The sequence below is a fragment of the Sciurus vulgaris genome (assembly GCF_902686455.1).
Source record: "Sciurus vulgaris genome assembly, chromosome: 1".
Lineage (NCBI taxonomy): Eukaryota > Metazoa > Chordata > Mammalia > Rodentia > Sciuridae > Sciurus > Sciurus vulgaris.
The window spans coordinates 202,851,234-203,308,519 of NC_136461.1; the positions used below are offsets into that span (position 1 = coordinate 202,851,234).

Consider the following 457,286-nt stretch of genomic DNA (forward strand, 5'->3'; position numbering starts at 1 on the left):
ACCAGTTTGTGGGCATGTTTTCATTCCTTAGGATTATACTAAACAATACACATGTTCTGTGTACATTTTTGAGGAACTGCTAGACTCTTTTTCAAAATGCACCATTTCCAGTCAGCAGCGTATGAGCATTCCAAATTCACATCCTTGCCAATGGTTTCTTTTTGTCCATGTTTTTTATTAAAACCATCCTACTTAGTTTAAAGAGGTATCCCACTCCCTTTTTCAAAATATATTCTTAGGAAAGGATCTGAAATCTGAAGGTGTGCTAGAAAGCATACAAACTAAAAAAGGGAAAGAATCTCTATTTCATTATTGGTTTACACTATGGGTGGGAGGAATTGCATTAGGATCATGACCTCTGGGAAAGTATTGTGAAGTTCTCTTCCAATTCTAGCTTTTTATGGTCCAGCCTACAGGGTAGGTGGGCCGTGAAGAATATTTCTAAGAGAATACCATCCTGGCCTTCTTTGCATTGCCTGGAGGCCTGGGGAAACAGCATAAATGCCCACACTCAGGTTATTGCCATTGCTACTTTGTCTCTGATCCAGATGTCTCAAGTCTTTTGCCAGCATTCAGGAACCACAAACTAACGTGTGAAATTGAAAATAAGGTAAAATACCAATCCTTCAGTGTTCGTGACAATCATCAGCCAAGAGTAAGGGGGAAACTGGGGATTTGAAGAGAGAAGAAAAGTTTAAACATTTTTTTTGGAGAACAGGAAAGTCAACTTATTAAGAAAACATTGATTTCATCCCTGGTTTCTTCTGTTAGCAATTGATCATTCAATAGTATATTATTTAGTCTCCAGGTATAGAGTCACGTCTATTTTTCATTTTATCATTGATTTCTAATTCCATTCCATTATCATCTAATAGAATGCAAGGTATTCTCCCCATGGTTTTTTGTATTTGTTAAGAGTTGCTTTGTGGCCTGAGATATGGGCTATTTTAAAGAAGGATCCATGTGCTACTGAGAAGAAAGTGTATTCAGTCATTACTGGATGAAATGTTCTATGTAAAGTCTAAATTATTAATTGAATGTTTTAGTCCTATAGCTGTTTTATTTAGTTTTTGTTTGGAGGATCTATGTGGTGGTGAGAAAGGTGTTTACTTCACCCATTATTATGGTGGTGTGGTCTATTTGATTCTTGAAATTGAGAAGGGTTTGTTTGATGTACTACGTATGTGCTCCATTGTTTGGGGCATAAATATTTATGATTTTTATGTCTTGTTGATGTATAATTCCCTTAAGCACTGTGAAGCGTCCTTCTTTGTCCTTTCTGATTAACTTTGGCAGGAAGTCCACTTTATCTGATATAAGGGTGGATACCCCTGCTCGTTTATGAGATCCACGTGAGTGATATATTTCTTCCCATCCTTTTACCTCCAGTCTGTGGATGTCTTTGCCTATGAGCTGAGTCTCTTAGAGACAGCATATTGTCGGGTCTTGTTTTTTAATCCAATCTGCCAGTCTGTGTCTTAATTGATGAGTATAGGCCATTTACATTCCATGTTATTATTGAGAAATGTTTATTCCCTATCATTCTCATTTATTTCTGGTTTTAATTTGAATTGGTTTCTTCTTTGATTGACTTTTGGAAAGCAGTATGGAGAGTCCTCAAAAAACTTGGAATGGAACCACCATTTGATCCCACTCTCAATATATACCCAAAGGATTTAAGATCAGCATACTATAGTGATGCAGCCACATCAATGTTTACAGTATCTCAATTCACAGTAGCTAGGCTGTGGAACCAGCCTAGGTGCCCTTCAGCAGGTGAACGAATAAAGAAAATATGGTATATGTACACAACGGAGTATTACTGAACCGTAAAGAAGAATAAAATGGCATTTGCCAGTAAATGGATGGAACTGGAGATTGTCGTGCTAAGTGAAATAAGCCAGTCCCCACAAAACAAAGACTGAATGTCATCTCTGACATGCAGATGCTAACACACAGTAGAAGGGGACAGGGAGAATGAAGGCAAGGGGAGGGGAGTAGGAAAGAGTGGAGTGAGTCGGACATCACTGTCCTGTGTTCATATATGAATACACGACCAGTGTGACGCCACATCACGCATGACCACAAGAATGGGATTCTAGTGAGGATGCACTCCACTCCACGTGTGTCTAATATGTCAAAATACACTCTACTGTCATGTGTACCTAAAAGGAACAAATAAAAATAAAAGAGTAAGAAAACGTTGCGCATCCTTCTGAGGTCATGTGGTCATGAAATTAAAGGGAAGTAGGTCAACCCAGGTGCTTACTTTGCTCCTTTGTCAGCTGCCTCATATGAGGCCGTGGAGAAGGCAGGCAGCATGGGGGGACTGGCCTAGTGCAGCAACTGCTGTGGGAGTGGACCCTTGGCAAATCCCTCCCGAGCCAAAGAAGCGAGAGGAACTGTCCAGCTACTGATGGGTCACATTCAGGGCCCTGGTGGCTGGCTCTGCTCTCCCGTCCTGGCTTTCCGGTCGAATGCCACCAGCTGGCGCTGCACGTCCCTGCCTGATGGCTTTCTCTGGCCCCTGGGGCCGACTCTACCTCCACTGTGCAGCCGGCTGGAGGAGCGCTGCCTCCCTGGAGTCATGACTGGTGCAAGTGGAGAAATGCACTCCCTACCCGCTCCACTTCTCGTTTCCCCTGGATGCAGTGACCAGAGTGTGCAGGTCACTGCTGTTCCCAGAGTCCTCCAGCAGCCCACACCCAAGGCCTGTAGAGAGTCCATCGCTGGCTGCCTTCTCTGCACTCTGAGCTCCCTTGCCTCCCAAGCAACCTGCTTTCCCTCAAAACCTCGTCTAAAAGGGGAGAACCCGACTTCGCTGTTAGTTAAGGTCACATTGCAGAAAAAATTCTCCTGTGTTGGATTCGCTAAAAGATGCTCATCTTGTCATCTCCCTAACGTCCCAGGGAGGGATGTTATTAATTAACATCTTGGCACCAAGACTTTGATTTATTAAAGTGTTGCCAACTTCAGATTATTTTCATGCTGTGGAAAAGTCAGCAGAAGCACTAGCCTTTCAGACCCTCTGCTTTCCTGCCTGAGGGCCAGGTGGAAGCTCAGTACCATCTCACCACCAGACACCTGAGAACCAAAGGATTCGTGTCCCCGTGGAGAATGTGAGGGTGATTCTGGAGCACTTGGGTCTTGCCTGGTAGCCATTAAAATAATAACTGTGAGTAGTGAGTAGTGGGCGGGTGGAGTATCAGTGTTTTCACAGGCACCTCATATTAAACTGCCAGGTCAGCGTGGGCCTTTGCAGCCTCCAGACTTCACCCACTGGGATAAGCCTCATTAAAAAAAAAAAAAAAAATCAAGTCCAGGACCCAGAACATGGTGATCAGTGATTACTCAAGGTGGTGGCTGTAAGCTCGTGGCTGCTCTCTTAACAAGGGTGGCAGTGAGACCAGGGCAAAGGACAGGTAGCTGATTATCACAGAAAAGGCATGGGCAGATGGAGCTCCCCATCACCTGGTGGCTAACACCCTCCGGGCAGGGGAAGGACCACGTTTCCCAACACAAGCAATCACCCCTGGATGGCTCTCTTCATGCCTTTTTTGGTCACTTTTGGTTAAGTAGGCAAGAGGAGAGGGCATGAGAAGAAAGGAAGCCAGGAATCTATAAAAGAGGCACGACACCCCCATTCCCTCAGGCACCAGCTCTGGACCCCTCCTACCTGGGTCTCTCTCTCTCTCTCTTTCTCCTTCTCTCTCTCTCCCTCTGTTCTGCCTTTTAAATAAAATTTACTTTTGTTCTTGCCTTAGTGTTTCTTTGGTGTTTAATCTTCAACACCAGGAGAATGAGGACCCAACCCTGATTTTCAAGACCAGTTTCAGCAGGTACTTTAAGGGCAGGACCTGAAGAGCTGTCACTGGCTGCCTTTGGCATGCATCTGGATTGTTGGTCATTCACCGGTGATTAAATATACCCACGCTGCTTTTTGCAATCCTGTGGCTTGACCTCGGGGCCCCATGGATACCAGATACTCTACCTCGATTCTACATCCCCAGCCCTCTATTTTTATTTATTTATTTTTTTGATAAAAGAGGAGCTTTCAGTGATCAGGGAGTTGAGATACTGCACATGAGTAGGTTGTAAGGTGGGATGACGGAGAAGATGGAGGAAATGATATCGTCTGTCACCTCCCTTCACGATCCACTTGTGCACAGTATCTACAACTAAACAATTATTAAAACGAATAAGCAAAGCGCGGGCAGCACATTTATTGAACTTGGGAAGCACACTGCGGGAAGTGCAGAGGTCCCTCGCTCTGCCTCCAGCCTCTCAGCTGGCAGACGTGGGGATGCCCACTGCCAGGCTCTCGCTGCCTCTGTCCCCTTCGCAGCCCTAGTTGCAGAGGGGTCTGAGGGCCAAGGAGTTAAGGCAGGGAGGATGGACCTGCTGGCCCTCTCATCCCGCTCTACTCTATCTGCCGCGTCGTGGCCTGGTCCCTAGGGGGCCAAGTGCCTTCCCCAGAAACCTTCTGGTTCTTTTGAGGCCCTGTGTGTGGGGTGTGGCCTCCACGCTGTTCTCCTCGGAGCTGGAGCTGGAGCTGGAGCCGTCAGAAGAGGCTGAGCAGCCTCCGAGGGTGCTGTCCTCGCAGGATGCCTGTCTGCCCTGGCACTCCTGTCCGCCTGGCGCCTTGAGGCTCTGGTTGAAGGAGGCCGAGGCCATGCACTCCGCCGCCGTCTGGTCACAGGCACATAGCAGCTTCTGGCACAGGCTCTGCCCCACACCTAGAAGGCAGAGCAGACGTGAGACTGAGTGATGGCACTCAGGGCTCCCGGGCTCCTGGCCACTCCTTTGCAGTCCCCTCCAGCCTCCTCCCAGGTGTCCTCTTGGTGTCTGGTGTACACTCAGCTTGCTCCAGCTGCTAAGGACCCCTCTGCAGGGCTGCTCAGCCTCCCCGCCCGGTGGACTCCCTCTTGTCTGTCTGGACTCAGCTTGGTGCCCCTCCTCCCGACAGCTTCCCTGAAGGAAGTGTCTTTCCTGGGACTCCAGTTGAACCCCCGGGATGTTTTCTCCTATCCTACTCCAACAGGTTCCAGGATGATCACATCACACAGCAATTGTTCATGTTTTCACTTTTCCCCCTGCTGGACCGAGCATGTGAAGACCAGTCCACTTGTCCGAGCACCTAACTCAGTCCTCAGCTAATATTTCCCAAGTCACATTCATTGGACTTGACTAGTTCCTCCTTCCCTGACCAGTGTTTCTCCATTTGTCCAACAGAAATTCTTGTCCACCCTATTTTAATATTAACAGAAAAATACAGTATGACCTCCTAAATTTGAATTTCAGATAATATGTCTGGAAGTATGTTCTCTTAAGACATATATTAAAAAATGATTCCCTGTATATCTGAAATTCAAATTTTCCTAGGCTTCATATAGTTCTCCTCAAAGGCTCTGGCAAACCTACTCTTGCTTTAATGCGTAAGTCCCATCCAGGGGGAACTCGATGAGTTGACATGTCTGAAGGTGCCAGACTTAGATCAACTTTCTGAAAATATTATCTGTGTCATCTGTAGTTTTCAGTGAGCTAAAGTTGTTTTTTTTCTTCTTCTTCTTCTTTCTGTTTAATCTTTCCTTGAAGCCTTCAATGAGTGTTTTCCTCACCCTATACCACACAGACCTTCTGAACTTCCTAAACTGGCCTCCACATGGGCCATCGGCTGCCTGTGTTTCAACAGCAGGGATCTCTCGGGAAGAGCGGAGGCTGGCCAGGCCCTGCTCCAGAGAAGCTCTGACTCCTAACGCTGCACTTAGGACCTCAGCCCAGACCCCAGATGCCCTCCCTGCTCCTGATCCAGCATGGGGCTCCTGGTGCAGGACACGAGCTCATAGGTCACAGAGGGCCGGAGCTGCCCAGGAGTTGGTCTGCAGATGCCACGCTCTTGGATTCTGTGATACTGGGGGCAGGAGGAGAGCGAGCCTCCAGCAGTAGGTGAGGCCTCCATGTGATCACAGCGTAAGAGAATAATAATTTACCCCATTCTGCCACTCCAAGGTGCAAAACCCACCCCTGGCTCCTGTCTTCTGCAAGAAAAATGTAAGTGTCTAAGTCTTGCTCATGGGTCCTTCGGGTTCATGATCAGGTGATGGTCTACCTCCCCAAACCCACTTCCTGCCACTCCAGGCCCCCACCCACTTTCTCTTCTGGAATATAGACCCATGTCTTGTTCTGAAACTTCCAGGCATTACAGAGTACCATGATTTTCTCCTTTCCCTCTGTGGGAACATCCCTGCCCAGAGTGACTATATGGGAACTGTTAGCTTGCTGCCATCTCACCTCACCACCTCTTCTGACTTCTTCCAGACCCCCTGTGCCCAGGCCCCAGGACACCTGTTAGCACATGCTTCACGAAATCAGTCGCCTCCTGTGTCTGCTCCCTCAGGCTGAGGGATTGGAGGCAAGGCCCAGGCAGCTTCACTACTGTTGGTTCCTGAGGAGATTTGTGAACAGATGCGTGAGTGGCATGAGCACACAGCACCCAGTCCTGTGGTCCATAAATGACGGTCCCACACAAGAAGACAGAGCTCCTTGCGCTGTGCTGGGAGAGCAGGAGCGGGAAGAAGGCCCAGCCAGGGACTCCCCTGACTGAGGAGGATCAAACCCTTGCAGGGGAATTCTGAGGGAGCGTTTCCTTTCTGGCTGCAGAACCTGAGGGACGTGTTCCTGCTAACGGGCAGGAGGACAGAGGAACCATTCTGACGGGGCTCAGCCTCTGAGGCTGAGCCGAGGCCGAGACTAACTGCGCAGTGGCGACACTTACACTTGACTGTGTGGTCCATGCACACCACCGGGGACGCGGGGAGCCTCCCCAGCACGCAGCCCAGCCTCCTCACGCGCTCCAGGCAGCAGTGGTGGGACAGGCAGCACCTAAGACCACAGAAGCCCTTTACTCCTGGGGTGCCCCAATGACCGGGGACCCTCGAGGCCTGTGCCCGCTGTGGTAGTGAGAGAAGCCAGTGCCTCCTGCCCAGTGCACATAAGGTGACTCATAGCCACCCAGGTGTGGCTGCTCCAGGCACCTACAGGGCAGCATCAATCACTTTAGATGTACTCTATTATTTTAAAATTTTATCATACTTTTATTGTGACTGTGTTGGTGGCAAATATGGGTGATTTGCATATTTATTATGGCAATTTTCCAAAAGATGGAAATAAAAGTCTTCAAGAAGGGGTGCTTATTTTTAGTTTGCACAAAGGACCCATGTAGGCTAGCAGTGACCCCACCCCATCCAACCTTTCAATCCTGCCTCCTTAGGGCACTCACTCTCAGCTGAAGGAGAGCCCAGAGAGTATCTTAAGCACAAAGAGGTCCCATCTGTAGAGCAGGCTCTGCATGGAGTGAGTGGGGCCTTAGTGAACAGCGGAGACAGAATCTTCTCGTTTCCAGACCTGCCCTTCTGGCCTGATGTAGCCTCACAGTCTCCAGCGTTGGTGTCAGATGGGCATCCTAGGACTCTGGTGACGGCGGTAGCCAAATAGGGAGCTATAATTGCTGCCCAAATACCCTTTTCCTAACACTTCCCTGCCTTTTTCAAGACTCTGGTTCCCTTTGGAGAACACAACCAAGCAGGGCTGAGTTACAGACTCAGTTTTTTGGCGGGGACGTGCACTCTCCACCTGCTGAGGGCAGGGTGATTCCCAAGAGCTTTAAACTTATCAGCTCTGCTTTGGGAATGCTGCTCAGACTCAGACGGAGGCTTCCTCTTCCATAGCTTCCTATTCCTGTGTGTTTACTGTGTCATGTGGTATTTTCATTTAATTTTCTGTCTCGCACTTGGCAAACTTCCATGGGCCCTGAGCGGTATTGCTTTGCTGAGTTGCAGTCATTTCTGTACCCGTATCACCTAGCCTGTGCCTGGCACAGAGCCAAACCTCAAGAAATGTGGGCTGAACGTGCACACCAATGAGTGAATGTTACTTAAAGAACGTGTGAAATCAGAATTCTTCCAAAGGTGATGGATATAAAATTAGGCAGCTAAAAGTTGCTGAGAAGGTCATTTCAATGGGGCCCTCTGAAGGGCAAACCAAGTGGAGACCCTGATTCTACATGTTGGCCATTGCAGAAGAGATAGGTCCTTGCAGACCAGCCTGCCCATGGCAGCTGAGCAGTATTTGCCGTGTTGCTAGACTCCCAAATCAAAGGATCTGGACCAGCCTGACTTGGCCCTTCCCCAGATGAGGGACAAGCAGCCTTCGTGCCCCAGCTGCTCCTCAGGAGATGGGCCCCCACACTACCAAGCCTCCTGCAGCAAACTCGTGGTGCCTGAGGCAAAGTTCAGCGTAGCCATGGCCTGTTAGCTCTCGCTGCTGCAGATGGCTTGCCCCACTCGCCTGCCACCCTCTGCCTGCCATACCTGTCCAGGGCATCTCTCGGCTCGCCTCTCCCTTCTCGTCCACAGTAACAGCCGTAAGATTCAAACTCCTCGGGGCACCGGGACGTCAGACAGAAGAGCATCTCTCCAAGCGGCAGCATCACCTGTGTGTCATCCCCGCTCCGCAGGTGCAGGAAGGTGAGTCTGCCACAGACTGATTGGGAACAGGGACTCTCAGGAGAGCGAGGAATGTGGGCAGAGTTGCCAAGAGGAGGACAGTGTTCCAGGTTGTGTGAGGACCACCCTGGGTGGCACGAGGAAACCTGAGGGGGGCTGTGGCTTGTCCCCTCCTTGGGATACACTGTGTCACGGGTTGCAAGTCTGCCCCCTGGCTTCTATGGCGCTACCAGACTCTTCATGAGATCTCCCTAGGGATGGGGACTTCTTGGGACCAAGGATGGTCTTCAGGCCACATTTCATGGCTGTGCAGAGTCGAGCATCCGAAGCGGTCCTGTCTGCCCTCCGGGGCCTCTGGGCCAAGTTAGGCTAGCACAGCAGGCGGCTGTCCCTTTCTGAGCCCAGGGTTTCTTTCCCTGTGGCTGTCCCTTAGTCTCTCCTACCCTCTCCTCTGCCTACAATTTCCAAATGCAACTTCCTCCACGGCTGTGCACTTCATGCCAGGGAGGGTCAGTTCAGACTTAACCAGGCCTCCTCGGGACCTGCTGACCATGGCTCCTCCAGGGGCAGGGCCTTGGATAAGGGGGACGAGGGGGAGGATTATCAAAACCCAAGCACTTCACTCCTTCCAGGAAGCCCTGGTGTGGACTAGGTCAGCTCTTTCTTTCCTTCTGGGCCAGCAAAGGCAGAGCTGGGGCAGCAGCAGGCCGGGGATGGAAGGCCCTGGCTCCATCCCAGGCTCTGCCTCATGGCTGACACAGGACTTTGAGTCACAGGGGTTCCATAAGGGGGAGGATGCCCCGCAGTCACAGCAACACCAGAAGCTGGCAATCAGGTGAGGCAGCCGAGGTGGCCTGTCGACAGCCTAACCACAGGACCTCAGGGTGGGAGGACGGTCACTCCGCCGGCTGCCAGCCTCTGCCTACCTTTTCCAGTTGCCTCCTCGGGTCCACTTGCAGTGGATGGCACCACTAACCGCGAAGATTCAACGCCAGCAGGGACAACGGTGACCTCTTCGGATGTAGCAACCACCTCTGCAGAGCCTACAATACACACCTTGAGGGTTAAGATTCCAAAAGTGGCTCAAGGAGGGGTTTGCAGGTAGACCAGGCGTCTCTGAACAGGAGCTGTGGGAGAGTGTGCCTCCACCTGGGCTTGCAGACAAGGCAGCAGATTCTCGGAGTCCTGGAGTTCTGCGTGAGGATTTTCAAGTGTTCTCGGAGGCCCTCGCACTGACCAGAGCCTGCGCTAGTCCTCAGGGGTGGCCCCTCAGGCCTGCTTGTCCTGTGAAGGCCCCTCAGGATGCCCACAGAGAGCAGGCGAAGGGAACAGAGGAAGGAGCCACCTCGTGGTGCAAGGTGCAGCCAACCTGCCTGTCCTGTGCAGCCCCGCAGGCCTCTTCTCCCGAGCAGGGCGTAGTGTCAGGTCCTCCCACGTGACCTGCAAGGCTGCCTGGTCATGCCTTTGGTCCAGTAATCCTATCTCCCAGTATTTATCCTCACAAGTTAATCAGAAGCAGACAGGCATAAAGTGCTTGCCTGCTATTCATAATAACACAATGTGGGAAACGACTTGTTAAATAAGTTGTTTCCGTAGAAGGAGACATTGTACAGGTGCCACAACTCACGTCACAGAAATGAAATGCCTACCGTCACAGCGAGTGTAGGGGCCCTGCTGGTGCTCTTTCAGACACACCTTGGCTGCAAAGTGTGCACATCGAGCCATCACTAATTAATTTTATTTATGCTCATAGAAATGATAGAGGGAGGCTAGAAAAAAATCTTCAAATATTAAAAGCATGGCATTATGAGTGATTTAAATGGAACTAAATGTAATTTTCTGTATTTTTCAGAACACATTTCTTTACCAGACACCCTCCCATTTATTTCTTCCTAAAGAATCTTTTGATTTTATTTGTGTCCTTTCTTTATGGACAGGAATGTAAAAGTAAATTGGTTTCTCTGATTCCCTTCATTTGGGGTGTGGCCCCAAGTCTCACCTGGAATGCTTTGAATTCATAAATGTTTGGGGACAAAGGCAGGAAGAGCCAGGGGTGCTTACCTGGAGGGGGTGTGGCCCGAGCAGCCTCCGTGCCTTCTAGGTCTTGGCCTGGTTCTGGATGAAGAGAGAGAGAGGAGGGACAGGGTGAGCGCTGACCCAGCCTGGTGACCTGATGCCTCCCCAACCCCTGGGTACAGGAGGCCAAGTGCTCTTCCCATTGCCCCTGGTCTGCCTTCTGCTGTGAGGGTCCTGGAGAGCAGAAGGAATCAGGGTCTCTGTGGAGCAGAGGCACACGGCTTAACATAGTTAACATTGACTTAACATAGGCACACTGGTCCATTCAGCAGCAGCGCATCCTGCTGCACGCAGGTGAGTTTGTCACAATACCCTGGGAATGTGGCTTCTCCAGAGTTTGGAGGGCAGAATGACTAAAAGAAAAATTGCACTTTTGACCAGAGAGCATGCAGCACAGAGGCAGCAAATGCATGATCGACGTTGCTGGCTGCTGGAGTCCAGGAAAGCGCGGAGCCTCGGCTTTCTGTAAGGTGAGTCGTTGCTGATGGCTATATGACACTTCTGCATCTGACATGGCGAGAGGGCTTTCTCACTCTGACTCAGTGACAACCCGTGAGTTGGCAGTAGCATGCTCACGCTCATTCAGAGGGGACATGCAGGAGAGTCAGCCACTCTCCAGGCCCCAGATGTGGGAAGAGATGGGGTGCAAACCCAGGCCGCCTGGCTGAAGCTGGCTCTTCAGCACTGTGCTCAGTTACCACTCCACTTCCTGCAGGACCACAAGGAGCCGGAGATGCTGAGCAAAACTGTGGGCAGGAGCCACCACCTTCAGTCCAGTGCGTGCACATACGGACGGTGGCGCTGTGGAACTCCAGGCCTCCAGAGGGTGCTATGCTCCATGGAGACAGGGCACCTGGGCAGACTGTTCTCTTCAAAAACAAAATGTGCAGACTCAGACCAAGGACTGAGCCGAGCCACCTGGGCAAACTAAGCCACCCTCGGGGCTTCTTCTTCTGTAACGTGGGGAAAGGAACCAGCCTGCTAGGACCAGCCTCAGACCAGCCAGAACTCACTCAGAGATGGACAGGCAGAAGGAGCTCAGAAATACACCAGCGCGTTAGAGGCACCCAGCAAAGCCACTGCCCAGGGTCCCCTGGGTTTCTAAATGACTTGGAGTAACTAGCAGGTCCTTATTTTCAGTTACTTGTACTTTTGAAATAAAAGCTCCACAGTTTTTGATCACCACAAGCAAAGTAAATGGCCAGGTTAATTCCACTGAGAAATTCTGACCTTGATATTTTTAGGTAAGACTGTGTTCTGTGTCAGTCTTGAGTGATGGGAAGAAAATAGTTCCACAGCCTCAAGTTGGGGTCAGAGACCAGGGCACCAGGTCACTCACTGAGTGACCTAGAACTCTAAGCTCCCCGGGCTTCAGTGTTCTGCACAGTCTGTAAAATGGTTATACTAGTTCCTCTGGGCCCTGTCAAGAGGTCACTGGTCACTGGAACAGAACACACGTTTGGTGGCACTTCTCCACCAGACCCCGCCTGCCTCCTTCAGGATCTGTCTGCTTATGTGTTCTCAAGAGAGTGATCAGCCTGTCGTCCCTGGTCTCAGCAGCCACTGTGAAAAGAATCTGCCCAGCTTCAGTTATGGATCCAGCTAGCCAAGCCCAGCAGGGGTCACCTGTCAGGGCTGAGGACGGAGGAGCGAAGGCCCAGGACCACGTGACAGGGTGGCTGCACACCAGTGCTCCAGTAGGTTCCCAGCCAGGAGATAAGGCCAGGCCTTATTTAGGCAAAATGACCAGGGGGCAGCGTCTTTGGGAGTGAAGGACCATTATTTCCCCAGGCTGCAACTGTCCTTGTGGAAAGGCAGCTGTAGAGAGAAGCTGGTCTAGATGTAAGGACACCTGCCACCCAGCTGTGCGGCTTGGACACTGCCTCTGCATCTCAAGGTATTATCTTAAAACGGACATCATAGCAATTATTTCACAGTCGTTTGAGTGTGAATACAAGGATGTATTATGAGCAAGTCTTCCAGGGTTCTGCATAGTTTGTGGCATGTTTTTGCTATGCTTTTTTTTTTTGGTGCCAGGGATTGAACCCAGGGGTGCTCAACCACTGAGCCACATCCCCAGCCCTACTTTGTATTTTATTTAGAGACGGGGTCTCACTGAACTGCTTAGCGCCTCACTTTGACTGAAGCTGGCTTTGAACACGTGATCCTCGGGCCTCAGGCTCCCAAGCCACTGAGATTTCTTGCTGTTTTTTAGAGTCACACCAAGTTCCTAGCAGATGCTGGTCCAGAATCTCGCAGACCTGCTCTGGCCTGATCCCCATGCCACACTCAGGGATAGGTACAACCCTGCCTTGCAAGGCTCGGTTGGCATGGTCCAGCCTTCAGCCTGATTTTGTTAATGGAGTTTTAATGCAACACAGCCACGCCCATTCATTTACGGATTACTTGTGACTGCTTTTGTGCTAAAATGGCAGAGCTGAGTAATTGCAACAGCAATCCCACAGCACACAGAGCCCTGAATCTGCACTCTCAGGACCTTCACAGAAGAAAGTTGCCAATCCCTGCTTCATACAAATGAAGAACTCAAAGCTCAGAGAGGTTAGACCACTCTTCCAAAGTCCCACAGCTGAAAAAATGGAAGGGCCAGGATTTGACCCCAAGTCTACCTGACTCTAAAACCCAGTGGTATCGTGACAAGATGGGAAAGACCTTAACAAGCTGCTTCTTTTCCTCACAAACTTTTCTACCTGCACTCGTGACTTGTTTTCCGACCCACATTCAGGTGGCCCCCGTCTGGAGGGACTCAGGGGTGCGCCAGGCCCCAGGTGTGGAGTGTGTGCGGTGGGCACGTGCCTCCACTCTCCAGCTGGACCTCAGACACCGCGAGGAACTTCATTCCTTTCCCTCTTTCCCAGACAAAACCCACACGGTCCCTTCCCGCCCCGGGTGAGGCTAGTTAGAGCCGAAGAACTCAGACTTGGAGAGTGCTCCAGCTGGTCATCTTTTCATGGTCATCTCGTGGGACCAGGATCACACAGCGCTTCCTCCAGTTGGGACTGAATTTATCCTGAAGAGAATGGCAATTTCCACCGTCAATCATGCTTGGCATGGTTACTGGGTAGGAAAGAGCAAGTGGGGCTTTAGCTGGGCGGTATTTTCTCTTCTCTCTGAACAGGGACCCAAAGGCAGGGCTGTCTGGGAGCTGTTGGACAAGATGCCCTTGGCCACTTAGCGGGTGGCCAGGAGGGAACAGCAACATGGTCTCTACTCCAACCCTCCTGGCCCAGCACCAGCTGCCATAGAAGAGGGAAATGGCAGCCTGCAGGGAGGTGGTGTGCAGTGACCTCCCGAGGGTAGGCTTGCCTGATTGGGAAGCAAAAATACGGGACACCCAGGTAACTCTGGATTTCAGATGAACAAGAAGCCACTTTTTGGTGTTCTCTCCTGCAGTCCTCGAAACACACTCATAGCAGGAAGGTGTCTGTCTGAAATTCAGCTCTCATGGCTGAGCCTGCTGCTCTTCACTTGGGAGTTGTCCAGGGATGGGGACAGGAGGGTGAGGGAAGGCTGAGGAAGCAGAGAAGAGATGTGGGGTCAGGAGGAACCAAGGAACTCTGGAATGCACTTGGTCAGCTCCACAACAAAGCAAGCAGGGTAAATTTTAAGGAAGCAGGTGCCAGCAGGTTGTGGGTGGCACAATTGAGATGAGGGTATTGGGGGTCCACACTGGCCCCCTTTGCTCACCTTCTCCTGAGACGACTGTCAGGCTGGAATCTGTGGGTTCTGCAAGAGCCACTGGGAAAGATAGCACTGACCATGCAACATGGCGGCAGGATCAAGTGCAGAGTCTAGAACAAGCTGGGGACGGCGGGACCACAGGGGGAGGGCTGAGCATGGGGTGACCAGGGGGAGCTGTCCATCCTGTGTGAGGGTGTCCTTGCTCTCCTACACCTCCCAGAACAGGAGCCACCCAGTAAGTCCCCAGCTCAGGAGGAACCGCAGAACTGGCAGTGTTCCAATGGGGAAGGTGGGCCCCATCAGACATGGGCAGAAGGCAGTGGGAAGACCACCTGAGTCTCCGATGGCAGCCCAACTGCTCAAGAGGGAGCAGAGATGGCAGAGGACTCAAGCCTTCTGTGGATGGCTGTGGACTGAGAAGACACAGATACAGCATGCATACCCACAGCTGCCTGTGTGTACACCCTTATAAACCCATGCACACACACCTACACATACTCTCGCACACACCCCCACGTTTTCTCTTTAGCAAACCCTGCACACCTAGTTCTGAAAGAGACCCCCAACCCCAGGAGAGGAGGGACGCTCTGCCAAGGTGCACCTGGGACCTCTGCTCCTCCCATCTTCAGGTGCCCAAAGGTGTCAGAATTGAGAGGTCATGGAGATTTTGGTGAGCTAGGACTGGCAGGCATAAACCTGGCTCCTGCTTTTCCTGAGACCGACATTTTACAGTAAGAATTGCCATTTGCTTGGTTCAATGGACAGTGGCTGAGAATCAAACCTGTCCTTAAAAGACACATGAAAACAGTTTCCCCTTCTAGGAGCCTGGGCTGGATCCAGGCTACTCTTTCTGCCCAGCTCTGGTCAGCACATGGACGAAGGGGACGGACAGGAGAGGTGGCAGGTCTGTCCCTGGGAAGCCTCATTCGCCATGCACCTGGGAAGGGCCTTGCTCCTCGGAGCATCAGGTCCCGTCCTAGACCTGCTACAGGCCAGGGCTCTGACAATAGAGCAAGAGAAGGAACTTGGGATCTATGTCCCCACTGGATTAAGGGGACACCTTGATCTGATACACATACATGTCCATTTGTGGAGCCACCAAGAGTCCATTAGCAGGGGACAGAGTTTGTCCTTGGCTCATTTGATGTTGGGTGTCTGCACTGGGCTTATCAGAAGTAATCCTAGCCAGGGGAGGCAGGAACGAGTCAGGTGGCAAGTTTGCTCCAGCTTCTGTGAGGGGGGCTTAGTAAGGGAGAGGTGTCCACCCACTGCCCTGACCCTCGAGGCGGTGCTCCCAGAAAGAGCCAGCTCCCAGGAGGCCTTACCTCCAGGCGGCAGGGCCGTGGTCTCTCTCCTGTTGCTCGTCTCTGGAAGGGAGGTGCAGGGGACTGTTCAGGGAGCGGGCGGGGCTTGGTCGGAGGTGCCCTGCTTGGCCCCTGGGGATGCCCACCACTGCCTCAGGGCCCCTGCTTCCTACCTGGAGTCTGAGCCAGGCACAAGGAGGAGTCCAGGAGGTTCAGGGAGGAGTTGATGCCAGCCTGAGCCAGGCACTGGATGGCAGCCTTGTCGCAGGTACACAGCAGGTGCCCACAGGGGTCTGCAGACTCTGCACAGAGCAAGGGCACAGCAGGCAGAGATCCAGTGGGCCTCAGAGGTCACACGAGCTCACAACGGAGCTCCCACTCTGCCCCAAGAGGCCGCCACCCTTCCCACCTTCCTCCTGTCACTCATGTTCGTGCCACGGCTTTGGAAGTCTCCACAGCAGTCACAGCAGCCCTTGGCCTCACCCCCCACGGCGTCACAGGCAGCCCGTGGGCTGCGCTTTCCGTGGAGTTAGTCTGGTTCTTTCTCCACAGCTCCACGCCACCACCCCAGCCAAGCCACTGATGGCAGCAGTGGCTTCCCACCTCGGCCTCCCTCCTGCCCCTCAGTCCAGCGTGTCTTCGTTGGGAAGCTGGAATGTCGCTTTAGAACTCAGGTCAAAACGTGGCTCTTTGCCACTTCCCAGTGTAGCCTAGCACCAGCCCTGCCCTGGCCTTTTCCTGACTTATTGTTCTCCACAGCTCTTGTCACCACCTGACATGCCATGTCACTTGTCTCTTGTACTATCAGTGTTTAACAGTCGTGAGGGCAGTCTGGCAGGTCGGGAGGTCCTACACCAAGGTGACTGTCCCTGATGGTGTAGGTGCTCACACACGGATGGGCGGGTCCTGTTTTCTGTGCTCACGGGCCCCTCGCCTGGTGGTTCACACCCAGCGCCTCCCTCCATCCTTCATGATGCTTCCTGCCCGCTCTGTCCTTGTTGCCTGGCCTTGGGAATCTGCCAACCCTGGGTCCAGTCCTGGTGGCCCTGCCACATGACGGCTGTGTGACCCTGGGCAGGTTATTTAATTTCTCTGGGTTCTCCCTCCCTTGTCTGAAAACTGAATAATTGTCCCCATCTCATAGTCCGTCAGGGGGATCCGAGTTGCTGTGCACAAAGACCATGCAGCCCAGGCGTGCGCTGAGGTGGCTCTAGCCTGGTCCCAGCAGGCCATCACCTCCTCTACTTCTGCCAGGATTTCTGGAGACATGGACATGATTCCTGGACAAGATGGAGAGCTGAGTCTGACCCTGTGCCTGGTGATTCTTACGGACGACAGCAACCACGAGTCTCATGCACTCACCCCACTTCCGTCTCCACGTACCTCGCTGAGTTCTTAACGTAAGCCAATGACAGCACAGGCCTTGTTATGAACTCGCCTAACTCATCACTGTCTCTGAAGTATTTCCTCCTCCCCATGTTGAGGCTCAGAGAAGTTGAGTGATTGTCCCACCCAATGTTACACGATGCAAAGGCAGCAAACTAATTGCCCCTCACAAGCCCCCAGGGTTGCTTCCATTATAAAATTGTAAATCTGACGATCTGCTGATGAACCATGGCTTCAATTTATAGAAACATTCATTGCACATCTACCCTGTGCCAGGTACAGATTCCTCCCACCCAGGCCTCTTTTACCTAAGCATCAGCAATGATGTTGCCAATGGCAACGATGACACAGGGACCCAAGACCCCTCAGCCAACCCAGGCCTGGGTCTCTGGTCTCAGCCCTGCCCCACGATGCAGCAGATGCTCACCACAAGTGACCTCCTTGCTGACACAGTCGACGTTTGCACTGAGCCTGGCAGGGTCCTGGAGACAGTCCACCTCAGAGGCCTCCTCATAGCACCGGCGGTGCTGGAAGCAGCAGCTGTGGCACAGGCAGGGGTGGGGGGAAGGGTTAGGACTGGGGAGAGGCAGGCAGCCCAGGGTCACCTGCATCTCTGATGACTCCCAGCCCCAGCAGCTGGCTGTTTTAAATTGGGCACACACACACGCACACACTTGCCATCTGCCAACTCACAAGCATCCAAGGGCAGGTCTGCGTTGCCCCTGCCCGCCCAGAACGCAGGCTTCCAAAGCCAGCAGGATGCCTGGACCTCAGCCTCAGGACTGAGCGTGGAGGTGGCTGGGGGAGGTAAGGATCAGGCAGGTAGTGTCCTCACCCAGACACTAAGCCTCGGATGCTGCTTTAGTCACCTCTCCCTGTACTGTCCACATCCACCTGGAAGCCAACCCTCGTCATGAGCAGCAGCAGCCCAGCTCCATCTCTGTCCTGCCTGGCCTCCCACAGTGACTGACTGCACTACCTCATGCCTGTTTGTGGGTGGTGGCAAATGGAACCCTATCGGGTGTTAGATTGACCACTAGAGACAAGGCCAAGGACACAGACCCAGAGGCTACGGAGTAATGGGAAGGGAGGTGGAGCATTAGCAGGAGAGGCTGCCTGAGAAGCACAAGGCCACCTTGTGAGCAGGTGACCTCTGTATTCAAACCCTCTCCTCTTGCATCTGTAGAAGGTGTTTGAGATCCCACTTAGGTGAGGCAATTGACCAAATACTAAGGCCTGGCCTGGACCTTCGTAGTCAGACACAGAACAGCTCTCTCTAGAGGAGCTTAGATTATCCCAGACATTGTTAAAAAAATAATAAACAAACAAATAAACAAACAAGCAAGCAAATAGAAGGCAGCACTTTGCTCTGCACAAGAAGCACTTCCCAGTGAAGGGAAATGAGTTCACTGAAGTCACACAGCAAGTTAGTGGTAGACTCAGGGGACAGGCGCAGAGTAAGGTGTGGACATAGGATGCTGTTGGGCACAGGATGCTGATTGGCTGCTTAAACACAGAACAGAATCTGAACAAGCAAAACGAGAACCAGGGAAGGCCACGTTCCTGCCAAACATTGTTTGTAAACAGAGAACTCTGCTGGCTTGAGGAGAGTATGGGAGGCTCCCAGGTTCCAGAAGATTCTTCCAGAGCTCAGCAATATCTGAAGACCAGCAAGGAGAAGGGCAGAGGAAGAGATGAGCCATGGTACTTGGATGACACCCCACACTGGAAAATTCTCTCTGTCTCTGATGCCACAGAGGGAGAAGTTGTCCCTCTCCACTGCCCTTATCCCACCCAGCTGCATCGTTTGGGGAGGTTGCTGTCCCAGCCCTGCCACCAGCCCTGCCACTCTGGCTCTAGGTCAGGCTGAGTGGGGCTCTACAGTTGGTCTGAATTTACTTGCACTAATGACCAGTGTTCCATCTTGGGCAACGTACTTTCCCCTTTCTCAAATTTACAGTATTTACCAGGAGGAAACCAAGTCTCAGAGATGCTCCCTATTAACAGTTAACATTTTTGAGCTTTCCAGAAACTGTTCTGTGTACTTTGCAATTAATGAGCCTGCTGTGAATGGAGAATTTCAGGTGCAGGGGTCACACAGGACTCCAGGGGCAGAAGAGTAGGCCAAGAACACCATCCCGGGAGCTGCATGGCAGAGCAGTACTGGAGAGGAGCTGGCAAAGGAGCTCCTGAAACCAGCCACCTCTTCCTCAACAGGAATAAGGAGGATGATTCCTGGTGCTTTTGTTACAGCAGCCAACATTTGCTGAGTGCCTACCATGCAGTGGCCTCTGCTCCTAGCACTTGACAAGGGTTAACTCGTTTATTCCTCGTGTGGATCCCAGGCACCAGTTGTGATCACTATGGTCATTTACATGTGTGGATGCTGAGCACACAGGCTGTGACTTGCCAGAGGTCCAGCTTGGTCACAAAATATGCTGATGCTGAAGCTAGGTGGCCCTTGCAGAGAAGACAGATCAGTGAATGTTGTAAAGGGGAAAAACAACACAGCAATGATGACCTTGGACAATTCACAAGGATTTCTAGGAGTCAAGTAAAGGTATATCTATATCCTATTATGAGGTAGGCACTCAATAAATAGTAGCAATGATTTTTAGAGTCTAGCAGAAAGTTCAAGGTGGAAATAACCTGTCTTCTAGAGTTTGGAAGATCCCCCCCACCATCCATCTAACTGTGTAAAGCAATTGAAATTGAGTGCAGCCCACCATTCTGCCAGACTGGGGTCTTTGATCTTTCATTTGGGGCAGGAGACAGTGATGAATTACTGCTTCCTTTATCTGACTGCTAGGTTGACAAGGTCTGATAACAATTAGATGAAGGGGTCAGGGTGGACCTGACAGGGAAGTAAGTTCCCAGAAATGGCCCTGGCCCCTTACCCCACTCAGAACAAACCTCTTCCCATGCAAGTGTCCATAAGCTTGCTTCCAGAGTTGGTTTGTTCCTGGTCACTAAGCTGGAAAACTGCCCCTTTGGTCCCAGAGGCAACCTACACTCTCACGGTTTTGGAGGTGGGATGAATTTGTTAATTCCAAAACTGTTATTTTTTGTCAACCAAGAATTGGTTTTTTTTATTTATTTATTTTCTTTTAAGCTTTTACCACTTTTTATTTAATTTGTTTAGTTCTTTGAATCTCTGTAAAGCAATAGGAGGTGGACCACAATAGTTAATTTATTGAGTCACTACTCCATGATGTGTGCTGTTTTCAGTGCTGGAAGCACAAAGGAAGCACAGGGTGCAGGCCTCTGTAGAGAACGTTGGGTGGAATGGGGGCCCAGGCCCTGTGACCACACCTCACCTGTGTAGGAGCAGGTGTCTGGGGGGCAGGGAGTCCAGGCATGAACTCTGCAGCTGATCACCTAGGGCATCCCTTCCTGACCTCTGTGAGCCCCCACAGGCACGCTCGTTCCACAGCACCGGATTTGGGCACAAGGGTAAGAACTGTGAGTGAGGGGTTGGCTCATGGAGGGGTTGAGACCTCTGGACTCCATTTCCCATCTCCACATGGCGACTGCTGCTGATGCTGCTGTCACTATGGCTACAGCCACCGTTATTATTACCACACTTCACTAATACTGTGGCTACTGCCCTGCTGCGGCTGCTGCAGCTATTGTTACTGCTCCTGTCTGTCTGGCTCCTGCTGCCACCATGGCTGTTATTGCCGCTGCTGCTGCCGCTACCAGTCACTACTCCTGGGGTACTTCCTTCATCAGCCAGGCAGAGTCCCGGCCGCCTGAACTTGAATTTGGTCGTTTAATATTAAATTACAACTCTATGAAGGAGGTATTATTTTTAGCTACTTTTAAAGATAAAGGACTGGAGAGCAAACAAGTTAACTGACCTAAGATGGCAAAGTCAGTAAGGAAGAGAGATGTAGAAATATGGGTCGGAGGCAACATGCCTTGAAATTTTAAGGAGATCACATTTCCACAACTGGTGACTGTCTCAAGGACCTCCTGCTTCCTGTGTCTGTGGACACACCCCTGCTTTAAGGGTTCAGGTTTCTTTGCCAATCTTGGTATCTTGCTTCAGGTTGTGCTTCCCTTGTATGTGTGGATGGTACGTATCTTTGTTGAACATTTTAATTCTCTTATTTTCCACAGTAGACGTTTTCCTCTTTAAAGCAGGGGCAGTTTTTTCTTTTCTTAAGCACAGTGCTTATATATTATCATATTTTGGGTTTTATTTATTTAAAAAATGAATAGAAACCTTCATAGTTGTCTCACCTCTGGTGGCAAAACTACTCCAAATAAAAAATATTTCCTAAATTTCATTATGCAGAAGAGTCACGTGGGAGCTTGTTTAAATGTAGGCCTCTAGGTTCCACTTAAAGGTAGCCTGAGTCAATACGTCTGGTCTATATCCAGGAATCTGCCTTTTTTTTTTTTTTTTTTTTCTTTTGTACCAGGGATTGAACCCAGGACACTCCACCTCTGAGCCACATCCCCAGCCCTATTTTTTGTATTTAATTTAGAGACAGGGCCTCACTGAGTTACTTAGTGCCTCACTTTTGCTGAGGCTGGTTTTGAACTCATGATCTTCCTGCCTCAGCCTCCCAAGCCACTGGGATTAAGGACTCTGCATTTTTAACGATCACTCAGGAGGTTCTGATGCAGGTGGACCAAACTTGAGAAACACCACAATGCAGCTTTGCCTCTTGGCCACCACGTGGGCTCTTGATATCTGCCTACCACCTACAGCAGGTCACAGATTACATGGCGATGTAAAGAGGAGAAAGCCAGTCACCCTGCTGGATCAAGACCTCTCCTGAGTGAGCGCCTAGTCAAGGGCCCTTCCCATCCATCAGGCCCCCAGGGCCCACCCATGGATCCCGCTCACCGGTCAGTCTCATCCATCGGCAGTCCATCCATCTCAAACCTGCAGGTGCAACCATAGTCTTCAAAGTCCCGGGGACAGAGGTCAGCGACACACTTCATTCCATGCACGAACTGGAGCAGCAGAGGGAAGTTGGTGAAGACGGCCTGCAGCCAGGTGAAGCGGGGGCCCAGGCAGTCTGGGGAGGAGAGGTGCAGGCCTGGTGGGCATGGGCAGCCAGGCCTAGGAGGAGCCCATTCCCCGAACTCCCCATGCCTTGGGCTGCTGGCACCTCACCAGCACAATGAGGACCCACTGTGACCTCCACTGTTCTGAACAGCTAAAGGGAAGCAGGTGGATAAGCCATGGTTCTTGCTGGTTGCCACCAAACCGCCATTCATTTCTTCTCCCGTCCTAATGAAATTGAAAAGTTCTAAGGGAAGCTAGTCTTCACCTTAGTCTCTGGTACTGCATGTCATTCTTGGCTGTCACAGTGACCCCATGCTTCTGTGCCAGTGAGTGATCTAGGGATGAGCTTCTGACCCAGCTCTGGCCAAAAGCTCTTAAGAGGAAGCCTGTTAAAGTTTTCTTCTGGGACTTTTTCTCTCCTGAGAGAGTACAGACATGTAAGGAGATCTTGGATCTTCACCTTTCTCCTGTTGAATGCAGGTGAGGATATAAGGAATGTGACCACATTGCAACCAGGAGGCCCCAAACCTAAAGCTAATACCCAGCATGCTCGGGGAAGAGGCAGAGTAAGACAGAGTGAGCCTGCAGGGCCTCTGACACCTTCACTGAGCCAGTTTGTCAATTCTGGCACCTTCAGACCTCTGTTGTGAGATAATGAAATATCTTTATGATTCATTACATTTGTGGTGAATGTGTTGAATGGATCTCACAAGTAGCACAGTAAAATTATACAAGTAACACTATAAGATGATAAGCCAGTGTAGGAAGGAAAGGTGTATTGACACAGTTTCTGAGTACCTAATATGTGCCAGACACGGCACCGGGTGCTATTAGAAGTTAGATGGAGAGAGAGTATAAGGTGTTAGACAGCATTTACTCTATTAGTCCATTAGCTTCATATTAATCCTCTGGGTGCATGCTGCTCTCTGTTGCCATTTCACACGTTAGGGACACTGACGATCAGAGCCAGGCCCAATACCAACCAGGGACAATGACTTTCCCTGAAGCAGGCAGCAACAAAATAGGTAGGAAGACAGGACTCACTGTTTCTGACTCTAAAACTCATTGCTGCCCTTCTTGTTCTCTGCCTTTCTGACTGTGGGGTCACAAGAGCTAAAGGAGAGGACTCACGCTACCTTATGGGTCACAGGGGGGCGAAAGAGTAGTTGTGAGGACCGGGTCCACCTGCCTGTTCTCCAGTTTCTTCCTACCTCACGTGGACTTCTTTCCCCCGTGTTTTGTTTCCAAAAGGCCTACCTAAAAAAATAAAATACTCTATGCTGACGGAGAAAGTCTCTCTGAAGTTGACATGTGTGTGTTTATGTAAATAAGCATTTTCATTCCAAAATGTACCGGGTACCAGCTGCTAGTCACACATGCATGTTGAAGTGCAGCATCACTAACCCCGCATCACTAGCCCCACAGCAGCTGTCCATCACAGGATGATCTTGCTTTTGGGTACTGTTAATAATCAATGGTGGGAACCATTGCAGCACCCAATAGTTTTATAATGGATATGAAACTGATCATTGTAATGCTTGATAGTCTTTAAAGTTCTCAAGTGTGGCTGGCACGTCACTTCATTCCCTCAGGTTGCTTCCTTACCTGTGAAGAGGGACTATCATTCCCTTCCTGAAAGGTCTGTAGTCAGGACAAGGAAGTAAGGCACATGGTGTCTCAGTGACTCACCTGAACCAAAAGCCATCACTATCCTCATCAGACCCAGGTGATACTGAAGCTGCTGGGGAGGCTTTGGACTCTCAGAGGCAGTCACCAAGGCCCAGGTCATTGCCAGAGATTTTCTAAACACATTTCATGTCTGACACTTGATGGAGAAAAGCAGCTTCAGATCTAACTTACCAAAAATTTCAGCCATGCTTTCCACATTTTTAAACATCCCATTGAAGAATGTGGTATCTAAGTGGAAGAAAGAGAAAACAAAGAGTCTTGGTTTCTTCCCCTTCCCCCTCCCTGTCCAGGAAGGTCAAATCTTTTCTCCTAAGAACAAACCTGACCTTGGGCTAACTTTCTAGTAATGGGTTACCATGGAGACCTGATAAAATGATAAAGATGAAATGTGAACAGGGTTACTAGGCAACCTCACTTGGCAAAAATGGCCCTTAATGGTAAAGGGCATGAGATGAGAAGTCATCATCTCAGGGACTGTGCCAGGGGGATGGCTCTCTCACCTGGGCATGTCCCCACTGCACATCCTGGATATACCTGTGGATGGTCACTAGAGTCACTGATCCCTGGGAGAATGAAGCTTCTAGGCCAGTGCTGGTTCTGGGCTGTTCCACGTGAGCACTACTCCTCCGCACCTAAACTGAAACTCGGTCTGCTGGACCGCTGTGCAGATTGCCACAAGGCTCCTCCTGCTGAACAGGAATTGCTGCTGTCGTCCTGGCGTGCTGTACTTCCCAGACTTGACCCTGCTAAGTGTCAAGAGTGGCCCGAGTCTGTCCACTTGAAGACATTTGGAGGACATTGAACTTCCCACATGAATGCTGTCACTTGGAGAGAGACTGCTAGTCGTTGGGCCTGAGTGGACTCAACGCTTTGTATGGGCTCATTCAACTCTCCCCTCTGAAGGGTGGGAGTGAGCTCTGGATCTAGGGCTCACGTGGCCAGCTGGCTCACTGGGTTGATGCTCCAGCTCCGTCCTTACAAGGACCCACCTGAGAGGTCTTGAGGACCCCTCACTGGGACGACTTTCCCTTCCTCAAAGACAAACGTGGACCCTCCTTTCTCATAAGCAAGCACTGCACATGCGCCTGTCTTTCCCTGCTGGTGGGACCCTTGGGGCTCACAGCAGCTGAGACCGTCTCCGTGGGACCTTCCTTCTGCTTCCTTTGCTGCTCTCCCTTCCCCGCCGCCTTTGTCTTCTGATGAAACTGACTTTGTTTCAAACTAGAGACCAGTGTCAGCTCAGACACCAGGGGAGACCACTGGGGAGATGCTCGTGACTCACTTTACAGCCCCAGTCACTGGCTCTGGGGTGTGTCCAGAAGGGACACTTTCTCTGCCAATATCCTAGCTGGTATTCGCCTATCTCCTAAGAACAGTTCAAAGACTACTTACTGAAAGGTTTTGAGAGTCCTGGAGGTAACTCCTGGGGGAAGTGTGGGGTGTCCAGAGCATGGGTCCCTATGAATGAAGAAAAGAGGGAGCAGGGTTGGCACAAACTCTGTCCCCATCCCCCACTGGGCTAAGACTGGGAGGTGACAGCCAGGAAGAGAGCGAGGATGCCCCAAACTCGACTCCATACAGACTTTCCTAGTACCTGCAATGAACCTGGTCTGCATGGTGGGTGAGGAGGGGCTGGAGTTGCCCCGGAGGTTGGCTTTAACAGTGGCATTCTGGTTGGAGGTGGAGAGATTTGGGGACTTAATTGAAGCTCTCTTTGAATATGAAGCTTACAGCTTTGTTTAGATTGCTTGTCGGTTTTGAAGTTTATTGAGATAAAACAGGAAGAAGTAAAGACAGGAGTCCTCAACCCCAAGGACTTTGCAATCAAGGACAAGGGTTTCCCCCAGACAAAGCATCAGAATCCCTGGGGATGAAGGCTCAGTAAACATTCTGACTCCGTGGTCTCACTCAGATCTGACCCTGCCAGTCTGGAGTGGGCCTCAGAAATAGGCATTTTTAGCAAATGCTTCTGCTAGTTTTGAAGCTGCTGATTTAGAACTTCACCTTGAACCATGTTGCTAAAGGTACAGTGATGGCAGGGTAGGGACCACCCAGCCAGCTCAGCTCCCTGGTGGAGCACAGGGTGAAGCCTGGTCATTGGGACAAGCAGATAGGAGATGGACTCCCCATTTAGCCCCAGACTCTTCCCTAAAGACTGAGGCTCACTTTCCCCCAATGGTAGAAAGCACATGGGTCACCTGAAACTATAGGAAGACTTCAGTCTTTCTCCATCAAGCAGACAGTTCTGAAGCTAGGCCTGTCAGATTGGAAACCTTCTCTAACTGAAAGTCCAAGAGCCGGCCATCACAGAAGGACACGAGGCTCTGTCTGCCCACAGATGATGCCTGACCAGGCCCTGCTTGACTCAGAGCAGTTTCCTCAGCCTGGTGTTTTGGGTGAAAGATGTTTGACCACAGGGGGACTGTCTGGTGCATTATAGGATGCTGGGCAGCACGCCAGCCTCTACCCTCTAGGTGCCAGTAGAACTGCTCCGACCAGTGATTCTGGGTGAGGCTGTGTGTGTGTGTGTGCACCTGCATGTGTGTGTGCACTTGTGTGCAAAAGCCCCACCAGGCAAGATTCAGCAGCTGAGAGACAAAACCCGAGCAGAGGTGGGATCCTAATGGACAGGTCAACAGCCCGCTGTCTGGACCTCATCTCTTGCGAGCCCTTGACTGACATTTAGAAGCTGCCTTCTGATAAAAGTCATCCACTTGGAGTTTCCCCGAAGCCTTGCTGAGGTCCTCACTCCCAGCCTGCTGTGTTCTGTGGCCTTGGGTGATAGCAGCCTCTCCAGGTCCCTGACTTCTCACCCGTGACACAGGAAGAAGGGAGGGAGAGCTAGAGTTGCCTTGGCCCTTGCAGTCAAAGGACGAGGACCCTCACCTGCCCATTCCTGTGGTGACACCTGTTGATACTGAGAGAAGAGGTGCCAAGGTATGGAGTGTGGCCAATGGGGTCCAAGGGAAGCTTCCCCAAGTTGGTGGAGCGCATCTGAAGATGCTTCGAGCAACAGAGACTTTTTTCAGGTAAGAAGGACGGGGCGAAAGTGAGTGCAACTGAGTGCTGCGTTCGGGGACTGGTGGGGGCACCATGGCTCCTCTTGGCTCCAGCCTTTCTGAGTCGCTCTGTTCTCCCCAGGTGCGCTGGGCCTTTGCATGGGCTCTGACCTCTGTGGAAAGCTTTGGCCGTGGCTCAGCCCAGCAGACCCCGCCTCACCATGTGGGGCTTACTTAGAACAACACCCTGTGCACGTCTTTCCTCACCCCTCTGGCCTGGGGGACTCTGGGCTCTTTGCCTGTCCTCTGGCCTCCTGTGCCCTGCTTCTAGTGACCTCCACCGTGCGTGCCTTTCATTCTCATTCCCAGGTCTCCTTACTTACCAGTCTGTGGCGTTGACTGTGGCAGGAGCCTCCTGGTTGGGCAGCTCACTTAGAAACTTAGCTTACATTCACTGAGTGGATTGAGGAGACTGAAGACCGGCTGGGGAGGCTGAGACAGGAGCCGGGAACCCAGTGCGCTTGGGCTGACTGCACTTGTCCAGGACAGAGGAAATGAGGGTCCAGGTTCAGACCCAAGGCTGCTAACCCAAACCTCTGCAGGGCCAGACAGACATTGCAGTACTGGGCTTCATCAGGAAATAGCGGGGACCGTGTGAAGTAGAGACCCAGGTCACAGCCAGAGGGAGAGCTGGGACTGAGCCCCAGGCCTCGGGGAATAAGAACCACAGGTGGAGGCAAGGGCTCGTGGCCTGAGGTCAGAGTCAGCCTTTCCCTGGTCCCCGTGGGGAGGGAATTCTTCCTGCCTGAGAACTGTGGGCTTGGAGGCAGCAGTGCCGGGTAAAACTCCAACTCTCAGACCAGGACGGACAATCCCGACGTCAGCTCCACCTGAGCCCCAGTGGCCGAGCCCGTGGGACTGCCCTGGCATGCTTTACACTTGGCATAATTGCCTGGGGAATCATTTCAGCAGCCAACAGCCCACAGCTGAGTGCCTGCCGCCCACTTACGCAGCAACTGCAAGATCTTGCTGCTCCTGGTTAATTACCTCACTTGGATTCCTTAGTGCAACTGGTAATTAAATTCCTCTTCTGGAGGGCGGGAGGTGGACTTGTCACCCTGCATGTTAATAAGGCACGCTCTCCCGACTCTGCTTGCTTGCAGGAGATTCACGCCCATACAATTTCATTAGCAACTCAGAGTCACCCAGGATTTTAAATTATTTGTCCCAGAGAACTGGATTGGTTCACTCCTAAAGTCCAGCCAAGGGTGGAGGCTGGGAGGAGGGAGGTCAAAGATGGAAGATCAAAGGAGGTGTGAGGATAAAATGCACCTCAACTGGTGCCAGATCAGTGAAGTGTGTCACTGCCCGCGAGAGGGCGGTAGCTCCAGCCTGTCTGGGGCGGAGCTGGTGCAGGATCTTGCGGGCATTGCTGTCTAAGCTCCCCGGGGAATGCTAGGTGCAGGTTATCATTGCCATTTTGTAGACTACAAAATGAGACCCTGCGGAGCAGCATCAGTGTCCCTGACCCTGCATGGCTGGCTTTCCTCAGCCCCGCCCTGTGCCTCTGTAGTCACCCCTCCTGGGACCTCAGGCCCTGCCACCCTGCAAGGCTCTGGCTTTCCAGACACCAGGTTCCTTCCTGCAGTCCTGCCTTTGCCTGTGCTGGGCCCCCGGCCTGATGCTCCCCTGGCCCACTCCCGGAGCCTTTTACCAACATCTTATGGCTCCATTCAAAGTTCCAGAAGCCCCGCCTGGTCCCTAACCTGGGCTGGGTTAGTGACACCCTGCCGTGCTAGCAAGAGGTCACAGACAGGCTTCTCTCACGTGCTTGTCCCTCCCATGTCCCAATGACCTACTCGTGTAGCTGATTCCCCACTGCACTAGGGACCGAGTGAGGGGAGCACATGGGCACATATACGTGCATGTTCACGTCATGCGCAGCAGAGCGGGAGCAGGAGAGGGAGGAGTTCTGTCCACATCCTCAGGACAGTGAACGAACGCCCAGCAGCTGAACTACACCACGGAATGGTCAGTGAGTGACTCCTGGTGACCTGTAAGTGGATGTGGAAGATGTCGTCTCTAGGATGTGGGATGACCAGGTCATAGGGCCCCGTCCACGGAAGCTCACTGGCCAGGACCCCACGGCTGTGCTGGGGAGTCCAAAGCAGCTCCTCAGTGGACTCTGCCTAGCTGTCCTTACCAGACTGTCCTGAGGCCCGACTGCAGCCTAGGGTGTGCCCAACTCCTGCCTGGCTCCATCACTGCAGAACTGCCAGAGGGCCTCCCACCTTCCCGCAGCTGTTTCCTGAAGCCAGCCCACCCTCCATCTGGCCATGACATCTGTTTCCAGATCTGGGAAACTGACCTTTTCTCATGGTGTCTGGGCCCAGACTTGGTGAGTGGGCAAGTGGGCAGTCCCTTGTGGCGATGGGCACACACTCACCGCTGTGGAACAGGGGCTGCAGGCACAGGAAGCCCCAGGCCCTATGCTGCCCTTCCCGCTAGGCGCTTGTGTTTGGGAGTAAAGCTTCTCCGGTACCAAAAAAAGTTTGTCAAACAATGTATGACCTGTGTTTTAAGATACCATTATCATTTTTATTATCGTAATAGAGTGGTAAATCAATAAACGAGGAAAGAGAAAAATAAAAAGCAAGAGCAGGGAGGACAATGTTTAGGGGTCTCAATTTTGTAGAGATATTTTAAGAATTTAAAAGATGCACGTGAAAGGTGGGGGAGATGTCGACGGAGGAGTTTTGATCAAATGCAAAGGTAATACTTCTGAAAGAGGAAAACCTTAGTTACTAAAGAAAAGAAGCTAAAAAATAATTTATGAAAATGGACTTTAGTGGGTAAGATCTCATTTAAGAGAAAAAAAAAGAGACTGAAAAACTGTAGAATAGAATGGAAAACTGTAGAATACAGCATGACACATTTTTTGTCACCCAAAACAAGCCAAGTCAAGATCATAGTTGGAATTCCAGCAAGTTGGGTTGAGGGTTTGGTGAGCTGCTGGCACCAACCCCAGTGCCCCTGCAGGGGGGACCCAAATGGTGACAAAAGTCTCAATCAGGAAAGAACACAGGCCGGAAGGAAGTAGTCGGCCGAGGCCCAGAGACAGGTGGGTGATCTGCACAGCTGGGAGGACAGGGTTGGGAGGGGCTGCAAGGATCTGGGCCCACAGGGAAGATAGTCCCATGGCAAGTGGGTAATTTTCGACCTGCAAACTTCTGAGCTGTGTGCAAACCTCTGGTGCTGTCCACTAGCTTGGGTCACAGTCAGTGTTTGTGAGTTCACATGGCCTTACACCTCATTGTGTGGAGGTGGCCCCCAGAAGTGGAGGGTGGCCCCGGGAAGTGTTGGTGCAGCGTGTACCTGGGTACAGGACGGGAAGGAGGAAGCCCCTGACCGAGGATTGAGGCTGACTATGTGGATTCCACTGGGGTAGGGAGAAGCGCTGGACCAGGCGTTTGTTTGCCCACAGTTACACAAAGGAGAAGGCAGGTAGGAGAGCCCCAGACTCCAGCCAGGACTCCTCTCGGACCTGTGTCACCACCCAGCTGCCAAGGAGCTGCTCAGGTGTCCTCAGGGGCAGGGGCGCTATTGTGTGTCAGGAAGGCCCTGCTGCTCCAGGAAATCGGCCAAGCCAGGGACAGTGGGCTGTGTCTGAAGGGTGTGAAGTGGTGCCCTTGGGGGAAGGGGCTTCTAAAGGGCTACTTTGCTCTCCGTCCACCCTGCCCTCCGCACCATCTCTGGTCCCACTCCATGCAAGCTGCAGGTGCTCACAGGACGACCACTGAACTGAACCTCGGGCTCACGGCCGCTGTCTGCTTTCTGCCCCTCATCAGTCCTCCTGGGGTCTAGTGAGGACTCCTAAGCAGGCCAGATGAATGTGGCAACCCTCCCAGGGTTTGCAGTAAGTCACCGCGTGCTAAGCAGACACATGGTGTGGAACAGCGTCACTCACCAGCGCCGGGGACCATCAGCACAGTAAGGAGGAGCACAATCATAGCAGGAGAGCAGGGCGGGGCTCAGGCCTCCACTGGAACAGCCTCCTGGGGGAGAGGTCAGCAGAGTGTGATGAGGTCACCTTCAGAGACCCACAGGAGCTGCGTCCTCCTCCTGCCCCAAGGTGTGTGGCCAAAGGAGAAGGTCGCGAATGGTTTCTGTCCCAGCTCTGCCACCGACGAGCAGCTTGACCATGAGGAGCTCCCCTTCCCCCCGAGACTCGGTCTATCACTTGGTCTGTGAAGGGGAAACTCAGCAGTGGCTTCCTTGAGGACTCCGCTCTGGCCCCACTTGTTCCCTCACTCATTTCATGGTCATTTATTCCTGGCCGGCCAGGGGCTAGGCATCAAGGCTCACGGTCCAGGAACACCAGTGAGGAGCCAGAGCCCCTCTCACACCTGAAGACCCACTAGCGTTCCGAAGAAGCCCTGGGCAGGCTGGCTTTGAACCTGCGCACCAGCGTGAGCACGCATGGCCGCGGGGTGGCGCTGCTGGCCTGCGGACGTTTCCCTTCCCTCTCCTCCAGGGTTTTGAGCATGTGGAATACCTTGTTGCAGTCTTAGGGGTTCAACAGATGTGCCTCCAGGGCTGCCTGGAGACACATGGGTTAGGTGGGCAGAGCTACAGCTGCCTGTCCTCAGACCACTGTTCACTTCTAAACCAACCATGTATGTAATAAGGATGAAAAAAATAAAATAAAAAGGGAAGGATGTTGAAATTCTTTTAGGTTCTTGGGAATACCACTCCCTAAAGAATGTACGATGTTTGGACGATTTGTGCATATTCTGCTTTAGATCTTACCTTTCAGACAAAATATGACTGATAACCTGCCATGATCCATGCTACCCAGGGGCACTCACAGGGCTGCTAGATAAGGTCGCACATGTTGTACACTGCACAAAGGGGTAAACAGGTCCAAAACCAAGCAGTGCTAACTCCTGAGTGTGACCCTCACAAGGCTGCATTAACTCCTAGGAAGGAGACTTTCTGCAGGGTGTTCTCAGAGGCACAGGCTGCCCCCTGCCCTGCTAGCCCTGCACACACAGCTAGGGCCACACGGGGTCATTCTGCCGGTGAGCAGGGCGTGGTGTTGGACCCTGTGGGCTGTAGGATCACTACTGTGAATGCCTCTGGAGGGGGCACAATAACCGCTTGCGGATGACTCAGAAAGAGTGAGGTGTGAGCCTGGAGTCTCGCTCGGAGCAGGCGCGCTGTGGCCAGCCGGCTGCTGTGGGTGCAACACTGTTGTATGACCTTCAGCTGCACAGATTCCTAGGGCAGGGTGACTTTCGAGGTTCAACCAGCTCTCTGGGGGTTCTGCAGAGAAGCAGTTGCAAATGATTCCTTCTTGGACCCGACACCAGACTGAAAACACTGGGTGAGGCTTCAGAAGTCTTTGGTGGACAGTGGAGTCCTGGGGACTCTGATGGTGAGTGGCAGAGGAGCCCAGAGGAGCCCAGAGGAGCCCAGAGACCCTTTGGAAGTCATGCCTCGGTGACGGGGCCGTCATGATTTGGGGCAGTGAGTCACTACCTGGCACCTGCCGTGTGGGGACTTCTACTGTTCCTGTCATGCCGTGAGAGACAGCTGGATGTCTGAGCTGAGCAGGGACCTCGGCATCGTCCCATCCAAACCCTCATTTTACAGATGAGCTCATGGAGGCTCAGAGGCTGACCACGTATGGCAAAAATGTCCTGCTTCCCAGGTCTCCTGACTCCCCGCCCCACGGAGGCCGTCACAGGACCTGAGTAAGTTACTCTGCACCAGGCATGGGAGCGCATTAGGAACAGGAAGGACCGGGTCCAGCCCAGTTAAAGGCTCAACAGATGGCAGCAGGATGCTAACAGCCTCGTGCCACCGCCTCGTGCCCTGTCTGGGGAGTAAGGGAGGGTTGGTGTAGTGCCAGGGGACTCTGCCCCTCTCCTCCTCAGAGGTTAGCTCACCCAGCTCATCCTGTGGCTCAGAGAAAATAGGGAGGGCGAGGTGTAGCTTTCCCCACCTTCTTATTTGAATGCAAACGAGCAGAGTAACCTTAATATAGACACAACTCGGCTCCTCTGTTCCTGGAAGTAAGTTATAGGGAGGCTTAATGGGCTCAGAGACTCAAGTCCAGGAAGATCAGAAAGTTCTGGAACTGGATGTGGGGGACGGCTGCATAGCAATGCGAATGTGCTTCCTGCTACTGCACTGTGCACTCAAGTCCCCAGAACGGTAAATTTCATGTTACACATATTTTTTAAAAAGTAACTTACAAGCGTCAGGACCCTATTCTGTTTACTGCGTCATCCCTTGTGCCAGGCACCCACCCAGCACGCTCCTCGACTCTTTCCATCACATGCCTCACTTTCTAGATGGGGAGCTGAGGGCCGGAACTTGTCCACTGGCCTTCACCAAAAGGCACAACTTGGGGGGATGCCCGGCCACTGCTGGGTCCAGGATTCAACCTGAGTGGTCCTGACTTGGGTTCTGCCCTGTGGACATTCTCTATGCTGCCAGGCCACACCCTGGGGTTGGTGAGCCCTGCCGATGACAACCCCTGGTGAGAACCAAGAAAGCGGAGTCCTGGGGCCAGCTAGGAGGTGGCTGTGTGTGGCCAGCCCTGGGCAGAGTGAGGGACCAAGTCTCAGAGCACGCACACTAGGGAAGGGATGGGAGCCTGCAGATGCAGGTCTGGGTCCACCTGGAAGAAACTGGGTCCAAAGTGCCCCTGGGGGCTGTGCTAACGGAGAGGGCTCTGCTGCCTCGCCTTGGTGGCACGCCGTGTGTGGGGTCCTGGCTCACCAGGCCCGCTCCTGCGGCCCGCCCCACGGCTGTCTAGGCCGTCGAGATCCAGGCTCCGCTGGCTGGGCAGACCTGGGTGGGCTGCGGGCATTCGGCTCTGCCCTTTGCTTGTCGGGCTCCGAGCCAGGGCAGAAGCTGCCTGGAAATCACTTTCCTGGGCAGCGACATGCAGTGTGGTGTGTTCTCATCCCGGCATCGTGAGGACTGGGGGCGGGGTGGGTGGAGGCAGAGCACCGGCTGGCTCGCACTCGGTGCTGGGTGGGGACAGCCCGCCCGTGAGGATGGCCACAGTTCTGCACCAGGGCCCGGGAGTCCATGCAGGTTGTCCCCGGGGGGGACACCAGGCCTTGCGTCTGCTCACACAAGGACTCAGGGCAGCTTTGGGTTTCCAGCTACAACCAGCAGTGGCGTTGAGGCCGCAGCCCTGGCGCCCGCTCCCCTCCTCCACTTCCCCCTCCACCCTCCGTCCTCACCGCTCTTCCTCCTCCGTCCTCCCTCTTCCTTCACCCACTATCCTCCCGTTCCGCCCTCCCTCCCAGGCTCTCCTCCCTCCTCCAGCCTCACTCACACCTTCAGGGAGGTAGGTGCCTACCGTGCTGCGCCCTCGCTAAGGCAGTTGACGGGCGATGCTTGGCTGAGAGCCGATGGAGTGGAGCGCTTTATACCCCAGGAGGACCGGCTGGGCCCCCTCCCCTGCTCGTGCCTTTCGTGAGCCTCGGCAGGTGGGCTGCCTCCGAGGGGGGGACCTCATACTATGGCTTGGCACAGGTGAAGGCCCCGCAGGAGCCTCCGAGGAGACCAGGGCTCTAATTAGAGAACAATGGCCGCCCTGTTCCCTGCACCCGCCTCACCTCAAAGGTTGAGAGGCTCGGGGATTATGTCTCGGCCATCAGGGGGACCTGGGATGAAAGACAATGAAAGCCACTCGGGCTCTTCCCAAGGAAAGAGCTGCCTTTGTCTGGTCTCCTCGCTTCGTCAGCAAGAGGCTCCGTGGCCATGCTTCCTGCCCTGGCTCTGGGGACCTGATGCCACTTTCCTGTGGGGGTTTTCTGCACAAGCAGAGGGCAGAGTGAAATGGGCTTTGTAATCAGACACCGCTGGACCCGGCCCTGCTCCTGAGTGGCAGCGTGACCTTGAGCTTGCCACCGCTCAGTGGCGGCTTCCCACTCACCACGTGGAGCTGATCCCACCAGAACAGTGAGCAGTGTGCAGTGTGTGCTCGGATCCTGGAGTCCCGACTCCTTCCCCTCCACTCCAGCCCCTCGTAAGTATTTGATTTCCTGATTTTAGCAAGGAGGACAAGCACTGTCGCGGGGCCAAATGCACCACAGCGCTCCGCAGGCCCTTGGCTTGTGGCCCCTACAGCAGCCGCGGCTCTGCTGCTCTTGTCCCTGGAGGAACCGGGCGCTGGCTCCTTTCTACAGACAGGAAACGCGACGTCATCAAGCCCAAGGCCTTCATCCACCCTCAGGTGGGATGCATCATCCTTGGGGATGGCTCAGCCTGGCCAGGACCTTGTGAGCGACTCATCCTGCCCTAACGCCTGTAGAAGCAGGACTCATGCAGAAGATGAAGCCAGGGCTCAGCTGCGCATTTACCAAACACCACAGAGTAGCTCTGTGTGCAGGGAAGGTACTGCTTATAGGTCATTACTGGTGCTCAGCAACTCCGGTGCATTGAGGAATGACCTGCGGTGGCCCCAGTCCTTCCTCACCAGCACTGAGGAGTCACCACCTCTGAAACTACTAAGTCAATGGGGATACGGGCTCAGTGTAGCCAAACCCAAGCTTTTACACCAAGAGCACAGCCACGGCCCTTTGCGACAGCATTCACAACCGGCTTGGGCGTGCTGTCCTAGACAAACCTGTAACAGGTATCTGAGCACTGGACACCTAGGCAGGATCCTTCCTTTCTTGGGAGCTGTCCTGTGCCTTGTGGCCTCACAGGTCACCACCCACCAGATGCTAGTAGCACTCTCTTCCCACCTCCACCGAGTGTGACAACCCTCATGTCACTAGACATTGCCAAACACTCCTGGGGTTGGAGGCAAGTCACCCGATTGACAGTTACTGGTCGCCAACACCCCTGGAAGCATGAGTTGACATTCTGTGTTGATGGCATAGGACAAGCTTAAAAATTTCACAAGAACCCAGGCATAAGGGAAAAAGCACTGTTCTAAATGAGAGTTTAAGGTTACAGATTTCATCATGAAGGCGACTGAATTTCTCACTCACAGGGACCAAACCCAAACACAAGCTTACCTGTGCAGACGCAGGGTCACACGCTGAACCACAGGCAGAGCCACAGCGGCGGCCCAGAGACACACAGTTCTCCCTCCCACCCCTCCTCCTCTTCCTGCCCTTCCTCTCTCCTCCCCTCTCTCTTTCCCTTGCCAACTCAGCATGTCTTTGGGCATGAATGAAGCAGACAGAAATGTGAGCCCGTCCACAGCCAGGGGAGCAGGGTGCTGGAACTGCATGTGCGGTTAGTACACGGTCCCCCCATCGGCAGGAGCATGTGCTGTCCATCTCTTTAGTCTCACAGTCACGCCCTGGTGGCTGCTTCGGCACAGACTGGATCTGTGTTCAGTCTCACCCTGAGACCTCCTCATCACCTGTCCGTTACCAGTTCAGGATGAATTCAGCTCTGGAGGGCTCAAGCCACCCTTAATCTCCAGACCGGTGAACTGCCCCACTGGCCAGTTCACTCTTGGGTCCTGTTTACTCCTGCATTGCTGCCGATGAGGCTGAAGGTGTGACTGTAGAAAATGGTCCTCTGAGCCCGTGTCCTTGATGCTAGGTCGGATTCCTGCACAGACCTCGGAGTACTCCGTAGTCAGGCTTTTTAAAGGTTACGGTCATGCTTAATCATTTCCAAAGAGTGGGGCAGACAAGTCCACACCTGCTCCCCCGACTAGTGGAAAACTCAGTCCATCCTTCACCTCCCTGGTGATAAGTAACTCTGTGGGGAACTTTGGGGTTCTGTCTGAAAAAGGTCTGTAACTTCAGCTTCATCCATCAGAAAGGGTCCAATTAAAGTAACTCACACTTACTGCGAGGGACTGTTACCTTGATTCTTACCCAGGTAGGAGTTCCTTTGTCCCTTCAAAATTTGTCATGTCCAACATCATCTTTACGAACTAGGTGGTCCTTTTCATGCCCCAAGGGTCAAGTGTTCTGGAGATTAAAAAGGCAACTTTCCTTGTGATGGACAGGGAAATTTCTGACTGCTTCTCTCCCCACAGTTAAAGTTCTACACACTAAGTACCTTTGTCCACAGGCTGCCAGGGCACCCAAGAGTCTTCCAGTGAGGAAAGTGTTTTGTATTTGTATTGTGAAGGTGACTTTTCTCACCACAGAGTACAAAGGGAAGTGCGTATGCAGGTGAGAGGGAGGGAGAGGAGATGGGGTGCCGGGTGCCCCAGGAGGAGGCACGCTGTCCTCAGCCATGAGAGTGGAGGGTCCCTGCAGAGCCACGGAGGAGCAAAGCTGCTTAGTAATGCTCTGCAGAGTCTGGCATCTGCCCAGGGGTTGGAACCTGCAGACCTGGAAACATCGGAAAGGGACCCAATACAGCGAAGGGGCCCGTGGTGTGCCGGTAGGTGAAGCAAAGGGCTGGCTCAGCAGGTGCCCGACTTCTCACCTGTACCTTTCACAGGAAGGCCCAGCCCTTGACCAGCTCCTGGGAATCACCTGTAAACCCTTGGAATATCCTGACATGGTGTCTTTACCTGTGACTTTAGCCACACCAGACAGCTTATACAAGTGTGTGCTTTATGATGGGAGTCTTTTGGAGGGGCGGGAGACTGAGTGGCCAGAGTAAGCCATGCAGGCAGTCCACGTCCATGTGGCTGACCTCAGCAGATCCCTGTATACTGAGGCTCCCTGGCTCTCTGTTGGGCGAGCCTTCATGTGTGTTGCTGGGAGTCAGGTGCTGGTAGGAGAACCAGAAGCTCATACCTGGGCTCCCCTGGATGCAGCTCTAGCTGGCTTTTGCCTTGGCTGTTTCTTATCTGTATCCTATTGCTGTAAAAATGGTGCATATAAGAGTTTTTCTGGTAAACCACTGAGCCTGCGGGTGCTCTTGGGAACGCCTCAATATAGAGGGACCCACAGAGGACTCAGGACAAGACGTCAACTACAACAACGCCCGACGGCTCCTCCGATTGTGGGTTCCCATCATCTCCCACTTAGGAACGTGGGCGATTGTGTGGATCCCTAGTACTGCAAGCTGATTAGCTGTATGTCACTGAACTTGAGTTAGCTATAGAGCAGAACCATATATGAGTCTCTCCTGGGTGTGGTTTCAGTCTTTCTCATTGTACTTTCTTTCTCTCTTCCCAGTGTCCCCCATTTAGGTCACCTCAGGCCTTGTGCCAGCCTCAGGCTGGGCTGGTGCGTTCAGACCCTGTCCATCAGCTTTCCAGCTGTCCGGCTGGCTGAGAGCATCATAGGAGCTTCTGGGGCGTAGACAGTAGGTGCAGGTGGGTCTGGTCTGACGGCGTTTGTCAAAGGCCTCTACTTTCACTACCTGACACCCATTCGCAGGAAAGAAAAGGTTCCACTTCCCCAAGAGCCACGTTCTGGTGATCTCACTGGAGCCTGAGACCGCTGCCAGTGTGCCAGGCTGGGTGCAGCTGAGGGCCGCTGCCCGAGGACAGGTGGGTTCTCACACCGACTCGCAGACGCTCTCAAGGCACTTCTGCTTTAAGGCTGGAAGAACAAGAGGCAGGACCTGGGCGCTGAGAGGGGAACACTGCAGGCAATAAGTGAAGCCTGGCAGCCCCAGGACCTCTGGGCTCTTCCAGAGGACAGGTGGGGGCAGTGTGCTACCAGGAGGGGGTCAGTGTCAGCGTGAAAGGACCTGCGGGAGACCCCCGCTAGCCAGCAGCGGGATCAAGGGAGGAGGAGATGGCACTTCTCCACCATCTGCTCCTTTCCCAGCACCCAGCTGTACCTCACCAATCCCCCCGGGTTGCCTGACTTTCAACTCGTCACCATATTGTTCAGTGAATGGGATACGTTATGTGCACAGAGACTTCAGTGTGGCAAGGACAAAAGAAGAGCCCTTGAATCAGGAGTTGCAAAATGTGTCTCTTTGGCTTCCAAACCACCTCCAGGGTTTGGTTCTGCAGTGCCACGCGAAGGAGGCGGTAGAGGAGATAAGGAAAGTGGGATAATGTAAGGGACCTGCGTTTGAGGGAGAAGAACAAATTGAAGGGGAAGGAAGCAGAATAAGCAGAGAATGTGTGTGGAAAGCAGGCACCAGGCCTTGATATCAGAGGAGTTCTCGAGTGATAAGCTGAAAAATGAAGCATGAGGATGGGGAGCTGGTAGCTTGTGAGGAACAAGAGACACTGGGAGGCAAAAGGAACAGGGACAGTTTCTAGATGTGCTGGCATGGGATGCTATTTGGCGATGCTGCTTAGGGGACATAGGGAAAGTCTGAGCGACTGAACTCGTTGTTAAGGGTACACATTGTTAAGACTGGGCCACGTGAGCACCCCACTCATACCTGGGTTACATTAAGATGGGATTTTCCAGAGTCCAATATGGCACCAGGGTTTTTAGGAAACCAGAGGCCCTTGACCAGAGTCTAGGTAGATGCCATAGGACACCAAACCAGTGGTTTGGGGATTGGACCTACTGACCAGCCACTTTTGTCTGTAGAAGTGGAAGAAAAAAACCTAAGTGAGTTCTGCGGGTAATGAGGCTTTGAAGCCATTGGGACAAGGAGAGGGGTACCGCTGCCAGGACTTCATGCAGCCTTCTCTCCCCATCTTGCTTTGGAGGGGAATTTCAGTGTTACTCTTTCCTTCCATTTTTGTTTGTCTTTTGGCTTACTTACATGGGGACACGGAGGCTAAGAAACTTGCCTGAGTCCGCACAGAGGGTAACAGTGCATGGTCAGGCTGACTCAGTTTTTGTTTTCTGTACTTAGTGCAAACATTAAACTCTTGGTTGGAAAATCAGAAATAGCCTAGAGACTTTTCTAGACCTAATGGAGACCATGTGAGCTACGGCACATCTTTGGCCCCTGGCAAGACAAGAAGACCTCTCAGAGTCTCAGAAGTCTTTCACAGGAGGCAGTCACTGCACAATTACAGCCTTGTGAAGCTGGGTACTTACTGTTTGACGGGGACACCCTTTTCACCCTCTGGCAGATAAACGTTGCATTCTTCAGGAACCAGGAGTAATATTCCAGACAGTACCTAAAGATTGAAGTCAGAGTTGGGAGTAATCACGGTCCTGCCTGGCTATCAGAAGACAGAATCTAAAGAGCAAATACATCACCATGAATGTATGGCCAATTATTCACAGCAAGGAACCCTCTGTCCATCTTTATAGAATGTGCAAGGAAAGGAAGGGGAAGGGACAGGGTAGGAAAAAGCTCAGACTTTGGGGCCAGCCAGACTTACTTTTAGTCCTGGTTTTCCACTACATAGATGACAGGCAAGAATGAAACCGACACTCACGGATTGTCTGGGGGTTAAATGAAAGAGCATGTGTAGGGTGCCCAAGCAGTACCTAGTAGGTGCTCAATAAATGACATTGTTGTCTTGTTTGTTTCTGTGGCAGGCGAAGAGAGCCGAGCGCTGCTCCTGCAAGCATGCTGCCTTGTCAGCAAGGCTGCGATGGAGACGTCACTGACTGGGAAGGAGACCTCAGTGCAGGCCTTGTCCGTAGCTCACCGCATGACTCTGGGATCTACATCCCCTTCAACTCTCATCCGACATCCGTTGAACGTGGGCGATACATGCTCTAATTTCTCCCCTGCCTCTCTCATTCTGGGACTCTACCATCTTCTCGGGAACTCAGCAACAAACTTCTCAAGCACAACTCATTGTAAAGATCCCCCAGGTGACATCACCCTCAGTTAACAAGAAATGGTAGAATTGAGGAAATGGAGGCACAGAGAGTTACTGGGCTGCCCAGGATCACTGCGTTCAAGTGCTGGTGTTGACTTTAACCTCAGTAGTCCAATTGGGTCAGAGCACACGGCATTCTCATGGGAGAAACCAGAACACATGTGGCTCTCTAGGGACCTTTAACACTGGGAACCGGGCATAAAGGAGTAGAAAGAACCAACCGGGGGAGGTGAGGCTGCCCCATGCCAGGAGCTACAGGAAGCTGCCCTGTGTGGAGGGACAGGAGGAAGTATTGCAGCTAGAGCAGGAAGGGAAGGGCTCAGGAGCAGCTGGGACCCGGAGGTGGGCCATAGTGAGAGTGCTTTTCCAAACCACAGAGGAATAGAGCCATTTCTAGAAATACTTCCCAAAGCTGAAAGGGCCTGGGGAGAAATTCCATGGCTTCTCCTCTCTGCTGCCCTCCGTCGCCTGCCAGTCTCTTCTTTGCATTGGCTAACAGGGAGCTAGTTGGCAAGGCATTCTGGGAAATGCAGTCTGAGCATGTCAGCCCCTCAGTACAGAACAGACCAGAGAAGGGGCAGGGCAGCATCTGAGAGCACGGAGGAGGCACAGTTGAGCACAATCAGGGCTCCCTCTCCTCTGAGCACGGGCTCCACATATTCAAGGTGACATTTCAAAAGCAGAAGAGATGGGCTGTCAGGCCTGGTCAACTTGAGAGGCTTCTAGGTATGTGGTCACCACAGCTGCAACACCTCCAGGTGCCAGGGGTGGGATTCCAACGTGGCAACCATGCTCCTGCCCTTCTCCGTGAAGGGTGCTCTTGGACTCGGGTGGCATGTGGAACATAGGCAGGGCTAGACCCATTTTTCAGATACACAAACCAAGGTTCAGAGGATGAAGTGATAATTCCAAGGCCACATAACTTGTAAGTGGTAGAAAATAAATTTAAACCCAGGCCTGCCTGGCTTCAAGCCTGACCTTCCACACAGCACACGAATCTACCTGCTGGCCTTGGGGCATTTCTACAGCCTCATCTCATTCCTCATTGGCTCGCTCAACAATGTGCAAGGCAGGTTCCTAACAACAGCAGCAAAACCCTTTAACACTGCCACCACACTGAGGATATCAAATGACCCTGGGGAAGGGGTTGCTTTAGAAACTACGCTACAGTGTGGAGGGCGTGGGGCTGACAGAGGGGCTCCCTGAACCTCACATGTGAGCTGGGCGCTTACGTGGCCACAACCACAGAAACATGACCCACTCTGAGAAGCCAAAAAACTGCCATTCCAGGCCTTAATTCCCTTTGGCAGAGTAGGTGGCTTGCAGAGGAATGGACGTTTCCTTCTTGGTGTTATTCAAACACGGTACAGTCCCTCCCTGAGTCCTCAGGAATGGCCTCCCCAGTAAGCAGATGAGGCAAATGAATGACAGATGAACAGCCACGGCTGTTGCTGTGTAAAGACTGAAGTCAACGTGGTCTTCATGACAAGATCTGTGTTCCTCACATAGACTAGGGCAGCGTATCTCATGCAGAAAAGGCTAGATATGGTCTTAGAAGAAAACCAGCGTGGAGGTGACCTCTGGAGTTTGTGTTCTTCAAGACAAGTCGCTGCGATGCAGGAGCAGAATGAGCTGGAACTTTGGTGAAGCCCCTGCTATGTGCCAGGGCCTCGCTTCACACCAGAACACAGCTCCACTCTGGAGCCAGCAGCCTGGAAAGGGCAGCAGCCCCGGACACCTGCCTGGCACCCAAGGCCCCAGAGTCCACTATGCACCAGGACGAAAAGGGACCTGAGCTCTGTCATCCTGCGAAGAGGGTAGTGTATCCCATGGAAGGTGCTAGGGACTCTAAATAGGAAATGTTTCAGAGGAGGACTAGGAGAGGGAGACGATTGGAGAGGAGGGGCTTTAGGAAACTTCAGTTTAAGAATGGAGAGGGGGAGGGCTGGACTTCAGTGTTCTGTGTTAGAAGTTCTGTTTGTTTCTGGATGGAGGAACAGTAGGAAGCGTGGAGGGGCATCTGGAGCTCTGAGCAAGCCAAAGGGAACTTGTTAGTAAGAGGCCACCCAGCAGCTTGCAAGGCACAGTCACCTGAATGGAGGCGGGGGTGAGGCAGTGGTGGCCAGTGTTTTTGCAGCGACGTTGAATACCCTGGTTCTCCCTAAGGGTCCTGCTGCCTCACACTCCGTCTTTGCACAGCCTAAGCTTCTTCCCCCAAGTGGCCTTTCCCACTTCCTGCCTGATAAAACTCCTGCTTCTGCCTCAATCCCTATCACTAATCTCCTCTGGGCTCCCTCGGCATGTGATCCAGGCTCTGCCACATGCTTCTCATGCTGGTTGGAACTCGTCTCTTTCTACGCCAACTTCCTCCCTAAGTTGTGCTGTTTCTTTGTCTCACAAGCTGTTACTGTACAGACACGCTGATTAACACCGCTGCTCCAGGTGGGTTTACTATTCAGGGAAAAGGGGGAGGAGCTCAGGTCAACCGTGGCTTCATTGCCATGAGTTTAAACTCAAAACTTCTGACTTTCCCACTTATTCTTTCAGCCAATTTCTGGATGTTTTCACGTGTGATATTTTCTGAGGATAGGACTACAGGGCTTTACTTGGATGCATGACTTGGTTCTATCACCAACTACGTTTTAATTTGTGTTCATGACCATTTCTTCCTCCTAACTATGTGATCCTAGATTCTGGGCCTATCTGATTCACCTCTATAGTCTGGGCTTAGGACAGTGCACAGTGGATATGTCATACAGATGCAAAACTCATTAACAATTTTAAAAAGAGCAAGTGAGAGGCTATCTTTTCTCCCTTGCATGTTTTTGGCACCTTTGTCTAGTATGAGAAAACTGTATTTATTTGGGTTTGTGTCTGTGTCCTCTATTCTGTACCATTGATCTACCTGTCTATTTTGGTGCCAATACCATGCCATTTTTGTTACTATTGCTTTGTAGTATAGTTGAAGTTCGGGTATTGCGATACCCCCTGCTTCACTCTTCCTGCTAAGGATTCCTTTAGCTATTCTGGGTTTCTTATTCTTCAAGATGAATTTCATGATTGCTTTCTCTATTTCTGTGAGGTACATCATTGGGATTTTAATTGGAATTGCATTGAATCTGTATAGCACTTTAGGTAGTATGGCCATTTTGACAATATTAATTCTGCCTATCCAAGAACATGGGAGATCTTTCCATCTTCTTAGGTTTTCTTTAATTTCTTTCTTTAGTGTTGTATAGTTCTCATTGTAGAGGTCTTTCACCTCTTTTGTGAGATTGATTCCCAAGTATTTTATTTTTTTCGAGGCTATTGTGAATGGGGTAGTTTTCCTAACTTCTCTTTCTGAGGATTCATCACTTATGCATAAAAATTCATTAGATTTATGAGCATTGATCTTATATCCTACTACTTTACTGAATTCACTTAATGAGTTCTAAAAGTTTTCTAGTGGAATTTCCTGGTTCCTCTAAATATATAATCATGTCATCAGCAAATAGGGATAGTTTGAGTTCTTCTTTTCCTATTCATAGCCCTTTAATTTCTTTGGTCTGTCTAATTGCTCGGCTAGAGTTCAAGGACAATGTTGAATAGAAGTGGTGAAAGAGGGCATCCCTGCCTTGTTCCAGTTTTTAGGGGAAATGCTTTCAGTTTTTCACCATTTAGAATATTAGCCATGGGCTTAGCATAGATAGCCTGTACAATGTTAAGAAATGTTCCCACTCTCCCTAAAAAGATACACTCATACATTGCTGGTGGGGTTGCAAATTAGTGCAGCCACTCTGGAAAGCAGTGTGGAGATTCCTTAGAAAACTTGAAATGAACCCACCACTTGACCCAGCTATCCCACTCCTTGGTTTACACCCAAAGGACTTAAAATCAGCATACTACAGTGATGTGTCCACATCAATGTTCATAGCTGCTCTATTCACAATAGCCAGATTGTGGAACCAGTCTAGATGCCCCTCAATTGATGAATGGATAAAGAAACTGTGACACACACACACACACACACACACACACACACACACACATTGGAATATTACTCAGTCATAAAGAATAAGAAAATTGTGGCATTTGCAGGTAAATGGATGAAATTGGAGAATATCATGTTAAGTGAGATAAGCCAGTCTCAGAAAACCAAAGGATGAATGATCTCTGATAAGTGGATGATGATACATAATGGGGGTGGGAGGGAGGCAAAAATGGAGGAAGGAGGGACTGTATAGAGGGAAAAGAGGGGTGGGGGGAAGGAAAAAATAACAGAATTAATCAAACACCATTACCCTATGTAAATGTATGATTACACAAATGGTATGCCTCTATTTAATATACAAATAGAGAAACAAGTTGTACCCCATTTGTCTACAATAAAAAAATAAATTAATTAAAAAAAAAAAAGCAAGTTAGAAGGACCCAATAGAGGGAGCAGACCCTGGTGATACAGAACGCACTGCTTTGCAGATCCCTGTTCTTGAGGGTTGGCCTTGGTTGTGGAGAAGTGCCTGGCCTGGCCTGCTCTCACCCTTGGCTCTCTGGGTCTTGCTTATTACTTTCTCTGCATGGAGGAAGCATCCACACCAACTGGGGGATCCAAGTTCAAGGCCAGAAAGGAGTGACAGGTAAAGACCAAAAACCTGGACTTGGACTTGGTCCTCGCAGATGATGGAGATTTGAAAACCTGGAGGATCTCATGAGTTGACTTGGAACATAACATTAAAGATCTGAGAAGCTGGCCCCCGGGGCCCTATAGCACAATATTCATCTCAGTATCTGGTTCTGAATGTATAGCCAAAAGTAAATCTCAGAAGACAGGATAGTCAGTCAGTACTGAAGGGCAGGGAAGTGTTCTTGCCTGAACCTACCTAACATAAGATGTGGGCTGTCTTCTAATTCTATTTTTACGAGCTTCTAATCTCACTAGCAGGTGACTGCTAGAAATTTTTGGAAGTAGATAGACTGTGCTTTGGTTACTCTCTCCAAGAAATTTTCACCAGACAGAGAACATTGGGGTTCAAGGACCTCTCAAAGTCCTCAGTGGCAATACTACGGGGTACATTGTGCCTCAGCTCAGCTCACCTCAACCCATCCCAGTTCATCTCAACGCAGCTCAATCCAGCTCAGCTCACCTGCACTCACTGTGTTGAGTGCAGCCCTGAACTTGGTTCTGGGGACCCAGAAATTAATGAGGTTCCATCATGGCTTTCAAGGAAGTGACAGTCTAATAGAGACACATGGGAGATCCCATCCCTTGAGGTCTCCCATCACCTGTCTTGGAGTTATTTAATGCCTGGCTGCCTTGTGGACTGCAGAGAAGCCACACAGAATAAACAGCTTAGAAATATTAAATATGAAAAGAAGCCACTGGTTACCTCATGGTCTCGGTCCTGGGGTCCCTCTGGCTCCTACAGAGGCATTGCTGGAAGAAGCGACACAGCTCCATCAGGCAACGGTTGAGCTTCCAGATGGCCAGGGTGAGAGGAGCGGCTGTCACGACCCCCTCTTTTAGGAGTGGCTGAGGACACCCTAGAGGATGAATCTCAGACAGTCAAGTCAACAAGAGGTTAGCCAGTACCTTCCCCTGGTTGGGACCTGTGCCAGGTGAACACGACCCTGCTGCCATCTAGGGCGGCTCAGAAACAGACAGCAAACAGTCTGGCTTCACACTGCCCAGTAAAGCTACTGTGAGTGTTTCAAGGGAAAGGCGGAGAGCAGGTGGCGATCGACTTCCCGGAGAGGGTTTAGCTGAGGAGCGAGTGTTTAACAGGAGGCATTCCTGGGGCAGGGGACAGAGCACATGATGGGTGAGCATCAGCTAAGGGGACAGCTTGCCCAGGGGAAATGGAGAGCACTTTGAGAACGGGGGCTTGGGCTATGTGGGCATGTGCCTGCCTGTGTGCAAGGAGACGGAAAGTCAGGCTGGAAGATGGAAATGGCAAGCTGGGTCACCAAGAACAGAGTGCTCTACCTCCAGAGGCTGAAGATTAATTATGTCTTAGTGATCCAGATTCTCCTTGTTGCTTAATATGTGGCAAGTAAAAGTAAAAGGACAAGACAACAGGCGTTTTAGATAATAGAACAACGGGTTGATATAGATAGACGGATAGATGACAGAGTGATATCTATCAGATACATACATGGGCATATATGCAGAAATGACTGGATATAGATAGATGACAACTGATGGATGGGTGGGTGGTGAGTGGAGGGATAGACGGTGGCCACATAGAGTGGCTCTGTAGTTCCACACAGACACGGGTATAGATGGACTCGTGTTCAAGATCTCGATCGGATGACAAAGGGATGTCATTTCCTTTGGGGATCACACCTTTGGCCTGAAAGGCCCTTTCACCATTCATTGCAGGGAGCGAGGGGCTGAGGTGGAGCTGGGGTGAGAGGAAAAGGAGACTATTCAGCTTCCAACCACTTAATGACCTTCTGTTGACATGCGAGTGAACAGTGGGACATGCTCACAGGACCAAGCGAGGAAGCATCTGGGGTGGGAGGAACCTGAGGACCCACCCAGCTTTGAAGGCTCATTCTGTACCAGCGTCTCTCTTCCAGAAATTGTCACAAAAGAAAAGGGAGACGTTAGCAAAAGCTGAAAAGAAGCAGCCAAACCAATGAAAATCAGTCTTTGGGAATTCTGGAAACTCTGCTCCAGGTCCAGCAAGCAGTTCTTCCTTTACCTTGTGAGTACCAAGCGTGCAGGGGGTGCTGGGCAGGGTCCTTTAGAAGAGAGCAGTCAGTTGCCACCCAGTATACGGGACTCCCCTCTCTGCCAACACCAAGCTTATTCCTTCCACAGCAAGGTTCCTGGCTACCGCCCCACAGATGTTCACTGAAAGGCAGCTGACTAAGCTAAGTCACGGAGGGCTCCAGGGTTCCAACTCACTGCCACACACTTTGGCTCAATGCAAAACCTTGTAGGAAAGGAAAACCCAATAATTTCAATTTTCATGGTGTAGTTGAGGAAATTGAATCCCAGAAGTTGAACTAAGGTTTGGATCCCAGCACTCTGAGTCTAAATTCATCAAACGAACCTCTTTTTATTATACTGCACAACCCTGTTTGAAAGAGACAGGAGCCTAGCAAAGAATGGGTGCTGCTACTCACTTGAGACTTGATGGGGTACTGGGATTAGGGCTGGCTCTTCTCCAGGAGCAAATGGCCACTCTACAGCGACTTCACCTGCAAGGGGCAAGAATCAGAATGAAGTGGCTTGGGTTATATACACAATCAGAGAATCCAAATGCCTTCAAGATAAAGAGTTCTGGAAACTCACAGGCAAGTTGCAGCCAAGGGAAAGTGATTTATCCAGGATCACCTGGCAATTTAGCAGCATGCAAGACTTATAAGACCAGTTCTCCTGCCTCCTTCATGTGAGAACCAATAAAGTACCATAACCAGCATTCTCTGGGTACTGGCAGCCCTGTCCCTGGGGTCTTGCCCCTTGTAGTCTCTGCCCCGTGGTACTGGGTTCCTTTTTCCGTCTGTATGTTCTCACCTGTCTGTGGGTCTTTGGGGGCTGGTGCCTTGGTTGGTCTTGGAGTCTGTGTGCCGGGGGTGACTGTTCCTGGATGAGATGAGACAGAGGTGAGCCTGTGTCTGTTCAAGGGGGCCTGAGCTGGGGAAGATGCCCCTTGGCACCAGTCCTGCCCTATCCCGCCAACATAGGTTATGAAGCCAAGCACCAAGCAGGGTCTTGAGGCTGTAGAAATGAGTCAAGAAACAGAGCCCGCAATGGAGGTGCTCCAGGCACCTCTGAGGGAACAGGCGAGTCCTGTCAGTAACTGCTGCCGAGTGGTGGGGGCCCCTGGAACCAGTTAATAGTGGTAAGATGAGGTGACACGGCTTGGGGAGTGATGGTGTTGAACAGGAAGTGTGCAAGCACGGGAGCTCCTGGCAAAGAGGAAATGGTGGGCTTCGCATTCACCTGAGCCTCGGCACTCCTTCCCCACCCCCGTAAACTGCCCATCAGTCACTGCCACGATGGGCATGGGCTCAGTCCAACAGTCCTGTCCATTATGTTCTTGGTTTAAGGATCACGACAGGGCCCGGTTCTTGCTGCCTGGAGTTGGCCTCTGGACAAGAAGCACAGCAGCTCCTTCGGAGGGAAGAAGAGGATGCAAGGGGAGATTTCACTCTTGTGCATAAGGTGAAAGAAGGGGGGGCTCCAATATGGTCAGGAGGCACCCGATTCAGCTGGGGCAGGTGGCGTGGACCAAGACCAACACAGGGCTAGGGAGGAGCCTGGGCCAACCTGGCAGAGCAAGGAGCCTGTGCAAAGTCCTCCAGCAGTTCTCTGAGGGTGGAGTGGTGGGAGGCTGTGAAGCAGGCAGGCGCGGAGCCTGGCTCATCCCACGCGGCTACACAACTGCTCTATCCCGTCCTGCTCCTTCACAAGGACAGAGCGCTGCAGGGTGGGATTCCACAGGGCTGCCACTCGGATGGCACTGTGTTCCTGCCACAGTGAGTGCTGTGACCCATTCACACACAGATGATTGTGGGCAGGAGGCCCAATCCACAGGGCCAGCTCGCCAGTTTCTGAGGTGGGTGAGAATCTGCTCCAGATTTTCTGTAGGCATCGGACTGTAACTCCCCAACACAGAGGGTGCCCCTTAGCAGCCTGGATGTGTTTCTGTGCAGTTCTCGAAACGGAGCAGCCTTAGCCACACCCACGCACTTGTTCGCCTACCACCACTGTGTGCAGTTTGACTGGCTGCAGAATCACAGAGGTTGGAAGTGAAGGGGACCTGGGGCAGAAGCAGACACATGCTCCCTCTGGAGGGCTGAGTCTCCTTGAGCTGGCTGCAGTCCCCGGCGCAGGAGTGGCACGAACTGAGTGCTTCCCAGGAGCCTTACGCTGGACACCCAGCAGACACCACCTGATTTAACCAACACAACAGCTCTTACAGCTCCCCTTTCGTCAGCAGGACGTGAGGACTCAGACGGGTGAAGGCAGTGCCAGGACACAGCGTGAGTGTGAGGCCCACTCCAGCCCAGGTCATCTGAAGCAGAGAGCCCAGCGCAGAGTTCCACGGCAGCTGCATCAGCTGACTAAACCAAAGTGTGTTAGCTTCCATGTTCCCCTGAAAGAGCACCACAGACTAAACTTAAACAGACTAAACTGGAGCCATCATGTCCGGAGGTGATGTGAGTGAAGTCCTCGAAACGGCATCTCTAGATGTTTGTGCAACTGTGATTTTGAGCCTGAAGTCAAGATATGAAATCTGTATGTTTGTAAAAGTTCATTTACTCTTCTCCCTGCATTCCTTCACAAACTCAGTAGTTTGACTGTGTGCCTGTTGTACTTCACGGGACCCCGCAATAAAGACACAAGCCCTGGAGGAGGACAGAGCCCAGCGGGAGGAAAGTCAACACGATGGACACTAGCATCACAGCCGCAATCTGTGTTACAATCCACGGACTGTGGGGGGCCCGCGAGGGGGCTCAGCCATGCTGCAAGCAGCAGAGGAGGTGATTACAAAGGAGTTATTTTTTGTCTGATTACAGGAGCATAAAGTATGAAAAATTCAGGACACTGGAGTGAAGGACATCAAAATCAGAATGACTCTACTTCCCAGCTATAATCTGGGAACTTTAAATTTAGGTACAAGGTTAATATGTTGTGAATTTCTTTCCAGTTTTAGCTTTGCTTTCTATTCTCTGTATCTACTTATTACATATCCACACTGAACTGTCACCCTTGACAAGGTTTTCCTGCATTTTAGAGTTCAAGTCTTATTATATGATTACACGCTAGTACATACATTTACATATGTAATTACTGTGCATGTTACAGTATGTTGGCTATATATGATATGTAAGTAATTAATGTAATAATGTTCATATTATGCCCAAAAGTCATTGATCCCTGTCCTGAGTGAACAGTGTCAACCTAGTAGTTACTTGTTTAGCAGACAGCGAAACAAGGAAAAAATAGAAAGAGAGAGGAAGTGGGGGGGGGTCCCATGAAGAGGGAGCGTTCATTCATTCATTCATTCATTCAAAGGTGAGAAGGAAAGGAACGGGGTAAGGGAAGGAGGGAGAGTGTACTTCATGGTCATGGACACAAGTACTGCTCCCTTGTGTTTTAATTTTTCTGTATGTGTTATGGTTCAAAATTTAAAAAGGTTTTCAAAACAAACAATGCTGAATGTAACTGAAAAGAGAGGGTGGGGTGAACTCTCTCTTACCTGAGGTGGGGCCGGGTGGGGCTGGGCTGCTGGGTGTGGCCATGGCCCCTGCAGGACCCTGGAGGCTCTCCTTGTTGGTGGCCCCCGCAGCCTCTGCAGACGTGGGTGTGGAGGAGGGCGTTCCCCAGGGGGGACCTCCAGGTGTTGTCTCATCCTTGGTCTGAGCCCTGGGCGTGGACAGTGCGGGAGCCCAGGTCTGTCTGTCGGATGTCGCCCATTGTGTTCTGGCCAGTGTCCCGGTAGCTGCATGATTAAAGTGACTCTCATAGGGCACTGATGCATTCCACCACACTGATTTATATAAATCGCCTCTGCACAGGGATGTTATCAAGGGCAAATGCAAGGCGTGGGCATAACATGGACAATCCAGGAGTTTTACCTGCAGTCTGAGCTGGAGCAAATCGACCAGAGCAAACTGTCATTTATCTAAGCAGAAAATAAAAAGAAGTCCTCCAAGTCCCTTGGACAATCAGTCAGTGAGGGTGCATTTGGGGGTCTGTGGGCTCTGTCTCAAATCTAAGACACATTGCTCATCGTGTGACCTGGTGAAAGACTGAGGACTTGAGGGGAAGAGACCTGGAGGCAAGGTTGAGCCCCTGCCTCCTCCAGGCCGTGAATTTGAGGCCAGTTCCTTAACATGTTAGCTTTATCATTTTGACGGGGACAATAATAATGATGATGATAACAGTAATGATATTCCTGCCCACAAGCTCACAGGATTATTGTCAGTTCAGACAAATCCTCCCTAATTGATCTGTTAAAAAATTGTTAGATGTTCTCACCTGCTCTTTCCTATCGTAAAAAGTCAAGTTTTTTCTTTCAAGTTTTACAAAACTAATCTTATTGGAGGTGTTTTACATCTCTGAGTTAAGTTGAGAACAGTCGCCATCTTTAGAATATTCAGATTTTCACCTGGAAAGTGGGACACCCCTCCGTGCATTTAAATATCTCATTACTCTCATTAAAGTTTTTCAATTTGTCTTATATAAACCAGCACTTTTCCTTTCAGGTTTAAAACTAGGTGCTTTATGACTTTTCTTGCCTCTAGAAACCACAAATTTTCATATCAAACTGGAAAAATTTCTATTTTGGTATCATCGTCATGATGCCAGTTATTGTGAGAACCATTGGTAGTAAATCTAGACACTCTGGTTAGTAAGGTGGGTTCCTGCTCCTCCAGTCCTCCCTATTTCCTCCCCTGCTGGCCACCTGTCCATTCCCACCTCCCTGGGCAGCCTGTGTCACCTGCCGTGCAGGGTGGCACACCCTCCCTGGCTTCGTGACTACAGTTTCCTGGCCTGTGTCTCAATCCCTGGCCTGTGAGCTCAGGGAGGAACGGGAACGTGTGTGGAGCCTGTTGTCAGCAGCCACCTGGTGTCTGGAGCAAGTGCATGGTCTGATGAGTGAGAGAGGGGGCTCTGAGGACTCCAGTCCATTGTTGGAGGAGACATTAGTGACTCTTAATGGAAAAGCGGACTCAGCTTGAAATTATTTCCAAATAGGACACGATAGGGAAGCATGCACTTTGCGTGGTTGATTGTGGGAACCGTCGTGTGGGGTCAGAGTCCTTGTGAGCCCCTGGGAGTGGCTTTTCATGCTGCTGCCCTGTCATTGATGTGTTACCAGCCAGTCACAAATTAACCTAACCACGCCACAGAATGCTGACTCGTTTCACCACGTCCTGTGAATTTCCAGAGAGGACACTCAAGCTTGGCTGAAATGATCCGCTGGTGCCACAGTGTGCTGAGCGTGTGAGACAAGGGTCCTGCGGGGGTGGGTGAAGGTGTCAGGGCATCCATCTACTGTTTTCACCACTTCCTGTTAGAAGCATCGATGTTAGATGTCCACTGTGCCAATGACATTGGCTGCCTCTGTGTTTCCTCATGGACCTTCCACTGGCTCATAGACATCTCTTATTTAAAGTAAGCTGGAGTCTGTGTCAGGTGGCAGACAGGGACAAGGATGCTGCTCATTCCTGTGAGCCTGGAGGGAACAGGAAGGATCCGGCAAAGCAGAGCACAGAGTGAGTAGGCATCTTACCTGAGGCTGGGTGGGTGGCAGAGGCACTGGCTGCCGTGGCTGTGGTCCCTGCAGGAGGCCCGGGAAGCCTGCCTGTGCCCGCCGTCGCCTCTTCCTCTGAAGGAGAAGTCGTCTTCCTCCGAGGGAAGGTCCTCAGGGCGGTTGCCTGGTGTGTGCTGTGGTCCCGGTGTGGGGGGCCTGTCCTTGGTAGGGCTTGCTGGCTTTGGGCTGTGGGCTTTGAAGTCTCAGCTGTTTCCTTGGTAGCAGCAGCACCTTTGGGGACAAGGTCAATGGCAGCTTTGATAAGTTTAATACTTTGGACACAAAGAACCGCTGAATCATTAAAAGATCATCAGACAGCAAATATGCAGAAAGAATGAAAATCCCAAACTCATTCTCAACGGTACCAAGTAAAATGTCAGTCTCCAAAAAAGTCACGTGATGGATCACTGCAGGGCACATGCCTCAGACCTCAAAGTTCCTGACATTTAACCAGTCTCCTGATGAGACCCCGAATCCGGTCAGCGTCCTCAGACACCCCTGGGCCCTCAGAAGCCCACCGCTCCAGAACGTGTCCTGGAAGAGGGATTAGTCTCCTCGACATGCCCTGTGGGTACAACTAGGAACCAGAGGTAGAATTTGGGGAAATCAGGGTTTTCCAGGCAGAAATGGCTTGAAAAATGAAGCAGAGACAGACTGTTAGATTTTAGAGAGAAATTTACTCAGTGCCACTGTTTGTTCCAAGAGGAAAAGAAAAAAAAAGTCCACCTGACCCTCCTTAGGAGGGTAGCAGGGTCGGCGTGGGGCCTTGGGATTACATGCACCCATGGGCCCGAAGGGTCACTTGCTCTGGGTGATTAGCCAGCAGCCTGTGTTGGACTCTGGTCCCCACTTGGCAGGCAGCTGTGTGCAGGGAACGACCTAGCCAACTGCAGGAGGTGGACCTGCAGCCTCATGTCCTCCCTCCACCTTGCTCTGGGCCCACAGACACCCCACAGGCACACCAGCCTGAGCTTTGCTCCAGATCTGTTGGACATAGGCTAAATGCACCCCAGCCAAACTGTCACCTGGATAGACCACCAGCCACTAGGAACATCAACCCTAGTGTCCACTTGATCCTTCTTTCTGGGCATATGTCCTTGCTAAGGCAACACAAAAGGGAGACATCATTGAGACTGGGGTGGGAACGTCATGGAAGGACTGAATAAATGAGATTCACTCAGCCCTCAGATCTGTCCTCCGAATTGGCCTGGTGAAGGCAACCCACTAAATGCTCTTTTCAACTTCTTACCAAATGTCTTTGTCCCATTACAAGATGCAGCCCCTCCACAGCATAACCAAGAGATGCCCCAGGATAAACGCAAGTCACAGTAGCCCACTGAACTGGAATTGGGGCATTGTGGGGTCCTTCATGGTACTCCATGAGACACTAATGAGGGGCCCGCTATGTGCGAGGGACTCTGTAGGCAGACAAAGGAGACTCCATCTCTGCCCTCGAGGGTCTCTGTGGAGGGGGCACACCTGTCAGTGCCACCGTGACACCACCTGGATTAACAGTCCAGATGATGTACAGGAGGGTGTTCTAGCACCACAGGATGCAGGAGACTGATTTTGACCGGCGATCCTTGGGAAAGAGGAGGCAAGTACTGGCAGCTGACAGGCACACAGGACTCTAAAGCATGGTGAAGTAGGGAGGGAGCTGCAGACAGATCACAGCAGGAGCCAAGGGGCATGGAGGGCATGGAGCTGCTTGCAGCCTGCGAGAAGGGCAGAGATTTCATTGTGTGTAGTGGAGGACTCAGGGGGGAAGGCAGGGGCAGACGAGGTGGGATTGAAGGCAGAGGGTGCATGCTGCAGGCTGAGGACCCTCTGGGGCTGACTGGAGTTCTGAGCAGCAAGGGGACCTCACCCACGTGTGTTGGAAGACCGTTGCCCGGTGGCAATGAATGGATATTTTAGAGACAGAGAGGGTATGACAAAGAGCACTTGTTCAGAGGTATTACAGTTCAAAGGCAGAAGATGAGGACTTGAGTCCAGATTCTCACACAACAGCAGGTGATCTCAGAGACTGGGAAGATTTCAGGAACTTCATTCAGCTAGAAATGCCAGCTAAATGGAAGGGAGAGAGGAGACTCAAACGTGGTTCCAGAAATGCCATCTGGTGACAGGGAATGGACAGGAAGGTGGGCATGTGGGGGCACAGAGGATGACTGGATCGAGCCTGGGCATTAGAGAGTGGCAACACCTCTAGACCTGGGCCAAATTAAAACACCTACAAAAGCCAAAGAGTTAATACAAGAAAACATGTGCAAGTCAGTAAAGGCAGGGAGAACAGCCCCTCCTAAAGGGGAGTGGGGTCAGCTGCTGCTCAGCTCCGGTTGCTTTTGCCATAGGAAGAATCCAGGGTTGCCAGAACATCTTTTGCAACAGATTCCAGAAAATTATTTTCAGTGGTGAAATCCTCTGATTTTTAACACAAGAGAGCTAAATTAAAAGCCCCAGAACAGCATTTGGTCTCCAGCCTGCTGGGGGTCTCCACGTTAGGCATTTGGGAGGTCTGCACTCACCCAGAACCCCAGACAGGCTGCTGGTGAATGTGTAGTTGATAACAGGGGATTTCTCCACCATCTCCCAGAAGTCCGAGAGATTCCGCCCTGCAAAGTCACACCAACAGGATGAAATCTTGGGCTGGCCCCTGGAGAGCTGTGCTTACTGCCCAGCCCAGAGAGCTGGCAAGGGCGCCCTGGCTCACCTGACTCTCCAGCCATCACGCAGATGAAGAGGCAGTCGGATCCATTGGTCTGACTCACTGTAAGATGAAGCAGCACAGGAGAGCACTTAGCAATGGGTCTGCAGCAGTAAGTCTGGTTGAAATTAAAATTAAGCTGGAATGATCTAGAGGAGTAAAGCTAACTCCTACTCTGAAGGCAGCTCTGATTTTCTGATTTCTTTTTTCTTTTTTTTTTGTTGTTTAGTGGGGTGGAGGAGGAGGGAGATGGTGCAGGGTTAGTGCAGTGGCTAAGAGCACAGCCCTGTGGTAAGGATCAGCTTCCAGGGCTATCACATCACGTCAACTCTGCCACTTAATAGCTATGCATTATGCAAATGACTGAACTTCTTGACTTCTCCAGGACTCAGTTTAGTCACCTTTAAGAGGGGAATATTTCAAATTTCATAGTCCCTTTTTGCAATTCCCAGATCCCCAGATCTCTGTCAGGTGGAAATTTTGTAGGACCTTGGTGGCAAAACCTGACTTGACAGATGGGAGGCTGCTATAATCTTTTTTTTTTAATTTTTAAAATTTTTTTCTGAAATATTTAGCTTTTTTTTTTTTTTTTTTTTTTTTTTTTTTTTTGTTATAGTCTTTATTCCAGTTAGTGCAATGGTCAAACATCTTGTGAAATGAGTAGTGATGTGTTTGATTACCACAGGCTTCTCTGGATGGAGGTATGATGTATCAGTATGGTGTAGACACCCCATCAGACCTTCAAAAGTCTGGAAAGTTCTGAATTCCTAAACATACTTGGTCCTGAGGATGCTGCTTAAGGGACAGAGGGCATGTGGTTTGTGTCGCTCAGAGGACTGCCATGCGGGACCAACGAGGTGAGGCGTGCAGTCCTGGCTACAGTGCCTGCAGAGGGAGAAGCTTGCCGGAAGCCAGAGTGACCACTGTAGCTGTGCTGATGTTGCCAGTGTCGTGCATGAGGGCATGGTGACCAAACATGGGCCCAGAGCCAGAGAGCTCGGGTGGAACTCCGCCTCTGTAGAGTGACCTTGGGTGCACTGCTCAGCCTCTCAATGCCACCACGTCCTTGCATGTAAACTGGGAATAAACACGGTAGCTACCCCACAGTTGCAGTGAGGATCCAGACAGAGAAGGCCTGGGAGGCGCTGGGAGAGTCGCTGGCACCTCGTGGCATCTACTGAGACTTCCCTTTCTCCCTCCCTCCTGCCTGCACAGCGGCAGCCGCCCCCTAGCACACCCTACCACGGTGCTGCTGCCGAGACCAACCACTGAGACGATGTCCGGAACTGTGCCTTTCAAGGTGGGTTCCAGTGGAGTGTGATTTGCTTGGGGAATTCATGAAGCCACCTTGTAAATGAGGCATATCTTTCTTAATTGCACTTTAAACATAGATTTAGGCTCCATGTGGATCTAAATCTGAATTCTGGCACCAAGTTGAAGCAAGATATCTGACCTTCTTGAGTCTTAGTTTTTCTTATCTTTGAAGAGGAGAATAGCTGTCTACCAGAAGCTGTTTCCTGGAATCTGCCTAGAGGCTCCCAACCTGGAACCTTGAATTTGTTCTCTAATTTTCTGGGCCCCAAGAACAGCTCTGACTGGAAGAAGGAGCTGTGTCAGAAACTTGAGCATGTGGCTGCTCTCAGTAAAGCTCCTGAGGGGGTTCCTGGCAGCCCGACCCGTGGCAGCAGATCATGGGAGATCTGTGAGGCCTGGCCATGCCCCATGACGGGTGCCAACCTGGCTCTTGCCAGGCACTGTCAAGTGAACGCACCTGAGAGGATGGAGGTCGACTTAAAGATCTCCGTGAGGTAGCTGGTCGAGTTTCCAGTGATGTCCACCAGGAGGGCTGTGAAATCTGCAAAACAGGTTTAGGAGGCTTCAATTTCTGATTCAGAGATTTCAGAGGAAAATAGACCATACTTGGACTTTTCAGAATAGGTTTTACAAGTTCGATTCTTTTCATTGTGCTGAGGAATATGAATAATCACATAGAGAAAAACTACTAATTTTGAAGAAGCTCATAAAAGGTCAATTACATGCAAGCGGAAAACTTTGTTAAACTTTTGTTATAAACACCTTTCTCCTTCCATTGTCCTCTCTCCACCTGCTTCTGCACTGGCAGCAAAGAGGTATGAAAGGCTCCATCACAGAATAATGGTTTTCTGGTTTTCCCTCATTATTTTATCTGATTGTTTCAGAGTATCCAATCCTTCTGATGGGAAGCAGACCCACAGATACATAATGCAAATTTCCATAATTTTAGAGTTTGAAAATGTAACACCAAATTTGGTGGTGGGTTACAAACCACAGGCTGTCAACAGAGATGAGGCCCCTTATGATGTATCCCCAGGAATCTCTTCTGTTCACTTGGCTAAGAGGGAAGATGGGTGTAGACTGGGAGAATTTCATAATATTTCAGGTAAGATAATCTTTGAAAACTTTTTCTTTGGGCAAGATTTGAACAGGAGCATTGCTTGGCATGTTGCTACCATTGGTCTATAAAATTTCTTAATATGATCTTAGTCAAACAGCTGCCACCTCCATTCATTGGCAGCTTTCCAGGACCCAATACATTTTTTACTTCTTAAATGAGAGAGTGCAAGCTATAGGAGCTTCAAACTGATTTTTCTAGAGGAAGTTTCTCGGGTGAAGCATGATTTACTACCAGACTTTGTACAAACATGTTTTTACTAATTAGTAGGATTAATAGTTTGGGCAGGAGCAAACTGACTTGAAAGCACAAAACTCATATATTCAGGAAGATGTCACATGACAATCCATGGTTTGTGCAGCATGTCAAGACCAAGAGGAGGTGGGCATCACTATGTGAGAGCCAGGGCCAGGATGTGTTCTACTACATCCACATGGTTGGTTTCCTGGAGTGAAAAGTGGTCAAGTACCTATGCAGATGTAGACACCTGTCCATGCAGAAGGTTGGTAAACCTGGCATCCTCCTTCCTACATCATATGTAGAAATGGAAGACAGCTAGTATCTCACTACTTACTCCATCTATTTCTCAAAATTCTTCTTTGTTTACCAATTGATTTATTTAATAAATATTCATTGAGCGTTCACAGTGCCAAACACATGCTAGGTACTGAAGAGTTTTGTGAAACATGCAGACAAAGTTGAAATTAGGGTGAAACAGAGACTAGACACGGACCAATGAAGTCCAAGGTTGGGATGCACTAGGAATATTGCACAGAAGCTATGAGCAGGGCTTTGGAGCCAGACATCAAAGATGGGGCCAGGTTCTTCCCCAGGCTCAGAGAGAAGATGGAACTTCCCAGGGTCTGATAGCATGTGGCAGAGCCTGGATTTTAGCTGAGGTCTGCCCTGGGCCAGAGCTTTTCCTCTTCCCATCTCCATCGATGCAGCCTCTTACTCCACACCTCACCCAACTTTCCCTTTGGAATTACTTTCACACTCTAATCGCAACTTGGAGGAGAGACTGTTATCATTCCTTCCAAGATCTTCTTTGTTTTGATGAAAATTTCATTGTCTAATTTATTAGAAATGCTCACAGAGGAATGATATCTGACTACATTCATGTATAAATAGAAGGCAGGTAAAAATCCTTTTTGACCTATCCGATTGGTAATCTCTTACGACTGTCTCTTACTACTCAAGGTGGCGTGGGTGTGGAAAAGTTTATGCATTGAAACATTGTTGGTAAGAGTGTAAACATATGAAGGATTTCTACAAGAAATTTCAGCAATTTGGATCACCACGAAATTGTTTCCCTGTCAGTCAACAGCTCTCTTTCAAGGGCTATATCTTATAGGGATAATTGGGCACGTGCTCCAGTGAGTCTACACAGGTGCATTATGGTATTGCTTAAAATTGTAAAAATATCAGGAATAAGCAGTTTCCATCAAGAGGAGATAAATTAAGTAAATCATGTAACTTCTTTCCATGAATATCATGCATTCATGCAAAAGGTGAGCAACACTTACATGACCTGAAATGGAATAGTTTTTAAGAAATCCTCTCCCAAATTCTTTCAGTAAGAGAACATCTAATTTTAGCTGGGGGCATGCTGGTTTAGTGTAATGACTACATTTTCAAGCTTGCTTTGCAGGTGGGTGTGGTCATGACAGCAAATTCTGGGCAATATAAAGTGAGAGGGAGAAATTTAAAAAATGTCTACACTATGCACAAATGGTGCTGCTTCTTAACACATTTCTCCCTGTCCTTGTAGCTGGAGGGTGGGGTAGCAACAAGCCACCTTGCACTTTGACAAGGACAGCCTCACTTGGGAGGCAGAGCAATAAGCTAGAAGGAGCCTGGTCCCCAACCGTGAAGCCATCGGAGTAGCTCTGGCATGCCACCCACACCTTCACACATGAAGGCAGCCCACTAATGCTTCTTCACGCCACCCTATTTTGGGGCCATTTGTTGTAGCAGCCCAGCCTGTATTCAAACTAATGCAGAGAATGGGTTCCTATACGTAGGGTGGAATGGCTGAGTAGATGGGTAGGTACTCGGAATGGGTAGGCACGTTAGATGACAGCTAGAAGTGGGTTAGGCAGATAGCTTAGGCGACCTTGGAGAGAGTCCTTCGGAATGTGAATAGTGACCACCTATGGATGTTGGGCTCTCAGGTATTCCTGGTTTCTTATTTACATTTGCCCATTTGCATAACATTTTGACATCATAGTATGTCAATTTTATATCAAAAAAATTTAATTTCATATAGGGGGAAAAAGAAGATATAAGAATACCTTCAAAGGAGGGCTCTGTATCAGAGTTGAGAATACTTAAAAGAAAATGATCCAATCTGAAGATTATCCAGAGAGACATCCTCCCCAAGGGCTTTGGGCAATGGTACAGTATTGGCCCAAGAGTACAGCCCCTCACAGCAGCTGAGAGGCATCGTGTCGGGCACATTGCTCCTTTTCAAACCTGGGGAAATCACTGTGGCTTATCAGGGCAGCAACGTGCTATGTTGTAGCGATCTGTAGATTGCAATCTACAGATCAATTATTTTTAAATAATTATTTCAAGTTTATGGAAGTATGCTTTGGTTCATGAAGTACAAAAACTCTCTCTAGGCAGGTGTGACACATCAGATTTTATTTTTTTCTTTCACACATCAGGATTCACCCAGCACAAACCTTGAATTGCAAAGCTAATGAGATGGTGAGAAAGACATGATGTTGAAGAACTTTCTTCCTCTGAAATTTATTTTGTTAGACCATAAAGATTCAAAACAATCCTGAACAAAAAGAGCAAAACTGGAGACATCACAATACCCGATTTCAGATACCCTACAGAGCCATCGTAACACAAGCAGCAAGGCACTGCCGTAGAAACAGACACGTTGGCCAGTGGAATAGAACAGAAGACGCAGGACAAACCCAGGCAGCTACAGCCATCTGTCTTCTGACACAGGTGCCAAAAACATACGTTGGAGCCAGACAGCCTCTTCAACAAATGGTGCTGGGACACTGGACATCCACACGGAGGTGACTGAAACCGAATCCTACCACTCACTCTGCACAAAAGTCAACTAAAAATGGAACGAAGACCTAAACGTAAGACCCCAAACTGTGAAACTGCTAGAAGAAAACACAGGGGAAGCACTTCAAGGTGTAGGCACAGGCAGCGGCTTCCAGAACAGGGCTCCAGAAGCTCAGGATATAACAGCAAGAACCAACCAATGGAATGGCATCGGGTTTAGAGACTTCTGCACAGCAAAGGGAACAGCAGTGAGGAGAGAGCCGGCAGAATGGGAGAAATCTTTGCCAGTGCCTCTTCTGACCTGGGATCCATATCCACAATACATAAAGAACTCAGAAAACTTCACACCAAACAACACAAATGAATAAGTGGGCAAATGAATGAATCAGGCACATCTCCACAAAAAAAAAAAAAAAAAAAAAAAGGAAATGACCAATAATTATATGAAAAAATTTGAACATCTGTAGCCATCAGGGAACTGCAAATCAGAATTACATTGCGATTCCACATCACCTGTCCGAATAGCTATCATCAAGATACAATAAACAACACATGCCGGCGATGTGGGGGAAAGGAACTTTACACCCTGTTGGAGCAAACGTCATTAGCTCAGCTACTACAGAAATCAGTATGGAGGTTCCTCAGAAAACTAAACATAAAACTGTCCTATGATCCAGCTGCTTCCTGGCATGTCATAGACCCTAGGTAACTGCATTTCCGTGTTGTCACAACACAGTCCGCAGTAACCAAGTTGTAGGGTTAACATGAATACCCATCAGTGGATGAATGGATAAAGGAAACGTGGTACGTATACACGCCAGGGTGCATCATTCAGCCATGGAGAAGAAACCAGGTCATTTGCAGGAAGACAGATGGAACAGGAGATCCTGATGTTAACAGAGCTCAGAGTGACAAGTGCTGCATGATCCCCTGAATGTGGCATCCAGGGGCAGCCGAGGAGACAGGACAGCGGCAGGAGACTGTGGGAGAAGAGGAGGGGCGACAGGGGTTCCTTCAAGCTTTGCTACACTCCTGGCAGCTCCACTCAGCTTACGTTACAACTGATGCGAGTTTTTGCTTTCCTTCCCAAACAGTGGGCAAAACTAGACTAACGCACCCCCTGTCCAGGTTAACGGATCGTGCCCTTCCCTGCGAGGTAGAGTGTCCCTGCCCACAGGGGTAAAGAAACCCCCATCCCAGGACCTGGAGCAAAGGCTCCCTCGTGGACACCTGAGGGACTCTGATTAATTATATCTGCTGATAATGAAAAGCTCCCGGTGCCCCTGACAACGAGAATCACAGCCTCTGGGACGGGAGTGCCCTGTGTTTCTCCTTTGTTATCAAATCACTAACACTTTTCCCCTTTCCCCAAACCTTGTCCTCATTATTGGATCAGCACTGGAGACAAGGGCTGAGTTTCCGAATCAGGGTAGGATGGGGTAATGGGCATGGATATGATCGAAGGATGTTATTTTCGAATACCAACATGACACAGTGAAACCCATTATTCTACGTAAGCAAGATATACTAATAAAAACACATTTTTGAGATTCACAGGGTGAGTTTAGTAAGATAGTATATATTAACTACTCAACACAGGGTCTGGCACATCATAGCACTAAAATTAGAGTAAATATTAATAATTATTGATTTTAATTTTTTCATTGTTTGTTTAGAAATTCCACTTTGGGGAGTCTATCTTCATAAAATAATCCAAAACAGGAAGAAACTTTAGAAGATACTCAGTTCAGGATTGTTTATATTGGGAACAACTAAAACTCTTCCAAATGTCCGACCACTGTGTACTGAGGAAATGCTCACATCCACAGATTGCACAGTCATTGCAAGTGTTTACAAGAGTTTGTGATATCATGGAGAGCATTGTAATATTCAGTTAAGTGGGAAAGGACAGGAGGCTTTGGTGGCTTTCTGCCCTTGCTTCCTTGACCATCTGCTCTTCCACAGATGAATCCCTCACCAAGGTACTTCCAACCTTGTTGCTTTTCTGCACGAGACTACGGCTTCCTTTGTATTCAGAGTGAAACTCAGAACTCCTTGCAGCAGACTGTAAACTCCCACGTGGCCTGCAGCACCCTCCGCACCTGGCCCTCGTCCACTGAGTTCAGTTCCCACGACTGTCATCCTGGATTGTCTGCTCCAGACACAGCGGAGTCCTCACTCAGCTGCCTGGGCCCTTGCCCTCCACCACCTGAACATCAGCCCTCACCTCCTTGGAGATTCCCCTGCCGTCATACACACGCCATGTCCCCTGGCCTTCCCTGCTTCACTGTGCTCATGGTCAGGCAACCAGCCTGTGCCTTTCCAGTTTATTCACTTACTCTCCATCACCACCTCTTAGCTCTGGAGAGTAGGGTGCATCTACTTTCCGTTCTGCACACCTGCAAAAGTGCCTGGATCATAGTAGGTGATCAGTAAAGAGTTTGTTGAATGTATGAATTAGTGGAAATAAGTTCACGTCTATTTTTCAGGATTCTCTACATATAAGGAACATGTATACACTCTCAATGAAACAAAAATATCCAGATTAAAAAAATTCTTCATTTATTCAACAATCTCCACTCCAAACCAGAGACTCCAGAAATTGCTGATCTGGTATCTAGATATGTATAAGTTTTTCATCAATAATATTGTATTCTGCATATCGCTTTGTAATTTTTCTTTTCTTTTTCCTTTTTATTTTCTTCTCTCTCCCTTTTTTTGTTTTTGTTTTTTCTTTTTTTCCCCAGTGCTGGGAAGCAAACACAGGGCTTCACAGAGGCAAGGAAAGTACCCTACCACAGAACTATGTTCCCAGCCCCCACAACTTTCTTTTTCTAACTGAAATTTCTGGTACCTTTTTCCATGCAGAGGAACCGTCTGGCCATGCCCCCTCATCTCTGCATGGTCCTGGCTGTTTTCCAAAGCTTGATGACAACAGCCCATCTTCCTGAGGGTGGATGTTCACGCGTTCCCTGATCTTGCTGCATGAACATCTGTCCTTACCCCTTTGTGCACACACAGTAAAACCAAGCAAGCAACTTTCTGGGACCATAAGTATGAACCAATTTCAACACAAAAGACACTTCGTATTGCCTGTCTTACAACATGGGGCACAAGAGAAACTGGAAACGCGGCCAGACTGGCGCTGGCTGCACCCACCTGAGAGGTCGTTGGTGCGGTTGTTCAGGCAGTAGCAGTACCGCGTGGGGAATCTGGCTGGGTCCACCGTCTTCAGATTTGAAACTGCCAAGAGAAGCGGTCACCCGGGGACCCCGTCGCAGGCTGGCCCTGCGGCCCTCTCCCGCCGTGAGCCCCCGACCCCCAGGGGCCAGCAGCACTCACTGTTGTAAACGGCCACTGAAAACTTGTGAAAGGCGAAGGAGCTGTAGGAGGTGACGCTCAGCAAGGAGAGGAACGTCTTGTCGTCTGTGGCGATGAAGAAAGAGACCACGGTGATAACTGAACACTCTAGCCAGCAGGCAGGTAGTAAAACCAACACTATAATAATGATGAGAGTGAACACCACGACGAAAGGCGACCGCCAGCCTCCGACAGCCCCGGCAGCCTGCCTTCCCTGGGCTCTGCCGTCCTTCGGGATCCCGAGTGTGCCAGTGTCCTGAGGCTGCTCCAACCTGTTCCCTCAAACTTGGTGGCTTTGACACCAGAAACTTACGTTGCCCCAGCTCTGGAGGCTGGAGGTCGGGGAGGCAGGTATGCCAGGATTCTGAGCATTCTTTTTTGTTTTCTTGTGGTGCTGGGGGTTGAACTCACGGCCTTGTCCTTGCAAGGCAAGCACTCTACCTACTGAGCTATCTCCCCAGCCCCAAGGACCCTGAATTTTAACAAGTGCCTCAAGTGACTTATATTCTGTCACTCTGTGGCCCACCGGGCTAGTGGCTGGAACAGTAGACCTGAGGCCCATTCTGCCCCGTTTCTGGGCACAACCCCGAGGGCCTGGCTGCATACGCCAGGCGTGCAGCCCCGACTGCTCCATGAGCTCTCTGGGTTGCTGGCTCTGCTAGCCGCAGTTCCTCACGCTTTGCTGACCATGGACTCTCCAACGGCAGGTGGTAAAAACGTGCTGTTGGGGCCTCGGCTAAGACTAAGGAACCGGGATCTCCAGGGCAGAGGTCTGGAGCCGCATATTTAATAAGTGTCCTGGTGCGGCAAGCACCGAGGACCTGGGGCGAGATCCCGGGCTGCGTGGCAGGGGTGTGCCCCGACTCCCGCACCTTCCAGTCTGCAATGCAGTGGGAGCACTCCGCGTGACTCTGCCTGGTCACACCAGGCACCTGGAGGCTGAGCTCCTGAAGCGGCCAGTCTCCACTTTTGGGTCTGCAACATTCTGCAGAGCCTGGTGCAGGGCTTTGCAGAGGACAGGACGGGATTAACAGGAGCTCCGGAGTGCAGCCATTCTGCTGCCCGCTGCTTCAGTCTCTCCAGAGTTTGCACTGTAACTCATCACTCCTGCTACTGTCCGTGTCCCCAAGCAGCTCCAAGGTGGGCAGCTTGAGGGCGGGGCTGGATCCTGTGGTTACAGCTTCACGCATTGAGATGGGGATGGAATGAGCCCTCCAATAATGTCTGATAAGTAAAAGACTAAGTGGACAGGCCTAGAGCCACCACGTACAGTTGTGTAGTGTGTCTACTGCACAATCCTAGACCCAAGTATTTGAACGGGCCTTCTTCAGTCCCTGACCCTGCAGGGCTTCTCCATTCCCTGCTTATCATATTGACTGGTTTCTGTTACCTCTTTACCTCCCAGAATGTGAGTTCCCCAGGGCAGGGATTTTTGTCAGATTTGTTCACTGTTTGGCCACCCATACTTAGAATAGTGAGCACCTGGCATGTGACAAGTGCTCCACAAATATTCACTGGACAAAGTGTAATATGAGTAATGGAGCCTGTGCGCTATGGGTCTTTCATGCTTTGCTTCATTTTACCAGGTTCTACTTCTGGACATGTATCTCCTGATTTTTTTATAATAAATTCATAAGTTCCCATTTGTTAAGTACGCACTATCAATAGAAGCTAAAGGAACATAGAACGCTGATTGAAATACTACTGTAAGCACTCCGGACTCCTTTGGATATAAGGAGAGACCCTCGGGTTCATATTAACTTATCTAATGAGTAACCACTGTTGGTTTACGGCTACCAGTACACTTCTCTTCAGGAACGCCACCCAAACGGCGTGTCTGGGTTTGCTTTCGGGATGCGGGCAGTCTCCTGCCTCGTGTGGATGTTTTCTGTCTCACGGTGGGTTAGATAGCACAATGTATTCTCCACCCCGAGCATGGACAAACTGAGGCACAGTGGAGGGACGTGTCCTCGGGGTGGCAGAGAGCTCCAGAAGAGAAGACCTGGACTGTGTGACCCCGGTGGTTACCTTTTAAAGCCCTGCTCAGCATCCCGTTCACGAGCTCCATCAGGTTCAGTGCAGACAGATCCACAGACCTTGCAGGAACCTCTGGAAAAGATGGAAAGGCAAGGCCTTGGCCAGAGGTCCTCGCAACAGAGGCAGCTCCTCATTTCTAAGCTGCAGGTGGAGGAACCGTCCCTCTGGGTGTGAGCTGCACACATGCCTGGTGCCAGGCACAGGGGGCTTGAGGACAAGAGGAGGTCTCTGCCATCAGCTCAGGAGGTGGCCGCCAACCACACACATGGTGACCCACGTGGTGACCAAACGAAGCCCAAGAAACACCCAGGACTGATTCGCTTCTGCCTTGGAGAGGCTCAGGGTTGGGGGGACACCTCTCACCTGTGACGGGAAGCCCAAGGATATCACAGGTGGTCTGGGTGGCTCTGAATTTGGAAGTGAGTACCGTGTGTAAGAGAGGGGCTTGAACCCTGGTGGGGCACTGATGTCACCTGAGGCTTGGTTTTGAAGTCCACGATTTTAATGCCGGGGTGCCCCTCCCCACTCAAAGCTCCAGATTCAGTATGAAAAAACTCAGTCCCCAGGCATGGACGGGTGCAGCCAAGGGACAGGTGCTGCCCGGGAAAACCCCTTCTCCCAGGTGTCGTTTGAAGATTTGGAATCCTCTTAATATTTTTACAAGCCTTATCTCTTTCCAATTTTACTAAATGCTCAGATAACAATTAGAGAAGCTGCCAATCCTGCTGTGGCAGAGGTGCAGAGACGTGGTAGGATTTGCAGCAGCCCAGATGGGTATGACGGGGTAGGGGGAGACTCACCTGTGGTGTCGAGAAATGCCACCCCCTTTTCCTTCCTCTCTTCTCCTCTTAGGACAGACACTGGGAAGGGAAAAGTTTTCATGAGCAAAATGCAAGTCCCCATTCCCAGCCCCAGGGGGCTGGAGAAGCTTGGCACCCTGCCGTAGCCACCCTGAGACTCAGCAGTACAGTACGGTCACTGGGGGAGACTGCAGAAAGCAGATCCAGAGTCCTCTTGCACCCACCCGCACCTCCAGATTCTAATCTCCTAGGGATGGGTGTAGCCTGCAAATGTACATTTTAGTAAATATAAAAGGTGATTACAACGCTGACAGTCTAATCTACCCAACTCCCTGACTGGGTCAGGAAACTAAGGCTCAGAGAGCAGAAAGAACGTGCCTTGACCATACAACCGAGCAGTGGTCACGAAGGGCTCAGAATCTACTTCCTAACTGCAGAACAGCAGCCCTTCCAAAGCATCGGGTTGCCTGTCTGCTTGTTGAGGTTTGTGATATTGAAGGAAAATTTGAAATGTCAAAGGCATTCACTCACTCACTCACTCATTCAACAGACACACACGGAGGGCCTGGCAGGATGCTGGGTGTTGGGACAAAGGAGGTAAACTGGAAATAAGTGTCTCTAGCTCCATGGAGCTTCCTGTCTGTGGCTTGGGCAGCAGGCCATTCACCTGTAATGACAGGTGAGAGGTGTCAATACAGGGAAGAGCAGGGTGCTGCCGGGACTCTCCCAGCTCACTAAGCTGCTGCCGGAGACGGCCCCCTGGGAAGGACTGATCTGGAGGACCAGCTATCTTGCATTCCAGGTGCATCTCACTGTCTCTGCTGTTCTCATGGCTGCAGTGCTATTTAGAAGTTAGTGATTATTTTCCACGTACATTTAGATGGAGAAGGTGACTTGTTTATAGATGGAAGAACCAAAGGCCCAGAGAGTCTGAAAGAGGTGCCCAGCGTTTCAGAGTTAGCCGGGGTGAGCCTAGTTACCTGTTGCTCCCGGGAGAGCCCCGTCTTTCTCCTTCTTAATGCCTCTGTTTCCAGAAACTGAAATAGAAGTTCTCATCAGTGAAATAGCATCCTGGAAGTGCAGCTTCATGTCATTTACCCATCTGAAGGGTGAGAAAGTTGAGACCCATAAAAGTAAACAGACAGGGACCTGGAGGCTAAGATTAAGTTCTTTGCTCATCCATTTACTTCCACCTGCTGTTCTTTTTATTTCATTTCAATTTCATTTCAATTTCATTTTAAGAGAAATTAATATGAGGTCTACCCCAACCAAATTTTTCAGTGCACAGTAAGGCATTGTTAGTTATAGGTGCTGTGTTGTGAAGCGGAGCTCCAGAAATTATTCATCTCATCCATCTGAAGCTTTATGTGTGTTGAACAACAAACTCCACGTCCTCCCTCCTCCAGCCCCTGGTGACTGCCTTTCTGCTCCCCGTGCCTCTGAGCCTCACTCTTTAGAGTCTTCATGGAACTGAATCATGAAGGGTCTATGGGGCCATGACTGGCTTATTTCACGTAACACGATGCCCTCTGTGTCCATCTGTGTTGTTGTGAAAGGCAGGGCTTTCTTTCTTCTTTCAGGGTTAAATCATATTCCACAGTGTGCGTATGCCACAGGTTCTCTATCCAGCCAGCCAGCCACTGATGGGATGTAGCCTGTCCCCTTCTGCTTTTCAAGTATCCTATTGAAACTGAAGTCAAGGCAACTATGCCTGTGTAAGCCACTGTGGCTTTTTACCGGTTATTGAAGCACTGGGGTTAGAGACACTCGGGGGCTGTGAATCCCCTTCCCCACAATGTGGCTGCCAGAGGTAGAGGGACTATGTTACAACAAGAGGAAATTTGAGACAAACGTAAGTTATCGGGCAGGTCAGAGGCTGTCAAATGACCTGTCCTCTGACGTGGGAGGGTCCACAGCTGTCTCCTCAGCACCCTGAGAGTCACCTCCTGCACGGTCCCTCCAGCAGCAGCCCCTGCGAGGTCTATGGAAGCACCACCAGCCTTGCGGGCTACCTGCCCAGCCGCTGCAGCCTCCTGCAGGTGAGGGCCCAGGGTCACCTGTGTTTGTGATTTGCAGGGTGCAGAGCTGCCAAGGCCTGCTGGCCTGGCATGATGCCCACGCCTTTTTGCCCAGTGGCCAGCTTGGTTCAGTCTTTCTGACCACAATTCTCGAACGGCACTCCTTTTACTAAAAAAATTACGCCTAGCACTCCTTTTTCTAATTGCAAATCCTTGGGTGGATTTTAGTTACAATATTTGAAGTGTGAACTAAACACCTTTAAAGCACAGAGTTTGGAATAGGATGTTATACAGAAGCATTTTACAAATAAGTTTCTGGATAGATTATATAAATTCATTATTCTATTCTATTTTTGGATATAAAAGCAACCTTGGGGAGTGGGCAGCACCGTGTGCTTGTGTGAGCCTGGGACTCCATCCCCAGCACCACCAGCAAACAGGCCAACAGGGGTGTCTTCACAATGGAAGGACCTGACACGCCTCATGCTTCTTCACACTGAGTTTCATCACCTTCTTCCTTCGTGATTACCTACAGGACGGGAATTCTGTTCTCCTTCAAAGAGGAGAAAATGGGACATTCAAATAGGCTTAATATTTATGAAACATTATCCTACTTGTACACGTATTGGTGCCTCTGGCATCCTTGGGGAAAGGGAAGGAGTGGGCTGGGGGCGTTTTATCTTTATATACTTTTGTATCTTTTGCTAATTGAGTCACGTGAGTGTTCTGACTAATTAAAGATAGAAATTTAGAAAATTAAAAGTAACTTTCAAACCCACCCACAAAAGCATATAAAAATTATCTCACTCCTTTATCAAAAATTTAGGAACAGGCGGGCATGGTGGCTCGCACCTATAACCCCAGCATGTCTGGATGCTGAGGCAGACGGGTCAGAAGTTCCAGCCCAGCCTGTCAACTTAGAGACACCCTGTCTCAAAATAAAAAAAAATAAAAAAGGACTGGGTGTAGCTCAGTGGTAGAGCACCCTTGGGTTCTATTCCCAGTAACACAAAAAAAGAAAAAAAAAATAGCAACAGAAGCATTGCTCCCTGAATCCTGTACAGCACAAGGTAGTCATCATCTCTGCAGAGTCAACTGCATACCATCAAGAAGGAAAGGCAAAGAGAGATGAAATTATTACACAGATGATGACAGACAATGACAATACTTCCATTATAAAACCTTCAGTCACGGATGGAATGTCAGGTCGCTCTGTGTATTTAATAAGATCGTGAGAGAATCGAATCCAAGTATCCATTGAACTATAAGGTCAGCCGCAGCCCATAGGAATGACGACCGTGAGTCAGAGCGTTAGCTGCAGATTCGGTCTCCAGCCACAGAGAGAGAGGGGAGGCACGGAGGCGTCAAGAAACTTGTCCAAGAACAGTGAGCTCTGGAGGAGACCCTGCCCATTTACCTGTTATAGGTAGGAAGGTCATTTCCTTTTCTTTCAAGGGTAGGAAAGTCATTCCCTTTTCTTTCTTGGATCCTCCCTTAATGCCAGATACTAAAGTGAAAAAGATTTCATCAGAGAAATTGCAACCCAGATATAACATTGGAGAATTTAAATTCAATCGCCCATTTCATAGACGAGAAAATTATAATCTGAAATTGTGATTTGCTTAAAATCCCACCTGAAGTCTGTTCATTCATCCAATCATCAAGTACTTATTGAAGAACGATTAGAATGCTAGAGATTGAGGATGCCATTGAGCACCAGAATCTGCTGGGTCTTGTGGGTGCTGGGGAGGCAGACGTGAAGGAAGAGAGCTAACGACACCATTCCAGTGGGGAGTGAGTGTGGGCAGCAGGTGCCTGATCTCATTCAGCGGCCTGGATTCCTGTGGAATGTTGAGCCCTGACTTGAAAGGTGATTTAGGATTTAGCTCTCTGGGAGGGTCTTCCATGGGCAGGGCCTAGCATGAGCCCAAGGCCTGCGGGGGGCACATCACTCTGAAGAACTGACTGAAGGCCACGGTGATGGAGCGAGCGGGAAGAAGGGGGCAGGGGTTTGCAGGGACGGGTGAAGGTGAGGGAAGCAGGGCCTGTGGAGCGCGCTGGGATTCAGGACACCACCCTGAAGTGGGGAGTCACTGATGATGTTTTTTTGAGTGAAGGAGAGAGATGCAAGGAGGAAAAAAAAGTAAAAATAGACTTATGATGGCCATTTTGATCAGATTTGTTTAGGGTTAGGGTTGAAATGTTGGCTGCTGAGATTCTCAAAGCACAATGAATACCCTAATTTACTATATAGAACAGATACTTCTGGAACTGACCAGACCTACCTGTGTTCCAGAGGGACAGGACACAAGCAAGGCCCATGCACAGCCTTAGTGGAGGCCCATGCAGTGGGAAACTTGGCATGTTGTGATTTTCTGGCCACCTGGAAGCAGACAAGTTGGCACTTAGAGGGAATAGGCTTAAATATTGAAAACATGGATGCAGAATATACTTTGAGAATAGCACTTGGGAAGTCATTAGAATAACAATCTGAAAAAGGTTTTGTGCTAGTTAGTATAGGTTGGGTTATGCTGAGATAACAATATTAATTCCATGATTGCCTGAGTCTAATTCAACCACAAAACTGATTTCTTGTATTTAATCCATCTTTTTGTGGGGGGGGGGGATTGAACTCAGGGGCATTCAACCACTAAGCCCCATCCTCAGCCCTATTTTGTATTTTATTTTAGATTCAGTTCTCACTGAGTTGCTTAGTGCCTCACTTTTGCTGAGGCTGGCTTTGAATTCATGATCCTCCTGTTTCAGCCTCCCAAACTGCTGGGATTACAGGTATAATCCATATTTGACTAAAAAATTTGCTAGTGAGCATGGGCTCCGCACGGTCAGTGGGGGACTTTCTTGGTAGTAGTTCTCCCTCTTCACAGAAAATTGCATTTTGAAAGGTTTTGCTTACATCAGGATGAAAACTGCTGTGGAATTTTCTGGAGATTTCCCAGAAAACATTTTAATTGTTTTCTTTTTTAAAAATTTTTGGTAGGTACCTGGCTGGTGTTTATTCTAAATGTTACCCTAGACAAAGATGGGCCTTACAAAGAATCAAGAGGGTTGGAGTTCTCTTATCTCCACTCCACCCCCAACGCTGTTGCATCTGGGATCAAGTTCCCAAACACGGATTTTGAGGGTCCTCTTGAGAATGTAGCATGAGTCACCAGGCTCAGGCTGACAGAGGGATGGGTTGGTCATGACTTTCCCCTCAGCCTGTAAAGCCACTGGGAGGATACAGACACATGGCCAGTTTATTCACACAGGAGGCCACCTGTGCTAAGATCTCCGAAGAGAGGGAGAGAGGGAGAGGGAGGGAGGGGAGGCCAGGACTGGGCACCGTCTTCAGCAAAGGGCGCTGGCTGTGAGGGCAGGCAGTGCGGTCAGCTAGGTAAAGACTCTTCCTCCAGTGCCTCTGCTGCTGTGGGACTTTGCCCGTCCACCTCTCTGAGTATTATGGGCAGAATGGACAGTCACAGCTAATGGTCAGTCACAGCTAATGGACGGTCAAGGCTCTCTTGAGGGTGTCTCTTGAAGACTAAGTGAGATCGTGAGATGCCTAGTGCAAGCTCTGGGAAGTGGTAGCTACTTGGGAATCTGAATTCCTGTCTTGTTCTCTTACCTTTTCTCTTTTTTCCTCTTCCTCTTCTGCATCTATGCAGCTCAGGATCACAGCATAACAAACGAACACAAACTTATAGTAGAAAAGGCAGTCGTCTAGAAAATAGCTACATAAATCTACATAGAGATTTTACATAGAGATAGTACATCTAGACTTCATATTTTATCATATAGAGATATTATGGATTTATATAATCTATATGATAACTGTATTTAGATACAAATTCCTTTTCTTTTTTGACTCTTGCTTCATTGTTACCTTTCTCTTTCTCTTACAAAAGGTGGATATGCTAACATTTATTGCTTTAGGACTGCAATTGCTACTGCTTTTGTTCCTTTGGAAAGAAAGCCCTCTCCCTTCCCTTTAGGATTCCTCTCTGTGCCTTGTCCAAAACAGTTATGTGGAATGAGGCTGGTGGATTTAGCAAAGAGAAACAAGGGATACACAGATAAATATAATTTGAAATAAAAATAGATAATATTTTTGTGTGTCTCTTTCAATATTTGAAACAACCCTGGTTTAATAAAGAACCCTGAACCCTGGTCTTAATAAAGAACCTCACTGCTTATCCCTGTGGACCGGGTCGTTGACCCCGTCGTCACTTTGTGGTGAATGTGAGAACCTCCAGCCTCCCCAGCCTCTCCGGGCTAGCCTGGGCCTCTGAGAGACGGTGGAGGGCAGCAGGAGGAGCCTGGGCTTAAGGTCACACAGACTTGATTTGCATCTTGAGCTGGTCACTATGATCTGGGCCAAACTGGACCTTCGCTCATTCAGAACACATGGGGAGGGCTCGGCATGGTTGCTGCTCCACGGACTCTAGAGTTGAGTCGCACTGCCCGTCTACTTCCTGACTCTGCCGCTTGCTCGCTGTCCAGGTTACACTCTGTGCCTCTTTTCCTCATGCCAGGCTGTCTCGAGGATGAAACACTTGATATGTACAAAATGCCGTGGGTAAGTGTCTGGCCCAGAGCAGTGCCACATAGCTGCACAACAAGTGCACAAAAGCAATGGAACCAGTCAAAGGTGTCGGCACTTCATTAGCCAAGACCGTGTCCCCCTGGGATGGAATCACAACCTCAATGTCATGTATTACAAAGACTAGACCAGCGGTCCAAAACTTGTCCTGAAACAGAGTTATCTTTATTTTTCTGCATTCCTCCTAACTATTATTGGATAATTTTTGTGCAAATCTTTGATTCCTTAGGGTCACCTGCAGAGAAGCAAGTCATGTAACCATGGGACAAGAGCAGTGCTCTGGAGGGGATCAGAATAAGCCACCCCAAAATACACCGCTGGGCACGTGGATTATTTTGAGAGGAAGGTCATTGAGAACTGAGCGTAAAGAAGCCTTCTCAAAGCTTTCCCTATCTGACTGTGTGCATAAATTTATGAGAAATGAGGACAATTTAAATCCTCTTTCCCAGGGGAGTTTCATAGCCATGAAGAAGAATGGAAAATTGGCACAGAGCAGGCCCTGAGCGAGCAAATCACTAAATAATCCTTATCTTCCATTAGCGTCCCCACAATTAGTATTTACTCCCCACAATATACCACCTCTAGAGACTCAAAATGCTTTTTCTTTGTCTTGTCTCTTCTCCAGGTTTTACTGATCTCTTATTAAAATGGTATATAAGCCTCTGGGTCTGACTGTCTTTTGGGGATTTTTATCTGCTCTCTGTGAGGCCTGCCATAAGCATATAAAATAAATCTTTTACTCCTGTTAGTCTATCTTTTTTTTTTTTTCTTTTTTCATTCAATTTGCAAGGCACTAGACACTGAATCTAAAAGATTAGAGAAAATTTTGTGGGTTTTTTTCCTCCCCAATAGTGCAATTTATTGAGCCTCCACCTTGAGGGCAAGATCTTTATGATTTTACCTTGCCAAGTACCTCACTAGAGAGACAAATTGATAAATCTATTACATAAGAGAAGACCTGGGGATCAGAGTGTAGGCCCTTCAGTCAGTGGCCACATGGCTCCAAGTGGGAGAACTGGGATTTCAACTTGGTCTTGTATCATGAAGCTTGTGTCCCTTTCTAGCCCATTTGGTTCTACTCTCCCACCTGCAAAATGTCCTAGAGCCATTGTAGAAAGCAAACAAAACTGAATATTTCAAAGCATCATGGTGAGCAGAGGACCAGAAACCAGTCTTGTTCCCAGGAAAAGGGCTAAGAAGTGATCTTGAGAGTGAGGAGCCAAGAACCTGCCCTCCAGTCTTGTGACATTAGTCCACGACATGGACCTGTCCATGTTCTATCAGCAACAGCCCTGAGGCTGGGAACGAGAATGCTAGGGACAAAACCTCTTGCGACTCAATGGAACATCGCGTTACTTCCAATTAGCAAGGGCCACAAACCAACCCCTCGTTCAGTCCCACGAGCAAACCTGCGTATCTCACTGTACTTTGCAGCTGAGAGACGCCCAGTCGGATTCAGAACAATCACAGTGTGTGCCGAAGCTCACCCTGGAGTACCCCCTGTGCGGGTGGCCACAGTGAGTGCTGGATGTTCTGGACACATGGTTAAGGTGGCCACAGCACCATGACATGATCCATGTCAGTATCAGCTCCCTCTTCTGAGGACGAACCGAGGCTTGGGAATTCTAGAGAGTGGTCCCAGTTCACTAAGCTGGTGGGGACAACCCTGTGTTTTCATCTCAGGCTCACACCCAGAGAACACGGAAGAGTGAGTGTCTGCCTTCAAAAGGTATTCAAGGAAGAAATGAAGTCAGGCATCTAACCCTTGTTGACAGTCCATGGGAGAGTCACGTTGGTGACATGAGGTAGGCCCTGGGTCCTCAAGCAACCTACTCATTACCTGCTATTATCCTCCGTTTTTAGTTTGAGGAAACCCGGGCTCAGATGAGCAGCTGGTGGCAGGGAATGCAACCAGGAAAGCCAGGCTTGGAACTTGTCTGTTGACCTCCGAAGTCCATGGAGGATTGACCACCAACCCAGAGAGCAGGACTTTTTAGCAGCTGCCTTGCTGCCAGACATTTTTTTTTAGGTCATGCTTTTGTTCTCATTCCAATTTTTTTTGAATTAAAGATCATGTTTCCTTTATCACAGATGTGAGGACAAGTCATTCTGCCTGCTGATATCTGCATTAAGATCCTAATCAATAGATTAAGAAGAAAAATGGAAAGCAACAGACTGCCATCAAGGGATGGAGTGAGCATGGTGCAGATACAGGTTGATGGAAACTGCTCATGTCACTCAGCATCCAGGGCCCAGCTCGGAAATCAGAGCAGATGTGTTTCTTAGCTGGCTTCAGCTAAGGAGGCTTAATATATCTACAGTATAGGACTTACCTGTTTCCTGAGCAGCACGAGTGACTTCAAAGAACTTAAACGGCCTGAAAGATTAAGAGCTAGGTCTGTGCCTTGGGATTTATATGAGTTCTTAGTGAAAGATACAGGGGGTGGGAAGAGGCTTGATAACTTTGCTTTAAATCTCTGCAAAAAGGGGGAAAAAAAGCAATAATAATCCTATCCAAAACTCTGGGCAGTGAAAGGGGATCGCTCCATTGGAGAAAAATGCTCGCGATAAGCTGAATAGAATCCATGAACGCGCTGACAATGCTGTAATTCAGCAAGGGCTGGGAAAGCTTTCCCAACTGTAATGACCACACTGAAGGAGCCAATTGGAGGCAGCAGGTGGTGACTCTCCACTCCTGTCATGAAGGCCTCTGGGCTCAGCATCACCTGGCATGCGGCCAGCGGAAGCCTTCTGAAGCAGCTGGGGCTGCTGGGGCTGGGCAGGGCTGGCAGGTCCCCGGAGCCGGAAAAGCATGCCACCTGCCTGTGTAAAGAAGGCCCTAAACTCAGGGCACCTTCATAGCTTCAAATGGATGAGAACAATCAAAGAATATTTTTTTTTTGACATATAAAAATGGCATGAATGAATTTCAGTGTTCCTCAACAAACTTCTGTTGGAACATTGTCAGTCATTCATTGATTCTGACCCTGGCAGCAGCTCAGATTTGAGTAGCTGTGAAAGAGATGGAGACCTGCAATGCCTAAAATAATTGCAATCTAGTCATTTATAGAAAAAGTAACAACCCCTGGCTTAGAGGAAACCACATGGCCAAGTTCATTCTATTTCTAGGATCCCAGCTCAAGATGCATCCAGCTTGTCTAGGCTACAGGAACTGCCTGCTAAGCTGCCAGCCTTGCTTCCCTGAATCAGTTTCCCTTTTATCAGCCCCTTTTATCAGGGATCTATTCCTAAACCACTTTGGTGAGGCAGAGTTGACATATTATTAAATTCACCCATTTTAAGTATGCAATCCAACAGTTTTTAGTAAACGTACCAAGTCACACAACCACCACCAAATTCTAGCTTTAGACCATTTGTGTCACCCCAATAAGAGTCCACACAGTGAGTGACGCCACAGCTCCTGCCAGCCCGCCCTGGAAACCATTCATCTACCTTTAATCCTACAGATTCTCATTTTCCGGATGTTTCAGGTAAAAGGGATCATGCAATATGAAGTCAAAGAAATTGCTCTAAAGCATGACTGGTTTCAAATTCACCCACAGCTTTCCCCAGCACCTAGAATAAACTCCCAATTCTTTTCCTTGGCCCGTAAGGACTGACACAGGTGCTGTCTTCCTACGTCTTCAGCTACATTGCAAGCTACTGTTTTCCTTGTGCACATTCTTTCAGTGACAGGCTTCCAGCGACAGCCCTAAGCCCTTGCATGACTGTTCCGTCTGATTGGAATCCTCCTCTTCAGGGTTTCAAATGCTGACTCCTTCCTACCCTTCAGTTATCAGTATAAATGTTACCCCCTCGGGGTGTTTGATCAGAGGATGTTATAATGACTGCACGTGATCATAACTCTATTGTGTTTGCTAATTGTGTTGCTTAATTATGATCTGTTTCCCCCCCAAAAGGTCACAGATTAATGATATCAGTGCTCTCATTTGCCATATCTAGTCACCCTCACATCCCAGGATCTAATGCAATGCCTGACATTTTGAATGAAAGAGTGAATCAATCAATCATTATTCAACCAGGCTTTGGATAAAATTTCCTAATGTTTTCTCTTCTTTAATTCATTCTCTACACCAGTGCCATTCAATAGAAATATCATGCTACAGATACACTTTTAAATCTTCTAATAGCCATATTTAAAAGTAAAAACAAAAAAACAGGTGAAATTCATTTTAAGAATGTATTTTATTTAACATAATAGATCCAAAATACTATCATTTCATCATGTACCCAATATTATCAATGGTTAGTTTCCTTTTTATTTGTACTGTCTTCAAAAGCTGGCATGCATTTTTCACATACAAAATATCACAGTAAGATTAGCAACATTTCAAATGCCAGTAGCTACACTTGGCCAATGGATGTCATAGTGGATAACCCTATTGTACATGGGCAATGATTTTCCTTGACTGCCAAACCAACACATAAGCAGGTCAAGGTCCCTGCCTTCCAGAGAAGTGCATTCCAGTTTGGGGCAATTATGAGTTACCTTAAAGTCACTTTTTTCATCTATAGAATAGAAATCATGAGAGTAGGCACTGGGTAGGTTTGTCATGAGGATATAGTAGTCATGCAGAGCTTGGTTATGATAAGCATTTGATAATCTCAGACCATTATCTGTCTAAAACATCTGCATTTCTGAACTTTGTTGTTTCCTGTGAAATTTACCTATTGTTCTAGCAATAGCATTTCTGGAACGGGTAGCAGGAAGAAAAGTCATAGCCCTGGTCCTGCTTCTGGGGCTCTGTAGCTGTGTGGTTTTGAATAAGCTATTTAATTTATCTAAGTCTCATTTCCCTGATACTTGAAAAGGCAAGTAATGATTTCTCAAAGTAATCAAACTCTTTTTGAACCTGAAAATCACTTACAAATATAAAGTATTGTCATTGTAGCAAACTCTAGTGTCTAGAGACAATCTATTACCCTCACTGGGACTGTAGTTCAAGCTTCTAAATCTGAGTACCTTCTCTGATCCTTTCTTCCCCAACCTGGACTCTATGGTCCCTGTGAGGATCATACCCTATACCTCAGCTCCCCCTTCTTTCCAATTCCTTGGACAAGCCCATATTTTGTTTTCTGCGATTCTAAAATAAAAAAGATCCAAAATTGAAGGCTTTTCTATGTTAATTGACAGTACAATTTGATCTGACCTGAATTCACTTGTCGGCAAACCACCACCTGAACTGACATAATGCTATTTATTATTTATTTTTCCTACTTAGTGTGAACATTCATAGGTTTTGCTGCAGAAATATTATATTTTGTTCATGAGGAGCAGCCCCCGAGTATAACACATGTACTATGCAGACTATGCATACAAATAGCTTTCTAAAATCTGAAAAATTCTGAATTCAGAAACCACACTGGTTTGAAGGCTTCAGGAGAGACCCTGCCATTCTCCAGCAGACCCTCGTCCTCCCAGTTCGGTGTCTCTGCCCACTCTTATTGGGGCCCTGGCTGCTGATACGGGCTGAAGAAAGACACGCAGCTGCATGGACAGAGCTCTCCTTGGAAGCATGAGCCCAGCGCCCGGGGCCCTTGCTGCTCCTGTGAGCAGCATTTCCAGGGCCCATTCACCCAGGCCTGTCATGACTCCGCTTCTGTGTTTGCGCTCCGACATCTGGGGGTCTGGCTGCGCTGGAAGGACTACTCTTCTTAGGCCAATTCCTCTCATTTGCCCCTGAGCATTTCTTTCCCATGCAAACCAATGCAACCAAAGCCCACTCCCCCAACCAGCTTCTTTATTGAGTTCTTATCCTCAGGGACACTATTCTCCCACCCTAATCACCCCAGGCCCAGCACCAGACAAATAAGCACAGCTCCTTCAAAGGAAATTCTAAGCCTGTTTTCTATGCCTCTGCTCTTCCTTCCCAAGAAATCCTGGCAAAAGCTCTTGACAATCTCTCCCATTCCATCTGCCTCTTGACTGGCCCTGGTGTTTCCCCCTCTGACCACTTGTGGGTCTACCTTGTCCTGTTTCTAGGGAACTGCGAGTGCCCTTCTTCCTTCATGAAGTGATTTCTGTGTCTGCAAGTCATGCCACACCTCATTAACACCAACCTCTGCACCCTTGAAACAACCCACCCACTCTCTGTTGTAAGACCTCCTCTGCCAAATGTACCCCCCACCAATGCCCTGCTCGGAGAAAATACAATTTGGAGGGTTTCCCGGGGCTTCATCCCATGCATGCCCTCCTTCCTGGGATGGCTGGGGCCATCTCTGCTGTGCCCCTTCCTGTTCCCAAGGATGAGGCAACTAGGCTCCTTGAAAAAGCCACCTACCCCCACCTCTTGCCTCAACAATTTCTCCTTGCTACGAGCTCATTCTCATTGGCTTACTATAGGCTGTCATTTTCTCTATTAAAACAAAAATTAAATCTGTTTGTCCTTATATTCCTTATGGCTCCTTCTCCGTTTCTCTTTCTTCCATCGTAGTGAAAGTTCTCAGGTGAGTTGTCCCTGTGAAATGCACCAATTCCTCTCCTTCTCTCCCTCTCAAGCCCTCTGCAATCAGTCATGGCTCTGGCACCCACCAGAACTGTTTTAGTCATGGTCCCCAGCTTCCATGTGGCTAACCTCACATGCCATCTCAGCAGTCCTTGGTGACTTGAGCCAGTCACTCCCTCCTCGGGACGCTCTGAGCTTGGCTTCCCCCACGCTACCCCCTCCAGATTTTCTTCCTGTTTCTTTGGCTGTTCCTGCTCAGATTTCTTTGCTGGTGGCTGATCTCTTGAACTTGTAGGGCTCAGTCCTTGGCTGTCTTCTTTTCTCTCAATTCGTGTTCACTTGGTGATCTCATCCTGTCTCATGGCTTTAAATGTTATACTTAAGAGCATGAACTGACAGATACAGATACAGGGACAGGGACAAGTATATCTTTGGCCTTGGATATGTCCTTAACTCCATACCCTCCTGCCTCCTGGACATTTCCACCAAATGTCTCATGCATTTCAAATTTGGTATGTACAAAACCCTGTTCATGCTCGTATCGCAGAAACTGTTCCATACCCAATTTACCCTATCTCAACTAACAATGCCTTCACCCATGCGGGAACTCAAATAAAACACCCTTCACCATTATCCTAGATTCTTCTTCTCTCACACTTCTCATCCACTGCAATCACAAATTCTGCCATTTCTGCTCTTGAAATGCACCCAGATTCCAAGTGTTCCTCACGACTTCCTCTGCTATCGCCCTGGGCCAAATCACTTCTGGTTCTCATTTGGATCATTGTTAATATGATACTGCTCCTGCAAAATCTCCCTGCTTCTCTTCCTGTCCCTTTTAGTATTATAAATTTAGCAGCCAGAGAAACCATTTTTGTTGCCTCTCTACTCCAAGCCCTGGGTTCACTTTCCTTCTGAATCAGAATAAAAACAAATACCTTCACAATGGTCTGAGAAGCCCTGTGATTTAACCCCTGCTTCTTCTCTAACTTCATCTCCTGCTGCATCCTCTGCTAACTCCCTTTGCCCTGTAGTGGCCTGAGGCTGACCTCCCTAGAACCAGAAGGTAGTCTTCTGGGAAGGTTTTCATCTGAAGAGGGGCTGGACCCAGGACAATTGGGTTTTTCTCAGGGGAGATACCTTTCATATCCTCAGTCCTTGGTGTAGGGAAACCACTGGGTTCTGGGTCAAAGGAACGCCCATGTTCATTGTTATGAGCTGACATTATTAGGAACAATAACTGGTTCCCAGGAGTATCTGAAATGTGAGGTTATGAATGGGCTTTTGCTTCATTTGTGAAGATGAAAAGAGATTTTTCTCAGGGATATAATTTTTAGGCTATTTTTTCTTTCATGCAGTTGCTGGAGACTGAGAATGGCTACATTTGGGGGGGTAAGGAAGATACGGCTGCTAGGTGTGTAGTGTCCCCATAGCTGCATGACCAGCCAGAGATCTTTGCCACACAGCTGTGGACCTTGCAGCTGGAAGATGTCATCTAGCAGAAGGGCAGTGGCTGTTTGTTCTGGTTTTAAGAGGCTACAGGCCCCAACCCTGCAGCGAATCATGCTCACGGGCCTCATGAGCAGCTTGCCCATCATGAGCCAAACTTGTTCTTTAATTTCCAGAGTGGATCATGGCAACCTGGCTGGCATTTGCCTACCTTTGTGCATGTAGGATTTTAAAGTGGGCTTATGTGCCAGATGCTGGTGACGCCCTGCCCCATTTCCCTTTTGCCAGCCTTAAGAGTTCACCTCAGTTGCAGTTGACTGTTCCACATGCTGGCAGCTCTCCACCTTCATTAGCCACGTCTCTTTGCTCTTAACCTGAGGGCACTGTCATCTTAGAGCTTGCCCAGCTGCTGCAAAAGGAACCCTGCCTGTGGCGGCAGTTTGACATCCCAACCCTCCGCCAACCAAGAGCAGACGATGGTGGGCAAGTGCCCTGGATTCCTGTGTCCACTTGGGTTATTCTTTGGTGCATTCTACATGGATTCTCACAGGATCCTGGTAGAATTGAGTCCGTCTGCTCCTGAGGATCAGTGCCCTGGGTTCTGGCTGTGGCGGCCCAGGCTTGCTGAAGGCTCCCTGCTGTGACTCGCTCTGGGATACTATACCATCCCTCAAGCTGACTTACCTAAAGCCTAACCAAATCTTTGCAAGCAATCCCTTTAGGAGGCTCCTCAACTGCTCTAATGTGAGAATGACTTTCTTCAGACTTGGTCTCTGACTGGTACAACACCCCTGTGCAGTTGCTGGAGAAGCTGGTGGGCAGTAAGCAAACTCACATTAAGTAAATGTGGACATATCCATCCCCTGCTAATAAGTGGGACGTCTTGTTCTAAGTAAAATTTCTGAATGCGTTAGTAGCTAAGAATCAAGGCTCTGGAGTCAGACTTTGAGTTTGAATTCTGACACTTACTAGCACTGTGACTTTGGGCAAGTACCCAAACTGCCCTACGCTTGTGTTCCAGTCTACAAAATAGGGCTGAGGATAGCACCAAACCCAAGAGGTTTATTGCAAAGATTAAATGAGACAATTCGTGGAAAACATTAGTAAAATGTTTATCATATGTAAGTGTTCAATAGACACAGATACTTTTCCTATGTTTAATGAAATGGAGCTTGGGAGAGGTTTATAAAGTCTAGTTCAGGGATGAGGCAAATGCCGTTGTTAACTGGAGGAGGCTTCTGAGTACGAATTTCCCCCTTATTAGTTCATAAGGCAGCATCAAATCCATGCTGATTTTGGACATTTCTTAACTACTCAGTGTGGCTGACGAGCTCTAAGGTGGCACTTTTCCCCCTCCTGGCATTTATGCTTTTGTGTGATTCCCTCCCTTTGAGGCAAAACCTATGACCTTCTAATGACAAAAACATAGATAGCAAAGGTGATGGGGTTCCAATCATGCTACTTAAGATGGCAGCCTTCGTCTGTCCCGCAGGCTCTCCCTGCTGCCTTGATAAGCAGGCCACGGGGCTACAGGTGTAGGACAGCGAGGAACTCAGGTAGCATCGGTCCAGCAACTCTCCAGGAACAGAGTCATCACCAAAGTGAACTTGGAAGAACATTCTTCCCCAGTGGAGTTAAGACCACAGCTCCATTTGACACCTTGACTGTCTCCTAGTGAGACCCAAAGCAGAGCTGTCACTCAGGCTGAGCTGGAGTCCTGGTCCTCTGAAGCAGTGAGATGAGAAATTTGTGCTGTTTTTACCTCCTAAGTTTGTGACAATCTTGTTATACAGAGGTACATAACCAATACGACTATGAACCAATATGCTGTGTTCACTTGCTTCATTCTCTAGCACTTGTTGGCTCTCTGTAAGCTCCTAAGGGCAAAGACTAATTGGACTTAAGATTCCACCCTCAAGCAACTCCCATAATAGTGGTGGGAAAAGGCTGACACTGAGACACTGAGAACATCATGAAACACAGAAACCTAGATGTCTGTAGGACACAGCCAAGGCCACATGTGCAGGGTGGTCTGGAAGATGGGGGATTCAGGAACGATGTCACCATGGTGGTGGATCTTAGCAAAGTCATGGGAGGGGTGCTTCTCTGGCAAAAGGAGCTGTGTTACCAGAAAGAACATTCTAATTAACAGCCTGGTGGTCTGGGCAGCTGCAGGTCTTTATGGAGTAGAAGAGCAAAGGGCGTTGATGTAGAGAGCATGTTGGTGGGAGTGGGAAATGGCTGACCACCAGGATTATGTTAAGACTTTAAGCCACAGACCATGTAGAAGAGCCACTGGAAGGTTTAAATAGTGAAGCAACACAATGGAATTTCTGTGTCTCTGTAAGGGATGGACTGGAAGGGGAGAGTCCAGAGCCAGAGGGACCAGTTGGGAGACCAGGAAGGAAACAGTGTTGGAAGAGGACCATGGAGAGAACAGCAAGGCGGGAACCACATGTCATGCATCATGATGCCGTGGAGGGTCACGGCTGACTCAGACATCTAGGACTAGGGTCCTGCACGGGGCCCGGGGAGGAGCAGGGTTGTACAGGGTGAGAAGGAGGGCAGGAGATGGGCTCCTGGGGACCTGGCATTTGTTATTGGGAAGGGACCATAAATCTTTCTGCTGATGAGAGAAAATGGGAGCAGGGCTGGGAGACTCTCACCAGTCTCTAGAGGGGAAGGGAGCTGCTCCTCGGAAGGGAAAAGCCCAACAGTGCATCCTACGAGTGATGCTGGGCCCCCAGGCAAAGGTTAGAAGGAAGCACGAAGTTTCTGACCAGGGATGTGGGAAGAGATGTCCTTCCTGCTATGGGATCTCCAGTTTGTAAGGACAGAAATCCCAAGAACTCTAGTGCACCCTGAAGTCCCCATCTTTCCAGACCATTCTCCTTCACCCTCTCTGCCCTCCAGGCACACTAGCCTCCTTACAGTCCCTGGGATGCCCCTGCTTCCCTGGGGTATAATTACCATTGGGTTATCTGCCACCAGTGGTGGATGCCTTGGCGACTAGAATGTCAAATAGCAGCTTTCCTTCAAACAGAACTGACCTGGTCCCATGCCCCCAGGACTTTCCCCACCCTCTTCCCAGGCTCTGGCAGGCCTTACTCCCTTCTTGACAGTGGCTTTGCTGAATCACACTTAAACATCTCTAGCAGTATCATTTCCTCCAAGAAGCCGTCTCTACTGCTCCTGTGTGATCAGTAACTCTCCCTGTGTTCCCATCTGTTCTCCATTGTCTCCATTTTCACGCTTCTCATAGAACTGAAATGATCTCGGGGCCAATGTATTTCTACCATCAAATTGTGAAAACCAGCCCTCCCCACATGCTTGGCAGATGGTAACCATTCAATCAACGGTTCCTAAGTAAATATAATATAATAAATGTTTCTTGAACTGAAATGAATAGAGTTTTGGAAGGAAAAAATAAGGATTACAATCAACATTCAAATGTTTCAGGAGACAGAGTTGGAAAAGTGGTCTATGAAGGTATCATATTTACTATGGGCCCAATGCATAATAGAGAAATGTTTGGATGTATTTGAAGTATATATCACTAATGGGGAGTTAGTTCTTGCTAATAGTTTGCAATTAAATTTATGCCACATGTATATTTATAACTCTCATGACTTCAGGAGAACTTTCTGGCTTCTTGATTTTATTCCCCTGGGTAATGCCTACACTTGTCACCATTCACTACTAAAATGGAAATCTATAAGATCAATCATGGCATCCTTGTGGTGAGGAAAGCTATAGGTTTAACACATTTCCTCATATTAAGAACTCAGGAGGACTACATTTCCCAGCACTCTTTGCAGGTTTGAGACTATGAGTAGCAGTGATGAGTCACTTTGATTCCAAGGCAGAAGTTGGTATGGGTTTTCCATATTCCTCCCTCCTGGTCTGTCTCTGAGCCTAGAAGTGAAGGACTCCAATGTATCAGAGCCCATGGAAGTAGCCTACATCTTTGCATCACTCTTTCACACAGACAACTTACACTGGACCATAATTTGATCAAGAAATAAGTCTTTGTTGTGTAAGGCCACCAATATCTGTAGGTTTTTCTGTTGCAGCAGTCAGAATTTTTTATTCTAAATAATACAATCTCACAGAGCTGTTTTAAAGCAAATAACATTCCTCTACGTAACCGTTGAAATGTCTATTTATTAATAAGTGGTGCGGTGTTTATTTTAAGATAGAACATAAAAAATCAGGTAAGAATTGTTTGCATAATATATATATGGAAATCAACCTATTAAAGTTGTTCAAATATTGGACAGAGCCAGAATATAAATTACACATACAGTTTAAAAATTACAGGAAATCATATTATAAAGAGCACTAAAGGCCACTTGTGGAATAGTTGTGTTCCCGTGTAAGCCAGAATGTGAAGAAAGCCTACTCGTAGCACGGAGACAAGTCCAGGAAGCAAGGCACCAGAATTCTATGCCGGAAGAAGGGGGTTGAAGAAGATATGACCCAAATCAGATACAGTGGGTTCGCATCATTGGAAATCTCAATTGTTCTTCGATGACTGATGTTTTTGATCCCTGCTACATAGATAAAGGTAGGGGGAAATAATCCTATCCCATCTGAAGCAAGGTAGAGATCATTTTTTCCTTTAAGACTGGGAAGGGTCAACAAATGTGATGAGGTTTAAAGGTCTTTCTTAGGGGATTTTCCAGGATAAGGCAGAGCCTACTTTACCTTTCTATCAGCAAATGTCTGAGGCTGGACAGAAAGGCTGCCCCAAGTTTTGGAACTTGGCCCACATCAGGGCTCCTGACCCTCAGGGTAACATTGTAGGGTGCAGCTGATTCTCCCTCACTTGGAAATGTATTCAGAGGGGTAAAGAAGGACGCCATTGGCAGATCTGGTTGGCTTCCATGTAGTCCTTGATCTTTTCATATTGAGAAAGAGACAACTGTTCTGAGCTTTTGGCCTCCAGAGAATACTTTTAAAGACTAGCTTGTTTCTACTGGAATCCAAAGCCCTGAAATGAAGGTACAATTTAGAGACAAAAGACCAGCGTTGGAGTCAGCAGAGACTTAGAGACATTTGAACTCCCTCCATTAAAAACGATGACAGAAGATCCTTGGGGAAAGAGAACAAAGGGCGCTTGTGGGATTATCAGCAGCCACCAAACCCCAAGAGCTAATGGATTCCAGCATGAACCAGGTGAATAATTTATGTGGCATTAGTTTCTGCCATTGACAGCTGGATTGTGAAACCAAAGGACTGAATGGCTCAGCTGAACAGCGGATTCAGCCATCCCTGCTCTCCCCAGGGAGTCTGCGGGCCTGTGATCATCTTACTGTAAAGCCAACCAGACAGAGGGAGGCAAGGCATCATGGGGGAACACAGGGCTGAGCTGGGAACATTTGTATGACCTAGGAGGCTCCGAGTGAGGGTGCGGGCAGAATTTGAGTGGGCGGACCATGGGATTTGGTTAAAATCTCAGCTCTCCCTCCTGTAATATTTGACTTTCAGCAAGGTCATTCCTGTTTCCCTCCCAGTTTCAGCTTCCTCATCTCTGAGACGGAGACAGGAATGCCTCCCTCGTGGGCTTGTGATGAGGACAGCATGGTCCAGAGAGAACGATTGTGTTTTCTGCAATTCGAGAAGACACCTCGGGACAAGCTTCTCTCCCATCCCTGACCTCAGTCTTACGAGCAGAGAAAGAGAAGACTGAAGTTAAATAAAACATGCTCTCATTTTCATTACTCTTAGGATTCAGATGTCAGTCCTTTTGCCAAGTGTAAGAATTACAAATACCTTCCTAAACACTAGACTGGCTCTTATAAAGACCCCATTTTTGACTGTATTTCTTCCTGAAACTTATTTTAATCCCAGAACGGTACTATTCCGAGGAACAAGCCTTGAGTAGAATTACAATTTTTCAATTACTGCCATCCAAGAACTTGACCAAATTCCTTCTTGACTCTCTTAGCAGGGTTTGGTTCAGCCTGACTCAGGAGAGTCAAATGTCCTGGGAAGCCCTGCCAAAATCTGGCATATCTATCCCAAGTACAACCCAAGTGGAAACCAACTAGAGAGACCCTCATGTGAGTCAATAAAGGCCTGGTTACTTCCGAAAATAATACCCTAGTTACACAGACATAAAATGTCTTACATTGAATCCTATTTGTTTCTTTGTAGCTTTTGATGAAGGCCCCAGAATACCTGGTTAGGACCTGGCAGACATGGGGTTTCTCTGGGACCAGGTGTGAGGAGCTAGGCTGTGCTCAGGTGAGAAAAGATCCCAGTAGAGAGGGAGACCTTTGGTAGAACTGGCAATTTGGGGTAATGTAGATCCCCAAAGAAATCATATCTCATTGTCTTAAATCAGATCAATACAGAATTGATCCCATAGAATCAATTGTCCCATAGAAGTGGGTACAACCTGAAGTGTGACTCTGGGGTGACATGATTTCAAATGGGGCCACGTGGGTAAATCAGTTCAGGCTTGGCAGGATAAAGAGGGGACCAAGCAGGAGTGGCCAGACAAATGGAGAGTAGGCCATGGCCAAGGGGTTGTTCTTTATGTTTTCTGAACTGCACCCAGCAGCAGGAGTCCTTTAGAAGATGGAAGGAATTTAGTTTGGAAGGAGGAACATTGTCATCTTTCATGATATGGGGTCATTGATCATATTTCAAAGATGGGAAGAAGTCTCAGAAAGTATGTCTGGTTTAGGACTTTATTGAGTGGGCCAGCTATTTCCATTCATTTTATGGACTTCACAGTAACACTTCTTTGTAAGACTTCTTTGTCTCCAACATTTGGATCGGGGCTCAAGAGACTTGCAATCTAGGTTCACTCTGCTGCTCCATCCCTTATTTAATCACGGAGACCTGGTGTGATTTCCCACACTCAGCCTCTGCTTTCCAACCTAAAAAGAGACGTGGTTCTTCTGGATGATCAGGTTTCCTCTTCCTCTGAGTATCTCAGAATTTATGAAATTTTGTCTCCATGCATCTATGATAATAAGTCAAAGCTGGTCACAATTTTCCTACAGGAATGCCAAAACGGAGGCTGATAAAGGCTGGGAGAAATTCCCCAGGGAAGATTTGGCAAGCTTTCTTCTGGAAGTTCCCCAACTTGCTGCTAGGGTGGGTCTGACAGTCATCACGTCTTGTGAAACCGTGAGTCCTTTCTTTCACATTTAATCATTCCTCTTGGACTTTTCCTCCTGTAAGCCCTCCTTTGAGAGAATCTGGGTCTAGTGGAACCTCCTGGCCCTGCCACTGGGATCCAGCTTTCTGCTGTGTTCATCCTGACATTTCCTCCTTTTCTGCATTTTGATGGAAAAGAACAACCATGTTTGGTTGTAGAATGGTACATATTTAAAAAGTAATTGGAAAAGGGTCTGATTTTGTCATGTAGTGATTGGGATTATATTTCCACCATCACTTTTGTTTTTGAAAGATGATTTCTGGTGTAAAATTAGAAGTCATAAGTAACATCGAAGACTGAGGCAAAATAATCTACACATGCTATAAAAAGGAATCTGAATAACAGTTCCACACATGAGTCTGTCACTCTACTGGGGGCTTTTCATATAGACTAATTGTCTTATTTGCAATTGACAAAATAAGACAAATAATAATTGGTGGCCAGTAGAATCAAACACTTTTGAATGTCCTAAAACACAAACTTTATCCAGGTCACCTCTAGATCCTTCTTATTTCTTTGAACTACCCTTATTAGTTCTCAAAACCATGAAAACTATGCAGATTGCCTGTTTTCTAACATGTTCTAACCTGGGTGTCTGTGAAGCTTTACATGCTACCTTGTTTAGGGGGAAATTAGTTCAGTTTCAAATGGTAAAATATCAGTAACACAAGAATGTTGGGTTGATTTGGATGAAAAGAAAAGACAATCTTTTAAAACGTTTGTTATGAAATAAGCAAGTTTTCAAGGACAAGTAAAGGCAAATTCCTAAGGATTCTCCGAGTTTCAGAAAGCAAAGAAAATCTTTGTAGTCCTAGGTGCCTTGGAAATTTATTCATGGAGACTGAAGAGCAGCTGCATGCATCTGCTGGAGAAGCACAGGGTTGGGGAATCCAGGGGTGTGTTGGTAGCACTGTAGGAAGTATAGTTGATATCCAAGGATCCAAACAAAGTTCTCTTGCTCCCAAAGAATTTGAGCCACCAGGTCCTAAAGACTACCTGGCCTCCTTCTTTTCAAATGGATGCTGGGCCATGACCACATGGTTAGCATGATGAAAACCAAGCAGCTCAGCTCCTTGCGTGGCCTCCATCTAGGCAGGGATTCTGAGAAGAGGAAGCGGGTTTCTCCAAGAACCTTCTTCAGACACCACCTTCTTGTATAGCTTCTCTGGAGCTATAAGGTCCAAAACATGAATCCAAACTCCCATTCAACCCAGTAAGGCTTCCCTGGCAGGATGGTTCAGACCATTTGGATGCCAGGTTTTTGCTCGCACTTCCTTCCACATTGAACTCTCAACCGTGTCCAAGCTGGGAAGCGTACTTCTTGCCACAGAGTTGTCTGCAGCCATGAAATCAGGTGCATTCTTTGCAGACATAGTTTGTAGGGACCTCTGACATTGGAGGCCACCAGATTCCTAGCTTTCTCATGGCAGAAACAGTGACTTTCTAATCTCTGAATTTCTATTCAACAGTTCCCAGCATAGAGTGGTGCTTAATAAATTTTGTCACATGAGTAAACAAATGAATTTTTCTTTATTACATTCTCATTACAGTAGTGTAAAATTATGAAAATAGTTTTGGCAAATCCTGAGTGGATCCTGTTATATTAGGTTTTCTGTAGCTAATTACTCTTTGAGCTTGCGGTGTGTAGGAACTGCCTGCACCATCTAGGCAAAAGATGCATAGCTGTAGGCTAATTAGTTTGTCTGTTTTGGGATTTTCCAGTTTTTTTTTTTTTTAAATGAAAACTAGAGCTTAGTAATATCATTGTCATGTCTTATAACTCTGAATTCTCAGTTCTAAGAACAAATACGGTTATTGAAAAGGACTTTCTCAATTTAGCGGTTCTTTCTTTTTCTCCCACATTTTTTTTTTAACTTTTGGTGTTTGTGTGCATGCTAGTATTTGATAGTAAAACTCATGCTTCATCTCAAGTATTTTTTCTCACCCTAATAGAATCTCATTTTATCTAACATTTTTAAAGTTAATTTATTTCATTCATTTTGATCTTTCTAAAATTTGACCTCTTTAAGAATTTGTGTGCTTGTGTGGGTGTGTGGTGCTGGGGATCAAACCCAGGACCTCATAAATGGTAGACAAGTGATTTACCAATGAACCTCATCCCCAGTTCCAAATTATTTGCTTTCTTTTACTTATTGAATTTACTCTTTTTTTTTTTTTTTTTTCCTGGGGTTTAAGCCCAAGCTAGAACATGCAAGGCAAGTGCTCTACCCCTGGGCTATACCCTTAGTCCCACCTCTTCCCTTCTTTGTACATCATATTATAACACACAGAGGACAAACAAATAAAGTGGAATCACAGTTTTACTTGAGAAGATCATTCCTAGTTTTATGATGGAATTAATTTATCACTGCTTCCAGGGATTTGGCCCAAACTGATGTGATCCTGGGACGTTGCAAACCCATTGGAACTTATTATAATCTTGGGGAATGTTCTTAGCCAATTCTTTTGGATAATTGTTTTGTCTGACAGAAGGATCTTTGTGGAAGCACCCACTATTTCTCCCCATCACTTAAACATTCAATCTTGGATCTTAAACTTCTTCTTCCTCAATACTAGACCTGTTGTGATGTTGTCTGTAGGCATGCAACTTGAACAGATTTGCTCTACTTTCCTACACTATATTTTTGGGGGGAATATCCAAAGAAATATCAAAACAGAATTATTCTGGAAGGTCATTTTTCTTTTTCCTTCTTGTTTTCTTAGGTGGGAAAAATATTTGAAAGATTCTTATTACTAATTCATGAAATACGTATTTTCTGTGTCCACATTGATAGCCAATAAGAAAACTTACTAGATGCTGGTGAAATATGGTGATCAATACAAACCCAGTTCTTGGCCTTAGGATCCTGTGGGGAAGCTAGACTGCCCACCTTTGATTTGGGAAATTATATAGTTCCAATTCTTGGTAGGTTATTGAAAGAACATAAGAGCATTTCTTTAACTTTCTCTAACTTGGCAAAGATAATTTCTGTATACCCTCTCTAACTTTGGGTCCATGGTAAATATTTTCAGCTTGGGGCTAAAAAGATCTCACTCTTTTGACCAAGAGCTCTATGAAATTCTTGATATACTGATGTTCTTAATATATTGATGTTAATAGATTCTGCAAGAATATTAACATATTAGAAAAATAATTTGTGCATATGTGGAGCGTCTAATTCATTCTCCATCTTTTTTTTTTTCTTCCAATAACTTAAATACATGAAGAACAGCGGAGCTACTTTTTAGATGGTAGGCAGCACAGTCATTTCTGGCAAAAGATTGCAGGAGGATGAGAAGGAAGAACTAAAGCCTAGGAAGGAGCAGAAGGCTTCTTAGGTTAGTCCCAGGGCATTACTGAAGCCATGTTGAAGGCAGAGGGAGAAGGGACAACAGGAAGCCAAATGGAAAGCCACAGGGGAGGGTTCCATGTCTGATGTGTGTGATCATTCTTGTGTTCTTCCTACCTCAAACTTCAAGGCCGATACCCATCCACTCACAGGACCCTCATGTACAACTCTCTTCTACCATTCACAATGTCTGTGCTTGTTCAGGAAATTCAGGCTTTGGTTTTCAGTTCCTAAAGTCAGGAAGCAAGCTTTCAGTACTACTATATGTTTGGCCTTTTGTATGTGACCCATTGGCATGTGGAGGGAAAGGAACCAACCTCTGAGCAATTTTTCTCCGACACAGGTAGGGCACCTGGATGAGGTCTTAATGAAACCATCGACCAATGTCTGCCATAGCAACTATGGCTCCTGCCAAGGAGCAGAACACTGGAAGCAGTTGCATGTAGACGTTGGTTTAGGTCATTTCAATCATCTTAGTGGTCACCATGGCAACCACCTACAACCGGTGCTTAGATGAGGAGCAGAGTGAGCCAACAGCTACTATGGTGTGGTCCTTTAGCTAGTGTAGTCCATGCCTAATAGAAGCCATTTCCATCAGTCATTAAGAGAGTTGCAACATCTCCCATGAGGCCACGGTGACTTGTGCTGAATAGTAACTGTTCTACGCAGGGCAGTGCCTGCCAGGCTCTATGCTTGCACCTCAGTGAGTCTTACGACTATGTGCAGTTCTAGTATTTTCACTGAAAAAGACTGGATGAGTAAAATCGGATGGTGCTGGAGATTTTGCCTATTTGCTTATTAATAGATTAAGCTTGTTTGTAATTTTTTTTTCTGTATCCCAAGTGAAATGTATCAAGTAAGCATGTTTTGCAATAAAAGCAGATAACCTCTTCCCCCTGGATAAACCATGGCACTTGCTTCCTATAGGACCCAGAGTATTGGTGTCTTGGCAGAATTTCTGGGTCCCAGTGGCAGAGTGGTGAGAGGAGACGGAGGCAGGGAGGGAGTCAGACATTGGGCCTTTGAGTCTTGGTTCTCCATGGGACAACAGAGTGACCCCAGCATGTCATTCCACCTGAGCCTAAGATCTCTCATTTTTAAAAAAGAATGATTTAGGAAAGACCATTTCTGCATACCCTCTTGCTTCTATTTCTGCTTTGGATAGATATTTTGAACTAAAGTAATATGGAGAGAAACATGAGTTGGAACCTCATTTTGAAGACACTGAACTTACTCCTGCCCAGAGGGGCACTTCACTTCTGGTGAATTTCATTAACTTTGCCTACATAAGTTGGGAACGATATTAATTTGTGTGCTTGTGTCTGTGGTGTGTGTGTGTGTGTGTGTGTGTGTTTGATTTCTCCCCTCTGATTCATAACACCTGTGAAATGCTACGTTTGGGGTTACCAATACCTTTTAGAGATGAGGAAACCGGCAGACCAAATGAGGTCCCTTTGAGAGCTTTGAAATGATTTTGTTGGTTTTTCCTTAACAAAATAATTTCTAAAGTTCTTGATTTGGGAGAGTCAGTGACTATCTTGTTTCTTTCTTTGTGTTTGCTCAGTAGGAAGCCTCTTGGCATGCCGTGTGTTTTTGTGGAGAAAATTATTTTCTTGCTCTAGAAAACCGTTAATTACCAGAGTAGTTTACACAAAGGGGCAGTGATCCTAAAAATAAAGTAAATTCTGTTCTCTGCTTACCAAATCAAAACCCAAACCAGCCAACCAAACCAACAAATAGCGCAGCTCGTCAATAATTTCTCCCTGTACTGGTCCAGTCGTGATTAAAAGTAAGAACAGCAGATAAATGTGTGTCCTAGACGAGATTAGCGGTACCATTTATATAGTGTCAAGTCATGCAAACCATGCTGAAAGGAAGCAGCTTTGTTGTGGTGACTGGGGAGGAAGAAGGCCGCGAGAGCCCCTGCTTGTGGGGGCCACCGCGCGCGCATGCACTCGATGCAGCCATCGGTGTCCCCGCTGGTGAGCGCTGGGTGGAGAGTGAGTGAACTATACAAGGTCTGTCTACATTACAGGAGGAGTCAGCCAGTGACCCCTTTTAAGAGGGCTTGTTGGAAGGGGTCCATACTGAATCCGAAATCCCGTCCCCCGTGGACGACAGCGGCATGGAGCCACTGGGCGTGAAGGGGTCTGTGTCGGTGTCCGTCTCACCCTCGGCGAGGTACCGCTTCTCCCTCATCCAGCTCGACCCTCCACTGGGGCCAAACACATAATCGTCTCTGTCCTGGGAGATGCTGAAGCCGCTGGGAGACCGCTCCAGCTCTTCGTGGTTGACTGACATCAGGGACAGAGGTGTGTCGCTGTCCCGGGTGACGCTCCGTCTCTGCCGGGGTGAGATACGGTCCGCGTAGGGGCCGTGCAGTTCGGCCTGGGAGTGGTAACTCGCTCGGGAGTCGAGAAGAGTCAAGATAGGCAGGACGGTGGGCCTCTCTGCTCGGGTGGAGGCCGAGGAGGGAAGCGTGGCCTGGACCTTTGCAGAACTGGGTCCCGCTAGGGGCAGGTTCACTGGGTCATGTGCAAAAAACCCATAGGGGCCGACTTTGTCGATGGGCACCTGCTGGAAGCTGTAGGGGGGATCAGGGGCACCTGTCTCAGAATAGTTGCAGATGATGGTTTTCAAATCAGAATACCTGTTCTCCTCCTTCTTCTCCCCTTCGGCTGGCGAGGAGGTCCCCTTGGTCGGGTAATATTCGGTGACATGCACCTGCAGTCGCTCCATATGCTGCATGTGCATGTCCACCAGAAAATCCAGCTTCTTCCCCATGTCATGAACCTAGAAAATACAAGGAACCCGGCGTGACTGCTCCCTCTGGGCTGGGGGTCACTGTCATTGGTCGCAGGGACATACCACAAATTTACTTTTCAGAAGGGGAGAAAATTCATGCGCCTTAAAGGTAGCAGCAACTAATAATTTATTTTCCACCTCCTAGCAAGTTCTGCATATGTTAGTGTTACTCTGTAAACAGCCTAGGTAGGGGTTTTCTGGGAGGCAAAGGCCAGAAGCAGAGAGATTTTGAGGATAAATGTCACAGGCCTTCATTGTCCCCCAGTGGAAGAAGTGGCCTTGCTGTTGTTGCTGCTCCAGGCAAGGAGTGGGGGTCCATGGTTTGCAAACATTGTAGAACCATGTAGATTCTTGGAGTATGTTCACCCACAGGGTGGTGTGAGCACTGGAGGTGCAGGGCAGGTTAGCAGGACTGTTTGGAGCTGGAGATCCCCCCAGGGCCTGGAAGGCAGTGGAAGCTTCCTCTGCTCCTGTCTGCCTAAATGGAAAATGTACTTGAATTTTAGGGAGTGTGTACACACAAGCTGTGTGTACGTGTGTGTTGTTCCAATTCTGCAGGAGACACTGCAGTTGGGATGTGAACGATCTCATTCAGGGATTGTATGAGCCGAGGGTTGAGATGACATCCGAGCCTTCATGATGACTGACACCCACCGAGCAGTTAGTGTATGACTCTATTTTACATACTCTGTGCCTCATTTAATTTTTCCAGGTGATGAAACAGAGGCACAGAAAGATGAAGTAACTTGTCAAAGGTCACAGAGCTGGTAGATGAAAGAGCTGGGATCACACATTAAAGTTTTAAAATAAGAAACAATATTTGTGCATGTGTCTGTGTGTGTGTGTGTGTGTGTGTGTGTGTGTGTGTGTTCCTGGGGACTGGAACCCAGGGGCATTCTCCCACTGAGCTATATCCTCAGCCCCTTCTATTTTTTTAAATTTTGAGACAAGGTCTTACTAAATTGCCAAGGCTGACCTCAAACTTCCCATCCTCCTGCCTCTGCCTTCTGAAGAAACAGGATTCTTAATGTGCCAAAAATAGAATGATTATTCAAATTTTCTCTCATCTCTCCTCCGTAGATCCCACGTGGGTCATGAATAAAATAAAAGGATGGGTATGTATCCAGAGGAAACCAACAGTGCAAAATTAGGTGAACAATGCTAGAACATGAGCCGTTGGCTGTGGGTGAGGTTAGCCACAGGTACTGGGGTGGCCGGGTTTCTCTTTCCACTCAGAACGATCTCCCCACACCTGCCCTCATCTTGGCCGCTCCCCAGACCAAGCCCTGAGAGGGACTTAGAGGAAAGGAGCAGAGAGGCCATGTGAGACAGGGCAGGGAGCATCTCCGAGGGACCACAGTGGCGTGCAGGGGATAGCGGTGAGCTATGTTCCAGAAAGTCCGCCTGCGTCGACTCACTCAGTCCTCACAGCAACTTCATAAGGATGGCAATGGGGGAAACTGAGGCTCAGAACAACGGATTACTTTGCATGTGGCCAGCTGGCCCAGGGATGAGGCTCTACTTCTTTTGAGTGGTAATTAGTATTGCTCAAGATCATGTGTCCCTGCGAAAAGTGACCTTGAAAATCAGTTCCCCACACTTGCTGTCTGCTGAGGGAAAGACCTACCTGTCTCTCAACTTTGACGAACTTTCCCATCATGCTTTGGTCTTCCATTTCCGATGTGGATGTTCTGGCTACATAGGGTTCATTCCTAAGGAAAAGCCAGTGATTCTTTAACGATTCATTATATTTGGTTTTGCTTTGCAAGGTCATTCCTGCTAGGGGGCCCTGGTCCCTGGGACAGCATTCTTACCAAGGCTGGAGGACTCAAGTCTCCAGACTCCTGGGAAAAGGTGGCATTTTCCAGCCTTCCCTACTGATGATTTCACACTTACCTTAGTGCAGGAAAACTTGAAGGCACTTTGTGTCGAAGTTAATAAAGCACCATGCGGTGCGTGGAGTGCTTCACTCCTTGCCTTCAGCCTCTGACTGAAGACAGCCTACACTCCGGCTGTGTGTGAAGGTGGGGAAGGGTTGCCTGGTCTCTGAAATTCTATACAGTGTGTGTCTATATCTATATCTATATCTATATCTATATCTATATCTATATCTATATCTATATCTATATCTATATCTATATCTATATACATAGGTATTTGTATATATATGTAGCATTTGGCCCATTTTGTTTAGAATAGAAACAAAAGCTGCTTCTGGAAAATTTTGCAAAATAACTGTGCTGGTAGAAATGGGATTAAGATGAGTGGTGCGTTTGCTCTTAACTTCAATCTTTTTATATTCTGTATAGATGAGAAGTTTCAAGGAGTCTCACTATTGCTCAGAACTGCTCATGGTAAGTCCCTTCTTGGTTTTTCTCTCTCCTAAGCTTTTGCCCTGTAGATCCCTGGACTCTCTTTAGCTGAGTGGTAGTTTATTAAAGCAGATGTCATCAGCTAGTGGCCATGTGCTGCATCGGGTCCACCGATGGGTTTTCCCAGGTTTGAAAATTCCTCAAAAATAAGGAATTGTTTCAAAAAAAATCTGGATATCAGTCTTTCTTTAAAAAAATTGGACTATTTGGCAGCAGATGTCATTTTTAGGAATAGCAGCAACAAAATGGAGTAAGAGTCACCTCCTGTACACAGGGCATACCTGCTGGGTCCATGGTCCCCCCACTCCCTCCCCCAGGCTGTGGCTGAGGAGCAGGTGCCTTTGATCACTGAGCTTTTGCTATAAAATGAGAGGAAGGTGCATGATGTCCCTAAGCTGGACTCCTCATTTGCCTCAAATGCATTTGAGAATAAGGGATGAAAAGGCAGCTGTGGGCCTTCTAAAGGACACCTCCTGTTCACAATCTCAAAACATATTCCCAAGGGAGGACCACTGTCCGCATTGCAGTGTTGTCAGGGGCGTGACATATGATTGGCCTCCGTCAACCTGGTTGGGGGTGCGAATGAAGCAGGAAAAGAAAATGTGCTGCTAATGAACTCATGAGTCTCCTCTTGCTTCAGAACAAGGTGGTTATTTTCCCCCAAAACCATGAAAAGAAATTTCATCTACATGGTCTGGAAGAGAGGTGGGAAGTCTTTGGCACAGAGACCTTTCAAGTGGTCATGAACGGAAGCAGGCTTCAAACGCTCTTGTTTTATTTAGGGGAGCAATGGCTTCACCCACATAAAGGACCCAGCTGAGGTTTGGGGGTGGGGATGCGCCACAGGCTTGGGCCACGGGGCCCACGGTGGGTACACGTAAGTCTCACCTGGGAGATTGCTGGGATGGGTAGGTGAAGGCTGCCCCTTTCTGAGACTTCTTATGTTTCGGAGTGGATGGAGGTCCAGGGGTGAAAATCATGTCTATCCTGAAAGAAGCAAACAAGGGGGGACATTAAATCACACAAAGCTTTATTTTGGAAGGAAAATGAGTCATTCTATTTCTGCTTAATTCATATGTGGGTTTGGAGTAGGTAAGAGAAGGGAAAAGAGACAGAGGAGGAGAGAAACAGGGAGAGAGAAACAGAACTTGGCAGCTCAGTACGTGACCATCCTTTCTTGTCTGCTGGTGCTGAGAGCATTTTCCCATCCCCAGGGAGAGGCAGGGAGGCAGGCAAACCAGAGTCGGGGTGACGACTGCATCTTGTTATTTGTTACAGGAAATGGAAAACATGTGCGGCCAGCCTGTGTAGCTCCTAGCTCTCCTATCTCTTCCCTAAACATTTAATTAGGGGGCTTATACAGACAAGTCCTAGACTCCATTTTCAGTGTGTTGCTCTGCAGACATCTCTGGCCAGGACAACGACAGGCCCAACCCTGGCTCCACACCCCACTTCCACTTCCACTTCTGCATGAGACACGAGCTTCCTCTATGAGCTGCAATGAAGAAGAAAGAAATATGTGCCTTCAGGCTGCAGGGGCGGGGAGGGGAAGCAGGACCATTAAGACTATGCTTCCAAATAGTCACCCGTCTCTGTCTCCCCCTGGAAACCCGGCCACATCTCCACCGACAGGCCATGCCTCGTACTAAATCAGCCTTCCTGTCTGTCTAGCCCACAGCTCGGGAAATGCAGGTCACCATCCAGGTGTTCAACCTCTGGCCACAACTCCTGGAAGCACACTTTCCTGATAAATATGAAAAACGAAGACACTGTCACCATTTATTCTGTGCTTATTAAAATTGTCTGATATTTTTGGAGTTGGGTCTGTCTTAGCCATCATCTCCCTTCCTTGGTCTCTCAGAGAGCCACACAGGCATCAAGAACAGAACATTGGACTCAGAATTTGCACACACATCCATTTGTTCAACAGGCACTGAGCTCTGACTGCCTGAAACTGTGTGAGGCAAAGTTGAGGTCACGGGTGAGGACAAAATAAGGTCATAAGTAAGTATCCTTCCAACCTGATAGTGTCACTCACTCCCAATCCCTCAGGGGATGTCCCTGTTAGCTCAGCAGGAGCCTCCACTGAGGAGACATTGTTTGGACCAGAAGACTGAAGCACAGAAAGGACTCATGTTAATCTGAGTTGTGTCAATTTCTCTATAGGCTCCCCACAGGGAGAATGTGTGCATGTCATGTGTATTTCTGAGTATATGTGTGTGCCTGTGCGTCTCTGTTTGTGATCTCGTGTCATTCATACACAGTACAACAGCTAATATCATCACAAGATCTAGGCAGCTCTTAGCTAGATCTTGTGATGATGGTGTATGGGATACCCACACACCTCCACACATGCAGGGGAATTTGGGGTAAATCTTGGCTCTTTCAGCTTCCATTTGCACATCAGGTGTATGGCACCTGTTATGCAATAAACACTTTAAAGATTTAAGGAACTAGGCACATATACACAGTATTCAGGTGCTCCATTAAAATGGTGGCAATTAATAGTGGGACACTGTTGCTATTTCTATATTTTCACTATTATAAATAGCACTTAGATTTTTTTAATATGGTCAGAAATACATATTTAGAATTAGTCAGCTGGACTAATTCTGGGGTTTGTGTTTGTTGTTTGCAGCACTCAAAGCATCACAGGGAGAGCCAGTGGAACATATGCCTCTCCTCTCCATTAGCTGTGATCGGGTGCTGACCTGGGCTGGGTGGTGGCAATGTCACACAGTATCTTCAGGACCCATTTGGTCTGGTGCTTGTTGGCCTTGACATCCACAATACTTGATGAGCGGTTTTGTTCCCCGCATTTTGGGTTACTTCTGAATGCCTTTCACCAGAAACCCTAAGGTTCACCTGACTTTTATTCCTGAGTCCCACCAGCTGGGACTCTCTTACCTGGTCTGAAGGTACTTTATCCTGGAAAGCATGTCAAGGTGGCCTGCGGAATATTGCTCGATCACATCCTTCACGTCATAAGGCCTCAACGTCTCCTTGAATTTCTTTTTATAGAGACGGAATTGTAGAATTCTACAAGGCAAAGAAGGGGCATTTGTGCATCATGCTGGGAGTGCAGGGAACTGTAACTGGAGCTAGCAAAGTCAGGGCAGGGGAGAGAGAGCAGAGGAAACCATCTGGGGACACTCTCCGGCTCTTGGTTGTGGTTCTGTCCTTTTGAAGACTGCATAATTAGGCCTGCTGGCATCTTTCATGCAGGATTATCTCACTTTGATCATTTGATTAATAAGACAATAGTAGTAAGAACGAGAGCTAAGATTCATCGAGCATTCATTACATGCCAGATGCTGAGCATCAATTTATGGATGACTCAACTGTGGCTCAGAGAGCTTCTGCACCTCTCCAGGGCCATCTAGCTCAAGATGACAGTGTTGGTCCTCAGGCCCAGGCCTGCACACTCATGAGGCCTGAGTTCTTGGTCATTGTCACACTGCTTTCTATTTGAGGAGAGCTGGTATATCTTTTCTTCAATAGACTCTTTAATTCTTTTTCTCTGGGCACCGAGAAAAGTTAATTTCTGGTCTCTGGATTCTCTCAGACTCTTTGTAACATAGAGAACCTAGAACCAGCAGACGAAGTCAGACCCTCCCTCCATCTTCTTGGGAAGCAAGGTCAGGCATGATGGGGTGCTGAGGTCCTTGAGAGCCCCCTCTTGAGTCAGTATCAGGAGGCACAGCCCCTCCCAGGCCCTTCCAACCTGTGCTTGCACGGATCTTTTACGTGGTGCATTGGAAGTTCATTCTGTTGGTGTTAACTCATGGCTCCAGTGTCTAACCACCATTTGTACATATTGATTATAGCTTCCCATTTACTTACCATCTTTCCCAAGATTATGCCATTTTATAAACCTGTCTTTTCCCTAGTTTCACCTAAGACGAGAGCCAGAAAATTAAGGCTCACAGGACAAACCTGCTTTTGAAAGTAAAGATGTCCTGGAACTCAGCCACAACCACGCTTGTGAGCATTGTCTGTAGCTGCTTCTGCACTGTGGCGGCACAGCCAAATACTGCAGCAGAGACCCATGGAAGACACAGCCTAAAACGCCTACTCCCATAGAAGTTTCATAGACGTTTGCCAATCATTGAACTTAGGCATCAGGAAAAATGTTAAAAATTAGAGGGCAGAGTCCAGAACACAAAGCAACCTTACGGAGTTTTCCCTCTAGGTCAATGGAGTCATTAACTAGTGTTCTCTGAATAAGAACCTTCACCCAGGCTTGAATCCAGGTGCTGTGTTTTCATCCGACCACATTTCTGTTCATTCTGTCCATGATGGTGCCATGAGAAATGGGATCAAAGCTTTCCTGGAGTCCACCTCTTACTCCACCCTTGTGCTTCCCTGAGTTATGGGATGGGGAATCTTGCTGAAAATATCATGACTGGTTCTGGACAATCACATGAGTCCCTAGGATCCACCCTTATGGAGTTATAGCATACTTGTTGATTTTCTTGAGGAACTCTAAAGCAACCTGGAATCTCCAGGGTTGATTATAGAATCCTCTAACACAGAACTCAAAAATTCTCCTTATCTTGCTAAAATGCTAATTAAAAAGAGCTACATGGATGAAGATATGCAGAAGAAAAGCCATTCTGAGGAAGATGCTGGTAAAGAAGAAAACTCCACGTCAACACACCCTCTACTCTGACACCATTTTAAATAAGTGCTGGTTAAAGCCACAGAACCGTGTGGCAGTTTGAAGACCTGTCAGGAGGGCACTTTTATAGCCAGGTGAGCAGGAGTCACCAGATGACTGGCCAAGGGGTGCCATTGTTCCTGAGGCAGTGTCCCCCACACAGATTTAATACCCTTGGTTGCTGACCAGAAGTGACTGGAAGCTTCCTGTGCCTTCCCAAAGCCCACGGGCACTTTCCCAGCCATGTCCTGGGGAGCTGAGCTGGCCAGGGAGGCACGAGGGGGAAGGTCATTACCTGACGGCTCGGATGGCGGCCTTCAGGGTGGGGATCATGTCTTCAATGAGGAAGTCATTTCCGTAGCCCCTGTCTTCCGCCATGGGATCACCTGTCCCAGCATCTGGGAGGGAGACATGTGTCAATGGCAGGCTGCCACATGGGGAGGCTCTGAGACCCTCCGTGGAGTAGGAGCCACCAAGCTCAGGTTAATGGGCCCAGGCTGTGTCTCCACTTTGTGGGGCCACACTGTGGCCTCCACCCTTCCTTGCATCCCCCTCTCTTGTCCAGAGGTTTGAGTTAGGCCTGTGGTCAGGGCTGGGGAGGGCCTGGGAGGAGGGCAAAGTGTGCCCCACAGGTCCTACGAGGCCCCATGAGACAGCAATGGGCAACTGTGTGGGCCTCTGAGTTGGACAGATCTGTAGGGTTCTTCCTCTCTCTGTCTGTCCTGGTGACCTCAGGAAGTCACTGTCTAAGCTAGTCACACCTCGGAGGTCCTGGAGAGCACCCAGTGATATGGTCAAGGACCCAATGGCCTCAGACACTGGAGCACTCCTTTCCTGTTGGCCTCCCTCTTCATAAATAGAAGATTCACACGAGGCCATTCTTCCTATGGCTCCTCAGTCTATGGGGTGCTTTTCTGACATCCCACCCGCTCCCAGCCCTGGGCACTGAGGGGCCCATCTCCAGATGACTGTGCAACTGGTCTTCGCCTTCAATTTGACCTTCAGGACTGTTCGTCCCTCAGGACCACCTCAGAAACCATGGCAACCTGCCCAACACTCCCAGGAGATGGCCCAGGAAAACAGCTAGCTCAGGAGCCTCTTGTTCTATGAGCCATGACACCTCAGGGGACGTGAATGAGACGAGGGGAGAAGGAAGGAAGGGAGAGGCACTTTGGGGACTCAAGAGTTTTCAAAGGACAGGGGCGGGGAGGTGAGGGGGGGAGGCGGCTCAGGAGAGCAGACCTGGGGGAGAGGGCGGAGGACAGGAGGACATTACCTTCAGAACTCTGCCAGAAAGCGTAGGCTTTCATGCGGAAGGCGGTGCGGAAGCGCTCTTTATTGTTTAAGCCAGCAGGCTTTGGCTCTTTAGAAGGACTTTCTTCTATGGCATCTACATTCAGAGGGGTAAATAGCTTTCCTTTAGTATTGCTACCACGAGGATTAGAAAGGCGAACCCGATCCAAGAGACCCAGCTTTTGGCTACAAAATAAGCAAAAGTGAACAATTTTCCTCCTTAAGTGCAGGCTCTTGTAACTTCCCGTCCCTCCATAAAGACTCAACATCCTCCTCCAAGGCTGATGGGGGGCTGCGCCCAGGACTGCGTCTACCCAGCAGCTGGCAATTGACAGCGCAGGGCTCACAGGCTGCGCACCCACGGCTAGTCTCACTTCTTGGCGAGCTCCTCAACTCCCTGGGCCCAGCTTCCTCCTATGCTAAAGTGGGGTGCACATGAGATACAGCGAGTGTGGGAGCCCCCATCCACGGTTTCCATTCCTGTATTCCAGCTACCTGCAGCGGCCACCGTCTGAGAATATTACTAGAGTGCAATGAAGGATTAAGATATTTTGAGAGAAAGCTCGCACATTACATAGCTTTTATTTTAGCATAGTGTTGTGTTTATTATTTGTTATGCTATTAACTTTTTACTGGGGCTAATTCATAATTCAAGTTCATCATAGGTATGGATGTATATGAAAAAAACAGTGTATGTCAAGCTCTGCACTATCTCATTTCAGGGTCCACTGGGGACTGTGGACTCATCCTCTGTGGAGGAGAGAGGCTACTGGAAAGTGTCTGGCTCATAGTTTATGTCGTGAAGATTCATTCCTTCTTCATGTCTCTCTCTTCTGCATCAATAAGTAACTTTCTGTCTTTCCTTTTGACCACATCATGGTGCCAAATAGTGACTTACACAGACAGATCCTTATCAAATGCCCCTTGAACAGAACCAAGTAATGTAAAGCCATAAAGTGGCACCTTTAAACTGCCATCCACAGACAGAATCTAGGGGCCCCATGAACGTGGGTGGGGAAATTACATCTTTAAGTTCCCAACCTCTAACTAAATTTTAGCATCTCTTCCAATTAACAAATAGAGGTAACACACTCCATCAATATCCCCAATGCCTGTGACTGTCCACAAAAGAAATCACAGATATTTGTGTGTCCTATTATCTCATGGTATTGTTTGCGTTCACAGCAGCTTCAAGATTATCATAGCATTCAACCTGGCCCTCGGTCTTGTTCTTAAGCTCAATGAAGCACACATCTGACATCTCAAATTCTTAAGTGTTTAACTCTGTTTAATACTTAACAACCAGTTCCTTTTATGACTGCATATTACATTTTATTTATGGATTCAAACAAATATTCTAAGAAAGAGTCCATGGGTTTTGCCAGACTGCCACAAGTGTTCTTGGCACAAAAAGTAGTTAATAAAAAATATACAGTTGTCCTGGTACAAAAAATCAGCAACCTGTGCTTGAGGCAGGTCCACCTTCCCCTTGGCTGACCTTGGCCAAGCTGTGCTGTTCCTGACCCTCGGGGCCTCATCTGTGGAAGAGAGGTAAGCATTCCCTGCTCCACTGGTTGTGCTGAGACAATGTCAGTCAAAGCCTGAGAGCTTGACATATGGTTGGTGCTCTCCAAATATGAATTCCTTCCCTCTATTTCCCACCCTCTGAGCCCTTGCCCTCATTGGCATTTCTCCCACATAAGTAGGCTCAAGTCATTGGCTTCCTCTCCATCACCCCACATGGGGCTTGACACACAGTAGGCACTCATGATCTGTGGGCAAAATGAGAAAGTGAAGGCCTACGGGGGTCCATTCAGTTCCCTGTGGGCCCGAGACCCCTCTGTGTTCTGAGGAGTGGGTCTGGTTGCCATAGCCATGGGCTTCTGCCTGTGCCGCATGGGGTAGTGTGGCGGGAGGTCCTGGGTTTGGGGCTGCAGGGCTCAGGGGGTAACGTGACCCCTGCCAAGCACACCTGCACTCTGTGAGCGGCAGGTCCTCATCTGGAACGCACACCTGCTTTATAGAAGCTTGGGGAATATTACACATGATCATATCTGTGACACTTCCTGCCCAGTCTGGCATAGAGAAGTCACTAAGAAATATTGTATAAATACATGAATAAGCGATGAATATGTGATGAGCAATGGGTACTCTTTATTCCTGCTCTCTCGGGCCTTTTCTCTCTCACCCTGCACTATTCACAGCAGTTTGATTGAATAACCAGCCCAGGGTACATTTGGAGAACCCCAATATTCAAACAGCTCCATCTTCCCTGAACTGGAGTCCAAATTTTTGAAGCTGCTTTCCGGATCAGTATTAGGTAACTAGCAAATAGGACAGAGAGGCTGTCAGGGCCCACGAGCTAAGACTGGTGGGCGAGGCAGGAAGTGAACCAAACACATAGGGAAGGCAGACTTGCCCGCAGGGAGAGAAGGGCTTTGGCAGTTACTTCCCAGGCCATCCTCCTTCTTGGGCCCTGCTTACCTGTCCTGCTCCACCTCCAGGTGGCTCCATCTTTCTATCTGCACCAAGCCCTATGTCCTTCCCAAAGTGCCCTCCCACACAAACAGGCCCGCCTGCCTGCAGTGTCCTTTCTCACCTCCTCAGCCAACCTCATTCCTATCTGTCTTGTAAAACTATGTCCACATGCCCTGCTCCTTGGAAATTAGGTACTCCTCCAAAGTCATGTTGTCCCTCTGTCTGTCGCAGTACTAACACACTGTGGAGGCTCCATTCCCGCGTCTGCTAGGCAGAGTCTCTACCTAGTTACCTTTGGGCCAAGTACACTGCCATGCTCAGTACACCTGGGCGTTCAGCATGGCACCTCAGGTCCCGGGCTTTGGGTAGAGACATCCTGGTGACCCATATGACCCAGGACACATAACTGTGCTCTTTGGTCCCCAGCTTCCTCACATGCAGAGTGAAGACAGTAGGCCTGTCCTCACACAGCTGGTGAAGGGTTAATTGTGGCAATGCCTGTAAAGTGCTTTGCCCACTGTCTGGGATGCAGGGAACGTTCAATAATTGCTGGCTATCACCCTTATCTTGGTAAATAATCCTTTCCTTGCAGAAGCAGTGGAAGGCTTACCGCATGTGTGAAAACATTGGGTACGATTTCCTGGGTCACAGAAAAGGTTTATGTGAGTTTTTTATTTTATTCTTGTATATGAACTGAGATGAGATTTGGGGATTTATATATTATTTTCCAGTGCTTCTTAGTGCTAATCTCAAAACACTCAACATTGTAATTTTAACCCCGTTGGCAGAAGCTAAGTATAGGAGGAGTGTAATTCCAAATAAATTAAGCAAGATGAAATGAATGGCAGCCACTTTGTCCTGATTTGAAATTTCAGCATAATTTCAGAAAGATAAGGAGCAGGCTTTCTTGGTTTTATCTGTGTTGATACTTAATTCTTCATCATTTAAATGCTTTAGTCCAAACTCTTAAAAGTTTGAGTTGCTTTGGCCTTGTTAATTTAATACTGTGTTGATCACAAAGGATGCTCAGACTATGTTAAGATCCAGATGTGTAGGGCCCAAGCCATAAGTCCTGGCTTGGAATTGGTCACAGCCCTTGTGCCTAAGAGGCTTACAGAATTCTTCCTCCAGCAAAGTGTATGATCAGCTTACTTCTTAATTGCGTTGCCTGAAATGCAAGACCCCACAGGATAATCAAATGCAAGGCAAAGTTCACCACTGGAGCATGAGGCCCTTCTCTGTACGGATTTCTCGTGCATGATCCAGCCTCATTCTCAGGGTACTGCAGCCTTCTTGGAGCTGACATCGGATTTCCCTGGAAAGCCTGGGTCCCTTCTTTGTCAGGCATAGACAGTTTCCAAACATGATCTAGAAAAGCTGCAAGTAGGTGGACTGGAGACGGGGGGTGAAATCTAGTGGCTCTGTCCTGGCAGAACAGCCCTTGTTCCCTGGCATTCAGCACTAGGCACATGCTGTGACCTCAGCTGGAGAAACCTTCAGCCTAAATGATTCTTCTTCTTGTCTAAAACCTGGCTGGAGTGCCAGTCCCAAGGCTCACTTATGAGGATGTGTGAGACCTGGTGCACCGTGCCCTGGCACACTTGGCGCTGTCCTCCTCCATGGCAGGTGGCCACCATCATTCCATCTTTGCTCAGGAGGGACTCTCCCACTAAATCAGTGGTTTTCTCCAGGGGGTGACTCTGATCCCTCAGAGGACATCTGGCAAAGCCTCGAGATGTATTTGGTTGACCCAACTTGGGGAGCTCCACCGGCATCTAGTGGGCAGAGGCCAGAGGTGCTGTTAAGCTCCCTGCGATGCCCAGGACAGGCCCCCCGACACAGAAGCGCCCTTCCTGACTCTCCACAGCGCTGAGGCTGAGCATCCAGAATGAAAGCTTTGGGCCCACTGGTTTGTTCAGGTTGAACATCCATCTGGCACAGTGGCTGGCACAGGTGGGCACTGAAAGCATTACAATGATGCCGAAGGAAGGAACAAATATTTGATATTCTGATTAATAAAATGTATCCCACCTCAGCTGAGCAAGGGAGTGCTGGACGGCAGAAAGAATGCGGGCTTTGGAGTAAGAGAGATGGTTCATGTCTATGCTCTGCAGTTAGTATTTCAAATTGGGTAAGTCATGAACTCTTTCTGATTCAGTTTCTTCATCTAAAAATGAAGCTCATGTTATTAATTTGTTCACCAGGAGGTGTGTTTGACACTTTGAGTGCTGGGCTCTGAGAGCGACCTGAGTAGACAGGGTTGTTCTCAGCCCCCAGTGAGCTCATGACAAAGTCAAGAGGACACAGTCGGCGAGCAGACGCAGGCGCCACTAGAGAGCTGGTGAGAAGACAGAGGGCTGCAGTGATGGAGAGCCGCAGGGCGTTGACGTGGGCAGGGTGGCCAGGGAGGGCCTCTGGAGCGCACAGGAAGCCACTGGAAAGCCGGTCTCGGTTGTTCAGGATGAAGGTGATGGTGATACCGAAACGGAGGCCAATGGGTGAGCAGAAGCCAGACTGCAAAGAAAGGGGGTGAGCGCCTGCAGGGGGACTTCACGAGGGCTCGAGGACGTGAGGACCAGGCTCCTGCACCTGAGGGGGTGGCGTAGGGCATCCCGGGTGAGAGGCACAGAGGCCCCGCCTGGCCATTCCAGCGTGTCACTCAGGCGTAAGGCTTGTGAACACTGAGTAGGGTACATCCTGTCATCAGGTCATTTATTCATTCACTCAGCAAGTGTTTATGGGTGCCTTCTCTATCTCAGGCAGAGTATAATCCCCAAGGAGCTCATGGACCAGAGAGGAAAAGATCATTTTAAAAGTATTTATTCATGTATACATATATATGCATATAACATGCATATGTAATGTTCCATATGTGTGTTTATATGTGTATGCTTGTATGTGCATACACACACACACACACACACACACACACACACACACACTATGCTTTATTAGGGAGGCTCTGAGTCCACCCTGAGCGCGTGATGAGTGAGACATCTAAGCCAGGTGAGAAGCGGGGAAGGTGTCCCCTGCCTGCACTCTCATGAGGACCAGGCAGGATGACTGGTGACCTGTCAGCATTTATTAAGGTCACAGGGAAGTCAGTTCTTTTCCTTCTGATAAACCTTAGAATCACTGATCCTAAGAAAGAAGCAAAAATTGCTGGGTCAACCCCTCTGTCCTTTTAAGGATGCGGCTGAACCTTTGTTCCTCAAGTTCACATAAATGAGAACAGTCCAGGCAGCCCACATAAAGCAATAGCTTGAGTCCCCACCAAGAAGCCGGCACAGCACAGGGACCCGAAATCACGGAGAACATCACGCTTTTCCTCAGACTGATAGGCAAGTGTGTAGGTTACCTACGCCAGAGGGAGGCCATAGGTAAGCTTAAACCCGACTGGCCACGTAGATAGTAATAAGGTAAGATTGGCGTGCCCGGTGGCTGGCAGGCCCCGAGGAAGCTCATCATACCGTGGCAAATGACGGGCAGGAAGCACGCATGGCAGGCCTGCGCACACCACTGAAACATTCTGCAGTAACCTTGCACCCTGCCTTCTTGGGTAAGGAACTGAGTTCTCTGTTGACGATCTCCTTCCTTCCTGCAGCTCTCATCCCCCTCCAGGTTGTGTGCCTGCACCCACACCTGGCACCTCCCCAGCCAACAGGCCACCCAGTGGGACAACTGTTCAGATCCTGGACGAGCGGTACAGACTGGCTTATGAAACCAATCCTCTGAGCAGGAGGAGCCAGCAAACACCTAACTCTAACCTTCAGAAATCATGGACTAGATCTTCCCTGGGCACTCGTGGGCAAGTGGAGGGCTCTTGAAGGTGGCATGAGCAAGCCGATCGGCAGCCTTCAGAGGACCCTTTCCTGTAACTGTAGAAGCACCGCCAGGAAAGCTTCAGAATTCATCTATGTGATCCTCGACTTAACCAGAAGTACCAAATCCAATCCACCAATCCACAGTGATAATTTGTGTGTATAATAACCCTCCTTATCTATGAACTTATTTCTGTGGTTTCAGTTACCCATAGTAAACCAAGGCCCAAAATTATTGAATGGAAAATTCCAGAAATAAATGATTCACAAGTTTAAAATCACATACACTTCTGGGTAATGTGACAAGATCTTTCACCTCTTCCCCTGTCCCACCTTATAAGTGAATCATCCTCTGTCCGTGTATCCATGTTGTATATGCTACTCACCCTTTTGTTAGTGGCCCTCTCAATTATAGAGCTGACTGTTGCAGTAAGTACCACAGTGTTTTGTTCAAGCAGCCCTTATGTTACTTAATAATATCCCTATATTGCAAGAGGAGTGATCTTTGCAATTGGATATGCCCGTGAGAAGCTACAAAGTGCTTCCTCTAAGTGAACATGTAAAAAGCACAGTAAGAATTTCACAAACACACACACACACACACACACACACACACACACAGAGTACATGTAACTTTTATTATAGCGTATTCTATAATAGTTCTATTTTATTATTTGCTATTATTGCTAAACTCTTACTGTGCCTAACTCATAAGTTGAACTTTGACCTGGGTATATAATTAAAAAAAAATCAGTATACCTAGTGCTTGGTACTATCTGCTGTTACAGTCACCTAGAGGGGTCTTGGAACATGTTGTGCATATTGGTGGGATTTATTGTTACATGTTCATACATCCACATAATATAACAATATAATATGGTCAATATTATTCCCCAGTACATATTCTTTCCCTCTTCTCCTCCCTACCCCTGGTAACCTTTCTCTGTTCTAATGGTCTCCCTCCCTTTGCGTTTCATGAGATTCTCCCCATCTCTCTTTTACTTTTTCCTCTTGAGCTTCTGTATATGAAAGAAAACATGTGACACTTGGACTTCTGAATTTGGCCTATTTCACTTAACTTATGGTCTCAAGTTCTATCCATTTTCCTACAAATGTCATAATGTTATTCTCCTTTATGGTGGAATACAATTTCATTGGGTATGTACACCAGATTTTCTTTATCTAGTCATCCATTGATGAATACCTAGGCTGTTTCCATAGTGTGGCTATTGTGAGTTGTGCTGCTATAAACATGGGCGTGCATATATCACTGTAGTGTGATGACTTTAATTCTTCAGGATAAATGCTGAGGAGTGATCTAACTGGATCATATGATGGTTCTTTTTTGTCTTTTGAGGAGCCTTCATGCTGATTTCCATAGTGGTCATACTAATCTGCAGTCCCACCGACAGTGTAAACTGCTCCTGTTCTCCACATCCTCTCCAGCACTTACTAGCACTTACTATTTTTTTTTAACTTTTGATGGCTGCCATTCTGACCACAGTGGGAAGAATTCTCAGAGTAGTTTTGGTTTGCATTTCCCTAATTGCTAATGATGAACATTTTTTCAAATAATTGTTGGCCATTTGTACTTTTCCTGGAAAGTGTCTGGTTTTTGGGTTCTTTATATATTCTGAATATTAATCCTCTGTCAGAAGAGTAGTTAACAAAAATTTTATCCCATTCTGTGGGTTCTCCCTTCATAATCCCAATTGTTTCCTTTGATGTACAGAAGCTTTTTAATTTGAGGCTATCCCATGTATTAACTCTTGGCCTTATTTCCTGAGCTTTATGGGTCCTATTGAGGAAGTTGTTGCTTGTGCTGAGGTGTTGACCCTATGTTTTCTTCTAAGAGTTGCATACTTTCTGGTCTAATTCCTACGTCTTTGATCCATTTTAAGTGGATTTTTGTGCGGTGTGAGAGATAAGGGTCTAGTCTCATAGCCTGTTTTGGGAATGTGCTCTTTATGTGTATATAGAAAAATTCTAAAGGTAGATGACTTACTTGCAGTGTGAACGTATGCATGATTTAAGACCTTATTGATCCTCAGGGAAGGAGAACTAAGAATAACCTCTAGGGAGTGTTGATATCCGGATCAGATAACCCCTGCTGCTCACGGGCTGTGTCTCATGGGGTGGGCCTGTCTCCTTAAGGTTCTAAGTTTGTATAAGAATATCCAGGTAAGCTCTCTGCCTCTGTGAGTCATGAGCTGCTGCAGGTTCTCTAGAAAATGTCCTCTGACATCATAAAAAATCATCTGCCCTCCTCTACAGTCTACCCAGAAGGCTCCACAGTCCAAGCGAGGTGCAGCAAGAAACTCTCATCCATTTTGACACACAGTCATAGAAAGCCTGACGTGTGTTTCTGCAGGGAAATCGATGAGCTCTGACTGCAATGGTTTCTTCCAAGCAGGATGATGTATGGGAAGAGCACCATGCAGAGCACCCAAGAGGACAAGGCTGTCCATCACAGCTTCCCAAAGGCCACTGTTCTCAAGTGGTTCCCTGCAAGCAGTCCAGGCTCCTGTCACCTCCTCTGCCCAAATTGTGTCAGCTCTAGAAGGAGAGCGTTGGCCTAAGATACAAGAATATATGTCATGCTTGTATAACTGTGTCAAAATGGATTCTACTGTCATGTGTAGCTAAGAAGAATCATAAAATAAAAGTTAAAAAAAGAAGTCTACTGTGAGGCCCTTATTTTCCAACAAATAACAATGTGTGTGTAATTACTTATATTTATAAATATGTAAGTAGTTCATAGTGGTGTTTACAGATGGCCTTTCTTTACAATCTGTAGTAGAGTCCATGGTTCCTGTCATTGGGGTGTCTTCTGAGAGGGAGAGGAAGGAAGGTTAGAGAAAAGCGTGGAACCTGGGAGCTCCTGCTGCCTCTGCAGCAGCCTGCAGTGAGGACTGTTAGCTGGGAAGCCTCTGCAGTTGTGGGAACCATGGATTATGGTCTTGTTTCATTTTCTGAAGTCCCCTTGTGAGCCCAAGAAGCAAAGGAAACTACATATAATGGAAATAACTTCGTAATATTCAGACCCGTCAGACTTTGAATTTTAATCTTGCCATGTGACCCAGGGGGAATGACTCAACCTCTCTGAACCCCAATCTCCTCATTCACCAAGGAAGCTATCAGGGCCTATTTTACACTGTGGTTGTGTGGACCGAAGGAGGCAACACACAAAACCTAGCACAGAGGAGACATTCAGTAAGTGGCTGATGCTGTGAGTCCTATTAAGTTTCCCTGATTACATCTGCATGAAAATGGCAGAGCAACGTGACCAGCAGCACTAGTGATCCCACAGACTCCATGTTGGACAAGCGTGGCCACGCAGGGGCCATCCACCATACCAAACCATATGGGAGAACTGGACCCTCCACAGGGGCCATCCACCATACCAAACTATATGGGAGAACTGGACCCTCCACCTGACCCCGTGACGAGAAGAGAGGAATTCATAATCAGAAACTCACCTGGCTGCTGCCTCCAGCTGTTCTTTCCTATGAGGAGAAGAGGGAGAAAGACAGAAAGTGAACCACACAGAACAGAGGAGATCACATGGAACATCCCTCCCCAGGGTTAGTTCCAAGAGTCCCTTGAAGGTGATGGAGCAGAGCGGCGCTCTGGCACGAAGAGTGTGTGCAGAGGGGACGCCGTGAGGGAGGAGGTGCCCGCTGGAGCCCAGGCCCCGCTGGCTCTGTGCTGTCAGGGTTCTTCTCAGCCACTCCTTCATGGCCGATTCATCCAGAAAACAGCGTGAACCCTGTCTCTGCCCCCTTCTGGTGTGGGGCACAGGGTTTGTTCAGTAGGGGACTTATCGGGCTGCGGCAACCACACTCCCCCGTCGGTCACCAGCAGCCTCACAGCCAACGCTGGCATGTCACGTTTATCGAGTGCCTCTCGTGCCTCCTGCTCTATCGTCTGATACTATGCTAAGTCTCTTACGAATTAGCTCATTTCATCCTCCCAACATCCCTGTAAGATAACTACTACGATCAGTCCATTTCTCGGATGAGGTACAGAGAAGTTTAAAATGATTGCTCAAGGTCACGATGAGGAAGCTTCAAGGTCAGGATCCCAAGCTGGGCCATCTGGCTTCAGAGCCCACACTATCCTTAGGTGCACTGCGGGTGCTGTGCAAATATTCCGGTCCTGAGCCTTTGCCCAGCCTCTGGCTAGATCTCCCTTCCTCTTGTCTGCTGCCTGGAACCATCTTACTCACCCACCCTGTCTGGGCCCAGACAGGGTCTTCTAGCTCTGTGGTCACTAACGCCGGTTCCCACACTATCATGTGGGAGCTCAGCATCTTCCCTTCCCCCTCCTTCTCCTCTGTGCTAGAACAGCAATACTTCTCCCAGCTCAGACACATCCAGGTACTAAGATAGTTGCTTTCACACATTTCACTCCATTTGACCCTCACCAAAACAATCTTCAGAAATGGGTATTATTATCCAAATAACTCTGACTCATTATTTACCCAGTTTTCCCCCCTAAATAACTGTTTCTTCACTGAGATGAATGGAAAGAGCACAGCTTTGGCATAAGCACTGGGCTCTGGTCTTTGTTCCACCATGTGTTGGCTGGTTGCACTAGGCAGCTAATTAATCTCATGGATGCTCTGTGCTGTGGTTTGGTTCTGCAGTGTCCCCATAGTCTTGGGTGGAAGACTTGGTCCTCAGAGCAGCAAAGGTCAAAGGTGGGTTCTTGGGAAGTGACGGAACCATGAGGATTTGTGGATAATCCAGCAATGGAGTCATAGCTGGGCATTATTGGGAGGTAGTGGGAACTTCAGGAGGTAGCGTCTGGTTGGAGGAAGGAGGTCATTCACAATGGTGTGCCCTGGAAGGGTATTTACTGCCCAAGACCCTTCCTCTCTCTGATTCCTGGTCTTTATGAACTGAGTACCTTTCCTCTACCATGTCCTGTTACTTCTACTATGATGTTCTGCCTTGCCACAGGGCCAGAGCCAGTGGAACCAGCTGACCATGAACTGAAACTTCTGAAACCATGAGCCAAAAGAAATCTTTCCTCCTATAAGTTGATTTTCTCCTGTATTTTGGCACAACAGAAAGCTGAATGACATACTCTGATTCTTTACCTGTAAAAATGGAGTTACTCCTTCTACTTACCATCTAGAGCATTTTAAATGTAAAATAAGATAGTATGTATAAAATCAGGTTCAATATTTGGCCACACTGCCTACAATTCCCCATCTCCATTTCTAAGTACTGTGATAGTCTCAACTGGTCACAGAAGGAACAAATCCTGGTTCCACAGTGAACCGGTTGTTCTTGGTCAAGTAACTTCTACTTCCTGGGCCTGAGTCTCCACAACTTCACTTTTGTTTTGTTATCTAACAATTTCAGAGCTGTGCTGATCACACATGGCTATTTACATTAAAGTTAAATAAAATTAAAAATTAAATTCCTCAATTGCACTAGGAACAATTCAATGCTCAATAGCCACATGTGGCCAGTGGCTGACATATCGGGTAGTGTTGCTGTAGAACATGTGAAACTCTCTGATGTTCTCTTAAATTCAAAAACAAGTTTATAATTATGAGTGGTAATAAAGGAAAACCAGAAATGGAACACCATCATTCATCATTGCTGGCCCCAAACACTACCTGCAAATTAACACAGGATTACACGGAGCAGGAAGTTCTTAAATGGCTCCATTGCTGTAGATGGGCTACACAACTTCATCCTTCAAAGCCTTTGGCAGGAACATAAAATGGTCTAACCACCATGGAAAACAGTCTGGCACTTCCTCAAGAAGTTGAATATAGAGCTACCATTTCTATTCACAAGTCTCTACTCAAAGTAATTAAAAATGTGTCCATAAATGATATGGATCTGAATGTTCCCAGCTGCCCTATTCTAGTATCTAAAAACTAGAAACAACACTAGATTCTGTCAAGTGATGAATAGGTAAACATAATATGGCACATATCATGAGATATTATTCAACCACCAAAGGTCTGATGAGCACTACAACATGGATGAGACCTAAAGCCATAATGAAAATGAAAGAAAGCATACACAAAATCAATGTGATATATATATATATATACACACATATATACAGATATGTACAGATATGTATATATATACATATATACATATATGTGATATATACATATATACATATATACATATATGTATATATCACACACACACACATACACACATATATATGATGGACTACTACTCAGTCTTAAAGAAGCATGAAATTATGGCAGTTGCTGGTAAATGAAAGGAGCTGGAGAATATCATGATAAGTGAAATAAGGCAATCCCAAAAAACCAAAAGCTGAATGTTTTCACCAATATGCGAATGTTAATTCACAATGGGGGGGGGCATTAGGAAGAATAGAGTTACTTTTGATTAGGTTGAGGGGAGTGAAGGGAGGGGAGGGGGTATGGTGGTAGAAGGATAGTAGAATGAAACAGCCATTATTATCCCATGTACATATATAACTATACAACTGGTGGTATTCTATATCATGTATAACCAGAAGAATGAGAAATTATACTCTATTATATATGATTTATCAAAGTGAATTCTACTGTCATGTATAACTAATTAAAACAAATAAAAAAATTTAAAAAAGAATAAAGCCATAAAAAAGCAAGGTACAATATGATTTTGTTATTATATGAATTGTTTAGAATAGGAAGAAGAAAAAGATGGATTAGTGGTTGCAGGAGTCAAGAGAAGGAATGAGTAATAACTACTAATGGGTACAGGATTCCTTTCTGGGGTAATGAAACTTTTCTGGAATTATCTGGGGATCAGTGCCCAACATCACAAATATACACAAAACCACCACATTGTCCACTTTAATGGTACCTTTTGTGGTATGTGGAATACTCTTATGGACTGTGAACTGTATCTCAATAAAATTATTTACAAAATTAAGCAGAAGGCAAAATTCCTGCAGGAGGCAGGTGAGGACATGCCAGTGCATTGTCAGCTACTTCTTTTCATTGATATGGAGTGGGCTGGATTCAGGGACATTCTTTCCCCAAGGGACTGCCTTGTTTCAGAATGGCTGCTTAGTGAATTTCTCTAGTGGCTCTATACTCTTGTCCTTGAGAGAAAGAAGAAATGTTCTCTCTTAGTTTAAAAGCCATTCCCATATCACCACAGCTGTCTATAGCACAATGTAGTCCTCCAAGTCCCTGACAGCTAGGACAATGCCTTATTTATAATAAATCAACCCAAAAGAAAAGGCCCATTGCCAAGGCCTTGGGATGCATAGCAAATGAAAGTCCTCTTGGTTCTGCACCCAATGTTCTTGTTTTTGTGTTCAAGGTCACTTTGTTCTCTTAAGGGGAAGCCAGTCACCTGCCTTTCTAGGGAGGTTGCTTTATGCTACCCAAGCCCCAAATGATTATAGCAATAATAGCATCTTAGAAGCAAAAGGAACTATATAGGTTATATTCTGAGCAGTGAAGTCTAATGGCAAGTCAGGGGACATAGCAAGTAAGCCCAGGCACCACGTCATTCACGGAAGACTTGTAATGAAGGTTCCTCTCACCTCCCCAACCCTTCCACGGGGCATTGGTCCCTCTGGCTTATTCGTTTTCAGGTCCTTCCTCTTCTCTCCTTTCTTACTGCTTTGACCTTGGCCTGGGCCCCCATTGCTCTGACCCTGAGCCCCACAGTCATTTGCTAGCTTATCTCCTTCAATCCTGAGCCTGTGGAATCCACCCTCTGTCCTCCTCCCACTATCTGCCTGAAACAGAACAGGTCATTCTTTAGCTCCTGTGGCTTCTTGTTGCCTTCAGGATCAAAATTAGACTCACTTGCCGATCATCTGGGACCCTCCCTCGTCTGGCCTAGTGCTTAGATCATACAGGGTCTCAAATGTACTGGTGGATTGATTGCCCTGTGTGGAAGCTGCTCACGCCAGCAGAACCTCTTGAGGAAGAGAAGCACGATGGGATTTCAGGGGAGAGGGCAGCAAGGCCTGGACCAGCAGGATCTGAAATTCATGTCAAGTCATGGATTTTCTTCTTTTTGTCATGTTCCCCCAGTGAAAGATTTTATGCAGAGAAATGAGTCAATAGAACCCAAATCTCTTGTCTTTTCTTAAACCTTGACCACAGTCTGGTGTTGAGAGTATAAAGATGAAATGCGACAGCTTTCAGAGACTGGTCACTGAGGGAGTCACTCATCTACTGTGGCCCTGAAAGGACAGACATTTGGGGAAAACGTGTTGGAGAGTGTCCTAATGAAGAGACAATTCCTTTGTAAGATTTTTTTTTTTTATCTCTGTTAATAGCAGCAACCTGCTAGTTTCTGCTTCTGTAATCATGTTTGCTCAGCAGCTGTGGCAGGAACCAGAGCTGCCTGGAAAGAGGGAAAGGATATCAAGGCTACTTGCATGAGAAAGTCTGGAAACCTGGAAGTCTCTACTGTATAAGAGATACTGAGAGCCAAGGGCTGTGCTCAGCTTTTGGAACAGACTCCTCTGAGCCTGCTGAGTAAACCTTGCTCTTCTGTATCTCCTAGTGCCATAGTTCTGTGTATTTTCCAGAACCCTCAGTGCCAGGAACAAGCTCACTGTCCCTCTATATTTCCTTCCAAGTCAAGCGTCTAGGAGTCAACTTTCCACCCATACTTAAAGATATAAGCTCAGAACTACAGTATCAGAAACATGGAAAGGAGCAGTCTGCTTTAGAAGCCCAAGTAGATGAAAGGCTATGGGCTTTGGAAGCCTCTAGGTTTTAACATTAGTCAAAACATCTGAAGTTCAGAGCCTCAGTTTGCTTATCCGCAAGTAGAAGTTGTAACACTGGCCACTCAGCCCGTCTCCAGGTGGGCACCATGTGCGTGACCATGTGTGGATCTCCCAGGGCTCCTGATCCAGATGGCTTTCCCCCAGGTCTCCACCAGTGTCACTGAAGCTGGATCTGCATTTCCAAGGTGCCCCTCCTCCCTACTGTGCCTTGATGTTGAGAACCTCTGCTTATCTCCTGGGGTACCCATGAGGATTAAGTGAAATAAGCACTTGGAAACCTGGAACACAGTGGACATCAGTGCATGGTGATTTCCCTCTTCCTTCATGCTGGCCATGGGAAAAGCTAATTTATTTCCCCCTTTACTTCAACCTTTCAACTCCGAGAACACAAAACAGCATCACTGGGTTTCTAGAGGACTCTCTGTCTTCTTTCACCTTCCCTTTCCCAAAGTCCAGGAGGGCACCAGCATTGCTAGGGCAGCTGACCATGCAGGCTCCTGTTTCCTCAGCCCTATGCTCTGCACATATGTAGATAGGAACTTTTCATATCAACCACTTCACACTGTCCAGCTGCTAACCTCTGGCTGCATGCTGGAGTCACCTGAGGAGCTTTAGGAAACATGGATGCCTGGGACCAGTCCTGAGAGCTCTGACTTAAATACCCTGCTATGGCCTGGACATCAGGAGTTTTAAGCACCCAGGTGATGCCGATGTGCAGCCCATGATGGGAACCACTGCTCCTTGCCCTGGAGGATGTCCTCTACACAAACGTGGGGGCCATGACACAAATGGACCATCAGAGGGATAGTCAACCATGGCCCAAGCACTGAGATAAGTGGTCACTTGCCTGAAGAATGGAAAAGAGACAACCGATTCATAAAATCTCCACGTTGCCACAAGGTCAATCCTGTTTGGGTTGGTAGCATAATATCTCCAGGCAGCCTGGGGAGGAGAACAGAGGGTCAGGAATGATGGTATTACTGCAACCATCATGCAGTCCCACTACTTTACAGCAGCACGAAGCCTTTGGGTTTGAACGTGCAAAGAGCTGACCTTCAGAGAAGCTGAGGTGCTCAGCTTTCTGTAGCTCCTTTGGGAAGAAAAACTTTGTCTCAGAGTTGTAACTGGTGTTGTGGGTGGGGGTATAGAGAGAGATGAACTGGAGTGGAGAGGGAAGAGGGGCTACTCTTTCCAGAAGGTTCTTGGAGACTCCTCAGTCAAATGAGAAACTGTCTTTTGTGCCACTTCAGAGTGCAAGGCAGAGAGCCTAGGAGAAGAGGTCTGATCCTAAGATGCTATAACCTCTGGGATGCTCTGATGGCTTGGGTTTTGAGGGGAATAATGCAGCAGACTTGGAGACTGGGACCCACCTCAGTACCACAATATCTAGGATGCCATCCTGTCCCATGCTGTGCCAGTCCCAGAGACCCACAGAGACAACCACTACAACTGGACACAGATTCGTAAGTGGGTGGCCAGGTCCTGAGCATTTAGGTGGCTAGAGTGGACACCCTGTTTTCTACTCAGTGCACTGCTCTGCTCCCCACAGCCATGTCACCATGAAGCAGGACTCCTTCTGAAGTCTAAGAGGGATACCTCTGCCTTTCCAACCACTGATAACTTCTCTCCCTAGCCCAGCCCCTGGTGGGCGGTGGCTGGTGATGGAGGAGGCAGGCGTCCAGGCCAGCAGCCACTGCTCCATGGCTGGGATGCTCCATGCCCTGGCCGGGAGGATGGGTGAAGTGGCTCAGTGGTTTGCACATGTAAGGAATCACTTTCTCTCTTGGCAGATGTGAGAGCCCAGGTCCTTGCAGCTCACTGGCTAAGTGCCTGGACTATAGGCTGACTCTTCACCTTGCCCCAAGGTGAAGCCTGGGGTGGGGAGTGCAATGAGAAGGAAGCCTAGTGGGGTCACAAGTCCAAGCCAAATTTTCTACTCCCCTATTATCAGTAAAAAAGCTGATGGGTAACATGAGTCTGGCATCTATTTCTTGCTTAGTTTAGAACTTGGACAGGAGGGTACTAGATTGTCACCTTCAGAACAGGTAGAGAGACAGGTCAAATAGATAACCATGGCAATGCCCAGAGCCACCCACAAGTGAGCATGCTCAAGCAGGCCCCCTCCTGTGTGTACACGCACACGCACGCACACACACACACACACACACACACACGCACGCACCACACCCTGTCCTGTTCCTCCTGTTCCTTCTCAGGTAGACGTACCTGGATGAGCTCAGCAGCTGGCTTCCTCCTTTTCTCAAAGTGCTTCTGACGGTGCTGCTCCTGCACTTTGAGTGCCAGCCCTGACCCCAGGATGCCCTGCAGGGAGAGTAGGGCCCACAGTCAGCCCCCAGAACTCTCCTGGCATCCCAGGCCCACTGCCAGGGCAGCAGGTATTGCAGGGCCCAGTGACTCCACCACCACATCATGGCAGAGAGGGCAGAAGGGAAGAGGAAGTTCTCTCTCTTGAGAGAGCTGGAGCTTCATTAAGAGCAACATGCCGGAGGTCAGGGAGGCCTGGCTTCCCCACTCACTGCCACTGTCCAGCTATGAGACCCAGTCAAGCCCGTTATCGGTGCTGCCTCTCAGTTTCTCCCACAGGGTCACTGGGTCACAATAACTACCTGATGATTTTGTTAAGACAAAAGTGAGATGACATTTAAGAACTGCCTAAAAAACAGTCTGACACAGAACAGAGGCCCAGGCAAAATGAGGGGATTTAAAAAATATTTAGCTGCTTGAATCATCACTAGAGACGTGTACTGTAGCCTGAATTTCTCAGATCTGTGATCTCTTTTGAATTCCGGGTCAGACTTGCATGCGGATTTGGTGATAGAAGCGCGTACTTTTCAAGACGAAAGAGAACTTAGGTGCCTGCAGCACCCCTGTATGCTCTGCCTGCTTCACCCAGGAACAAACTGAGAAGCGGGAAGGTCAAATACTCAAGGTCAGTAGCCTAGGAAAAAACAGGCGAAGCGGGAGAAGGCAGAGTGTGTTGGTGAAAGAACTTCACACCAGAAGAGTGGAGGATGAAGGGCTGCAGAGAGAGTGTTATTTGAGAAAGTTCTTTCCAGGCACCGTGATTAAGAACTGGGCTTCAGAACTGGCTTCAGGTTTAGGATTTATGACTCCACAACCCAGGAAAATTAGTATCCTAATTAAGCCTTACAACTGTCATCCAAAAAATGGAGATAAATATAGCCTCAAATTCGCAGTGTTGTCATGAAGAGCAAATGAGTTGATGTGGGTAAAGCTTTTGGCATGATTTGGGCCACATAGTAAGTTCAGTAAGTGCCATCGATTTGAATTGTTACACTCTGGATGTGAGTTTCAGAAGTTATTTTATCACCTAGCAAGATTTACTCTTGAGGGAATTGGATTTTTACAAAAAGAAGTGAAAAAGTAAAAACAAAAAATTTATAAAAAATATAAAAAAAGAGATTAAGAATTACTAATGGGGGGCTAGGGATATAGCTCAGTTGGTAGAGTGCCTGCCTTGCATGCACAAGGCCCTGGGTTCAATCCCCAGCACCAAAAAAATATAAAAAAATAAAAAAATAACTAATGGTAAAATAGAACAATTATGAAAACAGACTGTAATAAAATTGGAAAACAAAGAAGTGCTGTGGTTTGGATATGAGGTAGCCCCCAAAGCTCCCGTGTTATGCAGGGATAGTCAGAGGTGAAATGGTGGGATTGTGAGAGCTGTGGCCTCCTCACCTCATCCTACCTGGGTGGACTACCTGGGAAGTAGCTGAAGGCAGGTGGGGTATGGCTGAGGAGGTGGGTCAGCGGGGTGCACTCTGGAAAGGTGCATCTTCCCTGTGGTTCCTTCTTCTTTCACTCTCTCTCTGCTTCCTGGTTGTCATGGGAGAGCAGTGCTCCCCAACGTCCCCTTCCACCATGGTGTTCTGCCCCACCTTGGGCCCAGAGGAATGGAGTTGGCCCACCAACGACTAAAACTCTGAAACCATGAGCCAAAATACCCTTTCCCCATCTAAGTTGTCCTTATCAGGAATTTTGCTCACAGCAATGAAAAGGTGAGTGGCATAGGAAGGGAGTTCACATACATGGAAACCTTGCCCAGTGTAGGGCACTGGGAACAGATGTTTGAAAGACAGAAAGTCAGCCCCCAAGCATCTCCATTCTCCAGGGGAGACAGGTGTGGAAAAGCGCAATTCCAGCATGGAGGTATGCCCTAAGAGGAAGTGAGCAGCCCAGCCGAGAAGGCAGCATTGACCCTGGGTCTTGGAAGAGGGCAGATGTTCGAGGGGTCACTCCTGGCAAAGGGAAGTGGCCTGGGCCACAAAAGTGAGAGAGGACAACTATGCTTACAGAAGTAGCTGGAGAATTGACAGGGCTTGGGATTTAGGATGCGAAAGATTGAAAACTGAGCTGCAATTTGAGCTGGGGCCAGAGAGTGAGAGGCCCTGCACATTCCACGTCCAAAGTACTTACCGCTGGAAGGGCGAAGAAGGAGACGCCAATTAAAGAGAAGGTGGCAGCAATCAGACGGCCTTCCCACGTCTTGGGAGTTTTGTCTCCATAGCCAATGGTGGCCAGTGTGATCTGAAGAGAGAGGAGTTCAGACTTGGGCTCCCCAGGAAGGGGGACTCAGCGATATGCCAGTTGAGCTCTGCCCAAGCCCTGTTCCTGCTCGGTTGCCACTCCCATTTATAACAAGGTTCCCAGGCAAGAAAAGGCACCAAGTACTGAATAACTTACACAGGAGCCTTGAGACCACAACCTGTTTTGAAGTAGAACTTTCCTACCTTTCGCCAAGCAGTGAACAGATATTTCAATAACTGCAAACAAGTGTGTATGTGCGTGTGCATGTATTCTACATATACAGTTGGTCCTCTCTATCCACAATTCCACATCCCTGGATTCAACAAACTTTGGATCAATAATGTTTGGAAAACAAAACAATAAAAATAATAATACAACATAAAATAAGACAAATAAGAAATGCAGTCTGATAGCTATTTACTCAACACTGGCATTGTATGAGGTGTTGAAAGTCATCTAGATGTGATTTAAACACACAGCACATTGTGTGAAGGTGATGTGCAAATGCTACACCATTTTATATTGGGGACTTGAGCCTCTGCAGATTTTGGTATGCTCAAGTGGGTAGGGGGTCTTGGAACTGGTTCCTTGTGGATCCTGAGGAACCACTGGATCTGTGAATCTGTGATTCTATGCAAAGCCAGGTGAATGAACGATGCTTGTGAGTGTATTTACATACAGTGAGTATACATGCACGTGTCTGTTCTTCATGTGTGGTATATTCCAGGTGTGTTTACATGTATGTATGCACGTGTATCTGCATGTAGAGAAGGATACAGAGTAAGTAACACTGTGGTCTCTGGAGTCCAATGTCTCATTTGATCTCAAGTCAAACTCTCCAGTGGCTAAGAGATGTTAAATTAGTTACTTAATCTCTTCAAGCCTCATTGTCCCCATTTTTCAAAAGGAGTTAATAATAGGAGTGTAAGCTTAAAGTACATTAGCAAATGCAGTCTACTCAGAAGGAGAATCTGAAATAGGACTTCAATCAATGCCAGCTCTAGCACTTTGGTGGCATGGGGCTGTGCTTCTTCAGGTGTGTCTTCAGGTCTGGGTGCCCTCGTGTGTATCTGCCATGTGTCTGTTTGCACATGCCTGGCCTGGCTAATACCAACTGATAAGGTATGGTGCCCAGATGACCACGTGATCAGACTCTCGTGCACCCTGGCTTCTTACAAACACTGCAGGTAAGTCCTCTCCACGTGCAAGAGTGTGGAGGGAGAGGTGGAGGAGACCTGGTTCTCACCTCTGACCGCAGTGTGCAGCCGCCTGCCTGTGTGTGCGAATGCCATACCCTGTCTCTCTCAGGCTCTTCCAGTCACACCCACAGGGCTGGCCTCCAAGGAGGTGACTCACCAGGCCCCACCAAAGGGCATCTGCATAGGTCTCGAACTCCTCTTTCATCTCCTCTCCTTGTGCATCCACTTCTGGCACATCTTTCTCAACCAGGTAGACAAGAAATGAAGAAAGGATGAGTGTCAGGAAGCCAATGTACCAGGCGGTGATGAGTTCCTGCAAGAGTCACAGTGGACAAGGGAGGCGGTCATTGGGAGGTCCTTGGGTGAGTGTGTGAGCCAGACAAATTGGCATTGGATTACGGATTTATCTGCTCTATGGCTATGGGAGTCTTTCATTCAGCTGCTCTGATTTCACCTCCCGTCCCTGTGAAATGAGATCAGGAATATGGACATCATTCCCATCATTTGTGAATGGGATGGGCGTGTGGCTCTAGGAGAGGAACTTCTGCTCACAGTCACCTTGACATCATAGCTCAGGAGACAGTGAGGTCAGGAGGAACTGGACACGCCCGCGGAGACAAGCCTCAGGGTTCAGGAGACTAGATTCCATGCAGGATTAGATAAAGTTCAGTACCATGAGGAAATTGGTGGCAAGGAAGAGCTAGTGTGGCATGGTGGACAATCCTCTGGACAGCCCTGCCACCATGTTACTGTGTGACTCAGGGCAAATCATCCCTCGCTGCCCAACCTTAGAAATCTCATCTTTAAAATGAAAATACTGGACCACAGGGGCCCTGAAAGTGACATGTGTCCCACCTGTGGAATTCATATAAGCGGATTTTATGTGAAATGGTTGCATTGATTGAGACTACAGGAAAAATAAGCATAAGTGACACACAAGCCTGTGGTTTTGTGGATGTTGTCACATGATAGACCAGGTAAATGGGCAAGGGGACAAGGAGTAGCTTGGTTTGAAGGGAAATGTTGAGTGACAGTGAAAATAGCCCAGAGAGGTGGCAGAGACCAGCATGACACTGGTGCTCTCTCCAGCTTCAGCTTCCTTTATTTCTCTCATCCTTTCCCAAGGCCAAGGCTTCGCACAGGAGGCTGGATGGGAGGAAGGCCAAGGTGACTGGTGAACACAGTCTGGGGGGAAGCCTGCTTCTGCTGAGCCTCCCAGAGGCAGGGGTCTTGTTGCCGTCCTCCCGTGTGTGACAGTGGCTGCCCTCTGCTGCCTGAACTGCCCTCCCCTGCGGGTGGGGCCAAATGATGAGCCTGGCATCATCTTCAAACTCAGGTCACCTCCATCATGAAATCTGGGGTGCTTGCTCCCCCGGTGGAGGGAGACCTAGCGGGAGCTCCTTCCCCCCACTTCCTCAGGACCCTGCGTCTGTGGCGCTCGGCACGCTGCCTGCAGCATCCCATGCATGCCATGCTCCCTGAGCTCAGCAGTGGAAGGAGACAGTCGGGCAGCCTGGCCGGAGAGTCCCCTCTGCCCTGCCTGCTGAGAGTTGGAGGAGGCAAGGTGGAGGGGACACTGCCTCCTCGGGGGTGGTCTGAAGGTGGCCTCTTGCTTTGTAGAACCTAGTTCTGGTGTTTATGTGTTTTCTTACTTTCTGGCTCCCAAATGCCAGTCAGAAGTTTCATCTGGCACCTGACTAAAGAAATAGCTGTCTGGTCACAAGGCAACCGGCAGTGCAGGATTATTAAGAGATGGCACAGTGGCTGCCAATGAGGAGTGAAACGGGTCCCCACTCTGTGCTTTGAAGTGGTTTACAATGCTATTCGAGGTCATCCCGACTTGATGATTTTTGTGCCAGCAGCTTTGTGGCAGGCAGAACCATTTCTTCCACAGGCTGAGTCTCCCGGCAGTCAGGTTGGGACTCAGGACTGGTGTCCAGCCAGTGTGGGGAAGGGATGGGAGCAAGTCCCTCTTGCCCTCACACCATTCTGCAGGATGTGCCAGGCCGCTCTTCTCCTGCGTCAGTTTCTCAAGTCCTCATTCTCAAGATTGATGAGGTTCACCTGACACACGGTAGATACTGCAGAAGCAAGACAGTGGTGGTTTTTGCTGGACCACAGTGACCCTGGGCTTATTTGATCTCAAAGCAGGGCCTGGTCTATCTGAACTAGTGAGAGCAGCACCTTTAAAGGTGTCATCCTGTGGAACATAGACCTCCCACCCTTCATCTCTGAATGCCCAGAGGAATCAGGCCCAGAGTCAACTGATGGATGAGGAAACAAGTTTGGCAGGTGCTTGTCCTCTTAGAAACAGCTTCCCCTCTTCTCTGACCACACAGGCCTTTATGAGTACTCACAACACACACTTTGGGGCCTAGTAAGAGTTTGGTGAACTGAGGTCTTTGAGCAGACAGCTGCTCCAGAGCCTTTCCCTGCCCCAGGGAGGAAATCCTTCCTCAGTGGAGGGGTCTGGCTGCAGGGTAGGCCCATCTTCCTCAGGAATCACATCACAAACAACCAAGGTTGCTGTTAATCAGCTGATAAACAGTCAACAGATGCTGGGCATCTATTCTAGTTTGCAGGAAAGCAGGGCAAGGACCTTGAACCAAATTTATATCACTGATTTCCACCAGAGCTATCAATCAGTGGGGCCCGATGGATACAAAGTTATGACTGAGCCCAGGAAGGTTGGATGAACATGTCCTATGATAAAAGATAAACTGGCAGATCAGGGGGAAGAAGGAACTCTGTAAAGAAAACTGTCACCTCTCCACGTGTTAGGGACAGAGGTAGCACAGACAGGGATAAAATCATGTATGGCATGAAATGGCATTCTAAGGTGGAGAGTCCCATGAGTTTTATGTTTTTATTTAATAAAGTGCAAACAGTTGTGTTGCACAATGATACTTCACTCAACAAGGGACCCGGCTGTATTTGCTATCGGCTCTAAGCTTGTATTTGTTCTGCTATAAGACACCATCTCATGGGAAACCACCCACCTGCGTATCTGAGATGTAGGACCCAGGAGTTGTGTTCGGGATGGTGCAGTCGAAGGTGGCATGGTCATGGTGATGTAAGAAAAGCTTCGAGTTCCCTTAAAGTCAAATTGCCCTAGGTTCACTGCCTCAGGCCCAGTTTCCGAGAAACAGGACCTAAGACAGGGGTTTGGGTACATGTGATTTATCTGCATGTGATTACTAACTGGGTGTTCACAGGGTTCCTTGTAAAGGGGTGCCCACAATGGATGGCACAGAAGACTCAGCGAAGGAGGCAGCCTTGGACTTATGCCCTAAATGCCTGTCCCGAGGTCTCTCCCTCTGCTCTCTCCTGCACTGGCCTTCCTGGGGGTACTTCCTGCCCGAGCTGAGTCACAGGTTTCTGTCGTTCCTCCAGGATCAGCTCAGCAGCAAGATTCAAGCAGAGCGATTCCAGAGGCTTGGGTTAAATAGGAAGAAAACCCAGGAACTGGCACGAAGCCGGAGAGTTGCTTGGCTTCCAAGCCTGTGCAGCCACATGGCACTCTGGAAGGAGACCACACCAAGTCCATCCTCCCATTTTCTGGCCTCTCGTAGAGATGCGAGCTCAGCAAAACCAGCAGGTATGGCTCAGGAAAGGCGCTGCCTGGGGTTGTGTCCAACTGCATGATCTTGGGCAAGTTGCCGCTTCTTTCTGAGAGTGCCTGACTCATGGGTGCCCTAGTCCATATTAAACCTACGTTCTAGGCACAATGCTTTGGCTTTACAGAGTGAGAGATGCAGCATGACTTCTCTGACTGGGCATGTTTGAAATGCTCTTCCTGGGTCAATCCACCTCATCTGCACACCAGTCCTGTGGGAAATGGTCATTCCTGGTTTGTAAATGCTGGACCCAAGACCTAAACTGGTTACAAAAGATCCCCAAGTCCCACAGGTAGAGCTGGTTTCCAGACCAGCCTGTATGACTTCCGACCTTTCCCTCCCAACACATCTGCCCTGTGTGAGCTCATCTCTTGCTCTCAAACATCTGGAGCCCAGGCATTGGATACGCGGAGCCTGAGGGCCAGAGAGGGTGAGGGACCTGGCCAAAGTCATTTGCACATGGAGCAGGTAAGACCTAAGCGCAGGTCTCCCTGCTCTCTGGACCACATCCGCACTTGTCCCTCCTCCTCTTGCTGTTCCTCCAGCTCCCTGTCATCATCATCCGTGGTGGCAGAATGACCCTACCCCTGGGGACACTGTAAGGGAGAAGATGTCTTTGGAAGGCGGAGGTGGGTGAGAAACCCATGTTGTCCTGTGGCTTCTCTCTGGCACTTACTTTGCTGTGGGCGCAGATGGCTGAGCCCAGGAGCTTCCAGGTGCCACCCCTCCGGTCCATCCGCAGCATGCGCAGGATCTGCAGGAAACGCAGGCTTCGCAGGGAGGTGGCCAGGACATTGCCCTGGTTTCCCACGGCAACCACTGGCACTGAGGCGATCAGCACGAAGATGTCTAGGGAAGAAGACAGAGAGAGTGGCAGAGAAGAGGGAAGGAAGGGCCTGGTAAAGGCTCAGCCATCATCCTGGTATGGCCTACTGGGGCGGATGGCATGGAGCTGCTGCCTTCACCTGGCTTCAAGCGCCACGGAGAATAGTGTTGTTCTGTGATCACCATCAAGCCGATGCTTCGAGCATCCCAGCCCAAGGGCACTCGGCTACAAGTCCTCAGTCAGGACTGGAAACAGGTCTACCTCACTCCAACACAGTCTAGATCCCAGAGCAGCAATCTGCCAAGGCCCCCAGGGTGCATTTGAGACTCACTCTCAGGTGAACTGGGGACAAGAGGGGATCAGGGGCTGCGCAGGTCACAAAGGTGAAGCTGAAGCTCAGACACCGTTTTAAAGTGAGTTTCCCCAGAAGCATCTCTTGAGATAGGAACTTGGTGCAGGTAATCTGTTGGGAGATGATCCCCAGAAGCCTCAGTGATAAGAGAGGGAGACAGGAGAGGGAGAAAAGAGATAAGTAGGGGGTGCTATCAGGGTCCCCACTGGGTCCTTGGAGTCGTAGGAAGAGCACATCCCAAGTTGGTCCACCTGGATGGTGGGAAGCTGGCACATTAGTCCTTGGACTCTTACCCCTGCTGGTTGAGGGCCAGCCCCAGGGTGATCAGCACCTGCATGCTTTGGAGCTACTCTAGTCCACTGATCTCCCTATGCTTCAGGTATATTGGGGAAATGTGAGGCCCGCTCCAGATGTGGATGCTTGTATCAGTAGTGACATCGAAATGTCCACCACGGCCATGGCTGAAACTAGAGGTGGCCAAGGGGATGGAGCACTTGTAAAAAGGCCACCTGCTCCTGGAGTCAGATAGTCCAGCACCAAAGATAGGGGCCTGATCCCTCTCTGTTCCCTTCAGTAGAACCCCACACTTCCAGCAATGATCCCCCACAATCCTGCAGAGGGTCTCAAGCCAAGAGGACCCCATGGTCAAGTATGTCTGGGAATGACTCTGTGCAAGTAGAGTTACTGAAGGATTCCCAGCATTCCTAGCATGCTAATAGGCACTGTGGATTTTAAGTGTACAAATGAAGTTCAACCTTCCCCAAAGGTGCTTTTCTCAAGCTTTGTGTTAAACTTAATGGGTCTCAAAATTCTGTGACAGATTTTTGGTCAAGTTGTTTTCACTTCAAAGTACTGATTTTAATAAAACTAATACCTCAAAACTGCCACACTCACAAAACCCCAATCGTCTGCAAACATCCTTCTTCCTTCTGAAAGTTTTCAGAAAGCTTCATGTTGTTTTAACCAATCTTCTACTATGAGGCTTAAATGGCATTGAGACACACAGTTCTGAGACTGTGATCAAGCCTGAGGTGCCAGGTGCTGGGGACGATATTTGTTTGAACTTCTGAGCTTTCCGGGAGACTTGGTGACCTTGCCATCTCCATCAGCCTTTTTGTCCACTGCTTCCATGCTACCACAGCAACTGCCTTGTGCCGAGAACAGCAAAAGTAACCTGAAGGAGGATAATCAGGGATGCCCTCAACATACATGGGTTTACTGAGGATGGTGTCATCACAAGATTTTAAGAATTTAGAACCAGCTTCTTGACAGAATGGTGATCGACCTTTTCTGTCAGCTCAGCAAACCTGCAAGCAGTGTGGGCTGTCTGGCAGCCCAGGACAGGGGCATGGCCAGGCTGTTTTGACCTGGAAGGCTCAGAATAGTCCTCTGGGCAGTGAGGACAGCTGCTTCTACTGGGGGGTCATCTTTGCTATCACCAGCAACATTGTCATGGCAAACATTTAACAGACGTATAAGTGACACTGAAGCCCACCCCGGCTCCAGGAAGAGCTTCCCTCAAAGCTGCGTAGTCATTCAACACACTTTGTTTCAGTTTTGACGCTGGTAGGAGTAAGGGGGCCACCATGCTGGGTTTGAGAAGACCAGTCTCTGCTCGGCCTGCAGGGACAATGCCAGTCCCACCAGTTCTGTAGCCATTCTGAGGGGTGGAAGCCAGGGCACCTCCGTTGGATGAGCTGCTGGTGGGTGCGACCCAGAGCTTCCCTCAGTGTGGCTCCTTAGCACTGTCGTCATTGTGGGTGGCTCTCCATCCCTTCAGCCATGGCCTGGTAAGCCTGGGCTCCCGCAAGCCATCTCCATTTCAATCTGAAATGGGCACAAGTCTACCCTGTCTGGTTGTAGCCAGTTTTCTTAATGCAGGTGAGACTTCCTTAGCGATGTCCTCATCTCTCTTCTGGCTGCGGGCAGCTCAGTGGGATCCATCTTAATAACACCCACAGTTGGTTGTTTCTCGCCAGCTGTGCAAGCCAGAAGAGCATGATCCCAGGTCAGCCCATTCTTGGAGACACGAGCTTCAAGCTCACCTATGTCAGCAGCAATAAACAGGACAGCACTGTCAACCTGAGATGTGCCTGAAACCTGGGTTTTGATGGTCTCTGTGTCCTGGGGCATCAGTGACAGTCACCCAGCGGCTCTCCAGTTTCCACAGGGAGATACCAATGGTGGCACCACATTCACGCTCAGCTTTCAGCTTATCCACCACCCAGAAACACTTGCAAGAGCTCTTTCCCATCCACAGCCTCCTTCTCAGATTTTTCAATGGTTCAATTGAGGATTCCACCACATTTGTAGATGAAATGGCCAGTAGTAGTGGTCTTGCCAGAACCAATGAATCCAGTGGTGATGGTGTTGACACAAGTCTTTTCCAGTCTTTTTTTACCTTTGATTTAAGGGTGGCTTTCATGACCCCTGATCTGGCAGTAAACTTGTTGCAGAAAGAAAATCTCCCAAAGGATTTTTACTACAGAGCTACTTTTTATAAGAGGATTCAAGGGACACACACAATTCCAAAGGAACACACTTAAAGAAATGTTTGTCCACTGAGCAAAGTCCGACGTCCTTAAGCCTTCTGGCCCCTGAGAACCTTCTGGAATCATGTGTGATTTGCTGAGTACACTGCACTCTTTCATACCTCCACAGGTTTGTGTGCTCTGGTCTCTCAGTTTTGATACAATCAATTCTCAGTTCAAATCTATGTGTGTTTACCAAAAATACAGTGCCTTTTGTACTGTATCCAGGGAAACGCTAGGCACACCTGACCTCTGGGAAAACTGAGAGGTCAAGCTTCTCAGGAGTGATAAGTCTGCATAACTGGTCAGGTTCCTCAGTTCACCTGTGCAGAGTATCCACTTACAATGCTCGTAGAGAAACAAAACAGACTGTTAATGTGAATGCGCGAACATAGCGTGAAGATTCCCACTACAACGGACAATCATAGTGCACCAGGAAAACCAAATTGAAAAGAAAAGGAGACCAAAACAAGACTGAGAACTGGGGTGGACGCTGCGGATTGTGATGCTCAGTGAAGAGGGACTATCTGGCCCAGAGGGACCATCCACCCAAAGTGACCAGCTTGGAGGCTTCCTTGAGTATGAGGCCACCACATCCCTAGACATAGCCAGGCTTTTTTCAAGCACAGAGAGAAAAGCAACATTTGCTACTAGGGCCACACTATGGAAGGAGCCGAGAGGAGTCAGGTGGAAAAGAGGACATGGTGTGAGGCCCAGTGGTGGGTCTCCCACTGGGGCAGGCAGAATGACCTGGAGCCAAGTTCGTGCAGCCCACCTTAAGGCAGTGGGGACAGCGGCCTGGGAAGTCGCCTGTTCCAGAGGGTTCTGGGTTCCCTGTGCCAGCGTGTCTGAAACTGGGCAGAAATTTGAAATTGAGCACAGTCACAAAGCCACCCCACCACCCAATGCACACGTGCAAGGCCTCCAGCCAGCCCAGGCCAGGTCCCTGCAAGGGGAGAAGTCACTTAATCTACCACACTCATAAAAGACGTGGAAGGAAGAAGAGGAGGAGGAAGGGAAGGCGAGTGGGAGGGAGATACGGGAAAGAAGGCCAAGAGGGAGAAGAAAGGAATATGGAGGGCAGAGCAGCTAAGGAGCCCTCCCAAGCTGCTCACAGACACGCCTCCTGGTGCTCAAATTTCTGGGGGGAAAAAACCCTCCAAAGTCCAACCTCAGCAGCAGGCAGGCATAAGGCGGGTGACCGAGAAGGGCCTGCAAGCCACACGGCATGCAGCAGGAGAAGTCTGGCACCTGGGACAAAGGAACGGCCAGCTTCTCTCTGGGTGGCCATGGTGCCTAGAGCTGGGTGCAGCCCTGGGTTCACTCTTCAAAAGGGAGGCGGTGAAGGAGCCACGAACCCAGAAGAGGCCACAGACTGTGAGGCTGAGAACACGTGTCCAGTGCTGCTCGGGTGGCTCAGCACGCCGGTGCTGGATGAGACTGAGGGAGAGGAGCGGCATCGGAGGCTGGACCCAAGTAAGAGGGGGTGAAAGCCGTGGTGGGTGACTGGGGACGGGCAAGCAGGCTCTGGGGACTACTGCAAGGCTGCCCAGGGGACAGAGGGCTTCAGGGAGGATGCCTTGGGTGTCCATTGGTGACAGTCGATGATGCTGCTTTAAGCCCTCTGCAGGGATGGGGAGCTCTCCCACTCCTGGTTTTACACAGGGAATTTTGTCCTGTTGTGACCTGGGTCCTCTTGTCAGGGAGCAGTTCCACCTGCTGCACTATAAAAATGCCCGCCCCTGTTGGAGGAATCCTAGTAACAATGCCTCTCGGAAGCAGCATTTGGATCTAGACACAAGCAACGTGGCGGGGACAGGGCAGGTGCTGGATTCCTCGAGTCTTCTTAGAATGGAGTCTGCTGCTTGCCACCTGTGAGACTGGAGCATGCCTCAGTTCTCTGAGCCTGTTTTCCCCTGTGAGGTGGAGATAAGGTGGTCCTACAGAAGTACATTCTCAATCAGAAATGGTGGTGCATCGCCCTCCCCCCAACCAGTCTGGAAGGTCCAGGCATGTTCGATTGTCACAGTATAAGGGCTGCCAACAGTCTAGAGGCCAGGGCCTGGCAACCTGCTGGCTCTCCACAACCCAAATGCAAAGAGGAGTCCCCTTCCCAATCATTAATCACTGCTCTGTCCAGTTGACACGAGGAACAGCCCTGGAAGACAGGACTTCAGCACGGGCAGGTCGGTGCTGTTCTGGGCTTGGAGGCAGGTCAGAGGCTGGGCGGGCCTCCAGCATGCTGCATGCACTCCCAGAATAACTGCTTAAAACATCCTTGGAGACACAAAGCATGAAAAGGGGGCCAGAGGCTACTCGTGGGCTGGGCCACCAGGGCTTACCTAGCATGCACAGGGGCTTCCTGGCAAACTTCAGTCGTCCCCGCCAGCCTTTGTACCGACAGCAACATCCGGCGGCCCAGATCCTCAAACCAAACTCAGCTCCAAAGATGAAAATAGCGAATGTTTCCTGCATGGAGAGCATATGGAGAGGCCTGGGTGGCTGGGGCCCAGTTGTCTGGACCAGTGAGTTCTGCTCTGCAGATCTGGAGAGCTGGCTTTCTGTTGCCAGTACCATGCTTTGCCGTGGCAGTGGCTGGGGGTGGGGAGGTCGACAAGGAGGGGTCCCCTCCATCAGTTGTGGAGGGCTCCCTTCTTCATTCAGATGGGCTAACTGTCCCTGACTTTTTAGTCCTTGCAAGGCAATCCCTGTTCTTTTTTCTATGTTTCTTTTTGCAACAAATAATTTTTTAAAAACAAAAGCCCCTTGAAAGTATTAAAAACCTCTAAGAAGTGAAGTTGGTTGAAGAAAGCCGGATCAAAGAAACAGTCTTCTAGTCCCACCCAGGGCTGGGCCCCTCCTGTGGCTAACTGTGGCCAATGTTGGCTAAGCACAGATCTTGAGCCAGGTATCACCCTCAAGGATTGCATATCATTCTCAAATTACAGTTTGAGAAGTCAAAGCAGAGGCAGGTTTAGGGTGGAGCATGCCTTTGTGTTAACTTGAGAGTAATGGGAAGCTGTACTGTATAACTTATAACCCGTAATGGCCTTTGCTTGGCCTCATCTGCCCTTATCTCTAAATTGGAATGGAAAATCTTTATCAGAAACACCATTCCTCACTCCACCTGGTCCCACCGCAGCCTAGTCAAAGGAGGGAGGCGCGGCTTTTCCTCAGGCCTCGATGTAGCAGGGGACCTGGGAAGATGCAGGGGTCGGGTAGACCTGCACCCAGGGGCAGCTTCCTTCTCATCACTGTGCAAGTCCAACCAGAGGCTCCACCCCAGAACGCAGGGCGGGCTCCGCCATCTCACCAGCAGCAGGAGCCAATCTCCTGAGACGGTCTCGTACTCCTTGAAGGTGGTTAGCACAGCCAGAATCAAACACCCCAGGACAATCAGGAACCTAGAGGGAGGAAGGAGAGGAAGGAAGCTTTAGTCCTGGTTAGCTCCACAAGCAGACAGGGAAAGAAGTCAGTCAGGGTGAAGTCACATCCCCACTGGACTTTCTCCATCATCCCACCTAATCCTCAGGGTACCCTGCAAGGTAGGCAGGAAATCTTGCCTAGTTACAGAAAGCTAGGCTTCATGGGGTTCGACAAGGTGCGTGTGTTCACTCGACCCGCTAGCTAGCAGACTCAGTCACTTAGAAGTCAAACCAGATTATTAGGTCCCAACATTGGGGACTGCAGAATCCTGAAAGATGAAAAGTTATCACTAGTTTTGTGAAAGCAAAAGAACATGAATAAGTTAACATGTCTAGTATAAATGGCTCTGATCTTACAATATATATGGAAATGCTTCTTTGTATGAAGAAAACAGTCTTTTCAAAGATAAATTCAGAGAAGGCTTGTGTCCTCATGTTTGAGTATTATTCCTTTTTACAGTCAATGACTATAAAAAAAAAATCTTCAATTGGCAAGGAACGGGGAGCTTCAGACTTGTGTTTGAAATGCTGGAAAGAATAGGAACTACCACACCCAGGGATGATCATTGCTGGTCCCTTAAAATTCATACAGAGGTCATCTGGTCCATGCTGCCCCCTCAGACTACAGCCAACTGCAAACAATCCAACCTCAGGGTTCCTATCCTGAATTCCTGGAGTAGGGAGAGAATGCTTCATTTCTTCAGCAAATTAAAATAGCTTTCCCTCCTGATGTAGACTAGCCTGATTCCACAGTCAGTATCTGATTCCCGGGGTAGCTGACAGAGAATTGACAAGTGAGGGCCCTCGGGTGAGGCCTGGTAGCACAGACTCCAAGTGTTCCTACTCCAGGTAGTCTGTTCTGTGTCCTGTCCCTGGCTAGTGCTGTCCATTCTTCTTAGTCTTTGCTCATTCATTCATGAATCTATATATGGCAGACACTGGGAGCTGGGATTCACTAAGAATGAGCTGGGTTTGCTCTCAGAAGCTCACAATCCAGATAAGCAGAAGACGGCCTCATGCTGTAAGGGAAAGAACCTTGATGTCAGGAGGCATGGAAATATCTGCCCGTGACCTTGGCTGGGGACCAAGTCCTGGCTTGTCTTTGGTGATCCTGATCACATGTTCCAGTCATTAAACTTGGTAATCTGCACACCTAAATGTTTATATTTCCAACTCTCCCTAGGAACCTAATTGAGATTCTCAACTTCCTTCTATGTCTGGCCACTTTACTTGAAATTTGGAACTCTAATCCATCCTGGAATCTGCCTATCCTGAACCCCAAGCCTTCTTCTCAGGTGATGATGGTGATGATGGTGATGATGATGGTGATGATGGTGGTGATGGTGATGGTGGTGATGATGGAGGTGATGGTGATGATGATAGTGATGGTGATGGTGGTGATTATGGAGGTGATGGTGGTGATGGAGGTGATGGTGATGATGGAGGTGATGGTGGTGATGATGATGGTGATGATGGTGGTAATGGTGATGATGGTGGTGATGGTGGTGATGGAGGTGATGGTGATGATGGAGGTGATGGTGGTGATGATGATGGTGATGATGGTGGTGATGGTGATGATGGAGGTGATGGTGGTGGTGATGATGGAGGTGATGGTGGTGATGATGGAGGTGATGGTGATGATGATAGTGATGGTAATGGTGGTGATTATGGAGGTGATGGTGGTGATGGTGATGATGGAGGTAATGATGATAGTGATGGTGATGGTGGTGATTATGGAGGTGATGGTGGTGATGGTGATGATGATGAACAGCTCCCACCACTGCTCTGCAGTGAGTCCCTGCCACCTGCCACTTTGCATGTATCAGCCCATGACCCTCTCAACAACCTCCTAGGGCAGATATGATTATTCACATGCTGAAGGATATTTCAGAGCAAGATTTCCTAAAAGTTTAAGTTCTGGGTATTGTGATGTAAGCCAGCAACCACTAGTCTTTGTCCTCAGTTAGCACTGAACATGGAACTGGAGCCCTTGGCTGAGTCAGTGTGTGGGTGAAAGGGACGCTTGTATCCCAAAGTGAACTTGTTTGGCAGAAGCAGGAGCCTTAGCCAGATTCTGAGACTCTTGCCACTCCCATGCTTGGGGTGTGTCGATCTAGGGGACGTTCCACAAGGAGCATGCGTGGCGAGCACACCTCAGCTCAACCCAGGACTCACGTCCTTGCATAGTCGTCCCCTGTCCCTTGTGAAGCAGCTCACTCCTGACGACAGTATGACAACAGTGGAGGAAGTCACTCCTCTGCTCGGGTTTTGTTACGTGGCAAAAGTGATGGGATGGTTGCATCTGTGACTGCCGCACATCGTATGGGACTGTTTCACAGACGGGAGCCAGGGACTCTTGCTGGCCTTGCTGTGATGACCAGCATGAAGTGTGACCTGTCCTGCAACTGCAAGGTCAGCCATCATGAGAGCCTGGAGGAAGATCCCAAGTTCTGGAAAGGATCAGCCCAGTCAACTCTCCGACTGCTGCTTTGTGGGACCCTGAGCGCAGGACACAGTTAAGCCACAGATGGACTCAGGAGACTTGGAAGCTGTGAGATAAAGACATCTGTGTTGCTATATGCCACCAAGTTAGTGGCATTTTGTTAGGCAGTGATAGAAAACGAACACACTGGAATGGAAATCTGTGCCGGGGTGTCCAGCGTTTACAGAGCACGGTGACTCATGCCGTGGCAGGACTGCATTTATTCACTTGGTCTGTCAGACTTCTCTCCATAGTTCAGTGACGAGCTCAGAGCTGGCACTTTCTACAAACCCATCAGTGCTTAGAGAACAGACTGAAGCAACATCAGAGGCCTGCAACTGCCCTGCTGTTGGAATTAAGGACAAGGGGATAGGAAGGACCTGGAGAGACAGGCAGGGTAACAGAGAGGGTTTCTTGGCCAAGTGAACAGTTTGCATTTTGCTCTGCAAGACATCTTTAATATCTAGCTACCTGTCTGTATAAAGTGTCTATATATAGTAGTCTCCCTTATCTGAGGTCTTGTTCTTTGTGGTTTCAGTTACTCATGGTCGGCTGTGGTCTGAAAATATTCAGTGCAAAACTCCAAAAGTAAGCAATTTATGAGTTCTAAGAAAATTTTTTCATAGTATATTATTATAATTATTTTATGATTAGTTATTGCTTTTAATCTCTTACTGTACCTAATTTAGATCTTAAACTTGATCACAGGTATGTAGTATGTATAGGAAGAAAACATAGCGTATATGGAGTTTGCTACTCTTCAGCTTTCAGGCACTCACGGAACATGTCTAATATACCCTTACAGAAAGTGGGGGACTGCAGTGTGTCCACATCTGTATCTACACATATCTACCAGGAGTCCTCTGAAGAACTGGTCAGGAAGCTGTTGTCCTGAGCTGACCGAGAGGATAAACGTTCTTACAGAGAACCCTTCTGATGGTCTCTGTGGGATTTGTGACTAATGGGATGTGAAGGCCAAACAAGGGGGTATCAGGAGGGTCTCAGGGCTTGGGAAGAGGTGAAGAACCACTGTTCAAAGATGTCAGGAGGGTGTGCAGTGGCCAGCTCAACAGCAAAGACAACTCCTTGTGGACCCACTGAGTTTGAGGTCCAAGTGGAAGCCTCCATCAGTCTGATCAAAACCTAAGTCTAAAGCTCAGAGGAGAGGTCAGGGCAGAAGTTGCAACAACGCCAAGCTCTACTAACCTGACTTTAGAACCTTGAGAGTGGTTGGATAGTTCAGATTTAACCAACCACCCAAGAGATTCAACCCAGTACCAGGGAGCTGCAGAACATGACTTTGGCCAGCAGGGGGCAGCAACCGCCAGGCAGAGCTCTGCATGTTCTGCCCCTCTCCAGAGCACCTGGGGCTGTGCTGAGATGGGAGAAGGATCACTTAATTTATAAAGCTCCAATCATCAAGGACACCCTCCTATCCCGAGCAGGGAAATTCCTTTCTTGCAAAATTCAATATGTCCTTAAAATGGGAGCTCAATTATCATATGGAGCTCATGTCATTGTGCCAACAGAAGCCAGCTAGTGACATTAAATGGCTAGATGTGTGCTCCGTTTCTCCCCCAGTCTTGGCGCTCTCTTTCGTACCTCACCAGCTCTTCCTTTTGCCCTGTCACTTTGGTTGCCTCTCTGCGTCCTTAGCCAGTTCTCCACTGTTCTCTGTGGCACTTCTCTTCCCCTCCCCCTTCCTTTCTATTCCCCCCTCCCCCTCGTTCCCTCCTCTTCTGCTCTGCACTCACGTCTTCTCCCTCACTTCTACCTGTGACCTGCAGACCCTGTGAGGGTTTGTGGTCGGCACCCCCGATAGGAGGGGAGCTGCCCTCTGCCCTTGTTTCTGCAGCATCCTGGCTGTCTTTGCAAATAATGCCAGTCAAGGACAATGGTCTTGGACATGCCCTTAAATCAGACACCCTTTCCTCATCCTCTGCCATCGTCCAGCCAAAACGAGACGGAGGAGGGCTGGGGGGAACTGCCAACAGGAAGGCCTTTGTGCCTGCACATGGTTCTGAGGTGACCGTGCGGGGCCCCGGGATACGATGTGTGCACCCTGCCCAGGTCCCTCGAAGCCAGATCTCTGCCCAGCAGCCGGCAAAGGAGGAAGGTGTGGGCAGCTTCTGTAGAGATGCAGGTGAGCAAGGAACCATGGAGGCATCAGGAGCTCCTACCACCCTTGCTCACCCATGCCAGTCATCCCTCTGCAGCAGCAAAGCAGGGCCCGCTGGAAAGAGCCTGTGAACAGCGAACACCCCTCACAGGCTGCATTCATGCCAAGACCAAGAGGGTGAGGACCCAGCGTTGGTGTGGTCACTGCTGCTACACGCCGTTTCCTCTTGTCCTCCTGAGAGCAGAGAGAGGCAAGCACCGCCCTCCCTCATTTCCATCCCCGTGTCAGGCAGCAGGGGCAGGCTCACCAAGGAAGAGATGGGCCCTGTGCTGGGAGCTGGCATGGGGACACCAAGGAGCATCTGCAGAGCGCGGCCGAGTCAGAGCCAGTCTGGGGGGCAGCCTGGGTACTCCCAGTTCAGCTGGCAGAGGACCACTCCCTCCCCTCCTCTCCTTCCCCTCTGGACTCCCAGACTAGGGGGGGCTCCACTCCATTCCCAGGAGTTCCCAGAGATGCCCGCTGGCTCCTGCCCCAGTTGCTGTTGTTTCTGAGAGGCTGTTCTGGCATTTGTAGATCGCACGAGGCAGTAGGCAGCCGCTGCCCTGTGGATCCTGCTTCTTAGAATCCTCATCTGTCTGACGGATGACATGGGCTGTGTGGAGACATTCTCCCCAGCCAGGAGAAGGCAGGACTGAATTTACTATCAGAGCAGATGCTGCCGACATCATAGTCAGCCACACCTGCCCTGATCCTGGCTTTGGAGAAGATGACACATCTCAAAATAGCAGAGAGTGACCTCAGGCCTCATGAGGAATGTCTCAGAAGTATGTCACCCACTGTGTGCCAGGGAATTCTTCTTTTGTTTGTTTTTACCAGTTTTTTGAGTGGCACATATTTGGACATATTTGTGAAATATTTCACTTAATGTAATGTCTTCCAGATCTATCCCTGTTGTCATAAATGATAGAATTTCTTGCTTTTAGGGCTGAATAATATTTATTGTGTAACAAAAAAAAAAACCCCAATAGACAGATGAGATTGCATCAAACTGAAAACCTGCATAGCAAAGGAAAACATAAACAGAGTAAAGAGACAACCTATAGAATAGGAGAAAATATTTGCAAACTATACATCTGATAAGAAGCAATGCTCATATTTCCTTAATATGTAAGGAACTCAAAAAGCTCAACAGCAAAAAAATATTAAAAATTAAAAATTTGAATAGGCATTTCTCAAAAGAAGTCATACAATGGCCAATGGGCATTTCTTTTTCCCCTATAAATCACCTCCCCAAAAGAATATTTGAGTCACTCATAGCAGGGCTGATAAATCATTTTCATCTTGCAAACCCATTATTGACCAAGACCCCAGAATGCTACATTGTGTTGAAAGAATTCAGATTTCTGCCAACTTAGTTGGGGGAAATGCAGTTATCAATTAGTGATGCCTGTTACAGATGCAGGAAAGGACCAAGGGGTTGCCATCTTCTTGAACCAGGAATAAACTAAGATAACTTTTCTAATGCTTTCTTTCCCTGACTTTGGCTCAGGCCAAGCTCTCTGTGAACTTCCATTAACTAGAACTTTTGAGGGACCTTAAAAAAGACCTGTTCTTTTCCTCTTTGTCTTATAAAAAGGAAATTTGTGCTTCAGAGGTCTGAATGATTTGCTAGTACCCTGAAAACAATTCTTCGCAGAGCTAGAGTGAAACCTGGGTCTCCTGATTTCCAGCCTGCGGCATCTCCACTGGGCCACTCTGCTGTGTCAGTTACGGACTTGCCTACCATTGTTTCAGTTGCTTGCAATCTGTGCCCTTCTGTTGAATTCCACCAACATCAGGGCCAAAAGTGAAAGATTGCACACCAGGGTCATTCAGAGAAAGTCAACAAAATGAGGTGTTTTCTTCCTCTTTTGAGAGCTGACCTGTATTTTCCTTATTTAACATTTGTCCATTTTCTCTGCCCAGATATGTTGTGCACCTATTAATCTGAGGAGCTTGACAGCTATAAACTATGCCTTTAGATACCAGGCTCCAAGAATACACATGAAAGAAAACGTACATGGAAAAACTTAGAGATCATTCAAAATGATCCCATCTCAGAATCCCATCTTAAATGTTGCACACTCACAGCTTGAAGAGTGTGGGAGGTGAATAGACAAGCATTGGTGAGAGGCTGCATTTCAGGGCCAGCAGAGTAACGGAGTTGAGCTAAGCAGTCTCCTGAGTGTCCCAGAGGAGAACTTTCAGAGCCACCTCACCCTCGTGGCTGGAAAGAGGCAAGGGGCATGGCAGGCCACAGAAAAGAGCACAGGAGGAGGCACTGACCACTTCCTCCTCTGCTTCCGGTCCACCACCACATGTCTTTCTGTGTCACTTTTCTGAGCAGAGGTATCTGATTGTGCCAACTCCCATTTAAACGCAGCTGTAGGCTCCTCATGCTTGAGAGTGGAAAGCCCCAGCACTTTAGGAAGGCAAACCAGGCTTGCCCAAATCAAATCATGCCGTGGCAGAAGGGATGGAGAGTGTGACCTAACTAAGCTCTGCCCATGAGGGACTTGCTTTAGATCCAAGACACAAATAGTTTGGTAGCAAAGATAAAAAAGGCTATTCTATGCAGAGAGTAACCAAAATAGAGCTGAGGTGGCTAGAGTAACATCACACTCTAAAATAGACACAAAGACAAAAATCGCAACCAGAGACAAAGGAACACATTATATATTGATACAAGTTCCATTCACTAAGAAGATACAGCAGTTGTAAACATATGTGCACCCAACAAGAGAACTCCAAAATCTTAGGCTTTATTTCTAGGTTCACCTCTCCATTCTTTCACCCTCTGGTCACACCAAAATCACAACTTAATCAAAACATGGCAGGTCCTCCAAAAGTCTGTTCCTTCCTCTTTACACGCTTTCTTCCTCTCATCTATTTATCACATTCTTTCTCCTCTTAAAGACACAGCTCAAATATCACCTCCTCTATTATGACTTCTTCCCTTCCTTCTTTCCTACTTGTTTCCTTCCTTCCTTTCTTTCCATAAACTGTTATGATCAATTATATGCCAGAAGATAGGGGCCATCAGTTCCTGTCTCCCAAGAGCTAACGGTTCATCTCTTGCTTCCTAAACCAAGTGAGGACACTCCATCTGAGCATCACCCAGGATTCTGTTCTTGTTTTATGCACCCAGGCTGTGACATGCACTTCCCTCTCTGGGCTCTGGCTTTCAATAATAGATGGAGCACGTTGTGTCCTACCTTCAGCTCTTGCCCCTCATAGGGTGATCTGAAGAACAGAGGTCCCATGATTTGCCTCTTGGGGTCACCGTGCCTGCCCAAGGGATTAGCTATACTCTCCAGTTCTATTCCCAAGCCTGCTCTTTACTCACTGCAGGAGCTTGGAGTAGTTCTTCCTTCTCTCCAGGCCTCAGTGTCTACACCTGGGAGATGAGGAATTGATGTGCATAGTCCCAGAGGGCCTCCAGGGCTGTTATCATAGGTCCAGGCTTTGAGTCAATAACGCTGGTGGGAGGGTCTAGAAAGGCTCTCAAGGAGGAGAAATAGACCTGAGTTCAGATCTCAGCTCCGCACTTACCTTGTGGGCATTGTTTCCTCATCTGTAAAGGGGATGACAGTAGCTCCTAATGAAGGGTGAAAAGTGAGACTATGCTCTTGGACCACACAATGCAGTGCAGGGCAAGCCCACAGGCCTGATTTGCGTTAGGCAGTGTAGGAGTGAGTCTGAGCTGGGCTGGGCCACGTCAATGACTGTCCCACGTGGCTGATGGGACCTCTTGCTTTTCATCAGACCCAGGATTCTTTGTTTAAAATAGGCAAATAAACTAGAATTAGAAAAAGCTCTACAAGATAGCACCTCAGTTCCAACAGTGCTGCCCCATTCACACCAGCCTGAGTCACATTTGGCTATTTCTAAAGAGCTTCTTGTCAGTATTCTAGATCTGCCCAGAATTCTATGAGCAGGATGTGTTTTTGGAGGGTGGAAGCTTCTGGCTGGGGACAGGCCTTCAGCAGGAGATCTGTCCATACCTCCATGGTCTTCCACTCCACGAGTGGCACCAGTGGAAGACGTGGCAATCCCATGGACACTGCCACCCACACCCTCTCCAGCGCCCTCTTTTCATTTGACACTTCTTGATAATGACAGTGCTGTCTAAGCTCTGGCAGGTCACATTTTTCTCCCTGTGGGCTATAGACAGGAAATTTAGCTAGATGCCTCCTGATCCACAGGATCTCTGGGCCAGGTTGAGTGGGCAGACCAGTGGGAAACTCCAAGCAAGTGGCGACAGACCACCTCCAGATGTTTTCTGTTCCCCAGCACAGGCCACGTCGCTTACGTATCCTGGGATGCTGAGGTCACTCTGTCCCCAGTGGTGCTCGGCTGATGGCTGTCAGCATGCCTTCTGCGCATCAGCCACTGGGCTAGAGGCCAGGCTAGTAGATGCCACAAAGAGACATGAGGCTATATTTTAAGCACCTTCTTCAGTATGCAAGTATGTGCCATGTTCCATGAGAACTCAGTAGTGAAAGGTGAAAGAATAAGAAAAGGTTCTGGAGTCTAGATGTGGCAAATTGGCCCTCTGAGGACCCTCAGAGACCCTTGCTTTGCTGGGGTAATTCCTTCTGATCCAAAGTGGCTGGAGCCTGCAACATGTCTAGTAAACATGAGTGGATGTCACTTCTGTGATCAGGTTGACAGATCATGACTTCCATCTTGCTGTGGGCTCTCTTTCTCTTGCTGGCTGTGAGGAAGTGAGTTACTGTGTTGGATAGCATGGGACCAAATGAGGCCTTTGGCCAACAGTCAGCATAGAGCGAGTGAGTGCTCAGCCCAATGGCCTCAAGAAACTAGGTTCTTCCAACTGCCACAAGAGGGTGTTGGAGAGAAGCTTCTCCAGTCAGGTCTTCTTATGAGACCCAAACCCAGCCTGGCACTACAACTATAGACTCTGAGAGGCTGAGCAGAGACCCAAAAGCCTGGCCTGGACTCCTGATCCACAGAAAGTGCCAGACCTAAACCCCTGTGTGTTAAGCCACTGTGTGCTGAGATCAACAGGCCGCAGTAGATAACTAATGCTAGCTTGGCAGGATCTGGTTCTTGGTTCACCACTTAACAACTAGATGACCTAAAAACCTCAGTGTCTTATCCATAAGACAGAAGGGACAAATCCAGAGATCCTTGCTAGCTAAATACTCCTCATCTCTGCCTTTGCAGTTAGGAAATTGCACAGTACAGCAAAAAATCCTCAAAACTCAAAAGTGCTTCCTTAACAAGCTCTCCAGACCAGCATCCTGGAGAACTGAAGAGCAGCCTCCGTCCTGGCTGTGCCGTGGATTGGCAGGTTCAGCCTCTGCCTCAACAGCAGGTTCAAAGTCCAACAGAATAATGTGAGTCATTCTCAGAATAGAGGGACAAACCTTACAGAACAGGCTGGATTCCACAAAGATGATAGAAATGACAAGGGACAACTGCTCTGGGTGCAGCAGAACCTTCAGCGAGTGACAGTCTTGCAGGAAACACTGCAGACAAAACAAGTGATTCCTAAAAGGATTGGAACCTTATACAATACTTGCCCCAAAATGTAGGGGAAAATAAAATGCGAAGCTATATCATTTTGGCATTAAAATATATCCAACTTAGCACTGGATTCAGTCTTTGCTGGTTCTAAAATTTAGAACCCAGTTGCGATTACGACCTAAACTTTGCTAATTCTGAGATAGAATAAACACATTTGTGTTTAATAAACACATTTGTGATTAATTCTTGGGGTAAAATATTAATCTGCTATGTTTGCTATTCCTGTTTGGTATGATAGTCTTCATTTTCAACAGATTCCCTGTGAATGGATTTTCACTGACCAACAGTGGAATAAAATCGTCCTTTAAACATAGCTCATGGGAGAGTCTGGTGGATTAAGAGGGATTCATTTAAAACTGTCAACAAGTAAAAGTACCTAGAATTCCAGCAAACTGTGCACTTAGCAAATGCTAATTATTTTCCCTTTCTTTCACATGATGTTCATGGAAGGTTCTCCAAAGTTGACTTAAGAAATATAGAGAAAAGAAAAAAAAATATCTCTACAAACACCCACATTCCTGAAATATGGCGTTATGGTTTGGATGTGAGGTGTCCCCCAAAAGTTCACATGTGAGATGATGCAAGAAGGTTCAGAGGAGAAATGATTGGGTTGTAAGAGTCTTAGCCCAATCAGTGAACTAATCCCTAATGGGATTAGCCATTTTGGGCATGGCTTTGGGTATGTATTTGGTATGTGGAGAGTGGAGTTTCTCTCTCTCTCTCTGCTTCCTGCTGGCAATGTGAGCTGTTTCCCTCTGCCACCCTCTTCCACTGAGCCCTGAGGAATGGAACCTGCTTTCTATGGACTAGGACCTCTGAAACCATGAGCCCTCAAATAAACTCTTCCTCCTCTACAATTATTCTGGTCAGATCTTTTAGTCATAGCAGCAAAAAAACTGACTAAAACATATGGAAAAAACATCCTAGCTATAAACAACAATGGACAGATCTTCAACCAATTTCCACATCCACATTTACATCTATATTACATCTACATCCACCTACATTTCCAAGGATGGGTAAGAAGATGCAGGTTTCAACCATTTAAATCAAGGGTTAGAAAACTACAGCCCTCGGGGCAAATCCAGTCCTGTGCCTGCTTTTGTAAATAAAGTTTTATTACACCACAGCCACACCTACTTGTTAATGCACAATCCATGGCTGTTTTTGCGGTGCAGGAGTAGTAACCTTCTGGCCCACAGCACTTAGATTTATCATAACTCCCATCTTGCTCTTAAAGAAAAGGCTTGACAACCCCTGGTGTCAACCAAGAGTGAAGGGAAGTTCAGTCAGCAACAACGCAGGACATTTTCCATGTCTAATGCTGAACAGAAAAAATATATTTAAAACTTAAATGTTGGAACACTTAAGATGATTTGTGGGATAAAATGGGGCATATCCAGATTTTGTGGAGTACTCCAAAGAAAGTAATATAAATTATGAATACAAATCAGAACGAGGGGCTTAAACTCCTGTAGCTTTGTGGTCAATCTGCTTCTGGAAGCATCCATCTGAGTTCGGTAGTATGCTCCCATGCACATCTTCTTGAGTTCCTGTCTTCTCGTTGGTGGATTTAAAGTAAGCAACAGTCTCACTTGGATACTGTTACTGCCCCAGCTGTGTGTTTTTGGGTGGCACCAACGAGTGTGACTTCAGGCTTTGAAGCACATTTCTCCATGACTTGACCAAACATCATGGGCAGCTTCTCTCAGAGAAGGGCCTGGCTCTGGAGCCGGACACCTCAATGACTCAAGTCCAGCCTCCTCACTGGGTTTCTGGCTCCTCGTCTGTAGCATGGAGTGAAGTGCCTACCTTGCAAGAGGACCCAGAAAGATAATGGATATAAAATCCTTACTGGCAGCAGTAGGCACTCAGGCAATGACACTTGCCCTCGAGTTTGCTGACTAGGACATGCCCACTTACAAATTATTTATAACTGGGAGCATAAATTCAGGAGGCAGAGAGGGAACGAGTTTAAATTTTGATGGCACTATTTATTGTTGTGTGACCTTGGGCAAGTATCTTGACCTCTCTGATCCTCCAATCTCTTGCATTTATTATGGGGACAATTATACAACCTCCTAGAGTTTTTGTGAGGTCTAAATGCACCTCAGTTTCTTCACCTGTAAAATAGGGATACTGTAAAGTTTAGGCCAGGGCTTGATCAATTTTAGCAATTACTATTATTCTAAATATAATTGTTATTTTTGATTGCTACATGAAACAGTGCCTGGGGAATTTGTAAATTCTCAGTAACTGGAAGCAATTGTCATTATTACAATCCATTTGAACTTCATCAAGCACAGATCATCTGTGGGGAGTCTCCCGAGACACTGGGATGGTATTCCATTGTCTTTCACACACCATCACTTGCAAGACACGCCGCGATTAAATGACTCCTAAGAAAAGGAAACTGCCAATTAAATTATGACAGCGCTGACTTCACGTCCTCATTGACACGTGTAAAAGGGGGAGACGCAGGGCTCTGAACGGATGAGACCAGGTAAGTAGAGAGGACCTACAATCAGGTCCTCCAGGATGAACCCCTAGAGGAGGACAGGGGGTGAAGAGGCGGCTTCAGGTACGTCACCCTGGGTGTGGGGTGGGCTGGAAGTGGATCCCATGTCTCCGCGAACCAAGAAGTCATCTGGACTCAGTTACGGTTAATGTGGCCTCAGCCCCTGGATTCTCCGCATCCTGTGCCATGCTGGGCACCCCCGCACCCCAGCTCCCCGTCCTAATCTGTTATCACGTGAGATCTATTGCTCGTTTGAAATACTGCCTCACGCCGGGTCTGACTCTGTTGTTTGTGTCTTGAATCATCCCGTGGGCTCCCAGCTGATCCCCAATGCCCCTCCATTCTTGCCCCTCCAAACATCTGCAGACCCAAATTTCCCCAGCCTCCTTCCTCTACCGTGGCAGCCTCTGTTCACTTGAGGCGGCTCATGCTGGACGTGGCTTAGCTCGTCCCTCCCTCCTCTCAGCCCCCTGCTCCTCACCCTGCACCCCTGTACGCCCTAAGCTGCTTGCCAGTAGGGGGACTTGGTTTCCTGGAGAGTAGAGAGTCTTGGGAGTCAGGCAGATCCAGGATGGAACACTCACCAGGTTTCTAGCCACGTGCACGTGGCCACTTTGTCGCCTCTGGGAAGCCTGGTCTCCTTATTATTGGACCAGTTCAATAAAGTACCTGAGTAAACTCGCCCAGAGGGCTGTTATCCCTGAGTCAGGGAAGAGAGAACAGCAGTTAGTAACTTTCGGACCCTTTCCCACAGTGCTCAAGGCTGGAGGGAAGACCCTGCCCATTTCCTTTGTCACCTCTCAAATGGTAATGCGATAAATGATAAAGCCTCTGCCACGTGCTCGGCACAGTTCCAAGAGAAAACACAGCTTTTCTCTTGGGCCCATCCAGGAAAGCTGATCCTGAAGGCTGGACAAAATCAGAGCTGCCGGAGTACATTGCCACTCGGCCCACTCTGGCCAGGCCTCGTTCATAGGCGTCTCCTGATTTTCTTAGGATGGAGGTGTCCTAGGACTCCTTGTACCAGAGAACTGCCGGGAGTTGTGTGGTGCTCGGGGAGACAGAGCAGTAGCAGGTGCTGACTCCTCTTTGTTGGAAGAGTCTGCATGACATTGCAGGATCGGAAAGCAAAGGTCTTTTTCAAAAAATCCATAAGCAGCAAGTCAAAGTCCAGTCAACTTCGTAAAGTTCTGAGCTTCTCACCACAGGTGGTGCTTGTTGAGGTCTGAGTTCATCCTTCTGTGGATACCCACTTGGCCATCAGAATGATGTCAAGCCTGAAAAGGTTGTTTGGTTTAACAGACACTGCAGAGCACCTACTATGGACATTAATGAAGGCACTGGACTGAAGGCAGGGTACACTATGGAATGAGCATGAATCCCAGCATCAGAGACTGTATCTGATCTCCACATTTCCTATTCAAGTTTTGCAACCCAGGCAAAGATATTTAATTTCTTAACCTTAGCTTTCTCAATTGAAAATTGGTAATAGCAACATCCACTGCATGAGACTGGTAGAGACCTGTAGTAAAGGATGTGAAGTCCCCAGTAATCACTCTGGTAGGTGGAGATGTTCAATATGGGGTTCTGTGGTAATATTGGTGACTGCTGGTTTTGGACACATCTCTTTGCTTCCAGGAAGGCCAGTGCGGTGAACATCTAGAACAGCTGTATTTGCAGATGTCCCAAGTGAGGGGGCACCTCTCTCTCCCCTAAGGGTTCCTCTGGTGCTCCTTCCTGGGTCCAGAAGTAGAAGGCTTTGGTCTGTGCAGATGGAAGCTGAGATGGTGGCAGAGGGATGGGGAACCGCCTGCCTGGATCCCTCTACTGCCGTGGAAATAATTAAAAGAGCTTCCAGAAGCAGAGGGCAATGTCTCTGACAGGCTTAGAGTAGATGCCAGCGTTTTCTCTCCTGCACGGCCTCAGTCACTCCTGTCTACCCAAGAGGACTTGGGACTTGCTATGCAGATTCTGATCCAGAGCACCTGCCCTAGGTCATCCCTGACCTTCCAGTCCCTGGGGCTTCCAGGGCCTCGAAGCCCTCTGACCTGACAGCCGTTTCTTCTGCATCTCCCTCTACAGGTGCAAACTGTTCCCACAGCTAACTAGTTCCTGGTCACTTTGAGTGTCTACAGGTGGATATCCTGACCCTATACATCTCTAGTCTTCTGGACTTAAAAGACTCAATTCACAAAAGACATTCAGTGCAAACCATGGAAATGAAAACACAGGAATCCTCACATTGACTTCTGAACCTAATAAATCAACTATTTTCATTTCCCTCGGCCCTTTCCAGCCTCAGGACATAGTCATAAGCAGTTTCTGAAAATTTGCACTGTCACAATATTACAGTCTGCATTTTATCTTATGAAAGAATAAATATTCTTCCACTTAGCTATAAAATATTCAGAACTTTCATGTTTAATGAAAGAGCAGCATTTGATGACATCAGTGCCCTAAAATATGTATAACTATTCTCTCATTGCTAGATATTTAGAGTTAGGTTGCTTCTAATTCTATTATATACAAGGTGGTGGCATATATTTATGCATATATTTATTTCTTGTTTAGGATCATTTCCTTGTAATAACCTCTGGAATACCTCAACATCTGGATGGATTCTTGAGATACTCCATCAGACTGCTTTCTAAAGGGTCATGTGACTAGTAACTAATCTTCTTGTATTTTTCCCTAAGTGACCAGTCTTAGGGTTCCCAAGACCATAGGAGGACCCCACTTCCATTTCAGTCTCACCCATGTTGGCTATTCCCATTTGCTAACTGTCCTGCTGTTAATAGATATAAAATGGCACCTGGAATTTGCATTTTAACCAGGGAAAAAGTCTTGCTACAAAGGACACAGCAAATTCCTAGAGATCTGCAGTTACAGAGTAGAGGTTCTAGAAGAAAAGGGAGCTAGGCTTCCATTGGCACCGAAATTATCTCAAGTGGGAATTTATCTTCTCCCCCTACAGAGTGGCCACCCAGAATCCAGCCTCTTCACTTGCTATGATGAACACAGAGGGGAAATGCCAGCCTGTCATTGGCATATTACTGTTCTTACCATGCTCTGGAGACTTTTCTCATTCAGACATAAAAACTGGCCCTCTCGGACTCAAACTGGAAGGTTTCTTATCTTATTTGCACCTTCCTACAAATGGCTGCATTGTTTCATTTGAGATCCAAACACCTGGACTTAAACTGAGATTTGGATCCCATACTGTTTTTTCCCAGCATGACACAAGTGTGGATTATTCTAGATTTTTTTGTTGTTGCTTTTGCTTTTGGAAATCTCATTAGAATGCAGACATTTAGTGGTTTCAAGTTTCCAGAATGAGAGAGATTAAAAGGAGGGGAAAAAAAAAAAAAACAAAAAACCCAAGAATGTGCTCCACGCCAGCATTAGCATGGTGGAGAGGACATCTGTTTGCCCGGCTGTGCTTCTAGAAACAATGTCCATCAAGGTTGGTCGTTTTAGCAACCCTCTTCCCCAAGCTCTGTGCTCATCTCAGTATGCTCCTGGGTTTTATATGCACTCACTCAGTCCTTCACTCAGTGCATATTAACTAAGCAAGTACCAAGTCAAAGGACAGAAGTGATCATGAATCAGTTCCAACCTCATTATACTTACGGCCCTATAAGGAAACCAACTATTCCAATGGAGAACGCCCAGTTTACAGTAGGCAACTGGGACCTGAAGAAGGATGGTCAATAGCACCCTACTAAGTTCTTGGTGGTTAGCAGCCATCAGCTACAATTTCAAAAAAGCATGGTGTCATAGACTTTGAGATCCCTCCCTCTCACTTTTCTAAGGCTGGTCACTTGGGGAAAAATACAAGAAGGGTTAGTTACTAGCCACTGGTGCTAGGAGTTACCTCAGCTTGGTTCCTTCCGCACTACTGTGCCCAACTCCTTGAACCAGCATCAGGCTTATGAAATGAGCTTAGTCGGTGGTGAGGGGTGCTGGGGAAGCGAGGATAGATTGCCTATGTTCCATATGCAAGAAGAGAAAGGTAGGCAGGGAGAGCAACACTAGGTCAGGAAATATGATTTCAAGTCTTTGCCACCAGTAACCAGGTTGATAGCAGGCAAGTTGACCCTGAGTCTCAAGTTTCCAAAATTAACCAAATGACCACTTAGAACAATTGTAGCAGGTCAGTAGGAAGACTCAAGTACATAATATTCTAGCAGAGTCCTGGCACATAGTAGGACTTCAACTCAGAATCATTCCATGCCACTCTATCTTCAGTATCTTCTGCATCTAGAACAAGCTCAAGAGTTTGATTGGCATTAGCAACTGGGAGGAGACAGCCGGGAATATTCTGGTTGCAGGCTGTTGGCAAGGAGGCAGACAAGATGGCATGGGACTCAGAACAGGCCCCAAGGGTTCAGTTGCCTGGGAACAGTGATAAACAGAAAGCAGGCACACCCTTTCACAGGGACCATTTCCCTACATGGTAAGGGACATGGGCCACTTTGGGAGTTTGGCTTCTAGATACACTGGGAGGAATTCTATCAGATTCCATCTTCTCTGAGGATAATGGGCAGCCAGGTTTCACATTCACTGGTCCTGGCCTGTCTCTTCCAGCAGTGAGTCTCTGACTTCTCTAAGGTGCTCACCTTGTCCTCCGACTTCCTGCTACCCGGGTGGCTAGTAGCACTTGTCAGAGCACTTGGAGAAGAAAGTTGGAGCCAGCCAAGCAGACTGAACAGAAAAAAATGTTTGTGTCCAAAGAAACTGGTGCCTGTAGTTCTGTTCATTGTTTTTCAGTATTTAGCAATTTTTTGTATGACGTAGGTAACTGGCATGTATGAAAATTCCATCCTGTACCTATATGTGTGCATGCTCCTTTTCCAGAAAATTACTTTTTGACAAGAACCTTCTTAGTAAGTCATGATTTGGATTTTATGGGCATTACCATATGCTTGAAACAATGGTTTGCAAAGTTAGCTGCAAATCAAAATCACCTGAGGATTACCAGGTGGGAATACAAATGTCTGCCTTCAAGCTATGTATCTCCTGAGGTACTTGCTCTGAGTGGGGCCAATACTATTGTAGTCTTAAAACCCTCCCAAGTGGTAATCATGTGCCCTTAAGGTTGAAAGTCACCCTCTAGGGGGAATGAGTCACCAACTTACACAGTGGGCTCTGTGGTCTCACCCGTGGCTTGAGCCCTGTCTCTAGCTGGTCCGCAGTCTAGGAAGCAGGTGAACCTGGACTAGTGCCTGAGTGAGCAAGACTGTCAGGAAGAGAGGTTTTAAATCACAGCCTGACACCTCTGGTGAAGAAGGACGTTGAGCCACGACTTGGCAGCCATACCCTGGCTATTTCTATGGATTTCCTATGCTATGTAACAAAGGACCACAAACCCAGCAGCTTAAATACCAGTTACGGTCTGCCAAAGTCTGTGGCCCACCTAGAGCTTCTGTTTCAGGTCACAGAGTGTCAGGCAGGGCTGGATTCCCATCAGAGCCTCAAACGGGAGCGACCTCCTTCCAGCTTTCCCTGGGCTGTTGGCAGAATTCCTCTCCTAGGACTAGGGAATTCCCAGCAGCTTGCTTCTTCAAAGTCACCAACAAAGAGGAAGACTCCAGCAAGATGGTGCTGCCCTTTGATGTCACCCTAGGCACCAGGAGAGGAGATGGTGGGTGCCACCTTAACGTCTGTACCCCACACTACTCTCATCTGGAAAATGGGGAGATTATATCTAGTTCCTGGGGTGACTGTGAAAATTAAACACCACAATCCATGAAAAGCCGTTGACAGAGAAGCACCCTATGGGGTTGATGGAGTAACTCCTGCCCAGGTGCTGTGGTCCTGCGGCTCTGGCAGCAGAGGTCCTGGTGTCCTCTGCTGGGCCCCCAGCGCTCCCCACATGCCCGGCTCCTATCAGTGTCTTGTATGGAAATACTGAGCCTGATGGGTACTCACTGTGCACCTGGCATTGTTCCAAAGGCAAGGCATCCATCATTTTCTAAAATCCTCACAACAAACTACTGGTATACAACCATTGCCATTCTCAGCGTGGGCAAATAGAGGCTCGAAAAAACACAAGAAGGGGCTGGGGAGATAGCTCAGTCGATAGGGTGCTTGCCTTGTGAGCACAAGGCCCTGGGTTCGATCCCCAGCACCCCCCAGAAAAAATACGCTTCAGTAGAAAACTATGCCTTGTTTAGATCCCAGCCTTCCAGGTTTCCTTACTTTAGTCTTTCATTGTCTCTGAGCCATTTTACAACTCTGTAAACTGCAACTACCTGAGAGAAATGCAAAACGAATTCTTGTCTTCCAACATGCAAATTCCATCGGGACTAGCTGACTTCTTCCCGCTCCTGGGGGTAGCCCCATTTGCCTGTGCATTTCGATATTGCTGGTCTATGAATGTCTGCTTTTCACATTTCCTTGTGTGTCCTTTTTAACATCTGTCTGCCTCCCTCAGTGATTGATGAGGCCAAGAAAATCATTGAGGGATTTCATTATCTCTCTGTATGAGTCATAAGTTGACCTTTTAAAAGACGATCTTTTAACAAAGGTTACATACATTTGCATGTGGCTAATAAGTGATAGGACTGGCGTTCAAATCCACCTACTTTCATCTGGCCTCAGGGCTTATATTCTTGATGATACAGCCCTTCCTTCAGTATCTGCAGGATCTCCTGTAGATGCCAAAATGCAAGTTCCTTAATATAAAATGGTGTAGTATTTGCATATAACCTACATGCATTCTTCTCTATACTTTAAATCATCTCCAAATTACTTACACTACCTAATACAATGCAAATGTTATGTAAATACTTGTTGTACTGTATTGTTTAGGAAATAACGACAAGAAGAAAATGAACATATTCAATATGGAGCCATTTTTTTCTGAATATTGCACTCCTTGTTTGGCTGAATCGGTGGATACAGAGCCCCAGAGGCCAAGGGCTGACTGTGTAGCATGGTCCAGTACCCAGGTGGTGCTCATGGAAGCCTCATTTGCATCTCTGGCCAGCTGACCTTGAACTTCTTTAATCATCACCCACAGAACACGGGCTCACTTGTTCGCTTCCCAGCCCCAGGAGCTGCCGATTCCTCTACTTCCTGCAGCTTCGGATCAGAGGTCCTCCCCGCGGACCTGAGTCCTCCCTTAGAGGAGTGAACACAGCTTCCCCCGGATTTCACCCACTGCCCTGTGTCCCCTCTGGAGTCACCCCCAACACCACCTTCCTTCCATGAAACGACTCATCAACACCAGAGGCAGCACCTCGAGAGCGCGCTCTTTGGACTCACGTTCTGTAAACCTGGCCTCCTGTGACAGACTGTTAGGTGCCTTTGCCCTCCTGGTCATTTTCTTCGGGACACTTTCCACTCTCTCTGGAGACTGGGTCGATTAAGGCTCCCTGTATATTCAGTTTGCACGCGAGGCTCATTCGCCCCATGTGAAATGGAAGCCCTCCTTGCTCTGTGTGGCTTGGGGGAGTCCGGGAAGACTCACCAGGCTTCACTCCCCCAGCTTCCCTGGGCCTCCTCCTGCCTCACTCTGCTTTGCCTCCAACGATGCCACCATCTATCTCCCTTGGTTGTGGCTGTGACATTTCCCCATATAGGTATCGCCAACTCAGGGTCACTCCTTCCAGGAAACCACCCTGGGACTCTGTCCTTCAAGGCCTGGGATTGCTGGCAGGGGAGTGTGCCCTCCTGGTCTTGCTATAAGTCCACCAGGTAGCCTCTGAGGTCACTGGAGTTTGGGACAGTCACATAAAACTATTGACTTTGAATGTGAACTTCTGGGGCATCCAAGTCCAGATTTCTTTTTCCCCTGTCTACCTGTGTTATTATGAAGCCATGGGTCATTGGCCGTGGCTGTATAATTGACTTCTTCTGGACCTCAGCTCAGGCTTTCACATTTATCTTTGTTCAATTCCACCTTCCAAGACCAGCCCTTCTCTCTAGCTACTGCGATTGGTTTGGAAACTCAGTTCTGAGGCCGTCCTATTAATCCCTCCCAGCTTTATTGTCTGAATATTGACAGTGGACAGGCCAAGGTGCCCCTCCTCCAACAGGGCCCTGGAGGTGTCAGCCCTTCTTAGGGAGAAGGATTCTGGCTTAGGATTCCCATTCCTCTGTCCCAGAGTCTCAGGACCAGTCTTCTCACCTGTCCCTGTCCTGGACAGCTTCTGATAACACCCAGGAGCAGGGCCCAAGGAGTCAAGCAAGCCAGTTACACTCAGCTCCTGCAGGCACATGCTGTCCACTCTCATGCTGAGCTGGTGGCAATGCTTGTCCTTGTCTATCCCTCCCTTACTCACAGGCCACAGGCTCAGAGGATGTGGAAAGAGAGTGCGTTCTGAGCAGGCCCCTCTGAAGGCCAGCCGGAGTCCTGTAGGACACTGCAAGCTCCGGTTTGAAAACCATCCTGGCCACAGGAGCAGAGACCCCACATCCATTTATCAAGGTCCCCGCGACCTCACAGGGCTCTAATGGGGCCTGAGTAATCAATGCTTCCCGAGGCTGAGCTAAGGGCTGCATGCAGAATATGGCCTGAGCGCAGCATTTCAAATCGAATTTTCCCCCGTCTTTAAAACTGAGGCCACTGAGTTTTCTCCTTGAAATAAGGACAAGGAAAAAAAAATCACAGAAAGAAAACATAGATAATGACTCAGAACTAAGGCAGCTAGCTAATGCATTGTGTGAAGGCAGAGCAGGCTGCAGCAGGCACACCGGGGCTCTCGTCCTGTCCATTCCCTGTGACCAGGGACAAGTCACTTTACCTCCCTGAGCTGCTTTCCTCCTAGCAACTAGACAATCCCCATGGATTTCCATTCTGACACTAAGACAAAGACGCGATATCTGCAAGAGCCATGCTCAGGGGGACAAATGGGCACGTTCCTTCTGCCCAAACTAGCGTTCATTTTAAATGAACCAGGTCAACACTTTTTTCTCTTCCTTCTTCCCTCCCTCCCTCTTTCCTTCCCTTCTATTTCTTCTTCTTCTAGGAGTTGAATTCTTTCTTCAAAAATACATCTTTGGCAGAGGTCCAATAAGTGACAGAAAAAATGGTGGTGGCCTCTGGGTGGTCTATGGGCTGTTCCTCCATCCTTGTCACCCCCTCCCCTCCCTTCCTCCATGTGCACATGTGATCCGCCCCGATTCGGAGCACCCCAGATGTGGGGGATTTCTTATTTGAAGTAGTCCTGGTTCTGATGCACGGGCTTCCTGCAGAGGCCAACACGATGCAGTCGGATGGAAAGTAAGAGGTATTTCCATCCTTCCCTCATTGATCTCCTCTACAGACCTGCCAGGCTGGCTACTGTGCCCCATGCCACAAGTGAGCCGCCTCCGATCCTCTGCCCTCTGCTTATTTGCAGGTGCAGAGATTCCTGTAGCAGGGACATGTGATCACTTCTAAATACCACCTGAGAATTTGGATGGTCCATTGGGCTTCTGTGACATGCAGCAAGCCTGTCCCTCCCCTTGGCTGCAGCAGGCAGATCCAGTGCCCCCTCTGACAGCTTGTCACTGCAGCCCGATCACCCATGTTTGTATCCCAATTCAGCCAATCTGTGGCTGTGGCTTTTTAGGGAAGTCACTTGACCTTTCTGAACCTCACTCTCAGCACCTGAAGAAACATTGGTCTAATAACACTGTTTATCTCCTATCCTTTTTATGTTGGTTCCCTGAAATTATGCATGTGAAAGATACATGGAGTTAACTTTAAGTGAAGAAAGAAAGACAAATATAAAAAAAAGAACTATAGCTATTTGTGCTATGGTTAACAATAACATGAAAAATAGCAATATAAAATCTAAGGGCAGCACAATAATTCATGATGGGAGAGATAACCCTCTGGTCTCTTTTCTTCCCTTTATGGGGTGATCAGGGGAAATGAAGAGAAACAAAGGTGTTTGAGGACTTGGGCAGTTCCGTTCAGCCTGGAAAGGTGGCAGGAGACGCCGGGTTCTCAGGCGCAGGATCTTACACTGTTTCCCGGATTCTGCCTCCAAGGAGCCTGTGCCCATGTCCCTCTTCTTTGGAGGAAGTAGTCCATACGCTGCTGGAACCCCTGTATCTGTGGTCAGGGAGCTCCAAGTTCTGGCAGGTGAGGGTGGAGGGGGACCAGGTGGAGGCCAGGCCTCCTTGCCCTGCTCTGGACAACTCTGAAGGGTAACTCACCTCCTGGGTCCCCTGGGCTCAGGCTGATGCTGTGCCTGTGGGGTATGACTTTGCTAAAGTTGGCCTCTGTGTGTGCACCCCCGTCCCTCCAGGCTCCCTCTTTACATAAACTCCTTCATTTCAGAGTTCAGCTGGGAACAACTCAACCTAAGACAAAGAGGAGAACTTTGGAATCATGGGTCCAGGATTATCATTAAATCTGTGGGGCCAGGAATACACAAAAAAGTAGGAAAAGCCATATTTACCTCTGTAATGAGCTCTTCTCATGAGACACCAAGAGCTGTGGCATTTTCTTGAAACAGTAAGAAAAAGGAGCCCAGAGGAAAAGAGGATGGGGTGCTTTGAAGAGGAAAAGGGCGAGCCGCCCAGGAGTGTGGACAGAATGACACAACTGGCCAGCAGTGGCCCCAGCTCGGTAGCGTCCTGCAACTCCTGTGCCTGATGTGCTGAGGACGTCGAGGAAAGGGGCCGTGCCCTGGTCTGGGACACAAAGCATCAAAGAGGAAGCCAGGACCTTCACAGGACGTTGCCCAGGCTCCACAGCCACACCGAGGACCACAGGCAACACAACTTCTTCCCTCCCTGCCCCTGGTCATCTGGGTGGGAGGGAAGCAGACTCTGCATCTGAGAGGTACAAGATGTTGAGCGCAGCTACTGAAGCCTCAAAGGACAGGGAACTGCTTAGGGGCATCTGCATTTCAGAATTTGATTAGAGACTCTGGTGCATGTGGGCGTGTGAAGGGTCGGGACACATTACTCTTAGCAAATGCAGCAGAAACTGACCGACGGAGGGGAGGCAGAGTGCTGGGGGCTCCGTGGGGCACACCTTCACAGGTCATTTGCATCTCAGGAAGTGCTTACCAACTCGGGGTCCTCCCGCACCGGGCACAGGCAGCACCTGAGAGCACTGTCCCTCCAGGCCGGCATCTGCTAAGGGACACTGCCTCCCCAGAGTCCACTGACTAATGCCCAGGAGCTTTGCAAGCTGATAGTTAAACACAGCTGCTATTAAAGACTAAATCATATAAACTTGGACTTAAATAAATGGCATTAAAGACAAAGGCAAGAAATACTCAAAATTCATTGTTACCTAATTTAGGTTTCAAGGTTATCTGTGCCCTTGAGTCTTTTGCATCTGCAAGGTGGAATGCTATATAATGGTGGACCTCTCTGCCCAGCTCTGTTCAGTGATGCCACGTGGGTGGCTTGAAATTTGCCATGGCACAAGCATTTACCCCAGAACGATCCAGAAACACTAGAACTTAGGGTGCTGCCTTTGCCCTACTAGGACCTGGTTGTTAAGGGTTTATCAGCACACCACTGGAGACTGAAAATGTGTTCAGAAACAGGTCAGAAGAAAGAATTCCAACTACTTTATTCATTTCTCTGACACATGTTTATTGACCACCTACTACGTGCAAGAGCAGTCACAATGTCTTCATAGCTGGCCTATAGCAGTAGGTTCAGCCAGTGCTGATTCCTTGACTCTCCTTCTAGTTGGCATGGCGGCCATGGAAACACAGAGTCTGAACTATTGAGCATCTTTCAACAACTGCCTCTGGATGGCTTTCCAGCTCCTGTGCAACTGTTTCCAACTAACAGCTAATGAAGCACTGCCAAGGAGGGGTCTGGCCAGGCCTTCTTCAATAAATAGAAAAGATCATTTAAAGGCAGCCCATTAAGTGTTTGCATGCAAATGGCCCTGCCAGGCTCCTTGAAAAACAGTTCCCTCCTCTAAGGAGGTGAAATATTTTCACTCTTGCTTCTGTTACTAATTTGCCTAGCCAAGTACGTGGTTATGGGTATATTTTTAATAGAGGAGGCAAAGACCTTGCAAGTGAGCCTTGGGCCTGAAAACTAAATGAAAGAAGTTTTATGAGTCCCATCAGAAATGGCCCTGGGCCTGGCCCGGACCCCATGGGGAATAATCACTCCCCCATTCAGCCTGGCCCAAGTGCAACCCAAAACAGAAATTGAATGAACGCAGACATGCTGCATGTCCAGCACTTGGAGCAAGGCCTGGTGCAGGCATAGCTCAGAGCATGGCTGGGAGTGAAAATAAGAGCGAGCGGGTGAAGGCACACTCCTTTCTAGCACCCAGAACAGCACACAGCACAGGATAGACACACAGTAAGATTGTGTTGACTAAACAAAAGAGTAAATTCTGCCATTCCATAATTCTAAACACAGTTTTGAGCAAAAATGGTCTTCAGATAATGGTAGACAAAAATAATCATGGAAGAAAAGGATCAGGAAATGAGGATTTATAAAAAGAAGTAGGTTCTTTCATATCCTATCTTATTGAAACCTCACAAACATTTGGAGGTTTTGTTATCCCCATTTTACAGATGAGAAAAACTGAGTTTTCTACAACCCACCCAGCATTATGCAGATAGGAAGTGCAGATGGGAGGTCAAAATCTGGCCTTCTTGAATTCAACATCGGGGCCTTTTCCTTGTACTATGAAATGGTACAAAAATCGGTGTGAAAAGAAAATCTTTTCCATGCTTTCAAAAAGAGTATGGTACGTTTCTCTTGCTAGAAAAGATGCACAATTGAAAATGGAAAATCAATGCCAGAAATAGTGGAGACCCCACACCCCTTCCTTGCTTCCTGTCTTCTCTCTTTGACCACAGAGGAATGGAGGATGTGGTCATCCATTTGGCTAGGTTCCATGCCGAATCCTACTCACAGCATCTCTGTCCCACAAATTTGTGTCAGGTGAATATCGTGGCCTCTGTGGTGTGGATGAGAAAATCAGGAAGGGAAAGCAACTTGGCCAGGGTCAATGCCAATGAATGCCACATCCGGGAACCTGGTATAGGTCAAACTATCACTAAAGCATTTGTCCATTAGCAGTTATTTCCAAGAATCACTTGGTGACCCTATTAAGTGCATATTTTGATTCCGCAGATCTGGGGTGGACCTGATGTGCTCCTGTGTAGTAAAGGCTGTGGGTCTCAGAACAATTTGGACAGACAAGTCCCTGCATAGGCTGCTTGGTCATGCCCTCGCCCTACCCTTAGCTCACCCTGTTGTGAGGACTGGTCTCTCTTCCTCCCCTACAGGTTTTGGTGAAGTGTCTACTGACCAACTACCCAGGCACTTAACAGGAGCAGGTATACAGCCATCCTTCCTCATGGGAATCTGGCTAGACTCTGCCCTGCCTACCTCCTCTCCACCCCTGGTTACCCTCAACCCCTTTGACTTCCTGCTCTTCTCTGTTAGTCTGGCTCAGACTAAGTCTGGCTTAGGGAGAGGGAAGAGATTCAAGTGGACTTTGGGTTGGGGAAGACAAGAATATTTCAACAACTATATCTATAAATAGCCTCTAAGCCGGCCTCCTTTCCCTTGAATCTGTTTTTCATAAAATAGTCATTATGAGCTATTTAAGTATAAATCTGATGATGTTGCTCTAGTTCCGAGACTTCTTCAAGCAAGAGCCAGCCAGGAACCCCTTGCCTTGCCCCACATTTCCTTTACCCAGAGCATCTTTGTTTTGATCTGCTGTGGGTAGCTCAACACAAAATTTAATTAAAAAGAAAAAAGAAGATTCTGATTCTGTTGCTAAATTAAATTAAGAATTCATCTGGCCAACCTAATCCACTTTTTTTTTTTTTTTGCAAATGAGAAAAATAAGGCCCAGAGAGGTCAAATCCATTCCTGAGTTTCTCCCAGGACAACGGTGGAACAGCATTCAACCTAAACCAAGGACATTTTCTCTGAATCTCTGATTCTTTCTCCACTGTACCACACTGCTCCTCATAAGCCACATTCTTTCTTGCTTTCTCAGATATTTCTTCACGAGGATCCATGAGGTGAATTCATTTATCGCTAAGAGCAAAATACTCCCGTCTGCACGCTCCTCCAGATCTGCTCCCTGCCATTCTGAGCGTGGAGCGAGGCAGAGATGTGCAGACTCCAGGCTTGATTTCATAAGCAGCCTGCCACAGGTGAGGCGGATTGCTTGGACATGAGACCCTGAGCTCGAGGACAGTTAGAGATAAACAGCATTGATTGCAGCCGCCACCAGCCTCTCAGAAGTGGGAAGAATGTCGAAGACGTCGCGGTTGACATAAGCTGACTCTCAGGACCTGACGGAATGGATGCTGAGGCTGGTCAGCACAAGGGTTGGGCCCTGAGCTGGTGCCTTTTCTTCCCAAAGTATTATTCTTTTTAAAAATATCCACTGATGACTTAAAACCCATCCCCACTTCGTGATTAGGTGAATCCTTCCCTAAATCACAAAGTCCACTGAGAAAGTGCCTCTGTTTATCAAGCTCACACAGCAAACAATGGTATCTAAAATGAGGAGTTCCCACATCAGCCGGTTGTGCCAAAGCCATCTAGGTCAAGTGGCTAGAAAGTGGATTCACAGCGGGTGGCTGCACGTTCCTTGACTGACCTACTAAGGAGCAGCCGGTCACTCTTGGCAAGGCAGTGGGTACTTGATGGAGAATTGCTTGCTAAACTGAAGGGAGAGGTCAGAGTGCGCTCAGGGAGAGGGAAGAGGTTCAAGTGGGCTTTGGGTTGAGGAAGACCAGAATATTCCAAGAGGATTCCAAGAGAAGCAAGGTCCGCACACAGGGAAAGCTGTCTTTAAGTGCTGGGTGGAGAGGGCATCCAGCTGGAAGAGGGAGCCTGGCCATAGATAGAGGAGCTTAAAATCCAAACGGAGCCTCAGGTAGGTGGCGGGCAGCGTCTTCCACAGTGTGGAAGACGTGGGAGGGAAGGGGGACATTACCAGTCTTTGTACAGTGATGTGTTGAATGGGGATTTGAAAAATACAGCTTAGCACACTGGAGCCAGGACCCAACAGAGAGCATTGCTTGGAGAGGGCTAGATTTATGAGCAAGAGCATGAGTTTACTTAAAGAGGAAAACGTGAAATCAATACCAGCGTGGATGTGATAGTGGGGATGAAAGCGGAGCAGGAACAATTGGAAATTGACAAACACTTGGCTAAAGCCACAGCATATCAATAACCATTCCTGCTGGTCTCTTCAAAGGACAGAGTGTGTGTCCCTTAGAAAAAGTGCTTTTCTATTCATTCATGCACTCCAAGTGGGAAAACTGATATGTTCAACCAAACTTATGGAATAAGCTACTGTGGATAAGAAGGACTAATTGACTTCTCAAAGAAGGAAGCGGGGGACGGAGGAAGGGAGGGAGGGGGACCCAGGACCTGCTAAGAAGCCATGTGCCAGATCTAGGGAGGAGGCCCAGCTTCCCTCCTCCAGGGACTTGCTGTCCCACAGCCAGGCAGGGACAGCTCCTGAGGTGGTGGAATTTGAGTTCAGCACATTTTCCCAGTGGGACTATCATTTTGTATTAGTTAAATTGAGTTCTTCTGCACTCTAGTGCCTGGGTCTCCACCCAAGACAGTGACAGGGAAAGCTCAAAGTGAATACTAGTTCATGCTCCTGATGAAGGACAGGAACTTCAGACTTCAGACTGGCCTGGGGCATTTATCTCAAAATGCACACCTGGGGCCTCTCCCCAAAAGCGTTTGGTATTCTTGGAGTGCAGTGGTTCTTCTCTAGAAGTTTTGTGAACTCTGGGATATTTCAGTGCTGCCAGTGGGCATGTACTTTGAGGCTGAGTTAGAGAGGGCAGGGTCTTGCTGACTTTTTGGGGGGAGGGGGTTCTGGGGATTGAATCCAGGGGTGCTCAAACACTGAGCCACATCTCCAGTCCTTTTCAAAACTTTTATTTAGAGACAGGGCCTCACCGAGTTGCTTAGGTGCCTCACTAAGTTGCTGAGGCTAACTGAATTCACCATCCTCCTGCCTCAGCCTCCTGAGCTGCTGGAATTTCAGATCTGCACCACCACGCCCAGCTTTGTTGACTTTCGATTCTTCAGTAGGGAACACAATACCTGGCACACTGCAAGTGTTGAATAAGTGTTTGGTAAGCAAAAAATGAATTATTAAAGTCCAGTAACAGATTTAAGCTCCAGAATAAAATTTTGTCTTCCAATGGACTTAATTTATTGATTTAAACTTTACATTTGCATCTTTTCAGAAAGTAATGGAGATGGCCCATAATTAAAATACAGACACAGAATAAATTGCTTTTCAAGTTTTAATTTTGATTGATTAACTCGAGCTCAAGCTGATGGCTGTTGGGCCTGGGGTGGAAAGTGAGCGAATACATGCCCTTGAAGAGGAGTAACTGTTACCTTGAAGAATGTTTTTCTTTTTTTTTAATATTTTGGTTTTCAGTTATAGGTGGACACAATACCTTTAATTTATTTTTATGTGGTGCTGAGGATCAAACCCAGGGCTTCATGCATGCTAGGCGAGTATTCTACCACTGAGCCACAACCCCACCCCTTGAAGAACATTCTACCTTGCTCCTACCTAATTCTGACTGACCCTCTACTCATTAGCCTCAATTAGTGGGGTCTGATGCACCTTTCCTCAAGGGACAGGAACATAGTGTATCCTCCAGAGCCACACTGAAGCCATCTCTCCCATTTTGCCAGACTCCCCCTGTAAGGTGTTAAAATTAGATTCATGTAGCTAATTGAGTCAAATGGAACAGCATGATTCTTCTTCTACCTGGTTGAAAAATAAGCCAATTCTGTAGTCCACACTCAACTCAAATACCTGGATTTGGATAGTGTTTTGAACTCTCAAGAACAATCTCTCCTAATTTTTCATTCTGTCACTGGAACCTGTGTTCTTAGCATCAGTTACATAATAGCAATTCAGTCAATTGCACAGAGGCAGGAGCAAGGGATGAGTTTTCTTCTGAGGGTAAATCTCCTTAGCAGAATGGGTCCTTCCCCCTCTGTGCTTACAATTGAAGGGAGAAAGCTGAATTAACTGAGAACGTCTGGCTAAGATGGAAGACAGAATGGGCCCACCAGTTTGTCCCCTGTTGCAAGCTAAGGAGAAATTTGGAAGCAATTCTCAACAGGACCTGTTTTATGTGAGGAGGAAAAAACAGCATTCTGCTGGTAGCAGTGAGGAATGTTGTAACCCAATGAAGAGAACCTTAGAAATATTCTCAGTTCCAAGTGGGGTACAGAAAAACCAGTACAAAAGTAGTTAGTGCTGAGATCCCACTCAGGGGCCGAGGACACTGCATGCCTAGTCAGAGTTGAAAGACTCAAAGGGAAGTCGGGAAATTTTTCTACTGAGAATCACTGGAATGATCTTCAGAGAGGAAGAGGAAGATCGTGGCTGGGAAGGCAGTGGCATGCTCCAAATTCTTCCAAAACTCAACAGAAGCCTTGGGAACAGGTGCACGGTAGGATGAATACATGGAATCAAGGACCAAGGCCTAGAACAGCATGGAAGATCTTTACCCTGTGGTCACCTTTTTATTACTATAATGAAATACTTGAGGCAGGTCCTTTGTAAAGAGAAAAGGTTTTTTTGGGCTCGTGGTTTTGGAGGCTGAAATCCAAGCCGCGTGGTGTAGACTCTGGTAAAGATTCCCCAACCATTGGCAACAGCATGTTCTGGCCAGAGCATCTGTGTATCTCTCCAGGTATGGTCTCTTTCCCTCTCCTTATAAAGTCACCAGGACTCAATCACAGGGGCTCCACCTAACGTTCTAATTTAATCAGTTCACAGAGGTTCTGCCTCTGAATGCCACAGTTGGACCAAGTTTCATCATCTTCACACCATTGATGTAAAAGTTTGAGATCCACTTGCATGGATCTGGGGGGACAGCCTTCTTATTTTTGGAGATAAGTGGGTGATGATGATGAACTAGAGCCTGCTTAGGTCACCTCTCAAAAGCCAGTTACAAACTCCTCTTCCAAGTCAGATTTTAGTCACTTCCTATTGGTAGTGTGAAATTAGCAATCGTGGGCATATTTATGCAAAAGAAAGTGACATATGCTACAAACCAGGACTGTTCGAGGGAAGTCGTAACATGTTCCCCAGCATATCACCAGCAACAGAGTCCAGGCCCGCATGCTAGAGCAGCTGCCTGCAACCCAGAATCCCAGGTAGCAATGGAAGCGGTGCTCAGCCTCTCACCTGGAGGAGCAAGGAGAGTCGGGCACCAGAGGGGACTGAGACAACTGCCTTGTGGTCTCCTGCCCACCTGGGACTCTGCATTCCTGTGCCGATAATATTCATCAATATTAGGATCATACTGATGAGAACATACACGGGAGACTTAAATATCACACTGGAGAGTGTTTTTATCCATCGCTGATGGAAAAGGTGGGGTGTGTGTGTGTGCAGGTGGAGCAGGTAGAAACGTGATGGTGATATTTCTAAAATGAACAAAGGAACTGACAAGTGACCAAGGCCCAAGTTGGAACACCTTGCAAGAATGACAGCCCAGCACATGAATGACACAGTCTTACGTGCTGGGCATGGTGCTCCTACCAATGGACATGAGACAAAACTATCAAGGGTCATACTATTTGCAGAAGGGTAAAGAGGCAGATTGAGGCTCACAGGTGGCCACCCTAGGAAGACAGCAAGAGTTCAACATGAATGAGTTCCTGGAGCTGCAGTGTATGACAGCAGAGGAAAACAGGTCTCACTGCAGATCCCAGCCAAGACCAAATCAATGAACGGGAGCTGTGGGGAGGACGTCTTGTGTCCACATTTTGGCAACTGTCTTTGAGAGATTAAAAATAACTATCATTTATATGAGGGTTTGGAAACTTTGCATCCATTATCCTATGGAGCCATCATAGCATCCTTAGAGAAAAGTGCCACTGACTTCATATTTTGGAATACAAAACCAAATCTCAGAGAAGTTAAGTCACTTGCCTGTAGTCACAGAGAAGGAAGTGGCTCATACAAGTCAAAATAGTATCGAGTCCCCAAAACATACCTTGGTCCTACCAGCCCTTTCAGTGTTCCTGATTCCTTCCAAGGAGACCCCTTTGTGCTCCTCAGACCTTCCAGAACAAAGTCATAGAGGTCCTTCACACCTGGCCTCAGTTATTCTGCATCTGCTTCCTTCACCACCCACGTTCCAAGAGCTCCAGTTCCACTGGACTCACATTTCTAGAGATTTTCCACTGCTGTGACTTTGCATATGCTGTTCCCTCTGTTCCATGTTTCTTTTCCCCATTCTCATCAAAAATTGAATCAAAGTCCAAATCTTAGTTCAATTCTCATGGCTTCTGTGAAGTCTTTCTAGACTTTCCAAGAACGTTATTCCTTTTTCCCGGTTTCCACTCTACTTTGATCTCATGTTTACTATTAGGGATAAAGTTCTTTGGGAGATACTATGGGTTGTATTATACCCTTTCCCAGAACTTATCTTGGTACCTTCAGGACCTTGGAATGTGACCGAATTTGGAGATAGGGCCTTCGAAAGGTGGTCAAGTTAAAGTGAGGGCATCAGGGTGAGTCCTAGTCTAATATGACCAGGGTCCTCATGAGGTGAGGAGACAAAAAGAGACCCCAGGAGTTCATGTGCACAGAGGAAAGACCATGGAGGACACAGCAAGGAGGTGGGCATCTGCAGGCCCAGGAGAGAGGCCTCAGGGGGAGGCCTTGCCAGCACCTTGGTCTTGGACTCGCAGCCTCCAGAACTGTGAGAAGGGAGTTTCTGGTTGTTTGAAGTCCCGTGTGTGCTACTTGGTTATTGCAGCTTGTGCACAGTGAGACAAGGGCCCTGTGGACACCTGAGCCCGTGGCAGAGCCGACTGCCATCATGGCCCTGAGTGAGGGCCTCTCCACCGGAGGCCACCAGGGCAGCAGTGGGACTCCTCCCAGATTCCGAGCAGGAAGCCGCAGTTCACCTAGGATTCCTCACTTCCTTCTCCTGCATGTGGCGATTTTTCCATACTTAGATGACAATGAACCCCAGGCCCCTGAACACCACTCATATTTTTTTTTCTCCCATGGCCTTGTGAGTTTTATTCATTTTTAAATTTTCTATCTTATCTGCATTTATTGAAGGTTTATGATATGCTGTTTTGATATCCATATGCATAGTGAAATGATTGCCACAATCAACTGGATCCATTACTTTCCATTTTTTGTGTGTGTGGTAAGAACACCTGAAATCTACTCTTAGAAAACGTCAGGATACGATGCCATATTGCTGACTCTAGTCCGCAAGCTGCCCACTAGATCTTCAGACCTGTTCATCCCGCATCGCGGCAAGTCTGTATCCTTTGATCACTCCATTTCCTCCTCCCCGTTCTCCTGTTTCTGATTTTTTTAAAAAAAGATTTGGGGGGATTTCACGTGCAAGTGAATTCATGCAGTATTTTCTCCTGTGTCTGGCTTAGTTCACCTAGAATATTGTCCTCCAGGTACATTCATGTTGTCCCAAATACTAGTATCTCCTTTTTGAAGGAGAAACAATATGTCATTGTATAATTCCAAAATTGATTTATCCGTTCCACTCATTGATGGAGACACATCAGGGGTTAGTATCCAAATTATGTAAGGAACTCACACAACTCAACAATGGATAAAAACAAGAATGGTCATTTTTCCATAGAAGACATAAAAGTAGCCAGCTCATCTCCTACCATTATGCTTATCTCTCTTCCCAATGCATCAACCCTACTAAGAGAAGAAGGCCTTCTAACCTTTCAAGTCCCCAATATTTGCTGATTTTATATGAGTTCAGTACTTGTTTGAGACGATAAAACAATTTTTGTTTTTATTGACCTCTCTACTCAATAAATGTATTTTTTTAAAAAATGAGATAATATATCCCACAATCTTCAGTTAAAGTGTGTGGCATACAGTAGGTGTTCAATAAATGCTTTTGCTCCCACTGGTCACAAGGAGTGGTCCTTAACCTCAGCCTTCTGTGGCATTAGAAGGAGGCTCTTCATTTCCCCAATGTAACTGGCTTTGTGGGACTCTAATATTGTGTAGCAGATTATACTGACATCCCTATGCTTCTATTTCTCTACAGGAAGATCATGAACCCACCCCTATGTCTTGCAATGCCCTCCTGGGCCTCTGGATGTCACACCTACCATGTAACTTGTTCTAGCCACTGAAATGTGAGTGGAAAGGTCACCCATGACCTCAGATGAGACACACACGGCGTTAGAACGCTGGCTGATGGGAAGAGCTGACTCTTCTTTGCTGAGTACCTGCTGTGCTAGACTGACTGTCCTGCATACCTCAGCTCCGTGAAGTCGGTGTGAATATTCCAATATTTCAGATAATGCTTAGGCTCCATGAAATTAAGAAACACTAAAGTGCTGACTTTCCAGGGGAAGTCCTGTGTCTCTCCCTGCTGCTGTGAAATGACACGTCCCACAAAGAAGCTGCTAAGCACTTTAACCAGGGACCTGGGCAGAGGGTAACAGGAGCCTTGGGAAAAAAAGGGTCCTAAAGGTTATAAGGAGAAGGCTTTGACTTTGGACAAATAAATGGTGGAACGGACCCCAGAAAATCTATGCAAACACAAGTGTTTCAGTGCAGTGACAGGTGCAGCCACCCAGAGGCGGGAGGAGCTTGGAATCGGGAGCCTCTGCTGGCCTCAGGGGAGACAAGAGTTGGCGATCTGTAGCCAGCCCTGTGCTGATAGACCTTGGAGGAAGAAAAGGTGCAGAAGATTTTAGTCCCGTGATGGAAAAACTTGCGTGTGAAAGGTCATGGCATGTGTTTCGGGCTCTGATAGCACAGATCTAATAGAGCAGACTTACTCACCATTTCCAGAAGGCCCTGGTGGGAGAGAGACAGGGGGCATCACCGTCAGCAAAGCCTGGCCACAGCCACAACTGGGCTTCTGCTAATGATGACGATGAGCGTGACAGCTGGAGAGGAAAGAAGAGGAGGAGGAAAGGGGAGACACGGGGAGGATGCCTAGGTATCAGAACCACATTCATGAACTCAGGGGATTTATTGTTTGGTTTCGTTTTAAATCTTAGTGTCAGAAGACTCCAGCCTTTCGGTGATGATCGCTCCTGACTTCTCAGTGAGATCTCAGGCAGGGCGGGGCCCGCACTCACGGAGCAGGGACAGGGGTCAGAGGCCAGCAGGGTCCATTGCTGGTCGGGGTGGCTGTGGGTTGCTGAATTGCCAACAGTGGGTAGACAATAATTTGCACAGTGTGATGATTTGGATGTGAAACGTCTCCTGTTAGAGGTTTTCCCAATGCAGCCATGTTCAGAGGTGGGTCCGTGGGGAAATGATTGGCTATGAGGATTCTAAACTGGTCAGTTTATGAATCTACTGGAAGCTGGTGGGGCCTGGTTAGGCGGGTGGGGCCTGGCTGGAGGAAGTAGGTCTCTGGGCATGCCCTTCAGGGCCTGTATCTTGTCTCTGGCTCCTCCCTCCAGCTCCCTGTCTCTCTTTCTGCTCTCTGACTGCCAGGAGCTGAGCAGCTTTCCTCTGTCATGGCCTTCTACCATGGGTTCTGCCTCAATTCAGGTCCAAAGCAGTGGAGCTACCTGGCCAACCATGGACTGCAACCTCTGAAACCGCGAGCCAAACTAAACCCTTCCTCCCTGAGTTGTTTTCCTCAGGTATTTGCCACAGCAATGAAAAGCGGACTAACAAAAACAAATCGAGTGCACACAATTTCTCCACAAGTGGACTTTCTCTTCAATAACCCAAAATATTCAGGTCTCAAAGTGATGATGAATGAATAATGACGTTGAGCATATCATTGGACAGATTGACAGTGACACAGAATATTTTCTCATCTCTCTATCTGTTCACTCGTATATGAAGACCCTATGTACAGCTGGAGGGGGGAGGAGAGAGAGCGCACACCTACACTGTGGTCAAATTCAGCATGGATGGTACATAATGGCAGAAGAAATAGTTCTTGCTTTCAAGGAGCTCACAATTAGCACCTACTTCAGAGAGTTGTTGGCAGTGCTTAGGAAAAAACTAGGACAGAGAGAACACTCAAAAGTGCAGCTCTTCCTTTTATCATTATCATGTTTTCAGTCTACTGTGGTCACAGATCTGCAGACGGATACCTGGGGCAGCTCTGGAAGAGGGCACCCGTCCCAGGCTGCGGGAGCCTGGCAGTCTTGCTCCAGGGGTGTCCTCACCACTGACTCTCAAAAGGAACTCATAAGAGGCAGGTAAAGAGGAGGGGAAGGGGGTTCTAAGATGAAGCCAGGCAGCAGGAGGCCAGATCCCAGAGTCCCTATCCATTAGGAGCTGAGCACTCATCTTGCAGAAAGCAGCCATCCGAGGGCTTCCAAAGGGAGAGCAGGTGCTGCCATGGTCACATTTATGCTTCATAAAGGCCTTCCTGGATGTGGTAGAGGGTGGCATGAAGTGCAGCTAGTAACGTTCTTCCCAGGAGAATGTGGCTGAGTGACTCTGTCAAGATGGTGGCCATGCAAAGCATCAGGTGGGGAGGCCCACTTGAGATGATCTGAAGTCAGCTTGAATTTGTGGCTCCAGCAGGGAGGAGGGAAAGTCGAAGCTGGCAGGGTTGGGGATGGCACGGCTAGTGGGTGCTTCTCACTGAGATCGGCACACTACCCTGTCTGAAAGAGAGAGCTGAGTCTAACTCTGAATGGTGTGTTCACAGCGTCTGTGGGTCGCCTTCTTGGTGACAATGGCTGGTCAACACACGCAGGCCAGGACTCCCATCAGTCTGACCTGGAGCCAGGTAGCCAGTTAAACCAAGGGAATGCATAGATCAGGTCATTTCAAACAAGAAATGGGATGGAGGGACACCCCTAGGTAGCCTCCCAAGAAGAGTGTTCTTTCACTAAATATACTAAGCAAAGGACCAAATACAACATCTCCCCGCAGCTGGGACGAAATTCAGCAGGTAGAGAGCTGCCCTGGGCAGAGCGTACCAAGCCTCTAATGACAAGCCACAGTCTCCTGAAGGAGGCTGGGGAGAGGGAGCTGTAAGCAGCTCACCTAGTTGGTGTGTTCCACAGAGCACTTCCAGGGCGGGCTGCTGGCTCTGGGAAGAAGGGCCAGGGTGGGGTCTTGGCAAAGCTGCTGTTGGCACCTTCCACCTGGGAAGGAAGCTCTGTCAATAGCTGTTTCTCTACCTCAGGGTCATTTTGGATCTGTTTTAAGGTTATGGACCCTCCTGTCACCCCCATCTTCTCCCTCAGGCTGCTCCCCTGGGAGATCCAGCCAGCATTCACATTGGCCCCTTCCCAGGTCTCCTAGTAGGAGGAATCCCTGGAGGCTGTGAAGTTCTCATCTGCAAACTCACTGCACTTGTTCTGTTTCCCAGACCAGGATACAAACAGCTCCCTACCATCCAAGAGAAGCCTTGTGAGAGAAAAGAGAAGTCACGCCCATGCTCAGCTCAATTCACCTTCCACTTCCTCAGCCTGTCACTGCCGAGAGTCTGCTGCTGCTGCAGCAGAGAGAGAGAGAGAGAGAGAGAGAGAGAGAGAGAGAGAGAGAGATTGAGCCCTCAGCCTCTTGACATATCAAATCACAGAAATTTCCTTACACATCTCCCTGCAACTCACTCTGAAAGGCCCCTGGAAGATTATCCCAATCCACCATCAGCTGAGCAATAAGAAGACACCTTTCCTGGAAGGCTTGCCCACACTAGTTTTTGGAAAGAAAGCATTCCATTTATTTCCAACCCTGCTTTTGTGTGTTTGTTTGTTTGAACATTTTGCTGTGGCCGTAGATTCAATACAATACTGTTCCCTTGGGGCTGGGGTTCTAGCTCAGTGGTAGAGTACTTGCCTATTATGTATGAGGCACTGGGTAGATCCTCTGCACCACATAAAAATAAATAAAATAAAGGTATTGTCCATCTATAACTAAAATATATATACATAAATGCACACACACACACACACACACACACACATATATATATATATATATATATATGATTGTCCCCTTAATTTCAATCCCCTTTCCATTCCAAAATTCTTTCTACCTCTCACCACGAGCCCTTGCTTCATGTTAGGGTTTTAGTTGCATCCCCCCACAAAAAGATATGTTGAAGCCCTAACCCCTAATACCGCAGTATCTGACCTTGTTTGGATCTTTTTAGAAGTACTCTAGTTAAAGTGAAGTCCTTGGGTGAAGCTCAAGATGACCGATGTCTTTACCCAAAGGGGAAGTTTGGACAGAGTGGTGTGAAGACACAGAACGAAGGCGGCAACGTGCCCAGGATGACGCAGCTGCAAACCTGGGGACACCAGGGACTTCCCCAGGAGCAGGAGGACCCCAGGGAGGTTGTCCCCTGGGCTGTCAGAGAGAAAGTGCGGTCCTGCCCGCTCCTGGATTCCAGACTCCCAGCTAGCTTGACTGTGAGGGAATCGCACTTTCAGATGCCCGGGCTGAGCTGCCGGTCACAGCAGCCCCCGGACACTCAGACCCTGGGACGGTGGCCACCTTGCAGCCCTCCCTTTGACTTTAGTGTTCAGCTTGTTGAAGACCCAATGATGCCGCTGCCACCTCCAAGACAAGGCTTCGACATAACCCCCAATGCAGCTGCATCCAGCAAGAGGACCTTAAGGGAGGCAACTAATGCAGTCGTCAGGGTGCAACCCGGATCCTGAAGGATTGGTATTACAGCAGCAGGAAAAGACACCAGAGATGGCTTTCTCTCCATGCACACACACAGAAAAGGTCGTGCAAGGACAGAGAGAAGGCGGCCACCTACAAGCCAGGAAAAGAACCCTTACCAGGAACCAAAGGTGCTGGCACTTTATCATTGAGTTCCAGACTCCAGAACTGTGAAAAAATAAATGTCTATTGTTTAAGCCACCAGCCTGTGGTATTTTGTTACGGCGGTCTGTGCTGACTAATACACACCACTAATACAGTGGCGAGGTCCAGCCACTGCAATTTTTGCATGATGCCTCCAAGTGATGTTGCTTGTCAGTGTGTCCCCCAGTCCTCAGGATCAGTGATCCCAAACCCCAATAGTTGCACAATGCTGCTAATTTTGGATTGTATTAGAAATTTTCAACTCAGCACGCAGGGTGCTCAACACTCTGGTCTCTTACATCCTGTGGGAAATAGCAACTGTCATGCCAGTAATTTCCGGAAGAGGTGACCAAGTATCAGAGACTAAGTAGTTGGTTAAACTTATCCAAGTATGGAATGGAGGGAACTAGATATAAATCATAGACAAATGACTCTTTGGAATATGCTCCGTTCTCTGTACATAGGAGGGTTCACCCTTGTTCTGGTCCAGGGCTCTTGTCTTGTTTCTGCAAATGTGACCAAGTGACTTCACACATTGCCGGAACAATGCTGTGACAAGCACAGCCTCTGGATCTCCAACATGCATGCCGATCACGGGGGGATCTTGCTAAATGGCAGATTCCCATTCAGCAGATCTGGGTGAGGCCTGACATGCTTCTAGGTGTTGCCGATGCTATCGTCTCTGGACCATTCTTTGTGGGGTGTAGATTTATACCTGGGGACTTAACAGTCAATGGTTTTGTACTTTCTTTTCTAATTATCAAGTGGAAGAATTCTTTAACAAACTTATTTATGGTTTACTATGCTCCTAGAACTCTACAAGATGATAAGGACAAAAAATAATTAAGAACTTAATTCTAAATTCCTTAAGGGTATTGGTGACTAATTCGACTCCTTTTTCTTTGAACAACCAAACCAGTGGATTCACAGTGAACATCTGGTCAACACATGTTTACATCCCCAACTTTTAAAACAGAGTATTCAAATAACAAATCATGACTGAAATTTATCCACAGATATTCTTAGTCAATTATGATCATTGGTTGTCTCTTCCTTCCTTACTACTGAGCACCCAATTTCATTAAGAACACCTGAAACTCTCACTTTCCAGCTTCCCCTGTAGATTGGAGAGGTCATCTGGCATTGTTATGGCCAATGAAATGTAGGAGGGGGTCTTGGGGTTCTCCTCATGCAAGTGCTCCTCTGCCTCCTTCTGCCTGTACATAGATTGGATGTGTGTAGACAGGGAGCCCTGGGAAGCCAACGCAGCAATCGGGAGGAATGCCTGGCATGACTCAGTAACTGAGACACTGGCCCCGCACTGCTGAACTGCTGGACAAACGTCACTAGCTGCCTGCCTCATGCATCTTGTGTGAGAAAAATGAAATCCTCTCTTTCAAGCCAAATTATACATGCATCTCTAAGTGACTCCAGTTGACACTACCCTTTCCCAGACTAGGACATGCCACTCATAGCACCAGCTGAGGTTGGACTAGTCTATTTAAAAGTTGAAGCAAAACCTCATTAAACACAAGAGCCATTTTCAAAATCAGTCCCAGCCAAACATCAACTGGAAGCACGTTTTATGGCTTGAGTGGGATTCTTTTGGAAGCAAATCTTCCATCCTGTGTTCAGTTTCCTTTGCTTTCCAATCTAGATTCTATTCATCCATTTCACAACATCTTGTGGACTCAGATGCTGGTATGGAAAATGCTAAATCCCAGGCTTACCCATTGGTTGCCAGCTTGACCTTGATGTTCTGCCAAAGTGTGAGGAAATACTAGCACTTTAGGATGCATTTCGGGTTATATTTTATTAGAAAGTTATCATTAGAGCCCTTTAAATCACAGTCTAAGGCAAAGAGACAGAGGAGTAAGAGATTGGAAACACAGGAAGGATTCGATACAAGTGAGATTCTCATTGTTGGCTCCGAAGGTGAAGGGGCCACATGGTTGGGAATGTGGGTGGTTTCTAACAGCTGAGAAAGATCTCTGGCTGACACCCAGGAAGGAAAGAGCACCTCAGTCCTCGACCACAGGAACCGAATTCTGCCAACAATCTGAATGGACTTGGGACAGGGTTCCAGGATTCAGGAGAGGATGCAGCCTGGCCAAAGCCTTGAGAGCAGCTCATGATACCCTGTGCAGAGGGCCAGCTGTACCATCCCTAGATTTATGACCTGTAGAACTGTGACAAAGGGGTATTTTTAAGCCATCAAGTTTGTGGTAACTAATTATAGAAATGGAAAACTACTTTGCTCACAATAAACTTATATAATCAATTCATTCTTGTGACACATGAGGAGCAATAGTGATGATGATGATGATGATGATGATGATGATGGTAATGGTGGGTGATGGTGGTGATGGTGGTGATGGTGATGGTGGTGATGGTGCTGATGGTGCTGGAGGTGATGTGATGGTGGTGATGGTGATGGTAATGGTGGTGATGATGGTGTTGGTAGTAATGGTGATAGTGATGGTGGTGGTGGTGGTAGTGGTGATGTGATGGTGGTGATGGTGCTGAAGGTGATGTGATGGTGGCGATGGTGGTGATGGTGGTGATGGTGATGGTGGTGGTTATGATGGTGCTAGTGATAATGGTAATGGTAACAGTGGTGGTGATGATGGTGGTGGTGACAATGATAGTGATGATGGCAATGGTGGGTTGGGATAGAGGTGGTGATGGTGGTGGTGATGGTGCTGGAGGTGATGTGATGTTGGTGATGGTGGTGATGGTGATGGTAATGGTGGTGATGATGGTGTTGGTGGTAATGGTGATAGTGATGGTGATGGTGGTGGCAGTGGTGATGTGATGTTGGTGATGGCGCTGGAGGTGATGTGATGTTGGTGATGGTGGTGATGGTGGTGATGGTGATGGTAATGGTGGTGATGATGGTGTTGGTGGTAATGGTAATGGTGATAGTGATGGTGATGGTGGTGGTAGTGGTGATGGTGCTGGAGGTGATGTGATGGTGGTGATGGTGATGGTAATGGTGGTGATGATGGTGTTGGTAGTAATGGTGATAGTGATGGTGGTGGTGGTGGTGGTAGTGGTGATGTGATGGTGCTGAAGGTGATGTGATGGTGGTGATGGTGGTGATGGTGGTGATGGTGATGGTAATGGTGGTTATGATGGTGTTGGTGGTAATGGTAATGGTAACAGTGGTGGTGATGATGGTGATGGTGGTGGTGACAATGATGGTGATGATGGCAATGGTGATGGTTGGGGTAGAGGTGGTGATGGTGGTGATGGTGCTGGAGGTGATGTGATGGTGGTGATGGTGATGGTAATGGTGGTGATGATGGTGTTGGTGGTAATGGTAATGGTGACAGTGATGGTGATGGTGGTGGTAGTGGTGATGATGGTGGTGGTGATGGTGCTGGAGGTGATGTGATGTTGGTGATGGTGGTGGTGATAGAGTGAGACTACCAAGTGCTCCTTATGTACCAGGCATTGTGCTCAGTGCTGTGCACATATCATCTCAGCCGAGCCTCCCACCAAATTTTATGAGACAGGAACTGGATTTTTGTCTGTCTGTAGCCAAGGAAACTCAGGATCAGACACCTTCATTATAGATGATTGACTTGAGGTTCTGCCATTAGTCAGCACAGCCCAGACAGAGTCTGTCTGGCCCTGGTTTTGAGCACTCAGTGCACAGCTGCACCTCTGTAGCCCACACTGGGCAATAGGCAAGACGACACAGAGGAGCAAGAGCCTGGCCCATGGCAGTCAGGAGGGCAGGCCAGGTGAGGGCGTCATGGGCACTGGCTGGAAGACTGTGATGGATGAAAAGTGTGGGAACTGGAAGCAGGGTGGTTTGTTGGAGGTCTGTGCTTTAATATTTAGGATATCTTGATTGAAATTAAGAGAGAATCAATTGAAAGATATCTAAGAAATTAAGGGAACTTACTATTAAAATAAAATCAAAGCAAGATTGGGTCATCTCATGGAAAGACGGTGCCAAGTCCAAGGTAGTACCAGGTCCTGGCTTGGATGTGCCTTCTTCTGCCCCTTTCTGTGCCAAGCACATTCATTCCTCCTTTTTTCAATTTCTCTCTCTCTCTGTTCCATCTTTCCTTGTCCCCTGGGTAACGTGGTGACCAATACTTTTCTTAAATACGTCATACTCACAGTTCCTAGATAGAGAATGACAGCTGGTGGTACCTCTGCAGTCCAAGACCTCATTCTCAGGGGAAGTGTCTGTGGATCCTGTTTGTGTTAGGGACCAGTCCTCTCCAGCCCCGTCAGCTGCGTCCATGTGCTGTGGTCCTAACCCAGAAGCTCCCAAAATGCCCACTGAATGGACGTTGCGAGACTATGTAATAGAAGGTTGTTGAGAAGGCAGCAGCATCAGCATTGTTGTTCCTATAATAGGGCAGGGCAAGAAAAGACCCTGGAGAAACACGGAGGTAGGGCCAGGAAATGTCACCCAATGACTGATGAGCTGATAGATCAAAAGTTTTGTCATCAAACAAAGACAGTCATGAGTCCCTTACCTGATGCTGTTTGGAGGACCAGACTCCCCTCCACAGTCCCACCCAGAGAGGAAGGTAGACCTGGGAAGTGCCTACGAAGTGGGGCCACCCATGCTCCATTCCAGCCCTTGATTCCACAGAAGGCACCTCTCCAACACGCTTCTCTCTTTGGCAAGTTGCTAAATCCAGGAAGCTAGAATCGACCGTGTTCTAACACACAGGTAAAAAAAAAGCCAAGTGAGAGCTTGAGGAAATTTAACGCCTCTGTAAGGACCTCGTGAGAGTCACTGGCTAAGAAGCTGGTAATGTACAGGACGCCAAAATGAGACTCAAAGCAATTTAAGACAGGGGGAGGCTGGAGGGAGGTTGTCAGCCCTCTAGGAAATGATGGGTGTTAGCAGTGAAACTGATGATTGCAGAATCTGGAGGACCGATGCCCCGTGCTGTGACTTGTCAATGCCACAGGTGCTCCTTGCACGGATGTGCAGTGAAATGTGACATTTAAGACAGGTTCAAGTGGATGGTCCAAACCTCACATGTGGCCAATTACAGACTGACTGTGGAAAAACCCTCAGTTAAATATAATACAGCATTGCCAAATTTGAGTGTGAGCTCTACCCCGTGATAACTGAGTAATCTTGGATATGTCATTTCAACTTTCTGGGCCTCAGTTTCTCTGTTGGGAAATAATACCTGGGTTGTCATGTATATTTAGATGTGTGACCCAGTAGCATGAAGAACAGCCTTTGACACAAAGAAGGTGCTGGAATTCACGCCAGCACGCCCTCTCCCATTTTACTTCCATGCAAAGCCTTTGAGGCCTCTGATCTCAAAGTAACATACTGGCTCTGTTACTTAGTTTATCACTCAGGAAATGTTCAAGCTTTTAAAACTAAATTTTGCAGCTTGAGTCAAATGCCATTTCCAACTGGTGGAGGAGCTACAGGAATGCCGTTTTCCTTCCCAGACCCTCCTGTCACTCAGTGACTCAGCGGAGAGGAAGGTCATGTTCAGAAGCAATTCCAGTGACTAAGTGCTGTGACTTCAAGCCCTAGCCACGTCCCTTCTCTAGCATGCCCACCTGCCACATACACTAATTCCAAAAGATAAAGAAGGCTTTCCTCCAAATAACACCCACCCGAGGCCAGGGACATCACAGGAAGCCCATGCACCTTGACAGGGAAGAGAGAGAGGTCCTGGCACCGCCTGCCCTGTGGGGTGCAAGTATCTGTCAGTTGTACCCACGAATGTGCCTCCTATACCTAGCCTTGTGTCTGGCATGTAAAAGGTGCTCAATAAATTCTTGCTGAACAAACAGAAGACAGAACGAGTGAGTTCATTCTTTAGAGCCTACTGTGTTCCTGACTTCATGTGGGGAGTCGTGTGTGTCATTTCTCTTAGTCGTCATAGGAACCCATGCCATAGCCACAGTTGTCCTAATCATTGTACGGATGAGAGAAAGACTCAGTGATGTGAAATGACTTGCCCAAGGTCCTGTTGCTGCAAAACTGCCACTAATACTTCTACCAGTCTACTTCTCTGCTTCCGAGTAAAATGTACAACTTATCTTACATTATAAAGACATTATGTAATGGAATTATATTAATCATTCTTAGTTACTATCATCTGCCACCTCCTTTTGTCTTTAGAAAAACACTGAAGAGAAAAGGGTTCCTACCATTTTTCTCAGAAGTAGAGGCTGAAGGGAAGCTGGGCTAACTTATTCAAGATGGTATCAAGCACTAGAGTCAAGGGCATCCAGGCAGATCAAGGAGACTTTAATTTGCTTAGGAATTTATTCCTCTGCACAACCACTTAACAGCAACCAAAATTTCTTCTGAGGCAGGAAGTTAACTCAGCTAATTTTTTTGTGTGCTTGCATTTGTGGGAAAGAAATATCTATTTAAGGCATGTAAAATGGCAGGTACCTCATATGTGGTAAGTCAGAGCTGCTGACCTGAGAGGTGGCTGGTGCAGCTGCTTGTTTCTTTCCAGAGGATTTGACTAGTCAATTGGCAGACATGTCTCAAACACCTGCTGCGCACAGGACACTGTGAGAAATTATGGGGGCATGGAAGCCATCCGTACCCTCTGTAGGAGTGGGGAGGGGCGCTGACACACACCAGCTGTCCATGCTGTGCTGAGGGCTCATTGCTCGCCACACCTTATCTTCAAGGCAATCTCAGAAGATTGGCACGGTCTGTATTTAGTACTGTCAAAACACCTGCACGAGACCATACGACTTCATAGCTATGTGTCCCCAGGTAAATGGCAGCCTCCTTGAACCTCAGCTTCACAGCGAGCTGAAGGTTTGATGCGTACAGTAAGTGCTTCCTTTATTCCCTCCATTCACTGATGAACATTAGCAGTAGAAATTCCCAGTGAGTAACTTTGCATCCAGATTCCAAGTTCTAGGAGCTATAACAATCTAGGCTAGGGAGGTACTGAACTGCACGTGTGTGCTCACACTTTGTCAAAAACTACCAAGCTGTCAGGGCAGGGTGCTGGCAGGGGAGCGGCAGCCAAGGGGCAGAGGTGGGGGGGGGGGTCTTGGATGTCAGATCCAACTACCAATGGGTGACTGAGAGGGACCAAGGCTTCTGTATCCTCATGCCCCTCGGAGTCTCAGAACTGGTCAGGAGTGGAAACACCAAACAGCTGTAGGCTCTCAAACTTTTTGGTGCTTTCTCCATATTTTTTTCACAACCTGAACCAACAGGAACTTGTCCTTCCTTGAAATACATTCTAACATAATAGATATTTTCATATTCATTTTTAAAGAAACCTTATATTACTGCTGCAAATAAAAGGAAATGGCAAAAAATAAATACCATGATAAAAAAGAGACTATAACTCAATTATAACCACATAATGTTGTCTGCCTGGTGTTCTGAGGCCAGAGCAGGTTCTTTCTTTTAATTTAAGAAAGAAAGGGAGAAAGGAAAGAAAATACAGTTAGTAAGTGATATTGAGGTGTTAAAACATGCCTTCTTCACAATAGACTTTCTTCCTTTAACCAGGAAGATCAAAAGAAGGAAAAGGTGAAGATTTTGATACTGTGCAACTCAGTGTCATTTAGAATCTGTTTTCTCCATTTATTTTTTGAGAACATCTCGTGCACTAAGCCCATATTTGGGACAACAAGAATGTCCACCCCTCGTTGTGTGCATGGGAGCCTGAGGTCAGGTCTGAGGTCCATAAATTGAGTCCCACCTGCATGGAAATGAGCCAACATCCTCTCTGCTCCCTTCCCAGGGAAGCACAGGCAGCTGGCAAGGTAGAGCTTCTCTGGTTTCTGCCTGTGCCATCCATAACCATTTATCGGCAACTCTGGAGCCTTGAGGTGAAAGTCTTTTCATTGTTTAATGAAGCACAGTTTTTATTACAAAAGTAACACAACCACAGCACCCAACTTAGCCACTAAAAGAAAAGATGGGAAGCCACCCACGGGGCCACTACCCTATCACATTGGCATCTTCTCTGTCAGCGGTTCTTTTATGAATTTATTTACATAATTGCAATCACAATTGCATACATTTCTTTAGCATGTCAAATGGCCTCGTCCTATCTCCTGAGAGATACAATCTAAAATTCATGCTTATCTACAGAAAAAGCCTCAGGGAAGAACGGAGTTTCCTCTATGATTATTTTTGTATGATTGTCTCTCACTTTCCTCATTTGCTAAATGGGTAATTTTATTGTACTTGCCCATGTGAGAATTCAAGGAGATGGTAAATGTTAAACATGGAGAAGAGGGACTCTCACATAGAAGGAGCTATATGTCAGGTCTTCTGTTATTCTTAGTTCACCTTATCTAGGTCTGGGACTCAAAGCTAGAACTGGTCACACCTCAGTTTCTAAAGGAACCTGACTTCTGAGCATTCAGCTCCTCATCTGGGTGCCCTGGATCCTCCAGGATCTAACTTGTGACCACATTTCTCAGGGCTTTTCCTGCAGTTTGTTCCTATTTGTCTAGTTCCATCATTCTGGAGAACTCCTATCCATTCTTCAAAGCCCTTCTAGGATGCGCTCTTACAGGTAGACTTCCCTCTTCTCTGAAACACTCAGCTTCTACAGTAGGTCTGCAACCTACACATGCATCTAACTTTGTATGTAGCAAGCTGACTTGAAACATACAGAATAATTATTGTCTAAGGACTTAAAATCAGCATACTACAGTGATGCAGCCACATCAATGTTCATAGCTGCTCAATTCACAATAGCTAGATTGTGGAACCAACCTAGATGCCCTTCAATTGATGAATGGATAAAGAAACTGTGGTATATATATGACATAGAATATTACTCAGCCATAAAGAAGAATAAAATTATGGCATTTGCTGGTAAATGGATGAAGTTGGAAAACATACTAAGTGAAATAGGCCAAGCCCAAAACACCAAAGACCAAATATTTTCTCTGATAAGTGCATGACGATGTATAATGAAGGTGGGTGGCAGGGGGAAGAAAAGAATGAAGGAACTTTGGATGGAGTAGAGGAAAATGGGGTGGGAGGGGGTGGGGGGCAGAAAGACAGTAGAATGAAACAGACATCATTATCCTATGTACATGTATAATTCATTACATGAATGGTGTGAATCTACATTGTATACAGCCATAGAAATGAAAAGTTGTACCCCATTTGTATACAATGAATCCAAAAGTAGTCTGTAAAAATAAAAAGAGATTTTAATAAAAAAAGAACTACAGATAAAGTTAGAAACTCCTGGCATTTTTACCACCCTCCCTATACCCACCAAGAAAATAATTCAGTTACTTTCACGTGTCATCTTCCAAGGCAATCATCCAGGTGACTTTGGCTTAGATACATCTCTTACAGAGCTATCATAAACTCCTGTATTCTTTTCTTACTTAGTGTATGCCTCAGAAATTAAAGCATATTGGAACATATAGATTACTTGACTATAACTATGGCATAGTAAAGTTATTATGCCTTTCCTTATCATATATAGTGCTACATTTTTTTTTTTTTTTTTTTTTTTTTTTTTTTTTTTGCGGTGCTGGGGATCCAACCCAGGGATCTGGGCTTGCAAGGCAAGCACAGTGCTACATTTTTGTACATGCCTCTTGGGCAATGGTACCTTTGTCTGTGTGTCTACCAATCAGACTGCAAACTCCTTTGGAATAGGGTCTGGTCCTTTAACCTTGGAAAATGTCCGTTACATATGAAATGTTCCACGAAAAAAGTGAATATATCAAAGAATCCCTTCGGAATGCAAATATAAAATGGAAAACTCTTCTTGGTATTCCCTTCTCAACCCACTGGCCTTGAGAATTCAAAGCCTGGGCAATTTCCTGACACCAGGGCATGGCCGGGAGCCCTGAGTTACGTTAGGGAACCCTGAACAGACTGCCTGTCTCAGTTTCTAATTCTCCTGCAAATGCCCAGATTCCTTTGGGCACAATCAGAAGGGATTTAAGTAAACCTAGGAAATAAGTAAATGATTGCTTTGAAATAGCCAAATGGGAGACTTCCAAGAAACCACTGTTGACAGGAGACAAGGAACATGGTGGTGGGCAGGGATACCCAAAGCGCCAAACTTACGAAGCGGCTGCCACATTAAGGGAAATAGGAGGCTTGCGGCCTCCGTGCTGGGTAGTGTCCCTCCTGGGGTCACCGCTGGGGTGCTTGTCTCAGTGAGGAGGCAGTTGGTGAGGCTGGAACACAACAGTGCTCTAAGTCATCACTTAGCAAGAGGGGAGCAGTTTCTTTGCTTAGGCAAGCCCGATGGCTGCCGCGATAATTCCCCTTGTTCATTTGTTCTCTCTCCTCAAGAAGCTGAAAATATTTGCTGGATGGTTCCAGTCTGTGCATTTCCCCTGGCACGCTACTCCACAGAAGGCTTCGAGGAGCGCTCCCCAGCGCCCATCCCCCGCTGCTGCCCGCCTTCCACCCCTGTGCCCACTGCCTTTGCCTCAGTCTTCCTAATGACTTCACTGACCTGTCAACTCGCAATCCAAACATCCCCTCCTGGGAAAGTTCTCACTCCCTGGGAGAAGTGCCCCACAGGGCTGTGAGCATCAGGCTTTGCATGCATGAGAGTCACAGCTGTGCAACCCTGTGCAAGTGCTTTGCACTCCCTGAGCCTCACTTTTGTCATTTACAAAATGAGGAGAATATTGACACCCACTCCTAAAGTTCATGTAAAGATAATGAGGTTTATAAGGCTCTTGTTAATAACCTGTGCTATGAATGAGAAATGATAGTCAAAGCGCTAATAATAATTGTTATTATACTTTGAATCCTCTGATGTTCCCTTGCCAAAGCTGATTGGGGCCCCCCTCTGTACCCAGCATCCTGCGACCCTTTCACACTATCCTGTGGTCATCTTTTACCTGCAGACTCCCCAGCTGTGAGCTACTGGAGAGCTCCAACAAGACTCTCACCTTTATTAACAAGTATGCGTTCCTCTCCTCCATTTCATTTTATCAGCACAACAAAGAGATCAAGCTGGGTAACTTTTACCTTTTCTTGGACAGAAGAGAAAATGAAGTTGAAAGAGGCAGAGCTACTTCACCAGGCTCCCCCAGGTGTGACTCAGTCCAAGTACCCTGAGGCTCTTCACAGCAGGACACAATCTTATCTGTTAACCACCTTAAGTTCTTGTGTGCTAAAAGGGTGGGGGGAAAAGCAAAGGCTGAGAATGGTCCATTCAACGTGATATCTTGACACAAGAAGGGAGAAATAAAAATAATGTAGTGAACCCTCGTATACTACTACCAGAGGCCAAGTACTGTGCTGAGCACTTCACAGATACAGTAGTCATTCCTAATATGAGTTTTTACTTTTCATGGTTTCAGTTATCTGTGGTCAGCTGTAATCTGAAAATATTAAACAAAAAATTCCAGAAGTAAACAATTCCTAACTTTAAACCTTGTTCTGAGCAGCATTTCATTCCACCCTGTCCTGCCCAGGATGTGAATCATCCCCTTGTCCAGCATATCCATCCTATATATGTTACCCTTCTATAAGTCACTCTGCTATCTCAGTTATGGATCAGCTGTTGCAGTACTGAAGTGCTTGTGTTAAAGTAACTCTTATTTAATCAGGGCCCACAGTGCCAGAGGAGTGATGTAAAAGGAGGCACTAAGGCATAAAATATGGAAGGACAGATTAACTCTGGTGCTATGTGGCAATACTTCAGGGCACATAGGAAAAAGCATCGTACATATAGAACTCTGTATTATCCACAATTTTAGACATCCACTGGGAGTCTTGGAACTTATCCCTCATGAAGAGGGGAGGACTACCATACTAACTATTTAATCCTAACCAAAACCCTACAGTACTATAATTGGCCCTATGGTACAGAGGTGGAAATAAGCAATATTAAACACTTTGCTGAAGGTCACACAGCTAGTAAGTGGCAGAGCTGAGATTCAAATCCAGGCCTCTGGTTCCACGGCCTGTTCTATTAACTACCAAGAAACATTACAGCGTTATGAAATATACACATCAAAAATACACATATACATGTGAGATTAGCCTCCCTACATCTCTTCTGACTTCCTGGGAATTCTAGAAACTATTCTAGGAAAGAGTATTGAAGAGATTTTAAGCATCGTTAGATACTTTTCTATTTTATAAATTCAGAACCTGTGTTTGTGGCTCCCAGAAGTGGATCCGACTAAGTTTTCACATATAGGTATAGATATCAGGTAAGATGGCAGCGTTCTCTTTTCCAAGACCATACATGAATAAATACACGAAAGTCTTATCCCATTAATTTTAATTCACCAACATTGCTTCTCCATTTAAAAGCAAAACAGCAAAATTCAGAGTTCTGATTTCTTCACATTGGCCACAAGGGGGAGCTCAAGACCCTTTCTGATCCACTAAGGGCAAGTGACCACTATTCCCAATTCCATAGGATTTGTGGATCCATTTGTCCTAATTGCAGCATCCACTGTCCCTGGTCTTTCTGCTCCCACACACTAGCCTGGTGATTCCCCTGGGACTGCTCCTCATCCATCCCCACCAAGACAGGGCACAGCCTCTGACCCAGCCAATCAGCAGTTACCTTTGCTCCCTACCACAGGGACTGCCTGAAGATGGAGACCAGTCACCTTCCTTTATCAGACCCAATGCAGGGACCAGCATTTGCTGGGACTATTGGGAAAGAAGTTGCTCTCTTCTCCTGGATGGCTGGTGACTAAGCCATGACCCCGGAGCTGCCCTGGTAGCCTTGTCTCCAGGAGGGGAGGGTCCCATAGAGAATTGAGTACAGACAGAAACACAAAGCCAGCAAACAAGGCGACTCCTGACAATGTCGTTTGAGTCCCTGGACTCAACCTGGTGGGAGCAGTCACAAGCAATTCTTTAGTGAAGAGAAACAGAAAGGCTGCCCCACAGATTCTGGTGGGTCTGTGCTTAAGCCCGAGCAAGACCTGGTTAACAGGCCGCAGGTATCATCTCACTCTGTGGGGACATAATGCATTTTAAATATTTCATGCTCCTGATGCAGGCTAAAATAAGGCTATACCGACTTAAAATATAGAGAATTTTGGAGGCCTCAATGGTCTAGTTGTATATGAGCATGAACAGGTTATAAAAATAATCTCCAGGGAGAATTGTGACCCACCCGTGGATATTGCTTCCCCTGCAAGAGTACCGGGTGGGACTATAGTTTAGACAGGTATCTCCCAGGAGGCCTGGGCTCCTCCCCGGCTCACTGGGTCTGCTATCCTGGGATAGCTGCAACCTGGCAAAATGCAGCAGCCACGCTCAGGTGCCCAGGCTCATCCCTACCCTTGATCTACCACGACTTTAACAGGGAAACTTTACTGAGGGAGAATTTTGTGAAGTGCCATTCATCAGCTCTCCCAGATAGTCTAGGAGTGACCCTTGGAACAGAAGAGACCTGCAGAAAGACCAACCCTGCTTTCATTGAACTGCAGGAGTGCACAGCCTATACCAAAGGTGTAGATCAGAAAAGGCTTCAGTGATCCCCCCCACTGTAAGGACGCCCCCAAAGACACTCTGGACATCTGTGCAGAGCTTTCCACATGACATCCTTTTAAAAGAAAGCTCCTGGGGGAATTCCTGGATGGTGGTGGTTTTCCTGGGAGATTGCACTGCTCAGTTTTGTGGTCTCCTCCGAACAAGGCCTTATGTGTTCTGCATCGGCTTCCTGATTGTCTCTGACAGCTGGAAGGCAGAGAGCCAAGCAGCACCACGTATGGAGAGTGTCGGTCCTATCTGGCTCACTCCTGGCTGTTTAAGTTGCTGTGGTTTTCCTTTCTGGTTGGTCTCTCATCGCTAATATCTTATGTATCATTATGGGCCACCTCAATTCCTTTCTGGAACAAAGCTCATAAAAAGACAAAGAGAATGCTCAGAGACATGGCAAGAGGGAGAGAGCCAGGGCCCATGGGACAGTATGGATGTTCCATAATCAAGTAAACAGGCCTCCTGTAGAATTTTATCTTAACAAGGGTATTTCCTTCTGGAACTTCATATGTTCCACGGTGAGCTGAAGAGTTTTCTTTACTGAACCTATGAACGTGGGAAGGATGGGTGAAGATAGTCTATTCAGACATACCTTAGTCCTTTCCCATGTTCTGGATCTTTCTTAGAGAATCCTGAAGAACCTTTGTGTGGGCCTGGGTCTCTGAGCCGGCTTATCCCCCATTTCTCTCTGGCCGGGGAGCCACCACCACCACAGGCGATCCCAGTCGGCATCGCCTGCGATTCCTGTCTCGAGGTCCCTGCGGCTCTTCAGCAGGCACTGAGCTCACCGGTCCCAGTGGCCCTCTTTCAACCACAGCTCTTGGATTCAGAGAGTGACACTGCTCAGGTGCAACGCTGTGCTTCCGCTCCCGTTGGCTTTTGCCCCTGGCTTCTGAGGCCGCCGGCCAACCCATTTCGCCACCCTCGTGAGCAGCACATTTCACCCTCTCTGGAAGAGCCCCTTCGGATTCTTCAGAGCGCGGTTTACGGCGCTGCCACCCTTTCCAGAGCTCCCCCACCGTTCAGTCTGAGCCTGTATTCCTGGGGAGTTTTTTCTCTGCCAGGCGCTGTACCGAGGGCTCAAAGGCCGCCTCCACCCCCGAGTCGACCTGCTGGCTGAGTGCAGGCTTCATTTCCAAGAAGCAGCGGACAGCAAGGCGTGGGCTCCACTCTTGATTCTGAGTCTAGCTGCTGACCTTGGACAGGTCACTCTCTCTGGGCTGTAGTGACCTCATCCACCGAGTAGGGCAATGAGGATACCTTCACAGAGGAAGGAGAATTAAGTGACATCTGGACAGAACAAGCCCAGCAAAGAACCTATAGGTTAAACAAGAACAGACTTACTAAGCGCCTCCTGAGTGCCAAGCACCGCTCTGTAGGTACTGTGCTATCCCCATCTTACAGGTGAAGAAGCCGAGGCAAGAGGGAAGAGGCCCAGATTCCTGCCACCCATAAATGTGAATGCCGGGCTCTGTGCTTGGCCGGGTGCCTCTAGGAACCAGCTCTGTCCTGCAGCACCTGACTCAGCAGCCCTCCATCGGGACTGCTCCCATCCCCTTCTACTTCCTCATCCTCTCTCTCTCCCAGTGGGCTTAGAGGAAAAGTCCCTAAAATACACCTTGCGTGCTTCGTAACCATTAGTTTTCTCTTGGCTTCCCCTTGCCAGTACTAATAGCACACGGCATGGCGCTCAGAGACTCCTACCATGATGCATTTTACAGTGACCTGGAAATTCTCCCATCCTTCCCCAAACTCACTGTAGAAGATAAACCTCTCCTCCGCTCTAAAGGCCCTAGAGAAATCCTACAGGCTTTCTCTGTGACCCACACTCTGAAGTTCAGAAACAGAAAGAATTCAGATGGAGAGAGAGCAGAGCTATTTCCTACCAAAGAGATGCAGGGGCAGGGCTTGGAGAGGCCAAAGCTTCTATATATTTAGGGCCTTGCTACTAAGAGCATGGCACATAGACCAGCGTCGCCTGAAAACTTGTTAAAATTACAGACCCTCAGGACTCACCCCAGACCAACTGAGTCTGAATCTGTATCATGAACAGATCCACATGCCCCCTGAAGAGAGGAGTGCTATTCTAGGGTCTGGAGTCGGGGAGGATGCACAGAATGAGCTGGAGAATGAATGTCCTCCCCTCAGCCTGGTGATGGAAGTAAATGCACTCCATTTTATGCAAATGGGTGATTGATCAGTAGGTAATACAGGAATTACAAATGCCTTTAAGGAACAAAGTGACAATTTAAAAAGCCACTTGCATAGATAAATTAGGAATAAAGATAATGCATGAAGTGAAGTATACCAACCTACTTCCTGAGAAGGCTATCATGATTGCAGAACGGTTGGATACATTATCACTGTGAATATCCTTGTTAACACCTTTGCCACATCCTATGTCAATTGCATGACTGTCTCTCAAGTCTGTGAACTCTCTGAGGGCACAAACTGTACTATTCCTTGCCGCATTCCCATAAGCTAACAGTAAAAGTGTTAAGAATGAATAAATGGAAAATATTGTTCAGAAATAGTAGTAAAAGGATTTCCTAATGTCCTCTCTTCCATAAGTGCAACGAAAATCAAAACCTTTCCAGACCTCTGAAAATTATTGAACACCTTGAAAAATATGGGAGTGTTTATTCAAAGAAATTGGTTGAATTGCTAAGAACAGTGAGCTTTGATCCATTTCTCTCTGCAGTCCCATGATAGTCCTAAAATCCAATGGTCCTACAAATTACAGTGGAATCCAGCAGCCCACTAGCTTCTGGAGGGGACAGTGGAACTGAAATGCCTCCAAAGTCCACTTCCTAAGGAGCTGGACTAGTGAATTACTTTGTCTGAGGGTTCCCTATAAAATACAACTTGCAGGACTTGTTTTTATTTGGCCTGACTCAGAGTTTGCATAGGAAGAACAGACATTTCCCCATTAGAGTTTGTTGAAAACAATCAGTGACAATTGTTGAATGTAGCTATCTGAAGAAGCAATAAGAGTTGTAAATAGCAAGTTACCAAAAAATCTTGAAAGGGAAATCTGTGCTACGTGGCCCCTACATACTCTGGGGAATATAGAAAACAGTGTATATAGTGCTGTGCTACACCTATGGCTATGTGCACGTTGAAGAAAGACCTAAGAAGGTTGAAGTTCTCCCTCTTACTTTAAAGCTCTGTGCAGGCAGAAAGTGAGGACTCAGGTGGAGTTATAAACTGGCTGCTTGATCGTGGTCACACAGAGCCCCTCACAAAGGATGGGAGATTTATTGGTTCCAGGAATTTAAGGGACTCCATAAGTTGACCACTAAGCTAGCTGAAGAGAGACTTACAGCTGCACACGATAAAGAACACAGACTCTACATAATTAATTCAGAAAATGGATTAAATAAACAGTAGCTACAAGAACAAATTTGGGGATGGGGAGTTTGATTTCTAGAGTTGCCACATTTTAGTACTTAAAATGTCCAGTTTCAAAACAAAATATGATCAAGCAAAGAAATAATAAAGTATTACTCATACACAAGTAAAAACGACCAACCAATAAAAACTCTCCATGGGAAGCTCAGAAGTAAGATTACTAGACAAAGATTTTAAGTGCCATTCTAAACATGTTAAAAAAAAACTAAAGAAAATTTCTGCAAAGAGTTAAAGGAAATATGAAAACAATGTTTCATCAAATAGAGGATATCTATAAGGATATTATGTATGTAAATCAAATAATTAAATATAAAATGTATTTGTGAAATTAAAAACTCATAGAAGAATTCAACATCATGTTTGAGCTGCCAAGTGAAAGAGACACACCTTAAAGATAGGTCAACTGAGAGTTTTCAGTCTAAATGACAGAAAGAAAAATGAGTAAAGGAAAAGGAACTGAGCCTCAGACACCTGGGGGCGTATCGTGAAGGGTACTAATACATGCAGAACGGGAGCCCCAGAGGGACGGAAGTGAGAAAGGGGGAGAGTACTTAAAGAAATATGACTGGAAATTTCCTAGATTTGATGAAAAATATTATCTAAACATTAAAAAAGTTCAATGAAGTCCAAGTGGATAAACTCAGTGAATCACAGCTAGATCCATCATCATAAAACTGTCCCTGGTCAAAGAGAGAGAATTTGAAAGCAATTCAGTAAGAGAGAAGCAATTCATCATACATAAGTGAACCTCGATAAAATTAATGGTTGTTTTCCTATCGGAAACTGTGGAGGCCAGAAGAGAATGGGACGGAATATTTAAAATGCTGAAAGAAAAATAATGTCAACCAAAGAATTCTATCTTCAGAAAATCATCATCCTTCTAGGTGAAATAAGCCAAACCCCAAAAACCAAAAGCCTAGTGTTTTCTCTGATATGTAGAAGCTAATTTACATAAGTGGGAGAGATAGGGAAGAATAGAGTTACTGTATATCAGGTAGAGGGGAGTGAAGGAGGGGAAGGGGTATGGGCGTAGGAATGGTAGTAGAGTGAATCAGACATTATTAACTCATGTGCATGTATGACAACATGACAGATGTGATCCTGCAATATGTAGATTCAGAAAAATGATAGATTACATTCCATTTATATACGAACTATCAAAATGTATAAATGCATTCTACTGTCATGAGTGACTCATTAGAACAAATAAATTTTTAAAAATCATCAGAGAGAAATTACAATATTCCAAGATTAAAACCAAACAAAAAAAAAATAGCAAACAACAACAAAAAAATCCAGAAGATTTGTTGCTTGGAGATCTTCCCTATAAGAAATACTAAAAGAAGTCTTTCAAGTTAAAAGAAAAGGACACTAGGCTGTAAGGTAAATCCACACAAAGACATAATGATATCTGTAAAAATAACTACATAGGTTGAATTAGAAGACAGTATATATGGAGTTTTGTTTCTAGCTCTTTTTTCTCTGATTCCAAAGACAACTACCTAAATTAATTACTATAAATCTGTTTCCATAGTCATATAGTGTATAAAGCTATAAATTTGTCTGATTAAATTAACAAAAAAGATCAGGTAGGGAATAGAGTTACACAGGAACACAGTTTTTCTTTTTTATTCTTTGTAAACCATTCCAATTAAATTGGTATTAATTTGAACTAGAAATAATATTATAAATTAAGAAGTTAACTGTAATCCCTGAAAAACAAACTTAAAAAAGTTAAAAAAAAGGGAATTCCAGTGTAACAGAAAACATGTATTTATTACTGAAAATATAGCAATGAAATAATAGAGTAATGAAAAAGACATTAGACATACAGAAAACACAGCAAAACAGTAGATGCAAACCCTTATATTAATAATATTGCATTAATAAATGGATTAAACACTCCAAACCCAAAGTGGCAGAATGGAAAAATATTGTTTAACTGTATGCTATTTATAAGAGACATACTTTAGATTTAAATATATCAGTAGGTTTAATATACATTACAGAAAAATGCATATCATGCAAAAAGTGACCCACAGAGAGCTGGGTGTCCAGTGGAGTCCATCAGACAAAATAGACTTAAATAAAAATTGTTAACAAAGAAGATTATTTTATGATAACGAGTGGATCAATCCATCAGAAAAACAACTGTAACTAATTTGCTGGTAAATGAATGGAGTTAGAGAATATTATGCTAAATGAAGTAAGCCAAACCCAAAATATCAAAGGCTGAATGTTTTCTCTGACATGCAGATGCTAATTCACAATAAGTGGGGGATAGGGGAGAATAGATTTAGTTTATATTAGGTAGAGAGGAGTGAAGGGAGGGGGCTATGGCGTAGGAAGCATAGTAGAGTAAAACAGACATTATTGCCTCATGGACATGTGTGACTGCATGACTGATGTGATCCTGCAATATGTACAATCAGAAAAATGAGAGATTACACTCCATTTATGTGTGATTTATCAAAATGCATAAATGCATTCCACTGTCATGTACAACTAATTAGAACAAATAAAATTAAAATAAAATTAAAATAAAATTAAAAATTTTTAAAAATGTAACTTGTCACAGATCCCTAAGATACATAAAGCAAAAGGGGCAGAATTGAAGGGAGAAATATGCCATCCAACAGTAATTACTGGGGGTTTCAATACTCCATATTCAATGATGGATAGAACAACTATTTGGGAGGTCCACAATGAACTAGAGACTCATGTAACAGTGGAAACCAAACCGAACCGACCCACTACGGGTCTACAGGACACTCCATCCAACAAGGCAGGAGACACATTCTTCTCAAGTGCACATCAACACTGCCTGGGACACACCATGTGTTGGCTGCCAAGCAAGTTTCAGAAATTTAAAATGATTGAAATCATACACAATATGTTCTTCAGTCATAGTGTAATAAAATTAGTAATCAATAATGGAAAGAAATGCAACAAGTTCCTAAGTGTGTGTGTATATATATATATATATCAATTAAACAATATTATCCTAAATAAGTGACTCAAAGATGATAGCACAAGATTGGTTAGAAATACTTTGAAATTAATAAAATCACAACATAGCCAAACTTATGAGCTACGGAAGAACAGGTACTTGAAGAAAAATTTTTAGTTGTAAATACCTATATTAAAATTGAAGAATGATCTCAAATAAATAACCTAAACTTTTACTTTAAAGAACTTCCCAAAGAGTAGCAGATGAACCCTGAAGTAAGCAGATGGAAGTGTTTACTAGAGCAGAAATGTATGCAATGGAGAACAGAAAAACAATAAAGAAAATCAACAAAACCCAAAGTTGGTTCTTTGAAAAGATCAACAAAATTGACAACAAACCCTTAGGTAAAGTGACCAAACTACACAAATAAATAATAAAAAAGAAGACTCAAGTCACCAAAATAAGGACTGAAGAAGAAGATATCATTACTGCTCTTCAAAAAATAAAAATGGCAACAAGGAAATGCTATGACAAAATGAGACCACTGAGATGAAATGGACCCATTCCTAGAAAGTCACACCCACCAAGACTGATTCGCAAAGAAGCAGAACATTTGAGCCGACTTTGACCAATGAAGAGCTGGGCATCCTCCCCACAAAGCTCCTCTGGCTGGACGCCTTTACTGATGATTTCTACCATTTAGAGAAGAATCTACACCAATCCTTTAAAAATTCTTCTACCAAATGGAATAGAAGAGAACACGTTCCAACTCATCCCGTGAGGTCAGTATCACCCTGACAACTAGGACAAAGTCAGCACATCAACAGAAAAGTACAGACAGTGGCCACTGTGAACGCAGGTGAAAAACCCTTAACCAAACACCAGCGCACGGTGCCAGCAAGGAAAGGATGTGCTGTGGACAGGAAAGGCGTGTTCTCACAATGCAGGTGCCACTCGGTGTACGAAAACAATCAGTGGAACAGAGCGAGGTACAGAAAAGGCACTGACCACACCCACCGCTTGTCATGAGGAACATTCAACAAGATAGAAAGAAATGGGAACTTCTTCAACCTGATAAAAGTCACCTACGAAAGGCCTATAGTCAAGGCCAAAGGAAAACATTTCCCCCCAAAACCAAGAACAAACAAGACAATGCTCTCTGCTCCCATGCCTTCTGCTTGACACTGTACTAAATAGGGACACTGTGCTGCTCATTCACTCGAGTACTGCTAATTGAACACATGCATGTGTCGGTGTTCTGTGAGCGGGCAAGGGAAGAGAAATAAAAGATATCTGAATTATAAAGGGAGGATTAAACTACCTCTACTTGCAATGGACATGATCCTGTATATAGATAATCCCAAAGGACCTACTTATTAGAACTAATAAGTAAGTTCAGCAAACAATAGGATACGGGTCAATATTCAAAAATAAATTACATTTTTAAACACTAGCAAGGGACATTCTGAAAATTAAATTAAGAACACAATTCGAAGGGCAGTAGCATTAAAAGGAATAAAACAGATACAAATTCAATACAAGAATTGGCTTATTCACTGAAAATTCCACAGTATTGAAATGAATTGTTAAAATAAATGATAAGACATCCTGTGTTCATGAACTTGAAGACTTAACCTTATTAAGATGAAAAAACTCTCCAACTTGACCTCTGGATTTCATGCAATCTCCATCAAACTTCCAGCAGCAGAAATTCCAGAGATTGACAATCAGGCTTCAATTGACCGGTATCCCTAGTTTTCTTTCCCAGTGACACAGTGAGTTCCAAATGTAATGAGTCGGTTGCACAAAACGCTTGATAACTTCTTCCGTACATTCTCTTGTCTGATTGGGGCCCAGAAGGGTCGTGCCACCCCTTCCTACAGAGAACAAGGCTGTGCCTTCACTTGCAATCACCCATCAGAGGCGTACTTGGTGTTGGACATTGTTCTACGACCTGGGAACACAGCCATGAAGACAGCTGGGAAACTCCCTCCTCTCAAGCTGCTTCCTTTCCAGTGGGGGGACAGGCAGTTACAAAACGCACACAGACCTATGGCGGACCGGGAATGAGGGAGAGGCACAAGCGTCTGAGGAGAAGGGCCGAGCCTGCTGGGAGGTGGGGGCTGGGGGAAGCAGCACCTGGAAAATTGCTACTAATAATGAGGAAGGATCTTTGCTTCCCACCATGGAGTGCCCCCAGACGGCTCCCCCGCTTGGGGCGGCAGTGGTGCTGGTCTGCTGGGAAGCCCTGCTCCGCGTGGCTCCCTTCCTGCTCTGAGGCCTTCGGCCACCCTCCGTCCTCACAGCATCCAGCCGTCCCACTCTCAGCCACCCGACCTCCAGGCAGCGCCTCACCGGGTCACTCGTTCATTCATCCCTTTCTTGTTGAGAAATCCACTCTTTTGACACATAAAATAGAGCGGGTATTAGTAGAGTCACATGATTGGCCAGCATTACCAGTATCTTTTCCCAGGATATCATCGCTTCAGAAAGAAACCTAATTGCTAAAATGCTAATTTCCATTTCCAGGGGCCTGAAGTCTAAGACTCGACTAAGGACCTGTGATGCAGAAGAGGGCCTGAGGCAGAGGTAAGCAATTCAGTTCCGCCTCTGGAGTGAGCTGAAAAGCGTAGAGGCCGCGCGGGCCCTCTGAACCCACTCTTCCATTGGGACGGACGGCTGTTCTCCCTGGAGATGGAGTTGCCACCTCTTTTCAGCGCCTCCCCTCCTGACTCAGCCACCTTCACACAGGTCTGCTTCTGCCCCAACCCAGGCACTCTGCCAGGTCCCAGCAGGGCTCTGAGCTGCTAAAGGGACCCGCAGGGTTCCCTCAGCTGTCCTGTTCCCACTGTGCCTGTGCAGCCGTGCCCTGCGGGGACCCTTTGGTTCCTTGCCTGGCCCACTTCCTCATCCTCTGCTCTGCAGGAGGCTTCCCAAAAGGTGGAGAAGGTTTCCATGCTTGAAAGAGGAAAGCAATACACGGTCTTTCCTCTGCTTACTGCAGAAAGAAGTGGGTGGAGGCAGTGTGGGTGGGAAGCTCAGTGAGGACCCGGCTGGCAGGAGCAGATGTCACTGGGAGAACCGGGAGGAGAGCAGCAGAGACGGCTGAGGGGCTTTGACCTTGTGGCACCCACTGGGCAGCTTCGTTTCTGGCCTTCACTGCACAGGCCCTCTGTGCTCACGTCAACCCCTAGCTTGGGAATCAGCCTGCTGTGCAGGTTTGTATCCAGGCTGTGGAATAAAACTCTTCCTGCATAGCACAGGACTGAGGCAAAGGCAGGTCAGTGAGATGCTCCCTTGGACACAAAATTTAGGCGAGTGCTTGTTCATGGATGGAGTCTCACAGTGGCATTTGTCATAACAGCCCCAAAGTGGGCAACGCTCAAGCCTCCATTGGCTGATGAATGGATCAACAAAACGTGTGCGTCCACAGGGTGGAGTCTTATTTGCCAATACAAAGGAAAGAAGTAGTTGGGGACGGAGCTCAGGGATACCACACTTGCCTAGCATGTGCAAGGCTGTGGGCTCAATCCCCAGCACTGAAAAACAGGTAAGAAGTGCTACCTACCATATGGATGAACCCTGAAACCATCATGGTAAGTTAAGGAGCCAGACACAGCAGGACAGGTACAGTTGCAATGCTGTATGGTTCCGGATGTGAATTAGTGGTGGCCGTCAGTGGGGTGGGACATATGGGGTGACACCCACAGGGTATGGAGTGTTTTCTTTAGGATGATGAAATGTAAATTTAATTTTGTTGATGGTTATACAGCTCTCTTAATATAATTTTTTTTAAATCATTGAAGTAGATGTTTAAAATGGGTGAACTGGATAGTATATAAATTATATTACAATAAACTGTTATAAAAACAAATGAGGGCAACCAAAATATCAGCAATCAAGATAAATAATATTTCTTGAATATTTACTTGATAAACAATATTTAATCAATATTCCAATTTACAAAATCATACCAACATCCACGATGGACAAAATATCATAGTTGAAGAATGATAGACTCTGGCCCTAGAGAGGCTCGCCCTTACTCACTCTATCCGTCACGTGGCCCTGGGTAGCAAACTCTACATTTAAAAAGATGGTTCCTGCTGCGAAGAGACTGTGCCTGGGGTGGGTTGGCAGGGCTTCTACTTCACATTCATGATATTCTATTTCTCAAGTTGGGTAGAAGTCTATGGATGTTCAATATTACCACTCATGCTTTTTTGAACATTGAAAATAATTGTTCATGCACTGAAATTTTAAAATATTTGCCCCATAGGTATTTACTTAAAGAAAACTAATTTTGGATCACCATTCAGTTCAAGCATAAATTATCAACAAAGTAGACTCTAACAATCTAATCTCTCATGCTGCCCAGGTCTCTGGAGGGTATCTGTGCCAGGGAAAGGCCAAGACGGGAAATGGTGGCCAAGACCTGCCTCATCCATTCAAACGGCCACCTTCCTGCATTACTGAGCAGCTTCCCATGCCAGGCCGGGCGCTAGGGGCTGTGGATTTGCAGGGTTGTGGCAAGTCTCCCATGTCCAAGGAGCTCACTATCGCTTTATCTGATCATTGTTATTACCTGGTGAGGAGGTGACCATGAAGACAGATCACCATAGGGTGGTTGGGGCATGATAACGGGGGTGACAGGGAGGACTTTCATGAGGAAGTGACCTCTGAGCTGACGGGTTCAGGACGGGGAGGGCACTGCGGGTATCTAGGTGGAGGGGTAGGATGAGCAGACCGAGCTTGGCGGATGGCACTTCTAGTGACAGTCTTGCACGATGCTCCTGGGGCTGGAGCATGAGCTAAAGAGGGTGGACTCAAACATCAGAAGGCACCAAGGTCCCCTGCAGCCCCAGGGGGACCTTCTACCCCAGGCTTGAAGAGAAAGAATTCAATCTCTGCGTGTCATTCGGGCCTTCTTATTTGTGTGCTGGAGACTTCACCTCGCTGAAACCCTTGGTACTCACTCCCCATTTATTGAGTCCTCAAGGTGTGACAAACATCTGCTAGGACCCTATGAGACCCCAGTGTCCCCATTTTAGTCAGGGAACTTGAGGCTTTGAGGAATTTGCTGAACCAAGATTCTGCAGTTGCTCATGGTGGAGTTGAGTCTAATCCTGATCCACCTGACGTCAAGCACAAGTGCCTTGCGCCTTGCTGGAGTGAGCGTAAGTAGGCATGGTTTCCGCCTTCCTGCTAAGCTGACGCCACCTCACTGCAGTCTAGCCTCATGTCAGCTGAAGAGGACCTCTGCCCCAGCTGCTCCAGCTCTCTCCAGTTCCTGGCCTGGCATCTGCCTGGCAACCCATCCGCTTCAGGGCAGGCAGCTCAGCCCCAGTGTGCTCCATCTGGGTCCTCCAAGGATGGGCTTCCAGGGGCTAGATCCCAGGCCCAGGGCCCTGACTGCCACCTAACAAACCCCGTGATGCTGACTGATCCACTCCACAGCCCTGTCACTACCCAGATCCCTGAAGTCAGGTAAGCGCTGTCCCAAGGGTACCGGCCCAGCACACTATTGCTCCAGCTGCCCCTGAGTGGGGACTGGTTGTTGGACATCATTGCCCAAGATGGCCAGAGGCAGATGGAGCCAGGGCCCACCTGAGAGACTGGAAAAGTTAAATCCACCATCAGGTTCACAGAAGAACGAGTCAGTGAAACCAGAAGAGACAAGTAACTGCAGAGACCAAGAACAGAAGGAGAAGCCAAGTCAGAAAGAAGAGGGTCCAGGACGTCTGCCATGGGAAAGCAGCTGGGCTCAGATTAGAATGGCAGCCCCCATGCTTGCTGCCCTGGGGGGACATCTCTGCCCTCACCCTGGGCTTCCAGTGCTGACCCTCACTGTCTGTGGCTCAACCCTGCGTCCCTGTCAGTTACTGGGTCACCCTCAGCTGCCTTTTATTTCATGCCAATTGCCCGCACCTCTGCTCCACCAAGGGCTTCTCATACAACCTAAGAGCTTTCGATGTGTTAGCCCAGCACCTTCCTAGTTAGCAACCAACACAGCCCCGACTCTGACCCGAGAAGGTAGAAAGTCACCCCAGCCCGAGACACAGGCTCTCAGAAGTTATGCGACTTACTCAAGTCAACTGAGCAAGTGGTAAAACTAGAATTCAAATTGAGGTTTGTCAGACTCCAAACCTAGGCTCTTGGCCTTTAAGCTAATCTGGTTCTTTCTTTTTTCAAATCCTCACCCTCAGGCCAGCCACCATGTACCACACCTAGTTCCTGCCCACAGGTACCTGATCCCCAGTGTCCAAATGCCTGGGCTGGAGTGATATCAAGTACCTGTCCACTACTGAGCTGTGCAGGAAAGTCAGAACACCTCCCTTGTAGCTCCAAATTCTTGCATTGGGGTCACCTCTCCCAACCTTCCTGGGCATTTCTGGTTGTGAAAATAACAGGCTCATCAGGATAGTCTAGTGAGCAGGAGGGAAGATGGGCCTGCCTGGAGAGCTGACAGGAAGACATGGACTTTCAGACACACAGTGGCCTATGGTCAGGGCTCCTTCATGGACTGTATCAGAATCTCCTGTGGACTCCACAGGTGCCAGGAATCCTACCCCAGAAACCCAGCTGCCAAGCAGGTGTGGGTAGCAGGACACTTAAGGGACTGGGTGCTAGGGCCCACCAACCTGGGTTTAAATCCATGCTCCTTCACCCACCAGCTGCGTGACTGTGGCTAAGTCAACTCAGTTCTCTATGCTCAGGTTCTTCATCCATATTTCCAACAATGACTTAAAGAACTTTTGCCCTGAGGAATTGGGCAAAGCTGGGTTCTTCTCATCATTTATTAGCTATAGCTTAAAATGGCTCTGTAGGTTAGTTAAGAACCATGGCAAAAAGAAATAGTTGGCATAGTATAAAGAACCCAGGCCTGGGCTCAAACAGACCCGTGAACTGTGTGACATTGAACAAGACACTTAACCTCTCTGAGCCACGATTGTCCCACTTGTATATTGGAAATAGCTACCAGTAGGGGTTTTGATAAGACTGGTAGCAATACAGGTACAGATCTCGCACAGCGCCCAGCACACAGTTGATGCTCAATAAATCATTGCTATTGTTCTTGTAAGGCATTCTAGACGAGGAGAGCTTGGCTCACTACAGTGGGTCTGGAGGTTTCAGGAGGTGAGTAACCACTACCCTCCCTGTCTAAATGCAATAAGTCCTCTGCATCTCCAAACAGGAAGTTTAGATTTGCTTGTCAAAGCAAGGCCACCCACTTAGAAGCTCAGTAGGAAAATGGTGACGAGAGCACAGCATTAATTCCTAGTCGGAGAATCTGTCTGTCACTCACTGAGTCTCCCAGGACACCGAATTGCCAGGGAAGGAATGAAACACACTGCCTTCCTCACAGAACCTGCGGGGTTTACTGTGCCCACCGCCCCCACTGCCTACGCCTCTCACTGGCCCTCCCAGCTTCCAGACGATGTCTAGGACACACAGCCTATCACCATGGCGATGGGGACTTTTCCCACAGAGGCGGCCAGCCAGCTCTTGTTCACAGAAGCTGCGTGTCACACACTTTGCATCACTAAGGCAGAGTTTAGCGGTGAAATACGTAAACGGTTCAAATTGACGTCAAAGCACCGTGGTCCCTGCGCCTGCACCGCAAATGGAACTTCGCTCATCTGGCTTTTCAATACAGCGTCACACAAGCCAGTTTGTCTTAAATACCTTCTCCTTTCCTCTCTAAAAAAAACAAACACCCACACCACACGTCAGTGTCATTTTCTGGCTCTGTCCTCTGTCCTCGGTGAGACCGTGAACTCCGTCAGCTTCGGGAATTGTCTTTAATTTCCCTGGCTCTCCTATTGGCTCCAGGGTGTGAAGCCAGGCAGAAGGGAGTTAGGAAGCCCGCCCCAGCCATCACCTTCCAATGGGAGGCCTTTTCCAGACAATTCCTCTTCAGAGCTTTGGGTTTCTCCTCTTTAAGAAAGGGAGGCAGATGTAGGGCTTTCCAAAGTGCAGTCAAGAATGAAGGATACCATCCACGCAAAGTGCCTGTCGGAGAGCAAGGCCTCATTCAATGCCACCACCAAATCAGGATTTACACAACCCGAGCAGGTCTCCATGGAGTTGATCGGTGGAGACAGACCTCAGGAAGGATTCTTTGCAGGAAACTGCCGAAGCATCATCAATGATGGAAGACCGGTCTGCTCTTGCGCATCTCGGGAACTCAGGGGTTTGTGGAGAGAGAACAAAACTTTACTAAGCATCTCTTCTGGGCCAGGAGCCAAGAATAAATTTTATTCAAGCAATTCTCACAATCATCATGGGAATGAGGTGTCATCACCCCTGTTTACAGAGGAGGAATTGGAAAAAGCAACGCTGCAAGCTCATGGTAACCTGTTTTACACTCTGTGGACACTGGACTGACGTTCCTGGTCTGCCTTGCGGTAGGCATGGCCAGAGGAATGGGAAGGAAAGTGACCCGCTCCCTGCCCAGACCTGGTACAGTAGAACCGCGGCACACGCCTCCCTGTGCTCATACTCCTTCAGACACAAAGCTGTCCTGGAACAGCTCTTCTCAAACTTGAGCTGCCTTGCAATACCGAGAGGGCATGGAAGAGTTAGGCTCCTCTCCAGAATTTCTGATTCAGCAGGTCTGGGGGAATCTGGGGACAATTTACCTTCCTTACAAACCCCAGATGCCGCTGCTGGTGCAGAACCATGCTCAGAGTACCTCTGTTCTAGGCCCCACAGAGTCGTAAGATGAAAAGCACCTGGGTCCTTGTGTCACTGTATGGAGTCAAGCCGCTCACTGTGGTTGGGATCTGAAAATTTGTGTGATCCGCCTGAAATTTGAGGGTGTATGTATTATAGCTGCTGGCAAGGTACTAGACCTGAAGGCTAAAGAAAGGGATTTTCCCAAATAAAATGAGGGTTTTTGTGCAAAATCAAAAATTACCAGATGAAAAGTGAGTTCCTGGTTTTCATATGCAGGCCTCGCCACCTCAGATTCTTCACTAAATGCCAACATGATTCTTGTTAACTTCAGTCATGATCCTAGGAGAGTCCCTTCCGATTCTATAAACATAAAGAAGTGGCTGCAGTCTGCCATCTGGGGAACAAGCAGTGGAAAACAGTGTCTCCTGCTTAACCAGGTCCCAGGTTATATGAAACCTTCAGCTCTGGAATTCAGCCAGATGCTGTCCTCTGGATTCCCATTGCCTTTACCTCCCTTCAGGAGTGAACTCAATGACTGCCAACACTGGGCTCTGTGCTGTGGCAGGCAGCCTTCACTGCAGCCCACACGTGGTTTCTGCTCAGAGTTGGCAGATTAATCTTCTCAGAGCAATACTTGGAACTTGTCTCTCCCCCTATCAAAACCTTCAGGGCCTCTTTGCAGTCCACAGAGTCGTGTCTGAGCTTCTCAGCATGACTTTAAATTTTCTCCAAAACCTACACGTAACTGCTTGTCAATCCTACGCTCTGACTGCAGCCTGCACCAGTGACTCCCAGATGTCAGTTCATGTCAGAACTCCTGGGGAGAAAGCTGAGAGGCAGATTCCCAGGCCCCACACAAATCTCTGTGAAAAGGGCTGGTGATGGAGCCTGGAAATCTAATGGATTTAATTTTATTTGTCTAATGGATTTAACTTTTTAGAGCAGTTTTAGGTCCATAGCAACAGTGAGAAGAAAACAGAGAACCCCCATATACATTCCACCCCCCACATGCAGAGCCGACCCCACTATCACATGGCCCAGCAGAGTGGTCCCTCTGTCATCATTGATGAATCTACATTGACACATTGTTATCCCCTAGAATCCATAGTTTACAGTGGGGTCACTCTGGTGTTGTGCATTCTATGGGTTTGGACAAATGTATAATGACATAAATTCACCATTATAGTATCACCCAGAGTAGTTTTATTGACCTCAAAGGTCCTTTGTGCTCTGTCTACTATATAGCCCTCCCTCCCTGCTAACCCTGCTGACTGCTGGTCTTTTTACTGTCTCCATAGTTTTGCCTTCCCAGAAGGCCATGTGGTGAGAAGCAAACTTTTACTTAGTGATCTGCATTTGTTTCTTCTATATCTTTCCATGATTGATAGCTCATTACTTTTTGGTGCTGAATGACATTCCATTGTTTGCATCTACCATGGTATATGTAATCCACTCATCTACTGAAGGGCATCTTGGTGGCTTCCAAGTTTTGGCAATTGTGAATAAAGCTGCTGTCTATGTGCAAGGTTGTGCACATAAGTTTTCAACTCTTTTGGAGTTGAAATACCAGACTGAATGATTGCAAGAGCATATTGTAAGAGCACATTTAGACCAGGCACAATGATGCTTATCTATAATCCCAGTGACTTCAGAGACTGAGGCAGGTGAATTTCAAGTTGGAAGTCAACCTCAGCAACTTAGCAAGACTCTGTCTCCAAAATAAATAAATAAAAAGAGCAAGAGATGTAGCTCAGTGGTAAAGTACCTTTGGTTTCAATCCCCATTACCCTAGATTTTTTTAAATGTAGTTTTGTAAGAGACTGCCAAGATGTTTCCAAAGTGGCTGTGCCATTTTGTATTATGCCAACAATGAGTGAGAGTTTGTGTTGCCCCACATATTTCAAAATTTGGAGTCAGTCTCTGGATTTTGCCACCCTATAGTGGGCAGCAGGGCCTTGCTGTTGTTTTAATTTGCCTTTCCTTGTTGCCTCATATGCACATACACGATGTGGGTCATCTTTTTGCCTGCTCATTTGCAGCATGTAAACCTTCTTTGGTGTGGTATCTCTTCAGAACTTGGCTCATTTTAGAAACAGGCTGCTTGTATTTTCATTGTTGAGTTTTAAGAGGACTTTTTTATTTTGCATATTAGTCCTTTATCTCATAAGTCTTTTGCATACATCCACTCCCAGGCCCGGCTGATCTTTTCATTCCCTTGACTGTGTCTTGTATGAAGTGGAAGGTTTGATTTTCACAAGGTCTTTTTTATCTGTTCTTTCTCCCATAGATCATGTCTTTGGTGTTGCATCTCAAGACTCATCATCATGCACAGTTCCTCTAGATTTTCCTCTCACTTTTCTTACAGGAATTTTCTAGTTCTGTGCTTTTTATTTAGGTCTATGATCTGCTTTGAGTTGATTTTTGTGAGGGGTCTATAATATGCTTAGATTCACTTTTTTTTTTCTTTTCTTTTTTTGTGCATGTGGATGCCCAGCTGTGCCTACCTTGTTTGTGGACCAGACTATCTCTCCTCTTCCGTGGAGTGATGCTGGTGTACTGGGCTAAGGAACACACTCTGAAAACCATTGCTTTTAACACATTAATTTGTTGTTACTCTTGTTAACCACCAACTCCACACCCCTCTTGCCAGCTGGACTTTATATCATAGAGGAGTCACCTCTTAGCCACAGCAGGTAGCATTACCTTAAGTAAAGGACTGTCTTGCCCAGTGGACTGTGGATCTCTCGAAGACCAGAATCCAGTCTCAGGGACCCAGGTATACTTCTCTCCTTCTGACTCCTGTTCTTTATCACAGCCAGGCTTTGTGCAAGAGCCAATGCAGACCAGAGCTCAATAAAACACTGCACTGAAATTCCGTCCTCGTGCGCTCTGTCCACATGGAGATTGGGTGGATGCCACCTCCCGTCCAGACCTCACCTCTCCCAGGAGCACTTGTGCAGTCGGTCGCCCTCTCTAAAGTGCTTGGCTTTGTCAAGCAGGCTCCAAGTGGCCTATTTTTTAAGGGAACTATTCCCCCAACCTCTCCCTTTCTTACTAACACCTGCAGCTTCCCTAGATTTCTAAGCTTTATGGTTTTTCTGAAAAAAAAAAAAAAAAAAAAAAAGATTTAAGGAGACTTTATTATTCAGTTTTGCTTGAGTAATCATCAGAGAAAACTTTAAATGCCTCCATTCTGACTCTGGCAATGGGTGTGGACACTGCCAGACTGGAAACTGGTGGTTGGGAAAAGGCCGTTTTTCTAAAAATACCAAGTTAAGAATTCTCCGGCTTCCTACTACATGGAGAGAATCTCCATATGCAGGGAGTCCTCACCACAGACTCTTTATTGCAGACACGGGCACATTTTGTCTTCCAACACACTCCTCTGAGGCTGTCCTTCCCAGAGCTGCTGATAACAGAAGGCAGACCCACTCCACCTCCTTTTAACTCATGTGAACAAGACGCTGCACCGCCTTATGACTCAGTACCTGCATTTGGAGAATATAGTCTGAACCAGAGGCTGGCAACTTCAGATGAAGGCAAATCCAGTCTTGTTGTTTTTTAAATAAAGTTTTATTGGGACACAACCATGCCTGTTCTTTTAAACAAAACTGTTACTGCCTGGGTGTTACAAAGGTAATATTGAGCAGCTGCAACAGAGACCCACCAATATATATACACATATGCATATATATAGTTTAAATACATATATCATGTATATGATATCTATTTTGAGTACATAAATCATGTATATGATAATATTTATGTATGATATATAAATGATATATATGATATATATATGATATATATATATGTGTACATATATATATATATATATATATATATATATATATAAACTGGAGATTAAATCCAGAGCTTTGCGCATCCTAGGCAAAGTACTCTACTCCTGAGCTACATCCCCGTTCTTTTTAAAAATTTTATTTTGGGACAGGGTCTTACTAAGTTGCCCAGGCTGACCTCAAACTTACAATCCTCCTACCTCTGCCTCCCTAGTAGCTGGGATGACAGGCATGTATCATTGCACCTGGAGAGAGTAGTCCTACAAAATATTTTCTTTCAGAAACTATTTGTCAGCCCCTGAACTGTGCCCTTTCAGTTCTAAATAGAGAAAGTTCATGCATTCATTTATTCATTCCTAGTGAATTTGAATATCTGGGACGGGACCCAAGACTACTCTTTCCAACAAGTTCCCCAAGAGATTTGTCTGCAGTCTGCACATTAACTTGGAGAAGGGCTAGTCCTGGCAATCATGCTGCTATGATTTGTGAACCACTTAGTGACCAAGTAAAGATCAGGGGTGACTGGATTCTAGATTTCAAAGTGTCTTGTGTCCTGATGACAAGCAAAGATGACTCTTCTAGATACTCCTGGTACAAAAGGACAACATGGACCCCCTCACTGCTGTCATCAAATTTGTATTATATTCACCAACCCCTGAGGGGTCTGCACACCCCAAGAAAGTACCATTGCCCCAGGACCTGGCACTGGAGTGGGTGAAGGTCTCCAGTGCCACTGACATTGTCTCTAAACCCAGCATGAGGAGTGGCCGACCAGAGGGCTCAACAGACATGTCCTAAAATAGGAGCTTCTGTGTGTTTTGTTGGTTAGAGCCAAGAAGAACACGGGCCTCCCTTATGACCTGCTCTTCATTATTTAATTTTGTTGTATCTCATGGGATCTCGGCAGCTCAGCTCCTTTCCTGGGTGGCCACAGCTGCTGGTGTCTCACTTCTAGTAACTTCCTTTGATCTACCCTGTCCACCGAGATCTCCCACCCTTCACTCTGCCTTGTGCTCCTGAACTGAGTAGTGTTGCTGGCGTACTGGCTTGTGGTCATCACAAATCAATTTGGAAAAGTAAAACTTGCAAATGAATGTAGTAATTGTACAATGAAAGCATCCCATAAATAAAAATATTCCCACTGTCTCTCTTTTCTCTAGAGTCCCCCCCGCCCCAGAATGCTGATTTACCTTCCCTCTTTCAGATGGGGAAATGGAGGCTCAGTGATTCCCTGCACCCAACCGAGTCAAAGATGAAAATCTGCCATCACAGAACTGAGACTCATGCTGTCAGCAGGAGGGATTGGAAGAGACCTGGGCTTTGCTGTCCTCGCCCAGAAGCTGACCTGGTTCATGTCTCACCAGCCTTGGGAACTGCCTTGGGCCTTGCACCTGATCCAACTGAGCTTCCAGCTGCAACATGGAGAGAGTAGCATACGCAGGATGCCTGCTGTTGCTAGGACACAGCTGGCTCACATCCCTGGAAGTTCCCAGCCCTTTCCTACCCCAGGTGCTGGTGCTGTTGGTCAGCAGCTCTTGGGACTCTGAAGAGTGGTTGCCTGCGAGGTGAGGCTGGAGTTCAGGCGTGGTCAGTGGAGGGTCCACACGACTTAAGTCTGCCACCAATTCTGCAGCCACTGTTGAGTCAGAAGGAAGAGTCAAAATGTCTGGGCGGTGTTGTGTTCAAGCCGAGAGCTGAGTGCCCTGGCAGGTCGGTTCTGAGTGTGAGAGTAACTGCTGACACCGAAGGTCAGCTGCTCCCTGACCTCTGCCTATCTCCCTCCTGCTAAGGCATGCTCTGTTTCATTCATTCCTCAAATACCGATGGTGTCTAATGTGCTGCGCAGTGTCAGGCTGGGGACATGCCATCTTCAAGGCACTTGACCTCCAGTGGCAGACAGATGTGTCAACAAGTAAATAAGTGCAAACTGTGAAGTGCTCAGTTGGGAGCTGACGGGTGCTCAGCTACTGAGGTAAGACATGACTCTGGAACCTAAGGGAGGGGCCAAAGCCAGCCTCCAGAGTGCTGGGGTGGGTGACGGTGGGAAGGGTGTCCCTGGGCAGGGGCCCTGAGGCCCAGAGCAGAGCACAGAGCTGCTGGGGGAAACCAGAGACACCCATTTAGCTGGAGTGGAGGGAGCTGGGCAGAGAGGAAGAAGAGGCTGAAGGGGCCAGACCCACCCCAGGCAGAAGGGTACCTGCTGAGACAGGGGGAGAGCTTAACCGGGAGAGGAAATCCTCACCAGAGGATTGTAAGCAGAATCAGGATGTGGGCTGTTTTCATTTTTCTGATGATTTTGGAATGACATTTGTGGAGGGCAGAGTAAGTGTCCAATTTCTCTTTGCCCAAATATCCATGGAACGAGCGGATGAGGGCAGGGAGAAGGACGGCCGCGGAACTGCCCTCTAAACCAGAAAACAGCACCAGTGCTAGTGTGTGCCCGCCGCGCCCTCCTTGTGGACATGCCCGTTCCAATCAAACAGACGCAAGCTCCGCGCGTTCCTGCACGATCCCTCAGGGAGCCACAAGTGGCCCCGGTGGGATTTCAAGCACTGCTGTTTTCCCACCAGCTCTCCCCCTGACGGTCAGCGAAGCCAAAGTCCCAGGCTTTGGGAGCTGGAAAGGGCTGTGAGGTCATTTATCCGCCCAAGGCCCAACACACGCCTCGCAGGCTCCTCATGAGAGTCTGTGGCACATTCTGTGGCTGTTTACTGTTGGACGCATGGTGCCCACTCTGGAGCCACCTGCTGGACCTAAATGCTAAAACTAAACACTACTGCTCTGACTGCACCTAGGGGCTGCCTCTGCGCCGGGCCTCTGTGCCCTTCTGATCTGCAGCAGCCCCAAGGGTGGGGACCGTAGACAGGGCTCCAATCCTACGACTACTCTTTAGCCACATGAATCAGCCCAGGAAAGAACTTCATTTCATTTATTTCTATAGTTTATTTGTAGAAGTGAAAATGATGTTAGCAGCTGCATTTTCATACCCTCTTAGAAATCGTTCTTGCTGCTTTCCATGGCTTGTCTCGGTGGCCCCTGTGCCCCGCCAGGTGGGCGTCCTTCGTGGGCTTCCCAGAGGAGGAGATGGAGGTGCCGAGGAGTGAGCATGCTAGCTCAGGGTAGGCCGGGAGGAGTGGCGGAGCTATGGACAGAACTCCTGCTCCCAGGGAGCCAGCAGCCCTTTGGCTGCCCCTGTCTGGCCCCTCTGCAGCTCCGCTTCCTGCTCCGACTCTCGGTGGAGGGGAGCTCACCCCAACAGGGGATCCCCATCTAGCACCAGGCAGGGAAGGGCCTTTGAAACCACACAAAACCACCCTCTGCGGTCAGCCATGGTCAGCACCGCCAACCGTGAGACAGGTCGCAGTGCAGAGCAGTGCCTCAGAGAGGACCCACAGGACCAGCTGAGCCCCAGGCCACCAGCTGCAGGAGCCCCGGGCACTCACGTCCTTGTCTGTGCTGCAGGTATGGCCCACCCCACCGCGATGCTCGTCCCAGGCTGGGAGGCCAAGATGTGAGCACAGTGCTTGGAGCAGATCCCACGACCTTCCCGTCTTAGCACAGAATGGCTAGGTGACACCAGTGAGAGACAGCAATGTCAACTGAAGAAAAACGCAGTAGAACTGGCTTAGAGGTATAAAAAGAGGGAATCGAATAAACGATACTTTTGAACAAGGGAAGAAAAACATTACGGACGCTTACTACGTGCCAGGCCACGCACTTACCACTATTGTGTTTTCAGGTTAATTTTTAAATGGACGCAGAATATTGTGCACGTTTATGGAGCAAGACATGACCATTCACACATGGACACAACGGGTCCTGACCCTTCCGGGAAATCAGCAGCTCCAGCTCCAGGCCTGCATCATTTCTACATGCTGAGATGCCTTGCGCTCTCCACTTCCCGGTGCTTTGGAAACATCATGTAAATTGTATCACGGCTTCTCGTGGACCACCACCCCGCTGTGCCACCGAACACGGACTTCCTTCTTCTGCCTCACTGTAGCGCATTGCCCATGACCCAGCCTCTCTGCATTCCCTCCCCTCTACACTCCCGCCTCTAGTGGCCTCTATTCTAGTGTCTAATTCTATGAGGTCAAGATTTTTAGCTCCCGAATATGAGCGAGAACCTGCCTTTGTGTTTCCTACTCTAAGTTTGCAACTTCTCGGGTGGATGTCATCAACCCATTTCACAGATGTAAAACCTGGGACTCAGAGATGTCAAACAGCTTTCCCCAAATCACACAGCTTTTAAGCAAATTCAGACTCAGGACTCTGGACTCAAATCCAGTCCTCTTTCCACTCCCAATCTTCTTTTCTTCCCAACATCTGGTGGAGACAAGTTTATTCAGTGTTTGTTCAGCCCTGGAATAAATTTAGATCATGCTGAACTTTACAAATACAAGGGGCAGCTAGGCACCCAAATCTTCAAAGGAAATCCTAAAGGATCTTAGAGAAAGAACCCAGAGGATGCCAAATGGATTGGAGGGAGGGCCCAGAAGAGGAGGCGGGAAGGGAAGACCGGCTGGGGAGACAGATTTTTGAGCGTCTTTTCCCAAAATCTAAAAATTACTAACCTTCTACATGTCAAGAGATAATTTTTGTCAACACATGCAAAAACGCCCTCTGAGCAGGAGCCCAAGGGAGCAGATGGGCAAGTCTCAGATCCACAGACTGAAGTTGGAGGAGTCCTGCTGACGATCTCCAAAGGACAGGCCCCAGAGCCCCGGCCACCTCAGCCCCTGCCTGCAAGGAGCTGGAGACAGACCCCCCTGGAGCTGCAGCTCCCTGGCCTGGACTGAATCTTGCTTTTTGGAAACCAGTGTGGACAAAGGTTTTTTGATTGTTGTGTTGTTGTTTTCTTCTTGTGCTGATAGCTCTGCCTCTGTGCTCTGTTCCTCCCTCTCCTCTGCTTCTCTACTTCCTGTCTGATGTCCTACTGGCACCTCGCCTCCAGCCCTGCAGCAGCCCTGTGACAGGTAGAACTGGCTCAAGGCGCCAGAGCAGGACTTGACAAGTCAGGAGGACATGATCACACTGAACCCACGTGTCTTCAGTGAGATTTCCACCGCAGCCTATGGCTTCTGAGTTCATGGAGAATTTTCTTTCTGTACTCCAGAAATGTATAGCTGAGCCATGTCAAATATATTGCTTTCACACAGGATGACAAGACCAAAGAAAAGTTTGTTTCACAAAAGTGGAGACATAAATCCCAATACCATTCTTGATTTAGAGTGTGATTTTATTCTGTGCTTACTATAGCCAAAGCAGGAAGGCAGGAGGGAGGGCAGGGCAGGGAAGGGAAGGGGAGGGGTGGGAGAGGGAGGGGAGAGGAGGGAAGGGAAGGGGAGGGGTGGGAGGGGGAGGGGAGAGGAGGGAAGGGGAGAAAGAAGGAAAGAAAAGGGAAGGGAAGCGGGAGGGGAAGGAAGGAGGGAGGGAGGGAAGGAAGGAAGGGAACCAATCTTGCATCATGATTGCCCCCAGGATATGTCTACCGGTGTCTGGTGGAAACAAGTCTCCTGCACTTCCGCCTAAAAGAGCAGCTTCCCATGAGGCAGTGAGATCAGCCCTCGCCTTTCGCACGATGGTTTCTTTTGGTGTGGGTGGGACAGGACATTGGAGCCAGATCCACTGAACATATTTTGGTGGAACAAAAGGATGTGGATCATGGGAACTCTGGGTGCTCTGGCCTAAGCTGGTAATAAGATTGACAGTCTTATAGCCCAAAGTGTGTCCTGAGGGCCAGTGGCAGCAGCATGGCAGTCCCTGCAGACCTGGGACCTGGAATCTGGTTTTGATGAGACCTATGGAAGTCCTGTGCACGTTCAAGTTTGAGAAATCCTGCTGTGGATTATGAGTCTGAATTACCCCTTCCTTAAGAACTACAAGTTTACTAAATATAGAGGTTCTCTGGCCTCCCTATGAGCTAGAGCCCTGGTCCCTAGCCTTCACTGAGGGTGAGTGCCTTTATCAAACCACTGGTGTTCGTAGCCCAAACACCGGAGACTCTGGTTGGTTTGGTCTGTGCTGTGGTCTGGACATCAGGATTTAAAAACTCCCCCAGGATTCCACTGTGCAGCCAGGGTTGAGAAGCCCTGAGCTGGAGGATCAAAATGAGTCCTTAGCAAGTTGGGCTGTTCAGTGGTCGCTGTGGGGGTGGCTGCCGTGAGTTTAGGGTCCTCTAGATCTGGGTTTCTGCTCCACCCATTGTTACTCTCTGGATGCTCTGAGAGCTGCATTGGTAACTGTCCACAGCCCAGCTGGTGGGTGCCTGTTAAGCCAGCAGCATGGCACATGGCCCATGGAGGCCACTCATGAAGCCCGCGCACGGCCGCATTTAGAAACGGACACCCTTGGTTAGGCAGCCCCATCAACTGCCTGCCCGTCAGTCCACCTTGCTTACTCTCCAAGTCAGCCTCAGTCCACAGGAAGTCCCAGCCCGGCAAGAATTCCATCTGAGAAGGGCTGCTGGCCAGGAGCTCGGGAGACTCGAGGTCCTCCGTGCAGCCTGACTGTCAGCCAGGCCAGCTTTCCTCCACAGCTACGCGTTCCCAGCATGCCCGCAGAGACCTCACCAGACCTGACAGTTCCCGCAGCCCCTTAATCTTGACAACTCAGGAATGACCATCACACACCAGCACGGAGCACAATCGGGAGATGTGGAATCCCAAGAACGTCAGTCCTTCAAGACTCCTGAATTCTGGGGACAACTCTGGCATCAAGTGGCATGGGACCTTCAAGAGTCACTCTCCCTTTAGACTTAGAGTGCTTGTAATGGTTAATTTTCTGTATCAACCTGGTGGAGACACAGTGCTAGATGTGTGGTCTAATGTCGTTCTGGATATATCTATGCGTGTATATTGGATGAGATTTACATTTAAATTAGTAGACTTTGAGTAAAGCAGACTGTCTTCCACAGTGTGTGTGTGTGTGTGTGTGGGGGGGTCTTCCCCAATCAGTTAAAGGTTTGAGTGTGATAAGACTGACCTCCTTAAGCAAGGGAAATCCCAGGGCAGAAGGCCTCAGCCTTCCCCTGCAACATTCCCTCCTGCCTCGGGTCCCAGCCTGCAGGCCCACCCTGCAGACTGGGAACTCAGCAATCCCATAATTGCATATTTAAGATATGCAATTATTATTTAAGATAAATATTTTTAAACACACACACACACCCTATTGGTCAAGAGGACAATCATTATAAAACGTGGATATTTATTAGAAGATATTGGTTTAAGTCAGTATTTCCAAAGTATGATTCATGGAATTAAAATAGGAGCATCCCAAGAGAAAAAAAAAGTCTGTGATCATATATGTGAGGAAAGATGAGGTTACATGAAGTTAATAAGGTTGAATGAAGGACTTTTTATGTCCTTGAACTTTTGATATGCCCATGTGTACTATCTCTGGATTGTATCTGCAATATAATCTAAATTTATTTGATTATATATTCTTCAGTTATATGAATAGTCAAGGTTTTAAAATTTAGGTCCATAGGCCCCTTTCTCCTAATGAATGTGTGCATAAAATTTCTGTGGCCTAAGACCTTGGGCAGCAGAAAATGATTTATTTTCACTGGTCTCCAATTCAGGCACCAGTAAACTGTAGGCCATGGGCCAAATTCATCCCTGCTGCCTGCTTTTATAAATAAAATAGTACCATGTTATTGAAACTCAGTCACACTCATTCATTTACATCTTTCCTATGGCTGTTTCTTGCTACAAGAGCATGAAATCAAGTAGTTGCAACAAAGACTGTGAATCCAACACAAATACCTGAAAGGTAAAAAATATTTATTGCCTGGCTGTTTGTGATATACAATAATAAATAAATAGTTTGTTCTTGTTGCCTTGTCCCTGGCCCGTGGCATAGAACTTTGCTTTTAAAACCCTTGGAATTTCATGAGCAGTAGGGGTGTTGGGAACAACTTTTGTTCTGCTGGGTCTTTGACCAGGTTTGCTGGCACAGCTCCTGGTCCCTTGGGGTTTCCAGGGAGATGTGTCTTCTCTTCTAATGAGGCAACAGTTGCTGGGCTCCTGGATGGGGGCTGGCCACCAGGAATCAAGCCATGATTACAGCACGGGATTTTCAGCCCTTTCGTCTCCCCTGGGATGCCTCTGTGATAAAGCCTTTTCAGAGTCCCCAAACTCCAGGACTCACCGAGCTCCTGTGCTGGTGAACAAGATCAAGCTCATCCTGGGTTCATGAGCTGCTCTAGAAAGTTATGGAATCAAAGCAGGCATCTAGGGGGCCCTGGATTGATAGCCAAGTTGGACTGAGTTGTGGGCATCCTGGGAAGCACTGCTTGAGACTGGCATTTGATGCAGGCAGCTTGTGGACTGAGCACTCAGTCTGTGGGACCTGACACCGTGTTCAGGCAGACAGGACCAGAACTGAGTGAGACTGTAGGACACCCAACTGCTGCCAGGAGTGGTCAGTAGCGGAAATGTCACACACCTGTCTCAGGAGTGCCAAGGACTGAGAACTGAGTGGGAGGAGCAACCTTTGTTTCTTCCCTACACATACGGAAGTAAGTTGCTGACCCTGCTATAGTTGAACTTTGCCATTCCTTCAGCTATGAATGTGGGCACATCACAGTAGTATTAATAGCACCTGTGACTTTGTCACCAATGGGAGTCACAGGGTAGCTCAAAATAACTTTTACACTCTTCACTACTTTGCAATTACTGTAGCTATTAGATCTGTTGCTGGATCTTGTTATCTAATGTGTTAATAAAGATGCAATTATCTTACTATTGCACATTAAATTTTTTCTAGCTATATTTCAGTATAATTAGCTTCCTTTGTAATCCTATCAATTTTATTTTACACATTTAAGAATTTTTTTCTGAGAATTCCACAGGCTGTCTGACAAAAGGCTCTGTTGCACAGACAGTGGATAAGAATGCCCACCTTCCTGGATTCCCAGGATCACATGTGGGAAGGGTGCTGGCCTAGCATTTTCCCACTTCCCCAATTCCGGGGGACACAGTCCAGAGTGGTGCAGAACCTGAAATAGGATGCGCTGTTGGCCATTTCAATCAGTATTGGAAGACCAGCCACATTCTCCTCGTATCAATGTCAAGACCACCAGCTCACTGTCCCTCATAGCAGCCTGGGCAGTCAGTCATCAGGAATGTGATTTTACAGATGAGGAAATGGGTCACCTGGTCTCTTCTTGCCCTTGGTCATTTCTCATCTCATGATCTCTGGCTGCATCTGGGAAACGGCCAGGCTTCAGGTTTGGACTTTGCTGTAACAGGCAAAAGGGCCATTGGCTGATTTTCTCTTGCTACTTCTTTTCAATAACTGGGAGGGACAGAAAAAATCCTCACACCTAGGCAGACATGGGACTCCTTCATCTGAGTCCACAGCTGCAAAGTGGAGATGTTATTACATGCTCTGTTGATGATGAGACACAGAAGCCTATCCATATCCACCACATGTATAAGTACATATGTATATAAATACATATAGACACGTGTGCATGTGTACGTACATGTATATAAGGTTTAATACATATGCATACACTTATGTGCATATACATGCATATATGCTTGATATGATTGTTATGAGGCTCAGGGAGATCATGGATCTGAGAAAATCTGACACATTCCTTAAGGAACTAATAAGTAGGATAAGAGTATTAATAGATATCCATTTCTTTATTCAGCTCAACTTACTGAGCACCCAAGATAAGTCAGGCCTAGTTCAAAGTGCTGGGGATGCAGAAGTGGATAAGAGGAGCTAAGTCTCTGGTCCTGTGGCATTCACAGCATTGTGGGGGAACGAGAAGCTACCAGCAATAAGTAGGTATTCAAATAATTTCAGAGAGAAAAAAATTCTAGGAAGATGTGCCAGGGAGGTACAATTGAGAAGGGTGGACTTCTTTAACTTGGGTGGTCAAAGAAGACCTGGTGATAGAGGTGGCATTGAAGCTGGAGCTGGGGGTCCCAGGAGTCAGACAAAAGAAGATCTGAAGCCAGCATATTCCAGGCAGGGGAAGAGCTGGCGATGAGATCTGAAGGCGGGAGAGAGATGGTCATGCTCCAGGAGGAGCAGAATCCGCCTGTGTTCAGCAGTTGTTCAGCGGCTGAGAGGGGACCAGGGTGAGGAATGCCCACCCAGAGCCCCGTGGGCGTCGTCATCAGGGTTAAGGGTCCGAGAGTTCTGAACAGGGAGAAGCCATGCAATTCCTTCATTTGCTGGCAAAGCCTGGATTCCAGGAAGACCGGAAGGAGAACAGAGCAGCCTCAGGTGGGGTCCAGCTTGCAGGACGAGAAAGCCGGGGAGTGGGGTGTTCGCATGCATTAGGCACCAGATGTATTCAGTGGCAGGTGGATGGCCACGTCAGCCCCGTGGACAATAGTATAATTAACGCTATAGGACAAATTTGGAATAGAGATTGATGCTGAGCACTTTGCTCTGTGTTATACCACGGACACCATGTGCCTCTTCATTAGGACAGTGTTGTCCCCCCGAGCCTTAGAGGCAAGGCTCAGCCCTGGGCCAGCGCTGCTCAGGGTGTGTCAGCCCGAGTGCTCTGGTGCCCTTCCCCTCGTCTACCTCACTCCAGGAAGGCGGCAGTGGCACTGCCTTGCTCACGCTCTCCCCGTGGCATGAACCTCCATCCTGGTATCGGTTTCCACTCACCACTACCGCACCCTCTTCCCTGGCCCACATTCACTCCCAACTTAAAGGCAATTCACTGCAGCCGGGGAGAACTTCTCAAGGCAGGTTCGTGCGGATCTCGCAGCAGCTCATACCCTGCAGGGGCTGCCAGTGCCCGCGATGCGGAGCACCTGCTCCTTCCAATCCAGGGAGCAAGCATGGCCCCCGTGCTCCCCGCCCGTCTCGCTCCTCGTGGGATAGCCTTGCAGCTCGGGGAGCCTCCACTTGACAGCGCTTCCCTGGGTCCTCATACATGTCCCGCCCATCTTCTCACATTCTTCATCCTGTCACTCAGCGCTGCCTCAGATGCACCTACTTTTGCTCACCACACCAGATGCTATGTGCCACAGAGCACCCTTTACCCAAGGCACCCCAGGGGACCCACTCTGTCAGGGCCATGAGGTCAGGAGGTGTTGTGTCTCCCCAGGCTCCAGAGCAGGTTCAAAACACTCCCTGCAAGTGAGAAGCGTGGTGACTTCCTGAGCAGCACGCGTGAGAAGCCCTGCTGTGCACCTCCAGCACGCTCCCTATTATCCAGCAGCCTTCTCCTGAAGTTTGAAGGGACTGCAGGAGAGAATCCTCAGCCCATTCCCCTTTGCTCAGGAAGGGAGTCGCAGGGGTGGAGCAGCCCCCATCCTGTTCCCAATCCCATGGCCAAGTGTGAGGGGCTGAACGTGATTTTGTTTTCGGCACACACCCCAGCCCCCCAGCCCCTTTGCCTCCTTTCCCTTCCACAGTGCTGCTTCTTCCTCGCTATCGCTGCCCCCAGAACCATCTTTCACTGTTTGCGTCTTCCCTCCTGTTTCTCCAAAGACTCATGTTTGCCAGGGCTGTTGGAACAGGGCTGCCTGGCACAGGGCTGCCTTCTTCCAGAGACATGTGCCAGACCAGCTCAGGCACTGAGGCAGGCGTCACCAGCCCTCCTTTTCCTCGGCATCAGATGTCAAGAGCTCTGCTGGCCTGAAGCTTCCAAAATAGAATTGTGCTGTGACCTCCGCTTAGCAGGCTGCCCTCCTGCTGGTGAACCTGCTTGCTACATGCCAGCAGGCTGCCCCCTGTCTCTGGGATGCTTCGAGGTCACAGGGCAGCAGAGGGCAGGCAGGCAGGAGGAACCGCTGGCAGGAGGGAGCCAGGATGCAGAGAGGGGAGGAAGGAGCTCCAGAAGGAAGCAGGAGGAGCCTGGCGGGGAGGAGAGAGGGAGACAATGGCCTGGAGGGGTCTGGGAGGGAAATTGAACATAAGGAAGGACCGAGAAAGAGAGGGCGGGAAGAGGGCTCTCTGAGATGATTTTCCTTGGTGAAAGACAGTTGCAGAAATTCTCAATGAGAATCTGCTCCCTGGCTCCTAAATATCTGCTGAGGGCTCTTCTGCAGTGAGGCATTGTTACTAATTCTCAGTTTCCAGAGAGGCACAGGACCTAGCATTCACCTTTGACCCCAGCACATGGTCGGTGTCAGGTGCAAAGCCGAGTGATGTGTCCTTGAAGGAATGAACTCGGCAGTCTGATTCCAAGTCCTGTTCTTCTCCTATGATATCTCCCTGCATTTCTCTCAATGAGAAACACGCAGGAGGAGAGACCAGTGAACACGCGTGATTGACTCGTTTCTGTATGTTCTGCCTTTTGCTGGCAGGGACCACAGCACTGGGCAGAAGAGCCTCATCCTCATCCCTGAGCCATCGGCAGGGCAGGGTGGCATGGCTGCTGGGCCGCTACCTCCCCGACGTCCCTCGTCATTGCTATCATGTGCTAGGTTGGGAAATGGGAAAAGCCATCAGCAAAACATCGCGGGAGATTTGAAAGTGCTCTGACACCCAAGGAAAGGGATTCGTGGAAGGCAAAGGGGGCCGTTGCACACTGATTCTGGGGACAGGAGCTGGGCGCGCCTCACATCCTCCTTTATGACCTGGATCCTTGTAGTGCAAGGGAAGAGGGGTCGCAGGATAGATCCAGTAAGATAGGGCTGAAGCCCCCATCTTCCGACTGCTGTTCATTCACTCAACCACATTGTCCAGCCCTCCTCTGGTGCCAGGCATGATTAGGCCTGAGGCATAGGGGTGGGGCCTTCGTCTCCACAGTCGGGGGAGAAGATGCACAGTGGACCCAGAGCAAAATGAGAATCGCGAGTCACTTGCCAAGAAGAGAAGTGGGTTGCGACAAGGAGTCAGCTCTGCCCATGACAAGAGGGCCATGCAGGGTCTCTACTCAGAGATCCTGGGCCATGAGCAGGCAGGTTGCCAGGGAAGAGGGACAGGGAGACAATCCTGGTCCAGTGATTTGAAAGTCAACATCCTTCATATTATAAGTGATTCCTCAAAAATTAATTTTCAAAGTAAAGAAAATGCCAGATTTGCATTGAATCATTAAAACCAGCTGTTTATTGACGTCTACTATGTGCAGTGGATGTGCAGGGTGGCACGGCCAGGAAGTGGCAAGGTGGTACTGAATTCAGAGTCTTCTACTTGTGAAGCTTCATAGAAAACTTTACATTCCCCTTTGAGATAAGAACATGGTAGAGTTGGAGAAAGGGAAGCAAGGGTCAGCCTGCTTATGGATGATTTTTCACAGTGTGTATATGAACATTTTCCTATGGAAAAGAAGGTCAAGTCATATTGATGAAACTTTAGATCAGACACTGAATGTTTTGATGAAAGTTCTTAAGATACAACCACCTAAACTTCTTCTCTGCTTGAAGATGAAAACCTTTCTCTGGGCTATTAAAATTCTATGGAATGATTTTCCATGGTCATGAAGCAGTCTATGGACTGGCTGAAAGGTGGTCTACCCTTATAACAGAATATTATTCAGCCATTAAAGCAAATGAAGTACCAGTACACACTATGACTCGGACACATCTTGAAAACATTGTGCAAAGTGAGAAATGTGTCTGGTTCACTTGAATGATCCCGTCTATGTGACATCCAGAATAGACAAATCCATAGAGATAGAAGGCAGACTAGTGGTTGCTGAAGACTGAAGGAAGGACAGGGTAAGAAATAACTGCTTAAAAATGGGCACAGGGTTTCCATTTGGAGTGACTAGGTGTTTTAGAAATAAATCGTGGTAATGATTGCTCAACACTGTGGTGCATTCCCAGGGTTAAGTATGTGGACATTGTATGGTTTTAAAACCATGCTAAAGTCATTCTCTAACAAAATTGGACTAACCTAGCCTCCCACAAATGCTGTCTGAGATCTTTGCCGCCTCATCCCATCAGCATTCCCACATTTTTGGCACTGTCTATTGCCTGTACACAACAGGACAAGAGACATCGTGTGATTCTTGTCTTGCAAAACTGCTCTTAAACTTCACCTTTCCTTTGAAGGTCTTCTCATGAATGTGAGCTGCTCTGATTCTGGACTATCTGTTCTTCCCCAACCCAGGGGCCCACCTTGGTGCTCTTCGCCCTGCCGAGCCTGTTACTTCAAGGCCTTCCTGCCCTCCTCTGCCTGCTAAGTCCCTACGGATTCATCAAGGTCAAGGGTAGCCACGCTGCTTCCCAGCACCATCTTGTTTCTACGTCTCTACTGCCAAAGACCTTTTTCTCTGCCTAGTTCATTGGCAGTACATTGTATGGGGGAGATATTTTTCCTATATGTCTATTATGCTGTCTGAGTTTTGAGATTCTCCAGCACATGACTTGATGTTTACAACACCCTAAGTTGAACTGAATCCACAAACAGTCCTTGACCCACTCTTCCACGTGATTTTTCTGTCAATAGATGTACCCAGGATGACGGCAGGGAGACAGAGTTAAACACTGAAGAGTCATTCACCATGAAACAAGAGTGTTGTTATTTGTAAGACGGGAGAGCAAGGCCTTGTGTCTGGGACATGATTTTGCTCCTCAAGATGCAGGATAGAAGTTTCAAGTGGCAGAACTGTGTCTGGTGATCAGGCACCTGAAGTGGATTTCCATGTGATTCTGAAAGTGAAAGTGTCAATTGAACTGCAAAGACTTTGGATATAAGAGCTGAGCTAGAAAAGAAACCTCTAAGATATGTTCTAATTTCAAGGCTCTATGGAAAATATATGGCTGGGCCCTCATTTAACAAGAATATGCACCAGGAAGTCTGGAGAGAGAAACTGTGAGCATCACTTTATGGCGAGCAATTAAAAATGCATAGGCTCTCATACTGAGCTCTTTATGTGATTTCTGATTTGGGTATGGAGTTTGCTGAGGCTGCTGTGACAAGTTAGTACAAACTTGGGGGACTGATCAATAGACATTAGCGCTCTCAGAGATCTGGGGTCAGGAAATCTGAAATGAGTGTCACTTGGCTAAAAAGGTGTCTTCAGGGCCACTCTTCTAACGGCAGCCCTAGGGCAGAAATTTCCTTGCCGCTTCTGGCTCCTGGTGGCTGTCAGCAGTGTTGATGTGTGGCCACATCACCCCATCTCTGCAGAGCTGATGCACTGACTTTTCTCTTCTATTTGAGCATCGAACCGAGGCTTCCCTCTTGTAAGATATATATGATCACATTAGGGCCCACCAGGACAATCTGGCATAATGTTCCCATCTCTTAAATTTTTAACTGCAAAGCTCTTGCCCTTTGCCATACAAGGTAACATGCACAGGTCCCATGGATGTTTGGGTGGAGGGGACTATTATTAAGTCTACCATAAATACATGAAGAGGGAATACTCTCATTTTGCATTAAAGTTCTAACAAAGCTATCCATTTAAATTATCTCCTTGTCTCCCTGTTATATTACTGACTTCGAGTCTCTTATCCTGTCTGTGACTGCATCCTTTCTGGCAAGAAGAAAAACCCCCAGCATCTTCAAGTAGGTCTGAGGCCCAGGGACAAGAGTTTACTCTCTCTTTTATAGATTACTCCTTGCTTGTTTTGAAGGAGCTTCAGTTTCCACACACGTAGAAAGATGGTTTTGTGTCAAGTTGACTTTAATTCACGCAGCTAACAGAGATGCTGATCCCTAAGCCTGTCCACAGACATTGGCCCATGCGCTTCACAGCACACCTGAGAGCTTGATCAGGAATAGAAAGTTCACAACGTGTACTCACCCCCCGAGCTGGAAAACCTGCCCACTACTTTGATCAGTCATTATGTTTAAAGAGTTAAAGGGACAGGTCTTGTCCTGGCATCCAGGAGTCTCACCAAGGACTAAAATCAGGCAGAGAAAGGAGAAAGTGGAGTGGTTAGAGATGGGACAGGAAGAAGGTACAGGCCACTCCAAAAAGAAACCCCCTAGAGAGCTTGGCCAGATGGTGCTCCTGAGGACTCTGGAAAACACCGGTGTGTTCTGTTTGGGGGTGGGGGTCGGGATGAAAGGGTGCTGGACACACATTTTACATGGGTTCTGTGGCTGCAGGGTAGTTTATATGGATGCGGTAAGAATGGCTGGGGAAGCTGCTGTGGTCCAGACTTGAGATTATGCCAGCTTGAACTAAGAGGTGAGTTTGGAGACAGTGAAGTAGGGACTTCAGGAAATATCTGCAGATAGACCCAAGAGAGTTTGGTGGTCAACCGAGGGCGGAGGGGGAAGGAAGGGGGATTTTCAAGGATGTAAGTTTCTGGCAGAGACTGGATGGAGGTGTTACCCTTGGAGAGAGAAGAGCTGGAAGAGGACCAGGTTCGGGAGGAAAGATGAAGTTATTTAAATGACTGTAACAGGTGGCTATTTGGACAGGGAGCAGATACACAATTGCGTGTAACCTAAGCATGTAAAGGAACTGAGGTTCTGGAAGAGGATGAGATCCTTGGGATGGTGTTCTTTCTGAGAGGGACACACACCTCCAAGACAATAGAGAATCCAAATCTGGGAAGAGAGGAGGAAACCCAGGGTGGAAACCCATGGAAACTTCAGGAAGAGGAGATGTTGAGAAGTGCAAAAACCACTGTCAGTCGCATGCAACCAAGACTGGAAAACACCCACTGAGTCTAATGTCGAAGACGAGGGAGCTTGGCAAGAACCGTGCTGGGAGATGCTGAAGAAGCCAGATGGGAAGGTGCACGGTGAGCGGATGGAAAGAACCGACGGAGACAGCAGCTCTGAGGATCGTGGAAGCTGTGCTTCCTGAGAACACTGAGCAGTGTCGCCCTCGTGGGAGAACCATCGCCGCCCACTCCCTTACCTTCCTCCTCTCCAGTTGACTTTGCCTTTTGGATACTGAGAGAGATTAATGCAAATATTTCTTTAATGACTTTGGGAAATATGCTGACCACCATATTACTTTGCAGCATGCTTATGCAAAATATACAAGGACCACCGACTCCTCTGATTTCTAGGACATTGGACATTGACCATGTCAAGTCATCTGAATCTATATCACAATAGAGGTGATTTATTTAAAATTAATTATGAATTACTTGCTATCTTTGCTAGAGTTTTCAGACACTTTTCTCAATCACATTCAGCCATACTTGGTTCAGATCATATTGTCCCCAATGTCATTGATGATGCATGCAAGATCCAGGTTATTTATTTTACTTATTAAAAATCCACATGGGACTTCACCTGGAGAAAATAAAGGCTTTCACTGCTTGAAGAAAAGACACAAAAATGCCATCCATTCCTAATCAAATGCACAGAGACTATTGAGACCTGTGTAGGGAGAGGACCCCAGAGCCAGGACCCCCAAGCTGCTGAGCAGAACCAGTCATTCACGGCATCTATAACTGTCAGAGGCCAGATGAGGGGAATATGAAAATAACAAAGAAAAACAACAGTGAGCCTGTCTTGGAAAATAGAATTTAAAAATATCACTTGTCTCCATGGGTTACAGAGAGAAAACAAAGGAATACCGCAGAGAGTGCAGGGCCAGGCTGACACAGAGCAGGGCTCTTTGGAAGCATTCTAAGATCCCCAAAACAGACCCTCCTCACCTGAGAACTATCTGGATGCCTGACATGGTTCTTTACCCACACTGTTAAAAGTTCTGAGATCTCTTTTTCACATATCAAATTGTGATTAACAAATGATATTATCGATTGACCTGTTGCTACTCTGAGTGACACTGGCCAAAGAGTAGACTGTACGAAAAGCAGAAAGAGTGTGCATCTCAGGTTGGGGAGGGATTCCTTGAAAAGTCTGGATCTCATGTGACTTGATTTTCCAAACATCTCTAGTAGGTGATTAGAGATAATAGCTGACAGTGACCACATGCTTAAATATATTCCAAGAAGAGCTTTTGAGAGGTTACACGCATCATTTCAGGGACTTCTCATCCAACTCCAGGAGTGTGAGGGAATAGCATTCATTCCCATGCATAAGTGAGCAAAAAAATGGTCCAGAGAGATCAAGTCATATGATGCTAACTATACACCTTTACTCCAGAGATTAGACTGCTGACCACCATATTACAAATGTTTGTGGGTGGATGGGCAGGAAGGAAGGAGGGATGGAGGGAGGGAGGGAGAACCAAAGGAGAGAACAGGTGGAGTTATGGATGAATAGGTGCATAGATGAATGAATGGTGAGATGGACCAATGAGGGAGATGAATGGGAGGATGGAGAATTGGATATATGGATACTCTTTTGTCTTAGGTCCACTAAACACCATGAACTTCCAAGAGAACTGCAAACAATGCTCCAACACTGGTTCTCATATTATTTAATCTAGTTTCATGTGAGAGAATGATTCATCAGTTACTGGAAAGCTATATCCGTTACTATGTGATGGCGCCAGACAGCAGAAGAGAGTGTTTTCCTGACTGGGACCCTGGGATGAGAGGCAAGGCCTGTCAGTGGGGAGATCTAGATTGTTAGAGAGCCATGGGGAAGTGTAAGGTGGTGCTCCAAGAACCAGGTGGGGAGCTGCTACCTGGCAAGTGGCTGAAATCAAGTGACTCGGGGCAAGGGTCCTGCTTCTTCAGGTCTCGTGAACTTGGGGCAGAGCGTGAATTCTGGAAGGGACCAGAACAGTTCCTTCATAAATCATATTACCGAACTGGGTTCCTTAAGGCTCTGAGATTACTCCTCTTAATGGGCTCCTTTAGCATTCAGTAAGAAGTTTTTGAAAGATGGAGTTTATTCTGGCGATGTTAAAGTGAATCAAGAGCAGGGAGCTTGGGACATTGGGGGCCACTGCAATGATCTGCTGGGGCATACCTTAAGAAAAAAGGAGACTCCACGAGAAAAAGAAAATCAGAAGCTGGAGTCAGGAAGAACAGAATCAAGACTTCCTGACCCTAAGGTCTGTTCCAGTATGAAATTCTCATTCTGGGGCCAAGCTTTAGAGATTGTAAGATTTGCTTCATTGACCACCAAACATATCCTGTGGGCATGTACAACATCTGACTGGTCAGGCTCTTGGTCTTTCCAACACTTGTAGACACCTGGCCTGAGGCTGACCACATCACATCCTGCTGGTCACCCTGGCAGTTGCTCTCTGAGCATGTCCCCAGAGTGGGGTTTATTGCACCCCTGGTAAACTGATGGTAAATGAAGTAATAATCATATTGAATAACTCTTCCAGGCCATGTGTTTTATATATATTTTTTCTACTCCTTTAAGCTAACTTAACATGTGGCTAGTGTGACTAAAGAACTGAATTTAAAATTTTATCTCCCTAACTTTAATTGGTTTAAATTTAATATAGCCACATGTAGCCAGTGGGCACCATACTGGGTAGTGTGGAATGGAACATTTCCATTGGATGGAGAATTCTACCCCCAGTGCTTCCTGACAGCACTTCCCAGGGGGCCCTGGGAGCCCCATGTCAGGGGAAACCTTGAGGCTGACGTGCCAGATCATGTGCCAGCAAGACAAATGTGCAGGTAGCAAAGCTGGGAATTGGAACTTTGGTCTTTCTGATTTTAAAGTCTCATTTTATTTTATATCCTATGCTATCTACAACTCTGATGCTGTGATCAACAATTTTCCTGGTCCAAGAAGGTTTAATGAGACTGTTCTTAAGGTCTTTCCCACTACAGCACAAATACAAACTAATCCTGTGTCATAAGTATACTCTAAACCATCCTTTCTCTCTTACACATACAGATCCCTGCCCTTGCTCTCCGCCCCTCTATATGCCAGATCCATTCTCACTCATTGGTCAAAGCACATCACAACCCACCTCAAAGAGAGGGAAGTAGGTGGTAAAAGTACCAATGACCCTACAAGCAAGTCATTGTCTTGGTATTTTTCTTTTTCTCTTAAAAGTAGGTTTTGAGTGATGTGAGCTCTTCGATTGTTCGGATTCTGAAATTACACAGTTTATGCTTTATTGAGCACCAGAGTGCAGAGCCACATTCTGGGCTCTGCTAGGAGAGAGCATGGAGCTAAACGGTCTCTGCCGACAGGAATAAGCTGACTAGTAGGGACACAAAACATAACTCTCCATCTCTGCTTGCCCAGGACTGAGTTTACTGGGACATGGTGCTAAAGTGGGACAGTTCTGGGCAAAACCAGTCTCTGTTCATGAGTGTGGACCCTACACAGGCAAACAGAACACCGTAGTCTACTGGAGGGAGCCATGATAGGCTAGCAAAGGGTAATTCGGAAGCAGAGACAGGGCATCTAACAAAAGAAGGTAGTGGTGGGGTTATCAATCAGGAGATGGTGTTGGGAGGGTGTTTGAGCCAGCTATTTCGCTGCTAACCAGAACAACTGTAGAGGAGGAAAGGTTTATTTGAGGGCTCACAGTTTCAGAGGTCTTAATCTACAGAAAGTCTGATTCCTTTCCTTGGGATTCAAGGTGAGGCTGAACATCATGGTGGAGAGGGTGGCGAGGGAAGCAGGTCACATCATGGTGATTCAGGAAGCAGAGAGAGACTCCACTCACCAGATACAAATGCATACCCAAAGCCATGCCCCGATTCCCACCGCCAGCTGCATCCACCGCTTCAGCCACCACTCAGTTAACCCCTACAGGTGTTCGAATCCAACCCAACTCTTTCCCCTCTAAACCTTCTTGCATTGTCTCACACATGAGCTTTGGGGACACCTCACATCCAAACCATAACAGAGGTTCTAGAAAGGAAGTGTGAACCAGAGAGAAGGAACCACACACACAAATCTGTGGAGGCCTGAAGAAGGTGACTCATTCCAAGATCTGCAAATGTTTATTAAGCACCACTGACGACAGAATTGCTCTGGGGAACACCGTAACACAGTGACTCAGAGTCTGGAAGGAAGGTCTATAGTTCTTTAAAATTCATTTACTTTTAATATTAATTGTAATTATTCTCAAATGGAAATAAGTCCATATGACAAAGTCCAAAGAGTTACAGAAGAATCTCCCTTCTGCTCTGCTGTTCGGATAATAGTCGCCTTCCGAGAACCAACCAATACTTCTAGCTTCTTATACATTCCTCCATACATTCTGTGCAGATTTGAGAAAATATGCAAATTCTTCTCCAAAAAAATTGTTTCTCACACAAATGTTACCAGACTACACACTTTTCTACATTTTGCTTTCATAACTTAAAAAAGCTCTACCTTGAAGGTGGTTCCTGAGCATTTGTATCCATGTGAAAATGGATTCTTTGGTATTCCAGTGAAATCAGGGTGAAGACCCCGGGGTCAGTTCTGCTTGTGTTGTGTGGCATTCTTGGAGCCTTCTGATTGGATGGAGCCAGGGAATGAATGAATCAATGAACAAGGTGCGGGGGGAGGTGCATTTCAAAAAGCGCTAAGAATGGGAGAGAGGAAGGAAGGACCCAATGAATATTTAATCCCTTGGCGGCATCTTGCCCTAAGATCTGAGAAATGGCCTGTTGCTGTTTTGGAAAATGGAATATAATTGGAGAGGTGCCAGACCACTTAACCTGCAAGACCCATCGCCTCCTCCATGGCGAGACGTGCACCTTTGCTAAGTCTTGACCAAGCAGTACCTTCCTGCCTCTCTGAAAAATTAAGCAATTTAAGTTCTGTGTCTAAGGTCACAGGAGTGAGCCCAAAGCCAGGCAATGACAGAAGCACTTCACCTCCTGGCAGACGGGAGCTGGCTTTTGAGGAGGCGTGTGTCCTGTCCTCCGATCTCAGAACCCACGGATACCAGGGTTTACATGCCTGTTCCCCTGCGAGAGGGAACCTTCTGAGGACAGAGATAAAGGGCCATTCATCTTTGCCTCAGAGACTATGCCCGCGACCCCGCAAGCACACCAGAGGCTGCGCCCTGTTTCCATCAGGCCGCTTGAATGCATCTTGAAGGAAGGGACAGGAAAGGGAAGGAAAAGACAGACAGGAATAGACACCAGTGCTCTGTCAGGGAAAGCGGCACCGTTTTTGCGCTTTCCCTTCCTGACAGGGAAAGCCCTTCGCTGCTGTCTCGTGTGGCAGAATGTTGGAAGCACTGGCTACCCAGAGGACACACGTGCCCTGCACAGAAATAACAAGACGCCGGTTTGCTTCACGGTTTCTATTTCTGTGCTGGCAGGAAGGGCGATTCCTGTCTGCACTGTGAGGGGCTGCGGAGCTGGGGGAGCCGCGGCTCGCACGATTGTCAGGTTTCAACAACAAGCATGGCTGAGAGGCCCCAGAAAGCCTCTCAGGGCCTTGGGATGGCAACAAGGAGTCCGGAACTCTGGGCACCAGCACTGACCCATGACTGTGGCGTTGTTGGCAGGCGTGAGGACCAGCTACGGTTTCCAAAGCCACCTGGGGAAGTGAGTTCCCCATGTGCTCTAATGCAGACTCTGGGGAACCCCACCCAAGAAACCCAATGCCCACATAAAGGGACTCCACCTACCTGACCCCTGGGAAGTAAATTCCCCACCTGATCCCTAGTGGCCTCCCCTGCAGGGAATCTGCACTGCTGACCTCCGAGGCTGGACAGGAGACTGAGACTGTTTATCATCCACAAAGCACTGACAGGGCTCCCGGAATCAGGATGGGATGGTGGTTGTTAACTACTGGATCCAAGAAGGCTCATCATAAGCAAGTCCACATGAGAACCGTGCCGCTGAGCCAATTTTTCTTCTGACTTAGCTGGAGAGAGAAGGAGCATCATCAAGAAGTCAGATCAAGAGGAGATCCATAGTGAGAGATACGAAACAGGAGGCACAACAGTGCCAGACCTTAAATCATACTACGGAGCCCTAATAACACAATCAGCATGGCATCGGCATTGAAATAGGCAAGAAGACCAATGGAAAAGAATAGAAGACACAGAAATAAACTTACATAAATACAGTTATCTCATACTAGACAAAGGTGCCATAAACATACATTGGAGAAAAGATAGCCTGTTCAACAAATGGTGCTGGGAAACTGGAAATCAAATTTACCCCTATCTCTCACCTTCCACAAAACTCAACTCTAAGTGGATCAAAGACATAGGAATTTTACCAGAAACCCTGCACATCCTAGGTGCAGGTAAGCCCAACATTTCAGCATATTGGCACAGGAATTGATTTCCTGAACAAGACTCCTAAAAGCACAAGAAATCAAGAGTAATAAATGGGATGGCACCAAACTAAAAGGCTTCCTCACAGCAAAAGAAACAATCGAGAGCATGAAGAGAGAACCTACAAAATGGGAGAAAATCTTTGATACCTGCACCTCATATAGGGCATTACTTTCCATGATACATAAAAAACTCAAAAAACTTAGTACCAAAAAAAACCCAAATAACCTCATAAATAAATGGGCAAAGGAACTGAACAGACCCTTCTCAAGGGAAGAAATATAAATGATCAACAAGTATGTAAAAATATGCTCAATATCTCTAGTACAAATGAAATCTGCACTGAGATTTCTCTCACTCTAGTCAGAATGGCAATTATCAAGAATATAAGTAACAACAAATATCAGTAAAGGTGTGGGGAAAGGGAATGTTTATACATTGCTGGTGGAATTGAAAATTGGTGAAAACACGCTGGAAAGCAGTATGGAGATTCCTCGTAAAACTAGGAATGGAACTACCATTGGACCCAGTTATCCCACTCCTTGGCATATATCCAAAGGATTGAAAATCAGCATATTACAGTGACACAGCCACATCAATATTAATATCTGCACAATTCACAATAGCTAAGTTATGGAACCAACCTAGATGCTCACCAACAGATGAATGGATAAAGAAACTGTGGTATATGTACACAGTGAAATATTACTCAGCCATAAAGAAGAATGACTTTATGATATTTTCTAGTAAATGAGTGGATCTGGAGACTATCATGCTATGTGGAATAAACCAACTCCCAAAAGCCAAAGGTTCAGTGTTTTCACTGATATGTGGAAGCCACACTACCATAAAGCGGGGAGGGTAAGAAGAGAAGTTCAGTAGATTAGACAAAGGGGAATGAAAGGAAGGGAGAGGGTAGGAATAGGAAAGAGAGTAGAATAAATCTAACATCATATTCCTACGTACACATATGAAAATGCCTAAGTGAATCTGCCTTTGTGCCCACCCACAAGAACGGGTCCTAATTAGAATAAGACATATCTAATGCTTGTATAATTTTATCAAACCGGATTCTACTGTCATGTATAAGTAAGAAGAACCGATTTAAAAAAAGAGGAGAAGGGTGTCCTGGGTCTCTCTTGCTGCACCCTCCATGCCTCTCTGAAATCTCAAATCTCCCTTCAAACTCTGCCTCTGCAGACCATTATCAGCTCCCCACTTGGTGCTTTGCACATGACGGGAAGACATGGAATTGAAAATGGATGAAACTAATTGTGAGGAATCACCATTTGATTGAACTGAAAAGCCATGCTTCACAATGTGCTATGGATATTCACCTTCTGTAGCTAACTTTTGAAATAGATGCTGCTGTTCTTGAAGCAAAACAAAACAAAAATAGCCACTGCCCGGACAGACACGTGTGGCTCCCCAGTGGCTTCTGGCTGGCCAGTTCCAGTGAGCCCACGCCCACGTCCGTGCTTTAAGCTCCACGGCCTGCCCTCATCGGGCACCCTGTCCCTCTCTACTGGGCTCAAACACAGATTCCCTGCTCGAGCACCAGCAAAGCTTCCTAGTTTCCTGATGCGAAACCCCTACATACCTTTTCCAGTTTCCACACCCTCTACACCAGACTCTGGCTCAGCCGTCCCACCTCATTCCCGCTGTCTACCTACCTGCTCCCCTTCCGCTCCTCTCAGGCTGGTGACCCTTCCTACTGTGAAGCCTGCCCACTCCAGCCATCTTGGCTGCCTGCCTGTCTCCTATGCCACCTTTGCCTTCTATGTTGGCCAGTCCCAGTGTTACAGTGCCATGCCCCAGTTACTGGGCCAGGGTGCGTTTACTCAGTTTTATGTAGGAGTCTGCCCACCCCAAAGCTCCTCAGCCGGTGACCCTCAGGCCCCCAGCTGCCCTGTCTGGGGGACAGCCGGCGGCTCAGCAGGACCTGTTGAATGACATCACGGTCTCCAGGCACTGCTGACACACCACCCTGCTGGGGACATGTGTAGGGGAACGTGGGAATGAGGGGCCTCAAGGCAAAAGGGCAGCAGGCATTCATGAATCTGCAGGAGCAGGAGTCGGGACCTAGAGAGGTGGTGGCCCCAGTTTTCTCTCCACAGAGACCTTGCTCAGCATCACTCGGTCAGTACTTATGGAACAAATCCATGGAGGTGACAACATTGATGAAAGACTCATTTGCCAGACCTCTCTCGTACCTCCAACGTGCCTTCCATAGTGACTCAGTCCCTGTCCCCAGTGACCTTAGAGTCTAATAGGAAATATACCCAAATAAACAAATACCCACAATGCAATGGGGAGCACCTCCACTGAGACACTTGCTAGGTACAGTGGTGCTATGTCTTGGAGACTTTGACTTTTTTTATTTATTTACTTATTTATTTAGTTTTGACTAGGGCGGCTTCACAGTGGGAGGGAGAGTTGAGCTGGACCTTGAAGGACAGGTAGGAACTAGCCAAGAGGCCAAGAAGAAGGGTCTCCAGATAGAGGAAGCACTTGTGTTATGAGGCTGAATGTCTCTGGGGCCCTGTGAGAATTGGGTTCTTGTCCTGGCTCCCCCACTTGCTAGCTGGGTCACATGGCATTGTACCCAACCACCCCAGGACTCAGCCTTCTCAGGTCTAAAATGCAGAGGCTAAGAGTATCCCAACAGGACTGTTCAGGGCAGCATTATCCAGTACAGTAGCCCTAGCCACTGTGACTATTTACCTTCATTTAAAATCCCATTTCTTATTCACAACAGTGATAGTACAAATGACCAGTAGCCACTTGTGCCATATGGGAGCAGACTGGACCATGCAGATTATAGAATATTTCCATCTCTTCAGTGCTGACTGAGAGGACAAGACTTCTGGGTATAAAAGGCAGCCTAAAAATGTTCAATTACATAATATAATTCTATTTACATAAATAGAATTGGCAAAGGCCTAGGGCAGCAATTTTCAAAATGTGAAGTAAATGGAGGAAAGATACACACAGATGAGGAAGAACGACATCAGTTGGGACACGAGGCTATGAGGGAAGGAGCCAGGAGGGAGAGCGCAGGGTGCTGGTTCTCATGGGCATCTACTCCTTCCTCCTGTCCCTGCTGTGCTAAGCCCATGAGGTCAGCCTCTGAGGTCCCTTCCTGGCTGAGGGTTTGGCTAATGGAAGCAAGAAATAAAACAGAAACCAATTTCCAAATGAACTGTGACCTGCAAAAGGCAAAAACTGAACCAGCCATGACATACAGCACAAATTAAGCACAGAATGTCTTAAACACCAGCTCATTCTGTCCCGTATGTTCTAAGATAAGACTGCAAATTGTAATAATAACTCTAGATGAACTCATAAATTTCAGAGATAAGACCTCTGACTGTTTCAGCAAATAGCCTAGTTCATAAATTCTGTCAGTCCCTGTCTGAACCATGCTAACTTCTGCCCTGAAACCATTTTCACTGACTCCAGCCAGCTCCACGACCTTGCAATGACCTTCCCTAACTCTTTGCTTTTGAGAAGTCTTGGTATTCTATTGCAGGACTTCTCTTTCTTACTTACTGCATTTAACAACCCATCTTAGTAAGAACACCAGCTTTCCTGATGGCAGGAGCTGGGGGTGGGGTGGGTGGGCAGGAAGTGAGGCCAGACTCTGCCTCTTGGTTCCCATCCTCCCTTAGTGCTGCCCCACCAGCATCTTACCCCACTCCTGCTAGGCACCCCGTTATGCGTTTTGGTAACATACTCTTCTTGAGGTGTCCCCTCACCCTGGGGGCGGGGCAAGGCTTTTGCAGGTGCTAGCCTCTAGGGGCCTCACTCTTCTTCATTTGTTCCCTCAACTCTCCTCATTTCCTACTCCAAATACTGCCATTAAAGAGCTTGTATTTGTGGGCACATTGTGTGTCTGGATGGCAGATAGTGTAAATTACCATTTATTGTCAGCAGTGTCCTTGGCCCCACCTGGGTTGTCTTCCCAGACTCCTCCACACTGGGCAGCCAGCTCCACTCCACAGGGGGGAAACTGACTCACGAGGTAAAGTGATTGGCCCAAGGCCATGTCGATCAAAGAGCAGAGCAGGAAGGCAGGTCTTTCCCGCTAGGATGGCCCTGTGCATGTGAAACACACCTCCTCTCATGCCTTCAGATGAATGTTCTGTTGGCTTCTGAAGGTTGCTCTCAGTGTTTATGTTTTTGCTTTTTTTTTTCTCTCTCTCTCTCCCAATCCCAGTAACACCCTGATTTTCCACTAAGCTTTCACAGCTTCCCCTTAGAAAGTGACATATCTCTTTTACTTCTTCTCAGAAGCAACCAGCCAAAGAAATCATTTACTTTCCTTGCAGATCTCTGATCATACATCTCTGCTTCAGCCTTGGAAGACACCAGTGAACTGAATATCAGTCCCATAGAGGCCAGATGTGACTTTTAAGGAGAGGGAGTTCAGGCAGCCCCAAAGGAATCTTCTTATCCAATTCATACAACTGTCTCCCATCTGAGTGTGCATAGGTGTGACACAGCTAACTCACACCAATATAGGCATATCTGAACACATACCAAAGAGAAAATATGTTAGGAGTTGGCCAAGATAGCAAGAGTCAGTGTGAATTAAAAACCCGTGTCAAAGGATACAAGCTCTTCTAGATGGATGGCCATAGGTGACCTTAGGAAGACTTAGGGGAGAATCTCATGAGAGATGGCCCTGAGTTATGTACACACACAGAGTGCTCTGGGGGAGAAAATAATGGCATTCTCCTTGCCTGAATAGAGACAACCTTCACATCCCTTTATATCCTCAGTTGGGAAACGATGGAAGAGTGTGCATAAGGATCTTATGGGATTTGTAGTGGGGACAAAAGACACAAACAACTCAGAGGCTGAGGGGGTCTTGGTCAGTGACTCTGAAGTTACAGGAGTGGGCAGATTGAAGAATGTTCCTCTTTTCTTCACAGTAGCATTTAAAAGCAAGACTGGCTCTGTTTTGAAGGACGAAAGCCCCTTGAGGTTGTGGCTAATTCAACAGGAAGCTACTGGCCTTCCTGTTGCTGAGTAATAGGTTGGAGAGGTAGAAGTGGAGTAGCTTCTTGCAATCACACTGGGAAGTGAGCTCGGTTCTCCCAGCGTCACTTGTTGTGACTTGGGTCACATTGCTTCATTTCTCTGGGTTTAATCACCTCATCTTTTCAGATCCAAGACTCCCCCAGGAGCTGCAAGCTGCATGACAACAGGGCCAATGTTTTGCTCCCTGCAGTGTCCCCAGAGTCCAGTGGACGACACAAAGCGCTTGCTCACCAGTGTTCACTTAATTGCATTGAATTAATGATCCCAAGCATGAGCTATTCCTCAGTAAGTTGGGCCTTAAGGCAAACGCTAAAGCAAGTTCAGCTTTGGGCAGGAGGCTGGGCACTAAGGAGTCGCAGTCGTGCTGAGTAAGTGGGAGAGGGTTATGAGTGCTCATCCCTTCCCAGCAGATCGTCAGAGGGGTCATGCAACGGTGGAGTCACAGAGCCACCAAGCTTCCCGAGGCTCTCTTTAGGCTCCCTGCTGACGGAAACATGACTTCCTGCTTCCTTTCTCCATGGGCCAGCTGGCTCCTCCTATGAGAGTCTGTCTCCTGCCCTGGGCCCCTGAGGGTGGCACAGGTGCCCCTCTCAGATAAAAGCACTGAGGCTTCCGGGGCTGGTGAGAGTGTCCAGTGCCAGCCCAGCCGGCACCCGAGGCAGGGAGGAGAAAGAAGGCAGGCAGGCAGGCAAGGGGCATCCACGGGGGAGGGAGACGGGTCCCCACAGCAGCAGCCCCAAGAATCTGGCTGAATAAAAGCAGAGCTGGGTGCCAAGGGTCCTTTTGCCCTCAGTTTGGGTCCCTGCACTCCTTGGCCTCCTGGGTCCCTGGGCTTTCTTCCCTGCCAGGAACTCCACTTGCAATCTGCCCTCCATAAGTCAATCCAGTGAGGATGAGAGCGGAGGAAGAGGGACTCGGGGTGAACAGCCACGCAACATTAGAGAGGAAGGGACAGGGGCTGGGGGCCCAGGAAGGCAGCCACGGTTCAGCTGTCAGGGAAGGGCTTGGCAAGGCAGCTGACAAGTGACCTGGCTCTGGAGCCAAAAGGAACACCGAGAACCGAGAAGGTGTTTCAGTGGAGAACACAACTGTGAGGAGAAGAGCCGTGTCCCCAGAGCTGCGCATGGAGGACCTTGGGAGGGCACGTGGGGCAGATCAGACGCTGTGATTCAGGGACTACATGTATTTGTTTTTATAATTATTATTATCAATGTCAGCAATGGTAAACACGAGAAGGTTTCATTGAGTGCTTATAATGGGGCACAATGTGATTGAGATTTTTTTTTGTTTATATAATTTTCACAACTGACCCAGTGACGTAGGAATGTTACCATCCCCACTTTATAAATGGGAACCTGAGGCGCAGAGAGGTTATGTAAATTGCTCAAGATCACACTATTAATGAGTGGCACAACCAGGATTCTAGATCTGGTCTATCTGACACCAAAGGCTGAGTCATTAATTATTAAAATCTCCTATTGCTCATTCATTCATTCCACCAATAAGTGGAACCTTATACCTACTATACACCAGGTACTGTTCTACATTTTCTTATGTTGATTTCTTGACATTTGATTCAGAGGCAAATTTCCAGGAGGAGGGCTTCTGGACACTGGAAGAGGTGGGTGTGTTAATGAGGGATCCAGCTCCCTTTCAAGACGGGCACCCTGAACCCACGGGCCTGCACCAACAGGTGTGCTTCAGTTTAAAATGAAGCCAGCTTCCAGCGTTGTTTTCAAGTGCACTGCAACACAAAACAGCAAGGACCACACACTCTTGCATTCAGTAACTACGTGAGAAGGATTTTGCAAACACAACTGTATTGCAGAGTCTTGAGAAGGCAGGACAGATCTGCGACATTTTGATCATGAAGACTTGAAAACGGGTTCCCACATGGGGAGTTTGAATCCCAGTTGTCTCCCAGAGAACTCTGAGCTGTGAAATGCTAACCTTGGGAGGGCCCAGAAACCTTGCAGACCTTCTCACACGGCAGCTGGGCAGACGCCTCTCACCACCTTTGCTTTGTCCAGGAACCATCTGTCCTTTCAATGACTTACACTTTCCACCAACATCCCACTGCAGCATAAGAAGAGGAGACTTCATGCTGCAACCACCGATAGAGGAGCCAGACACCCCACCTAAATGGGTTACTCACAGTAAGAATAATGTTCTGGCCCCTGAGTATCATGAAGTTCAAAGCGATTTTAAAATGAAGGCAGTAAATCTGTGGATCTCCCACTGACAACAGAGTGGGAGGCTCTGCTCAGGCTACTGGGGCCTGTCTTGCAGGGACTGGCTATGCAGGCTCTCGGTCCTCACCAAGGATGCCTCCTCCTGTGGTTCCAGGGCTCCCCGTGCTGCCCACTGACTCCAGTAGCTGCTTGTCTCTGTGAAGAGCTAGGCACCTGGGGCCTCCCCTCCATTTTACATGGAAATGCCCCAGCTCCCTTTCCCAAGAAGGCTTCTGGAAGCTCCTCTCACTCCACAGGCAGTGTGGGGCCTGGGTCAAAGCACCCGCTGGGGTCCCCACAATGCGAGAGTGACCCCCATGAGGAGCAGGTGGGATGGGCGCCTGCCAATGAGCCCCACAGTCTGGGTTGGACTTCAGCTTCTAGAACTGTCTAGAACTGTCTAGAACTGTCTAGAACTGCTTGACCCCAAGCAGCCAAGGTTCACTATGAACCAAATGTGTCAGAGTCACTGAATTCTGTTTGCAAGAGGTCAACTGACCTGGTAGAATAAAGCTTTCTTTACTGAGCAAACCTTTATTGACCATCCACGGTACAGTACTGGTGGCACACAACTGCAAACCAATGTCACCAAGTGTTGGGGTCTTAAGCCCCCTTGCTCTTCTTGACCAGCGACAAAGGAAGGGGACACTCCCCAACAAGGCCAGACTGGGAAAGGTAGGGCCAACTGACCGCCCGCACCCAGCACAATCAGACGCGTCAGGGAGACCAGTCACAGCAGGAACTCGTTTATTGAGGAGGTCACACAGCTTTCATGTAGGGTGGGGGCTAGGCAGGAACCAATCAGCTTAAAGGTCAGCAAGGCATGGGGTGTTCACGCAGGCGAGAGTCCCATAGGACTATATGGCAAGCACGAGCTGATCACGTTCGCTGAACTGTTGTTAACCAATCCCTGACGGTGGTCCGATTTATTGTCATTAACTTTTTTTTTTTTTTAATTTTAATTAAAAATCATAAATTTACATAGGGCAATGTTGTTTGATTCATTTTGTTATTTTTTCCCTTCCCCCCTCCCACCCCTCTTTTCCCTCTATACAGTCCTTTCTTTCTCATTCTTACCACCCTCCTTATCCCTAACCCTAAACCTAACCCTAACCCTAACACTAACCCCTCCTACCCCCCACCCCCGTATGTCCTCATCCGCTTATCAGCAAGATCATTCGTCCTTTAGTTTTTTGAGATTGGCTTATCTCACTTAGCATGATACCCTCCAATTTCATCCATTTGCCTGCGAATGCCATAATTTTGTCATAAACTGTCATTAACTTCTGAAACCGCCTTTGAGGCCTTGATCTTGCTCACTCGCCAGGGAGTAAGGAGTCAGCCTGAGTTAGTTAAGGTGTCATTAGTCCCAACAACCAAGGGACCTGGATACTGAGAAGGAAGACTGCCCTCTGGCTACTATTTGTTTTGAAAGTAAGCAAACAGAAAGTAGGTATGCAGATTGCCCTTAAGGAGACAGAAGGGTTAAAACAGCACTTCTCCCTCTGCCATCTCCTCCCACTTTTCATGAAAATACCCATGAGGACACAGGAAAAAGTCAAAATTTCCTAACTCGTAACCGCCCTGAAGTCAAAAGCAAGAAGCCAATTGTAGCCAGGGTTAGTTATTTGCTTAAAGTAAAAGAAGTTAGACTGAGAAAAAGAACTGATGCCCTCTGCAGACATTGTCCTATGAAAGAGAGAGGACCCGCAAGGCCATCCGGAGCTGAGCAGATGTGGTGGACGCAGTTGTGTCCCCAAGTTCATGTCTATTTGGAACCTCAGGATGTCACCTTATTTGGAGAAAGGGTCTTTACAGATGTAATCAGTTAAGAAGAGTCATGCTGGCATCGGATGATGAGTAGGCCAACTTTTCCTTGCTGATAAGAATAGCTTAGAGATTCGTTTTGGCTCATGGTTTCAGCCTATGGTAGACTGGCTTCATTGCTCTGGGCCTGAGGTGAGACAGGACATCATGGCGGAAGGGCATGGTGGAGGACAGCTGCTCAACTCTTGGAAGCCAGGAAGCAGAGACAGAGAGGGGAAGGGGCTAGGACACACCCCAGTGACCTCCTTCCACCTCCCAGTAGTCCATCTGGCTCTCCATGGATTAATCCATCAGATGGACCAATCACAATCCAGTCATTGCTTCACAGTCCCATCTCTGAACCTGGCTGCCCCGAGGATCACACTTTCACGTGAGGCTTGGGGGACGCTCCATATTCTACCCAGAACAGGTGGCTGCTAAACCCAATGCCAGTGTCCTTATAAGAAGAGTAGTGGAGCACAGAACACACCAGGAGAATGTCCACATGAAGACAGAGGCAGGGATGGGGCTGACACATCTGCAAAACTAGGAAAATCACAATTGCCAGCAAACACCACAAGCTGGGAGGCAGAGTGACTTCCCGGAGACTTTGAAGGGAACAAGTCCCGCTCTGCACCTCCATGTCAGAATTTTGGCCTCCAGACCTTTGAGAGAATAGATTTCTGTCATTTTGAGCCACTCTGTCTGTGATGTTTGGCTATGGCAGCCCTGCTAGGAGGTATCTGTCTTTTCCTCATCTGGCAGAGAACCAGGGTCTGTATTCACCAGTGCTGGGTGGCTATATTTCTTGTTTTGAGTGCTGCCTTACAAATCAGTTGATGCTGTTTTCAGTTACTTCTAACCTTCATCTCCAGGAAAAAGCCAAAGGATGGAAAACTGGCCTGAATCGGCTCTCCTGGCCCCCTGTTCCCCACCATAGCAGGTGGGCCAGGCCCTACTCCCAACTCCCAGCTGTGCATCTGGAAGAAGGCCGTGCTGGCCACCAGGCAGCATGGTCCCAACCGAGGCCATCCACATAACTCCGCCTGTAGGCAGACGCTGGCCCCCAAGGACACATGGTGCTCACAGATAAGTTAAGAGGAGAAAATAAACCAAGAACACAGAGCCTGTGAAGAGAATATCGTGATGAGTGGAAGAAAATTATCCTGGAGGCCAGAGGAGGGAACCTTTGAAAATGATGGACTACAGCAGCCAGAGGGATGCTTTAGGAAAAGGGAAGTTCCCACAGGATGGAAGAGGACCTGGTCTCTCTGGAACAGGAACAGAGCTGCAAGAAAATGACTCGGGATCAAAGAACTGGGTATAATAAAAGACAAGTATTTACATCAGGAAGAAGGATACAAAGACCATCTTAAAAAGGTCAACGTGGGATGGCGGGATATTTTAAGGGGCTATCTCAGCATTTCTTAAGTTTTGCAGGAAAGCTACAAAGGTTTTGCAGGAAAGCTCCAAGGACTGAAAAATTAGTAAGTCTCTTAATTATATGCACCAATAAAGCATTTGATCAAAGTCCTTACCCATTCTTTGGGGGAAAAGAGAACCTAGTAAGCTGAAAATGGAAGCTTATTTTGTTGATATAAGAGGATGTTTTGAGAGCTATGAGATGGGACCCAACTAATGTTCATGGAGAAGAAAGGCCCTGCGTTATCAGCACAGTAATTTAATATTATCCTTTTAAAAGCTATAGTCAGAGGAATTAGAACCAGATTTGAGAGCGGCAGCTTTTGCAAAACGGGAGATCAATATGTCATTTTTCTCAGCAAGATGACTGCGTCTGCAGTAATGGAGGCAATGCTCACTGAGCCCTCCTGAAGACCAGACCTCGTGGGGCTCCTCAGGGAGACCCCAGAGTCTCCACAGCATCCTTCCCAGACAGGTGCTTGAATATGTACTCAGTGAGCGGAGAAGGGAAGTGAGGAACTGAGAGGTGAAGTGCCTAGGTTTCCCAACAGCACGTCTACACCAGCCTGTTGGCCTAAGGTCACAGTCTGATAAGTGCCCCCCAGCAAACCGGCAGAATGCTGCACAGGGAAACAGCCCCCAGCCCAAGTGAGCCACACAGCACAACCAGGAAGACAGGTTTGCAAAGTGGTGCCTGTAAAAAATACATGCTCCTGAAACATGCATTTCCTCTATTAAACAGGATTAAATTTAAAAATAATTCCACTTAAATTAGAAAAACCACCATCAACGATAATTCCAGCAACTGTGTAATGAAGGAAAGACAGTCACGACACTCCATGCTGAGATCTGTTGGAAGACAGACCAAGGAAAACCATGTTTCCTAGAAAAGACTAGCCATAAGGTACTGATCCTTTCCCAATTAAATTCAGGTTGATTTAATTCCTATCAAAACCCAAAGACTTTGCTGGAGACTTGGTTTAACAGAGTAATTCTAAAGCACATCTGAAAGAACACACTAGAAAGTATAGGAAAGTAGAATAATGAGAGAGACCTTGCCCTAAACCAAAATGATAATCATAGTCTTTAATGACAAAAACAGTAGGTACAAGAGTTGCTACTTGCAGCACAAAAATTTTTGAGGAAAATCAATAAAGTAGTACACGGAAAGAGATTCCAGTAAAAATGGAGTTACTCCTAGTGAAGTTGGTATCAAAAGCAAACAGGATGAATGGATAAAGAAACTGTGGCATATATATACAATGGAATATTACTCTGCCATGAAGAATGATAAAATTATGGCATTTGCAGGCAAATGGATGAAATTGGAGGATATCATGCTAAGTGAGATAAGCCAATCTCAAAAAACTAAAGGACGAATGATCTCGCTGATAAGCGGATGAGGACATATGGGTGGGGTAGGAGGGGTTAGGGTTAGGGTTAGGTTTAGGGTTAGGGATAAGGAGGGTGGTAAGAATGGAGGAAGGAAGGACTGTATAGAGGGAAAAGAGGGGTGGCAGGGGAGGGGGGAAGGGAAAAAATAACAGAATGAATCAAACAACATTGCCCTATGTAAATTTATGATTTTTAATTAAAATTAAAAAAAAAAAAAAAGCAAACAGGAGAAAGAGCGGTCCAATACATATCCTCCAACGTAATCTAGAAAAGTAGACAATTCCTCCAATCCGAACATCAGAAAAGGACTGGGAGACCCAACAGAGGGCACGATGTTTTAGAGAAGTCTTAAAATACGAGCAAGATCCTGTCAGAACAAGTAAGGTAACACCCACAAGAGGCAGAGAAGAGGAACAAGCCCTGCACAGCACGCTTAGATGGAGGGCCGGGGAAGGGCCCCAGGAGCTGGGTTCAGCTCTGGAGTTTAGATCCCACCTAGGGAGAAGCACCCAGGCCTGAGAGATCCTAAGCAGCTAAATGACAAGGTCATGTTAGGATGTGGGGATGATGGGTTTGCCGGAACGTGGAAGCGTGACTGAAGAAATGGGAACTCAGTCGATGATGAGGTTTATACACAAGGCCCCGCAGGACGTGGTGGCCATGTGACAGAGGGCAGAGGGCGTGGGAGGGGGGAAGGCCCGAGCGGAGAGGGTTTGAACCATCCCAGGCTGGCCACAAAGGAAAAGCTGGGTGCTTTACCTTGGCCCTTCTTTCTTTGGGGTCTTGGGTTGGGATACAGGGTCTTTTCTCTAAGCAGATTCTCCAGGTTTTTTCAAGTTTCATCAAGTTGGAAAATAACTTATTTCCCATGACAGCTCAATTCCATATTTTTTTCCTGGCAAGGGTAACCCATGTCCTTTATTTCTCTTATATCTGAAATATTTCTGTTCAATTAGCTAATTTCTCCCTGAAGTCGTATCCTTCACTTTAATAAGAGGGAAATGAGGTCACTCTATGTATTATTAAACTTCATTTCAGGCTGAAATTGAATTATAAACTACCAGTAGTTCCTCTCACGGATCCCAACTTATTGGTCTATGATTTATGCCTCCAAATGGCATCAATCTTTTGGACGCAGTGGGAGAACTATCTTAAAATAGCCTGCATGGAGCTCAATGAATATTTTTGAGGAGTCTGTAATTTTGGAAACTTTTATAGAAACATTTTTACTAACAATGACCTGGAGCAAGGAATCTGCTTCAGACTTTGAACACACAAGTTGCTGTTGTTTCTTGGCTTATTTTCTTTTCCTAGATGTAGTGGTAGTTGTAAAGGCCACACTTATCCCCAGAGGAGGCATGATGACCACATAGACCCCTTTTATTCAAACTCCAGGATCTCCATGGCGCACCCTGGCATCAGCTCCCACGGCCTCAGCCCAGCCTGGAGATTACCTTGGAATGCTCAGCCTCCCAGCCTCCTGCGGGTCTCCCCGTCATCCCCTCTGAATCATGTGACTGTCACAAGCTACGCAGCACCTCATGGAATGGGGCATCAGAAAAGAGATGAGACATACTGATCACAAATGAAGTCTCTGAAGTCCAACACACCTGGTGAGAACGGCCTCTGCCAACTCCCCAGCTCTGTGATTTTGGACAAGGTGCTGATGTGTCCAAGACTTTGCTTCCTCACTCACAAAGTGAGGACACAAGAGTTCCTTCTATGTGGGTCACCATGGGGCTCACTGAGCCATCTAGAGAAGTATAGCACATCTACCCAGACTAAGTTTTCATGACAAGCGCATGACAAGATTCAGCCTGCCTCAGACTAGCTGTGTGACCTTGGGTAGGTCATCCACCCTCTCTGAATCTAAATCACCACCATATGGAAATGCCAGATGAAGGGAATGGGTGTGATGTCTTCGGTCATTGAACAGATTGGCTGAGCGCCAACTCTATGTGAGACACGGTGTTAGACAGAAACGGAACATCAGATGACTCTGAACCCATCACCCCAGGACTCAGGGACCCTTCATCTTCAAGATACCAAGATCTTAGGACCTTGGAGAAGTATCTTAGATTGCCAAGGGACCCACTAGGGTGTGCGGGCAGGAAGGTGCAGAGGGATGGGGAACAGGAGGGATGAAAGCTGGACACCGAGGGAAAGGTTTTGGAAAGGTTCCAGCAGAGCAGGACAAAACTAGGGCCACCCCCCAGACCGATCTACGCGGGGGCTGCAGAGCAGCTCAAGGGAGAAGGGAGCCCAGGCCGTCAGAGCCAGGGAGCAGGAAGAAAAGAGCCAGGGGAGCAGGCACCACGAGGGGTGATGGCTTCTCCGTGCGGAGCCCAGCACTAGAGGTACCGCAGGCGGCCAGTGGCCGCTGCACCCACGCAGATGGATGGCGTGCTGCGGGGAGCTCCAGTCCACACCGGATGGGATGAAAATCCCACCTTAGGTCCCATTTTCTTCTAACACCCTTTTCGAGACCATTTTCTTCTCAGTTCTGGGCAAGTGAAAACAACAAGATCCCATTTGCCTCCCCAACTAGGGAGACGTCAGACAGCCAAACTCGGGGTGAGGGGAGGCACCCCTTAGCGCTGCCCTGACCCCCATGTCGTGGCCTCCCGGTGCCGAATCCCTGGAGGACGGGGCTCCGGGGGCTCGTCCCGCCCCCAGTGCCTGGCGGGCTCCGCACGGCCGGGTGACCTGAGAGGATGAATGGACACAGGGCGCCGTGAACTCCTGCCCGGGACCAGAGTGGAGTCCCGAGGGCGGCTTGCTCCACATTGGAGGCAGGCCCCCGCCTCTGGCCTGGTCCTGGTCTAATGGCCCCTGGGCAGCAGCCTGTGAGATCCCGCCAGGACACAGCTGCTCTGCCCGGAGGTGACGGATGGTGGCTCTGCGTCCCTCCAGACTGCGTGCCACACGCCCAGCTGTAACCCTTGGGTCACCACGGCCTGGCCGGATGGGCCTCCCATGCTCTACCGGCTGGCCTGTCACTGTGGATTTATCTCAGCATGCAGAGACCCGCTCAGTCTGAGGCCAGCTCAGGTCTCTGCCATGGAGGACCTTCAGCAGGATGAGGACTTTACTTAGGCCTCCTCAGCCTTACCCTCCATCCCAAACGTGATCCCCCACTACGCACACCCCTCTTCTGCCAGCCCTGGACAAACTGGATCTATGTGTTAATGAACAAATGAAACAAAAAATGAATAAACGCTGGCCTCGGTTTCCAGTCAGCCCATGGATTTTATTTCTAAGAAACAGATGGAATGTACGGTTGTTAATTTTGAAAGTATGATCCTTAAAAAATTAATATACAGTTAAATTTTGTAGTTCCCAGTCTCCAGAGCACTCTCACATATTTTATCTGGAGATCAAGACTGTGGACTCCAGACATCCAAATGCCAAGGTCAGAAACCCAGGTTGTCACTTTGGACAAATTACTCAATTTTCAGATCTCAGTTTATTCATCTGTCCAATGGGACTGATGCAAGGCTTAATGGAGAAGGCACAGGTAAACATCTCATTGCCTTTGCATTTGAATTCTGGTTTTGTTCTGGGGAATGGCATTACCTGCTACAGTGACAGGCTTGGGGAGATTACATGATTTGCCCAAGTTGGCAATATCACCAGAATCAGGGACATCAAGCTCACCAGTCAGAGCTACCTCCAGTGTGAAAGGTATCCGAGTTGGGAGGCACATAATTCTCCCCGACCTTTTCACCCCACCTTTGTCTGAGGGCAACAGCATCTTGCACTGAGCAGCCTGAACTGGATCTTCTGTAATGAAATCGAATCTACACTGATAGCCCCGCTTGCTCAGCGCCCAAGTCCTGAAGCTAGCCAGCACCAAGGGAGGAGGGGAGGCTCGGTGAGTCCATGAACTGCTCTGTTTGTAGAGGAAGAGAGAACAAGTGAACGCTGGTACTCGGGGAGCTCAAAACGCGTGCCTCGTCCGTGCCTTGGTGCTCAGCTGCGAAGCCCTGTCTACCTGCAGCTGGGAGCACCTCCTCCTGACCCAGGCCCTCACAGCAGCGGTGCCCCTGGAGTCTCAGCAGCAGAGGTACGGGAGACCCACCCACAGAGAGTTCAGACTCCGACGTCTAACACGGACCTCTTTTGGTCACTTTATAAAGCTCCGGGATGATTTAAATATGCGACCTGGGCTGAGAACCCTGGTCATTGAGGGTCGGTGGCTTTGGGATTCCAAGTCATTTCCTAGACTCTCCATCCAGGAGCTGGTCACAGGAACACAGGGTTCCCAGGACGTAATGTGACACCTTAAAGCTGAGCACTGAGACCAGACCTTGTGCCAGCCTCCCTGTTTAACCTCACCTGACCCAGGTCTTCCACAGTAAGCAGGTGAAGTATGTTTTCTTTCATGACCCTGCATCTGGTGATCAACGAGGGGGTCTCAGGGCAGCTAAGCTCTGGTCTCTATATGTCAGGGCTGCCGTGGGCTACCTAGTTGGTGACAAGAATAGTGCAAGGAAATACCAATCTTCATCAGCAGATCTGCAGAATTAACAAGCATCCCAAGACCAGACAACTAGGATCAGATGTGCTTCATTTGGCCACAACCCTCCACGGTGTGAAGACGCCCACCAGTCTGGTATACACCTCCTGTATACGTCATCCCTAGAGCAGCCTCTGGGCAAGATGGACTTTGGACAAGGGCCTCCACCTTCTCGTTCAGCCAGAGTTTTGCATAAAGTTCCTGCCTCAGCACCTTGTCTGCACTTGACTGGCTCCTTTGGCAGGGAGCAGCAGGACTTAGATCCTTAGATCAGTAACACCCTCCCAAGCCGGTTCCCCAGCCTCTTCCTGCTGCTACCAGGTTCTCATCACCCCGGACGGCTAAGCCCTCCATGGCTCCCACCAGAACCTGGTTTCAGCACCCCTGTCTCATCCTGGCCATGACACCACCATCTTGCAGAAGCTGCCAGCCTACCATGGACTGCACCTTCTCCCACTGTGACCACCATCCCCTCGCCCCGTAGCCAACACATCCCTAGACCACTCCTCCTGGACTCTGGACTCCCTGGCCTGGGCCACTGTGGGCCTCCCTGCCTCTGTCCTCTCTTCCTCCCCACACGGGCACAGAAGGGAGTATCTCATCAGCAGATCACCTGTGTCACTTCCTGGCTGGACTGTGCTTCCGGCAAGAAAAGAGGCCCACTTCCCAGCAGATGCAGTGTCTCTGCAGGGCCCTTTGCAACTTCCCCTGGCTTCCTCCTCACATTTTCTGTGACTTCTTCACATTATTTACACCCGAGTCAAACTCATCTACGTTCCTTTTCCAGAATACATCATCCACCATCACACCTCTGGGCCTGGGCCCGGGCTTTTCTCTTTACCAAAACCTCCTCCTCATTGGTGTAAGCTGGGAAATCTGACCCTGGCTACTCTGGAAGCTGAGGCTAGAAGACCAAGAGTTCAAGGCCAGCTTCTGAAAATGAGCAGGACCCTGTCTCAAAATTAAATAAAAAGAGCAGGGGATGTATTTCAGTGGTAGAGCATTAGTCTAGCATGTAAAACCCCTGTATTCAATCCCCAGTAACACACACACACACACACAGATTTAGTGTCACAGGAGTGTGCTGGGCAGGTGGTCCCTCTGAGGCCCCTTCCCACCTGTGCCAGCCAGGCCCTGGGCTGAGTCTCTGAGCATTACTGCTCACAGCCCTCCCTACAGCCCCTTGGGTTAGGTGCTATGGTTATGCCCACCTTACAGGTGCAGAGACAGGAACAGAGGTTTTCTTCTCTTGATGCACTTTCTTGACCATGGGATAGTGGCCTGAGGCATGGTGTGCTAGCAGGGGGAGCACTAAGCAGCCAAGTGAGAGAAGAGGGCCGGAGATGTCAGTCTCTCCACGGGAGCCGGGAGGAGGGCTCACAGTGAGGTTTTGGCTAGTGAGCAATTTCTGGAGGTCATCAGGTAACAGAGATGTCTACTCTCCAGTTTTCATTACTTGCTATTTAATGAGTGATCTGCCTCCCCCACCTCTGCTAAGACCCCAAATTCTCAGCAAGGTCAACTCTATTTACAAACGTCCCAAGAGAGCAATCTGAATAGCAATCAAGGCAAGGGCTTGGTAGGACATCTCTGTTAGCTCAGAGAAGAGGGATGAGCAGGTGCAGCAGGTGATACAAGGCAAAGGAGCTGAGGTCACTGTAGCTCAGAGCAAGGTTGCATGGAGAAGTGTTTGCCCATCCCCCACCCCACATCCCTTGAGTGGCAGAGAACTAAGGAGAATTTTTTAAAAATCCGATTGCACTTCCCAGCATACGTGCATATGCAGAACAGAGGTAGGTGGGTAGGTCCCACCTCTTATTGAAATCTCAAGACAGGGTGAGCCCAGCAGATCCTGGGAGATGTGCCAGAGCATGATTCCCACTCAAGTCAAATTGCAGGCAGAAAAATGTGCCTCTATACTCACTTCTTCATGCAAATACATTTGCAAGGGAATTTGAGGCAGAAAACTGTCTTCCTTCCCCAGATGACAGCTGTCAACTAACTGCACAGGTTCCTGCGCCCCCACATAACCAATTTAAAGACCTTGAACACCTGTGGTGATAACCCGTGGAGGGGATGGAGCCCCCTGAATCCATCTGTTTCTCCAGGCAGCTCACAGACAGGTACGGGTGTGGGTCATGGAGGGACTCAGGGGGCCCAGCCTCCTCCTGGCTCTCTCATTTTTGCTTTCTGGTCATGAGATGAGAAGTGTTGCTCCATCCTGCTTCTGCCATGATATACTCCCTGGCCACAGGCCCAGAAGCAACAGGGCCAACTCACCATGGACTGAAACCTCCAAAACTGATCCAAACAAACCTTTCTTCTTTATAAGTTAACTGCCCCAGATATTTGTGATAGTGACAGGACACTGACTTATACACTGCCTGATGGGTTCAAGCCAGGGATCAATGAATGATGGCTGATGGGCCAAATCCAGTCAACACAGCCTGCTGCTGAAGAAAACAAAGACTTCCTGGCAGCAAGAAATGTCCATTTGTTTATGCATTGTCTGTGGCTGCTTTCAACCTCCAAAGGCAGAATTGAGAGTAGTGAGAAACTATGTAGCCCCCAAAGCCTGCAGAGTTTCCTTCTGCTCTGGCTCTTTACAAACGTTTATTTGCTGACCTCTGGTCTTCTAAGCCAACAACTGCTGTCCCATTGGCCGTCAACAGTAGGTCCAGTAGTGGTGGACATGACACTGACTTCTGATCAAAGATACAGAAACAGGGCTGTCGAAAACAGTTTTTCTAATTAGGAGACAGAGTGGGAGCACTCTCTTTTCTTCTTTTCTCTCTGTGGCTGTGGTTCCATTAGGACGTAATGCCTAGAGCCACAGAAGCCATCTTGCAGCCATGAAGTAACATAATGCTAACATTACATGTGGGTGAATATGTCCCAATATAGGTTTTTATAGACATTTATCATTGAATCCTCATGATGGCCAGTGGTGTTATTGTCTCTGCAATACAGTTCAAGTTAAGTAACTTGCCAAAGTCACACAGCTACTAAGAGTCCATGAGAGGATCCAAGTCTGGATCAGCACTGGAATTACAAAGATGCCCAAGACCGCCTTGTCCTCCAGGCAACCACAGATCCCTCAGAAAAGAGAAGAGTCTTTGGGAAGTTGGGTCTAGAGGAGACCTTTTAGGTGATCATTGGCCAATTTCCCATTTTACAGCAAAGGTTCCCGAGCCTGTGGGCTCCTCGGGAGCTCTGTGGGCGCCGTCCTCGGCTTCCTCAGCAGGCTCGGCCCTTCCCAGCTCCCGAGCCAAACCCAAGGAGGACAGGAGCAGCCCGGAGCCCCAGGCCTTCCAGACGGAAGCAGTGACGTCGGGCCCCTCTCTCCTGTGCCTGGCCAGCTGCGGGACCTCACCAACCTTGGAGCTTCTGCCTCCACTCTGGGGCCCTCCACTCAGTCCTCCGACTGTCCACGTCCCTGCCATGACCCAGCCTGAAGTGAGTGCAGCTTTCCCCTGGGTTCTGGGCATGTTTTCAAGGTGCAACTGTCCACTTAAGAAACTGGCCACCTGGAACCACAGTGTCCAGGGACCACATGACCTGGCCCTGCAGCACTGCTATCCTCCCACCTCAGGATGGACTTGCCCTGACATCCAGGCCCAAACCCAGGAGTCTCCAGGTTTCCCCGCTTCACAGGGCTGGCTTCCCGGACGCTGCTCTCCATCTGCGTCTCCTGAACAAGGCCTGTCCCTGCCACACCTTCCAGGACCGTCTTCCACTGCCACCTCCAGGCACGCTTTCTTCAGTCTGGTCCCCCTGCAGAGCTCCACAGTCCTCCGTCCAGCTGCCCACTGGACTCTCGCACTTGGGTCCTCCCCTGGCTCCGACTCGGATCAGGCTCATTCCTGAACTCCCTGGACTCCATCATCCCTTCCTCCCCGCAATCCTCCATCTGGGGAAGGTTTAGACACATGTTCTCTCACATGTGGGTGCTTCTTTAACTCCCAAATTTGACGTGTCACCAAATGTGTCCCCCCACCCTAGACCTGCTCTGACCCTCTTTTAGAGAGCAGCAACATCGCTGAACTCTGCCAGCCACGACAGACCTACTCCTCAGGCACTGTATCTAGGACCCTGTACAGAAGGCCTTATTCCAGGATCATCCCCTGCATGACTGGAGTCAGCTGAGTCACCACGGCAGCCACATCCCTCAGTCTGGGGACCTCTGATCCCACTGCCTCTCCACTGAGGAAGTAGTTTTCTCAAGACCCATCCAACTGCATCCTTTCCTTCTTACGACACATAGTAGGCTCACATCACTTGCAGGGGAAGCCCAGGTTCTTGACCTTGGCCGCCAAGTTCCTCCAGTCTGACCCGTGATGAGCCCTCCAGCCCCGTCCCACAGCTACGTCTGCATCTGGGCTCATGGTCCAGCACACAGGCTGCCTTTCCTCTCCAACATCGTCGCCCTGGTTCGGGGCTCCATATGGCGTCTCTTCATGCAGTTCCCTGGGTCTATGCCACCCTTCCAGACATTTTCCATCTGAAATGCTCCCATGCCCGCCAGTCCCTGTTCGAGCACCAGCTCATCTAGGACGCCTCCCTTCTGTCCTGCATGTGCCCAAGGCCCGGCCGGTTCACTTTTCCTCTGCCTCTCCCCGCACCCGCTTCAGTTTTTGTAGCTGATTTCATTAGAGTGTATTCCATCGCTCTCTTTTCTCTGCAAAACTATATGACTCTGGGGAGCAGAGACCCTGTTACACATCTCTCTATCCCTCGTCTCTAAGCACAATATCTCCATATTTGATGATCAAATTCAGTGAATAAATTCTTGAATGAACAACTGGGCAGACAATCTTTGCCCACCACTTTGCTAACTAGGCTAACTTTCCTCGCTCACCATTCCTTACCCCGTCAAGCATGTCTTTCAAGGAATGACTACCCTTGAGAAAAAGTAGATAAACACAACCCAACATGAGGACTAAGGATCACTACTAAACCGAATTTTCCTTCTCCTTAAGCAGCCGTTTATTGAGCAATGACTATATGCCAAGCATGGTGCCAAGTAATTTACATATATTAAGCAACCATTTATGGAGCAATCACTCAGTGAGCATCTTCTGTATGTCTGTATGTGACAAGCAACCACTGAGCACGATTGTGTGCCACACATTGTGCCAAGTTCTTTATATTGATTATCCCAAGCCATCGGAGGGAGGGTAGGGATGGTGAGCAGCCTGGCCCCATTCGTATAGGATGGGGCAAGATGGTGACCCGCCCATGCTCTCCCAGCTAGTGAGTGGCAACACAGAAGGTGTGACCCAACTCTGCTGGCCCCAGAGCCCAGCTACTGCTGTCCCAAGTTGCCACCTTACCCACTCTCCGCGACGGAGCGCCACGTGTTATTTCAATGTTGAGGGAAGCAGAGTTGAGGCTTCCTCATTGGAAGAAACCAGAAATAACTTCACAGTGGTGTCCTAGTTATTTTTTTTAAGGAAAAAAAAAAAAAAATCAGGGCAGCGTGTTCCCTGGCCTCAATCCCTCTGTTTCTAGGTACCATACGCCCTGTGGCTCTGTAGGAGCCCTGAGTGGGCAGAGCCAACACCCACAGGATGACAGGCTGGCTTTTCTGAGCCTTTTCTTGGGGTCCTGGAGGTATGGAGGGGGAAGACAGTTACTTGGGCAGCAAAGGAGGAAAAACTCAGGTGATTGTGGGTGATGCAGATGGACATCAGGGAATGGCGGTGACTGGGGATGGCGAGGGAAGAGCAGTGTGCTGTGTGCAGGGAGCAGGGCTCTTCCTAGGCTCCAGCATGGGCTTGGGTGCTGGGGAGGGCCCTTCCCTACTCTGGGCTTCAGTTTCCCAATGTCCGGCTGGTGCTCTGGGTTGAATTGTGTCCCTCCAAAATTCCCATGTTGGAGTCCTAACCCCAGGACCTCAGAGTGTGCCTGAGTTTGGAGAACGGGTCTTCAAGGAGGTGACCAGTTAAAATGAATTGTTACAGTGGGCTCAACCCAACATGACCATCATCCTCCTAAGAGGAGATTAGGACAGGATCAAGTACACAGGAAGGTCACGTGAAGACGCCGGCAGAAACTACCACCTCAACACCAGGGATTGAGGCCCCAGGAGAAGCCTCCCCTGAGGACCTTGGATTCTCAGCCTCCAGATCCGTGAGAAAATGGGCTGCTGTCACATACGTCTCCCCGGCATGAGGTTTCTATGGCAGCTTCAGCAAACTAATCGAGCTGGACACGAGGGACATCCAGGGTCTCCTCGAGCTAACACTGGAACGGAGGTGTCCAGTTCTGGGGTGGAGATAATGGGTGGGTCACTAGAGGCAAGGAGGTGTGGCTGCCTAAGGAACTGGGCCTCTGTGGAGCAGAGAAGAGGAGACACAGGGAAGCACCCTGTCCCCCTCATGCCACCGAGCTCTGTGGAGGGCCCTCACTGACTGGTCGCCCCAGCATAGGTCTGGAGCTGGCCTTCCTCAGGTGGCGAGCCTCTGCCAAGGAAGTATTCAGGCAAAAACTTAAAGAGGGTGGATGGGAGGATGCTGAGGGCCCAGCGAGGGAGGCAGAGTGGGCGCAAAACAGGACACAATGCTGGAAAGTGTTCTCAACAGCAAGCGGGGCTGCCGGGTGAAAGCATGGAATTCCTGTGCCGGGGACTCTTGGGCTGTGCTCCAGGGCCACCGGTGGGGAGGCACATGTCCCCACTCTTAGACAAAGTCCACACCAGCAGACCTCTATCCACCCAACAGACGAAACTCCCTAAAGCCCACCGCATGTCAGGCCCAGAGCAAGAAGCCACTGAGGCGAGGAAGGACCGGGCCTGCCCCCAGCCGTGGGCGCCAGTTCACTCAGCAGCTTCTCCAGGAGCTTCCTGGGCCTCCTGTCTGGCAGCACTGCCGCCCTCCTTCCCTGTTTTGTTCACCGTCACATCTACAGTAGAGGCCACACTCTGCGCTTGATCTCCCCCACTAATACAATGCACCCAGGCCCGGGAAGCGAGGGTCTCCCTCATCGCTCTACCCAGAGCCTAGGGGGTTGTTTTCTTCTGACTGTGTGCAAGAAACTGAGGCAGGGGCTGGACAGATACGGTGACGGTCACAGATCGGGTCCTTGTTTCTATCACCCTAACACTCCACAGGATTTCACTACCGAGAACCAAACGAGCGAGCCCAAGGAAGTGAAGAAAAGAGCAAGGGCTGGGCCAGGCACCCTGAGATGGTGTACACCTTATGTCTTTATCTCCCGGAGTGCCTCTCGAAAGTGAGATGCCGTATCATTCCCATCACACAGATGAGGAAACTGAAGCTCAGAGAGATTCACCAACCTGCCCTAAACCATGAGGTAGCGGTTTGAATCCAGATCTGTGGCTGGAATTTCCCTCGGGCCTGAGCACCAAAGGACCTGTCCTGGCTCTGGCTTCCAGGGCTCCACTAGGCCTTCCTCTAACTGTGCCCTCCCCCAGGGAAAAGGAACTTGAAGACCCAGGGGGAGTGCCTATTGGAGCTCTTGTGCCCACCTCTGTCCCACAACCAAGCATCAAGCACCATGCAGTTCCTGGCCCAATGTCTCAGACTCTTGCAGACTCAGGGGCTCCTCTTGGCTCTGTGCTCCCTTGGGTGCTCAGACCCTGCGTGAACATGAGGAGGGATGCCGGGGGAGAGGCTTCTTGGTGGAGATGGAAGGCGCTGGATGTGTGCAGTCCAGAACCTGTAGGGCAAGGCAAGCAGGAAGCCTGATTGACAAGGTCACACTGAATGGCACCATGTTTACCTGCCACAGAGGGAAGCTACTGAATTTAGATGACCAGGAGGAGGAGCCACAGGACCAAAGCAACTGTCCAGGAAAGACTGTCCATCAATCAGCCCTGGGACTCATTCCTCCACCCTATCCCACTGGCTTCCTTCAGCTGAACTAGGTTCCCTGGCCCAGGGGGTGGGCAGACTGTCCCAGTGTCCTAGTGGACAGCCTGGAGTGGGAACAGGGGCCTGAAGTTATGAGAAGGAGAACTAATTCTTCTATCTTCAGCAGGACAGACCACCTCATAATGAGGACTCACAGTGAGGCGGCTGGTGTGTATCCAGGGTCCCTGTCCCCTGAATCCACGTGCTGACGCTGACTCTAGACAGCTGGGTAAATGTGCACAAGTTATTTGGGCTTGAGCAAGAAGTGTAACCCTTTTGAGTCCCCGTTTCCTTCTCTGTAAGAAAGAAAACATGGTCTTTTCTGTCTCTAAGTCTTGTGGTGACAATTAGAAAGTTTAAGTGTGAGTCTACATTAAAGAGGGGACAATGTTTGGAAGAGAGTCGACGTTCAAACAGTGCCAGTTTTTCAAATGCTGAGTCTTCTCTTCTCTTCAACTGAAGCATCTACTGCAAATCTAGGACCTGTAGCTTAGGATCTGAGTCTCTGCTCTGTCCCTCTTTCTCATTTTCAGCTGCCATACCTTCTCCCAGGCAAACACCCTCTGTGTCAGTCAGATTTCTGTCACCATGACAAAAGGCCCGAGGAAATCAACCTGAAAGAGGAAAGGCTGATTTTGACTGATTGTTCAGACGTTTGAGTTCATGGCTGCTTGGCCCTGTCGCTTGGGCCTGTGGCAGGGGCCCTGCTCCCTTATGGCTCACCTCATGGTAGCCACGAAGCAGAGGCAGGAAGGAGCCTGGGTCCCAATAGTCCCTTCCAGGGCATGTCCCCAGCGGCTCCACTTCCTTCAGCGAGGCCTCACCTCCTAAAGGTGCACCACAGGCTGGCGACCAGGCCTTACATACATGGCCTGTGGGGACATTCAAGGCCCAAACATAACACCCTTTCTCTCCCGGGTTCCTGCAATGCCACCTATGGAGTCTCACGCCTCACATGCAGTCTCCTCTCCAGAGCCTCCTGAGGCCGAGCCAGAGAGACCCACTCAGGTGGAAATCAGCAGTCACAGCCCCGCCTGCCATTCAGGCGCTGAGCTCTTCAGAGTCACATTCTTCACAGAGTGCCTACTAAGTGCCAGGCGTTTTCTGGGCACTGGGCAAAGAGGTGAGCCTGGCACCCCCGAGCCCAGCCCTCACAGCACCTGTGGTAGAAGGAGGGGGACAACACATGCACGAGCAAGAAACTCAGACCCTCGCAGAGCCGGGCGGGCACCAGCGGGCAGGGCCTGCCATGCCTCTGGGCACCTGAAGCAAAGGCGCCCTTCTTCCTGGCGGAGGTTGCCGGTGCCACCAGCCCCGCTCACCTCCTCCACCCCCTCCCCCTCCCGCACGTGTGCAGCAGCCCAGGGACCAGGAGACCAGCAGAAATGCTTCAGAGCTCAGAAGGCTCCGGGGCTGAACCGCAGCTGCGACTGAGTCCTGCCGGAGGGATTTCCAACTCTGCCTGAAGGCAGACCTTCTGCCGGGCAGATACTGGATTCTGAGAGCCCCGTAAATGACGTCTGTAGTCATTAGTGGTGACCCTGTGTGCCTGGATTCAGGGGCCATACCTCTCACTGGCGGCTGTGGCCGGTGCAGCTCTGTCCTTTCACATCCCCAAGTGGCTCCCACCCCTGACAAGCCTCTGATGAAACCTCCCAGGGCTTTCTGTCAGCTTCAGGCTGGTGTGCCATCCCTCTCAGATGGGGTCCCCGGTACCTCTCCAGTTTTGCTATGTTGTTCCCCAAACTCTTCACATAGTTGTTTAGGAGGTGCCCTGTGTAACTGATGTCCCCTGGAGTTGTTCAGTGCACAACTTGAGGAACCATGCGTGGTGGACCTGAACAGTGGGGCTGAATGGTGTTCCCCCAGAAAAGAGATAGGCCCATGTCCTAATGCCTGGAGCTTCCGAAAGAAATCTTATTTGGTGAAAGGGTCTTCCCAGAGATATTTAAATTAAGCATCTTGAGTTGAGGAGATGATCCTGAATTATCTGGATGGGTTCTAAATCCAAAGATGAGCGTTCTTAAAAGAGACACCCAGAGTACAGACTCGGAGAGGGGAAGGCAGTGTGAAGGTGGAGGCAGAGATTGGAGGGATATGGCTGTAAGCTGAGGCAGGGCAAGAAGCTAGAAGAAGCAAAGACCACACTGTTCTCCAGAGGGAGCACGGCCCTGCAGGATTTGTGGTTTCTGGCCTTCAGAACTGTGAGAAAATTACTGTCGGTTGTTTTAAGCCACCAGGTTTGTTATGGTGGTCTCAGAACTACCAACCCAGCCTGCCTCGGGTTTAAATCCTGATTTAAACTAAGCACACTGAGGGTGGAGGAGGGCGTGGCCGCTGTCGGGCCATCTCCACCCTGGTGAATTCCCAGGCAATCTCTCAGCTGCAGAATGTTCTAGAATCAAGTGCCCTGGGAGCTCAGGCAGCTGTCCACGCTGGTGGACACACTCTTCCTGCCTGTTATCTTGTCAACAACTGCACATCACAGCAGTAGAGGCACTGTCCCTTAGGGTGGCTTCCAATGAGTCACAAACCTGAATGTCCCCACATGCCTCATTTTCCTGGTGCCTAGCACCCCAGCTGTGCTCTGGTCACCATGGGAACAGGGAGCGCAACACTCCCAAAGCTGATGGAGCTACTCCTCTGCAGCAGGTGCCCCCTGTGCCCTTCATGTGCAGCAACTTGTGGTGACCTGTGCGCTGTTAATGGGGATCTGAAAGTCCAGCATTTCCCAAAGTCACAGAGCTGGTGAGCCAAGGGGCCACGGTTCGGTCCCAGGTTCTCGGCTCTCAGTGTAGAGGCTGGGGTCTGAGGCCCCGGAGGAGCAGCCCTGAGGCTAGTAGTCTCATCCCAGAGCCCAGCTGAGACCCTTGAGGCCACGCTTGGGGCCTATGGCTTGGAAGAAGCAGTGTCCAGGGGTTCACATCTGGCCTCCTGCTCTGGTCAGCCCATCAGGGAAGGCTGTGCCTGGGCTGCTGTTGTTGCCCCCACCTTCCCCCGACCTCCTTTTCTTCCCTCAAAAAATATCCCTGCGAACCTAGCGCTCAAGGGCAGAGGAGGAGGCGCATGAGGGCCTGGGGCACCACAGGCCAGAAGCCATGGCGTGCGTGCCCCACTTGAGGCCGGGAAGCCCGCCTCCAGGAGCCGCTTTCAAAGGCTGCAGAGAAGCCCTGTGTCTAGCGCTCAGCCCGTCCTCTCAGGGCCAAGCCCCCCACACCCCGCTCTAGACCCCAGGGGAGCAGAGCTTCCCTGCCACCAGGGGCCGTCCTGTGGGACCCAGAATCCAGGGGCACCACTCAGCTCCTTGCTCCCAGCCTCCTCCCTCCCCACTCGCAGGCTCTGCGCTCCTCCCCTTTCTCCTCCCTCCTGACATTTCTGTCCGCTTCTGTCTGTCTTTCTCCCTCTGACTACTGTCTCGCCCCTCACATAAAACTGAGATGTTTTAAATGTTCACGGCATCCCTTGAACAAAATTTTACTTCCCCTATTTTAATTAAACTCTGATGGACTCCAGAACAGCAGAAAGTGCCCAGCACGTTTGTAAACTGTCCATGGAAAGAAGTTGGGAAGGAAATCCATCAGTGGATGGGCCTCGGGGCTGGGCCCCTGCATTCTAGCAAGGTGTCCCCCTGCTTAGGCCATCTGACCTGGCAGCACCAGGCAGGGATGGGAAGAAGCCACCAACTCTGCTTCCCACCAGGCTAATCTGCTCTCCCCTTAATCTCAGTTTGCATGGTGCTTCCTCTGGGCACCTGTTCCTGCCAACCCAGCTGAAAGGGCAGCTGGGTAGGGTGGCAAGGAGGGGCTGTGCTCTAGAGAGCGACCTGGACACTCTGGGGTCCAGGCAGGGCACTGCTGTGGTGAGGAAGGCCAGCTGGAAGACAAGGTAGCTCCTTCTGTCCTGGCCCACAGCAGCCTGGAGGATGAGCCACATCCTCTCCACTCTTTCCTGAGCAGTCTAACAGCCTCAAGAGATTCCCAACCCTCAGAACCTGAGGTCAGAGGTCATGAGGTAGGCCGCCTTGAGGAGGAAGGACAACCCCCGCCTCCATAGTGCCTGGTCCCTGTGGATCTCCCTGAGCACAGTCTGGTTACTGACCTTTTCTTAGTGCACAGGGTAATGCAGATGTGATGGGATGTCACTTCTGATTTTAGAATATGAAAGACTTGGGCACCATTCTTGGGGGCCTTCATGCATGCTCTCTCTCTCACTTTTCTTTGGGTCACTTATCCTGCGAAGCCAGCGGCTGTGTCCTGAGGCAGCCTGTGGAGAGGTCCACATGAGAGGGACTAAGACCCATCAAAACCTGCATGGGCAAGACTGGAGAGAGACCACCACTCCTGACCCCAGGCCTCAGATGCTCCTATAGCCCCAGAAACAGCTTCACCTGAGATACCTTTGAACCAGAGGCATCCAGCTCAGCCACACCCAGATTCCCAAACCAGAGAAATAATATGATGATAGCTATTTACTATTTCAACCTGTGTGTGTTAATCAGCTTTCCATCACTGTGACAAAATATCTGAGGAAATCAACTTGACGACATTAAGGTTTATTTTGGCTCAAGGTTTCAGTTAATGGTCCCTTAGCTCTGTTGTGTCTGGTTCTGTGGCAGGGCAGAATATCATGGTAGGGAGGGCATGGTGGAGCAAAGCTGTCACCTCATGGTAGCCAGGAAGCAGAGAGAGACAGGAAGGGGATGGTGTCCCAAAGTGTCTTTCAAGGGCATGTCCCCAAGGACCTACATTTCTTCCACTTGGTCTTCCCTCCCAATCACACCACAGACTGGTGACCAAGCCTCCAATACATAGGCATTGGGGACACTCCAGATCAAAACTCTAACACTGTCAATCTTGGATCTGTTTGTTTAGCAGCAATAGATAACTAATGCAGATCAGAAGTACATTGACACAGTCACTGGCTTGGGGGAAAACACTGTCTCTGACCCACCTTGAAGAAATCACATATTGGCATTTCCATAATTCTTACTTCCCACTTCCCACCTGGTTAACACCCCAAAATAGTTTTGTCAGCTCCAGGAGTGGCCAATGTCAGGACAGGAGATTAAGCTGAAAAACTAACAAGAAAATTCTGTCCACCTTCTTCTTAGCTATAAGTCAGGCAAGTCACTTAACCCTTATGAGTCTCAGTTTCTACATCCATAGAATATAAATGGTGCTAGGTTCCTCCCAGGATTACTTTTAGGTTCGGTGAGATAATGGCCATGAACATGCTTCATGGTCCGTTAAGCTCTGTGAGACAGGCACTGTGATAGCACCATTTCCTCCTGGGTCAGAAACGGAGCTCAGATCATTCAGGTTTACCCAGGGTGACCAGCCAGGATCTCAGTCCACAAGTCCAGAGACTCCCATCAGCAAAGCAGTATGGTGTCAGGAAATGGGGTGCTCATGTCCTCCAAGGCACCCACTCCACAGCTGGACAGTTCTGAGCGGGTAGTATGCCACTTCTCACCCCTCAAATCCAGTTCTGTCTGCTGGGGCCACAGAGACAATGAGCCAATCCCTTTACCAAATGACAGCCCTTCAGGAGTCAGAAGGTGCTCTAGCAATGGGTTCCCTGAGTCCTAGTTTTCTTCCCTCCTGGACACACTTTCCAGCTAGTTCTGGAATTCTTCTCTATCTTCTACCTTGACATACCAGCATCTCACTTATGTTCCCCAAACTTCAACCCAGTGGCATATTCCCTTCCTGTCTACCAAGCTTTCACTCAAGTTGGACCCTCCTTGTCTGGCCCAACATGCCATTACTTCTCTAAGGAGGCTCTGGGCTACTTCCCAGTCTGCTGCAGCACCTGCCTCCTGCTGGGCTCTCTCTCTTATCGCTGCATCACTGTGCCGTTGTTGTGTGTTCCTGTGACTGTGAGTACCTGGAGCGCTGGAAAGGGATGGGGTTCATCTAGGAATGCCCAGCACTATGTACAGTGAGAGGATGGAGGATGGAGGATGGGTGGATGATGGCTGGAGGGAGGGATGGATGATGGATGGATGACGGATTAAGGATAGATGATGGATGGATGATAGATTGAGGATGGATGATGGATGGATGGAGGGATGGATGATGGATGGATAATGGATGGATGAATATTGAATGAATGGATGAATGACAAGAAAGAAACAGAGGGCCTATTCCTTATAAACCAGTGTTCCAATGCCACTCATCCTCTGTGCCACCCTGCTGGGCTTGTATGCTTTCTGAATGGGTTTCTGTGACCTTCAAGGCAGGTCTGGGCAGTTCTTATGCCCTGAAGCAGAGTGGGCCTTACCAATCACCTCTCTGAACCTTGCAGGTGCAAGTGTCCTTACTTTCCTTGGTAAGAAAATTCAGGGGGAGAGAGAGTAAGAGAGAAAACAAACCTGGGTTAGAACATTTCCATACTTCCTGGCCTTATGAATATTTCATGAGTAAGATGCCATCCCACATAACTGCAAACTCAGGGAAAAGGGTCTGAGGAAAGCTGGGAGTCAGCATTTCAGAGAAGTTACTTCCCTTTGTAAACATAGTGCCTTCTCAGTATAAATAGCATGGAACACAGAGATATGTAGAAAAAATGGAATCCTACCACCGAGGCCTGTCATTAGTGTTCAATGTTTCTACGTGTAGGTTCTGTCCATAGGATCATGGTTGGAAGATACTGCGTATTCTCGTGTGCAGCTGAATTTTTCTCCTGGACATCGTCCCTTAAGTTTTCTCCTGTTACTGTGAACTTTTTCTGAAGCCAAGTATTGAAGACCACCCAATACTCCATTCAAGGCAAGTACCACCTTGAAAGCCCTCCAGGGTCAACAGTCCAGCTGTGGAGGCAGAGTTAGTAGACTGAAACCTTATCGTGTTATTGGGGATTTAGGTTGAGTCAGACACTCTTGCTATTACAGATGATGTCACAGGGAACTCAATTGTCTCACATCAAATTCTTTCTTTAACTAAGATTCAAAAGTACACATAAGGATCAAAAGAGGACGAACTTCCTATGGCTCTTTAGATCTATTTCCAACTGGTTTCTGAAGGACTGCCAAGTACTCTGCCTGCAGTGGCACAGAGTCTCCTGTGCCATCTCAGCTGGGACCATGTGACAGTGTTTGCAGGAGGGACACCTGAGGAACATCTAACCAAGGCAGGGCAGGGGTGGAGCCAGCATCACGGGGACATCGAGAGCACTTCTTGTCTGGAGATTCCCCCCAACTTCACTCCAGGCCACGAGCACTTCATGACACATTGAGGCTACTGGTGGTCCCCCTTTAATCCCACTGCCACTTCCAGACTTCAATCCCGCCATGTGGACCAGCCTCCACACCTCTGCCTGTCTGTTCCACCTTTCAGCCATTGGGATTCTTCCAAAATTACAAATCTAATCGGAGCTCTCCTTACTGCCTCTCCAGCGGCTGCCTGCTGCCTTGCACCCAAGGTTTTCCGGGTGGTGCCCGATTTCTCTCCAGGGTCACTGTCTACTCTGTGACTCCACCCCTCACTTCTTAAGGGAAGAAGTGACCACTGATGGGCCACAGGCAGTGAAGCACTGCCCTGCCCTCGGGGGACTCTCAGTCTGATTTGGAACCAGAGGATGCCAGTTTGGGGTCACAGGGTCCAGCCGGGGTGTGAGCAGGACAAGGTCCTGATTCAGGCTCCTTTCTTGTCATTTGGTTTCACCATTTGAACTGGAACTGGCCATTCCAAAGTAGATTTAGGTCTAGATTCAAGTGTAAAATCAGAGAGACTGTGCAGGGGTTTCCCGTAGTGGCTTTCAGGGAAGTGAAGTGTGTGTGAGGTGCCGGGTGTGTTTCTGGGACAGAGTGGGGAAGGGCTGGTGCGGGGCAGAGCCCACCTCTCCCTGCTGCCTCCTGTGTTTGTAAATCTCCTTCCCTTCAACCAGTGGCTCTGTTTCATGAAGGGCACCTGCATGAGCCTGTGAAGTCTGAGGGACAAACACTAGGAGGCCTTCGTGCTGAGTTGTCTTGGTCCCCTCTGCAGACCCAAGACTGATTCTCAGTGATGAGATTCCTCCTCCAGCCCGCTGACGTGTGGAGGGGTGCTGTCCTCAGCAGCAGGGGGACAGTAGGGCCCCATGTGTCACCGTCACAGCCCACAGCCCCACATCTGAGCTATCCTCCTCTGCTCCCTTGCCTCCCCTGCCTGACTGTGACCCTCACAGGGCAGGGGTCAGCGCTGGCCCTGGCGGACCTACCTGAACCTCCTCCCAAAGGGTTTCCAGACTCAGGTCACAGGGACCTCACTTGTGCCATCAGCAGGGCCCCCAAAGTTTAGTGGACAAAGTTCTGTACCCCATCCCTCTACCCCCTTAACTTTGAGGTCAGAGGTCTGCATTCAGACTGTGGAACGATCCCAAGTCCAAATGCAAGACCCTCGGCAGTGACTTGCCCACTTAGAGCCTTTGTGTCCTCTGTGGTAGGAGGCACTTGTCTGGCCAGCAGGAGAGGGCAGTTTTGAGGCTAACACTCCTGGAACTCCTGGCGTGCGGTTCTTAGTGCTTCAGAGGCACCTTCCAATCTCGCAAGCACCCTGTGACGTCAGACTCACTGCTCCCCTTCCCAGATAGACAGCCAAGGAGCACAGGGAAAGTTGGAGGCCCAAGAGATGCAGAACAGGGGTCGGAAGCCAGGGGGCGCTCCAGGACCCGCGTGTCTGAGGAAGGCGCCATCCACCTCCTCTGTCCTGCCATCCCACCTGCCCCAGAACTGTCACGGGCTCCTCCCAGAAGTAGTCCCTCCCCCCTCCCTCCTCTGTACTGGCCACTATTCCTCTAATCACCAGGGCCCATGCAATCTTTTTCAGACCAGCAGTGCTCCAACACAACCTGAACCCTCACTCTAACATCATCCTGTGCACAGGCAGCAATTCCCCGGGCTTCCTGTGTGCAATTCAGGCTGCGCACTGCCGACATCCGCTCCTCACCATTCAGCAAGCCCTGAGCCCTGGAGAGGGAAGTCAAGAGGAAGAAGCCTATTTTGGTAACAGGTTTGCCCAGACAGGAAGCCCCTGTGCATTTTCCCCTCTAAATGTTGAGTGCTATATTTTCCTACTTTGTACAAGGGCCACTTATGAGCTGGTGCTGGCCATTGCTTTTCCATAAAATTCCAGGGAAATGGAGGCCCTGGAAGTCCATCTTGGGAGCAGCAGCCGGGGCCATGAGGGTGCCTCAGGTCCAGGACTGTATGGTCAACCTATCTTACAAATGATGGCTGGGGCCGACAGATCATGTGTTCATGAACACATTTCTGCATAGTTCACAGGGTACAAAGGGCTCTGCAGAGTCCAGGAAGCCTGTTTGCCTTGCTTTTGGGGAATCACAATGCAGATCCCACTGCTACAGGTAAATACATTCAGACTCAATGTGAGAATAAAAACCAGTATGCCTAGGCCCAGACCTGGCACAGACTGAATCCTTCATTTGTCCCACCGACCTCTTTGGAGTATATTCTGTGCCACAGGCTGAATTTAGACTGACAGTGCGGAAATGAGCTTTGCAAAACACCAAGACAGAAGCTTCATAAAACACACATCAGATTCTTATCACCCAAATATTTTTCCAAATTAATCAAATGCAGTGAGGATGGAAACCATCTCCAGGCTATGCAAAGATGAGCTGGTCAAGGGGAGGTGTTTAGAGGCGAGTCTCAGATAGTCACAGGGCTGAAGAGACGTACAGCTTCTGCAATTTCCTTTCTTTTCAGATTTACTGAGGGTCTTTGGGGTTCTGGGCACAGTGCAGCATGAGCATTTTGTAGATATTAGATAGTTTAATTTTCATAATGATCTGTAACAGTGGGTATTACCATGGCTAGGAGGATCTGGGTTCAAGGCCACAAACCAGTGCAAAAAGGCAGAAGAGAAGGCTGGGGATATGGCTCAGTCGGTAGAGTGCTTGCCTCGCAAGCCCAAGGCCCTGGGTTCAAATCCCCAGCACCGCAAAAAAAAAAAAAAAAAAAAAAGGGCAGAAGAGAAAGTGGACACCCAGGTCTGGCTCCCCAGGGGTCCTCCTGCTTAGGGAAGTGGCTGAAAACCCAGATCTGGGGTAAAGCTGGCTGTGACAGACCTCAGCCCTGCTATCCATCCTTGCCTGTGTGAGTTTGGACAAGCCCCCACACCATCCTTGAGAGGTGTAAAATGGGGTTAATGGTGGTGCTGACCTCAGGGGGCTGCTGCGTGGTTGACACAGGATGGTATGTATGAGAAGGCCTGACACCCATGTGCTGTTCACTTTGGTGTCTCTGCTGTTGTTCTGATCTTGGTTTTTTGAAGGTGGTGGTTTTTCAGCAGCAGGGGTGGGAGGCAGAGGGTGTGGGAATACTCGGGTACATCAGACCCGAATGGCCTCCACCAGTCCAGAATTCCCACCTGTGCTCTCAGGAGAACTCCAGTTATTTGTCAACAAATGCCCTTTCTTGTGGAAGAGATGTTGACACAGAGAAAACTGAGCTGCTCCTGGCAGGAAACAGCCAGGCAGGAAACTGGCTGTGGGCTGAGCAAAGTCTCGGGGCAGAGGACGGATATTAAGGTGTCGGAGGCGCTGGCTGCAGGCCCCGCTTGGCAGGGCTTGTGGAGTGTGGGCAAGGAGCACAGGGAGGCTGCCTGGACTCACAAAACCTCCGGAGAAGCAGGGTAGAGAACAAGGAAGGACCACAGGGCAGACAAACTACAACGCTGCATACCAAAAACTCCTCTTCAACAAGATAGAAAGAGCAGCAGAATTGGAGGGACCTGGACTCCAGCACTGGGCTTACCTCGAGTCAGGAAGCTGAATGGCCTGGGACCAGTCTCTCCCTCTTGGGCCATAAGCACCTCTCTAGATAACAGGGAGGCTGGATCAAAGCCCAGTCCAGCTTTTTCAGATGAACTTGGCACAAGTATAGCAATCTATGCTATCCATGGTTTCACAACTTCTTCCTTTCATTCATCTACTCACTCACTTACCCACTGATTCCCCCAAGTCAAATTGGGAAATGTAGAGGACCCCTGACCCTTCACCTTTTCCTCTTCTAGTTCCAGATGTCTGACAATGCCATTGTTCCCTCAACGCCTGAGAAGTCAGGATCCATACTGAGTGCGGTCTCCGTTTCTCTCTGCAGCCCCTGGTGACTAAATATTTTATCAGTTTGGAGGCAGAGAGGAAGCAAGGAGAGGTGTGAGGAGGGTGTACGGGCATATGGCCCATCCCCTGGGCCTTCTGTCCTCTCTTCCCAGAGCTTCACCATTGCCACAGAGCCCAATCTGCTTGGCCTCCGTTGGGAAGACCAGTTTCCCCTTTCTTCAAAACCTGGGACTTTGGCTATTCCTAGACCCTGAGACTAGAGATGGGGAAGATTTTATTGGAGAACTGGAAAACTCAAACACATGGGGCATTCAGCCATAGAAAGGGTGTCTCTATTTTTTTTAAATCATTCTTCTAAGGAGCAGCCTAGATTTTAAGCAGTAAAAACTCATCTTCTTCATTGTTTCCATACTGAGCACGTACTAAGTGCTAGGAACTGAGCAGAGTGCTACAAGGAGCTCCGGGTTTGGCGGCACTGTCCAGCAGAGCAGCCACCAGCCACGGTTAAACTAAACTGAAACTTCAGTTCCTCATCATGCTCCAATACTCAATAGTCACACGTAACTAGTGGCACCATATTGGACTACGCTGATATGGGATATTTCCATCATCAGAGAACATTCAACTGCATACCTCTGATCTAGAAGATCAAAAAGAGGAAGGAGAAGGCTCTGCCAGCCAGGGGGCAAAGCATCAAACAAAGAGGAAGAAGTGTCCTGTTTCTGAGGTCTTCATGAAGGCCTGACCACCCTCCAGGCAAGAACCATTGGCAAACGTCCATGGAAGAGGAATCTATTGGAGAGTTGGCACATGTGGTCTCCTTAACCCTTAGAGGAGACAAGGCTGCCATCCACGCAGCTGAAGGCAAGTCCTTGCCCTCCCCGGGGGTAGACTCCAGTGCCTCCTCTTTCCACATGCCTTCGGCCCTTGGCTTTGAATTTTTCACTCCCGCCCCAACCACAGACCTTCAACAGTGGGTCATGCTCATGTGTACGTGTGTCTTATGGCCCCTTCCATCTGTAAGCTCCTTCCTTATCCCTTAACATGCACTTTGATAGCCAAATGAAGGAATGAATCAGTGAAGACTGACTCAATAGGTGAGTGTACAAAGGAAGGAAATCATGCACTGTGGGCTTCTTCTCCACCTGGTCTCCTTGCTGTAAACCTGTCTATTCACTGTTGAACTTGGAGTGTTTAAGGTTCTATGTCAGCTGCCTGTTTCCCATGTCTCTAATCTTAGAAAAATCTGTGGAAAGACACCCGGGGCCTATCCACCGCTAATCACCCTGGGAAATGTCTATACAAAACTCTCACACAACCAGGCAGTTCTTCCTAGTCCAAAATAATTCTCATGAGTCATGCTTTTCTTTCTTTTAAATGTGAGGATTTTGCATGCACAGAAACATCCCTCCTCTTCTACACGGCCCCTTTTTTTCCCCCTTCCTGTCCTTTCAGACCTGAAGAGTGTCCCCTCTGCTTGTTGAGGCAATTCTCTCCATAGTCCTTGAGCGGGACAATGACCTCCTCCTCCCACCAGGTGTTCAGCCGTCACTCATGGTCTCTTCCCTCCCAGCCTCTTGTCCCTGCTGCCCAGGGCCCATGAGTTCAGTTGGAGGACAATGATCCCTCACCATCTTTTTAATTTTTGCGACTGTCTCTGGAGCAAACCTAAAATAACCTTCTCCCTCTTCAATTCACCATCAAATTTCTTCTGAGAGGTGCTGTAACTTCTTCCCCCACCCAGTCTGGGATCCACCTGTCTCCTCCATTGACATTTCTTTTAGGATTGTCACCAATATTCCCAATCTCACTATCAAAACCACCGTCTCATTTCCCCAATTGTCTTAGAGTAGAAAGGGGGATAAACAGGGGAAGGGTGACCAACAGGCAGCCCTCAGGCAGAATTTGGCTTGGGTGTGTTTCATTTGGTTACCAAGTATTTCAGAAATGGGGAGAGTTAACATGAAGTACGGATTTGCCCATCTTGTGACAAGCAACGTCTGGTTCATGGACTCTCATTCCCTCCCAGCAGCAGTTAGCGGAAGCACAGTTGCTCCCTTTAGGGAAGCCAGCGTTCGCCATTCCCTGCAAGCGCTGCCACTCTGTGTCTCTCCCCTTAGTCAGATCACTCGTGTATGATCTTTCCAGACCCCTGTAGGCATTTGGGTTTGTAACTGCTGGACCACAAGTTTCAAACTTATAATAACGATGTGCTTTTTCCCCTTCTCTTTATTTTACAATAAAAGCGCTTTGATAGTTCTGAAAGTATAGTCATAAACAATCTAAATATCACTGAACAAATTGAGCGTGGATTATATGTAGCTCTTGCTCATGAGAAGTGACTTTTCCTTCCCCCTCATCTCCAGCCCTATCACTACATTTTCTGACACACTCTAGTTTCTTTTTCTCCTTGATCATCTACAGGCACGGCAAAGGAAGCACAAGGGCACTTTTTCGAGGCCAGCATGCTGGACCTTTGAGCTTCACCTAGGAGCCAAGGCCTCTGCCAAGTGCACAGAGACCCCAGCGATGTGCACAGCCCAAGCCAGTCCTGCCTAACACTGCAGGTGGGTGAGCTGGCCTCCACGGTCCCACCCTCATGGTGGGTCACTGAGTGAGGTGGCTTTCATCACTCACTCCATTCCATTCATTCCCTCGTCACTCATCTTTCACTTTTCATCATCAAATTATCTTAGAATTCGCCATGTGCCAACCTCCATTTGGACTCCTGTGGTGGCTACATTACTCTGCCTGCATTAGGTTTATCTGTGTTCAGATCTTGGCACCACCGTTTGCCTTGGCCTACTTTGTTTCTGTCCTTGGCACCAAAATGGGAAATACACCCAAGAAGGCTCTGGGTAAGCTTGTGAAATTGGGCTAGGCCTGGGGCCCCAGAGCTGGTGAAGGAGGACGAAGGTGGAACTCATAGGAATCAGCTCCAGGGCTCCTGTGGGCCTCATCAGGACCATGTGGGCTGAGGAGCCAGAGATCAGCTCAGCCAGGAGCAAGGGCCCCATTGAGTGGCTTCCTGAGGGGCCTTCCAGCTACTCCTCCCACTGGCAAGATGCCCCTTGCCCGACTTCCTCAGCGGAGGGCAGCCTTCCTGTGGGGACACTGCCTGCTGATCTGGATGACCTTGCTCCTGGCTCTGCCAGCTGCCACAGTGAGCACTTTTTGTTCCACCCTGGAATGAAAGGTCTATCTACACCCAATCTGCTCAACAAAGAGGACAGGAAGTGAAGTAGGATGCTGCAGCCCCTTTCTCCAATTTGCAGACCATGGCTGACCAGGAGGAAGATATTCCAAGAAGTCACGCATGCTGTCTGCGCTTACGTCAGGCTCGTTGCTGGGCAAATACTGGCCTGTGCAGGGAGGTGCTTTTGGCTGGAAATCCAGTCCTCTTTCGGGCTATGATCTGAGTATGAACACAAGCATATTATGGGAGATATACAAGAAGAAGAAGAGATTTTCCCACAATGCACCATGATCCATCCCATGATATCGAGGTTGAGAGGAAATCTTGAGTGTTTACAGACTAGTGAAGGGTCCGTTGACATTCTCTAAAAATAGGAATGCACAACTAGCCCTTACATTTACTAAACATTTAACAGCCTTTCCAGTAGTTTTGTAAATATATAATATTTAAAGATGTTGCCAAACTAGATCTATGCATAGGTCTAATGCGAAGCCATCTCCCAGGTGACTTCCTTCCCCTTTGCCTTCTGAAGGCATTCCCAAAGAAGCACATTGACAAGTCCCCTGGCAATATGCTTACGGCCTTATGTAGAGAGAACACAGGGGCCCTGAGGAATGAGTTCCTCACCGAGACTGGTGAGGGAGCCTGGGCCCTGGGAGCAGACAGATCTGGATTTGAATGCAGACCATTCACACGCCTGTCCTGGGGCTGGAGTGACATGGGGGAGAGCACTAGCTGTGTCTTCAGAGTCAAGGAGACAAGCGCTCGCCAGTGTGACGTAGCTGCGGAGAGCTGGCCCAAGCGCTTCACCTGCAGCCACACACTGACCCTCAGGAAAGCCCCCTGAGGCGGTGCTGGTCCTGGTTAAGGGACACTGAGGCCGAGTTAAGGGACATGCCTAGGGTCACACACTCATCTGGAGTGGACTCAGAATCTGCATCGTTGGAGCCCGGTGACTAAAACATGGTCAGTGGTCAGCTCTGTTGTTATCCCTGGGAAGGCCCAGGACACAGGTGGGGATAACAGGACAGGATGGAGACGACCGATGACAGGGCCCTTGTGTGGAGTCAGTGGGCAAAGTCAAGGCCAGTGTGGAAGAAGCAAGGGCCAGTGAGGAGGAGCGAGCTGACGGGGTCCGGGTGCTGGGCTGGATGCCGCATGGGGAAACCCACAACAGTGGCTCCGGGAGGCTTCGGGTAGAGACAGCAGAGGTCAAGAGGCGAGGGCGCGAAGAGGCCAGGGACAGACAGAGCCAGCAGTTTCTCGGTGCCGCCCCTGCTGGCAACGTTCACTCACGTGGTCAATGGTGCAGTTTCCTAGACCACACTCCCAACGGGTGGGCTGGTTGAGGGGCACAGATGGGCTCTGAAGGACTTTGGGGGACACTTCCTCCTCACGGGGGCTCATGACACTGACATTTATGTCCCTCACGACATTTAGAATAGCACTGACTCAGAGATCAGACAGAGGAAGGGGCTCTGGCTAGACCACACAGTAACTCCATTCATTTTCTCTTTCATTTAGTGGAGACAGTCTTACCACCCTGCCATCCTGAGATCTGCTTTAAGGATTAAAAAATACAACAAAGGAGAATACGTTTATATATCTTGGAAAGAGGAAATAAACAGAGCATTGATACGGGTCCATTGGAGATCAGGAAAGGTCCTTGTTCCCCCGTGTTGAAGATTAAACACCCCAGAAATGCCAAGGCAAGCAAGAAAGCAGGTTTTACTTAGGAAAGGGACAGACTTCTCCAAGGGGAAGTGGAGAGTCCATGGGAGGGGTGCGTCTTGCTCTTCTACAGACCCCAGAACCCCTCTTTAGTTCTGTCTCCTCTTCCTTTCCCGTATTTGTGACTGGGAACAGGGACATGGGGGCTAATTGGCAGCCACCTGGAGTGCCCAGGAGTACGTGGCGGAACAACCCCTGTTATCGCTTTGATAACCAGTCCTCACCCTCTCTCCACCCCCATCCCTCTCACCTACTCTGACTGCAGACCTTCGCCCTGCCTCTGGTGCTGAGGAATGTGACAAGGCAAGGCTGCAGGCGAACTGCTTTGTTGCAAAGAAAGCATGCGTGGCGGGGGTCAGCACAGTGGGCCCGTTTTATAGAACTCTTCTCCTGATCTCATGTTCCCTCCATTCTCTTGGCTCCGTCCCCTTATGGTCTGGTGGTCCATGAATTCACTCAAGCGCCCAGAAGATGCTGAGGGCCAACACTGCACCAGGCCTGTGAGTCCGTGGGGATGTGGCAAAGGTGATCTTCACCCACCAACTAGTGCCAGGCCAGGAAGAAGGCACCATGTGGGTGATTACTTGAAAGCAGTTGCGACATACACTGCGGAGGAAAATCCCACATAGAGCAAGAGCTCATGCTGGGGAGGAAGGCCACATCTGGGTCCTTCTTGACATTCTCCAGCTAGGGGTTAGAGGTTTGTGTATGTCTCCACCACAGGTTCCTCTGAGTCTCAGCGTCCTTATCTCTGGAATGCAAGAGATTGGAGAGGAGGGGTACCCATGTACTGAGATCATCAGCACAGAACCCAGCACAGGGTAGGAGCTCAGCAATGGTTCCTGATGACAGTGGTGACAGAATTAGGATGCGGGTGATGAGAGTGATGACAAGGTGGTGATTGAGAGCAACGTGACAACGATGGAGACCGGGCGAGGCTCACGCCAGGGCATAAGAGAGCTGGTTCTGCTCCCCACCACAGAGGACCCGTGGGCTCACTCGAATCTGGAACTTGGAGCGTCCTAGATCCACTGCTGTGGCTCCCAGCTTCCCAGGAAGGCAGCTGGCATTTCCGACTGGTTTTCTCCAGCTGCACTTCTTCTGGCCTCTGGTTCACACCAGCATCCCCTCCCTCTGAGGAAATGCCAGCCTCTTGGAGGTGAGCTGGAGCCCAGGGAGGTGGAGGCGGGAGCATTTCCAAAGGTCAGGATGACTCAGCCAGCCTCTGGTGACAGGGAGGGTGACATTGTCACTGCTAGGAACAGGCTAGAGCCCTCTGCTGCTCTTCCTCCTGGCTAAAAGCTTCCCCTCCCTTTGTCTCACCTGCTCTGCAAGGCTAATGAGGGAACGCAGGGGCTTCCTACATTCAGAGGCAACTCATGGATCAACTCGGAATCCTCTGAGCAAACTCCGCCCTGTTTGCCCGGACAAATCTCCCAGGAGAGCCAGGCTAGAAGGCAAACTGGTACCCAAGAAGCCAAAGGGTCTCCACTGGCCAGCTTGCTTACCTGCAGGCAGGAGCCTGGGAGGAGGGAACAGGAAGTGGCTCCTGGGAGCTGCTCCCTCCAGCCAGGTGCTCTCTGGGGAGGTGCTGAGGGTGGAGCTGCCTCCTGAGGACAGGAAGCAGACACTGGGGAGGGGGAACCCAGCAGAGAGGAGACTGGGCTAATGCAGGGGCTGCAGTGCAGTGCTGACCGTGTTTTGACACGGTTGGTGTGACCCCCTCTGGGGGAGGTGCCCAGTTCTCCTTCACTCCCTGCTGTCTTGTGCTGGCTGATTCACACATGCAGGGTGCTTACCTGGCCCCACTAGACCCCTGAGGCTGGGCCCCTAGGCTGTGTGATTTTAGGAATCCTCTCTGCCTCTGGAATCTGTGATGCGCTGCATGAAGTGTCTGAGAATTCACAGGTGGCCGCTAGGCCTGATCTAGGAAGTCAAGGGCGAGCTCACCGCCCAGTCCCTGGCCTTCCCTTGGCTCACCCAACGTTCCAACACAGCATCCAGTTGCTTTGCCTTTCACCTGTGTGACAGGTAGATGTTCCCATGCCGGGGATACAATAGTGAGCTCCCGGCGCGTCTGTAGCTGCTGGTGGAGGAAGGAGCAGAGCGGGAGAAGTAAACTTAGGTCAACACCAAAGAGCAGGTGCTCTCATGGGCAGGGATGAAAGTCAAGCTCACTTAAATGACTGCATCAAAGAGTTTCAGGTTTTAAAGAAATGATCTTTAAACTGAGAAAGGAAAGACTGGGTAAGAGTTAAGCTTAAAAGAGGAAAAGAAAACTATCCCACAAGTCCAGATTAGGGGAACAGTACCAGAGGATGCTCCAAAGCAGGGAAGAGGGGACACCCACGCCTCTGCTACATTTCCTGTGCTGTGATTTACATTAAAATGCCACATTATAAAGGCTGCTCTCTGTTCCTTCAAGTTAACTAATTCACATCCTAGGGGAAGTGAGTTACCATTTGCAGCTCCTAATCAGGAACCAATGCTTCAAGGACTCTAAACCAGGGTATGAACTGCCCTAATTTGGTATTAACACCTTCAGAGGTGGTTACTTAGCACTTAAAATATCTCTCTGTAAATTTGCATCAGAGGGCTTGCCGATTTGCATAAGGACTGTTAGAATTAATTTTTCATAGGTGAAATAAACAGCATTTGCATTAGAATCTAGCATGCCCTACAGTCTAGGGTCTCCTTGCCCTGTGGGAAATCCAGTTCTGCACTGCCAGCAGAACCTTCTGGATGGGGAAACATTCTCTGTGCTGTCTGGTACGGTGCCAGGAGCTTCAGGATGTTGGTGAGCACTTGCAGGTAGCTGGAGAGGAGTGTGGAGAAACGAGATTTCTCCTTGTATTCTATTTGAATAATTTAAGTGTAAGTGGCCACAGTGGGCCAGGGCTACCACATCACAGCTCCAGAGCTGATCCATCTTCCCACCTTTTCGTGGTGGCCCAGCCATCTGATTAGAATGCAATACTGGCAAGTTTGACTTCCAACTATTGTCACCTCCACCTCAGAGTGACACTGTCTTTACAATCCAGGCTATTCAATATTCTGTAATACGGTGAATTTGTTTGCTTTGCTTTTTATATACGATAGGTAATGTCTACGTGTTGGCTGAATTCAGTCCTAAATTTACTTCCACTGTCACAAGTTATCAAGGTGGTAGGGAGGGGACAAGCCCACGCACTCCCACCCCAGGTCCCACCTACCTCTAGTTACTAGAAGCTATTACAGCTGTGGCAGAGTGTGTGCTTAGCATACAAAAAAAAAAAAAAAAAAAAAAAAAAAAAGCTATAAATTTCACCAAAAGAATCTGACACTGCAGAAGAGCCAAGCTGAGCTAGGTTCACTTGCAAAAGCCGCAGTTTCCTCAAATGTACAAAGCACAAGTTTGAGTTAGATGGTTCCTAGGCACCCTTCCATTCTCCTGCCCTAGGAGCTGGTCTAGACATGTGGGTTGTCAGAGCTCGAAGAGGCTCAGCTGGGCCCCTGATTTTCTGATATGCTGATGCCCAGAGAAGTGAAGTACTCTTCCCAGGGACACACAGCAAGTTAGTGCCTCAAGGAACTCATGCAGCTAAGATGCCTGCTTCTATTTCACTTTAATGAGGGAGACTCTGAAAAGAACTTCACTTTACACCAAATTAAATCAAATGAGGGGATTCCACATGGGCAACCTGTTCAGCCACCTGCATGGATGAGACGTGGCCTTGGAGTTGGGGGTCAGGAAGAATAGAGAGACGAGAGAAAAAGTTCAGCCACCCCTGAGGACTCACCATGGACAAAGTGCACTTCCCTGTCCCTCAGCCTGGGCTTCTCATGTGACTCACTTCTGACAGATAAGACATTAGACCATGTGAGTGGATGTGAGGCAAGCAGGGCTTGAACTGACGCAGCCAAATTAGGACGTGCCCCCAGCTCTGCCCTGCCCAGGGATGGCCCTAATCCCTCCGGCATCCAGGAGGATGAGGGTCATGTGGAACAGATCCAGTCTGGCCAATCGGAACACCAGCAGTTTGAAGGGAGTCACACAGAGAACCCAGGGACACTCAGTCCGCCCACCCTGCCTACAGACGCATGAGTAGATGAAGCCAAGGTCACAGAGCCACCCTGGCAACCAGCAGGTCCATGAGAATAAGAGCGTCTTCAGAGCCCGAAGACCAGGGAAAGTCTGTTACACAGCCAACTGCTGACTAGTGTATTCAGAGGTGCAGTGACTTGTCCACAGCTGGAGTCCTACCTCTGCATGGAGAGAGACCGCACTTCGCCAATCATCTGAATTTGATGTGACTTGGACCTGTCGAAGGAGATCGCAGTGTCAGGTGCCTCCACTCAGACCCCACACTTAGCAGGGTGTGCACAGCATTCTTGGTATCTCACTGTCTTGCAGCCATCAGAGTTCAAAACATGTGCTAGTGCCAGTTTGACACACTGGCCCGACCACCCCACTGCAAGCCAGATCCTTCCGACAGGAAGATGCCAGGGTTTGAGAACCTCCGGGTGCACAGTGGCTGAGGCACCGCGCCCACTTCCCCAGCCTCCCCTGCTGGCCCCATGGCCAGTGTGCGAGCTCCCCTGTGTTCTTGTCTTCCTGACATTCCCCGGGACAGAGGGGCTCTCAGGAAAGGCCCTGCAGCCCAGCGGGGCCACAGCACCTGTTCCCCTCAGGGTACCACGGAGAACCCAGAAAGCTCGATTCCAAGGCAGAGCCGCAGCACCACTCAGCCGGGACAGGCGGACACCAAGAGACCCTGGGAACCCCGAATGCACAGGAGGGCAAAAGGGACAGAGCCTTCCTGCTCCTCTCACTTGTCCTTCTGGCCCCAGGGACAGTCCAGGGCTGCCGGTCAGCTTGCTCATGCCCAGGAGTCTTCATTCAGACAAACGCTCCTCAGTTTTGAATTAGGTAGCCAAGGCAGGAACATTACCACACCCTCAGCCACAGCCCACCTGGCCATTCCAATTCATTCACAAGGAAGAAATTGTCATTCCTAATTAGAAAAAACAGAAGAATCTTAAACTTAAAAATTCAAGTGAGAACAATCGCTTCTTAACAAAGCCACTGAACTCACTGACAGGAGACTGCAGGAAGTCCCCAAGCTCCAGCTGGCAGGTCTTCTCCCACCCACCGCCCTGGCTAGTGGCCCTCCCACCTCACGCAGCTCCCTGCCCTGAAACAGCAACGGTGAGGGTAACTGTCATATGCACTGCTCACAGCGAGGTGGTAGGAGCAGGCGTTAGCCTCTACCTCCGTGGTCCTCAAGGCTGGTGCTGTGCCCACTGCACAGATGAGGGGTGAGGTCCCAGCCACAGAGGTCAGAGCTGAGCCAGTGTATGAGGCTCCTATGTGACCCCCCAGGGACATTCCCTTCTTCTCCACTTCCACCCACTCATTTGAAAACAAATAAGCAAATAAAACATAAACTACATCCTTGAGGGTATGTGGTGAAGAGACCCAGCTAGGAGAACCCCACCCGCCTCTGATTACCACAGCCAGCAGCACTCAGAGACTGACCCCCCTCCCTCAGTGAGTCCCCAAAAGCCCAGGGAGAAGGCACAAAGCCAGAGACCCTGAAGTCACTCAAACCCAGGAGTCTTCTCCTCAGGGTGGCCCCGGGGCCCGAAGCAGCCCTCCTGGAAGGGACCAAACGTTCATCTGAGGAAGCTCAGGCCATGTAGCTCACGTGCAGTGAGGAGCCCTCACACTTGCCGTAGTGGCACTGTGACCACCTGGGTTGCCTGGCAGTAACTAAGCTGTGCCATCGCTCTGAATCATGTTCCCCAACCCCTGCCTCAGTTTCCCTTTTCACCCCGAGAGGCACTGGCAGTCTGGATGCTAGCAGAGGTGGACTTAGACCCTGGATCTGCCATGGGCAGCAGGTGAATTCCTTTTATCCTCCACTTTCATCTGCAGTGGCTGTGAATGACCCAAGCCAGGGCAGGGTGAGGGGACAGGCGGCAGTTTACAGCTCACATTTGTTCTGAACAGGCCTTTTGCCAAGCAATGGTTTCGATTCACCTTCTGAAGCATCTCATTCAATCCTAATAACAATCCCACACGCTGAGGATAGTCCTGGTACTGACACAGATTTAAACAGAAAGACTCCCTCCAAGAGGTTCCACAATTGACCCGCAATAGCAGGGCAAGGAAGCAACTGATCGGGAGTCACACCCATACAGTGCCACACAGATCTCCCAGGGGACATTTAGCAATGTGATGTGTGAGGGTTGCTGTTGGTGTGTAGTGGGTGGAGGCCGGGGAAGCTACGGAACATCCTGCAGAGCACGCGTCTGCTCCCCAGGACAAAGACTTACATATCCAGGAAAGCCAACAGTGCTGAGGATGAAACTCAGGAGAGTTAAGGAGCAGGGAGAAGAACTCACTCAGGAAAGTCAACGCCCAGGGCTCCTGACAGGTGCTGCCTGTGGGGACAACAGTGTTTGGAGGGAGCCAAGCAGCCAACTTGGCCCTGCAAGGGACAGACCTCACCACAAGATGGCGCAAGCAAGTGACGACAGCGGTTATGCAAAAGCACTTGTATTTTTCTCTGATTTTATTTTTCGTTTGGATGGTGATCATGCTATTTTAACTGTTACAGCAGAAATACTCGGGGACTCATGTGTCATCATTTGCATGGTTGAATTCCTGGGTGTCTGACAGTTCCACCAGGCTCCTACAGTTAGGATTCTTTTGCCTCTTTGGGAGAGTCAGGGTCTGTTTCCTGCCCGTTGCCCTGAGCCCAGTTCCACATTTGGCAGGATGTCCAAAAAATGCCAGTTTGGACCCGTGGAAGTGGGGGCACCAGAGCTGAGCACAAGAAGTGGAATTTTGACTGGCAGACCTGGGAGCATGTGGAGTGTGGGAGGAAAGGCAGGGAAAGACAAGGGAAGGGGAAGCAGAACTTCCCAGAAAAAATCAGCTAATAGACAATGGGCGGGGGCAGCCACTGGGTGCAAGGAAAGAATCAGAACTGGGGAGTTGGGCAGTGTGTGTTCAAACCCTTGGCTCTTCCCTGAAGGACTTCGGGCAGACCTGGTAATTACCATGGTCTCATTAGCTCATCCATAATTTGACTTATCAGCGTCTGCTTTGAGAAACTTTGGATTTTTTGCAGGAGTAAGATGAGGTCATCAGCAAGAGACAACAGGGTAGCTCTGCCGGCCACAGCGGGAGGAGCCCAGAGACTGGCCCTGAGTGTGGGCCCCTGCTCCCTCCATTCTCCACGCTCCCTCTGGACTGCGGCCAGGCTCTCCTCATCTGTGCGCTCCCCACAGAACCGCTCCAATTGGGGCTTGTGTGACTTCCTTCCTGGGTGCTGCCCAGGCTGCTTCTCAGACTCCTCCTATTCACATTTCCAGTGCCCCAACTCCACTTTTGGTGGGCAAATTCCTTCCTCAGAGATGCCCCTACCTTCTGGGAGATGGCTGCTTGGTCCTTCTCTGCGTGGAGAGCTATTCTGTCTTATAGGTCCTGGATCTCCTCCTCTGGAGGCTGGATTCTGGCCTCAGTTCTTTATACTTCCTTGGCCTGTGGAGAGGGTGGGCACCCCCAGTGCTGCCTTCCCTTCCCCCAACCTCTACTTCGGCCATTCTCAGTAAATGGCCATGGGCCTGCAGTGGTTTGGAGTGTGGTTCAACCTGCCGGCAGTTTCCAGGAGCATCCCCTTGATGTTACCTCTGGGGCTGTCCCCAAGGTATCACCTCACAGGGCAGTCAACAACTGCCTGTCCCCAGGGTATCACCTCACAGGGCAGTCAACAACAGGGAAAGTTCTAAAACAGTCTTCCCAGCAGCGAAAAGCCGAGGCAGACAGAAAAGTACCCTGTTCTCTATGCTACTTAATTATGAACTGTTCTATTTATAGAAATGTCACATAGCACCTCTACAAACCAGACTGAGGTCAGAATTTAGGATGTTCCCTTCACCTGGCTGCAGGGCATAAATCACTGCTATAGAAAAGCTCTGAGGCTATTTGTTACTCTGAGGCAAGCTGGGATGGCACACTTAGGAAGAGCTCTTTCCTTCTTTCTGGCAGGGACTAGGAGGCCACCAGAGCCTCGCACCTCACGCGGTAGAGTCCTGCGACGGAGCTCTTCCGTGGCAGAGCAGCTGGTCACGCCCTTCAAAGCCACGTGATCCAGAAAGGCCCTGACCCAGGTGTTGCCAGTAAAATGCCCCCGCTCTGCCTCAATGATTGGTCCAGGGACTGGCACATGACTCCTGTGTCTGCCAATCAGAACCCTTCCCTGGGAATTTTTCATGAGTTGAGGGGGGAGCCCCTAAAGCTGCAGGATGTGATTTCGGACCATCCTGACTCCTGCTGGAGGGAAATCTGGGCTGAGGGAGGAAGCGCAGGCAGAGAGGAGCAGGGGCGAAAGGGGATGCGACCTTGTTCCTGCTGAGCCACCCCATCCCATGGTCTAGGGCCATGAGTCCTTGCTGTGCTTAAGGGAGTGCAAGGGAGAATTCTGTCACTTGCAACCAAGGCTCACTGGACCTCTGAGGCAAGTTCATGCCCTACATATTAAGTACCTCAGTCCTGACTTTGCCTTAGAAAACTCTAGAGACTTCCTGGTTCTCAGGTGATCCTCTTTCCCAGGGTAAGTGGGACAACAAGGTACCAGCTTCTTGGTGCCCCAAAGCCAGAGGACCAGGGCTTTGGAGACAGGCTACCTGGTTTGGAGGGCTGAGCCTCTTCCTCATCTGTGAAAGGAAGACAATCACAGGGTAGGGAGTAGACGTCACGAGACCCTAAGCACTGCCTGGCACTGAGCAGAGGTTCTAGGAATGCTGGTTCTTGCTATTCCAAAAGCACAGACACACTTCTGCCCTCAGGCTGCTCATCTGCAGCTAACAGCCTGGCACCATGGAAAGAAGTGTGCCTTCAGAGCCAAGTGTCCCTAAGAAAAACCCGCAGGAAGAGAGTGGAACTGAGTCAGGGGACCTGGTCCAGAACTAACTGGGAGACAGCGGGTTCCGTGCTGACACAGCTCGCCTCTTGTAAGCTGAGGGGGCCGGTGGGGTAGCCCAAAACCCCCACCCTCAAATGCTGTTATTTTTCAGCACAAGTGGTGAAACAACTACTAACAATTATTAGGAGCTGACGAAAAGCTGAGCAAACCGTGCATCGCCTCATTTAATCCTCACCAGACCCACCAGAAGGAGAGACGATTTCCTCCCCAGTTTGCACATAAAGAAACTGAGGCACAGAGAAGTGGAGTGGCTGGTCTAAGACTGAGCAGCAAGAGAGCGGTGGAACCAGGACCATTTCCCGTCTGCCTTCAGAAGCTGCACTGGAATATGCACATGCATGTACCTGTGCATGGGCACCTCCCACACAAAGAATGCACACAGACAAGGGTGCAAGCATGCACACACTCAGCAGAAATTTGCACACTTGAATGAGCATGAGCCCACATATGCACACACATTCCCACATGTGCACAGCTGTGCTCACCCAGTGTACGTGTGTATGCATGTGTACACACAGAGTCCCCTGTGCACTGTTTAATGTACTGTGGCTCACCCAGGGCTCCCCAGAGAAGCAGTACCAAAAGCTACCATGGCCCCTTCCTTAGCCCTCCTCACGCCTGGGCTGCCAGACTGTGGCCCATATCCTAGAACATTCTCCAGCACCGGCCTCTCATGGGGAGTATTGTCAGTGTGGGGTTGAGAAGTCCTCACCAGAGCACACAGGCCCGCTATCCTCTGTTCAGGTACATTTTGCATCAGATGGCCCAAGGTTGGTGTCCTGGGCTTCCCTTTGTCCTTAGGGATGATTCTCATGTGCCTGGTAGCCAGGAAGGCGCTGGTGTGGGAGGTGGGCACCTTGATTCTGGTTCCTGCCCCTCTCTGGTGCATTATGCCGTCTCTGGCTAGCCTTCTCCCTCTCAGGACCTGTGTTTCCATGCCTGTAAGATGGAGACAGGGTATTTGGTTCAACCAGGGTTTTGGAACCTCTGCACCTTTACAATTTAGGCCAATGGAATTCTGTGACTTGGGAACTGGCCTCTGGAAGGCAGGATGTTCAGCCTCTACTCACTAGAGCCAGTGTCACGTCCACTGCCAAGTTGTAACAGTATCTCCAGACTTCTCAAGTGTCCCCTGAGGGGCAGAGCTGCCCCCAGTCAGAACCACTGGGTGACGTAATCTCCCAGGGGCCCTGCAGGAATGGGACAGAGAGACTTTTCTCAGGTCTCTGCCTCCTCTGCTTCCTCACAAAGTGGCTGACAGCAGTGAGTCAGAGGCCATGAGTTTCCCATCACAAGGGGTAAAGAAGCAGAGGATGATGAGCACACGACAGAAATGCTAGAGTTGGAGGTGGGATCGGATTAGCTGTCTCCTCAAATATGTGCAACACCTGAGGGTCTGTAGTCCTGTGGCTCCAGACTAAAGGAAATTCAAAAGTCTCATCAATGATAACATTAAAGACTCTGGAATTCTGGGAGTTGAGTCACTTAGCCCAAGAGGTCCAGAACATCCTGAAAATCATCCTTTTTAAATGAGCCAGAGAATTCCATGTTGCCCACCCCATCAGACCATCTGGCATTAGATTCACTTGACTTTAAACAAAAATAACACCCACCTTCTTTTGTGTCCCTGTCTTAGTTTGGGTTTCTCCAAAAGGAGAGCCTGAGAAAAGGGACTGGGGGTGGGTGGTTCGTTTGGGAGGCAACTCTAGGGAGCATGAGTGAGGAGCCAGCTGGCAGACGGAGGCAGGCAGACGGAAAGGCAGTGTGGAGATATGCTAGGTTCCCCTGAGATCTCCTGAGATGCTTACAGAATCTTCCAGAATTACATGCAGAAAGGCACAGGAATCTACAGCATTTACTTCTACCTCTTCTCTGCCATCGGTGGAGCTGGCACTGGGGTCACCCACTGCCCTACCCTCGTGGACTGGATCTGCATCACACAGATCATGCGAAGTCAATCTGCAGGTGTGCACTGCCCAGGCAGCTCCAGCCAATAGGAGATGGAGGTGAGAGGTGGGACATGGGACACCAAAGGTGTCTGCAGCCACGTACTCACTGCCTCACATCCTCATCGCTCCGAACTCACAGCGCTGCATGCTGATCTCTAGGCTATCGCCTCTATGACCATCCTAGGACAGTTCCTCTTCAAAACATATGTGGCTTCAAGGCAAGTCCATAACTTGAGTGCTGGATTCGAAACCTATCATGATGGGACCACACACCATTGGTTCATCTCAACCTCAGGCTGCTCCTCCTCCAACTAGAGCCTACCCCCTGCACCCCCTGTCCTCTCCTAAAGGCCTAGGTTTCTTCCCTCTAGAATGAAGAGGGAGTTTGAATAAGTTTGCTGGCTGTTTCCTGTGGCATTTTCTAAGAAGCTGCAGACTGCAAGTTGCTTCTGAAGAATATATTCTAAAGCCTAATAGATTTGGAGATGTCTCATCCTTGGACCCCCTCTGGAAGTCACCTGTGTTCTCTGGCTCTGCAGAAAACACACACAGCTCAGTTCAAGACAACCATGCCCAGAATTACATCCACAAAAATTTTCTTCATAACAGCTAAGAATATCGGAAGGAAGTACATGTGTAATGTTACCTAGATTTGACTAGGTTCCTTCCAGTTTGAGCATCTATGACCACCATCACCTGACTAACCTCAGCGTGACAAGCATATTTATATGATTCAGAACTTTCCACAGGGAGGAGGCACTGTGACCTCCACCATGCCTGGGGTCGTTCCTCAGCTGAGATGATCCTCAGCAAGCGCTGGAGATACTGATGTGGAGGAGGAATGTGGGAACTGGAGAAGTCTCAGGATCTTCCCCTGGGTCTCTGTGCCTGCTTGTGGGGAAGATGTGGAGCCCTAAGATGACTTCCTCCAATAGGACTCGATGATTTCAACAGGTTCTCATGGAGACTGTGAGCCCCCAGAAGCTGAGGACCCCTGGTCTAGGTGATGGTCCAGACTGGTTATCCATGAGAAGCACCCAGCCAAACCCCATCAGTTCAAGGAGGAGAGCACAAGTCTGGGGTCATCCCTTATCATTGCCAGAAGAGCATTCTCCCATTAAAAACTCATCTGCACTAACTCAGGTTTGTTATCTCTTTTACCTTTGCCCCATACCTGACTTCCCCCATTTCCTTATACATCAATCAAGAACAGCAAAATGTAATTGTGAGGTTAAAAATAAAGTGATAAAGTCTCACATAATGTGCTGGTTTATTAGTGGTGAGATAATCAAATTACTCACCTTCAGAAAACAGGAAATCCTCACTGCTTGGTCTAAGAGGGAGAAATGTTTCACCTTCCATTCAGATCAGGCTTTTCCTGCTGGACAATCCAAAGACCATATTTTGTAACCAAGCCTGATCTGGTTTTCAGAACTGTCTCAGGCATGGTGCATGGCTCACTGCCCCACGTCTCTGATAGGCTTGTCGTTCTTGGTGCAGCCCAGCTTCTCACTGGGTCCTGCTGGGGGCTCAGGGCAGCGTCTGTTTCCTCTCAGGCTGCCCTGGCCCACCTCACAGCCTATCAGAGCCTCAGATGGGAAACCCCAGATGCTGGAGGCCTTTCCTCCAGGTTTTCTTATTTCTTACGCATCACCTACACATAAACTCACATATACCTCTGAGATACTTGTAAGGCCTCACGTAATATAAATGTGACATACATATTATTGTACTACATTGTTTAGAGTCTAATGACAGAGAATCTGCACGTTCAGTACAGATACGATTGTTTTCCTGAATATTTTCCACCTGTGGTTGGTTAAATCTGCAGACATGGAGTCCACGGATATAGAAGACTGATGATGTTTGGCAAACTGTAAAGCCCTCCAGATTTATAAGAGATTACCATTACTTTAGCACCATAGGAGGATTTTGAGTCACTTTTTGGGACCCTTGGTCAACAGACTTCTCAAGGAGAAGGAAGACAGAGTCGCTCTGAAACCAGTCTCAGTAGGTTCGTTAACAACTGGAGACCACTTACTGCGTGCTGGTTACTTTTTATATGGCCCTTTAATCCTCATCACCAGTCTGTCATCCCACTTTACAGATAAGGAAGCTGAGAAGGAGAGCAACGAGGTTACTGGCCTAGACACCAGCTAAGGAGCAGCCGCTGGGCTTCGTAGCCCGGTCCCTCATCACCCTCCAGCATCCAAAGCCAGACCATCCTCCACCTGCCACGGTTTGACATGCAATTGTGGAAAGGTGATCTTCATCCAGGAGAAACCTTACTTTGAAAGCTGAACCTTTCCTGGGCTGGAAATATCATACAGTGACTATCTTGTGATCCAGGCAGCCATGGGGAGCTACCGCCTCCAGCCTGCGGAACAGACCCCAGGAGGAACAAGTGGCAGCCTGCAGTGCGCAGGCTGCTCAGCTGAGGTGGGTTTCCCCCATTTTCAGCTCACACTGCAACTTGGGATGGATTCCTTGGGACCTCATCCTCTTGTGTGGAGGAGCACCTGCCGATCCTGGTAAACACAGCTGACTCAGTGAGCAGCCCACCCACCAGGTTCACCCTGCTCCCCTGTGGTGCAGCCCCGCCCTCCCAGATGTCTTTCAGGACAGCTTGCCCCGGGACCTCCTTTCCTGGCTCCAAAGCAAAGGTCTTTACGTCTAATATGTTCTTTAATGTATTAAGGTTTTTAAAATCAATAGATATCTTTTGTCCTTCAAGTCTCTTGGGGTGAGGACTTGCAGCTCTTCACTGTGATGTTTCTCAGAATAGTGACTGGCTTCTCAGAACCTGAGACTTCTGCTTGTGGGAAATCTCCCTGACATCAAAACAGAAGGACCTGAGCAGATCACTCAAAATAAGGAAAAACCAAGAGGTAGATAAAATATGCATATAAAATAGTCACCGTGAACTGTAACCAAAGAAACGAAAAAGAAGTAAACTCCACTTCTCATCTGTAAAAGGAGAAAAGCCAAGAGAGCCAGAAAACAGGGTTCTCAATGATGGGCTCAAGAAGAGTATGCCAGTAATTTATATTTTGAAAAATTTACTCAGATAAACTGTCATTGGACCATTTAATTGTCCACTTATATGTGTTAAGTTAAGTTGGGACCACAGAACTAGCAGAATCTTCCAGAAATATTTGTGATATTTCCCACTATTACATAATAGTGGGAAAATAGTAGCCCCTTTACATTGGAACCAGGGGATGAAGCAGCATGCATCCATTAACTTTACCTAAGACAGTTATGTTGCAAATATTTAATAACAGCACTGTGAAACACTGATGTTTTATGTACATGAAATGATGTTTTGAATTATATTCTGAAAAGCCTGAACCAAGAAGAAACCTGCAGGAAACCCTCTAAAATGTTGACAGTGTTTTATATTTTGTGGGTAGCCTGGGTGATTTTCTTTATCAGTCATTTTTATCACTTATTTTACAGTATTTCAAAAAGGAAAATAATAACATAATTTTTAAAAAGTCAAAATGTACCTGCAAACCCTATAAGACCTTTGTGCGACATAGTTCAGTTCTACCAGAAGATTCTAAGCAGTGTTGATTATTTTCTCAGAAGGTCACTTTTTTACCTAAGGAGAACTTTTTATTCTTGCCACTTATCCAAAGGTAAACCACACCTTAAGGACCTGCCGAAACCCCCACTTCACCAAATCAGTTGCAAACACCTACTGAGCATCACCCATCCTGTTCCAGTGGGAACAGAAAGCCCAGGTCCGCTGGGAGAATTGGAGTCTAAGCAAAAGAAAATGGCAACACGCTGGGACAAGTGCTCCAGTGTCCTCCCTGGGGTGGGGTGCACTTGTGCTTCACGTCCAGTAGGTCTCAGAAGGAACGTCTGGAAGAGAAGAGCCACCAAGACACCGGAACACCAGAAAGCAGAACATATGAGCCTTGGAGCTTCAGGGACGTGGGCTAGCCTGGGGGAGGGCAGAGCACAAAAACGAAGAGACTGGCCAGTGAGGGAAGGGCTTGCAGACGCACAGCGGAGGCCTAAAGAGGACCTCAGAGAGAGGGAGGCGGTCCCCTGGCAGGCAGGAGAGCCAGAGTGCTGATCAGGGGCTTTTGACCCCATTAGTGAGACTCACGGGGAGGCCTTAGTGTGCTTGGGAGGACACAGTGCAAATCAGGCTTTTGGAGACTAAAGAGCGGAGGGGTACATCTGAGTCTAGGCAATGTCACAGAGGTGTCCCTGGCACCCTCAAGGAGCCCCAGAACCAATCAGGCAAAGGCAGGGCACAGGTTCAGAAGCAGACTGCTCCTCCAACCAAACCAGTCGCCGGCAGGAAAGCAGCCAGATGTGCTGGGCATCAAAGTAGCAGGGGCTCTGATGGCCCTCGGTGGGCAAAACCACAAGAGGGCTCCATGTGACACAGGCATCCAGGAGTGGCTAGCCTCACACGCCATCCCCCCCGCCCCCAGCTTGTCTTCTTCTCTCCCTTCCCTTCATACTTTTCAGTGCCAACTCGGTGCCTAGGACCAGTGGACATCAAGCTGGGTTGTCCTGCTTTATTCCCAGTTGCCCCTCTATTTAAAACGGGGGTCTCTCAAAGAATCTAAACTCAGATGCAATTCTTTCTTTCTTTAAAAAGGTCCATGTGTATCACTAAAGTTTGTGTACCGCTCTCAGTGGGCAGCAACATAAATTTACCTCTTCATTGTGACCCTGATATTTGCGGAAAAATATTGTCCCCAAATGCCATTAGTTTCAACTCCTCGATCCATCTTTCCTGACACTTAGTCAATGATTCTCTGGCTCTAATTCATCACATCAGACATAATGCAAAAATTGAATTAAAACATTTCAGGGCAGGTAGAATAGGGATCATGACACAGGATGTGGTTAGCACTGTACAGGCAACACCAGAGCAGATGAGCTGGAAATGATTAAGGAAGAAATTACTTTGGGCAGGAAAGGGAGACCACCCAATCGTGGGATCCCAGTGTTTGCAACACACCTATGTAACACATAGCTTATTGCTCTGGGCTGCAATTTCTCATTATGTCCTTACGATGGATTTCCTAAGTCCTCTATCAAATTTGCTTTCTCTTGAAGAAAAAGTTTCCTATCATCTCAAGGGAAAGCCAGTCCTGTTCATTATCTGGGTGGTCCCAAGAAGTAAAGTGGTGAGGGCCCATACTGAGTGAGTGTCACTGCTGTTTTTCTGCAAATTAAAGAAGGAAGATATAGGTGTGTTCAGCTCATCATCGTATATTCTGGATCTAGGGAAGTTCCTGGAACAGAGTAGGTACTCTATACTTAATGACTCAGCAGATGAATGAATGGATGAATGGATGGGTGGATGGATGAATGGATGGGTGGATGGATGGATGGATGGATAGATGGGTAGATGGTTGGAAGGATGGATAAATGGATGTATGGGTGGATGGATGGATGGGTATGTAGGTAGGGGAGTGGGTGGTTGGGTAGGTGGATTGATGGCTAGATGGATGGATGGACAGATGAATGGTATGCCAGAATCAGCATGTGTTCAGGGCAATAACTAATATTTCTACTACTCCTATTAACCATACAATAGCAAATGTTGATAAATTACCCAAGCACTTTTAAAATATAGATTATTTGATCCTCTCAACAATGCTATGAAGTAGACATTATTATTATTTTAATCTTGTACAGACAAAAAGAACTGGGAGTGGTAATTTGGTTAATATCATAGAACTAGGAATTAGCTGTCTTCTACTCTTACCTTTATCCGGTGACAGAGAACAACATTATGGAAGTGATCAAGGCTACTTAAATTAGTTCTGATATTCAATTTATTTTGTATTTTTCTTTGTTGCTGTTTATTCTATTTCTTTACTTATCCATTCATTAATTATTAATCTTTATATGTACAGTCAAGCATGAGAACTGGCATACAGTAATGGTACAATAAACCATATCAAAAAATCAGTAGGAAAATGGCAAGCGCAGTTTCTGTTGAGCCAGTGCAGAGGAGCTCACCGTGTTGGGCACCAACTCTGACTAGACATTGTGCTACATATTACACTGTAAACTAATTTGATTCTTGCAGTAAACCCAGGCATTTCCCCTACACTTTACCTGAAAGAAATGACAATGAGCATGGGTACTTATGCATGTTTTTCCTAGCATGTTAACTGCTTCCTGTTATTCTGCAATGTAAACCATGGTCAAAGGGGAGAGGTCTCTAGAGGTAAAATCCCTGGCTTTTTAGACTGGCTCTGCCATTGTGAGGCTATGAGCAATATCAGTTAAATTCCTCCACCTCTATGTGCCTCAGATTCTTCAGCTGTAAAATAGACATGATGATAAAAATATTATATGCCTCATGGTCTGTTGTGGGGCTAAAGAAGTAAATTCTGGTAAAGAATGAAAGCAGAATCTAGGGCAAAACAAGCATTCAATGTTTGAATCTACCTGAACAGCCTACAGAGTCCCTAAAGAGTACTGCTGTGTTTATATTACGGTTAGTCTTATGGATGAATGCACACAGAATTGACATATTTGGATGTAGTGGCCTTTTAATGGAAGGGACTGGCAGATCCTCCCATTTTTGAGGACTTATGCTGGGTACCTTCAGAGTATCATAAAGTTTTCTATATATGGCTTTTGCATGCTTTTTGTTAAGTTTATTCTTCCGCACTTTATATTGGTAAGTAGGTTTGTTGTTTCATCATAATTTGTATATTGGTTTTTGCATGCTTTTTGGCTTTGTCTTTTCTTTGAATTTCTCAGTAGTGTATTTTAATCCATTGAAGATTTTGGGCATTAATCATGCTATCTGAAAACAGTGATGATTTTTCTCTTCTTTCCTAATTTTTATACCTCCAATTGCTTTCTCTTACATAATCACATTGGCTAGTATCACTAACACAATATTACATAACAGTGTTGACAGTCCTTTCATTCCTCTTAATTATGAATGCCTCCATTGTTACCTTAGAAAAAGTGATGCTAAATTTTTAATTAAGGTAAATAAACTTTACCAAGTAAAAAACATATATATCAATGCTAACTTTATTAGGAAATAAACAAAGAAATAGACATCGAATATTGCTGAATGCTATTTCAGCATGTGTCAAGATGATTATATGCTTGTTCTCTGTAGACCAATTTACTAAAATAAAAAAACATGTTATAGATGTCCTGTTATGTCCTAGAACAAATTCCAGGTGATCATTAAATTTTCTTGTAATTCACTGCCATAGTGTTTGTTGATATTTTCTTTGGGATGTCTGTCTTACATTCATAAGTGAGACTGAACTATAGCTTTCTATTTTGGAGCAATTTTCATTGAGCTTTGGCATCACTATTATGATTACCTCAAAAAAAGAATCTGGAATTTTTTCTTATTTTTCTCTCTGAGATGTACATCTTAAAGAATGAGCAGGGGTTAGCCATGGCGAAGAGGTTGGAGCGATAAAAGATGGAGGTGTTACCTTGAAAGCAAGAATACAAGAAATAAATATCAGTTTGTGCAGAGACCTCTGAGACCGGAGTCACATCACATAAGAACTGAGTCCTTCATCTCTTTCTTCATCATTACTTATTCAGAGATAGTTACATACAATTGTTTTCTCTTTCATATTAATCCACAATGATTTCCTATATTGATATTATTATTTTCTTCTTTGCCATAATTATGAGAGCTTCTGTTCTCTCCAGAGAAGCACTCTGGTGTATAAAGAGCTGGACCAAAACATCTCAATAACAAATCAAGTAATTCTCACATTTACTAAGTCACTCATTTGTCCAACATTAAGTCTATTGGCAAAACCTGGAAAATAGATATAGCCCCTGCTTTCAAGATCTTGCACCCTTAGTATCAAAGAACAATAGTAGTCTAGTGCTAATCAACATGGCATATTAAGCTACTAGATGGACTTCTTTTTTTCAAGCTACAAAATAGTTTTCTCCACAGATTTTTCTTAAAACTCCACTGCCTGCCAGCAAAATCTCAAAGATAAAATCAGAAACTAAGAAGTGCTACTAAGATAAGTTGGAGGCGACAGCCCTGTCTGAGTTTTACAAGTACTTTTGGTAGGCCTGGTGTGGCAGGGTCATCTTGTTCTTTCTGCTAATACCTTTCTCCCAGATCTCTTCTCAGAACAAAATATACTCATGTGTCACTGTGCTCCACAGGAGATGACACTGCTCCCAGGAGTCTATTCCTTCCAGGATCTTTGAGAATCAGAAATATTTCAGAGATTTAGAGCATATTGCTGGGTAAACAGCAGGTGCTTATTAAAAATTTCACTCACCAGTTCCTATTTTGACATTCAGTCACTTGAATCCTGACTATGCATAAGGCATATGCTATACCATTTAAAAGGGAGGTGATACCACCCCTTGGAAGGGTATTGTGAGCCACGGAACCCCCTTTCACAGGAAATTGTAGGAACTAGGAAATAGAGTCAGGAAGAATCAGCGCAAATGAGGACTTGCTCTGTGCAATGCTGTGTTTGCTATACAATGTTGCTTTTTTTTTATAGCAATCTTATTTGGTAATAATAGTAGTTTTACACTAACTTTTTTTTTTAGTTTAGATTAGTTTTAGATTTGCAAAAGAAATCGTGAAGATAATGTAAAAGCTCTCAAGTATCCATAATTGGTTTCCCCTACTATGGACATCTTCCACTGCTGGGGTTCATTTGGCACAACTAGTGAATTCATATTGGTACCTTATTAACCAAAGTTGTACTTTACCAGGGGTCACTGTTTTCCTCCCACTGTCATTTTGTCCCTGGATCCCATTCAGGATCCCTATTATCTTTAGTTGTCACATTTGTTAGGTTTCTCTACAACATGACACTTCCTCAGCCTGGGCTTGGTTTGGGTGACCTCTAGGTCAGGTGTAGGTATAGGCATAGGTCAGGTAGCCTCTCACTTGGGGTTGTGTGTTGCTCTCCTCATGATCAGACTGGGGGCTGGGTTTGGGAGGGAAAGTGGCATTCCCATCACGTCAGATCAGGGAAAATGGCACTCACTTGACTGGCACTGCTGATGCCAACCTTGAACACCTGGCTGAGATTGTGCTCTTCAGACTCCCCGTGGCACAGCTGCTGCTCTGGCTTTTCCTTCTCCACGTGCTGTACCAATCGGAAGGCAGTCACCATGCACAGCCCAAACCTAATGGGAGGGGAGCGGGGCTCTGCTTCCTCCAGAGGGAGTCTCTACCTAAATTATCCAGAATTCTGCACTGGAGATTTTTTGAAAAGCAACATCCCTCAGTAGCAATGAGCACACCCACCATTTGGACTATGGTTTCTAATACCATCATCCAGTGAAAGGAATAATATCCCTTAGAGCAATGGTTGATTCTAGGACCAAGGCAGGGTTTATAAAGATGAGCCTGGAACATCCCAAGGAAGTAGACAGGTACTGAAACACACATGTGTGCACACACACAGAGCAGTGGGAACATGCCAAAGGTACACTGGATCCAGCTGAATGAGCACCTGATGGCCCAAAATCTATCATGCAATATCACATCCCAGCCCAAAGTCAAAATAAATATTTGTGAGCCCACACTGACATAAACTGATGATTATATTATCTATAAAGATGAGGAACCATGGCTCAGCAAGGCTTAGTAACTTGCCCAAGATCACACAGCAAATGAGGGTAGAGTCAGAACTTGTCTTCCCTGAAGGTACATTCTTAGGGCTACATGCCACACATAGAAAGCCATGCTCTTGGGTTGGTGGTGCATGGTATTTAGGAAGGCACAGAGGATGATGAGGTGTTGTAAGTATCATTATTAGTGTCTCCCCTGTCCACAGTGCACTCCTCACCTGCTCTGTCCTGACCAGGCCTCCACCATGCTGCTTGTCCCCTCTGCTGGCAATGCCCCTCCCCTATTCTCTTTTGCTTGAATCCCACTCATCTTTCAAGGCTTAGCTAAAGCCACTGCTGAGGCCGCACCTGGAGAGCTCTGTCTTCATGCCTCTCTTAATGCTTCACCAGGGTGTCCCCTCTACCTGCTTATGGTCTCCAATGACTCAGACCCCCAGTTTATCAAGCCCCAGAAGGGCAGGGAGAAGGGACCTCACAGAGCATGCATGAAGAATGTGGCTTGCATACATGCATGAAAGAATGGAGAGTGAGGAGTGAATGAACCAATGACTTGGTGCTTGTGACCCCCTTTATGCCCGGCACAGTGTTGGAGCGATGGCAGGTGCTTACTGCATGCTTGCTGAATTGACTCACGAAAGGATGAATGAAGCTTCTTGCAGAGACCTGACTATCATCAGGAAGGGGGTTGGGGGGCAGCTGCCTGTGACCCACCAGCTGGCTCCCTGTGGCAGCCTCTCTGTTGGAGCCATTAGAGACCAGTGTTTTCCTCTTGATCACCAATGGCCCCGATCAACTGGGAAGAAGAAAACAAGGTGTTCCAGATAAATCCAGCTACAGAGCAACCAGGGGTCCAATTACACAGTGGGAACTACCCACTGAAGTTGGACAGACGCTGGGAAGCAGGCCCCACTGCCAGGAACGCCCTTCTCACTGGTTCTACTGGAAACCATAATTCTGCGATAAACAAGAGGCAGCTCTTCTCGAGTGCGGAACAGCACGCCAGATGCTCTGCACGGTGCTGCTCCTGCCAGTCCTGCCTGTTCCTCGCACCCAGCCCCAGAGCTCAGGCTCACCTTTTCTTCCTTACAGATCAGGAAACGGAGGCCAAGAGAGATAAAGAGAATTGGCCCAAAGCCAGCGCCTGTCTGAGCAGGGACCTGAGTGCCAAGTCCCTTCAGCCACTGCTCTGGGTCTCTCTGGCCTTCCCAGTTTGCAAATCCTGCACAGCATCCCCTATTTGCCAGCTGCCACCCCCTCATGATGCGCAGCCATGCATGTCACTGACAGGAACACTCGTGCAGACAGGAGTCTTCCCACAGCCTCGTTGTCTAACCCTCCCTCATCCACTCTCACTGTCCTGAGGGCTGGGCCTGAGGCTCTTTCTTCCCAGGCACCTGGGCCACCCTGGTCCACGCCGTTCTCTTGGAGTCATCCTTTCCTGTCCTCCTTGGAATCTGCCACTGCTGGTGGAATTGCAATGCGGTCTACGGAAACCTAGAGCAAGTGCTTAAAATCGGGGTAAGTTTCTCTCTGAAACCCAATCCTTCCTCTAAGTGGAAGACCTCTAATGGTCTACGTCCTGACTGCTGGATACCAATATTGACTGAGCACTGTCTGAGGTCTGAGATGCCTGTAGCCCAGAGCAGGAGACAGAAATGTCATCCAAATGCTTCGGCTGCATATGGTAAGGGCGAGAAATCAGGCATGGAAGGGGTCGCGTAACAGCAGGGGAACCACGCTGGCCTGGGTCACCTGGAAGACTTCTTACTGGAGGAGGTACGTGAGTCCGAGCCAGGTTATCAAGGATGAGGTGGATAACTAAGTGTCACCGGTCCCCATGAGAGTGGGATTTGCCAGCACCAGGCCCTCTGAGAGCTTGCTCTGCTAAAAGCAGGAGGAAGTATATCCAGAGGTTTCATATGCCTTCGTACTTCACAAGGATCCCTGTTCTAAAAGCAACCCTGCCCTCCTTAGAAAAAAGAAGTCTTGTTCCTTTAAGACTCAGAAAGCACGAGGCAGATCCTCCCAAGAGGAAGTTGAGATGTGAAGCCGGTAATTCCAGTGCAAATATCAGCAGAGGAGGCTCCCGATCCTTCCAGCTCCCCTCTGCGCCTGGTAAACGCGATGCCATGTCCTTTGGCACACCCTCCTCCAGCGCCGTCCTGGGGTCCCGTCTTGAGAGCTACTCCAGAGGGATTTGTAGGAATTTCGGACTCTGCTTTGCATGTAGTTGGTACAAAGCCCCAGCAAGCCCTGAAGACCCAGCTGTCCTCCAGAGCACGTCACCCCGCCCTCCACGGCTGCTTACTCCGTCCTAAGCCCCAGGGGCCCTGGGACAGACTCCTCTTTCATGCAGCCCCGTCTGCAACAGTGGGGACATCTTCAGCTTGTGAGTGGCTTTGTCTGGGCCACCAACACCCTCTTTCCACTTCTTGGAGTTCCCTCCTGAAACGCAGCTTCCTTTTCTTGCTTGACCCGCCCACTGAGGCCCGGGGCTCTTCTCTCCAGGACTGGAGCTTCACAGTGAGCTCAGGGTCACTGTCTCCAGCACATCTCACCTCTGATACCTACTAGCTATATGGCTTCCGGCAGTTTCCTCCACCTTTCCAAGCCTTCAGCTCCCCCTCTGTAAAGTTCTGCTGGTACTAGTCCCCAGGGCCACCCTGAAATTGGAGGGAGTGAGGACATAAAAGTCTTTGGAACAGAGCTCATGGCCTGGTTGGGATCTTAGCGGCAGAAATGCATGCCCACTGCAGAGCTGGCTCCTGGGAAGGAGCCCTCATGAAGGTCAGCTGTGGTGAGCAAGGAGCAGCGGGGCCAAGAGGGAATGAAAGAGACGCAACATGATCACAGACCAAGCATCCCAGTCGCCACGGCTGTGGTCTCTGGTCAGGGTCCCAAACCTTCCTTTGAGGTGGACACACAGGCTCACCTTTCTCACTCCCAAAAACAAGTTTAGCAAGTGTCTATTCCACAGTGGGCCCCTTGCCCAGGCAGGCCCAGGGAGACTCCCTGGATGCAAGTAACAGAATGAGCTCAAGTCAGGCCAACACCCAGGGCCTCCAACATCACAAGTGGACATTGACAAGCCAGCTACCTGCTGCTTGAACAGATTGGAGAGGGAAGCCAGACGGGTGGCTGCAGACTTACACCTGGAGCATGTCACTTAATCCCTGAAGCCTCTGTTTACTTATTAACATCAGTGAGCAAATAATGAAATACTTAGTACACAGGCCTTTTGTGAAAATAACATGAAAGATGAACCCAGGGACGCTGCCACATACTAATAGGACCTGCTCCTCTTCATGTGTGTCTTAGTCTGTGTTGTGCTGCTATAACACAATACCACAGATAGGGAAATTTACAAAGAAAAGAAATGTATTTTCCACAGTCCTGGAGGCTGGGAAGGGCAATGTCAAGGTGCTGGCCCCTGGTGCAGGCCTTTCTTCTGCGTCATCCCATGGCAGAAGGCAGAAAGGCAAGAGTGCTTGAGAGAGCAAGAGGGAGGCCAAACTGGCTCTTATAACAAACTCACTCTCATGGTAACTACCCCACTTCTAGTATAACTACCCATTCCTGTGATAGTGACATTAATGCACTCATGAATGAAGGCACCCTCATGAGTCACCCCTCCTTAGGCCTATGTCCCAACACAGTTGCACTGTGTTGCAACATGTGAACTTTGGGGGACACCTTCAAACATAGTAATACAAATAAAATAAAATTCCAGGAATGACACAGTTCGAGTGCTGTCTCTCTGTCAGGCCAAGAGCTAAGTGCTTGGCAAGTATTTATCTGTTTCATTCCCATGTCAGCTCTACTTGGTGAGTGGTTGTAGGTCATCTCCATTTTACTCAGAGGAAGCTGGGGAACAGAAGGATCAAGTCACATGCCCAAGGTCTCACCTCAAGCAAGTGTCAGAATGACAGGGAAGTACTGAGTCCCCAGAACCCAATGCAGATTCTGCCTCAGTTTTCTGACCATGTTTTAAGATGGTACAGGTTATTTTCCTTTCTCTCCTGATTCTTTGGTGTCCCTGCTAGACCAAGCTTAGCACCTAATAGATAGCATGCAGCAAGCTCTGCCGAGGATTGCGGGAGTGAGCTCCTCACCAGGACTCCTGCATCCCCCCTCCCCGGAGGACTCCTCCAGAGATGAACTCATCACTGGCTGTACTTCCTTCCAGAACCCCTGAAAGTCGCAGCACTCCCTCAGCTGATCAAACCCCCTTCCCCTGGTGAGCTTCGGCATCCCAGCCTGCTACCTGCTATGGTCGATGCCTTCTCCTTCACCACCAGAGGCTACCCTACAGGGCAGAAGGGGCAAGAGCCCAAAGCCTTGGGCACTCTCATGGATCAGAGCCTCAAACACCACATGCTTGCTCATCCATGGGCCCAATTTGTCCTGGGAAAGGACTACACAGGCTCAGGACTCACATAGGCCTGAGCTGAAATCCTTACCTGTCCTGACTTGCTCTGTGTCCTTTGGGAAGTCACTTGCTCTCTCTGAGCTCATCTGTAAAACCCAAACCTGCCAGCTCTTTTCTCATCATGGAGTTGTGAAGACAAGGAAGATAAAGTATATAACACCAGACCCAGGACCAGGCGCCTCTGGAAACTGCAACTGGTAACTTCTAGAACAGAGTAGAGAAACTGAGAAAGGGATGTTCGCTTTGGCTGGTCCTGAGCCCACTACTCTCCTGCACTCCCCGGGCCCCTTCCACTCAGGAACCACAGGGTCCCTGACAATACTGCCCCTGCTGATATCTGCTGACACAGATTCCTCCCACAAAACAGGACTTCCCTTGGATGGTTTGCGAAGTCTGAGGTCTCAGGATCCCTTCTCCTCTTAAACCCTAGAGACCTCCAAGAGCTTCAGGTTACATGAACCGTGTCCAGCACCATGTGCTGTGTGAGAAACTAACACTGCTGTATTTTAAGCATATCTCAATTTATTTAAAAATAACCAGGATAAATTCATTCTGTGTTAGCATAAGTCAGATCTTTTTTTAAAAAAAAACTATATTTTCTAAAATAAATAATCACTACAAAGAAGAATGACAACATTTTATCCTTTTGGAAATCTCCTGAAGGTCTGGATACACACAGACAGTTGGGCCTCTTCTCTGCCTCTCTGTTCAGTCTGTCCTGACAGCTCATGCCACCTCACCTCTGAAACTCCACTGTGCCCCACTTCAGCCCTCCCTATGGGAATGCACGGCCACCCCTCCCCCATGTGCCCTGCCTGTGAATCCCTCCCGCCATGTCACCTCAGTCTCTTCGCCTGGTCCACACGGTCCTAGGTCTGGAGAGCCACCAGAGGGTCACCACTGCTGACCCTGGCCCTCCCCAGCCCTGCAAGGGCTCCCTTGCACAGGCCCTCAGAGCCGTCACCACACACAGACACTTATCCAGGCGAGGCATCAGCCTCCTGTACTGACTGGGCCTCTTGGAGGCAGGGGCTGCCTCACTCAACCTTGTGACTTTGCTGGAGATCAGGCCCACCCTGTGCCAGCTCCTCATGCAGCATCCATGTTGATACCTCTTTGAACTTACCTAGCATGCTAAATTTATTTTCTCTTCTTAACTTCACTTGCCCAAACTCCCATTCTCACAGAGAACACCCTAATTCTTTGATTCTAAAAGACACACCTCTTTTCCCCACAATGTATTTCTCACATATAATGACTGTCTTAAATTGACATGTACATTTTACGTTTCTAATCTTTCTCTTCTTGAAAAGTCGTAGTTCAATGAATGGGCTCTCTTGGATTCAGCAGTATTTTACATTACAATGAGTATAATTACCCCATTACGAATATGAGCCCGGCAATCCACAATTGTGTCTTTAGTCATGTGCTTCCCTATACCCCTCACACCGCTCCCCAATAACCCAACCAGCCTGGCTAAGATATTCAGTGGTCTTGTTCACAGGAAGAGGTTTTTGACAAGGATGAAGGAATGGGTGAATTGCAAGAAGGAAGGCTACATGCTGAGAACCAAGAGAGAGAAGGTGCCCCCAGCATCAAGTCCCTCGATCTGGGACTTTTGTGCATGTGCATGGGACTTTTGTGCATGCTTTTGTGCATGTGACTGTCCAGACACATAAACAGCTGGTCCCAACCCCTCTGCTTTTGAAACTTGAAAATGGTAAATTCCACATGCACAACTCTTACCATCTGACCAGCTGCTTCCACTCCCCCACTTCCCATCTGGAAATCCCAGTAGGGTTTGTCTCCTTGTTTTGCTGGAGAGGAGTTTGCAGCCCCAGGAGGCAAAGGACACAGTCTTAAGTAAGAACCCAAGCAGCAGAGCTGCAGTCCAGTGCTCATGGACAGAAGGAACACAATGACTAGAAGGAACAGCAAAGGGAGAGAATAAAGAAGACTAAGCTACTTAAAATGAGGGAGGAAGGGAAGGAGACAGAATCGGGGGACCGTGATGGTGAATTCTATGTGCCAACTTGACTGGGCTAAGGGTGCTGTTACGGCTTGGATATGAGGTGTCCCCTAAAAGCTCACATGTGAGACAATGCAAGAAGGTTCAGAGGAGAAATGACTGGGTTGTGAGTGTCTTAACCTAATCAGTGAACTGATTCCCTGATGGGGTTAACTGAGTGGTAACTGGAAGCAGGTGGGGTGTGGCTGGAGGAGATGGGAATTGGGGCGTGGCTTTGGGGTATACATTTGTATCTGGTGAGTGGAGACTCCTCTCCCTCTCCCTCTCTCTCTCTCTCTCTCTGTCATGGTGGCCCCCATCATCACACATGCCAGTTCTGCCTCATAGCTATCTTTCTGCATCTCTCTATATACTTGGGACTCCTGTCTCCCTGGAGAACTCTGACTGCTACCAGGAGTGAAGGAGAAATAACAGAAGAAACTACAGAAAGTGAGAGAAAAGGATGGGGCAGGAATGTCACCCCATCTCAGAACTTGTCACTTCATGGAAATTGCCTGTATCTTACCCACCCAAACTATTTGCTCGATTCTGCCACTGAGAGATGATAGAATCCATGGGGACTGAGATTTTGTCTGTTCTGTTCATGATTCTAATATATCTTCAGAGGCCAGCCTAGGGACAGGCACATAGTAAATACTTGATAAATATTAGTTGAATAATCATATATGGTGGACCTTGAAGCCAGATAAATATTGGGTCTATAAATTAAATCCCTTGACTCAGTTTCCTCATTTTTCAAATAGAGATAACAAGGTCTTTTCTGTTTTTGTACCAGGAATTGAGCCCAGAGGTGTTTAACCACTAAGCCACATCTCTGGGCTCTTTAAAAAAAAAAAAAAAAATTTTTAAATTTGAATACAGAGTCTTGCTAAGTTGCTTAGTGTCTCGCTAAATTGCTGAGGTTGGCTTTGAACTTGCAATCCTCCTGCCTCAGCCTCTTGAGTGGCTAGGATTACAGGCATGCACCACTGTACCCAGAGACACAGTCTTTTTGAGAGGATAGTGTTGAGAGAAAGCAAATCACTCAGTCAAAAGCACCGGGAACTCAGTAAACATTGGTATTACTAGACTCTGGTCCAAAACATCCAAAGGCTATCCTGTAAATATGGTCCATCCTAGGAACAGAATACATTAGATAGTCTGGGAAGAAGGCCGTACCATGACAAATTATTTTATTCTGAAGTGACACTTTTTTGTCAAAAAATGAAAGAATGTGATTTTATCAATGATAAAAACATATTTTTGAAAAGTCAGATAATATTAAAAATATTGTGCAGAAAGTAAATATGTTATACTTCCATCCTATGATAATAATTGTACTACTATAACATTATCCATTGGTATCATTCTTGCCAGGGACACTATCTTCAGTTTGTCTCTAGCAGATGACATCAAGAACTAATGGAGATGTTGTCACCTGCTGACCCCCAAACCATTCCCCTTCAGCTGCTTTGCTAGCAGACTGTTTTAGTTTGTTTGCAGATGGGAGGTCCATGTGCTTCAAAGGCGATCCCTCCTCTTCCCAAAAAATGACTCTTGACCCAGCTAAGGCAAGTTAGTCCTTCCATTTTTCTTGCTGATTACTGGCTTGTGGTGACTGGGTTGGCATGTGGTCACTTCTGGGAAACAAGACACAAAGGGGTGGAAAGAGGGTGGGTAAAGATGTTTTAGGTTTGCAAAGGAGATCTGAGGGAAGAAGCAGACTCTTTTTCCTGTTTCTAAATGTAACTGCACAAGGATGTGATATTGCAAAGGGGAGCAGGGACATTTCAACCATCAGAGTAACTCACGGTTGACTTCAGGAGAATCACTGAATAGCCAACAGTAGCCAGGAAATTGCTGAACAGCTGACCTAGCCAAGCCATGATGTCTTTTTCTGTGCAATAACAAGAGTCCCAGGCATACGGGTCCCCTTGGGTTGGCCTGTCTGTTATTTGCAGCCCAAAACCATTCTATTTATGCAGTTCCCATCTGTAAACTTGTACGTACTTCTCACCTTCTCTGTTGGGGGTGGGTATCTATACACATGGATGAACAGAATAATAATAATAACTAACATCAGTGAAAGACTTACCACTTCCCCCTATATCCATGAAGGATAGGTTCCACAATCCCCACAAAGACCAAAATCATCCATGTTCCAGCCCCTCATATAAATGGTGTTGTATTTTAATATAAGACATACATATACACATCCTCCTGTACACTTTAAATCATTTCTAGATTACTTCTAATACCTAACGCAATGTAAATGCTATGTAAATAGTTGCTATACTCTATTGTTCAGGGAATAATTCCAAGAAAAAGTCTACATATGTTCAGTAGAGATGGGTCTTTCAAGTATTTTCTATCTGTGGTTGTTGAATCTGTGCATGCAGAACCACAGATTCAGGGGACCGGCTGTACTTTAAGAAAAACATTACATGGATCATTTCATCTCTAATTCTCACAACAAATCTCTGTGGTCAAAATGATTGGTCCAATATTTTTTCAGATGAGAAAGAAACCAAAGCTTGGAAGGAACAAATGCAGGGACCAGAATGTGACACAGGCCACTCAAATGCGCTTCTTCTCCACAGCTACAGGCCTCAGCAGGAAAGAGCACCAGGCTCTCCCATTTGCTGTGTGCAAACGACCACCCCTCACTGCAGGCCCACATCCAGCAAGGTGAGCTTCTTCCCCCTCCTCCCTCCAAGCCCTCTTAGCTGGCTCTCCAGGTTTGGCATCTCCTAATTACCCTGATTCCTAAAAATGTGAAACAATAATATTCTCCAATTGCTTCCTCCTGTAATTTCATGTAACAGGTCCCCTCAATAGAACGTCCTTAATTTTAATTGCATATTATGCTCCCTTTCTGAGGGCAGACAGCTATTTATTCATCCAGCTAATTGTTCAAGAGACAAAGACATGGAACATATCACACCAAATTAAGTATTTGCTAGTTTCTGTTACTGCTGGGCTGCATTACATTCCTCTGATTTCCTTTCTAGGAGCTCCTAAGGGAATCTTGGCATCTTAAAAAAAAAATTATTTTTTGGCTTAGACTACCTATGATTATACAAAGGCCAACAAATCCTGGAGCTGCATTATTACTGGTGATGATAATAGTAATTAAGACAACATATGGATGTTTGGTCGTATGTTTTACCCAATGAAAGGAGAAAAAGGAGTAGAAATGGTATTTATTGAATACCTACTGTGTGCCAGGCATTGGTCGGGCATGAGAAAAATTAAGCCACTCCCTCATTCTTGTTTAGGAACTCCTTTGGAGACTCTATGCCCACTTTGGTTGAGCAACATTGCAGGGTAGTGAAGTGAAAGGAATTGTGGGCACCAGGCCCTCTGCTGGGCACGGAAGAAGGGTTTTGAACCCAGGCCAGAGTAAACCCCAAGTGAATGCTCTCGTGAGCTCCAGAGATGGTGGCCCCTCCCAGCCTCACCTCTTGCAGGTGAGAACAAGGAGAGATTCTCCATCCTTATGTCACAGAAACTGTCACCTTTAGACAGGAAGTGATTTCCCCAGCTTTGGTGGTAATGCTGAGTGTCAGAGGCTGGAAGAGAGACGCCAGTCCTCTTACACACAGACCCTGAGACTAAGAGGCCTCCTTATCTGCTCCCCACACTGCCCTCCTGGACCTCACCAGACACAGGCCTGCACACTCCCTGGATCTTGCCTGTCCCCACACTGCCTCCGCATACAGCCAGCCCTCAGGAGCCTCATTCTCCAGACCTAGGCCTAATGGTCTACTTCCTGGGGAGTGACTGCGGCTGACAGAGAGGAGATGCTCAGAGGGGAATCCTCAGCTCATGGACCCCCAGCCTGCACGGGGCAGGCACTGTGCAGCTACAGATGGGACAGACAAGGCTCCGTAGCTCTCCCAGCCGGAGGGAGTCTCAGATCACCACGACCCACCGCCCAAGCATGACCACTAGGCGGAGGGGCAGGAATCTCCGCTGTACAGAAGAAGCATGGAAGTGAAGCTCTTGGCACAGGAAGAGCACCATGTATCTGGATAGGTGGAGAAAAGGAAGACGGAGAGTCAGAGCTGCCGGAAGCCTAGAGCCTGAAGGAAGTCATCAAGCGCCTACTGTGCCAAAGGGTGCCATAAGCACGTGTTGAATCCACCCAGCATCCTTACGGGTTCAGTCTCTTGTTCCTCGCTTTACAGATGCAGAGCCTGAACCGCAGACAGGGTGAGTCACTTGCTGGAGTCTGCACAGCTGAGCAGAGGCAGTGCCAAGATTCAAGCCTAGATTGGCTCAGTCTGACACCAACATTCAGTCCCTGTGTCAGACAGTCACCGACACTGGCCCAAATCCACATTCATGGAAACTTTGCAGCCGAGACGTACCAGTCACTGATACCTGCGCCTGACACATCCATACACTCACCCACTGGGTCTGCGGTTCCAGATTCATTAACAGCACAGGTTTCCACTGAGAAGTGGCAGCCGGACCCAAAGACGTGCTGCCCACAACTGGTGTCACGACCTACAGCGGTGTTAGGGCTCCCAGATTCCAGAGCGCAACATGTGGAGAGAGCGTAGGAATGTTATCCTGGAAGAGGGGAGGAATTTCCCATACATGGAAAATCTCCAGGTGAAAGATGTCGGAATCAAAATGGAATCAAGTCCTCACACAAATATGAAATGAAATAAGTACAGCCAGAAGGTTATGAAGGACAGGATCTCATGTGCACACGCCTGATAACAAGAGCATGGCAGAAGACTGGGCCAGAACCACCGCCCTGCACGGAGGCCACTCTCATAAGCAACACTCCTGCAGGGCATCTGTCTAGTCCCTGCCGTCCAACCATGCAGGCCACCACCTTGGTACTGATCCTGAGCTCCCTTGTTATCAATCCTCGCAGCCGAGGATCTTTGTTTCAGATGATTTATGTGTTCCTTCTCAACTTGCCTTTAAACTCTGCACCTCCCCTGCCTCTTTCCCAGTCTCCACAGCAGGTATATTTTGCATTGCAACACTCCCTGTTTGTTCCCTTCTAAAAAATCATTATTGTTCAGAGTCTGATTTTTACTACACGTTGACACCCTGCAATGCAACCTCCTGCTAACATTGCTGTCAGCCTACAGCTACAGCTCCTTCATTCAGAGAGTACTTACTGAGCACCTGCTATGCACCAGGCACTGTGCTAGATGCTTGGAATACTCAGCAAGCAAAACGAATGTTGGCTGTGGGTGCTGACACTCCAGGGGTGGGCACAGAGGAGCGAAATGCCATCATGTCCCTGAGCCCAAACCACAGCTGGGAAGCCGGCAGCCCAAACACACCAGGGAGACCTTCCCTCTCCTTGACTTAGCCCCCTGTGTGCAACTGGGGGATAAGGAAGGCCTGTGGGCTTGAGATGAGGTCAGGCTGAGCCAAGTGTCAGAACCAGGGACAAAACAGCCTGGACATGTGGGTGGAACCTGCAGGGTTAGGCAGCAAATCCTCTCTCCCCACAAGCTGAAAGCCCACAGTGTGGGGGGTCCCTCCCCAGCTGCCTCTGACCATGGCCTTAGCCAGGCAGAGAGTGTGTCCCCATCATTAAACAGCAGGGCAGGACCACCTCCTGGGGCAGGGAGGGCAGGAGGGCAGGAGGGCAGACTGCCCGGCAGAGTTGGAAACCTTCACAGGCATTTTCTCTTTAATGACAGGGGCATTTATTGAAATCTAACTCCCATGCTATAAAACAGCACAGGTTTTGAACCAGCTCATTATGAGGGTTGAGCTTTCTGAAGGAGGAAGGAAGACAGGACGCGTGGCCCAGCGCAAAGACATGCCTTTAAGCCTTGGGAGAGTCAGGGCAGACTTAGGCTCTAAGCTGCTCATGCGTTGGGACGGGGACAAGAGGAGGGTAGCAGGGCGGCTCAGTTGCTATTGGAGAAGAGCCAGGGCCAAGGACCCAGCGGGGTCGGTGCCCAGATCCTGGCTCTGCCACTGCTCAGCTCTGTCAACCCGGGAAGTTCTGAGCCTCTCCGAACCTCAGCATTCCTGTTTCCCACCCGGAGAGTGCAGCGGGCCAGTTCCTGCCTCAGAGGGCTGCTGGAGAGGGCCACCGGTCTCTACGGCGACAGACCTGGCTCCCAGGCTCAGCAGCGCAGGAGAAGCCTCTAGTTCTCCCTAAAGCTTGCATTCAAAATAGAAAGAGGAAACATGGAGCCCTTCGGCCACCCCTGCCTCCGTTCCTCACGCATCCGGCAACTCCGCTTTGAAGACGGGGTATGTGTCTGCCCCGTGAGGCTGCGAGGTGACAGGGAGTGGGCGCAGGATGAGGCCTTCCTCCAGCCGCTGCCCAGCAGCCCGGCAGGCCGGAGTGGGGAAGCCACGGACATTTTCTGATAAAAAATGACTCTTGTCCGGCAAGTTTTCTTTGCAGATGCATCATCTTCATAGGGATGGGGCCAGGGCAGGGAGCGAGGTGGAGATGCCAGGGCCTGTGGAAGCTGGGGCAGGGAGGCTGGGTGGACCCAGAGTGGAGGCCTCTGGCTGTGCGGAGAAGGGGTGCTTTTCACAGTCTGGCCCGTGGACTTGGCGCTAAGACAGCACAGCACCCCCGCAGTCCTGTGGTCAACAAGCTTAGTCCCCGGGTCATTTAATACCACCTAGGTCTATGCCGCTCCGGGACAGGGACAGTACTGTGTTCATCTCTGTGGTCCATGTCACTCAAAGCAGCGGCTGGCACTCAGGACCCTCATGGAGGCCCAGGCAGGGGTGAGGGAGGAGGGGCCCCTGCTGGAGGAGGAGTCTAGGTGACTCCTATTTTCCATCATGGGACAAGGCGGCCTCTGAGCACCACCGGCAGGGAATGAACTATGCTACCACTTCTTCCCTGCTGTGTGACTTTGGGCAAACCAAGTAGCCTCTCTGGAACTCGGTTTCTTCTCTGAAATCTAAGGGTTGGATTAGTGAAGGGGAATAGCATTTTGAGTTTCTGAGTAAGTCTTGGGTGTGATTAACTGTAATGCTCAGACTGAGCTCTAACTGAGGAGACCGGGAGTCAGTGCAGAACTTAAGTTTGTCACCTGACCAACTCCTGCACTTCCTTCCACCCCAGATCAGAGCTTGCCCTCCAGAAGAAAGCTTCTCTTCCCCAAGACCTGCTCCCCTGACTAGAGCTGCTTGCCCAGCACCTACCCCACGCCTCTGGGTTCTTGTCCCTATGAGCTGCTGGTGGTGACTTCTCCCTGTGTACTAATGCACTCGCAGGGTGCCCAGTAGGGACGGAGCACCAACACATTGAAAAAGATGAATAAATGAGGGGATGAAGAAATGATTTCCCCAAGAGAAGAGCAGACGGAGATCAAGGAAGCCTCCTGAGGAAAGCGACAGCCATATTGAAGTTCCAGGAGCAAGACTCCTGCAGGCGAGCACGGAGCCGAGAGTCAGGTGCAGTGGAAGGCAAGAGTCGGCAACCACCAGCCTTCTCGGAACAGTGCACTGAAACACAGGGGGCAGGACATCCTCTCCAGAGTTCAGCAGGGAGATGTCGCAACCCAAGAGCCCGGTACCTGTCAGCTGATGGTTCACCTGTAACTGCAGCGTGCAGACAAAACCACATGGTCATTGGAGAAATGCAGCCTTGAGTTTTTTTTTTTTTTTTTTCTTTAGTACTTAAAAGCAAATGCCAGGAAGATGGAGAGCAGGTTTATGCTTTCCAATCGATAGAAGCAGCAGGGCGAAGTCCGAGTGCCTGGGTTCCAGCGCCAACTCTGCCGCTTGATGCCTAGGCACAAGCTCATTAATCTCTGCCTCACTTCCCCATCTTTAAAAATGGGAACTCGACAGTATAGGACCCATTTCTCAGGACATTGTGAGAGTCGAGTGGGATTATTCATGTGCAATGCTTTGCCCAGTGACCAGGACATGGTGGCAGGCAGTGAATACTGTGCCGCCACCAGATGCCCCTTCAGGAAGAAAGGATCTGTGGCCCAGGTGCTGGGGTGCTGCCAGAACTCTCCAGGAACAGTCCTAGCGCATGGGCTGGGCTGAGGAGAACTCTGTCCAGAGAGGTCCACAGCCACTGGCTGACCAGCACAGGGGACACGGACCCAGTCCTGACTGAGACGTTCCAGCATCATCCGAGCTTCGGCCATCATGGTGGAGTAAGCTGAGGCCTTTGCAGGGACAGCGCTGTGGCTTAGCGTCTCCCTCTGCTCCTTGCCACTTCCCTCCCTTCCCTTCCACAGTTTCCTTGTTCAAGAGCATTCCCTGACAATCAGCTGCACGCTAGGACCACCTCAGAGCTTGCTTTCCAGAGAACCAAACTGCCAGCAAAGAGAACATAGTGACCTCGACACAGACCATCACCTGAGCTGTCACTCAAAATAAGGTGAGTGCATGGCAACCTCCCACTGGACCAGGCAGCCCTGAGAGTTGACAGGAATAGACACAGGTCCCAGCGTGGGAACCTGTTTCCCCCTTCAGGACGCTGGAGAGCACCATTTCTGAAGGTGCAGTTGAACACCATCACATCCCATGAATCGCGTCAGTCCTGGGGGGTCCACCTTAAAGCAAAAGAGGTGTGGGAGTGGGCCCACAGCAAGGAGACATGACAAAAGGGAATACATGGGGAGCATTACCCAAAGCCAGGTAGCAACTGTGACAGATAAGACACCAGAGGTACTCCATAAGGTAAGAACTGAAACCCACTCTTCTCGGTGAAAACCTGGAGCTAGTTCCCTTCGGAGGGAGGAAAGGCACAAACTCAAAGATAAAACCACAAAAGAAGACCAGCCAAGCAGGTTTTGTACACAAAAATATGAAACTGTTAAAGAAGAGAAAAACAACCCTACGAGAAGAAGAGCAATTTGGAAAACAGACTTGCAATATATCTGAAAGTAACGAACAAAAATTCTCCTAAATAAAGATCTCTGAAAAGACCTTAGCAATCATAAAGAAAAAAAAAACCCAGAGATTATTTAAGTAACATTTTCAAATTCATTTGAAATAAGTAGATTGGAAGTTAAAATAAAAATATGACTTTTAATCTATCAAATTAGCTCAGATTTTTTAAAAAATGATGGCACAAAAATTCTGAGAAAGTGGCATGGTCATTGTTTGCTTGGAAAAAAATCAAAACTGATTCAAATTTTTTGAAAAGCAACTTGGTAATAAGTCTGAAATATATACATATATATATGTGTATATATATATATGCATGCTGCCTTGGTCTACTGACTCTACTGCTGGAAATACATTCTGAAGTAATAAATTGCAGACCACAGGAAGACTTCAGAACAAGGATATTACACACTATAGTACAAAGTGTAAAGACACTGAGGATGTAGCTCCATGGTGACACATTTGCCTACCTACAGTTACAGTGGCCCAGGCCCTGGGTTTGATCCCAGGCACCGAGAAAATAAATAAATAAATAAATAAATAAATAAATAAATAAAATTGTTTAAAAAGTTGAATCTACAAGTTCAACAATTAGATTCTGGTTAAAACCATTTATGTATGATGGATTTACCTGATAAACATTAAAAAATCTTCAATTAGAGGAGCAAAGTAGAAAAAATAGGCTAGTCATGCTGAAATGAATAAATCATATTGCTAACAGTATGGGTAACACAACCAGAATGTCTATAAATATGCAAAAGAAAAAAATATGGAGAAGGATAAATAAATGTTTTCATTCATTTTATTCATTCTTTCTTTAAAAAAATATTGATTACACATCTACTACCTACCAGGCCTGGTTCTGGGCATTGCCAAATAAGACAGACAAGGTGCCTCCCTTCATGAAATAAATTAACATGGTTAGTTCTGGATATTGGAGTCAATGTGGGTTTCTCGTTCTTCCTTGAGATGTTGTATATCCCCCCAAATGTTTTACATGGATCATTATTTTAATCAAGATGCTGTGGTGATGATTCCATTCTATAATTTGGAATCTGCTGGGAAACATAAACAAATACCCCAGCATATGCTGAAAAATCAGATTTTTCCAAAAATGTTCCTGGGAAAATCATTGGGCATTGGGTATCATTTGCAGGTATGGCGAGGGGAGAATTGTGACTTCAGTCTCATATATACAAAAATCACTTCCAGGTTAATGCTATATCTCTGTATTAAACATAAAAAGAGAAGTCAAGGGAAAATAATGACTTTCTCATACAGAAAATAACTTGTAGTTTATCAATTTCACTTCATTAAAATTAAGAAGCTTTGTTTATAAAAGAAAGCATCAACCTCAAAACATTGAGAAATAGAAAGGCCACAGAATGATTTCTTACCCATACAACTAAGAAAGAGTTTTCATCCAGAACACGTGAGGACAAAAAGCAAGACCTAATGGAAGAGGGATGCCAAGCCTGGAGCACCCGCTTCACGGAAGAGGCTCCAGCGGCTTTTAACCAAATGAAAAGCAAGAAGCCTCACAAGCTATCAGGGAAATGCACACTAAAACCACAGATCCTTCCAGACATCCCACAGAAAGGCTGAAGTTAAAATGGCTGGTGATAGAAATGGTCAATGAGATGCAGGAGGGCAGGAGTAGAAATCACCACAACCATATGGGAATGCACTCGGGTTCTGAGCCGTGTTTGGGGATAAATGCACACTTCACCCAGCAGTTCTGCTGCTAGGTATACACCTTACAAAAACATGAACATACATGCACCAAGAGGCACATGCCCAAGACTCACACCAAACCTGCCCAGACGTCCATCCATGATGATTGACAGTGTGGTCAGGTAGTGGAATTCTATATAGCAATGAAAATGAATGAGCTGGATCATTCATTTTGTAGATGTAGATGTAGCATGTGGATCTAACTCACAAACACAGGGCGGAATGGTGACAGCAAGACACAAAATAACACCCTCTACAGTGTTTGTGGTGGGCAAGTCTCACTGAGCAGAAAGGGGCCATGATAGAGTCCCAAAGTGCTGTGGCATTCCTACTTCTGTGGGGACACTGCCATGTTCTGTGCACTAATTCAGCTGCACATTTGTGGTACGCATTTTCTTTGTGCCTTAATTTATAATAAAATCAGCATGCTACAGAGATACAGCCACATCAATGCTCATAGCTGCTCAATTCACAATAGCCAGATTGTGCAACCAACCTAGATGTCCTTCGATTGATGAATGGATAAAGAAACTGTGGTATATATATACAATGGAATCTTACTCCGTCATAAAGAATGATAAAATTATGGCATTTGCAGGCAAATGGATGAAACTGGAGAATATCATGCTAAGTGAGATAAGCCAATCTCAAAAAACCAAAGGACAAATGATATCGCTAATAAGTGGATGAGGACACATAATGGGGGGAGGGAAGGGTTAGTGTTAGGGTTAGAGTTAGGGTTAGGGAGGGGGGCAAGAATGGAGGAAGGAAGGACTGTATAGAGGGAAAAGAGGGGTGGGAGGGGTGGGGGGAAGGGAAAAATAACAGAATGAATCAAAAAACATTACACTGTGTAAATTTATGATTACACAAATGGTATGCCTTTACATCATGTACAACCAGAGAAACAACATGTATCCCATTTGTTTACAATAAAAAAAATGCACTAAAATGAAAAAATTAAAAAATTTTTTTAAAAAAAAGAATATTAAAGCAACACAAGAGTAAACACACCAATTCTCAGGCCTCATTCCAGGTCAGAAAAATGAGAACTTCCGAGAGGAAGAGGTGGCAGTGTTATTTTCAAGTGGCTCTCAAGACGATTCTGAGGCACTGCAAGGACTGAGACGGGTGAGAGCCACATGTCAGAGGAGTGCAGGCCCCTGTCTATGCGCCTGAATTTCAGTCCAGCCTCCACGCTGCCTGACTTCTGTGACTCTGGTGCTTCTCCACGCATGCTTCCTCTTCTCTATAATGGGCTCAATAAATGTACTGATCCGATGACCATCCAAGACATATAAATGCCAATATCTGTGAAGGGCTTAAATAATTTCCTGGCCCACGTAAGTGCCAAAGAAGCATTAGGCTGGTGTATTAATAATGACAAAGAAGAAATACCTACTTTTTAAAATGAGATGACATGAATAAAACTGATCAACATATTTCCAAACATTTAGTAGAGAATTTGAAAACCCTTACTATTACAATTTGGCTTTCACCATCTCAGAATAAACTAGGATGCTCCTCAGTGTGGGAAACCTCTTTCCTCTGGGACAGGGCAAGGCAGATATAACTTCCAAAACAGTCAAATGTCCTTCAGAATCCCAGCAGCTGTTGGAGTCGATGACTAGGACCACTGGGGACATACCCCATCATATTTAGTTCTCTAAACTCCCCAGAAGCAAAGCCCAGGTCCTTCTTTGCCTGATTCTGCCAATGTGAGTTTTAACGGGTACAAGCTCCAGTGACTGGGGCTGATTTGGTCTCTTGTTGGAGCTGGTCCTGAGGACTAGGGCATCCGAAGCCCAGGTCTGACTTTATTCCACCCATCGCTGGGGGGACTTGGGGCAGGGTGGGCAACCTCTGCCAGCCTTGGTGTCCACTGCCAAATGGAGAGGATGACTAAGGCAGCTGGCTGCCTAAGTCTAGAGGTTTGGGGGAGGTGGCACCTAGAAGAGGGGTATGAAAGCCCCTTGCACACAGCCCAGCCCAGGTGAAAAGTGTCAACACCCCGCAGCAGCCGGTGGCTGGGCAATGGCCCTGAGGAATTCCGCAGGCTGATCTAAGGAGCCCATGGCACCAGAGCAAACATCCGCAGCCCGCTGTGCCAGGCTCAGTCAGGGCGATGTCCATTAGGGAAACGGCCTTCCTTCCCTCCACCGCCAGCAGGTGAGAGAAAAGATCCTTCCCACCCAGCAACAGGAGGTTAAAAAATAGCCGCCCCGTTTCTCTTCTCTCCAACCCCGTCAGAGGGATTCCCATCCGAATGCCAGTGCCCTGTGTGCCATGCTGTCTGCGCAGAGCAGCTTTCTGGAGCACGGGGCCTTGCGGCCGATTTCAGCTGCTTCCCATACAGATGCGCATGGCGCTGGGTCACTGCTGTCTTACGCTGCCTCCTGACCAGGACGGGGAGGGGTGGACACAGTCTATTTATCTGAGCAGAAGAAGAAGGAGAAGATGGAGAGAGCAATGTACTCTTAAGCATCACCAAAGGCGTGCTCTGGCATGGACGCGGCACAGCAAGGCGTCTGTCCCCAGCCCCACCTGGGAAGTGCGCTCACGGCTGTGAGCTACCACAAACCACCGCAGACTTTAATTACCCGGCAGCACCAAGCCTCCGCCTTTTGATTCTGTCAGCACCCAGCTTCCCCTGGAGAGGCGTATCTGGTAACCATGCAGTCCTCTGACCTACATGGGCTCACTTCCTTGTCCAGAAGGACAGCAGCTCTTCAGCTCTGAGGTCGATTGTATTGAATTTTCTCCAATAGAAGTCATTCAGAGCCATTTCCTGTTCCTGTCTTGGGTTAAAAATTTTCAGAGAATTCACTCTTTGTGTTCTGACCTTCAAAACAGAGATGCTCTGCAGCCTCCAACCCCTGCCTGCAACATATTTACCTCTCCGTTCTCAACTGCCACAACTCACTCTATTCCTAACTCGCCTATTCCTAACCCTAGCTTCCTTGCTGATCCTTGGAAATGTCAGCCACAGGGCCTTTGCACTGGCTGTCATCTGGAGGTTCTTACCTCACATGCCCGCATGGCTCACCCCTTGGTCTACCTCAACTCTGCATTCAAAGATCACCTTCCCAATGACACCTACACTGATCCCCCATAAAACTGCAGACTTTTCTGACATTTACTACCCTTACCCTATTCGGTTTTTTTCCCATAGCTCTTTAAATCTTATAAAGTTTTTATTTTATAATCAATTTTTTATTGTAACTGTCTCCCACGTGTTCTAGAATGTAGATTCACATACATCGGCACTTCTCCAGTTTGTTCAACTTTGCAGTCTCCTGCAAGGAGCACATGATAGGTGTTTTATAAATAATTCCTGACTTGTTATTTCAACCCCGTCCTTCCCCAGTTGAAGTCTTCTATGTGTGAAGAAGTAAATGGCCTCAGGCAGATCCCTGTCCAATGCCACTTAAAGGAGAGGCCACCCTCTTTTTATCCCCTCTGCCTTCCCTTTATCACTTAGTTTTCTTCCTAGAGTTTACCACCTAACATTATATAACATAAACATGGCAGAGTCTTATCTTTGTAGATATTCGTGTCTCGAATTCCCTAGAATAAGGGTCAGTAAAATTTTTTTCTCTAAAAAAAAAAAAAATCTAAAGAGGAACTATTTTAGGCATGCTCAGATGTCTTTCTTTCAACAACTCGATACTTCCTTGAAGCAAAAAAACAAGCAAACAGGGCCAGTTCCTAAATACAACTTCATGGTGCTGGGGTTGTAGCTGCATCCTCCTGTAAACTAGGACCTGGGTTGGATCCCAGCACTTCAGCCACAACTACCACAACCACCTCGACGAATCAACAACTGTAGCAAGACAGGTGGTGGGTCGGACACGGCCTGCAGCCCGTACCCTGCCCCCTCCTGACCTAGGGCGATGACTGGTACAGAGCAGTCCCACCGCGTGAGCTGAAGAGTTTATCAAGTGCCCTTGAAGTCAGGCCCCACACTCGGGCCTCTTTCAAATGTGTCATTTCACCTGCAGAACAACCTGTTGAACTAGGGACTACAGCCTCCGGTTCAGAAATGAAGGAACAGAGGCCGCGGGAGGCTTCGTGTTCTCTCATGAGGCATCTGCTTGAGCCACAGTAAGAACTGAAATTCAGGCCTTCCGGGCCCCTGCCCCTTCCACCCCTGGAGGCGGGTCTTCTGTTCTTGTCGCGCTTTCTGTGAAGGTGCCAAGCCATGCTGAAGATGGCGACCGCCACTCTCCCTCGGCCCTGCTACATCTTCCTTGGCTCTCCTGTGCCTTGTGGCACTGTGTGCTCTCCAGCTACCCGGGGCAACCCTCTCTGCTCAGTGCACAGTGGACTCCAACCTGTCTCCAGGACAAAAGGCAGAAGTGGCACTCCTCGGGGACCTTCTGCGCCAGACTCAGCAGGAGGAGGCAGGCATCCAAGGAAATTCCCCCAGGACTGTTGCAGAGAGGTGGCGGGCCGCTACCTGCGCTCAGGAAGGTTTTAGGAAAAGGCCATGGGTTTGGAAAGTGAGACCCGGGACTGCTTCTCATCCAACCACTTACTACCTATGGGGACTGGGGAACCTGAGTCAGTTCCTCCATATCTCAGAATACAGCGACAAAAATAGTATCACCTTCCATCCTCCCAATTTTTTTGGAAAATTAAACGGGCTACCAGATGTACAGCGATTGCCTGGCCAGGGCAGGTAGTCTAAATGCAGCCACGATGAACAGCCAGGTCATGCTTGAAGGGCTGCAGGAGGGTGTGATGGGTGCAGGGTGGAAAGGACTCCCCAGAGCCAAGGCCTCTTTTATTGAATGGCCTGAAGCCAGAAAGGTCCTCAGATTGGGTCATTTGTTCATTCAAGCAGCACAGAACACCAAGGAGGGATTCCGTGTGCTTCCAAGAGCCTCTAGTACCTGGGTCAGAGCTGCTGATCATCCTTGGAAGACCACTGTGCCTCTGCCAAGAGGTACAACTGAAGCCAAGACAGGCGTCAAGTCCAATAGCACAGGCATGTAATGGGGTTGGGCCTGCAGGTACAGGGGCCTACCTCCCTCCTGGCACCCAACCCTAACTCCATCCGTCAACTCAGGAGACCCTCATTCTGGGCACACAGACAGGAGTGCAATGCAATGGGTGCTTCATTGCTGTTCCCCTCCAGACCCTGCTGGTTTTCTGGAACTCTCTGTCCATGCCCTGTCTTATAGAAGCAGCAGGGGGTCTAACACAAGAGCAAAAACTGACTTAGGCTCTTGTTTCACATAGTGCACCTCACACGAAAGTGGAACCCCCTCCATTCAGCTCATCTGCTACTCGCAATGGCCTTTACTTAACTCAAAGCATCTTAGCTCGGGGAAATTGGGAAGCATAAAAACAAACCAAGGGAAGTGGTGAGGACTTTAATCTCCTGCTAATCATGCTTCGTGTTGAGCATCTCCTCCTGGAACGTCTGACTAGCCAAGGATTTTGGAGTTTCTGCCACGTGTCTGGGCTCCCTTAGAGGTTCTGTTCTTAAGCCTCCAGAGGCCTCCCAGCAGCCAGCAGACCCCTCCTCACAGGGCCCTGGAGCTGACGGGACTTACTGGGGTCATACAAGGTTGTCATCATATCTGCTGGGGAATGCCACAGCTCGACTAAGACCAGGGATGGAGAATACTCACGGGGACAAGAGCTGGCTCGAGGCATTTAGCAGTGACTCAAGCCAGCATTCTTGTTTTCTAGACAGTATGCCCAGGCTGTGGTCACAGATAGTCCTGGAGAAGCCCCGCTCTGTCACTGCAGCTACAAGGACCTGAGCACTGTGCCTGCTTCTCTCATCTCAGGCTTCTCATGCACTGATGAGCCACCTCCAGCATGTGTGCCTCAGACTGTCATGAGGACCAAACGAGATAGCCCAGGGAGTCCCTGGGCACTGTTATTGTCCCGACCTTCATTCCTGACTCAGGTGGCCAGGTCTGGGTTCTGCAAATGTCGTCTCATTTAATCTTCTAAATGACCCACTATTTGCCCCATTTTACAGAACAGATGACAAACCCTTGGGTCTCCAGGTTCAGTTTCCATGGAAATCAATTCTCTAGCCACTACCTACACTGTGCAGTGAGATTCTGCAACCTAGAGCCAATCTTTGCAGACACTGATTTTACATGGAAGATAAACTTCCACTTATATTGTAAAAAGAAAAACAAAAAGCAAACCCAGACTTTATGGAGCCACATAAATGGTCAAAACCAGAACCTGACAAAGCAGTAACTTCAGGTTTTTGTCAAGGAGGAGAAGTTCCTAATTTTGAGTCTCAGATTTGGTCTCAGAGTTGTCCAGCCCTGCCCCTTGCTAGTGCAAACACACAGATACCAAACTTTGGGAAAAGACGAAGGAGACAAGGGCAGGCATCTCTTGGCAGAATCTGAGGCTGCCCCCAAGACCCTTGTCCTCTGGTGTTCACACATCTCCTCCGGTGTGTCAATCAAATGCCAGTCCAAAGGCTGCTGATGCAAAGGATCCTGCAGATGCACCTGAGATCCCAAGTCAGCTGACCATGGAGAGGTCATTGGAGTGGACTTGATCTGATCACATGAGCTGCTTAAAAGCAGAGAGAGATCTTAGAAGAGGAAGTCAGAGAGACATGCTTAGCTGGCCAAAGTGGTTCAAAGCAATCAGAGGGATCCTGCCAGAGTACAGACTTGAGAGGGTGGGGAAAAGGTGTGTGTGTGTGTGTGTGTGTGTGTGTGTGTGTGTGTGTGTATGTATGTAACTTAAGGGGTCAATGAAGGCCTCTCTGGAGCCAGTGTCATTTATTTTCCAGGTGGGTATATCATTAATATTGTTTTTCATCGAACACACCATTGTCTGAGACATATGGAATTCAATTGCTCTGGTCTGATGGGGGCTTAAGGGGCTGAGATCTCACTTTACCAAGCCTCACTAGTCTATCTGAGATGCTGAGCTGGCTCACTGTGCCATGGAGGCTTCCTTGCTTAATGTAACTGTCACCCCAAGGTCCTCCCTCAGCACTCCCTCTCAGGGCAAGATGGGCTGGGAACCATGGCAATAGCAGAGCCTGGAGGTGGGCAAGAAGGGGGTTGTGAAAGCAACCTGGGCCTCTTCTTCCAGTTATTGCACCAGCTGTTCAGCCTCTCTGGGCCTCAGCAGCTTCTCTGATGAGGTAGTCAGAATGAGACTACAAACCCCACATAGGGTAGGGACAGGGATGACATGAGCTCTCTTTCAGGATAGTGATGGGTACAAAGTAGACGCTCAGAAAATGCTCTGTCTTGTGGTCATGATCCTTGAGGGACTGGGACATCACTTTTGAGTTTAGAACAGGCTGTCAATCATTGGCATTACCATGAATAGTGGACTATTTATTATAGTTTATTGACTATTTAGCTCAAAACATCCATTTCTGTTATTTAATAATAATAAGGTTTAAAAAGTAATTCCCAGAGGAAACCTGTTCAAGGATGCACAGAAGGGCTCACAAGTACTATCTCCAGGTTCAAGAATTTATTTTCTTTGGCTAAAAGTCGGCTATCCATTCCTCTGTCTGTCCACATCTGTCTGTGTCTTATGTGTCTCTGTCTGATTATGTGTCTACCTCTTAAAGTCCTAGGATTGCTTTCTAAAGGAAAAGCATGCCTACCATGAAATAATACAATTAATAAAATGTTCGTTTCCTATGCAAAACTATCCCAAGGCTCTGTGAGATAGAGAGAAAGAGAATACTAATCACAACTCTAGGGAAACACCAAATTCTATCAAGTTTCTATAGAAATCTTTTTTTTTTTTTTTTTTTTTTCAAAAGTAAGCACAACTCCTCAGACGTCATGTTCATTCCCTGCAGGCCATTCCTCCTGAACTGAGGCAGGAGTCGTAGGCTTCAGGCCTCTGATATTCCTCCACTAGTTGGTTAGATTTGTTTTCATTTTTGTGTGTGTGATGAAGTCCCCCCCAAATTTGGTTTTGTTATTTTATGCAAATTTTAAAAATGTGTTAGCATCAAACACAATGGGAAGAAACCAACGTACAGCAGCCTTATTTTTTGTATGCCATTTTGTAAAATGATTTGCTCACTATTCACATTTTCTAAATTCTCTATGTACCTTCCTCTGCCAAAAAACAAAAAGAGACTCAAATGTCAGAATCCCATGTGGGTTACCCAAGAACTCAACATTTTATTACAGGTTACTTGCATAAGCCATTCTCCTAATAAAATGCTATTTTAATTTTGTTAGAGATGTATAAATAGTGTAAGGTAGCACAGGTTAAGTGACTGGATACAGAGACGGGGGGCAGCGATTAGAGGATGCTGAACACGCAGAAGAAGGGGGGTGGGAAGGAGGGAGGATGGAGAGACAGACAGGTGGACAGATGCACCAGAAGGGGGTGGGCAGCCAAGCATGACATGGCGGGCCAATGGATGAGCTTTTCCAAGATCCCAGGTGATGCCAGCCTCTGCTCAAGGGAACTGGGGAGCGTGACTCCAGTGAGTACAGGTACCTGCACACACCTGAAAAGTCAGCCAGCTGGAGGTCAGCTGCCTTTAGAGCAGGGTCGTCTTTGAAGTCAACCAATAGCATGGAAAGGCTCCTCCAGGCCTCTGTCCACATAATGGGAGGTGTCCAAGGAGCTGTGGAGAACGTGTCAGTGACATATGTACGATGTGCATACAATTTGGCCATTTATGCATGACACAGCTTTATGTAGGTAGTAGAATCAACTTGCTTTCTAGAATCTTAAAATGTGGCAATGAGAACTCTTAATGAGTTACAGAAATAGGTCTCACCTCCAAGAGCCCACGGGGCAGCTAGAGATTCAGCTTTTGGGGAGCATTATTTCCTTCTAGGGCATTTAATGGATTCACTGCTCTCTCAGAAAGCAGTGTTTTGGAATGCAAGAGGCCAGCTGCCTGTCCCTCAGGAAGACACTTCTCCCATGACCCAGTGCTCTCTGGTATCCACCTTCTTCTCCTCCTATTCCATCCCTTGACATCCTGGCCATCAGGAGTCATTTCATATCTAACGCCAACAGAAATAAGAAAAAGGAGAAGAACAAGGCCCTTCCCCCAAATACCAACTCCTTACATTATTCCTTACATTATTCAAAATACCAAGCGCCTTGAACTTTCCCCCCCAGTTATAGAAGGACTTCATGGACACTGTGTGGAGAGACACAGTGGGACACATGTGCCCACGGTGCCTACCCTGACTGTATTTGACAACACTTGGAGAGTCAGTTTCCTCTTCTATAAAATGGAGACACTGGACTGTTGACCGTCAGAGGACAATTGTGACCAGGCATCAGAGGGCTTAGGCATGGCCTCCAGGTCTAAGCAGCCATGTGAACGAGCTACTCCATGGTCCTGAAATTAGATTTCCTGACTCCCAGCCCTGGACAACCACCTGCCAGACCCATTGGCCTGACCTGATTGGCCTGGTCAGACTGAGCTGAGGGCTTTTGGAATCTGCCCTTTCCTTCTGTAGTTTATTCTCAACACAGGAGCCAGACAGATTGCCTTAAGCCTCAATGCTCTCCAAGAGCTTCTCAAACGCCCCTGAGTCCAGGTCAAGTCCTCAAACTCCCGAAGGCCCTGGGGATCTTGGCCCACTCTGGCCTTCAGCATCCCTGACCTCTACTCTGCTTCCCATTCTCACCATTCAGCCCATGCCAGCCTCCCGGCTGCTCCAGGACCACTCCAGGCCCTTCACGTCCCTCAGCATAGAATGTTCTCTTCCCCGCTGCTCCTCCCTCCTCCCTGAGCTCCTGTGTCAGAGGCCTTGGAGTGAGGCCTCATGGCCATGGTGAATATAAACGCCCTCTAGACCACGCTCATCTCCTTCCACGGCATTTGACCACTCAGCTCCTTCTGCTCCATCTTTCGGTTGAGTCCCCATCTCCTCCAGCCCCGCTCTGAGACTGAGCTCTATGAAGGCCTAGCTCTGTCTGCATTGCTGGCTACTACACAGCCAGCCGTAGGACAGTGCCGGCACTGACCACAGGCATGGTTGCCAACACTGTTACCAGTAAGTGGACCCAGTGCAGGATACAGGCTGTGCAGAGAGCAGGAGAGCAGTTCCCTCAGCGCGAGAGCAGAGTTGGGCCAGGACAGGCTTCTCAGGAACTCTCTCCTTCCCCTTCTGGGTTCCTCATGGGCTCAGGATGGCTGAGAAAAGACCTGGCCAATGCCCCTCACAGCACATGAGCCTGCTCCTGGTGGAGATAATAACTGCCTGCATGCATCACCTTCCAAGAATAGTAAGTACCTCTCTGGTCCTGGCATGGGAAAAAGCTTCCTGGGGGAGTAGGAGTCTGGGCAGGGCTTGCTGAGGTGCCCTGAACAGAGAGGTCTGGGCAGGGCTCTTCAGTTCAAAGCACAGCCCACAGAGGCACTGAGAAGAGAGAACAGAGAATCCTCACTGATGTGCTCAAGCCTCACAGACTGACCACACACCCTGACCACCTGGGGCAGGGGGTGGACTCTGGACACAAGGTCCATTTGGGAGCAGGCACTAGCTGAGGCTGCAATGAGCAAGGGAGAACAGGAGGGTCATGGTAGGCCTTGCTGGGTACTGCATTCAGCTTACGTGGTGGGGGGACCCATGGGGGAGTGGAGGGGAGAACATCGTGGTTAGACAGGAGGCAGGGAGGCCATGACACTACTACGTCATAGACTGGGGCTGGCAGAGGCTGCAGCAGGGGTAGGAAGTCGGTGTCAAGGGTCCTAAGAAAAGGAACTGGGCCTGAGCTGGGGCTGCAGAAGAGTCCAGAAAGGAACTCTGCCCTTCCATCAGGCTTCCCAGTGTTCCGGGTGATCCACTCAGTCCCACTTCCACCCTCCTCTCATGCAGGCCAGCCTCGTCAGTACTTCCTCCACACGCCCACCTTGTGGATCCCACAGGGTCAGTGGACAACCAGACTCCCTCCTACACATCCCGGCTTCTCCAAGGCACAGCAATGCATCCTGGGCAAAGGAACTCTGCAAGCCATACTTCTCTCACCTGTCAGTCAGGAACACCAACAGATCCCAGCAAAACAAGTAGTTGGGAACGTTACGTGATGACAGGCTACGTATGCTGACCACATGAAGCCGAGCCTGCAGACCAGATCTCTCCCCTCGCACACCTAACTTCATATTTAACTCCACAGACCCTGGTCATCCTTCTCTGGACAAGGACCCCTCCAGCCTGTCCATTGTGTGATACGTCAGGAACTGCATGTAGGTGGATTAATCAGCGATGGGAACAGCCTGAGGAAGTAATAGGTGGCTTGAGATCTGCAGAACTGAAAACATCTGTGACCGCTTAATAAAGTCTTTTCTCTACCCTCACATTGCCTCTTGACAGACTGGTCCCCCGTGTGGCCAGAGACCAGCCTTTGCACAGTAGCACTGATGCCACCTGAGTCCACTCCCCAGAACCTCTCTTCTGGAACCCTAAAGAAACCTGCTCAGTGGTCCCCAGTTTCTACTTCCATCCCTCCTGATCTCTCTTCATGCAGGACTCCGTGCTCAGCAACCCAGACGTGGGAAACATTCCCCCGGTGGTCTCCCTGCCCCAGCCCCCACCCAGGTTTCAGCAGCACTGGGGCAGAGCGTGCTGCATCTGTTCTGGTGCTGAATCTCCGGCTCAATAAGTAACTTGCTGAAGAACAAATGAATGAATCTTCCAGTTCCCGAGAGTGTCAAGGTGGACAGCAGAAGTCAGTGCTCCTCCCTGACTCAACCAGACACTTTAGCCCCTGGTCCTAAGTTGATACTGTTCCTCTTCTTCTCTTACTGAGTCATCATGGAATCCACAACCAAATCATGTCTTCCCTTAGGTTCCCTGAAGAAATTAAACTACCTTCAGAAGACTTGGTTCTTCAATCCAGTTTGGCTTCACCAACCAGTCACTCACTTTCTAGTTCAATCATCTCCTTGGCCCTTGGCAAGGAGTTTACTGCCCACACTGAGTACTGGTCACAGCTAGAGATGAAGCAAGGAGACATGACCCTGACCTCCATGACGGACTGACAAGTGCTGAGGAAGAAGCCACCCACCTCTAAGGTTACCTCTCCAGTGCTGGCACAGAGCCAGCCCGGCTCCTTTCACTCTGGGCTGATTCACTGGCATGGAGCCCGAGCCCAGATCTAGCTGTCTGTCCACCCTTGTGCTCAGGTGTGAGTCACTTACAGTAGCCTGCATGGAGGTGGTGACAGACCAGCTCTCCACAGGTCACCAGTGCCCAGGCTGAAGGCTTGTCAGAGGCTCATCAGCACGAGCAAGGAGTCAGTAGCTGGGCCCTGTGACGCCTGTAGTTCTGCACCCTGGGCCCACTCCAGCTCCGCCCCCTGCCAAGGAAGTGTGGGTGGATCAGGGGAGCAGCAGAGGGGCTTCCAAAGGGATCTGCTCTCCAGTGCTATTTTTTTTTTTTTAATAAAGACAACAGAGAGCCTCATTTGAATTGGTCTGGAGAAAGAGGAGGCTCTCCAGCCCCGTGCTGTGTTCACACCAGGGCCTGGCTGTGTCTGAACACAGCCTGCTCATTCCAAGCCTCTTCTCTGCTCTCTTCCTGACATTGTCTCACCTGCTTTTTCACTGTGACCTCAAAAGGCAGGTGTCTATTTCCTGACCAGGCCTCTGACACTCTCAGCACCTTGTCCATTCCCTAGGCTGCAGAGGCCACAGTCAGGGTTCAGGACTAGCAAGCTGGAAGCCGTCAGCTCAGTTTCACAAACTAGTGCAGGAAGATTAGGGAAGGAGGTGCAGGTGACCCAGCAAGACAGCTCTACCAGGGCACATCTATATCTGATGCCTGCCTCAGACTTTGTGCTACAACCTGGAAGGAGAAGCCAGGAACCTGGAGACTGTTCTAAGAAAATCCTGCCAGCTGGATATCCTTTGTTTCAAGGAAAACACAAAGAGGAGACTCAACTTCAGCAGACAGTGGGATAAGAAAAGCCTTCCACTGGAATGTCCCGTGTCCTTTTTTATTTCCAGAATCCTGGTAATAATGTCAGAATTGGGCAAAAAGGAATCCTTTTAATTGCAACAAATATATCTGCAACTGAAAAGCAGAGAAAGCATATGGTCTCAGCATACTGCCTGTGACCCCACTGCCTGCAGCCCTGGAACCAGAGCAGACCCCTGGGGAGGCCCTGGTTGTGTTCATTTTCTCGGTGCAGGCCTCTGCACCCATGGGGTGGTAAGCAGGATCTGAAACACCAGGGCTGGAGGTCACCCTCCCTAGAGCCACCCTTTTCTAGAGGACACATGTGTTTATAAGCAGAGGAGAGATCGTCCATACATGAGAGAGCCATCCAAGGATGGGACGGTCCACCCGTCTTGCTCTTATTTCTGTCTAGGGCCTGTGCAGGGCCCACTTTTTTGCAGGCATGATGGGAAAGAGTCCAGCTTGAGCATCAGCCCTCCAGGCCAGGCCTTCCTACACCCTGTCCCGGGGCAAACAACTTGCTTGCTCCAGTGAGCCATTAGACAGTGTGTTCTTTTAACTGTTTCTTATAAAAAATAAATTGTAGCTAAATACAAACCTCCAGCACATTTTAATTCAGGGACACAAGAAAGACTCTTATTATAGAGGACAATCTCTCACGTTTCCCATCAGAGGCCAGAGTGACCCTGAGAGGCAGCTTACAAATGCTTTCCTTGGCATTTCCTTTGAAGGCTTTGCCTGCAGCTCTGAGATGATTTCTAACAGGTGTGGCACAGGGATTTGTAGGGCAGAGAAGTTATTTCGTATGAAACTTCAATGGCGGATATGTAACATTATGCATTTGGTCAAATCCACAGAACTAACCCTACAGCCCAGAGAGTGAGCCATAATGTAAACAGACTACTGGCTCATCAATTATAATAAATGTGCCATACTGAAGCAAGGTGTTATAATAATAGGGGAAACTGTGTTAGGGAGGGTGCTTGGGAACTCTTGTCTTCTGCCCAATTTTTCTATAAACCTAAAACTGCACTATAAAATAAAGTGAACTCATCTTTTCAAAACAAACACAAACAGTCAAAATGAGGATTTGTCTCTAAGAGAGTCATGTCCCTGGACTGTTCTGTGGGTCTCTGGCAGCCCCTCACATCCAGCTGGTCCAGGGCCTGCACTGGGCTGTCCCCACCCCCACAGCTGGACAATCTACCTGGATTTTTCTGGCCCCAAGTAGCCTGAGACGTCTGTGTTCAGACCCACGGCCCACTGCTGCCCGCCAGGAATTCCTTACCTGGCACACTTGCGCACTATTGGCTTGGGCTCATGAATCAGCAGCTGGGGTGTTTAAGCTGTAGGCAAGTCTTGCTGCAAGTGTGACTGTTCTCCATGCCTCACCTCCTTATCAGGAGCACCAGTGACCCACCCCAAGCTGTGTAGACAATGAACTTGGACAGCCTCAGTGAAGAAAGTATGATAGCTCCCTTTCCACTAGCCCGTCTAGGAGTTCTTTAAAACTCAGTTCAAGGGTCCTCTCTGCAGGAAGCTTCCTCTGCCCACATGCCCCTGGGCTCCTGGGTTGCTCCTGGGTGCCACAGCTGCCCTCCCAGAGATCACCCTGTCCACAGCTATCTTTGCTAGTTTTCTGCCTCCTTGAGAGCAGGGACCTTGTTCATTTGTTCTTTGGAAACATCAGCAGACAAATGTGCTTCAGCCTCGTTCAGGAGCCTGAGGCCTGACCTGGAGCCAGAGCCACCAGGGAGGAACGGAACTATCCCTTCTCCAGAGCTGCTTTTCAAGTACTTCTCCCAACTCTCATCTGGTGGCCACATGCCACCGTGCTCCCGCACAGATCGGCACCTTGACTTGACCAACGTGTCTCAGACTGGCCCTATCTCTCCTACTCTTCCACAAGCCCAGCAAATGAACAGATGGGATGGGAAGGGGCAGGACGGGGTGGGACTGGGCCTGAGAGTTTGTTCAGGGAAGAAGGAACCCAGACAAGGCATGCTCTGTAGGTCAGTGGTTCTGGATGGAAAGAAGGCTCGCAATTTCAACCTCCAGGGAGGTGGGCTCCTGCTGTCTGAGGAAGCTCTGCCAGTGACCTCACTCCCTCTCTCCCTGGTCAAGACCTGGAATGGCCTTTTGGCGCACCAGCTTGGCCAAGGACAGTCCCCAGGTACTCAACCAAATGTTGATTTGTTTATAGATGTAGCTGAAGTCCTCATCAGCTGATTTCAAGGAACACTATCCTTGACACTCAGATGGATCTGAGGCAGTTGAGAGGCCTCAGGAGAAGAGCCAAGCCTCACTGGTCCTGCAGGAAGGGGTCCTGATTCAATGGTAGCTGCAGTCCACACAGCGAGCCCTCGTCCACCCTTCCCGAGAGTTCCTCTGGAGGATTTTGGACTTGCCTAGCCAGCCACCTGCCACCACCAAAGCCAACTCCGTGCAGTAAATTCCTTCATGTGTATCTCCCACTGGGCGGCTTCTCCCTTGGCTCTCACAGGAGCCCATGGCTGTCACCCAGGTTCTGTCATGGGACACTCAGCTGGATGCAACCATGGAGAGATAAATATTCATCAGTCATTGAATAAAGCTCAGGCATTTCATGTATGATAAGCACTGATCTCGACCTTCACAGAGCCCCTGTCCTGATTCTCCAGGCGAGGGGAAGGAAGACGCCCAGAGACTCACCTATGTGCATAGTTATGAGACAAAAGGAGAGCTTGGGCACATGTCTCTGGGAGTATAAAGTTCAAATTTCCTGCCACGTGGGGTCTGGGCTAAGCAAGAGGGATGCTGAAAGGGGACAGGGACATTGTGGGAGCAGATGACACGTGCCCTTGGGTAATTTTCCATTCTTCAAAAGTGTGCCACAGAGCTGCCACCAGGCAAGATTTCAAAACATGGACAGAGAGGTGACACTGGCTGCTGCTGAACACGAAGAAAGAGATGTCAGAAGGGACAGGCCATCAGAAGGGACAGGCCAGCAGTCCTCATGCTGCAGGGTCAGGGGAAGCTTTATCAGCTGCATGAAATTGCCAATCCCACCGAGAACAGCTCTGAAATCTCCTAAGTCCTGTGGTCCCCTCACACTCTGCTACCCGGTGCCAGAAAGAACTCAGCCTGCTTCCGAAAGACCTGCCTTGTGTTGGATTTCAAGGTGGGAGAACTGCTGAGGTGTGCTTTTCAGTACCTGGAAGGTGAGCTTCAAGGTGAGCACACCGCCCCACCCCAGAACTCTGATACAGCAACTGCCTAGGGTCGGGGCGGTGCTGGGGCAACAAGGTGGGCTGCCAGGTGGACAGGTGGGGGGTCTGCCCCCAGGAGCCTGCAGCTTATGGCAGAGACTAATGAACTAGAAAACTACGCTGGCTGGGTGGAGGTGAGACGGCCCACCTCGCTTCAGTCCACCAACACCTCTCCACGCAGGAAGCACTACAGACTGGTACTGGTACGGAAGTGCCTCCACCATGCTCACTGGGGATGGAAGATGGGACTCCAGAGGGTGACAGTGGGGGTGGAGTGAGGAAGCAGCTTCCTCCCTGAAACAGCTGCTTCCTCAGGAAGCTTCACTTGCTAACAGCCTGCAGGTCAGGATCTCAAGCCCACATTCAGCACAAGAACAAGCCAGGCAGGCAGGACCCTCGGGGTGGCCTCGTGTGGGTGACTGGACTTCTCCATGCGACAGCTTCTTCATTCTCAAATTGGGAGTAATGTCAAATTTTTCAATTTCTCAAGACTATGCTGAAGATTAAACCTTCAGGTAAAAGAAAGGGTGCCGTTCCAAACCAACCCCATCCACTACCTGGCCCACGATTCATTAGAGCAGAGCTGGGCTGGGAGGGCCACTGTCCTTGCTGCATTGTAGGGAGACTGAGACAAAGGATGGGGGCAGAAAGGGTCAGGGGCTGAGGAACTAGGGGCCACAACTGTTCCCAAAGCTCTGCAGAAAAGCGTCAATATTTCCTTTACAGGTGATACACTATCAGTCTGTTCCAGAGGCCCCTTCCACTCTATGGAGATAAGAAAAAACACCAGTGTATTCTACATGTCCCTGGAGACCTGAATCACCTCCACAACTCCATGCTGAGCCCCACTTCCCCCACACTATGCACACATGTGCACACTCATCCACACACACACTCTTGTACACATAGACCCATGAATGTACACACACTCATCCATGCACACTCATGCACACACTTATGAAAACACAGACTTATGAATGCACACTCATGCATGCATGCACACACTAATGCACACACAGCTCATGAATGCACACATACATGCATGCACACACACGTGAACACACACTCATGCACACACACTCAAGTCTACACACATACTCATGCATGCATGCATGCACACATGCACACACACATGCACACTCATGCACACATACACTGATGTGCATGCACACAGACACACATCAAAAAAAAACCCAAAAAAACAAAAAACACCCAAATCCCCAACCTCCCAGATCTAGGATGTCATGAAGCCTAAGAAACACCCACAGTTTAAGAATGTGCCAGGGCAGTGGGCTGGGAGGGGGTAGCTGCTACATTAAATACATGATTAATTGACCCTGATTTCAAGAGTCACCTCTTTCAGAAATCAGGTCAGTGGTTCTCAAGTTTAGTGACTTGAAGTTAAAAGAAAGTGTGTGAAATAAGAGAAAAGGGACATGGTAATTGAGGTGGTGGGAGGATAATTTGATGAGAAATTATTTTATGAAGGAGGAAAGAAAATTGAGTGATTTTTTTCTTTCCCCTTTTGAAAAAGTGACTTTTACTGGGAATATTTAAGGTACACGACATGATGTTGTAAGATACATATATGGAGGAAAATGGTTCTTACGAGGCAACAAATTCACATGTACATCATTTCACAGGTCCCCATTTCCCACTCTGTGACAAGAGCAGCTGCAATCTGCCCACTTAGCAAGAATCCTGAACATAACCCACCATGATTCACTCTTGTCCTATTAGCAACTGAGCCAGCCCTCCGTACTCTAGACTGAGCACCTTCGCTACCACACTGGCTGTCAAACCAAGCAGAAGATGCCTGGCACTGAGGGTCTTACCCAAAGACGGGCCCAGACAGAGGTGGGAGGAGGCCAGAGAGGACGGGAGGCATGTGGGGAATCCTGCAGGAAACCGGGAAGCTTCTCCCCTCACCCTAGCAGGCAGCAAGACCTGCAGCCAGCAGTCAGCAAACAGCCCTGCGCCCAGCCTGCCTGGTTCTCCAGCTGACCAAGGGCCTCATTCACCTGGCCTCCCAGTCTTGTCCCAGCCAAGCCCCCTGCCTTTCTCCTCCACGGGGGAGAGTGGCGTTAGAGTCAGACTAAACTGGATTTATCCAGGTTAAGCTAAACTGGAACACATCGATCTGTATGGCATTGACCTAAGAAGGGGATGCTGCTCCAGTCAGGCTTCCCTTCCATCCCACAATCAAGGCAGCATGCATTTTCAGTTGCTGGCTGTCCTGTCTGCATTTCTCTCTCGAGTCCGCTCCAGGGTGATTCCTTTTTTTCCTGGAACTCTGTGGTCCCACTTCTGTGCCCAGCCCAGCAAAGAATCCTTTTGATTTAGCTGTCACTTGCTTGCTGTCTCCACCATCACCCCCAGGCCGGGGTGTCCCCAGGCCGGGGTATCCCCAGTCTCTGCTGCCCTTTCCACCTAGACGGCTGTGGGAAGGCAGTCCTCCTGGTCCCACAGAGCTGAATTCAGAACTCTGTTTTCAACATGTTTCTGGGGTCTAGCGTTCAAGTAGCCCCAGAACATACCCTGAGGAACTCACCTAAGTGCAGAGGAAGGGGCTGTGGCAGGTGTTAGTTTCCAGTTCCAGCATCTGCCCCCAGGGTGGGAAGGAGGCTTCCATAAACAGATGACAAATGACTGTCTATGATAAGTTGCTGGGTGGGTAGCTTCAGAAATGAGTGGGTAAATAAATTAAATTAGTAATAATGGACTCATTCACTCACCCACCCACCCACCCACTTACTTAATAATTAAGCTATATACCAAAGGGCTATAAAAGGTATCGTGCAGACTATAAAAGCCAGGTATCTTTTTTTTTTTTTTTTTTTTTTTTTTTAAATCATCGTGGACTAAATCCAGCAGTTTGCAGGATATGGAATCACTTTTTCAAAATTCTCCCTGGAAAGCTTTGGCATATTACTGCATGAAGATTCTTTCTAGACCCAACAGTCTATAGCCCATTGCTGTGAATGCCAGGCCTCTACCTCTACCACCTGGGGTGCATTTCCAGGTGCCTTCTTTGCTCTACTTCTGGGCTTCTCCCCCACCGTCTATACAGTTAACTTTTAGCTGGCTGTCCCTGTGTCAGCCCACAGGATTCAGGGATGGATCCTGAGGTAGACAGGCTTATGAGATGGTCCTGCAAGACCTCCAACCCTGGTGTGCACTGCCTGGACAAGTCCCTCCCCTTGCATGGGTGAGATTTATGAATAGGACGGGCTAGATCTCCTATGGTTATCTTCTCTTGTGTGGCGGAGGGGATTTTGCAATGCAATTTAAGGTCCCAGTTGACCTTGAGTGAATCAAAAGGAAAGTTACCTTAGGTAGGCTTTGTCTAATCTGACGAGTTCTTAAAAGAGGTCAGAGAATCAAAGCGAAGGTGGAGGGCTGGGGGTAGCTCAGTGGTAGAGCACTTGTATAGTATGTGTGAGGCCCTAGATTGGACCCCCAAAAAAACAGCAGCAGAGGAGCTGGTTGTGGTGGAAAAGAGCAGGATGGGTGGCAGTAAATGACCAGGATCTGGAAAGGACTCTGCTTGACGCCGAGCAGGTTAGCAGGGACTCAGTCCTACAACCAGCACCAGGAACTCAATTCTGCCAACAGCCAGGGAGCAGGGAAGAGGACCTCAGCTCCAGGCGAGGCCCTGCCTGCCTGACACTGCTAAGCTGCAGTGATTGGTGAGGCAGGAAGCACAGTCCTTCCCCAAGGGACTCACAGGCACCTGGGGGAGAGGAACACAGGCTGATGACCACTAAGCAATAGTGATTCTAAGGCTGCAGCATCAGAGCTTGTTTGCTTTTCGAAAGTTGAGGCCAAGTTGTGCTCATTTCCCTGCTTATCTATGGTCCATCTGAGTCACTGAATCTGCAAACTGTACTGAGCTCCAGTTCTGTGTCTAACGTTGTGCCAGACAGACCCCAGGGACCCCAGGAGACCCAGATGACAATTCCTGACTCTCTGACTTTGGCCCAAGATAACCCTCCAATCTTGGGCAGCTCACTGATGCCCAAGTCCCAGCATGAAGTCTATCTCATCCGCCAGAGATCTTGAGTTCCCACCAAAACACACAGCTCCAGCCTTGGCACCTCAACATGCGGCATGACTCTGCAGCACTTTTGGCTTCACTGCACATTTCCACCACGTGACTGTGTGAGCATTTCAGTGACCTGTGAGCTCCCTGACAGAGACTCCTCAGCCTCATTCGAGCCCAATGTCTGGGCGGGAGAAGCTCAGCAAATAGCAGTTGAATAATGAACGACTCATCTAACTCATTCTTCCATCTCCCTACCAACTTGTCCTGGCTCTCCCAGTTCTAGAAGTCAGTCACATTGGAATGAAGAAGAAGTACTTAGAAAAGGCCCGAGACAGCTGGCTATGCAGCCCATTTATAAGAGCAGTCTAGCTTGATGCCCATAATCAACCATCAACCAGATCACCTGGAATAATTGTCTCTGGCCATCTTTATGGATGTCTCTTACTGATGCCAAAGGTCCATTTCAGAAATAGCAGATGTAAAATAAGTTTTTGCTAATCGGTCATATTTTTAAAGTGCCAGGGTCTCTGTTTACTTAAGGATTCTTATTTTAAAATGAGGGTTCAGTTGAAAAATCTTGATATCACCACTAATTTGAAAAGGTCATAAAGTAGGTTAAAATAGAGAACATGACAGAGAAACTAATAATTTTTCAAAAAGGGAGAGTTTTAATGATTGGGAAGGAGGAGAAAGAAAAGCCAAAAGTCTGGAACGAGACAATCCTAGAGCTTCTTAAAAACCAGGACGAGAGGGAGGGTTGACTTCCAACTGCTGCCACCAGATGGAGAGAAGAGAACCCATCCACCTGGAGAAATGACCCACCTCAAGCCGCATGAGGAGAAGCCCGTAGGCAAATTCCATGGGAAATGCATGGTGCGGCGTTTGCCACAGTGCCTGGCAGGCAGAGTGCCAGGATTTGCCAGTCAGCAGCAGCGACATCGTTTTCTTTTCATATCAGTCCTTAAAAACAGCCAGGAAGATAAAACATACGGCCTTTAACTAGAGCCCTAGAGAAATTGAGGCCTATTTTTCCAACAAGAATTTGGGATACAATGAGTTCCCCAAATGCCAAGGTCATGTCATTCCATGGTAATTCAGGAGAGATATTTTTGGAGACTGCTTAGCTAATTTATAGATGGTGTGACAGATGGTAAAATGGGACTTTTCTGCCTCGGTTTCAAGGTTTCAGCCAGGCCCTCCTATGACAGCTACCCTCTGCCCCCACTTTCTAGGGAAGACGGACCAGAGCATGGCTGACCCTGTGGATCTGAATCTGTGGATCTGGGATGGGCCTGGGAAGCTTGGTTCCTGTAACACAGCAGGTCATGCTGATGTACACGCGAGTGGTCACTTCTAGGAATATGTGCTGGACTAACTGCACAGGTCAGCCCAGAGCTGGATGAAAAAACCAATCACAAGACCCAAGTCCACCAAGTACTATGAACTGGTTATGAGCATTTCCCCCCAGAAGGAGACAATAAGAGGCAGTACTTTTTACAAGAAATTTCTTGGTTTCTTGTGAATTCCATGTCCTCTAGGGGAGATGAAGAGGGCTTCACCCACCAACATCTCAGACCTAAGGAGAATAGACCACACATAGAGGGCACTGTGTTCCCAGACTCTGGAAACACAGGATGAAAAGGGCTCAGGAGAGGACTGGCCAAAGCTGCAGAGCATGTGCAAGGTCACTGTGGTCCCTCAGCAGAGTGGCCCAGCAGGCTGGAGTCCCAGAGCAGATGATGGGGACTGAGAAGTCAGGAATATCAGACTAGCAATGCCAGTGTGGCTCCTGCCACCTGGGAAGGCTCACTCTGCAAGGACAGGTGAAAGTGGCAGCTCAGAGAACAGCCCTGGGCAGGCAATGCTGGAAGGGGAGATGCAGAAGGCAAGCAGGCGCACGAGGACAGCTCCCAGGAACCGGAAAGACCACAGGAGCAGTTGGCAGCTCTGAAGAACTTCCCCAGGCAGAGAACTATTACCTTCATCAGCTTCATCATCATCAGGCCACACACGAGGCCTCCGCCAACCCCACCTCTCTTTCTCTCCATGTTTCCACCCAGGGCAGCTGGAGAAAGCCAAGGGTCTGGGCAGGCTGTCTGCTATAAGATCATTTTGAGAACTCAAAACCTCTTCAGGACTTTGGATCCGCTAAGCGCACACAAGCAGGGGTGCGTGCAGGGAGGGAGCTGCAGCTCGCCAGGGTGGATGGAAACCGGCAACTGGGAGATCAAGATGCAGCTGCGGGTTGTGCCCCAGGCATCTGTCCTGTTCAATGAACACCACCTGCCTTTGAGGGCAGTGCAAGGCCAGCTGGCCTTTGTGGGTCTTAGACCACTGGAGTTTGAACCTCAGCTTCATTCCTTGCTAACTGTACCCAGAAGGTTCCCCTGTGGTCCTCTGGGGCTGGATTGAGAATGAAGCTCAGGTCTGCCACGCAGCAGGGGCTCAGTAGCCCCTCACCGACTCTAGAAAAGCACTTCGTGCTGTAAAATATTGCTTCAACACGGAAGCTTCAGGATCACGAAGATGGTGATTAAAAATGCAAACTCCATGGCTTCGCCCCCAGGAAATTCTAATTCAGTGATACTGCATACGGCTCAGGAACCTGCCTTTTATCCCTGCTTCCAGATGACTCTGACTCAGGTGATCCACAAAGCACAACCATTTGTGGAAAGATGCTCAGGAAGGCTACAAAAAAGGGGAGGAAGAGAGTAGACATTTCCACCCCAAAGAAGTACCAAGCCAGCTCCAACCAGGGTTCAGTGAAGTTTCTGGAAATACTGTAGGCATGGAACAAAAGTCCTCCTGCAAATGTACTGGCCACCTGAGCTACCTGATAGTGAGAGAAGGGCTTACACTTGTGCATTCCGTATTCGAGCCTTTAGCCTAAGAAGTGCAGTGCTGACGGAGAGAAACCCAGCAAGCTCACGAAACAGGTGGGGGCCACAGTGATGCCCTATAGAGATCTGTAACAAAAGAGAGGACAGCATGGCCACCTCCCCTACCCCAGAACATCAAGGAGAGTATGCTCAGTCACTGTCCACAGCACATCTGGGGCTGCTTGCGATATCTATGGATAGACCCCCACTACAGTACAGGCTGCTGCTGTGATTCCAATCAGACTGATGGCTTAGCCCTGTTGAGCTCACGCACAGACAGCAGTGATACTGACCTTGACTCCCCCACCCCCATCTTGCAGCACATCAGCTTTATGGCCTCCCCTCCTGCCTGACAGTACACAACAGGTGCTTAAGAAATGCTTGTTTCACAACTAAAAGGATAAAAGGATGAGCTAGAGACTGAGTGAATAACACCACTCCGTTTCTAAGTTTCCTGTCTTCAACTCATCTATCCATGCAACTGAAGTGCTGTTGCCATAACAAAATGATTTCGAGTCCCCTTCCCAACCAACACCCTTGAGTGGCTTCCACTGGACCAGCTCACTGAGCAGGACCACATGCAAACCTGTCCAGGTGAGACAGGGCTTCAACGACCTGTCTCCTTCAGATCTCCATCTAAGGACAGTTATCTAAAAACATGTGCTCTCTGTGCTCCACAAAGCCCCCTTTATCTAGGTTACTCAAGGTCACCTTCTGAAGTCACTTTAACGATCACCTGCTCCAGGAAGGCTTCCCTGGCAACCTCAGCTGGGTTTAATGGGTTTCAGTTAGCAGTTATTTACTATACTACATGTCAGCAGCCCCTTCCTTTGTGTTTCCAGAACATCCTATGCACATGTCCATTTACCTATGTTTCACCATGCCTCACACAGGCCCTGGGACACAGTAGGAACCAAACAACAGTGGCATAAATTCATGCACTGAGCCGATAATTCCCAGGCGGTGAGTGCGCCCCAATGGTTAAAGTGTTGTCAGACGTTGCCAAGGATACCGCAAGATGGAAAATACCCACTTTCCTCCAGAGCAGAACAAAGCTTTTGCCCCATATGGCGCCGGCAGTGGATTCACCGCCTCCATTTGCAGAAGCCGAGGTTCCCGCCGGTCTCCTCCAAGAAGCAGGGCTTCCTCAGCGTGTCTGTGTCATGCTGTCTGCAGCAGCACGTGACTGGGGAATCCCATCTGCTCTCATGCGCACGCCCACCCATGACAAATGAATTCATCTGCAGTGCCTGCCAGAAGCAGCCTCAGGAGCAAGGAGACGGTGATGAATTATTTATCCCGAGGAAAGGCTGGCCCAGCCCCGGGAGTGGGACAGCCTGGAGGTGCACCCCCAACTGCAGGGCTCGCAGCCCATCTCACAAAACGATAATTAACAGCAGAGAGCCGACCACGTGCTGAGTGTCCATCTCATGCCCTGTTCTGGGCTTAACCTGACTGTGCTATTTCACTGCATTTTCACGATGGCCCCTTGGGATAGAAGGAACCATCATCCCCATTTACAGATAAGGGATCAGCACACTGGAGGGGCAGTCCCCCAGGCTTCTTTGATCTCCAGGAGGTGTGCTTTCCCCTGCACAGCACCCAGGGAAGGGAAGTCCAGGAAAGCCCGGGGATCCCCTCAGGCAGAGCTGGGCATCGCTCGGGCCCCCTCCCCCCGCTGGAGTTAGCATTCAGAGCAGCAGGCGATCAGGCAGGAAGACTCAGAGAGCCTCCCTAGCCCCAGCCCCAGCCCCAGCCGTGTCAAATGCAGCTGCTATTTCCAGCAGCTTCTCTACCAGAAAAGCCCTGTCACATTTGATATGGCCGAATCGATGATTTTGGTGGGCTTGCAGTTAGATTCTGCTCAAGAGCAAAAAGGAGGAGTGGCAGGGAGCTAGAGGAAGAGAGAATATTCCCCAGGGGCCAAACCCCTGACACCCCTGCTAATGTCAAGGCCAGGGACTGATTCCAGGAAGGAGGACAGGACCACTGTGAACGATGAGAGCAAAAATCTGTCCAAGGAACAGACAGACGCTGTGCTTGCTGGAAAGGCGTGGCCCTCATCTTTCCACCGAGGGTGAGGTGTCACCAACAAGACTGCAAAGCAGAAATAGGCAGCTGGGAAGCCAGAGGAGCGATAAGCAGTGAAGGCTGAGCAGAGCATCTGGCAGAAGCAGGGATGAAGAGCAGCTAGTCAGGGCTCCAAGCCCCAAACCACCCTGGGGACAGGCTCCAGTCAACTGTGTTGAAGACACTTGGCCCAGTCACCATGTCCCTCTGCTGTTCTCCGGCTGGACCAAGTCACCTCACTAGAGCCAAGGAAATCAAAGGCCCAAAGCCAAAGTGTCTGCAGAAATCCATGGTGGGGCCATTCCTGACTCCACACTCTGCCTGGCCTTCCCCCTGGCCTGCAGCCTGAGCCTCCTTCCAGCATCACTCCCTAGCCCCATGTCTTGGCCACAAGTCTTGGCATGCCCTTCTGCGGGGACCCTCTTACCTACATTGGGTAGGTCCCCGGCAGCTGCGCCAAACCTCAGTGACAGTCGGCCTCAACGCCTGTGTCTTAGGGCTGGGAGTGTGGCTCAGTGGCTGCCTAGCAGACTTGAGGCTCCAAGTTGGATCCCCAGTACAAGAAAGAAAAAAAGAAGCAGGGTGGGGGTGAGGGAGGACGAGAAGAAGGTAGGGAGGAGAGAGGGAGGGAAGGAAGAGAGGAGAGGGAGGGGCGGAAGGAGGGGAGAGGGAGGAGGGCGGTGGGCGGAGGGAGGAAGGCTTCCTCAGCAGGGACCTGCACATGCCTGGCTGCTCTGCCCACTGCAGGATCACATGGGATTCTGTTTTAAAGCAGGGCAGGCCAGTCCATCAGACTTGGTACTGTCCATGGTCTGGACAGCTCTGCAGGACACCCAAGAGGGATGAATCACTGACACCAGGCATTTAAAAAAAAAAAAAAAATTTAAAGATGTTTTTAGTTGTAGATGGAAAGAACTTTATTCTAAATATACATATTTATGTGGTGCTGAGGATGCAGCCCAGTGCCTCACAGGTGCTAGGCAAGCACTCTACCACTGAGCCCCAGCCCCGCCCACCATGCATTCTTACTGGGGTGAAAACTGGCACTTGGGGAGTGAACGATGTCTTGGTTGTGAGCAGATGGTTGTAGGCTTCCAGGGGCCACCATATATATCCAGTGTATCTGTGATGTGGCAGTGTCATAGGGAGTAGAACGACCCTCTAGAAAGGCTCCCTGGGGTGACGGGGTGATGACCGTGAACACTGAGACACTGGTCTGGACTATTCCCATGCCAGCAGACCCCTCCCAGCCCTGCCCAGTTCTCGGACTGGGAACAGAGGCTCAGTGAGGTCACATGACTCACCCCGACCACAGTGGTGGAGCTGAAATAGGGGTCAGGCCGGGTTCTACTGTAAGACACTTTCCACCCGTGGGAAGAGACGTTTGTTTGGGGGCGCTCATGTTTGTTACTCATTTGTTTGTTTTTAATTCAATATTTCTAAGCAAAAAAAGAATTCTTTTGAAAAAAGAAATTAAGATCTACAAATCTTCATCACTAAGATGGTATTTCTCTCAACACATTTAACCTCCTCTTTAAATTTCAAACTGGACCTCCTCTTTGGAATTCTAATCTTTGTCTTCTTGGAATTACAAACTTTCTACTGTTAATAATTCGTGGATTCACTCGAGATGTGAATGCTGGGCGGCTATGAGGCAGGCGTCACTGAGGTGGCAGAGAGGCCTAAGACAGCCACTTGCCTTCCAGGGCTTCCCAGTTGAGGCTGAGGTGTGCCCTGGGCCGGTGTGCAGGGGAAAGGTGGGCTCAGAAGGCCACCAGGTGCAGACAGGAGGACTGGGGGCTGCAGGAGGGTTGGCAAGGAGAGTTACCTCTGTGCTGGGATTGAAAGGTCTGGTAAGAGAGCCAGCAGGGAAGGCAGGGAACCCAAGCGAAGGGCTGATGTGAGCAAAGGTAACTGTGTGAGGGAGCTTGGATGCGGGGGAGCTCATAGCTCCCAGGGAGAAGCATGTGTTATAGGAACCACCTCCATTTGGGTCCTCCTTCCGCTTGAAGAAACAGAGCAGAAGAAATCCAGTCCCAGGGTACACATGCTGGCCTGTGTACTCAGATGCAGAAATTGGGGAAATTCAATAAAAGGATATTTACAAAGGTGGGGGAGGGTACAGGGACATCAACAAGGGAGAGGAAGGCCCCTGGGGCGGGCAGGATAGCAGAGAGCTCACACCTATAACCCTGGCTGGGGAGAGCAGACGTCAGAAACCATGACAGCTGCTCACGTGCAGGAGGCCACACCAGCCCGGCAGCAGGAGCCATGTCTTGTCTTCTCTTCCCAGCTGCCCCTGCCCCTCTTCTGCTGTGCCTCCCCTGGTCTGTGCCCAGCCGGAAATCTGAGGCAAGAGAGCCACTAATGAAACATACGTCTCCTGAGGGGACAGCACAGGTGGAGAACACATTTGGAGGAATGAGAAACACCGAGCACACAAACAGCCATGAGACATCTTTTTTTTAAGATAGTTTGCACGTGATCTTGTCCCAGTGCTGACACACACTCCTTGTGGTCCGGGAGGGGATCTGACCCCTAAGCAGTAAGATGGTCATGTGATTCAGACCTGGACACAATCTTCCATTTGTGTCAGGCCCTCCAGATTCATCTGGGAAGGAAACAGACTTGCTTCCTAGAGCCGTCCAAGCAAAGCATATGAGCATTCCAGAAATGCACACCCAGCCAGGCCACTCAGAAACTCAGTGTGGAACCTTCATGGACAAGAAAAAGGATAAGTTCTCTTTCTGTTGACCTTGCAGCTGAGAAGATATGCAGGTCTGCAGAACTATAAGGCATCCCAAGGGGTACAGAAAAGAAGCTAGTGGCCCAGGATGATCTGGGAGCCCCCCCCACAGGCAGCAATGCAGAAGCACTCCTGGCTCAGGACAAAGGGACTAGTTTTCCACCAGCCTCCTCTCTCCTCCTCCAGAACCTTCCTGAAGCCACTAGATCAGGGATAAGATTGAGCGGCTCTGGCCTCCGCGGTTGGGAATAACCAGCGGATGTTGGGCTTTCTCTGGGTCAGCACATTAATACCCACACGGAGTGACCCACAGGAAAGGGAGGAGGAAACAATTACTTTGAGGCCTGAGGACAAGATAAATATAAGCTCAGATCGTGAGCTTGGGAAGAGGACTGGCATTAGCTGGCAGCCAGAGGAAGCGATCCGTGACATAGCCCAGGAACCAGCTGCACAGCTGTAATGAGACCCTCAGGAGAGGTGGGTGTCAGGGGCAGAGGAAAGGCAGGGAACCAGGGTCTCTGGTTCTGTGTCCAGTGGGTTTAAGGACTGGGTGGGGGTTATCCTCCGCTGCTGGTTTTAGCCTCCTCATTTGCTAAACCAAGAGGGTAGACAGCCACAAAGATGGGGCAGGGCGGGCGGTGCAGAGAAAGGCAAGGACAAGTGGTCAGACCTCAGTTCACATCCTAACGGAACCTCTGAAAGTCACGTGACCTAAGGCAGGTCCGGTCTCCGAACCTTGCTTTTCTTGTCTATAAAAGGAGTGCTTTAGTACTGCCACTGCAGATGGCAACAGAAACACAGGACAGGACCCGCTTCCTGAGAAGAGGTGGGTTTGGCTAACTCTGGGAGGGCAGCAGCACACTCTGGAGCAGGAAGAAGCGTCTCCCCTCCTGGATCCTGCTGGGCAGCAGGGCTCCATGGCCCAAGTGCGGCTCTGCCGTCTTCTCTCTACTAGGCTGAAACCTCAGATTATAGGGTGTCTGGGTTTCTTCATTTACAGGTCAGCTATAGTTGAAGAAAAAGCCCTTAGTAAAACTTAATAGAAGTATTCATATTCCTGTGCACCGTGCTTTTAAGAGCAGAATTTCCCTCTGTCTTAGCACTGTGATTTCACTGATGTGGAAACTCAGGAAGTCCAGCCTCTTGTGTCCTGGCACCAGACAAAGCCTCTCTCAGTCCCAAAGTCCTGGGAAAACCAACACTGTGGCCATAAAAAGGCTGCTCCAGCACCACCCCTGGCTCCCCACAGAAGCCCCTGTGCCCTCCAAGAGCCCCCTCTGCAGGTGGGAAAGGTGAGTGGCAAGCCCGCACAGCAAGGTGCAAAGAATTACTCCAGCTGTTCTGTCAGCTTCACTGCTAACCAATCTACAGCGGCCCACAATATCATCTCATCTTAGAGGTAAGAAGACAGCCTCAGAAATCCTTAAGTGGCTTACCAAGGCACAGAGGATGCGGCACCAGCAACAGTAGCTGAGAGGCCGTACTTGAGCTCAGGACTGTCTGACTGGAAAACCTGTGTTCTTCCAAAGATGTCATTCTCAAGTCAAAGAAACTGAGCCCCCAGCTTGGAACACATGGGTTCTGTCTCTGTCAGTTCAGGCTCTGCTATGATTTGAAAAAGTTACGTATTGGAAACTTAACGCCCAAATTCATATGCTGACAGTATTTGGAGGTGGTATCTTTGGGAGGCAGTTAGGATTAGGTGAGGCATAGTGGCTTTATAAGAAGAGAGACATGAGCTAGCACACTTACTCTGTCTCACCATGTGATTCTCTCTGATGTAAAGCAAGACTCTCATTGGATGCCAGTACCATGTTCTTAGACTAAATAAACCTTCTTTATAATTACCCAGGCATCTTGTTATAGCAACAGAAAATGAATTAAGGCAGGCTACTATAGCAAAGTTCATTGACTAAGTAACTTACAAATGAAGGAAGTTTATTTCTTACAGTTCTGGAGGCTGAGAGTCCAAGATCAGGGTGTTAGCAAGGTTGAGTTTTGGTGAGGACCCTCTCCTGGGCTACAGATCGCTATCTTCTCACTTTCCCCCTAACACAGGGGATAGAGAGCTCTCTGGGCTTCCTTCTTAGAAGAGAACCAATCCCCTTCATGAGGACTCCACCTTCATGACCTGATCACCTCCCAAGGCCCCACCTCCTACTCCACCACACTGGGGTGTGGATTTAAACAAATGAATTTTGAGGGGACTCAAACATTCAGTCCATAACTGGTACCTGCTCAAGGTCATGAATATTTGCCTGGGTTAGTCCCAATATGCCTCAGATAATGGTATCTATCCCAGTGTCACCGAGAGAGAAAACAGAGCCTTGCCAGTCCTCTGCGTTGCCACAGCCAGGGGTCCTGCCTGTGACATCTGTAGTCTGCCCCATTCCCCGGAGCCAGAACCTCAAGCTCCAGGACTGGATGTCTCCTTGCAGATACTGGGTGTGCGTGGGTTGTGTTCCTTATTCAGCAGAGACAGAGATGAAGCAGAGCCCAGCAGCACAGGGGGGTCACTGTGGTCAGAACAGGCTCAGGGAGGGAAGCTCCTTTGGGCAAGCATGGTGTTTAACTGCTTTCTGCCTCGATGAATAACTAAGTGCTGCCAAGCCTTGGTGTACTTGAGATGTGTCCATCCCTGATGCCACATGAGCACTGTTTCTGAGCTTTCAGTGTCTTGTGTCCCTGCGAGGACACTGCCTGCTTCTCGGTGGAGGCTTTGGGAGCCCAGAGGCATGGCACAGAATGTCTGTGTTTCTGCAGGACAAGGACCACATCCAATTTACTTCTGTCTTAGGCCCTGGGCTGTCACATAGTAGGTGCTAAAAAGATGTTGGTTGGGCTGACAAAGAACACACTCAAATATTAATCCAAAAGATGAATAAGATGTTTGAAAGGCAAAGGAGAAGGCAAGGCTGGGATGTTCCAAGGGAGGCCCCAGGAGGCATGGGCCCCGGAACACCTACGGCTCATCTGGTCAGGGATTTACGCTGTCTAACGTTCCTGGTTCCATCTGTGTGAACGTGCAGACACCACACGCGGCCATGCGCTCTGGTTGTCTGGAGCTAGGGGCGGAAGGGGGTTTAGGTAGTTGGAGACTGCATACACTCACGTTCGCGAGAGCAGCACGGAGGCTCCCTGTGGAACGGCAGCCTCCCCTGGCCCCAGGACACCTCTTATGGAAATGAACTGCCACAGTTCAGTCAAAAGTTTCCCGATAAGAAATGTCAGGAAACCAAGGCTGGGAATGGAAAATGGTTTCTGATAACAGAAGGGCAGGTGATAAAAGAAGGGAGGCATGAGATGCAGAGTTCTAAATCTGCAGGAAGAGCCCAAGAGAAATGCAAACCCAGAGGAGCAGAAGAAACACCAGGAAGGACCAGATGGCGAGCCCGCCTGCGGGGGACGGCGTGCCGAGGGGGTTAGCAGAGGACAGACCGCAGTGTGGAAGGGAGAAGGGGGCCCCTTCCCTTCACTGGGTGAATCTGTCTCTAGCAGGAAGAATGTCTTACGGGCTGAAGAGTGAGGCACAAACATCATCGAGCAGAACAAACTGGAACCCAGGAAAGAGCTGCCCGGATGTGAGACACTGGCCTGCAACAGACCCGCCATCTAGACCTGATGGCAGGTTCACAGAGAGGATTTATTGTTTAAAAAAAGGCATAAAGGAAGATGTCCGGATGCTGCAGATGAGTACCTGGGGGCCCCGTTTCCTCAAGGGGCATCAGGATGTGCCCAGGTTCCAACCACCCTGTGGCTCCCCCTGTCCTGTCCCTTCTGTCTCTCTGCCCCCTCCAGGAGCGTCACGAGGGCCTGGGCTCTGGGTTGCACCACCAGAGTCAGGAACAGAGAGAGCTCCAGGCTCCGCTGGAAGCCACAGCCCTTCCTACCCCACCCTCTCCTTGGAGCCTCCACCCAATGACAGAGCAGGCCGTGAGCGAAGATGCGCGCCCACCCCACCGGGAGCATCCCTGGGGCTGCCTTGTCCGAGCAGCTCCTCCTGTGACTGCCCTTCCCAGGGACATCACCACACCTCCAGCCCAGTGGCTTCAATCAGAGTCCCAGAAGACGTCCCTGCCTCTTCCCTTTCCTGCACCGTCATATTCAGAAAGCTCTGACTCTCCTTCGCCACCACCCCAGCACTCAAGTCCAAGTACCATCACGCCTCTGCCTCCCTCCAGTGGCCTCTCACCTGGACCCCATCATGTCTATTCAAGAATCACCCCAGACATAGGCTGTGCACTTCCCGTGAGCTCCGAGCTCCCTCCCCTCTGCACTTCCGCACACTCAGGCTGCTCTCCGAACCAGGCACGGCATCCGGCTCCAGCTCCCGCGGCTCCTGCAGCACATGCCACTGAACACGCACTGGTGTTCCAGAACTTCAGTCCACTTCCGATGAACTGAGGCGCTTCCTAGCAACCTCTCTCCCCTCTGGGCCACAGGGCAGGCAGGATTTAGCTGCTTTGGCCACATGGCAACTCTTACTACTGAACTCCCATCAGGAAAGGCACAGAGGGCAGCAGTTCAGAGCAGGACTCCAGCCCAACTTCTGGTCTGGCCACTCTGTGGCTGTGAGACAAAAATGCAGACAGTCTCTTAACCTCTCCACAGTACCAAGTCCTCGTCTGTAACCTGAAGTCATTAACAGCTCCCACCTCACAGGGCTCTTCAAAGTCAGAAGTGAGTCCATTCCTGGGACAGGAAGGCAAGTATGTCCCAATTTTCCAGCTGAGTATAGAGATTTGGGGGTTCAGAGAGGTTAGTAACTTAGCGGAGGTCACCCAGAAGCAAGAGGCACAGCCAGTCTCATTCCAGAGCCACGTTCCTGATCTCCCAGTCACAAGGGATCTACCTGCTAAGGTGAGCCCAACCCAGCCACTGTCCATCCAGCACTGCAGGCCAGCACCTCCAAAAGTGGTTCCAGAACGTGGAAAAAGCATGTTAGACTTCCACTCCGTTGACTGTAAGCACTTCCTGGGCACCGTCAGAACATATGTGCGGAGAATTACATCTGAGATTGAAGAAGGCGCACGTGACCATCCTGGGTCTCTCCCGTCACTGGCTGCCACATGCCTTCACCTGAAGGCCTGGTTATCATTCTTCCTCTTTCTCCCAGTGTCAGAGAGACTTCCTGACTGGAAGGCACTGGTTCCCATCAGCAGGCCACATGCTCCCATGGAACCCTGGCCCCCCGCACCGTGAAGCGAGGCTCCATTGGGCAGAGGCTCCATCCTTCTACCTCAGCAGCACATGTAAGAGAGCAGGAGTGTCCCCTAGCTCCACCCCTTCCAGGCCCTGACCCTCCGAAAGTTGCATCTCTTCATGACGGCCTCCACAGCTCCAAGGAGTCCAGCTTCTATCTCAGGTCACCATGTCCTCCTATTTCAAAATCTCCTCCCCTCCAACCGCTTCTCATTTTACAGATGAGAAAACTGAGGCCCAGAGAACAAACCAGTCTATCCTAAGTCCCACAGTTCATGAGCGGCAGAGCAGGGCTCCTGGCACTTGGTCTGGCCATCTTCCTGCCCCAGGGCTCACAGGTGTCTTGGAACACCAAGTGTATTAGTTTCCATGACAGATGGCCACAAACTTGATGCCTTAAAACATTTCTGGAGGCCAGAAATGTAGAATCCAGACGCAGGCAGGGTCCCACCGAAGGCTCTGGGAAAATCCCTTCCGGCCTCTTGCAGCTTCTGGTGGCTTCTGGCCTTCCTTGCTTGTGGCTGCATCGTTCCAGCCATCTCTGTCTTCATATGGCCTTCCTGTCTTCTCTCCAATCTCAGGGACACTATCACTGGTTTAGAGTCCACCTAGGTGAACCCAGGATAATCTCATCTCAAGAGCCTAAACTTAATTATATCTAAAAACACTCTATCCAAATAAGTTCACAATCACAAGTTCTAGAGATTAGAACGATGGTATATATTTTGGGGGAAGAGGTGCATCAATCAACCCACTACACTGAGTTTCTGCTTGGGGATGCCAGGTGCTTTTGGAAATCAGGACCTTGTGAAGGGCAACTATGTGTAAAAAGCATCGGATCCAAGTTACCTCCGCACACAAAGTAGAGCTCCTGGGCCTGCAGCAGGACCCGCCCTCCGTCGGATGCCAACACACACAGTCATGAGGGACCCTGATAAATAATGCTACTGTTTGTGGAAGGGGCATTGTGCAGCAGGCACCCCGCTAAACCATTCTGCACATTGCCTTTCAGCCCTACGACCACTCTGTGAGGCAATGGCAGCTAAACTCCATCTGTCACTAGCTGGGAAATTCCCTGGGCTTCAATATCTTCACCCTAAAATGGTAGCATACTAAACTGTTATGCTGTGGTCAGTGTCCCTCCTCCCCTGTCCAACACCCTTTCCACCTGTGGCTACCACCCATTTCACTCTCTGCTTCTTTCCAAAGTCTGACTTTTTTGGATTCCCCCTGTGAGATCACATGGCTAATTTCACTTAGCACAATGTCCTCTGGAAGCACCCCCTTTGGTGCAAATGAGAAGATTCCTCTCTTCCCTTAGGCTGAATCCCATATGTGTCAGCAGCACACCGCCTTTATCCACCTAGCCACTGGGCGCTCCCTTGTCTCCCCAGCTTGGCTGTGAGAAAATGCTGCAGTAGACACAGGAGTACAGGCAGCTCCCTAAGACATGGCTTCGTTTCCTTTGGATCCATCTCCAGAAGTGGGATTGCAGGATCTTATGGCAGTTCTATTTTCAGCTTCTTGGGGAATATCCACAGTGTTTTCCCAAGTGCCTGTGCTAGTTGACATTCCTGCCAACAGTATACCACAGGAGCATTCCTTTTCTCCACATCCTCACCGGGACTGAATACCTTTCCTTTTTTTTGATATCAGTCAATCAAACAGGCAGGAGGTGATATCTCATTGTGATCTTAATGATCTATTGCATGGCCTGGTGACTACAGTCAAAAATAACATACTATATACTTCAAAATATTTTAAAAAATGGATTTTAAGTATTCTCACAAGCCAGGTGTGGTAACATGGCTATACTCCCAGCCACTCTGGAGGCTGAGGCAGGAGGATCACAAGTTCAAAGCCAGCCTCAGCAACTTAACAAGGCCCTAAGCAACTTAGTGAGACCTTCTCTCGAAATGAAAGATAAAAAGGGCTGGGGATGTGGCTCATTGGTTAAGCACATGTGGGTTCAATCCCCCGTACCAAAAAAAAAAAAAAAAAAAAACTCACAACAGAGAAAAGTGTTTCAGGTAAAGGATGTGTTAATTATTAATTGATAATGTCCAGTAACATCACATTGTAGCCCATAAATATATACAATTATTATTTGATGATTATAAATAAAATAAAACTTTAAAATGGCAATGACGTCTGCTTTGAGAGGTCCTCGTGAAGATAAAAGGTGACTTGCGCAGGGAGTGCCTAGAAGAGCAGCAAGATATCCACCGTGCAAACTTCCATCACCACCATCCTCAGCGTCGCTACCTGCTCTATGAGAGTTCTAACAAAAATCAGTGCTCTCTCTGCTTTCATAGCATGGTGGCCCCAAAACCGGCACAGGTGTAAGTGTAGTTAAATGCCTGGAACATCATTTGACTGCATGCAGGAAGTGGCTTTTCAAAGGAAGCTCTGGGCATCGGTCTGTGAGGCAGGGTGAGTACTGACCAGTGGAGGTGACTGCTGACTCATTTGCATTCATGGCAGGTTCTGATTATTAGGTGGGGCACGACTCCTGTCAGCTCGATGAATCCATGTTTTCCAGCCTGGCTGGTGTTCGGTCTCATTGACTAGTTGTCTCCTTCCCTGATTCTTAGACAATGCCTGAATTAATGTAGAGCGTTTGGATCTCCTAACCACCACAATGCGGCAACACGAAGAGAAATAGAGAAGGAAGTGAATTCTATCATTAAACAATGCCCAGGCGCAAGGAAATACAGATGGACACAGAGAGCGGCTGATAGACCATGGCTCATGCGAGATTCCACCCCAAGCTCTGTGCAGGAGCCTCCAGGGTGATGAGAAGGAGTGCCGGCTTTCCACCCAGCAGCCCGGGCTCCAGACAGCTCTGCTGTGCCTCTTGTGGTTACAGGCTGCCCAAGATAGGGGGCTGCCTTGACATCCGGTGCACCTGGGAGGGGCTCCAGAGCCTAACTGGGAGCCACCCCACTCTGCTCTGCAGGATCGTGTCCCCAGACAAGCAGCCCCAGCTGGCAGGCAGGCCAGGCAGCCCAGGCTCACCTCCCCCAGCCGGCTTGCTCACCCTGGTCCCGTGAGCAGACCCCTCATGGATGGATGGCACTCACGTGTGGTGTCCCCCTCCTGGGCTGTGAGTATATGTGAGCTGTCATCTCCTCTGTCTGGTGTTGGGTGTTGAAAGTTCAGCCATTTCCATGTCCCACAGCCCTGGGCTGAGACTCCCTCCCTCACCTTTAGGATAATTAAAATACCAGCTGTGTGAACCTGGCCAAACTGAGCAATGGTTTCATCGTCTTCCAAAGGGAAACAAAAGCTTCCTTGTCAAGAACCAAAACACGAATTCCCAAGTCTAACTGCAGGTACTCTACCAAAATAGACATAAAAGCTAGGAGATAAATAGCCTGAGATCGGAGGGTACATCCCTCCCACCCCCTTACTTCCAGCCAAAAACACAAGGCTTCCCGAATGACAGGACTCCTGCTAACTCCAGCATCGGTTGTTACTAACCAGTGGACAGCGGGCCCAGGTGAACCCAGGAAGCAACTGCCCTAGGCAGACAGACAGACGGGCAGAGCCTGCTCCGTGGAGCGGGAAGGGCCGAGAGGTTGGGCCGTTGACGGTGTTCCTCCAGCACTGGGCCAACAGTGCAGTCAGCGCAGGCCATGATTCAGCACTGTTGCTACTATGGTCTGGGAGAGTCTGTGCCCCCTGAAGCTTTGCTGTGCTGGGAACTTGATCCCCAACGTGATGTTGAGGGGGGTGGGACCTTTAAAGGAGGGGTCTAGAGTAAGGCAAATAAGGCACAGTCACAGGAACATCATGCTCAGAAAAGAGCGATGCTGGACTCAAGGAGTGCACTAGTTCCCGTGACAGCAAGCTGTGACAGAAGAGTAAGCCCAGCCCCTGAATCCTCTGGCTTCCTGTCCCACCACAGACTCTCCCTCTTGCATGTGCTCCTGCCTCGAAGCCATCCGCCAGGCTGTGATGTGGTCAGGAGTGCCCTTGGCAGGACACTGTTGCCGTGCTCCCAACCCTCCAGAACTGTGAGCTCAAGGCGTCTCTTTGCTTCACCAAGTAACCAGCCTCAGGTACCTTGCTACATTGACAGTGAACAGGCTGACGCAGATGTTCATGACTGACTGGCGGTGCCTGCCACAGGCAGGGGAGGAGATGAAGGCAGCAGGCTGAGGACCCAGGTACGCCATCTGTTTCTGACTCTCTCAAAGATGAAAGAACTGAACTCAGGGAACCATGGAGCCCATCTCCTCTTTCTTGTCTGATCTTCTTAACCCAGTAGTAGCATCACTGTGAGGGGCCAGGACAGGACCACTCATCTTTGAAAGGGGACACAAGGAAGCTGCCCCCAAACCCTCATGGCTAATTGTACTTTCTGTCTGGTTAACCTTAAAATCCTAGCGGGCCTGACTCCAAAGGAGGCCCGGAAAGCAAGGGAATCGCTGCAACCTGTGTTTGCTCTCTGAGACGGCAATTTAAAACGTGAAAATAACACCCTCGTTCCAACAAAGCTGGGCTTCTGAGCAACAAAACCCGAGGATCCAAGGCCTGTGCTCCTGGAACTGCCTGGGCAGAGGGAGCTCCCCAGCCCCGCACGAGCAGCAGGAGAGGGAGGGGCAGATGCATTCACCAGGTCCCCAAAGAGCAGCTGGCACAGCAGCTGAGCAGAGGGAGAAATCAGTCCAGGTCGGTCTCTCCTCAACAAAGAGTCCCAGATCTCTTTTCAATAAAATGGCCTTTAATCGCTTTAAAGATTTTATTAAAAATCCCCCATGGACCAATTATAGGCAATGCTTTCCAGCCACAATCTACCCAGCAAACAATCCTGAGTCTCCTCTCCAGCCTCAGCGGGTGGATGCTCCCCGGCCTGTTCTCTCCTCCAGTGCCTCTGCTCTGTCTCTGATTCCTTGCATGTGTCCCCCCGGCACCTCCCCTCTGCAGCTCCATCTGTCTCCACCTCTGGGTTTCTGCATTTCTGACTCCCAGTGCGTACCTTCCTTTCTGTGGACGCGTCCCTCCTCTTTGTCTCTGTCTACCTCACTTGGGCGCTCTCTGCCATTCCCCTTCCTGCCCACCTTTTCTTTCGGGATCCTTCCTTCTCTACATCAGAGTCCTCCTGCTATCCAGCTTCCCTGTTCATTCTGTCTGCCTTTAGGGAAGCCTCTTCCAACTGGGAACAACTGCCGTGGCTAGTCAGAAACTCCTTGGAAACGTACCCTCCACGCTATTTTTGCATAAGACAACTTATTTACAAAACATTATTACAATAATTAACACCAGCAATTTTAAATAGCAATCACAGCCTCTGGTCCCTGGAAACCAGCATGCAGAAATTAGTCAGCATTCTCTCCTTTCTTGTCCCATCCCGGGGAAAGCACACACATGCTCATTCAAACACATGCACACACATGCACATACCACAGCTTTCCATTCTAGGGTTCACTAAAGTGATTAACCCTTAAAGTGCAACCAGGTTTGTGATTTATTACATCTCAAGGACAGAGCAAGGCATACTATCTTCAGTTGTGTATGTAAGTTCTCATCTTGTAAAAATATTTAACATGAGTTTCACCAGAAGCATCACTCAAATGCATTTTAGAACATCCTTCCTATCAGCACAAAACTATATTCATTCGATTCAACAAGGAGGTATTAAGTACCCGTTATTTTCAGTGGTGACATATGAATGAAAGACCATCCTTCCCCTACAGGTACTGAAACACTGATGGAAGGAATAGACATCCACACAGAACGTTGCTCTGTGTAAGGAAGCAGGTGGGGCAGTGACAGAACAGACACCTGGGAGAGGACAGGAGGACCCACCTCATGACTGTAAGCTTGGTTTGCAGGATGGGTTAGCCATCCAGAGCCATCTGATAGGGGAGACACTGGCATTTAGAAGAATGCTTCATATTTTCCAAATATTGGTTTGAAACCTTCCCCAAGGATCCATCTGCACTGATCCTCACAAGCCCAGCACCAGGCACACTGTGCCTTTGGGGCTCACTTGTCAGTAGGCAGTGAAGGAGAGGACGGTCCAAGCACCTCTGGGAGAGTGGGCGTCTTGCCTCCATGCCTGGGGCAGCCTTGGCATGGAGCACACACTGGCACCTAGCGGGTACCTGCATGTGCATGCTGGGTGACTATCTGGGGAGGCAGTAGAGGCTGCAACCTCCTCATTTGACAGTCCACAGCTGTGGTCTTCCAGCTATTGTAGCAGCTGCTGGAAACACGAGCCACTGTTGTACTATGAGGTTCTTTTCCCAATACTTGCCGTTCTCTTAAACACTGATGTGGGTTTTTTTGTTGTTGTTGTTTATTCCAAAGAACAAGCATTACCAGACCCTGCCTCAAATGTGTGTCTCAGTCTTGTGCCCTGAAACAGAAGCAGAGAGAGTTCTAAGGATTGGAGTTTTCCAGTCACCTGCCCAAGGAGTCCCTCTGCTCACACTCCCAGAGGCCACTTCCAGAACCAAGTGACCTCATTCACGCATTCATCCAATAAGCACCTGTTCCTGCTCCAACACCCCTGCCTGCCAGGCTCTGTTCCCTGGGCACAGAGTGAGGACCTGCCTTGCTCTCAGCAAATGAGTGTCAGTCAGAGCCCGTCTCAACCAGAGAGTCCTCTTGCTTCTTTCATGAGCTGCTTCTTCCTAGAAATCCTGTTCAATGTGTATTTTGGTTAGATTTCCTTCCAGATCTTCCTTCAGAAGCATCATTTGGAAGTAGTTTAGCTGAGTCGATGAACCTCGGTCCTGACTACATGTCAGAAGTGCCCCAAAACATTAAAAACAAACACTGATCTCCATCCTCGGCCTGTTTTGGTCAGCTTTCTCACTGCTGTGACTAAAAGATATGACCAGAACAATCACAGAGCAGAAAAAGTTTATTTGGCACTCACAGTTTCAGAGGTCTTAGTCCTTAGACAGCCAGCTCCATTCCTCCAGGCTTGAGGTGAGGCAGAACATCATGGTGGAAGAGAGTGGCTAAGGGAAGTGGCTCACACAATGAGGATCAGGAAGTAGAGAGAGGCCTCCACTTGCCAGAAACAAATATATACCCCAAAGCCACGCCCCCAGTGCGCCACCTCCTCCAGCCACATCCCACCGGCCTCCAATGACCACTAATTAATCCTACCAGCTGATAACCCACTGACTGTTAAGGCCCTCACGACCCAATCATTTCTTCTCTGAACCTACCTGTGCCATCTCACAATTAGCCTTTGGGGACACCTCACGTCCAAAACAACAGATAAAGACAGGGCATCAAGAATTTTTAATATGCCCAAGTAATTCTAATGAGCAGACCTGTTAGGAACCTTGGAACCAACTGCTCTCAAGAAAGTGGCAGGGCAAGGTGGCTGACTCAGGAGTCCATGGCCCCAGCTGCAGCCCCAGGCATTCCACTGGCCTGCCTCACAACTCAGCCACACGCTGAACTGGGGATCCGCCAGGGCCTTTCCTACTGTCCTACCTGTGAGTCTCTAGACCTCTTCGCCCACCTACAAGCCTCACTGTCCCAGAACACGAACTCTGCAGCAACAAGGAAATCAGCGGAGACATCAGCCACCCTCGGCTCCTCCCCATGGATTCAAAACAATGAGTCAGTTTTGGAGAGAGAGCATTTGCTCATGGCAGCATCTCTCTCCCCACAGGATAAAAAAGGGAAGATTCTTCCTTTTAAACTCTCAAAAGCTCATCATGACTATCTCTCAGTGGTGGTTCTAATGGCCCTCTCGTCCTTCCCATCCCGACATACCTGTCCCTGCAGCCTTCTCAGGCTCAGCAGGAGGTGGTCCTCACAAGTCCCTGTATCCACCGCCCCTGGCCACCAACCCTGGGAACCACTCACCCCTTCCACACTCCCCTTAGCCCATGAATACACTGCAAAATGGTTATCTGCTGGCTGAGACCCTGGCTTTGTGCCTGGGAACAACTCAGCATCCTCCCTCCCTGATAGGACTAGGCTCCAGAACCTTCTTTCCTCAGGCTGCCACTAGGCAGTGCCAAATCTAGCTCGTTTCAGCCTCCCAGAGGCATCTCACATCCCTGGAAACCCCAAATACCATGCATCGGGATTCTCGAATCCTGCCAGGACCCACGCACCGTGCATTCCCTGACAGAGCTGTGGCCTCGTCCCTGATGGAGACCATTTCCAGGCACGGCTAGCCCAGGGGAGGCCTCCACACCTGCTGCTAGACTCGCATTACCCCAGGATCTGCAGAGACAAGGATCAGTGTTCTAGTTCAGGGCTCAGTCCCCCTAATACATTCCTGCAAAGCACCTATGTTCTTCAGCCTCCCATCACTGTGACAAAGCACCGGAAATAAGCAACTTGCATAGAAGAGGGTTTATTTTGGCTCTCAGTTTCAGAGGTTTCAGCCCATGATCAACTGGCCCCTGTCTCTGCTCTGGGCCTGTGCTAAGACAGTGCACCAGGGCAGAAGGGGCAGGGGAAGGAGTGTTTAGGGCATTTCACGGCAGCTGGAAGGTAGGAGAGGAGCAGCAGAAGGGCCAGGGTCTCAATATCTTCTTCCAGGGCACGTACCCAGGGATCACCTTCCTTCCACCAGGCTTCACCTCCTAAAGGGTCTACTGCCTCTCGATAGCACCAAGGGCTGGGGACCAAGCCTTCAAGACACAGACCTCCGGGAAAGGTTCAAGATCCAAACTGTAGCCCTGCCCATCCAGGCTCTGCCTCCTTAGAGCCAGTGGACACACCTGGCCAGCTCTGAACTCCAGGAGGCCACTGTTGTCCTCCATCTCCTGACACAGCTCCTGCCTGGCAGGGCCCAGCCTCTTCCAGCTCACAGGACAGGTGGAGCCAGGGTTTCCTGCCAGGAGCCCCATCTGAGGGCATAGGTGGACTCACTGTGTACCGTGGCTCTTACCAGGTGGCTCCACAGTCCCCGGACTGGGAGGAGAGGGACAAAACAATGCTCTCGGTACATCCAGGGATGCCTCGTTTTCACGGTTCTGGAGAAAAATGTCATAATTCCTGCTGGGCTCAACCAGCCAACAGCCTGGGTAGCGCTGCTTTACACAGAGATCCAAGAGGGACCCTAGACAGCGTCCAGCTGTGCTCTCCAGCCAGGCAAATGCAGGCTCCTTAACATGCAGGGTCTTTAACTAGGTCCAAGGCCCGTGTTCATCATGTTCCATCACTAACTCTGCCAGATTGGGCAAGTGACTTCCACGCATCAGTTTTGCTTTCTCATATGTGATTTTAATAATGTTCACCTCCCAAAGTTGCTGTGAGAAACCATTGAGAACCATAGGTAAAACACATACCTTATTTCATTTAACCTAATGATTATCTAAAGCTTTCCTGTTAATTCTCTACTGCCTCCAAATGTCATCTCCCAAGAGGCCACGTCACACCATTATATCTGCTGCCTCTGGGATGGGAAGGGCACTTGGCAAGCCCTCAGTGCTTGTTTGCAGAGTGAACTGGAATTGAATTAATCAGGGTTAGGGTAAGACTCCATGGCAACCCAAGCTTCCAGCAGTAGAGACGTGACCAGCTAAGACATCTAGGACCCAAGGCAGAAAATGAATGTGGCAAAATCCCGAGACATAACAAAACCACAACCTGTCAAAATGCTGGACATGTTGTTTATAAGTCAGGAGTTTAAATCAATCAAGAATTTATTTAAATACATTAAAGATGAACACTGAGGCATGCATAATTTCCTGCATTCTAATATTCTTCCAATAAGGTCTTCACTGGCCTCCTCCCTCTGGCATCCTGCCCCTACATTCCCTTACTGGACACTACAGGTAGAGTATATTGTCAACTCCACTGGCTTCTGGAATCCTGGAGAACTAGTGCAGCATTAGCTGCCCGTTTTATCCATCCATTGTCTGAGCCCTGCCTGTCTCTCCCATCTCCCATCCTATCTCCATCCTACTACATTCCAGAATACTGCCCTCAATCAAACTTTATGACAATTATTTACTTAAATACCTGTCTTCTCCACTAGATTAAAAGCAACCTGAGAGCAAGAAATAAGTGTGTCTTGCTTACATCCCAGTGGCTCTCATGGTGCCAGGCATGGGGAAAGAGTTCAAAGAGCATTCATTGAACCAACGACCCAGTTCATGCTAAGAGTCATGGGCCCCCACTTGAAAAGAACACACAAACCGGTATAGCAACTATGTACCCCAAATTGGGATCTAGATGAGATCATAAAATCTTGTCTATATGGCGAATGAAGAGTCCTCATTTTGGATTACTGTCCTTGTTGGTCCTTTCAATGCCCAAAGTACCATCCTGCACCACTTCACGTTTTGCTCAGTGATGGACCATATATGTGACAGTGGTCCCTAAAGATTGTTTCACCTAGTTGTGTCACAGCTGTCTTAGCTTGTGTAAGTACAGTCTCTGATGCTCGTTCAATGACAAACAGCCTAATGACACATTTCTCAGAACATATCCCCATTACCCAGTGACACATGACTGTCACTGGGGACAAAGAATGTTACTGTATTGAAGGGAAATTCAAGCAGACATCTTGATTTCTCTGCATGTCATTTCAGGCCTTCCTGTGAGTGTCTGGATTGTAATCCTAGAAGCCAGCCCCATTCATCCGGATGATTAGCTCCCACCAGGTCCCAATTCAATGAAAACCATCACCAGCCATCTGTCTGTGGAAAACATGCCCCTCGCCGTGTGATGTGACAGTCTGCTGGACTCAGCAGAGAAGGAAAGGGCACACAGATGCCTCTCTGTTTCCAGCCAGTCTGCTTTCTTTTCCAGCCAGCAGGTGTGTGTTAGCTTCTGACCATGGACATAGGATTGTCACTTCTAAAGATCAGGGGACACATCAACACATCAACAATGATGGATGTGGAGTAGCCAGACACTACTCTGGGGAAGTTGATGAGAGTGTGTTGAATGGACTGGATTGATTGATTGTTGGACTGTTTGATTTTTGTTAGTGTAGTCTAAAAATAAGCTAATATTCCCATAGCAGCTTAAAGTTGCTCATCTGTGGTCCATCTTTCCATCACCCACATCCAGTTCTGTTTTGCTCCATAGTCCTCTTATCCCTGTTAGAGACATTAACATTTTCTTAAGTTTGTCACCTGCCTGGCCAACTACAATGTACATTCCATGAGTGCGGGTAATTTTCTTTTTCACTCATAAATATAGTCCAAGCCCTCACTGACAGAGAATACATGTTGAACGGTCATTTGCTGAATGAATGAATCATGTAGCCATCATGAGCTTATGTGTCAGGTATTGTTACCCCCATTATCTAAAAGAGAAAATGCAGGCTTAGTAAAGTGAAATTATGTCTTGAGATTATGCTTCAAACTCAGATGTGGTTCACACTAAATCAACACAGATTCTTACACCAAATCAAAATAATGTGATTACAGAAAACTTCTAGGCACTATCTCATATAAGACCAAGGGGTTGCTGGAAGTGTGGTTCAGTGGTAGAGCATTTGCCTACCATGTCGTGAGACCCTGGTAAAGAAACAAAGCAAAACAAGGGCTGTCAGGATACTCCTGGGGATACTTAGACACAAAGAATTGCTCCTGGTCAATATCAAATGCTGTCTACTGTCAACGGTGACAGGAAGAGGCAAGGATGACTCGCTACAGATGACAACAGGAATCGCCATGCAAGACCAAATAGTTCTCCTATGATTTATGGGCTTTCCTGTGGTGCAAAAGCAATGTGCACTCAGTTGAAAATATACTTTGAATATTAAATTTTCATCTGTTCCCCAGGTTAACAATATGAGATCTGATCCTCTCTCATTGACACTGGGCAGTGACAGCAAGCTGCAGGCAGTCCCAGGGTCACAAGGGGAAATATCAGACACTGCACAGTGTGTGCTGGTTGCTAAGCTGTAAGGAACAGCAAGGCAAATGAATCCAACGTATTTGAGTCTTGGGATGTTTTCTACTTCTGATGGGTTTCTGGGCTGTAACCTGGTTAGGAGTGGAAGGGCATCGAGCCTGGAGCCTAACTCGAGCACATTTGGTGACCTCACCCCTGCAGGCCGCCTTCAGTGCCCTGAACCTTCACAGGGATGTTGGGGGATACTGTTATTCTGCTTGCTGGATAAAGGAACTGAGAGTCATTTGTTCAAAATAAAAGTGGTCCCATCAAAACAGAGGGAGAGAGGGTGCAGACGTCGTGCACAGGCCTGAGCCTCACTGCTGCCCTCGGCCTCGTTCTCCCCCCGGGCCTTACTGCCAAGTGGATGCCTCTCTGCAGCTTCCTGAAAGTAGGGCAGAGTCCAAATTTATTAGGTGGTTTTATTTTAACAATTCCTAATTATGACATGTTTAGTTCCAAAAAATTCCCTTTCCCTCGTCCCAGCAAAAGCCTTAGTTAAGTTCTATGATTAAGACTGTCATGCGTTATGCACTTGGTGGACGAAATGATGAGACAACTTTTCCTGAGTCCATGTCACAGTTTCTGAAAGAGTTTTTAAGTAGCTTAAATTTGGAGACACTTCACTGCTGAAGCAGTAACCAGGGGATTTGTCAATAGTTTTTAAAGCAATACTTGGGTTTCAAAGAGCCCTGATTTTCACATTGCCATATTCAAGTCCCATAAGAGGGTTACACAGGATAAACTCCAGTCATAGAAGATATTAAAATATTTTAATTTGAGCACATAAATCACTATCTCTAATAATCATTTTCAACATTTCTTCAGCAGACTCTAGATTCATACAGAATATCTTAAATTTTTCTTTCAAATTTTAATATTGGTAGCTTTGAAAAAAAAACCTGAAAATTGAAGTGTTGGCCAACTTTGTTTAAAGTTCTCTTAAATGTACTACAATCATACTTATAATGAAAGCAAAAATAGCCTCTACAGGTATTAACTTGTGGCTATTTGAACATGAATATTCTTCAAGACAGACAAATATTTTTGTTTCTATTTCCTTATGGTTTATTGAAATGTCATTTTTGTTGATTCTCAGATACAGTTTTCTTCATTTCTCTGAAATTTTTTTTTAAAATGTATTTTAATCCTTTTATAAGTGAAAAAGAGACAAAGCCAGACTTGGATTTTGTTATTGTTGTTGTTGTTGTTAAACTTTTGTTAAGATTAATGGAAAAATTAGAGTCCATACTAAATAACCATGTAGTTAGTACAAATTTAAAGTTAATTTCATTTCTCCTTAAAATCTCCTTTTAAAATATATCACCAAGTTCCAACATAAGACCTGACAACCCCAGGGCAGAGGAAAACCCCTGCAGTTTGAGGACAGATTCGGACAGATTCTCAGCCTCCACTATCACTGGGGTCGCCCATGATCAACTATGTGGCTTATAACTGCACCAGGGTGTGCTTGGAAGACAAGCTGTGTATGCTGAGCGTCCAGTTTCACACGGCAAGGAGGACAGAAGGCTGGTTCTGGATGCGAGCGGGATGCCCTCACAGCAGACGGGCCCATCGGAGGCAGCTGGGGAACAGGAAGCAAAGGAAAGCCCTGGGTGGCGAGTTCTCTTGGGCTCCCGCCCTCAGACTCTCCTGGGGATCACAGATCTCCAACCACTTGCTCCAGTAAAACAAGGCTCCCACTCTTTGTCTGCCCACCTTCAGGTCAAGATTTCCAGGAGCTGGCAAAAATTTTTTATCAGTTTGCCTTCCCTAAAGCATTAGACCAGCCTAGGGCATAAGCAGTAAGTGGGGCCACCGCCCCCAGGTTCTGGTTCTGGTGTCCAGTCTTGGTTAGACTCCACCTCAGTTTCCTAACATGTGAAATGGGGACAGCATTTCCTCTCCTGCCTACCTCACAGTTGAGCATGAAGCACAGAATGTGCATGCTCCTGGAAAAGTCAAATGTAGGTTTATAACAATCTATTAGTTGAGTTATGTATACTAATTCAATATCGTCTATATGTCTTCCTTCCAAAATGTTTTCCATACTCATCTTGTGAAACAATTTTACTCTTGATATCTCTAAAAATACTTCAGCTTCTCAGGGCAGCTCATCTTCACCTGTGTTGGGATTACTCTGGAGAGAGACATTCTCTGAAGCCATCATAACTGGTCACTGGAAACTTCCAGGTCTCCAAAGCCCATTCACTCCTCAAGGACCTTCAATATCATCACTTGCTCCTCCCAGGCTTCTTTATCAGGGATCTTTAAAGTGATTGTTTGTGACAGTTTAACTTGCATTTGTGAGGACAGAACCCAGGAAAATGATTAAACCTATTGAACAGCTGTGTGTGCGCGCGTGTGTGTGTGTGTGTGAGAGAGAGAGAGAGAGAGAGAGAGAGAGAGAGCAGTTCCATCAAGACCTCTACAAGTGTCTAAAATAGCCTGGGCTACTGTCATATACAGGCATGTGTGTCCTCCCAAAATAATAATTTGTTGCCATAAAACAACACCATTGAGATAGTGCACAACAGTACAAATTTTGTTAAGGACTCAATTTCCTTAGATACACTGAAGTATCTTCTTGTCACTTGGACCAAGCTGTTTCCATCTTGGAGCCCTGAGCTGCTTCCAAATACAAGAGGAAACAGTGGTGGGATTCAGGGCCTCTACCTCACTCCCAGCTGTCCATTCCTCCTTCCATCTGAGAAAGTAAGGGATTGCATCAGGCCCTCTCCTGTTCCTGAGGAAGAGTCCTGCCTGGATTCTCTGGAACCTTGCCGTCTGTGATAACCAATGGATCTGCTCAGCCCGAGGTGAAATTGGTCACCCTCCTTAGCCAGAGGAGTCCCCACAATGTGTGAGTGAGGTTACTTTGTGATGGGCCAGTGGGGGACAGTTGTTATCTGGTAGGAGAGTCCTGCGTCAATGATGGGGAACAGGTAAGTGATGGGGGATGGTCAGTGATGGGGGATGGTCAGGTATAGGGGATGATGGATCAGGGATTGTGGATGGTCAGTAATGGGGGATGGTCAGTGATGGGGGATGATATATCTGTGGTGGGGATGGAGATCACCTGGTAGGACAGGCTGATTTGAGTGGTCTGGTTGTTCTCTGGGAAGCTCATGGAGAAAAGTTAATGCCAGGGGAAAGGACAGTGAACCGAGTTCAGATTCATAAAAGGGAACATGGTCACAACTGGGCTTTCTAAAGATACCTATCCTGTCTTATTTCATATGACTAGGAGGGTTCAGGAGAAACCTGGGCTGTAACTCTGGGGGTCTTGGAGACACTCAACATTGCAAGAGAGCTCTGGGAGATGACCCGAGAGCCTTTCCAGTCAGCCACAAGACGCTGTTGAACAACTCTGGCATTGCTGGAAGAACTGCTTCCAGGGCAGACTTCAACCCCACTGTGACAAAGGCTGACTGTGGCGTCCCTTTGTGCCTTCTTTTGTTTAAAATCCCTGTAACCCTGAGCCTACCAAACACCTGCCCCTCATCCACTTCCCAACACCCCCCAGTATACACCAAGCTTTACACTGTAGCTCTTTTTCCACTGAGGTCTAGACTGGCCATGTTCTCAATCCATTCTTCTTAAAGTCCAATCCATTCATCCTGAGTAACACCACCTCTGGATGAAGTGGTCAAGAGCAGGCAGGAGCATTTCTCTTCTTTTCTGACACATCTTTCATTACTCCTGAACACTTCAGGGTACATGCCTTACAAAAAAAGGTGTTCTGCTATAAAACCAAAATACAAACACCAAAATCAGAAAATTAGCATTGATTCCTTACCAGCATATAATCCAAAGACTCCATTCAAATCTTCCTAATTGTCCCAATAATGTCTTTTAAGCCAAAGGATCACATACTACATTTATTCGTCATCTCTCTTCAACCTTTCAAGATCAGGGTCACTTCCACCCACTTTACTGGGCATTTCTGAAGCCTACTGCATGATTACAAGCCGAAGTTTCTGTGCCCAATTTAAAGACGGGAACTAAGGATCAGGAAGATACCCCGAGGAGCCAAAGCTTCCCCGGAGTGAAGCACTGGGGCTGCATCTGCCCCAGGCAGCTCCGGAGGGAGTGGTCTGCTATCTCTTGAGCAAGTTACCGACCCTTCGTGATCTCACCTGCTTCCTCTCCCACCATGTGATCTTTTTGAATATGCCAGCTTACTTTTTCTGCTTTTTGCCATGATTTGAGTTGTATGAGGTCCTTGCCAGAAACCCATCAAATGCTGCTGCCATGTTCTTAGACTCGCAAAACTGTGAGCCAAACGAAGCCTCTTTTCTTCATGAATTACCCAGGCTGAGGTATTTTGTTAGAGCAACAGAAAATGGACTAAGACAGTAGCAAAGGGGGCTAAAGTTACAGGTGGAATGAAGTATACTAACCAACTGACCTGAAAATCAAGAGAATATCCTGGATTATGTGATGGGCTGACAGATTTGGCTCCATGAGAATGTTATAGGCCAGACTCTAAGGGAAATGACTAAACAGACTCCATTTTGCTCTGAAATTCCATGTGATGTAGGAAATAAGCTTCTCCCATGGAAACACCCCGCCTCTGTGCCCATCACCAGTTACTTAGTGTGACATGTTTAACAATACAGAATGATAATTCCTATACAAAGAAACATTGCTCTCTCTTTTGATTCCTATTGCTCTTAAACAATGTACCATGTAAACAGTGATTGTGTGGATGTTAGTAACCATTCTTTAGTTTGTACCTAGGTAAGGGTCATTTTGACCCACTTTCCCCTCTGTTGATGATCTCATGATGTTAATGTGTAATTTTGAATCGTAGCAACAGACACATGATTAAGGTGATTTTTGGTATAAGAACCCCTACAACCCTGTGGTTGGGGCAGTTCTCTCAATAGTCATTTTTTGGGGCATTGTGTGAGACAGTCAGCCGGCTGGCTTAATAAAGACTCTCAAATTTGGACTTCTCAGTGGTGATCGGTCTGTTCTTAAGTTGTGCCCCATAACGGATTACACAGGCAGGTCTCAGGTAATCCCAAGGGGCCTTTCAAGAGGCACAGAGAGGCAGGAGAGGAAGTCAACCTCAAAGAGATGTGAAGATGCGCTGCAGCTTGTGGTAAAGATGGTGGAAAGAGCTCTGAGCCCAGAATGTGGGCAGCCTCCAGAAGCTGGAAAGACGAGGAAACCGATTCTCCCCTAGAGCCCCGGAAGGCACGCAGCCGGCTGACACCTCGTTTTGCCGAGCCAGACTCCGTTTCTGGCCTCCAGACCTGTATGAAAATCAATCTGTGTTGTGTAAAGCTGCTAAGCGTTTGGCAATTTGTTCCACAGCAAGAGGAGACTTGTACATTCATATGGCTCTGGATTACTCACTCAAGTCTCTGCTCAAAGTCACCGTAAGAGACCCTGCCTGGCGAGCTGGTGATCGGCCCCAGCCCTGCAGCCCACTGGCCGCCCCTCTCTGGCTGTGGCTCCTCCTCAGGCTATCAGTGTTATATGCTTGCTCACGCCCGTGTCTGCATCTGTCCTCCACTGGAATGCAGTTCTGAGAAGTGGCCTTGGAGTCCCTCCTCACCTCTGAGCCACCATGCCAGGACCTTGCCCTGCAGACCGTGGGTATAAACTGTGAAGGCATGGTGAAAGTATGCTCACCTCGCTCCTCGCTCGTGGGAAGTTGAGGCTCAGAGAGGTTCTGGGATTGCTCCCTCACAGGGGGACAGTAAAGCCAGGGGAGAAAACCCATGGGCTTTACACGCCTGCAGCTGGACCTGGACGTACCTCAGCTACCTGCGCAGACCTGGGGTCACCTTGCCCCTGGCACCAGCCTCCTCCTCAGCCACACAGAGACTGATGCTCTTACAGCACATGAAGCTGGTTCCAGCCTATGCTGGCACGGCCCAGGCCCAGCAAGTCCCAAATCAAAGGTGACTCCAGTTATCAGGAACAATGCAGGACCTTCTGCAGCAAGGGACTCCCCCTCCAGCCCCCAGAAGGAATCAGGGTTGTTCTCGCCTCGCGTTGAGCCCTGACATCCTCATGCTCACCACAAGCCCCGCTGAGGAGGCTGCCAAGCCCCACTGCACGATGAGACCACTGTGCTTGCCAAAGCCATAACTGTGATGCATCCAAGGCGCCACCTTGCACCCTCTTTCCCACCCCAATGTGAAGACTCCAAAAGCTCTCCAGGTTCTTGATCTGAACCTGGTCCAACGTCTGCGAGGTCTGTTGGGAGCCATCTCAGGAGGCTTCTGCCTTTCAAGCACTTGGCACTGGGGAGTTAATCATGGGGGTGGTTTCACACTTGTTTTTTTCGTGATTCCTTGAATAAAGCTGTGTCTCCACTAGGCCATGAATTACGTGGAGTCATCGGGCCTAGCACAGAGCCTGGCACACAGCAGGCTACACTATATTCATGGTACATACTAGCGGCCACACACACCAGGCTCTGACCCCCACCACCAAACTTCTCCAATGCTGGCTTCAACCACCATGGACCAGATTCCGTCCCCAGACCCCCGATCAGCTACCTCTCAACCTTGGGGAGCCAAGTGCTCCCCAAAGGGCCAGCCAGTCCTGAAGAGACCCATGAAGTCAAAGCTTTCTCCCTTCCAAAGAAAACATGCAGAGCAGGAAGCCCACCCCACAGAGCTGAAAGCATTTCACCTTTAAACATCTTCCTGCTTCTTATTTTATTCATATCCAGGCAACCTGAAGTTTTAGCAGGATATATATATTTTTTTCTCTCCTCCAGATTTAAGGGAAAAAAAAATTATTTGAGATATTTTTAACTGAGAACACCCACCCCCTCCCCCAACCCAACACCCTCTCCAAATCCTGCTTACACATCCTGTCTCTGCCCCAGAGACAGGCTCCTGTCTTCCCAGGCAGAAGCAGCTCAGGTCATAAATCCTCATCTGGAGCTGGTAATCCACATGGAGAGGAATGACAAATGTCCTATTTAGCCCTTTTCCAAGGAAATTAGAATTACAAATTGGAGCTATCACTAAGGCCTGCCTGAGCATAACCTTTGGAAATAAAGGTGGGGAGGGAGAGGGAGGCCTGGGTTTGACCAGCCTGGTTCATTGTCAGGGTACCTTTTGTAGAATCCGCCCCCACAATGGGAATCGCTCCCTCCCGCTCCACCAATTAGAGCCTGTGGCCCTGGAGTATTGCTCGGGCTTTGTTCACTGCTAAAGGCAACTGCCAAACCAGGTAAGCAATCGCTTCCAGAGAAGGTACAGAAAATTGCTTCTTTAATTGGGTAGATTCTAGGGCTAAGAATAATTTAATTGAAAACAGCATTGATGAGAATCAAAGGGATTTGAAAAGGGGCCGGGACAGAAATGTCCATGTGTAAGGGATGCGTGAGAACCAGGTTCTCAAAAGGCAAGTGGAGAAAAGGTCTTTGTCAAAAATCCTGCACCCACACCAACTAGCCACACTGCTCCCCAACCTTCCCAAGCATCCCTCAGGCCTGACGGGAACCTCGGTTTACAAACCATCACCTCATCTCCAAGTGCCCCCAGAACCTGTAAGAACCAGCAGGAGAGCAGTTTTTGCTGCTCTTCCTTTCCTTAAGTTTGCATGAAGCAGTGAGACATGGCCAACCCCAGCTCTGGACTAGGCTCTGCTCCTGTCCTCGCTATGACCCCACCAGCCCTCTGAGACTCTTCCTCGCCCGTTCACTTTCTCTGTTTACTTAGATACTATTTTCATAGCTGAATGCCAGACTCTGTGCTCAGCACTTTATAAATATCAGGCAATTGAATCCTCAAACCAAGCCTGTCGAGCTAGCATTATCTGTATTCCCTTCTCTTTGGAGCAGAAACCCAGAAGGCGCTGAGAGGGTGACAAACTTCCCAAAGTGCCACAGCAGGTGAGCACCAGAGCTCGAACAGGAGCCCAGGCAGCCTGGCAGGATGGTGGGCCACCCCGGGGACGACATGGAGCCTGGTGCCGTGGCTCCCAAGCCCTCCTTCCCAGTGGAACCCTGAGAGCGCGGAGCATGTGGGGTGCAGGCTTTGCCAGCGTCTCTGCACAGTTCAGCCCCAGCTCCTCTGGCCCTGTCCTCTGTCCCGTGTGCTCCCTCCTGCCCTCCTCACCCAGCTGCCACCCCTGCAGGCTCTGCTTTGAGCCGTGTCTGCTCCATCCATGGAACACAGACTCATGACAACAGGCGAGCTCTCCATGGAGTATGACAGCAGGCATGGTGGGAACCCGGGCTGTCATGTGACTTTGCTGTGCCTTTTTTGTAAAAGTAAATGAAATACTCGAGCTTACTTCAGAGAGCTGTGCAGGCTGTCCAAATGCCACCAAGAAGGCGGCAGTAGGTGAGCACGAGGTGTTACCGGCACCCTGTTGGTGTGGCAGAGCGGGCAATGGCCTCGTGGTTCTGCAGGAGGGCGGGAGGAGCAGGGCATGCGCCTTGGTGGCATTGGACTTGGACTCCATCAGACATGGGGCGTTGGCCACATCCCTGTCTCTGGGCCTGTTGCTTTCATGTAAAATGGACAAAATGCCTGCCCACCTCACCTGGTTATGAGGACATGATGGGACACCATGAGCGATGCTGCTTTTGGGAGTTACAAAGAGACCTAGATCACTGAGCTTTCGTTTGAGAATGACATTAGCTGGGGAGCCGCCGGAATGGGCCTTGAGCTCTAGACTAACGCCACGGGTCAAGACTTCAGGATGCTTCCAGGTAACATGCTCCGTACCTGTCAACATCATCATGGAATTCTCAAACCCACGTGCCCACATGACAGGCACAGAAGACAAAAGGACGAGCTGGTGTCATGGGAAGGGAGGGAGAAGATTTGGACCCAAGTCCCAAACGCTCTTAACCTGGTATCGCACTGTACAGCATCTTCCTGTGACCGTCACTCCCTGGGGAGTGAAGAATAGGTCTTTCAGAAAGGAAGCGGGTGGGTCCCGAGGTCAGGAGGATGAAGCAGGCAGTAGCAGAGGCTCCCGGGGAACAGCGTGAGAAAGGCAGGCAGCGCCCCAGACGGTGGCACCTTCCTCCTGCCCTGTCACCCACCCCAGGATGACCCGGGCTTGCTGTCTCCCGTACAGACTCTGGGCTCAGCTCAGAAGAGACATGTTGTCTTTCACTTCGTTCTTCCACACACCTAGCCCTGGGCCCAGGGTAAATATTTTTGGGGTGAAAATGACCGAAGGAGCAAGACTGCTGCTCTGGAGCCCTGGGGTCGTGTTGAGAAGAGACGAGAAGGAGGTTCCAAACGGGGCAGGCCGAAGGCACCCCAGCCCTCTGAGTCAACCAGAGTCCCCTCCACCGGCTCCCTTGGTACCTTTCTACAGTTATTAGGATTAGCAAACAAATAAACCACTAAAGTTGTTTCCATTAATATCATTTATGAAACACTTTGTTGCCAGGAATTTCCCACACAGAATCCCATTCAACTCTCACAACTATCTTATTTCACACATGAGCATGGCCCCAGGTCATCCCGTTGCTAAAAGCTTGATTTAATCTCCATTCTCTGGTTCTCAGCTGGTTTTCTGCATTTCTTCCGCCTAAAATAGTATGCGATTTTCCTGCTGGAAGTCTGTCTCACTGACCCCCGGCACACCCAGTACCTTGGTGGACACAGACCAGCACGTTCCCGGACACTTACACAGTTGAACTATCCACCTCACTCAACTGCCAAGGTCCTTCTAGGTGAGGGTCTAAAGGGGCGATTCAGCTTACTGCCTGTCTTTCACAGGAGGGATGTACCCGGTGGCCTACGGTGCCCATTTAGTCTAATGGTACTTAGTGCTTCCGCAATACCCTTTTTGGCATTGATCCACCAACTTTAAGCTCCTGTCAAGACAATGCTTCAACTGTGGGCAGCAGGATCAGCACTCAATTAACAACTAATTGGGGAAGTACTGTGCGGATCAGCTCCGCAAACTGCACCAGGCCACACATTTACCTAACCTCGGCACCTGCCTGGAGACAGTGGGAACAGAGGGCTGGGAAGACAGGGCTCACGGAGGCCCTGGATCTTGACTCCTTTACAGTTAGTAAGCTGTTTGTCTTTAGCAAACCCCTTCTCTGTCTCTGGGCTCCAGTTCTCCTTTCTTTAAGTTGAAAAGCAGAGCTAGATTGTGAAGGCCTCTCCCAGGTCCACAATCCCACAGCTCTAGGATGCAATTAAAGCCAAGCAAGGCAACCAGGATGAGTTCACGTGTCAGCAGAAATCCCTGGGGAGCACATAATGACTGGCACTTAACCAACTCATAGTTAACTCCAGGTCATTTCCAGAGGATTTACTGCAGCTCGGAAAGCTATTTTGCCAGGGAAGCGATGTATATTTAATATCGACAGTACAGGAGTTCTATCTCCAAGCCCATAAATTATCCGGGGTGTCAGGAGGACAAAACTACTGAAGCCTTGCCACAGCGAGCTGCCTCCCAGACGGAAATCGGGATTTATAGAAAGCTACAGAAAAGAGGTAGGAGGAGATGAATTTGAAGCCGAAGTATTTGAATGGTGTGTGAGCACGCAAGCCCGAGTGTGTGTGTGTGTGTGTGTGTGTGGTGTGTTTTCACGCCACTCAGGGAATCTGTACCAACTGGGTTAGGTTCTTGTTCAGTTCACTCAGCAGACATTTCCTGAGCCTGCTGGAGGGTGAGTCATGTGGGAGCTGGTCATGTGCACTATGGGGTGCCCACGCCCTCCTGCGAGACGGAGTCCACCCGGGATGGATGGACTGATCCAGAACACATCATGTCACGGGGTGTGTGTGAGGGGCGGGGGTTTCCAAAAGGTGACACCCAACCAGAAGGAGCAATGGCCATCCTCATCCATCATGGGCCCAGCACCCCGGCAAGGGTCATCACAGAGGCACAGAGAAAAGGACACTATAGTCCAGGAGGGGACCTGAGGGAGTCGCTTAAGTACTGAAGAGGAAACCCTGGAAGGGAAAGAGAAAGAAAGTGGGAGAAAGAGGAGGGACCAAGGAGACTAAAGAAACAGGGGTGTCGTGGGCAAGTCGGGGTACAGGACAGAGAAAAAAGAGATCATAAACTATGTAATAGAGACAAGAAAGAACAGGAAATCGATGGAAATGCCCCAAGTTGACTTGTGAAGAGACAAGAGCACAGGCACATGATTTACAGGCCTGGAGAACCAGCTGGGGCTCCGGGAGAGAGAGAGAGAGAGAGAGAGAGAGAGAGAGAGAGAGAGAGAGAGAGGGGAAGGAGGAGGAGGAGGAGGGAGGCAGAGGGCAGAGGTGCAGGCTGTCTGGGGAGGGCTGGGCTGTTGCTTCCACTTTAAACCTGCCTGTGTGGTTGGGGCTTGAATCCTATGCATGGATTCCTTGGACGAATATAAAAATGACGTACAACAGTTTTAAGAGGTGGAGAGGGAGGCTGGCCCTGAGCAGCTTACCCGCAGCAACCGGAAACCATACCTAGCCTCTGTCCCCTGGCGGCCCCCCAGCTCTCCAGCCCCTCCTTCCACTTTTCCCGTGACCACACCTGGTGGCTGGGCGGCTGTGAGGACGAGGGCCGGGCAGGTGCAACAGCGGGGAGGGAGGCCCCGGCAGCTTCCTCTGGGGTCCCACTCCTCCTCCCTTGCTCTGGACCTTCCCCGCTGGCCAGCAGCAGCCCTCACGCTCTCATGACCCCTGCCCTCAAGGACACTAGTGGTGAGGGCGCAGCAGTGGGCACCAGGGCCAAATGTCCTTGAACTGAGAAGCAGAGACACAAGGCCAGTCCCTAGGGACAGAGAAAGCTCAGATACTGCAGGTGAGCATCCAAGGTTCCCACCAGGTGGGAAGAGTCTACAGGGAGGGGCAGAGATGACAGCTTGTGTCGGGGAGGGTCTTCCAGCCCGGGCTGCAGGCAACCCCTGGCCCCAGGCAAAGCCTCACCTCACTCCTGCTCCTGGTCTCCTTTGGGGTTCATGAGCCAATGGGTCCCCAGGAACTCAGTTGGCTCGAACGAGGCTTCTATCACCAACCTCCAAAAGGGTCAAGAGGGCTCAAAAGCCAGGTGTCCCCAGGCAGTTCCCCCAGTATAGGGAGCTGAGCACTGGCACTAACGTGGAAAGAGAAAGATGACAAAAAAAAAAAAGACGGCTCTGCACCCAGGGATTCTGCTTTCTCCATGCTGTTATTTTATAGCTAAGGAGAAACTCAGCAAAAAGCAATCTCTGGTCACAGCTAGCAAACTATTCTTTGCATTTCCATCTTTCCAACCCACGATCTGTGCCATTTGGATTTCATGGTCTAAAAATATCTCCCAAACTTCCAAGTCTGTTGGCAGGGGCTGGTGGACTCAAATTTTTAATCCATTTGCAAATGTTTCTACACAGCTCTTCCCCCTTCAAATCCCATTTCTTGCTGAATCACTTCCATCATTCAGTTTGGCATTTATTGTGAGCAGGAAGGAAATCATTTGAACACAAATGTCAGCCTTGGCCCTGAAGGCTCCCAAAGGCTGCAGAGCAGAGTGACAAAAAGAAGGGCCAGCACTGGTTGGAGAGTGGCGCGCGTTGCCAGGGCGTGGGGGCAGACAGGTTTGGTGTCCACTGCTCTGGCAGCTGTGTGACCCAGAGCAAAACACTGGACCTCTCTGAGCATGTTTCTTCACCTGCAACGTGGGGATAATGAAACGCAGCTCAGCAGAGCTTCTGCAGAGATCCTGTGGGGAAGAGCACCACATGAACCTCCTCACTAAGGCTCAATCAACGGCCCCATTCTGAAGTGGAGCTGCCATCTTGGAACGCACTGTGTAACAGCCCCATCCCTCCTCCAGCTGGGGCAAAGTCACCCCTGCAAAACAAGTCTGAGGATGCACTTCGAGCTTGGGACCACATGGCCTTCAGGTCAGACCAGAATGTCCTCTGAGGTCTGCACAGCCCCATCCCCTTCCCCATCCTCCATTCCGCAGCCTCCTGAGGCCCGCCCCAGGGGCCTCCCTGGGCACCCCGCTCTGCCTCACACGGTTCCCCTTCAAGGTCAGCCCCACAAAGCTGCCACTTTCTCCCCCTCAGTTGCTCCCCTCTTCCGCTTCTCCAGACCCTCCCAGGGCTGGTATCTCCCTCCGCTGGATCTGACTGGGCCACCTGCTCTTTCCCGCAGCCATCACTGTGGCGGGGATCCACCTCTGTGGAGACAGGGGTCAATGCTGCCCGAACCACGTGGTTAAGAGTAGGGAGGGATGGACTCCCCAGGCGGGACACGGGGCCAGACGTGGGAGGCGGACAGCGACCAGTCACTCCCAGTTCCCGTGGTGCCCAAGGGCTGGGACAGGAATGACAGAGACCAGAGCCAGTTCACACCAGAGCCACAGTCAGTGCCCAGCCTCCAGGCCAGTGTCCGTCCCTGCTCCCTGGTGCACCCCGCCCCAGCAGGATGTCCTCACGGTTCAGTCCACTCCACGCTCGGCCACCCCACCACAAGCTGCACAAGGAAAGGCCTGAGAAACAGTTCCTGGATGGGAAGCCCAGGGGCGCCAGGTCCGCGGGGCTGAGGTCGCACAGGCGCTCATGGGACAGACCCACCGGAGCCGGGCACGGGCATGCGAGGGCTGAGTGGCAGCGGCAGTGGGCGCTCTCGTGGTCCTTGTCCTTGACCTGCCCATCCCACTGCTCACCACCGTCCTTCTCTCTGCCTGTCCCCAGGCGACTGGAAAAGGGAAGGGGGAGATAAGGGACAGCAGAGCGTGAGGAAGGACCGGTGTGGAAGATTCTTCCAGTTAGGGGGGATGAGATCCTCTTGGGGTGACCCACGAGATGGCTGCCGTCGGTGCTGGGCCCTCCGACAACTCCTCCTCCCTCCAGATCCCACTCAAGAAGCCTCCTTTGGGAAAATTCCTTGATCCTACCCCAGCCCAGGCGCTCTCTAGCCCTCCAGTGTGGCCACCAGGCCCGGCACACACGGCATCCTATTATTGTGACTGCCCACCCCGCTCACGTCCCCAGAGCAGGGAGGCAGGAGGCGCTGCTGCGTGTCTAACTAAAGCGTCACGCAGCAGCAGGGCAAAGCCACGAAGCCAGCAGAGACACAGAGACACGGAGGCAGCGGCCGGCCCTCTGCAGACTCCGACTCTGGGGCAGCGGGAGGGGCTCTGCAGTTGCTGCGGGCATCTCCTGGCGACGGCTCTGTCGAATGTTCAGCCGTGGCACTTCCCCCGTTGCCTTGATGGCCTCACCTCCCCAGGCCCTATGAAGGCCAGGGGCAGTGGGGACAGTGCGTCTGGGGGCCTGCAGGGTCATGGAGCTCCCAGGGGCAGGGAAACGCCGTGATGGAACACCCCCAAACACGAGCTGAGCCTCTGGAGCCCAGGGGACCCGAGTCACAGGCGCTGAAACCCAGGGTTGCGCTCCTGCCGCTCACCTCAGCACGTCTGGGTTTCTTTGTTGTCACAAGATACACACAACGCAAAAGTGGCCACTGAAGGACTTTCAAGCACAGTTCCCCGGTGTCACACTGCTGTGTAGCTGTCCCTGCTGTCCATTTCCACCTCTTCACCACTCCAAATGAAGCCGTCCCCAGGAAGCAGCACCCCCACGTCCCCTCCCTCCAGCCCCAGCAGCCACCTTCTCTCTGCCTCTATGAACGTGACGGCTCTGTGCAGCTCACATGGTGGCTCTCCCAGTCCTTGTCCTCTTGGTGCTCTGTCTTCACAGCCCATCCGGGTGTGGCATGTGTCAGAACACCCTTCCTTTTCAAGGCTGAATAATATTCCATGTAAGTGTTTTACTGCCTTAACTAGAACCTTCTAGCAAATGTGAGGCACTCCCTGCTCTCCAAGAGAACAAGCTAACTGCCCACAGGTCCAAGTCCTTGGGATTCATGGCAGATGCTGCTGTTGCTTCTGCCCACTGGCTCACACCGTAGGAAAAGGTCAGTCCCTCCCCTGCAGGGCAGGACTTGGGGTCTCTGAGGGAGAGGCTCACTGCCCTCCTTACCTCCTCCTTCAAGCCAGGCAGACTGGATCCCTCTCCTCCAGGCACATTCTTATGAGTCTAAGTTCAGCCAGTCAGTCAACAAACACGCACTACGAGCTGGCCCCGAGCTGGAAGCTGGGGACACCACAGCAAACTCAGTTTAATGAAGGGAAATGAGTAAATAAGCACACATTGTACGCCTTTGGTCAGTAACAGCTTCCTCTGACAGTGTGCTCTGAAGGCACGCAGATTGGGGTGAGGCTGGCCAGGGAGGGCTCTCCAGGAAGCTGAAGGAGCCATTTCATAAGAACCGAGGGAGCAGGGTCCCAGGTGAAAAGTGTGACAAGCACCAAGGCCCTAGGGGAGCAGCCTGGGCTGCTCTGGGAAGGGCTGCAGGGACTGGGGAGCAGGGATGCTGGGCAACTCCTGCTGAGGGGCCTGGACAGGACCAGGTGCTGAGGGGACGGGCTCCGTCTCAAGGCTAACAGACAGCCACCAAGGCCACAGCCACCAACTCACACTGCAAACACAACCTGGCTGCTGGGTGGAGAAAGACCGGGCACGAGCTGAAGCTGGAGGACAACAGGGGCCAGAGGTGCTTGGCTTCCCAGAATCGTCACTTCCTCGAGGCCAGCGACCAGGGCACAGCCATGTCCACACGTTGGCCTCTCCCCACCACGGGCCTGGGCCTCACCCAGGGCTGCCCTGCCCCGATGGCTGCTTCACACAGACGGTGTCGCCAGCCTCCAGTCTCAGAGGCTGCTGCTCCTTCCTGGTTCCCTCCAAGCCTGCGGGTCCCTCCCCCGCAGCAGGAAGGTCAGTGTCTCTGGATCTGCGGACGGCTGCCTTCCAGCACAGGTGTGAGCTGACCATTATCCCCATGGCATGCTCCGGCTACATCCCGCTACTTGGCAAGGGTGAGTGTGCGATGGCAAGGGTGAGTGTGCGATGGCAAGGGTGAGTGTGCGATGGCAAGGAGCTGGCCTGGCCCAACGAGGACGGAAGCCTCTCTGGCTGCCAAGCTCCTGCCAGGTCCTGCCAGGTCCTGCTTGTGCCGTCTACACAGAAGCCAGCAGCATACGGAATTCCCAGAGCAGCTTCCAATCCCGTGTTCAGACCTGCAGCTTTGTTTGGAAGTCGGTTCCTACACTGCAAGGCCAAAGGGATTAGTCAACAGTGTGTGCGACGTGGACTTCAAGCCCAGCACCATGCCCGGCACGGTGTATGAACAGAGGGCATATCATACCCGGCTCCTGACGGCAAGGGAACCACAGCCTGCTTGGGACACTCAGGACAGACTCTGCCAAGACAGCCTAATGCAGGAGGAATCCAGAGCCCCGGATGCAGGAGGAATGCCCAGAAAAGGTTTGGGAGGGCTTGGCTGCAGGTCCATTTGGATTCCATCCCAACTTCATGGCCTGCCAGCTGTGTGTTCCCGGGCCAGCCACCCAACCTCTCTGAGTCTCAATTTTCTCATCTCCATGCTGGGTCACAATGAGATTCAAATAGGGTATGATGTGCCTGGAGTACTGTGTTCTTACCAGCAGCTTCCTTTTTATCCGGCTTAGATGTGTCTGTGCTGCGGCAGGAGCTTTACGTAAGTGAGCTCATTTTATTGTCTCAGCACCCCATTGTGCTGACCACATGAATGAAGGAACTGCCCAGAATAGCCCAGGAAGCGAGTGGTCATCTCAGTGTCTGCTGCACATATAGTCCTTCCTGCCCACCGCCCACCTTGGGGCAGCAAATGAAATGGACTTGAGGAAACAGAACCTCCGAGAGGCCCTGGGACGTGGGTCAGCGTGCAGATGCCGCTTGCAGGCTCTTGTTGGCAGCAGTCTTTTCCACGAACGCTGGAAGGCAGATGCCTCCCAGATGTCCAGTGATGGATGCCTGAGGCTCACACGCAGGCTATTACACAGCCATAGACAGGGAGGGCATTGGGACATGGGCTCGGACAAGGATGAGCCAGGAGGACAGCATGCTAAGCCAGTCCCCAAAGACAGAGGTGCGACTCTACTCCTACTCTGCACTGAGTCAGAAATCACAGATGAGAGTAGATGGGTGGCTGAGGGGGCTGGGCGAGGGGGTGGGAGTCCTTGTTCCGAGGGGCGCGGGTGCAGTTCTGCAAGATGGAAAAGTGCTGGGCAGAGGTGCTGGACTCGGTGCCCCTGGACGGTACCATACTGATGTTCCCGACGGCGTTTACTGTATCTATTTTACTACACTTAGAAGAGCAAAATGGAGCAAGAGAGCCCAGCTTGTGCTTGGGCACCCCACCAAGACCTCTGCGCCCCTATTTGGATTTATCATTTCTTGAGGTGGCGTTCTTCACGACTAGAATCCTCGGGGACCTGACAATGACGATGATGACAATTCTTATTCATGTTTAGCTTTTTTAACTTCTGCGGTCCTCACAATCACACTTCCAGGAGTCAATTAGCAAACCCATTTTACAGACGAGGAAACTGAAATCCAGAGTGGGGAGGTAATCTGGCTGTGACCACCCAGCAGGGTTCCAGCGATCCCCGCCCTGAAGAGCTAGCCGATTTCCACCCCACCCTCCAGGCTGACGCGCAGCAGCGCCCAGGCCCCGCCACTGGGGATGCGGCACCTGCGCAGGGGCTGCGCGAAGGTGGATTCCAGGAGCGAGCGCGCCGCCTCTGCTGATCCAAGTCAGCATTTCCCTCCGCTGTTTTTTTCTTTTTTTCCCAGATGGAAGCAACAAGGTCCCCAGCTTAATTTGTTTCAAGCCGTGACACTAATTAATGCTCCCAGCACCAGGGCTCGGGATGGAGGTGTGTGCGTACGCGTGTGTGTCGGCGCGCGCGCTCTCGCCTGTGGCTCGTTTCGGTAACATCGCTTTCTCTAACTTTTGAGATGATGGATGTAGGTATTCCACCTGGGCCAAGCTGTTCAGAGTTCAAAACAGGCTTTCTCACAGTCAGAAGGGACCAGGGGGTCTGCACACGGACCCCACGGGGTCACCCCTTCAGCTTCCCCACTGAGCGTTCTTGCTTTCACTGACCTGCTGAGAATGCAGGGAATCTGGGGCCGGAGGCATTACCAGAGATATGGCCTTCAGGACAAGAAGTGGAAAAGACCAGAGGCTAGTGGTTCTCAAACTTGGTGTCACCACTCCAGCTGGGACTTCAGGAAAGCCTGCAGAGGTGTGATCACAGTGCAGGAGCTCTGGTAGTATGGGTGGGCAGGGGACCCCGATGCTGGGCATCCTGCAAAGTGTGTGGCATGCTGAGGCTGGGCCTTAGGACCCCATCTCACTGTTCTGTGGGCATGCCAGACTCGTCCATACTCAACTTCCCCTGACCACTGTCCCACAATAATCACGTGAAGTGCATTTTCTGTTGTTTTCACATTTGGTGGTCGGCAGTGGGGTTACTGGGCAGCTACCCCTCTAGCCTGTCCACCACGTTATATCAGGAACTGCATGTAGGTCGACTAATCACCAACAAGATGGCCTTTGACAAAAACAGTCACTGTTTTCCTGATCTGCAGAACTCAAAACACCTTGTGACCGGGCGATTCAGACCAGGGGTGCATCATCTGGACACCCCCCCCATCTGTGAGAAGGCACCCCCAGCCATGGCCACCCACCTCCTACAAAACTACTCCTACATCAGCTTCCCGGCAGACAGTCCTTAGGCCAAGGGTCTGCCATTGTGTGATCAGCTGGCTCACTGCTTGGTCAAGTTCTTCCTCCACGGTGCTCCGCTCTCCACTGACTGGCTTCCAGGGTGCAAGCAGGCCAAGAATTTGTGCAGCAATAATTCCTGCCCCAAAGAGGATCAGTCCCATCCCTGATCCTAATATCTTCCCCAAATGTATCCAACCAAGTTTTCAGGAAAAAAGTCAAAGCACAAAGACAGCAGAGAGCCTTGTCCAAGGTCACGCAGCAATTCCAGTTACGAGAAGTCATCCTGCTCCATCCACAGCTCTATTCTCTCACCACTGAGCTACCCCACCTACCACACTCCCACACCAACAGCCCCCAGCTGCCGTCCTCGGAAAGAACTGCACTTCAGCTACCTGCCGCGTGTTCCCACCTCCAAGGTTTGCCGGTCCCCCTCTGTGCCTCTCTCCCTCATGGGGCCCCGTCCATTCTGTCCCCCACAGGCCTGCATCAAAGGCTGCCTCTCCCAGGAAGCCTGCCAGAGCTGTCTCAGAACAACCCACCACAGTCCATCTGAACTTTCACTCCCAGCCTGTGTGCCGATCTGTCTTTGTGCGAGAGTCCCTACCATCCCCATCCGCTGGACAGCCATCATGCCATCCTGGGCTCCCCGCAGGCGAGGGGAGCGGGCCACAGGATCCCCTTTACCAACAAAGAACCTGAGGCTCGAGAAGGTGAGGCTGCTTGCTGAGGAAGCACAGAGGGCAACATGAGGATGTGCTCCCACCCCTGACAGCAGAGCTGGCTCGGCGGCTGGGAGGCCACCCTGCCCCCGGCGGGTGGCACTCCAGCTCTGCGTGGATGGCAAGGTCTCTGAAGCAGGACATCGTCACTCCCACCCATACCTGCTGCATCAAACCTGCCCTGATTATCTGAGTCAGGCATCCTGCCTGCTGGTTCAGGCTCCTTCCAGACGCCCCCTGGCACAACATGACCTCCCTCAAGGTGCTTGGCAGCCAGTCCCATAGTGGGAAGTCCCCAAAGGTTCCCTACCTCTCACTCACCCTCCAACAACCAACTGCAGTTAATTAATTACATAGCATCAGTCTGTCCAACAGGTAAGTGACTTCCAGTCATTTCTTTCTAACTCACAAGTTGCTTTGGGCATCACCACAGCAAGGCCACTGCTGTCCAGGGTTCTAGAATATCCTCCCTCACACCCTCAGTGACTCAGGGTGGGAAAGGCAGTGAAGGGGCCTCTATGCAAGAGGCAGGTCCAGCAGCATAGGCAGGGCCTGAAGGTCGACAGTGACGGTATCTGTTTATTGATCCCAGCCTCTGACGTGGGATCCTGGCTGCCCACCCAGAAGCCCCTCCTTCCTCTTTCTCCTCTAACAGAACCCATTCTGCCTGGCTGGCTAGAGTGCCCAGGTCAGCCAGTTCTAAGTCCGTAACTGTGGTCCCTATGGCTTTACCTCATTGTCCAAAGTAGAGGGAGCAGCAGCTGGTCAGTGACACACAGGGAAAGCCTACCATCTCCTCCTGCCATGGTCACAAGAAGTGTGGACCACCCAGCAGATGGAGCATCGGGGCACCTGGACTCCATCCTTGGGGAAACCCTGGTATCACGGGCATCACTTCATTAAATGGGGCAGAGCGAAGGGTAAGAGAACAGAAGGGGCGGCAGGGGAAGCTGGACTAGCTTTGAAACTAGGTGGCCTGGGTCTGATCTCAGCTCTGCCACTCAGTAACCATGGGGCGCAAGGTACGCGTGTTCATCTGCCTAAGGCCGAGCTCCCACATCTTCAAGACAGTTCCGAGGGCTGACATCTGCACCATGCCTCAGTGCACAAAACCCACCCATGAACTTGTTCTAAAATTAGACTTTAGTTTTGGGGCAGTGGTTGATTTACAGAAATGTGAATGCTGGACGGAGTTCCCACATGACCGATGCAGTTTTCCCTATGATCAGCATCTTACAGAAGTGCAGCACATGGGTTATAAGAAATCAAAGCTGATGCACATGACTAACTAAAGTTTATACTCTGTTCCAACTCCCTTATCTTTGACCTAATACCCCTTCTTTCTCCCAGGACCCTACCCAGGTCACCATATTTCATTTAGTTGTCATTTCTGTAGGCACCTCTTGCCTGTGACAGTTTCTCGGGCTTTCCTTGTTTCCTGTGACTTTGAGGTTTTTGAAGAGCACCAGGCAGGTAGTTTGAGGCACAGTCCTCTGTTGGAACTTGAGTGATGCCTCTCCATGATCAAACTGGAATTGTGGGTTTGGCGGGAAAACTGTTAAGTCATGTATTATCAACATGACTGGTCACTGTCCATGCTATCCTGGACCAGCTGGCAAGAGGTAATGTTTGTCGAGGTCCTCACTTGTTATTCTTTTCTATACCCTCCTTTCCATACCTCCTGTTTGGAAGGAAGTCACTATCTGCCATCCAGATGACGCTTTGCCTCCTTGAGGGTAGGGAACCTATAAAAATTCCTTGGAATTCTTCACAGGAGATTGACTCTTCTCCAGTTCATTCACTTAATCATTTATTTATTTATTTATTCATTTATTTATTTATTTTTTGGTGGTGCTGGGGATTTGAACCCAGGGCCTTGTACTGCAAGGCAAGCACTCTACAAGTGAGCTATATCCCCAGCCCAATCATTTATCTTTATCAGTATAGACTCAGGGATCTATATCTCATACTTTGGTTATACTCCAGTGTTAGCATGGACTCATAGATACTTATTTTATTCTTTGGTTATACTCCAATACTACTTTATATTGTTTCTCAAACTGTTCCAGCTTTGGCCCTTAGGAGCCCTTTCACTTGGCTCCTATGCCCCCTTGGAATACTCCCAACCATGTGGGATTTTTAAAGCACTTCCTTATTTTCTAGTACTATGAGAGGCCCATACTTGTGTATTTCCTGCCCTGTCTTAGGATAAGCCATTTCTTCAAGGACACCTGTTTCCTGCACAATGGGACAAGAAACAGTCTTAGAAATCCAGATCTAGGTGTAGGCGTACTAGTTGTTACCAGGGGTTGGATCTCCTAGGGTCTCAGCTGACAGCACAAGGAAATGGATGTGTGTATCCTATGCCATGCAAACACACATTCCTAAGTGTTTCTATGCAGAGCCACCTGTATGTACTTTAAGGTTAACAGACGAGTTTATATGTGTATCTCCAACTCTGATCCATGACTACGTGGACAATCTAGACCACCTCTTGCTTTTCTGTAAACTCTCACTTCAGCAGTGAGAAAGCTAGCCCCCACCACCACTGCCTTTTGCTTGATCATTCAATCCTGGGAAGCCCATATGACAGTGACAGAACCTCTGACCTGCACTCCTGTGGGAAGCAACTTTATCTACCATGTACAGCACTTGTGTGTGGTTCCTTTTCACCTTCAGTCTTACAGACACCACTCACTGCCAAAGCTGCCTAAGTAAGCACTTCTTCCTCCATTACCTTCAATGAGGCTGTTTCAGAAAGATTCTCCTGGCACCATTTATGTTACTTCTGGGATCCTAACTTGTGTGTCTCTTTGACATATAACATTATGAGATTTCTTTAAAGCACTGCTTTACTGATCTAATTTTGTTAATTCACTAACATAACACTCTTTGTACTACATAGTTCTATGAATTTACACAAATGTACTAAATCATGTATTCTTATGGTTTTCTATCTAAAATTTCTCCCAACAAGCTCATGTGTCAGGCAACGTAGCAATGTTCAGAGGTGAAAAGACTGGACTAGGAGAGCTGTAATGGCTTCGGTGGATTAATCCATTTGGTGGATTAATAATTTGAATGGCTTAGTGGGTGGTAACTATAGATGTAGCTGGAGGAGTAGGTCACTGGAGTGTGGCCTTGTACTACGTCTGTCCCTGACCCGTCCTCTCTCTTTCTCTCTTTCCAGCTGCCATGAGCTGAGTAGCTCTCCTCCACCGCACCCTTCCACCATAATGTTCTACCTCACTTCCAGCTCAGAGCAATGGAGTTGGCCAATCATGGACTGAACCGCTGAAACTAGGAGTCAAAATAAACGTTTCCACCTCTAAATTGTTCTTGTCAGGTATTTTGGTCACAGCAAGAAAAGCTAACTAACACATACATGTATCCACCACTATGGTATCACACAGGATCAATTCACTACTCTAAAATATTACCTATGCATCATGCTTCAACCAGCCCCTCCAGCCCTGCCAATCACTCAGAATCCTGTTTCTAAAGTTTTGCTTTTCCCACTGTGTCAAATGCTTGAAACTACACAGCACATCCTGGGTTTTGTCAGTCTGAGAAGAGCAAAAGGATGTAAGGTTCACTCATGTCTTTCACAGCTCGATGGCTTGCTTTTTCCCATCACCTAGTACTGGTTCATCGTATGAACATACAGCAGTTTATCCATCCACCATTAAAGAAAATCCTGGCCACATCGTTTGGTGATTATGAATAAAGCTACTGTGAGCATTTGCATGAGGGTTTCAGTGCCAATACAAGACTTCAATGGGTTGAGGGACTACTGAGGCATATAATTACTGCACTACGGTAACACACCATATTCAGCTTTGTAAGAAACTGCCTCTCACAGAGGCTGTGCTGTCCCGTTCGTTCCTCCAGCATGGAGTTGAGTTCCGGCTGCTCCTCCTCGCCCTTGCCAACGTTTGCTGTTGTCTTCATTTTGGATTTTCACCACACCCATTCTGCTCTCTCATTCTGGTTTTAATTTGTAATTCCCTAATGAAATGATATGGAGCATCACTTCACATGCTGATTTGCCATCTGCACGTATTCTCTGGAGAGATGTCTGATTGGATATTTTGCATGTTTTTAATGAAGTTGTTTTTTTCTCGATGAGGAATTTTAAGAGTTCTTTGCACATTTGATATAAGTCCTATATCAGATACATGCTTGGCAAATATGTCTTACGGACAGTGACTTGTCTTTTAATTTTCTTAACAGCATCACTAAATTTCACAACTGCTCCTTCATCAATGAGAAAAATGGAGGAGCCTAATGACCATGTTTAATAGCATCATTTGAATCCTGACCCACGCAGCGAGTGCAAACTGTGAAAATCAACTAGCTGTTGCACGACTTTGTAAATCATTAAAACTCAGTAAATGGTACACTTTGAAATGGTATATTTTTGTGGCATATATTTTTATTTCTATTACAAAACAACTGGCAAAAAAGAAAATCAGTGGCCAGCAAGTGACAGCTGGAGTGTGAACTGAGAGCCGACCAGGCCATGCTGCTTCTTTCCGTCACCTGGACCACTTCCCAGCCTCACACCTGTAAAACCTGAGTCTGGGAGCAGTTCAGAACCTCAGTATCCCCAGTGATTAAACAGGCTAGTTTGCTGTCACAGGTGATAGATCAAGTGTCATAGTGTCTTTCCTGGGTAACCTAGTTTCCTGGACAGCAGCAGTCAATAAAAATAGAAGGAATGCTTATTATCATTACATCGTCAACATCTGAAAACTGAAGAGTAGTCCCTTACATGCCCCACCCCGACACACACATGTGCAAAGAAGCCTTGCTCAACAAACACATGCACATCAAACTTTTTGCATTCAGGGAAGACACAAAACATAACCACCTTTAACTTTTGTCAGAGTTTTACTAAATGGAATACCCATGTTTTTGAAGACACACAATTTGGCCCCCAACATATTCACATCTATGAAATGATCCACAATAATTTGGTAGGATTCAAAAACCTAGTCTGCGTGAGTGGCTTCCCTCAGAAAACTCGCTGGGCATATTCCTGAGCTCCTCGGAGGTGCCAGGCTCTGAGCCTCCTCCTGCAGAGGGATGTAGGCGACACTGGGGAAATGCGTCAAGTACCAAGGTAAGTAGGAAGAAAAAGGATGAAATGACAAAAAGCATTTGGAATGAGAAGTGGAGTCTAAGAACCCATGAGGAGAGAGGAACACTCAGAGAGAAGGAACCTGGGGTGAAGTCTCTCAAGTCCACCCTCCAGTGGAGTCTAAATCTGATCCCCAGTCGCAGCAGCCAGAGCAGAGACACAGGAGGGGTAGGAGCTTCTGCAGAATGCTTTCCCCACCAGAGGAAAACAGAAATCCACTCGGAAAGCAATGGCTGGCGGCTGGCCCAAGTGCAGTCTGAACCTTCTAGATTCCTCTTCCCCTTCTAGAGGGTGAGCAGTGTGTGCACTGTTTCTGGAAGCCTAACGTGATCGCATGAGCTCAGTCCAGGGCCATCCGGAGGGTACGTGGCTGGACAGGGGTCTCACCAGCTTCTCTGCTTCGTAGGAAACTTGGACCAGGCAGCCAAATCTTTTCCTTCCACGCGCCTTTCTCCTCTCATTGTAAACTCCCTCCTTTCACCTTAAGAGTACATTAGAACTTGCACGTCTGGACGGACCATTGTGTTCAGGACCATAACATGAGGGCAGACATCCCGATGTGGACATCGACATTCCTATTGTTCACTGAAGTCCTTCTAGTCTTAGCAGAATTGCCAAAGAACAGGGAAATAATGGCCATTTGTCCAATACCTACCCTCAGTGCAGACCAAGGTTTGGGCCCATATCAGCACGTAGGCGGGCATGTGCCACGTTGCCGATGAGGAATCACATTCAGCTGGTGAAGTGAATGAGTCAATGATCCTGAGCTAAAAGGAGCTTCAGCCAGGATTCAAAGCCAGCGCTCAATCTACACCAGGGTCTGCTCCTGACCTTGAAGCTGCACAGCACTGAGGGTGACGTCATGCGCATTTGTACCACAGGTGGCTGCGGCGGGCTGCACTGGGCTCTGGACTGTGCGGGGCGGAGGCTGTCTTGTAGGGAACAGAGCCGAAAACCAAGTCTCCAGCCTCTTCGGGCAGCTCAGCGCAGGCCCACCCTGCTTCAGGTGCACGATTCCACGTTCCCTTCATTCAGCTCTTTTCCTGAGAATAAATTCGACCTCTGATTCTAAGTGTGCAACACAGTCTTGGTCCAACGGGGGAGAAGCAGAGCTCCAGGCTGCATCCATGATGAAACCTATTTCTTGCTGAAGGAAACCTTCCCTGTGTGACAACTTCGGCTGAACCCCAGCGGGACCCGTGTTCTCAAACGGCCCTGCAGGGCCGTGGATCACCCGTCTTCCCACACGCTCCCCAAGGACAGGACCGCTGTGCTCCCCTCTGCGCTCCTGACTGCTAGCAAGGCCTGGGATCTACAAGGCCTGAAATCGAAGCTCCGTGGTCAATCAGCCGATCTCGAGTCTGGTCGGCAGATACCTGAGGGCGTGTACAACGCAAGGACTCCCGGAGACCACTGAGCACATGAGCTCACGGTGAGAGCCAGGTTTCCTGTGTCCGGCAGCACCTTAGAGAGCTCGCAGTTCGCAACCAGGGTGCTGCCATCCTCCCGAAGGATGCGCAAGAACGATCAGAATAGCTACTTTAATCTTGTTTAGAAAATGCCACCATTTCTCAAGTTATAAATTATAAGATGCTTCATTCTTTGAAAGTGTCTGAAAGCCGTGTGCAGTAACAGTGACAGTGACACAGGAGTCACTAGGTTTATTTGAAACCTCCTTCCTGTTTTCTCTGGTGACAATTCACACTATGTGAACACACCACAAACTCAGCAGGGACAGCTTCTTACCTGGAAGGGGAGGGCAGGTGTGGCCGGGTTTCAGGGTGCGCCTGAGAACTCAGGCACCCAGGGGAGCTGAGGACGGGGCAGCTCTCATGAGAAGAGTCTTTGGATCCACAATTTTCAAGTGCTTTTCATTTCTTCCCCCGAAAGATGATCCTACTTAATGAGGAATTACCGTGGATGTATTTTATCTCTGGACCTCCCCTGAGAACCACGGTGACATGCCTGTGCACCCTGAGTCACGAGACTGTGCTCACGTAAGTACCAGGACAGCTTCTGTCACTTCCAGCACCGGCCACAGGCATCCTTCAAGCACCCCTTCAGCACCTGTCATCGCGTTGTCTGAGGGATTTCTCCGCCCCTGGGAGCCGCCCTCAGTCAGCCATGGATGGACGGAGCCAAGGATCAGCCTGGCTGTCGGACGCCTCGCCTCGGGGACCCCTGGCACTGACCCAAGGCCCCTCCTGGCAGCCTGTGTGATGATGCATCCTTCAGCCTCCTCCCTCTTCTTTCCTCAGTTTTACTTACTTCATCGCTTTCCTTGGGACCACCTCCTACATCACAGCTTCTCAACAGCAAGATCAGTTCTCGGGAGAGGGGATGGGGTGGGAAAAAGTCTCACTCTTTTTTGCATCTCAAGCCCAGAAACACTCACAGGTCACAAAGGGACACAGAGTACCTGTGGCACTTAAGGTTCACCAGTGGGGTGACTTAGGGAAAAGGTCTACACAGACTCCTGCATGTGTAGATCACGAAAATGAGTTAGAGGGGCCGGCACTGAGCTCTGCCTTGGGGAGGGCTTCTGGGGGCCTGAACGAAGGTGCAGGTCAGCACTGGGTCACAGCACTGCAGAGCCCCTCATCACCTTGGGACCCTTTCAAGACCTGGAAGCCGAGGGATTAGGCCATTTTTCAGATGAGGAAACAGAGGCTCTTGAAGGCTTTAGAGACTATAAAAGCAAATCAGTAGAGGACTCAAGGTGACAACTTGGGTTTCCTGGTACCAGGCCAGTGCTCTCTGGGACCCCCACCTCACCTTAGGAGAATTATCTAGAATGCTTACCTGAGGGCACACAGCAATCACCCCAGAAATGTCAGGGACTGTTATTAACGAAAATAAGTCAGGTCTCCATGAAGGAACAAATGGTGACTTTTTAAATAGCAATGAGTACTCAAAATTTTAAACAGTTTTGAACTCAGTGGAGACCAAAGACTACTAAATAGGATTTTTGGTACAGGACTCAGTTGGGGGAGGAAGAGAGAAAAGAGCATCACAGCCCCAGGATTTCGGCAGGAAGAGAAATTCTCCCTGGCATAAGGTCAAGTGCCAGTGGAGCCATGTAAGATGTCGGATCAGTCAGACTCCATCTGCACCTACTCTCTCTTCTATTCATTCAAAGACAACCCACAGAACCAAGAAGAAAGTGTGGCCCTGAGCAATAACCTTCTTGCCGTTAAAAGAAAACATTCTGAACAAATAGCCCTTTGGAGATGAGTGGAAGATCTCTTCAAGTAAAACTGTACTTTGGATGGGATTTGATTGATCCTAAGACAGTTGCAAACCCAAAGGAACGAGGTCTTAGATGAGATTGCTCCCCTCATGCACAGCTGCTGAAGGGCCACCAGGAGAGGCCAGCCTTGGAAGGAGACCTGGTCTATGTCTTTCCCTGGATGGTGGCATGGCCTTAGGCCAGTTTCCTGCTTTCTGCAGGCCCTTCCACCTCTGACAGCCTCTGATTTTTACAATCCACCGTTCAGTCCTCTCTCTATGCCAGGCCCATCAATTCCAAAGGCTCCTACTAAGTAACTGTCTCTGATTAGTCTGATGAGACTTGCTGATTATTAAGGTCTGTGAGTTTCGTTTTCTTGGACTAGCATCACCAAGAGGAGAAGCACCCAAAACTGATATATGTGGAGCACAATGAAACGGAAGCTGGGATTTTAAGAAAGAGCTGGAGTGGAGAGATAAATAGCTTGATAGCACTGAGTGATTTTCCGTTGAGGACAGATGGCCATACTGGATGAGCACATCCTCTTAGCTCAGTATTTTCAAGTCTGCTTGGATAAGATTTCACCCCAACCCCAGGAAGACATCAAGGCGGAAATAAACCTAACCCCCTGAGCAAGCTGACCAAGAGCCTAGGAGGCAAAGACAGGGCAGCTCAAGGCCTGCCCGCTCTTCCTGCAAGCGCTGGCTTCAGAGAGACAGAGGTGGTCAACTGCAGGAAGTCATCTGCTGGAACCACGTTACTAAACCTACGAGGCAGGTGGCCCTGACATGAGTCAGATGTGCTGCCCAGGACATGACATCATTAACTAAAAAATGAGGACATTATTTATTATTAATATGCTGGTTATTTTAACACCCTGTTCCACTCTCAGAGTTCAGATGATTTCACATGACTCTGGAATAAAGAGGGGAGAAGCAAAGAGGAAAGGGGAAACCAGCCCTGAGATCTTCCCCAGGCGAAAGCCAGCTGGAGCCTGTGTACGGGATGCTCCCAAGCCAACGGCATATGGATTTACTCGTTATCCATAAATTACATGCAAAAGGCATGTTCCTGAGTAGGAATGTAACTTGTTCTCTGAAGAAATCTGTTCAAACTCCTCTATTCCTTTTGTGGATGAAAAGTCACTCCCAACAAGTTCTGCAATTTGCATGGGGTTTGGTTTGCATCCCGTGATGCGTGGGTCTGGATGGGGCCTCTCCAGAATCCAGGTGTGGAAACTGAATGGCCAGTGCGATGGGATTACGAGGCAGGTCCTTATGTGTCGCTCCTGGCATAAGGGCTCCTCCCCTCCTGAAAGGATTTCTCTGTTGTCAAAGAGGCTGCCCATGTCCATCCTTTCACCTTCTTTCATGAAGGCACAGAATTCCTCCCCTCGGGAGCACACAGCTTTCATGCTGCCACCATGGAAGCAGAGACCAGAATTCCACAAACAAGGACCCTGATCTTGGAATTCTATGCCTCCAGAACTGTGATAGATAAGTTTCTGCTCTCTAAAAATTACTCATCTGTGGTGTTTTGTACAGAAGTATCAGCAGACTGAGGTATATGGCATCTATAAGACCGGAGGTGGCCCAAAAGCGACATATTGACTTCTACTGTGTATCTCCAAACACTTCATTCTCTATATTTTCTCAAAAGGTGATCACCTTTGGAAAGTTGACACCCTGCAGACAAAGGTGTCAAGTTACCTGATTAATAGGTTCCTAATAAAATACGTGATAGTGCACCCAAGTCCGCATGTGGCAGAAGAATAAACCCAGCAGAGATGAGGCCCACCGGAGCCGGCCTGGGCTTTCCAGCTCTAGCAGAATGCCCTCCGAGCGCGGCCTCTGCAGCTTCAAAGCTCCCTCACATGCTGTCTCATGGGATTCGCTGCAAGGCCTTGGGCCCTTGGCCCAAGCCACACAGTGAATGTGATGCTCCTAAAGGCTCGTCGGTCAGTTCTGACAGACCCGAGCTTCCTGGGGCCACCCCGAACCAGGTCCCCAGAGCGCCGTGCAGAAAGCGCCTTCACTCAGGCCACACTCGAAGTCTGACTTTGAAGCAAGACTTCCTTGCTTCTCTTGACCCTGTCTCAGTTGTTGAAAGATTAAACAGAACTTGATCACATTCTGCAAAACTTCAAGACCCAGACAAAAAAGAAAAAGAGAGCAGGATCTTGGCCTTCAGGAAAACTACAGGATCACCCTTGATTTACAAAACTTTGAAACATTTAAGGAATTTTTTGAAATGATGGGCTATAGGGTGTAGCTCAGTGGTAGAGTGTTTGCCTAGAATACATAAGGCCAGGGTTTGATCTCCAGCACTGCAATAAACAAACAAAGAAGCAAACTTGAAGGAGGGGTCTTTCAAATAATGCAAGTGATAATTTAGTATTGAATTGAAACGAATTTAGCATTCAGTTTTCTGCATAGGAGATTACCCATCAATTGGCCAAACAGTAGATACCTTCATCATATCCCTCACTGCTTAAAACTCCCCTAAAGGAGTCTCCACTGATAAAACACAGGAGATGAACAACGTCTTCTGCCTTAGTCAGCTTTCCTTCACTATTACAAATATCTGAGATAATCAACTTATGAAGAAAAAAGGTTTATTTTGACTCACAATTTCAGAGGTCCCACCCCTGATCAATTGGCCTTGTTGCTTTAAGACTGTGGCCAGGCAGTATCTCATGGTGGAAAAGAGGAAAAAAGAGGAAGAGATCATGACTCGCCATGGTCCACTTCAAGGACATGCTCTCAGTGACCTCAGACTTCCCACTAGACTCCACCTCCTAAAACAGCTCCACCTCAGGGAACATGGCTTCCATACATGGGCCTGCGTGACGTTTAAGATTCAAACCATGGTGCCTTCCTTTTCTGCTCTCCTGGGTCCCTCACTGTTGCTCTTGCTAGACTATTTCGGTCTCCTTTCCAGGCTCCCTCTAGACAGAAGAGCACTGCTGGTCTCCCTCAACAGCCCAACTCAAGCCTGGCACATCTCGGCCTGTGCAGCCGAGATGAGCACACCATGCTGCACCTCCAGACATGTGTCCGTCACTACCTGGGCAAGGCCTGAGGCCGCGAGGGGCTTGGTGAAATGGCCGATATACGGGACCCACGATTCTAAAAGAAAGCCTGTTTCCTCAATTAACGGTTCTCAGGCCTGGCTGCATCCTGGACGCACTTGAGAACACCACCTGTCCTTCATCAGTACGCGTAAGTGCATTGGGTGTGTGGGGTGTGTTAATGTCTGCTTTTCTTTATTTAAAAAAATACTTTAATCTCTTTAAATTTAAAGAGTAATGATCTATTCTCTTCACCTGGATTCATCGTTAATGTTCCTGCCACTTTAATTATTTTATTTTAATTATCTAAAATATTTGTTTCTTCCTCCTGCTCCTCTGGGTGTGCACCTTGTACATATACATGCACAGGCGTTTACACTTTCCAAGCCACGTGAAAGTCGCCAACATGGCTACTTGTCAGCGTTAACCACTGCTCCATGCATCTCTTTACGAAGTAGAACCAAAAGAGAATTTTGAAAAAGAACATCCACCTATATCACCACAATATGATTATCACACTCGAGAAATTAAATTTTGATACAATAATGCTATCTGACGTGGAGCACACATTCAAATTTCTTAATGATTGCTAAAGTAATATCTTTTATCATTATTTATTGTTTTGATCCAGGAGCTGATCAAGGATTGACTGTTGCCTCTAACTGAGGCAGCTCCTCATCTTCTTCTGTTGGTCAGTTGGCTGATGACACAGACCCTCTGGAAGAGCCCATGTCACATGTCTTGCAGGATGCCCCACCATTGGCACTTGTCTGTCCTTGTTTTGTGATTAGATTCAGATCATTTTGGTGTGCTGTGGCAGATGTGTCTAGATAGCCACTGAACTGTGCTAGGGAGAGGGCAGGTTAGTTGTTCTCCTAATACACAAGCTGAGTAATTTCAGTTCAAGTGGAGTTTGCTCGATTTCTTTCACAAGGTCCCCTTCTGCTGAGGCAAAGCTGAAGAAGCCGTGCCATCCAAGAGCAGTCTGCAGAGCAGCTAGTGTCTCTCCTGGGAACTTGTTGGAAACACAGCTAGGCAGCGTCTGACCCAGGAGAGTGGCATTTCAGCCCTCTCTGTTCCCTTCCATCCTGTACCTGACTCCTGCCATGCTCCCAGCTCCAGGATGCTGGGAAGTCAGGAACCTTCTCAGAAGCCTCAGATTCCCTTGTAAAAGAGAGGCAGCGCTCACCCCTGCCCGCCAGCACCCCGGCGAGCGAGAGCCCACTCCACAGACAGGGAGCCCCGGGGGACATGTGGTCAGTCTCAGAATGGGGCGTCACTACTGCCTGGAGATCTGAGGCCAGGAGGCTGCTGATAGCAACCGCTCCCCAGCTTCTTCGTTACTTCAGAGTGGCTTGAAAATGTCCTGAAGAAGGCAGCCAGGGAGAAGGCTGGAAGTTCACCAAACGAAGAGAAAACTAAAATGAGATTCTTACAAAGGGGAGAGCGTGGATGCAGGAAGATGGCAGAAAAATATGATCAAAAAAGGGAAAGTGAAAGAGGAAGTAATTGCTGTGTGCCTACCCAGGTGTGTCAGGTGTCTATGTCCATCTTCTGTCCCTTATGAAATTCCCATGCTGGGTCCATCAGCCAGGCCCTTCCATTCCAGGACAGCAGCTTAGTCCTTGCGTCTCACCATGCAGTCTTGCCTGCCAGATGTCCCTGAGCCAGACCACCTCAGCACACAATCAGTGGCTGTTTCTTGTGATCATCTCCCCTTGGTTTGTCAACAGGCGGGTGAGTGATCACACCCAGCTGGCTGCAAAGAGATGGTCAGGGCAGCAGGGTGCCTGTCCAGAGACCCGCCAGCGACAATGCCAAGATGCAGCCTGCGTCTCTCCATTAACAGGCTAGGAAGGGGCGGTCCCCAGACAGCCAGGACCCACACAGTGTATATGACTTGAAGGAGAACCCTATTCAGAATCAACCAAGCAATGCTGAGTGCCTGGTTCTGTGCTAATGACATTCACATACACTCTTTTCTTTAAGCCTAGAAACCCTTCCCTGATGCTGGGTACTGTTATCACGCTCAGTTTCCAGGTCATCCTCACTGGGTTGCTGCAAAGTCACAGAGACTGAAAGTCCAGATGTGGACTCCAAGCACAGTATGTTTCCCTAACATCAGCATCTCTTCCAGCCACAGATGAGAAAGCAGGGCTGTTATCAGCCTCACCAGTTAAAGCACAGGCTCCCACAGCGCAAGACTCCCAAGGACTGTTCTCCTAATTAGAATCCTGTAATGCTGATTCTGGCTACTTGTTGCTGTTGTGATCATGGTAAAACTGTGACAGCGAAGTCTTGATTAGCCAGGGTCTTAAGAGAAATCCTTCCTGCAACCATGCAGCAAATGCTTACTGAGTACGTACCATGGGCTCCGTAGCCTTCTGGGAACTGAAAATGCTAAGCAGAACAGCACAGCCCCCACTCGGCAGTGGCTCTCAGCTCTGAGGGGCAGACACGCAAACACAGCTGCCCAATGAGAACTGTGCAAAAGCCTACAGCCGGCAGGGGAAGCTAAGCCGAGTCCAGTTTGTGGAGTCAGGGAAAGGCTTCCTGGAGGTGGTGGTGCTGGGGCTGGCCAAGGCGAAGGTGCATAGCCAGGGCATTCAAGGCAAAGGGAGCAGGGTGGGGGGTATGACTAGTTTCCATGTCTTCTGTATATTTTGGGGAAAGAGGAAAAAAAAAAAAAAAAAACCTATAATCTCCTCTCATGAATCTGGTTCATTTAAAAAGAAAAAAGTGTGTACTAGACTGTGAGACCATGGTCAGCCCAATTTCCTGGCCTCCTCCTACCATTAGCCACAGCCCACAGTAGAAAAATGGATGCTTCCAGTATGAATTTCAATGCCTTGCAAAATCCTGAATCATCAAAGAAAGGTTCAATTATGTCCACTTGACTGGACTTTGTCTGAAGCTGGAGGAGGGATATAGGATGTATCACTTACCAAGCATGCCACAACAGCAGGAGTTCAAAGGTGACCTGACCCGAGTTCCCTTGCACAACTCCCAATTTATTAGAATCCACAATTCTGGCACCTCCTTGTCCCCACTGTGTGGTTCTCTGGATGCCAACAGGCCCTGCTTTGATTAGGAACTCCCATTTCCCACCATTTGCCTGTTTGTGCTAAGAAGAGGACACAGAGCACGGCTAAGACCCCTGTGTTACCAGCAATACAGAGCAAAATACCCCAAATCTCCCCATTGTTGGCAGATGGTCAGAACTGGAATGGGGGCCCAGCCACAAAGCTGACTCACTGCATTCCAGCAAGAGCTACTGGAACATTAGCTGCGTGATCTTAGGTGATTTTATCTCTTGAGGTTTTCCTATCTTCATCTGTAAGATGGAAATGATAATTACTACTCATAGGATTCTGTGAGCATTAGGGAAATAAGTGCATTTTCCTATATGAATGTGCGAGACTGGGCACTGTCTTAAATCTTCCTGAGTCCTCTCTGGGAAACTGAGACTACAGGTTTGGGCACTTTTAAACCTGCTTCTTGGTGAAAAACTAATTCTAAGATAGGATAAGATTGAGGCCGTGACACTAACTGGCCTTAGCTGTTCCTTCTGCAGACTGGGCTGGGCATGGCTGGGGGCCCTGGCTAGGAAAGGTGGGAAAAGAAAGAAGTTTCAACAGGACCCAAGCCTGGAAGCCAGCCTGTACGTACTGCACACTGTGTGTAGAGGGACATGGGAATCTGTTATGTTTGTGTGAACTCCAATAATTTGTTTTGCTTTTTTTACACTATCACATGTCCCAGCATTCGCTTCACTTCAATTTAGCTAAAAAATGCTAGAGACAGGTGAATACATTTTTAATCCTTTTTTACCACCTAAAAAGAGCAAATGAAAGCCACAATTGCTAAGCCCTCTCTCCAGCCAGACCACTACCAACACCTGCGAACACATGTACACAGACATCAAAAGCTTAACCTCCCCAAATCCATGTTCCTGCAGGATCCCCCACTCCCTCTCCTGCTGGTTCCTTAGTTTCCAGGGAGACACCCTTTCTGGCTTTGGTAACCTCTCTGCAGAAACCTGTTGCTATGTCTGAGGTCCTGTGTGGATGCCCCACCTGGTGGTCATGTCAGGAAAAAACACTGCAACCAAGGAATATTGACAGGTAGAGTAACCAACTCCAAGGTTCCCTGAGCCCACACCCTGTAAGTCATGGGTCAACTGAAGGCGATCAAAGGAAAGTCCACTGTTTAAGGCACAAGAAGGAACGGTGTCAAGATCATGGCCAATTCCCTGCCAAACCCTGATTGTCATACAGCTTCCTAAAAAGCTAAGTCAAGTCCATACAGCTTCCTAAAAAGCTAAGCTAAGTTTGTAGTTAGAAATGCCCTGCCAGCCCCAAAGTGTGTGCTCCCAGTCAGGATTCCCAGTCCTAGATGAAGAACCCCCAATGCCATCCTCTCTCCCTCCCCCAAATACCAGTGAATTTTCCCTAATAGGTGCCAGGTGCAGAGGGAGTTCCATCTTCCTTCTGTTCCGGTATTCACATTTATCTCCCCACTAGGAGGGAGATTCTAGGGGAACAGTGTGTGTGAGAGTGCATGTGTGGTGGGAGAACCAAAATCTCCACCAGACCTCTCACATCCCCAATGCCCAGGAATAGCCAAAGCAGGAAAGGGGACAGCAGCTGATGCTGAAGGGATATCAGAACCCAAATCATGGAAATGTTTCAGTCAAAATAATCCCCAGCACCAGCTCCCTCCGTTATACTCCAACACCTACACACACACACACACACACACACACACACACACACACACACACAGAGCTATCTCTTATTTCCATAAAGAAACCCAAAGACATGCATTTGGGTCAATCCAAGTCCCAAAGAGAGCAACACCAGGTTATTTCCCATACCAGAATGGAGCCCTAAGAAGGGTAGCACACATCCAACACACACACACGTGCAACACACACACACACACGCACACACACACCACTGTGGGCAGTGTGCACCACTCCCATCCCCAACTCCAGGATGTGTCATCTAAACTCAGTGGCGTTCCCCCAAAAAAGGGATACACCCCAAGCAGAAACAGCGCTCACGAGAGGACTGGTTTTACCCTGTTCAATCCCCAATGAATTAGGGGGGGAAATCACATAATTCTTGTGAGCTTCCAGATCAACAGCCCAGAAGGTGCTATGCATGGGCATCAGCGCGCGCACACGCCAGTCCTATCTCCAAATGAGCTGGGTAACCACGCTTGGTTCTTCTGAGCCCTGGTGTTCAACACCGGGAAAGCGGCTCACAGACACACAGACATGCACACCAAACACGCACCGAGGGCAGGCGGGCCCCCATTCAACGGGAGAGCACCTCTAGGTGTGTAAGCCCCAGAGACTTCCCCAGTTCCAGGCCCACCCGAACCCCAGCATGCGCCGCCGCCGAGGGGCGCCCGAGCGGCCGGGTACTCACACCAGCGCGTGGTAGAGCAGCGCCCAGCCCCGCGGTCTCTCGAGGGCGTCGTAGATCAAAGTTTGGATGCGCCGGTACTTGGCGTTGTTCCTCTTGACCGGGCGGCTCAATGGGGTCTTGGCCAGGAGCCCGATGCCCTGCGGGGTCCTCCGCAGTCCCTCGTCGCGGCCGCCGCCCTCCAGCAGCAGGGTCCCATCTTTGTCAGCTCCGGCCCCGAGCGCCAAGGTGACTTGCTCCACGTCTCCGGGCACCAGCCCCACTTTCCGCTCCTCGTCGCCGGCCGCCGCCGCGTCCCCTCCGGCTGGGTTAGCGGCCCCGCCGCCTCCGCCGCCCCCGTCGCCGCCGCCTCCAGCCGCCCCCGCCGCCCTGCGCGCCTTGAGCCCCATCTGCCTCGCCCCCGCCGGCCGCTTCGCCTTCTCCGCTGCTGCTTGGGGAAGAAGGGGCGCTCGGGTTGCGTGGACGAGGCGGCGGCGGCGGCTGCAAGCCCGGGAACTCCAATGCCATGATCCGCGCGCCCCTCCCCACCCACCCCCCCAAAAGCAGGCAAAGGCAGGCCCCCCGGGGGGCACGGGAGGCCGGGTGGGGGGTCAGGAGGTCACATCCCTAGCGGGTCAGTCGCGGGACCCCAAGGGGCGCGGGCCGGGGGCTGCGGGGAGCCGGCGAGGGCGCGCGACGCTGGCGCGGAGGCGCTAGGGCGCGCGGCGGCGGGAGCCTGGCACCGGCGCTCCGGGGCGGCGGCGGCGGCGGCGGCACCCGGGCCGGCGAGCCCGAGACAGCATCGCAGTTTATTTACAAGCCCGGTGCCAGCCGCCCGCCCTCCCGCCCGCCTGCCACACGCGCCGCCGCCGCCGCCTCCTCCCTCCTCCGCGCTCCCACCCGCGCCCCTCCCCGCCTGCTCCAGCCCAGCCCCGCAGCAGCAGCAGCAGCAGCAGCGGCAGAAAGCGCGCCGCGGGCCGAGCGCACGCCGCCGGCCTCCTTCCCTGCCTCGCTCCTACCTCCCTACCTCCCTCCCTTGCCGGGGTGGGGCCCCATTGTCCCGCCCCGTCGCGGCGGGAGCCCCAGCGGCGCCCCGCCCCATCACCGCCCCCCACCCTGCGCGCCTAGGGGACCCGGGATCTCCGGGGCCCCCGCCCCGGATGATGCCAGGCCGTGCGCTCTACTGCCGGCCGCGGCGCCTGGCTCGCCGCGCTCCCGTGGGCGTTAGGGCTTCCCCGGGTCAGGGTGTGGAGAGAGAGAAGGGGCAAAGGAGCAGGGACTGTCTGCGTTTGCCAGAGGTTGTAGCTGTACGTTTACTCCCCACCCTCCACTCCTTCTTGTCTTAAGAGGTAAAATCCAAGTTGCTGAGTTGGCCAAGGCCAAGAGCACCACTGCTAATCCACCTGCTCTATAGCAGCAGCGCTGGTGGCTCCCTATTCCGGATGGCTTAGGGTTCATGGTGGATACTGCTCTAGTCTCCTCTCCCAGTCCTTAAATAGCACCGGCCCTGGTGAATGAGCTGGGGGCTGAAGAAATAGAGCATGGAGAATTGGAACCCTGCTTTCTTCTTTGGCCTCTAACTTGTGCTGCAGGTGAATCAGTCCCTGGGCCAGAATTCCAGCTCATCCAGTGAATCACTAACCCCACATGAATGAACTTGTCAGGCGATACAGCATGCTTCCTGTCCAGGGTTAGGAGGTCCCCACTTTTAGCTTCAGGTCTAGGGACAGGTGGAAGACAGTACTGAAAAAGGAAACATGAACACAGTATTTTCCAACATTGGTAAATTCTATGCAAAAACAAAACAGAAGTTCGTACTCAAGTGAGCAGAAGACCTGCTTCAAACTGGCTGGTCCTGGAAAGCTTCCTTGGGGTGACCACATTTTGAGGTGAGACCTAAAGGGCAAAGGCGTTGCAACCATGTGCGGGGATGGGATGCACGCTTGGGCGTGTGGAGCGCAGAGGGACTGAGGACAATCAGCGCCTGCAAAGGTCCTGTCAGCCCTTGGCAGAAGTCAAGGAGCATGCACTCCCCACATCATCCTGAGGGTAGAGATGCCCTCCATTCCTGCCGGCCAGGGGTCTCCTTTGGGTACCCCCTGTATCCCTCTCTCCATGACTGCTGGCTGGAGGGCAGGAGAGGGCGTCCAGCAAGGGCAAAGCTTTAGCCTTCGTTCCAAGAAAAGGACAATCAGAAGGTCTTCCTGGAGGAGCTGGCCAAGGAGCAAAGAGAAGCAGGGCAGGAGTAGGAGTGTACAGGGAAGGGGAAGGGGCCGAGGACCCCCACCTGTACAGGACTGTCACAGAAGAACCTCAGAAGTCTCCAAGGAGGAAGAAATTCCCTCAAGAAGTTAAATCAAAAAACTGGGATCATTAAGACCGTGTTGTTGGCACGAAAATCACTGCTTGTTGCAACAGAATAATATTTTGCCCAGACACTGATTCTATCTAGTAGGAGAACTTAATATGAAATAGGAACATGACTACCCCCAACGGAGGAGGATCATTCACTGATTCCTGGGCTGTATTTTGGGTTTTGTGAGGATTCATGGAATAGCATGAGGAAATGGGACCAGCACTGTGATGTGTGCGTGGTAGGCCCTGCAACCTGTTTATGAATAGATGAATGATCCACAGTAATAAACAACTAGTGAGCACAAATTGCAAGGGAGGAGAGCCCAGGGACAGGGACTTGCCTGGGTTAGAAAACCTCTAAATGTGAGCTGAGCAGCCCGAAGCTCACTCCTGCCCATGTGTCAGTCCTGCCACCTGCAACACACCAAACACACCTAGGGGTCATCTGTGGCAATTTTATCCCACTGTGAAGTACTAAGGCTGGGAACTTAATCCACCTATGATGTTACAGGTGGAGCCTTGGGAGGTGAGTAACATTACATAGGTCACCCTGATGGAGACCCATGATTGAATATCAGTGGCCTTAGAAGAAGAGGGAGAGGAACCAGAATGCACACACACTCCCTGTCTCTTGCCATGTGGTACATGGGCTACTTTGGGTTATGCGACATATGAGCCATCTGGCCAACACCATACTTGGGCCTTGCCTTTGGATTATAACTGTTAATCAAAATAATCCTCTTTTCTTTATAAATAACCCAACACCAGGTATTTCATTATAGTAATGAAAAATGGACTGATATACCTAAGTATGCTTTCTGTCTCACTCCAATTGCTACAACCTACAAAACAATGCTCCCTTTACACTTAAGCACCTTTTCTAAAGTTGCCCTTCCTCTTCAATCTCTTCCTAATTTATTTATTCATATTTATCACTACCTAAAATTATTATATTTATATTTATTTGTTTAATATTATCTTGCTAAATAAGAGCAAGGCCTAAGCATCCAGCCTTGAAACCTAGAAGTATGCCTGCCCTATAGCAGGCTCTCAATACTTATTTATAGCTGTGTTAGTCAGCTTCCCGTCACTGTGACAAAATACCTGAGATAATCAACTTAAGAGGAGGAAAGATTTATTTGGACTCATAGTTTCAGAAGTTTAAATCCATGGTCACTTGGCTCTGTTTTCTGAGTGTCCTGTGTGAAACAGAATATTATGGCAAGAGTTCATGGTGGAACAAAGATGCTCACTTCTTGGCAGCCAGAATGCAGGGGGTGGGGGAAAGAGAGAAGAGGGACTGGGGTCCCCATATGCCCTTCCAGGGCACTCAGCATGACCTAACTTCCTTCCACTAGGACCATCCCCTGAAGGTTCCACCAGCTCCCAACAGTGCCACAGGCTGGTGACCATCCTTTAGCATGTGGACCTTTGGGGACATTGAAATTCAAGCCATTGCAGCAACACAGACAAATGAGGAGCAAGTGGAGGTGCCAAGCTCTTGCACAGTGTCCCACATAGAATCACCTGCCCAGCAGGTGTTTGTAAAGGAAATTTTATTTTGCTTTGTTTACCACTGTGAAAGTCTTTGTGCTTAGCAGGTCTTAGTACCCCTTGCAACTTCTTGTGACAAGATGTTTTGAAAATACTTAAGAAAACCTTAGCATATAAACATACAAGGTGACTCAAGATCATGCGGAAAGAGGACATGAAAATTTATTACTGTGCAATTAATCAAAACTCCAGACTTCTGAAGTGACAGCTTGGACTGTTTTGATGAGAGCCACAGACCGTAACATATTAATGTTCTAGGATAAAGTGCAGGGGCTATTTTCATGCTTCTCCTAAAGGATGAGGTTACCTCAATATCAAATTTAAAACTCTGATCTAATTAAATCTAATAAGAGGGAAACTGCCAGATACTTGGGTCTGGAAAATTTATTTACTCTAGTGATTTTATAATCCAATGGAGAGCATTGTTCAGATTTCTAATAAAGAATTTCAAAATGTCATTAAAGATGGGGTATACACTGAGTGTAATTTGAGGGACTATGTAATCACAATACTCCAGAGTACAAATTCACACCAAAGGAAATCAAACATCCTGTATCCTATTGAAAGGAATCTTCTCTGAACCTAAGGTCCCTGAGAGCCAACTGGACATGGTACCAAGACAGAGAGTAGACGACAGTAACAGCAAGGGCCAGGCTGGGGAACTGGAGTTCAAACAACAGGGCATCCTTGCTGGTTTTGAGTCCCAGATCAATATGTGACATCAAAAACTCAACCACTTGCTAATCCTCAAATTTGCCACTTGCTTCCTCTCTTCCATTCCTTTATTTTTGTATCACTCTGTTTTTGGTTGCTATAACAAAATGCCTGAGGTTTCTATAAAGAAAAGAATTTTATTTAGCTCACAGTCTTGGAGGCTGAAAGTAAACTCATTGATTTAGCTTCTGGTGAAAGACCCCTTGGCTAGGTCCCATTATGGTAAATGTCGTCACATGGGAAGACTGCATGGCAAGACAGAAAGTCAGAGAGTGAGGAAGGGGCCAGAATTACTCTTTTATGAAAACCCTCTGGAGAGAGCCAAGCTGGGTCCCATGAGAACTACCTTAATCCCTTCTGAGGACAGTGCCCTCAGTGACTCATTGACAGATTTTCCGTGAGCCTCAGTTTCTGCTTCTGCCAGTCCTGTCCTCCAGGGTGCAAGCCCTCTCTGATGAGAGGAGGCTCTGCTCTGGCGATGGGCATTGTGACTACAGTCAAGGGGCAAATGGCCCCCCTCACCCCGTTCCCAGAGTGCGTTCAATTATTGTTTAAAATCTTACTTGCATTATTTGTTGCACAAAAAATGCAAAGCTGTAGAGGAATCCAAACCATCAACAAAGCAACGTAGCCCTTTGTCACCCTGTTGCCCAGGAACACCCTGTGTTAATATGCTGGTGGTCACTCCTACTGACACAGACCTGCCTGACCTGCAAACAACAGGGACCAACACTGAGCTCCTTCCCTGGAGGACAGCAGCCACCTATGGCAGGTTGGTGACACTAGAGTGAAGGACAGACACACGTCCTCCCTGCAGAATGACTTCCCCTGCCAACGCCGTCACCCATGCACTTGAGAGCACCTTTTCAACATCGAAGGATTCCACATAAAACTGTGCCTGACCACATACCTTACCTCCAGAATGCCTGCTCTGTGCCTGGGTGTTGGTCTCCTTCAGGAGGAGCCAGCCACACAAGTCCTTCCTTGTGACCCAACTGGGGAGAGCACCCCCTGCTGGTGTGGAGGAGACAGAGCAAGTTCCAATTTGGAGTCTATTAAGAACCCAGGACAGGAGAAAACTGTCTGGAAAGGATCCCAAGACTCCCCTGCAGGTACTTTTTTTATTCCTCAAAACCAACTTCAGCAGGTCTTCGGTTGACTGTCCCCTCCTCCTCCTCCAGCCTAGCTTCTGTCCCCCTTTCCCTGGAGTGTACATCACTCCTGGTTAGGACAGAAAAGCACTTGCCCCCTGCCAGGTGAGAAGCTCCGTGGGAGTGAATGAGAAGAGGCAACGGAATCCTTCACAGGTCACCCAGCACAGCAGGACTGTGTCAGGTGTGACACTGTACAGAGTCCCAGTTCCGTGACTTTGGACAAGTCACATCTGGCCCGGTCTCCTCACCTGTATGATGGGGAGGATGTTCCCCAGCGCCGGCCACCTCATGCTGGACCAGAGCAGGGTGCTAGGTCCAGGTGGGGGAGCTTGGCAGCCCATTCATCACACTCCTCCAGACATCTGGGCGCAGCACGGTGGGCAGCAGCTGGAGTCAGCCGCCACCGGCAGGAAGGAGCTCTGAGCCGCGGCCCTCACCTTCGCTCCAGAGGACAACAGCTAACAGACTTGGCGCAATATTCTCAAGCAGGAAAAGTGTTCTTTCCCCGCCATGCAATCACGATCTTTATACTAACCTTTCATTTTGTATGTTTTTAATGTCAGTTTTGTCTCTTTTTTTTCTCTAAATACTTGTTGGGTAGAATATCAGATCCACACACAATTCATCCTTTCATCCTGCTAGTGAGTGTTTGCTGATTGCCTGTTTCTTTCCTTGCTCTCCATCTATGGGCAACAGAAGGGAAAGAAAGAAAATTAATTAATTCCATATTTAGTTGCAAAGATGAGATGAACGAATGCAAAACAACTTAGTCTCTGTGTCATCCCTGATTTCCAGTGAACTGGCTCACGACAGATGTGGATCACCGTCATCTTCATTATCATCTTTACATGTATTAAGTGCTTACTGTATACATATGGGGTGGGGCCAAGTGCTTTATAGATCATCTTATTTAATCACTGCAAAAAAAGTTAGGCGATAGGCATCATGATTACTGATCTTCGTATTAACCAGGATGGAAACAGTACTTGCCAGGTTAAGTACCCCACCCAAGCTAAGAAATGAGGGTCCCAGGAGCTGGGTTCAGGTTGTCACCTGCACTCTATGCTTTGAACCATGAGATTACTTCCTGAGGATTCTGGGCTAAGTGGAAGCTTCCACACAGGCCAAGCCTTGGGGACATGAGAGCATGGGGTTTGCAGAGCAAGTGGCCGAGGAGGCTGGAGACCTGCATGGCTCAGGCAGAGGCCTCTCAGGCCAGGCGTGCTCATGTGCCAGTTTCGTGGACTTGAGGACTAGGAGCTGCTTAAACACAGACCGATGTGATCCTGGGTGACTTCAGAAGGGGCTTCCTGATGGCTGGAGGACAGGTTGGAGTGGGGGAGACTAAGTCGCGTGAGCAATGCCAAGGTAAAGCCCAGCTGAGAGCTGCCGAGGAGAGGGGTGGGCTCCTGGGGAGGAGGGTCCTGCGGGAGGGATTCAGGGAGGCTGCCACTACGCACTGGCACCTGAACAAAGGCAGGGCTAGGTCAAGGGTCACTTGGCTTTTAGAAGCAGAAGCAAACCCACCCAGTGTCCCTGCTTCCCGCCTGTGGGCTCCTGCTAAGCTGAGCATTCCTCCTCTGGCTCCAGTAATTGGCTCCCTGGGCAGCCTGTTCCCTTCTTTTTACCAAATTAAGCTCCTCTCCTCAGGTCTTGATTGTTAAAACACCCTGTTCGCCCATGCCATTTACATATTCCAATTAACCACTGCCAATCCCACTAATGAGCCCACATACCTGTGCTCACGTGTGTCTGGCCCAGTCTGTTTGTGCAAGAAGGAGGAACCACACAGGCAAGCCCCTCTCCACAGCGTCTGCACAACAGGAGCGTCAGGCATGGTTTCCTCACTGCCCTGGGTGCCTGCTGGGCTGACTCCAGACAGCAGACCTCTGTGCCTCCTTACCTGGCCCTGCAGATGCCACAGTGCCCCTAAGAAGAAGCGCGCCATGCCCATTGGGACATCCCCGTTCTTACCTTCTCACATGGGTTCCACGGGGCCCTTAGCCAAGCACACGCACAGATCCTATTGATTCAAGGCCTCGCCGCCCTCTCAGAATTCTTCGCAGAGGGGAAGCTGGCGCTTGGGTGCTGAGGGGCTGGGTGGGCACCGTGGGTAGCTACACAATGACTTCGAGCGGAGACCAAGAACTCAGGCTCTGGAGATAGTCTGCTCTGGGAAGGAACCACGTCCCTGCAAAATGCCGGGTGTTTGACCCTTATCAGGCTAAATAACCAGACTCAGCCTTACCTGTAGAGTAGAAATAATACCGATTACCTTGAAGGGATGTGTCAGGGTAGGGAGCCGACGCCCGTCAAAGTTGGGCAAATGGAGACACTTAATACATATTTAATAATGTGAATATCACCATACTAATTATCAAGATTACATCCAACTTAGAAGAGAACTTTTGCATATCAAGTTCAATACTGATCCACCTTTTATGACAGTGGCCCATATTTCATGTCAAAACCCAGTCTGCATAATACAATATACATTTAACTGACTGAAATGACATTTTCTAGCCCACGCTTTATAAATTGATTATTATGCACTTTATAAGTTTGTTGGGCTGCCCTGACAAAATTCCGCAGATGGCTTGGACAGCAGAACTTGTTTTCTCACGGTTCCAGAGGCCGGACGTCTGAGATCACTCTGCAGGGCTGGTTCCTGCTGAGGCCTCTCTCCCGAGCTTGCAGATGGCCAGCTCCTCCCTGTGTGCCCACGTACTCCTGCCTCTGTGTGCGTGACCCTGATGTTTCTTTATTTGTCCAAATTTCCTCCTCTTATGAGGGCACCAGTCAGACGGGATTAGGGCGGACGCTAAGGCTCATTTTGACTCACTTGGCCCTCTCTACGAACACGGAACAATTCTGAGATCCTCAGGCTTCACAATTCTATGTGTGAGTGGAGGGTTCGCAGATCAGTCCAGAGCAGGGACCTACTGCAGTGATTTCACTCTCCACAGAGGGTCGGATGCCAACCTGCAAAACATTCACCTCGTTCAATCTACAGTCACGTCCTCTGGTTCCTGCTTGGAGAGCTCCTGCCACGGGGACCGGCTTTGTTACCGCCCCGTAGCTCGTTGTCACGTGACCTGTACACTGGCCACTGGTGCAGGGCATTTTCCACGGCCAGGCCCTGTGCCAAGCAGCTCTCCTCCTCCACCTCGTTTAGTCATCACGACTGTCCAGAGGAGCAGGTGTCACGCACTGTACTCGTGGGAATGGATGTGGTTTGCCTGTAGCCCAAGAACAATGGCTGAGCAGTGGTTCAAAGCCAGATTTTTCTCCAATTCCCAGAAGATGATGTATTCACTGTTGGAAAATTCTTCGTGTTGAGGTCAACATTTTCCCCAGGTACCATAAATATCTCAAAAAATGCTAAAATTCAGTTGTTTCTGGAGGCCACTCTGAGCACAGGTTTTAGTGTTCAAAGACTTCGATTTCACTCCTAGTCTTGGAGCATGCTAAGCGGCTGTAGGGAGGCCATGTCCACTCCACTCAGCTTCCTCATCTGCAAAATGGAGGTGAGCGCATCTGCCTCCTGCAGGTTGCCACGAGGTTCACAAGGCCTTCATCAGAACTCATTCCTCAACCGCTTCTTGCCATCTGACCCATCATTAGTCTCTGAACTTCATTTTCCATCGTTGTTATCTTTGTAATATCTCCACAATAATCTTCTGCAGAAGATGATTGAAAGGCATATATGATATGGAATTATCCAGAATTTAGTTGTGTCTTGACTCTTTTCCGAATTGATGAAGTAAAAGATCTTTTCTTCCTCAAAGGAAGAACAGCAAAGACTCTTTAATCTTGAATTAGGACTCCCTTGGAAATAAGTGATGATTTTTAAATTTTCTGAGACCTCCTTCCAGGCTTCGTGAGTGAAAAATTCCTGGGCCAGTGTTTTCAAACCCAGTATTTCGGGGGGACCAGGCAGGTAACCCACAGGTCAGTTTATTTAGAGTGCTATTCACAGAACCCACCACAAGAGGGAGCAGTTCATAAATGGTAGTGGCTGGGATGGTGAAGAAAGAGGAAGAGGAAAAAGAACTCCCTGGGCCCCAGTTCTGGGAAGCAGTGTTCCGGTCTATTCTTCTCACCCAGGCCTCAGTCAGGGTCACACCCCAGCACAGCCCTGTTCTAGGGAGATCCTCTCCCCAGCCTGGTCCCAAGCTTCCTATGTCGGTGATACCCCAAGTGTCTTCAGCACACACCGGAAACTCTCAATCCTCCTCTTTCTTTGTTTATCATCATGTTTTTCCTATTGATTATTTGTGGAAAAAATTTAAAAAAAAACAAATTTAAATAATCCCTTAAAATATACCACGTATGGTCTGCATACGAACCATTACTGCGTTGATTTTAGTTTAAAATATTTTCTCAAATCCTTTGAGTACTCAATATCCTGTCACTCTGTCCCCAGACATAACTCTCCAAACCCAGAGGGCTAGATGCACCATGTTTAAGGAATATGTTCCCTAACCGACATCTAGTGGCTGGCACCCACCCGACACTCCAGGTGAGGGTGAAATGTCCCCAGGGAAGTGCACCCACACCGGAAGACTCTAGCCTGAAACAAAGCACCAGAGTAAGTTTATCGCAAACTCGACCTTGGCTGGCCATCTGTATTTCCTTTCACTGTTTGAAAAAGGGTCCCTTGTCACAGCAGGATCTCTGCATCCAGACACTTGATCTCCAGTGTCTTGTTCCTGTATGTTTATATAGTGGTTTTCTGTCTGATTTTTTTGCATCTTTAGCACAACCTGCCATAAACTGAAAATCAGGAGCATCATGACTGATAAGCAAATATTCACTGCCCTCTGATCTTCAGGGGACTTTACTTCCCACTAATGTCAGGTTCTCTTGACTTGCCTGGGCCAGTAGAATCTGGGCAGAAGTGAAGACCTGGGCTTCCAGGCCACAGCAGGAAGAGGATCACTGCGCCCTTGTGCTTGCTTTGCTGGGAGCCCCGGCCCTCCCTGTGAGAAGAACATGTTCCAGCAGAATTGTGGAGCAGATCTGCCCCTGCCCCACACACCATGAGCACAAGAAATGCTTGGTGAAAAACGATTGAAATTCTTGCCATTTTCCAAGAAAATGCTGAAAGTTGGCAGGGACGTTATTTGGAGTTCTTTCAATGGAGTACCAAAATCCTTCTAGGAACAATCTGATTCTACAGGTGTGTCTGCACCTCCGCCTGACTTCCTATTGAGGATGCTACTTTACAACTCTGCATGGATAGAAGTTAGCTTGTGGAAAACTGATAGCAGTGCAAGTGAATTTTGTCCAGGAGAGATACGATGAATTCAGAGAAGATAATACCAGATGTTACATTTTATGGCCTGTCTGCATCTTTTAGATAATTTATTTCAGTGCTCCTTCTTGCTTGCTTTCTGACCTACAAAATCTCCTTTGAATTGATCTTAACACATTACTGATTCCCTCGTTTCTTAGTGACTCAGAAAAAAACATCTTTGGTGTGTCTTCACTTATATATGTGACAGCTGTGTTTTAACCTTTAAAATAGGCTTTAGCATTTGTTATGAAGCAGAGACTCATACATGGGATGATGGTCCACCCTTGGACATCATTGACTGGGCAACTTGGGGTAACCGCTGGTTCACATGGGTTTCAGAGTCTTTGTCTACATAGTGGGTTGGGTACATCGTTTCTTTAGTCAGTTCTGAAGTTGGTCTTCCCAATGTCCTGTGGGGCAGGGCAGCAGAGTGTCATACACCCATTTTATGGAAGGAGATGTGGAGAGTTGAAGATGTGCACAGACTTCCTCAAAGTCACAGGCTGCCTCTAAGTTTGCATCTGCCAGGTTGCACCCTACAGTGACCCCTGGCTGCGTGGATGAGAACTTCTCAGGAGCTAAAGCTGAGACTCTTGCTTGAAGAGCACGGTGTGTAGAGTCTCACAAAGAGAACTTGAACCCTGGTTCACTAATTACTAGTTGTTTAACCCTGGGGCAATTGCTCAATGCCTCAGGTTCCTGATACATGCTATGAGAATAAAAATAAGTACTTTATAACGTGCCTACAAAGTGACAAGCAAAGTACAGCGCCCCATGCAGTATCCGGCACATACTATCAGCTCCATAAACACCACTGTGTCTCCCATCCCTTTCAGCAATATCCGAAGGATACTTGCCTTAGAGTCGAACCAGCCCAAGTTCAAATCCCAGCTTGGTTACCTTCTGGCCGTGACCCCGAGCAGGTCCAAAGCCACCTGCTCCTTTGTCCAATATGTGTGACATGGAGATGCTGGGTCAGTGCACCTCCCAGTGCTGTGCTAAAGAGCATAGGGCCCATGGTGCAGGTGCTAAAGCTGCAGTCCTGGTCAGCAATGGACAACAAGGGATGCTCTGGCAGAGTGAAGGTCAGAGAGGGGACCTACATGACCTTGGTGTGGAATTGTGATGAGGGCCTGCCTTAAAAGCCAGAATAACAACAAAAGGGATTTTGACCAAGGTCTTTACATTTGGGGAGCCACATTATCAGAGGAAAGAAGCAGAATCATGTAATAAAAGAAAGAGCTCCTGCTTAATCAAGGAATTATGTGAACCCTAATTTCTAAAAATGTTAATGGGAAGTGTTATATATTCATATGCAATTCTGAAAGATTTATGCCCGTCTTAATGAGTGGAGATGCCCTTCAAATTTTCCATCTGTCCTGGAATAGGTCTAATGTGATAATAAACAGGAAATTGACTGGGCCAAGGGACATGCAGTTCTGTTTTGTACCATAAAATATAGGAGGCTGCTGACATTGCATATTAATTAGCTGATCCTTTCCTTTCCAAATCAAGAGCTCGGTGTTGTATTACTTGCACGGATGTAAAGCTTGGCTCTGTGGTTTGGAATACATGATTTCATTCACTAAAATATTTCTGGAGCACTAAGAGTTTCTAGGATCTTCCAGGTTTGACAAGGAGTAAGATAAGACATAACTACACCATGGAAAATCTCTCCCCATCAAGGAAGAGGATGGGGGAGCAAAAGAATAAATGCGGTTGCAGGAAATTGTTACAGAAGCAGACAGACTTTCCCAACGCATCCCACGGGATCGTGTCCTGCAACCAAGGGGAACCTGTGGGCCTCAAGCTTCCCTCTTGGCTTTGGCCAGAAGAGAAGAGCTGGTTTTCTCTGTTCTTTTATTTCCATGTATGTCTTTTAAAACTCTCTTATTTTTTCATTTAATAATAGTTATTGCACACATACTATATACTAGATACTTTACTAAGTGCCAGAACACAGCTATGAGCAAAACAGGCAAAATTTCCCACATTCAGAAAGCTTGTATTCCCTAAGGGTGATCAGGAGTAAACACAATGAAGAAGTAAATATGAATTAAGGTTTTACTTACTGTCATCGCTGCCACATAACTGACCACCCCAACCCAGTTCTGGAAAACAACAGCCCTTTTGTATTTTGCAGGGAATCTATGGGTCGGAAATTCTAATGGGGCACCAAGGGAACATCCGGTTCCTGTCCTGTGATGTTTGGACTTCAGGTGGGAAGACCCGGATGTCGGTCAGTTTCCCACGGGTGTGGCAGGCTCAGCTGGGGCATGTGGGTCCACTTCTAGCACAGCTTAATGGTTGGAACTGGTCAGAGTGCCTACACACGGCCTCCCCAGCACGGGCCTGGCAGGACAGGGTGACTTCTTACAAGACTGTCGCGTATCTGATGAATGACCTGGCCTCAGAAGACACCTAGCGTCACTGACAGTGTGCGCTGCTGGTGGAAGGAGGCCAAGCTCACTGAGGTCCAGGAAGACGGACACAGGTTCAGTGGGAGAGCAGCACACTGCTTTAGGGTAACCTCACTATCAAAGTGAAGGCTTTGCATTTAGAGTCGGTTAGACCTGGAAGGAACAGTGGCTCAGGCAGGTTTTCCTTTATTTAGCAAATCAGGTGCCCCCGGGTGTTGATTGCAGAGCTAGGTGCTGGGGCCTCTGGTTGCACAGCATGCAGCTGCTCCTCTCAGGCTCTGGGCTGAGCAGGACAGTACGGTAGCTAAGCCTGGCCATGATAACATTTGGTGAGTTGCCACAACAGGACATGCAGAGGGCTATGGAACTGCATGGACAGAGGAACTCTGAGTGAACTTGGGCAAATGATGTAAAATTCCTCTGTGCTTCGTAGAATGAAGCTGGTAAGATCTACCTTGTAAGCCTGGTCCAAGGATGAGGGGAGATAAGCAAATCCTAGGTGGCTCCAGTTGGTTTCTCTGCACCTTCCTGTTGGGGCAGGAAACCCTCTGCTCCTGCCTGACTTCTTCCTGTTCACTCATTCACTCGTTTATTGTCTGAACTCCCCAAACCAGAATGGAAGACACACAGCACGTTAATCTGGCTGGTGTAGAGAAAAGGAGCTTTCTCTGTCTAGGAACCAGTGCCTGTGTGGCTAACCCTTCACAAAACTGCGAGGCCTTGCCTGTGGCTTCTGGCTTCCGGTTTCGGTGTACCCTTGCATCCTACAGCCCCCAGCCCCCGCCCCACTCCATGCAGGCTTCCTTTCCTGCCTCACTTCCCAGCTGGGCAAGTTTCTTACTGTCTCAGGCTGCCAGGATGGAGACCCACAACTAGGCCCTGCTCACGGTGGAACACCGAGCCCCAGGACAGGGCAGGCACAGGGGCTGGGCAGGGGCCCTGGTGAGCTGGTGAGGAGCTGGCCCTTTCCCTAAGCACTGTGACATGGGCAGCAGGGGACTCTGTGCAGGACCGTGAGGTGCACTGACCTGCACCCCTATCTTACCTGGTGGCCATATAAAAATGGAGGATGAGGGTCAGGGCTGGACAGAGGAGAGGAGTCGGGGCTGCTTCAAGAGTCAGGGATGTTGGTGGCTCAGACCCAGGTCCCCATTCTGGAGCCCAGGAGACCTGGGCAGCTTTAGGATTCCCAGTGAGGCAGAACTGGCAGGACATGCCGACGGAATGGACAGGAGAGTGGGGCGAAACCCAGAGGGCCAGCAGCTTTCCAGTTTGAGCAGCCGGGTATGTTGGGAGGCCACTGACTGACGGGAGTAAGATGGAGAGAAGCAGAAAGGCGGTGTAGTGTGTGTGTGTGTGTGTGTGTGTGTGTGTGGAGGGGGTGTGCATATATTGTGTGTGTGTTTAGTGTGGCATGTATTGTGTGTGTGTGTCTGTGTGTGTGTGTGTGTCTGTGTGTGTGTGTGTAGGGGTGTGCATGTATTTGGTGTGTGTATCATTTCATGTGGCACGTGTGCAGTATCCAGTGTGGCATGTGTAGTGTGTGTGTGTGTGTATGTGTGTGGGGGGGGGCACGGGGGATTAGGGAAGCCTTGGCTTTGTTGATGTGGGGTCCTGGGCAGGCTGGGGAGGACCCCTCCTCTGGCATTTGTGCTGAGAAAACAAGAAGTGCCTCTTCTTCCCAGAAGAGGTTCCTCAGCTCCTGTGTGAAGAGGGGGCTGGAGGGCGGCGTGTGGCCTGAAGGGTGGGGGCCCTGAGCACTGCCAGGAGAGGGGGCTGAGCCGGGAGCACCGCCTGCATTAACAGGCCCAGGGTCACTGCACGGCATAAATATCCACAAGGCACACACAGGAAGCCCACAGACCACGGGCATTTAGAACTGCAAGACGTCTCAGGATCATCATTTCAAAACATCCTCTTGTTGGGAGAGAGAGAAGCTGGTGAAGCGACCGGGCTGAGAGGCGCATGCTCGGGCTGTGAGCCTTGGTCCTATTCCCAGTGTGGGTTTGAACCTAAAGGGACCCGAGTCCCAGCCCTGCCTTTAGGGCTGCTCCTTGGCTGGGGGACTTGGGTGCACCATTGAATGTCTCCTGGTGTGGCTTTTTCACAGGAAAATGGGACAGCAGGCAGTGCCCCAGATCCCTCACTCCTCCAGGTGTCCAGGTGGGGAGGCTTCAGGCTCCCCCGGTGGGAAGGAGCCTGGTAGCACCTCCCTGCCAGCTCCTGCGCAGAGGGCTGCAGACCTTCCCAAGGGCACAGGCTTCTCTCCACTTCAGCCCACGGACTTCAGCAGAAGATGTGGAAGCAAACAGAGGAGGGGAAAATGAGGCCACCAGAAGGAAAGGTGCTGCTAGCAGGAAAAAATCAAATGGGCTCAGTCTCTAATAGCAGGAGGTACAGCAGCCATTTTGGATCATGAGATAGAAGTTTTAGGTCAAGGGTGACAGAACAAGAAGGAAGAAGTAAGCTAATTTCCCCCCACTGTCAAGCCTTCACACCATTTCTAAATGGTCTCTTAACTTACATGTAAAAATTAATTCACAGCACTTTGAAACCAATGCCTTGGGGGTTCTCTTTGTTACAGCAGCCTGCACTATACCTTGCTCATATCAGTGCTGACGAAAGCAGATATCTGTTTACGGAATGAATTTGTTTAACAAAGACATGTGCTCAATAAATGAGTCAATGCATAGTTCAAGGTCTAACCAGGAGCACCTAAAATAACAGAAGAAACAATTTAGTCATTTGCCATGACAGGCTGATAGCATCTTAGCTTGCGAGGCTTAAATTGTTTGCAGCCTGTGCTCCAGACAGTGGGGTTGGACGTTCCAGCTACACTCCTCGGTCTGCTTTTCCCTCACAAAGCCACTGTGGTCTTGTAGTCCCCTCTTTACCCATTGTTCCTGCCTGTTCCCTCCTATGTGCTCCCAAAACCACAGCTTTCATTTGGATCTTCATTACCTGTCACCTGAGCCAGGGCCCTGGTGAGCGAGCTGGCCTCTCCACCTCCCAGGCTCCCCCAGAGCGGTTGCCATGGCAATCTTCCCCAGGCACAGTGCTGATCAAAACCTTCCAGGGCTCCCCATTGCCTGCAGGTAGAAGGCCAGCCTCCTTAAATCAGCTGCAGGCTTTGACCCAGCTGCACTGTGGCCTCATCCCTTCACTTTCTCTCCCGAGCTTCTCCCCTCTTTCTTTTCTCCATGCCTGTTTTCAAGCTGTTTCTTTCCCTCAAATAACTTCTTCATCTGGCCCTGCTCTTACTCCTGCCTATTAAAATCCTACCCTTTCCTACAAGTTCTTTGTGAGACTTTTTTGGGTTTAGACTCAAAAGGATTTTATCTTTCTGAGGACATTCCCAACTTTCTGATTTCCCAATAGGTACCACACTTTGATTAGGATCAGATGCACGGCCGAGCAGGAAGACCACGTTAGTGCTAATATTAACAACACCAAAAATAACAGAGTCTAGGCACTGGCTGAGCCCTGCGAGGAGGCGTCAGGCCGCATCCGAGTGTTTTAATGACACCAAAGCGTGTTTGGCCCGCGACGATTCCTGAGGGCAGCTCTGCCTGAGCACTCAAGATGTCATTGGCCCAGAGAAGTGAAGCAATCTGCCCAGGGTCACCGGCTGGAGTTTGAACCTTGACTGTTCACTAAACCCACGGACGTAGGCGAGTCACTTCGTCTTCCCCGGTCCGGGTGTCCTCATCCCCGGGAGTTGCACTGAGACAATTGTAAGATTTAATATGTAGGATGTGTCCTGGCCACTTGCATGTATACAGTAGGTGCTCCACTCATGCTACCCCCTTGCCGAGGGCCATATCTCCTGAGTCTTAGTGTGCTTGGACGGGATCGGTGCTTACAAACGTCTGTGGCGGAGACGTTGCTTGTGTTAGATGTGCAAGTGCTCTGCACGCTCTGCAGTGCCTCTCAGCGCCAGGCTGAGTGCCGTGGCAAGGAGCACTGGGTGTCGCACATGCTCTGCGAGCCAGCCGTTCACTGACGCGCCCACAATGCCTGGCAGTGACGGCTTAAAGGAGGAACTATTCACTCTGAACGATGGCCTCGGAGTCTTCAGTCGACGGTGCGCTCACTCCATTGCTTCGGGCCTGCGCTGAGGCAGCATTGTGGAGGCAGAGCGTGGCAGAGGAAAGCTGCTCGGTTTGTGACAGCCAGGAAGCAGAGAGAGAGACAGAGAGACGGCCGCTTAGTGGGACCAATGACAAGATACAGGTCCCAAGGGTGAGCCCCAAAGCGACCTCCGTCTTTCGACCATGTCCCTACCGCCTACAATGCCCGCCGCCTGGCAGTAGTTGCCTTAGCTATCCATAGATTACCCCCGATGAGGTCGCAGCCCTCCTGTCCACTCACTTCCCAGCAGCTCCACTCTGCTGCTCTGGGGACCAAGCCTTCCAGGCATGAGTCTTTGGGGCTTTGGGAGACACTTCACGCCCTGCCTCAGCCTGTGCCTTGGCTGCGATACACTCGACACATTCACGTGCTTCTCCTGCTGCTAGGCATGACCACAGTCCTCAGTTCTGTCTGTTGCGTGCAAGCAGAGGAGAGGGGCACCGTGTCTGTCCTTCCCCTTATCCCCTTCCCACCACTGGGATGAGGCTGTGAAGGTGGCTCCTTGGGGACAAGGCAGGAAGAGCAATGCCCTAGCAATAAGATTGAAGGCTCCTGGCCCCTGAAAGTTAATATGAAGAGCAACAAATGAGAGAAAAATGGACTTTGGGTTTGTTTAGATCATATATCTGAACCTGTTACAGTCACCAAACTGTACACTAACTAGTACTGTCATGTACCCCAGTGAGCCCCCTGCCCTGCTCGGGAGCCAAGTGGCCTTGAGAGGGTTCATCAACCCAGCCTGCCCATCATGGAAGACAGACAGCCGTGAGTGGCACCGATGCAGCAGGGTCGACAAGAGGATGCGCGCGGTCACGTGCACACCACACGCTCAACACGTTGGACAATCCTTGTCGTGTACTAAGCTCTCGGGAGGGTTAGTGATCATCGTTATCACAATCAGTGAGAACCGCAGCTTTCCAGATACCTGTCCCTGCAGCTCGCTGGGTGCTCCTGCTCCTGAAATAGCTGAGGATGATCTCATCCTTCGCGTTTGCACAAGTACGTCCCCCGGGGGCCTCTTACTGATGTCATCCTCCCCCTCCCTCCTGGGCCTGTGCTGACGTGCCGCATGGCTCCTCGGTTCCAGAGGAGAGCAGGGAAAGGCCACAGCCCTGTCGCTGCCACACCTCTCTGCACAGCTGCTGGCTCTGCAGGGTGTCGGCTTTGCTCCACGGGGGCCCAGGAGGAAACACACTCACGCTGAGCCTCCCCGTCCAGGAAATCTCTCCGCCTCTGTGCCCACTGTCTCCACACGTCTCCCCGAGTTCCCTGATGCCACACACAGAGGCCAACACTGCAGGGCTGGAGGCGAGTCAGCGATCTCTGGTCACTCAGACTGGCTTGCCATCTGGGACGAGAGAACACGGGTGTGCAGTGGGCGGTGGGCACCGGGGAAATCCCTTCTGAATCAGAAGTGTGTCTCCACCTCGGCCTTCCTGCAGTGAAGCCCACCTCCCCCACGACCCCCTCAAGTCTTCACGGGACAGGGCCACAGGGTCAGCGGCTGTCACCTGGGGGCTGCTGCCTTCTCAGCAGCACCCGCTCTGGCTCCCCAGCTCACATGAGGGGTTTCAGAGGGTTCAGTCTCTGTTGCTCTGGGCCTGAGGTCAGGCAGAATCTCCCGACCTTCTTAGCTCTCAGGAGTCAGTCTCCCTATTTGCAAAATGGAAAAGTCAAGTCTCCATCTCAAGGATTGTTCTGAAAATTGAGATAACAGGTATTTCTTATCAACATTCCACCGATTCCTTCATTAATGAATGAGTTGAATAAAAGTCTTTTACACACCATCCACTTACCCTTGAATAGTCAAGGTTTTAACTTTGGAAAATCATAAATTTAGATATGAAATTGACGATTACACAGTAATATAAAAGCCTGAATTACATGCACCGTGGATGAATCTCAAAGACATTAGGTTGGTTAAAAGAAGCTGAACACCAAAGAGCACCTACTGTGCCGTTCTGTCTATGTGAAGAACAAGAACGGGCCGAGCTGATGTTGTTTTGGTTTGGAGGTCAGAGCAGGGTTGCCTGCAGAGGGTGGGCAGGGGTACAATGGGACGAAGAGGTGATGGACATATTGCTGATGGTGATGTGGGGACAGACCTCTGTATAAAACCATCAAGATGAACATTTAAGCTGTGCTCACTTTTCTGCATGAAAGTTACATCTCATTAAAAAATATATGTAAAATGCTTTTTAAAATAATAATGGCTGATCTGTTATCCACCCAGCAAAGGTGTTGGCCTGAAACTCTGCTGTGAGTACAGGGTCCCCAGTGCTTTGAGCACCAGAGCTGGGTGCAGGGGGAGGTGAGGGAGACAGACACCCCCATGGCTGGTGGCTTCTTCTCAGGGAGGCGGCTGAAGAGGCTCCCTGACCCAAGTCTCCAGAGCCACGATGCACACCACACTTTGTCACTGTAACAGCGTCATTAAAGTGGCTGAGGGCAGAAATAACCCCAGGTCCAGAGAGCTGGGAGCAGATGGATGCTTCTCATTTTAAAGCACAGCAAAATGTGTCTTAAAGAAGCCCTAAAGAGCTTTACAAGGGAAGCCTGTCAACAGTCCTCGCAAGCATCCGTCTCTGAAATGGCCCTGTCAGCAACATCTTTTGTACAAAGTCAAATCAAAACAGAATATTTGTCTAGAAAGAAAATTTCAGCAGAGTCTTAGGAGTCCTTCACATTGGCAGGCATCCACCCTCAACTGGCCTGGAGCATGTGAGCTATGGGTCTCCAGCCTCTTTTCCCGACAAGGAAGCTACTCGTCTCTCGATATTTATGACGATGACCACGTATACACTGGGGGTACCACAAAATGATAGTACCACCTGGTGACGTGGGAGCTGTCCTAGCTTGTGTAGGTCTGCTCTGACACTTGTTTGAGGAGGAAATCGTCTTCACTCACATTTCTTGGAATGTGCCTCCATCTTTAAGCAATGCATGACTGTAACTGGAATTTATTGGTCTTCCTCCTCACAGCCACCCAATGAGGTAGCACAGTTACTGCCCCATTTCGCGGATGAGGAAGCTGAGGCTTAGAACACACAGCAGGCGCAGGGAAAGCCAGGCTTCCAGTTCAGCTAAGTCTCTGTGAGACCAAGGCGAGGCAATCCCACCCTGGACAGTTCCAATACTTAGGGGCACTGTCCTTACAACGAGGACGTCTGCCTTTTATATCTCCACCTCTGCCAAGTCATTCTGCTTCGACTCCTTGGAACCACACACAGCATTTATTTTTCTCTTACATGTAAGAACCTTTCAGATAGTTGAAAAAGCTCACCTGCTTCCCTCTGATTCTTACCTTTCACACAGAAATCATGGATAGACTCTCCAGTGACCAACTGTGGAGATTGGCCAGGGACTGAGAGGGTTCCTGGCGGCTCCTAGTGCTATAAGGAGGACAGTCCCAGCAAGCCGGATGAGCTGGTCACTTTCCTTTTCATTGTAGCTATGATGCGACCTGATGTGCACATTGTTTTCTTCTTAAAAGAATTGCTCTGCTCGATGAGCTTATGAGTCAAAACTTGTTTTGCAAGTGTGGAAACTACCTTGAATGGCTTAAGAAAAGGGGGAATTTAAGGGTTCTTGGAATAAAGTGTCTGAGAGTGTCTTGCAAGGGGTGCCACTTCTCCCCAATCATCTTTGTTCATACCACCCCTCTTGGAGGAAACTTCCTGGTTTTCAAAGGCCCCTGCAAAAGACATACCACCAACCCCAGGCCGACAATGGCCCTCTTCGTGTCACTCATCATGGTGACACACACTCTCTTGAGGACAGCAGTCACTCTCCAATAAAGTCATTCCTTACATAAGTATCTCCCACCTCAGACTAGGCATCTCCGAGAATTGGGGTCTGCATCTTGTGATCTCCCTTTCCTTCTTTCACCTCCTCCCTCGCAGAGTGCTTGGCATTTGTGGAATGAACAGCGGTCGTCTGATTTGTGGCAGAGATGTCTCGTTGCCACTCCATGCCCTACCACTCCTCTTTTCCTCAGTGACAGAAGCTCAGTTTTATTCAGTGTGGCCAGGCACCCAGCTAGAAAGCAACCTTTCCTAGCTTCTCATGCAGTTAGGTGAGGCCAGAAGGCTAACTTTTGGCCAAGGAGCTCTAAGGAGAAGTGTCATGGGGAACTTCTTGGAAAGTTGTTTCAAGGAGCTGAGCCAGAAGGGAAGAACAGCAGATTCTCCTTCTGCCTACTTGGAATAGGAACTTGATGTTGAACCTCCACACCCTTGTTGAATGATGACTCATCTTGAGGGTGGAAACCATTCAATGAAGAAAGCAATTCAGCTCGACAAGCAGTTGGATCCTTAAGTGGGAGCTGCCATTACAGCCCTTGATTGCCTACTCTCCAGATCTTGTATGTGAGAAATAAACTATCCTGTTTAAACTACTATTATTTTGTATTTTTTCTGTTGTATGCACTAGATACAACTGACTTCACTAAAGCTTCCTGCTATAACTATAACTCATTCAGTTTCCTATTGACTATTGAAGGATTGATACATCTTTAAAATCAAACCTACTAGACAAACTAAGAGTGGGGGTCTTCTTATTTAAAGAGTATCAGAAAATTGTTAAAGAAATGGGTGACCAGGGAAATATTAATGGCAGATCTGACTCATGACAACACAAGGGAAGAGTTCTGCTCCTCTGTGTGAGGTCTCCTTTCCAGAGCAAGACTTGTACTTCGTGGCTTGGGCTAAAGTTGCAAACTGACCCTACTCACCAGGCTGAAGGCAGTGAAAAGGAGACATCTTGAGCAAAGCTTGCGACAGCTGCACAGGCACCCTGCTCAGATGAGGTCTTCACACTAGCTCCATTTAGGAGAGTTTCTCACTTAAAAGGGGAAAGAAGCTGCTGTCCTCCAGAACAAGAGTGTGTAGGGAAATCGGAGAGTATAAAATTCTCACATTCACCCACCCAGATGTCCCCATCTCGGGTCTCTTAATCACACTCTTCACCTATCCTAGCTCAGACTTTAATAGGAGAAACCTGTCAAGATTACACATAGCTTCCTTTGAAACTGCTTTTCAAATAATCAGATTCTACGCCTGATATTCGGCAGTCTTCCCCATGACCGTAGTCAATAATATTCTCCTTTAAAACTGACTTTAATAGCAGCATTACATTGGCAATTACCAATCTTCTCTTTCTCATTTTCTAAGACCTATATGTCATCAGAGATGGCTACTTCATACTGTAATCCTCATAATTATCAATTCCACCCTGTTCAGTTGCAAAGCCAATGAGTTGCTGCCAAGCCTTGCATTCCACCTGTGTCACATTATGGTGAAAGGTAGGTGAGATTTTAGCAATAGAGATGTCATTTCATCTGTGTGCAGAGTATAACAATATAAAATTTCCCTCTAGACTTCTGAGAAATTCAACTCGAAAACTTATCTTGAGGATGCATTTTCTTGGATCACTTCTAGAACTAACTTTCTTAACCTGGGATTCCTAGAACCCATGGAGACACCAGCAGAAGACCAGACTGAGGGAAAGACTGAGGCTAAGTTTAATTGGATGTATATTATCCCAGGAGAGCAAGAGAGGCAGGGAAGAAAATAAAGCAGATGCAAGCTGACTGTATCTTCACAGGCGGTGGCTTGATCATGAGGGATACGTTAGGAACGTTATATGGAATTGCTGGAAGAGAGAAGGAAGAGCAAGGAATTTTTTTGCAGACTTCTAATCTCATGTCTCAAAATCCAACCCATACTGGAACTAACACACTTTGATATCTGCTCTTAGGCATTTACTAGGGGGATAGTGTGCTTGGCTTGGAGTGGGTGGTGCAGGAGAGATCTGATTGGATGAGAGAAGGCAGAGATAATGACAGTGTGAGGACATGACACTGTGGCCTCAGGGGCTTTAAACCACAGAAATGGCATGAGCTGGGAGCACCTTGGAAAAGGAGTCCGAGGAACCTTCAAGCATGGCATAAACCAGGCTGGTGTGTCTGTATGTTCATTGTTCTCTTGGCCTCTCTTCACACAAAACACACACATTTGCCTTCCTTTTCTTCTCCCGTCTATGACTGAGAGGCTGCCCCAAGGACTCTAGTAACTTGTGCCTTTCCTTGTTATTTCTGGCTGAATTCATCCAATGAAAACACCAGCAGGAGATCAGAAAATGGAGGAAAGAGTGTCCAAAAGATTTCTTCTGTCACTCCCTTCCCAACTGAACTGCGACTCCAGCAACAGCTACATCTCTTCGTGCCTGCTGAATGGCCCTTCTTCCATGATCCCACTCACACTGGCTCTCCTTCTCACCCTTACAGACCTAGGATTGTTATGGTTTTCTCCTGTCACCAATACTTAGGATGCTGGGTATCCCTTGATGGACCCCTTGCCCCAAACAGGCCTCTGCACAGTCTCAGCTGGGTGCCCTTTGTTTCCTACCAAAACCCCAAGTCTACATTTTCTTTGTTCATTCTGTTGTTTTATCAATTCTTGTTTGAATACTTTAAGTATTCTTATTAAGTTATGACTTTCCCTTCTCTTCTCTAAGTAATTCCTTTTTTAACGGAGTGGGATCATTGTCTTACTTCTGCATGCTGTGAACTTCACAACCGTATTTTTTGTACCTTGTCTGCTTAGTCATGGTGTCATGTCTTTCCATCTGGCCCCTGCAAAAGCTGTTCTCTGCAGATGTTCTATTCCTCTGACACTGCTTTATTGATTCTTCACTCACCATATTTGAATCCAGTTAAGTTTCCTTTTAAGGTAAGTGTAAAGATTGCATGTTTGGTCATGTGTCCATTTTTCAAAAGCAGAAAGAATACCTGAGATGCATGTATTTCTACGAATGCATGCACACACACACACATGCATACACACAAACACACTGTAGAGAGTATCACAATTGCTGGTTGGTTATGTTGCTCCAGCTGGTTAGGGCACATATTCTAAGGCTTTGAAGAGGCACTCTTAGATTTCAAAGTTCTCTCCAAATCACAAATATAGAGGCACCTGCAAATGACTTGACTCAGTGTTCTTGCAAGGACACTTGTGCTAGGCTTATTATTTATTTATTTATTTATTTATTTATTTATTTATTTATTTATTTATTTATGTTTGGCAGAGGTATTAGTTTCTGATTGCTGCTATAATAAAATACTATAAACATAGTGACTTAAAACAACACAAATTTATCATCTTGCAGTTCCAGGAATCTAAAAATAAAGGGCTACAGTCCTTCTGGAAGCTCTGGAGGTCTGAACGAATCCAAATAGCATCCCTTCCCCCAATTCCTTTCCATCCAGAATCTCAAAGCATGGCCTTATTTGGAAGTAGGGTACTGCAGATATAATTAGTTAAAAGTTAAACTGAGATGAAGTCATCCTGGTTGGCCTGGGCCTACATCCAGTGACTTATGTCCTTAAAAGATATATATACATAAACAGAAAGAGAAGATGGTTGTGTGAAGTTGAAGGCAGAAATTGGAATGATGCAGCTGTGGAATAAGGAACATCAAGGATTGCTGGCAACCGAAGAACCGGGAGAGGCAAGGGGAATTATCTTCTAGATTCCTTAAAGAGAGCATGGCCCCAGTGACACCTTTGATCTTAGACGTCTAGCCTCCAATTGTGAGAAAATAAATTTCTGTGTTAAAATCACCTGCATCGTGGTACTTTGTTAAGTTGTCAGGGCTTCCCTAGTAAACCCAGAGAGGGGCAAGCCTTTCTGTACCTTTTCTGGCTTCTGGAAGCTCCCCACACTCCTGGGCTTGTGGCCCCACATTACGTCATTGTCCATTGTCACATCTCTAATTGTGACTGATCTGATGACCTTTCATAAGGACCTCTGTGATTATGTTGGGCCCACCCAGATAATCTCCCTGACCCCAGATGGTTAATTTGATCACCTCTGAAGTGTCCTTTTTATCATATAAAGGAATATAATTACAGGTTTCAAGATGAGGACATGGTCATTTGGTGGGTGGGGGGAGATGAGAAGGAATTATTCTGCCTACCAAAGCGGGGTTGGCTCCTTAAAGCTTGAGATATGCCAATGGCCTATAATAAATCAGGGGAAAAAATAGCAAAATTTTTAGAAATCCCTGCCTTATAATAAGGAAAGTGTCAGAGGCTCAGAGAGATGGGGTGTTGTAACTAACTGCCTACATAAGCCACCTACCACCTAGACATGTCCTGAAAGCATTCAGAGGACACCTTCAGGAAGGAAGCAGTGACGAGGAAACTCAGTGGGGGCTGCCCCTCGGCAGGATAAGCACTTAACCTTTGAAGGAAAGATGAACTTGATCACTTATTTACTCCAGTGGCAGGGTGGGTGAGCAGAGTGCTTTGACCCACAATATTTGTTATCTCTGGCTAAGAGAGGATGGTGGTTTTATGGGCAAGATAGATATATTGCTTGCTATGTATGATAATAAATAGCATACCAGAAGTATCACTTACTATTTATAGTAATAAATAATTGAGAGCTGGAAGGCAGAAGGCTGATGTCAGCCACCTTGATGGAAACCTGAGGTTCCTATTATGTTTCTAAACTTAGTTGCAGATATAGCCTAATTGAACAAAGAGGAAACCAGGCTCCTTTGAGGAAGGACCCTGAAAAGTCAACATAAGTATATATTATAAATATTTCCCCAATCCTTCCTCAGAGGATTGTGCACTGGGGTAAGGAGAATACCCAGATCATTGGGTGATCGCTGCATATACAAAACCTGAGCAGACACCGATGCTTCTGGGGGCCCCTGCATCACTAGCTAAAATGTCACTCTGGCCCAGCCTCTGTCAGAGTGGGTGTATATAAAAGAGAGGTTATAAGCAGATCCTGGACTGGATCCATTTCACCATGGGTCCAATGGGCCATACCATGGTGATGCCCCGTCCTTCAGGTCCCAGCATTTATGCGTATTCTTGGTAATCCGAAGACACATAGCTTTCTCAATCTATGGAGAAAGGAGAAAAAGTCACAGTACAAATGACCACGAAACTTGGGGTTTCTCCTTCCTGTGTATCAACCATGCAAATTCACACACTCTTATCGGTTTAGTTCATCCCTTACAAGTCTCTGTATTCTCTGCATGCATTGCAAGAGTTTGCAAACTAGTAATTGTTTGGATGGACAGGGATTGGGCAGCTACGGAGGAGGGTCTCATTCAACAGCCATTTCAATGCCCCGTCTCCTGTCTTGTACTTCTGTAGATTCTGGAAAGTGAAGAGCTCACACTCAGAGAAGACTTGCCATATGAGCCAGTGACAAGATAGAAGACCATGGGTAGAACACGCCTTTCCTGGAGAAAGTCATATGTCCTCGCTTCCCTTCTTCCTACCTGAAATAAAGACACCATACTAGAGACACAGCAGTCACTGTGCACCCATGAAAATCAGAGCCACAATTAAAGAAGGCAGATCCATTAAAGAGAAGAAACCTGGTACCTTGATGTCATTTTTGAGCCCTTGTACCTATTCTTGGACTTTGTAGAAGGTAAGTTGCAGTATACAATTAGCCATTGCTCACAACTGAACACAATTCTAACAGAAACTGGAATTGTCTGTGCCTGTTCCAAATTCATCCTTTTCAAGCCTCAAGGGTCTCTTTTCTTCTCTCCTGAGTAGAGAAAAACTTAATGAGCAAATTCATATTCTGTTCTACAAAGCACAACCATGTCCAAGATATTAAAAATGTCACTCATTTCTTAACTCCATTTTTAATGTTTCTCTGGATGTGGAGAAAGACTGAGTGCTTATGTGTTGGAGGGAAAAGAAGAAAACTTAGTAGTTGCTTTTCTTACCCAGAGCACATGATTAAGTCAGCAGCAGAGTTAGTTCACCATGGTGAGTTGGTGGAAACATTTTATTTACTAGCCTAGTTGCTTTAGTTATTTATTTTTGCAGCACTGGGGATGGAACCCAGGTCTTGTGCATGCTAGGCAAGCACTCTACTGCTGAGTTACCTCCCCAGCCCACTAACCACCTAGTCTTGAATACACCATATAACCCTCTGACTCCCAGTTTCTTGTCCTGTAAGTTAGGAAGCAAACATTGATGAGCACGCTCCCAGGTTGGCGGGAGGACTAATGGGAAGAGTAGGGCTGCAGGAAAGGGCACGGCAGCTGCGAGGCTCACGCTGACCAGCACAGGATCCAGGCCAGAGCAGTTTGGGGGCTTGACGACTGAAGGAGTGAAAGGATCACCAAATAAATGAACTGTGGCAGAAAGAAAGGCCAGGAGAAGGCAGGGGACTTGCCAGCAGTAAGCACGCTCCACGCTGGTCCCTGGCCCCGAGGAAAAGGCTTTCACATCCTTAGAAGCCTGGGGCTCCCCTTCCTCAGAATCACTTTTCTTTAAAAATGGCTGCTAAAGGAAATGCACAGGAAAGCAGGAACTTAACATCAAAAGGACTGCAGGCCTGGCTCGGGCTTCACGGCCTCTCTCCACCAAGACCTGCAGGGAGGCTATTTTAGAGCAGATCGTGGCGCACAGGGAGGGCAGGGGACCCAGGCCTTTTGGCACCTCCCTGGGGCCGTCAGACCTTTGAAGATCAAGAAGAGCAACCGGATGTCTCAGAGGAGTGTGGAAAGGAAGTCGGCAGGAAGCGGAAACGCGCTCCACCTCTTACCGGATGTGACACGGGGTGCACACCTGTGCACACCCAGGGCACACGTGTGCATCTGCACTCATGGGGTGCTGTGCTTGCCGGGTGAGGTGGGTGTGCCAGCACCTCGCCCGCATTGGGACCTGGGGATGTGTCCTTGCAGCAGCCGTTTTCTGAGAACCTGTTTGGTGATTGGTTCCTGCATCACCTCAGTAACATCTGCAATTGGCTCTGGAAGTTTGATCACCTATTTTTCGTTCGCAGGTAAATTGTGGAGGCCTGAGGCTCCCAGATTGCTGGAGGCTGGAAGTCCCTGACCAGCGATTCAAGCCTCACCCAGGGTCAGGAGAAAGGCAGAGTCCCTGGCCCAGGCCCGGCTCACCTCTGTGGGTGCGGGTCGTGAAGCCCCTGCATCGGTGGTTCTCCACCACCGTCTCCTCCTTGGGGCCTTCTGGGTGGATCAGCATCCTCGCCCTACTTCAGAAGCAGGAAATCAAAGTTTGGAGATGCCAGGTGTCCTGCCCCAAGTCAACAGGTAGGATGCAGGACAGGGAAGACTCGAGCCCAGGCTAGTTTGATGGTGGTTGTTCTCGGCCCTCTGTGGGGGTGCCAGGCATAGGCTGCAGGTGGGAGCCCCCCGGGAGGAGCCAGAGGCCACCTCTTCAGCATCACAAGTGTCTTACGCCCTCCTGCGACTCTTAGGAGCACTAAGAAGACCTAACTGAATCCTGAGAGTGACATTAGGGTAAAATCAAGCTATCAGTCACTCCATGACACAGACCCATCACTCCAGACCTGTCCTGGCTTCAGACCTAAGGACCAAGAAAGAGCTGCGTACCGGGCACACCTGGGGCATTCCAACCGGATGAATTCTACCTGCCACAGGCTTCAATAAGCAGATGGAGTCACATTTTGGAATAGGGTTCTTATTCCACCAGGGACCTGAAGAGGTGACTCAGCAATAAACTGTGGGAAAGGCAAAGTCAGGGCAGATGAGACACATCAGCCCTGCCTCTGAGTCTGGGGTGCTGTGCAACCTGGACAAGTTCCTTTCCCTCTCTGGACCTCAGTACCTTCTCGTCTACCCCAGCAATCTCTCAGCTGCTTCAGCTGTGACAATCTAGGACTGCCAGGGATAAAACTAGCATCTGGCCGTGGGGAACAAATCAGTGTAAAGGGAAATCTGGTTGTGCAGCAATTGTGGAAAAGAACCGCAATGCTCTCAGACTTGGGGAGAGCCGCCCTGCTCAGATTGTTATAATATAGTTTGAACGTTGAGCAGCCTTAGGTTTTGCCTTCACGGTCTGAATTACTACCGAATCCCCTTGCAGAGCAGTGCTGAGCGGCTGGCTGTGTGTGTTCCTGGAGGCAGAGCTGGAGTGCCTTCAAATAGACCCGTCCTTGCCGTGCGCAGGCAGGTCTGCCCCCTCTTTTGTCTTGCCTCCTGGTGACAGTGCCATTTGGGCGTTTGCGTGCAGGTCTCCAAATCAGACTTGCGGTGTGTCTTGCAGAACGCTCATCCCCGCCGGCACCCCCTCCTGCCCTTCCTGGCCAGGCAGGCCGGGGAGGCTGCAATGCAGGGGCTGCAGCGGGAGCAGCAGGGACACCTGGGTCCTCCCCTCCTGCCGGTTGCGCCCAGCAGCGAGGCTGCCCGCGGCCCCGAGGCCAGCACGAGCGGGATCCTCCGCATGCATTATTCACGCCAGTGCTTCCCTTTCTATTTTTAATGTTCAGCGTGTAGCGGTTCCTCCGCCAGCTATTTTTAGCATCACTGCTGCCAGCTGACAGCAGAGACAAAGGCACAGAGGCACCTTGAGAATGACAAATGGCGATTTCAATGATGAAAATAGAAAGGCTATTTTTCTTTTTGGAATGAAAGGGAAGAAAATGTCTGTAGTTGCAAAGTTGCTGGGGCTTGAACAGAATTTATAATTTGGAACACATAGGCTGCCACGCACATAAAGGATTTCCTTACACACACACAGTGAGGCAGATCAAATGCGCTTTCCTTTGTGACATTTTCTCTGCTGCTCCCCTCTCCCCCATGAATCCTCCTCTCTCTGGACGCAGCAACTTCATTATTGCTATTGTCACATGGCACCATAAACGTGTGCTGCCTCCAGGTTGTGAGCTCCTAAAGGCAAGGACTTCTTGTTAGGTCTCCATTCCAAAGTAAGCAGCCCCTGCCACCCTGGGCGTGCTCACTGGGCAATATCATTATCCTGTCAGACATGGCCCAGGATGCCGGCCCAGGATGCCAGCCCCGGGTAAGGCAGCTGCGGGACCACGAGGGAGTGATATGGAAAGTTCACTTTGCAATTTGCATTAGCAAAAAAGAAAAAAAAAAAGATCTCTGTGAATCCCACAAATTATTGCCTACCCCCCTTTTCTGGCTAAAATGACGAGAGTGATGTCTTACCAATCACAGAGAACTGAGAATGGTAGAGAAGCCCACGTGACGAGACGGTCCATATGTGGGTGACGGATACTACAGAAGCCAGCGTCACGAGCAAGGTGCCCACACGTGACCCAGAGGCCTGGGCGCCTCACTCGACGTCCCCAGCTGCCGGCCCTGGGAGGAGCTGACTGGAGCGCTTCTCTACATGGACACAGGATTAAATGTCTAGCTCCATCTCACAAGAGTCCTGTGAGGCTGGCAGAATTATTTCCATTAACGTCAAGATCAAGAAGTTAAGTAATCACCCCAGATCACCCGGCCCTGAGGGGCATAGAAGGGACAGCTCCAGGCCTGGCTGCGCTCCTGTCTGTCACAACATACGGCGCCTGTGTGTGTGGAAAGTGGATGTGTAAATGTGTACTCAAAAGTAGTCTTCATGACTCCTCCTAGGAATTTTAACTTGAGGACAGACTATACCCGTCTGTAAGGTGCTGAGAGAAATTCTGCCACGTGACAATGTGTGCAATGCAGTCACGACTGGTGGCGCCTCTAGCAGGTCATTCCAGCCATTTATATGTGTCCTCCCTGTAGGGCCTCATGCAGCAACAAATGTCTGACCTAATTCTAGGAACAGAGACATGGGAAGGAAGTCTTCTGTGGGCCTCTGGGACATGTGGAAGTCTCTTGAAGTCTTCTGTGGGGCCTTTGCCCCTTCTCTGGAAAAGCCAGTCTTCTTCCTCCTCTCCATGTCAACTTTTTGGGGAGTGACCACAGCATTGTAGTAGGCCTGGGACGAGGGTAGCACTGAGCATGGCAGAACCAACTTCCTGTTACACAGGACAGTGTTTCTGCACTGACGAGGCTGGTGGAGATGGAAGTTTCTCTTCTGTCTGTAACTCACTCTTTTCTCACTCAGGCACCTGTTGCTTGGAGGCTTCTTCAACTCTCTTAGCTAAAACGGCATCCTTGTGTTTCCTTTCTTCTGACTCTGTAATATTCCTACGTGGCACCTGTCACAGCCTGAAATTGTATCACTTACTGGGTCACCTAGACTCCACTCTCTGTTTCCATCACAGGAGGGGTTTAGTCAGTTTTTTGTCACTGTGACCAAAATACCTGGTGTAGACAACTTGGAAGAGGGATTCAAGTTGTTCTGGATCATGGTCTCACTCGGCAGCCAGCCAGCTCCATCGCTCGGACCTGAGGTGAGGCAGAACAGCATGGTGGAAGGGCGTGGGAGGAGGAAAACTTCTCAGACATGCAGGAAGCAGAGGGTGGGGAAAGGCTCAGGAGAGGAGCGAAGCCAGGGTGTGCCTTCAGCGACGCACGTCCTCAAACAGGCTCTGCCTTTCAAAGCCGCCAGTGGGTCAGTCCACCACTGAAGTCAGGGCCTTTTGATCAGGTCACTTCCCCAAACCCCACCTCGGAACACACGGGACTCTGGGGACCTTCCAGCTCTAAACCAGGGTAAAATGTCAGTTTCACCAGGTCAGGACATCGTCATCATCCTGACAGGACCTGGCACAGAGGAGACATCAAAGGACATTTGTGGAATAGTTGAATAAATATAAGGATGTTTGAACAGGAGAAAACCAGAGGAATCTACTCACAAGCCTCCACCAAAATTCAGATTGATAGTCTCTGTTCTTCGATGCATATTTGAGAATGTGGAGAGACTGGATGACCTTTGCAGTCATGGAAAGTAGGAGCCATGTATCAAGGTCAAGTAGTTCTGAATCCAAGGTCCTTGGTCTTAGCCAGTGTGCTGAACTGCCTATTTGGGGTGGTGGGTGTCAGCCCCTGAGGAGTGTGTAGCTTGTGTACTAGACGTGGGCAACTAGAAAGGGAGAAACTGAGGGATTTATTCTGCATGGTCCCATCCAAACACGGATTCATGGTTGAGCTCCCAACACTATGCGTTGGCCACAGGGAATGGGTTTAGAATAGAGAAACCTGGAAGAGGACAGATCTGAAAACTTCCCGGGAATTAGTGAATGGGGAGTCTGGGGACTCAGAGGCAGAGTGGAGGAAGGAAGGGACTTCCTTCCCCTTGATTCTCCACTCACAGCTACGGGAGTCACAAGCCAGACCCTAGGTGTGTGCGGTTTTATACAAACGAGATGGTCTGAGTGAGAACAGGACAGCTGGAGCCTGCTAGAGGAGGTCATCTAGGGCAGGTTTCCTCCAGGTGCGGGGTTTCCTTGCCAGTGCTTCCTCCAGCTCCATCGAGATGTTAGTCAAGGGTTTGCCTGCATCTGCCTTGGCACTGGGTCACGCATTCTGTGTCATGATCATCTCATATCCCCTGGAGTCCCTGGGACCTGATCAGCTCTGGAGTTGCCATCTCTGGTCCTTAATGTTTGGACTCCTAACTTGTTCCACCAACCCTGATGGTGACACTCTGGCTTTTCCAAAGATGGATTCACAGCAAAACCCTCTTGGTTTTGAACCCCTGGGGCTTTATGCCCCCACATTTCCCTCACAGAAGCCTGTCCAGCACCTGCTTTAACCTGGCCCTCAGTGGACGTAGACTGTATGACTGTCAGGTGGAAGGGGCTTTTGATTATCCTCAGGGGAATCCTGGGGTGGAAACCTCTAGATTTCAGAGAGAAACAATTCCAGCTCAACATTAGGAAGAAACTTGATTTTAGGAAGAGAAGCTCAAAGCACCGCAGGCTTCTATATGGACCCGTGAGCTTCCTGACACCAGGAACATGCGAGCCGACACCAGAACTACCTGGCAGGTGTCAGCAGAGAGCGAAGGTTGTTAAAGAACTGCAGGTCTTCCCATCTGGCAGGCTCTGTCCTCCCCGCATCTCTCACAGAACCTATCAAGTGTCATAAATGCTGTTGCGATTCATAAGATAGAAACTTAGTCGAAAAGATTGCAAATTTGTAGTAACACGAGTTTGCAATCAATGGATACTAAAAATACAACTCACATTATTACAGGGATTTGTAAAATTTTGTGACCTAAAATGGGACTTTTCATTCTTGAGAAGGTTGAGAACTAGAGTTTTCACAATTGACAAAAGAAACTTTTCCTGCCCTAGTCTGAATGCTGTTTGCGCTTTCCCACCCCCAGTTCAGTGAGTGAAACCTGCCCCTCAAGGTGAAGGTATTAAGGGGAGGTGATTGAGGTCACGAGGGCAGAGACCCCCAGAGTGAGGTGAGCGCCCTTACAACAGAGGCCCCAGAGGGCCTTCTTGACAAGTGAGAAGGTGCCATCCTGCAGCAGGAAAAGAAATGGGCCCTCCCAGACAGCACATTCACCTGTTCCTGGATCTCAGACTTCCCAGTCTCCAGAACTCTGAGGAATAAATTTCTTTGGCTTATAAACCACTCCAGTTTCTGGTATTTTGCTATTGCAGCTTAACCAGACTAAGACTCTTCTGGACCCATTCTTGGATTTTTAAGTATCGAGCTGAAAGATAACATCATTCCACAAAAGAAAGAAGGGAGGTAAACAAGCTATTAATTACAATGATATTTGTGTGTGCAATTTAATTTATCACTAAGAAAGAGATTGTTAAAACATGTAGAAGGCACGCTCCCTGAAAAGAAGTTGTGTCTAGCAGGTCCATGGTCCACATATCTGTCCCGGACATTAAGACTTTTTTTTTCCCAATCTATTTGAACAGGCCACTCAAGTGTCCCTTGCCAAGTCCTGAACTTTAGACATCAACTATAGTGAAGCACAGAGAAGCATAACCTGTGGCCGAGCAGCCTGCAGGAGACAACTCATGAAAACAGCAACTCAGGCCTTCAGCGCCTCTGAAGATCTGGAAGGAACAGGCAGCAGCTCAGACCTGCAACAGAAGTTCCAAAATCATGTTAGAAAACGTGTTCATTTTCTTACTTGGACATCAATGACATCTAGAGAGAAGAGCATACACATGCTGCAAAGTTTTTGATCATATTTTTAAGGGTGAAATAATATAACTTGCCTCTTAAAATGGCAGAAGGATCTTCCGACTGCAAGTGCAGGTGACCTGTATTCTGACTCTATTTGTCTACACCAGAGACTGAGTCCTGGCCTGAGGTCACCAGTGCACTGTTTTAACCATCTAACCTGGGGGGTGGTATGGTGAGGTCAGGTACAGGTCAATGGGAAGAAACAAACACTCAGCCTTTGGGGAGAATGCAGCTGGCTGTGCAGGGCCATATGAGGGAGCAGAGTGGGACTGGGGTAAGGCAGGAGGAAGAAAAACTGCAGGACTGGTTTCCTTGGGAAGGAGCAGGTGAAGCAGGTCAAGGAGGCTCCAGACTGGCGAGGTCAGGTAATTGCTGCAGGCTCTGGGGCATCAGGGCTGCCCTGGCTCTCCAGCACCTGGCCCTGGGGTGACGGGAGGGGGCATCACAGCTCCAAGTGGGAGAGACTGTAAAGAAGATGGTTAGAGATATGCACTCAGTGGGTCCCTAGGAAGGGGAGTTGGCTGACCTTTGGCAGTGGCCTCACAACTTGTCAAGACTGCATTTATAAAAGTATGTCACGCAGACCTTCAACCCTGCCAGTCCTCGGCTTCCTCACCTTTACCATGGGAGGATGCATGAAAAGATTCTCACAGTACCTACGATTCTGAAGTCGTTCACTTTGGTGAAGTTCTTTCTGAGGTGATGTGCAACATTTCCAAGAAACACGTTGCTTTCCAGCTCGGCATGCTGGAACTCTAATTTAATGTTAACAATAATTTTCGAAATATTGCCAGCATTGTCTTGGATGCAAAACACACTGTCGAAGAGACATGTAGTGCAGATTTAACTTTAATACTGTATTCTAAACCCTGGTGGACTGGTCTTCCATCTCCACACTGTTCCCACATCAAGCACAGATTGTAGCTCCAAGAGCGGTGCCTCGGGCTTACCCTTCTCCCTTCAGCTCAGCCCGGCTCCCTCCTCTGTGGAACGCACAGTAATCTTCCAGGATGGGGCATACCATGTACACCCATTCAGTCCCTCTCCCACCGTTCAGCAGACGTCCCAACTGAGTTTCAGTTTACCACTCACCATGTAGGCTCTGAGACACCAAAGTGAGAAGGCACTGCCCAGGCCCCGGAGGGTCTTCCTTTCGATCAGGGAGCTAATTGTTCCATCAGACACGTCATGGAAAATAAGAGACAGGAATAGAAACTCAAAAACGTCATTGTCACAATTGTCAACATGGTCTATAAGAATGACCACGTGAATATTCTTGTAAATAAAAATTGATCAGAGAAGTCTTAGAACCCACGAAGGCAGACTCTTTCTGAGCCTGGTCTTTCCTTGGACATCCGCCTGCTGCGCCCCATGGGCTCACTCTGTCTAGATGCATCTTTCCCAGGGAGATCTCTGCTCTGAACTCCCTGCATTTCCTCCTGACACCCAGTATTTTACCAAACCCATATTTAATCAGCAAAGTCATGTTGGGTGAATAACAACTTAATTAAATTAAATCCTCAGATTCTAATCTTCACCCTAGTCTTCATTAGTCTTCTTTTTAAAGTTCTTTTCTTAAATTCCAAAGTATGTATGTGTGTACATTTATTGCAACAATTGAAATGACAGATTACTAAGATTTACAAAGGCAAAGATAATTATCTTCCCTGTCTCCCACCTCTATCCTGTCCCCTGAGGTAACCAATATTAGCACATCTTTCTCATAATTCACACAAATAAATAAAAACATAGAAGGCTTGTCTATTTTGTAGAAAACTAGAATCATACCCATTGTTCCACCACTTACATTTTTCACTGTGAATTATGTCATGAAAATCTCTGCACACCCATGGAAGGAAAATATCTACTTATTTTCTTTATGCATGTCCACATACAAAATCCAACAACACCCACAAATACACACCTCCATTCATTATCTCCCTAGGGTTGTATTTGGCTGCACATATGGTAGGATACTTGTATAAGTAAGACTGAAGTTTATTAACTTTCACTTAAATGAGGTCTAAAGGAGGGCTTCTCAGTGGCGGGCTGTCAGGGCTTATGGCAAATCCATAATCACCTGAGAACCAAGTCCCTTTTGTCCTGCAGTCCCGCCTTTCTTGTTATGCTGCCTTGTGGTTCATACTGGCTGCCCAAGCGCTACCATATATCCATCTTCCAACAGAAAAAGGAAGGAAAGAAAGCAGTAGGGAGATTCCTCAGAAAACTTGGAATGGAACCACCATTTGGCCCAGTTACCCCATTCCTTGGTTTATACCCAAAGGACTTAAAATCAACATCCTACAGTGACACAGCCACATCATTGTTTATAGCCTCTCAGTTCACAATAGCTAAACTATGGAACCAACCTAGATGCCCTTCGACAGCTGAATGGATAAAGAAAATGCGAAATACGTATACAATGGAATATTACTCAGCTTTGAAGAGAATGAAATTCTGGCATTTGCTGGTAAATGGATGAAATTAAAGAATATCATGCTAAGTAAAATAAGCCAAACCCAGTAAACCAAAGGCTGAATGTTTTCTCTGATATGCTGAAAGTAATTCACAATAAGGCGGGGTGGCGGGAGAATAAAGTTACTTTTTATCAGGTAGAGGAGAGAGAAGGGAGGGGAAGGGATGTGGGGGAAGGAATGATAGTAGAGTGAAGCAGACATTATTACCTCATGTACATGTATGACTGCCTGACCCATGTGATCCTATAATATGTATAATCAGAGAAAGAAGAGATTAGAGTCTATTTATGTATGACCTATCAAAATGTATAAATGCATCCTATGGTCATGCACAACTAATTAGAACAAATAAAATTTAAAAAGTTTTTAAAAAGGAAAGAAAAAGGAGGGGCAAAAGGATGCACATTCTCTTTCCTCTAGGGACCATTCTTAAATGTTGCATACAGCATATCTGATTAGGTCTCATTGACCAGAATGCAGTCATCTAGTGCAAGGAGGAGTCCTGGGATTTTTACCCACCAAACAGTCATGTGCCAGGTAGAAATTTACTGGGCACCACCCCTGAGCACCTGCGTCTGTGAGTTGCTGTGTCATAGGCTCATTGGAGCAAGAACGTTGATAAGAGCATCTTGAGACTGCTTGTCCACGTCCTCACTAATGGGTCCCTTTTGAGTGGTGGTTTCCATGTCAGCGTTTTTTCCACTACACTGAACTATGATTAACTCGGGGGTTCACTAGGACCCACCTTTAGCCACACTTGACCACTCTGTGAAAGCAGTGCTTCATCAGAGCCCCGTCGTGTAAGCTTGCAGTTCCTGGGTCTCGCCCAGCTTGGGGGTCTCCCTCTGCCATGGCATCACGAGCACTGGTCTGACTCAGGACGCTTGCATCCTCGCTCGGTCTTGAGTTGGCTGCGTGGGCTTGGGACAATCCTGCTCCCATTGGCCAGCATTCCCCGCTCCAGGGTTTGACTGACATTTCCTCACCTCTGTGACAGAGTTCAGCAACTGCCCTCACAAGAGCTGTGAGCATCACGAGCTGCCACGTGGTGCCTGCTGAGCAGAGTGCCCCGCACTCTGTGGCCACTCCATGCCGGTTCTCACCTCCTGAAGCTTCTGCGGATGCTTCATCTTCCTGAACGACTCTCGCATCGGTCTCAATTCTGACTTTCCCCATCTGTCTGGACACTTAGTGACAATGAAGGCAGCAAAAGCAAGAACAAGGGTTGGCATCAGTGAAGCACTCTTCGGTAATTCTGATCTCCAGAGCTGACTCATTTTAGAATTAATGATTAGATTTAGTTTATAGGATTGAAATACATGGTGTCGATGTGTTCCAGGGACTAGGATTAGGCTGCTAATGTCCAGGGGGCAGGGAAAGGAGGGAGAGGTCTTGTGGTCACAAGAGTGACAGCCTGCCATTGCTGCCCAGTAAGTTAGCTCTCATTCCCAGGAAGAGACTTGGAGTTGCCCCATGTAGGGTGGAGGGTCCTCTTAAGCCTGAGTGCCATGCTGTCTTTGTGGCAGGACTGTCCTCCTGTTCATAACGGTGGGGAAGCCACATGGAAGGCGACCTGCAGAGGGACATGAGGCTTGGTGGACTCCAGGGGAGGCCTCTGGGATGGACTTCGGTAGCAGACAAAGCAGGACAAGGAGGTGGGGGGCAGGTTGTCTCTGAGGTGAGTTGAGTGCGGGAAGCTCCAGGGCCTGCAGCTCTGAACAGTCCCCCGCGGACCGAGGTCTGAGTACATCCAAAGCACACTGCTTGTGGAGCAGTGTCACTTCTCCCGCCTGGCCGCCTCTCCCACCTGGCCACCTCTCCCGCAGAGTCGGTGGAAGGGTAAGCAGTGACATTTGCCAAGCACATCCTGTGTGCAGAGGCTGGTGCAGAGCAACCCTGGGAATGGCCTCTGGGACTGTCGCTGTGGCCCTGGGAAGCGAGACTCTGGATTGGGAGGTGTGCTGGATGAGACTCGGAGGAGTGAAGAGGCAATAGGAAAAAATTACGAGCTAGGCAGAGGAGGTGACAATGTTAGGATTAAAGAGGACACATTGGGAGAAAGCTGTCCTGAAGGAATGGGTCTCCACCTATCCAAAGGGGTCAGAAGTCACTGGAAAGAATGCCCCTGAGCGACTGGGGTTTTGTTTGGTTTCTGCTTGGTTTTTCTTTTCTTGCGCTGCAGACTCCTGCTTCCCATCCCTGGGTCTTCTTCTTTCCTACTTCAATAGCGCTGTAGCCCAGGTGCATTCACTTAGCACCTGAGCTTCCCCTCCCATGTCACCTTGGCAAGGTTCCCACCTGGCTGTCCCCAGCACAGCATGCTCACACCCAGCTTCACCTTTGTCCCGCGCCCTCCTCCTTGCTTCTGGACTCACCTGTGTTCTGTGTCCCAGGCCAACAGGGCCCTCCTCGGCCCCTCCGTGTCCCCTCTCCATCACCTGCGCCCTGCAGTCAGTCACCCTACTCTGGGGATTTTGTGCCCTCCCCCTCCTCTCCACCTCCAGCACTACTCTGCTCAGGTCCCCACCTCCCACCCCTTGGACCTCTGCCACTATCTCTTCTGGCCCCCCTTTATGCACAAGGAGGCCACTTCCTGAGAAGCACCTTTTCCACCTGACACAGACCTTTGAGTTGGTGTTCCCAGGAGAATCTGGTAAGGGAGCAGAGGAAGCAGACAGGGAAGGGGCCAGACAGGTTGCCATTCCAGGCTGCCTCCAGTCCCATCCTGCAGGAAACTGAATATAAGGGATGCCCCAGAGGGTCTGTCCCACCTCAGTTGAGGAAGCCGGGTTTTCAGATTCCTGCATCAGTTGACGCTTACCTAGGACCTCCCGGGGGACACCAACCAGCCAATTGCTTCCTGCTCACTGCTGCTGCTCTCCAGCTGCCTGAGGGCAGAGGGCTGCACATGTCCATCACTAGGAGCAAAAGCATGAAGCACCCGAAATCAGAGGGGGGCTCCTGGAAACAGGAGGGGGGGCTGGGGTTCTGGGCGAGCACCGAGAGTTCTCTAGATATTTTCCAGGTTTAAAGAGGAGAAATGATATTTTCCGAGCACTCTCTATATTCACAGCCACTCTGCCAGTGGGTGTTATTGTCCTTATGTTATTGGAATGGAACAAAAATAGTGCAACTGGAATTTCTCAGATAGAAGGAATATTCTTTAATTAGGTAATATACTAAGGGCTTAGCTCTCCAAAGAACAAAAAGAGGTTATTTAAGTCGCTCTGTATGGAAAACAAGCCAGATGTATTTATTTATTCATGAGAGGGAGAACAGGAACAGGAAGGATGGAGAGGGAAGCCAGGCTGTGGGGAAGGCTGGACACGTGCTGGGGAAGGTGCCAGTACAGTCCCCAGAGATGCGCTGACCCAAAGGCTCGACCCAGTAGTCAGTCCTGCTAATGATCACAGCAGGAGGAGCCTGGTGAAGCAGGGGAGCCAGGGATGGAGCCAACAGAGATCCAGGTTTCCCCAGGCCAGCTGCAGCGTGACAGTGACCTCTCCAGCACTCTTCCCTCTCACTCTTGAACAGAGCCGATGAGACGCCTGGGTGCTCAACTCGCCTGCTCCCCAAACCCATCGCCAATCCCTGCTTCTCCCGTCCCCACTTGCACAAGCCAAACCCTGTGCAAAGCAACCGCTGCCCTGCTGCGGGGTCTCCCTGGTCACCTGAGCAGGTCTGCTTGGCGTCGGGCATGCTTCTGAGGTGTCTTGTTAGACTTTCCACAGCAGGGCGCCTCACCTTTCCTCACCAGGCGTCACCGTGTCACACACGCAGTGTACACACCCCTGCTGGGACGCGTCCTCCCGCCCTCCTCGCCACTCCCCGTCTTGGTGCCAGTGGGTTTGTGGAGGGAGGAGTCTCACCCCCCCATCTGCACAGCTTGGTAGAACTCATGACAGAGTGAGGATCGCAGAGGCCATGGTGTCCAGGGAACGGGGGCTGCTCTGGGATCCCCAGCACTTTGAGTGTGGATTTGCGCTTCCAAAGAGCCTGTGGTTGTGAATGGGTGGGCATCACCCGAACTTATGGAGGAGACCCTGCTACTTGTCTCCCAATATCCTCATCCTCTTTTGGCCCCTCCCTGGGCTGTATCCACGGCCTGCCAGCACATCCTCAAGCTTTCCTTGCACCTAGGTAGGGCTCTGCCTGACCCTGGGAGTGGGTGCCGTCATTCTCTGTGGTGGGCATCAAAGTGGAGCCTCTGAGGGGTTGAGAAGAAGCCTGAGCACATGAACAATTCCCCAGGGCCCTGCTGGGAAGGTGGACCCCAGGCAGTCTGACTCAGAGGGTCACGTTTTTGCCCCCAACACGCACACCATAGCCACCGGCCTCACCAAAGTGCCCTTTGAGTGCCACGTCATCCTTTGTTCTCCATCATGGGCGGCTGTCATTGCCCCACTGGACACCTAAGGACATGGTCAGCAGAGCCGCCTGGTGGGTGCACTCCCAGTTACAGTGTCAGATGGGATCTCTGGCCTGGCCTTTCCCCACGCACTCGTCCATCACGATCACATGGGTCAAGGCCCGAAGAGGCAGGGACTGTGGTCCCGAACTAGCAGAGGAGCCTGGGGTACAGAGAGGTCAAGTAATTTTCCAGAGGTCTCACAGCCAGATGGTGGCAAAGGCATGATGCCACCCCAGTCTTCTGAGTCCATCCTCAGACTTGGTCACAGCCCAAGGGACAATGTTGTAGGCAACAAAACCATGTGCTAATGAAGGTGGGGGATGGGTGTCTCCTTTTGTTGTTGTCATGAAACACATTCTGGATCAATCGAGTGTCTCTGGCTAAGCAAGTACTAACTCCCAGGAATGGGACTAGGCTGGCATGAAGTGTGTGTATGGGGAGAGGGGTGTGCCTTCGAGAGACGAGGGGCATGTGGAGTAGGAGAGGGCAGAGCCCTGCAGAGTATAGAGAAGACAGAGAGAGCCCAGCCTGTCAACATGGGCTCAGAGCAGACCTGGAGACATCCACCTCATGGTCTGCAGCGTGGGTGTGTGTGTGTGTGTGTGTGTGTGCGCGCACGTACCCACTGGATGCACGCACATGCATGTGGACATGTGCATATTTCTCTGTATGTGGCTTGCTTGTGGCAAGAGGGAGTAAAGTGGAGTTTATGCTCAAGTCTCGTTAGATTTCTCGGCACTGGCGCAAAATGTATTCATGTCTGAGAATGACAATGACACATCTCCTTGTTTCCCCCACCCTGGCCAGAGACAGCAGGGGGAAGACCCAGCCTGTGCATTGACCTTTGTGGAATTTACTTCCTGGACATGTTCACCTTTAAAGGAAAGGAAATTTTTGAAAGACGCACTGGTTTCAAGAACAGTTTCTAATAAAATAAATGGTTTTGCATCTAAAAACACACCTACAGCTGGATCAATCATGGAGAGCATTTGCTAAAATATACATGATAAAACTGAGTGCTTAGGGGACATGCAGAGTAGGTCTCCAGAGAGGAAAGCAGGAAGGAGGCAGATTTTGACAGAGGAGGAGCCTCCGCCCTCCACCTTGGTGTCCTGCTGCCCCGAGCGTTCCAATGGCACACATTCTGTCTCCATGGCTTGGGCCCAAGCCACCTTGAACACAGCCCTTGCTCCCATCTGACCAAAGGTCCATGTGTGGAAGAGTAGAAATCAGTGCTCCATCCTGCCCTCCCAGCCACCCCGCCTGTGAGAAAACCCAAGTCCAACTCCTCCGTGTCCCTCAGGGGCCCGACTTCCTTGGCAGCCTCGCTCCACGCTAATTCCTCTCTCAACTCTAATTCCTCTCTCATGAACTCTCTGCTCCTTTGCAAGTCAGGGACTGCTATTCACATTCCATCAGGGCTTGCGAAGACTGAGATGCGAAACCAGAACTCAAGACCCGCCGCCAGCCCCAGCGCTGCGAGTGTTCCTTGAGAAGCACAGTGTGGGTGTTGCCTTGAGAGTACAGGGTAATTTTTAAAGTCAGTATTCACAGACCTGGGTACTTAGTCTCACCTCTGAAATTAGCTGCTAAGTGTGACAGAGATAGCTAGCTAGTTTTTGCAGCATGAGGGCTGAGATCTTACCTTATTATGTCAATCATTAGATAATTTTAGTAGATACATTAACAATAATTAAACAGAAATTTGGGGTAATTAATGGATAAATGAGAAATAATCCGTGGGGAAAAAAGTTTCCATTTTCTGAGCTTTCTTTTCCTAAACACCTTCTGTTCTCCTCAATAATTAATATTCCGAGTTTCTTAGAGACCCCCCACCTACATTTATGCTAATTTAATATTTATATTTAATAAAATATATTCCATAGAAAACCTGCCATGTAAAACGGCGTTGTTTACCTTGTATTCATTTCCTCACTCCATTCATTGAACAAATGCTTATTGAACACCTAATATGTTCAAGGTTCTGTGCTGGGTCCTTAGGGAAAAGTAGAAGTAATGGTGCTACTTTCATGAACCTTAAAATTTAGGAAAGGACCGAAATTAAGACCTGCACACAAATAGCAACAATCTAAAATTAAAGGTGACCCAGAGAGATACAGAAAAGGAATATGATAATTCAGAGGAGGGAGCAATTGCTTCCATGTGAGTCATCCAATTACGCTTAATCTCCTTTGGATTTCTCTGCACTTAACCCACTCTGTGCTGGCACTGTGTTCACTTCTGTGCAGCAAAAAGGAAAACAGCCGAGGCTAAGCGGGAGGAGGCCTCAGACTACTCCGCTGTCCTGGCTGTTCCACCTGCTCTTCCTCAGATCGGCTCCTCCTACTCACCACACCCCAGAGCTCTTCCCTGCTCAGCTCATGGCCCTGACAGGACTGGCCGCCTCCCCTACGAAGCTGTGCTTGCCAGGTGTCTCTTGGTTCAGTCTGACCACTTTCTCAGTTGCATGGGTTTCAAACCTTGCTGGACTCAAGCCTCCACGGAGGGGAAAGCCCCTTGCCTCTCAGAACAAACAACTCTCCAAGATTCACCAACTGCTGCCTTATCCCTAGGACCAGTCCTTTCCTTAGCAGCAGGAGTAGCAATAGTGTTTATAATACCCTAAGTATAATAAAATGAGCCTGGGCAACCAGTGAGGTACGGACGGCTCCTTTATAAGGAAAACGCGTGATCTGGACCCAGCCATTGTTTCCCCTCTGCCAACGGGGGGTACATAGGGGAGCGGACTCTGCAGATTGATGGGGGGGGGGGGTAGAACCTGAAACGGGGCCATTTACTGACTGTGCACTTTCCTGAGATACAGATTTTAATATCTTGCCAAGACCCCAGGAGATGGAGTGAACTTGTGATCCGAGAAGCAAAGATCAAACGATGCTTCGTGCAGGGCAAAGCTGAAATGCTGGCATCGTCATGGTGAGTGGTGGAGAGAGGCCTGGGAGGCCTCAGCAAGTGGAGACGATGGAGTCGAATACCACATCACATCGTCCGTAGGTCAGGACTGACGGGGAGAGGTCCTTATGACTGTGCAGACAGCAATGGGGATGATAGGACCTAAAACAACAGGGGGCCTCCCTCCCAGAAGCAGGGTTGCTACCCTCAGGCAAGAGGACCAGCATGCAGGGCCTGTGGGATGGTTAATAGAGTCTGGTATCCTTAAGGCAAAGCAGATGGGCCGGAGGTAGGGGAGATACTCAGCTAACAATGCTAACATGAGCAGAAGAAATCTAGGCGGTGTGACCACCGGGTAGAAGCTGAGAGTGAGCCCTTTGTCTGACCAACTTCCCTGTCCTAATTTCCCCGTCAGAAAGGAGCCCACAAGAGCCCTGGGGAATTGAGCACCCCTGATGTATACAAACAAGTAGATCCAAACAGAGTGGTCTGTTGACATGCTGCTTAGATCCTGTTGCTAGGAAGGACTTGCTGCCAGTTGCAGGGAGTGTGGTCAGCATAGTCTTCAGTCTTCATTCATTTGCCTCTTTGGGGTGTGACAGAGCTGTCTGACCCAAGATCACACCTGTCCTGGGGCCCTGGATGATAACCCAGCCGGTTCTCATGGTTCCTCTGTAGCTTGCCCACACCTTTACCTTCTGGCTAACGAACCCTCCCTGTATTACCTGGTTTGAAAGTTCTTTGACTCCTATTGATATGCCAGTGACCAAGACCAGCACGCCTATGGGACACCTGTACATAGATGATGTGGGGAGGCCACTTGAAGACTCTGTTTTGTGGAGCAGCAAAGTATAAAAGCCAGTGGTGCCCGGTTACCAGTGCAAACACAGGCTTGTTATCTGTATTCCGCTCTGAGTCTCCCTGCACTCTCATCAGCTCACACGTGGCATTTTTATTCTCCTCCCTAGCGTCCAACTGCCTGTCTTTGATGTCACCCACTGAATATGGCACCTCCTGGCCACCATCAATCATCCTGGAGTGGATCTCTTTTCAACACTGCAGATCTTGCCAGTCTCAAGAAAGCATTTGTTCTCTGGGGGCTTCCAAAAATATTGACAGTTCTTGGATGAGATTCAACGCTAATTTGGGGGACTTTCTCTTTTTCTTTCCCATGGTGACAGCTTTCCTGGCAGCATGAGGCTGAGCAATTCTGCTGTTTAAATGGTGATTTTTCTTTTTCTTTTCTTTTCTTTTTTTTTTTTTTTTTTCCAAGAGGACGATGATCTCATCCCTGAAGCACTGTCTGGGTGGCAGGAGAGGCAGAGGCATCTCACATGCCATGCTGCATAATGAGCTCTCCAGAGGACGATGGTCTCTCGGATGGCTAGCTCGGCTGTGGTCTGAGGGTCAGCATCCTTGGGCAGCCACCGCATCTGCATTCTTGCACATGGGGCACCTTTGAATCTAAAACTGGCACTGCTGGCGTTTTCTTTGCCAGCTGGCCTTCGGAAGCGCCTCTCCATAGAGATTATGTTCATGGCAGATGTATTCTTCTCAAGGTCCATTTAACATGCCATTCCCGACGTGCCCTCTACTGTGCTGTCTTGACCTCTGCTACTCCCTCCTCCTGCAACGCCTGCTCCCTATTGCCACATGTTCACGTTCTGCTTATCTTACTACTTCCATTGTCTCCATGAAGTCTTTTCTTAATCTCTCACATTGGAGTGACTATTTCCCCTATCTGCACATCCATAACATTATGCTTCTCTGATAACTTAGAAATAATACTTGCACAGCACTTCACAATTTCAAAGCACTTTGCACACACATTATCTAATCCTTCAAACTTATGACATTATCCCATTAGTTTGTTGCAGGATCAACTGCTGTGCATCCCTGATATTACTCACCCAACATTCCCAATTCTCTTGGCACATGATGGTTTCACATTTCCTTGTCCCTGTAGATTTGGGTGCAGCTGTATATATCACTTTCAGGTTAAAGCTTTAAGAGTCAGTGTGCAATTGGCCCCTGATTTTCTCCCCACCGTGAAGACCAATTGCAGGATTGTGACTGCACTGGCAGCTTGGATCCTTTGCTAGATGATAGGTTAGGGCTGGCCTTGCCAGGAGGTGTTCGCAGGCTGGTGCAGGACTGCTAGTATTGGTGCCAGTACATTACTAGTACATACACTATTGCGATGAAATGAAATCATCACTGTATTGGAAATATTTTTAAAATAACGTAGGTATGTGGTAAAAAGACTGTGGGTTTGCTTGGAAAGTCTCATGGAAGTAGTTATCTTTGAATGGATAACTGAAGGATGAATATGTGTTAACTGGCCAAAAAAGAAGGGCTGGTTTGTTTCAGAGAGAGAAGACCATGCCAAAGGTCCAGAGACAGAGGTAGAGTGTGAGATGATGAGACAGTAGCAGTGACAACCTCCAGGGACACCTGATGCAGGATAACACTGCTATCATTGTAAAAGCTTGTCTTTATTATCAGATGGTACAAAGCAGATTCGGAGCAAATGAGTGTTCCATCTTCCTCCAATATGGAGCTCTATGTGGTTTTAGAGGAAAAGGATGACGACCATTTTGCACTCTCCATAAATATTGTACAAGAAGACCTGACTCCTTCCCCTGCTGCTTGCCTCTTACCTTTGAAAATAAGTGGCAGCATCCTTAAATCATACCCTCAGTTAAAAATGTGGTTCCTCACTACCTTCAGAAGAAAGTTCAAGATCCCAAGGACTTCAAGGTCACTCACAATCTGTCCCCAAGATGTCTGTCCAGCATTAGGCTGTGCTGTGTTCACTCAGAACCACATGTCCTGTGCATTCAGTTCAATGATCTTCTACCTATCATTTTCTCTACATTGAAGCATTTTGTTCCTTTTGTACCAGAAAATTCAGATCCATAGTTCAGGACGAATTCAAGGATCATTCCTGGTGAGGTCCAATCTTCTCTGACTCCCTACCCTTTCTTCCAAAGAGCAGATCTTGCTCTGTTGTTTCCTGTACTTGTATTAAGGTTGGGATTTCTCTCTTTGATTTTTGGCAATTTTAATATATGTGCTTAATTATAAATTTTTTCTTAATTATTCTGCCTGGAATTATGGAGTTTCTTAAATTCTTAATATTTTTTGTCAGATGTAAAGAATTCTCAACCATTATATCTTTTAATATTGTTTTTGCCCTGTTCTTGACCTCCTAATCTTGTGAGGCTCTTCTGTGTTTACCTGACTTTTCTCTCCTCTTGCCTTATTCTTGACATCTTTTAATTTATAAACTTTTCTCTCAGCTTGGCTTATTTCACTGTTAAAAAATCCATTGTGCTTTTAAATTTAGTTACTGCATTTTTTAGTTCTGAAATACAACTCTTCAATGGTTTCTGATTCACAGACAAAATTCTGAATCCTTTCTTTTATCTTTTAGAATATATTGTGCATATTTATTTTAAAATCTGAAATTAGTAACTCTTTTTCATATTTTCTGTGGTTCGGTTTCAGTCGCCTGTTTTGCTTTTCCATTTATATCAACTTGTCTTCTCGTATGTCTGTATTACAGTTTAGACATGACGTGTCCCCCGAAGGCTCATGTGTGAGACAAAGCAAGAAAGTTTAGAGAGAAAATGATCAGTAATTAAAACCTGAAACTAATCAGTGTGTTAATCCAGATGAATGGATTAACTGGGTGGTAACTGTAGGCAGGTAGTATGTGGCTGGAGGAGGTGAGTCACTCAGGGGGAGAGTGATTTTGGAGTTTATATTTTGTCCATGGTGAGGGGACCTCTCTCTCTGCTTCCTGGTGCCATGTCCTGACCTGCTGTCCTCCACCATACCCTTCTGCCATGATATCCTGCCTTTCTCAGACCCAGAGGAATGGAGTTGTACACCTATGGATTGAGACCTTTGAAACCATGAACTTGAAATAAACTTTTCTTCTTCTAACTGTTCTTGTCAGGTCCTTTGGTCACAGCAGTGAAAAAACTGCTTTAAACAGAAATTTGTACCAAGAAGTGGGGTCCTTGCTGTGACTAATCTGAGCAGTGGTTCAGAAGCTTTTGGACCTTTAGGAATTTGTGGGAGGAATTTTGGAAAGTTCAGCAATGAAAACTGGAAAAACCTTAGACTTTTGGATCTTCACAGGCAATCTGGTGGGAACTCAGAGGACCAGGATGTCAATAGGACTGTGAAGAGTAACCGCTGGACTCAGGAAGTTTCCGAGGAGAAGGAGGACTCTATTGTCTATTGGAAATTGAACTAGAGGCCATTCATGTAACATTCTGGCTAAGAAGTTTTCTACATTTTGTCCAGGTCATAAGACTTTCTGTAAGGTTGAATTTTCTTAATCTGGCAGAAGAAATTTCTAGGCAGCATAGTATTAAGGCAGTGCATGGATATTGCTGGAAGCGATCAGTCAAATTTATTGTGATAAACAGGAGCAGAAGGCAGAGCTGCAAGACTTGAAAAACTACAGTTTGGTCAGAGAACCAAGTAGAACTTTGGCTAAGGAAGGTGTGGTTGTTGAAGACATTGCAGTCAAATAAAGAAATGCTAAAGACTTTACCTAGAAACAATAGGAAAAATGGCCTGAGGGCATCTCAGGAGTTTGGAAGAACATACCCATCTCAGTCTCAAGGGAGTAAAAGTGAAATTTCCTTTGAAAAGAGACTAGTGGGGCACCCTGCTTGCACAGGGCAGCCTAAGAAGATTATTCACCATGCTCAGCCACCCAGGCACTCGGAGGCTGCTACAGCCAAGGTCCCTGGATGCTTGGCTACTGCTTAAGATGGTGGTAAGCCTTGGCAGAACCATGTGGTGCTGGTCCTGCAGGAATTCAGGATGTTGGAGTTAGGTGGCCATTGAGGCTTCCACTGAGATTTCAAAGGAAGGCTTGGGAGACCAGACAAAGTGTCCCTGCTGGCTGCCCCGATAGGGTGATGTGAGGAGGAAGGCAAAGTAGCAGCATAGACACTCAAGATTAATAAACGTCAGAAATATGGGATGTCTGCTGAGCAAAGCTATAGAAATCTAGCAGGAATAAGCCAAGAGAGAGGCCAGGTGGGCTGTAAACAGCAAGGCCACAGGAGTGGAGCTACACAAGACCTTTGGAGAGACATCACAATGTCATATGCTCCAGATCCTAAACATGTAACTACAGGACTTTTTTGCCCAACTGGATTTTGGCCCCATCCCTTCTTTTAATGCTGCTGTATATTCCTTTTGGAATGAAAATATTTACTCTATACCCTTATGTATTGGATAGTTGTAAATTGCTTTTGATTTTTACAGGAGCTCATACTGAGTTTGCCGTGAGTCTCAGAGGAGACTTTGGATTTTGACTTTTGGGCAATGATTGAACTGTTGAGACTAAGGGGACTCTTGGAAATGGACTAAATACATTTTTCATTGTGAGGTAGGTATGAGCTTTTGGGGACTAGGGGTGGAATGTTATGGTTTAATATGAGGTGTCACCCAAAGGCTCATGTGTGAGACAAAACAAGAAAGTTTAGAGGTAAAATGATTGGTAATTAATACTTTCATCTAATCAGTACATTAATACCCCACTTGTGGTGACTGTAGGCAGGTCAGGTGTACTTGGAGGAGGTAGGTCATTTGGGGCTTGACTTTGGGGTTTGTATTTTGTCCATGGTGAGGAAAGCCCTTCCTCTCTCTGCTTCCTGGTGCCATGTCCTGACCTGCTTTCCTCTGCCATACCCTTTTGCCGTGTTGTCCTGCCTTACCTTGGACCCTGAGAAATGGAGTCATCCACTTATGCACTCAGACCTCTGATACCGTGACCCCCTAAATCAGCTTTTTCTTCTCTAACTGTTATTGTCAGGTATTTTTGGTCACAGCAGTGAAAATGCTGACTAAAGCAGCCTGGTTATTTTAAATTGAGTTCCATACATTGGGTATGAAAAGCTAAGCAGAGTGGACAATAGGCATTGCATAACCATGATCCCTGAGAGAGAAGAAGCATAAGAGGAGCCTCATGATTGTTCCAGTTTTCTGCCTAAAGGATCTTTTTAGAGTGTTAGAGAGAGATGAAGTTCAAACAGAGAAAAGTTCTGGTGAGCTGGTGAGAGCCAGAGATCAAATGTAGGAGCTTCCAGAGGCTGAAGTTTGTGGGGCTGGATGCAGGAGAGAAGAGAGTGAGCTACAGATTTGAGAAGCTGCAGAGATATGCAGAGGCCACTGTTTGTTTGAGTCAGGTTTTTCGTTGCTGTGAACAAAAGACCTGACAAGAACAATTAGAGGGGGAAAGTTTATTTGGGGCTCACAGTTTCAGAGGTCTCAGTCCATAGACAACCAGCTCCATTCCTCAAGGCTTGAGGTAAGGCAGAACATCATGGTGGAAGAGTGTGACAGAGGGAAGCAGCTCAAGAATCACACCAGAAAGCAGAGAGAGAAATCTGCTCAATAAGTACCAAATATATACTGCAAAGACACACCCCCATGCCCTCCTTGCCTATAGTTACCATTCAGTTAATCTCTATCAGAGGATTAATTCACTGGTTGGGTCAAACCTCATAGCCCAATCATTTCAACTCTAAACCTTCTCACATTATCTCAGACAAGAGCTTTTGAGGGATATCTCATATCCAAACCCTAACAGTACACTTAAATCTTTGGGAAAATATTATATGTGCATGCAAAGAATGAGCATCTACTAAGCCCAGTAAAAACTAACAACAGAGGAGCCATGAGCAAGGGAGATTCTGGAGGCTGCACAGTTCTGGGGACAGAGGAGTTCCATCTAGCTGTTGGAACTTTGAGGAACCACTGGATTACTCAGTTGACACCCCACAGGCCCTTAGTGAACTGAACTGTCTACTGTGGTGATTTCGCGCTTATGTCACCTTTGCATTTTGGGGTTGAGGGGAAGTTAACCTGTTTCTTTGGCTCTTGGATCTTCAGCTTGGGAAGGAGGCAAGAGAGTAAAACACCTTGTCATGAAATGCCCCTTTCTGTCTCCAAAAACCTAATCAAGTTAAAGAAATAATAAGAGTAGAATGTCCAGATACATGCTATCATGAAGGACACTGGCTTTCTTTCTCGTCTACGTAGCAACTAGGTCAAACAAGTGTCATCTAAAGAAACCACCCTCTTGCCTGTGTATCAGGAGAACCACTCCTTGAAATACTCATCATACAGGGAGCAAAGCAAACTAAACAAACTAATGAAGTTGCTGGGTCTATTATCTAACTTATAAAACCTCTCCCTGAGGTAACTGGTATAGAATTGAGTGCCCTGTGGAGAGAATAAGTGATACTCATCCAGCTAGATGCCACTGGACAGATGTCATGAAGGAAAGAGGTGTTATTTTCTGGTGAAGCACTCACTGGGAGGGACAGAGGTGCTATGTGTATAGCCAATGCCACTGGCCTTTCTGGAATAGCATCATAAAGGATGGAGGCACTACTTGGTGAAAAAACAAGGGATGGGAATGTTATCTGTCCAACTTATTGCCACTGGACCTTCTCTTTAAGAATTTTTCAACAAAATTTATGCCTTGCATGTGGTCTCTGGGTATTTTATTTAGTCTCTCAGCAACCTATCCCTATGCCCTAGCATAACTGGGCTGTGGTCCCAGTATATGCTCAATGAGTTCAGTGAGTCTTATCTGCAACACTAGAGCTAGTTTGGATAGTGGGCATCTAAACTCCAAGCTCAGGTTGTCACACTGTGGTATTTGGGTCTTGGGAAAGGATGACTGTTTTTTCATGTGAAGAGATAATTTATACGCAGAAGATAAACTCTGGAAAGATGACCACAATTCTTTGGTATCCCCTCCCCCTGACAACTGAGCTCAGCTTTCAGTCAAGCAGGCACATACAGGCTGTGGCTTAGTTCTGTGTTGGGAATCTACAGTTCACGAGCCCCTTTCTCTGCTTGGCATTTTCCTATCATGGAATTTGTCCTGGACCATTCTCCTTTCTCCAGAGATCTAAGGACAGCCAACACATATGGTGGCCTACAGAATTCCTCTGAGGAATCAGTTTCTCCTTTTTGCTGACTGGCACAAGTTTTTATTAGCAATTCTTCTATTCCTTCTGGCCTTGGTCTTCAAGTAGGAGAAACTTCTATATAGAAATCCTCCTTTCCATGGCTGACGGATGTGGATGGGATGGGAATGGAGGAACATGTCTTTTCTGTTTATTTCCTATATTTCCAGAGAAGGTCTTACCTTCTGTCCCAAGACTCCACTTATGTGGTTTTGAGTGCTACTGGACATGGGGCACAGGGGTGGTAGTAGTAGGAACAGTTTTGCTGAAATGACACCTCAACTCAGCAAGTCCATGGGAAGGGGTCAGTTAGAATGAATGGTCACCTCCTGTCATCTTCTGTTTTCAATTGTGCCCTTAGTTCTCCATTCTAGGAAAAAAAAAAAGTGAGGTCCCATCTAATCCCTAAAAGCACCCTTTTACTTATGTAACATTCTCTCAGTGTACCATTAGTTACCATTTTTTGGTTGTTGTTGATTAGTGCATTATAATTGTTTTAGTCAACATTTTCAATTCTGTGATCAAAAGACCTGACAAGAATAATTGTAGAGAGGGGAAAGTTTATTTGGGGCTCATGGTTTCAGAGGTCTCAGTTCATACATGGCTAACACCATTCCCCAGGGCCTGAGGTGAGACAGAACATCGTGGTGGAAGAGTGTGGGGGAGGAAAGCAGCTAGGAGCATGGTACTAGGAAGCAGACAGAGAGACCAGGCTCAGATCACAAAACATACACTGCAAGTCATCCCCCAGTGACCCACACCTCCAGCCACACCTTAGCAGCCTGCAGTCACCACTCAGTTTACCCCCATCAGGAAATTAACACATTGCTAGGTTAAGGCTCTCAACAGCCGATCATTTTACCTCTAAACTTTCTTACATTGTCTCACACATAAGCTTTTGGGGGACACCTCACATCCAAACCATAACAATATGTATAAGTAATAGTGGGGCTCATCACTGTGACATATTCATCTATGCATGTAACAACTTGGTCCAAAATTGATTCCCCAGTCCTTCTCCTTTCCCTCCCCTCCCCCACAATACATTCCAATGTTTACAACAGCAAATTCACAATAGACAAGTTCTGGAACCAGCCCAGATGCTCATCGACAGGTGAACAGATAAAGACCATGTGATATATATACACCATGGAGTTCTACTCCACCACAGAGAAGAGTTAAATGGTGCTGTTTGCTGGTAAATGGGTAGAACTGGAGAACATCATGGAAGCGAAATAACCCAAACTCAGAAAGTCAAGGGTTGAGTGTTTTCTCTCATATTTGGAAGCTAGAGAGAAAAAGGAATTGAAAACCAAACAAAATGTGGGGGAATCTCACAAAAATAGAAAACAGATCAGTAAAGGAATCAAGGGGGAGGGAAGAAGAGGGGAATAACATTGACCAAATTACACCTCATGTATACATGAATATACCACAATGAATTTCACTTTTACATATTATTATAATAAATCAATAAAATATATATGCAAGGAAATAAAAGGAAGACCGATAGACTTTTTAAATCACTGAAAAATAAAGACTATAAAAAAATACAATGCTGCATCCTGCCTTTGAAGCCTAACATTTGAACAGAACCCTTTTCTGTAACATTAAATTATTTCCAAAAGTAATTCTTGATGTCTATAATTTACTTAATCATTTCTCCACTGGATATTAGATGATTTAGAAGATTCCAGTATTATAAATAGGACACATAAGATATTTTTATGTGATTATTTGCTAAGGTTAAATGATCAGACTTAGAACTTCGAGATCATAGCTTATAAACAAATTTAATATTCTCACTGCAGCTTTAAAAATAATCTTTCCAAAAATGTTGCATCGTTCAGACTGCTGCCAGCAACAGGTATCAAGAGCCCAGAGATGATGGATTTTGAAGGGGAAATCAAAGGCACATGGGCCTTTCCCTGTCCTCAACGAATGACATCATTTCTTGATGGGCCTGCCAAAAACAAGTCTCTGTTGGGTGGACTGTGAAGCGTGACTGCTTTTTAAGCCAAGGAAAGACTGTCTGAAAATGGGATTTTACATTTTTTTTTTTCAAGTGAGTGGGAGGCCAGCTGGCTCCAGATCTGAGCTTAGAGGAAAATTTGAACTGAGCTACAATTTTATTTTTTAAATGGGAGATTCACATGAGGATTTTCTTTTTACATCTAAAACCTTCAGCAGTGGAATTGGAATGCATTTAGCACTCGAAGACAGTTTCCAAACTGGGTGTAGATCTTGACTCATTAACAGGGTGATCCTGAAAGTTGCACTTAACCTCTGTAATTGAGTTTCCCTCATGCACAAGGAGGTTAATAACACCCTCCTCTGAGAGGGGGAAGGATTTGAAATAGTATTTCTCACCCAGTCCTCTCCGCTGAATTCCAGACTCCATCTGCAAATACCTCTCCCTGGAGATCCCAGAGGCATCTGAAACACACACCCAAGACCTTCAACTGTCCCAGATGAGGATGCCACCCACCTTGTAGCCCTCCAAATGACTCCTCCTTCTGGCTTCTCAAACACTTGATTTCTCTCTTTGTCTAAAACACATGCTGCATCTGCAAATCCTGAGTGTCACTCCTCAAAATACATGGGAAATCCAGTCCCTTCTCCTGGTCTTTGACATAACCCCCAGGCCAAGCCAACATGTCTCTGCTTGCTGCCACAACCTCTGGCCTTTTCTTCTGCCCTATGGAGCAGCTGGAGGGGCCCTTTCAAAACGACCTTCTCTGTGGCATCCTCTGGGGTCCTTCCCCACTGTCCTCTGCTCCACTTGGGATGAAGGTAAAGAGCTGGTGATACTCTGTGAGTGCCACAGTCTGGCCCAGTCGCCCTCTGTCCACCCCTCCCCTATCTGACTTGCCTCCTTCTCTCTAGCCACAGACCCCTGCTCACCTTCAAGGAACTGGGTTCATTCTCACTGGAGGGCCTTGGCATTTATCCCTGAGTTTTTAATCCACTTGGAACCCTCGTCCCTAAGAAGCCCTTTCTGGATCTGACACTGAGTTCTCTGCTTAATTGCCACCTTCTAAGGGAAGGCTCCATGGCCACAAGGTTTAAAGTTGTCCCATGTCTTAGCTTTGTCACTGTTGTGACTAAAGGACCCAACCGGAACAATTTTAGGGAACAAGAACTTATTTGAGGGCTTATAGTTTCAGATGTCTTAGTCCATAGACGGCTGGTTCCATTCCTGGGGTTGGAGGTGAGATAGCATAACATGGTGGATGAGTGTGGCGGAGGGAACCAGCTCTCATAGTGATAAGAAAGCAGAAAGAGTCTGCCCTTTCCAAATGCAAAGTATCTACCCCACAGCCACGCCCCCAGTGACCCCCTCCTCCAGCCACACCCCACCTGCCTCCAGGTCCCACTCGGTTAATCCCATCGGAGATTAATCTACTGATTAGGTGAAGGTTATGACCCAATCATTTCTCCTCCAAATCTTCTTGCATTGTCTCACATGTGAGCTTTTGGGAGACACCTCACATCCAAATCATAACACCCCATTATCCCACTGGACTCTTTCTCATTGTTACTTAGACCTCATACATCATGCGGTTGGCTTGTGTATCCAGTTCTTTGTTCATCTGTCTTCCGTCCCATTAGAGTGCAAACTTCCTTCCTTTTTGTTAATTGCTGTGTCCTTACCCTCCAACGCAGCAAGTGCTCAATCCATATTTGCTTGAGCAAAATTGAGGAGACACAGTAGGTGCTTAATAAATGCTGGTATTATCAGTTTTGCAGTATTAGAGTGGCCTCACCAAACCTGATGTGGCATGGAAAGGATGTGCTAATGAGCTTTAATTTTCTAGTTTCTTGTGAATTGTCATTATTGATGAAATAACACTTTTTAAATTGTATTTTTAACAATATTTCTCCTCAAACAGGAGATTAAAGTGACTTGTCCTCATTTACCCAACACCCTCGGCTCAGGTGATGGCTTGCACCAGGGTAACTAATGAAGTGAGGTGTTCAGCAGGCCTAGCCAGCAGCAACCGCCCCACTCACTCTCTGGAACTCCTAAAGTTCTACAGAGGCTGAGCCATAGGGAGACAGCCAGGGCAGCCCTGCTCCTCAGCATCTGAGAAGTCTCTCCTCCCTTTGGTGTGGGCAGACCCTGGACATCTTGTCTGCATTACAAGTCTGAGATTCTCTCTACCTGTCCTCCTGTGTGGCCCAGCACTGTGGAGATGACCAGGCCAGGGTTCACATCCTGCTTCTCTGACCATTCACCTAGTGATCCTGGACTAGTGACTCAGCACTTTGTTCAGCTATGAAATGGGGACTTCAGCAGCTAGTGGACAGTTCCTCAAGGATGAGGGTTCAGCACTGTTGGCCCCATGTCTAGTGCACAGCTGGCCTTCAAGACACACAAGTCACCTCCCCGCCAAGAGGTGTCACAGACACCTGGGCCAGGTGAATGATACATTCATTCTCCATGCTGCCAGATTCTGACCAATGAAGCCATGCACAAAGATCACCTGCCATCTGCATACAGGGGAAAAAAATGAACTGCAAATATTTCTGCAAATCTCTGCAAATTCTGTCCCAGAGCAGGCCATCTGCGAACAGGCTGTGTCCTGAATCTAGACTCTGGGACAGGGAAGTTGGTGGAAGCTGGAGGGGCACAAGTGGCCTGCAGCACAGACCTTGAAGCCGTCCACTCCTGGATGTGTGCATGTCCTGGCTGCGTGCATGTCTTGACTGCCACGTGGACCCAGCCTGGGACAGAGAGAAGACGGCTTCTCTGCAAAGCTTATCACACACTTTGCCCGGGGAGCTCCCAACATGAGAACAAGAACAGATATCACTGGATGGATGGATGGAAATAAAAGAGGAAGCAGCTGCCCTTATTCATGCTTTTATAGCATCCTTATCTTGTTAAGTACTAACTGTGCCTCAAGGGTGACCTGTTCAGGGAGTGGGGGTAGCCTTTGGGAATGAGGTGGCACTGTTTCGGGAGGCTTTCTGTGTTACCTTTCACATTTGGTAGTAGGAGCCATGTCTTAAGTGTGGATTTTGTGTATAGTAGGCGCCAAGTTTCATTTTTCTGCATTCTGATATGCACTTGTCCAGCAGCAGTTATGAAGCATACACGCATGTGCATGAAAACACACACGTGCGCACGAATGCGCGCACGCGCACATGCAGGCTCACGCCTCTTCTGTTGCTTTCTAGACCTTCCTTTGTAATAGATCAAGTGTCCCCAGTGGGTGCTCCTGCTTCTGGGCTCTATCCAGCTCAGCACCACGCTATTTTAACAAGCAAATGGCTTCAGGAGGCTCTGGTGCCGGTCTGGGAGGGCCCCGGTCCACCAGGGCTCTGCATTCCACCATGGAGCCTCCCTCAGCCAGAGCCTCCCATTAAATCCGAGCCCCATCTTTGACCCAGAGAAGACTGTTTCCAGATCATGAGACTGTGGAACCCTGGCTTGAGTTTGCTCCATTTTGTAAATAGCTGAATAAATTTCATCTCATATGGGATTTTTAACCTGTGTGAAACATTTGAAAACCAGAGACTGGCTGCTTTGGGCATCCCTGGGGTTAATGCTGTGAGGTGATCCACAGCACAGCCCAGGTCACACAGTTGGGCTACAGAAAGTCCTACTTGGAGGAATCTCCCCTGGGAGGCTCCTTCCGTGCTCCCCTTACCTGCCCCCAGCTCCTCTGCCATCCCTGAGCTCTGGAGGTGGGTGCCAGTACTGCAGCAGAGGTGGTGTTTCCATGGGGCCAGGGAGTTGCTCGGGCCCTGTCCTGTTAGCCCACCTCACAGCCAATCTGCCTCATTACCTAAGATGCGGTGGACTCTACCCAAAGGGCAGCCAGAGACAGAACAAGTCCAATCTGGAATGCAAGTCCGGGAAGCCTGGGCTCTGGGAGCTGGGGCCTGAGATGCAGAGGGTGGCACCACCAGAGAAGCAGAGAATGGGAAGAACACTGTTGGGCAGAGGGCTTGGTCTTCTCTGACCCTGGGATTGGCTGAAGCCTGCAGCACACCCACTACTGCTTCTGCTGAGTGTCCATTCCTGACTGCAGCCAGCAGCGGAGGGTGCTAACTGCACCCAGCTAGCACTCCAGGAGGTAACTGCACACCTTGCCTCTGTGCTGATGAGGCACTATTAATTTGGGGACACTTTAACACCACCTCACTGTGCCAGCTTAGCAACCTGGCTAATTAATGGGGAAAAAAATAGTAGAGTTTATTTAAAGAGACATTGCAATGAAAAAAATAAAAGAAGTCACTGCAATGTTTTGATACAAGGAAGGAGTTTGGGATTCTATATGTGTTCACGGAGGTAAGGCTATGAACTTGTCTAAGCAAATAGATGGAATTTCATGTGTTTTTCTTATAAATCTGTATGGTACAGTATATATAAAATAAACATATTTAATAAGAAGCTCATGGGTTTGAATAAGATAGACCTGAGTTTGAATCCAGACTCTGTTTTATTAAACAATTTGGAGAAGTCATTCGATCTCAATGAACCCTAAGTTTCCCATCTGTAATAAAGAGTCTAGTATTCCCAGCATGGCAGGTTACTTTGGGATTGGAGATTTCTGTTTGTGATGTGCTCAGAACATCACAAATGAGAGTCAAGTGTGAGAATTTTCCTGACTAGAAAAAGCATTCTCGAAGTGGAGTCTATGAATCTGCAATTCTTTGGTCATCAGAGTCTCCTCGTTACATTCCTGTGCAGGGATTTGGCTGACCTCCAGTCCAAGGACCTGCTGGGGGAGGGCCGCTGTCCAGTGCAGGCTCAGCTGGCCAGGCTGGACATAGAGCAGCGTCAGCAAACCCAGGCCATTAAAGCCACTGAGTCTCCAGGCTCCCGGCAGGCCTCCTGCAGTGGTGGTTAATGGGACACAGCATTGGCCACGGCGTAGGCCCTGGTGTGCAGTGAGCAGACCACTCGGCCGTTTGTGCTGTCCTGAATGTCCTTGCTGTCCGAAATCCCCACGTGATGCTTGAAGGACCAGCAGCCATTTCCTATGTGTAAAACGAAAGGAGGGTGCTGAAGATGAGGGGCGAGGAGCTTGGAAAGAGCCAGTCCAGCCCTGGCCTGCCTGACCAGGCCCCGGAGACCTCCCCTTCATGAAATGGGTTTGCTGAGTTTTCAGTCACTTGGAGCCAAATATATTCCCAATTGTGTCGTTTTGAAACTTCAGATGACATTAAAGGCAGACATCGACTCCTACCGTCTTGCTCTCAGGTCATCGAAGAAGAAAAGCTGATATGCCCTGATTGACACAGGGCCAGCAGGGGCAGCACTGGCGACCGGGTGCTCCTCCTGAGAGGCAGAAACCAATTTCAAAATCACAGGTTGTGACACAATGTCTGACGAATGATCCCATGAGGAAACAGAACATCCGCAACATCCCAGGATCCTAAAGGATAGTCTGCGGGGATCCTCCTCCCTTGAGGGAAGCCGCATGGATGAGGTGATGACCTGGAAAAACCCTGACACAGATCCCAGCCCCGTCTCTGGCTTCTGTACACTCTCCAGCCAGTTGTGTGATGGCTCCTGGACTCAGTTTCCTTCTCTGTAAAATGGGGCCATGATGTCTACCTGGCAGAGGGAAAGCCCACGTCCTGGTGCAGGTAAAATCACCCCTGAACCTGGGGTGGCCACTTCTGTTTAACCTGGCTGAGAACATGGCTGAGCCAGGCAAGGCCCCTTGTTATGGGTATTAATTCATTTCACCCTCACAACACCTGTGTAAATAGGAAGGTTACACTTGTCTGATACAGGAGGACACCAGAGCTCAGAGAAGTTAGTGACTGGCCTGAGGTCACACACTGAACAAGACAGCAGAGAAACCCCTCTGACCGTGGTCCACGTGCATTCGAGTGGTCTTCCAGGTTTGTTTTGTGACAAGACTTGGTTTCAACTGGGAAGATTGCCATGCAGAACAGACTCCAACTCCATCTCCTAGCCTGTCCTGAAGTTCAGAGTTGCTGTGTAGCCAGTCTCAACCAATTAGTGGAGAAGGAAGTTGAGATGTGCAGGAACTTCAGGAAGGCTCCTGAAAGACAGTCAACTGTGAACGTGCACGTTTTCCTTTGTCTAAATTGACCATGACTGTGATGTTGGCATTCCAGCAACTCTATCAGGTCCTGAGTTAACACTCAACAAGAAATCATTAGAGGACCAGAAAATTAGAAGCCCGTTCCCTAATGACACCATGGCACCTCCATGATAGCCCTGGATTCCTCACTTCCAGACTCCCGTTCAATGAGGGAAAAATAAATGTTGCTCTGTTTTCATCCATTTATTTTTATTCTATGTTGTATGCAGCTAAATGAATCCAAACTAACACGACATAAATCCCAACCAATTAACTAATGTGCCTATTGGTGCTGTTGATTTCCAGGGTCAGCCTGAGGCAGCCTCGGTCAAGTGCAAGTGGGAACTGAAGGGTGCAGTAAGGCACTGTTATGGTTTGGATGTGAGGTGTCCCCCAAAAGCTCACGTGCGAGACAGTGCAAGAAGGTTCAGAGGAGAAATGACTGGGTTGTGAGAGTCTTAACCCAATCGGTGATTTAATCCCTGATGGATTAACTGAGGGTAACTGAAGTGGGGTGAGGCTGGAGAAGGTGGGAACTGTGGCGTGGCTTTGGGTGCATATATTTGTATCTGGTGAGTGGAGTCTCTGTTTCCTGATCAAAATGTGAGCTGCTTCCCTCTGCCACACTCTTCTGCCATGATGTCCTGCCTCACCTCGAGCCCCGAGGAATGGAGTCGGCTGTCCATGGACTTAGATCTCTGAAAACATGAGCCTCGAGCTGAACTGTTCCTCCTCTACAGTTGCTCTGGTCAGATTCCCTAGTCGCAGCAGCGAAAAAGCTAACACAGGCACACACCAGAGTCGCCTCCACATTCTCGAGGTGGGGTGTCCTCCTCTTTGCTCCTAGTTGGACGGGCCACTGTGGCAGAGGAGCCCTGGGCTTGGATTCAGTCTAAATGCAACTGCTGGCCAGCTTCCCAGTGGTGTGGCCCTGGGCTGTGTCCCAGCCACTCTGAGCCTCAGTCCACGCTTCTGTAAAGCAGCATCACGTCTGCTGTCATTTCTGTCATGTCAGTGCTCCTACCAGGAAGCAGAGGTTGAGTGAAAGGACTGAGCAGAGCTTCACAGTCTAAGAGGTGAGGGTCAGTGTGTGTCAGATCCAGCGTGGCTGAGTCTCAGTCTGGAGAGAAAATCACAGATTTTCCAGCTTTTTGGCACTTGGGTCCCTCCCCTCAGAGTCCCTCCTGTCTTCTTAGCATGTCTAACCAGAATGCACGACTTTCCTCCCTGCTCCACCGTCCTGCTTCACGTACTGGGGACAGCACTCAATGATTCCTCCAGTTGTGGCTGGCGGTCTCAGAATGTGATGCTTGGCGTCCACCATGTGGCCCAGTGCCCAGCGGTTCCTGTGCCCTGGGGGCAGGCTGGCTGCGGGGAGTGCAGCTGTATTTACCTCATGCCTCTCCTGACAAGCCAAGGAGTTTAGCTCTGAAATGACCACAGCCAGAGCAGAGGCCCCCTGACCAGAGGCCATGGCTGTGCACAGGTGGGCAGAAGTAAAATGGAGTGGCTCTTGGGGTGGGCGGGACCCGTTTCAATATCCAGACCTGTTTTCTCCATGCCCCTGGGTTCTCATCCACCACATGACCTGAGTGACACGGGCAGTAGGGGTGACTGCCTGAGAGCCAGGTGTGAGGATGCAGGGGCATGTTCCTGCCCCCAGGCTGCCCTCGAGTTGCCACCAGTGCCACACAGGAGATGGACTTGGAAGTAGCCAAGAAGGATGGGGTGGGGATGGAGGTGACCTTGTGGAGTCGCAGTGGCCTTCACACATCACACTGCACTAATTTGTTGAGGTTCTGGCAGCCGCGGAGTTCCACAGTGTTGACTGAAATAGAGAAGCGGCATGAACACTAGAGAGAAACTCAAAGTTAGGTCCACGACTGAGCAGAGGGGGCATCCCGTCCTGCACCATTTCAGTTTGCATGGATTTGTGTGTGCTCTTGAGGGGAGACAAGAGGATTTTCTTTCGCTTCAATTAGCAAATATTTCCCACTGTGCAAAGTGCTGGGGATACCGTAATGGCCGAAATCCAGCCCCTGCCCTCAAGTTGCTCATAATCCAGCAGGACGCAGATGAATAGAGTGACAGTCCTGCTCTGGGGCGATTGGGGTAAATTTACTATATTTTCCAAAAAGCAAAGATAGGAAAATGATCTTCTAGAAAATCCTTGTGCCACTCTGGGTGTGAGGTGCAGTCTGACAGACAGTCTGGGTTCTGGAGTCTAAGAAATTTGAAGCTATCTTAATGATCTGGGGACTGTAGCCAGATCACTGGCCACACCTGTCAAAGTCAGGCAGAAGCACAGCTTGGGGGCAGAGGCAGGAGGAATTCAGGAAGGACTGGGAGACAGGTTGGCAGCAGCTAGGATCTGCTCTTCCAGCCTCTCTTGTCCTTACCAGCAAGCCTGTCTCCATCCTGCTGAGCAAATTACTACAGCGTCAACTTAGGAGGACCACTCTTGGAAGGAAAGTGGAGAGGAAGAGGGAACAGATGAATTTCTGGTTTCCTGCTGGAGCAAAACCTGAGCTTCACCTCAGGTAGGACCGACAAGTGATTAAGGCTGACTTTAAAGTGGCATGAGCACACACTCAGTGCTACGCACACACTGAGCTGAAGGCCTGCGCCCATGGGCTGTGGGGTGTAGGAGGTCACCTGAGGCTTTAGCTGGGGATGGACTGACAGCCAGCAGCAGCATTTTGATGTAGAGTTCCCAGGAAGTGACCTGAGAGGTGATTTTTGTAGCCCCTTAACCCATAAAGAAATTGCCTACCTTTAGGGCCTTCCTTTGGGAAATTCTCAGTGGAAAACTGTTCTCCAATCCACATGTAGAAGCACTTGTCTGTAAAGGGTCAGATAACAAGTGCCCGAGTCTCTGTGGCCCCAAGGAATCTGTTCTGAGTTTTGAACTCTGACGCCTAGCATGAGATGCTCCATTGTAACTGTAGACAGTGGAATTGGAATTCCCTAAAACTTTTGCTTCTCAGGAAATAATCTTTGGAAGCTTTTCCAAACCATTTAAAATGCAGACCCATTATCAGTTACGTACTGCATAGAAATAGGTGGCCCTCTGCTCCGGTCAAAAAGTGTCCTAAACAGTCAGCACATCACCAGTGTGGCCCTCAAAAAGGACATGGCTGTGTAACACCAGAGAGTTGCAAAGAAGTCAGTGAGCATAAACTTTTACAGATATAAAGTGCATTTACTTAAAATTAAATATGCCTATCATGTGGTAATGTGTAATCCCATCTATGTCTATTCTTAGGGTGGTCTTTGCCACTTGGTTCCATTTATTAAATGTATAATTAAAGTGATTTTATAAATGTATGCTATGGACCTTGCCATTTAAGTGAGTTCATAAGGCAGAAAGCATTCTGGCAGGTTACTGCCCCACGTGCTGTCTGTGATGACATAGCCCACCTGCTTTTCTCTGTTTCCCTCCTGCAAGGACTATTTCTAGTGTTTCGTGAATCAGGCACTGAAGGATGTATTCTTTGAAAAAGGTCCTGAGCTAATCTCCAGAGGCTTGTCCTTGTTCTCTTTACAGAGGATGCAGAAGGTTCTGCCTCTCAGAGTTCCCCCATTTATACAGCCAGGCCTGGAGAACTGCGAGGAGCAGGACCAAGTCTCAGAGACCCTGCTCCTCCCAGCCTGAGAATAGGTGCTTCTCCAAGAGGGGTGGCTCACCCCAGAGGCCAACACCGTGCTTGTTCACAGTAAGCACCCAGGGTGCTCACAGAGAGCGTTTTGAGAGACCACCACTCTTAACTACCCTAGTGTCCAGCTGTGTGAATGACTTCTCACGTTCTCTAAGAACAGTGTAAAAGAACAACTCACTATGATTTACAGACTCCCTTACCTTCTTTCTCTCCTAGGGTCTAAGCCGTACTGAGGAGATGTCACTCTCTTCGGCTCCTTCCACCTCATTATCTTGACTTCATGAGAAGGCTCTGCCAGCTTGTTTCTCACATCGTGTCTGTGGGTGTATGGACATATGCATTTTTACTTACCTTCTCCATCACCCCACTTCCCCACCCCTTCAACCCCACAATAGGCATCCAATTTGCTACATTATGTTCCTGTCCTTCAAATCAGTTTCCTTGAATTTATTCTTCTGTATGTCTGTGCTTCAAAACAATTGTATTTCAGGGAGCCCATCGTTCTTAAAACTTAAAAAAATGTACTATTACATTTATAGTACTTGTTATAATTTGGATATGAAGTGTTCCCCAAAAGCTCACATGTGAAACAATACAGGAGGGTTCAGATGGGGTTGTAAGAGTCTTAACCCAATCAGTGAATTAATCCTGATGGAATTAATTGAAGTGGTAGGGTGTGGCGGGAGGAGATTGGAACTGGGGAGTGGCTTTGGGGTATATATTTTGTATCTCGAGAGTGGAGTCTCTCCCTCCCTCTCTCTCTTTCTCTCTCTCTCTCTCTCTCTCTCTCTCTCACTCTCTGTCTCTCTTTCTCCCTCTCTCTCTCTGCTTCCTGATGATGCGAGCTGCTTCCCTCTGCCACACTCTTACACCATGATGTTCAGCCTCAACTGGAGCCCAAGGAATGGAGCCAGCCTTCTACGGACTATGACCTCTGAAACTGTGAGCCCTCAAATAAACCTTTCCTCCTCTATAATTGTGCTGGTCAGGTCGTTTAGTCACAGCGTGATAAAGCTGACTGAAACAGTGCCTTAACTCTGATGCCATGTCTTAATTATTCACTTGATTCTGCTTCAAGCTTAGCTGTTTCTGGATGTGCCTCTGGCTCCTGGTGCTCTGAACAGAGGGCAGGCGTCCTTCTGTCTCTTTTCCCTAGACATTGGGCAGGGGCGCCTCTCTCTCTTTGCAATCACGAAAACTTTCCTCTGCTCCTGTTTTTTGTTTTTTTGTTTTAATTTCTAGAGGTGGATTAAATTCATACCCTGAATATTGGAAATTTGACACATTTTCAATGTTTAAGCACCCATCCATGTACAATAGTATACAAGTCATTGTGTAAGGACTTCTTTCAATAGAATCTACATTTTTCTTAATATTTTTATATTCATAGGTTTATCTTTATGTACTTTATACCATTTATTTCTAATGGCCAATTTTTGTTTCTATATGGCAGCTGATATTCTCCTGTACCTTTAATTCAATATTACTGATATAGAAGGATGTTATTAAGTTTTGCATGTTGATTTTGTGCCTGAATGTATATCTAGGAACAACTTTTCTTTCTCTCTTCAGGTTTCTATGAAAACGATCACATTCTGCAAGAAAGAAGATCCTAATACCTGTGATTTTGGTATTATCTTTTCTGGAGGTCACAATCTATGGTAGCAAGCTGAGTGGCAACAGGCTTAGAGAGCACCCTTTTCCTGAATGTAAGAAAACACATGTAAATAATCTTCATGACATATTGTGTTTGCTGTAGGTGCTTAGTAGGCAATATTATCAAGTTAAAGAAGTTGTTTTAAAAAATACTTGTTCAAAGAGTTACTTTTTCCTTTTAACATCAGAAATAGGAGACCTCAGATCCATTTTGATGGTGATGTGATGCATCTCCTCCCCTATAAATCCGCATGGTTGACATTATTAGATTATCTGCAATCTACAGGCAAATGTACTTGCTAGTGATTTGTGATTTTTAACTCAATGGCATTAAATTAGTTGATAATGCATTTTAAGATTTTTCTATCCATGTTCATAATGAAATTGCTCCCTGTGTTTTGTTAGGATGTCTTTACCTGGTAGGCTGTTAAGATCATTCTAAGTGTATGTAAGTAAGTGAGCAGAATTTTTATAATATTTTTTTCTTTATGACATTACCTTGTATGATATAGCTTTTTTGTCTTTTGGAAGTTGTATAAAATTTCTTATAAACTTTCAGGGCTTCAGGAATTTGGGGGTGGGCAGAGGAGTAGAGGAAGGAAGATTTTGCTTAACTTCAAATTTTCTATGGTTATCAGTCAGTTCAAGTTTTATATTTTTAAGGTCAATTTTGTCATTTTATATTTTCCAGAAATTTCAAATTATTGGTTTATAGTTTAATATTGTATTAAAATTTTAAAATTTCTATTATAAAAGTAATTTTCACCCTTTCATCCTATTTTGCTAATTTGTATCATCTCTCTATTCTTTTGACCAGTCTTGCCAGAGTTTCATCTATTGTATTAGCTTTTTAACTGGATTTTTCTCTTTTCTGCTCTTATCATTGTCTTCTGATTCATTGATTTCTATAACTGATTTACCTTCCCTACAGTTGGGTGCCCATGTTTTTTCTCTTCTAACTTCCTGAATTGAATTAGAAGTTTGGTTTAGTATTTGGCATTTTCAAAAATAAATGCATTTAAAGTGTCAAGAAAAGTCATGAGGGGCTTTGAAAGGGGCAACCCTGGGTAACTGGGTGGCCTGCATGACGCAGCTTGGGTGTCATCTCTGCCTTCTGCTATTGATTTCACTACTGAGGAAGTTGTAGAAAACAGGTTACAATGGACTGTGTCCAGCTGCAACTGCACTGCCTTCTGGACAGGCTGTGTTGTAGCTGTAAATGTGAAATCATTTCAGCAATGTCTTTGCCTACGTGCTAGTGATTCTCGTATTGTCTTTTGAACCAGTCGTAACATCCTAATGATTCACTCATTCATCTGTTAAAGTATTCGATATTTATTTATAAGAAAGTTATAAGTTCATCTTCTTTCAAATTTTGATATATGATGCATTGATTGTCGTTTAAACTCAGTAATTTCATTTCTCTCGCTTTTAACACAAGGATCATTTAGTATTCCACATTTTAGATGCAAGAATATAGTGTTAGTTATCTTTTGTTATTAATTTCTAACTTACTTGCATATGATAAAATAGGTCCCATCTATATATTTATACCATTTCATTCCACAGAATTTTTAGGTATATGGTAATGCATGTGAACTGTAATGAAAGAGAAAAATGTAAATAAAAATTAGGTTGGGGAGTATGCATTTCAGCATACATGTAGGCTCAGCTCTATGCATTGCTGCTGTCCAGGAGTATTTGGGTAGGTCTGGAAACTGGTAGGATGGTGGAAGGAAGACTTGGGGGGAAGGATGGCAGAGGAATTTGATGGAGGAGTGTATTGGGCACCCTCAGAACCATCTCCAGGTTTGATGATTTGCTAGGAGGACTCACAGGGCTCAGCACACAGATGACTTATAATAGCAACAGGATGCAAGGCAAAACCAGATGAAGGAGAAGGTAACTGGGGCTGTGTCCAGAGGACACCAGGCACAGGCTTCCAAGAGCCCTCTCCCAGCGGGGGCACATGGGACTAGTTAACTCCTCAGGAGGAGTCTCGACGGCCCTCATGGATGCATGTAGGCATCCAGGCTGTCAATCCAGCTGAGCTCTGGTCACAAGTAGCATCAAACAAAGGTCTGCGTGAGGACACCTCCAGATGGTTCCAGCCTCCAGGCTTCAGGTCACCCTGGTTTCTGGGTCTTCCAGGCTGAGGCTCAGGATATAAAAAATTCTTTTATGTATGGGACAAGCTGTCCCCATTGTTCCTGCCACTATTTCTGACCTACAGAAACTGTGAGCACAATGCCCTTGCTTTTTTTTTTTTTTTCACTAAGTACAAAATGGTCTATTGGTAGCAACAGTAAGCAGAACAGGCTTTCAAAGTCTTTCCTTTGATGTGGAAGGGAGCAGTGAGTGACATGATCCTTCAAAACCCTGGTTCTGCAGGGGTAGTTTGTGGGTCACTGTGGTCAGTGGCTTCTGCCCTTGAAGCACTGGACTGGTGCCCTCTCCCAGAGCAGCTGAGACAAGCTGATGGTCCATGTCGAACTTCATTTCTCTCTGAAAAAGATTCCACTGTTTATTCCAACAACTGATGCTTTTGTTAAGGAACATGTGACTGTGTGTTTGTCCTGCCTTCCCCACCATCAGCAGGGCCTCCTCTCTTTCTCTCTCTCTGGGCCTTGGTAACCGTACTTTTCTCCTGTCCAACCCTGAGGAGAGCTCACCTGGACCTCCAGAACCCTCATATCACCCACCTCAGTTCAGCATGTCCCTGACAGGTCAGGTCAGGTCAGTGGACACAACCCACACTGAGTCCCAGAAATGCTGTGGTGCACATATCAGGGTTCATGCCTGGTATCCTCAGACTCTTCCCCTAGGTGACAGTCAAAGGGGGCATTTATATGGAAGAGGGAAAGGAGCAGGTAGCACAGGCACAACTGATACTGGGAAATTGAAAGGAGATGGCAGAAATGGATTGGGAGAAGACTGGAGATGTTCTTTGTGAGGCAGGATTGCCACTGACTGTTGGACATAGCTGCAGTGATGGCACCCTCTAACCTGGATGATCGGAAAGCGAATCCACAGAACAAAGGCAAGACAAGAGTCAGGACAAGATGAGGCGGCAGGAAACAACTAGAAAGAAGACTCCCAAGTGAACAATGCCCAATCATAAGACATTCAGGAGGAGGGAGGGAAACTGTGCACACAAGTCCAAGGCCTGAAGTAGAGGATTCAGAGGCATCAGTGACCTACTGGTAGAGAAGCCAGGAGAGTAGACCCCAGAGTTCAGGGAGAGCGCACAGCAAGAAGACCAAGGGGCACTCGCAGGGGACCTTGGCAGAAAAACAAAAACCAGGAGAGTGAGCTCTCTGAGGAGAATCCCTCATGTGCTGAGTGAGGAGAACCAGTGGATGGACGAACAGAAGCTGTCTCTGTAACAAGGGAAGCACCAGGATGAACAAGAGGAAGAAGCATCAAGGAGAAGATGTTTGAGAGAATAGCTCATTGTAGCTAAGATCTGCTACAGAGTGGCAGACACACTGGTCTGACGTGCATCCGCTGGAGATGGGGGAGCACTTTCCACCCAAAGGTGTCAGCAGGCTGTGGCAGACTGCAGATGGTGACAGACACACACTGCACCTTGCCACCCAGCTGTCAAGTGGAGGGCAGCATCTCGTGAGCGAGGACAGAGCTCTCATGTTCAGGCCTGGAGTCTTGAGCCCACTCAAGCCTCCCCTGGCAGTCACTGTCAATTTCCTCCTCTTGACCTTTGAAGGCCACTCACATGCAGGGGGTCCCACTGCCAGCAGGCTTGCCATGGAAACTGGAAGCGGAATGCAGAGCTGTGAGCAGTTGTGCAGGGGACAGTGGGGATACGATGGAGAGGGATGAGGACAGGCCAGCTCAGCAGCTCAGGAAGAGCCCAGGAAGAAAACAGAGGAAAGATGCACGGGCTGGAGAGGTTTGGCCATCACACCTGGTGAGATTTTCTTTCTGCGAGGCCCAGGGAGGAGGACTGAAGGCTCCTCCTGTGCCTGGTGGTGCTGACGAGGGAGGCACCAGCACAGGAGCCTTCTGGAAATAAGAAATGAAGTGACAGCACAAAGGGTCAGCAAAGGGGCAGGAGGGTTCACAGGAAGGATTTGGGAAGAGCAGATGGAAACCCAGATTCCAGTCACTGGTCACCATCTGCACGATCACCCATAGGGCTGAACACTCATCACCATCCTCTGGCCTTCTAGAATGATGTGCCAGGCAGGGGTCAAGCACCAGCCTGTGAGCTACCCACTTCAAGAAGCACTCTTCAGC

The 457,286-nt window shown here is 48.6% G+C and overlaps 3 protein-coding genes across 3 annotated transcripts; all 3 read right to left on the reverse strand.

The window, feature by feature from the left end:
* Window positions 1–4,425: 4,425 nt before the first annotated feature.
* OC90 (otoconin 90) lies at window positions 4,426–27,140 on the reverse strand (the record flags this gene model as incomplete). The annotated part of the gene is made up of 12 exons (XM_079146743.1): window positions 27,064–27,140; window positions 25,074–25,139; window positions 23,853–23,909; window positions 21,828–22,002; window positions 17,397–17,509; window positions 15,757–15,885; window positions 15,605–15,646; window positions 10,566–10,619; window positions 9,431–9,547; window positions 8,370–8,541; window positions 6,776–6,882; window positions 4,426–4,736 (listed from the first exon to the last, which is right to left on the reverse strand). Exons 3-12 carry the CDS (start codon window positions 23,887–23,889, stop codon window positions 4,426–4,428), a joined length of 1,257 nt encoding a protein of 418 aa, XP_079002869.1. The 5' UTR covers window positions 23,890–23,909; window positions 25,074–25,139; window positions 27,064–27,140.
* Window positions 27,141–38,137: 10,997 nt separating this feature from the next.
* HHLA1 (HHLA1 neighbor of OC90) lies at window positions 38,138–71,215 on the reverse strand (the record flags this gene model as incomplete). Its single annotated transcript, XM_079146757.1, has 14 exons — window positions 66,960–71,215; window positions 66,151–66,231; window positions 64,105–64,188; window positions 63,922–64,005; window positions 57,070–57,153; window positions 55,305–55,361; window positions 55,038–55,206; window positions 52,574–52,866; window positions 50,534–50,776; window positions 47,842–47,910; window positions 47,451–47,525; window positions 45,707–45,860; window positions 39,598–39,680; window positions 38,138–38,181 (listed from the first exon to the last, which is right to left on the reverse strand). The coding sequence occupies exons 1-14, from the start codon at window positions 67,060–67,062 to the stop codon at window positions 38,138–38,140; spliced, it is 1,623 nt and encodes a 540-aa protein (XP_079002883.1). The 5' UTR covers window positions 67,063–71,215.
* Window positions 71,216–92,703: 21,488 nt separating this feature from the next.
* On the reverse strand, window positions 92,704–387,849 carry KCNQ3 (potassium voltage-gated channel subfamily Q member 3). The gene is made up of 15 exons (XM_079118464.1): window positions 387,346–387,849; window positions 134,611–134,701; window positions 133,640–133,766; window positions 128,265–128,437; window positions 124,129–124,284; window positions 122,662–122,772; window positions 120,427–120,522; window positions 119,048–119,142; window positions 112,926–112,952; window positions 103,131–103,333; window positions 102,150–102,252; window positions 100,102–100,233; window positions 98,083–98,181; window positions 96,450–96,534; window positions 92,704–94,810 (listed from the first exon to the last, which is right to left on the reverse strand). Exons 1-15 carry the CDS (start codon window positions 387,729–387,731, stop codon window positions 94,076–94,078), a joined length of 2,619 nt encoding a protein of 872 aa, XP_078974590.1. The 5' UTR covers window positions 387,732–387,849; the 3' UTR covers window positions 92,704–94,075.
* Between the last annotated feature and the right edge of the window lie 69,437 nt (window positions 387,850–457,286).

Excerpts from the sequence above, each read along its gene's own strand:
- KCNQ3 (XM_079118464.1), bottom strand. The coding sequence starts at position 387,731 with ATGGGGCTCAAGGCGCGCAGGGCGGCGGGGGCGGCTGGAGGCGGCGGC. Across the intron at positions 133,767-134,610 it reads GAGATTGGCTCCTGCTGCTG|GAAACATTCGCTATTTTCAT; the intron begins GTGAGATGGCGG and ends CTCTCCATGCAG. Across the intron at positions 120,523-122,661 it reads CCTTCTTCGCCCTTCCAGCG|GGCATCCTGGGGTCAGGGCT; the intron begins GTAAGTACTTTG and ends CTCTCCCTGCAG.